Source organism: Plectropomus leopardus, chromosome 9 (assembly GCF_008729295.1).
Source record: "Plectropomus leopardus isolate mb chromosome 9, YSFRI_Pleo_2.0, whole genome shotgun sequence".
NCBI classification, from domain to species: Eukaryota; Metazoa; Chordata; class Actinopteri; order Perciformes; family Serranidae; genus Plectropomus; species Plectropomus leopardus.
Window position 1 is genome coordinate 24,771,783 of NC_056471.1, and position 432,770 is coordinate 25,204,552.

Below are 432,770 nucleotides of genomic sequence, written 5' to 3' on the forward strand. Positions count from 1 at the left end.
AGTCAAAGTTTGACTAGGTTTAAGTGCAAAAATAACTTGGTTAGGTTTGAAGGGTGCAATGTGTAATACCTGGCCACATGCTCCAAAGAAATAGGGGGCAGCGTTTGACCAGTTTTCTACTGGATCTATATAATATGAAAAAAAGACTAATAACAAATAGCAAGGTAAGATTTCACAGACTGGACCACACTGCTGAAACTCTGAGCGCAAGTCTCAATAACATTGTTATCTTATAATCTTCATGTGTGCAGTGGCCTTTAATTAAGTTATTTGCTTTGCTCAGTTTTAGCAAGACCATAGTAGTAAAAAACCAAAACCATATCTCAATGCACTTTTAATGTTTTTGTGTCACATGTGAAGCCAAGTGAACTTGGAGTTATTTTAAGGTTTACAGTACTTTGTAAATGTCTGAGGCCAACTTTATTTTGCAAGGTTACAACAGAAATATTTATTTCCCAGTAGTCTTGTTACAAAAATACAACCACAACATACAGGAAATCTGTATTCAACATTAAAAATACAAATATTTCAGAATAAAATGACTTCAGCAGGTTGAAGTTGCAAGTTTTAGTATGACCTCCTTTTCCACTTAGCATGTCTTGAGCTCTTTAGGCAGACAATTTGAGATTTACAATATTAAACTTCTGGTTTATTCACATCAGGTTGCATTTAAGACATGTCCAAAGCTTAGTATTAATTGTTTTAGCTACCTTTTGCTATTGGTTGTATGATTCGTACAATATTGACTTCAGTCCAAAGACTCCAATTTGTTCTGACTTTTTTGGTGTTTGTCTGTATTCTTTGTTTATATCCTATTAAAGAGACCGAGTAATGTATAGATACATATCCACATTACACCTTTGCTAAAACCACAAATCTATGTTGGCCTAAGACTTTTGCACAGTACTGTATGTTGCCACCATGTTTCTCTTCTTAAATGCCACCAACCTGACTTTATGTTATGTACATAATATGATGATGCCTAATTATGTTTAATTTCCAACTTTATGTAATCTGACCTACTTGCTTTAACCTAGCCTACGAGACTTTACGCTCAGTTACATCAAAAGTGTGTTATTGTTGCTAATTTACAAACCGTTGTATGAGAATACATTGCATTTTTTGAAAGTATAAAAAAAAAATCTGACCATATATTACACATTGTATCTTTAAAAGAAAGATCAGGGTTTCGGTAAAAAAATTCTGCCTTTTTAAAGTTAGTTTCTTTGTCATTATTACAGATAAGGTTAGAGGGCAATCATCAACATGCTTAAAAATACCTCAATTTCACTGCCAGCTGTAAATGGGATACAAACAGTGGTCTAACATGAAATAGAACAGTGTAAATACAGTTTTAAGGTCACCGTGAATGAAACTATAAATACAAGCTGTCACAGGGACTGACTACAGCTATATCCCAAAATGTTTTCTCTGAGCCTCTGCTGTTCCTCCCTGTGATCACTGCCCAGCACTGAGCCAAAGGGGAAACAGTAACTGTACAAGTGTCCAAGCATCGGGCATTAGACACGTCCCCTCTGCCAACACTGCATATTTCTCTCCTTTGCACTTGTGCACCTCTGGGACCTGCATCCACATGCACGAACACACACAACCTGAATGCATATCTTTATATATTGCACCTGTGCACATGCGCGCGTGCACACGCAGATACAAGACTCCCACCTGTTCTCATGGCTCAACAACACTCTCCCCTCTCTGCATAACAAACGTGGCTGCCAAAATGTTCCCATAGCCACGTTCCTGGTTTCCCGATTAATTTAGCTGAACATATGTTGCCCTTTTGCTGGAATCACGCTCATTAGACTTTACTCTTTGTCCCCTCGTGACAGACTTTGAACTTTTTACTTGGCAGACGTCACAAACTGTAGACATTTTGGAGTTATTGCGTCTTTTGTTTGTGAGGGCTGTGGAATAGAAAGGTCTCTTTACACCTGCAGAAAGGTATTGATTTATTATCTCAAAGGTATGAGGTTTCATTGATCTTAAGGTTAAGCTCTGTTTTCCCCATTTGGACTTGAGAATGTTGTTGATAGACAGCCAAAGCCAGACAGCCTGACACTATCTGAAACTGCCATGGGTGTCTTGAGAGGTGACAGAAAGCAAATAGACTAATGTCACCCGCCCAGTGAATCTCTCATGTTACACTGGCTGACATTGTCCACTGCGGCAGGCTCCTACCCCACTCAATAACTAATTACAATGTCTTTAGCCTCCTCTGCCTCTCCTCCCTAGTTCCAGCCTTTCCTCTTTTCAAAGGGGAGCCAAAGGACAGGATGTCTATTAATTAAAAAGGCTGACTAATAGTAGCTCCAGCAAACACTCCCCTTTTCACTCTCTCGCTGTGACACAGTAACTGTCCATGGTTTCAGCTGCAAATGAACTGAAACACCAGATCCGATACACGTTCATGTATGCACTATTAAATGGTTGATAGTTTAAAATCCTTTTTGTAGATTTTGCTGAGATTGAAACATATGTAATGATCATTTATCATCTGAACACAATGTTCCAATTCTTCTTTTTGCTTTCGTATTTCATACATTATTACGCCCAATTTAAGCTTTTCATTTGGTGGGCGATGTAGTGGGTAAATAGAGTAGCTATCAGAAAAAAACGACAGCATTGGTCAAATACACATTTTTGCAATTATCGTCTCCTAAAAGCAAAGGGGGGACTAGCAGGATGTTTTTGTAGTGAGTATGTAGGGAGAAGGTCAGATTATACAGTTGTATACAAATAATCTGACTACTCTTTGCATGGTGGTCACAATATTTTCCTCACCTTAACCAAGTAGTTTCTGTTCCTTAATTTAACCAAACTTCTGTGGTGGCAGATCAGAAAAAAACATCATTAATGTTTAAAACATTTTTGTGACAATAATATACATTCTTAAAGTCAATGATAAACGTTTAGGGGCATCTGATCTGAAAACCCTCATTTAGATTTAGTAGTTTGTGGGGAATGGAAATGTGTCCCAAAGTGAGACACTCAGATTTTGAGCATTTTGTCTTAATAAGCAGACATAATGTAAAACTAACAGCACTCATTATGTAAACGTGGCCCCTGTCAGTGCTGTTTTATAATAATACTCAATCATTATCTTTGATGCATTGACATATAGTGGTAGTTTCATGTTTTAGTAAGTCGAGGTGGAGCTAATTTTAAAAGTTCTTCTATGTAGGAATTTACTGATTGTAAACACTGCTTCAATCTTGGCCCGTTCTCTGCTTCCTGTATGTAAGTACTATTGTAGGAACCTAGCATTTGTTGAAATGGAAAAGCTGATACTTCGACAAGCTAACACACACTCCACAATCAGCTCCCTTTGACATTTGGCCCAAGAGCAAAAGCCCAGTAGAAAAAAATGCTAAATTGGTGTTTAAGTAGCCATGAGGTGATGAAAGAGAGGTGGTTAGGATCAACGCTACTACTCGATACTTACAAGGTGACTCACATCCTCATGTAAGATGAATTATAAAGTGATGTATTCCAGATTTGCTCTCGTTTTGGAATGAGCTTTGTCCAAGTGGAATTTTACCTTGCTTTATTTGCATTTTCATTATTTTTTTTCTAGCACTGTGACTACAATTTTTATAGCTTGCTCTCCATGCACGCTGCTCACCATCTGGCACCAGGTGGCTTACTTTTTAAGTTGCGACTTCACTTGCACAATCTAAAATTAGGAAATAACAGTAGAGGGCAGATTCTCTGCAGATAAATTAACCATCTCACACTTTCAGTGACCCCTAAATGATGATCGAGAGGGATTTCTTTTGTATGAGTTTATAAATTGTTATATGAATAAATTCTGCATAGAATATCTGAAAATGCATCAAATAATGGAAAGTAGCCTGTAACAATACAACATACTGTAGGAACTTGTCATGATTTAATAATAATGTTTATTGTTTTTTTTTGTTTTTTTTTATCAGAAAAGTGACTCGTAACGATAATGCCATACTGGACACACTGCATGCGTGAACAGCGTGTGACAGCAACCTTACCGAGGTGCTGCGTCTTGCACGCTTGTAGTGTTCACGCTGGCAGCGTTAATGCTGTGACCCTGCTGCAGAACCGCCTGCTGCTTTGAGTATTGTATTTCCACAATCATAAGCACATATTCCACTCATTTATGAAGCTGCACAAGCTCCTGTATTGTCAGAAATACGGTCCTTCAAATATTTCACAATTAAATGCCTTTCTGTCATCAACTGATGGGATTCTGTCGACAGAAGCATTGTCAAAGGGCTTTTATTGTGTGATGTTGAAACTGTAGTAAAAGGTGGTAAAGAATCAATATGATTATCAAAGCCTGCCGAAAACTATGAGTGTCACGCAGAAAAACCATCAAGCCTCTGTCTTATAGACGTGCTGTAGCTGAGAAGCATGCTGCTCACGCATGCAGTATGTCCCAGGCGTAACTGTTAAATAAATGTAGTTTAGTCAAAGTATAAAGGGAATACTTAAGGACTATGAAAAATAAATATACTTAATCGTTTTCACCAGTTAATATGAGGGTTCAAAGTGAGGGCAGACAAAAAATATTCAGAGGGAGGGGAGAATGACAGTCAACAGATGGTGTTATTATGAATGTCAGGGTGTCATTGTCACATGTTACCCTATGTAATGTGGAACATTATGCCATGAAAACGACTGTGAGACACGCATGTAATCACAGATACACCACTGTATCTTTTCTTGGGCAAAACATGTGAGTTACATGTCAGCCAAGGTGTCTGTTTGTTTAAACCAGATTTCTATTGAAGATCATGTTGAAACATCATTAGCGGCTCCCCAGTGGTTCTTGTAGGACAGTGACAGCAGGCGGAGGAGAAAACACTGTCACTGCTTTACTCCACTGGGAAACACTCACAGGGAAAAAGACAGCAGAAGGTCATGTGAATCTATATTAGATCACGTTTTCTTCTCCATGGTTACTCCACAAAGTCTCCCCCTCCTCTGGATCTCCTTGTCATTGGCACTGAGTGGCGCTGGTGCAAATTATTGTCCGGGGTATAAATAGGCTGACAGTCTGGCAGGGCCAGGTGGTCTGATCTGCCAGTTCGATGTCCTCCTCGCTGCCCGGTGCAGCGCTGTGGCACTGAAGTGGATGTTTTCTCCACATTCATAGTGACCTCAGATTGTCCGCAGATGGCACGGTTCCCTGGCAAACTGTAACGGTGCAACTCTTTTGATGAATGGATGACATCTAAAACAATTCATTCCCCCTGAAAAATGTTTGTTTCGTAGCGTGCTGAAATAACTAGAAAGGCATCAAATGCAGTAGTTTGGTGAGAAACTTAATATCAAAGTCAATTCAATATTTAAAATGTGTTTATTCATATACTTGTGATTTGGCTTAGCTTCAGTGATTTTAGGCAACAACTCAGTGGAGCTTTTTATCTCAAATATTGTCAGTTCATCTTGACCTTTTCATTGATTACCCTGCTGATTATGATTACAGATATTTTTTTTTTCATCCACAAATGTTACAGTTTTGTTACAAGTACCCTCAATGTCAGAGTTTTGTGCTAAAAGTAAGTGAGGCAGGTATAAATTGAGTTGACAGTTGACATAAATTTAGTACACCAAATTATTTATTCAGTAAGATGTGCGGTTTTCTTTTTTGTGGTTTACGTATTTTTCACCAAAGTGAAATCCATATTTCTTTTACCACACTGTGGTTCAATGTCTTGTTGAAGTACACTCAACAAATGGACTCAGAGATTTTCAAATTGAACGACCAAACCTCATTAAATTGGGCAAAGCAACAAGAGTTTCAGCCTTCAGGTTCTTGCAATTCGTTTTCAAGATCATTGAGGGAAAATAAGGACAAAAGTATCATAGCTGTGTATGACCATATTTGGATATGTGAAAAATAATCTGTATGAATGCATTCAAATGTAAATGTGTGAAAACTTCTGAACAAGTAGATTTAATTTTTGATTCCGTAAGGAGCTGTAGCTGTGCATTACATTTTGGGAATAAATGAAAAAGATTTGTGTGTGAATGATGAAGATTTCCACAATGGTTTACAGTTACAAAAAAGATTACAAGGATGTGGGGGCAGCCTTCTTTGTGGGGAGTCCATGGCTGTAATGAAAAATCAGAGGATGGTTCCTAAGTTAGCAGCTGCAGCAAGTGAAATTCACCCAGTGCCGTGGGTCACAGCAGGCTGGTGGCCAGCAGCAGTGTCTGTGTAATGGCAGAAACAAAAAGTTTTTCTGATCCAGTGGGTTCGGGGCAGTCCAAGATCAAATCCCCAGCTGGGATTAACCCTGGTTGAATTTGAGTTACCACAGCTGCTAACTGAAGGTCCGTCTCGAACCATCCACTCTCCACAGGGAAAAGTATTGTTAATCTACAGGCAGGGAGTGAGGTGAAAAGATCTCAGGATCCACTAGCTAGTTAATTTTAGACTCATTTGTGGTCTGATAAACAGTAAATTCATCAAATGTAATGCTTGTTGCACCATATCGCTATTACCCATAGCTACTCTGTGAGCGACTTGTATAAGGTATTTATTCTGTCTTTAGGTAAACATGCTGAGTTTGTTTTGCACTGTATGTTGAATCATGCTTAAGACGATATTTTCTGAGTTTTCTGAATCTGAATCTGAATGATATGTTAACTTGTACATCTGTGTTGGGACAAAAGTATTTGTTCTCGTAGGCGTGATTTACATGTAGATTTGATTTGTAGCTGTTAACCTGACACACACAATTTAGTTCTGTGTAAACTTCTTTCACCCACAAGCAGACAGGTGCAAACCTCTTTCGAAAGTGTAAACCTTTTGTGCAAATCTACTTTATGCACTCAGTTTTGGGGATGTTTATTTACAAAGCTATGCCCAGCAGATCTCCTTAGATGTGTACAAAAATTAAATATATTTGTTTAGATAGGCAATTTTTTTTTACCCATTCAAACATGTGAATTAATTTGATCAAAATGTTTTTATAAAATCACACATTTGGCTGTGTTCATGTTCTGTGTTCAAAATGTTTTCGCACATTCAGGCATGGTGATACAGAGCTGCAATACTGATGTCCCAATTATGACACCATCACTTTTGTTTCTCGCATCACTCTCAGTATACCCTTGAATTACCTGTATGAAAAGCACAAGAACAAAGCTGTTGAACTGGCATAGACCTGAAGCACTCATTTGTTTGATTTATATAACTCACAGAGGTCACGTGTTGGACTTGTTGTATAATTTATGTGCAGATGGATGAACTAAGCTGTCAGCTCGGTGTGTTGTCACAGGGACAATAAGTTTCAAATGAGTCTCACGAAAGAAGTTGATTAGGATTCCCCTGCTGTCCCTCCTCCATCCTAAACTCTGGGGGTTCCCTCTATCGTCCCTCTCTGTTCTCTAACTCACCTCAGTCTGTCTGCCCTCATTACATTACAGAAAGTTATCTGATATAACACCTTGTCAAGTGCTATTGAGTCCTAAGATTTTGTTTCCAGCCAAAACTCAATTCTGTCATTTGGAGGTGATAAATACAATTACACTGCAAATGTAATTTCCACATAGGGACATGGTGAAAGCTGCAAGTAATACAGTTGGAAACAGAAGTCAGTTTAACTGCTGTTTTTTAAAACAAGTGCGAAACTCTTCAGAGGAGTGGGATGGCGTATTTTTAACCTTTTAAAATGCAGATTTTCAGCAATTTGAAGCACTGAAAGCAATTTTTTGAGGATTACTTAAAATGCATTAAATATTCTGAAGTGATGCAACTTAGAATCTCTTGTTTGGTGAAACCTATAATAAATTAAACAATACATGTAGTATTTTACCCATTGTTAAAATAAAAAATATAGATTGGTGCAGCTTCATATTAAACTTAAAAACTCAGAGGATACTGGAATTTAAATACATTTCTCACGAAGTTGAATGTTTTAGATCAGAGGTTCCCAAACTTTTTGCACCATGTAACACTATGTACCAAACCAACCAATGAAGAGCCACCTCACCCATGGTGATAATAATAAAAATGATATTACACATACCATTAAAGTGAGATGTACGAGCGTTTTTGGGTTGGTGTAGTCTTGAGCTTTTGACACGTGGGTTGCACAGCTCTTGATGGTCGTCTTTTGTTGTTTTAATTCGTTCAATTTTTTCGGAAAAGAACGATCTGTTCAGGTGTTTTATGAGCAAATGGCCTTACATTTTGTAGTTGTTTCTCGGAACTTCACCACACAAACACACTGTGGTCTTTGCTATTCCTGTGACGGTAAATCCCAGATTGAACCTGGTAACATCTGTTCATTTTCTTGCTGCAAGCGGTGCTGAAAGTGGCGCCATCAGTCAACTCCAACTCCTCTTTGGCATTGAAATGTTGTTGTGACTGTTCTGCCAGTGCCAGTGCTGTCACTTGCCTCTTGGCATTGTTTTGAACTTTGTAGCCATCGTAAAACTACACTCATTTTGCAATATTTACATATCTGAAAGAGTTAAACTAACATTACCATTTCATGCAGTGTATGCACAACACTTTTGTATTTTTTGTATAATTTTTCTATAATTTTAATGTGTATTATGTAATAAATAATAAAAATGAAATTAAATCACATTATAATTTTGGTTTAACTTGACCTTGACTTTTTCTCTGATTTGGACCAGTTGGGTGTTTCCGTGAGGCTCTTGCATATCCACCAGGTGGCGCTCAGTTTGGGAATCACTGTCCTCGATGTTGAAAAGTAAAGACAAGACAAGAAAAGTAAAGATTTTTGGGACAAAACTTAACTCCCAGGTTTTCAAAGAGGGAACTCAAGTAACTGGACCTCTTTGGCTGAGAGATCTAATCGATATTTCTTCTACCTCTGCATAATCCAATATTAATGAATATCTCACCACTTTGTCAAAAAGCTTGGGTCTTTGGAGACTTACAGAAATTAAGCCAGAGTTGTATGAAAGGACGGAGGACGAGAATTGGGAAGGACTTTTCAGAGTTGTTGGTCACGTCCTCTCTCTGCTGTCCTGTCCATTGTAGTGAGTGGGGTCTAGCTGCAGCGCTGCTGTCTGGGGGCCTTATCTGGCTGCGGAGCGCCGGGCTCTGTGCTGCTGTCTCTATTGGCATGGTGATAGAGGGAGGGCCTGCCTTCCGAGATAAACCCTCCCTCTGTTCTCCCTGCAGCTCGCCAGGCTTCCTGTTTGCTGCAGGCGTCGCAGAAAATGGTCCCACAACCATAAGACATCAACACGTCTGCTGGTGACACGTTGGCCTCCATGACTGCAGAAGATAAAGGATGAGGTGGGAGGAGGAACGGAAGGTTCAGGTAAATAGTTATGTGGCTGAAACGGGGGCGGGGGGAGAATGAGGATAGAGAAATGAGGAATTGATGAGCGCTATGAAAAAAATCTGCATTTAACCAAGTCATTTAGTTTAGAGTGAGTCTAAAAAAATCCTATTAGTTTTGACCAACAGCAACCTAGAGTCAATTTACTGGTCACCCCAAAACTTTCTTGAAACTTTCATGTTTATTTGGTGCTGTTGGCAGAGTTGTGAGGATTACTGTTGCAATGTATTCCACATATATATATGTCAGATTGTATAAGGTCATCTTTATCGAACCACGCACATCCCCAGTGTTTCCCAGAGGATGCCAGTGCATGTGTGGCTGTAGCTGACGACAGGGGATGGGGATTTTCTATTTTATTTATTTATTTATTTATTTATTTATTTGTGTGTGTGTGTTTATGTGTGCTTACTCTAAATATGACTTTTAAATGGGTCGGTTAACGCAGCACAGAAGAGCTCACCATGAGTTGTTTTTTTCCTCCGTAACTGTTTGTCACTTGGGAAATCAATAATTTGTCGATCCATTCACAGCTGATCAGGTCAAATCGATGGATCAGAGAAGCTGTTTGCAGATGTTTGTAAGTGAAAGTAAAGTTTTGGAGCCAACAGAATGAAAGATTAAGTTTCATTTTTAACACGCTTGGTGTTCTGCTGCACCATCTTTGCCCCAAGAGTGCTATAAGTAACCGAACGCTATATTCCAATAGTTGGCCAGTTAGCAGTCCAGCTCCAAAAATCTATTTGTGGCGGCAGATGATTTTGTTGTGACAGCCCGCTTCAAATAAAGTAATGTGTGGGAAACCCTGTATCCCCCAGAAGTTGCTGGAGGCCAAATCAGAGCTAAAAGAAGATTGAATACTGGACTGAAAGCAACTCAGTGCAACTTTTAGTTGATTTTTTGAGTCTCATTTTCAGGTCGTCACACATTTGGTTGATAGTTGGACCGAAGCACCAACCCAAAATGTTTGACAACTTGGGAATGAGACTCAACAATTAACTAAAAGTTGCATAATGTTAATTTAAATTCATTAAATAACCAGGAACATGACTCCAAATCAATGCTCATGTTGTTTCATGTCTGCCGAATGTTGAAATAGGCTTTTTTTTTTTACAAAGTTGCTAACTTTTAACTTTTGCTTCATATGCCAGCGTTGTGTTCACTGCTCCCAAGTAGTTAATCCAGCACTTTGATTTTACTAAACAGAAACATAAAAATGAGTCATGCTGTAGTTTCCAGAACAGATGTTGTAAAGTATACAAATAAAATGACAGTGACGTTTTACAGACACATTCAGTGTCAACACTTTAAACAGGTTGACCTTGAACTGTTTGAACTACATCCAGAACATGCTCTCTGAGCATAATGTTTAGAAGTTGACAGAAACATCACTAACATCCTGTAAATGTTGCTATGTGCTATTTTGATGTATTTTTCGAACGTTTGATTGAAAAGATGTTCCAGTCACTCATTCCAAAGGCTCATTGTTGAACATACCGTACTTCAAAGACGAAAAGAAAGTTGATTTTTCTTTACTGCCTCTTCTTTCGTCTCACAATTGTTGCGGCGAGTCCCCTGTGTGTGTGCAAGGTCTTATGGGAAATAACTGCATGCAGTGCGTTCTGTACTGGGAAATCCAGTTCTGTGTTTGGCCAACCATGTCAGGCACTTAAATCACAGAGGGCCTGAATTCCTCCGGGCCACTCCAGCCTGTCACCACGAATGTAAAGACGGGCTTCATCTCATAAGACTTACATACAACCATGAATAATGTAATAGAAGGTAGAGAAGGACTGAAGAGGGATCAAAAGAGTGTTACATTTTCCATACCTCTTTGATATTAAGTCATTGGTGCGGTGTTGCTGCATCATCAAATTGGATCTACTGCTATCATCTTAAAGTGGAATACAGTAATCAAAAATCAACAGAAAGAAACATCATGAGCTCGGAGATTTCAAACACGTGATGGATGACGACTGTGGCAGACTTAAAATAAAGAAGAAGTCATTACAGCATGAGACATGCAGCTGAAGACAAAAAGGATTTTCTGAGGGAAATTCATTCGGTTTGGGTCACCTCTTCCGTCTTTTCTGCGCTGATAATGAAGGGGAACAAAAGATGTTGTTAGAAATGGGATTCACTGTATTTTGTGCTTGTTATTTGTTGTGTGTGTCAGCATATACGTGTTTGTGCTTGTCTGGCAAGAAATTAACTTAGTCACAGAGGTCTGAGACAATAGCAGGCAGGAATTGCTGAGCCAATTGCAGCACCTCGGCAACGGTAAAGCCATTTCGCTCCAGCAGACCACTTAATAGCTTTGGCTGATGCAGAATTTGGAAATCCATCAGTCAACCGGGCCAGACTGAGATGAGCAGCTCGCTCAGCTACACAAGCAGTGCGTGAGGAAACAATGGAGCGGTGCTCATCATGAGTTCAGGTCGTTCAGAGTCAAGACCTCTCTCTCAAAATTTGATTTCTGAGATTGCACAATGGAAACAGACTGCAGCAGAGTCTTTGCACTTTGCTCAGATGAGCTCCAAATCTGAAATTCAGGATTGGAATATGCGAAAACATGATGCTTTTGACATTTTTGAGTTACTGATTCTTTCTGTTATTTGTTGTTCATGCCATTTGCTATTTTTAAAGAACACAAGCAAACAACTACTGCTCTTCCTTAGAGGGCAGCTTTTTTCAGCTTGGACTGTATGTTCCCATGTTTTTGTCTCTAATTGGCTTATGGGAACAGCAATTTTTGAAATTGGTCCAGTTTCAGTAAAGAAGGCTGCAACTTCAACACCCGTGTTTTTGCCACTGACAGGCTCAGAATATTACTCTAAGTGTCTGAAATCTTATGGAAAGGATCTCTACAGAAACAGTTATTTTGTTAAAGAGTAAGATCCTTTTTGTTTAACTAGAAACAGCGCCGCAACCACCACTGCCAAACCTACCAGACTCCATTCAAATAAAAAGTGTAATCTAATTATCGTACCACACACTTCATTGAAAGTCACCATAAACAAAATAAAATGAACAAAACCCATGTTGCATCTTTCCACTGTTCCAACAAAAACCAACTCTGGTTTTGCCAAAATAAACCCTCAATTCATCCAATAGAATATGAAAATTTGTTGGCTCTATACACACTGCAATTACAGTTTATTTAATTGGAGTCTGGTGGATTTGGTGGAAACAATTTCAAGGCTGTTCCTGGTTAAACAAAAAGGATCTTACCAACAAAAATGTCAATCTCTCCAGGGATCCTTTCCATAATGGGGTCAGAAACCAATAGCACCATAATAATAATCAGAGCCAGTCAGTGTCAAAAACAAGCATGTTAGAGGACCTAAATTGACAGTGGAAACATGTGCCGTATGGTTATTTTGCGGACTGTTACACGGCTGCTGACTGCAGCTCTCTCACTCAAAAGTGGACCAGTATCAAAGATTGTCGTTCTTATTAGTCACTTACTGTAGACACGTTGGAAGATCCAGGTTAACATACCAAAGTTACCCTTTAAAGTTTGAGGGCATGCAAGAGACAGATTTTTTTTTGTTTGTTTCAAACGACTAAAATCTTATTTGGGTCAGGCTCCATGTTTGCCTGATGCTATATTTCCCTAATGTAACGCAATAGAGTAAATCATCACAATGCATTTATGCAATGTCAGCAGAATCGGTTGACAAAGCTGCTGTTATTCCCACTACTAGCCCTATCAAAGCATCATTTAAACAGCCGAAATTGCTTGCATTTACTGTTTGAAGCAATTATTTAACAGATAAAACCAAGTATAAGCAAACAGTTTATGGCTCCTTTTAAATTAGCTGAATGATTTTATTAGTGTTAATCTGAGATTTTATGTAGATGTAACTGCCAGTGATGGTGGCTTTATTGACACTTAGAAATTCCTGATGTGTCCGGCTGGGAACTACAACTAGGCTGCTCGTAAGTACGGCTTTTACGATGTGACATGAGGGTGGCAGTAGACCACCCCTGCCTGCTGAACACCCGCAGTTGTCACTCACAGACTGTGTGTTTTATGGCTGAGCTTTTTCATCAAGAGGGAGTTTTCAAGATTGGCAATCTTTGGACACTTTGAGATCAGAAATTAAGTTCTGTGGGTCTCAACAAAGTATTGCTGCTCGTGTTTGTGCCAGGGAGTCAGTGGAGTTTTAACAGGATGTCTTTGATCATCTCTTTTTAAGACAGCAGTAAAAGTAACATGACCTTTTGACCTGCTGTACAACCCTGTGCTGCTCCAGCGCCACTGCAGTGCCAAGACACCTGTTGTCCCTTTTGCTGACAGAGCTACTCCCTGTCTGCCTGTTCTTCATGATGTGTGTGTCTCCGTCTGTGTGTGAGCATTTTGTGCTGATGTAGGAAGAAATTCATATTGCACCAGAGAGAGGAGAGGATCTGTGTTATTTTATCCTGCTGGTATTGAGTAATGTCTGAGTAGTCTGTCATGTCAACATGTTGCAAATATAGGTTATTATCTTGTCAGGATATGGATACCACAGACATGCAGGATGGAGAATATAAACAAAATGATTTGGGAATATAAAGTCATGGCAGTGTGTGGACTTAATGTTTAACCCTTTAACACCTGAGAAAACTGGCCTGATTTCTGTCAAAACATGGGGAAAAGGTGAGGAGCATTGAACAAGAAATGGACCAAAAATGATCAAAAAAGATTGTAAAACAATTACAGGAAAATTAAGCTAATAAATGAAAAAAAATAAAAACAGAGAAAAGTAAAATACAAAAAGAAATTACTTTAAAAAGTGCAAATATATATATATATTTTCCCTGAAGTAACATATTTTTTTTTGATTATAAGAATTATAAAGTTTTCTGGACATTTTCCCATAGTTTTTGATACATAATAATAACCCCAGCTCATTTTCAGGTCATTTCCTTGTCATCTTTAAGTAATTTTTTATTTCAATTTATGGGACATTTCTTGCCAAGTTGGTAAATTTGTTTTTCCCATGTTTTCATAAGAAATCAAACCCATTTTCTCAAGTTTCAAAGGTAAAATGCTTAAATGCTTGTGAAGACTGTCTTATCACAGCACAAGAAAGCTGATGTTGATCCAGGTTTTACAGGGTTAAATCCATGTGACATATGTCCTTTTTTTTTTTTTTTTTGCAAAACAAAAGGCGGCCATAACTTAGTGTTACTTTGTGAAATAGTAAGTCCTCATATTTTTTTTTTTTCTGGCAAAATAGAAATATCTGTTTTCTTCAGTTAGTCCTCTAAATAAGAACATTTCTATCATCATTACAAACAGTAAATCACACACATAATAAATTAAAGAGGGAATTCTACAATATAATTTTGCTTGGATGCATATTTCAGTGCTATCATCAGCACAATCGAATCTTGAAACCACTCATTTTAGAAAAGCTAGAACTAACTAGACCTCAGCTCTAGTCCCAGTCCGAATAAGTTTCAGATGTGCAGCAGTTAACATCCAGCTCTGCCTCTCTCCATTGGCATGCATCAGTTATTACTCATGCTTTGTCTTGTAAACTGGCAATTTACTTGCAAGGCGTTTCGAGGTTTTTCAAATTTATTGTGAGGTTACTGGAGGGGAACTTCAAAGCCTTTGTGAATAAAAGACTGTATATGTCACTCTGCGTATTCCAAGTCGTGAATCTTTTCTTCTTAGGCCCAGTCTTCAATTAAATTGATGAAAAGAATGAGAGAGAAAGTGTTGCTTTTAGAGTCAAAAATTTGTCAGGATTTCTTTAGTTTGGATGTCTGGGTGTTGGCGCTCATTCAGTAAAATGACACTGCTTGGTTTGTAACATTTGAGCGATGCCGCAGATTGTTTGCAGGCTTCCAGTTGTTCTTATGTTCGGTGGATTTGTGCGTCATCTGAGAGTCAGATATCAAATGAGATGCTGACCATGTGAAGATGATACGGCCTCTTGATGGTAAGCAGATGGGAAAAGTGTCAAAGGAAATGCATGTCTGCAAATGATACTTTTATTACTTGATTCCTGTGTGCAAAAAGACTAAATGTATATGGAAAAGCAATTTCTGGGACACAGATCATATTGTTCAGATTCTTATTAGGCAGATTTGTGTTTTCTTTTTTTTTCACAAACAAGGCAAAGATCCATAGAATGCAGGAAATTACAGGTCAGTAGCATTAACCTCTCCTGTAGGTCTGACTATGAGGCAAACAAAAAAAATAAAGATTTACATATAATTTGAAAGACTAAAGGTCCTGTACAGCAATATCAGAGCATTTCAGAGGAAAACACATTCTGTTTATCCTCCACTTTAATCACAGGATGACAAAAGGAGGTTAACAAAGAAAAAGACTACAGAAAGGTAATAAAGGAATACTTTTTGTTAGATTTTCTTTTTCTTTTGGCTCATTTTGCCATTATTGGAAAGGACATAGCAAGTGTGCAGTAAAGGACCATGGACCGGTGTGGAGTGCTTGCACTACTCACTAATCTACCGGGCACCCCAATTAAAGGAACACTTTGAGATTTGGGGAAATGTCATTTAGTGTATGATGAGATTGATACCACTCTCCTGTCTGTGCAGAAAATATGTAGCTAGAGCTGAAGACTGGTAATACTGTCTCTCTCTGAGGTAACAAAATCCACCTCCAGCTTCTTACTAAAATATTATATATTCTTTGTTTAGTATCTATAAAAACCAAACTGTAAAAACATGAATTTCGCAGTTTTATGTGTTTTATATGCCGGACTGTTTCTAAGCTGGGACTAGTAACTTCTTAGATTCTGGTTGCCTTCCAGTTAGCCCGTGATTAAAGTGGGGCATTTCGCAGCTAAAGAGCCAGATATCTCCCTCAGCAGTCGGTGGAGACTAAATCAGAGCTCAAAGGACAGAGATAATTGGACTTTGAGTGGCCAGAAACACGACTCATAAATGAATGTTAGTTTGTCAGACATCTATAATATCCAATATCTCCAACACTCTGCAACTCAAACCAAAACAATCTAGACTGAAAAATAGCACTACAGACAAGAATAAAAATACCTACTTTTGATTTGGGGGGCGAGCTGTCCCTTTTTGAGTAACTGTACTTTCTATAGGAACTACTTGGTAATACAATATTCAGGCCCCACACTTCAGTCCAAATGGTGGCAGTTACGCACATAAAGCAGTGTGCTAACCATCACAAGAAAGTCAGCAGAAAAATAGTACAACTAAAAAAGCTTCTTACAAAGCTGTTTCTATTGGCTGTTGGGAATTGGGATTGTGCCTAGGTGTAAGCTGTGAAAAGAGCTTGCCACAGAGAAACACAGTTCCTAACTATTAGAGTTTTATTTCTCTTTTTTTCCATAATGAATTACTCTCTGAAGCATGAGCTAATAATTGTGAGCATGGATGAGCTGGGCTGCGGCGATCAGATGTTGAGAACAGGTGTTGGTGGCTGTTTCAGGCTGAGGTCGTTTAAAGAGCATGTTCTTTATTTAAAAATCCAGCAGCCAATGTAAATTGTATCAACACATACTCAGGTACCCTGAAGTTCCCTAATTTATTAGTGTTCAAACCAAAAGCCTGTAAATAAAGTTTACAGTAACAGCAAATGCCTTGGGGCGTGTGGCTGTCCTCGCACAATACCAAGTCTATTTTTAAGCTTGTTCCAGTAGTTGATGCCAGTGGATCTCAAATTCACTTCTGGAAGAGTCTGCAGTTTAAAAATGTAGCCATCAGCAAATAATGCCTTACTATTTTAATTTGTCTGGCAGGCAAGCAGAGGGATAAGCTGACTCTACCATGATGGACTCAACATGTCAGTCCTCGTGATAGACGAAAACCAGTGTGTTTCCAGTCGGTCTCTGGCTAAACTTGGTGTCAACAGTCCAAACTGAATGCTTGATATTGCAGGCACCAATAATGCTAATGACATCAGGTTAGGCAATCATCCTTGATGATGGTGCTGGGCAATATGAGAGAATTGGTATTCATTGTGTCCGTTTGAAACAATGAATTATTTATGGTTTGCTTGAAGCCAGTGCTGGGCTGCTTTGGAGAGGGATGACTGCAGCAGCGTAAAGTGGTGAGAGGAGAAACACAAGAATGTTGAAGGCAAAAGAAAGCCGAATCTCTTATTCCCGTGGCAGCAGGGTTGAACAAATAATGGAACAACTCAGTCGTCATTAATGGCTATGGGTCATCTCTATTACCATTTTTGACTAAATGATGTCGGACAGGTCAGACATTAATCTGCATTTTCTTCTGCTGTATGATAAAGGAACATTTAACTGTTTATCTGTATTTTCCAGATTATTAAGCCTTTTCACTCACAGATTGTTTTGTGACCACACACAGACATTTATTTTATTTAGATAAATTTGTTCTCATCTAAAGATACTGCTGCAATTTAATATGCATTTCAGCATTATACCTGCAAACCCAATTTCCTTACATAAAGGTACCCACCGCATTAAAACTGAGCAAATGCAAGGCTTAAAAGGGTCTCTGGGCTCTCATCAGGCTGTTTGCACCACAGGTTAGGAGCCCTGGTAGTTGGTGCGTTTTCCCTCAGGCTGCAGGTTTTCTTTAATTGTAGCTGATTTAGAAAACAACTTTGCAACACATCACAAGGGATTGCATGGTGGTGAGTTTGCTCAGAGTGGGCAGGATTTCACATAGTAAAAATATTCCGATAAACCCTGTAATGGTATCACATGACGTGTATGGATAATATTGATGTCATAATTATCAATGGGAATAAACATGCAAGAAAAATGAATTAATAGTGATAAAAATTGGAGCTGTTTGCTCGTTTATTTTTAGTTTTTGTGAATTTTAAGAATATCCACAACAGCAGAAAATTAACTTTCATCATATTCACAAAAATTGTCACTACATCCACATGGCGGTTTATCAGACGGGTGATCTGTGAAAAAAATCATGTTCCTTTGCGTCCTCATACTCCCTCTAGTGGCCATACTGCACATGAACCAAAAAACTAATTACAGTCTCTCACACAGCTGTCAATCATGTCAAACACTGCTTGTAAATTCTGGTCAAACTGTCAATCTAAGCAGCGCTGATCAAATATAAATGAAGATTCTGTGTCTGCTTTGTCTGCTTCTCACCTAAAATGTTTTTGGAAACACATTTTGATGCATTGTTTAGTTGTGAAATGAGAAAGTTAGTCCAGCTGGTGGGAGGTGCTTAGTGCGTAGGTTGACAGTATCTAACATGGCAGCCAGGTCGCAAACTTTCTCTTTTTACAGCTTGTCAAGTAACGCTGCTCTGTCAGTGTGTTTTGTGTACAAGCATGACGCCAAAAGCCACATTCTGAAACCGAAACTGGCTGGACGGCGTAAGATGAGAACGTGCTCAGACAGAACTGGTGGAGTTGTTATCACTGGCAGACGACTGTAGGGCACCAGGCGCGTCCACGTGCAACTTGCACAGGTAATATCACCTGAGAACGCGATCGGATTTCAGAGTTCACTTCCCTTGTGGATGTGTTTGTGTTTTTTCTTACCATGTGCCTCTTTTGGCTAAACTTAACTGTCTGTGACTTTGCTGCCTAATCACAATCATCCTGACAGTCAACGCTGTTGTGTAAACGTAAGTGTCGTGCTGCTTCATTCAACCCCATGTGCATTTGTTGACATCTCCGTTACAGCATCTGGTAGCGTAAACAGCTGACACAAGGGATACCTAAAACGTCATAAGTACATGTGGAAGGATATTGATCGAGTGGCACCATTTGATGAGTTGGGATGAGAACGTGTTGAAAAAGTACACTAAAAGGTGTTTTTAAAAAACATTTGACACAAAAACATGAGAACCCATCGTTTGATAATCTGTAGTTTATCCGTTAAGTGTAAGAAATAATTATATATACAACAATATAAAGTTTGGTCATTGACAACTTTGACAAAAAAAACAAACAAAAAAAATGCATTAGATTTAGTTGATAAATATTGTCAACTGATATAAGGTCTCCCAAGAAACATTATTTAATGGGCTTGATTTTATTTTCCAGAACAGAGACAGTCAAACCTCTCAAACCATAACTTTCACTGAACACGTGTTCCTAACAAGCCTCCCTTTGGGTTTTCTCCCTCAATTGTGCGGGAGACACCAAACTGCTGTATGTCTTTTCGATAATCCTCCAGTGTGTTCCCAGACTTATTTTTGAGCCTTGACTGTAGAATAACTAGAGCTTTGTCTGGAAGCCTCAAGAGAGCTGAAATAAGCACTGTTTGCTGAAAACCCAACTTCCCTCCCCTCTCACCTTACTGTTACTGTCTCACTGCGCAGCTCGACTGTAAGTGACAGCAGAGGTGTAAATTAAACGTGAAAATAGCTCTGTTATTGTTCTCAATGACAGCTTAAAACGGTTTTATATTTTATTATTTCAATGTGTGATGTGGCTCCAGTGATTTTGTGCATTTCCCAAGATGTCTTTTGACAGCTCCGAGGAAACAGGTGTGTATTGAAAACAACTGCAAATTTAACAAGGTTAAGAGTGCGAAAACAACAAGAAGACAGAGTCTGTAAAAGTAAAAATTCAAAATTTGACTTTTTAATGGTGGAGTTCTCTCTGTGTGCTTGTTAGTGGAAAATGGTTTGATTCAGGGCGACACACACTGAAAATTTTAGCATTTATTGATAAATATCTAGCTTTGCAATTCAATTCCCTTGTTACTATGCTGGAAATAACTTCATGTAAGAGGATATCTTCATTTTCACTAATGAGGAAAGCAAATCAGCAAAATGCATCTAGAAATTTGAGCTACTTTCATCCATGGCTGTTTTAAAGCTTTACTTTGCCTTCTTTCTTCCCTGCGCTGTCACTCTTTTGCTTTTCAGGTCTGTGTTTCGTCAATGCCAGGTTCTGAGGCATAATTGGCAGGCACAGGTGTGAGCAGTTTATGTGATTCAGTATCAACAGCCACTGTCACAGCTCTCTGCTATCCACCTCACAAAGTGGCAGCTATTGTGGTGGAACCTGAACAATAAGTCGCTCACTTGGTAATGTTGATTCATTAGAGTAGTAGCAGCACCTCCCTGCAACGATTTTTTGGCTTAGATTGGAAGTTGGTTTAATGAAAGGAGTTAATGATTGATTGTTAAGAACAGTTAGTGACCGAGGAGGCTAACTGCTTTTCAAGGTGATGTCAGTAATAAGGTAGGAACGCTAAATAAAAGAACACATTCACAACTGTTCAAAGGAACATTTTATTATGAATGTCAGGCCAATTTTCTCCTGACACTGATGTCAAGATGGACAGGTTTTTCACTCACGTGCAAATTAACCTGGCATGGTACCACCTGAGCTGCACACAAAGGACACAAAGGACTAACATATTTAATACCTGGTGCAAAGCAGCACACAATGCAGCATAATGGCACACATGCTCAACGTTAGATTTATATACGGGGCCCTCTGTGTGTACTCTTGGTTCATTTTGTCTGTGTTTGTGCACTTTTTTGATAGATTGGGGATACAGATGAAACAAGCAGCAACACTGGAGATCGTGTTGGCAGCGCGATGTCGTCCAAGTGATTATAGGAAACAGCAAAGCCATTTTAAAAATGTGTGTAAAATGAGAGAGACACCGTGCACCAAGGCGCTACAGTGTTTCGTGAGAGAGAGCCTGGTGTACCTCTGACTGCTTGTCAGTGGTCGTGACACTTTATGTTTTGTAAAGTTAAAAATAAACTATCTATGGCTGTGTTCTAAATTAGTCTGAAAATTCAAGTATCCTCATTTTATGGAAAATATTCAAATTCAACCGCGCTTGGCTGCAGGAAAGGGCTCCACTTGGGCTGAGCTGTGGGGTGGTCACGTGTTTGTGTTTCGGTGCTGGACACACTGACTCAGTCAGTAAATCTGTAAATAATAGTTAATATAAGTGTGTTTGTTACTTTATGTGAAAGACATACATCACATGTGTTATGCTAGTGCGTGACATCTGTACTTAAATTATGTAAAATTACACTGAAACATAATTTACATTATATGTATTCACATGGGACACAAACTGGGGTCTCCCTTATAAAAATCCGGTTTTGTTTGACCTTGACTTTCTCTTATCTTCGCTCTATATAAAACGTCATAAAGCATCAAGTTCTGCTGGGGAATACATGATGTTTTATTGGAAGTAATTGAAAGCTGTCTCATAAACATGCTACAGGGTGCCTTCAGTGTCAGTATCGCACCCTGAGGGATGTGACAAAGCAGCAGGATTTGACGCCCTGGGAATGAGAACAGGATGCGTCCACAGCAGACTCGCCTTTAAGAGAGAGCCTACAAGCACGAGAAGTAATGTACTCACGTAAGCACTCACTTTCCAATTTGCTGAACCGGCAACACAAATAGCAGTGTGTTCAGTGTTGGTGCTCCTGGGTTTTAAAGGGAATGGGAGATGACACTTTGATTAGTTGAATAAACCACCAAAACAAAACACAAATGCGATTAATTGAGGGACTAAATACAGCCCCTTGTGCCTTACTTTACACCCAGATTGTGCTCAGTTTCACCAGCAAAAGTGGAGTTAGACACCCCCCTTAAATGCACTTGAACTGAGCACATAAGACCATGCACTGTAGATCATTTAAATGGGGCCCAAAGAGTTAAAGTTTTATTGTTTCTGAGCAATCAAACTCTGCACCACTTGTGGAACTAAAGCTGTCAAGTGCTGCTTCATTTTCTATTTCCCTTCTTCTGCTCCTCTCTCCTTCCTCCTTGTTACTTGAACGCAGACTGTCAGGAATGATTTAAACTTTTTTGCCAGTTTCCTTTTCTTCTTAAGTTGGTGACATTTATTTATTTCCTCCTCTTTTCATGAGAGAAATTCAGGCAGTTGCTGCCAAATTGCATCCTTTTCTGCAACGCTCTGTGATGTATGTTTATGTGAAAATGAGAAAAGGGCTTGGAATGATTTCCCCGTCTTACCTACTGGAAATGGATGCAAAGAGAACACGTGGCTGTAGGCTGTTAAACAAGGTGCACTGGCTCCGAGCACTCTCATAAATAACAGGAAGGAAGCTCTTTTCCAAGCCTTACTTGGGGCGAGCTGTTTGGTTGAGGACGCCGAGTCCTACAGCCAAGACAAAGACTGCCAACTGTCTCTGTGGCACAAAATATTAACTCCGTCTTGACAAAATACCAGAAGGAATTTAATGACTTTGATCACATATTCAGCACCATTGTAATTTTTAAAAATATCCCTCAGTTAAGATTTTTGACATGATCTCTGGAGGGTGATGTGATTTATGCAACCTGAGCTGACTAGAATTATTTTTTCATGTGTGCCAACTGAAGTGCCTCACAGTGATGGCTTACCCTTCCAAAAGAATACCTGTTTCAAATAAAATCAAGGTTTAGCTGTGATCTCACCGAGTTACAGATGGAAAACACGTTCACTAGAGCTCTCTCCAAAGGGTGCAGCATTGGCACTACACAAGTTTTTTTTTTTTTAATAAATCTTGCACCCCAACATTGATTAAACTTTGTTTTGACTTGGGATTAATTACTGTTGCTAACTTAGCCAACACATTTTTGGGTACTCTGTTCTTTGTGTTACTCAACATGCAAATGAGGATTCTGTTTTTACTTTGGATTGATTTTCTGCTCATAAACAATGAGACTTCTACCCGTTAAATACCGAAGTCGCTTGAATTGCTGTCAAAGCTTGATTTTATTCCTCAAACCGTCTCAGCCTTTGTTATTCTGTTTTTGATGGGATCCATTTGTTATGTCTGGGCATCTGCTTTGCAGCGTGGAGCCTCTGCCAGCTTTCAAGCAGACGTCTGCTTCTGGCACTGGGTTGTTGGTTCCTTGAGCAAATGAAAGCATGACAGTGCCTGTCATGTCTTAAATGTGTCAGCGGGGACTCATTAACTAAACAAATCTGTGCCATCGCCCCACAGTCCAACAAGAGTTCCAGCCTCAGTGAGCGAGAGGAATCGTAAACAAAGGACCAACTGGTCTCACCAACAGCCCCTCTCGAAAGATAGATTAAAAACAGCCTCTGTCACCTTCTTATCTCAGTGAAGTGTGAGGTCATCACAATCCTGATCCTACATATAATGTCCACTGAGAACAAAAGCCACTGGGATTTCTTTACACCTGTACGTGTCCACAGGTGTGTTTTTGGGAGGCATCGTTTTGCCGCTTCCCACAATTGGATACTTGATCTGTGTACTACTAGGTGATGTCACAATAGATGATTGACAGATGATAAACACTTGCAAACGCTTTCTAGCTGCATCTGATTGGATGAGCACTTTTACACGTAGTCTCAAGCCAGACATACCTGGCAGCTCATTTGAAAACTTACCATAAAACTTCAACTTATAGCACAGGCTTTTATTTTCTTAAATCACTGGTGTCAACAGGCTTATATTTGGCACTGGCGTCTGTGTTCAAGATGGGCTTTACTTCCTTTCACACAAAACTGTTGCTCAGCAAAGAATGGAAATACAATCAAATTATTTATTTAACCATTTGAAACCTGGGCATTTTTTTTGTTTTATTTTAATTTGTAAATAAGGTACTAAGCAACAAAAGAAGAAATGACCCAGAAGTTAGCAAGAAATCTATAAAAAGTACAATAAAAAAAGAGAAAGTAAAACTAAAAATACAAAGCAGAAATGACCTGAAAAGTACAACACAAAAAACAACAAAAAAAATCTACATCTATTAATCTCTTTTTTGTGTGTCTCTTGTTTACAATAATACTGTTTTCTTTGGTGCTCATGATGTAAAATTAACTGAATGATTGAACTGAATTGTAGAGAGTATATCTGAAGTTCAAGTACTCTTGTATCACAAGGATTGTTCCCCAAAATGTGTTTCTGAAAACATATATTATATTAGTTTAAAAAAACTAAGGGAGTTTCTGGAGTCATGCTGGAGGCCCCTGACTTTTATAACGGGACCTAGACTGCAACTTGACCAGCCCGGTCTTGAGCTGAACTCATAAAATAGTGTTGCTTTGACAGTGTTCTTGGTGTAAGAGCCCTGTGTGCCCCATGCCAGTTTGGGGGTCATTTCTTCAGGTTTGAAAGGGTTAAAGAAACAAATGATCACATTCTAAAATACAATACATACATTGCTAAAGATGAATCATTTTTTTTATTTGATTTCTCTTATTTGAAAAATGTTTAGTTGTTGTGTTTCATGTGTCTGACTTGTTAGCAGTTCTGCCAAAGAGACATTTCCCCTCTACACCTCCTGTGTTCTCATTTCAGTAACTGTTCAAAATAATCCAATATTCCACAAATACAAAAAGTGAAAAGATTACAGAATAGAGACTGAAAATCAGTTTTTGTCAGAGAACGTTGCTTTCTTCCTCTTTCCAATGTCCTGTTTCTCGCGTATGCAAAAATATCCCTCAAGAAGATAAGACGCTCAGGTTTGAGCATTTTTTTCCAAACATGCTTTTCCACAACCTAAAACAATTCTCTGCGCTCGGCAGGAAGTAAATAAGAAGTTCCCTCTTCTTTCCCATTGAAAAGGATGAGGTACTTCATCACACAGATAAGAGAGCAGACTGAGGCAGCGCTACGGGAAAGAAAAGGAACCCGGGTTTTGCTTGTGAAGTATGGATTAGTTCTGGTAAAGTTAGTATGATTTATCCAGTGCTGAGGAGCTGGTGCGGAGTCAGTTGCTCTGCGCATCGCTGGGCGGCTGTTTTCCTGCTGTGCAACCAGGCAAGATGAATGGACTCAGATGTGTCATGGCGTTGTATCACCTGCCTCCATTACAGTGTGCGCATGTTGAGTTTATCTGGTTATTTCAGGGGGGTCCTCTGATCAGTGCTTGAAAAGGTTTCTGGCCTCTGCACTGTAATATTCTGGACTCGTGTGTGATTCATGTGTTTCTGATTGCATGAGAAGATGAAGAGCTGCTCTGTGGGAAAAAAACATCATCGCAGCTCTTCCTTTGTGCATGTTACAAAATTAGATAAATTGTTCTTTTCAAAACCTGTATTACTGTACTTAGTGGGTAATTTGGTTTGATTTCTTTGGAAAACATGGAGGGAAAGGCACTGAGCAACTTGGCATGAAATGTCACACAAATTGCAACATTTCATGCCAAGTTGCTCAATGCCTTTGCCTCCATGTGCATTTTCCAGAAAACCATGTTTAGAATTATTATTATTATATATTTAAAATATTTTTGCAGAAAAAAAAGTATTTTTTCTTCAATTTTCAGTGCTTTTTTCCTTGTTTTTTTATTTATTTATTTATTTTGTTGTTTTTGCTTATTTGCATATTTTTTGTCTTGTGTTTTCTTGTTAAGTTGCTCATTGCCTTCTCCCCCATGGTTTGCTCGTGTTTCAAAGGGTTAATGTTTAATCCCTGGCACATGTTTTAGTTTTACTCACTCCCTGCCTTGTAACCAGAGAGCTTAAACTGAAGAACATACATGGTGTCCATATTTAATCCTGCAGCTCTGTGATAGTGTTTCAAAGCACAGTAAATGTAATAACTTAACATTTCAAGAAGAAAGTTATATCCTCTTCTCATGGTTAATTTCCATGTTTAATGGAAAACATGCTCTTGGAAAGACCATTAAAAGATTCTAACTGAAGCTACACTGTGTATGTCCCACTTTCATGTATCAGCTTAAATGTGAACACCCACTCTACAGCCAGACACAGATTACAGACATAACTGGAATTTTCTTTTCCTATACATCATGCCATTAATAATCATTATACATTTGTTACTTTAGGCTTAGGTTCAAAGTGCTTTAAAGGAGTGCTAGTGTGTAAGAAGGAATGAAAAATCTGTGGCACACATATATAGCCTATATATATGAAGAAAATTGGTATTTTGGCTGTGATGAATGGATGCTGCTGATGTTGTTTTGTGTGGGCTTCTTTCATCGTGTGCTGCCTTTGCAAAAGTGCCTTTGCATTTGCCAATTTAAGGTGGACAACTGTAATTTTCAGAAGGTGTTCTTTTGCCATGAGATGCATTGTAGTGTTCCCTTCTACTTTTCCACATAATAGAAGATTGCTGTGAGCAGGTGTCTGAGGATAATATGCCTTGAAAAGAAACCTGTGCTTTCAAACAGCACCTTGTGTGTCTGTTTTTAAAAGAACAATAAAGATGCAATGGCTGCTCCAGCATCCTCAACAACTGTGCTCATACAACACTTCAGCATATGAATATCTGCCACACATGCAGATAAAAGACATTTAAACTATTGTAAAAATCTGAACCGACTCTGGTATGATATCAGATTTTTACTACATGATTATTGTGGCCAAAAGGTTTCCGCTAATGATATTCTGGCAATATCTATTGAAATTTTTTAAACAGAAAAAAAAATGCCAAAAGGGCTGCAGCTGCTGCGCTTTCCAAAGCAAAAACCTTGGTGTGGGTGTAGTACTGGGAGGCTGTGGAGAATTAATTTTGGCTAGCCTCAGCGACATTCTGTTAAGACTGTCAGACTGTGTTCAGCATGTGAGGAGAGCTGACCTGGATTGGGGATATCGCTGCCCATTTTCAAAGTTGTCAAATATCGTTGCTTTTGCAGAAACTTTGGCGTAAGACCCTGACGCCAAAAGCCACCTTTCATGGCTTTATGTATACTATGCCTCTGCATGGCAGCCAGACGCACCAGCTGCAACAGCATGATAAGCAGACAGGCAGAGTCAGCTGAGAATGCGGCTTGAAAGAACCTGTCATGTCTGCATGATACGCCGCTGGACGCTGTAAAGTTGAAACGCTGCTGACGGTGTATAATGCAGATGCAAAAGGTGGCTTTTGGCATTGGGATCTTAGCTGAAAGCACTGCAGTTTTTGACTACTGCGAAATGAGAACAGGTTGAGTGATCGGGATGCATTTTGTTTGAAGTTTACCAGGAACGTCCAGCTGGTAGGAGGCCCTGGGGCAGACCCAGAGCACACTGGAGTGATTACATATCTCATCAGGTCTCCCTGCGCATTTGTGCAATGCTGCTGAATGCTGATATCATGCCAAGGATAATAGTAAAATGGTTGCATGTTTACTAAAAAGAAAACATCATTCCTCTTTTGCTTGTTGCTAACAGTTGAGCAAACATCACTGAGCACCTGGTGGAAGTTGAAGTAAAGAGAGGAGGATGATTTGAGGCTGTGTTGATTGTCTTCCACTACAATGCACATCGCAGGATGAAATATCATGACAGATGCTAATTTCCCCAAAAATTAGTTCTTCCCCAAAACCACATCTGTTGGGTCTGGCATTATTGGGCTGGTATCATGTACTGTAATCTGATCACAGCATTTGCGTCATTAACAATGTTTGTAACTCTGCCCAGTTTGGATTTGTTTCTCTGGCAAATAATGCCTCTTAAACACTAATTGTAAACAATACTGTACTGAAGGGCAAGCAAGGGTGCATGTCCGAGGTCCTAACAGATGGTTATTAGTGCATAAAATCATAGAAATTCTAAACCCTGCACACCAAACAGGAACTTTTATGTAAGCAATATACAATTGTGCAGCAGCCTAAAAACAAAATCACTAGAAGAATACCCTTTTTTCCCACAATAAATGTTTCCTGCTATTGAGAGAAGTGGTTTGCATTTTTTCTAATAATAATTAAAAGCTCCTGGGTCCTCCTCTTAACTGAGACAAAAGCTTTAAAGTTCTCTCTTTTCCCATGATGATCTCATTTCTGCAATTCCCTCTCATTAAAATAAATGGGCTCTGGCGCAATATGAACTGCTATCAATGTTACTGCAACAGCAGTAAAATGCTTTGACGTTTCCACGTTACATTTCACTTGAATTGTATCTTAAATTATTTCATATGACAATTAAATTGGTTGATTGATGTGTCTAGCCTTAAAAAAAACCTGTTAAGACGCTGTCAGCCTCACAGCTTGTTCTCCTGACCGGTTACTGACAAAAAAGGAAACTTGTTTGGAGTCAGGACTTAGACATCACTGCTTGTGTTCCTATCCTGTTGCCCATTATTCACTGTGACAACTAAGCTACATGTAATGAACAACTTTGGCCTTGTGTTGAAGCTGAGGCTAGGCCTGTCCTAATTTGAGATAAAGATAGGTTATTGATCAGTGGTCCTAATCCATTAGCTTTCTGCCTGGATTTCTGGTATGCAACAATTGCGAAGAGCAGGATGCTGAGACTGCGAGAGGAAAGTCCGGGCGCTGTGGATAAATTGGACAGGTCTGCGTGTCAGCAGAAGCAAAAAGTTAATTATTTTCACACATTTAAGATTGTTGTGCTACACAAAGCAACACTACAAAGGGGATGAGGTAAATAGAAACAAGATTAAGAGTCTCAGTTAGGCTCTCTCATGTGTTAGCATTACATCTGAGTCACAGAGGTAAGCATTCATTTCTCTGGAAGATAATTACCTGGTAATGTTCGAACAACCCAGAGAGTTCTTATTGCTGTTCGCTGCTGTTCTGAAGGTACAGTCCTGAGAGTCTCTTCCAAGCATCGCAGCCGAGAAAACGGGGTGAAAATCTTTTTTATTGTGCCGTTATACCTTCTAGGTTTTAAAACATAGCCAGGTAATTATCTCTCAGAGGACATGATGCTGTCTTCTTTCTTCTTGTATTAAAAATGAAAAAAAAATTATATGATAGCAGCTGCATTTTGCAAAGCTTTACAACAAGCAGAGGACAGAAAACACGCAAAAAAAGGTATATGGCATTCATCAATCGAGTTGCATTGTTTTCTCACTGTGAGGTCACATTTGAGTGATGGGTAACATCTCTCTGCACACTATAAACTCAGAAAACAAAAAGCACTTCTGTAGAGATGTCGGTCTTCTTGGGCTGCTGTGGGACCTGCAGAGACAGCTTTCACTCATGCAGAAAAATAACTTTTTAATGTGTAATTTTCAAAAGTGAATGCGATTTCTCTTGGAGGAAGCTTTGTGAAACTTGTGACCTTTCCTTGTGTGCTGGAATATGTTAGCAGCGAATTAATGCCGCAAATTATAATAACTGTGGAAATCCAATAATTCTGGCCATCACAAGACCCTCTGGGCTCTTCTTGCTCATCGTACTCTCCTTTCAAATCTGCCTCTGGTAGCTTTTTGCATTTCTTCCAGGTCGTTTTTCCGGTTTGAGTGCTAATTATAAAGTCATAGTATCTCTCCCAGGCCTTGGAGCTGTCTCACATGAGCTTCTGCAACACTCAGCAAGAAGGTTGAACCTGGCAGTGCAGCAGATAAAATACAAAACAAATCTTCTGTTTTTCGTTTGTCTGTGGTTAAGACAAAACGGTGACTCTTATTAACTGCTTGTCTCAGTGTCCTTGAACTGGCGGCAGTGTAGATAAACTGAAATTCAAGGGATGGTATATTTTAAAGATGGGTTCAAGAGAAAGTGTGTGTGGTTGTATATGCGTGTGTGTTTGTGTTCAGCGCTTAGGAGGTTAGGTTCCACCTCACCAGAGGCAGGTTCTCCAACGACAGGTGGATTGTCCAGATTTTACAGCACAAAGAGGATTTAGCTGGCAACATTTCTGCTTCACACCTGATAACAGTGTCATTATCCCCTGTGAGGAGGTCTTTCCTTAGATCTGAGAAGAGCGCCTTCTCATCTGTGTTAACCCCCGGAGCGCCATCTCTCCATCCTGTTACTCTCCGCTGCTGCGACGCTAACTTGGAGGGCTTTAATCAGTTGTTTTTTTTAAAGCAAACATCAGGGCATGCTGTTATGTTGGTTTTGTGTCTGTTTGTGTGTCCATCTAAAACAAGTCGCTGATGTGGGTTCATTAAAAAGTACCAGCAACACACTTTCCCTCGGTGACTCAAATCACATGAAAGTGAGAGCGCTTTTTATTTTGGTGAAGACAGCTATGCAAATACATGCAATCTGCTCTTTTTGTTTGAAGGCCAGCGGTCCAGAGATCAAAAACAGAGAGCACAAGCTGAGACTGTCTTTATTTTATTGCTCAACAACTGCAGTGTGACTGGAGTGAGTGGAAAATTACAGGGTGTTAGGAGCATTTACATTTTACCAACTTTCCACCAAAAATGAGCAGGTATGTGCGTTTTTTTGTTTATTTTTAAATGTGGGAAAACACGCTAAAACTTTGCGATACTCCTTTCCCATAGACGAGTGTGTGTGTCACAGTAGTAGAGCAGATAGCTGAATGGAGGCCAGTGAAAATGTTATGGTTGTTACCCGTGCCATAGCAGGGGAATGGCTTCTGGGGTTCCAGCCCCAAAATTTTTATCAAAAGTCCAGAATATATGTTATTCCCTGGAGAAATGTAAATTAAGAAATATCACACTCGAAGTCGTGCTGTTGTACTGTATATCATCACGGCTTTCACAGATTTCCTCTGGTGGCGTTATATCCATTTCAGAATATTAAAAGTCTGAATAAGCAAGGTTTTCACAAGCCCGCCTATCCACACTGCTTTCTACTGTTTACCTGTTCCCCAGCCCGTCTGTGACGCTGAGCATGACTCTAGTGTTGTACTCAAGACCGGTCTTGAGACCACTTTAAGAGGGTCTCGGTCTTGTCTCAGAATATAACGCATTTTGACTCACTTTTGTCTCAGTCTCAGACATAGCGGACTCCGGATTTTTAATTGAGACCGGTAAAGACCCCAGTGGATTCATTTGTTAACCTAATTACCATGATTGGATGTAAAACTGCTGATACATACACACATACATACATTACTTGGTCTTGGCCCCTTAAAGTCTTGGGTTCGCACATTCTGGTCTTGGTCAAGTCTCTCTACTGGGAATGAAAAAATGAGACTTTTGCCTTGTTTTAGCAGGTTTACCCCTGTTCAAAAAACATGCTTACACGCTCTTATTTTGGTGGAAAAAGGGGTATAATTTAGTCTTTCAGCGTTGTGACATATAATTTTGAACAATGGTTGTGCACTGCTTTGGATGAATATGAACAGAATTTATAGTTGAGATGTCAGAAGAGTTTCAGAAGTTGCCAACAGCTGCTTGAAATAGGGGTGAAAGTGACATCTCCAGCCAGGTGTCATGTTTCCTTCACCTTGGAGCTGGAGCATATAGATACCCGTGACTACTGCAGAGTCAATTGTCCCAGTAATGAATGCCAACTGCAACCTTTCCCAGCAAAGACAAAAATGGATATTTGTAGGTGTTTCTGGGTTTTTGTTCTGTGGTAAAGGGGCTATGGGCTGAAAAACATATATAAGCTCCAGAACAAAAACGTGCTCACATACGTGGGCACAGCAAAGACTAAGCAGATTGTAAGAGAGGGAGAGAAAAAAGCCAGAGGGGGATATAGGGGATGAGACTTGACTCGTGTGAGGAGGGGGTTGCAGTAAAGATCAAACATGAAGTGGTGATAAAAACAGGGGTAGATAAAGGCAGAATCAAATGAGAAGTTCCTTGAGAGTGATTAGAGCACATACTAACGGATGATGATGATTTCTTTAGCTACGTACATTCAGCCTGATATCTGTTATCTATTTTTCGTCCGTTCTGATTCCTCCCATCCATCATCTGTCACCCCTCCCCCCCCAAAGTCCTTCTTTAGATTATCTTTTTCATTCACCACTGGACTGCTGAACTTTCCCTTTGGCTGTCTCTGATGGATTCTGGCATGTGTGCCTGTGACGTCATTGAGTGCCCTCTTTCTCTGTCAACTAATTGGACCCCGTCCTCTCAGTGGCCTTCGGGGACTCAGACATAATTAAAGCAGAGAGACGGAAGTGTCAAGTTCAGGGCTGCTAACCACACCCTTTTAATTGGTGAGAGTGAGAGGTAGAGGGCAGGGCAGAGGGTTGCAGGATTGGTCGGATTTGGATGCCTCGGCGGTTTCCTCCATCAGTTGTGACTGGCACTTGAATGTTGCGTGCAGAGGAAAGTGATGGTAATGAACCTGGAGTGTGTCGGATGCATAATTACCAGAGAATGAGCATGCCGAGCCACAAGCAAAGAGATGATGTGGGTTTAAATAAGCTCATGTTCAGGATGGTTATGTTTGTGCACATTTAAAGGGTAATTATGGTTTATCAAAATTCTTGTATTGGCATTTTTGACCATCATTTACCACTGTGTACTCAATTAACGCCTTGAAACCTGAGCGTGTTAATTTGTTTTCATGAAGGTAATGAGCAATGAAGGAAGAAATGACCCAAAAAAGAAATTCGAACAAAGTTCAGGAAGGTTACCTGAACATTAGTTAAAAAAATGAATGAATAAAAAAAATTAAAAAGAAGAGAAAAAGAAAGTTAAAGAAAACGAAAAAGGCAAACACAACTTGGAAAAAGTGCTTTAAAAATTATAATAACAATTCTGTGACATAATTTTAAACATGTAAATATGATAATTTTATGTATAGTTATTTCCCAGTTTTTTTTCTTCTTTATCTAGATATCTTTTAAATCCTACCTTTTAAAAAATAATTTCTAAATGTATTATTTCTTTTGCAATTTGTGGGACATTTGCTTGTTGCCATTTATGACGCTGTGAGGTGTAACTGCTGATGGCATTCTCCGGAGCTGAACTGTAATGTTAGCTCGCTCAGGGGTGTTAGGTGAGCTGGCAGTTGATCCACACTTACTTCTGCATAGTGATACGGTTTACAGGTGTAATCTGGAAGAAAGAAAATAGTTCCTGAATTAAACTGCTCACAACAAGGTCTGTGGATTGCCTAAGAGGGTCATGATTTCCAGAATGCAACATCGCTGTTGAGTTTTTCAAATGTAATGTAATGTTTTCAAATGTTTTCTGGCACTTTGAGCACCAGAAGCTGAGTGCCATCTAGTTCCATTATATTGGAGAGAAGGCAGACATCTCCCAGACCAGGCAACTCACACCAGAAACAATCTAGACTGATAAATAGTACTACATGTAAGTGATATTTTGGGGTGAACTGTCTTTTTAAATCTAAACAACGACATCAATCTGGCCTTTTTAGTGTTTAACTCCTTTAAAATAATGACTTAAGATGTTTTTTCCTCAAATTTTAAGCAGCCCTACAATCAGACAGATTATAAACATGCTGGCAGATCTTCCAGACGACTAAAACCTTTTAATTTGGAGGTCAAAACACAAGCAAGAACACCCAAAATGTTACTCATAGTCTTTCACTGCAAAGAAAAGTGTGTGAACCAAAGGCTGCAAGCTAGTTCAGACAGTCAAGTCAAGTTAATTTAACTTGCACAGTTTAAAATCCTTCAAATCCCAAATTAGCCTCAAAGGGCTTTACAATCTGTACAACATGTGACACCCTTTATCCTGGGACCCTCAATTTGGATGACGAAAAACTCTCCCCAAAACCCTTCAACAAGAACAAACGTCAGTCGAGTTGAGTCCCTTCCCACACCCACGTGCAATACTCATTGCTGCCTTTCTTTTTCACTTTTTGGGAGGAGGGATATCTTTATTACTGCGGATATTGACAGTGGAGAGATGACAGAGAACAAGGGGAGGGAGAGAGAGAGAGAGAGAGAGAGAGAGAGATGGGGAATGACATATGCTACAAAAAGTCCTCAGCCAGACAGGAAACAGGGATGCTGCATGTCAGGGTCGGTGCCTCAACCTTTTAGCCACCCGGTTGACCCCCGATACTGCCCTTTCATTATGCACTTTAGCCTGCTCCTTTCACTTTTGCTGCATGCACTGCTACACCTGAAAGCTGTGCTGTCACTTGCTCCTACTGCAGCTGTTCATTTTAAAAGCCTCGCCTCCGCCCCGGCACCCACCTCTAGCCTCTGGGTCCACACGTCGTCTCGTCACTCCAACTCCCCGCTGTGCTGAACTTTGTGTTTCCTTGTGGGGGGTGATGCAGTCAGAGTCTAGATGCCAAATATCAGCTCTGTACATAATCTACATTTACATAACAGTGCTATCAAAGTTGCACCAGGGAAGCAGTCTGTAAAGTGTGATGGATGTTAATAAGAAAGTTTAGGTTTCAATTTTTGTTTACCAACTCAATCGGCGAGGAATGTTGGCGGCGAACATTTCTGCAAACCACAGATAAGTTTCAGGAAATCTGTGGTTAACTTGTGGTTAAACTTAGGCTCAGAAACTACTTGGTTATGGGTTAGGAAAAGATGGTGTTTTAGCTTTAAAAAAAAATGTTTTTGGTGGCACAATCCCCACTAGCACCATATCCTTACACAGTGGTTTGTATGATATCTTACTAATTTGTACCCCATGGCGTTGTCACGTTGCGTTTGTAGTGTTGAGTTACATGATTAATGTAAAGTTAGGTTTAGGCAAGTTTTGTGGGTTAGATTTAGATGAAAAAAACAATAACAATATACCTTAAAATCACTCGAAGTTCCCTTGGTTTCATACAGTTCCAAACAACAGTTTTCTCCAGGGTTCCTGTGGATCCTTTAAAACTCTCAATCATTCATTAATCTAACATATGACCTTCACCGATATAACAATATCTTAAATCAATGTTTTAAAAAGTCTTAAAAATGTCAAGACATGGGAAGTAGGATTTTATGAATTCTTTTTACTGACTGTGCATCGTAAATCTCAAAATAATAATTGTAATAACTTTAAAATAGAAAATATGTAAAAATATATTGTTTATTTTTCTTCAGTTTTGGTTATTGTAAAACTGGTCTTTAATTTCATTCTAAGTGGGTTTCTAAAAGTTGTTAAAAAGTTTGAAATCTAACTTTCACTCTACATACTACATCTTTGCACATTTGTCACGTGATTACAGCCTTCCAGATTACGTGGGCTATACACAAAATACTGGCTCATGATTATATGAGTTATATTGTGGTGCATTACATTTTAGGTATATTTATGATCATTGCATGAGACAAGCCTGCTACTGGAAATGCCACAGTGTTTTGCTGTTGTTATTGGTCTTCTGGAACAGTGGTCTCACCTCGGTGTCAGGCCATCCTCCATCGCCTTCTCCCTCTGATGACAAAGTCAGCTCATACACAGAAATACAAAAGCAGTTCACTTCAGAAACTTTGATATGAGACGTGTGAAATTTACAAACCTAATGTTTCCATGGTCTGCAGGAATGTACAATTCCAACATTTTCTTCTGGGCTGTGTTCCTTGTTTTCTCTCCGAAATAAGTTCGGCTAACCTCTGAGTTTCATTTAAAGCCTGCCTGATCCTCCTACCATTGATGTTTCTTTCTCTGTCGAGTCCTTTTTAGTTTAACTGCAAATCTCAGCAATTGACTTGGAGAGTATAATGTCACTGCCAAATTGGCAAAAGTAAGACCCTAAGTTGTAATGAACCAGAATTACCCTTTAAACACAAGTATCCTCGCCTGATCTCTTTTGCAAACATGGCCTTTTGTTGTGTTTTGTTTTTTGCTCAGTCTTATCCTCAGCCTGGATCTATCAGCCTTGTGTTAATGCTGTCTAAGGGCCAATGTATGTGATGCTTAGCTGCACAGATGGCACATTTGGTGCCAGATATCATGACCAGCTAGCTGCACAACACAGCTGCCAAAATGCATTAGAGTGCCCACTCACTGTCATGGACCTGTTGTGTTGTGGAACAGGATTCTTGTGGCATTTTAATGGGAATTTGGAACCCCTTGTGATGAAAACAAATAATTTAGCTTGCCCTCTTCGCTTTATTGATGATGTTTTATGTTCAAGTGACCTCCAGACTCTTGAGTGATCGTTTGAGGCCCTTGCTGGTGACAGGGATTCAGCGATACAGAGAGGTTAAGAGCTGTTATTATGTGCCCTGCATGAAATCCTTGCATCAATATTCATGCTGTGGGGAAACCCTCTAGAGAGCAGCCGGCCTCCGTGTGGATTTAATCCAATTTACCGAATGCTGCCACTGACAAAACGCCAATCTCTCTCCTCCCCCTCCGAGAAAATAAGTGACCTCAAGACAAGGTTCCTCTAACATAAAACACCTCCGCCATACTTTCTGTTTCTTGTTACCACTTCTTTCACTTCTTCCCCAGTACATTGCATCACTCAAACTGGTAAATTGGCCAACCTGCTCGCTGGTACAATGTGGTGCTCGGTTAATGAGGTGTGGCTCTGACGGGCTGGAGAATCGCCTCAACCTTCCCCGTCCAAATGATCACTCGCTAATCACTAATGAACAGGAAGGTAAGGAGAGGAGTCAGAGAACAGATGATGGGAAATAATGAGAATTAATGATGATACGGCATGAAGGGCAGATAGCACAAAGAGACAGAGGAGACAAAAAGCGGGAGATTAAACGGGAAAGACGACCACACAGAAATACCTTCAGCGGACCAGATATTTTAAAACCCTTCATGTGGTTGGAAAGAGCATAACGGCAAATCATGGTACATAATTTACTTTGCAAGACGCTATGTGGGGCATCACACATTTTCTGCTAAATGCAAAAGCATGGAACGTAAAACAGAAGACAAACCCCAAGTGTATTTTCTGCTCAGAAAAGGATGTGAAGAGGATGTGAAGAGGATGTGAAGAGGATGTGAGGACCCTGCAGAGAGAGAGGAACCCAACTGTGATTTAAAGCTCACACTATCTGTGGAAATATAATAAATGTCTTTATTTGATCGACACAACGTTCAGAGAGAACATCCACATATATGAGCTCATTAACTATTTTATTATATATTTCCATTTTCAAAATCAGGTTAGTGTTCATGATGGTTGTGACAACAGTGAGAGCACATCAGAAGTGCTTGATAAAGGGAGTCACTTTGTAGGAATTAGTGACATCTAGCAGTGCAACATCGATCAACATCGACACATGGGCCACTGGTTATCCTCCTGCGTCATCAGGGACAACATTTTAATTTACAACTATCATGTGCTTTGTATCTTTTCAAAATACACTTTTATATCCCAGGAAATGTTCAGTTACCTGCTGGTTAGATGCATACAGGCTTTTTCAAAATGATGTTACGCCAGTAAAACACCTTTACATTTTACGAATTTATGCATTTACGTTTATTTCCTTTGCAACAACAACATGTGGTTAGCTTAAGAAAAAAACATCATCTCCTTATAACGCTGCAGACAGGCTGCTAACTGTGCTGGCCGAAAGGAAAACACAGCAACACTAATGGCCCTGTCTTGAGCCATTATTTGGTTTGTCAGTTTTTTGGCTACTGCAGAAACATGGCGATATCTATAAACAAGGATCTGCTCTTTATGTAGATATAAAAGACTCATTCTAAGGTTATGGAAACACAGTGATACTTATTTTCAGGTAATTATACAGTAAAGAAAACATAATTATTATATAGTATTCTTTTTCTGCCAAAAATCCCCCTAAATCCTACACACCTTTAACTGTGTAGATATGGGTTATATATCTGTGATTTGTGTCTGTGTAACAAAGAAAGTTACCTTTAATAGTCAATCTTCCTTAACACCATTAAAAATCTAGATGTGGCTTTCAGGAATGACCGACTAATCTGTACACTGAGCCTTCAGGTTGAAAAGAGCAGGGTCATATTCATGCCTCTCTGACTAAAGAAATGGCTACTGTGACGTTCTCTGTGATGGTAAAGATTTTTCCTCATTTCTGAGGGAAGTGGAAATGTTCTGGCAGGAATTACTTTGATTTATTACACCCCCACTTTCAAGCCAACCGCTTCACTTTGCCACGGAGGACCGTGGGGTTGTTATTGCACAGCGCTATCTATAAAAGCTACATAGGGTCTCCTGCATCTGTTAGGTATTATGTCAAATTAGCATTTGATTAAATGAATTTTCTGACTAAGCAAGCCATGGAGAGCAAACCATAGTCTGAAAATTGTAGAAATGCAAACATCATCCCCCAGGGAGATGCAAATAGAATAAGAAAGCACATTCTGGCTTTTATTCATTTCTATTGGGTGACAGAGGTAATTGAATTCAGTCTAGAAACCATTAAGATTATTTATGACTGCCTTTCTTCAGAGGAAACACGAACAGTGAAAGAGAGCCCCGTTTGGCTGTACATTTCTGCACGACCACTAAAGGCCAATGCAACCAACGCATGCATAGCACATCTTGCTCACCCAGTGGGGGGATTTTAAATCTTTTTCTTCTTGTTTCGTATAAAAATAGATTGTCTTCAAAGCGTCATACAGAAAAAGGTGACGTTCTGATCTGCTTAGAGCTTGCATTCAACTATGCGTTTCTGTCAAGCCAGCCAAATCCCACCTGGCTTTACTCAGTGACATCAGCATCAAATGATCAATAATGCTGTTTAAATTTGGCACATTCAACACTTTTTCACAGCATGCTGGGACTTAATTGAGCTCACATCACAGCACAGAGTATTCTTAGCTTCATTAGAAATTTCAACAAAGTCTCAAACAATAATACAGCCCTCATTGGAAAGTTTACCCCAGTACTGTATTTAACTACAAATTTAAGGTATTTGGACCTTATTTGAGTGTTTCTTTTTCATGTGACTTTGCACTTCTACTCCACTGAGATTCAGTGGGTAATATAGCTCTTCCTCTGATGCATTAATTCAACAGCAATACTTACAACCTACATTAAAAATTAAAATTAATTTGCACACAATATGTAAGATGTGCTTCGAATATATGATGCACCATTATAGATTTAACTACCCAACAGTGTATAATACTCAAAAGTAGCTCAGCCTCAGCCAACTAGACAACAGAAAAAATATACATACACATGAGTGCATCAGTCAAGTAATCATCCAATACTACAATTTTATTGTAATAAATGTTCTCAAGTAGTGAAAGAAAAAGTACAAATAAATGCTAGAAATAAAAAAGCAAGCGGTCAGAATTATTAGGATTATGAAGTTTATTTCTTCTTAGCAGGAACACCAACATAAAAGGAGCACACATTACATTTGAAGAAAAATTAGATTATTTTTCAAATTCAATGATTCAAAGAACAAAATCCAGTTTTTCCTTTCCTCCCACTGCTTCAGTCATTCGTCCGTACCCTTCTGCCTTCTTCAAAAGTAAAAGTGAAAATTTGACAGAAAATATAAAAACTCAAGTAAAGTAGAGATTATCCCAAAAAATACTTAAGTACTGTCACGAACTATCATTACTTAGTGGCCTACATTACACCACCAGTTGTCACTATGTTTCTTTTCCCAAACCTGACCACAATAACTTTGCTTGCCTAAACGTAACCTATGTAACTCTAAGTTAAGTATAACTTCACTTTTAAGTATATTACTTATTTCCCCGGGTGCTAGTTTTTTTAATATAGTAAGAACCAATGTTATGCATTCTTGTAACATATTAAACAAACTGCTGTATGGGAATATATTGAACAAAACACTTACACGTGCCTCTTTTTCTGCATTATTTTTACTTTCTGATTATTTTTTCTTTTTGTACTTAAAAGACCCCTCCAAAGGTGATATTGTTGTATCTTGTGTGTGTAAGTTTTTTATGTGGGAACAAGTTATTATCTTGTGCCCACAATGCAGCCTATCATCTTGTACGCCCAAGATAACAACTTTTCCCACAAGATAAACTTTTGCACACAAAATAAAAATCACCTTTTGGGGCTTTAGGGGTGCCATTGGTTACGAATAATAATAATGAAATATTACATTTTATTTGTAGAGCACTTATTATGGTACTCAAAGACACTTAACATAAGTCAAAACAATCATAAAAAGATATTACACAAAAAATATATAACGCAAAACATTAATTACACTTTAAAAGTTGTTTTGAAAAGGTGAGTTTTGATAAGTGATTTGAACTCAGAGACGCCAATGCAGTCCAAAATGTGTTTACAAATTCATATTTTTCCAACCACTATATATTCATACTGAATAACTACTATAAAATAATAACTACTAAGTAATAAAAGTTAAGTCCAGAAGAAAACTCAGTTATTTGATATTCAAAAGCTGCAGCAATTCTGCTTCATCCCGTCACGCATAGTGAGATGCTGATTTAGGAAATCAAGCAAATTAAGTAAATTACCTGTGTGTAGATATCGTAACAAAGGCCTGCACCTTTAATATGTGTACTGTCACTTCCTGCAAATTTCAAGTGCTCATTAGTAGTTCTTCAAAGCTTCAAGAGATTCTGGGCTGACAAAGCCTGCTAGCTCGTCCAAACATTACAAATGTACAAATATGAAAGGCCAAACTAGTTATAATATGACATAGAAATATACCAGTTAAGCTCAAAAGCACTATTCTTATTTATTTATTTATTTTTTGCCCTTAACTGTGTAGGAGACACAGAAAACCCTCTATTTCAAGCTACACTGTCCCAAGGCAGATGATAAATGACTTGCTGTTGCAGTAATAAACTAAGTTCGAGCAGTCTCCGACTTTTAATGTATTCATACATCAGTTTTTTTATTTTAATGCATTTCATATGCAGTGCTGCTTTGACATATAATCAGACTGGCTCTAAACATGTAATTTCCATATCCAGAAAATGGATGTGCAGATTGAGAAATCAACATTAGTGCTCCGTGAAACAGCGTATGCCTCATTTATTTCTGCAATTACGTCAAAGTTGTTTAAAAATCAATGCTGAGAACACTTCGCCGGGCATGATGGATGCACCGTGTGCCTAATTCTTTTCCACTTGAGGATATGTCTGATGTTCTGTTTATCTCTGACCTTTTTTTCTAGTTCCAGGGTGACGGGGCAATAATTCAAAATCATTTTTCAAGGAGACACCTTTGTCACCTGGTAAATGCAGAATATCACCTTGGAACAAAACACCATTTTAGACAGAGTAAAAAGAGAAAACTGTGGGTCATCTGTTGCCCAAGCATTTATCTAACTTTCCACTTTGAAAGGCTTTCAAATTATTTCACCCACCCTGCAGGGCTGGAAATGGTGTGTAATTTGGCAGGGCACAATATCAACCAATGCAACCACTTCACTACCTTCAGAAATACAACAATCACCGCCACCGAAACATCTTTGATCGGAGAGTAGTTGTCAGCTAAATTGCTGTTCCTTTCTTGTTGCTGTTTTGGTGATGGAGGAATCCACAAAAGATTTTCCCGTGACAAAACCAATGGTGCAGAATGGCCACAAGCAAATACACAGCACACGAAATGGGCCGCTGAGGGCAGATGATGTTAAACTGACTTGGAAGGAGATAACACACTTGGTTAACATGTGTTGCTCAGGTGCTCGGAGAACTGTTTCCCAGCATAGCAAACAGCTCGGTGATATTAGGCAAAGAGCCAAGCAGACGTTGGTGGTGGAGCACAGGGACAGTTTGGGCGCAGGAGGAGCACCTCCGCCAGCCAGAATCTGACTCTACCTTCGTACCTTCACAGTGCACGTGTTAATCGTGTCAAAGAAAAATGTTGCTTTTGGCCCGTGTTCTGCTCTGTTCCTGCATGCATTACTCCCCAATTTAGAAAAGGGTTAACTTTAAAGGAATGGTGCCTAAGATTTGGGAGAATTTAGGCATCCAGGATGAATATTGCTGATTGCAACCAGCAGAAAATGCTCTTGGTTAGATTTCCTTCAGTGTTCATTGTTTGGGAGGTTTTGAGTCAAATTAAATCTCGACGAGGTCTCTTCCTCTTCAAAACAAACAAGCCAGGTGATTCAAACCAGTTCTAATACTGACTAAAGCAGCCCAGTTTCTGCTAGTGTATGCTCACCTTTTTGAAAGCCGGTTGTTTGTGGGACCCATCCACCCATCCACCTCCCCACCCACCTGCCCTGTAAGTGCACTTGTGGTCCTTACATGACATGGTTAGCAGTGGCGTTATACCTGATGCTGCCCCTCAGCGTTTCAGGGGCATGCGACTGGTTTCGTTCGGCCGCGTTGTCAAGTGATGCTGCCCATGTGTGTTGCTTGTGGACCTGCCTGCTGCCATCTGGATGTTCGCCAGCGTATGGTAACAACGCCATCAGTTCTGTCGTGTATATCATCTGACACGTCCATGCGTGTTGCATGTGGACCTGGAAGGTGGCTTCTGCCGTCACACTCATAGGCTAAAAGCACTGACAGAGCGGCGGTATGTAATGACGAAAACACAGTGATTCATATTTTCAGGTGATTATAGACTGAAGATAACGTTCTGAAATCCTACACACTGGACCTTTAAGATCAGACACCAGAATACCAAGTGGACACAAGAAAGGGAACATATCCGAATGGACATTTATCCACCTAATGAAGGCAGTTATTGTGGCCCCCACTCCGCTTGCATAGTCACAAAAATAAATGCTTGCATCTTCTCCAGTCTTTATCTGAACTGGGTTAAGGAGTGCTAATGGGGACAGGGACAAACCACTCAGTTAACATCTGCTGTGGTGTATTCCATAAGGTCCTCAGACACTTAAAACAAACAATTAGTCTATCATAAAACTGATTAACTGACATAAAAACATCTGTAAAAGGTGACAGAAAAATGAACTTAAAATATTATTAGATATTATCAAAAACATAGTAAAAAATCATCAGAAAACTGTCTTTATATTTCTTATAATCATATATTAAAAACAGACATAACGGATACAGTGGTATATATACTTTTAAGCACTTTCTTTTGCTCATTTTTTGGTTTGTTTTTTGTTTTAACTTAACTTTTCTTTTTCTTGTTCAACTTATTTTCAGGTAATTTTATGTAACTTTTCATGAATTTCTTACTATATATATATATATTTTTAAAATTTATTTTCAGGTAGTTTTTGTGCAACTTCTTACTTGAAAATTTTTGCAATTTGTGTTAAGTTGCTCATCACTTCTCTTGTTTAAAGAAAAGGCAATTTTCTTAAGTTTTTAAATGATTCTGTTGTTTTATTTTTGTTTTTGTTGTTTTTTTTAAATCATTTTTAGCAGTGTGCACAGCTAGGTCCATGCACTATATCTAAGGAACATTTCAAATTTGGCTTTTGACTATGCCCCTGTAAGTATGTGTTTTGGTGTCATGTCCAAAGACAGGTGATGCTGTTGGATTTCTGCTGTTCATTCAATCCCTCTCTGGCTTTGAGTCATTGTATTCATCAGAGCCTATCAAGAGTGAGGAACTGCACTCTGCAAGTCACCTCACTCCATGGTACATTGCACCCATGGGAGTTTGACATTTACACCTACTACAATGTGTTTTACGGGGAAAAAAACCTGTGCCTTCAAATTAAAAGCACAACGTTTCTTTAAAAACGAAGACATGTCAGTAAATATTCAGATAAGGTTCTCTGACGAAACAGTATTTACTGTTGTTATCAAAGGACCCATTTTGTGAATTGGAGGTTGAAAATCAAATTATATGTGCTGGAATCTGACCAAACAGAGAACCCGAGTGTCGCCCTGGGGTTGATTTTGAAAGTCTTAACCGGACGTGGTTGTAACGGTTTTGTTGGCTTGACGGTAGCATAGCGCGTGCTGCGTGAGGCAGGTGATAACTGTTGGCTGGCAGTCACACGGTACCGTACAGGAGCACCGTCTTTTCTTCCGCAGCGTAACGGACAAGAAACTCCCCGACTTCACGGATTTATACCCGGTTTAGAGACTTTATCCTCGGTGGGACTGTCACACCTCCACATCTGCGACAGAGGACCATGTTTCTCCTGCAGTACACCGGTAGGCTGGTCTAACTATCCCCACAGCATCACACTCAAACATTAATTATATTTACTGAAAATGTGTTTAAAGTGCGCCAATGCAGACTTTAAAGAGACTTAGACGCGTGTTATGGTATTTTAACCTTCTAACGATGCCATTTTATCACTGTGAAACTCAACACTTCATTTTTGTGCTGTTGTATTTTAGCTAAGGTAATTTGTCATTATTGGTAATTTGGGGCACTTTTTGCAGTGGCGTGTCTATAATTTTTTAATTTTTTTACTTGGGTGGCCCAAGTTGGGCATTGACTTATACTGGCATGAAGTAGGAGTGCTGCTGTGTGCAAATGTCGACATAGCTTTAATTTACCATTTTTGTTTCCACTTCTCACACCTAATTTAATCACAAACATTGCAGTGTCTTTCATTCGTGTTTGTTGTTCATTTTAAAAGATAAATGGACCTGCCATTTACAATACAACAGAATGACACCACACAAATGTGAAATAACGCTGCCATACTTTATTAAAGAGATTATTCCTCTGAAAGTAAATAGTACCCTACAATAGCAAGCATAAAGTGCCAAAAAAATTAAGTACCAAAAAGCTATTGTAAATATGCCCATGTGAACAAACTTTTTAAACAGTTGTATCAATTAATTTGTGTTTAAAATTAGTCAGGCTAGACACTACTCTGGCACATTACTGCCTCTCAGGTTTAAGACTGAATTGTACTAGAAAGGAAAATTCAGTTTATTGGTCAAATAGTTCAATAGACTGAATAGATAGCCAATCAATGGGTTGGCACCTGGGGTGGCCAATCAGATAACAGTGGTGGCCCATTGCCCAGACACACCCCTGACTTTTTGGTAGATTACCAAAAAAAAAAAAAAAAAAAAAAACACAAAAAAGACATACTACCTCAAGTGTTACTTGTGTAAGTTTTCGTGGTTCTCTGCTATTTGCAGAAAAGAAGTAATTTTGCAGTGATTTTGTAATTGTCATTACTCTTGATTGATTGATTTATAGGTTGCCCTGTTTGTGACATTAATGTAACAGTTACTGAAGGGAATATGAAATGAGAAATTATTGTACTATATGTCATGAATGTTTGCAAAGTTACATGAAAAGTTGCCACATAGCTAAAATCTTGCAACCATCTTCTGTAAACCCCCTTGCCCTGCAATTTTATCCTGTATTTTGGCTGTTATTTCTCAAAGCAATTGAATGTAGGTGATTTGTGACCAGTGGAGTCCATAGCAATAGTCAAAATCAAGCATCGCTAGGTTACCAAAACTATTGGTTTCTTTAATTTTAAAATTTATAACATATAACTCTCTAAAACAATTGCAAAATTACTTGAAAATGCGTGTCAACCTTGTTTAAATGCTTGTGAAAGGTGTCTGAGAGCAGCGCCAGAAAAGTGATGTTGATTCAGTTTTTAAAGAGTTGATGAACCATGGGTAAACATTAACCATGTCCTGGGCTAATTTATGATATTTTTTTGGTGAAGGCTATGAACTTGTGCCATGATTTTGTAAAACTTTCCATTCCTTTAAAACTTTATTACAGGATTAGTTTACTTCCCTCTGTAATGAAATTCATCTTGCTCATTTGACTTTATAATGTTGTTTATCCCTTTTCACATCCTGAGAGCAATGGGGGAACTTGGGCAAAGTGTGGAGTTACTGTTGAAAAGCCATTTGATTTGGTTTGGATAGGGATAAACTCTAGCCACAAATCTGATAGGCATGCAAAGCCGAGGGATCACAAACTTTCCATTATTCCTGTTTTGGACAGTAACAAACTGGTTTTCTGTAGCTTCTAAGCATTGGCCAGTTAGAAAGTTTCCTTTCTCGGACAGAACACTATTGCACACTTGCTCCTGGTCCTCTTTCTTCGTACGTGGGAAACTGAGTTATTCAGATGAGAGTGCTATGACATGAGTATGAATTTTTTTGGCTCTTGGAATTTATATTCTGAAACTGTTGTCATAATAGCAAGTCCTTAAAAAGTATTTAACTCATATAAAGAGGGTTCTGACATAAAACTAGTCTGTTTATGCAGTAGAAAAATGCAACTTTTGAAATTGGAGCTACATGACCAGAGAAAACAGAGCGTTTGCTCCTAAGGGGATATAAAACCTACAACTACCAGAATGCACTGTGCCGCACTGTGCCGCACTGTGCCGCACTGGACCAAGAAATGCTCCCATTTGTGGGTGATGTATGTAAACTTGTTCATTTGACACAATAGCCGCCGGCTGGTAACAAACAATCACATACTGCAGTTAAACAGTAAGTTTACATGTGTTTCTTCAAACAGAATCTTAGTTTTACTGTTTGATCAGAGTTTTTCTGTCTCTGTTTTTTATTTATATGTATTGAACAACTCATCACCACAGCCTCAGCATGTGAATAAGTTCACTCTGGTAAGCGGTGATGCTCTGTTTATGTCTAGGGCTTTTATTGTGAAAGGTTCGAATGCAAGAAGTGGTGCTAATGTGCTGCTGTTGACATTGTGGGAGGCAATTAAGAATTTGCCATCTTGGTTCAAACTATGGGGCCTCCATGTTATCATTTCATGCCCCTCATGAGTATGTGCACAACCCTAGCTTGCAGCTGTGACATAGAGACGGCACAGGGGCAGTGTAGGAGCAGTAGAGCTATGCACCTCTAAATGACACCGAAATGTGGCACAGACTTTCAGAATAGTTTAATTACATGATTTTTTTGGTACAAGCATTTACCTGCCAGTGTGGTGGAAAGCCTTCTGAGATTTACTTGCCAAAGAAAAGTCTGCCTGCACCAATCTGTTTCTATTCTCTATACAAAATTGTGGAAGCACAGTCTGTAGTTCAAGCAACAACCTCTTTAAGACCCAACCTGCAAAATGGTGGGCATACTGACATGACCCAGCAGGCTCATGACCCAGACCAGTGGTTCTTAACCTTTTTGCGTCAAGGAAAAAAAAAGGCATAAACTCATCTTAACGTAATAGGCTTGGGTGGTATTACCAGGGTATTTAAGAATTTCCCAAAGGTGTGTTTTTCAATACTGTCATAAATACAGGTGTTCTTCTTTTTGCTAAACTCATTGTTTGTAGTGCACAGCATGCACCACCAGAGCTCAGTCTCTGGTCTCTACTGGTGGAACAGGCAGCTGCCCTGAAAGACATCTCACCACATAGTGGTAGAGGGATAAGTTACAGGACTGCCTCTGCAATGGCAGAGAGACTGTGGGGAATAAAAGCATGATTTTTATTTCTAACTTTCTAACGCAATGTAAGGATTTATCTCAACTAAACCGGAGCTGGTGATTGTTGGAACAGTTGTCTTAGTAACTAGACTTCAAGCAAGAGTATCCAAGATGGTTTGGGTGAATTTTATTTTGTTTCTGTCGCTTTTGAATATAGTGTGTTTTATGATGACCATCAGTCTCCCGTGATCGAGAGGGAGTAGAATTTAAAAGGTGTACAGTTGTAGTTCTCTGTTTAATATGGAAAATAGGTATGGAAATGTTACTTTTCTTAACATTTTTTTTTCTAATATGTATTTATTAATCTGAAAAGGTGAGAGTAAGTAGGGCATTGGCCGCACACCTATACTGTCACATATCCTATACCCCAGTGAAATTTCAGGAAGATTACATACCGCCTGAGCCTACTTTCTAACCATGGAAATAAAATGACCTTTTTATTTCTGTGGGAGAACCTCAACAGTTATGCACTGAGATCACTCATAGACTCTTTAACAGTGATGAGACAGTGGAAATAAAAAAAAAAGTGTAACCGCAGTCACAGGATCAGCGTGATTTAAATGAATGCTGCTCATGGTTTTAGCTCTCCTCTAATGTTGCCTTTATTTTAAAATTAGAGCACACTGTTGCCAAAGACAGCTTCATCCAGAATTTACAAATGAATCCTAAAACTGTTTTCAAAAAACCAAATTAGCTGGATGAGAATAAACAGGATTAGTTTAGCTAATAGCATGTTAGCTGAATTAGTTTGAAGAACAGGGCCCCGAACTCAGCCTTTGTATGCATTACTGGATTAAAGTCATGTAGGGTTTTAAGTGGAGTGCCACTGACATTGTATTTTCCCCGTATTTATTTCCTAATTTCTTTGACTTCAGTGAAATAAAACAGTTAAGCGCGGCTACTGAGCAAGTAGGGGATCATTCAATCCAAAAACCTCCCACCAACAGGCTGAAAGCTGTATTCAAACACTTTGTTCACCATTTTAGCTGCCTCTAGTTTATATTGCTGTGATTTATTTACACCGAGACTCTTACAGCCAGTCTAATGATGGATAAGTACCCATAATTTGATGATTATTTCCCCAAGTAACTAGCCAGCCAAGTGTTGAGAATATGCAAGCAAACCTTTTATGGGGGGGAAGATGTGTACACACAGCTGTGCAGTTTAGTCCCTCATACTGCTGACCTGTTATAAACTGTTATGTTTGTGGACTCAGTACTGTATTTAGCAGACAAATGTGTCATTATGATGAGGAGTTCTGCTCAGTCTGTGAAAATATAAAGTGGCTTTTATGGCTTCAAGGGAGTTTTGTCAAATCAGTGATTATCTCATATTTGGCTTGGAGAGGACGAAATGTGATCAGACTAGACCAGGTCGAGAGTATGTAATGAAAATGAGAATATGCTACCAGTACCCCATTATGGGAAATGCATGATCCCGTTTTAGTGATATTGACGTATTGACGATATTGAAGTCAGGATATCTCCTGCTTTGATTTTGTTTGATGCATCGCTTGCAAGTCATCCAACTTTTTAGAGGTACAGTACTGCATTAGTGTAGGGTTGCAGAATTACAGCCAAAATGATTATTATGATTGTTTTTGGACAGTATGTTTACTATTCATTGCTTTTAGGGACAAGATATTTTTATTTCACTTTCATACTTAAATAAACAAAGCATTGCTTTCAATTCCAGCATGTACCTTATTTCTAATAATTAAGAAATCTTTGCGTCAAAATAAGACTGGTCCCACAGTGCATCTTGTAGTAGCAAACTATAAGTAAAATTGTCCCTAAAAATTTTGCCCAAAAAATTTAATTAACAGAGTACTGCCTTCAGTGCTAAAGTTTTGCTAATTAACAAATCTTTGCATCAAAATCTTCATCTGACTGAAGTGCATCTTGTGCTGGACAAGGATGGGAATTTACAGTAATGGTAGCAATTTTATTCTTCTTGGCCTTCATGTATTCATTGTACTGCAGGTTGTGGTGTTTTTTCAGGTGGTTTAACAAGTTAGTTGTGTTGCTTCATGGCATAGACATGTCTCATGCACTGTTTGCATATGATTTGTTCTCTTCTGTTTCATATGATGATGCCTGATGAATGGTTGATTTTCGTTTTGCCCTATTGCGGCCACAACAGTCAGGAAGTTTTTCACAGGCTGCCGCTGCAGAGTGCACACGCAGCAGACATCTCTTCAAATGTGGAGGCTGGCTGTTAGTTTAGGAAGCACTTGATTTGTAATGCAGCACTGATTGCTGTGTGCACACATTTTAAATGTCAATATTGCAGTTGTTCATATTCATTGAAGTTGGTAGAGCCAACATTGTGTTCGTGATTAATATTCATTTCAATTAATTAAATTATTCAATTAATATTTAATTGTGCAGGCTTTTATTAGTGCATATTTTGTTTTATTGCTTATTCCATAAAGTGTCAGAAAATGGTGAAAAATTACAAAAGCCCATGGTGACTTAGTGTCTTGTTTTGTCCAACAATCTGTCCATAACACAAAGACACTCATTATACTATCAAAGAAAAGAAACAAGTGTTCAAGTCAGAGAAACAGTGATTTGTTTGAACTTATTTAGAAATGATTGCCTATTCATTTTCATTTCTGTTAATTGACCACAAGATTAATTGACAAATCATTTTAGCATCTTTCAGAATAAAACATTAATGCAGAATTCATTAAAGCCATGTTGTGTGATTGACTTCCACCCAGTCCGCAGGTCACATAAGGAAAAAGCAAGTGATATCTAAAATGGATGTTTTATGTTAATGTTCCCTGGCTCCTCTTGCAATAGGACAAAGTCTTTCCCACTCTCAAGAATGTGATGGGTGACATCCTTGCATCCATCACTATAAGTGGAGGCTGAGTGGCCTCAGAAGCAACCATGGTTGAGTTAAGGTCTATCATTCCCTGTGACAGCCATTTACCTCCACCCTGCACCGATCCTCTCTCTGATCAATGAGCAGGACATTGTTGGATTGCCTTCAGGAGGGAGGGGCTGTCACAGAGGGTTGACAGAAATACAGAGAGATAGAGAGCGAGAGATTGAAAGAAAGAGAGAGAGAGAGAGCGAGAGAGAGAAAGAGAATCTACTGGATATCTGCTTTGTTTTGCTTTTGCAGTGGCCCCAGGATAATGGTGCCAGTATAGCTAAATTAAAGCACAACTGAATGCAGAGTGAGATATTGTCGAGTGTGAAGAGATTTGTCAGCTTTGAAAAAATCTCCCTTTTAAATGAGGAAACGTAAGCTCAGTTTTGCTAACAATTCAGCAGTAAGTGTGCGTCTAGTAAAAAATGGCTATGGGGAAAAGAGGCAGCATAATGAAATGTGAAAATATGAGTCAGAGATAAAGGAAGCTCCCCTTCTGTGAGTACCGCTGGCAATATCACAGTTTGGGAATGGAGGATTCAGGAGGGTACGCTGCTGAAAGGCAGAGATGCTCAGCTCTGGTAAACTGGTTATAGATCATTCAGCAGCACCTTGAAGGCCCAGAAAGACAAACGTTCCAAATTGCATACTTTTCTTTAATTTTAAGTGTGTACTGCAGCTGCCCATACAAAGTACCTACTGTTGCATGAATTATGCATGCAATTGGGACACACTACTTTTTCATAACATTGCGCATTGAACTTTGACCAGTGTGTTGCAGCGATACAGCCTGGTATTTCTGGCATGTTGCATTTGATGAACTATGTATTGGGCCATACTAAATCTTTTTCTGTAAATTTCTCTCTGAAATGTTATGTTTTGGTGCCTGACTCAATAAGTCCCCCTCCCAAAAAAAACAGTCTGCTCTAAATGTTCAATATTTAGGTTTTCCTTATCTGGGGGTGTGTCTTTTGCCACTGCAGCCTAGAGTAAAAGTATGGCAGGGATGATGTTTTTTTTGTTGTCTGATGCAGAATTTAGCTTCACCGGTTTTTTGGTTCAGCATGATAATAAAATAATAATAATAATGATGATGAACACCAAATTCATGTTCCACCAGGAATATTAGGGAGAAATTAACATCAGAAACCGAGATTTAGCATGTGGCTACATGTAGCTGTGTACTTTCAACTTGTGATTAACTGGAGTAATGGAAAGCAGCGTTGTGGAAAAAAAGAAGCTTTTGAACAAATATCTTTAAAATCAGACATGTTCCAGCAAGAATATACTATAGAACATAATAGAAAAGGAATATGTAATATAAAAGAATATAATATAAAATCAAAGTGAAACAAACATTAGCATGTAGATGCATGTCATAGTGTGTGCGTATATATGTGTGTCTGTGTAAATGTACACACTATTACATGTAGCATCATAGGTCTCCTTTAACTCTTCAGCTGTGTTCCTTTTGCTTTGAGTTGGTTTTAATGTCTTTCTCTTGTTCAATCTTTGAGGAGTTTTGCTGTGCTGTTATCAAGAGCCAGGGGGTGAAACTAAATAAATTATGCTTTCAAATTGTGTGCTTTGGACCGTATGACTACTTCTTGTCTCCAGTGAGTTTCTTTAACACACAGATAAGCCATGCCTTGGTATGGCTGCCACTGTCTGTACATGAATATTGCAGCAAAACTGTGCTTTGAGACTTTTAACATAGCAGAGCTGCTATAAAGAATTTTTCTCAGAAAAACCTGGTGCAAGTCACTTTTTGAACGGCTAAAAATGCTGCTGATTGAAGATTTGTCGCTGTAAACAGAGGTCAAAGAAATGCTCAGTACTCCCACAATCTGAGTCGACTGAATTTCAGCCGACCAAAAGAACTGAATTCAGAAAGCTGTCAGTTCTGTGGCCCATTATTCAAGATATCTTAAAGTTCTCTTTCTATTATCACAGCTCTCTCCATTCATAGTCACGGTCACGGTGAAAGAGAATAAGAAAATTACTGCTTTTATTGAGTCCTTACACCTTACCCCCCCACACATGATGGAGCCATGCAGATATCTGCCCTGATTTTCTGTGAAATGAGGCACCTGAACGTCTGGTGTATGATCGACATATGGCTATTGCTTCTCTGTTCATTTGTGGCACTTTAAGTGTGATAGAAAGTAACTCACTTCAACTTTCTTTCACTATGTCTGTGTGAACTCTTGGTGGGTTTCCCCCTCAAGGCAGAGGGTAATTATTTAAAACAGATTCTGAGGAATATCTTAGTACTAGAAAGACTTATGAAGAGGGCAGAGCCTTCATCAAATTTGGTTCTCCAGGATATATTTTCATAATGCATTTCATACATGTGAAGTCAGCATTGATAAATGCAGTTTGAACCCTTTTTGTATCTAATTAAAGACATCTCTTTTGAGTAGGCAGCCTGACAAGGAGCTTAAATAAAACCCTAATCAGCTCCTCTTATCTTGTTAAGGCTTAGTTTTTGATAGAAATCTTATTGTGACAATGTCCTTATTTAAATGTGCATTCCTGCAAAAAGCAGGTGAAATAAAAACATGTTTATTTTGGTTGAGGCAGCAAAGCATGTTCATGGCTTGTTTGGCACTAAATGAGTTTGTAATTTTCACTCTGCCCCTCTTGAATTTGAGCACTTCATGCACGTCTGATGTACTGTTGTGTTACACCCACAAAAGCAATTGTTTGGAAAATTGTTTTTTTTTTTTTTCTCTCCCTTTTTTTTAAACTAGTAGGGCGGTGTAAGTAATGTCCTTGCTACATTGAAAGAGACACTTTTACATCAGAATTTGGTGCATAATGGTGCTTTTCCACAATTACTGCCACTGCAGTGGACAGCTGTGCTATTGAGCGCTGTCATTGTGCATTCACACTGCTGGCAACTTTGTTGATGGGTTGCTCTTTCCTGCCTGACTGTGGGTGGTTTGAGAGGCTTTGATTGCATCTATGTAACGGTCTCATGTTGCCTCAAAGTTTTGAGCAAGTGCTGAACATCATGGAGTTTCCCCTGGTTTCATTTTATTCTCCGTGGTACATTGTGGTCAGGTGCCATATAGATAATTGTGCTAATTAGATTGGAAATGAAGTGAAATGCTCAATTATTGATGGAGGCAAGTTGGCAGCTGTTCCCCAGTCATTGTTTTTAACACCTGTATTCTTGCAGTCTAGAAATAACAGGCTAGCAGAAAGCTTTGAAGGGCTGTAATCAACTTCATAAAAAAAAAAAATCACCACAGAAGGGAAGCAAGGAAGCACAGACATCTGCTGATTGCAGATAAGTGCAAAAGGTTAGCTGTGGGTAAGATTTCTGGACTAACATGCTGATTTTGGCCAAGTTTCTGAGCTCAGTCTGCCCATATGAAGGAAAGGTAACCACCTCTATTAAAAATCCTCGATATTTACCCATTTATAATGAATGAACAGAGCTTATCTATTTTGTTTGTACCTAGTTCAGCAGATGGAAGTCTTTTTTTTTCTTGCAGTGTAGCCTGTCATGCCTTTTTAAGATAGCGATGAAAAAGAATAACGATTTTATACTTCAACAATCGTCACACTGTCCCAGTGAAAATTAGATGCAAATGTGGAGACATTAAAGTAAATAGAGGTAATATATTATGCTGCAACAATTGCTGTTGTGAAGTGTGATTTGACAGTCCTTTGGAGCATCAGTAAATGGTAGAATAGTTTTTTATTTGGACAAACTGGGAATTCTTCAGCTCCCGAGAAGTTTGAAACGTCCTCTTTTATAGACTGGCTAAGTTATTCATCAAACGACTGAATAAGGAAGGGTAAATAATGAAAGCAATAATGAAAAGTGAAATATTCAGATGAGTAGCTCTGAGGGGCAACAGAATATAACAACAGTTGTTGCTATCCCAGTTCATTATATCTTATATAATTAGAGAAAACACTGCATGGGTGGAATTATAAATTTTACGATTAATTCCCACTGTGGATCTTAATGCTGTTTTGAACTTCCCTGTACTTCCAGATTACAATAAACAGCCAGTAAAATACAACCTCCACAGTACATTGTAATGCAAGTAATTACAGTCCTGTAATAAATCCTAATAAATGCTACCTCTGTGAAGAATAGTCATGTTTAATTGTGGTCCACGCTGTCTTAGAGGTGTTGGTCTATATACGTATCTCTAATCCAGTCATTTTAATACTGTACCATACTGCATCATATTAAAAGGTGCATGCAGTACTTTGTCCTTTTTCATATTCAGCAGAGCAAAAATATGAAAGACCTAACAATATAATGGAGTTCAGAACAGAAAATCCACAAATTACAGCCTTAGATAGTGGCATCTAAAATAATCAGAATCTTTTTGCTGTGTGCATTTCATCATCAGGAACTTCTCAGCTCTTGTTAATCCATAAAGACAGAGCCAGTATAGAAAACTTGATGAAATTACAAAGTTTGAACGAGAAACTGCAAATCACCATCTGTTAACTTGACGTATTTGACGGTTATAGTATGGGTATGTAAGATTTCCTAAGTGTTTCACCATTCTTAGACTTTCATACCGCTGAATCACTGTCCATATCTTTCCTTCAGATAATTTAAAGTGGGGGCTGCATGACTACGGCCTAAATGATAAGCATAATTCTTTTGATCAGTATCATTTTTTTTATCATTAAATATTTTTATTGCACTTTTACATTTGAATAATCAAAACACTACATTCCCCTGAATTCAGTGCAACTCCCATGGATGTGTAGCCGTCACTGGATTTTTCATTTTTTAACAGCATTGACTGTGATGCTGGACAAAGACTGTGATTTGGTGAGGTGGCGTTTGTGAGGTTATTCTTCTGGACCTTCCTTTATTCATCATACTGCATAGTTAGTTTTTTTGCTTTGCAGCATGGACACAAGTCTCATGCACTCTTTGCATGTGATTTCTTCCCTTCTAAATCCAAAATTATTTCAAACAATAGATAATGATGACTGATAAATGGTTGATTTTCAATTGTTCTGCAGTTGCCACAGTGAGAAAAGTTTTTCAAAAGTGTGGACTGACTGTTTTGGAGGTGCTTGTTGCAATTTTGAGCCTCAGCTCACGCAAAACATAGAAAAAAACAAAACATAGAAAACAACATGTTTAAAATCGTGATCCTGATTAAGCTGTCCCAGAGAATTATTTTTGAGTTGCCAGCCACCGTCAGCATTTTTGATCATATTTACTAATCTTTCAAGACGCCAGAATATATTATTCCTTGAATATATAAACAATGAACACATCAAAATAAAGTTAAAAAGAACTGTTTTTATACACAAGAAAAAACGCTTTTATTCCAGCTTCTTCAATTTATTTTATCAACTCTTGAATTTGTGCATTTTCATTGCAAAAAACAACGTCTCAAATATCTCATCAAAGGCAGGAAGCGCTCTGGCGTAATTGATGGAAAATCTTGTCAGTGGTGGGGAAAGTATTAATATTTGACTAATTGTGCAAATCGCCTTCTTCTTAAAATAGCTACATCAATGACAAATGGCAGCAGAAATACTGGCACAGAAAAGGCAGCAAAGCTGGATTCGATTGACGCAGCTACACAGGTTGTAATGTCAAATTATGGCAAAAAACAGTGCCTAAATCAGCATATTTCCGCTATGACATGACAAATATGAACTGCCATTGTAGCTTCTGTGTCAGTTCAAACTGATGTCGGCGGGAAGTCACTTATAACTGATTGGTTTAAGCAGAACAAAACAAAATAGCAGCACCTTCCCAAACAGAAATTGCCCAACAAGAACACTATATCAATTTCAATAATAAAGTGAAACAAAATGGCAATTCGGGCTGGAGCACTGTGTCACAAGACTTGAAACATGTGAGCTGTGATTTGCAACATTCCCTCATTTTCTTCTCTTACATTTTGGCACATTCAATTCAAAATAAACACCCTATTTGCAACACATGCATTAGAGCCTTGTAGGACTCACAAATGTAGCTGCAACTTGTGAGTAACAATTTGTAAAGCATGGCGCTTCTTCCATTTGTGATCTGTGTGCAGCCAGTGCTCATAAATAGCTTTTGTTCAACCAGTCCCTGATTATCATGCTTCAAGTATTGCTCAATTTTTCAGTAAATGAATGTTGTGGTAGGTTGATTTTCCTCTGATGTCTGTGTTTGAATATCCTTTTGTGTCTGTCAGATTGTTCTCGTTGGCTGGCCTTGTCTGCCAGGTGAGACATTCAGCACATAAGTGGGGTTTTTTACCCATACCAGAATCAGTTCATTTGAAGAGCAGTGTGAAGGATTGTGTGGTTGTGAGTGTCAGCAGAATCAGCACAAACTTGGCAGCCTGGAGGTGTTTTTGGATCAGCTCTGGCGCTCTCCGGGGCTCCACCACCTGATTGATGGAGCTGTTTGTTCCTAATCACTTCAGAGATAAAGTACCATGCAAGGAACGTTGAAATTGGAACTAAGGACTCTGCAGCAGCAGGTGCAAGAGCTACACTGGAGTTCGGGCAATAACTTCACATTGTCTCAGTGCCTCCCCACTCATGCTGTTTCTCCCTGTGGCTTGCTTTTATTAGGTAATAGCTGTTGTTTTAGTCTGCCACTAATGTTCAGATGTCTGTGTTTGCCAGAAACTCCATTTGGGATGGTCTGATTGTTCAGCTTTGTGATCTTTTGGAGGTTCCCAAAGCTGAACAATCAGTGTTATGTGGTGACTTATCTAATTCAGCAGACAAGTCAATTTTAGTGAAGCTGGTATCAGTTGAGTTGCAGAGTTTGTCAGGTAAATCAATACATGGATGGATTGCCCATCCAGAATTGTTATGTATGCAAAGAGTCCCTATTAAGTTTGAAGGGGTCAGATTGAAAACCGAGATCTCAGAGATTAGACATTAGAGCAAATTTATAGGGGTGGACAAAAAATATAAATATTGCGATATATCGCAAAACTTTCTCTTGTGAGACGTTATTGATACACTGGTGCCAAATATTGATATTTTCATTAAAACATAAGGGGGCTCTAAACATTTCCTACATTAAGCCTCTTACTATTTTGACTCACCAGACTCACTACTTCATGGATCCACGTGATGGTGCTTATCACATGTATGAGGGTAAAAGTGAACAAAAGAGGAAGATGGTGAAGAAGAAAAAAACTTACAGAGTGGAAAATGGTGAACAGTGGTAGAAAACAAATATGTAGCTGCATCCCATGTCTCTGCCTGGGCCACACTCCCCGTGTAAGAATTCATAGATATCGTGATGTATTGTAGATGAATTGTCTTGCTATGGATTATAGCAGAATTGCAATATCGTGATGTTATTGTCATCGTGGGTCAAGTATTGTGGTAGTATTGTATTGTGGGCCAAATATCGACATAGTATTGTATCGTGGGTTATCCTGTGATTCCCAGCCCTACTAATTTATGATTTTAAAAAAGGGGGATATTATATGGGGGAAAGGTGGAAATAGAAGCATGGGAAGAAGGGACAGGAGTAAATGGAAGAAGCTGGATTAGTCTGTTCACCAGGGAGTGCCTGTGTGATTACACCTCAGCAGATCTTTCATTTCTGTTCACACATATCATCTTGAGAAAGGAGTTCTCACTCTGCTGCATCAATATCAAGATTCACCTCAGCCAGTCAGTATAAGCCTCCGTGTGGCAGGAAGGACGGACAGAGCCAGAGATGGACTGATAGAACTAAAAGTCAGGCCTCGTGTTGACTCTGCTGTTTTAAAACTAAACTAAAATGCAAGACATCCCCTCCCTCCCCTGGTTTCTCCACCTTTCGAAATTTAGAAGGTGCGGAGAAAACTGTTGTGGTCGCAGTGGAGTAGCAAGACTGTAAGAAATATTACTGTGACCATCGCCTTCACTGCACAGTGGCCTCTTTCAAGGGACAAAGTGATGCTGAGATTTTGCTGTGATTCTGGCATTTTTCTCTTTCCAGCAATGCCAGGATAAACAATTGGAAATAACACAACACAGGCGATGATGGATTACTTTAAGGATGAAGCACACTATGTCAGATAGTGCCTGTGTCCACTACTGCTACTGCTTTGCAGGGAATGGAATCTACTGTACACACAGGAGCATGTGGGCCGCCGCAGCTGCTTTAAACTGTGAATGAAAGTTAGTGAAATTTATATGACACTGTTCTTGAGTATAGCTTAATGGATACTGGATTTTTAAGGTTGATACTGACATTGATATCTGAGAGTTTAAAAACTGAAATAATAATATTTTGAGCATTCTTTTACACAAATGCATAAACAGATATTTATTCTGATCCTTGTCAGTAGTCTTCAGGGAACCTATGTAACACTCCTCTAAAGGCCCTCAGTATTCGGTATTCTTTTGTATTCCTGTACTGCAATTTTAACATATATGCTGATACCAATGTATCTTGTTAAGCTAATATTGGGCTGATTTATGGGTCAGGCTCTGTTGTTGAGTAACATTCTCAAACGAAAAGATGGTTTGGTGTGGTAAAGGCAATCTCTTGTTATGCTGTTGTCTCAGTACCTTGTCAGAAGTCGTAATATTTGTTAATTGGGCGATTAACTTATACCACTAATTATGCCCCCTTAATTTATTGATAACATTTAAAATCTGTGCCTTAAATGATTCATAATAAAATCAGAATTTTTTGTATTGGAATAGCTACACAAGTGCCACCGTATTAGAATGTTACACCCAGTTTTTTGTCACCTCAGCAAAGTGCTTGAACATCTTGTGTTATTAAACAGGCTGCCGTCATTCGTGTTAGTGTGCATTGCTGTCTGACACAGCATTGTTTCGGTACTACTGCAGGATACCAAAGAAATTTTAAATTCCTGCTCATTAGGGCTCTCATCTTCTGTCTATTATTTATAGAGTGCCCCAGGGATGATGGTTCCTTGTAGGTCCTCGCAGAAGTAAGCATAGACCTAGTTCCCCCATTTAAAATCCTCAGAGATTTTTCCATTGGATTTGGGATTATTGCAGAATATAAACTGTGTGTCAAACAAATGGTTTTGATACGTACAGGTTTTGCAAGATAATCTGTACAAATGAACACCACATTTAGGGTTTTTGAAGCCTAAATGCAATTGCCAGAAGTAGAGGCGGGAGGTAGTTTGAATATACTTAGTGTATTGAGGCCTGTTCCCTGTATGATCTATACAACTCAACTCAAGTCAACTTTGAGTATAAACTGGCTTATTGTTTTTTAGTCACCAGCATGAGACTCGCTTCAGCGTTTCGTTTTTCCCTCTCTGCTATGGCTCTGTCTCCCACAGACACACACACAAAGAGCAGGGGGGTATTCCATCAGTGTAGCCTAGGAAATTCAAGCTCACCTGAAAATGCCCAGTTTAAACTAGGGCCATCTCCTAATTAAGCCTCAAGTCGTTCCACTAACTCAATCTAGCCTCATCTATTCAAGGCTGACTCAAGACGGGCTGCATAGCCTTGCTTTGTGCTCACACCCTGGCACACACAAAAAGCCCAGATGAATGGATGCACAAAAAGACGATCAAATGAGTCAGGAAAAGGGGAAAAATTAGAGCGCCGTTCTTTTCAGCGGCTGAACAAACACTGCTGATGGAGCTTTATGAAGAATATAAAGTGATATATACATTACAGGGTGTGGGGGACGGCCTGGGAAAAAATGCTGACAGACTAAATTAATAAGTTATACAAGCCTACTTATTTTCCGTTTGAATCTGATAACTGATAACTGAACAGTCACATGGGTATTATCAGTATTAGTATTTGTCTCCAACATCTCTTGGTTTAATGCGCATTATGCCCAGTTATTACACTGCAGAGCCTTGTCCGCCAATTCACTTATGGTGTAAATTATAAACTATAACAACGGTTATGATAACCAGCATAAACCACCATATTCTGAATAGACAAACTATGAACACTAACAAAGAGTGACATTTGTGTTTTGGAACATAAAACATCTAAATCAACAGCAAACCACAATCTACTCTGTCACTTTGCATGATGGGGACTGACGGCGTCTCCACAGCATAGCCTACAGTATTAATCTTTAAAACTAGGGTGATCGTGAATAAAATGAGGATTAACTAAATTAGGCTGGCCATGTCAAATAATCTGCTGTCTTTTTTAAGACATTAAAAAGACATTGGTGAGACATGATTTTTTGTAAACTTCATTTTTATTCCGTTCTTTTTAACTAAATCAAACATGTACATTCATTTATGGTAACAATGTGAGTAAAACATCTTAAACACGGGACAAAAGTGAAGATAGGCTGTCATTTGGGATTCTTTGAAATGCAGCTAAACTAAGCTTGATGGTTATCTTGCCATGGAGCAGACTATTTCGGCAGCATAGGTTACCATGGTTTCTCAGCGGGGATATAAGCATACAAGCTTTAAAGTTAGTGAGTGGGGTATTTACTGCTGTATTTTATGTTGTAGAACAAAGCGGGAAAGTCTCTTAAGCTTGTGTTGACCACAGACCTTTTTTCAGGCTTCAAACCAAAATCCATTCAAAAAACCCATTGACTTTAAGACGAGGGAACCAAAAGTGCTGAAATGCTAACTAATTTTCGGGTTTTAGGACTCATTCTTGGGCCCTTCTTTAGCATTTAAGTTGTAAATCACAGTCTTTATCAAGTTGTTTTTCTATTATGTTACTTATCCAATACGTTTGTTGTAGACAATTTGTCAAAATAATTAAGATTTAATAAATCATTTAATAATGTCGTATGAAAACAATATTATTGGCCAGTAAGGTGACTGTCAGTCATTCTATACTACTCTCTCATTGTGTTTGATAGATTGACTGTTGATGTTGTTTATATAACATGCCTTTTCCTGAAGACATTGATATGTCGAACATTTTCCCTACAGAGACAATGTTGGAACACGGAGGCTGTGGTTCAATGGTTTGGCCCAGGAAAAAGCGGCTTCCACTGAGATTGCTTGTCTGAAAAGCAGCCATGTCTCCAACATAATAGACATAGGATGCCTTGAGGGGCGTTGATGGCAGCTTGAGGATGAACAGGGATGTGAACGCTTGCATGGCACAAAAATAGCTTGAACACTGAAAAACAAACCATAATGCCGAAGGAAAGCATACAGACTTTTGAACCAAACGTGTTATCAATAGTGTGGCCAAAGCCCTCTGGTTGCTTGTTGATTCTTGTCCTTGGGGCTGTCTGGCATTGATTGAAGAACATCCTTATATGCTTCACTGAATGAAAGTGGATTTTTTATTTTCCTCCAGGAAGTCGAATTACCATGGAAGGCTTGTTTGTGTAATCAAAGCTCCGCCAGATTGATTTATTTTAAAATGACTGAAATATGGAGGAACCTCATGGCGGTTTGGTAATTTTCCATCTACCTCAAGGGGTTTTTCTGGGAATCATATATTGGAGTTTTTGCCCTGTTTGCTGTAAACATTCACACTCTGACAGACTCCCACTATGCAGCAGACCCTTCCTTAAACACAGAAGAAGCTCTATCTAATACGTCATATAGAGCAGGGATGAAGGATACACTGTGTGAGCTTAAAAGAAGCCCTGTACCTGAGTGTTTACTGCACTGAGCTCGGCCAGAGTCAGGCTCCTGCTGTTTGGATAACTTTGTGGATTTTTGTGCGTTCAGCACATCTCACTGACCAAAATTTGTTCTGTTGCTCTTTTTTAAGTCTTCTTGCGGAGCGGATTGTGGTCAGCATTTACAAGGAAGTGATACATCACTGGTGTAACATTTCAAGAGGAAAGCAAAACAGCTTTCATTTGAGTTGTTAATGCATTGCTCTGTCCATTTTTGACCAGTAAAATTCACCTTTAAGTCAGTGGTATACATCAGTCTCTCAAACATTTGCTTTCACAACAAAATGTTTCCTCTCCATATGACTATTTTCACATTTTATTATTTCTAATTTGCTTACTCTCTTGGTAAATCATCCCAAAATGAGTTGTTTTTAAGGTGTTTGCTTGGTGGCAGTGTTTATATTAGTACTTGCAGTGTTTGCTCCCATCTGTATCTCTGTTTATGATCTTTCTTTCACTTGGATTGTGTTTTATCAATGATATCACAAAGTACTCATAAAAGCTATTATTTCTAAGTGCAGTTTGGTACACATATTGCACTGTGTCTGTTACACTTAACTCTGTGATGCTCAGACAGGGTTTCCCCCAGGAAATTCTCTAACAGAGGCTGTAAGCTGTGACAGCCCCTGATAATACAACATCTTTAAACTAACTTCTACTCCATGCAGACTCAGCTGGATAAAACATGAGTCCAATCTGTAATTATAAATATAACCAGCCTTGTGTCTGACCTGCAGTGCAGTGGTAAGTTTTATTCTTTTAGTGTCAGCACCTTGTGAGTTTTTTAAGCTTAAGCTTTCGCTTTTGTGATTTTGCTGATTTCTCAAGAATGGTTGGGTTATGCCTCCTTCAGTGATTAGCCCATGTTCCTGCAGTATACAAATGGACCAGGGGTTAATCTTTTTGATATGAAGTGCAATTTTTACATTTCTTGTTAATCAGTGTTTCATATCAATACAATGTATGCACCTCATTTGGGTACGAGCTCCTCCTCGTTTTGAGTAGGCCGGTTGGTGTGAGTGTCTTGTGCTGAATCCCCACATTCAGTATCGCTTTCCAGCTACTCCATGTTTGTTTGTTTTGGTGCCGTGCATAGTGAAGATGCTCCCTCTGCCGCATGGCAAAGCGTTATCAGATGACGTAAAAAAAAAAATGATATAGCATAATATGAAACTATAGATGTATTTCTTTTATCGTCAGACAACATATTGCACAGCCCTACCGCCAGCCATGGTATGCCATTCACATTTCAAGTGCAATGCTAAACTTCCAAATTTTCTGTTTTGTTGTGTGTGTCCGTTATTCTGTGTCCCCTCTCTAAATTTGGCTTTTTTTGTGGGTCTGTGAACGCAGCACAGGCAGAACTCTTCATGAGGTCTTTATTCCTCAGCATAAACTTGGCAGGGTGGATAATTGGTCTGACCAGTCAGACTGATGGATGAGAGGAGCAGGTGCTGCAGAGGGAGTGAAAGGAAACTTTTAGAGCAAGTGCAATGAATGGTTAAGTTTCACTTGAGCTGTGTCTGTCATTCTGCCTCTCAGTCTGTGCCCAGAATACGTGTGCAATAAATAATAGAACAGTAGGGTTATGACAATCAATACGTGGTGGCAGATGTTGTTATCAGGGCATGCGTCCACAAATAAATGAGTGGGTGGGAAACCCTGCAATAAACATTGATTGACTTTGATTATTAGGTAAACGGAAAAGTGTTTGCATTTAGTGGTAATATGCTAATAATTGTTTTCTGGCAGCTAAACTTTTGAGTATTGAAGAGGTCAAAGAGCTTCAGCAACACTTGTAGTTTAAAGAACAACTTTATTAGACCGACATGTTTCGGCTTGTGGCCTTACTCAGGGTCAAAGCTCAACTTTTGAGTATCGCAGTGGTCTACACGAAGCTACAAGAGCTACCAGAAATATTTGATCAAACATGTACTTCCTCATAACTCAAAAAAAGTGTCATTCTGTGAAAATATTTTGTTAAACATCTTCCAAAGAAAACTACAACATAAAGATGGAACCAATGCAAATCCAGTGAAAGGCATCAGCTCCTATGGTTCCTGTCAGGGCTCATTTATTCACCTCTCATGCTTATGTGAGTCCTTGCAGCTTTCTCGCCATGTGAATTCTCATCTACATTCACATCCCTCCTCCGCCTGTGGCTCTGCATCCAAACACCTTCCCGGTGGGGTTTGCTGTCTGCGTTTCACTGCACCCCTCATTGATTTAGCCTCGTCTGTGAGCTGAGGAGACCTCCACCTGGGTCAGCCCAATCCGAATCCCTCTTTAGGCTGCAGGCTGCAGGTCTCAAACAGTTCAGATGCCCCCTCTGATTATTTTCTGAGCCCGAGGAAATAAAAACAGTGTGATAAAATAAAATTACTCTTTTACTGTATGTGGAGAAACTGTCAATATCTTCTTCTGTGGGCTTGGCCTTTTGGCAAGACCTTCACAAGCTCAGTGGGAAGTAAGATGTAGAAAACAGCAACATCGAAGCCCTGACGTCATTTGGCCTTGTTACTAATAAAACAAACTGTGATAAAAATACAACACACTGTCCTGTATATTAGGATTTAATTAGATGCATTAGAACTGACTGTAACAGAACTAAAAATAACGCTTACCAGAGGGAGGAGAAAAGCTAACAAACAATGAGCATCATGCAGCAACATTCTCTTAACCCTTTGAAACCTGACCAAATTGGTTTAATTTCTTTCAAAAACATGCGGAGAAGGCAACAAGCAATTTAACAAGACATGGCCCAAAAATGAGCAAAAAACTAAAAAAGTTACAAAAATCACCCGAAAATAAGTTAAAAAAGTCAAAGAAAATTACCTAATATAAAAGTATTCTAATCACACTCTGCCAACCAAAATAAGTCAGGGTTCTTTGCCTGAACTTTTTCTAACAAATGCTTTGTCAGGTCACTATACAAAGGGCAGTAGAACAAAAAAATTGAATTCATCTTCAACAACTTCAAGATCACACAAAACACATATACACTGCTCGTCAGGAATACCTTTATACCTTCTGACTTCTAACGCCAGAGGCAAGGTACCAGATCTTAACTGAGCACATAGGGACCTCTGTCCCCTCCTCAAGTGTAATGTTAAATAAGGTTCTGTGTAATAATCTTTAATTTGAACATCATTTCTGAGTTTTGGCTTACTCCAAATCTCTTCCTTTCATTGTTTCTTATGAAGGTGAAGTATTTTTTGTTTTACTGTATTTATTTTACACTGCAAATTATTTATAATGCAGCTTCGAAAGCAAAAATATTACAGAAATGTCTCTTGACCAAGGGTAGTTGTGTGCTTGATCCCACTTAAATGGAAATGTTACTTAAGTAAAAGTATGAAAGTACAATCAGGGAAATGTACTGAAGTATTAATAAGTAAAAGTACTCATGCAGAGATGCTTAAATATATGTAATATATCAAAAATAATTAACATAACTAAAAACAAAAGCAGCAAGTCTGAATACATATTTTTGACAAGATGGGATGATTAAATGTTTTCGCATTAAAAATTATTTGAACGATTATAAAAATGGTTGCGAATTTATTTTCTTATTAACTGACTCATAGTTTCAACTGCACGTGTGTCTACTTTAATTTGTAAAGGAGGTAGTAAGTTATCAAATAATAGTGCAGTAATAAAATACACTATTTCCCTGTGAATAATGTGGAGTACGAGTGGAAAGTGGCATGACATTGAAATACTCAAGTATTGTAAAAGTTCCTCAAATTTGTACTTTAGTCCAGTACTTGAGTAAATGTACTTAGTCATATTCCAGTACTGGTTAGCAGAGGGACACACAGTAACTGAGATTGCAGTTTGCTTGCAGATTGAAGTTTACTTATAATGAAATTGATGCATTTTTAAGTGTTCGTCAAATGAAAAAGTTATTTTTTGTTGTGCTGGGCAACAATTTGTGGCCTGTGAAAACAAGATAATCACTGGATACTATAAAAATAAGAACAAATCATGGATACGAGCAAAAATAAGAGAAAATGTGTTCACATATCATTTCTTGCATGAGGCCCAATGACACACACACACAATAGGATTCTGTCCTTTCCCTCCTTTTGTCCCACCTCCTCTCCTTCCTACACTCATTTTTTTTTTCTTCTGTTTATTTCCCCACATTGAACATTTTATATCAAACTGGCCTGACCATGCCCTCCTGCAGGTGACAGATGCCTGTGGGATCTGAGTCATCATCGCTGCATTCCTGCATATTATTTCACTAGTCCCTTTGATGGATGTGCTCCCCACCTCTCTATGTCTTTCAGTGTGACAATGTGTGCTAAGTGACTGGAATACCAGAGTACAGTTTGCTCCTTAATTTTCACTGTATCTGTGAAAGTCTCTCCAAACAGACCTTGGGGTCCTTGCTCCCTAAGTAGCATCACAGCTGCAATGGACAGCTCCCACTGTGCCGCAGCTCCGGCAGAGATAATCTCCCTGTCAGCAGCCTGTCTCTTTCCCAGATGTCAACTGATGCCAACTGTTGTGTACCTTCGGTTTACACTCCCACAGTGCTGTCAACAAACGCTCATCTAACCATTTTCTGTGCCACTGATTTTAGTAAACTATCACATGCCAAACTCCTCTGCATTCATTTCGGCACCTCAGTGTTAGGGCTATGAATGCAGAAAGCTGTGAATTTATTTAATGACCTCTTAATGTTGCCACCATGTGTTGCAATTTTCATATGAATAAATAACCATGTTCATTTTGAAAAGGATGTATAATTAAGGAGAACAGTCCATAAATGAGAAGATTGGTGCCCCCATGCTTTCTGCGGCCATGCTAGCGGCTCTGTGAGGCTGTCCTGAGGCACAGTGATGCTTGCGGCTAAACGTCCGCACGCCAACATACTCACAATGACAATGCTAATGCTGATTCTTAGAGGGCATTATATGTATCATGTTCACCATCTTAGTTAAGTGTGCTAACATGCAAACATTTGCAAATTAGTGCCAAACACAAAGTATAGCTAATATATGGCTAATGGGAATGCTGTTAGTTTTGCAGGCCTGTAGTCTGAAATAGGGATGGGCTGATATTAGGGCTGCGTTTTGTTTAAAAAATGATGATATCAGTACTAATATCAGTGCCCTTAAAGTGATACAGGCACTGCTAAGGTACTTTATTGGATACCTATTTATTTAATTGCAAACTGCCAGTGTGCTCAAATTCACCACACTGTAGATTATATGTTGTAGTAGCTGAGGTAATGGGCAAAAAACTACATAACACAACACTCATTTTTTTCTAGATCTGGGTTCCAAAAGGGATCAGCACTTTGGTCAACTGCGGTTGTTTTTAAATGTGCTAGAAAAATAACGTTTGACTTGACTTGTGGACTGGATGCAGACTAGAGAAGTTTTGATACTACTTTGCATTGGATTATTTTGGTGTATGCATTAAATGTGTATATAAGCAATAATAAGCAATTTTATTGCAGATCGCAATAAAAAAAACACCCCTAAGTAGCAGATTGTGATGAATTTCTATTACTAGGGAAATTGTAAATATCATGCCAAAAAGCACCCAAAGAGACTGATAGGCAACCAACAACCAAGAGACTCTGGAAATACACTAAACTCAAATAACTCAAAGATCTTAATCAATCATTGGCATATTTCATATCAAAAGATATGATGTCATTTAAAGTAGTTGAAAAAAAGGATGCACAATAAAAAACAATGTGAGTCCTATCTGTGGTGCAAAAAAGTTTTTTAACAGCATGTAAGCATAAGTGATTCCTGTTTCAGTGACATTTTAAGAATTTTAGGCAATTAGATAATATTTTGAATCACAGTTGTTTTGGCCAAGGATGATTGGGACATTTTGATATCTACCCATGCCAAGCCACAAACCAAAGTACTGACCCAGTGACAATGCCATATGTAGGAGTCAGAGGATCTCCGCAATAATTCCAGTTCATCCTCAGGGAGACATGAATGTATGTGCCAAATTTCATGGCATCCAACAGCTGGCGAGGCATTTCACTTAAAACGACATGTCAGCTTCATGATGGCGTAGGAAGAAAAGACAGAGTCTCCAATTTTATTACGCTTTGTCCTCTTGTGTATACAAAGAATGAATGAATGTGCATACAAATTTTGTGGCAATTCATCAAATTGATGTTGAGATATTTCACAAGATAACTGAAAACTTAAGCCTGCTGGTGGCACTACACTAAAACAGGGTTCCTGTGGCTCCTTTATTTATGTCCAATGTAACATACTGCTAGCACGGCAAGTCATGGGTATAAAATTGTATGTTGTGCATCAAATGCCCTTAAATGTTACTTAACGATAGCTTCCACATTTGCAGTTCTTTAAATCAGAATGGCACTAATGATCCATAGATGTCTTTGACTGAATAACAGGTTTTACCTTAAAGGTGATGCTACAGAGCTTTTGAGGTTATCTATCCCGGATGCTGTGAAAGCTGATTCTTTGACAGATGCCAGCAGCAGCTGACTTACATCACAGCTCTGAACACACCCATTACAGAGAGGAAGCTAATTGGGTTCACAAATCAGCTGACAGCTCCAAGTTTACAGTGGCATTGGGCTTTATGGGTAATATTTCAGGCACTGTTGGGCAGTTTGTCAGAGGTAGTTTGTAGGTAGCGACGAACCGGCACAGGAGAGAGCACCAAGGGAGCATCAGCATTAATTTCTTAGCTTTTGTATAGCTTTACTGAGCAAAAACCACCGGTGAGCAATGAGTCACCGTGATACCACTCAGCCCCAGAGAACTAAGCCCTGCATCATTGACTGGAGTGAATAACGCTTTCGAAGGCAATTAAACCTTTGACTTATTGTCTGAAATGAAGACCGGGCTAAGTAATTTCTGATGGGGTTTTACCAAATCCTCTTGAATCAAAGTACATTCAAAACTGCATCAATTGACCCATTTGTTTGGATCAAATTACAAATATACCACACAGTCTCATAGGTTACTTGCCCCTCTTCTCGTTGTACTGCATCAATATGTTCTGGCCAATGACGAGGACTGAGCTTGGAGGATGAAAGACATCAAGAGGGGATGTCATCCACAGAGTTTTTGTACTTCATAAAAACTCTGAGGCCATGTGAACTGAATGGAGAGGTCAGAGCGTACGGCCTGGCACAGTATGAGATGACCCCTTTCGCACTCCATCTCTGTCTTGTGCTCCTTATAATGGCAGAGTGAGCAGGCTTGTATTGCATCGCCTGGTTCACAGAAAAAGAAAGTGTGAGAAGTAGCCAGAGTCCAGCTGCATCCTTTCAGATTTTGCCCCTTATGCTTTGTCTTCCTGTGCTGCTGACATTGCTGCATACAAGATCCATCAAGGTGGTGAATGAATGAGGATTAACTGATTTCTGCAGGCAGAGAGGGCAACACCAGTGCTCTGCTTCATCTCGCCCCCAGTGAGATTCCATATGCTGAGAGAAATCTGCGCCTTTTCTCCTGATGAGTCGGCAGTTTGTCTGCAATCTTAAGGCTGTACATCACTGGTTTCATCACGATATGATAGTATATTGATAGTTTGGACAACAATATGAATTGACGTAATAGATGTAATCGATTACGTGAATACGTCGATTCAGGTAACGTGCGTCGACACGTGGCACAGTTTCACACAACGTTTGAATGAAAGTGTGAGCAGTGCCAAGTGTGTTGTTTTTTGTTTTGGCGCTCATGTTATTAATTTAGAGCATACACACTGCCCGCCTGAGCAGCGCTTGTCAGGCACGTCTGAGCTGCGTGTCAGCTGCAGCACATCTGTAGAAACGGTGGCTCGCCATTTTTTTTACACGTGATGCTCGTGTTTGTTGACTCTGTACCACTTTATACTGCAGTTTAAAGTATCTCTCTGTCACAGAGATGTGGAAGTACAAAGATGTATGTTTTACTTCAACTTCCTTGCTTCCCTTTCAAAACAGAAGTCCTCTGACTGTGTGTCTGGACAGAATGCCATCAGTTACTGATACAATGCATTTTATTTTGAAACATTTACAGGACGGGATCGTCCGCTGTGCAGGAGCTTGCACAACTTCATAAATGATTGGAGTATGTGCTTAGAAATATGAAAATATGGCACTCAAATCTACAGGCAGCGAAATGCCTGAAGACCCAGTTAAGGCTGGACTATTTTGATGCGGAAAGAATATACTAGTTATAATTATATAACAGCAATTGTGAGGTCAGGAGCTATTAGTTCGTTTCCAAAAGCACCAGAAATCCATCCCTACAAAAATGCAGATACATTATATTATGTTAAGCATGTGAAGTAAAATAAATCCTTTGTTAACACTAGTGCATTACCGGCAATTCCCCATATGTGTTAGCATCGAGCTAATGGACTCAGCACCAGTTTTTTGCCACATGGTTGTAGGAGTTACAATCAGGTTTATAGCCAATTAGTTTGGGGCATACAATAAGGATATTAAGAGGAAATAAGATTGAAGGCAAAGTCTAAATATATGAGAAATATTGTATGAAAGATATGAATACAAAACAAAAATATGTACAATATATCTGTTCCAGCTGTCATGTTTGGAGTTATTTCAGCATTATGCTTTACTGATTGTAACGGCTTGATTTTTGTATATTACATATTTTTTATTGTTTTAAAACACCGCACAGGAAAGGGATGGGACAAGAGTCATTCTTTCAGGATTGGGATGGCACAGGCGTTTTTGTTTTTATTTTATTTATTTATTTATTTTTACTCTTTCATAGAATTGAGGAAGGACAGGAGATTTGTTTTTTTTGTTTGTTTTAGTGGGATGGGACAGGATTAAAAATCCACTCTTGTGTCACTCTCTACTGCAGTGTTTCCAAGGTGGTGAGTCCCAGTCCAAAAGCGAGTTGCGGATCCATTCTGAATGGACCACAAGTGACTTGTGAACATGCCAAGTTTGTAAAAACCACACTTATTTAAATAAGTGCCATCTCTATTTATTCTTGCAGTATGTCTTATTTCTTTGTGTTCTACGCCTTGGCTGTGTTTACATTTTGTGAAACCAAATCGAATGCTCCACAGCAGCACACTGTGCTCACCTCCTTGCAGAACAAGCATCCCAGAAATCATGCCATCCTTGTTGCCTAATGAAATCTGCAAACATTTAAATAAAGTATTACATAGACATTGAGCCCTAGTGCCTCAGTCTGCTGTGGTGTCAGTCTGACCTTTCCTTTAAAAACATCGTTTGCTATGTGAAGAGACTTGGTCTGAAGTTAGATTTAATGAAAAGCTACAGCAGTTTCAGTTGGAGATATCCGTATGCTGGAATGTAGCAAGGCCTTGAGGGCACTGCTTTGCTTACTTGGTCAACTTTTCTACTGTGTTTTCCCTTTTTCAATTTCTGCTTGTCCTTGCGGTGAAGATTGGTTTGTGACAGTTCCAAGATAAATGGCTCATGCCCCCTGGAACATATTTTATTTTGCTATGTCCAGTATATCATGCCAATAAATCAACAGTATGTGTGTAACCTCCCCGACGGTTGCCAGCACAGCTTGAGGTGTGCCAGATTTGGTCAACAGCTGAATGATAAATTCCCTTTCTGAAGGCCACAGGAATATGTGGGCGTTGCCGGGCTGATTTATTAAAGACAAAAAAGATTGTGAGTGGAGGAGTTTCGTTACTGATGGGGGCCAGAATGATATCTGCTGTTGCTGCTGGCAGATATGGAGGGGGGTATGTCACTGTAGGTGTGCATGGGACCGTCTGATTGGGCGAAGCCGATGCAAATACAGCAGGATACAAACGGCAACCAAATCGCTCCCCGCAGAGGGATTTTCACTCTGAGCAAAAGCATTTCGTCTCCATAAACAGAGTCAAACAATCTCCTCATCCATGCTAATCTCTGCGTACTTATTTCTCTTTATCAGTTCTATAACAGCGTAGAGCTCAGGCTTAAATCCCATTTCCCAGTGATGACTATTTATGTATCCTTGCCAACAGAAATTCAGTTCTTAATGTTAAAATCAGAGAAGAGGATTCATATACTTAATTGGATAGAAACTTAATATATAGTACTAACATAATTGGATGATTTGGACGGTCTGCTGTGGCCCTGACACATTTTTGCTCGGTCAATAAAATATTTAAAGTTGCAGATTGTTTCAGTTCAGCTTGATCATGTAATGCTGTCCCTTGCATTCACATCAAAGCGCTCATTAGTGAAACTCTACTTTTATCTCTGCACGACATCTGCTACTTGGGAATATCTTAAGGGCTCCCACATATACTAGGTACAGCAAAGATATCCGTCTGTACGCATAGTTCCATAGTATGCCACAGATGGTTAGGAATACAGTAGCAACCCCAAAATAAATGACACAAGAGATTGCTGCTGTGCCAACACATGAATTTATGTATGTCTGTGAATGTGTGAAATCATTGTTGTGAAAGCTCTGCAAAGTTAGTTTTTCTGAGATAAATGGAGCTAAATAATATTGTTTGCAAGTTTTCACAAAGTGTTGGATGATAATGTCGAAACAAAGAGCCCTCTGCTGTGTGTGACAGAGAGAGAGGGAAAACGATCAAGCCTAATTGTCAGTGGGACAAGACAGAGCCCTGCCTGCCAATTCACACACATTTTCACTCTCAACTTAATATCGCAGCTTTGGATTGAAGCCTCACATCTGTTACTCCCTATGGTACATCAGTATTCATACAGCCACTTACATTCAATAAGCTTAGTGTTCACGTACACACACATACGCTGTCCTGCAGATGACCTTCAGTTTGCCATATGCTTGTGTGTATGCTTTAATGGCTGTATTGGAAAGCATACTGCTGAGATTGTGACCGCTTCACATCAGTCATCTACAGTAGAAATACATGTTTTCGTTTTCTTGATTTGATAACTCGAATGTAGTGGACCTCTGAATGCATTTCTCTTCATCTTTTGGCCTTCATAATCCAGTGAGGAGTAAGAAGATGGTGGTGGAGGATGAGTACAGGATGAAACATACTTGGTGATGCACTCTATGCTGTGTGCTCACATGCTGGTTGTAAACTCCCACATAGCAATCTGGCCAATAGCTGTCAGTGTCAGAGCTCCTTGTCATCCTTGCATGTCCTGTGGTTGTTTATTTGCTTTCTTGTCGAGAGTTGGATTAAAAGACAGACAGACAGACAGACAGACAGGGGCTGACTGTTGGTGGTAGTTTCATATTAATGTATAGAGTGAAGATTGCTTTCATCTAACTCACAAGGAAATTAATAAGTATATTTCCCAAACTGTCCACCTATTCCTTTAGTTAGTTGCATGGCCCATATCAATATCTGTCTTGTTGTAACAGCAGATTGTACATATGTCATAGGATTTGAGGCAGGGTTTCCTACACATTTATGTATTTCTGTCAGGACCACTTCAGTCAAAGAAAACTTTATTTCTATTTTCAATTTGATATTTGGCATCATATTCTGTTCTGGGTCCTCTCTGCCTTTCCATGCACTCACGTGGAAAGCCAAAGGCGGAGAGAGTACCTCTCTGCTACGCCTACGTGGAGAGCTGAAGGCAGAGAGAGCACTTCTCTGCCCTTCCACATGCTAAATAGAAAGCCAAGCAGAGAGAGCAAACCTCTATGCTTAATTATTAATTGAACTGGGTCTGAAAGTGTGAATTCACTTGCCTTTACAACAGCTGATCCTCTCATCTTTCGATCTGATTAGATCAGATCAGACTCAAAGTTCACATAAAGCTGCGGAGGGAATAAAAATGACACATGAAGAGCTCCGCCTGCGCTGTGTTTAAGGAACCGCAAAGACGTGTGACTCAAAGAGGTGTCAGAATGATACAAATAAGGGACACACAAAAAAAAAAACAAATGGAAGTTTGCTGATACTTTGACTCCCCGCCCCCAATAATTCAGCAGTTGATTGTCCATTTTAACCCTTACTTCATGTTACACTGTGGCAACCCTATCTGTCTGTCCATCTGTCTGTCCATTCATTTTCTGCCCCTTATCCAGGGCTGGGTCGCAGGGTCAGAAGACTGAGCGTACTTTGTTAGATGTCCCTCTCCCCAGCATCATTTTTCACTTCCTCCTGGGGGATCCTGAGGTGTTCCCCATCCAGACGAAATATAAAATCCCTTCAGTGTGTTCTGGATCTGCCCCAGGGCCTCCCAACAGTTGGACGTGCCCTGAAAACTTCAACAGGAGGCACTCAGGAGGCATCCTGATCACATGTTTAAACCATCTCAACTGGCCCCATTAATACGAGGGAGTAGTGGCTCTACTTTTGAGCTTCCTCCACTGTTTGACCTCCACACCCTTTCCCGAACGCTGAGCCCAACTACCCTACGGAGGAAACTCATTTCCACTGCTTGTATCCACTATCTCATTCTTTCGGTCACTACCCAAAGCTCATTACCATAGGTGAGGTTCGGAACGTAGATGGACCATTAAATCAAGAGCTTCACCTTTGTCCTTAAGAAATATTAGAAACTTTAACCGTTATTGCAAAAGAGTATTTGTGGCATAAACCTGATCTGTACATAACTTTGCATGAAAAAATAAAACGAGAAAGGAACAGAGCTCCAAAAGGTGAAAACTATTGAACCAGCACATAATAAGGAGGACTGCCTCCAGAGCAGCGGTGCTTAGAGACCAGCAGAACCACAATGATTTATTACATCACTGATGTAAAAAATGTTTGCTGTGTTTCCAGGTCATTTGCCCACTTTGGCTGTAAAAGAGGTGCCGCAAACAAATAGCACGTAGCTTCCATTGATTGCAGGTATCAATAATGGAGGATATTTACCGTTGCTTATTAAATGTGCTGAAGTTATTTCATAGACTTTCAGACAGTGATTGATGCAATACACTGCGTTGCACCCCCACTACCTTCCTTGCTGCCCCAAGGAAAGATGAGATGACTTTGAAGATCTTTTCACAGCCTCAATGTGATAACACACCATCATATCAATAGAAAGAATGCCTACTGTGCCTTAATGCTGTGCCAATGTGCCTCAAAAACCCTTTTCATTCACACTTGTGTACACTATCTAGAGACATCTTGCTGCAGTCCTTTTCCACATGGCTGCACGTTTATTTCACAGTGTTTTATTAATGCCCATATGTATTTATAATAAGTGCTTTTTCCTGACAGCCGAACATGAATGTGAGCAATTGACTAAGGCTACATTTTTTGCCAAATTTGAAACCAGCCGTCATATTTTTGATGCCAGAGTTGACAAGAATGGTTGATAGCTTCATCATTTATAAATATTTGAATCAAAGGTAATAATGATTTTGTATAATTATAGTACATATTTCAGTAATTCAATTGATCAAGAATGTTTCAAACAGGCATAACAAACACTTTTTCTCCTACTCATGTCCACACAGAAGGCCAAACCAAACATCGCTGGCATCATGCCACTCCAGTGTGTAATTTTAAACAGCACCAGCACCAAAAGAGGCGTGATGTTTAACGCAACAGAATTGGCCTCTCCTGTGACATAAATGTGTTTGCAGCTCTTTCTAAACAATTACAACGGTATAACATGGCAATAACAATCATAAATCTTCTATGATACATGGCGGCTGATCTTGTTCTCTGCTTGGAGGAGCTCCCGACTCTTATTGTTTCCCCAGTTTGTGGCCACTGTTCTTCTTTGAGTTAGCAGCTAAATGCTAATAGCTGCTAATTATATCTCCAGCAGTGGGTTGCACACATAACATGCTGTCAAAACGTCACACCTGTTTTGCGCATGGTCCTTTTACACAGACCTTGTCTTGGGGCTATTACTACCTCTGTTCCCAGCTCAGAGGTTAGACAACGTTGTCCCCCCCCAGACTGCAATTATATCTTATATTTAGAATGGCAAGGCAGTATTTCCACCTTGAACATGCAGTGTAAAAGGTGCAATAGACAGTTCAAACTAGATCAGATGACACTGAGAACAAACTAGTGGCTCTGCTTTGCTAGCAAGTCAAACGTCAGCAGGTTATTTATTATGCTCACTATGACTATTTCTAAAATTGCAGATTTTCAAGACTGTAAATTTACTGTTCAGTGTTTCCCACAGAATCTATGTGTGTTGCGGTGAGCTGCAAATTCATTACTTCTAAGCAAAAGGCCTCTCCTCCGCCTGCATGTCAGCAGCTCTCTGTTCCAAAGAATGGTGTATAAGTCAGAAGCACTCACTCCGCAGCAAAATCAGAGGATCAAAATGTCCCCAGAAACACACAGCACAGCACACTGACTAGCAAAAAAACCCAACCAAACGAAAAAACAACTGCTTGACTTGAAGCAATCTCAGTCGACTAAGGGTCTCTGACTGATGATTCCAGTTCCTGACTTTCAAGGAGCATCCCTAATTCTAATAGTGCTCCCAATGATGGTCGAGCTCCAAAAACAGGAAAATCAACACGTGGCGGCAGATTTTTTAATCTTGGCTGGTTGCCACAAATAAATGAATGCATGGGAAACCCTGCCTTTGGAAAATCTTTCACAGTATTTCCTTGGCCTTGGGTGATCCAACAGTTTTATTGCTTTTAACAGTCACCACAGCAGTCATACCTCTCAGTTAGTGTAGTTTTCAAGTTAGCTCTTGTTACTCAGTGGGCACTCCCACCTCTAGACCTCAGATCTGTTTAGACAGCATTTCTAGGGGGAATCCACTTATTTGCTTTAGGACTTTTGTCAACAAAATGTTGGCTTAACTTGTTAGAATAACAAAAAGAAAATGTCATGCTCAGTTAATGCAGTCATCTCCCTAATTTGGTGGATTTTGGACACGTTTCGACAACAACAATAATTAAATATAGGAATAAACGAGTGAAGAAGTTTGATTATGATGCAGCTTCATGAGGAATGCCTATCTTATTAAAAAGTCAGACCTCCAGGCAGTAGATTCTGGCACATTGCTTGTTGTTTTCTCTCATCTTATCTCTCTGTAAGACCAGATAATTAATGGTGGTGTGGCAGGGGAGCCCACAGCCATTAATAGAATGGATTCAGCTTGTTTACCCAACTTACTCCTTGTCCTATACTTTCTTAATGAGGATGTGGGCAAGGGCGAGCCGTCACAGTAGTTATCAGACATTTGGGGCAGTGGCATCCGTCAGGAGCTCCTTGTAGACAATCACAGTTCTCTGGGGAAGAGTAATGATCATGAACTAAATATGATGGCATGTAAAAGGTATCTCTCTGGGCCAGAATCTGTAGAGTAATGACAGAAATGTTCTCCTTTACGATTAGATTTGATACGCTACTATAATTACATTCTCATTATTGTTTTGTTTCTGCCACAATTAAATGCAAAAAAAAAAGCATCAAGGAATAACAGTTTAAGTGTTGAATGCTCTAGAACCTAAATGGTGTTGTTGACGCCTCTCACATTTAAACCTCTGGGACCTGAGAAAATTGGTGTAATTTCAACTTTCAACTGACTTCAATTTTCTCTGGTGAGATTATTAGAATCCACCAAAAACTGGGAAAAAAACGTCTAGAAAACTGTATTCATAATTCTTATAATTATATATTTACTGACATATTTTTTTGTCGCAGAATACACACACACACACATCTGACTTCTTTTTAAGTTACTCACTACGTGCTCGTTTGCTGTCAGGTGATGAGTTTGTTTCCAGCCCGCCATCCTCTCCTCCAGTTGGACATGTAGCCTGCAGGTATATAGACCAGTGCTGAGATGGGAGATGTGCCCAGGGCAGACTTGCTCCTGTGGGGAGCTTGCTTTTCAAATCCCACAGCACAGAAACTAGCTGACAAAAGCCTTTGTAGAGATGAGCTGTCAGACGCTTAGACTGCCTTACATTAACCCTCTATATGTTTGAAAGACAGGAGACTGCACAGACCTTTCAAACTAAGCAGTATGAGAAGGAGAAACAGGGTGTTGCCTATCCTAGATGTGGTGTATAAGCAACTGCTTGCACATCACAAGTGAATTACAGCTATATTAGACCATAGTAAGTAGGTGGTTGTAGCTGTTGGAGAGGTGGACTTCCTGTTCGAATCTGTGACCAACCGGGAACATTTTTGTGGAGAAAGAATCCCTCCTTTCCACCTCTGTGGTCGCCACTCAGATAGCCGAGGGGAAGGTTATTTTGCATGTGTTTCTCCAGTGTAGTTGCTCATTTTGCAGCAATAGTAGAGTAATTGCTCTGGGCAAATCCCAGGTGTGAATCCCTATTGTTACACATAAAGCTATAACCAACCATAGGTGTGAACTAACAAGTTTGTGGAGAAGTAGCTTTCAAGCCTTAAAACTGTTTATGTGAAAACGTAAGCTGCTTTTGCATTGCAGTGTTGATTGTCTTCGAATATTTTTTTTTATTCACATGCTCATAAATACAGCTCTTAGATATACTGTCCTCAATGCATTTCGAAAGAACTGTAGCTTTTCAAGGTCAGACCTGATTCAATTTTAATCATTTTAAATGTTTCATCATTGAAAACATACACATTTTATTTTATACAACAGTGGTATCATTAGTTTAGAGGGTTTGGCAGTTTTGAGACTTTTTATGGAGTGGTGTGAATGTGTATGACATGGACATGAGTATCCCACGTATGATCGGCTTTTTGAATGATCTGTCTTTTTGGCATGTAAACATTATATCCTGAATATGATCATAGAGATAGCATTTTAGCACCTTGGGTTCCCTTTTTTCTAAGTCAGTGCTTTTTGTTTTGTTTTTTTTTAATGGGTCCTTGGCTAGAAGCCCTGTATAAGGTATTTGGTTAACACAAGCTTTAGAGACTGTCATGTTTTGTTCTACCACAAAAAATACATCAGTAATACTCCACTTGCAAATAGGGCTGGCCTGTCTAACCTCAAATCAGTATTACGATTCATTGAACATTTTACCTCGATTACAATTAATGAATGTTTATTTTGTTTATGGCTTTTTTGTTTCGGTTTGTTTTTTGCCCTCATAGTTCACTGACATGATTTTCCTTTGACCATGGTGTGTTGAAGTGTAATAAACATCATCAGCTCCATCTTAAACAAATCTCAGGTAAATTTAAGAACATTGTGCTGATAAAAGGCGAAACTCTCCTGACTGTAGGACTCTGACTTGAACTTCTGCTGTGTGTTAGTAATTGTTTTTCTTGGGAAAAATAGTTTTGAGTAGGCCTTCTTCTGTACCTGCCATAAGCCTGCCAACATTCCCAGTAAGAGAAAAGTTGAAAATAAGGTAATGTGCCTGTGGCCCCCAAATCACTACATATGCTCAGCAGCTGGCTGAGACACGGAGCGATGCATCCTGGTGTTTCTAAATAATTCCATCCAAAGTCTGACTAAACCTGAAACTAAAACAAGTAGTCTGTAGAAGTCTAAAGAAGCCACATTTCACTGAATATTCTGCTGTTTGTTCATTCAGACACTTTGCTGGGGTGAGGAGAAGCTCAGCTCTGTTTGTCTGTCTCTCTCACTGCGCTGTGCTTCGCTGTCCGACAATCAGCTGTTTGATCCCCGATAATGAAACACTGTGAAAACACATATGACTCAGTTGTCAAATACTCAGCTGTAATCTAGAGTCAGAATTGTTCACTGCATTACATGACTGTTCAGCGCGTCTGCTGTCACAGTGTTTTGGCGTGAGATTTTCCTCAGTGTCATGAAAGCGTGAAACAGAGCCCAAAAGCCTGAGATTCACTTCAGATGTGTGAAAGTTGGCAACCCTGGTGGGGAAAGGGTTAACAGAATTTAAAAAAACAAACAAAAAAAAACTAACCGAAATAACTGACATGGGCGAGATTACATCGGTTAGAGGTTCTGAATGTCGGTTAGTTTTCCATTAATTGCCCAGCCCTACTTGCAGACGTTTTCTGTGTCTTAAAAACGACGGTTGCTAACAAGTGGCTAAATGAGACTACAGAGCGTCATCACACTGAACCACGCCGAGCACAGATTTACAGCCTCGTAGTGGTGGTGATGCGATTGTAGTGTAGTTTGTTTATAGCCTAGCAATAGTTTTTTACCTCTGGTGATTGTGTTTAGGCTTCAAAAATCCCCAAAATGGTGTTCATTTGTGAAGATTATCTTGCTGAACAAGACGTGTAAATATCATAAGCATTTGATTTCCAGATAGCCTTTCTTTTTATAATGATGCATTTTGGGTCCAGGTTGGCCTTCAGAAAAACATCATCCCTGGGGCACACTATTCTGGCCTTGCAGGCTAAATCAGACAGCGACTGTAAAAGAATGTTGAGGAAAAATACAATTTTCACAGGAGTTCTTGGTGTATTTGACAGTTTAGCCACTGTAATTACTGAACCATTCAGAATAGACATCCAGTGTAACATTATGTCTGATTTTTTTGTGTCTTAGGGACATAAGCAGTAGATAAAATGCATCCTAAACTGGCCTGTTCCTTACAGAAAAATCTGAATATTTTTGAGGCCTTCTAGGTAATGGGCTCCCTGGGTCTCAGCAGCAGGATATTCTGGGTTGTGCAGTCAGGTGGCGTTCAGATCTTAAGCTGACTGGCACAAATACAAAGTCAGACACTTTATCCCTGCTTTGTTGTGCCCTGTGCCTAGCAGCAACTGCTTATTTGTCCTGTCTTTAATTTGCTGAGACATTTGCCTCTTTTTCACCCATTTTAAATGTGTTATGTTGGCACTGGTCGGAGGACCTCGCACTGCGCTGCCTCTGGCACTGGCTTGATTTGACTGGCTCGTCAAGGGAGGAGCGTGGTTGGAGAGAAGAGTTTGTAAGGCGAATGGGCTCAAACCTGACATTCCTCCATGCCATCTCCTTATTTAGATGGCTTTTTGTCACTGTTAATTATCTTGCTTTCTTGCTGCAGTGCCACCGCAAAATAAAGAAGCAGGGGTTTGATGCCAACTGCTGTGCTTCTGTTCTTTGCTCACGACAGCCTTAAGAGCCCAAAGCACTTTTTTTCCAACTGTAGTCACTCAAATGAACAGTTTCAGAGAAAACCAGGTCAATGTACTATGACTGCCTCTAAGGAGCTGAAAAAACAAGATGCTACTTTTCCTCTCAGTCCAGTGTTAAGAAAACACATCTAAAGATTTTACAAATTTAGACATATGAAACATTTTGCTTTATACCGTAACAATATAATAAACTTCACACTCCTTGCTGTGTTACTATGAGGAGGGTTTCATACAGGCCCACTTTGCCCTCATCTATTGGCAAAGCTCCTGTGCTTCTGTGTTCAGTATTTCCTTTCAATTTGACGATATTAACTAGATGAAAATGAATAGTCAAGCTGGTGAAAACCGCTGGTTCATTAGCCCATGCCATGAATCATTTAGCTCCCAGTGTCTTCATTTCATGTGTTTTAAATTGTTTTTTTCTCCTACTGTTAACAAATCTGTTATGCCACCCACGTCAGATTAGCATGGTGGAATACTTGCATTGCAACACAACAAGAATAACACATTGTAACACTATTCAGTTGAACAGTCGTGAAACTTGGTAAGACTATTAATACAATATATCACAGAGGACAAGTTGTCCTCTACAAAGGGGTGTGAATACTGGGGATCAGGTGGCAGAGGTGTCATGTGAGCAGCGAATGCTCATGGGCATACATTCAAAATCGAAGGATTAATCCCAGACTGTTTGGCTTGTCCCTTCTCTTTCTTTACTGCCTCAATTTTTTGGTTTTCTTTGGTATTTCCAGAGTCCACATCTGGTTCTGTCTCATAGGCATGCAGCTCTAAGGTGGATGGAGGCTGTGGTTTATAACAGCCATAAACTGGCACAGAGGGCACAAACAGAGGGCTTTCCCATGAATCACTGCTACATTAATTTGCATTGGCCATCGTAACTCTCACAAAGCCATTTCAGAGCTTTGCTACAGGGAATGAGCTGGAAGTTACTTTATATTACAATTCAGAGGATCAATTCCCTGTTGATGTTTTGAGAAGAACTCTCCACAAATACAAATCTGGGATTCTTGCTTTCCCCTGAAATCCCTTTCCCTTTAAAGGAGGGTTGTTTTTTTATGCCTCTCCACCAATGATAGCCATGGCCGGAGGCAATATATCTTCAGATTGTCTGTCTGTCCATCCCATACTTATAAACACATTATCTCAATTAGCCATATTTGAATTTCTTCAAATTTGGAACAAATGTCCACTTGGACTCAACGATGAACTGATAAGATTTTGGTGGCCATAGGTCAAAGATCAAGGTCATTGCGACCTTGTCTGTCTCATTTTTGTAAATGAGATTTGCCAAAAAATTCCACTTGGACTCAACGATGAAGTGATTAGATTTCGGTGGCCATAGGTCCAAAGTCAAGATCCCCCTGAGCTGACATCTTTCTCACTTTTGTGAATGTAATATCTCAAGAATGCCGTGAGGGAATTTCTTCAAATTTGGCTCAAATATCCACTATGAGAATGATCTTTGTAGAATTTGGTGTTCAAAGGTCAAGGTCACTGTAACCTTGTCTGCCAAATTCTCATGATCTCAAGAACATTTTGGGGAAAGTTTTTTAAATTTGTTACTAACATCCACTTGGATTTAAGGAGTTGAATTTAGTGATCAAAGGTCACAGTGATCTTGCGTCCATCTCATTTTGAGAATGCGATATCTCAAGAAAGTTAGAGCGTGCACACTGCACGCCTGAGCAGTGCTTGTCAGGCACGTCTGAGCTGCGTGTCAGCTGCAGCACATCTAGAGAAATGGTTGCTCGTCGATTTTTTACGTGACGCTCGTGTTTGTTGACTATACCACTTTATACTTCTATACCACTTTATACTGCAGTTTCTCTTCAGTCTCTCTCTGTCGCAGAGATGAGGAAATACAAAGATGTCAGCTGTGCAGGAGCTTGTATAACTTCATAAATGAGTGGAATATGTGCTTATAAATCTGAAAATACAGCACTCATATCAGCATGCAGTGTTATGCCTTAAGGCCCAGTTAATGCTGGACTATTTTGATGCAGAAAGAATGTACTAGATATAATTATTTCTTTTAGAGAAAAGTTATAGTGAAATTCAAATTGCATTAATTTTACTGTAAGTTGTTTTGTTGGACTGCTAGATTTGAGATTTGTTACTGTAACAAAGAGTAACTGTTTTGCTACTCTTCCCTGAAAGTGACTTGTATTTTACATTGTTTTATTTATTTTGCTGTTGGTTCACTAAATGTTTATCGCACTACATTCCTTTTACTTGAGTGGAACAAGCTCTTGCATTAATTTTATTTTGGAGTGACTTTTCATCAGATTGTAAAACACAGATTACTAGTTAAGACTGGGCTATTTTTTGTTGGGGAATATTGCCCTGCAGCATTTTAAAATGTTATTTTTGGTAAATTTGTTGTTACATTAATCAATTAATAAAAAAATAAAAGTTAGATCAATTTAAAAAAATAAAAATTCAATAGGTGCAGCCCTTGTCAAAACTCAGTAACAGAGGGAGAGACATTTGGTCAGATACTGAGTTGGTGGCACTGATCTTGGGTGTCCATCTTAAAACACACACAGATGTGTGTGAAGCATCCATGTTTTCACAGACATGCTAAGGGGACCGCAGAGGTATACAACTGCAAACCTGTGAGGTGGTAATCATAGTTTTTCTTTTATCAACACATTCACAGTTATTTCAGTTCTTACTCAAATAATCATCTTGCATGATTCACATGTCCCTGGGTGATCTTTTCTGACTGAAAAGAGGTTAAGCTGCTTAAGCTCTCTTTTTATATCAACACTCTTCTATTATTATAGTTTGGATAAGATGAGAAATAGGCCTCAAGTAATCCTGAGAATAATTAAAACTCTACAGCTCAGATTTCCTGGGTTGAAGTAGTGTGACTTTCAAGTTGCCAAGTGAAGAATATTTTCATTAACATGTAACTGTAAATTATGGCTTAATGAGAAATGTTACTGTTAGAAGGAAATGTCTCTGTCGTCATTGCGAGGATGGATCCAAAGACTCTGTGGGGGTTTTCGTTTAGTTCAGTGTAAAAGTTCCTCAGCTTGTTTTATGAAAATGTCAGTGAAAATCCCTTCTAGTAAATCAGGAGGTTTTATCCAGAAAACAATTGTGCTGTAAAAGTTAGGATTAATCATGGGAGAAATAGAGATGAAGCAATCTGATTTACCGGATTGGTATTGGTTCTGATACTGACCTAGTTAAAGGGAACTCCACCAATTTTACAGATCCATTTTCTGCTGCAGTTGTACAAAGCTTTTTATGGTTGGTCCGTTGGGGCTAAAAACTACAGGTTTAAAAAGAATCAAATCTGGGGGTGTGGAGTTACAAAGATGTAATCTTACCAGACCTCTGTCACCTGCCTCACAGCTGCAGCTCAATGTGCTTTACAACAACGACATTACAAGCAGTAAGTGCTTCATATGAAAAGACATAGAGGACATGAAGACATAATAAAACGTATTATTTACTCATAAAAACTGAGAGAACATTAAAATAGAATACATAAGAACGCATCTTCATATTGATAAAACCCACTTGATAATACCAGTACAAGTAAGATAAAAATAAGGATGAAAACAGAATGCACGGATGCATAAAATTAGATGGAAAATTATACTTTTTGAGATAATATTAATAAAGATAAAGCTAAAAATAGATTGTATAAAATTAAGGAAAATACATCATTTTAATTTTGTTTTCATGCATTTTCATAACTCTTCAGAAAGGTGCTGGTGTCATCACTGTTGCTCCACTGAAAGTTGCCAATTGTTGTGTTTTTATCCCGAGATATGTTGTAAGACTGTTGTTAGCTGTGTAGTCAACCCTTTGAAAATGTAGCTTTAAATTACAGTAGCTACGTAGCTAATGTAATTGTCAAGATATTAGCTTCATAGAAGTAAAACACACACAGCCTTCCCAGAGAAAACGCTACACAGACACACATCCTCATTCAGTCATGGCTGCTGATTCTCTGAATCCCTGGCCTCATGTTATCTTACATAGAAATAATTGGCAGACATCACAACATATATTGGACAAGAAAAAGTGGAACAGATGCATCTCTAATTATAAATTTTTACGTAGTAAAAAAATGTAGCATATTTTCAAATGTTTCCCCTCATGAACATCTCAGTTTTCATTTTAATTTAATTGTAACTAGATGTGTTTGTCTTCCCTAATATACACACCAGATATATTATGTACCTCATAAAGCCTTTGAAAATCCTACCTTAATGTTTAATTGTTTACATTCATTTGCAAACACCTTCACATTTACTTAGTAAAAACAGACTCCCTTTTTATTTAATTTAAGAGGAATCAAATTAAATTGTTCTCCACTGTAAACTGCTTGTGTTTGTCTTAATGTTTTGTTTTAGTTTGTGATGTTGACAAATGTTTCATAGTTAGTAATTATGGCCTGAATGTAGCTGCATGTCTTTGGGAGGACACACAGGTCTGTTGACTGATTCCAGCATTACCCTTTGAACCTTTAGTGGCTGGAGGTCATATCAACTATAAAGGAGGTGTGTCAGTGTTGTAGATAGTGCAAAGGTTCTTCTTTGGGTCAACACACAGAAATAGCCCACACTCTTTTCCAGCTGCTGTCAGACAGGTGGGTTTCAAAGAACGCTGTGAGGTATTTAGAAGGCTCAACATGTCTGCGTGTCTGCAGGGTCAATCCCTCGTGATAAAAAGTCCTTGCTAATCTCTCTGCAGTGTCTCCACATATCAGTAGCACTGCACTGATATACATTTTCCCAGTCCCACAGCATGTACGCCTTTGGAGCCTTGTTTAATGTTTAACCATTGGGCTGCTGTCTGCATTATTCAATATATTTGACAAGATTTTTGCATTTTTTTTGGCCACTGTCTGCAGTTTGTACAAACTATATCCTTGAGCTGAAATATTAAACTAAATATCACTTGAGTGAAAAAACCCAGTTCAACTCTGGATCCTGGGGCAGTTTGAAGTACTCTGTTGTGTTTGAAGAATCAAATTATGCAGGTGTGAAATGTCAGACTAGCCTCGATGACAGCTATTATCGTTTCAGTCAGTTCAATCACAGGGTGTGAACCCCACTATCGAGTTTGGGGGATATTGAAGGTGCAAAATATTGGTGTTGCGAGGTCCTTTGTAATGTTAGCTAAATTAGCTCTGACTGGCTTGGTTGCTTTTTCCTCAGCCGTTAAATTGTAATCTATGGACAGGCTGATTATCCTTCTCCTTTACTGCAGTAATGGTATCTGTGACCAGGTCATTTCCTGTCTCGAAAGGTTGATTCTTTTCTTGCCATCCTGCGAATGTGGCCATCAATTCAAATGCCATTTGTCTGCTTGTGGTGAAATTGTAATAGATTTCCACGGTGAGGTCTCTTTTAAGCTTTTGCCCTTGTTATCCATCTTCATCCTCTTTCCCAAAAAGCAAAAAATAGTGCAAAGAATTCAAGCTTCAGTTTTCTCCACAAGTTGTTTTTTTTTGTTTTTTTCTGTGCTACCATATTGCATTTTAGCCATACATTTCCTTGAAGGGTCAAAATGACAACTGGGGGAAATGGGGGATAGCAGAGAAAGCAGCCACTTCACTTTGGAGTAGGAGATTGGGAACTGGCGAAGCCAAAAGGTGCTGAGAATCCAAATTCATCATCTGTTTGTTTGTGAGAGGTGTTCAGTGGTGCGACACAGGGAGCCTGTGTTGGTTTTTGGACCTCATTTAAGGCCAAAAAGTAGACTGAGGATTACTTCTGCCTGTTGTCAGACCAAGCCCTCTGTGACTGACTGATGCACTGTGTAGTCCGTTCCCATTACTGTGGCTTTCAAACTGACGTACTGCAGGTTCTTTGTGATAAGTGTTTGAAATGTAAAAAATTGATCACAGAAAATCCGAGGACAAAGTGGAGGACTGTTCAGCAAGAAAGCCATGTGTTTGTCCTGCAGCAGTTCTGATTCACTGTACAACATGCCATTTGGTTTATTTTTCTTTGTTACAGAGCTACTTTAGTCGTGATTCAGGGTGCCTTCTGCTCTCCTGTCATGAAATGACTCACTGCTTTGTTTCAGCATGTATTCTTGAAAATTCAGGACATCTGAATAAATCAAACATCTGATGTGCCTCTAAGTCTGTCCACACGTGACTAGTGGACTGAGCTGCACTCAGAATGCATGTTTGGTTACATCATTATAACTTCAAAACAAAAACTTTCAAATTAATGCTGATGACAGCCATTTATGTTTAAATTTCATATTACATTTAATAATGTCTTCTGAATTTATTACATGGATTGGGGCTGCACTAAAAAGTATTTTTAATATAAAATAAATGGCAGATTGCTTCCTTAATTAGCCAGTTAATTATTTGGTAACACCTCTTTCTAAAATAAGCGAGTTAGCAAACTCTGGTGGATGGTGTGTGAAAAGTGTCCAAATATACTACAAGCGACAACAACGTTCAGTGAGCCTATCGAGCCAAGTCACGATATCAAAGCAATATTAAATGTGTTGCTTTATGCAGAGAATTACGATAACATATGTTGCAATTTATTGCATTTTTTTTTTTACCTTTTTTTCAACAACAAGCTAGATCCCTCAAGGAAAACCTTGTCAACATCTGGTTAACATAAAGCATAACATTTTTTGTCTGTTCATGTCACTTTAGTGATTTTATTATTCCAGTAGGCTACCAAAAGTTTATTTAATAAAAAAAGTTTAAACTTGGCATCCTTGTGTTGATATAGTATTGCCAAGCAAATATTGTGATACTATGCTGCTAAATTGCATTTTAAGTTAAACTGAGTTGAATGAACTCATTAAATGGGGCTGCAACTAATGAATATTTTCATTATCAAACCCTTACGCTAAAGCAACGGCCTGCTGTTGCTCTCAAACTAAGTTGGCCAAAATAGACGCAGGGCAAGCATGTTTTTCAAACAAGCGACATGTTGTGTAGCCTGTTTGCTGATGCACAGAGCAGGTTAGGACATCTTCACTTGGAAAAACTGAAACAATCTCATTTACGCTCACTAGTGAGTTTGCATCGCGTCCAGTTAGGAAGCGGTGTGAGACGTTAGCATTAAAAAATGTACATCACAATTTCCCAGAGGCCAAGCTGACATCTTCAGACATCTAAATTTGTCATATCAACTATCCAATATCCAAAAGTATTTAATTTACAATAATATAAAACAGTTAAAAGCAGATAATCCTCACACTGGAGGAGCTATAACTGGAGATTTTTTGAACAATCACTTACTGAATTGATTTAAATAAGTATTGTCTTGCTTCAAATTTGATTTGTAATGTTTTTTTTTCTTTTATTGTATTTGTTTTGTTGTTCATGATAAGTTGTTATCAGAACGTAAAGTCAAGTGGTGGTGTAAAATAATAAAACCCCTGAATTTGAAATGTCATAGCATTCCTGTTTGCAGATGGAAAGCTCATAGACTCATAGAGAATGACAAGCAGCCATCTGGCTATCCTTCTCCCCGAGCTTATTCGCTAACTGCATACTGGAATAGCTTTAAAGGAGAAAGCCTCTCCTTTTGAAAGAAGGCTTTTGGCACTAAAGCTCTCCCTTGTGTCATCGCTCAGAGGTTATAATTCATTTGGATTCAGATTCCATCATACGTAATCATCACACTCGTATGGAAAAAAGAACTTAAGCTTATTGTGCTTCCTGCCTGATTGAAGAGAAATGCCATAAAGGGTCCAGAGAGGGAGAGATGCTAAAGAGGGGGGATTAGCACTCTGTAAAAGGAAAACTCAAACAACAACAGCAAATGTGCTGGTGGTGTGCTGCAGGGTGGGCCAGTCAAGCTCACAGGAAATGTGCTGGACTGTGACAGTGTTGGCAAAGTGGCTGCCGTCCAAATTTTAAGTCAAGTTATGCGTTCTGGCCCAGACAGACTTTTTCTTCTGGACAACCATGCTGAAAAAGACTGCTCTGAATCAAGAGAAAAAAATTCACATATTTGAAAATACAACAGTGTGTTTTGACAATTGTAGGTCCAAATAAATTAATAAAAATAACACCCCTGTGAGGGGGTAATATTCTCAGTAAAACATAATTCCCAGATTTAAGTCAAAAATTAAAAGAAAAAAACTTGAATATTCTCTGATATTAAAGGAATTTACAAGAACATTGTTACAAATGTCCCGCCAGCAAGTTACGTGTTTTAGCATTACGAGCAACAAAATCCTGGTTGTTTGGACTTGCGGACGTTTTGGTGGGTTATACTCTTAGTTTGACAGAACAAGCAGTTGGATGTTAACTTGGACTGATCAAAAGTGAAGTAGTTATTTATTCTAAATATATAGGTTTTCTACATCAGATGTTTAATGACGTGGATATTCTTATCTTGCAGCCCCAATGTTTATGTAAAAAATAATATCTGTTACTTTAAAGTATTTTTATAGTATCTCAAATATCAATATCTGTATTTGCATCAAAGAAAATTCTAAGATCTTGTATGGATCTTGATTGACGTAAAAGTCAAGTTTTATGAGGCCAGCAGGAGAAAAAAAAATGTAAATCAAGCTAGATTTATACATCAGCCCACTCAGCCCTGAGGAGAGACTTAATCACACCTGTGTCGGTGTATTATGGGCATCGAGGGACTTTACAATAATAATAATCTGTTTGTCAATATCTCTGCTGTATTTAATATGATGAATGGATATTTTATCGACACTCCATGGAAATACTTTTCCATTTCTTAAGCAAAGGATGAATTGTCAGCATGAAAAATTGTATTATATTTTACATTCATATTGATGTCTTTTCGATGTTCATAGTGGCATGAAAGCTAAGTGGCTGATGTGACAGAAACTAATGCAACAGAAAACAGCAGACGCAGCAAAAGAGGAAGAAAAAAGAAAACTGAGAGCTAGTGTTACATGTATGGTGGGTAATATGAGACACATGGTAATTCTAGCATTTTGTGCTAGCTAAGTGGATATTTGACATCTTTGGGTGACATTTCTGCTTCACTGAATGCTGAATTGGAGGCTATTTTGAGTGAGGCCAGCATTTTAAAAAGCTTGGAGCATATTTTGAAAGCGTTGGCTTTTAAATAGAAGGGATTGACTGTATTTTCCACTTAGAAATACATTTTTGCTCTAATTTGTTTTTTTATGCTTAACTGCCTGGACACCTGTTGTCCAATTATGCTTGTGTCAACAGGGGTCTGGCGTCTTTCCACCATAAAGTCCATCATTTATACACAGTGACAGACTTTTGTCACTGTGTATACTCTGCTTGCTCTGTTAATAAAAGTAAGGGACTGAAAGGATTGAGTGGTGAAAAACAAACAGCAAAGAAGTATTATTCCTGCAGCAGTGTTTTCCCTCCGAGAGTGTCCAATGCAGATAAATCTCTGTAGAAATTTGAATATTCACTTATTAAGTTCTTGACGAGGAACCCCAGTAAAATGAATATCTCAGAATTATGAATTAACCCCATTACTGTCAATTATCACACTTATGTATTACTCATTTGAAGTTGAAAAAAGTCCACTCAAACCAATCACCAGGCATTGCTTTAATGAATTTCTATTTCATTTGCTGAATTTGACAGAGATATTAAAAGAGAGTGGACATCCTTCCTCTGAGTAAAAGAGGAAAAATCATTTAATAAATTTAATAATCCATATGAAAAAGTCGAGGAACAAGAACAACTTTGAAACTGAAAACTGAAGTGTTACAGAGCACCAATCCAACAGAGTGAATTCAGAGCGAATGAAAGAAACTTCACATCACTCAACTAATTAAACTTGGAAAAAAATATTTAGAAAAACCAAACAAATTGGGAAAATTTGTGGTGATGTCTAGTATAAATAAAAACAGTTTCAAAGTTGTCGAAGAGGCATGCTAAAGAAAAGCATAATAGAAAAAGGAGTAGAAAAAACTAAAAACATAAACAATATTAATATTAACAATAATAATAAAAAATAAGTAATACTGCTGATACTAAATACTAATCCTACTCTTTGCTAAGCTGTGTGTGGAAACACACGGAACTCACACGGTCTGTTTGGTCATAATGGCAGCTGAAGTTACACTGCATGGCACCGAGCTACACTCCCTAGCCGTTTTCTCATGATCTTTTACACATATAGCACACAACAGGAGTTTTTTTTGTCAGATGCATTCTCACCTGCTGGAAATACTTTAGTTGGTGTAGACGAGGGGTGGCACCTGGACAGTGCATGCAGGAGGCAGGAAATGACGGGGATTAAACCACAGTCACGCAGCCTGTTCACTATTTGGTCATAAACAACTGAGTCTCTTGTCGTTCCTTGACTTTGCCTGACAATTTCAGTTTCAGTCCTTCCTGACAGAAGTTCCTGAATCTCATTGTTTCTCCAGTTAGACAATGTTGTGCAGTCTGCATGAAGGAAGCGTCATCAACGCAATCACCCACTTGCTATGAATTGTCCAGACAGTTATCATCTCTATTCACACATGAGCCCAATTGGACATTACATTGACTTTGCATTAGGGACCTGGCAAGATAAAGTCTGTTTAATGTCCAATCCAACTGATTCGGACATTTGCATTCTCACATACAGTTCCTCTGGGTAGTGTTTAGATAATTTCAGGTTTGCAGTGTGTGTGTCTCAGTGGTGATGACTGTTTTGCATGTAGGACAGGGAAAACAAGACATATTGCCATCAGAATTTGGAATCTGGCTAACACTGATTTATACGAACCTGACTAATTGTAAATTAAAGTGCATGAGACACTCCTCGTCTGGTGGGTCAGTAGATTATTGGGCTGAATATATTCTGAATTTGTCGTTACATGTGTACACACAAACGTTTCTGACTGTGCATTGACCTTCCTGTCCTTTGGAGACAGTTTTCTGGTCATAACTTCTCTGCTTCTTTGATTCTCTCATTAGCAAACCCTCTTGAACACAAAAACCACATTGACTTCAATGAGACGTCCCCTCCAACAGACTGCAAACGGGTTCACCCGCTATTAAACCAACAGCTGAGCTTTTTGACGGCCATTATCATAACAGCATCTGTGTAACGCTGACATGACATGCTGTAATAATGATACAGCACTTGTCCATATAGCCAAGGTCCCCTTGTACCTCAGACTAATCGACACTATCATGGCCAGAGAGGTATGACCATATTCTTTATTGTAGGATAAAAACAGGAGAGAGGACGGACAGGCTATTCTGTTTCAGACCACAGGCTTAGATTTTACGGGACCTTTGGGACACCAGAGCTGCGCTGAAATCTGAGAGGGTTCAGTGTTTGATTTTATTTCCCCCTACCAAAAGCTGCACTTAGATTAATTAAACCAGGCTTTTTGGCTGCATTCAAAGGGCAGATGTCCGCGCACACATCTGCAGACTCGCACACTGATTGTGACATCCACTGATTTTAACATGACCTTATCGGCTGCCATGTTAGCTTTTAGGGCACATCCACAAGCACGCGTGCAAAATGCAGCTGAGTGTTGGGCGTTTGACAGTAGGAAACAGATTACATGGCAAACCAAAGATTTATTAGTAGAGTTTAATGGAATAGAGATGAGTGGATGGAGGATTTAAATAAATTAACCTTCAGTGGATTCCCAGAGGCCCGGGGGAATGACAGAAGGGGCTGAGAAGGAATTTTCTCCTTGTCACCGATGTAATGAATACTGATGACATGATTCTGGCTGGAATGCACTCTGTTCCTGTTCAACCTTAAAGTAAACACGAGCTTGTGTGAATGGACAGGCGATACCTAATGATGAATAGGAGACTGAATACAAATGTAACAAACATTTTCAGGATGACATGTTGCGTGTTCAGCAGCAGCATCCACATTGCTGTGATAAAAGCAGAGCATGTGACGAAGTTGAGCACAGAGAGGTGATATCGGAGTGGGCTCATTGTGAATTCACAACAAAAGCTTGTTAAAATAGGCACAGCGTGTCCTGAGAATAAGAATGAAGTAAGACATTTGAAAACCTGCATGCGGTAATGTAAAATATCAAACAGAAAGTGACCTTATAAATGTAAAATGTCAGTGGGAATGTGGTGCCCCTCGTGTGAGTAGCCAGAAATATTTTTATCCCTGTAATACTCAATGTTAAAATGATAAGCTTTGAATAGGACACATAGTGATGTTTTGTCAGAGGAGCTTCATTTTTTAATGTCACTCTCTCACCTGGGAATCTACAAGCTACATTGGGGGAATGTAATGTAATGGAAAAGCTGATACTTAAGCAAGCTAACCATTGTTGCCAGGGGCGACAGAGGTCAGTAAACTTTCAGGTTTTTGTTAGTTTTTTGTTTTCTCGCAAATATGTGACCCGTGTTTCATTCTGTGTCTCCTCTCTTAATTTGGATGTTTATGCTGTGCTGTGACCGCGGTGCATGAGATCCTTCTTTTGTGATGGTCATCCCAAATTTCCAACACTTACAGAATTTTATCCCAGGCTGTCTTTGATCGAGCAACTGTGACCGGCCATCCTTGAACCACTCTCACTGTGCGACAAAGGACCACTGTTTCAGAGCCACAACCAAAGATATCGCCACATTTATCTCATGATTGTCATCTTTTGTCTGGGACAGTCCAAAATCAAACAGTGTGTAACGGGCTTTAGATTCAGTGCAATCAACATTTAACTTTAACTTCCACTGTGCCGGGTGTTTTGCTGCACTGTTTGTGCCCAGAGTATGCTTTGCGCTCTGACAGTAGGGTTTAATAAATAACTAATGTGATGTCAGATGTTTTAAATGTGGCAGGCAGTGTGGGGAAACCCTGCATACCATGCTAACCTGTCCGAGCATAAAACAGGGCAACTCTATGCCCCTCCCTCTGTCAGTTCTTGCCAGCAAAAGTGAAAGCAAACCACAGATTCACTTTCGTTTTGGAAACAGCTTTGTCTGCTTGGCTTCTGGCTTGCTATATTTTTGTAGCTTCCTCTTTGATGTGTGCTGCTTACTATCTGGCACCCTCGTCACTACCTTTTTATAAAGTCCTGACATCACCTGCATATTGTTGGCTTTGGCAGAAAAATGAGAAGAAAATAAGGATACATATAGCTTGGTTCATTTGGTCAGGAGCAGGGGTAAAAACTGATACATTACGATACGCTTAGGTTTATTAGGAAACATACCCTTGCTGATGTGCATACATGTTTCATGATCAGTGGATGGATTTATTAATTATTAACTAATCCTGTGTTTGGTTTGTTTGCTTTCAAATCAGAGTTCACATGGAAGTGGTTGTTTCTCCTGCACCAGGGTTCTATTGACAGCTTTCACACCACCCTAGATGAACTGGACTTATGATGAAACGCTCCAGGGCTCAGTCAAATGGACCAAACAGCTCAGGTGTGAAAGCACCCCAATAAAATACGAGCAGGGAGCAGCAGATAAACGGCCACACATTTCCAGTGGGTCATAAATGATGCTTGAGAGGGACTAAGTATGAGTGGATACATTATTTATTTATTTTTTAGAAGATCATCCATAGTTTATCTTTAATCTTCTGTAGTTGTTTTTAAAAGATTTTTCAGAATTTGCTTGCTGTGTTGGCTCAAACCATTAGGCATCTATTTTCGGTTACATGTTATAGTTGATGAGATAATACTTCCTTCCTGTCTTATTTGTGTTCAGTATCTCTACAGCACAGAACAGTGAGTAGGCTTCTGTGTTATATTGTCAATGAAAACACTAGCATTTTATACATCTCCCTCCCCTCTTTATTTCTGCAAAAGCTGTACAAATGAGGCAGTTTCACACCAGCAATCTTATTCACACAGCTTCTGCTGTCTCAATAAATGGCCTGATACCATAAAATCTGCAACCGGCCTCTTTGTACAAGAGTGTTAACAAACAGTCTGCACAAAGCGCAGTTTATAGAAAATCTGGCCGAGTGGTTTCACTGTCTCCTTTAAGCCTATTTTCACAGAAAGGTGTCGATTTGATAAGTCGTCACTACTGGCACAGAAGATGTGCAGCTTTTTCACTGTTGCATGCAGGACTGAATGTTGTGGAGTGTGATACAGATGCCACAAAGAGAGCGTGTAGGCGTGTGTTTGTGTTTATGTATGCCCGTGTGCACTTGTATGGCTGAGTTTGCTTGGTTGCATGCTCAAGAGCGTGTATGTCTTTGTGCACGAGAGCGACTGTGTGTGTAATGTTTCTCACAGCCGTACTGTGTGTGTGTCTGTGTCTGTGTGTGTGTGTGTCTGTGTGTCTCTGTGTGTGTGTAACGCAGAGCTGACAGCTGGTGCAGCTGAGATCTTCAGCTTTCCTGCATTCAGATCTCTGTGGAAAGAGTCACACCGAACAACAGCAGCTGGTACAATTGCCAACAGATACCTGTCACCACGGGTTACGGTGTCACCATAGTCAATTCTTCAAGCCTTCATGCGCTGTGCATACTTTTCAGTGCAGCATTGTATTCAACAAACATTAATGATCACTGAAAAAAGTCCATCAATAGATGTTTTTCTATAAAACAGATTAAAAAATGCAAAGGCTGATAACCTTTAAGGACCAGCTGGGTCGTTCCCGTGTCCTGGGGTTTAGGATGCTGGCCATATGGTTGGCATCCCAATTTGCTCTCCAGGCAAAAACGGAGCAGCAGAACCACAGGCCCAGTGAAAGTGAAACTTAACCATTCTCGCTTGTTCTGCTTTCACTAATCTGATCAGCTCAGACCAGATTGACAGATCAATTTTCCATCCCGCTAAGGATGGAAAATGGCTGTGTTCATGGACCCAAAGTAAAATCTGGATGTTTTGCTGCATTCCATCGTACTTGGAACTCAGGGAAAAAAACAACATCGGACTCAGAAAAGCGCAATGAAACGCCCATTCAAGTTGGGATTCTAAATTTCACACTTGGGCAAGATCCATGTAGACCGAGTTGGTCGAATTGACGTCACAGCAATATGGCGGTGCACATAGTAAATGGTATGCAGAATTACCCGTTCATAGAGTATATATAGTGTAAGTTTTATGAAACGTGCAATAACGACTTTGAAGTGGCATTTCCATTCAGTTGATTTGTGTTGATAGAAGTATTTGCCTTCTCCTCCAGCCTCTGTTAGCTACCTACTTGAATGAATCTGGATGCAGCCTACTTTAGGATCTAAAAATGGCCAAAAAGTTTTCTATGTGGGGTGGGATGCCTGGTGCGCTCTGTGGTGCCGTAAACTCTAGGCCCGCGCACTTTTAAGTAGTCAATCAAATGGAAATTATTTGATTTTAAATCCCTCTTGTAACTGGACACAGCTAAAATAGTCTGTTTCACTCAGAAATATGTCCCAGTACAGAAGTTGCTGGGACATAGATGCTGTAACTTTTGTTTCACTGGGGAATATGGCTAACATGCTGCTGGCTGTGGCATATTAACATAATTGGCATTCATTTGGGAATGTTAAGTATTCAGTATAATACAGTATTCACTCTCCTTTAAGTTTGACTCCTGAGGGAAATATCTGGCTCTTAAGTCACTAAATGTTCCACTATGTTTACCAGATAGTCCCTGACGTTATCTGCCAGCTACTTGGTGGTGGGCAGGAAGCATACATTTGGTTTAGCAGGTTGTTTAGGAGTGAGTTTGCTGTAAAATGCTATCTGTTGCAGCTGGAACCAATCGAGATTAGGGCGGAGACTGTCAAAAACAGTAAAATCTTCAACCATAAACCTGAAAAAATAATTTGATTATTGTTGATTGTATGTGGGTTTGTCACTACAGTCAGCCCTTTCACAGTACACATTATCATTTGGTTCAGTGTTAATGTAAAAAGATTGTAGTAGAAGTTTAACTTTGACAAACTGGAGATTTTAGAAAATCTCTTTTCTGCTTTTTGCCCTGACTAACTGACTGTATGTTTAAATTGGTTGAATACATTTTGCCGATGGCTTATTGGCACAGTCGTGTAGAAGCAGTAATGATGAAGGTCAGAAATCGCCTGGAAAGCTATAGCACTTATCATAAAGTCAGTTCATTCCACTAGATCATAAATGCCACTTTCTTTTCCATAGTTTTTGGTTTAAATCACTCTTAAATGTTAGAAAAACAACAGGCAGATTTATCATAAATACTTTTTTTTTTTTTTTAATTTTACACCTTTCAGTGTACCTGGTTGCATAGCTGTAACTCTGTTTTGCCCCTTTTTTGTGGTTATTTATGTCTGCGTTTGCTAAATGTATGTGCCATTATGTCTTCATCAGAGGCAGATGTCGCGTGGGATGACTGAGAAACTTTTGTTAACTGTCCCTTCATATGTCCTCATTGTTCGTGGCAAACAGTAAATAGCTGGCTGCGCCGAGATGGAACGGATGAAGGCTGTCCATCTGGTTTTGCTTGTACATCTGGAGCTGAAACGTCTGATAGATTCATTCGAGGTGTTTTATTTGTTCAAACCTCAACCGTCTGAGGGTCTGTGAGAACATAAATTCGTAAAGCACTAAAGAAACTCTTCTACTTTTCTCCAAGAACTCCATGTTGTTGCAGACGTGCATTTTTTTCTTCTTCTTTTTTTTTGCCAGGTCGTTACTGTGTTTCTAAAGGTGAGGGGCAATCTCTGGGAAGGGCTCAGAGATAATAACAAGGTGTTTGTTTTTGTTTACTTCCTGCCTCTGTATAAATTTGCCACCTTATTGTGTCTGCTGCTAAAAATACTCAGGCATCAAGTGAAAAGTCAGGTTAATATCCTTGTGGGGAGGCTTCACATGCCCAGTGTAACAAACCTGCTTTTGCTAAGCTGCATCAGTCAGGCACCTTGTTTATACTGTTGGGGTCATCTGTCACTCAGCATAGTCTGCCAGTTTTACAGCTACAGCCAAGCATCTGCAACCTTTACTAATCTCATGAGCTGGAGAGTCCAGGCTATTAATAGATCTATGACTTGTTATAGTAGTTCACTTATCTATCGGTAGCTCTTCTCACCCAGAGACTCTCAGAAGTCTTATGACTGAGCTTCATGTGCAAACCCCCAGTTATGGGAACATAGCTGCTGCTGGTGTGAGGAAGCTAATCTTGGAGCTATCACAACACATGATGCAACCAGAAATGTGTCACTTGAATATGACCAATAGCAGCCTACCTGGAAATGGGTTATCAGCCAGTAGATTATTGTGAGTGATTGCGCCACACCCTGAACCCTCAGCTGTGACCGAGTGTGATTTACAGCTTCTATGACAGATATAATTTTTGTAAAAGGCTTAAGTGTCATTGGCTCCGTCTTCCTCTGCACTGGATGTCTTTGTTCAGTGGGCAGGAAGCAGCTAATTCAAGCGATGACAGAAAGGTCATAGACGGTTGAGTTTCCTTTCAGCCCCTCGAAGGGAACTTATTGCAAATAGTAGCCTTCATATAATTTAGTGATTAAAGATGACCTGAAAGGTGTTAATTTACAGCGCTTATTCTAATATAGAGCTGAAATACAGCACTATGTCGTTAGAAAGTCTAAAGGGTATATGTCAATATGTCCATTTGTGAAATGCAAGTTTGCACCTCTATATCTAAAGATATATAAAGAGCTAATTCCCAAATGCCATTATAAAATCATATGATTTTTAAGTAATGTGTAAGATTTAGGGGGATTTAGATGCATCTAGCAGTGAAGATATTAGACTGAAACTAGCTGAGGGTCTTGGAACTGCTGATTTAAACTAGCAAAAACAATGAATAAAGCAGTTTAACATTAAAAATAACAGTGTTTTACGAGGGTTCTTGTCGTGGAGGGGCTGCAAACTATGGTGGCTGATGCCAAAACAAGGATTTCCCTATCTAGCAGCAGTTTTAGTATGTCGGACCAGGTGATTAAAACCTGTAAAATCAATTAATAAATCCATTTCATGTATTTTTTTCTTATTGCTTAAGATTCAGAAATTCAGGAGGTTTTTACTGGAAGCTGAACTGTTCTCAGAAGTCTCCTCCTCTCCAAAACAAATGGCTCAGGTGATTAAAACCAGTGAAAACAATCAGTGTTTCTCCTCTGTTTGGCACTTCACAGACTAGCCACTAGCCCAGCACTTTGAGAATTCGTGCTTACAAATTTTCTCTCTTTATCTAGGATCCAGACATTTAACTGGGAGCCGAATTATCCACAGAGGTCTCTTCCTCTCCAGAACAAATGAAACAATTATTAAAATGGGTAAAAACACTGAATAAAGTAGTTTCATGTACAAATTATTCTTTCTTTGATGCCGTTGGGCATGTCAGACAGGCTGTTCGCCCAGCATCTGAAAATGTGACCTCACCTTTTTTTCTGTGAAAACTTAAAAGGTTAGACGTTCAGGAGGTTTCTTACCGGAAGCTGGATCATCTGTATTTTTTAAAATGATGAAAACACTGAATAAAACATTTTAGCAAAAAAAACCAACAACAGTGGGCTGCAAACTACGGTGGCCAAAGCAAAAAATGCAAATGGCATCTATCTAGAGCCTGTGATTGGTTTGTCTGCTCTGAGCTATGAGGGAAACATAGCATTGAAACATACCGATTGTCGTAGACTAGGACCCGCTCCCTATAAAAATATAAGTGGCTCGTTCTGAGGTAACAGAAAGTAGCAAGTAGACCACAGCTCATAATGGGTTCTATCTCAGAGTACTTTTTACAGTGTTTCATAGTGAAGTATGAGCACAGACTAGTTAATAATATGCAAGGACATGGTGTTTGTATTCAACTTATAAACAATAGAAATCACAAATATAACGGCCATTTACAAGATATAAACCTCTAAACACAAATTACTCTTTTGAGATAAAATCATTTGAAGAACGCTCAGTTGATTTTGCTGCTGACAGAATGTGCCCACTGCTGTGCATTATTCAATATTTTCATCACATAAATACTGTAAAATGAAGGTTTGAAGCTTTGAAGCAAATATGTGTTGACAGCTTTTTCCTTTCCCTTCATTCCCTCCTGATATGTGCCTGTATGGCTAAACGTATAATTATCTTTGGGCCTACATTACCATCAGACTGTATGTATTGATTGAATGGGGTTTTAGTGGATTCATGGTGTATATTTATGAGGATTTCGCCTGCATAAAGCATGTTCTTTCTCATATTTTCCAACACCCGTGCAGAGAAGTCTTAGTTCATGCATTCATTGAAATTCCTCCACTGTCCTTGATATTTTTCATTGTCATAGCAGTCAAATCCGCTGAGCTGCATGGGCAAATAAGCACAGAGTTTTCTACAGGAAGTTATGTAGAAAAACAAATCAAATTCACCCAATGACATGTTAATATTTCATGTCTTTGAATGGACCTTTATCTTCTTCAGATGGATGAACACACAGTAATCTACGTGTGTTCCTTCATGGCTGGCTGGACTGCGTCTCTCTACCATGTCTCTCTCCCTCGACTACAGTCTTCCAGATGCATGAGTTCACCTGCTAATGTGTGCCAATTTTCTGCTGTTAAACTTGCTCATATGTTCATACAAGATTCAACCATCTCTGTATTTACACAGATAATTTACTCTAAAAGAAAGCAAACAAAGGATGCTCTCGAAAACATGTTGCAATGTAGAATTATAAATCATTTAAACAAGGATAGAGAAATACAGAGACTCTGGTGTAATGAAATAATGAACTGAGACTTGTTCCTTCAACACGTTCCAGAGCTGACGTGATTTGTCGTGTGAACAAAAACAACATTCAGTTCTCAGTTTTGGAAAAGATACACATCGGTATAAACCACTCCAAACATGATTACAGAAAATGGATCCTGAAATGACTCTTGAGTCCCATATTGGTCATTAAAATAATGAAAAATTCATGTTTTGGTTTGTTGATTTCATGTGATGTCATCACAGTACTTCATGATCTAGTTATCAGATTGAAAGGTTGTGTGGTAGTCATGTAGTCCTTACTTGTTTTTTTGTTTTTTTCACAAAATGTTTCATAAAGTGTTGACAAATTGTGCCAAAGTTCCATGACAATCCTCAGAAACAGAAACTATCATTTACAATGATCTAAATTCAGAAAAGCAGAAAATACTCATAGTTAACAACCTGGTAACACCAAATGTTTTGCATTTCGTGTGTAGCAGTGTGAGGCGGTTGGCATAGGAGGCGGCACCTTTAAGCTGGGAGCCATGGTACTCTGCCAGGAAACTCTGGACTCTTCACTCTGAGTTATGAGTGAGTTGCTGCTCTGCTTGAAGGAGTTCAAGTATCTCCGGGTCTTGTTCATGAGTGAGAGTAAGATGTTCAAAATTGAAAGGTGAATATGATCGGACAGAACAAGACTGTCATGGTCCAGAGATCTTGATTTACCAGTCGATTAATGTTCCTACCTCCACTTATGTGGGTGAAAGTATACTGAAGTTCTTGCTGGTGCTACTAACCCAACCTTCATCACTTCATATTGTTGTTCTCTTTACCTTAGCTTCATGCATCCATTCATTTTTAATATCTGTATGTATAATGTAGAGAGAAATGACAAACATTTGACACCGTGTTCAACAAATGATTTACTAAATGGTGAGTGCCATTAAAAAAAAAAGTGTGAATATTGACAAACATTTTGTTTTGTTTTATATAAGAGGAAATTTGAACAGTTTACAAGTCTCTTTTGGGGACATTGGGCACATATCAAAGTGGTTTTCTAAGAGTGAAATGAATAATTTTCCCAATAAAAACTCTCCATATTATGCAAATGCATTTTTTCCCAAAACTAAGTGTTGTAGTTTAACCAACAGGAGACCACTGATATGTGAAATCATTTCTGGGACACTACACTGTATAATAGGGATGTTATTGAATATTTTTTCCAATGCAAAATCACCCAAATTATGTAAAAGCCTTTCTTTTCCCTAACTAAACTTTGCTTTATAGCCAACAGGAGATTATTGATTCATAAAGTGACTTTTGGGACACTACAAAGAGAAGTTACTGAATATTTTTGTAGGATCTCTTTTCTGTGTCCAACTTAGTAGACAGTTCCTGCACTCTTCTTTCAGGTGGCTGCACATACAGAGCAGTGCTATTGACCAGCTCAGAGGAGGCCTTGCTTTGATAAAAATTAGGTTGTGCCTTGTTGTCTACCTTAACTGGAAAGAGGCATCATATGTGCACTACCATTTTGCTCATCAGTTACTGATCCAGGAAGTTTGAACTTGTCATATCACTTCAACTTTACCGAAATTGTTTAGGCAGGCAGCTGCTGTCCCGTCCTTCCAGTTCACTGTACCAGTAATGATTCTTTTACTGATGTGTAGTAGACCTTTGGTAGTGACCAAAGAAAAAAATAATATGAATACAGGTGACCAAAAAATTTGTTTCCTTGGCAGGGTGTCTTTGCTCACTCTTGGAGATTTTAGTAAGAAGGTCAAACATTGACGGGAGCTTGTTTCAATGCTCCTTCATGTTGAAAGTGAGCTGGGATGGTTCGGGCATCTGATGAGGATGCCTCATGGACACCTCCCTTTAGAGGTTCTCCAGACACTGCCAACTGGGCAGAGGCACCAGGCCAGACCCAGAGCATGCTGGAGGGATAACATATCCCATCTGGTCTTGAAATGCCCCGGCGTCCCCCAGGAGTGGCTGGGTAGGGAGAAGGGTGTCTGGGCTACCTTTCTGATCTCGCTGTGACCCAGACTTAGATAAGTGATGGCAAGATGGATGGAAACTCAATTGATTCTCAGAGCAGCTGGTGATTACTGATGTGTAGATTAAGTAATCAACAAGCTGTTTCAGCTCTAGTCCTTATAGTCAAATCATATTATATTACTAACACAAAGATATGTTTATGTATTGCACAAGGAAATATCTTTTAATAGACCACCATAACTGAAAGCTACAGAAAGGTAGTCATAAAGGAGGGATACTCTCTCTGTTATGAATATTTATTTTTCTATATATCTACAGAGCCAGGTCAGAGCCATTAGAAGTCAAACACATTGTCACTTGTCCTTTGACTCTGCCTCTTCATATATTTTCTTTTACCTCCCTGCTCTTTCTTAGCCACACCAGCACTGTGGCTTGGTGGGAGTGTGCATTGTCCTCGTCTTTGGACCAGACAGAAACATCTCAACATCTATGAGATGGATTGCAATGAAACTTTGTACACATGGTCCTTAAATCAGGGATGCTCTACTTGCTTTGTGTTGGGGCTACTATTGCAGAATAAGAGGAGGGCAGCAGCCCCATACATATTTTTAGGATTTTAGGATGTTGCTAGGATTTTAGGACATTTTCTTTTTAGGATTTAAGGATGTTTGGGGGATTTTAGGATTTTTCTAGGATTTTCAGCACATTTATAGGGTTTTATGATGTTTCTGGAATTTTAGGACATTTCCAAGATTTTAGAATACTTTTAGGACTTCAGGATGTTTCTGGGATTTTAGGACATTTCTAGCATTTTAGGGTGTTTCTAGGATTTTAAGACATCTTTTGGACTTTAGGGCATGTCTAGGATTTTGGGCATTTAAAGGATTTTAGGACGATGGGATTGGCATTTGTGAAATACTGTCCTGATTGATTGCCTTGGAATTTGATACATGATAGATCCATATCCCCATAATGACGAAGCGTAATAACTTGATCCACATATATTTCATCATCAGGCATCATCAGGTCACATGCATAATGTAAGTAACTGCAGGGGATAAAAATAAGCCTGAGAGCTGCCAGCATGGCTGTTATCGTTGTTTATCCCTGTGTCTTCCAGGAAAAACAAAGACAAGGTATGGCTGTGAGAGCACTGTATATGTTTTAAATGATTTTTTAAAAATTGCACATTGGTGTTTGTAGTCTGGCATTGACTCGTCTTACTGATAAAAGGGGGTATCATATTCAGCAGACATTATTCTTTGTTGTCCATGGATCTCTCCCCATTAGCCAGTTTAGATCCATTACTACTACATGGTGTTTTTCAGTGATTGGTGGTTCAAGTGGGTTTCTTTACTGGTCATGTCTCTCTGTATTGAGTTCAGTGTGTCTCCCTCCTGTACATGCTGGTCTGTTTCTGCTTGCATGCAGAAATATAGTGCTGCTAGAGTTGGAGCAAGTTTGTAAAAAAGAATGAAGAGATAATTTCAGCATCCAAATGTGCAAAACTGATACTGACTCAAGGATGTAATTTCTCACTGAATATATCCCATTTTGTTGTGTAGGATTTTTGTTCCATGTTTTCAGGTTGCATTCAATATTCATAAATGCTGATTAAATTTTTCAGACTTACATCTAATATTGATTATTTCTTTATGTTGTATTTTTTCTCCCAAATTTCCATAAAGTAGGACAATCAGTGCTCCACCTAGCTTAATCTTGGCAAGGTGCTGGAAACATCAGTGAGTCCTAAAAGAAAATTTTGCACACTTTTGACCAATTTCTCTTAAATCCTCGCCTCGCTCTCTCTTTGGTTATCAGACCACAAAAGAGACAAGAATTATCTGTCCAGCCACCTAAAGGTCCTTTCGCCTCACTCCTCACCACTGTGGACTACTTTGTAGGAGGAGAGCGGGCAGCAGCTCTGAAATGTGTAGCGTCAGCTACAGAAAGTTTGCTGATCTGGTGGGGAGTTGAGGCTGTTCAGTTCCCCGGAGCCAGGATTTGTGTGGGCTAGATTTGGGTTGCTGTAGCTGCTGATTGGGGGTCTGTCTCCAGAGCTGCTGCCAGCTCTCCTCACAACGAGGTGGTCTGCAGTGGCGTGGTGTGAGGCGGAGGAACACTGTGAGTCAAGTCTCGAGCTAATGCTACATCACATGAAATTAAAGCTGCACCCATGATCCTCTAGCTCGGGTTAGCAGAAGCAGAAAGTGCTTTGTTTCATTTATTGTCACATGCTTTTTTTGACTCTTTTTGATGAGTCTGTCTTTCATTTTTTTAATGCTCTGCAGTGCAGGCAGTTGATTACAATATTGTTATAGCAACTTTGTCTGAACGATTGTGCACTTTCACTACAGGATTCAGCATGCACATCTGAATTTATAAAACAGCCAATAGGACCTGTGATTTGCCAAAGTCTCACATCAGGGGCAACATTTTCTAAATCCTGACAACAGAGACAAGGAGGTGCAGACGTTTGCTGTTGTAACAGTCCACTTGGATCATAATATACTCAAAGTTCATTATGAGATTTTTTTTACACAATAACACCTGAATAAACGTGCCTACCCCAGAGAACTTTTGACATACAAAAAATAAAATGCAAATGATTGAGGTATGTTTCCATTATTGGAGGCAGAGTCTCAATTTAAAATGTGTGAGAGCTATATTAGAGAGCACATTAAAGCAAATGAAATGAGTCTTTACGCTGCTGCATTAATTATTCATCAAATGTGCTATTTCACAATTTTCAACACAAAACGTTTGCAGCCTCAAGGAACCCCATACTGTTTATGGGACAGTGAGGAATTTCAGTGAGGACGTGTCATTTATAGTCAGCAGTATAATTTCATGCATCATACTGTGTGTGGTATAAAAACACTTGGATGGAACCACCACTCTGAAAATTACTAATCGCTGATAATACCTCTGCAGAAATGTTTGCACTGGGTCTGGCTTTACACTACCATGACCTTTTCTTGCTCCCTTTTAGAGTGTTTGTGCTTCCTTCCAGAACATGTCTGCCCACCTCCAGTCACAGTGGCACTACCATGCAGTGTAGGCAATCCAGGTTAAGGCCTTTGGAGAAAAAATGCACATATCCATCTGCCCAGACACAGATGGAGAGAGGAAATACAGATTGTAGCTGTGTGAAAACACGTCCACACAATGCACCACAAACCTGCACAAACATACCAGAGTACAGCTAGAAAACAACAACTCTACAGAGGTTGTCTGGAGTGGAAAGGGGTTGCTGTTTGATGTAAGACACATCAGGGTGGGGCGCACATCGCTACATGTTTTGAGGCCCAGAATTTCTAGCAGCACCTCTGTGTACAAACCTACTCTGTCTTCCTTTCCCTGTTTCGCAAACTCTGATCTTTTTGCCCTCTTGTTTCCATTCTTTGTGCTTTTGAATGTCTCCGATAAAACGTTGACAAAGATCAGCTCGTAGACTGACAGCGGTAATATCAAATCAGCAACTGAAGATTAACTGACACTTTGCTCGGTTTGTCATGCGGCACCAGAGAGAATGAGGGAGAGAAGTCCCAGACAGATGGATGTTGATGGGCTGCAGACATTTCAGGAAAGAGAGACTGATGCAGTCGGTGAAAGGGTGTGCGTAGGTATGTTTGATGTAACCCCAGACAGTTGCATTGCTCAGACAGCAGAGAGGTGGAGGACTTTTTGGGGGAGAAATTTTGGCACAGGCTCAAGCACGCGTGAATACCTGCATTAGTATTCACTTAGTATGCACTGTCGGAGGAAGGCTTTGATAAGAATTCTGTTTTCCAAAAAGGAAAGCAACAGAGTTAATTTGAAGAACTGTGTTTACAAGAGGGACTGAAGGTAAACAGACTCTAGATTAGAGCACCACTGCTCTCAGGTGATGCTTACAACAAAAATACCTGCAAAGATGATTTCATTGTACTTAGATTTGCTCATTTTCTAATGATCAGTGTGTTTATGCTCTAAATGTGAAGTCAAGTGACGCAGCTGGGATGGTGTTTATGCGAATCAGGTGGCGTGGTACAATTTTGGTAATCATTTTGGCATGAAATTGCGCTTGTGTTTCTGCCTGCTGAGACTACCTCTTATCTCAAAGGCAAAAAAGTGTTCTTTTTTGTTTGTTTCATGGCTGTAATTAGAGGAGGTGCACACATGAATGTCTCAGATCCCCTTTCTTCAGTCTTTCTAATCTCACTTTGAAAGAAAGTTGCTTTAACATTCGGTCTATCAACAGAAAAATAATCAGCAAAAATTTAGAATATCGATCACAGGGTAACCAGTAATTTTGCAGATCTATTTCAGTTTACAGGTGTTGGGGAGCACCACTGCTTATGTTAAAAATAAGTTAGAAAGCCATTTGTGGCTCAAGAGGGAGCTGTATGAAATCTGATAAACTGATTGATTTATGGGTCTGAAGAGAAACAAAACCTCTACAGAGGTTGTCTAGAGTGGCAAGGGGTTGAGAAAATGTGTGTTTGTTGAGAAAGAAGTGAGGTTACCAGAAGCCTGTAGCCCACTTCACATCTCTCCTTGAGAATCAAGGCCACGGTACTACTTACATCTCAGACATACGCAGTGTTTCATTAGTAGTTCCACTTGCCCTCCTTCACTTCCCCTCAGCCCTTGGTATTACGTAACAGCTGGCTTCGCTTGAACTGAAACACACCTGCCCTTGTTCACTTTCAACTCGACTATCGCGGATTGACCGCCAGTTGCAGCATTAGCACTGCTTTTTACAAACCATCACAAAGACATATAAATAAATAAATGAATAAATACCTGCAGACTCCTTTATCTGCGCTAAAGGCATCCTCTGCAGATAAATGCAATAGTAAACCTTGTAAATAGTACAAGGTTTCCCACACGTACCTTTCTTTTTGCAGCCCACCAAGATTTAAGCATCTGGCAGCACATATCGATTTTACTTGGAGGTAGACCGTTTATAAGGAGCGTTGTTGGAATGCATATACCATTTGCTTATTCATCGCACCACACTCTGGAGAGGCATAGCGTACCCTGGGCACAGAAAAGGCAGCAGAACATCAGGCGCAGTGAAAGTGCTTTCTGTCACTTGTCAGCTGCTCCTTTATTGATTTGATCAGCTCTGACAAATCAGTTATCCTCAAACTGCTGCTGAGGAAAAAACAGCAACCCATAAAGAGTTAACCCTGCACTGCGTGCGACACACAACAGTGTCCGAATTGAGAGAGGGGACACAGAATAATCAAGAAAGGGATACGCACACAAGATTTTGTTTGTTGTCAGCTACTGCCACACATTGATTCTTATTCTGTTTTAAACACTGCAGTACCTGACACTCCTTTAATCTGTGCTGTACTTTTTATTGTTCAGTGCAAAGCTTTTTCAAGCAAAAAAATCAGTTATAAGTATTTGCTGTTTTTCCGTATATTATGTGATTGTAAACGGAATATCATTGGGTTTATCAGAAAAAAATCAATTCAGTGACTTCTTTCTGCCTCAAGGATGAAGGAACAAGCCCAAATGATTAACCAATTAATTAAAAAGATAATCTGCAGATTTATGGATAATGAAATGAATCATTAGTTGCAGCCATAATACATTTTTCATGTAGTACACGTTTAACATAAACATCAAAATGAAAATTTGTGAATAACTCTGTATGTAAATGTTCCCAAATATGAATGTAACCCTTCCACTTGAGTTTGAAAAAAAAAACAACTGCAGGAAACATAAAGCAGTTTAAAAAAAAAAAACATTTAAATGAAGCTACAAAGTTGTTACTTAAATGCATTTACATCATAGTCTTCCAAAATAACTTAATTTTACATAAACTGCAACATGCAGAAAACATGGAGGATCTGCTCCTCCCAGACACAGACATGAGCAGTTTCTCTCAGGAGAAGCTGGCTGGATTCTGCATTTAGCCCATTAAGAAACTATCTGTTGCTTTTAAAGTGGACTAGAGGAGCAGAGTGGCCAATATTGAACGTTGCTCCCACTCCACCAGGAATACTAATCGTTTCATCCTACTTTAAGTGTAAACTGTCCAGGGTTGTCACGATACTAAAGTTTCTTACTCGATACCGATACCCAGAATAATACTCTAAATTTGATACCATTTTCAATACCACTGGGGGGGGGGGCCGGGCAATGCTCGTATCGACACTATTGCAAATGAGTATCATATCCAGTACTTCTAATATCCATTAGTACCTGAGTGTTGATTTTTTTTTTTTTTTTTTTTACAACCCTTTAACTGTCCCAGACTCCTTTCCAGGCTACCCTGCACTGTGACAACATTATACTTGTGTCTTTAGTTGCCTACATTGCAAAAATAAATGTATAGCTGTTGTCTTTTTACTCCCTTGCTGTAAAAAAATATGACTTCATTGTAACTATTAGCTCTAACAGACAAACATGTTGTTGTTGACTAATGCTTCACAGTTTGAACCCCTGGTCCTTTAATTTGCTGTTATTCCCTTACATTTGAGGAGTCTGCAGTTTGATTTATATACAGGTGTAAAGAAAAGCCTTATTACTGTTTCTGAAACCATTCATTCTCTGCTGTATTGTTTATCTAGAAAGTCTGCCAGCTGAAAGTGCACTAGCATGCATGGATGGATGGATGGATGGATGGATAGATGGATGTATAGATAGATAGATGAAGGTGCTCTCATAAAAACATGCCACATATGAACAGTGATAGCAGAGAAATGCGGTGAAACACAAAGAAACCATGCAGAGAAAGGCTCCATCAGTCCTTGTCTAACAGTGAATGGGGAAGAGGCTCAGCTGAATGAAGGCAGCTATTAAAATCCCTTGTAAACACATTATGGGCCTGGTCTTGTCAATATATGGAATGAGACATAACAGTGATATAGAGGCTGAGCTGCATCCATAAAAGCATGAAGCCAATCTCGTGTCCGTGTATGTATGCACCTTTCTGTGAATTCTGATGTGCAGTAGTTACACAGAAGAAAGGGGATGGAGAGGATGGGACAGAGCACAAGTAAACATGTGATCTACAAAGAAAAATAAAAATGCCTTAAGGTCAGTTGTCAGAACAAAAATAAATTCAAATTTTTCTCAATTTACATTAGCACTGTATTTTTGTTCATAATTGGACGAATACAAATGAGTGCATTATGAGTTGAGGCTTGTAATCTGTATTTCAGAAAAAATGTTGCCACATTTGCAGCAAAGTGTAAATGTGGATCATCACAATTCACAACCAGAGGCTATGAAAGAGAAAGTATTTAACTTTTGCATGGGAAACAGCCACGACACGAACAGGACATTTAAAGTTACTGATAAAATATAATGAAATTAAGTTATTTGTAAACTATGTTTGTCAAGGGAAGGACGAAAAAAAAAGTTTCTGTGTATGTTAGAGACTTTGACAAAATTTGAGTTGCACCAAATCTAGTCATCTCCTGTACCGTTTTTTGACACCCAGCGATGGTGTGTCAATGTGCGGTTATCACATGCATCATCTCTGTTCAAAATTAACTTCCATTTACACAGCAGATGTACAGTTTTGACTCGTTCAATGCATAAAGTCTTTCTCAAAATAAACTTACAGCAAAGGTGAAAAAACGTAATTATTAGGTGTAATTTGGCTAGGTTTAGAAAAAACATTGTGGTTTTGCTTACAATAGGTGCAGTTGTCACTAACGTAATGTAACATCACATACATCATGTGACATATGTCACCAGCATAGCATGCTACACCATACTAGGACGCACTGGCATGCTATGTTGTTATTAAGGAGACTTAATTTTGACTGTTGTTTCACATGGGACATGAGCAGCCTCTGGGTGAAAGTCTGGCATTGCTCCGCCGCACTATGTGGACTTTCTCACTCTTTATATTATAGTAGTTGCCTGGAAAGTCAGAAAATGCTGCTTCTGGATGCCTCTCATACCGCAGCTTGGGGTGCCTCCGTGTGTTGGCTTCTGACCCTCAGGGCCACTGATCAAGCGTTGTGGTTGCTTTGCAAGATGATACTGGTACACTAGATAAAGCTCCACATATGCCTTTGTTAAAGGCACTAAACAGAGAATTGGGAAGAAAACACAAATGAGCAGCAGATCATTTGACAGAGCGGCTCTAACTACATAACAAAAATAGGTGATTTAAACATTAATGCTCCAAAGGGCACTTTTTGAACAAGATTTTCACCTGGATTATTATTATGGAGCCCCAGAGATAGATGTTGTTGTCTAAAGGAAGCTGAGAGATCACATTTGAATGAATAATTTTGACCTTTCATTACAACTCCACAATCATGTTAATTATGCTAATTTCTTAATGAAAAATGCAAAGATACGTTATCCGTCTAGTGATTGTCATATCATTATCTGAGATTCTGTGAGGGTCAAAAATTATATCAGTCACTTTCTCATTGTTAAATGAAAATAACAACAAACTCACAACAACAGAAAAGCACGCTTGGAGGTTAACAGGACGACATCTGAGTTTGATACCTGAAATTGCGTCTCAATCACCTCCTGTGAGCGATCAATAAAACTGACAGAGAGAGAAGAATACACTCCACCTTATTCAGGTCTGTTGTTTGTCATTGAGAAAAAGAGAGATGCAGAAACAGGTGTGAATTAGGAGTTGATATATTTGTCTGTTAACATTAGTATGTAACTCGTGTCTTCCAGCCCCCCAGAATTTGTTTGGAAATAACTTCTCCATTATTGTTCTGAACGATATTCAAGGATGTGACCTAGTGCTGTATTCTGTGTCACACTATTGAGTCTGTCTAAGGAACAAAGTAATGTAAGGTGAAAATTAGAGTATTTATAGAGGAGAACATGGGCTCAGAACCATTAGGCAGATTTTGGTTGATTTGCATTAAAGTCCAGACTCTTTTATATTTCGATGAGTCATATTATGAGCCTGTCTGTGTCTACCCACATTAATAACACATTTGAGGTAAGATTTTGAAACTCACGCCAGCATCTCAGGACAGACATATTTTATTAGAATTCAGAGCCTCTTTGGCGCTTTCCAAGTTTTTTCTTTGTTACTCATTATAGCTCATCTTCTGGCTGTCTGTCATGTTTTTAAGGAACTTTTTTGGACATTACTGGTAGGGAAATGTCAACTCTTTCTAATAAGTTGGACTTTTAATCAGATATCTTCAGAAACTTCATCTCAGATGCTATTTATCTTTGTTTTAATTTTCTTCTTTCAATAATCTTAATCTAATCAACAAAATAAATGATATAGCATAATATGCAGCGATAGATGTTATTTTATCGTCAGACGATATTTTTCATCATATCACACAGTCCTAGTTGCAAGTCAAGTCTAAAGTCATTCAATTTGTCTGACTGGAGTCCACACCTTTGGTATCTGGCAACGAGGCAACCACTCTATTAAGTTCAATCTGGTTGCAAGCTGACATAAACTGTTTCAATAACATGAACAACCACAATGTCAGGAGGTCAGTTTATGAAAGGCAAAAATTGCAGCATGCGGGACATTTGATGACTCAGTGATATTGATCTGACAGCTCTGTCACATCCCTGCAGATATGGTCAAATAATGGTTGTTTTCTACTATGTGGAAGCAAAATCTCTTCAGCTGTAACACACCTTTAAGATACAGATCGCTGTGTTTGACGACAGCTGATTGTTCACTGCGGTGTCGTTGAATCTTACATGGTACTTGTTGTCAAATTTCAGGGCTCAACGCTCTGCCCTTTGACCCGACGACCAACAACGACCCTCTCCACTTCAACAGCTCCAACGGGCCGCTCATGTCAGAGTGTCCATCCCTGGAAAACACGGTCGAAAACGGCAAGAAAAGGAAAAGACCCAGTTTGCCTCCAGGTAATACAGAAACATCATGACACTAAAGAATAAAGAAACCTGTCCTCTTTGGCTTTTCAGAAATGCTCCAGTACTATCAGGTATTGTGCTACACTGGCCCTACCTGGTGTTACTGTGGCTCACTTTGTCTGGTCGGATGTTTCCTGATGGAATTTAATTTAAATGCAACCTGCATCAAATAACTGCTGGTGGGAGATAACTATAATCCTGTTATTTTGAGACAGTCTGAAAGAGGTAGCCTTGTTTGGTCTTTGCTGTTTTTGATTAGTTCATTGTAGCCTGCAGCGCTGCTTGTCTGGACCGTTTGGAGGTCACCCGGCTAAAACCAGGAAGCTGAATGGCAAAGATTTAACATCCGCCTGCCTCTCACCATGCCAACAGTCCCACCAATCAAAAACCCCACATGCCCCCAGCTCTCCTACACCTACTGACCTGTTATACCTGAAATACCGTGTCTGTTTGCGCACATGCACGCACTGTGGGCTGTGCCTGCGTGTGTGCAAAAGCTCACCCAATGAGCCTAATTTTAATCAGGGCCAGTGCGCTGTCTAATTAAAGGAGGGCTTTCAAATTAATTGCATTATGAGCAGTAGAAAGAAGAGGGCCCTTAAGACAGAGAGGTGTTGCTCCATGTTTTCATCTGTTGGGGTGACACTAATTGGTCTGGATTTACAATCTGGCAGAGATACACAGGGGCTCCAAATTAACTAATATCAGTACTTGCAGGGCGCAGCTAAACTTGCTGGTGGTGCTCATAGTCAAAAGTGGCCTGTGGAACCTCGCGCTCGCCGGCTAAATGGCTCATTTTTCTCCTGCCAAAGACAGTCGCCGACAATTCCATCAAAGACCTATGTGTGCTTTGTGCTGCTATGGATTTTATTCCCAGAGGTAGACATAAGGTGGTCCACCTGGGAAGAATCTGCACATGACACACCTTCTTTTCACTCTCACTGGTGGTTAGTGTTACCAATTATGCAAGGTAAATAATGTTTCTCCCCAGCCAACAACAGGGTCAACCCTGCGAGTGCCGTCCTTTTAAATCTTGAACAAACAAACGTCTAGGCAGCTAAGATTGCTTTTCAATTCAAAATATATCTTGTTTCTCCATAATGATAAAAAGAAGCTATAATATAATATCAACTATATTGCTACACATGTTGAGGGAGATCCATGCCCACCACCCAGTGGATACTGGGATTTGCTCTGGCCTACTTTGACATACAAGCAGTTCAGAATTAAAAACAAAGATGAATAGGTGAACTAAAAAGACAATTTTAACATTACTAACTGCATTAAGCAGTGGTCTAGTCAAGACCATCTAAACTGAGATCAAATCATTACCAAGACCCGAAAGTATCGAGACTGAGTCAAGACCAGACCAGTGCGACTCCCACACTGCATGACACACTTACGATAAAATGTGGAGCATGTAAACCATAGGAAACAGTCAAATAAATCTGAAAGATTTACATTCTCATCAAAACAGGCAGAGAAATCAAATAGAAAATTCTCTTTATTCACCTCTTTTCTCACCATACTGTTTATGTATGCATTTATATGTTTTTTAGAGAAAGGTCTTGACAAAATAATAAAAAGACATTGCAGAGGTGAATTTTATGTATGTAGATTTTTCTCTGAGAGCTAACAAATACAAATGCCATGACGCTGTAATCAACTCAACCATCATTATTATATACTTTTTAAACAGGAAAAACTCTTTGTCCGAACTGTAAAAATACGATTAAGTCCTATTAACTACTATCAACTTGTCTCTTTTAACTTTTACTTTTTAAAGTAGTTTGTTTTGATTTTGTGACCTGTAAATCTTCACCTTGTTAACTTGCTGCAGGAGTGCACACATTTTGAAATCACTGTAAAAACTAATGTAGACGTTATGTGTAGAAATATGGTCCTGCCTGGCACGTCTGCAGCTCCTCTTCGTCTTTTACCATTTTTTGTGTAGGACTTCAGTCACTTGTTTCTCAGATACTAGGCTGCTCCCTTCCATCCTGGTGTAGCTATTTTCATTTTTTCACACTCAGATAAAACATCCAATGGTGCCTTAAGACAAGTAAACTCAGCTTTTTCTCAGTTTTTATCATTTTTGCCTTTTTGTTCCAATTTCCTCTCCTTCCCACATTTAGTCCCTGCTTCATTCCGAAATCTGAATTTGGAGGACATGTACACCTGCTGCAACAAGTCTATTAGAAATAAGCGAAAGGAAAGGTGCAGCAGGCCTGTTAGAAAAGCAACCTCTGTGACAGTTGCTTCAATGGGCATAAAAAGCAGAGTCCTGGAGTTACAGCACTGCATGACTCACCACATTGTGTGTGTAAAGAAAAACAGATGAGCTTAGCATGGTTTTCACATTTTATTTTTCCTTTTATTTGTAGACAGCATCTTGTTATTTATCAGCCACAGTGTCCTTTGGAAAAGTTCACTTTAGAGCTGCCGCTGACTTTTTCTCAAAACCACAAACAGACAGCTGGAAATAAATAAGGTCCATTTTGTATATGTGTGTGGCTTCAGTGAAAAGATTTGTGTGTGTGTGTGTGTGTGTGTGTGTGTGTGTGTGTGTGTGTGTGTGGTCTACTCAGATTAAAGCCTGTCAGAAAGCCTTAAGATCAAAGCCTTTGTGGAGCTCAAATCTGATCTGTCACTGGAAAAGCCACCCAGTTTTTTTCCTTTCCATCTAAGAGATAGAGGGCGAAGTCACTTATCCATTATTTTTCCTTCTGTCAGTTAGTCAAGTCAGGAACACCATTATAATACACTATTATAATACAGGTGCCATTAAAGCAGGATAAGAGCCCTCCTGTCATGGTGAGACCTCTCACTGCAGTTCCTCTGTATTTACTCGCAACTTCATAGAAAACCAACAGGAAACCTTGAAGGAAAAATTGTCAAAGAAATGGATTTTATGCATTTAATGTAAAGCATATTTAGTTTACCTATAAGAAATTGTGCCATATAAATAATGACGCCCTGCTTTGCCTGCAAAAATGAAAAATAAGGGTGATAACTAAACAAAACAACACTCCTACTACAAATATTGAGTCGTGCATTAGTTTGATTTTCATACATTTTGTGATCATGCTGTACTCAGCAAGCTTGTTTACTTGATTTATTGCACTGGCTTCTAGTTGAATTTGATGCACAAGTTTACATTTCTGTGACATCTAAAGTTAGTTTTTATGGCATATCGACATTTAGAAGGTGTGTTGTGTACTTCATATTTTGCTTACGTTGTTATAAGACCGCTAAAGGGCCACTAGTCCCTTCTTTGCGCTGACATTGCATTTTTATACAGAACCGAACAACGCTGGTTTCATGCCACTCCAGTGTGTGATTCTAGACAGCATGCCAGCGTCGCATAAACAATGGAGGCATGATGGGTTGGACATGTAGGACAACAGTGTCTGTTCTGGTGTGACATACAACAAACATGTCTGCAGCACTTTCTAAACAACAATAATGGCTTTAACATGGCACTAAAAATCATTTACCTTCTGTTATATGGCAGCTGATTATGCCTTCCACACAGAGTAGCTGCTTTTTAGCTGCTAACTGCTGCTAGCTACTGAGTAGCACACAAAACACGCCGTCAAAATGTCACACCTGTCCTGGCCATGGTCCCGTCCTGCCAACTGTCCTGTTTATACAGACAGTTTTCTGCGCTGTTAATACTCTCTGTGCCGGCTTAAAATCAGGACAACTCTGTCCTCGCACTCCCTAATCTTTAAAATGGATATTCCACAAACCAATAGGTGATGAAATAGTGATAAAAATACCATCATATGAACAGAAGCTTTAAGAATGTGATTCAAGCTCTGTTAAATTGGTGAACATTATTAGTGTTTTTTCAGTGACATATGAATGTATTAGTTTGGTAATGCGGCGCTCATTTTTGCAGCCTGACATCCTTGTTGCATTTACCATCAACCAGGTATTTTTTTAAAACTGGTACGGCAGTGTTGAGTGCCAATCCTGTAGGCAAGCAACTACGGCCTGTCTGAATACAGGTTTCCTAAATCCTGTGTTGCTGCTATATCTTTGCTTGTGCTGCTGTTTGGCTGTGGTGTCACTACAGCAGCTTTTGAATTGAAATGCTCCCAAAAGTTTAGTTTCTGGTGTTTTTACCACCTGATTCTGCTAATCTGTGTCCTTTCTTTTTGCTCCAATTTCAACTTGGAAGGTCAATGCACAGCATCACTTAATGCGACAGTGATAAATGTACATGGACTTGTTTACTATATAATACTTCCACTTGTGAAATAAGGTTTTGAAGCAAAGAATATAAGTCTTAAAATAAAAAAATGTTTTTATTTGAATAACTTTTTTTTTTTTTTTTTTTTTGAGTAATCGTTTCTGCCCTAAACCACATGTTGTTGCACAGCACATGGTGCCTGTGTAGAAAACCCGTGTTTAAAGCTAATAATAGCCCATTAACAACTGAATTCTACAGAGCATTGTTCCATCAGGCTAATGAGCACGGCCCAGTCATGGCAGATCAATGATTACAGATGATTAGTGTTTCCTTGTGCCGGCTATGAGTCCACTGTCTTTCAGTTGTAGCTGCTTGCTAACTTGAGGCCCCTCCCTGAAGGCCTGGCAGTTAAATGATGGAGGTCTCCAACAGCTGGAGCTTTGGATTTACTGGCTTAGGGGGTGTGATTCTGTCTGGCTGTGGGTCGTCTCCAGCTTCAGTCAGATCCTCCAGCCCTCTGAGGACGACTGATGGAGTAGCGACTCATTAGCAGCCATGTGGATTTAGTCTCGTTAAGGGACCCTAATGGATAGATTTATCTCGTTACATTTGGCACTTCATTAGATACACATACTGAAGGACAAAGGCATGTGGTTCTGTTGAAACACACACACACACACACCATATGATGGACTTGTAGTTTTCACATACTGTTATTCATTAAGGCGGCATAATTACCCAGACTAATGTACTCAGAGAGAGTATTTGTGATCTAACACACTGAGACAAATATCCAAACACACAGAAAAAAATAAGAAAGCCAGCTTATCAAAATTCTCCGGTATGAGATGTCCGTGAAATCTCCTCACCTCCTCAACACAGGATGTTAAATTGTTGCTTTAGCTAAAAGCTAACATTGGCATGCTAACATGCTAATATTTTACCATGTTCATAAGTCTTGTCTTATATTGTTAGCATGCTAATATTGGCACTAAAACAAAGTGTAACACTGGGTATGATGGACATGTCATTAGTTTTGCATGTATTTGGTCATAAACCAAAATGTTGGACAAATGGAAATTTTGACCTTATGATGGCATTAGATGAGTGTTAAGGGGTTGTCAAACTTACTACAGTTCATCATGTAGGGGCCATGAATGTCTCTACCAAATTTCATGCCATCCCATCTAATTGTTGTAAAGACCTCTCACTTGAAACAGCAAATGTCAACGTCATGGCATTAGATGAAAAAGTCAGATGATCACCAAGGTCACTAGGATTTACCCTCTAGGAACCATGAATATGTGCACTTAACTTTATGATAATCCATTTAATTGTTGTTAAGATGTTTCAGGTTGGACCAAGTGGACTCACCAACCGACACTGATATTCTTTGAGCCGCGCAAGCATGAAGCCCTTACCCTTGTTATTATTATTATTATTATTACTTTTCTTGTACTTTTGCACTAATTTCTTGCTTATTTTGGGGTCATATCTTCTTTGGTTTCTCATTGGCTTCTTCCCATGCTTTTGAAAGAAATCGAGACAATTTGCTCATGTTTTAAAGTGTTAAAACTGTTACAGTCCCCTAGCACCATCTTTTAACCATTTTTCAAAATGTGGTTTCTCTTCAGCATAGACGAGGCTAAAGTTGACTGAACATCTGCAGTGTTTCAAGCGTGCTCAGCTGGTATTAGAGTGCAGAGAAAAAAGGGGGCAACTTAGGAGAAGAAATAGCTAAAAGCTGCATAGGTGTATGTCTCAACCATGGAACACCAATTGTTATCATATTTAATAGTAAAATATTTTGAATTCTGAATATTCAATAGCTAGAAAGTATCTAATGAAAGTACTGTACATGCTTTATTAATAGAATGCTTTGTATTGTTGGGTCAGTGACTCAAAAACATTATCATCATCTTGGTCTCAAAATCTATCGGTGGTTCATCTATACAGAAGTTAAATACTTCATTTTTCATTATTCACTCCTGTGCTTTCCCTCACCAGCGTCTCCTCTCAAACAGAGCATAACAAAGACTGCCGGAGGGCGCCTGCACAAACTGCTTGAATTTTCCTTTTTTATTAGTATCAGCATTTTACAGCAGTCCAGGGTGGACCGCTCTTTGCAGTTCTGTTGTGATTAAACAAAAGAAAGTAAGCAGACTGAGCAGTTATTAAACTGCTGGATTAGATCAATGGTAGTTACACGTGGTGATGTTTTGGTTAGCTTTACAGATCAACACCTGTCTTATTACACCAGAAGCAGTTCAGTGCACACCCCAGTACTGTGCTTTTAATTTGAAAATACTGCTTGATCGAAACCTCAGACTGCTGTCTTTGTTGAGAAGTCCCTTTTATAATGAGCCTGTTTCCATGACAGTATTAAACTGGAACACATTTGAAACAGTGGAGCTACTATATTTAAACCACAATTCAGGCTATTACTGCAGTTTATTCAGCCTGCAACCAAAAAAAAAAATCTACTGTCAGTCACATGTTGTAAAGAAGAAAGAGCTAAAATAAGAGGGGATTTTGAGGAAGGCTGACTTAATTGTTGATGTGCATTTAAGAAAAGACTTTCAAAAAGGTTTCTTTTTGTTGTGTATTCACTGGTCAGCAGTTTTAGCATTGCAGTGTTTCAGTTTTTCTTGATGGCTAAAACACGCTTGATGAAAATGTGATTTGCTTGATCTTCATCATCGCTGTAGCACAGCAGAAGTCTTCTCTGCAAATGTGTTAACACTTTTTCAAACCACACATTTTGCACACTGTTTTTCATAACAGTTAACACAGATCTCACAGAAAGATCCAAATCTCTATTGGATAAACTGTGTTAGAGAAAAAGAAAACAGAAAAAGACTTTGAGATAAAATTACTATATATACTCTGTAAGATGCATTAATCTATAACAATGCATCAGTTATTATAAGCTGATCACGTTTTAAATGAAAAACCAGAATCTACACAGGAGAGATATTCAATTTTGACAAAATCAAAGACATATACAACATGAATTAAAGCAGAAAGGCACACATAGGTGCTTAAAATTTCACCAAAATGCAGGAAATTTAGTGTTTAATGCTCAAAATTTTCTGCCAGAGGACCCAAAATCCCCTTGTTTTATACATGCTGTTGTCCCCCTTCCAAATATTGAAACAAAACCTACACACTTGATCAAAAAGACAAGTAATTATCAATACATCTGTTCTATTACAGAAGTAAAAATATTCTATAACAATAATACAGTTAACATTTGATGTAACTGTAAACAATTGAATGTGTCTGTGAAGACTTGGACTGTCCCCCAGCCACATCTTTTAACCATCATCAAAATTTAGTTTTCTTTCCAACATAGACAAGCCACGAACCGTATGGAAGAATAACAGAAAAGGGAAAAACTGGCTGAGGTTCTGCTGTGATTCAAGCTTGCTCAACTATCATTGGAGGATGGAGCGAAAAAAGGCGGGGCTTAGTAACGGGTAGTTGTTCAAAGCTCTAGAGTTGTAGCTGTATTTATAAATGTTAAATTTTGGATGCACTTTAGTATCTCTAGTTTAATAAAGCAGTAAAATCAAGCTGTGCTACATGAAGTTAACACAAACCATCTATTCGTCAACACCTGCACATTCTGTTCCCACTCTGCAGATAACCTGTTTTTACTCGAGAGATAGCATGCAATTATCTGCGTCAAATCATTAAAAGCTCATTCCTCTGTTTGTGAAAGGCAGAATTAACAATATTTTTCAAACTGCACTGGGAGAGAAACGTAATGGTCTATTTTGCGAGTGGTGGCTACAAAATTGCTAAGTGTATGTTGTGGGAATCTGAGGCTGTCAAGAGAGTCTCTAATTTGTGTTTATATGCTTCAAAGTCACAGATGCACTTTAATTGCATATTGAAGAAATTCAGCTTTCAGTGTCTTTTTCTTTTAGCAGGATTTGTTAGATTGTTGTGTTCATCAAGTGTGTGACCCAGACAAAAAAATCATGGAGATTACTGTTGGCAGCTTCCTAAATTAACTTTATTATTTTTCACCTTCACTGCATTTCAAACATTACATAGTAAATATAAGAAACTTTTCGGTATATTCAATGCACCGTGTACATACCAGGGCTGCATTTTTGTAAAATATTTTTACAGCCATTAATTTCAAAGAAAGTAGTCATTTCGAAAGCAATGAAATGTCAAAAAAATAAAAAATATATAATAATAATAGAAAATGGCCATCCCTATTTCAGAAATATCTAAAAGTGAGGTCTTCATGAAGTATTCAGATTGTTATGTTCAACCAACAGTCCAAACAATCAAATAAATGGAAATTACAGTGACATGAATATGAATGAAACAACAGCAGCAAAACATAACATTTTACAAGAATAAATGACTTCAGACACTGGTCGGCTGTCTGGATTATTATTACATTTTCTGCTCTCTATCCAATATAACAATTGACTAATCATTTCAGCATGAACAAAAACAAATCTGACTATGACAGCTGCTTTACATTACATGTGTAATTTGACACTGCTGTTATGTGACATTTCAAACTCTAATTTTGCTGTTTCTTCCCACTTTCTAATGTTAATTTTCAGATTACATGGTCCTCTTTGATTTGACATTATTTATCTTCCTCACTAAACATTAAAACTGCACAGTCATCAAAGGGAAACTGGTGTTTGTCATTGTTAGACAATATGGAGACATTTTTTTTGTCCAGTATGTCATGTCCACACACTCATTTACCCGGCGTGTGGTCCCTCTGCTCTGACATCCTAAAAAAGCAGCACTGCGTAAGCCAATCTGACCGCATCTAATTTCACTTTCTCCTAATCCTCTTCAGCTACTCTGTGTCCACATGACATTATAACAACCTCATTTTAGAGACACGTGCTCAAGACCAAAATCACGACAAAAACCTAAAAACAAAACAATATTGCTAATACAAAGCTACAAAAAAATGTTTATCCATATCACCTTTTAGCAGGACAACTTAACTTGTTGGTGACACTGGTAACAACTGATTGGTGCAAAATCAAAACCGTGGTGACCTTACAAGCACAAAACAAAACAATAATAAGCCGTGGTGGAGTAACTAAACTTCAAAAAAACTTTTTTTTTCAGCTGGAAACCAATGTAAGTGGATATTTAGTATAGGACTGTTGACGGATTCAGGTCAAAATCTTGGCATTTTAGCAAAAAATATTTGTGCTTTATACTTTTAAAACAAGCAGCATTGACAGACTTCTTCCTTCACTCCTGTCATAACAACTACGGCCTCTAGAGGCCTTTGGCACTTCTGGGACATTTGCTGACATGACTCATGCTGTTGTTCTTCTCCCAAAAACCTCTCACCATATACAAAAAGAAACACAATTAAATGCGTTCCACTGACAAACAAACAGACTTTCACCGTCTTTGCTTAATAAACACTTGCTTTAAGCCTTTCCTAATCAAACCGATTTGCTGCATTTGAACTTGGAAAGCAGGTTGGGTTGATTTTAATTAGAGGACGAGGCATTATGTGGCAGTCAGGCTGCAGTGTTGTGACTGATTCATTCAATAACTACACTTTTAGCTGAATAACATTAATTGGTGGAGAAAAATAATTGTCATCCAGAGCCACATAAAAAGTACTGATTAATAAGTCCTTTAATTTCTTTAACATTTTCTAAACGCTGTGAAGTCATTACAGCACACAGAAAGTACAGATTTATTTTCCCTTTCCGGAGGTGTAGCGGGGGTCATTGTGGGATATGCATGTAAACCATGTAGGTTAAAGAATACTTCTTTAATATAGTAAAAGTTATTCCAACCATCCATCATGTCCTGAGTAAACAGTCCTGTGGCACTGCAAGCAGCAAAAATGAAGAGCCATAAAATATTTGTAAATCCTATGTCACCGATTTTGGCAGGCAAGAGTAGCTTTAAAGCATCAAAATTAATGGCCAGCACATAAAGATTTCTTTTTCTAACCCTGGGAGATGTATGACTGTGTCAGTGTCGTGTGTGTTTGTGTTTGTGTGTGTGTGTGTGTGTGTGTGTGTGTGTGTGTGGTGAATGTCCTGACGGCTGCACGTGGATTCAGCTGGAGATCTACAGCCGTCTGTGTGACAGGCGACGCACAGTGACACGCAGTACTGACATGCAGCACTGACACTGATGGATGTGAGAAACAGAATGACACACAGAGTTTCACAGATAAAAACATTTCAGCGCTGTGCTGTTGTGATCTCTCTCCAAGTCCTTCGCCCGGTCTGCTTTTGTATCACAATCGCAAAAACAAAACAGGAACTCAGCTGTTGTATTCGACTGGAGTGATGATCAAGGGGGCTGAATTTTTTCCGTTGTCGTTGGCACAGGGGCTGAAGAACGGAAAGAGCTTCTCTGTGAAGTTGCATTCGATGAAGGAGAAAATGCATGCCCGGGTGCCTGCGTCATAGAAAAATACTTGACCTGCATCATAATCAACAAACACCCCGACCTTTTGAGGCATCTCCCTGACATGGATGTCAGTAGCAGGGCCGGCGTTGGCTGTGAGCTCATTTCCTTTCCTCAGCCAAATAGTCCAGTATCCATTCTTGGGGCTTAATCTTATATCGCCCTTCCTGTTAATGGACTCATTCGCAACTCCTAAGTCCCAGTTTGTTTTGTCTTTAACCTGGACTTCATAGTAGAATTTTCCATTTGAGAAACCCTCTTTTGCAAGGACATTAAGGACATGCTCAAATCTCTCTGGTTTGTTTGGAACATTCCTCTTTTTGTCTCCATGCATGACTTGTTTCCCATCTGGAGAAACAAGAAGCTGAGGGTTTGCCGTTTCAGCATCTAAAGTCACATCCACTGCATGTCGCTGCATTTCCTTTAAGTCGGGATCACACAGCATCCTTATTTCTCTCTGAACTGTTGTCTTAAACACATCTAAGGCTCCCTGCACAGTGAACTCATCACTGTTAACGGACACATCAGACCAGTCCTTAACTTCAGGAGGAATGATGGTGAGAGTCAGGAAACTCTCAAGGAACAGAAAGGCATCTCTGGTGTGTGAGACCTCATTTAGCTTCAAGTTTTTCCGTTTTATTTGCACAATTTCCCCCTCCAGTTCTTCGATGAAGCCTTTAGTCTGTGCTTCAATTTTCCTCTGCTTCATCTCTATCACCTCCATCAGCTCAGCCTGGCTTCTCTTGACGTAGTCAACCATAGCGGTCATCACATTTGCATTGTATGCCTTCGCCTTCGCTGCATTTTTCCTGCTAGCCTCCGCTGAGAGTTCAAAGTCATGAATCTTCTGCTGACGCGCCTGGATCATCTCATCCGTGCTTTTCTTCTCTATTCCCAGCTGGGTCTTCCTCATTTGAGCCTCCTCCTCCAAACTCACCGTCTTATGGTTTACATGTTCATAATTTTTACAGGAAACACATAAAAACGTTTGATCCACCCTGCAGAACAACTCCAAAGGCTCGTCATGCATCTTGCACACTCTGCTCTCCAGGTTCTCAGCCGGGTCAATCAGCTTGTGTTTTGTCATGGCTTGAATCTTCCGATGACGCTCCAGGTGTTTGTCACAGTAAGACGAGAAACAAACCAAGCAGGACTTGGTGGCCGGGAGCTTCACCGCCTCTGTGCACATATCACAGAGCACGTCTCCATTTCCGGCTTTTTCAGGGGTACCGCTAGATTTCTTCTGAACGGCTGCCTTAAACTTTGCTGCGATCTCAGCGATGAAAGTGTTAACCCGAAGCTTTTGCCTCTCGAAGAATTTCTCATTACAAATCGGACACTGGATTACAGTAGGGTTTTTATCCCAGTGTTCTTTGATGCAGTCGTGACAGAAGTTGTGCCCACAGGGAATAGTCACCGGTTTATTGAACACATCCAGACAGATGGAGCACAGGAGATTATCCTCCGCCATTAGACTACAAGCAGCAGCAGCCATGTCTGGAAAATATCAGGTGAAATAATGAAATTAGATAAGAGTGCAAATACATGCAAATAAGGACTTGTATAACACAGTATAAAAGCTATGTCTAGCAAATAGAAAATACAGCACAGCACATTTATTTTTGAACTTTTTGTTTAGTGTTTCTCTTTTTTAAAACCTTTTTATTCAGTGTTTCCATATAGCAAATTCAAATATAGATAACAGGAAGGTGCAAATATAAGAACTAGCTCTCACGAAGGTCTAAAATATGAAAACAAGCTAACAATAAGGTGCAAAAAGAGAACAAAAAATAACAAACAGCAAGGTGCAAATAGGTGCAACCAGTGTATGTGATATAGATTGCCCGAGAGATGATGTCTTTCTGTAGGCCAACCAAAGATAGCATCTTCCTGGTACCCTCATCAAAAGTTCTGTGATTTTTCCTTTTTTGATCATTGCAGAAAATAAACTCTGTAGTAAACAAATGTTTATGATACTCACATGTTTTGTTCAGCAAGAAAATCTTCACAAATGAACACCACTTTCAGGATTTTTGAAGTCTAAATGCAGTCACGAAAAGTATATTAAAGTATGTATACTGAAGCATGTTTGGCTCTGAATAAGCTACTCCACGGTCACGTCACCACCACCACGAGGCTGTAAAGCCACTATGGTGTGGCTCAATGTGATGACTTTCTGTAGTCTCATTTAGCCACTTGTTTAATGCGTTTTTAAGACACATACAGGCTTCAAAATTAAGTGTAGTATTTACATTTTGTGTTGTTGAACAAAACATGAACGTCTCTTAAGCTTTTGTCAACCACAGACCCTATTTCAAGCTTCTAACCTAAAACCCATTCAAAAAAACATTGACTTTAAAACTAGGGAACTGGAGGTGCTGAAATACAAACTGATTTCTGGGAATAGCTATCATTTCTGGTGTTCTCATCATTTCTGTACACAATGACACAAGCAAGTTACCAGTATGAATGATAAATAAGTTTGATCATTTATGAATATGTTTGTACAGAGCCATAACTGAGGTAGTTGGTTAAATAGAGCCAGAGTCCGAGGTTCATACAGAATGTACAGTATGTAGAGCACTTGGAGCAGTAAAGTGTCTGGATTTAATATCACTGAAATGAACTGGTTCTAAAGACTGCAAACATGAAAAACTGCAACTTTACCTTGTGAATGGAGGGTTTTCTAAGTCTTTCAGATCTGTAACAGAAAGTAAAAGCCTGCGTCTCTTGTGCTCCTTTTAGTTTCTCTTTCACTGGAGATGGCAGAGTGCCTGGCCCCTCCCATTTCCTCATCTAACTGGAGCAAGTTAACCCCTTACAGGCAGCAATACACAAGTGACCCAGGCCTTTTCTGTCTTATCCACTAAAGCTTGGTCATAAATCTAAAATGTGTCCCCCAACTTGACTTCAAAGGTGTCTATACATCTATATGTGCAGTCTTTCCGGTGTGCATTATTCACATAAGTCTTTGCACTCTTGCTTGTTGATGTATTCACAATGGTAGTGCTTCAAAAACTCCCTTTCATGTGCAGCATTATGCACAAATGAAATGAAAGCTTTGACACAGGACAACATGCTAAATTCTAAATGGGTTTGCCAGCACGCATGTGTGTGCATTTGCATTACGTGAGAGTGCTTAGTGATGGCATCTGCATAATAAACTGTAAATACTCTCGTCCTGTGCACTCGCTTCTGAGGAAACACAATAGCTGTGCTGCATCCTTGAAGGGCTTTGTCACTGTATAATCTGTGTAGATTTGTGGTTTCTGTGCATGCATTCACGTATGATTGATTTGTTTCTATTGATGCATTTGGGTTTATCCGCAAGCTGTGTTTGCAGGAATGAAGGTGTGTATGAAGACGGCGGTTATGGTTGATAAGATTAAAAAAAGATGATACATCACACTTAACCTTTCAGTAACACAAATTAATTAGCCCCAGTTCAGTTTGTTTTGTCAGTTACACTGGATATGTGTCTGTTTAAATACGTGTATGGGGGTGTTTGCTGTATGCATCATACCTCAGTGTTGCAGTGCTCTGTTATTTAACAGTCTTGTATTTGCTGGAGTTTTTACTGTGTAAATGTGAATAGCTGCTGCAGCCTCACGAGCTATTAATGAATTCAGCGACTGACAATATCAAGACATAATGTAAAGGATATGGGACTTTGAAAATCCAATCATTCGTCACAAGATATATATTTGCTCTGTATTTTGAATTATGTATATATACAATTTATGTGCGCTGAAAAAAAAGGGGCTCCCCAATGTGACATCTGAAAATGACATGCCACCTCTGATCAGAGCCACATCTTATCCGAGCCTCACTTCAATGTCTTGGATACCATAAAACATTCAAACGACATTTGGATCAGATGGGGATTCCCTTTGATCCTCGTCTGTGTGGAGCTTCAGGAGCAGAGCCTTTCTTCTCCTCCGCAGGATCCACTGATAGGTTCATGGAGGGATGAGAGGGAGTCGGGGCTTTTCCCCTCCCGTCTCTTTTTTTCTTCTCAGTTCTTCCTCCTTTCTACCTGAGCTTTCTCCCCCCTCTTCATCTCTGTTCTGTGACCCATTCGGCTCTCACTTGTAGCTACTCCTCTCTCCTCTCACCTGGAATACATGAATAAGAGATTAGAGGAGCTCAAAGTGCTAGAGGACACAGACCTCCCTCTATTAGAATTGAATGCCTCCTGCAAGACGTCTGCTCAGTTTTAAACTGAGTGTTATTTTACAGCAAAGCCTGGTGTCTATAGCACATCCTGTAGCCTGAGAGATAATCTGTGGTGGACTACAGGCTAAATTCTGTCATTAGATGACATTACAGTCATTGACAAAACAACAATATTATGAATATAAACACTGTGGACACCTTTTCCACAAACTGATCTAATTAAATGCACCCTGTAACAACCAAAACTGATTTTCACATTCAGTGTTGCTCACCAAAACTCACTGTGTGTATCTTTGAGCTCAAACAAGCATGTTACCATGTACATTTTTATATTTTTTTCATTTTAAAGAGATAGTATGAGTTTTTTTCAGTGTGGTTGGTGCTGGATGGCACACGTCCAGTTTGGAGAAAGTTTTCTCACTGATTCAACTTCTCCTAGAAATCTCTGCTGTCTTCAAAGCTACCAGTCCTGATTGAGAAAAAACAGTAATTTTGGAACACTGAACACAGGAGCTACTGGTCTACCACTGCTGTTATCAATTAAATACTTTGTATGAATGTTTGCTTTTGGTTAAATCTAAACTAATGCTTTGAAACACTAAAATTACACAACAACACAAAATAACTAACTGTTTGAGGAAGCAGTACTCTAGCAGGTCCTGTCTTAAGCAGTCTCAAATCACTGTTTATCTTAATGGAGTTTGCCTTTGAAGAGAGTGAGATAATGGCTTCGATTCCTCATCAGAAATCGCTGTCTTACAGCAGTGAAGTTATTCTTAATATAGTGGACACTTAAACTGATATTGATTATTTTAAGGTGAGACTTTTTTTAGGAGGCTAAAATACATGTTAACGCTGACCCTGCTACAGAAGTACAGTGCTTAGCTTCTGTGACAGTACTTCTGCCTGCTTCTCCAAACTGGGGGCATGTCAGGTGATATCCACTGAATGTAAAACACTGACTATGAGTAAGTACTTCATACAACCCCTCTTCAAAAGATCCAAACTACCCTTTAAATCCAGCATTGTTTACATCCATGTTTACTTGCCAGCAGACCTCTTTTCTTTTGCCTTTGCTGGTGCATCTCAGGATATCATGGCATGTTCCTGCCACCTGTCCATCAGTGGAATTCTGCAAAACCATTGATATGACAGTACATTGCACCACCCGCGTGCACATTCCCGCATGAGATTAACAAAGTAAGGACCCACTCATAGAAAAACAGCAGCGTAGGTCCAAAACTCTACAGGGAACCTTCAAGAAAAATTCTAATGGATAGACTTCAAGTGTATTTTAATACAAGACTCACATGCCATATGTTCATTAAAAGAGTTACTGATTCCTTTCCATTCTGATTAAGAGTCACAAAATCCTCGTCCTGTTAAAAAATACAATCAGGAGTTCTGTTGAAGCTAGTTTGAGGCCTCAGCAGTCAGCCAAGTCGTGTTGGTATCTCTGCATCCTGGCACTTGTGTATCGGTTTATTGCCAGTGTTTTGTTACAGCAACAAAACAGCGTGCAACTGCCAGACATATCCCTCCGCCACAGCTCAGCCAGGAAACACTTGGTGGAAACACAAAGAGGGAAGTTTGTACTAAAATGTCTATAACTTTGAAAATGGCCAAATGGAGAGTGCATTTTGGCACAAAAAAAGACAGACTGTAGATTTTTGTATTCCATGTCTTATAGCATAGTTGGGCATAAAGCAAGCAGAGCAGTGGGAAAACCAGTCATTAACTCTTTCAAAGTACATTTGATAAATTTTACATCATGACATTCTAGACTTAAACAGTCTGAAACCCAAAGGTATTCATTTTACTACTGTTTACGTCAAGAGAAAGGATAAAATTCTCACAGTTAAAAAGTTGGAACCAGAGAAAGTTTGACAGTTTGCTTGAAAAATGACTTAAACATTATATCGATAATTACAATAGTCAAAGATTATTTTTTTGTTGATTGAGTGGATTTATAGCTAAAGCTGGATTGCAGGACCTTTACATTTAAATATACATCCATTACAATCAAGACCTTGCCAGACAAGTTCACACAGTGCTAAGCCTATCGCTGCCGAGGAAAGCTAGCTTTATTTACAGTTTACAGGAGTTGTGGTGTTTGTGGCAACTTTTCCTGCTCTGGTGCACCTGAAGCGATGAGTTTTACATCAACCAGCCTCAGCTGAAGGCAGCAGGAAGTGGGGCGAGGAAATTTGAGGAATTTTTTATTTTTCATTTGAGGAAATGCTGTAGTAGTAAGAGTGGGAATCTGCATATGGGAGGTGGGGAGTTGGGAGGTGGATGGGTCAAACAAACTCTGGACTATCACTTGGAAGACCTCTATTCTTTTCCTGTGTGAAACCCAAAAGTCATTTAAGTTGATTTAATAACAACATAGTTTGCCAGTAATTGCTAAACCAAACCACATACCCCAGTTGCCCAAACCTATAGAAGTAAACCTGAAAACAAAGCTTTTACTTTCATTCTAAGTTTATTCTAAATGTATTTTTAAAAGAGACTGTATGCAAGACACAATGTGTGTAACAAGTGTAAATTGACATGCCATCCTCTGGTGTCCTAAACTGATGCTGGAGGGGTACCTGGCATGTCACAGTTCGACTCTTACGGCCACTTAATAGGTATCGCTATTTGACACATTGGAAATGAGAATGTGTTGAATTGCTCTCATTGACCCTTCACTAAGCCATGGAGCCCACACTGTCATAAATTGCACTCCCTTGAGAAATGTTATCAAAATTAAGATGAATGAAAATGTGATTTCTGAGAGAAGCAGACGGAAAAGATGTGTTTGAAGAATATACCCAAGATGTCAAACTACGTCAGCGGCAAAAACAAGGTAAAAATGAAGATTGTCAGAAGCTAAAGCTTCAAAATCCACAAGATCAGCCTGAAAATGAAGTAAACTGGAACGATTGCGAGAGAGTCTATGAAGCAAGGCCTTTGTGTTGTCAAACTCTTGTCTGAGCTAGCCAATGATATGATTGGCTTTGATTGGCCAGTCTGCATTTGGGGGGCAAGACTAAGTGGAGGGTCAATTCTGCACTTCAGCTTTAAGTTTGGGTTCTTTTAATCCTATGGCTTTTTTTTTTGTGCAGACCTGTTACTGTTTCAGTACAACAACACCCTCTGTGCTCAAAGTGAGGTCCATAAAGACTTTTTTTCGCTTTGTTGTGTAAGAACTTGACTGGCATGCACAGAAAATACTTTTTTTTTTTTTAATTTGTCATGGTTTCAATTAAAATTGTTATACCAGCAGTTCATAAAGAGCATTTCTTAAAATTTCATAATTAGCAGTAGTATTGTCATGTGTGGAGGCATTTTATCAGCACAGATGGAAAAATCATGCATTTTAACAAATCATGTGTTAGTTTTTAATTTTTTGAGTGACAGCTCTAATTAGCAACATTAATGTTCAATTCAAAAGCAGTGGCTCGTCAGAATAACATCACTTTTCATCTGGCAGAAGTTATTTAAAAAACACACAAACAACCACGAGGGTAGAAAATATAACCTGCCAAATTTTGTCTGTGGGCTGTATGTATGGCAGCCATGCTCTACAGCATTGTGCGGGAAAAAGAGAGGCTTCGCTCACCTCCATCATTCTATTTTGTTTACTACTTGGTCAGAGCAGAGGGTTGTGTTATTGCCAACCCCCAGACACAACAGTTCTGGAGGGAAGATAAATAATTAGTCATGAGATGAGTTTCTCCCTTCATCCATCAGCCCGGGGAACATGGCTGCCATAGGAGAACTGAAGCCAAATGAGAGTCCTCTCCCTCCAGTGCTTTTGTTCCCAAGACGCTCAGCTTTAGATTTCCCTCCTTGATAGGACGACTTTGAAACACTCAAAAGCTTGCGAGGACAACTCCATCTTTGTCTGGGTGTTTGCGGATTAAAAGCAGTCTTTTTTTTTGTGGTTCTTGTTAAAAGCATTGCTTTTAGCATCAGAAAGAAGGAGCGCAGACTCTACTTCACCTTTTCATCGGAAATTGCCTTACAAAGTAGAAACACTGAACCTTAGTCGCAAGTCAATTCAGAGTACATCTTGTTTGAGGCAATTCATGCCATTAAAATTTCCAACTGTGCACTACATCTTTTCTCCACCCGTATCGTTTCTCGTCTTCTTTTGTAGTAATTTGGCAGAGCGGAGGAAGATTTTTAGGCTTTATAAAGTTGTATAAGGAGGACTGAATAAATGTGGGACACCAGACACGGCAAACTTATTTAAAGTTCATTAAGTGACACATTGAAACCAAAATAGAAAATTAACACTGAATTCCCACCTGAGTGACACCACAGGAAACAGTGAAATATATATGGAGTCTGGGGAATGTTTTAAATACGTCAAAGTGTGAGAAACTCTTTGAGAGCTGAATGTTTTGTGAATTGTATCAATCCTTCTCCCCTGCATAGAAATCAACATGGACATTTTCTTGAACTCTGAGTAGTGCCTGGAGATTTAAAGGATCAGAAAGCTTATTTCCGAATGTAAAGGCTGTTGAGCTATTTTATCTAACGCTCTTATTCATTAAGCGTGTGGCGACTGTTGGATTTATACCACTATCTGAGATGGCCTCCAAACACCAGAGGAGTTAGTTTCTCTGATAGGCTGCTTTGACTGTTGAATTATTCATTTGTGCTATTTGCCAGACTCAGTGTCCGTGACTGCGAGGATTCGACGAGGATTGAATGATTGAAGACTCAATGAGGTAAAATATTTTTTGATGTTGCAGAGGTCAAAAACTCCTGTGATTTTGCTGGTAGCCTTAAAAAGCCCAAAAAAAGATTTCTGCTTCCATCATTTTACATAAATTGGAAAATGTTTAAAGTATAAACTCTGAAATGCACATTACATAATTTGAATCTGTGATGGTAGCGCTCGTTTAACTCCCTAGAGGACATAAAGGGTTGGAAACCCCATTTTAGGTACTGTTTGCCCCCACAGGCCTGAAGAGCAGCATCACTTTTCTTTATTATCACATAATTAATAACAGTGTCACTGTTCAGACACCAGTTTAAAGGTTTCATTTCCCAGTAAAAACAATGGTTAAAATAGATGGTATCAGTCCGAGCTTCTCTGTCTCTTCGTTTCTTTGCTTTTACCAGCGTGCTATACTTTATCTCCCATTTCAAGCCGTCGCTTCTCTCCTCATTTTGCAGCACTCACCTCTGAAACCCTTTCGTCCTCTTTTTTTTCTCTTTTTTTTTTTTGAGTCACTCACCCCAGCTTCAACCACATTTAATGACTCGGAGCTGCAGCCTTTTCTTGGCTGTCACTGTGGGGCTTTTAACAAGGTCCTGCACTCCTTTTGCTCTTTCCTCCTCATTCTACCACACCAAGGCCACTCTCCCCTCTGTCTTCCTGTAATTTTGCCGTTCTCTGAGGCTAAAGTGTACAGGTGACGGACTAAAGTAGGGGTAGAAATGGGAAGTGGTTAGTGCCTTTTTGCCTTTTATTTAATAGGAGTCTGTGCATTTCTCAGCCACTTTTATGCCTTAGTAAAGACAGATTTATCTGGATTGTGTTTGGCTTTACCAACAGAAATGTATGAAGTCAGAAAGTTGTATATTAGTTTGTTCCTGAATAAAATGCGTGTGTTACAAATAGTTAAAGAGATACTTCGCAGATATTCAACTGGCTTTGTAACACGCAATGTGGTTTAAACGCCCTCTGTAGCTGTAATAGCGAGAGTTCAATAGGATGTCAGAGCTGTACTGCTTCCTGCACTGTGAAAACGGAGGAGAAATATCAGTTTATACAGTAAAATTAAGCAGCACTGATCAAATATAAACCAAGATTCTGTAACTATTTTGCCTATTTCATGCCTCAAATGTTTCAGAAACAAGCTTTTCATTTTACTGTATTACAAGATTCATTTTTGCCAGTGGGCATTATGCCACCCACCAGCAGGAGCATTTTTTGTTCTGGTGTGGCGCAGTGCATTCTGGTAGTTGTAGGGTTTTCTACCTCTTGAGCAAAAGCACCCTTTTCTCTCTGGTCATGTAGCACAATTTGAACAGTATTTGTCTTTCTTCTGCATAGATGGCTGATTTCTATGGGAAGATCATCTTTATTTTGGTGATATACTTGATAATTAAATTGATTCAGAAAATTAATCTGCCACAACTTTGATAACCAAAAAAACTGTTTCAGTCATTTTTCAAGCAAAAATGCCAAAAATCAGTCAAAGAAAAGGCTACATAATAAGTCATACAAGAAAGGGGAGAAACCTTGCAGGTCATTTCAGTTTGTGGAAATAGTCTGTCAAAGGAAATTTGAATAACCACTGTCACGTCATACAAGTCATTGAGTTGCCCAGTTTGTGGCAAAAACAAAATAACTGTTTACACAGCTTTACATGTCATGTCTTTATTTTTTGATAAGAGTATTGATAAGTATCGGTGTCGATAAACAGTGCCGGTACCAATATCAGTATCGATAAAATCCTAACGATATCCATCCCAACTTTGAGTGGTCATTGATTTTGGCGTGGAAGGCTAAACTTATGCATGGAGGTTGCAGCTATTTAAATATTTTCTTGCATTTTTTAGATAAAACAATTTATCAGTTAATTAAAATAATGATCTGATCTGATTTATCGACAATGACAATAATCATCAGTTGCAGCAGGAATGTGCTTAATGGTTTGAATGTATATAGCTGAGGTACAGTTAATACAGGCAGGAATGAGTTCATGTGTTTGTGTGTATTTATAGATGAATGGAGATCTGATGTCCTTGGGCTTATATTTGTATTCATAACGAACAAGGAAATTAAAGCCAACTAAATCACCTCAGGCTCCGTGCATTTCAATTATAGACAGTATAAAAGAGTTATTGATCCATAGCAGAGGAGACACACACAGAGGCAGAGAGATTTTTAAATACTCATCAGTCGTCACACTCCTATAAGGTTTGGTAAATCTGCTCTTTAATAGATTTCTGGGAGGAGGCAAAGCTTTTGCAGAAAAGTTAAACAGTTCAAAGTATTTGTGTGTTAGTCTGAAATACATTCTCTTGTGTATTCCTCTGTGCTGTTTCTTTAGTAATCCATATCGTCCTACAGCGTTCCCCTCGAAAGCCCCAAGTGCTTTCAGCTGTTCCATCATCTTTAAGCTGCAGTAAAGAGCGAGGGGGGGGGGGTGCTCAGGTTCATTCAGTGTTTCACCTGACCATGATTAATGTGAAAAAGGCCTAGTTCACACCTAAACCACAGAGCTTCCCCATCTCACTCCTTCCAGCCACCTTTTGCCCGCCTCCCAAATGGTTTAGCAGTGGGATCCAATGTGTTCAGCCAGCCGAGCGAAACAGAAGCTCCAGAGGTCAGATAGTCATCTCCCACATGTCCTATAGGAACCTCTGCTTCCATGGATAAATTCCTCAATGGGCATACCGAGCACAGGCTCAAGGGCCAAAAGGGTCAGGGGGGGCAGAGTCTCAGTTTGTAGTGACAGTCGAAACAGTATTTCTTGTTAGAAATGAACAACTGCGAAGAGACGCAAAACAACTGCAAACATGAAAAACAGCGACAAAGATACAGAACAACCACAAAGAGCTGCAACAAACTATAGAAATAACCACTAAGAGAAAAAAACAAGACATGGCTAGAATAGAATAGAATGCCTTTTTTGTCATTGTATGTTGAACATACCACGAGTTACTCTTGTTGGGTGCCACACTTAGAAACACAAACTTAACACATTCATCATCATTCACCAAATTAACAAAAAATAAATAAATAAATGGAGGAGTAAACAATTAACAAGCCACAGTGAAGGCATTGCACACTTCACAGTAAAACCATTCGTTTTGTTTATTCCAGTCCGTTTAAAGTGCTCATTGCTACAGAAGATTGCAAAGTAATTAGATGGAGACAATCACAAAAGAATCAAAATTAAAGTGACACAACACTTCTAGAAGGAGACACAAAAAACTCTAAAGAGACTCAAAACAGCCACTAAGAGATGCAACACGGCTACAGCCATTCAAAACAAATACAGAGAGACTGAGCAACAAAAAGACACCAATAAAATACAAAGATGTGTAATAACTACAAACATGGATAACAATCACAAATTTGCTTAACAACCACAAAGAGAAGCAATACAATGAGAGAGATGCAACGACAGAGACACAACGTGACATGGAATCGCTACAAAGAGACACACAAGCCACGTGAAAACACAGTCGGAGATGCACCCAAAAGCCATTGTGGATGGAGTATGATGTGATTGATGTAGTCAGGTATGCATTGTGACCACATTGAACACCAGTTCAAATGCAAATTCATTTTTCTATCCATGTTAAACAGCAACATGGGCTGAAATACAAAAGGTACGTAAATGTTCCCAACCAGTGAGGCAGCAGCAATTGGCTAGTTAGCAAGGCAAGCTACCAGCAAGGAAGCTTATAGATACTCAGATAGAAACTAATGGTTGGAATCAAAATGAGACCAAGTGTGTGCTTTCAGTTTAGTGCGACAAAAGTTTACAAGCAAAACTTGGCAATTCATATCGCAACTGAGTCACTTATGAAGCGATATCAGCTAAGCTATGATGGAAAACGGCTACAACTGTTCATTTGTTTGAGCTGCACAGGCCGATTAGATCTTAGTGTGGACACTGGAGACGCGTTAAAACCAGACGTAAATGTATTCAGGTTAAATCATTGCAAGGTATAATCTGGTTATGGGAAACATTTTAAAGGAAGGTGTAAAGGTGGTCGTAGGAACACAATAACCAGTCAGACACACAAAACAACCACAATGACTCAAAACAATGTCCTTGGGGTATAAAACAACTGCAAAGACTGAAAACAATTACCTTAAGGCACAAAACAACCACAAAGAGACAAATAATGTTTACAACAAAAAACAAGACAACGCAGCTGTAGCTGTTTGTAGCCGTGTTGTGTCTCCTTGCTCTTATACAGGAGGGGTGGGGGTCTTTTACATGTCTGTGCTTAGGGAGCTATTGTGTTATAATCCATCTATGTCTAGTTCCTTCTTCCGTTGTTTCTTTCCCACTTTCTTTGTGTCCTTCTCTTTTTTCTTTCTTCATACTCTCTTCCCTCTGTGCCATCTGTCTCCCCGCTGTGTCTCCTGTAACGCCACAGACGGTCTTTGTGAAAAATGGGGGAGATCACAGAGGATTTCTATCTATCTGACCCCGGTGTGCCCTTCATCTTCCTCTCACAGCTTGATCTATCACACACAAGTGCTTTTTATTGTTGTTTGGCAGCCGGCTCTTGGCCCATGGCTGCACTTGTCTCTCCCCGCCCCTCTCATTATTACCGTGAGCCTCACACTGTTGGGAATAAGCCAACATATTTGCATTTTCTCTTTGTCATGCTTTTTTTATCGACTATAAAACCACACTGTCGGGTTTCTCTCCGACATTGTGTCACGGGAGCTCTGTGATCAGGCAAAAGTTGACTCTCTTGAAGTATTTATTGTCAGCTTTTAAATGTCTTCCACCAAACAACATTGCAACACCTTACAATGGCAGCATTTTGATGCTGGTGGATTTAATTCAAAGACACCTGATACGTATTTTGTCTCTTTCTTTCACCATCTCTCATTGACCCTTGATAACAACAGATATCCACTGTGCTGAGAAAATGTTATCATCTGCTTGATGAACTTCTCAGTGTGACAGGATTCAGTTCTTTTAAAACAAAAAGTGCAGCATCTCCTTCCTTTGGCGCTTTTGCCACACAGATGAGAACTTTCTGAGAGAAATTTCTTTTTAACCGTTAGTTAGCCAGTGCTTTGCTAGCTTTCTGTATATTGTGGTGCACACAGGGATGAAATTTGATGTTTAAATAGGTCTCAGACATTGATGAAAAGCATAGATATTTACTGATCACATTCAAACCTTTAGATGATATTCAGTTTAGATGCTTTGGGGCAAGTAGAAGACACACACAAGCCCATGAAGATGTAACTACGCTACATGAGCGCTTGAGCAAAACTTCAGCAGCAATTCTGCTTTAATGTAGCTGTTGCAGCTACAGGTTCATAATGCTTCCCATACTCTTCTCACGAGTCAAGATTTCTCAAGTACATCTGTATCTTTACATCACTACATGTCAATGTTTGGTCAAGTGGGACTCTAGTTTGATTGTTTTATAAACCAAGATCATCTCAGTGGAATGGGCTGCATTGATAGAAGCCAGTAAGTAAGTAGAAGTCATCTCAATAAGCACCTGAAACATCCTCCAAATTAGTTAATTCATTCAGTATAATTTATTCTTCGAATAAAACAATGAGAGATTTTCACTTGGCCTGGAAACTCTAAATAATAAGTGTACTAATTACAGTCAGCTAATGATCATTGTCCTGCGTACAGCAGATAGGAAATGGTCAAAGTGCACAGTCGTCTCTGCGGGTAATCTCTCCAGCAACTTGGCAGTGACAGCAAGTCTTGTCTCTTTGAAGTGTCAGTTCATATACATTATGAGGGCCGCGGGGTATTGTAGCGCTGTAGTGTTTGTATCAACACAAGCAGTCACTTTGTTAACAGCCTTTTAACATTCCCCTGCTACAGCTTATGGGTTTCCTTTCCCCTCAGGTCTTTGTATAATAAGGAAGGGTTGTTCATTTAATCTGAACTCACTACAGCAAATGATTAGACGGTTAACTCTTGAGGGCTGGTGCACTGGTACAGTATTGACTGGGGCTGAACAGGCTATCATCATAAAGGCAGACAGTTATCTATTGTAAGTAAATTACATGGAGATGAACATATTGTGGAATTGATGACCAGCCTTATCAGCTACCAATCATAGTTACATACAGGTATTTAATAACAGGGAATACATTGACAACATGATCAGAATATGCTAATTTACATACTCCTTATTAACATTTAATTTACTTTCCTACAATATAAACTAAGGCATGCTTTTACTTTTTTTTACAGTTGCTTTGTTACTCGGGAATTGTTTAAGGTTAACAGAAATATCATGGCCTTAGTTTGGAAAGTCAGTCAGACAAATGCATAACGGGACATGTTGAGTTACTCAACAGTTAACCAAAACTATGATTGTTTTCTTCTGTTTTCTAAACCTTCCCAAACAAAGGAGTCAGGATGTGAACCCTGGCATTAAGGTGTTACTCTGAAAATGTAATAGGCAGATGAGTAGTGTATAAACATCATTTCTAGGAGACTGGTTGAAAATATACAGGTTAAGCCCAAATTTCCTCCAGATTGGCTGTTCACTTAGTTTTAGGATGTGTCACAATGCCTGATTAATTATTCAAATGATCGACAATCTGGCTGTTGGATGATCAGATGGATCCCTGGCATGTTAGAAACATGGGTTTGTTCTTCTACAGTTTGGGCGATTCGCTGGTGCAGTTTCTCACATGGCTGCTGGTTATAATATTATTGTAGTTGAACTTTACATGTTGTGGTCTTGACTGAGACTGTGATACTGACAGACATATTAACCTCTCAGCTGTGTGGATTCATGCATTTCTTTCCTTCTTTGGGTACATTGTAGAATTTCACAAATAGTTATCACAATCATTTTTCTTTTTTTTTTTTTAAATATTTCAGGATACAGTCATATTGTTTGAATAAATCATATTGAAATTGTCAGTAGAAAAACCTGGATGAAGACATATAGTGAGACGTAGAAACACCAAATCAACATTAAAGAGCTAGTGTCGACAAAGCCTGATTTTTGCATCGTCTCTCGTCGCCTGTGACTCAATTCAACATGCTGAATCAGCCAAAAAATAGCTGACAATGGCCAGCTATTGCCAACGGTGCGATACACACCACAAAACAGGGGCTACAGAAACACTGACTGACAGCCTGCTCTCATTCCCAACTTGTCAAATATTGTGGTGATTTCTACATCAGACACAGAGGGCATATTTTGCGGTGGTAAGACATTGCACCAAACAGTTTATCAGTTTATAACACTGCTGAACAGGGCAGTCGATGGGTTAAACAAACCCTGGACTTAAACCCGGGAGCCCCCTAAATGTTTTCCCTATGAATGCTGAGCCTACCAGGATATTTGTCTACACCAAACCACATGCCTTTGTTGCTTAAACATAACCACATGCTTTAATGAACCGGGAAATAAACGTTAATATGAGGTGTTTTCAATGTTCCTTTGAGTCAGGGTTCAATAGTTAGTCATCAATCAACACATCACTGTTTGTTTTCAATATTTTATAAAAGTGATTGTATTTATTTAAATAACATTCATTTATTGGTTTCCATTCAAATGTCATAAAATGTGTGTGTGCGCGTGTGTGTGTGTGTGTGTGTGTGTGTGTGTGTGTGTGTGTGTGTGTGTGTGAATGTTGTGCAGGAATTTTTTATCATTAGGAGATAATTGAATGTGTGTCTCAGAAGAATTTTTAATTTGTGTATTGACGTGTAAACCTGAGCAGCATCAGCATCCTTCACATTTAGTATGTTTTATACTGAGAGGCCCCTCCTTTTCTCGAGGTAAGAGGTTGTTGAGTCTGGAGTAACACACAGTCTGACTCTTGTCTTGTGACGTGATGATACGTGGAGCTGAATGACGTGGAACAGACACTGCAGAAGGCAAAGATGATTGTTCAGAAGTTAAAGTTTTTGGGATGTCTGTCTGTCTGTTTGCACACATGTGCTTAATGGTACTCTGATATTGGATTTGTGCTGTGATTAAGCGTTTAGATTCATGTGAAAATCTTTTCTTTGTTGTACAATGAGACTTCTACATTTATGGTTGAATGAAATAACTGTTGTTGACACCAGTCTGTTATGGTCTGTAGTATACACCTGTGTTATCTATCTTGTAAGTTTTTGGACTTAATTTCGGCTTGTGATATATTTAAATAGGTCTTCTTGTGTGAGCAGTGTTAGATGTTAGAGAATAGTATTTATTGGGATTTACATTAACCTTTACATTGTTAGATGTAGTAAATTAGTAAATTAAATTTTTAATTTACCTTTATAAAAGCAAGACTTCAGCTTATGTCAGGGGTCAAAATATTTTGGTCAGAGGGCTAGATTTGGCCCACCAGTTGCTTTTCGCCTACCACCACGTCAAGTCTCTCTTTGTCATACTCTTGCCTCTGATCTTCTCTCCTCCATCATTGTCTTCCCTCGTTTGTCTCTGCCACACCGCTTTCAGTCAGAGCTCCAGTAAACCCACTAGAAGAAAAAGGTCAACCATTAGAACAATAACAGCAACCTTGATTCAGATGGCTTTAATGGATGAAGCATCTGACCATAGCTACTCACCTCATGACTCTTACTTCTGCTCACCCAGGTGGTGTAACGCTCTGTGATGACTGATGATAATGGACTGGAGAGATGGATGGACTGGTACTCTTTGATGGGCTGACTGGAGGTTAAGCCCATGTTGTATTTTTTTTCCATCTTGCAGAAGCTTCTGTGTTTAGGTCAGGCTGTCGAGTTTCTCCATCATGTTTGATGACACGTGACAGTCCGTGACATGCCTGTCTCTGTTGATGAACACTTATGTGTGACCATGTGTGCTGCTTTTGCCTTTAGGGACCATAAAGTGCCACTCACTTTTTCTGTCCAACCTTGGCTTGTCAATGTTGCGTGCAAGAGAAATGGACACCTCGGTCAAATGCTTTAAAATCATCTTAGGGCATGTGTCCACTTAGCGTTTTTTTTTTCCCCAGTGCCAGCATCTTTTTTCAGTTGTTCCCAATGCATGCAGCCACCTAGAGGCAAAGCAACACGCCCAGTGTCTTTTGCAGAGTGCTCCACCTGTCTGGTGCAGCCACTTCCAAGGCTTCTAGTTGAAAATCTTTGAACTTATATTGATGTGCATGGGTTCAAGAGTTGATTAAAAGCACGGTGCATCTTATACAGAGGCTAAAGGGTGAATTCTGATCTGATGCTGAGGGTTACTGCCCGAACAGCTTTTCTTTATGCCCTGGGAGTGAGAAGCTGAAAAGTCCACTTTCAGTGTATGTGCACTGGAGGTTTCAAGTTTCCACATCACACTTGCAGTGATAAGTCACTGAACTTAGAGAAAAGCCCCTCCTTCATTAGATAAGTATCAAAACAAACGCTGCACATAGATCGTTCTGTAAAGTGAAGCTTAAACATCCAAGTGAATAAACAATTTAAAAAAACACATTTTTGATTTGAGGTAAAAAAGAACATTCAGTCAAGATAAGCTGTCAAAATAAAAATAAATCGATAAAGTAAGTTAAAAGGTCCACTCATTTAATCCTACATCAAAGGCAAGCTGATTTCTTTGTTAGCTCAGTGTTAGATGAGTGTGTTGACAGCATCAGGGAGGGGGAGAAGGAGATGGATGATTGGTTCTTGTCAGATAACATCTTTTGTGGCCCGATAACCAACACTCTGGGGACCAGTATTGTGTCATGACCATAGACTAAATAAATAATGGATGAAACTACTTTGACATCACACATTGGTATGTGGATTTCCTATTTGGGGCTTCGACTTCAGTATTTAGGATGTCACCATCTTGGATTTTTGAGTGACCATATTTAGACAAGAGATTGGAGCTGTGGAGGAGCGAGGGGTGGATCTGACTCACAGATTGTAGCTTTGCCTTGCAGACAACTTTCACTCAAGTGGCCGACCCTTTGGCATAACTTCAAGCCTAAATAAAATGTGAACAATGTAAACATGTTAATTTATGCTCTAAAGTTGACCTTTTTAACATGGGAGTCTACTGAGATTTACTCTGTTTTGGAGCCGGCCTTAAGTGGTCACTGAACAGTAGTTTTTGGCACTTCGGCTTTTGCTTCATTTTAATGCCTCTAATAGTCGTGGCCGGAGGCATTATGTTTTCGGTTGTCCTCTTCTCATGAACACAGTAACTCAAGAACGTCTTGAGGGAATTTCCTCAGATTTGACGCATATATCTACGTGGACTCAATGATGAATTTATTCATCACACTCTATGTGCGCGCTATGTCAAAGCACTTTGTAATATCTGTTTTTAAAGGTGTTAAGTTGTTGATTATGTAAAGTTACATAATCAACAATAATCAAGTCTTATAAAAATTCAGGAATATTCACAGCTTTTCTTTATTGAAACAGATGTGCACTTTTGAAGGCAGACTGCATCTCCAATCACAACATCACATCATCTGCTGTTACTGTAACAAGAGATTCAGAATCGTATAGATGGAGGGGTGTGGCAAAAAAAGACCTCTGGATGGTTTTCTGTAGTCGTTGACGTTTTCTCACAGTAATTGGGTGCTGATTGCTGATATAGCAGAGTTAGATCAGACGGACAAAATGAAAAATGATCATTTGGAGTTTAAATTATGAAGAAGCCTTATAATAGCAGGAGACCTTTACTTTGCCCACATGTGGTTACTTAAATCCTTTGTCTCTGTGTCATTATATTATGGTATATTGTGGCCTTTGGGGCACTGGGCTGACTCTCAGGGATTCATCCCTTTACTGGTAATCATTTTGCATTTCTCTATCTTGCTGCTTGCTGGGTTTCTGCCTTAAAACGGTCATTCTGTTTCAATACATTTCAGTGTTGAATTTACATGTTTAAAAAATATTTTCACCGACAAAAATAGCTCTAAATTTCATGTGTTTAGACTAAAACCTCTGCAAAGAAGTTTTTTGTTTCCTTCACAATAACAGTTTCTGTCTCTGTTATCAGTCTCGCTGTAATCTCTTTTGCTACACAAAGGAACTTTGCACCGAGGCTTGCTTTGTGAAATCTCATTGGTTGCAGGAGGTGACCGTATAATGAGTTAATTGGTCCTGTGAAAGGGCTACAATTTCTTTTATTGGCAAATGGATTGTGGCGGAGCTATTAGGTGAGAGACAGATCCATTACAGGGCAACACCCTTCTGATGGAGGTGTCTGTAAAATGCAGAGATCTGTCTTGTACATGCTTTATGTGACCAGGGAGAGATGAAGTTCCATGACTACTCACTGAGCCCCCACCGATGGGGTATTACCACATATGTAGGAGCCCCTGGTATGCCAGCTTCTGTATGGGGCTCCAGTGGACTCTAATGTTGTAGTGAATCAATATCTCAGGCAGGATCCCATTTCTCTTCTCTGTTTTTGTCTCTCCCTGCAAACTCCTGGGAGCTGAAAAACCCGGAGATAGACACCGCATCTGTGGTGAATGGATCAAATACACATTCAGTCTGTAGTGTTGCCATGTTTCCTTGTAAAGTTGCACCGTGAAACATGATGAACACCAAAGTCAAAGTAACTTCTCTCAAGGTCTTGCACACGCTTTCGACATCAATCAGCATTGTTACCTTCAAGATTGACATTAAAAGATGGGGAATACTCCAGCTGATTTCACTTCTCCAAGGTATCTTACCTCCACTGACAACTGATAAAAGATGATTTATATTGCTCTCACCTTTGATGAAGCAATATCGCACCAAATTGATTGAGGCTTTTCACGAGGCGTTTTTTTTACTATGACTATGCAGAGTGTGACTTTGTGGCTATGGCAATGAGAATGAGTTTCTTTTGGGTTCGTGTCTTGTGCTCACAGTTAGTAAAGCCCCATTTCCACCAGAAACTTTTGGTATAGTACCTTCAGAACCTTGGTGTTCTGTGTTTCCACAGCAGACAGTACTCTTAAATGTAGGTGGGGTATTTGTCACTCACTGCTCCAGCCAATTTGTGCGATACTTCCTTTTTACTGGTGATAAATAGGAACGTCTGCACCATTTTTTATCGTCCAGATATTGTGGTTGAACAACCTACATTTTAAAAGAGTACCCAAACCCCCCAATTTTGGCTTGATTGATCCCTCCCTGGAATATGACTAGTCTCAGAAATGGGCAGGGCTGGGAGGGGGCTAAGACACGCCCAGTCACCCAACCATGCTGCCTCTCGATCCAAAGCACCTCCCTGCCCCCTGTTCTCACACAGAGCAGTTGGTTGGTCCACAATAAAGTGACAACATGGGTCCTGACTGATGTTGAGAGCAGGCTTCTGCTACCAGGATTAGCCAATAGCAAAATTCAATTGCAAAAGCCAGGTTTCAACCTTTAGAGGGCAGTAACTATGCATATTTATACACAATATTTAGAATTTTAATATTTTGCTCTTAAATGACAAGGTTTGTACCTGAATCAATTAACAACACTACTAAATACTCATATATGGCTTTTCAGCTAAAGGAAAAAGTGGTTTGGGGGTTTAGTATTGATGGACATTTAAAAATAGTAGGTCTGTGCATTGACTCCTAGTTAGGCAAGAGCCAGGGTATTGTGCTGCTAAAGCCTGGAGAAGCTAGGCTCTGCCATGTCCATTTCTCAGCTTTAGGAAATACAATGCCGCTTGAAATTTATATACATTCTTTCACTAAAGCATATGTAATTGAGAGAGACCTTCAAAACAAATGAAATGGTCAGAGTTGTCATATTACATCAATCAAGAAAAGTTTAAAGTTTAAAGACAAATCATTACATACAATAAATAAAGCAAAATCATGTCATAAAAATAGTTCAATCAATGCCAACAAAGAGACAGCTACATCAGTGCAGCTACACCAGTGTCTCCACAGCTGGGACTGGTGACGTGTACTATACCTTATGTTGGATAGAGCCACAATTATTTCATTCTCAGAGCCACCAAGCTGGCAGATAAATTTATACATAAGGTTCCTTAAAACTGCTCGGAGGGTATTAACCCCTGCAGACACAAACATTTCAAATATTCTCATGGCATAATTATAAGCTACCTACAATCTCTGTAAAGTTGTCTTTTTGTACTTAGACCACAAATGGGTAGTTTAAAGTGGTGTACAATACGCTCTAAACAAACATATCTTCACTTTATTTGAACACATACCAAATTTACGTGAGAGAATGCTTGCCTCAGCATACATCATCCGGCACTGCCTCTTAATATCATCATCATCTGTCACTTCTGCTGTTATGAAATGTCCAAGATATTTCACCCTGTTGCATACATCAAGATTGTTATCAGACAGTTTAAAGACATTTAAGGTGTGTTGATGGATTCATGTCGTCATCTCATGCACTGAGTAACACTGAAAGGAAACGCTCCATCTTGAAAGCTGTCAGCAGTTGACCCAATGGAGGAAATTATTTTTTCTGCAAAACACCCTTTCATTTTATAGTTATAGTTAACACCTATATTGAAAAACTTGTCATGGTATAAACAGTGATAACATAAGCTTCAAAACCAGTCACAACTCAGCCCTGAGCAAGAGTGGTGATTCTCTCTTGACCAATCAATGGACTGCAGTGTTTCAGTCTACTCAATACACTCACAAAATGTCAACAAAAGATAATAATCCGACACCTATTTTGCTTACTAAATAAAGAATGACAACATACACCTTCTAAATTCATGCTTCTCCCTTTTACAGATCTAAGACTAGCTTAATTACGTTGTAAACTTACCATGAAACACACTTCATTTAAAATCAGCAGACCAAAACTGTCATGGTTAGTCTTATTAGTCTTTTCATTAGTTAGTCCCCTGTACCATTAATCACCACATCTGGTTTGGTCGAAATAAATTGTTAATTAACTGAGTTAGATGTGAAAATAAGCTATTTCCCTTACTATCTCTCTGCTCCCTCTCTGCTGTTGCGGGCATGGCACATGGCGGTGATGTCTGGCTGTTTACAGTTTTATAACTTGTCTTCTCCACTCAAGGTCAGCTCAGCTGCCTGTTGTACCAGACTGACCTCCAGTGGCTTGTGATGCACACTGTATGCAAAACATCCTGAGTACAGCTTCTTCAGAATGAAGTTACTACAAAGATGAGAGTCCACATTTATGACAGCACTGAAAGTCAAACTGTCTGGATATCTAAATACTCTGTTATGCCGTGATACTGTTATACTGCCCAAACCCAACAGAGGCATGAAAGGTGGATGGTAATGAATGGTTCTATTGATTCCATCCACAATTTCTTGTAATGGAAACCGTTCTTGTGTGTAACGAACTGAGCTGAACTGAACCACACTGCTTGGTGGAGACAAGGTATGAATTGCTCCTGTCCTCATGACCCCAATGGCAGACCTTACTTAGTTCACTTTTCTAGCACCTTGGTAGAATCCTTGTATTTCTTAGTAAAACCCAGGCAGATTTGCTGTTTGCTGACTGTTTCCTGAACCTTGTTCCTCCATCTGTAGGACGGTGTTTCTACTCACTAAACCACCTTGCTGACAAAGGGTTAGAGTTATAAGAAACACAGGAGTGAATCACTGCACAAAAACGAAAATTGCTGGTTCTACAGAAGTTTAATTGAACATGTCTTAACTTTTGTTTTGTAGCCGGCCTTAACTTGTCAGCTTAGTCTGTTCTTTCAGCTTGTCCACAGGAGAACTAAGAGACACAAGGTCTTCCTCTCTGCAGTGAAATTCTTGCAAGAGCATATCAGCAACCACTCAACCATGAATGTGCATGCACATTCGTAACAGGTCTCTCATCTCTGAAAATTTCTGGCCTTTTTTTGCACCATGGTAACTAAGCTTTGGAGCATCTGTATGTGCATTTCTTGTTGGATAATATTAGCTGTGTTGTCATCTTTGTTTATTTTTATGCTCACACTTTATTGCCATACATCACTCAGCAAACACTGCAGGCCAGATGCCCTAATGTCAAGCATATGTGCAAAGAAAGACATGATGGATAACTGCTTGAAAACCGGACAATTAGTGCGTTGACATTCGCTCATAAAAACACTTTATGGGTGTTTGCTGCAGTAGAGAATTGAGAGGCAACAACTGCAAGTGTGAAGGAGGATTTGAAGCATTCTGTTGACTCATTAAGTGACTGATTTTATTAGTTTTTCTCCATGAGCTGCTTCAAATTGTCATTTATACTTGGTAGTATGCATTCTGCAGGGTTATAACATACATTTATGATACACACACACACACACATATATATATGTTTATAGTGACTATAAACCATCTTCTGTGCATTCAAAAACCTATCTTAGACAACCTACTGAATATAACGTGTTTGTGTGGGTCTGTTCTATTTAACACTGTTGATGTTATGTTAGTTTCACATTTAGTCTGAAAGGCTGCATTTCTGTGTTTAAAGGACTGATCACACACAAATTGCATATGCTACACTCTGTCACTTTGGATTTTAAATGAAACAGCAATTGAAGTTAAAGTGCCAACTCTCAGCTTTAATTCAGGAGAGACTCATTCTGAGTAAAATAATGTTTAGTTACTTGTGCACAAAAGAATACGAAATGTGAATATATACTAGGGATTTCGGCTGTTAACCACAGAGAATATTTTTGACCAGTTATGCTTGTCGGTGTAAAGGTTAATCTTGCTTCATTTCCACATGATAACCCAACTGGACGGCTATCTGTCAGCAAGCCAACAGAAAATAAGATAAAAATCAAGACATTTACTCCAGAAAACATTGAAATTTTACCACATTTTACCACATTTTTTCTTAAAAAATTACATCTTAGTTACCAGTTAATGAGTTCCAGCATTGCAAAAGCAAAATTAACCAAAAATGACATCCATAATATATACCCCATTGTGATATCACGTATCTTCACCGTTGGAGAGCCTTTAGATGCAACAAAGTTGGTGAAATTGCTCTTTCTTTACCATATATTTTATTAACAGGTGTAATGAATGGTCAGGGGGAACAAATATCAATACACAAACAGGTTTAATTGCATTTCTTCATCCATTTAAGACAAACTGTTGATGTGGAAATAAGGCTAATGCCCATGCACCCAGTGCTACAATTAGCTAGATTTATTAAGCAGAATCAAGCGTATGCACAGATTTATAAATCTGACGAAAAGAATGTGTATGAATATTTCTGCCTTTGTACGTAGACACAGTTCAAGATGTGAACCTGGCCACAGGTGTCTTAAAGTCAACTGTTTTCTAAAAAATGTCGGGATAGTGAAGAAAGCCCCCTTTACACCTGTCTAGGAGATCATCTCCAGGATGTCAAAGACTCCTATCAGGAGAGGACTAGTCCAGCACAACCTTAGAGTTTTTCCCACTGTTTGCAAAACAAGTACTGTACAAACCCCGTTGAGGACTGGAAGTAAATTTTTATAGACAGATGACACAGATCAACCTATATGTGATGGAAACACAAAAGTGCAGAAACAAAAGCAACAGATACAAGTCAATACATGTCAACCACCTCACCTGTCAGGCAGGTGTGGTGTTTCAGTATGGATGAAGGTGGAAGTAGGAGCTTACTGGAGTGCACTGGAGTATAGAGCCAACGCAACAACAGAAAGAACCACTCTCTTAGTATATTCCAAATGCACTGCACTTTCTGTTATGTTGACCATTTTCCAAGCCACTGTGTTACTTTGATGGATAAACTTTATATGCAACCATTAGCTTTAGTTCTATATCAAAGTAAAATTGCACAGACATGAAACTACTTTGGATATGTAATTTATCACAGTCAGAGTTGATAATGCAGTTCAAAACATTTATAGTATTATGTTGTATGTATTTGTTTTGTGAGAAGCCCCAGGCATCCATGATTTGAATCAGCTGCCAAAGACAAATGACAAATGTTGAAAAATCTTACCTTAGAGATGAAAAAGCCAAGGCCAAATTTGGCATCTTCACGAATCTTCACATTGTAGATGTCAGAGCATTCCAGCTGCATCTGTACCTACCATTCCCCAAAAACAAATGTTTAGCTATGACCTGAGGTAGAAAGTAACTAGGTACATGTACTCAAGTACTGTAATTAAATAAAATCTGAGGTACTTTTAGGTGAATTAACCTTTAAATTTTACTCAACATATGATTAGTTTATAGATTATGCATTATTATAAATTAAACCTTAAGTAAAAAGTTGGTAGAATTAACTCTGTCTTCACAACAGCAAAATGCTGCTTCTACGTATGTGCTATTTAATCAGTAATATTCCAATAATATATATGATAAAAGCACACTCTGATGGGAACCATTTTGCATAATTAATATTTTTACCTCTGATACTTTAAGTACTCGCTGCCAGTACTTCTGTACCTTTACTCAAAGAAGAATTTAAATGCAGAACTTGTAATGGAGTGGGTTTTTTTTTTAATCAGTACTTTAGTAAAAGATCTCAGTATATCTTCCATCACAGACGATGACTTCAAAGAGTATAATAGTTAAAAACCAATTGATTTTTTAAATGAAGCTTATCTGTTATGTAACTAATGAATTTTGTTTTAAGTGACATGGATTTCTAATATTTTAGTTTACAACGGTAATGCCAATATTTTATTTTACACATTTCTTTCCTGATATATTATTAGAAGGGGCTTGCTACCACCTGTATTTATAGGTTCAGACGGCCGTCATTAGCCAACATTGGGAAATGGTTGCAATTTCATGAGTGTCATTAGGTTTAAGTGCCAAAACTATGTGGTTAGGTTAAGGAAAAGATATGGTTTTGGTGAAAGTACACCTGTTACATAACATAATGGATTGTGACTTCATCTGACCTGACTAGACATAATGAAATGTAATGTAAACTAACTTCACCTGACTTTCTCCTTTGCTCCTGTCTTAATTACTTTGGCCGATAAAGACCACCCTCATAACAATTAACGGCCATACTACCTCAACTCTATGCTCCCGATGACAACTGATAATGGCCATTTAATGGCCTGATAACTTCCTTCTCATGCTACTAGTAGCAGGGCTCTTCTAGCTCATATGTATTAGACTGATAGCCACTAATAACATCCGCCCAATCAGGTGATAATATTTTAAGTCAGTGTCTGGGGCTTGAATTGATCCTACAATCATAGCTGACCAAAGTTCCTAGTTAATAAAAGTCCTTGGTCTCTCTGCACAGCTCTTTGCAAAAAATTGTAATATTTATCTTTGTAATTGATTTTACATTTCTGATGTGCTAATTCAGTGAATTCAACCGCACTGAGTACAGTAATGACTCTTTATATGCTCGGTCGGTTCTGATGAAACAGGCTCCCTTCCTTTGCAAGGCAAATGTTCCTAAAAGGCATTCACATGGAAATTATTGAAAACTTGTACAATAATGATGAAGTAACTTACATGCATGTTCAGTGCTTTATCAGATATCAGTCTAAGGATACATTTATTTATGCTCAAAACTCTTTTGTGGCATAATAACAAAATAGAAATACAAGGTGTTTCCCAATGATAACATTGCTCAGACAGTTTTTTTGAATTTTGGTAATATTAACACCTTTAAATGTTGGATCAGTATATTTCAAGATATTTGAGTGCATTTTCCCCTTGGTTTTAAAACTATCTCAGTGTGGTCATGGGTCCTGCATTGCCCAATTAAAATCTGTGATATTTAGAGAATTACATTCAGGGTCAGGTTCAAAGCTGTCAGAAGTTAAGAGGCTGCCCAAATGCTCTGCCCATTTACGTTCTGCAGACATTTATCCAGTAATTACTTTGAAAAATCCTGATGCAATATCTAAAAACAAGTTTTCAAATAGTTTCCACAGATGCCTAATAAGCTTTGAGAGTCTTGCACCTTAACTGCAGCACTACAGCTAGTTAAGTTTGGCATGATTATAAGGCTGCAGATGTCTCGAAAGATATGAGAGTTTATTTCAAGAAGACATGTCAATAATGGCCTTTCCTTACTTTGCATTAGAAAAACAAGTCAATCTCAACTCCAACTGGTCCAGGGCTCGGTAAGTAGGCTTTTAACCAAAAATAAAAGTAGATTGCATCTTTCACCAGATTGATTTTACAGTTTTACTCCTAATATTCAAGGCATTACATGCTCATGCATCTGTCAATTTAAATTAACTGTGTCATCAGTAGGGTTGGGCCACTTTAAGAATTTTTACAATGCTTTAGGCTAAACATCAAACACTGGACTGATGTACCGAATTTTACCACAAGGTCTCGCATTTGAATTTGCAGCCGTTCCTGATTGGGACATAATTACACCGTCTGCCAATAGCAAACGAGTATCTGACTATCACTTTGCATTATGTGAAATCAGAGCTTTCTGCCCATGCTGAAACCATTTAATATGCCCCTTTGTAACATCATATAAACAAACTTTATACTTCATCAGCTGTTGGCTTGATCAGAACAAAGATGTAACCACTTAAAAGATGGGAGGGTAGGCTTCTTGTCATCTTCCCATGTGTGAGCTTTTTTAACAGAAAATAGCTTTTATATCATATTTACTTGAAATGCTATACAATATAGCAAACAGCAAGTAGGTTGTTTTTAGTGTTTTTTCTGCTCCCTGGCAATGTTCATCCAGCCAGCTCCCACTTTATTTTGTTTTATGGTGAAAGAATTAGTTCAGCCCAAAACGGTCCTTGCAGCCAGTTAGGAATCATCTTTCATTGGTTTCAAATCCAAAAGTTTTTGTTTATTGAGAGGCTAACTCTACCTCGTTTCCTCGTCACCTCCTAAAACGCTTGAACATTCTAGTAAACATGTGCACGGCTCATCCCTGCTCCCATCACACTGAAATTTAATCTCATGTTGCTGGCCTTGGCTGGCAGTAAACTGCACTTGTCCTTTAATGGCTCCATTAGTCCGTTTTACTAACATATAAACATAATATGTCAATCACATTGTCATATCAAGGGTATAGGTTTTGTTCCAAAATTGGGGTGCACATATTAAATGGGGCTTTGGGTAGTCCTTCACCAGAAAACCTTGAGCTTCAAACTCTTAATTTCCTGCATTCTGGTAAATATTTATGCACCAACTCGTGTCTTTTCTGTATCAATTTACACTGTAATTGTCTTTAATTTTGTCCAAAGAAAAATCATCTGCTCATGTTTTTATTATAGGGGACGAATGTAGATGTCCTAAATATCGAAAGGGACTTCTGCTATAGTAAGCCCTAAAATCTATGTCTATAGTACTAATGCAATGCAAGTTGGATTTAGGTTGTCATGCTGATGTAGGCTACTTTTTATTTTCCAATACATGTCATAGTGACAGTTACCGATTCAACCAGTTTGCAAAAAAGTTGTACACTGGACTGGAAAGGCAAACACGGAAATCGACTCAACGTTCATACAAAAACATAAGATTATTGTGGTTTTACAATTGATGCGTTTCAGCTCTGAAACAGTCAACTCTAAAGTCTTAGAGAAACCCAATCAGTTCACAGGTTTGAAAGGCGTTTCATTTGTAACTTTATGGGTGATACACTTATTTCTCCATGTTTTATATGTTGTTTTCTTTGTCTCATCGATCTCTCATTTTACCTCTTCATTTTTAAAGCAGTTTCTTACTTTTCTTTTGAAAATTGCTCTACAAATTAAGTTTGCTAGCTCAGTTAAGTGTTTAAAGTCTTCTAGTAAAGCTGTGTTGTTTAATTAAAGGTAATTTAGAAGAAAAAAGTGCAAAGAAAGAATAAATGCTGCTCAGCCCCTGTATCGCCATTTGTTCTGGAATGAACTATTAACAGTCATTCATCTTAATGACAGCAGGGAGTTGGTATTTAGTGATAAAGTAGTCTCACTGATAGACAGATGGATGGAGATGAGGGAATTAATGTTAAATCTGGCCCTGATCTTGCAGCACACATGGCTTTCCCCGGCAGCAGGTCGGTGTGGGTTTGGAACTGAAGGGTAAAAAATTAGCTTGGGGTTTACAGCTGAAGACGATGCATCAACTATCCATGGACGTAACTGGAGAAAAATCATCTCGCTAGCAATAATAACTTTCAGAAAGCATTAATGATGCAGCACTCTGAGGTGCACTGCCACATCAACACCACTGCATGTGCAAAGTGCTTGTTTTGGCTGTGTGCATAACATGTATGTAACACATCGTGTACTCACGCATATTTATTCTCTCCGTAGAGACTTCCTGCTGTTTATTTTCAGACACAAGAGTGAGGGAGCTGTAATTGCCAGACTTTAAAAGCACTGGACTTTTCTGAATCAAAATAACATATGACTTTGAAGAGAAGTCTTCAAAGGGAAGCCGGGGAGTGTGTGAGAGAGTGAGTGAGAGAGAGGAGAGAAAAAAAGAGAGACGATATAGATAAATATCTGACCATACGCCCACATTTCAGCGACTGCTACTCTCCCCAGACACCCACTTAGAAGGAGGAGAGGACCTTTACTGGTCAATGTGGAGCCTTTTGATTAATTTAAGGCTGTTGTGTGCCACATCAAAGTTCGGATATATTTTGAAAAGAGGTGTAAGCAGCTCGAGTATCCCAATTGACTCTTTCTTCCATTAAATAGCCCTAACTAGGCTGAAGAGATGTATGAAATAATGACTTTTGTTCAGTCTTTGTAATGTGGAAATCAATGTGAATCCATTGATCTCACAGAGGTAATGAGGTAACATTTCTCTGCTCATATCTCACACATACAGTATTCCCAAGGCGCTTTAAATCCTTTTGAGTGTAGGAAAACACATCACTGGAGCCTTGAAAAGTTTGGAAATTCCCTGCTTTCAATTCTTATTTCTTAAGGATGGTTTGAAGACACAAAAGCTGTGAAACATAAGTGAGACTTGTCCTCAGAGGGAAATATGTTCACGTTGTAACATTGTATTACAATAGGGACTTTGACCATTCTTCCCACCTGTTCTGCTGTTCTGTTATGTCTCCCACGTAACCCAGAATCAACAGACTATTCAGTCTTTTTGTCCTTTTGTTTTCCTCTCTGAAGATTTGTATTTGTCTGAGTGACAAGACGGCGGCAGGGTATTTTCCTGTGTTGCATGTCTCTAGGGGATTGTTTGACTGACAGCCCTCTATGGCAGATTTTTTGACAGACGTTGTTCTTTTGACTTTATCTTTATTGTGCCTGTTTAAAGTTAGTTTTGTCCCTTTCAATCTTTTTTTGTCTGCCATAAGGGGGTTTTCTTTGTCTGCTCGTATCCATTTTGTCTTCATGACTGGCTTTTGAGCAGGAGGGCTAAATGTCATTGAATGTATCATCCAGTGCCAGTGTTGGGCAGCAATTATTTACTGGTAGTGCATTACAATAGTAATATCAATCATTCCAGTAATGAGTAGTGTAACTAGTTATTACTAAAATCTCACTAATAATAGGCCACTTGAGGCTGGCTCCAAAACGTTAAAACCCCATAGACCCCCATGTTATAATGCCCAACTATACAGCAGAAATAAACATGTTCACAGCCTGGCACTAAAAAAACGTTTTGATCTCTATGGCTAGTTTCAACATCCATGGCCACTGTAAAGAGGGTGATTTTTTTTTATAGTTCACCATTTTACATTTTATTATAGCTGAAAGTTAAGCATATCAAGGGCGGGGCGACTTGAGTGACAGGTTATCTGTGAGCTGTTGCTACTGGTCGTTGCAGGAGCACACGTGGTAAAACTTGATTTAATGTGTGTTTTGTTTTATTAATTTCAAACAGAAGCCCCACTTCCTGCTGCCATTCTGCTTCTGAATATTTCACCCTGATTATGAAAACACAACAGGAACTTTTTCCAATTACTTTTTCTAGGGGAGGCCTTTCTAGTCAATGCTGTAGTAATTACCTGTGTGCCTATCATTGTTCATCCAATATCTTCTCATACTGAGCTATGACATATTTAATAGGTATAGTAAAACCAATTTTTATTGCTCTCTTGCAGGATTAGATTAGTATTTGATGTACCATATGCTTGGAGTCCGTTCTCGAGAGATGAGTTGAAGGAGTCTTTTATTGACTATAAATAAATCCATTTTCTCTTGTCCGTCATCTTTACATCTGGAAAATGAAAGGAAAACAAAGGGAGAGCCCACATGGGGGATTCAAGACAAGTCAGGCAAATTTAAATGGTGTATAAAATAAGGATATGTGTGTGTCTGTGTGCTGATGTATTTCTGATTCAGTACTTGAATCTATTGATCTTTGGAGATAAGATGGTGTACAATATTCAGGTGATGTGTAAATAGTGACACTGGGTTGTTTCCAGGGTGTGTTGCTCAGAGAAACACAAACTCCTACATATGCAATCATCGAGAGAGAGCGACAGAGCCGCCATGGCTGGTCAGCAGGAAGTCAAAATCTCAGATGATTTAAGGGGAGCTGCAGCACAGAGGGGGGAAATGAGCAGGAAGCAGGTGCCTTTGCTGACCAGCCTGCTCTTCCTGTTCCTGCTGCTGTTGGGTGTCATGCTTTTGTCAGGATGGATGCTGACCAGCCCCGGGACCTCAGAGCTCCTCCACTTAATTACCAAACACCTCTGTGACCCGATAATCATGTACAAGCTTGTGAATGCGCTGCTGTGTGCAGACATCTACTCGACTGCCTCTCCTGCACTTGCACTCAGTGGCGATAATGAGAGCATTTACAGCTTTAGCTGGTCAGCTGTGATTCAGCCAATGAAGTCAGCAGGGATACAAACCTGATGGACAGGTGTGCAGAGCAAATTGCTCTGCGTTATCACTGCATGCATAGTTTAAAAAATGAAATAAATCATAAGCGCTCCATCTGCTATTAACTTCTCCCCACTGTGTAATTGCACCCTGTTGTTCACATCCCGTGTCTTGATTGTGAAGAGGGCTAAGCACCTCTCTTAACACCCTCACCTTCGTCTCCCCCCGTGAATTGAATAGATTTAATTTGTGAAATCATTAAGTTCTCACAGCTGTACACCTGCACTCACCTGCTTGGATGATTTCAAATTTTTAAAAAAAGCACTGAGCTCAAAGGTTTGTCCACTAAGCTTAAAGACCCATTAAAATATACATGTGTACTTTTTTTATGCCTCCGTGTGGGCGATAGCTGAGACTGGAGACATTATGTTTTCTGGTGTCCTTGTTCCTGCACCATTTCATTTTTTAAATACCTTTTGATCTAACTCTTGTCAATAGATTCTGTTTCTTTTTTTTAAAAAAAACAAAAAAAAACAACAACAACAAAAAACACACTATGTATGTGTATATGTTCACAGTTATACAAAGAGCACAACATACTTCCTGTCTTTAATCTTTTATTGGAAGTGTCTTTAGCTCTCATAGCTGTGAACCTCTAATCACAGTGAAAGCAGAAGCAGAAGTAACTAATCAAATGGTTTGTTGTGACCATTTACTCCGTGAGTTGCAAATACGCTTTATTATTACTACTACTACTTCACTGATCCTTCAAGAGTAGAGGAACATATAAAATTTGTCAAGTATTTAATCACTAGAGAATCACAAGACAACAGTGCATCATATTACTTTTAAATGATCAAATTCAGCCAGGAAAGTTTGTCTGGACGTGCCCACACTTCACACTGAGCAGCAGAGTCTTCCATTTTTGGGCCTGAAGCAGCTCCACTGCAGCAGCAGCTGATAAAGTTGCTTCACCAAGGCCTAATCGATGGTATTTGAGGGAGGTGAAAATGTTCGTTGTTTGGTCTCTCCTCCCACATTTTTCTCCATCGACTTGGAAATTCAAAGAAGTGGCTTTCAGTCACAAGTCCACCCCTCTAATCTCCAGGCCCCTGCTGCTCCAGACATGCTTTATGTCAGCCCTAACAAATTCTCTGTGTAGCATGCTATCCCCCTCACTGCAGCACTGTCCACATGCAGTCTTGTGTATTTCTGTTGGTTAGAGAGCAGGCTGTGGAGACTAACTCAAGCTGGGCCTCAGGCATCCTGGAAAATAACAAATTATTTCTGGCAGTGAAAAATATGGAAAATGAAACATTACATTACCTGAAGATATTCCCAAAACATAGCTGCTTACAGGTTCCTGAATTGCTCTGTTATAAGTTTTCTTCTTATTTACTTCTTTGTTAAAACAAAAAACATCTGTGTTTGCGGCATATTTACAATTTAAGGCAGTCGTAGGTGGTGTCTCCAGACTCTCGTTTTTCTTGCTAAACTCCTTAAGGTATTAAAAAAACTTAGTGAGATGCTACTGTACTTGCCTGAGTGGTATAACTCATCAAAGACAGAACAGAAAATGAATGTAGCAGAATTACCTGTTCCCCAGTGTTCACGCTGCCTGGCGTTGTGTTTTGCCTTATCTACACCGGTGAGGAAGTGAAGTGAAAACAAACTCTGTAAGCAATAGCAATTTTACTCTCACAAAGTGGCGTCTGTCTCTGTGTTTTTAATAATAGTGTGTTGATTCTGCCTGAAATTTAGAAGTAGAAAGCGAATCACCATTGCCGTTTAACTGAATTAAATTTTTAAATAAACAAAAACATTTAAATGCAGCACTTTTTTTCATTTTTCAGGTTGAAGTTAAAGATCTGAGACTTTTATCATACACCAAATAGCAGTATTTTTGTTAGTTTTTGTTAACAAATTTGTAAAAATCTGCAATATTAAGCACTTTTTTAAGATTATCCATCCAGATGACAGGTGTAGCATATCAAGATGTTGATTAAACAGCATTATCACTACACAGGTGTGCATTGGGATGGTCACAATGAAAAGCCACTCTTCAATGTGCAAGAAGAGCTGTTGCCTGTGAACGCAACATAATGGAAAAATTTTTTTTTTGGAGCTGTAGACATATCTCTGTAGCTCTAATATGCGCTGATGTGTGACATATTGTTTCCAATCACATACATTTTTTCCAGTTTCTTCCTGTGGTCTGTCTTTCCCTTCATGTATGCCAGCAAGCTGAATTATGTTTGAAAAGAGTTTGAATCTGATATGTTTAAAAACGCAAGGCAAGTTTGGCAAGATAAAAATGTCATAGTTCTTTCAAAGCTCATGGAAGATGCTGGATGTGGAGATCCTGAGCTGGTGTGGTTAGACATGGTTTTGGTTGTGAGGCCAGTTGGATGCACTGCCAAATTAACAGAAAAGCTCTGGAGTGGCTTTTTATTGTAACCATCCCAAGATGCACCTGTGTGTTAGTTTGCCACACCTGTCAGGTGGATGATGATCTTTGAAAAAAAGAAGAGTTAACAAATTTGTGACCAAAATTTGACAGAAATATATCTACTGAGTGTATAAAAAAACTTTGACATAAAACTGTGGAAAATGGCAGCAAAAACAAAAGTGCTGCATTTAAGTGTTTCTTATTTATATTTGTATGCTGTATGTTGAGAGATCGAGTGTGGTATGTTTGCCTACTTATTTTGCAAACCATTGGCTGGTTGTAGATGATTAAGATAAAACTTTCGGGCTGAACGTGCAGTGTGATTGACAGAAAACTGATAGAGAGTAGCTGTCTGGCAGAATACACGGTCAGTAATGTGTCAGCTTTGGAGGTTGTTTGGATCAGCACAGCCATTCGTATTTTCCTGCGTTTGATTATTCATCAGTAAACATTCTGCCCCTGCCTGTCGATGCCGCCGCCTTGGTAATGGATGCTTTTATTAAGGCTGATTAGATTAATTGTAGAGGATGAAGACACATTTGCTGGCAGTAGACCCTCAAGGGTAGAAGGAGAAATGATCAATCAGTCGTGTCCATCTCAAACCTCATAATGCACTGCTGATTGTTTGAAGTGCAGGGCTGGAGGAGATTTATATTGATGTAAGAGGGCTCAGGCTTTTCTCTCCCTGTGTCTATTATCTATCTCTCTCTCTCCACACACACACACACACACACACACACACACACACATACACACACACACGCACATACACACACAAACATCCAGGGAATCTAAGTATCTGCGCCCTCTCTGCCTCCTCAGGCCAATGAAAAAGTCCTGCTTCAGTGTCTGAACAAATGCTGCTCCTTGACAACAAAACAAGAAGAGAATTTGTGTTCCACTCATCTAAAAATGACCTCTGATATAAAAAAGAGGTTGTTTACAACCACAAAAGTGCATGCCTTAGGAAGTTTTTAACAATGCACTCAAAAAAAAAGAGAATACTTTCTCCTCGTATGTCTGCCTTTTTAATAATGCTCATTCAGAACGAGACGTACATTGTAATAAAATGGAGCGAGAACCAGAACTTGCATAAGACAGCAATATATTAGTTTAAATATTTTTCTCTTCTTTTGACATTTTGAATTTGTAAAACATAACGCAAATGTTATGCTACTAGATGCAATTCCTTCTTTAAATATGTGCAAGTTTGGTGATTGTGGTGCTGGCTGCACTGCGTGCACCACACACTCAGAGGCAGTCAATAATCTTAAAGTTATATTCCAACAAAACCACCAGTTATCCATCTTCTTTTACAGGTTGAAAATACTTGAGGGGAGTGTGTATTTTCACACTGAGATCCTGAGATTGCTTTTCTGAAAATCAGTGTCTTTGTGTTTTCTTTTAGCTCCTGTTTTCTTTCTTTTTTTTTTTTTTTGCTTATTTTCTTGTGCTTATGCAGAGCCGAGCTCTTTATATAAAGATAAATAACACAGCCAGCACTAATCATTTGACCCCCCGCTGGTTTTATTTTGCTATAAGTAACAGATCAAAGCAGTGCAGAAAGAAAGATATAAAATATTAACAATGTTGTATCTGTGTTTGTGCATGCATGCACTAGGGAAGACAGCTGAGTGTTTGACAAGCATATAGGGTGAAATTTGTGTAATATGTTCAGTTAATTACTGTTTTTTTTTGTTTTGTTTGCTTGTATTTATTTAGCTGTATTGTGTAACATTTTAGGAAATCTAAAGAGTAAGGTCACCTCAAAATCCATATTTTCACTCTTACCTGTAGTGATATTTATTAATCTAGATTGTTTTGGTTTGAGGTGCAGTGTTTTGGAGATAACGGCCGTAGAAATATCTGCCTTCTCTCCAATGTAATGGAACTTCATGGCACTTGGCTTGTGGTGCTCCAAAAAATAAATTAAAAAAAATCAAAAGCATTGTCTCTTTCCAGAAATCATGAACCAGTAACTCAAGATAATCCACAGATTTAGGAATTTAGGAACCGTTTTCTTTCTACTGAACTACACCCAATTTTGGGCTGAACTGTCCCTTTAATTGCATTGATAGATATTTTTCTTTTTTTCAGTTACTTTTTCTTGCCTGTGTTAAAGTATGTTTGCCCAAAAACTGAACTGTAAATGCAAAACAGTTTTATGAGCCTGGATCACTGTGTTAGCGAGGGTTTGTTCACTCATTCATTACAGACACACTCAGCTCTGGTGCCAGTTAAATTTATGATAGATTGCTCTCGGTTGGGATGATCCAAGTTTTGTGCTGATGTTGTTTCACTCGCCTGGCTGTGCTGATGTTGTTTGTAGGTGAGGGGGATGTATAAAGACACACAAACACACGCACACGCACACACACACACACACACACACACACACACACACACACACACACACACACACACACACACACACGCACACTCCGTAAGGTCAAGAAGCCATCCACTACTAGAAGGCAGTTTTGCAATCTGTGCATTTTATTGTGCCTGCTGTGTGTTTTCATGATTAAGGATGCACTTGTACGAAGAGCCTGTGAGGTTTCTCTTTCCATGTAAATGATCAGATGTCGCCATGCATACATCGAATCTCAATTGACTGCATAAAGTGCTACCCCTCTCACCCTCCCCTTATTGTTGTAAGCATCCAAATGCATTCTCATGTGCACATTTTCTTTAAGAATATGATTAATTATATGACAAAAGGAGCTTATTCTTAGCTTAATGCAGCTTTTTTTTGCAAATTTAAAGAGCTAGCTTGGACAGATATTGCCTGTTATGTTATATTTATAATACTTCTGTCATCAGCTCCCTCCTTTCTTTCTCTCTCCATATCTCAGTCTAACTTTGCCCTCTTTTCTGCCTCCCCTCTTTTTTTCTGATCGTGGTTTGCTATTGAAGGCTTGCTCATTGTGAACGAAATGGTCCCCGGCTTCTCTCTCGGCTGTGAGGTTTACAGCCAATAGCCCTTAGAATGGCTTCATTTCCCATCAGCCCCCCCACCCCCTCCTTGAGGGAACGTTTAGTTGAGCTAAAGGCCAATCAGGAGAGTCCAGGAGATCAGTAAAGCCTTGGCCTGAAATCAATCCTCAAAGTTCATGAGCTCATGACTCTGGGGCACAAGGGGAATCAACTTCTCATCGACAAATTAATTTTAACCAGACAGAGTCCCTTCAGAAGGACCAGCATGTCAATTATCGATTATTTAAAACTAAGATACATGACGTAATAAATAAGAGCACTGGGGACACCTTGTTAAAGCAATAATCCTGTATTCATTTACCATTGTAACCCTTTGAAACCAAGCAGCTTAATAAAACTCCCAAAATTAGCAAGAAATTAGTAAAAAGTTACAAGAAAATTACCTGAAAATATGAATTATAAAAAGTTAAAAGAAAAAGAAAAAAATGTCGTCAGGACTGCTAATTTTAAATACATAATTAAGATCATTAAAAATATAGTTTTGTGGACACCGCCCCTACCTTATTTTCACACAATTTCACCTTTTACTAATTCTTTTGCAGTTTGCTGTACATTTCTTGCCAAGTTGCTCAATATGTTTTTTCCTGTGCTTTTGAAAGAAATCAAACCAATTTTCACAGGTTCCACAGGTGTGAATGCCAAAGGTATCCGAATGCAGCACAAGAAAACTGATGCTGATCCAGGTGTTTAAGCCAATTGCAACAGAAGCAGAGAGGTGAAAGAAACATATTTAACTGTTGAATTGTGAGCTCAAACGGCTGTGAGCATGCAGGCATATGTTAAAAAAATGATCTACAGTATCTGAAAGATCCCACCTGTTGCTTAAACTGTGTGTTAAATATTTAATGTAGCCTTGACTGGCTGTTGGCTACCACAGTACAAAGAAAATGTCGGTGGATTGAAAGCAACTGGCTGCAGGGTTCAGACCAAATCGACAGAAAGTACTGTTTAACAGAGAGCACACTCTAAAATGGAAATGAAATTTCATGATCAGAGGCAGAGAAATCAAATGTAATGTACTGCAGGAAATTCTTTTACCACCTCGGGCAAACCACAAATCGACTTATTAAACCCCAGAAAACAGTGTGAAGAGAATAATTTGTATTTCTCAGTAAAATGTTGCACTCATAATATTAGCAAAACAATATTTACTGCGTGAAGTTGACAGTGGGCGAAATACTGCTGACTACAAGCTCAGCTTTTGAGTTGACATTGTGTTATATCTGACACAGCAGGAAATGTAAGTCATAAGAAAGCACAAAGAAAATGACAAGCAGTGAAGAATTTGTCTCTGCCTAATTAAATTTTCAGTGTAATTTGGCACTACAGGCGCAGGGACAGCTCCTCATTCATCATCAGATAGGTGACAATATGCTCTGAGTACATTATGTCTATATTAATGTTTAATTTTAGAGATGAGCTATTGAGTCATAGAAAAGAAAACGTTTCCCAGGCACTTTTAAGAAGAGGAAGGAGACAAGTGATATTGAAAGCTTTCATTGACTCGGGCTTATTAGATAAAAAGGTCGACTGGTTTCGACCTTAGATCTTCATCAGTGTGGAAAGAAAGACTGAGTGAGCGTTTGGCCTCTGGAGTTTTGGGAGTTTAACGTTTGTTTTGCAGGTTTTTCTTTCCAAACTTTGATGCTTCAGGAAAAAGTGAGGCATGAGTGAGATATCGGTGAGTTTTTGGCACATTGTTGTCTAACTTTGCATTACGATTCTTTCAAATAGTCAGACTCAGGGTTGATATTTGTCTGTATCCTGGGTCGTCAACAGTGGGAACTATGGGGTCCTCAGAGGTGGTCCGCCAAATTATTGTTCGATACTTTAAAAAAGAAAAGTTTTTCAAAAACTTTTCAAAAATAAATATATGTCCGAAAAATAGATATGAAGATGAATTCAAGGTGTTTTTTTCCTTTGCAACAACTTATCTTGGTGAAGGTGGAGTTTCCTCACCTGCCTAAAAAGTAATTAGGCTGATTGGGGCTTTTGCCTGATAACCTCAATCTACCCTCACCAACCAATCTAGTGTCTGAGTGACAGAGATAATTGTGTGATGTCACATGTTGAACTGGCCTTTGGACAGACCAACCTCAACCAGTTGCGACCAGCTGAGACTGAACAGATGAGTCATCCCAGATGCCTCTCATTAATGCATTTTGACTCATTATCAGACCTTGCCTTCACCTTGACCCTGTTATTACAATCTCCTCTTGAATCAGCAGCTTAAAGTAAGGCGCTTCCAGCCGTGACTCTGTTAATGAGACACGCAGCTTCACTGAGCCAAGGTGGCCCTTTGGGGTGAATTGGTTTTGCACATTACTGGAGCTGCCTATTGATTCCTGACAGATGATGTGAGCTGGATATGAGCATGATGAAATGAAACGCAAATATCTGACAGATCAAATAACGTCAAATAGATGCAGATGAGGTGTTTTAGAGATGACTGTTCTGCTGTCATATTAAATTATTTGTTGAAATGTATAGTTTAGATGCTGGCTTGTTTTCTCTGTTTGTATCAAGCTGCACATGCTTTTGGTGCTGTGTGTGTATATGCAATATCATATCTATATGTCCCTCTTATTGTTATTCATATCCTGTATTTTCCTCTTAGTAATATTTGTTCAGTTCATCTTCTCTTTCGTCTTTCTCAGCTGCAGACAGGCATGCCCCTAATCACATGATCACATTCTTTCACACGAATGAATTAAATGAAGGATGACTAGTTAAATATGTAATTATTTTGTACTGTAGCAGTGCCAATTCCACTGTAAAACCTGACAAGTTGATCTTAGTTGTTTTTTTGTTTTTTTTTTCAAATCTAGGAAACCAACTGCCTTGGAAAAATGTATGTAAATATAATTAGTCTTAATTTATGTTTATCTAATTATTAAGTTTACTTTTAGTAAATAATAATGTGAAGTTGTTGCTGTTGTTACTGTGCTATATATCTGTTATGTTGGTAGCAAAATAGTCATATTTGTATTTTCTTTCTTTTCGTAAACAAAACAGAACTCTCATATCGTCTAACTTCATCACTGGCAAAATCCTCTTGGTCATGATCAAGTTAAGTTTAGTTTAGTGAAGTTCCCATCACTTAGAAAGAGCAAGTTAATTTCATTTTTCATTTTTAAGATGCAACAACTTCACAAATTAAATAAATGCAGCTACATTTTAAGTAAAACAGATAAAAAGTAAACAAAAGTAAGTAAAACTTTCCTTTTTCAAGGCAACCATTTTCCAAGATTATTGGAAGTAAGATCAGCTTTTCAGATTTTACACTGCATGTTGATGGCTTGTTTGATTGCTAAAACAAACCAAAAGTGCATCGTCATCTTGCTTACACATTATTCATGAGTGAGGATGGTTGTCAGCTTTCTTTACAATCACTCAGGCGTACTGTAGGTGTTCCTGGCAACATTTGTTTGGCATTTGTTGCCATTATTGGCATGTGCATGTGGCAACTCAGCCAGCTCTCTGCAGCTTTTTGCTGACAATTGGTACAAACCTCGTAAAGATTGATTCATCACTTTTGATCTAATGAGTAACTGATGCTTTTCCTTACTTTGAATTCCAAAGTAGCAGCCCCCACAAACACACCACACTACGCTCTGACTAACTCTGAGCTGGCACACACTCTCGCTTGTTAAAAAAGACGTAAGAAAGTGGAGAGTGGGCCGATGGCAGAGGAAAGATAACAGCGTCACAGGGTGAGAAATAGTAGTCAGGGAGGTATTTCTGGGCACATTCCCAACTGGGACAATTTCTGACCTTTTTTACCATCCAAATCAGCGTTTTACTGCCAGCGGGACAGTAGGCAGTCTATTGTTAAACCCTGCATTAGTTTTCATGTAGACCCTTATCACTGTGTGTGTTGTAAACCTGCGTTAAAATGATCATGGATGTGTAGTAAACCTTTATTCTCCTCTCCTCCCACGGTATTATCTCTCCTCTGAGTGTACCGCCACACAGTCAGCAGGACAGCTAATAGGGTTGTAAGCAGTTAGGGCGCCTGTGAAGCTCCAGTCGGGAACATTAACATAGCAACACCACAAGAATGAATGTGTTATCAGGCCTCGCCATGGCAACATACAGACAACTTTTAATGAGTGGGTCGGAGCTGTTGTTGTGTTAGTGAAATTTTCTGAAGGATATTAATTAGTAGAATGAAAGGCAACGTAAAATACATAGGACGAGCACGCTGTTGCTGAGGGTTTCCTCTTTGTCAAAGCCTGTTTACAAAATGTAAAGCGAGCATCCCTTAAGCATTAATTAACGGATTAATAGTTGAAATGCCATAGTGACATAATATTTACAATCATGTGGAAAACATCTTGCTGTTTTGTTTGTATACGAAGGGTGTCTGCATGTCCAAAAAAAAAAAACTTAAAATGTCTTGAATTCAATTTTATAAATATAAGGTCTGAAAAGTAATTCATTATTATTTATGAGGCCTTAATTGCCACAAACATTTGATCTTTTTTTTCTGTAACATTTTAAACATTTTATTTAATTTTTTGCAAGAAGAGAGAGTCGAAACTACATCGCAAGGTTGATCCATAAAAGCACAAAATAAATAAGTAAATTATTACATGGAAAATAAGAAAAATATTTGATCAAGTGATTTCTTCCTTTACTTTTTTTCATTTTAATCAATTTTATTCAAGAAGCAATTTTATTTTGTACGTTGATCAGACTCGTACTCAGTGTCCCCAATTCAAATTTGTGGAGAGTTTTTAACTAACGTTTTTAACGGTATCTTCTGTTTCTACAGAAGAAGATGAGTCCTTCTGTTTCTGACGTTACAAAGCTTTAAACTTATCACTGAACCTAACACTTTTTACTTTATGCTGTTGGCAAAATGTAGATTAACCTAACTCACCCTTATGACTTTATCCTAAAACATACCTCCTCACGGGACTGCAAATATACCACTTACCATTAATGCTTGAATAAGACATACATGATTTCAAGAGTTCAGTCTCAAATTGACTTAAAAAATGATGTTGGAAATGTTTGGATTTAAGTGACTCCAGCATATTTTTAGAAAAGCAGCACAAGAAGCCTCTGAGTTTTGTTCTGTCAGTACAAGAGGGAAATTGCTTATCCGAGTGAGTTATGTACAAACAACAGCAAACATGAACAAGCTAGGGACCTCACACACTGTTAGTACAATTGAAGCAGGCGTTGGGAAAAACTTTTCTTGAGGTGTAAAATCCCAGTGCTGTTCAGTGCTGGTTTGTTTCACCACAGTTATACTAAGTGTTGGGGAAGAGGAGGACAGGCTGGTGGCTCTGCCAGCAGCAGCATGGTGCTCGGTAATTTACAGGTCTGCAAGCGAGAGCTCAACCAGCAAGAGTTGTAAGAGTACTTAAAGCTGTGAAATGAACTCCAGATCTGGAGAATGAGCCGCCGGTGGATGTACGATGTGTTCCTGTTGACTTTACTGCAGGGTTTTTATCTATGGGGATCTGAATATGTTTGCTTTTCTATGCAAGACTTAGGGCTTGGCAGAGAACCGTAAGCCGGAGGTTTTGTGTGGCAGCAGATATGCGCGTTTGTGTTGGTGGTTTGAGACTTTTTTGTGTTTTTATGCCTCAGAAAGAATGTGTGCATCTGTGCTTTGCTCTGAGGCGATGTTATATGTATACTGCTTTTGTGCAGTGTTATGCATCAAGTTTAACATTGGTCAGGTCTTGTATTTATCAAACTTCTGAGTAATGCAAAATAATAGGTCAACTCAGGAGTGAAAAAGTTGGTGAGTGAGAGGAATAAAACGCATTTATCAGGCAGCTTATTTTACTTAAACAGAAGTCTCTGTACAGAGTGTCTGTGTGTGTGTGTGTTACATTACAGGAGTATTGCTTTTCACTGATATGTAAACAGCATTTTGATGTTGTCAAAGTTAAAGTCATGGCAAAATAAAAAAAAGTTTTATATGAGTTTGTAAACAAAAAAAAAAAGACTTACTGGCCACCCAGCCAAATTTGAATGATTATATATATATATAGTATATATAGTATATAAAATTAGGTCCCGAAATTGTGAAATAATCAGCTGTACAAAAACAGTAAATGCAGCATCAAATGTGTAACAAAATGACAAGGCAGTTTTTTCTGTTTTTGGACTTTTATTTGTAAGAGGTTTTATTCTATGTTTATGTGAAGAGGTGAAATTTAGGGGGTTTTACTTATATATCTTAAATCTGCAAGAAGTCCCAAAATGTTTTGAAGCTGTTTGATAATTAGTTACTTCTTTTTAGTTGCAGTATTCTTGGGCCAGATGTTGTTCTAAACTCACTTTAAGACTCGATGAGGAAGATTGTTGGTGTCTTTGTGGAGTCTACACTTGTGTGAAAGCATTTTCAGTCAGCGGTAACCTTTTGAGCAGAGGTCAAAGGTCGTTGAGACAGGATGCGCCAAGAGACCACACTGTTGGACCTCTGCGCAGTACTTCCAAACAACTTCATGAAAAGGAATATATTGTGCATGACAGCGTTGTGAAAGTCAATATAAAGTCAGAGTGAAAGCCGGCTCACGGTGGCCTCTCGTCTCCTCTCTGCTGTGACAGAATTGGAATGAGGGCGGAGATCACAAAGCACTCGTGTCAATACGGCATAAGATTTTGTCATAAAAGAAAGCCAAAGATCTGACACCTTAAATCTAATTCTGGTTTCGACCCTGGACTTTCCTTTAACCTGTCTAAATCAATGCACATCTTTCTTTTCTTGAATCATGATCCAAAAAGGGAATTTTAAATCTCACTTTCTCTTTCCCCTTGTGTGTGTGTGTGTGTGTGTGTGTGTGTGTGTGTCTCTCTCTCTCTTTCCAGACGCGAACCGTAACCTGACAATGGCTTCTAACTCCATGACGATGCCCATGTCAGACCCCAGCGCCTGGGCAACAGCCATGAGCAACCTGGGGATGCCTCCGATAAGCATGACTGGACAGCAGCTCATGCCAGGTACCACAGAAACAGGTCACAGTGAAAACATATTGGTGTGGGAATTTCTGTCCCACAGCTCATAAAAAATGAATTTGTTAGATTTTTGTTGACACTTTTCATGGTTAGAAGATAAACTGTAGGTAAGGTATAGCTGCCTACATGTTTAGAGGTGGGAGAAACAGCCGCCTGAAAGTTACCTTGTTTGGTCGTAGCCGTGAATCCGCAGACTGACTGGGGAAAAAGTGTGTAGGAGGAACTATGAGTAACAGTGTTTCCTCCCCCTCCGCTGCCCTCAAAGTGCCCTTGAGCAAGTCGGTGAGCATCAGCACTGGAGCAGTTGTACTCATCGCACTGGGCAGCTCCCGATGCGTCAGTGTTTGAATGTCTGGAGCTTCCCCTCCTCTGCATCTACTCCCCCAGGCCATGATAATTAAGGATGTGCTGTTAACTCATTTTCCTGCTTAAGTAAAGGTTTTAAAATGCCAAATGTGTCCGGAGGATGACGACGTGTATGTGTTTTTATACCTGAGTGGGGCCCGTGGAGGCGGGAAGTCATCACTGTCTGACTGTACAAAGTCCAGCTGGAGCTCAGGATGTTTACAGTATATGTGATAACACCTTAAAGGAGTTCCCTTTGCTGTTCAAACTAGTCATCGAAGAGTTAGTAATCTTCATTCAGCCCCCACAGAGTTGATAAGTTTCATCAGGTTTTGCGGAGCAAGTAAGTTTTAGTTAAAGTGAAAGATTCATGCAGTGGTGCGTGGGGGCATATAGTCGCATGGCGCTAATTGTAGTTTTTAATGATTTTTCAATACATTTCTTGATGTCTGAATTGATATACGTCAGCTGTGAAGCTGAGGTAAGTTGCCACTTTAATTGTGGTATTCTGTGAGTAACTTGACGTCATATCTGTGTCAAGAAAACAAAGTGAAGTGAGAAATTTCCTGGCACATTAGCAAACTTTCTGTTGCTGCAGTTACACAGATTAGACCCAGCCTGCTGCGAACCCGTGCACTGCAGTTTATGTCAGCTGAATTCAAATCACTGCAGCTGCTACTGTGAATGCCATGATCAGAGCTTCAGTCTTGAGAGCTGTGAGGTTAACTGTTGAAGATAAGACCATTAAAACAGTCATTAATTGATTTACCACTTTGCTATGCAGTATATGATGCTGCTGAAGTATAAAGTCAGAAAGACTGACTGAAATGTGATGTGTGTTGTTTTTAGAAATGTCCCAAGACAAACAGTCTGTTAAAGTGTATAAATTATCTTTTTCTTATGGTCTTCAGTTAAAAAGTATATAAAAAAAAACATTAATTGTAAAATTGAATCCCAATACTTTACAATTGCAACACAGGTTCATGATAATACCACATATGGAGGTAAGCTTATCATCCCATCCCTAATAAAGACTGACAGCTGGGGGAAACAGCTAGCCTGGCTCCATCAATAGGTAACAAAATCTTCTTACTAGCATGTCTAAAACTCACTGCAAGAGCAAGTCCTGGCCATGTGAAGTGATTTAGAGACCAAAAGAATCACTTTTCCTACCAAAGAAATAGTCTTGCACCTAACCCCCTGTAAAACCATGGACAGATTATGAGACTGGTATCAATGTTCTCATCTAACTCTGCCAGAAAAAGAGTAATCGTACCTCCCCACATGTTGGATTGTTCCACCGAAAGAGACGTCAGCCTGTGTGCGTAGGGGTGTTTAGATTTATAGCTCGTGTTTGCTTTGGTCAGGCTTCATCGGGTCAGCAGCTGAAAATGCGCCAGCGTGTGTTGCCATATCAAATGTGCCAAGTTTACAACAGAGGGGTTTCGGAGGAGATAATGTTTCTGCATGCTGATCCCTTCTGCATAACCTAGCTCACTTAGAGTCAAGATATGTAAGCACGTCAACATCCCGATAATCCCTCTGAGGCCTGATTTTTTTAAACTACAGTTCACAACCCCAATTGAGGCACAAGCAGATTTCTTTTATTGAAAAGTGTGACTCAGCGGATACGCCTGTGCCCTAAAAACAGAAATGCACAGTTACATTGCAATAATACAAACACAATCAACAGTTAAATAAGTTATTTGTACAAAAACCATAAACTTCAGTACACAAGATGGTGGTTTATGTTCTTCTACGTAGACAGTTTTCCAAGAAGAGGCACACATAAACAGCTCACTTTATTGACGCAAGAATACAGCTCCCAGTTTTTTTAACATACTGTTATGTTGTGTTTGCTATTAAAAAAGTAATCAGCTTCATCTCCAAAATGATGTGTGCTCACAGGCGGTTTCAGACTAACGGCAGGCAACACACACAACTGAACTGGGTGTTGATTGGTACGCTACATTAAAAAAAAAGTGCTGAATTTCCTCTAATGAGGCTTTTTCGCAGTGTTTAATTTAGAGGATCTGGTGTTTTCTGTCAGTCAGGAATAGTATTTTATGAGAAAAATACTTGTTTGAGCGATTTCTCTCTCAAATTGCTTTCATAAATACTCTTTTAACTCATCTTCATTTATTTGCAAAGTGTCACAAGGAGTCTTGCATTTACTCTGAACGGTATTTAAAAGTAATAATTTAAAAGGAAAATCATTAAATCTGAATGATAACAGTCTTTAAATATACTAAAAGAGAGACTCCATGAATCTCAAGGTCTCATTACTGTTCTCTATTAACTTTATACAGTTGGCCATGTACAAAGAGTCAATAATTCCCACAGGGAGGTGTAGCAGGAGCAGTAAGCTCTTGGAGTTCACCCCGGAGGAGAGAGCTTTGAGCCCCAGGCTTAAACACAAAATGAACTTTTTGCATACAGACATCTGGGCATAAGTTTAGCTGCATCCATGACGTGTGCAAACTCCACATGTAATAAAACGACCCCTCATGTGCTGGCCCCCTTACAGAGATGGTTGGAGCCCTGAAAAGGTCCAGTGGCCCCCACCTAATCTGCTTTACTCATGTCAACACATTCTCTCTCTCTTTCTTACTTTAAGACTTTAAACATTGATTAGCATCAGTTTTTTTGTGCGTTCAGACACCATTTACAAGCTATTTAACCCTTTGAAACCTGCAGATTGGTTTGATTTCTTACACAAAACATGGGGGAAAGGGCAATAACCAACTTGGCAAGAAATGTCTAACAAATTGCAAAAAATGTAGGTGTGGGAATCACCAGAAGTCCCACAATACGATGTTATCACAATACTGAAGTTGTGATACAATATTACTTAGATTTTAAATGTTTTACAACAAGCTGAGTATTGTGAGAACATACAGTGTGATATATTTTGATGGATATTTTACACTTCAAATTATGTCCCCAAATGAAAATTTTTTCAACATTAGTTTTATCGAATGAGATGACATTCTCAATCTGCTCATGTCACTGCAATCATTTTTATATCTAAAAAAAATGCAGTTTCTTTTTCTAGTAGGCTACCAAATGATTAAGTTTTGTTTGCAATATTAATAATTTTAAAAAATCAATACTTGGTGTTCACCAGTCGTTATTGCAATACAATTATGTCAAAATCATTAGAAAATTGTCCAAAAACTAGGGAAAAAATGTCCAGAAGATTATTAGTTTGTTGTGTTTACTTTTACTTTGCTTATTTTTGGGTTTGATTTTTTTCTTATCATTTTTACCAATTTCTTGCTAATTTTTGGGCCACTGCTTATTTAGTTTCTCATTAACTCTCATAACCAACTTTCTCGGGTTTCAAGGGTCAGATCAGTAAATTTTTCAGGTCATTTGGTCAACTGGCCAGCAGTTTTTTTTTCCTGTGCAATGGTTGCATACAAAAAAAATAGAAAGGAAAGACTCATAACACTTTCAGGGGTGAGGTATTTCATTTTTAAAAAGGTTAAAGTTCATTGCTTGTATTTAGAATGAACATGATTTTGTTAGCCTCAATGGCCTCCCTGAAGCTTTCCCCTTTGTCCCCCCCATAAACAGTATCACGTCCACTGTCAGCCTTGGTGTCTGCAACCATTTTCATTTTGGATTTTGGTTCTCAGAAGCTTTACGAACACCCACACTAGAGGCTTTCTGTAAACACGCATTATATGACTATTAATCACCCTGCTAATATTTGGCCCTCCTCTGACGTGCTGGCTTCATCTATCTGTCAAAGTAATGGCATGTTGTCATCAGACAAAATGTGACTTTTACATTGATGCTCCTTAGTGCTCCATTCATATGTGACAGCAAATTCACTGAAAGAGATAGGGCTTGTGTGATATTTGGCACCTGGTGTGTGTGAGAGGAAGAGAGAGCAGCGATGAGTTCAAAATGTTTCAATAGCGAGGAAGCAGACTGTGTCTTGCTCTCTCATGGGCTGCATCACTAATGGATTTTAAAATGTATTTTGCCATTGAAGCTCTAATAAATTACCATCCTGAGCACAGGGGACGCTCACCCCCTGCTTCTCATAACGAATCCACTGATACATTTTTGTATCAACTCCGCCATTTATTGATATTAGAGAGTGAATTCTGCTGCCTGTTTGATAATATCTGACAGTGCACAGGGATTGAGTGACAGGACATTAAGTGGGGATTCTTGTTTAATTCCTTTTAGCTGACATGCTGTATGTTAAGAGTTTTGCTGGATATGCTTTTCATTTATTCATCCAAAAATTGGTCGGTTTAAAGTTGATTATCATGACTGTGGGTGTACCAGTGTTTTAAACCCTCTTTTGCTCCTGAAGCACCGCAGGGGGGGGGATTGTTTTTATGGTTTAATCTGAAGAATGACAAGAATCTCCTGAACTATTTCTCACCAGTTTATCAATTTAATTTAATGTTCTTTGTGAATAACAGATTAAGACTGCGTTGGTATTGTATGAAGTTTGAAATCGAACAATAGATTTGATGATAGAACCTAAATCCCGGCCCAGGTCTTGTGGGTTTGTGTTGGCAAATAAGATTGATCCGCTTGAGCTCTGGGAGAGGAAGTTATGGCTCCATGATGATGAAAGAAACCCTTTTTTAGGTGTCTTTTGTATGTATTTAAGATGACATCAAATACAACTTTCAACGTAGGTGATGTAGACTGATGATGGCTTTTAATATAAAGTATTTCAATATGGAGATGAATTTTGATAAAGAATCGGGATATAATGTTTTTATCACTTGGGAAAAGTTTAATGTTTTGTAATATGGCCTTGATATCACTGTTTTTCTTTCCCTGTGTACTTTTTCTTTGTCTTTTTTGTGTAATTTATTTAATTGTTGATTGTCACTTGTTTTTGTAGTGGTTCAGATGGTTAACCAAGCCTGCCACCACAGCTCTTGTCAGCCTACTGGTGTGCATTATGTGTAGGTGTGGGTTTATCTCTTCAAACATTTTGACCTGATGAAGATCCAAGCAGGATCGAAACGTTGTCTTAAAAGAACTCGTGTGGCATGGGGTAAGTGTGCAGGTGTTACCTGTTTCCTTATCTAAGAAACACTCACATGCAAACTAAGATGCATGAAGCGTCTCCACATCCTCCATCTGTACAAAAATAAAGCCAAAACATCACGAATACGTATGCTGCCATCTTGCATCTTGTTTCGGCCCGTGTCCTGTCCGCTGAGAAGCTGGGGACGGGGTTTGTGATCTGTACTGCAGCCGGTCACCAGAGGGCGATCAAGATGTTTTGGCTTCATTTTTGGTCTTTATTAAATTTAATAAAGTTAAACAAAAAAAAAGAAAAAGAAAAAATAGCTCCCTGAGGTTTTACAAAGTAAAAGTTCCTCCCATGCTGATACTTTCTTGGCATGTATTGCAACCTTTTTCATTAATGAATTTTCTTGATGATCATTAAAGTAAAACTTAGATACAGATAATTGGTAAAATGCCAGATATCAGCTCCAATAATTGTCCAGGCTGATAATCTGGCGATATCTAATCCATTTTGGCAGCTTCCTGTCAGAGTTGGACAGATTCTGCTACCATATTGCGGTTAATGAGGGTAAAGGTCATGAAAAATTCTGATAAAGTGTTTTAAACTTGTGGATTCAATATAAAACTGTCTCGCCTTCCTGCTGCTACATGAGCCTTTTACCCCACAACTCATGAGAACAATGAACAAATGTAACCAATCAAAGAGCTGTGTCATTGAAATGTCCTTAACAGTGCGCACACCATCTCATTCAGATAAATTGAGCCCGGCCGACACACAGACTTATAATACCATACTACCCGTACTTTAAGAACACTGGATAAATACTATTCTAGAGCCCAGAGCTTGAAGATTAATGAAGCACTGGTGCGTGAGCCCATCTGTTTATTATTTTCTAATGTCATTACAAACTCAGGCAGCACTTCATTTTTAAGTATTGAGAACATTGCATTCAGTCTTTCCAATTCAGCTTTCCATTTGTAACATAAGTATAGGCTCCACTGTTTTGCTCACCATCTATGATTAGTCTTCTCTCTCTCCTTGGTGTTTTTTTTTGTTTGTTTGTTTTTTTTGGCTTTTTGTGGTACTTGGCACCTGCTTTTCATTCGCATACATGCATATAATTATCTATATATACGATAAATGGGTTTGGAAGTTGCCACCTTTCATACCACGGTTCACCTACTGAATTTCTTTTGTGGTATTTACTGCTCTCGCTCTCACAAAAGCCTCTGCCAGCTCTCCTTTCAAGAGTATCATAAACATTACCGACAGAGTCGGGAGCTGTCCGTGATGGAGATGGAGGGAACCACTCCTCCCGCGTCGAGAGGGAGAGGTGTGTGGAGGCATTCGATCTGTGTGGCAAACAGTGGATAAGGCCTAAGTTGCGGTAATATATCTTCATTAAAGCCGTTTGCCGGAGCAGCTCCTGAAGGGTGGCGTAGAGAGGACTGAAGGGAGGAGAAAGAGACGGAGAGGGAGGAGGGTCGGGTGAAGAGGACAGCTGTGGCTCCCCGCATGGATCATCTGGAAAAGCAGCTGGTGCTTCCCTACCTTTGCCTCTTCCTTCCTGCTCTCTCACTCCCTCTTTACCCTCCCTCTCCCTCTCTCTCTCTTTCTCCCTCGTAGGCCCAAATTACCCAACATCTTCATTAATGTCTCATTACAGCTGAGTCAGCCGCTGTAACCCACAGCCACATTAGAGCGCACGCTGCTCACCCGGGTTTTGAGAGAGCTGAGAGCTTTCACAGTTTTAGCCTTTACTAGATCGCACTGAAAAACTCAAACAGCACGTGCAATAAAGTGGATTGTACTGCAAACTGAGTGTATATAAAGTCAATCTATTATCAGAATAAAACAACAGTACCTCACTTACTTTTAATCTTTTAAATTTAGGTCATTTATGGTAAGGACATGAGTTAAGCTCTTATTTAAATTATTTCACTGCTGCAGCAATGGCCTTTCCATAGGCTGTCTAAAGTAAAGCTAGTGTAGGAACATGCACATGCTTTTCAAATTGTTGCTGTATGACCAGAGAAAATGAAAAAAAGGATTGTGGCATTTGCTTTTTCTCAAGAGGTAGAAAACCTACAACTACCAGAATGCACTGCACCGTACCAGTCCAATAAGCACTTCTGCTGCAGCTGACATATGCAGACTTGTCCGTTTTACACAATGGTGGCTGGCGGTTAACAAATATCTTGTGTAAACAGTAAAACATGTTTCTGAAAACATTTGAGGTGAGAAATAAGCAACGCAGTAACAGAATCTTGCTTTGTTTTACTGTTCGAGTGTTTTCAGCCTCAATATTCAGTATGCTGGAAGCAGTATGGCGCCCACTTCCTCCTCACAAACTCTCTTTGAACACCGTCAGTTTGAACAGAACTATAATCTTTTGGAATTTCATCTTTTGTGAAATCAGTGACTTCTTTTAAATCACTTCTTAAAACCAATTTTTATATACTTGCTTTTATGTGATGTCTTTAAAAAAAAAAAATCTTTTTATTCATTTTACCTTTTCAATTTATGTTTTATCCATTTTATTTCCTTTTATTTTTGGTTTTATTGCTTTTATTGACTCTTGAATTTGTTTGGTTGATTATTTGGTTTTAACTTAACTTTATCTACCCTAGTTTCATCTTGCTTGTGTTCAATAGGGCTCTTTGGCTTTCCATTGTTGTATTGCCGTCTGTGTTTCCAATTTCATCTTTGCTTTGTTTGTCAAAGCACTTTATAAACACTGTTTTTAAAGGTGCTACATAGGTAAAGTTATTATTTTGTGCTATCATTCATTTTGTGAGAGAATTTTTAGATGATAAATATCTCTGTTCAGAACAGGACTCTATTTTATAATCTCATAAGGAAATCCACGAGGTGTTTCTGTCTCCGCAGAGCTCGGTATTATCCATCTGCAGACAGACACACGGACACTTTGTTAGACAGGATGAAATCATTCTGTTTGAAGTACTCCTCCCAGTTCTTCTTTCTCTTTCTCCCTTCCTGCCGTCTCTGTCTCTCTCCCTTTAACCATTTATGAAGTGGAAATCTCAGGTCAATCAAAGTAGGCTGTTAAGTGCAGTCTGAGTTATGACTGTGTGTCCACAATGCCTGTTCTGCCTGCACTTAAACAGGCAGCTGAAAGGAGCCCTCAGAGCAGCAAACCTGACCTCTGCCCAACTCCATCCATAATCCATAGGTTCAGTCGACTTTTGCGGGAGATGCACGGTCATTTTTCCAGTCTGTTAGCTCTGAACCCCCTGAACCTTTCCAGCCACTCTGAGCAGACTCGGCACACGCAAATGCATGCCCCTGAGCCTCCTCCACACAGACGCACAGAGAAGGCAGAGAGCAAAACTTGATGCAAGATATAAAAGATGCACTCACTCAGTCACATGTTGTTATGGTCTCAGAGCTAATCCAGATGGATTGATCGACTCTCCAAAAGAATTCTGCTCTGTTGTAGACGAAGCTTGCCAGGTCTCTGTCACTTTCCAGCTGAACAGTGTGCGTGTGATTTATGTAAAGGTTGTTTATGATATACCAACATTTGGCAAAAATAGGCCTGTTTGCCGTCATGTTTGGATTTAGGTGAGAAAATGAATATCTCTCAGTGCAGAGATGTTCCAGGACAAGTTTAGCTTAGCACTGCACACAGACTTGAAGCCAAATAGTTAAAAGGGGAGAAATACAGCTCCAGACTTGTCATGTTGACATCATGTTATATCCTGTTTCTCCTCCGTATCCTGTATCATTTCATCAAAGACTGTGGTCCTCATGGATCCATAATTTTGATCTGAAACCGGATATCTTAATGCATCAAATTTCTTTAAAAGAAAGAAAAAACTGATCCAAAAAAAAATAAGAAATGAACTGAGTAGCCCAAACCCCAAATGTGGTTGACCTAAACAAACTGAAACAGAGAGAGAACACCAACACCGGCAGTAATGTCATGCTTCATCAATGCTTTTCATCAGTCACTGTTAAAAAGAGCAGGAATACATCATCCAAGGAGTGTGACGCTGCTTATTCACACAAAGACCAGAAATCTGTGGCTATACAGCAGCATCCTACCTCACCCACTACATGTGATTTCAACAAAGAGCCACTCGGACTCATGGTTAGGCCAAGAGAGCCCATAAAGACCTCTAATCCAAGATACTCGCGTTTTGTTGAGAGAAGACAGAAATATAGCAACCAATATTGCTATATCACTTATATATCTGTATAGACGTACATGATGGCAGATAAGACACAAAAATTACAGTACAGAAATGCCAATCCTAGGTTTGAGGTCATTGAAATGCTGCCACTGTTTTATAATTTGTCCACCAAAGAGCACTGACTAGTTAATTTTGAAACTTCAAATGTCCTTCTTAGTATGTACTTTGGTCACATTGGTATCAAGATGGTTTGTTTCTTTTATGCATTTATGTAAAACTATAATACTTCTAGCCCATATATTGTTATCAGATGTTTTAAACTCGCATATTAACATAGCAGCCTTAAAAGATCCAGTATTAGTTGTGTTATAGCAGCCCAGTCACCAGAAGAAAGTGTTGCCGTCATAACAAGCTTTTCAAAATGACCTATAAGTTGAATTATTCATCGTGCAGTGGAGAAGACGGTGGATGGCATTGTCACCTAGCGAGGCGATTGCCAAATTGCAGAAGTTCCCTCTTTGATGCAACAATATTGTAGGAATGACTAGTGGTACTTGAAAAATTATTGAAATAATTCAAAATTTTATCAATAATCATTAGTAATGAAGATATAATGACTAAGTGGGTAAAGGCAAGTATTAAAAAAGAAGACTGTAAAGCAACCTTTTCAATTAGGAAAAAACCCAGCTTTTTCCATATCATGTTATAACAATATCTAATAACCAAGATGATATATATGTAGTTTCATTTCTTGATACAATATAATATCTTGGCCAGCCCTAGATGCCAGCATTTTTTTCCAATGATTGGGATGTTTACAGTTAAGAGATATCAAAGAGTTTAAATACCCTGAACACCCACACGGGTGTTTTGGTTTAGTCTGGCTGATTAGACCTCTGCTCGAAGTGAACGTGGGAAGAGTTGGAATAATGTGAAGTCACCTGACACCAATTTGTCCCGCTAACATGAGAGGGAGAGAGGTGCCAATCAAGCAAAGTCTGTGCACACCCACACAGTCCTGAGAAAACCTCTGATCAGGCTCAATAATTAGCACCTGTGTGGGAGTACCAATGCTGTGCAGGGCCTTTATACCCAGAAACACAGACAGGACTTCGGATAAACTGCATGCTACCTGTGGGAGAAGTAAATACCTCCAATATTACACATCAGCTTACTGCTTTTTATGCCACAATGTGTCCTTTTGCTATATATGTAAGATAAACATGTACATATGCCATCTGGTTCTAGATCTGGCCAAACAAGTATTGACTTATCTGTACTGAGTGAACAGAGATAAAATTGATATCGATTAGCTAGTAAGGAAACAAACAAGTGTTTTTCCCAAAATGTCACAGTTCTCCGTTGATTTAAGAGTTCCCGCATTTTGTCCTCTGTAATTTAATCAGAGCTGTCCAGACAGCTGCACCAGCAGACTGTGAAGCACTTTGTCAATTCTGCTTTTAGATAAGTGCTATATAAATACAATTATAATTATTGTTATTAAAGTATCACGGGCTTGGACAGATACAGTATCATGACAGACTGAATAAAGAGTCCCGTCTGCAGAAGTGTCATCACTTTGTCATCACGAAAAAGTGCCTTAATTTGGTTTAATTCTACGTTATCTGTCCTTCTGCATGAGTCATTTGTCATTCTGTAACATAGCCATCTTATTTTTAGAATTAAGCAGTTTTCATTTCAGTGTGGCAGCAGGAGGCAGGACTGGGATCAGTCTGTGTCAGTTTGTTTGTTTGTTTGTCTGTCCGTTACGCCAGTCATCTGTATTTGATCAAAACTTTTTTGTCAGTGGCATTAAAACTAATGGTCAAAACAAAGCAACATATTTGTCACTCACTGGTGCAAAAAGGGACTGAATTTAATTTTTGTGCCTTTGTGTTTTACCTAATAATTAGTTTAGGTCGCTGACATCATCAGTAAATGCAAAAAAGGCTGTGGATTCGCGACAAAATTCAGACATAAATATCTAAGTATATGCATTCTTAACATCAGAATTATAAAACCATGTGTAAATCTCTCACAGTGGAACTGAGTGCATTTGCACAAACCTCTTTCCCACTTTTGCAGTTAGCCTTTAATAAATGTAGATATACCCTTAATCATCTGTTTTCCTAGTAGCACTTCAGCCCGCTCCACCCGTCTTTACACCTGTAAATGGAGAAAAAAGGACAAAGAAGAAGAGCAGTTTTAACAATAGTGCCACTAAGGCTAAGTTGTCCAACGATACCAGAGCAGATGACATTATGTAAGACCATTTCTATACAGCTGATATATCATAAACTTCTCAAACATACTGTAAACACCGGCAGTAATAGTTCAAATATCCTTATTAAATGTCAGGAAAATGCTCAGGGACTTTATCAAGGCAAACTTGACAAACTGCTACAAACTAAAGGATAAAAAAACTGACTTTTATTTCACAAAAAAACTTACTCATTACCTTTTATTAAATTCCTATTAAAGTCTTTAAAACATATATTATAAGAGTCTAAACAGACATGAATGTAAACATCAGCTTGACTGTTTGGCGGAGGCATACGACTGTGAGACAGTGTTTCTGGTTTTATTTAAATATCAGTTTATTTGTGTGGGATGGCAAATTTAGTTTCAACTTAATTTCTCATTTTATTTTTATAAAATTATTGCATTATAACTAAAAAATCTCTGAGCCAGCTATCTTTTTAACACATTTACCATGTTTCTGTCAGATATGTGATATTCTCTTCTTTGCTTTTCTTTTCTTTTCCTAATTAATAATAACACATATGTATAAAGTATGATTAAGTCAGAGGTGATGTGAGACAGAGTACAGGCACTTTTTTGTCAGCACAGATTACTGTTATTGAAAACAGTCTGGTAAAGTTGTATTCAGTTTGAGTTGTGCTGACTATAAAGATGAGAGGTCTATTGATCTCTAGATGATAGATAACTTTATGGTCAGGGTTGGTGAATGCGGGTTGTATATGTTTGCGCGGTGTTATTATTGGGATATTGAATGGAGGTTGTTATATCACTGAGTCATGCACCCACACTGGGATGACAGCAGAGAACCGTGGAATAGCCAGAATAATGGTTCTCCTCCATCTCTCCCCTCTCTGTCAAATATGATTATGTCTGTCTCTCTCTTTCTCCCTCTCTGACCTTACAACCTTACAAGCTACCACTTATTATCACAGACACACAGACACCCTCATCTCTAAATCTGGCAGGATTTATTCACTCTGGCAGCCATGTCTAAGACACTTTATCTCATGGGTATAATTTAGCTTTTTTCAAGAGTTTTCAAGAGACTTAAGGACTCATAACTCATATTGTCCTCTGAAGAAAGATTAAAGCAGTTTTTCTGTACTGATTACATCCACACATGCCTCTGTCCTCTGGTCAACCTTGCCAAAAATTTACTGTCTTAGCCAACAACAGTGCAGTGTACTTGCCATAAATATGACTTCTTCAGTTAAGTTGTCTAAAAGAATTATTTCTTTGGTCATTTGATATTGACAGCTACTTTTCAGATTTGTTTCAGTGGTGAAAAGGCCAAACTAAAGTCTGCTTCAGCTGCTTGTTCTCATACTGAGCTCCTCTCTTTACCTCTCTTCTACGATTTTGTGTAGAAAAGGTAGCCCTAACTTTATTTTTTGGTGGCTCATTATTTTTCTCCTGCAATACTTTTGGATACACCCCACTACAAATCAACAATGTTAACCTGCAAGTGGTGCTAGAGGTAAAGTTAGCACTAAATTCAGTAGTAGGTCCTGTAATTTAAATCACGTCCCAAAGTCTTTGTACTTTCAAATTCCCCTACAGATGCATTTTAAATATATATAAAGATATCCAAATGGCTTTCCCAATTAAAAAGTTAAAAAAAAACAAAAAAAAACGAACTCTGAAAAGGGGCTGGAAGCAGATACTCTCTCTCATTTACTAGGAAATTCCAGATTTGGCATACACCCACGACAGCCACTATAGTTTAATCGGTAAAAAGAGCATTGTGCATTGAGAAGGGTAGCATTAGCATTAAAGGAAACATCGGAGAAATTCTGTTATAGATGTTTGAGCCTCAGTCAGACCCAGACTCGTATGAGGAGTCTTTTGTGTGTAAGCAGCAACCTCAGTGGATGAAAAATGTAGCCAACGCAAAAGTTTCTTGAATGTCCACTTGAGGCTTGCTTTACAGGCCATTCAGTCACTAATGTTGAAACAGCAGAAACAAATAAAATGTTTTTGTGCCTAAGGCTGCTATAATTTCCCTTTTCATAACAACTGTGTGGGGGATGCATTTTTATATAACTCCCGCATCTACATTTTATTAAGACATAAGGGTACACATATTTAAAGAAAGCGCCACATGAATGACAGGCTGCAAGGTGTCACTACGGTCTATATTTCAGATCCACCCCGCGCTCCTCCACAGCACCACCCTCTCATCCAAATATGGTCACTTCTTGCTCCAAAAAACAATATGGCAATAGTGAGATAAATCAGGGTGGGAAGTGTAGTTAGCATCTTTTATTTGTTAAAGTCGTTGGTTAGCCTGTAACTGGCCGTGGCTGGTATAATGTTAATGGTTGTGAAACATAGAGAAATACCTGCCAAGATCTTTCAGTGTGTTTATATTGTCACTTTGCTATTGCGTTATTAGGTCTGATAAGTGTGCTGGAACATACATTCAATGCAGCGGGGATTTTTATATACCGTGAAAAGTGCACTCTGCGCTGGAGGTTTTCTGCTTTATGACCTCCCATGTTGTAAAGACAAGCTCACCAGTTCCATTTAAATGCAGGAAATCACTCCCTGCACTCCATTTGAATTTTGTGCTTTACATGATTACAAAAAAGCTTTATGGCAAAGGAAAAAGGTGCAGCCATGAGGAGAGCAAGAGCCTGTATAAGCAAATCAAATGGGTAATGGCAAAGTCATGCAGAATGTCTTTTATAGACGTGCAATTTGGTGATGGTTAAAATGTCCAGAACACTGAGTTGTTACAGAGGAGCACAGTGAATATGTTTAATGTTAATTTAATGTAAAACTAAAACTGCTGGAACTCTGCCAGCAGGGGTTGCTAGTAGCAACAGGACGTTAAACTGGCACTAACTGCCCTCGGCAGAACAGCGTGGTGTGAATGAATTAAACTGTCAACTAATTAGTGATTATTTACCCCGAATGTACATTTTTATTTTTTAAGAAAAGGGGGTATGTCAAACAATATTCTTGCTGCCAGCTTTAAACCTAAACCCAATTTGATTTCATGCCTCATAACACTTATTTTCTTGCTGTCTTTTGTTTGGTTTGTTTTGCGGCCCATTCAGAGGTATCACCACTGTAATTAGTTATGCTCTGTCAGTATTAGGCCAGTTTTACAGCCTTATTTATTCCATCTTTTAGCTTAAATTAAATTCCACAAAACATCAAGAAGGCCTTGCAATGTTTTTTTAAGTGGCTTTCTGAAGGTGGTAGAGATCCTTTTATAATGTGGTATTCACAATATCCCTGTTAACTTGTGGAGCAAGGCACTGTCTGTATTGACCAGAGCTGTGGCCTCAAATTTGGACTCAAGCTGCAAATTCGATAACTTAAGTCTAAACTGACCAAATCAAAAAAGGCTTGCAACTCAACTTGGACTTCAACATCAGTGACATGTCAATTCTTTGAATTTGAACTTGACATTGGACTTGAGTGCGAAGACTTGAGACTTACTTGTGACTTGCAAAACTTGGTCCCATCTCAGGTTTTGAATCCACATCTGACATTCGGTGCGTACTTGCTTTGCTACAGTGGGAGTCCAGAGGTCAGAGCCAGCTGCAGGGGATAAAGAGTTTTTCATGTTTAAATATGTGATGCGGCAACAATTTAACCACTAGCTGCCTTTCAGTAAACAACATAAATAGCCATCGTGTTAGTATTCACTGTGAAATGGCAATTCTGTTAACTTCAAGCACTCCAGGACATGAACAAGGGCATTTATGATGGGCTCTTCTCATAGAAATAGATGTTTCTATTACAAGCAATAATGGCATTGATTGGCTGGTTTGGACTCTGATTAGGAGTGTTATTGGATGGAGGCCACAAGGCAGCTGCTCATGAGACTAAGCAAAATATGTGGATTAATTTACTCTCTCCCTGTTTCTCACACACACACACACACACACATATACACTGCCCTCACACGCAAACACACACAATTCACTCAGCATTTAGTATTTTTCAAAGAACAAAAGGGCTCACAGGAGGAGAAGAGTCTCCCGCTGTTGTCTCTGCTGCGTTCGCTTGGCCCACACTAGTTATTCATGAACATATACACACACAAACACACTCATTCTCAAAGATTTGATCTACTGCAGCAACCAGCAAGAGATTGCTTTAACTGCGGCATGGGGAAAATGAATAGTGCAAAAATTAATGATGGAAATTGTGGTTCATAAAAATTTCACAGAGTTTAACAGGTGCAATCTACCCAGATCAAATGAGGAATTCCTTACGGTTAATAGGAATTGATGGGTTTCTGAGAGATAACCTGGCGAAGATTAGGAGCTAAATGGAGATGCAGATGGAGGGACAGTTGGCAGGGTGAGGAAAAGACCAAGTTCCAGGAGGCTCAGGCCTGTCTCCTCATCAGAAAATATTACCCATATTACCCAGCATGCCTCACAGTGGCAGTCCCCGTCCCCCCGACTGCCACCCATCGCTGACTCTGCAGAGAGGGGAACTTTAAGTGTGGAAATCACAGTTTGAGGAGGAAGATAGAGCAGGAGAGGTTATGTCATGGCAGAAAAGTACAGCATTGATAGCCAGGAGCTTATTGTAGTCAAATTTATATATTTTTCAATTTAATTTCATGTCTGTGCTCCTCCTACACAGGCAGACTAAAATACATTTACATTTAAACAAACCTTTAGGAAAGATTTTACGTTAAAGCACCTGTACTGTATTGCAAATGCTTTAGAGGAGCTGCATGTACAGTAATGAAGGAGCACACAGAGAAATGGATTTAGAAAAAAATAAAACAGAGTCAAACAGTGAGCATGAGAGAAAGAGATCAGAGATAAGCAGACAGAGACTGGAGGCCTTGTGTGGGAGGTCGGAGAACTAGAAGGTTTCTCTTGATGTTTTTGTTTAAGGGCTCTTTCATGATCCCTGGGTCTCGGAGGAGTTTCTCACTACAGACCCCCTTTTGCACTGAAACCACTCAAACACTGGGTCATCGCACCGTTAGTGATGAAACATAAAACATGGCTTCCGGGCTGAAGCGGCCATTGTTGCCATAGCGATGAGAGAGCAGGAGCAGCTGAAAATCCCCTGGAAGATGAGACAGTAAATAACATAACATCACACACGTCTCTGTGGCTGCACATGCACATGCTCTCACAGGACTTCTAAGCACACACTGTAGGTGTGTTTGTGTGTAGACCGATAGATGTAGAAAATAGAAATGTTGTAATGTGGTTTTTCCACGGCTATGGCTGGTAAGATTGACATTAGTTTGCACATCTTGGCTCATGAAACAAAGAACTGGAAATTTTTCTTTATACCTGATTATGGTGATAAATGGAAAGTTAAGGGATCACCAAAGGTACATCATCCAGAGGGGACTGTTTGTAGAGACAGTTTACTTCACATGCAAAATCATCATTTTTATATCACTGACTAACCCCAAGTTATGTTGAATTCATGACGGAAACTTTTCTTGCATTCCTCTATGGTGAACGAAAAATCCAATAACACACAAAATTCTAGATGAATTGAAGTAAAACGGGGCTGTGTTTAACAACAGCAAAACTATATCAAAACCTCCGTTCACAAACTTCCACACAACTCATGAGGACTAATCTAAGTCTCGTTTATCCAGCCGTCCGTGTGTGAGACTTTATGCAGATGTGCTTTAAATTGAGATGTTGAGGAGAAAATGCCTGTGTTTTGGAAGCACTGAGCGTACGACTGGATAAATGAAACTTAAATTATTCTGCACAAGTTGTGTGAGAGTTTGTAAACGGATGTTTTGATGTAGTTTTGTTGTTGAACGCAGACCCCTTTCACTTCAATTTATCAAAACTTTCTCAGTTTTTGGATTCTTTATTCAAGAGGCATGCAAGGAAAACATTCACTTCACCACCAAGAATATCTGCACTGACTTTTATGACAATCCATCAGATACTGGTTGAGATATTTCAGTCTGGACCAAAGTGGTGAATTTACCCACCAACCAACAGTGACATCCAAAAAGCAAAGATGTAACATAATAATGTAACATAACAATGGACTACTGTATGAATCAAAAAACTCAAAAGAGGAGGATATTGTTAAGAGGAAAACATGAAATGTTGTCTTTGTACAGTGGGTTTAAGGTGAATATGTGTTTCAGCAATAGAATTATGCAATCTTGACAGTTTATTTCCCATTGTTTCATGTTATTTTACAGTTGATTTGTTTGTAAACTTTGGCCCAAGCAGTTAAATCGTGGGATTTTGGTCTTGAAATTTAGAGGCTTAGAAATTCGATGCAACTTGTCTTTTGTTGGCCAAAGCTCTACATCAGCTGATGGTAGAGTTACCTCACAGTCTCAGTTTTAAGCTTTTGGCCGACAGCCTAATGGTCAGCTCAAAATTGAACAGTATAAAGATTCCCTTAAGAAAGTGAGACATTTTCTATTTGTGGAAAATACGACTGTCAAGCCTGAAATGTCTTAGGGCTGCTACATACTACCAAGACTACTGTGCCTGGAGAAATGTGTATTTCTTGTTATGGATTTTGATTGTGAAATTTGACATTGTAATTGCTGACTCTTGGTGCAAAAGAAAGAAGCCCCCAGAAGATGGATTTAGACTAAAGATGGCATTTAGCTGGATGGTCTGTATTGCTGAATCTTTATTTCTTTCTCTTAAATCCATAGATGCTCTGCTGTCACTGTGTTTGAGTTTCTCTGCAGTAACAAGGGGAAAAAAAACACCAAACACCAAAATATGACCAGAAATCCAATCTGCGTCACCACCAGACATAATTTAACGGTTTTAGATTGAATCCGGTGCAGTTTTACTGATAATACTTATGAATCTTATTTTAGTCTTGTTTATAATTATCACATTGGTGAACTTTTGTGTTGGATTGGGGGTTAAACAAATATGTGATGTTTTTCAAGATGTGCTTAAACAAATATTTAACACAAACACACATGGCTTTAATTAGAGGTGAGTCGGCCACGCTCCTAATCAGATTAGTTCTTAATCTAAATTCAAACTTAATTTGCCCTCAATCAACATTTAAGATGTGAACACAACTGAAGAAATATATAATAAATTTGCTGCTGTATTTTCGCTTATGTAGAGGAATATCAGCTTGGAGTCTGATAGGATTACTGTGGCAAAGCAAATGGAGCAAAACAGATAAACAAAGTAACAATGCAGAAATGTGCAGGCAGAGAAGAAAGCACATCCACACAGAGTAACTCAGCCCTGAGCAGTCAGATCGTGTCTGTTGAAAGTAGTGCGCTGACCTGAGTTCAGAGTGCCAGAAGCAGGTGAAGCCGCGATGTAACCCCGGAGATGACTTTTTGTCTGATCTCGATGTTTTCCAGGGTCAGACGGAGCCTTATTCAATCCTTTGTACATGGAGTACGAAAAGTAACAGAAAACCAGACCTGCTGACACAGACGGGATCACATTTTGACAGAAAAAAGACATTAATGATTATCATGTTTATGAATAAGTTACGCACAGAGACACGGCACACAGGTGAATAAGTGGATGTACATGACAGGAGTCATGCTCGGTTTATAAATGCTGCTCATATCTCATATTTTCAGACGACTGGTCGTATCCACTCAGGGTGTAACCCATATCCCTCACCAGTATGAACTGTCAGTGATAGTGAAAAGTCATGCGTGTTCAGAGTAACAATAACGTCCGTTTCCTCACCCACCGTTCTCCCACTTGGTTTCACTGTATTTCTGCGACAGAGGGTGCCTTTGAGCTTTGATTGAATGGATGTTTTTCTCTAGCCTTTTTTGTCTTCAGTGCAAAACTGCAATGGCTGACAGTTAGTAGAACAAAAATATCTGATTGATGAAGGAAGATCAACTTGTCACGGTAGTTAAATCTGAATGTGCAGACAGGTCTGATTATTAACACTTTTTCAGGAGCCAGATTGGAACAGTATACAGTATTCTTCTGTGAGTCGAAACAAGAAATCTCGATATCGTTGTCAAAAAAACACTGTTAAGGCTAATTTTTGCTCAACATTAAATAGGTATACTTACATGGACGGCGCCTATCCATCCATCCAGTTTCATCCACTTATCCGGGGCTGGGTTAAAGGGGCATCAGGCTGAGCAATGTACTCTAGACGTCCCACTCTTTGCAACACTTTCCAGCTCCTCCAGGGGCACCCTAAGGCAAACCCAGGCCATATGAGTTGTGTAATCCCTCTAGCATTTTCTAGCTCTGCCTCGGGCCTCCATAGTCTAATTTGCCATAGCTGAGCAGTATTAAGATATATACACTGTTGGGATTTTTTATAGCGTAGTGGTGGCAGAGAGGAGCAGCACTGAAAAGCGCATTAAAAGTGAATCTACACCGTTCATTCTGCTGGGCCTTAAAACTGTCTTTCACTTACAAAAATCAGCAAATATGTCCTCTCATCTATCCATCTGATCAGCTGTGAACGTATCAACAGATCAATTATCTGCCGCAAGAGTGGCATCCAGCTGCGAAGTAGATAGAAAGAACTCTGCCTGCTGCACTGCATTTAGGACCCACAAAAAGGTGAGATATTATAGTGAAACCACAGATTAGCCACCCGCAATCACCACCTATAATATCGCATCTGTCAAGTTTCATATTTTAGATCTCGCGTTTTAGGTTCTTCGACCATCATCTATCATGTGAAAACATCAGAGCATGTGTCCTGATCACAGTTCAGCCTCCTCTATGGCTGCTGACATCTCGGTGAGCTGAAGTGGCAAACACACTGGATGTCAATAGAGGAAACTGTGCCAGCATCTGTTTAGCCAACTTTGCTAACATTTGGCACCGAAGCTGAGAGCATCTGAGGAGCGAACAGAAACAGAAAGGCTGCATGCATCACACTGCTCAGCCCTCAGAGATGCTCCGCGTCACTCTCCCCATCTTTTCCATTACCCTTCTCTATTCTAATTAAAATGAGGTTAAGGCCGGGATTCTGGGAGTTTATAGCAGTGTGTGCAAGAGTGTAGCTTTTGTTTGAACATCTGAGGGGGAGACTTATGAAATGTTGGTTTGTGGGTCCTCCACCAGAAACTTTTCAGCATAAAAGACTTCATTTTCAGCATTCTGATGATTTTTATGCATAATTTTGTACATTTCATTGCAACAATTTATGGTGAAAATGTCTTTTTTGTTGAAAAAGTCAGCTACTTTCGTGTTTTTATTTTGGAGGACAAATGCACATGTTCTAATATTGAGAGTAAAGTGTCCTCTTTGTCTCACCCAAAGACTTTGTAAACAGCACTGCCCTCATATTTCCACGCTTCTTTTATGTCGTCAGAAATATAGCAAAAGATGGCACTAAAGGGGCAGAGTCAGAAGTTTCACACTGCAACAAACAAGGCAATGGTGGAGCAGGTTGTAATAAAAGTAACTTTTAATGGAGGCAGCGTTGTAGACGGCGGTGATCTGTGAGGCCGTTAAATACATCATGACATTTAAACACAGAATTCTTTTCACGACATCACAAATTCATTCTGCTCTGGCCTTTTTTAATGTCTTTTTCGTCCCTGACGGTCATATCTTGCTTGAAGAATGTTACACTGTCCCTATGATCGTATCTGTCAGCTTTCGGGAAACGCGCACAAATATGAATGAAACGAATGCAGAGCACAGGCAGTCAGCCCTGAGTGAGGGTGAAATGGAGTGTGAGATGGATTGGTGTGTTGTGTGGAGTGATGCAGGTGCTGCGCCGGAGTGTTGTGATGAAGAAGGAGGTGAGCTGGAAGGCAAAGCTCTCGATTTATCAGTCCGTCTACATCCAAACCTCCACCTATGGGCATACGCTTTGGGTAGTGACCGAAAAAATGGCATTGTGGGTTTCCTCCATGGAATAGCTGTGCTCAGCCTCAGAGTTTGGGTGAGGAGCTCAGACATCTGAAGGGAGCTCAGAGTTGCTGCTCCTCCAGTTGAGGTGGTTCGGGTGTCTGACCAGGATGCCTCTTCGGTGCCTCCTATTAGAGGAAATATGGGCCATAATAAAATGTAAACAGGTGACTTATAAGAAATCACCTCCAGTACAGTTGTCATTAATATTGAGATTAGAGACCAAACTATCTTTTGTACCAGGTAGTACATGTTTATTTCTGCTGTAAAGTTGGGCATTTTTATATGGGGTCTGTGGGGATGGCCAGCCTGATAAACTACAGTTTTTGGCACTTTCACATGGGCTTCATCTTTCAGCGTCAGAGGTTGTGGCTTGGTCAGACCACTTTGTGAATTAAATAAGAGAAAATTTGTACAGCATTTGTTTTCATTTAGTTTTTCTCAGTTGGACAAAAAATGCTAAGCCTGCTTGGTTTTAATGTTATTGTAAAATAGCATATTAGCAGAACATGTTAACCCTGACGTGCTGCGTGGTTGGGAAGTAGTGGCGCTTGTGCACAACATGCTGGCATTAATAAAAGGAACTGACAAGTGGAGGCATGTGATTCGAATGGATTTGGAACAGGTTCTCAACTGGAACCGATTCTCGTTTCTCATCCTTAATAAACTTTAACCTCCCCAGTAATAACCTGGTGTCTCACAGCCAACTGTGTTGATTTCGAATGAGGTGCAGGGCTTGTATTCTTTCAATTCTGAACATATTCCAACAGCAGTGTCTAGGTTAGGTTCAGTTTGAAAATCAACTTTATTGCGCTGTCAATTTTATATTAAAGTGCAGTATGGTAAATACATTATGTTTTCTTTCCTCCTTAATTACCTCACTGTTGCAGTGTAATGCGCAGACAAAAGTTGTAGTTATGGTTGGTCCTTGTTTTGAAAAAACACTCTGATTCTATGATATGAGAGGCTGCTGCCAAACAAAGTCAAACCCAGAAGACAGACAACAACAAAACATGTTGTGATATTGTGAAAAGGATACGTTGCATAACAATGCTGCCAAACAGCAGCCAGCTCTTGTTTTTGTATTTCAATAAATAGAGATAAGAATACAATTAGCGACATCTGCAACCACCCCAGACAGACACAGAGATACAGTTTTGATGGAAAACAGTACATCCTGGTGTGCCGTAATAATAATAATTGGATCAGATTTTATAGCTCTGTTTCCCTTTTACTGCTTCACTTATCTCTCTCCCTCTGAGCTATCCATCTTCCTCTCCTCCACCTCACCAGAAGAAGTCATTCATCGCTCTGCCATCCAAGCAGTGTTTCCATTATTACCTGCCTCCTGTGCCTCTGTCACCTGGCTAAAGACGGATGTCGGGGTCATCAACGGGAGACAGAGAAAGCAAGCCAAATATCACATCTCTTCATCTTTACGGTGTTTAGTGCATCAGCATTGTGTCACTGATAACTTTTTTCCATCTCACCCATTCCTCTGCTGCATAATCTAACTAGTTTTCTCTCACCGTCGACTCCAACAGGAGCAGAAAACCTTGCCGCCCGTCCTCTTGAGCGAGCGTTGCATCATTGTTTAGTTGCTTTGTCATTTCAGTTTTGTCTCAGTCAAGTTTTTTGTCACTCACGGGGATGGAGGCTTGGCATGCACGGCATTGCAGACACACACATGCATACAATGGCATCCTTTCTCTGCCGCTGTCTGCTGCAGGTGTGGCTGAGACTCATGGGAGAGGGCAGTGTATTTGCATATCAAAAAAAGATGGGAAAGTGTGTTTGTGTGTGCACAGGTGCAGTCTAAAATCAGTACCTGTGAATATAGCGTCTATTTTTCCTGATATTTCTTTGTGATGTTACAGGTCATCATTCACAGACTAAAGAGGAGGAGAAAGGGAGTTGAGAATGTTGTAGTGTACAAGTTTGTCTGTGTGTGTGTGTGTGTGTGTGTGTGTGTGTGTGTGTGTGTGTGTGTGTGTGTGTGTGTGTGTGTGTGTGTGAGGGAGAGATTTCAAGAAAGGAACAGACACCAGGAGAGAGAATGCAAAAAAGACAAGAGACTAAGTAAAAATAGTTTAAATATTCATGTCTCTCGTCAGATGATTTATTCATGAGAGCCTGATATATTCAGTTATTTATAAACTGCTTGTGTGTCACCACTGTTGACAGAAGTATTGCTCTGTGCTCATGGAGGAAGTACACAATGTAAAATGGGACATAAAACAGCCAGCATGTGCTCAAATGATGTCACAGTAAAGGTTAGCTGTGACTGACGAGCAGTTCAGAAACAAAAAGCTAATTCCTTAATATGTGTGTCACTGCCTCCCCACAGCAGCTGCTCCTGTGTTACTTTCTATGTATTCTCATCCATGTTTTTCTCCTGACTCCAGATTTTGACCCCAGTCTTGGGCTGATGACTGGCATTACCCCCATAAATCCCATGATGCCCGGCCTGAGCCTGGCGCCCCCTCCCCTCTCCCAGGATGCACCAGCTGTCAAGGAGATCATCCACTGCAAGAGCTGCACGCTGTTTCCTCCCAACCCCAGTAAGTCTCACAGTAAGTTATCACTGCTGTTGTAGTGGATATGATTGGTTTCTTAAAAAGTCTTAAACTGACTTAATTTAAAGTCTATAAATATTCGGCTTTAAAAGTTGTGAAATAGTCTCAAATTTTAGTCTTGATCTTGATAGCCAGAAACATTTAATTTTATTCATCCATGTTTCTGTCTTTTTGTCAATAAATTAAAGCTCCAGTTGCAGATTGCAATCGACCCAATAATTTACCCTGATCTACATAATTCAAACGCTGTACTTGCCCAGCACCTGCAAATATGTTGTCACCTTTTCTCCTCTCATAATTTGACATCCAGACGTGCAGGTTTTTACCGGGAGCAAAATTATCTTCTGTGGTGTCTTCTTCTATAAAATAAAAGAACCTGATGATTTAGACCAGGAAAATGCTGAATAAAGCAGCCCCTCCATCTCAGAGTTGCTGTCAGCTACTATGGTGGACACAAAAATGGCCCTAAAGGCAGTGTTTGGTTTGCCTGTTTGTGGCTGCTGTAGAAATATGGCAATGCAAGATGCAGATCTCTGTGGACAAGGACCCGCTCCCTATGTAAATATAATCCGCTCATTCTAAGGTAACGAAAACACGACAATTCTTATTCTCAGGTAAACACTGAAGAAAACATACTTATTTTATTATATTCCATTTCTGCAAGTATATTATTTCAAATTCTACAGACTGGACCTTTAACCTCTTAAAAGTCCTCATTTCTGATGTCACAAATATTTAAACCTACCACTGAACCTAAAAATATCTTTTTACTCTATACTTGCACTTACCTACAGTCACTCACCCACATTCCTACATAAAAACCTGTCTCTGCACAAGACCAAATATAAACTAACCTTTATACTTAATTGCAATGCTTGAATAAGAAACAGATGATTTGTCCAAAAGTTGGTTGAATTTAGTTCAAATTGAGCTTAAAATAGCATTAAATAAAAATTTCTAATACCCATAACGACCCTGTGTAAGCATAGCAGAAACAGTGTGAGCTGACCCGTCTTCAGGGAGCCTGTGTATGTTTTACTTATTGACGCAGTAGTGTGCATTATCCGTGACTTACCTCTGTCCTCACACTCGGGCACCTATGCACCAGTTAGATATTATGTGACACCAAAGAATCAGGCAGTATTCTTCCTTAACGTCACCTTTAATACCGCTTAGCACCTCTAGCCAGTAGAGCGTGGCTGATTTGCATTCACGTTTCATCAGGAGGGGAGGAAGACAGGGAGGGGTTAGAGGGATTAAAGGAGGTGTTAAGGTGTGTGTGTGTGTGTGTGTGTGTGTGTGTGTGTGTGTGTGTGTGTGTGTGTGTGTGTGTGTGTGTGTGTGTGTATGCATGCCGGTGTGTGCTTGTGTGATGTCTGTGAATGTATAATTGGAGGAGTGACCTCTGTGAGCACATAACACAGCGCTGCTGTCTTCAATATGCCAGGCCAGAGAGGTGATGGACTCTGTCCTCATCTTAGCTCAACTCACCCTTATCGCAGCATCTCGTCTTAATCTCTCTTCACCTGCTCGCTCCACTGTACCATAGAAACATATGTAGCTCTCCCTCTCTCGCTCTATCACATGCTGCATCTCGTCCTGTACTACCACGTGTTTAAGGGGTCAAATCCACCTAATTACTTGATCACCATTGAGTCTTCCAGCTACTACTTCCAGTTCAAAAGGTCTCTGTCTCTGTCTGACTGTTACATATGCATATGTACCAACACTCTTTTGTTCACAAATCCCTGGACAAACACACATATATAGACTTTTTTTTTTACTATGGAAGGTTTGTGCATTAGGAGCTGAAAAATGAATCCTTGATCCGTTACAAAATGCGGTGTGAAAATAAGGACAAAGGGGCAAAAAGTCTCTGCTCTCATAATTAAATTGTTAAATTGTCATTATTACTTATAGCTACAGTACCGTCCCCTGTGGGCCATTATAGGTGATTCATGGTAATTGGCTTAATCTTTCCACTGAGTGCTGAAGGAATAAGAGGAGAATTTTTCGTTCTCTGCCAGGAGAAAATGTTGGCAGCACGTGTTGACCGTACAAAATAGCAGGTCACCAAAAGTTAAAGAGCGAATATTATATAAACTGAGCAGCAGAGTAGTGCAGGAGAGACTGAACACTTTTCCTGTTCTCAGTGGTAGTTCTTAGATGGCTCCCACAAGGGCCATTGCCTCTGTGACAACAAGTCCAGTCCCCCTATATCCTTTTAGAAAATGCCCCTGCAATTTATGCCAATATGCAGCATAAATGCATTATTTCATATTTCAGTAGCAAAGCATCAGAATAGGATTAGATGATAAGACAATATATGCTGTGAGATGATTTCTCTGTACCATTTTATGCTGAGGTTCTATTGCCTGTTATATCTGGTTTTATGGGGCCATTGTGGGTAATGTTGCAAAGACGTTTGCAGCACTGCTTGATGACAACATGAAGCTTATAGGATTTTGCATTAATGCAGTGTCGTCCTTTGATTTGTCAAGTGTCTAATTTACATCCTTATATATTTTCTATCTATATAGAAACTTAATATCTCACAATATGGTATTAATGTGTGACAGATAAGCACTTTCATGTTTAAATTCAGTATGAAAGATCTTGTTTGTAATATCTCTTCTTATTGTAGAACTAATTCACACAATCAGGCCTCCCACCTCTCAAGAAGAGGTTAGTTTTAAATCACATCAGTGCAATCGCCAGAATAAAGGTTGGCAATGTATGTTTCTGCAATCCACAGATATGTTACATTTGCATATTTCATATATCAAATATGTTAAGACTTTAAATTTTCTACATTTCAATTTTCAATTTTTCAATTTTTTTTGCTGTGACAATGCTGTGGTTAGGTATAGGCACAAAAAGCACTCAGTTAGATTAAGGAAATCATAATGTTTTGATTTAAAGTACCTTGTTCGGTCACTACAAACATGTCTGGAAATGTTCCAACCTGGTGTTCAGAAAAATCTGCTTTTGTGACTAGAAACACAGTTTGACATGTCAATACTCTCATTTTGTCATTAAAAACTAGCTGTTTGTGTTGTTATAAACATGTCTGGAATTGTCCCTACCTGTTGTTAAAAAATACCCACTTTTGTTGATTCAGAAATGGCTAGACATGTGTTTAACTTGTTAAAAGATACCTGCTTTGGCTGTTAAAAAATGCCCTCTTTTCTCATTTAAAAACACCCACTTTTAGCTGTACAAACATGACTGGGCATGTTCCAAACTTTCGTTAAAAATACTCTTTTGTCATTTGAAAATACCAGTTTTTGTCACTACAAACACATCTGGAAATGCCCCTACCTGTTAAAAAAATACCCAGTGTGTACCCATTTACTATTATTACTCCAGACACGGATGGAAATGTCCCGACCGGATGTTAAGAAATATCCCTTTTCTCAATTACAAAGTACCGACTTTTGGCTCTACATAGGCCTGTTTTTGTGCTACAAACATGGCTGGAAATGGCCTGACCTTTTGTCGATTTTGTTGGCCTGCTGCTGTCTGCTGCTTGACAACCATTTCACAGAGATGTCACGCCATCCATTGTTGTCTCGTCCTCCTGATGAGATTCTGATTTACGTCATACATTTGAAACACACAAATGTAACATGTCTGTAGTTTGCGGAAACATACAATTCCAACATTTTATTCTGTGAACCGGGCTGATCAGATGTATCAGTCATGATTAATGAACTCTTTTTCTCATTTGGTTGAAATTACACTCTGCCCAAAGTCTCACAGAATATATTTTAAAAGGACATTCATCTGTGCTTTAAAATCCTGTGTATTACATTATTTAATGATTTCAGTAATTTATATGCCATCTGTTTGATATTAACTTGTGCAAATAAACAAAACTAAATGCTTTCTCAGTGAGTATTAGGTTACTACATCAAGATAAATTAATATCTCGCAGTAAACAGCAAAATAAAACATATCCTTCACTCTTCGTCTTGTAAATAATTAAATGTGATCCCAGTGTTGACTCCCTTCAGGAGGAACTTTCTCTCTTCCGTCAGAGAAAACTGTCTGTCTGGAGGCTTTTCAAGGCAGCCTCACACGTCAGATGGAGAACACATCAATTTCAACCCAGACTATCAGTGAGAGCTCCTCTCTACAACCAGCGTGGGAGTCTGCCTTTGATACCAAGTGTGTTTGAGTTCAGTGTTCACCCTGAGTATAAAGCATCACTCTCACGCTTTAATGCAGACAGAAAAATTTATCACACGCGGTAAATTAATTAATATTTCCCCTGCACCTTTAGGCCTTTACCCGAACTTTGTGATCAGAGATGAGCACATGGAAGAAACACAGTGTACCTTAGACAGAGTTCATTCTAATCCTGAGGGTGAATAAGGAGTCTGATTGTAAAATGCTCAACACAAAAACCTGCTGTAAACACTCACTGTATGACCCAAGGTTACATTCTTTCCCTGTGTGAGCACTTTCACATTTTCTTCCCCTTTTGTCTTCATCTTAGCACAGAATCGAAGTCCTTAAGAGCCCCGTTACTGAAAGACTTTCTTCCCTTCAAGCCTTCTCCTCACCCTCTAAGTCGTTTTATTGTGTGTTTTACAAAAGACAATAAACAGCCAAGAAGCTAAAGAGAGATTAAAAAGACGAAGAGGAATCCTTAACAGGGATTCATATGCAGCTCAGCGGGTACAGATGGCACGTACACTGCCGAGGTTAAGGACTCCATCCCCTATGGGTCTCTCTCACACAAAATTTAAGCACTCATGCTACTTGTAAAGCACTTTGGATAAAAGCATCCACCCAATGGCGTGTTAAGATATAACATGGGGCACCCATTAAGCTGCTTGAACAAAATCTCTTGCTTTAACCCCTCCCTCCGTCTTCTCCACAGCATCGTCTTCACACGTCTTTGAGACTCTGCAGTTTCATTCTCGCTCACCTTTTCTCTCAAACCATCTGTGTCCTTCTATTCATTTCCTTCCCTTTATGTCATCTTTGAGGCAAGAAGAGCGAGAGTGGGTCGAAAAGTTAGTCTTCAGAGGAAGCCAATTTACTCCCAACATGAAAGAGAAGCACTTTTTCCCCCCTTTCTTTGAAAGACGCTGCTGTTGCCTTCCACAATAGACCAAGAGGGTGTCAAAACTGTCCTTTGAAACCAATAAGAAGACATTCCTCAGTGGGAGACATTCTTTTAAGAAAAAGAAGGGAAAGTGTCATCTAAATAGCAGCATTGCTGAGAAGAATTTTAACACAGCAATTCATTTAAACAGATGGGAAGACGTTCACCCACAGCCGAGCCATTGACAAGGTTTCTCTGCTCACTTGTAGATTTTTGGCTGTAATTGAGGCCTCTTGGGTCCTTCTGAGGGGGCCACAGCATGATAGAGCACCACCACAAGGGACACCGCAGGGGTCACAATAGATAGCTGACATGTGCCTTTCTTTTATTTATTTATATTTTATAAAGCAGTATCAGAGGATGTTTATATAGGATGTGTGTGTTGGGAACAGAAATGGAAAACATGCACAGAAATGCTGCTTTCAGCTGTGTTTTTTTTCTCAGTGTGTGAAGTTGGAGCATGATTGTGAGTCAGTGCTCTATTTCCCAAGGTATTTGTTATGTGTCCAGCAGACGATAGCAGTGTGTGTGTGTGTGTGCGCACGCATGCGTGCGTGTGTGTGTGTGATGGGGATAGAGGGCAGCAGGTTGCATATGGTGGCTATCACAGGAAGCAGGACCCCCAGCTACTCCACTTTGGCCTTTACATGCAGCTTCCTCCTCATTGACCTTTAGCTGAACAGAACTGTGCCTCTCTCTCTACCAGGCTTTAGCCATGTGCGTGTCTTTATCTTTACGTTTCTCCTGTATTTTTTTTTTTTTTTTAATTTAGATGTGCATGATTACTTTTGTTTTTGAAACTTTCCTCGTTTAATTAGTAATTGCCTACCTTTAAAGGCCTATATATCAAGATTTAGATCCCTTTATGTTTATGGCTTTTAAAGATTGTGTCTAAGTGTTTGTGAAAGTCAGACTTGATGAGTGAAATTCTTGGGATTCCTCTTTGGTTACCCATCCATCCATCCATCCATCCATCCATCCATCCATCCATTATTCCATTCTATTTAATTTCATTCTGTTCAATTCCATTCCATTCTATCCACCATTCCATCATATTTCATTCTTTTCCGTTTCATTCTGTTCCATTCCATTCGATTCCACTCAAGTCCATCTATCATTCCATCACATTCCATCTATCATTCCATTCCATCCATTCGTCCATCATCCATTCCATCAATTCATCCATCCATCCATCCATCCATCCATCCATGTTTGTGTGTGTTATAAATTTGCTGTATAAATAATATAAGCTTTTTTAGTGTCAATAAAGACACAATAAACAACAATACATTAATACAAAATCATATGTCATCATATCCATCCTAAAAAAAGAATTCTATTTATCTGTCTTGCTGAATTCAAAATAATTTGTCTAGTAGTTCCTTAATACATTTCGATTTATCATTTGATGCATGTACAGGAACAACAACTCTGCAGCTTTCATTATACTAATCTTTTGCCTTGTCTTTCCCTCTCTCTGTCAGACTCAAATTTAACTATGCTTTGTTGGCATGTTGGTGTCACTGCAATTAGCGCCTTAAAGTGCAAGTGTGCCCATTTTTCACACGAGGGTCTGTTTGCATATCTTTATTCAAGTTATAAAAAGACTTTTGTGGCACCACAGAGAGCTGTGCAAAATCCAATGAATTGCCCCAATTGATGTCATTTAGAAAGTCAGAAAGAAGAGTTAGAAAGAAATTAGTCAACCGTGTAGCCCGCTTCTCATCTCTGCTTGAGACTTGCAGCTTGGGTAATGTAGGCAAAGGAAGTAAGAATACGAAATATGGAATCAAAAGAGATATCTCTGGTTTCAACTTTCTCTCTCTCTCTCGCTGCTTGTGTATGAGAGACAAAGCTATATTTTTATCTGAGGTGAGGGTTTGTATGTGAGGTCAATCAATAGTTCATCACTATTCTACTTGGTAGTTGAAGGCTAGTCTATTGTGCAATGGTTAGATGGTGCCTCATACATTCAAACATCAGATGTATATAATGCTGACTTGTAGATGAGCATTCAACCAGCGTTTGACCTGCTCTCTTTCTGTCTCTGGCTACCACAAATGAAGCCTACAGCCGAGTAACCGAGTAAGTTAGTTTTAAAACTCAGTAAAAACTTTTTATACACTTTCTTGTTCATTTTGTATTTTTGTTTTACCGTTGGCTTTGATTTTGACACTAATTAAAAGTAATTTTTCTCTCTCATCCCTGTATTTATTCTATTCACCTGTAGTGTGGGGTGATTTTGGGCAGGAGCTTTGAGGTAAGCCAGTCGTTGATACCCTAAAAAAATCCCCCTCTCTTTCACAGCCTAATGTTGGCAGATTTGCCCCTGCTTCCAAAAACTGTCATTTCTATACAACTGATTTGAAACATTGAAAATGTTTTGTTTAAATGTTTTTCATTTACCATTTAACTTAAATCACAATCTTTCCCTATTCCTAACCTTTACTGAAGTGCTTTTGCTGCCTAAACATAACCACAGACAAGTGTGAAAGCAAACTCTGTGGTGACACAGTCCTGCACTATACGCCTTCCTGCGAAGCCAGCGCGGTGCATAATTTTTTTGTTTCATTAACCCAAAGAAACATCGTCTCTTATTATAATCCAGGAAGCAACTATGTTTATACCACAATGTAATTATAGACATATAAAAAAATGTCTGCAAATGTAATCAGTAGGAGGCAGGGTTGCTGGTTCTGCTTGTATCAGTTTTGACTGTTTTTACTTTAAACAGTTTATTTTTAATAATCGGTTGAACTGTTAATCATTTTCGATTAATCATTTACACTATGAAATGTGATCTATCATCACTAATTCTTTGAGTCCACAGCAACATCCACAGATTGCTTGATGCATGTGACCAACGGTTGATAAAACAAGATGTAATATGTAAAAGCACATATAGCAGTAAGAAATCAGCAAATCGTATCACAATCAGTTGGTAATTATGACTTCAACAATTGAAGACTATCAAAATTGAACATTCTGTTTGAATACTTGATTATTCATAAAGAATTGTGCTCCATTAATGCACAATCGTTGATTTGTCTTGACAGTAATGACTGTTCATCTATGTATCATTGCAAAAAGCACATTCTGTCAAAAAGCACTGTCTCCAGAAGCCCCAGTTTTTGTATTCACACAGGGTTTGGACTTTTTCCTCTTCTCTAAACAAAGAAAAACTTAGGATTTGATTAAACTTTTTCTCTGTATTCTTCTTCATTTGTCCCGTATACCCAATCTCATCTCTGGCCCTGTAATGCTGAATTTCATTCGCTGCTTCAGGGAATTACTCTGTGAGTGTCTTTAATGGTCATCAGTTCCTCCGGCTCTTCTTTTTCCAACAGTTTTTCATCGATGTCAGACTTGTCTGTCTGTAATTACCCTCAAGTAAAAGACCAAAGATGCCCTTCAGAACCCCGCTGTCGACGTGCCTACATTTCTAAAAAGTCCCCACTATGGATTTCATCCTCCTTTCAAAGCCAATCATTTGGTAATGCAGTCACATCTCTGGTGTGTCTGGAAAAATGTTGTTTTTTAAAGGCGGGCTTTTATGAAGCAAGGATGTCAGCTAAATGTCACATTGTTACCTTGTTGTCCTTTTATATTGTCCTCCTCGCAAATTGTAATTTAATGCTGAATCGCGCAATGAAGCGCAGCATGTTTTAGCTGACTGCAAAGGGAAACGATCACCTTGGTGTTGTCCTAGAGCCTGTGTGTGTGTGTGTGTGTTTGTGTGTGTGTGTGTGTGTGTGTGTGTGTGTGTGTGTGTGTGTGTGTGTGTGTGTGTGTGTGTGTGTTTTCCAGCTTTGAGTGTGCAAGTGAGAGAGCTGCCGTGAGTATGTGCATGCTCCAGTTTTAATGCCATCATCATCGCCAAGGTCAGGGGACGAAGGCATTTGGGCCATGTGCCAGAGCAAGCTGTGACATGAGGAGGACAAAGCCATAAAGAACCTTTGATGTGTTTTACCATAACTTTGCTACAGGCTCTCCAGCACTAAAGCTACAGGACTTGATAATGGCTCCTCTTGGGCCCATAATTTAAAATTTCATGTCCAGCCCTTTGAGTACTGAATGAAAAATACACTGTATTTTTTTTTCTAATTTAGGAGATGATTGATGGGAAGTCGTATGATTTTAGGCCACAGCTTTGTAGCAATGGGAATGTGGTTTCAGCAGCTGAAAGTGTACAGGAGTCCTACATTTCAGCTTTGCTTGAGGTATTTTACACATAACCGCTCGGTCCAGTTTGTTCTGTGTGTCAGTCAGCAAATTTCACTGTACTTTTATGCTGGCTGCTGTATGAATAGGATGTTATTTTTATTGTCATATTTCAAGTGCATCACATGAGTACAAATCCTTAAAACATTTACACAACATTTTAACCTGTTGCTTTCACAGCTGTAGTTCAGTTTACTTCACAAGATGAATAACTCACTGACTGTAAGGGTCTGCTTGCAACCCGGTTTTGTTTTGTCCACCATACGCCATGATACCACACCGAGAGCATTTCAGAAGCAGAGCGCTTTGCCCTTCTAGTTTGGAGACTTGCAGATTTTGTTTAATTGGTTATTTTTCCTCAAAATGTGTGCTCCTACCTTAAACAGATTTATGGTTTGGGGATTTTTGGTGTCTCTTTTAATTGTGTTCATTGTTTTTTTCCTACCTTGTTGTGCTGTAGCATGCAGACAAATCTAAGAAGTGACATGGATCAAAGATTTGTGGCAGTGTTTTAGTCATTGAAAATGCATTGAAGCTCATAATCATACCATATCTATATTTCACATACAGCGCCTGTCAGCAGGAGAATTCGATGTGCTCTGTGCAGCGCCCCGTGGCTCCGTTAAAAATAGACGAGACATGTATTTTTATTTGTTCCTTGGAGGCTTTTGAGACACGCTGCTGCACGTTTGCTGGAATTACATTATAACTGTCCAGATTGCCACCTGGTGGAGATCTGAGCTTTACTTACTGCACTTTCTGGTTTTAAGTATCAAGCTCATATTACATCAATATCTGTAGTATTTTGTTTTCTGTTTTACAGAGAAATGCACTCAGTTGCCAGTTTATTGGAAGTTAAAACTAACACAGTCTAGTAGAACAACACTGCAATAAATTCCATCTTCATGAAGGTTATAATTGAAATTTTTTAGTAGAGATGTTGATTCAGCTTTATGGTGACTTTTGACATTTCAATTTGTGCTGCTATTAAATTGTATTGTTTTTTATATACTAAGATGTTTTTTGAATATTCTGTGCAGCACATTTTTATCAATGAGGGCACACTCAATATGCCAATCATAGTGACACCAAACTTGAGTTGAGCTTTCATCTTTTCTAGGTTAGATGACAGTGCACGCTAACATTAAAGCCCAGATGGCTTAGCATCAATCAATTTCCCTGGTTCCCCTGAGCAGACTTAACCAGTCACTCATATCATCCATGGAAAGCCTCATCTTTCTGGGATTACATCAGTCAACATTTATCTTTGTTCAGTCAGTAACGTCCTTCATGCTTCAAACGATCGACACAAAAGGATCAACCTCTCTCTGGACAGAAGGATTTGATTTTCATGCTAGGGATGGCGTGACGTGATTATCTCTGTAATGTAACAGTGAGTCAAGCATATTGTTTCATGTTATCACTCTCCATCATGGTATGGCCATAGAGGAATATTTCTCCTGCTGTGCATCTCATCATTACCCTTTAGAAAGTAGCCTTGCATCACTGAAACTCTGGCTGCTTATTAGAATGAGCAGGATTTGGTTGGAGTCACCATGACCTGCTAGAGGAAGACAGCCTTCACCCTACGGGAATAGACACCACTGTATTTTCTAAGAATATAAACAGGTGTTCATGTCAAGTTTGACATTAGAGACTCTGTGCTCAGAGGCTGCAGGTGATTAAAGAGCCTTCTCGGTTTGTAGTTAGGATTTGGAGTCCACTTGCTTGGTTAAGTTGTTCAGCCAGGGAAATCTTCACATCATAATAAAGCTGGTTATGACCAGTTTGCAAATTTGAGACTCTCCCCCACCAACCTACTCCTACTTCCTGTTTTAACCTAAATATGTGGGAAAAAAAATTCTCATCACAACCACTGGTAGAGATGAACTGTCTGAAAAAGCATCTGATGAAGGCTTAGAAAATAAAATATCTAAGGTAACCAGACATTGCATGCATAAGTTAACAAAATATTCTATTTGTAATCTAACTTTCAATATGCTTTTCTTTCTTTTTATTTCACCTCTCGGCAAAATTACACGCAGTCATGGAATAATTACCACTTATATGCTGCTGATACTCTGCCGTATGTGCCTGTACAGGATGATCCTTCCCAAACTATTAGATAAGGGCTTGCTTGTCTGCTGTGAAAAGCTGGATTGCATTTAATGTCCTGCTCCTAAATTCTAATAAAACTGAGAGGAAGCGAAAAAATCTTTATGTTACGTTAATTTAGTCTAACTCACTGGATACAGACTGTGGCTATAAACTTGCAACTGACCAGCATTCTTCCCCTATTTCTCTATCTGCTTGTTACTGCCTCCAAATCTCCTCCACAACAGGAAACAACAACAATAAACTGTGAGCTAACAACTTACATGCTGAAAATGACAATTTTGATAAAGATTTTGATCATGTTTTAAGGCATGCTTGCTTTGTTCTTTCAGTGAATTGGTGTAAAGATCTACAACAAATAAAACAACTTGTGAGTGCACCTCATAAAGGCCCAGACTTAATCTTGAAGAATCTCATGCCCAATGTTGATCTGTGTTTTTGACATGGCCACTTAAAGTTGATTTACTTGATCTTTTCATGCTGGCAATGAAATACACCAGCAACGTCTTCACCAATTTACATATCAATTCCACTAGACAAGAGCTTGTGGTATCGCCCTAACAATCTTCTGCAAGAGCCACGTACAGCGAGCAAATTGTAGTTTTTTGTGTCAAGTGGGCTCCTTTAGAGCTAAAGTATAGTCAGGGCACCAGTTATCAAATACAGTTTGTCTTTTTTTATTAGTAAAAGTTGAATCGCTCAGTTGAGCATTTTTTTTGTGGTGTTTTCTTTTGTGGAGCCATTAAATAACTGTGCTTGCCTCCCCACATCCTCCCACTCCCAGACACTATTTTGCAAGGGTACCGTCACTGCAACCTGGGCTTAGCCCAACCCAGCCAATTATCATTGGTTTAAAGAAATACAACCTGCAGCATTTTTCCCTTAGAGCAGAATAATATGTGCTTCTAGACCTTTCTCTAGCACTGACATGTACAGTGCTGTGGAGACTAGGCTTAATTCAAATCTTTTTGTTTTGATTACCACATTAAAGATATCACCATGATCGCCTTTTTTTTTTACCTACACATCATGGCTAAATGTCTGAATTTTTCGTCCATCTCTGAAGAGGAAACACAAATTCACATTTTTTATTTTACATTTAGACTTCATTATTTTAACAATCTGTTGTCAGAATTTTAGCTTAAACTGAAAAAAGACTGCATTATGCTACGTAGCTAGCTCCCAATCCATATCAGATCAAATTTTAAGGTGCTTCTTATGTTTAACAAATATGTGGCAAAAGTGGCTCCCATCCCATCTGTTTTAAGGCACTTGGAAGTTGCTTGATATCCATATTTTTGTATTGTATGTTTACAATTTCTCTATCTATACACTGATAGATATTTAATATTGTCATCTTTATTGTCCAGACTGTAATTTTAATATTTTTGTTTATTGTGTGCAGTCACATCAAATGTCTCCTGGTTTCTTACTCCTTTTACCCATTTGAGGAGGTGCTTTTTTTCTTCCTTATCTGAATCAAAAGTCTAAGGGCTGCTTTCTGTACAGATGGTAAAGCCCCTTGTGGCAAATTTGTGATTTGCGATATTGGGCTATGTAAATAAAATTGACTCTCTCGGGTAACCTTTAAAGTATGATTTTATTGGTTTCTCACAGCTGATTCGTCTGCCTCAAAGCATGTCATTACAAGGAGGGAAAAGATGTGGAAATAAATTAGCCCTATAAATGTCAAGAAGAAACACTTGCAACATCCAGCTTTCATTTTTATAATGTAGCATAAATATAGAGTCATTTAAAGCACCTAGCTTGATGGCATGTTAAAGTGTTATATATAATGGACTTGACTGAGGGAGAGAAGAGACATCATCATGGCTACCTCTGCTGTTTCAGCTTCATACTAAAACTTTTATATCTTTTTCATGAGGATTTGTTTCACTCTTGAATCCAACTATTTTAGGGTTTATATTGAACTAGTAAAGGCAATATTTTTCTGAAGAAAATTCATAAATGCTCACGGCATAAAATCCTGCTGTTGGTACAGTTAAATTTTCAGTTTGAGTGTAAGCACTGTTGGATTAAGTTGTGAATGAACAGTGGACGTTTTGGGATTTATTGAAGGTGAAGAAAGATTTATTTGTGCTTACCTGAAACCTGAAATTGATTGAAGTTTTTAAATGACCAGTGTTGGGAACGTTTCTCTCAAAATGCAATGAAATACATTTTGCTAGTTACTTTCATTAGAAAGCAGTAAGTTACTTAACAATTTTACTGCCTGTGTAGATAATGCATTATTGATTTCACTACCCTGCATTACTTTCATCAGAATACCCTTAGAGTAAGACTAAACATAATAACATAGAGGAGGGTCGTGTTGCTTAATTGCAATAATAAAAGTACAGAAGCTTGAGTTTATTGCACTTCAGTAATGTACAAATCCAGTGTTAGGAGAAAATGTACAGCCTAATGAAAGCTCTCCTCTGGTGTGAAGGTCCGGTGCATTCATGCATTAAAATATATAAAAATCACCTCATACATTAACAATAGCATGATGATATAAAACAGTTAAATAGCCTAAACCTTTTTAAATAAACTGATGGCCTTGGACAAAAGGACGAGCAAACAGACAGAGGATCAAAGTGTGATAAATTATGACATAGGGATCAATATTTGTTGGCCTATTATATGAAACACAATGGATCAATGTTGAGGTTAGCACAACGAGTAGGTCTGCATGGAAGTCAGTCACAGTCTGAGAAAGAGCTGTGTGACAGGGACAGTGTGTTGATGTTGCTGTAGTAGAATGTGAACAAAAACACATCCAGCATTGTAACGCATGTTTAACGGCATCATCCAGATATGTAGATCACTTGGACTGGGAAAAAATAAGTCACAGCCCATCTCCTTCTCCCCATGTATTTCACACAGCCGTTAAAAGCAAAAGCAGAATGTTGTTGACGATGTAGGTGTGTGGTGTGGTCAAACATGCAAACGCACATTCGATGGCTAAACGCAGATGTGGCGTGACAAGACACATAAACAAAACACATAACTCTGGGGAAATTTTTTTCTGGTGGTGCACTGGCAGACGATATGCCAGATGAATGAAGAATGAAATTAGTATTAATCATATTAATCAGTCCCTCTTGGATCATGAGGGCTGTTTCAAGGCAGCTTTTCTGAAGAAAATGCAAGTTGCTATAGTTTTTTGGGGTTTTTTTTTGCAATGAAATTGTTATTAAACCCACTAATTACTGTTGGGTAAGGTTAGCTGTGTGATGCTAGCAGTTAGCCCTGTCTCTGTGTGTGTTATGCTGTCTCAGATACAGAGCTCTGGTACTGCAGCAGTAGTCTCATGATAAAGTGACTGACTAAACAATACACTGCACACAGCTCTACAGTGAAGTGAGACTGTACACATTTTAAATAGTTATTTTTAAATAGTCCATTTTGTAGTGAAGTTGTGTTGACTGGACTCAATTGATTGGCTGAATTTGCATTTATTGTCACAATTGCAGCATCACCATACCCAGAGTGACTGGTAAATAAAATGTTATTACTGGAAATCCTACTAGTAATGTGTTATCTTACTTTGTTATTGTCAACATAATATATTAGAAACTCTGGACAATCCTATTGTTGATCTATTTAACAGCATGTTTTACTTTAAATCATGCATAAGGGGTTGTTACCTCTATTTCTTTCTGTGCTGAGTGCATTGAAAATGCCAAACTGGTTAAGATTGTGGTTGTTTGAATTAATGGAAAGCAAAATTGAGAGCATATCACAACCTACAGCAGATTTTGAAAGGCAGATTGTCGACCTCAGAAAATAATTGACTTTTTGGAAAGCAATGCAAATCAAGCCCAGCCAACTAAGCTGGACTGAAACTGGAAAGTAGACTGAATCCAGATGGCTTTGCTCAAAATAACCTTGAAATATTCTGATGTATTCTGAAATCTTTCATTATTAAAACTGAGTGCCAATCAACCAGTTGTAATATGTATGTTTTCAGTGGATTTCCTGGAGCTACATTTTTGCTGCATAGAAGGTTGTGCCTTCAATTGAAATAATTTTGTCTCTTTTCTCTACTTCTCCATGTTTGACAGACCTTCCGCCTCCGGCAACGAGGGAACGCCCTCCAGGGTGTAAGACGGTATTTGTCGGCGGTCTGCCTGAGAACGCCACAGAGCAGCTCATCGTGGAGGTCTTCGGACAGTGTGGGGATATCGCTGCCATCAGAAAGAGCAAAAAAAACTTCTGCCACATCCGATTTGCTGAGGAGTTCACTGTGGACAAGGCCCTCCTCCTCTCTGGTAAGATATATTCACTCTTAAACCACTGTGAACTCTTTTTTTCACCAGTTTCTAATTGCTCATCTTTGTCTTTTTATTAGAGCAGGGACAATTTATGTCCAGCAAACCTTCTTTCACACATATGGTTTGTTGTTTTCATGTCAAATCCTCACTGATGTGCAATGGAAACCCCAACAAGCCTTAACCTTGTTTCTAGATATGTGTTGGTTTACATTGGGCTTAAAGGTCAGAGGATAACAGCTTTCTTTCTCACTTGCCTGGACAATATTGAATCTGTAGAGACCGCTTGTATTGTCAGTCCACCGCTATCAGTGCCGCGGCACTCCTTCACCTCAGGTGGAGGAAGAATGATGAGCTGTTAACCTTTACTCTGATGGAAATGAAAGGGCTGATATCCATCATTCAGCGCTACAATTCTCCTGCCTCACACATTCACCCAGTACACCCTGACAGATGGATAAATGGATGGAGGGGATGGATGGACAGATAGATGGAAAGTTTGCTGCACTCCATACAAACAGTTTGGAAGTGAACAACACAGGACATGAAGCTTGAGCGTTGTGCAGGTCTGGAAGCCAGATTAAGACAAAATTAATGGACTCCTGCTACTATATCGGTGACAATCCTTTGTGAATATACTATACAATCATTTATTATTTGTGCATCTCTAACTTAGTTGTAAATGGCTAACTGGTGTAATTGAATTTGAATATATAGCCTATATTATTAGTCAATTGCAGATAATGTGTGTTTTTTGTCTTTTGTGGAATAATTTTTCAGTCAAAGGTGGAACAACACAGATATGATGGTTTGTATTGGGACTTGCCATGTGCCCCCCAATAACTTGAGCAGAAGCGGCATCAACACAAAATTTGAATGCTGCCGCTGACATAATTAACCATTCTGCTTCTTTAGTTTCCTTCGTTGAAGTATGTAAGTGGTGTAAATGTTAAAGAAGCACTGTGGCATCCATCAGATACATCTAGGAAGGTAAAAGAGAAGTGGAGTTCTGGATTTATTCTTGGCGTAAGATGTTAATGCCCGATGAATCTGTCGTGTCACACCCTTGCAACACTTGAAATTGTGTTTTCTTCCGTTAACTTTGTGAGACAAAGCGATGATGCTCTACGCACATATTTATAGATTTTATGTTACATGCAGGTAGCCTCAAATTGACCTTGTCTTATTATAGAACAGGAAGTACTTTTGCGTAATCACAATGATTACATTCTTTGATATCTGTGACTGAAGCGAATGTGATGAGCGAAAGGTTCCCAGCAGAGATAGCTTTGTTAGATGTTACTTTCTTAATGGTGTTTTTACTGTAAACAGTCTCCACAGGCATCAGAGACTTGAAAGAGGTGTTTGTGTGACAGTATATGTAGACTCGGCGCTCACCAGGCCTTTCTGTAACAAAACTTTGTTCCCCCTGTCTATCTATGTTCAGTAACTTGGGCTTTAATCATAACCTTCCATTTAAAGGGAAAACATCTACTAACAAAATGTATTCCAAATTTTCATGAAATTAATAAGCCAAACAATATCCTCAGTTTTCAATACCTAACCTCTCAATGTAATATTGATACACATTCTCTTTTCTTCTTCTTCATTTTTGAAAACTAATGTGGTTCCCTTGAGGTTAAATTTAAAAGACCTAGTCCTGTTTTGAGTTGGATACAGACTGCTCCGAGACAGATAGTGTCATCTATGATCAATTAAACTCACAGAAATATATGCCTCCATCAGGAGAGGAAAGGAAAGGTTGAAAGGTTTTGTGTTTTTGTTTGCGCATATGTCCCTTTGTGATCTTTCTTCATCCCTTCTCTGGATTCGGGGGCTTTTGCGCGGTAGATAACTGAGCGACAGACTATTTGATTATAACTTCCTTTCAATCACTTTTTGGTCAGATCGATCAATCAGATCTGATTGATGGATAAAAGGGGCAGCTCCTGCAGAGGCGAGTGAAAGGAGACTTTCCTTTTGCTAATGTTTATTTCTAAAGGTAACCACGTGCTTTTGTTGCACAAGGAAATAAAGGTAAATATGGCAATATACTCATTTTGTACATTTATTTTGAAAGACTGTTTGCATCTAACAAGCATGTTGATGTTGCAATAAAATGAAACTAATAAAAATAAGTCATTCTCAGCCAAGTTTGCCAGAATTTTATGCATAATTTCTACAGCATATACAATAGGCTTTCTTTCAAAGTGAACGAACCATCATATTGAATAATAACCGTTTCTTTGCTACATATGGAGGCCATGACATCATTAGGGCGTATATCCCATATGTGAATGCTGCTTGTGTTAGTCATGTTTTGTTAGCCTGTAAAACCTTGATGTCAATGTATATAACATAGCCAAGGCTATTGTTAGGCAGAGTCATAACTACCAAATCATCTTGCAATTTCTCTATTATTCAGGTATTGATTGAGCTCAGTACCTCCTGACTCATGATGTCATTTGCTTTTAGTATAAATATCAGTCACTCTTATAGGCTCGCACCACCAGACAAATTAATTTGCGCTCATTTAAAATCCTCATTTACAAAAGCAGAACCCCACCAATGGGGTTCTGCTTTAACTGCTTCTTGAGAGGAAGAAGTCTCTCTGTTCATCATGTGACACCAATTTAAGGTTTTTTACTTCTTTTTTTTTTATCTGCTTCCAGCAGCTTTTCCTGCACAGACGCCTAAATCTCTGGATGTGAATGGCTGGCCATATATTCTCTCTTCACAAAGCTCATTTAAAAGACCAGCTGCTGCAATAATACCCTCTGCATTATTTAATGTGTGTGTGAGTCTGTGTGTGATTTCATCTACCTCTTCCCTACAGTAAGACTGGAGCTATAAGTCCATATATTAGCCAGATGACAGACCTGTGTAGCTTTCTCATAAATACTACTTTCAGTAACACTCTGGTCTCCTCTCCCCTAAACACACTCTCTCTCTCTCACACACACACACACACACACACACACATGCACTCTGCTACAGCAGCCTTGGCACACTGAAGTCTCCCTTTATGAAAGATTGAAGTGAACCGAGAGCCTTCAGCAGGGAGAGGAGACTCGAGAAACAACCACAAACTCAGACTCATATCTTTCCACCGCTCGCATTGACATCCAACTTTATCTCCACTTTCCTCTGATGAGAGTGTGAGTTCATATGTATTTGGAGAAGACGCTGGCCCAGGGCTTTTTAAGGATACATCCACATTAATGCGTTTTCATTTTAAAACAGTGTGTTTAAACAAAAACATGTAAGTATGCGTGTCTCCTTGGGCTAATGACAAAGAATATACGTTAGGGCTCTGACACGACACTGATGGTCAGCCATTGGTGGATATCAGTGAGCATCTGGCAACCTTGATTTGGCAGTGTGTTCCACACCATTAGCACTAGTCAGCCCTTGTCTGCTGTTTTTCAGCCAAGTCAGCATGTTGAACCAGCACTGAAGACAGTGGAGCTCGTTGGTGAGAGAACTTTCTCTGATGAGCATTTCAGCTCCCTGCACGAGAAGAGAAATTGAAGTGAGAAAAGCAAATGATTTACTTGAGTCGAGAGGAAATGTGTAGGTGCAGGCGGTCTTCATACTCATGTGCAATTTCCTACGAAAAATAATGCACCCAAACTGGTGCACTGATGAGAGTGAACACTGCAAAAATGGCCTGTCAAATTTAAGGCCAAACACCCTAGATTTAAGCATACTTGCACTTAAAAGAAGCAAATTTGGCTGCCAGTGCAGTAAGCAAATTTTGCTTGTTAAGATGTCTTAAAACCAGTAAAACTGTGTGCACTAGATAATCCATTTATACTTAAAACAAGACTAACTAGATTTTTTAATCTAAATATAAGATTATTACACTTGGTTAGATCGGCAGTTTTTGCAGTGAACAGGGAAGCAGTCCCAAGCGGGCTTGCAAGGATGGAGGATGGGGTGGTGGATGGACAACAAAACCAGATTTTTCCATAAGACTTTCCCACAAAGACGGGTATTTGGATCCATGTCAGCTCTAAGTGAACTCATTTTAAAGTGAGGTCATTTTAAGGTATGTCCTCACTATGTTTCTTTTCCTAAACCTAACCTTCGTAACTTTACATTCATTATGTAACCGTATGTTAAGGAGGAAATGTCATTTGTTGGGCGCTAATTCGTAGGATATTATTGAATCTGTTCTTGAGGATACATTGTCAGGTAAAACTTTTATGGCAGAGACACAGGCTTTGATGTCAGTTTGGTGTGTTTGGGTCAGTGGGCTACATCCACACTAATATATTTTCATTTTATAATGCATAACTATTTATGTCTGGTTTTCATACTATATTTCTGAACTCCTAAAACGCAGACCTTTGCAAACATTGCTGAGCTGTTTTTAAATTGAAAACTCTAGGACTGCGTTTTGGTCAAGCAGCAACCTCTGAGACTTCAATCAAGTCAGTGCAGAAGTGCCACAAAACTGCAGTTCATCACGTGGCGGCTTTAGGCTGACTCCAAAAACAGATTAAATCCCCATAGACCCTCTCGTTGAAATCTCCACTTGACAGCAAAAATAAACATGTTTACAACTTGGTAAAACAAGCAAACAGGGGGAAAAAAACAGTTTTGGTCTGTATAGGTAATTTCAAGATTTGTGACATTTGTACAACAGGTGATTTTTTTTTGGTAACTCAACGGTTTAGATTTTATTATTTATTAAGTTACTCATATTAAAGGTCTGGACCACTTGAGTGACAGGCTGTCTGCAAAGCGTCATTGAAGTCTATGAGTCAGATCCACCCCCCGCTTCTCCACAGCTCCACCCTCTCGTCCAAAGATGGTCGACTCTGGCTCCAAAAAACAAGAAAGTAGTGGCTGAAATGCTGATATCTTCAGAAAGGCAGTTTACAAACCAGTGGGTGACATTAGCTACATCCAATATTTTATAGTCTGTGGTTTTTGAGTCTTGATGGGTTAAGACTTTGAAAATGATAACACAGATGTCCATGTTTGCTTCCTGATTGGGTTTTATTAGTCGAGATATGTCAATTAAAACATTATAGCTAAGTCTTTTAAGGATTTCATCCTTCATGTGCGGGTACTCCTTTGTCCTTGCCGTGGCCGTGTCTCTGGTGATGGATAATGCTCCCAGTAACACCCTGATATGTTGTGGTATTTGCTTTGCAACGACTCAAGAGCTTTTCCACTGACTTGAACACCTCGTGATCCTTTGAGTAACAGTTCTACATCTTTGTCAGTTTAAGAAAGGAGACCTCTGGTCTTGCTTTTGCCATCTGCATAATGTTTTCCGTAGCCAAGCAACCAGAAGCAGCGAAGAGAGTGTGCTTCCTGTTTACACCTGGCATGCGCATGCCCAATGTAAGGTAATGGTTTTGAGATTTCAGGCATGTTTAGTATGGATGGAGATTATTTCTTAAACTGTACTAAAGTGCTTGTGTGTACAGAGATTGTTAAAATGCTGTTTTAAAATGAAAAGGGATGAATGTGATGTAGCCGAAGCTTGTTTGCCAGTTTGGAGTTCACACCCTCCTGTAAACAGCCCAGCCTTACGGATCATTTAGACCAATCAATTAACAGAACGAGTGCGACTGCACTTCACGCCCACACAAAGCCAGTGGAATAAGCTTTGAGTGTCAGGTGAGAGGCAGCGGGGTGATCCAGGGCTATCACTGTAATTAGTGTCTCACTCCCATGTACGCACAGAATAAAAAGCTCAAGTGACTCACTCGGCTCGTGTCCATCTATGTATCGGTCTGCACACCTGGAGCGTATCTGCAATAACAGAACACATGGAGAGAACAAAGAGGATGTATATCAGTTTGTTCACACCTATCTGAAGGAAAATGAGGACAGGTTGATCAGTTTAACTTTGTCAGATACATCTGTGTGTGTGTGTGTGTGTGTGTGTGTGTGTGTGTGTGTGTGTGTGTGTGTTATCCCTTTTGTCTTTCTATCTACGTATATCTGCGTATTTGTGCTTGTTATTCTGTCTATTATCTCAGTCTATTTACTGTATATCTGAATCACAGCAGCCATTGATAGGAATAGATATTTCACACTGTTGCTACCCTCACCTAATCAATAAAATGTCTCAGCTGTCTTCCATTTCTCCTCTTTTCTCTCTATCTCTACGATGTATCTTTTCCCCAAATCTCACCTTCATCTTGATTCGCCTCATAACCTTTCAATCCTCTCCTTTCAGGTTATCGTATTCGTTTGGGCTCCAGCACAGACAAAAAAGACTCCGGCCGTCTCCACGTGGACTTTGCCCAGGCCAGAGACGACCTCTACGAGTGGGAGTGTCGGCAGCGCATGTTGGCCAGAGAGGAGAGGCACCGCCGCAAGATGGAGGAGGATCGCCTCCGGCCGCCCTCCCCTCCTCCCATCGTCCACTACTCAGAGCACGAGTGCAGCGAGCTGGGAGACAAGATCAAAGGTTGGTAGACAAATATCAAACTTGAAGACACAGTGAGTGTACCAACAGTGTGTAGCCACAGTCACTGGAAAAATTAAATTGCCTGCCCCAGCTTTTACGTCATAAACATGATACCTACACATTAGAATTAAGCCTCTTTTTTCAACTGTCAGTTTCATGCCACTCAAATGGAACCAGAGTGCTTCTATTTTAAACAATCCAGCAGTTTCTGATTCTGATTCTCGACACGATTTGTCGTTTTTCTCCTTTTTTATGAGAATAAATCCAATAATTGTGTATTGGTTGTATTGTGAGAGCTGATAAAGCACTCAATACTGCCTAAAATCTGTGGCGGCAGAGTGCAGACAGGGTTTGTCTTGTTGCTTGACGACTTAAACAATCAAACCATTATCGAAATTATTGCTGATTAATTTTCCATTGATTTACAATTCAAATAATCAGCTAATCCTTTCAGCTCTAATTAAATAACTTAAATATTTAGCAGTACAAAGTGTAAGCTGGTGCAGAGCATTCAAATATGGACTCCTGTGCAGGTATGAAAATCTGATTAAATTGATTCTAAATTTATTTAAAGCCAGAAGTGACAGTAATCTAAACACACTTGACATTTCATTAAGTATTCCTTAGTGTCTACAGACTTTTTCTCATTTGAGTGCCGTAAACTTCGGCTTCCTACTGAGAATTTTAAGTGACTTGACGCTTGTTAATCATATTCCTTGACTGCCAGGAGTTGTGCTATAATTTGGAATATTTAAATGCTGCGTGTGGTTGAGTATAGTTCCCATCAGTGTTCAGAGCACATATATAAGGAGAGGGTGGGCTGAATGGGCTGCTGGGATGTGAGAAAATCTTGTCGGGCCATTTAAATTCTTAATGCAATCAAACATCTGTGGTGAGAGATTCCTTGTTGATCCCCAGTGGCATCCCTGTCCTCACCCTCTTTACTGTCACCTTAGAGCAGGAAGGCACAAATATAGCTCAAGAGATCCACTACACGAGGAGTGTAGGTAATGTTTTGGTTTTGCCTTCCTTGCCTTTTTATTCATATCTGCTAATTGACCATTCAATGACCACCAATTGTTTCTATTTGTCAGATTTGTGGAGGAAAGTTTGATGTTTCTCATTTTCTTGCGATTGGACCAACTTTTATGTGATTTCTCAATTCATACACATTATGTTTGAATAAGAAAAGCACAGCAGAACAAAATTAATTGAGAAATGTCAGTGGATGACTTCCCAGGAAAATTACATTTTTGCAGCACCATTTACCGGGATGTTTTACAGGTTTAGTCTTTTTCTTACAGCCATTCACAGAGCTTCTTTTGGTTGTTCTGTTAACCAAACTAATAAATTCTTGTATTTTAATCTGTATATTTATGCCTCAGCTGAAGACCCATTAAATGACTTTCTGAATCCATCTGGCCTCTGGGCATTGTCAGTGATCGAATACCACTAATATTCCTCCAGATTGTCTATTAATAATGCCGCTGCAGGGAGCCATGTATTATGAGACCCGAGTCTGCCTATAAACAAACAGGAACACCTCAGGGATTCATGAGATAACACCTTGATTCAATATCTGTTGCTGTGATAGATCATCATTCATGCAAGTCGTGTGATGGACCCCACTGTGTGTGTGTGCATGCGTGTGTGTGTGTGTGTACATGCATTTGTGTGTGTGTTAGAGACAGACAGAGAGAAATTGAGAGCATCTGCAGAACCCGGTTTAAATAAATATAAACCTCCCCAGCTGCTCAATCTGTAAAGACGCTAAGTAATGTTTATGCGTGTGTGTGTGTACATGATGCATGTGCCCCACTCTGTGTGTGTGTTGTGGAGGTCTGAGGCAGTGTGTTGACGTCTGTGTGAGGGAGCGGATTCCCTCCCATGCTCCTCTGACTCGTAAGCAGCCCAGCAAAGCCGCAGAGGACAGGACAACCACAGCGGAATAACAACAGTAGAAATCAATAAAGTCTCTTGACATCATCTGATTATTCACCAGACAAAGCAGGATTACTGCTAAACAACCTGAGTTTTCTAAACAGCAGCTATATAATACCATGCTCACCTTTTCTGCAGACACTTGGCAAGGGTTGTTTACAAAAAATATTTATAGGAAAGACAGGAGCTGATTGATTTTACCACGACACTTTTCCTGTTATTTACCCTCCTGCTTTTTTATGTTCAGCGTATAGATGTGCTCATTTTTCTTCACGATCATTTCTAAAATCTTTTTTAAATCTTTTTTTAATTAGTTCTTGAAGTTATTTTCATCTCATCATCTCGATGTCCTCATTCTTTCATCCCAGACACTCGTGTGTGCGACTTGTAGACACTTCAGCATACACCTCCAATAGATGCTGCTAAGACAACTTGTACAAACAAAGTAATGCATAAACATTAATTAACTTTCAATTTTAGCAGTTCAGATTATTTTTGCCACTTGTCTTCTTTTGTGAAACACTTTTCTTGTGCATTGTGTGAAATATTTTCCTTATTTTGGTTGATGTTAAACTCTTTGCCTCCTGTGTGTCGCTGATCATCAAATGGTTCCAAAGTAAATCTGCAGAAGCAGCTTTTCTTTGCTTCTGATGACCCTAACTCTTTTCTTCTGTCCTCTTTTTGGCCAGAGGAAACTTCAGTTGGCAGAGGCTGCGCGGTTATTGTACTGCTGTGGTATTGATTTTGGCCACATTTCTTTCTTTTCTTTCCTCCCTTTTTACTTTCGACTTTTAGTCCATTTGCCAGCCTATAAAGTTCCATTGTGAACCCAGAAATGTTGAGTACCCCAAAGTTTTACTTTATAAATGCATAGTTTGGGTCCCGAACATTAGGAAACTGTTGGATGCTAACTTGCATATGTTGGCATATATTTGCATTATAGCATAATTATTGACAGTATTTCAGCCACAGCTTGGCCAATTTGGACATTATTTGGTGGTTTGGGTTTTTGATTTTCAAAATTCAAAATGTATGTTTTAAACCAGAAGTCTGCATATTTTAACTGCATTTGGGCTGATTTTGAATTAATATTATTCAATTTAGACATTTTACAGGACATTGAATTGAGTGGATTAGACAGGTAACTTACTTATTGATTATGCACATTTATACAAACCAGGTAAATCATGCAAAATGCCCAACATATGCAAGCTAGCATCCAGCTCCACGAATAACTCTGTTTGGTATCAGTGTTGTTTCTGTATTAAGAAAGGTGGTAAGCCATTCTGATAGACATTTGTTCATATTAGATGAACCTACACTATATTTTACTTAATTTTTGCAGGTGGAAGGCCATTCTGATAGACATTTGTATCTATCAGATTGACCTACTCTGCATTTTACTCTATTGATATAGGTGGTAGGCCACACTGATAGATATTTGTCCCGAACAAAATGTCCAAGAACAACCTTATAAATAAGAATATGCCAAAGTTAAAATCTATAAGTGGATAGGGCAAACAGTCCAACCTGTAACATGCAGAGATCAATGTATGTTAACAGTAAACACACTGAGGCAGTTTTGGTTTCATCTCACCATGCTCATATTGATTCAGACTCTCTCCATCTCGCCTCCTCCCTTCTTTCCTAGATGATAACAAGTTTCCCGGAGCAGTGCGTGTGCTCCTGACCTGGCTGGAACGAGGTGAAGTCAACCGCAGGAACGCCAACAACTTCTACTCCATGATTCAGTCGTCCAACAGCCACATCCGCCGGCTGCTGAGTGAGAAGAGTCAACACGAGAAGGAGGTGGAAGAGGCCAAAGACAAGTTCAAGACCGCGATGGCCACCATACTCGCTCAGTGTGAGTCCTCTCTGCACAGCCACACAGTGCATGTAGTATACGTAGTTTCAGGATGTCACAAAGTCAGTAGCACCATGTGAGTTTATCATACAGTTCACTTACCGTACTCGTATCATATACCCTTTTAGCCTTTTTTAAAGCTGATTTTTCAGTGCAGTTTACATGCATAGTGCAATGCGACCCATATTTACACTCCCTTTTGCCACTCTCACGCACATTTACCAGCAAACAATTCATGTCAGCAGCAACATTTACTAACAATACACAAGAAAAGTGAAAGTTTCTTTGCAAAAAGCATCATCTTAGCATAATAAGATAAAGACAGAGCGAAATAAAAATGCATTAGTGTTGATTTACCAATGGCATCATGAAGAGAGGTACACATATTTTAGAAATAATATAGATTCTATATATATAATAAAATACATAAACAATATAAATATACTTTAAAACACACTTTAACTTGGCCTTTGAATAAAGGGATTTTTAAGAAGATTTACTTAAAACGAACAGTGTGTAAGATTCAGGGGGGATTTGGCATCTCGGGATGAGGATTACAGATTGCAACAAGCTGAAACTTGTTGGTTCCTGGTGAGAATTTCTTCAGTGTTCTTTGTTCAGGAGGTTTCTAGCAGGAGCCAAATTATCTGTAGGGGTCTCCTCCTCTCCAAAACTTTTCAAATCAGTGCATCTCATGCTGTTTGGCATGTTGGAGATGGGTTGCTAGCAAGAAAGTACACTGCTAAAGTGTGCTCACCTTTTTTCTCTGATAACTCAAGAGCCAGATGTTCGGGGGGGTTCCAGGAGCTGAATTATCCGCAGAGGTCTCCTCCTTTCCAAAACAAACGGACCCAGGGATTTAACCCAGTAAAACCACTAAATGAAGCAGCTACACGTAAAAAAAATAAAATAAAATCAGTGTTTTCATTGTTTTTGCAATACTGATTGTTTTGCGAAGGGGCTGCAAACTACAGTAGATGACATTAAAACACAAGTGGCCCTATGCAGAGCCAGTGTTTTATTTGTCCGTTCTGGGCTACTGCAGAAAAATGGCGGAGTAACATTGTGATCTCTATGGACGAGGACCTTCTCCCTGTCTAGATATAAATGACTCATTCTAAGGTAACGAAAACACAACCTTTTATTTTTTTTCAGGTGATTACACACTGAAGAAAACATGCTTATGATATTAAATTCCATTTCTGCCAATAGATCCCTCTAAATCCAACACACTTAACCTTTAACTGAACCTTTTGCACATATTTTTATTAAAACAATATATCCAGTTATGAAGGTAAGAAAAAGTACCAAGTGACACCATTTTTTTTTTTAATTAGGTTGTTTCACAGTCTTTGTGTTTGTGACTATATTTATTGATCAGCAGGAGTCCATGACTGAGCCATGAGTACGGGGAGTTGCTGTGACTAAAATTTTGAAAAGCAAATACCATTTAACTATTTTAAGATTATCAAATCACAAAAATAACCACATATGTTTCCCTTAACTACGGATGCAATTATAACAGAACTGTAGTGCCATGACATTACACGACAGATCAAAATATAAAAGATCACAGTGAAATTACTGGTGACATACTTTACATTAATGAGCAAGCCTTTGAAATTTATTTGAGCAGGGCGAGTCATTTGGGGACCAAATTAAAGGAACTTTGATTTTAATAATGAAGTTGTTATCCACAGTTCATGCTTATGTAAAAGGAGAAACTCAGGAAAAGAGTCAATTATAGTTTTGATCATCATGTATGCCAAACTGTGACTCAAGTGTACTCAGAAATTTTCACATTGAATGTCTGGAAAATGCTTTATATGTGCCGTCAAATGTGAGAAATAACACTTTCTGGCTGTGAACACTTTAACACTTTGGTCTGTATTCAGAAATGTTGTTGCTTTTATTCCTATTTGACTCGTGATGAAGAACAAATTGTGCCACAACATGGAAAATTGGCCACCAGTCACAGAAACAGGATACTGCCATTGAGTTTACAGGTTAAGTAGCATGCAGAGCTCTTTGAGTGTGTCCCTCTCAATCACACATACATGCACTCACTAAACAATTTATTGTATGTCACAACCCCAGGAGAATAGCCCACCATCCTACAGAATTTACCATGCGGTTATTGCTATACTTGGGTAACAGGTGCAATCGACCACGCTGCGCCGCTATAATTCCCATGACACTCTGCAGTCTGCCGTTTTATCACAGGTCAGCGCTCTGTACACGGCCTATCAAATGCTCAAATACCCACAGAGTAATACCATGACATAAACACACTCTAACCCGCACATTTTCACACATACAAATACCACCATGCTCTCACTCACTCACTCACACACACACACACACACACACACACACACACACACACTCACTCACTCAGAAATAATACTTTACATTAATGATAAATGCAATCTTAAATAAAAGCATTTAAATGAATATATACATAGAGTAGTTTTATGCAGGACACACACAGTGTTCCGGGTTAAATCGAATGAGTAAAGGCTTACAGAGACAAAAAAAAATAGCAAAGTTTTTATCCTTTTGATGGCAGATGTAAAAATTGATTATTTTGTATAATCCAAATGTTTTGAAACATACAGGCAGGAATAAGTAGACTGTAATGACTTGAGCCACACCTTTATTTCCTCTGCTCTCTACTGCTGCCATCTTCAGCCGTGGCAAAGCTGGTTGCAGTGTGACCGTTTGGGGCATTTGTGCACCGTCAATTTTCATCCACTAGCGGTGCTTGTTTTTGCCACTGATGTTCCTAGATTGTTTTTCTATGAACATTACACATAACTAATTTCGGCAGACGTGCTGCAGAGCGTTTCAGAAACGTCCCAGAAGTTAATGAAAACATGTGTTTTGTATTATTGACAGAGCCACATCATATTGCACAGAGCAGATCAAGTTTTCCTGCTCATTGGCACTGAATGAACAAAACAAAGAAACTATTACCTACATAGCTTGCTTACTCATTTACTTACTTACAGTAGAATCAAATATCAAGGAAAAAGGACCCAATTACCACCATTAATCCTTAAAACTTATAGCAACATCACTTTCAGATTTCATATTTTGCTTTCAGGTGTCTTTCACAAGTATTTAAAGCTTTGAACCCTAAGTGAAGTGGTGCAATTTCTCTAAAAAACGTGGGAAAAAAAGGTAATGAGCCACTTCGTAATACATGTTTCATGAATTGCAAGAAGTTAATAGCCTTAGGAAATTATTTTTAAAAAGCAAGGGGGAAAAAAAAGTTTAGTTAAAAACTAAATTTAGGATGATCATAATTTCATAATTTATTCCAACAAACATTAATGTAATCAGGGATTTAGAGCACCTGTAAAGCAGAGTGATGCGTATAGCTGAAGTCAGTGACGTTATACTCAACATAAGCCCTTATTGAATGCATTTTGTCCAATCAGATTACTTGGTTGGGACTAATGGTGAAGTAAGGCTCTCATTATTATTCAGTGAGATACAGTATATAATAAAGTGTAAACTGTATAAATGAATCTTAGGGGATATATGTTAAGTTCTTCTCCCTTTCATGTTATGTGTTTTTTTCAGGTTGTTTATGCCACTCTGCCTTTCTGTCTCCTTGACACCATGTTCTTCTTTTTTCCATTTTGTCCGATGCATTACAATGCATTCAACATGTGTTACATGACAAAAGGCACAATAAACTAAGAATGTTAGCTGAATAGAAGAAAACAACAATAGTGAGGATCTGTCCCCCGCGATCCTTTCTGCATATTTATCAGCTTGCTTGTACTGATATCTACATAACATTGTGCTGGTTTCAAAAGGCCAGATTGAAGTTGGTTACAACCTCCAAGGACTTTCTCTTCCTTTGCCTCTGTCTCATTGCATGTCTCTTTTTCTATCTGCCAGTCACCATCACTCTCTTTCTCTCTGTGTTCCTCTCTCATTAAAGGCCATCCACATCCAACACAATAATCCATACAAACACTTATTTCTATTCATGAGTTTGTCTTTTCGCTCACCATAGTTCCAACACAGGCAAATGCCTTCGCAGAGATTGGTCTCCCATGAGGCAGTTTTACACACCTCACCTGTGAACAAAAGACACATACATATTTAACGGGCTCTGCTTTTGTCAGAGACTGTCATCGAAGGACACATTGTTATAGGCATTCTAACTTCTGTCACCTTGAAGAGAATTATCTTTATTAAAAAGCTCGACATTGTTCCTGTTTTAATTTGTTTTTAAGTTATCCAGTGTTTCCCACAGAATCACAATCATGAGCCCCTTTCAAACTGCCTGTTCAAGGTGGAAATATGGCACCATTATGCCGCCTTGCCGTGTTGCGTAAAAGGTACAATCATGGAATGAGGGGACAAAGATGTTGTGCCTTTGAGTCACAAACAGAGGTAGTAACAGCGCAGAACTGTGTCTGTGTAAAGAGGACAGCCAGCAGGACGGGTGGGATGTTTTGAAGACGTGTTATGCATGGGATCCACTGCAGAAGATTTAAGTAGCAGTCAGCAGCAGAGTGCTGATTTCCCATTTTGCACCTGTTTCTACTAACTGGTCTGGGAATACGAGAGCTTATGGTCGTGTCCCTGTTAGCAGGGAAAATGAAAAACCTGACCAGGAGTATTGCTACTACCGTAGGCTGCTTCGTGGCCTTAACCACAGCTAGTTTCTGACATGTCTTGCTAGGCTTGACTGCCTCCCATCAAAAACATAGGGGACGTCTCCAGGGCCTTCTCTCTCACCAGAGGGATTGTTTCACCACTCAGTGCTTCCAGAGAGGAGGAAAAAGCCCGCTTAAAGCTTCATCTTCCTCTGTTGTAGAGTCTGTTAAACTCGTCCCTCTTCCATGGAAGAAAAGGTGTTCTCCGTTGGGTTTGTCCTGTTTGCCTGCTCTCTAGCTGCAGCCAAGGCGTTACTCACCAGTAGGGTTTGGCTCTGACACTGAATTAACACACTGGTAATCTGCAGTTTGCTCATTTTGTTGCAGTTGGATTTTTGTCTTTTTCTGCCAATGTTTTGGCCACTCAGTTCTCAAAATAGATTGTTTTAATTGATCTTTCCTCCAGCTGACATGCTGTCTGTCCTCTTACGCTTAGCCAAGAGTCATACTGAATTAGATTTGTCAATTTTTATTAATAAAATGGACCATTGTCCTGAGCAAATCTTCCCTTAGTGTCATCATAATAACAACACAAGCACCTTGAGGGGAAATGACAGTCAATACACCCTGATCATTTTGTGTTTCTGGTGTAATTTTGTGTCTCTTTGGATGTTTTATGTATCTTTGTTGTCATTTTGTTTGTCTTTGTGGTAATTTTGTGTCTCTTTTAGTGCTTTTTGTCTCCACATAGTGATTTTGTGTCTTTTTGTAGTCTTTTTGTCCCCTTGAGTTCATTATGAGTAAACTTGTGCCCAGTAGGCCCATTCAGTAATCTCTCCATGCTGTAACTCAAAGCAATCATCAGTGAAAACCTTAGTAGCATATACTGGCCCCTAAACAGCATTTTACATTTAGCATCAGTGTGAATTTGCAGACTACAGTAACGCCTCCAAAGAACCATGATGGTCTCTCCAGAGAAGGAAAGAAGCTGCCAGTCAGCAAAAAGGATGAAAAAATAGAGAGCGAGTTTACCTTGGCATCTTATGAATGCTGAAGTATTTATGATTCTAAATTAATGCCTGCTAGCCTGGAGAGAAATCCCAAAAGTCATTTGCTACAGGTGAGTAGATTAAAGATTGATAACACAGTGACTCGACATCAGTTAGCTGCTAAATCTACAAAAAGAAAATGTTTTTTTCTTCTGCTTTTATTGCCTTCGTTTGTTGGACTTTTATGCTTAAAATGCAGTGTTTGCATTACAGATATGAGTACAATCTACATGATTGTATTAGATCTTTGAAATAAAAGGCATGGCTGAAATAATTTGAAAGGAATTTATTTATATTTTATTTAAATTTGCGTAGGTCTGCCACACTGCAAGGTTTCATTAGATAATCAGGCACCAGACACATACATATATACTTTTGTATAAAATGTCTGCTCACGTCTGTTGATGTGATTTGGCAGTCTGATTTGGGCTGCGTGTTCTTCTCCCTCTGCTCTGTAAGCTTCTCTGTAATGAACCAGATTTGACAAAAGTACATTTGACCAAACAACAATAGATGTGGTCCGTTTGTTTCATCACTGTATATTACAAACAAAACCAATTACAAACACTCAAAGGCATGTCTGCCTCTGTGAGTACTGTTACAGAGCGAGATGACTGAGACTTCAATTTAAAGTTTGTCTGGCAAACATTCTTAACATTATGTCCTATATCTCAAATGAGTCACAAAATTAGACCCAGATTTCTTATAAAGCCTTTTGCTTTGTGTCACAAAGAGGATGTTTCTTCTTTGGTTAAAAGTTTTCTCCTTTGCCTCAGGGAAGACAATAAACATGATGGAAGTGTTTTGTTGTTTTTTCATTTGCTTTTGAGTGAACCTACCATCTGCTAGTGCCAAAAAGTCTGTAAGCTTTCATGCAATTTGCACTTCAAGAACAACATCCTTTTTCCAATTTTAGTCCCTCTTCACACCATAGAACAGCAAATATAGATGGATTTAAAATGTAAAATGCAATTCAGGGGCCAGTAGATGCTGCCCATGTTTTCATTGAAGGTTTCATCATGTTACAGTACATAATATTTAGAAATTAATGTGAACATGGTTTGATAATGCCATGCCTAACATTTAAAACAATATCACAGATTATGGTTTATTATCCGCAACATTCTCCTCCAATAACAGTTTCAGTTTTCAGTTTCTCATGGGCTGTACTATTAGAGCCAATTTTATTAGAGCCGATTTTATGAGAAAACAACAATTTCTGAATCACCTATAATTGCACCATTTTACGATAAGTGTTGTGTAGAAATCTGTTGAACAGAGAATTAATTATTGGTGTGCGCAGGCCAATAGGTGAGGAAATTTACATATGGTACGAGACATAGAACTGCAACACAGTGAAACATTTGCTTCTCCTCTCCTTGCATTATTACCTCAGTGCGCTATAAATTATACAGTATCATTAAACTTTAAAGCAGAGAATCCTGCGCATGATTTCTTCTCAGTCAGAGTTTTTGATCCTATGCACCTGTCAAAAAGACTTTTTCAATGTGCAAACTTTGCGATAATAATATCATCAAAAGCACAAAGGCATAAACTGTTTCAGACAAGATGAGGAAAGATGTATATGTAGTGTGAAATCAACACGCTTACAACATGTAGTCTTTTTGTGATGCTGTCATATCAGTTTAAATTGCATGTGAGTGAGTTTCAGTGGGGCTTTCTGTACCATGCTGTGTGTCTGTATATGTGTAAATAATGAAAAGAAATGCTTATTTGTAATTTAAGTAAGTAAGCATTTTTTTATCTATATAGCACCTTTCAAAACCTATGTCACATGTCAAAGTGCTGTACAACAGGAAAGAGGTTAAAAGAACAAAGCATTTGTACAACAATAACATAACAACAGGAGAAAATATCACAAAGAAAAACAATAAGTACAGGTTGTCTACGTACTGTAGACAGTATTTTTCCCCAGCTGACTTATTTCTTTCTCTCCTGCCCTCCTTCCTCTTTGTCTTTCTTTCTGTCGCCTTTCCCTACATCTGTCCATTTCTTCCTCACCACAGTTGAACAGATTGTGTCGGTATTCCACGCTGCGTCCAAACAAAAAGCATGGGACCATTTTTCCAAAGCTCAGCGGAAGAACCTGGACATGTGGCGCACACAGGTTGAGGTTGGTACTTTAAGTTTTCTTCATTTATCTGTCACTGCTTCTAAAAGTTCAAAATAACAAGGTGCCAAAAAACCTGAGGAACTCCAAAGGGATGAAGTTCAATCTACCAGAAGCTTTTTTCCTGTGATCTGTTAAAATGTCATAGCTTAGAGTGTCAGCGTTGAAATTCACAAGATTTACTTTAATATTAGATAATTAGGTGTTCCAATGTGTGCATTATGTCCATTCAAATGTATCATATTTTCCTGATATACGTATATAAACAAGTTAAAATACCTACTTTTAAAAAAATGACCTGGAAATATACAGAATTTACTCTGTTTTTACAAAATAAAAAAAAAAAATCTGGAAAATTTGTTTTAATACAGAGCTCCTCAGATATTTACAACTTTTAAAAATATCACCCTTGGAGACTTTTGTGGCTTTGTATATTTCTAAAACAAAAAGGGACATTAGGCTGATGGATGACAGCTAAACAGAGCTATAAACACTCACTATTTTTACAATCACTGTATTCAAATATGATAGCAAATCTATAGCTGAAAGTCATTGCGGAGTTGATAAGTGCCTGTTTAGTATTTCCACTGCTGCATTATTTATGGTACCCCATTTTCATTTAACATGCAATCTGAATCTGACTAGGTAATATGCATGTTAATGAAAGATGTAAATGTAATCAAATTGCAGGGAAAATGCGAGATAGCGAGACTGTTCATTAAAACCCAGTGCAAACAGAAACCCCATGATCAGATGTCAAGATCCAGATAACATATCTTGATACAGTCACAGGTATAAAGGCTCTTGAAGTCACAAGCTTCTGGATGAGGATTTGGTCTTTTAAGGCTTAAATGCGCATTTGACTTATAGGTTGTTTTTCTGCTGCTCTGAACTGTAACCACCCGCTGCCTGCTGTCATTAACACACAGGAAAATAACTGCATTTTTGCATGTTTTGTTCGGGCCGGAAATTGAGGTTATCCATCTCATATTTTTTTCAGAAACTGACAGGCCTCTGCTTTTTTCATTATTCTTTGATGTCAGACAAATGCCACATTAATTACGGTGAAGACTTGAGTTTAATGGAGTCTGTGTTGTTTTTAAGAGAGAGTGCAGTATTAGATGCAGAGCTGATTGGTGACGTTTTGATCTGCTGCAAGTCTCTTAATGTCTGAGTGCAGACAGTGTTGAGTTAGGGGTGTAATCAACACACACACAATATCATGCACCCACAGTACACTGTGTATAATGTGTAATATCCACGCACAGAAAACGCACGTCATTGCAAATCAAGCTTTGTCACAGCTTGTTGCTGAAACATTTTCTCTGCTGAATGTCAATGAGGCCCTATTCTTTGTGAATATTCATGTACAGTATCAAAAGAGAATAGCGTTCATTCTGCTCCGTCCCCCTGCAGAACTATGAAAATGCTAATACGTTTCCAGAAATAGATCTATGACATTAACAAGCATTCAGAACCGCTGCTGGGAGCTGTCCACATTAGAGTGTTGATACATTAATCACACTTTACACTTTAACCCACGAATATTGATTTGCTGTTAGGCGGAGCACTATGCCTCTACACATTGTCTTCAGCTCCCCAGTGTAATGACAGTAGCCTTTGCATCAGAGTGTTGTTCAGATCCCGATGTTTGCTGCCACTGCTGTTGTCAAAAAGAGCCTCTTGTGTACAACATGAGTGTAAATCAGCTCCTGAATAATTCTAGGTGCTTCAGTCAGGCTGGGTGTTGTTTCCATCACTGTATCTGTAATAAGACAAACTGCCTCACCATCTGTACACCAGACAGACTGCAGCTATTACCCTCTCACAACACCATTTATACTTGATGGTTTTGTTTCCTAAATGAAGCAAATCAAAATCTAATAAGCCTCTCTTTTTTTCTCTTCTTTTCTTTCCTTTCTCTATTTATGTAAAAATTTCCATCTTGTAATGCATGCTGTTTCTCAAATTAAAAAGTACCTCTGTAGAGATAACTGTTTTTATTCTCCAAATCAAACATCAATGCTTCTTACATAATGGGAGAGATGCAAATAAGGTTTTTGAATGGATTGCATTTAAAGTTTTTGAAAGTAACTTTTATGATGCTCAATGACACTTTCAAATGATGGAAAACCATGCAAACAAGAGTATCTGTTAGAACTGAAACATTAGGAAAACAGCAATGGTGAAAGATTATTGTTCGAAGAATTTAGACAAGACTTAGACTACTTTTTTTCCCTTTTTGTCCCGACTGAAATATCTCAACAGCTATTGGATCAGTTTTAATGAAACTGGGTGTAAACTTGCATGGTCCCCAGAGGAGGCACTTCAGTAACTGCTATTCCAGCCCAGGGGCCAGAACAAATTTAACATTGTAAGTTATTTGCCTTGTTTATGACCAGTGACATGACAGTGACGTTCCCACATATCCACAGTTGTACTTGGTGTTTTGTGTGAAGCAGCACATGTTAGCTTGCTAATAAGCTAAATCGACTCTGTGAACATTATACTGGCTAAACATCAGCATATCAGTATGCAAATTTTAACATTTAGCCCAAAGCATCACTTTGCCTAAAGCTTTGTCCATGTGACAAGCAATAAAGCAACAGGATGGCCGGTATTGCTGAGTTGCCGTTGAAGTTTTGCTCAACAGCTCATTGACGTAGTTGTGTCGTCCTGGGCCTGTGTGGGTCTGCTGCTTGTCATGAAGCACCTTGACTAAACGTCATCTCATGTTTGTATTAGGTCAAAACAATATCTGTGCTTTTGATTAGTGTCTGAGCTCCATTTTAACATCAAATTTCACCCCTCCGTGTGCACTGCGGTTTACGTAAAGCTAGCATAGCGTCAGCTAACACGGCTAAATAACAAAGTACCATTGCCTAAAACAAAAACATGTGATACTGATACTTCACTGTACCATTGGTGTGCTGAAAAAAGTTGATCCCTGTTCAGCTTTGATGAGTACCACCTCAGCGACAGGTGTCAGGCGTCAGTTTGCTTCATGTAACCGGCTTTCACTGAAAATGACTTGAAGCCTGTTGCTGTGTCGCTCTGAGTGTGAAAACAGTATTACTGAAACGGTCCTTCCAACAAAAAACAGCATCAGCCAGCAAGTCACCAGAGACAACACATATTTAAGTTCAATATCAAATGACAATGCCTTTTAATGGCCGAAAAATTATGACTTTTTCATCAGAAGCAAAGGAGGAAGTAGTGTGAGGCCGTGATAGAGCCACAGATGGAGGACGTCAGGGTGGATGGTTGGCACAGCAAAATGTCGGATTAAATGAGGCAGATTGTTGTTTGCTTCTTGCCTCTTGCTTCTTGCTTCTTGTTGACAGTAAACATTAGCTTCTTTTATTCAGAAATGACAAAGTACTTTATGTTAACCTAAACAGTAATTCTTCATGTTATGGTTTTGTTACAAATATTTGAAGCGTTTTAAATGTCTGAGTATGCATACATTTTTGAATGGATGGTTTTATATTGAGAACATGTGAGTTTGGTGGAAGGCTTAATGTATTGAAACCACAGAGAATCAGTCTTACTATTATGTCAGTCTACAGGCTTGTTCTGCGGAGGAAATCATCTGTGCAGACAAAATGTCACGTCTCTTCTTGCACTCACGTAGGTGAAGCCTGTTTTGTCACTTAACAGACGCCCGTTTGTCGTCCCCATTGACATTGTGCAGGGAGTTGAAGTGGAGTGGACAAATTGAAAAGAGGGTGATTAAGGAAAACAAATGTAGAGATGAATAACATTTTGTTTTATGCGTTGTTATTCCATCCTTGAGTTGGATTAAAAATTGCCTGATTTGTAATGTTTAGCAGTAGTTGTATGTAGCAAACAGACATGAGAAAGGATGTTTTTTGTGATGTTTTTTATTCACAGCTGCTTTGAAACATTTGAGGATGGCATTTGAGGAGCTTCTTGGTGTTAATAGCTAGACGTCAGATTCATGAAGGATTATAGTGCTCTTTGATCTTTAGTTCTTTAACATGCTCAATAGCCTGTTTTAATCCCGTCTTTTATCTGTTCTATACTTTCACACTGCATTAACCAGGGAAGGAAGGCCTTGTGCCCTCCAACGTGATAATAGACCAGATGCACAATCATTTTCTGTGTGTGTGTGTGTGTGTGTGTGTGTGTGTGTTTACTAGGTAATAATAGTAAGGTAGGAGGTCGACAGGACAATATAATCTCTCTGCAGGTCAAACTGTACCAAGCTTACCGTGTCCAAAGTGAAGGTCAAAGAATTTTCAAATTATTCCAAATGATTTTATCGTGATCAACTGAATGAACACTGCAGGCGCTCATATTTTTCACTCCTCGGTAGCTCAAAGGTGAGTTTCAGGGGTTACGCATTACCCTGTTGCCACTTCACCTCTGACAAATGCAGCATCAGCGTATAGTCATGTTGGATTCATTTACTCCATGCAGTCCAGATGTTTGTGTATATTATAAGGCTACATGTTTGCATGTCCCGCCCCTGTTAACCTTGAGCTGAAACCCCGAAGACACTAAACAGATGGCTTTCTGTGTGTTTTTCTGCATTGGTTTGCACATTTTTTTCTGTGGTATGCAATTGTTTTATGACAGTATAGAAAGTATGCAGTATATCCAGAAGATGTTTATCTGCTTCTGTTTTTGTGCTTTGCAGAAGATTAGAAACATGCATAATGAGCAGTTGATGGGAATCAGGGGAGAAGAGGAGATGGAGATGTCCGACGATGACATGGAGGACGCCTCCGCCACCAACAGTAAAGACTCTGAGGACTCAGGTAAGAATATCTGGGCTGAATAAGGTGAATGCAAAGGATGCTGTCACATAATTACCTACCAAACAGTGAGCATAATCTAAAAAAAAAACAACAAAAAAGACCTAATTTACTTAGGCACTTTTACACATAGAGTGGTTTCAAAAATAAGCTTTTGTTGCAACCCCTGCAGCAGTGTATGTTGTGAGCTGGTTTGAGTGTTGGATAGGCTGGTCATGACATGGCTCTTGGGCCATGTCAAATATGGGAGACAAACCATTTTACAGTATAAGGCAAAGTCATTTTTAACAAAACAGAATTTGTTTGGCTTTAGTTTTTAATAAACTGGATCTCATACCACTGAATGAATCTGGATACATTGGCCAAACATTTAATGTAGTTGGATACATCTAAAAATAGGTATTGTTGAAGTGACAAATGAGTCCACCATTAAAGGGTGGAGGTCGATGTTTCTCTTGCAAGAACTCGTAGTTATATATATATATATATATATATATATATTACAACTGTTTGTCACAAAGGAGTTGATGGAAAAAACCGCAATTTAAAAAAAATGTTAAATCTCTCTCTCACTCACACACACACACACACGCACACACACACACACACACACACACACAAAGCATCTCTGCCTGCATCACTTCTGAAAAGAACCTGTAATCTGATATTAGAAACCAGCAACACAATAAGAGATAAATAAGCTGTGCAGAACAGGAAATAGAGCTAATCTTTTGAAATCTCCTCTCTGCAGGAAAGTTGCGCCCTTTAGGCTTCATATTGGGAGACGCTTTGTTATTATTACTGCAGTGAATCTGGAAAAAATGCACTCATAAATCTGATATGCGACCAAAAGACAAACCTGTGAAATTAAACAGGGAATTACGCTGGCATTGCTAAATCTCCTATATGTCATATCGGGGGCACGCTTTGTGGAATTTGATAAATTGTGTAGCTACAGTAGTAAATGTGCACACAGACATATTAGCACAAACACACTGAAGAAGAAATCTCCAGTTATGGCTGAGGATTTTCTGTCACATCAGTCAGATTAATGAGAGGCTAAACTGTTGTTCTTCTCCCGTTGGGTGCGTATGTGTGTGCAAGCCTACAGACCATGTGTTTGTTAGCACTGATAACATTCAGAGCAAACACAGGGGAAGCTGGATGTATCTGACCAAACTGTTGGCTTTCCGTGGGCAGCAAGTTAATAGGACTTTATAATCAATACTATCCTCACTTCATCCCTGCCTCGCCGAATACTACTGGGAGAAAACGCAAATTTGCACACAAGCTTCAGTCTCTGTATCCATTTTTATATTACCATATATGTATGTAATTTAATTTACACACGTAGCCTGCGAAAAATAAAAAAGAAATGTTACTCTCAGCCATGGAGGTAACACTGAGGGGAACTAAATCTGCCGGGGTTCTGGCGGCTGAGGTACTGACGTAATGTTACTTTTTCATGCATGTCCTGACTGCAGTGAAGTGTTATTATTAGTATGATGTCAAAACAACATATATTCCATCAACAACTGATGGAAATGCTAACAGATGCTAAGGGCTCATGTGTGCTCAACGTTAAACACATACACACACACACTACTCTGCGTTCATTTTGTCCCTAATTGTGCTCATTTGCTGAAAGCTTATTGATATGGAGGAAGTGGAGCAGTTTGGTTGGAGATTGTGGGGGCAGTGTAGCGTAGTTAAAGTAAGATATGACCATAGGAGATGATATTTTAAAAATGGCAAATAAGCTTTGGCAAAAGGCAGATCAGAACAAATCGGTAATAAAGTGAAAAGAATTCTCCGTCCACGTGTTGCAATGTAATTAATGGCATCAAAGACTAACAATATAATAATATGCTCAGCATGTGTTAGCTGTTCACTGGCTACTGCATGAAATGTATGCTAAATTATTAACATTTTGACAGTAATTTAGCTTAATATTGTCAGAAGATAGCCAATCATTAAATGATCATTTTTATAACACTTTACAAGAACTATCACATCTGACAGTGATATTACCTACAGTGAACTTATTATTCTAATTTCTCCCTTTTTAATACGTTTGAAACTAATAAAATAGAGAGACGGTACAGTGTTTTTGTACCCACAGCAGCAGAGCAACAACTTCTGCAGCAGTACAGGACAAAGCATGTGCAGAAGTGCAGTAATACTAGAACCAGTAGTAATATTTGCAGTTTGTTTGATTATTTCTGATTATGATTAAATTTGATGATGATTATTTCGTATGGCGGTGCTTGGTTGCTTGATGAAGGAACGTTTTTGAATTTAACGTTCAACGTTTTTTCAATTTATATTAAAATTACTGCCTCGTGTCAAATTATTTCGCAACAGACAAAAAACATATTCATGAGAGTATCAGACACTTTTATTTTAATGTGATTTACATGTTAATCATACAGGCCTCATTGAACACACTAGGATATTGTTACCATCTAATCATTGGATGTCTTTCTGATTTGACTGACAGTCATCACAACAGCAGGCTCACACTGAAAATAATTTAATTAATTTCAAAGAGTGTGAGTCCCCCTCTACACCTCATGAAGGAGTGAGCTGTGGATTTGCTGAAGATGTTTCCTGTAGTGAAATGCTGGAGAGAATGAACTTTATTCACACAACCTTTCTCAAATTATCTTTATGAAACATAAATCTGTTAATTAATTCAAACTGTACATCTTCACAGATTTTCTGTGTGTACTGCTGATTTAAGAAACTGTGTGAAAACAGAAACTGCGATTAAGTACAAAAATCTTAATATAAAACAAAGCATGTTAAAGATGTCACTGATGCTGCCAATGGCGTCAACTAGAAAAACATACTGTGCTATGGAAGAACAATAAGGCAGTTTGACAGAAAGTGAAGTTAAAAAAAAATCAGGACAAACTTAAAATAATTGCTTTTAATGTGCTGAAGGTGGACATCAGGGCACCGTCAAGCTCTCAGGCCACCTCATATGGATAAATAAATTATGGGAAAGACTGTGTTACCACAAGGCGGTTGATTTGATTCAAGCAGCAGATGGAAAGCTCAAACTGTAGCTGATGTAATAGTGTTGCTTCTGTAACTGTAGCTTTATAACAAAAGCTTTAAGGCACCAGTATCCATCAAAACTAATGGTCAGGCACTCAAACAGCTTCAAAAACGCCTATTATCCGCATGTTTAAGCAATATTTAAGCAATACGGGGACCCCTCTCTCTTTGATTGCCATTTTTCACCCAACCAATGACTGTGGCCATTAACATTGGGTATAAACCAAGTGGCATCCTCCGGGGCTGAAAAATGAGGCTGTTTGTCACAGTCTGCTCTGCCTCGCTCCTGCTGCTATGGGATTTTTTCATGGATGTATGGCATGAGGCAGAAAAAACTCTTTTTCAGGGTTTAGAAATGTGTAAAATACCCGGATCTACTGGCCCTTAGAACACGTGTAGTAGACAGAATGCAGCAGAGTGCGGCCGAGAGGGTAACTTCTGCCGGCAGAGCGACCGACTTCAGGATTAGCACCTCGGTTATCATGAATGCCGGTCTAAAAAATTAAACTCTTTTAGACTTTCCAAATGTTATCGTACCGGATGGTTTACATCTAGACAGGGATAGAAGACATTTCGCGGGGGTTTTGATGCTCATAAAAAAAATATTTACTGATTTACAGACATCTCTTTCCCAATGTTAGTCAATGGGGAAAAGTATTTCTGGGCCAGTGTCATCACGTGACCAACTCAAACGGTGTAACGCACGGCGCACTTCCTGGGGGCTTGGATTTTTTTTCACTTACTCCACCGCCACCTCTCTCTCTACCCGGCCACCCCCCCTTCATCAGCCTCATCACCTCCACCTGGTGTACCCAGCTGCTCTTCATCACCAATCAAGCCAGTATTTGAGCAGCCACTCAGCTCGCCTCTGACAACCTCTCCTCGTCTCTGCGCCGGTAAACCTAACAGCCTCCTGTCTCCAACCACGAGTTTTGCCTGTGTACTTCTTGGTTTTTGTCTGTCTGTGGCTGTGCAGTTTTCTATCGCTTTGACTCCGTCGAGAGAGATCATTATTCTAGTGATTCTAGCGAAACATTGCTTCTATGTGTGTGCCGCTGGTGTTTATTGTTCTGATGGTATATTGATTCACGCCTGTCCTCGTTGATCCCGCTGTCTGCTCCTACTGGATTTGTCTGCTCCGCTGCCTGCCTGCCCGACAGCACCTCTGCTTCCTTGACCACGGGCCCTGGCTGCCCCTCTCTTGAGTCTCCGCTTTTCCCACAAGCTCCCTGCTTCAAGTGTTTCTGCAACTTACCTGATACATTCACCTGCCAGTCTGCTCCATGCTCACAATTTCCCCACACGAGCTCTGAACTCTTACCTGTAAACGTGAGCTCATCCCAGTCTCTCTGCGAACTCTGCTCGACACATGAACTGTGCTCCAACCCAGAACTGAGTTGAACTGTTTTTTGCTCCAAAGCTTCTGCTTTTAATTAAATGTCCGCTATCCACTGACACTTTTACCGCAAATCTTAAGACATACACGTTTTCAGTGACCTTTGGTTGCTCTTAGCGGTTTTAGTTTTTTAGGATTTTGTAATCTTTTATGTATGCAATTAAAATTTCCAGTTTATTCTCTTTTTCTTTAAGTACAATGTTGCTTTTTAATTTCTCTTATTATCTATTGTTGTTGTTCAAATTTTAACCAACTATTTGTGCACCATTAACTTTAACTTTTACAGCTCTGTAGTCAATGCTGGTTTTTCTTAAACATGCTAAATAGATGCACTTGGTTTGATTTTGTTTTTGTGTGGGCCTCAGAAAGAGTAGCTGCTACCTAAGAAGCAGCTAGTGTGGAAAACACTTCCAACACCATAAGACAACACTAAAGCAAACCTGTTCTTTCTAAGCAAAATCTGTCCCTAATATCCACCATTTCTATGTGTATCCACCAGCACACAGATGCATGATGATCAGGAGTGTTTAAATAGAGAACTAAGACAATAGTCACTTAATTTCCATTTAGTCAGTGGTTCAGGTCATCAGTGCAACATGCGTCTTGAACTGGATACTAAAAGATTGCCTGAAGCTGTCCTGATTATTAATTGCAGTAGTCAGAAAGTTTTGGGGTTTAACTCTGACTGTTACATAAATGTCAACCAATATAATTTATATAACTTAATATAGTAATCTTAACCAATCAGATGTCCTGTACACATTGTGCGAGCCGACACTTTGCTTAATGTGAGCCATTGTTTCAGAATTTGAACCATATTAGACTTTCAAGCCTCCATTTGTGAGTGTTTCCCAGTTTGAGTATTTATTAATATATTAGAAGTGGTTTCAGATCAAAATCAATAAATCGGCTTTGTTCTGCTTTCAGTCGCTGAGGTCAGCATGAATTAAATTTCAGCAGGAAAGTTAATGGGAGAAGAAAAAAAAACAGGGAAAAGGGAGAATCCTATTGAAGTCAAAAGCCTATTTAGAGATAAAAGGCACTTTTACCATTTTTCAAAAGGGATTGTATTTTAGTGCCTGCATGGGAACATAATTTCTTAAACGCTCTCATACTCTGCATTTGGTTCACAAATGCAAAAGGAGGAGAATGATTCTTTGTCTAAAAGGCTCTAGGGGGTTCCTCTGCACTTTTCCTGTTATTGAGATTAAACAGAATTAATTTTGCAGCGGCGTTTTGAAAAAATTTCATGGGATTTTTAATGCCCCTGTATGAGGTAAAGAATAGAGACTTATGTAAATGTTATTTAAATTACAGTCAGTGGAGATGTGTGTATTATGTAAGGTTGAGAGGTGCTTCAAGTTGGCTGTTATCAGTGAAATATTTGTGAAAATAAATCTCACATTGGACAGAAGTCAGGTATGTTTTTTCAGCGGGGTTACTAGTATTTATGAATATATATAACTGGAGCCTGTAATTTCAAAAATCAGTCAGAAAAAAATGGAAATATGTTTGCAATTCTCTGAATTGGAGCCTACAGGGAGAGAACAATAGAGTTTGGCATTTCAAAACAAACTAGGCTGATCATATTATTTCTGATAGGTCTGCCAATTATGTCAATGGATGTTTCTTTACCTTATTAATCTGTAGGTGTTTCCCAAGCCGAAGTCTTAAAGGAGGAGAACGACTCCCTGCGCTGCCAGCTGGACGCCTACAGGAACGAGGTGGAGCTGCTCAAACAGGAACAGGGCAAAAACCAACCAATCAGCAGTGAGGAGGACAACACACACTCTCAGCAGCTCCGCTTCCTGCAGCAGGCTCTGCAAGGCATGCAGAAGGTAGTGTGTAGTATCAAGTTGTCATCTAAAGCTTGTTACATATCATTAGTGCAGTTCTCAACCCAAAATTGAAAAGGTAGCATATCTCAAGTCTTCAAGTCAAGAAGGTCAAGGTTGGCTCACATCACTAAAGATATATAAATATATTGGTGTGAGCCAAGTAGATATGAACATTTTGTCCTCCATAACTTGCAGACTTAAGATGCGCCACCTTTTCAGTTTTTTGGAATACAATATTGGAGTAAAAGTTGGTTGATAATGAGCCTAAAAGTTTTACGCAGAAAAGCTAATGCTAACAATTTTATGTAAGTGAATGGAAAATGCTAAAATGATGAGCACCATATTCCAGGAGTTCGTTATAGTGAAATAAATGCACAGAGTTGGGAGGGCTATCCTAGTTTGCTAGTTTGCCAGATTTTGGTGGATGCGTAAAAAGACTCATCTTTGATATTACCTGCATTTTTAAGATTTCAAGTCAGGTTTCTCGTGCCTATAAAGAACAGTGCCAAAGCCAATTATGTATGCTGTTAATTTTAGTTCTCAGAAAGATAGAAAATTGGAATTGGCCAAGAAATTTGCAGGTGCATCTCTCATCTTTTACATTGGGAAGGAAGTTATTAAAATACATTACAGAGTGCAAAAAACATTCAGATCATGCCACTCTAAAATATTTTAGGCTGCTAAGATAAAAGTGCATTTTTTCAAAGACGGACTCGATTGTAAAGGAAAACTTGTCTCTTTATTGCAGTATATCGTCACAGCAGATGTGTCCTGTAATCCAGGTTTAGGCCATTAGACAGATGACTTCAGTCAGTTTTTTGACACTTGCAATAAGTTTAAAATGAGCAGTATATTATTGGGTAATATGAGACCAAATAGAATAAATGCCAGTATCTAAAACAAAATCAATACATTCATAACCTCTACGCTGCAAAAAATATCCACCTGAGCAAACCATTTAGTATTGCCCTTGAGTCTTTTTTCCCTTTCTAAAATAACAGTAAATACCATTTGTCTCCTGTGTAGTGTTTCCCGCTTTCTTGTTCCCAAAATAATAAGAAATCACTTGACTATCACACTTGATTCCAAAACACTCTTGAAACAAACTGCTTTGCATTGAAAACAGGTGAAATTGTCCTGCCTCAATCATACTTGGAAATTTTTCATTTATCAGGAAAACAGGAAGCAAAGAAAATCACCATTTCAGTCACGCAGCAGGTACACTGACAGGGCATGAAAACAGACCTCAGACATCTTTTACAGTTTTAAATCAGCATGAGTTAAATGTTTATCGCTGTCAAAGCAGCTCCAGACAGGGCATTGCTGTATTGTTCATAATACTGTAAACTCACAGAAATTGGAGGGACCTTTTCAGTGTAAGTCATGATTGTTTTGGCTTATCACAGCTGATAATAATCAGGGTTTTAATCAAAGATCAGATTAGACTGTACCTCACGGCTCAGAGAAATTGCAGGTCATCTTAAGGGCGTTGATGTTGCAAAACTTTCTGAATGTTCAGAAGAAGCTGTGGCAGTAATTTCCAGAGAGTCAGTGTTTATCAGTGTTGTTACATTTGTCAGTGCACTGTTAAACTCATATTTAAAAAGTTCACTCTGACAATGAGTGACCTCTTTAAGCTTTCTGGACAGCAGTAGCAGAAATATACATTGTTACAAAAAAGTATCTTTTTACTGATAAAGATTAAATAAGATTCACATTTCATCTGCACACAAAGTGATGACACAAAGCTGGTTGAAAATTGGCAAAGTTTCCCTTTATTGACTTACATAATTCCATAGTTTCGAAGTTATGTTTGTCAAATTGGATATCAAAGATTTCAGGGGTCTGCTAACACTGTACCTGAAGCACACCTGCTTTGGCTTTTTCCAGGTGCATTTGAAGACTGCACACCTACACAGGTGTTTTCACTTATTCTTACTAATTAGACCTCTTTACATGATGTTGGGCTGAGATATGCTGTGAAATATGTCAGTTCACTAAATACTGTGTACCAGTTAGACGTTAATTGTCCCAACCTGTGCGATGCAACAGATGAAGAAGAGGGATGACAGTCTGTGCACACCCACACAGTCCTGAGAAGCTGAGCTCTGACCGGGTGGATGAAGTGAAAATACATGTGTGGGTGGAAAGTGACTGCATAGGCGCTTCAAGGCTGATTGTATTTTAATTCCAACAGTGTAGGATTTAGGATGATTTTAAACCCACATTGTCCAAACATGTTATTCAAGTTCTAAAACTAGATCGCCAAACATTTCTCTGCATTTTTCTCCATTGTGAGGATTTGCTGCTTTTATCCATTTTATATCAGAGTAAAGAGGTTTCACAATTGTAACCTTGCAAACTGTAAATTTTCTCTGTCATTAAGTATGTTAGTACATTGCAAGAAATATCTTTTCATTTTAAACTGTTATTTTGCCAAAATATGCCAAAATAAGACATCTGAGTGTTCTGCCTTAGGCTCTTAGAAATTATGATGGAAATTTCTCACAACGTTTTTTGAGACAAAGCAATTAATCAAGAAAATAACTATTAAGCATTCAGAGACATTTTTTGTTTCTTTATTGAAGTTGAATTGAGGAAAAGCACACATTGCACCTTGAAGGGATAAGTTTGGTATTTTTCTACCTGGACCCTATTTTTCCATGTTTTGTGTCTAAGTGACTAAAGGGAACAACAGTTTTTAAAACTGATCCAGTTTTGGGCGAGTGCACTGTCGGTGGCAGCCACAAAACAGGTTGCAATGTAACTACTTGGGACGTGTTCGCACTGTCAGTGTAGGTCCACTAAAAGTGTTTGTTTTTGCCACTGACAGGCTCAGATTGGTTCTCTGACACTTCATCGACCTTTTTGTTCAAGAGTAAGAACTGTTTTGTTTAAACAGAAACAGCTCTAAATGTGCTACCGGCAAACCCACCAGACTCCATTTAAATGAACCGTATTTTAACATGTATATAGCCGGCATATTTTCACATCTAACTTGGTTTATCAAGGTTTTATTTCAATTAAACCAGAGTTGGCGATTATTGAAACAGTAGAAAGACAAACCAAGACTGTTTTTCTGTGTTTTATTTTGTTTTTGCTGACTGTAAATGAAGTGTGTTTTACAATAAAATTATAGATTTTTCAAATGGAGTTTGGTGGGTTTGGCAATGGCAATTTTTGGGCAGTTTCTAGTTAGGCATAAAGGATCTTACTCTTTACTTTATCTCTTCCATATTGTTTTCAGTTACTTAAAAGATAACTTTGCTGTTTTTCAACATTAACTTTGCTCATCCAAATTTGGGGGAAAGAGTGACATAAAACAGCATGTTTTATACAGTGCTCTCTGTGTCTCGGGGTTGCATCAAAATCAGCTGTACTTCTATGAATTGGTGATGAGAGTGATACTTGGAAGAACTACAAGCTATTTCGTCTTGTATTTCTAGCCTCCACCTCTAGATATCCAGGGGGCGTGTCCCGCTCCAGGTGCTGGGCAGGTTTGGGGAGTATTTTGGGGTTGAGCGTCAGGAGCTCGGGCATGTTGGCACTTCAGTAATGGCTGTTCAGGAAGGAAAACTCATACTCAGTACCGCACATACTGAGGAATTTATTGCCCCAATTGACTGTATTTAGCATTAACACTAATTGGATATCTGCTTAGGATGCGGTGAATCTTTCCTTTAAAATAACAATCTGAGCCTCTCAGTGGCAAAAACAAGCACTTTTAGTGGATGTAAATTGACAGTGCAAACATGCAGCGATGGTTTACACCGCAGCCTGTTGTGCCAGTGTTACCTGCAGTGGTATCGCTCAATACTGGACCAGTTTCATAAATAGTTGATCCCATTAGTCACTTAGAAACAAAATCATAGAAAAGTAGGGTCCAGGTTGAAAAATACAGAACTAACCTTTTAATACCACATCTTTGCAGCCTTTGCTTACAGTAACGCTCATGTTACAAACACTTCTAACCTGATCCTGTGTTTGGTAGCTGCAGGCATGTGTTGGTGGAGGGGTCAGGATGTGATGATGTTGTTTGATTGAACAATAGATTTTGGCATTTAGAGAGAAATTACACCCTTTAAATGGCTAAAATGAAGGGAAAAAAAACAGTAAGTCTTTGTGTACTTTGGACCAGCATTTATAGCCACAGCTTTAGGCTATATTTAATAGAATATTACCCTCAGGAACATTTAGTAATCCACTTATAAGAAGAAAAACTCTTCCTCAGGCGGCAATCCACTTTTACTGATCACCTGCTGTGTTGTCAAATAGCCCCGTTCTGCAGTTACTCTTCCTTAAGCAAAAAGATGTCATAGAAAGTATTGTTTTTAAGGCAGACAGGCTTTTCTCCACTTCTATCTCATTTGACAAAGTGCATTGTAATCACCTTTATGAATGTGTTTCTGGCACATATATGAATACATCAGTCGATAATCTGAACTGCTTTTTTTCCCTCAGTCTGAAATTGAGTTGTTTTTTCCGGCCTTCAAAAGGCTGAAATGTTATCAGTAGATACGTTGATCCCGTAGGAGAGAGCTGATGTTCACCTTGAAGCCTAAAATAAATTTTGTCTGCTAGAGCCTTTTTCACACATGACAAAATATACACATCACTGGGGTTTACCACTGTACGCTGACGAGCTGAGGAAGGCTTACACACAGAACATATTCATATGATAAAAAGCATTTTGCTCTTAACCCCTTAAGCTGCAAAATATCATCACGAACCACATTTTTTCCTTCATCTAAATGAAGCTAAAAGCTCAAACGTTAACATTTTTCAGATTATATTTTTCTGTGAAAGGCTGACTGTTGTTTTTCCAATGCTTCACATTCCTACATACACATCAGGAAGCTGCACGGCAGCCACAATCTCCTGTTTATCATGTGAAGATGCCTCTGGTGCTTGCCAATAGTCTATTCAGCACAGAGTCTAAATTATAACAAATTATGCAGCAGTTCTGCACTCAGGGTTTTGAGTCAAGCCTCTAAATTAATGTTCTGCTTTTGGGCGTACATCTAATAATGTGTTAGGTAAGTAGCCTCTTCCGACTAGGTTCATTCCAGGCCTCAGTTTACACTGTTTAAATTCACTCTGTGTTATGTGCATCAAGGAAATGTTAATGATAAAATTTTTGTTTGCATTATGATCCACCCTCAGCGACTCACAGGCAGCAAGGTGTCACTGCAATTTATGCAAAGGATTGTCCTTATTGAGAAAATATCCTCCAATCCAAGGCCTCGGTTATGTCTGACACTAAAGATAGAATCTGTTTTAATCTGAATGTTATCTGGATTATGACTTTATATTCACATCAGGTAATTGTTAGGCGTTTGCCCGCATTCTGTCCGCATCATGATGGAAGATTGAAAAAGTATTTGGGGTTGATGACATAAGATGTCAGCTTCTGTTTCAGCTCACAAATACCTGCTGCACTGGTTATATTTACACCTATCTGAAATTCACGCAGCGCAGTCAACCAGATTTGGTTCAGTTATATTCAATTACAACACGGGCTGTTAAATTAACAGGCAAAGCATAATATGTTCCTTTAACAGAAAAGATTTCCAAACACAGAAGTTAACATCCGGCTTTGAAACTGCGAACATCTGGTCAATTTTAGATTTGCTTGGCAGCTCCGTTAGATGTGCATTTCATCTTTGGCGGGTTCTTTGTGAATTACATTTTTTTGTCTTGTTTGTGCAGTTTTAGTGGCAGCAGAAGCGGTGCTATCCTTTAATAAATTGGTCCATAAAAGTGTTTGCCAAATATTAAACAAGAAGCAGACAGACCACAGACCATAGTAACGCATAATGTAAAAAACATTACAGTGTAATTGGGTCATTCATTATCTAGACAGCATATGCAGACAACATATTTTTAATACTTGCTCTGAATGAGGTCTCATACATGCAGAGGAGCTCATTACGTGCAGGTCTCTGCCTGTCTCCAGACCAGTGCTTAGTTTTCACCTCACTTGACACACACGCTGCGCAGCACCACTGTAACTGATGAATTGTTCAGCATCACATTAAAAGAACGAGCTGATGAGGGAGTCCTTATTTTGAATTTCTCCCAACAGCATCGTTTGATTCTCCGGAGTTAAGGTTAAGACCTCGCATCAGATTAACTTCTTCTGCCTCTGGAAAAAAGACCAGTGCTGGTGAATGATTGCTAACATCAAGATTAATGGATAAACGCTCTTCTTCTTCTTCCTCTTTTTGTTTAGCAACTGCTGAGGATGAGGGACGAGTTGAAGGACCGAGAGGCAGAGCTCGAGAAGAGTATAGAAGACAAACAGCAGCTGGAGAACCAAATCCATGACCTTAAGTCAGGGCTGAACAACCTGCAGATAAACACATCACAGGTCAGAACACACACGCACACACGCACACACGCACGCACACACACACACATATGCACATGCTAAGTCAAGAAAAAATGTTTTGCTCATGTGTTTTTAAATGGTGATATTAAATCTTACAGAATCAGGCTTCATTTGTGGTCTAGTTAGAAAGAAATTACTTTGTAATGAGTTTCAGTGCTCGACGAATATTGCATATTGGGGAAAATTATTCAACACACCGCTGGCTTCATTTTAGTGAGGATTGTCGTGCATTTAAAGTGGTGTCTAATGATTTGTCCCAGCACAGTGGGTGAAAGATGGGAGTTTCCCCCAAAGGCCTTCATAATGAAGAAGTAATCAAGATCGTTGGTATTAACATGACTTTACAAACAGAAAATAGAAAAAGGCAGATCATCTGAAGAATGTAAAAATGAAAGGTTACTATAATTTAACCAGTAAATCAAGATTTAGGCTAAAAATGCAGAGTAGACGACGAAATTTAAATCTAGATAGGGTCAATGGTTGCAGTAGTAGTCAGAACATTAATATGAAAAGGAAATGTTTTAACAGTAACTTAATACAGCTGTGGGAGAAAGAAGAGAAAACTGTGATGCTAATATCAATGAGTGTGAAAAGGGGGTTACATTAGGCTTTCTCCAGTTAACTAACTTCTTAAATGTCATGTAAACAAATGCCCTCGCTACTGTAATCGATGTAGGGATTAGAGAAACCAGATTTTCTTAGCTAGATTTCTCGTGGGGAACACTTTGCTATACTTGTTACCGGGTTTGTAATCTGCTTTTTACAATTGTGCACATGTACAACAAAAGACTGCAGACAGGCTGTATGAAAGGAAAGATCATTAAACAGAGCATTGTGTCTTTGTATTTAAATACTTAAATCCAAAATATGAAGGAAACTAACTTAAAGTAGCCTGTACAAGTCTGAATAAATATCGGCGCATCTTCTACATTTAAAACAAGAAAGCCCTGCCTGCACAATAAGGTAAGGGTTTATATACGTATATATGTGTACATGTGTATATATGTATATGTATGTATGTCTGTATATATATATATATATATATATATATATATATAAATGAATAACTTTAACATGCAAAAATAGATATGTTCATTTCAAATGTTGTAAGCATCACTATCATCATACCCCCATGTGTCCTTTATTATAGATAGACGGTGGGGTATGTCATAATAATAATAATAAACCTTTTAACAGAGGCAGTGTTGCAGACGGCTTAAATATATCGTGACATGTGTACTTAGAATTATTTCTATTTATATTATTTTATCTGTTTCACCTGTATCTATAAGCTTTCCGGAAACATGTACAAATAGGGATGAAATGAACGCAGTTCATCTGTGTCTGTATTTGTATTTAACATTGAGCAAAAATTAGCCTTTAGAGCGTCCCTTACAGATGGTCACTATTTAACCAGGTTTATTTAATTGGTCAACACTTAATCTGCAATCTGTGAGTCGTGCTCTTAAATTGAAAGACCAAGCTCTCGTATAAAAATAGGAAAAAGCCCCATAGTTCTCAATTAGCCTGTTTTCCCTGAGTTAACCCGAGAAACCTCTGTCGTATCCCCCCATGTATATGCACTACATGAGATGCATTCAATAAAATTACAAACAGTGACCCTGGATTACATGGTGCATAATAGCCTGTGAATCCCTTGTGTGTGTGAAGGCAGTTTTAATCTTGTGTGAAGATGGCAGACCCTGACACTAACAATGAAAATTATTCTATACAGAGGTAATTAAAGCCTGGAAGTACATTAAATAGCTATTGCTGCAAAAAAATAAAAAATGGGGTCATGAAAATCTTAAGCATTATAAATTAAAACGAGTGAAACGTTAAAAGGGAATTACACTCAATTTAATAGGTCTTAATGTTTCTTAAGAGAAATTTCAACTGGTTTTATTTTGTACTTTGAGATTACTTTCCCAATTTTAGACTCAAATCACGATAGAGCCTGTGACTGTTCTCTGTGGCAGAAGGCATTTGAGGCCACATAAAATCCCTGAATGAACTTTTACACTCTAATGAGATTTATTTTACACTATGTAGCTCTGAAGCGGAAAATGTTTTTGCAAGTCTTGGGAAAATTACCTCGGGTGCATGCTTTTCCATCACTGCCATGTCTTCATTTTCATTCTTGTGACACTGAATGTTGATGTTACATCATTAAAAAAAAAGGAGATGGATTTTTTTTTTTTTTTTTTTTTTTTTTTTAAAGGACACCAGAAGGTAACTGAATGGGAAATAAAGAGTGTGTCATCTTCTGTGATTACATGAAGGTGCCCTTGAGTGAGGAACATAAGTAATGAACAACTGTAATGAGGCTGCTCACAGGAGAAAACTGCGATAATGCAGAGTAACTAAGATGTTCAGTTTTTGTGCCTATGAAGCAGTTTGTTGCTGTGAAGAGACCAAACTGACCTGAATTTTACAGTAATAGAAATACTAAAATTTTCTTCTTTTCTACTCCTCATTTTTTCAAAACACTACCAAGATATTGTTTTAAATCAGCTCATCTGTTGACATACAACAGAGATCTTAATAGCGTGCAGGTGTGCTCCACTAACTCTTCATTTCTGGCTGGCCTATTTTGGCTCGGCATGGTAACAGGGAAGAGGGCGGCCATGAGATCGAGCTTCAGGTTTAATCAGCTATGTAATTGGATAATGATAATAGTGAAATGGTACTGTCAAGTGGTGCTTGATGACTCTGGTGGCTTGCCGTCTGCTCTCGGGTCATCTTGTTGATCCGCAGAGCTGCTCGAGTTGGTTTGGTGCGAGCTGATGAAGGTCGCTCTGCTGCAGATATTTCAACTATTTGAACTAGTCTTTCTCTTCTCTATGTGTCCTGCCCTCTGACAGGCTTTACTGTCTGACTACTGGCGCACTGAGACGGATCTATGCACAATCAGGCGCCGCAATACCCAATGAAGGATTGGAAAACCTGCCGCTTGCCTCTCCACCTGCCACATCTCGATTTTGTTGTCTACACATTGTTGAGAACTGATGTGGCATCGTTCGATGAGAGGTTTCTTGTCTGTTAAGAACTGGAGGTTTTGTGGCTAATTACTTTCAACTGAGTGTTAGCCTATCTGTCATTATCATAGTTTGACAAACGCTTCCTACATACTACTTCATTCCCCTTCTTTTTCATTGCTTGAGCAATATTTTAGTTTATTTTATTTCCACTCCCTTCTCTTGTATTTTTTATTTCTTCAGGTTTCCTGGAAAGAACTACATATTTTATCCCCCCAAAAAGTCAGAAAAACATTAAAGAATCTGAAATATGATAATGTCTGGCTCACATGATGGTCTCATCACCATATAGGTGGGCCCATGACACTGACAAAGACCAGCAGTGGTTGTTGGCTTTTTTTAAAAAATGATTTAGGCACTATAATAAAGGCTTTTAATAAAATTCCTCCTCATTTCTCACATTTTTTGGAGTGCCGTCCTGTTTATCCTGTTGTTTCCCATTGTCCATGAGCACCCATCACAAGTTTTTGACCAACATTTGATTTTACAGAGCAACCAGTTATCTCTCCTTTTCTAAGGTCAACAATGAATCTTTTATTCTGAAGTTTTGATGCATGTTGGTTTTGTATTTATAAAACTTTTCTCAAAGTGAGAAAAACAATTTGAAAATCTGTGATGCCATCACAATGTTAAGTCTATGAGCTGAGCTCTGGGGCTTGGCCAGCAGGAGAAACATAGAAACGCATATTCAGTGGGACACAAACCACAGAAGTAAACAGAAACTAGAAAACTTTTTTGGTGTATGTGCCAGGTAGGCAACATCTTTGGTCCGCTGTCTAGGTATTATTAAAATCTATGAATAACACCCTCTGAAAATAGAAAATGAAGAGAGGTTCCTGACTGGGGTCTGGTGCTACCTGCTATAAATCCCCTTCCTCTCTCACTCATACATACACAAATCCTCCTTTCTGACTGTACTGACTGAACTTAAATGAGTACTTATTAACATACATGTTATTTACTTGCTTATAACCTGCATCTCTCTCTCTTATAGAAAGAGGTCATGATAATCCTAATCTTCAGAAAACCTTTCCAGGAGCTTATTCAGAAAGAATGGATCAGTAAAATAAAATACTGGCAATATTTCTATTACATGTTAGGGTATGTCAGTTACCATGTGGGTGTGACTCCTTGTGGGTTATACGTACAGAAGTAGTGAGGCCTTTCTGCAGGGACGATAGATTTTTGGTTTAGCTTCTCGAGTTGTTCCACTGTACTGCTGCTGAGGATTAATTTCCACTTCCTGCACATGCATCTCTTCCTGTTCTCTGGAGGATTATCTCTGTATATAAGCAAAGCTGTATAGTTGCAGAGACACTTCATCATCTGGACCTCAGTGAGGACATTGTTTCAGATGACGTTTAGGAGATTGCCTTATGTTCGACTATTTCTGGAGTATCTCATTAGACAATAGTACGACTAAACCAGCACCACCTCCTTCCCTCTGGACAGAAAATGCTTTCATATTAATGCAAACGGTAGCATTTGCGTGCAGCATGTTTTTTCCTACTATTCTGTGCTGACATCCAATGAGCTGGAACCTAAACACGGCAACCAGTGCTCATATTGATTAAATATTTCATGTTTGCCTGACCTTTGCTCACACTTCCAGAAACTGTAACAAAAACTGAAAAGTCAGTTCACCAGAAGCAGAGGATGGTAGATTATAAAAGTTGCATGTAGGCGGCAACAGAGTTATAGAGCTATAGATAATTTACTATAACTGATCTCCAGGTTTTAATGTTTAAATAATGCAGTCACATCTTCATGTACTATGATTTTATTTTATTATTTATTCCCATTCTTGTGTATTGAAGACAAATTCATTGAAGGTAGAAAAACCTGAGAGAGAGAAAGGGAGAGGTGTGTGTAGGAGATGTGAAAGTGTCTCAGCTGGCTGAGACAGCGAGATTTGGGAAAGACAGTAGTGTTTCAACTTTCCAAGAGCCCTTTGTCAGTGAGAGAGTGACAAGCAGCAACATGAGCAGTGTCGGTCAGCAGAGACGAGAGGAACACGTTGTGCTTCATCTGGAGCTTGTCGAGTCACAGCTTCATCACGCTCTCCTACCTCCCGTTTCCCAGCGAGTAAGAACGTTGACTACATATGTAGAACACACACACACACACACACACACACACACACACACACACACACACACACACACACACACACACACACACACACACACACACACACTCTCTCTCTCTCTCTTAACTCTACAGCACTGCGTCAGCCTCCACCACAACACTTATACCCAGATCAGCCCCTATACACAGCACAAGCCCAGTATGGCCACAATAAGCACTCCTACTATCCCTGTACTATCTTCTTAAATGTGGCTCTAAAGCAGTAAAAGTGTTGCATTCTCCTGATCTCTCTCAGCCCTAAAAAGGATGCTGAATGTGAAGAAGTGTCCACTCTCAGCAAGACTCCACAACCCAATAGCCCGAAAAAATACTGGCATTGTACTTTTCTGCAAACCACAGATACATTACATTTTATGTTGTTATGTAGCAAATATATTACTTTATGTTTTAACAGAACAAAGTTCAAACACAAAAAAACACTTGGTCATCGTTTGGAAAAGATCATATTTTAGTTTTAAATACCCAGTTTTGCTGGCACAATGCTGGCTGGAAAAGCAGCGATGTCTCCGTAAAAAAACAGCTTTTTCTGCCAGTATCTCAGCAGGAAACGTAACGCTGGAAAGGAGCCACAAGTCACTAAAGAATACCCATTGGTGGCTAAAAAGCCAGAGGAGACAAAGTAAAGACTCTGCTAAAAAAAACAAAAAAAAACAAAAAAAAAAGCGCTGGTTTTGCTGGCGTCTCATCTTGACATCATGACTCTTACCATCCCCTCTACTTCCTGCTGACAAAGTCGGCTCATATGTGACGTACCTTTAGAAACATAGATATGATACATGTGTATGCATGGTTTGTAGAAACATACAATGCCTGCATTTTCTTCTGGTGACTGAACTGGATTCAATCAATCGTCTCTCCGTACATGTGTGGATTTCTTTAGTGGAACCGTCTGTTTATCTAGCTCTGTCCTCCGACTTTTTATTCAATGCTTCCTCTCCTTTTCTACAGAAGCCCTGAGAGGCAAATGAGACAAGAAAACTTGATTTATTTTCTAAGTCTGATCTTAATTGTTTTCTCTGCTGTGTTTGTATTTGAACAATTTTAAAATTGTTTTTGATTAATGTTAAGCAACTGTATGTATTGATTGGTAGTTTTGTAGGAACCCCACTTGTCAAGCCCCTCGAGCGTGTTTTGTCCTCAGATTTGACACGTTTACTTGGACTCAATGATTCAGTGATTAGAATTTGGTCGTCTAAGGTCAAGGCCACTGTGACCTCATAAAACATGTTTTTTAACTCAAGAATTCATACCCCAATTATGACAAAATTTAACACAAATGTCGAATAGGATAAAATGATGAAGTGGTGACATATTATACCCAAAAGGTCAAAAGGGCAACTGTTCTGCACCTCACTTTTCTGACCATTACTAAACGTAGTGAATGACACATTTATTCAATATCTAAGTTGGTGACAGTAATCTTGGGATTCCACCTTGAAACTGTGCTGTGTGTGTAGATCCTCTCTGCTGCGGGGGGGAAGATGTGTGTGAAACATCCAAGTTTTAGAATTTTAAGTTTCTTTGCAGCAACTTCCATATTTGAAACATCATCAGTTGTCATTGCTACATGTGAGTCTGGACAGACATGGACAGACATAGAAAAAATTATCATGGCAAAAAAACCTTTTTTCACCTGTTTTTAATGTCATAAAAACAGGAGAAAAAAATGATTTAGATCAGATTCAGAAAATGAATCACTGGGATTTTTTTCTCACTTGCCTCTCAGGGCTTTCCTATCTTGGCATGCATTCAGGGAAGAAATACATTAACATACAAACATATACTGAGACATACTGTACATTATACCAGCACATTGTACGAGGCATCAGCTCATCTCACACAACCAGACAGTTCAGTTCAGTGTTTACATTGGATGGTCGATTACATATTCATTCACTGTGTGTGTTCACACATTATTTCCTAATGCTGTATATGTGCTTAATAATGCAGTTATCATCTCTGTCCTATAGCCTCCTTTAATCCCCTTTAAAAATGTCATCTTTCATCATACACCTGTTGGCTCTGTTGTCATGTTATTACCGCCTTCAGCCATGAAAGAGACTTTAATCATTTAAACAGTGTGTCATCTGAAACGGCGTGTTTCGATTCAAATGTATTTAGCAGGCATTCTTAACTTTCATAAAATACACCAGCGACTTTCCAACCAGCACAACAAAGCAGAGGGCCAATTATTTTGTTTGCTATTTTTGGATGCCATTTACTCAACTATTTGACTTTCTTTATCTGACTTTGTCTCCAAAACTTGAAGAGGAAAGCTCTCTCTGACAGTCGGCCTTATTCATGCTGCTGCTGCCGCTCGTGTTTATGTGAATGTGTCAGTGTATGAGGGAGGGATGGAGAGTGAGTTTCGGTGTGTCTGATTGCATTAGTGGGTGACTTGTTTCTCATTGACGTTTCCTCTCATTTTTCTAATTGACTCTAGCTGGAGACGTTAAAGCAAGATGACAGAGGGAGCGAAGAGAGTGCTAATCAAGTCAGTGAAAGTGGGAGAGAAATCTCAGCTCTCAGTACTCCACTCTAAATATTTGTCTTCCCCTTTTATTTTTTACTTATTTCACCTCCTCCCCTCGCCTTTAACTCCTACACTGACATGACATATCAATACAGGCCAATCTTCGCAGGGACTGACTTAATCACCCGCACATAACTGGGTTAGAAAAAGAAGCACACAGAGCACATATAGCATGAAAGTGCACACTCAAACACATACTTTCACTCTCACATTAACCTGAAGACTGCGTCCTGATTAGATGAGACTCTGGAGAGGAAGCCACCTTTCATTGCCACGATCATTATTTTAGAAATTTCACTCATCATCAGTCTTTTCCTGACACACACACACACACACACACAGATCCAAATTTCCTCTTCTGTCCTCACTTCTGTGTATCTGGCTCACAGTAAACAACAGCTTGATCATTAGCATCGTTAGCACTTTCTCTCTCTTGTGTTGTTTTGCCCCCTTTGTCAGAGCTTCTGCTGCTGGCTTCATTTGTTTGCTCCTTCATCTTGTGCTCATTGTCTTGTCCTTCTTTTTTATGTAGATTATTTGGTGTTTATTTTCTATTTTTGCATTTTCCTTACAGTGCAAAACTCCTTGCGTTGCTTATTAAAACATTTCTGTGCCATTTGCATTGTGATATAAATGGATGTACACCCATAAATGCGAGACTGTTGCTACCCAGAGCCCTGTGTAGATTTTTCAGTAGCATCAGTGTTTAATTGTGGCTCTTTCAACAGTGTTTTGTGATCTCTGTCTTCCCCAGGATGTAACGGCATCATCGGTGGTGTCCTGCAGTCAGGACAGGGAAGGTCATCCAGACAAGAATCGTCTCGGTCCTGTTCACTCTGAGAGGGACGCCCTGCTAGTCGGTACGCTGTTTAAATGTCCATCTCCATGGCATCACTGCATTTACAATACAGCAATATACAATTTTCTCATCATAGAGGAAATTTGTATGTATGCACAAACATTTATCTTAACATTTTAAGCATGTAGCTGATGCATCTATCCAAGGTTTCTTTTATTCATTCAGTTTGAGCAAGCTTTGCTTTTTGTATTTTATTGTGTTCTGTATGATGTTGGCAATCTGATGTTATTAATTGTTCTTGTACATGTATTTGAATTAGGGTTGAAGATTGAGGCAAACATAAAATAAGTGTAACACCTGCTAATATAAAGAAATCAAACCACAATGCCAAAAATAGTTGCTTCAAAAATGATGGCCGCAGCAGAAATCATTATTATTATTAGTTTCATAAAAGGATTATGTTCCACTTAGCATTTGAATTGGATTGCATTATTTTATATGTTCCTCTTTTCTTAATGTTCATCCCTTTTATAACATTACCACAACATTCACTACCAATGCACCACTACTGCTGTTGGATTTTCCTGATTTGCCTCAGCCGCTTTGACGTAATAACTATGCATAATTACACAGCCATTAGAGCGAGCGCGGAGGAAGATATGAAGAGAGAAAAAGACCACTTTACTCATTAGATTACATAACGCAATGTGACTTTATGATAATGGGAACTATGGCCAACATCTATCTCCCTCGTGTGTAATAAACTACATTATTTATAGAAGTAAACAAAGCCTCGTCCTATTTTGCTGCTTGTTTTCCGGCACGCTGCATTTTCACATGTTAATTGTCAAGGACATCCGTTGGCTCAAAGCATGAAAGATAAAACTCGCTGCATCTTGTTGGTGAGTGAAAAGAAAATGCAAATTGTGCTTGAGTTTACCAGATAGTAGCACTGACTGCGTCAGTCCGTTTAGGTCCAGTACCATTCTTCCAATGCCAGGAATACCTACGTCTACTGTCTCATAGCAGCTAGTTAGGCAGTCAGTGGTGCTTGTCCTCTGTTCAGGCCCAGTGTGGCTGTTTGCTCAGGCAGAGGTGGGTCGCAGTTAAAGAACCTGGCACCTTCTTATGTCAGAATCACTCCTCTTGATGTCTTGTTTGATGCTGAGTTGAAATGAGCACCACGGGTAAAAAAAGGGACACTCGGCTCCTGAAGGAAAATGTTTCATCAGAAAAGACAGGGATGAATCTCTTTGCCTTTTCTCTCCCTCCACACAGTGAATGTAGATGAACACAGTTGTGTAATCTTTGAACTATTACCTTTGTTGAAATGGGAAGCAAAAACTATACAAGATAAAAGCATTTTTGTTTGCTGTTCAGCTGCAAATGGCCTCTCCAGGACAAATTGTGCTTTTCCATTAAAGAAAAACATTTATTGTGCTTCTGAAAACATCATTCAGATTTATATACAGTGTTAAAGTATAATTCTTTTTTATAATGACTTGGGTTTTATTTTTGTAGATTTGGCCATCATTTGTACACAATTACACAATTTTAGAAAAATAACAGGATCAAAGCTAGATCAAGAGTTAAAATTCTCCTAGCTGAACCCTGCCAAAACATTTTTGCCTGGGCACCAACCAAACTCTCTAAAATGTTGGCAATATAAATATATATATATATATATAAATCTAAATCTCTCTATATATATATAAATCTAAATCTCTCTCTCTCTATCTATCTCTGTCTATATTCTCTCTCTCTCTCTCTCTGTCTATATATATATATATATATATATATAGATAGATACATCATAACTGTTCAGTTACATTTGGATGTTCCTTTAACACCTTCTGTATACTGCCAGGTAGGAGATTTCCATTTCATTTTAATGTAACTTTTTTTTTGCCTGAAGACACACAACTTAAAGTCCACCTCCACTCAAAAAGTTTTTTCTTTTATGTCCCCTAAAATGTCTGACCTTGACTATACTGAGTTGCATCTGTGCAAAGTTTGTTCCTTGAGAGGTGTGTTTTTTCACATTTCTACTCTGAAGGGTTGATGTGTGCGCATTTCCCTGAAACCTGTGATTCAAACGTACTCCAGGCAAGCTAGATTAGTTACATCACTAATACAAAAGCCAAACACTGTCTAATACAGGAAACATACAGACGGGGGAACAGACTTTGACACCACAGTGGCAAAGAAACCTGAAACCTTCAGCACAGAGCAGACTTGTAAGGGAGCAATTCAGTGACTCTTTAAGATATTACAGGCTATTGTTGCAGTAATTGCATAGGTCTTGGTGCAGTCTTTGCTGCAATTTTCAATATCACTCTCTGAGACAACCCAACGACATAATATGATTTGTGACTGGCATAATGCAGGTCATGCCAAATAACCCATAACAGTCTTTTTTTGGTATGTTTTTCTTTTATATTCCTCTTTGTCGTTTTCAAGACAAACAGAGAGACACTTACAGCTGCCCTCAGGGTCAAAACATAACATTTCAGAAAACACAACCTTACAAAAAACAACATTGTAGAAAACACAACATTTCACAAAACACAATGATGTCGTGTGTTTTGTGAGCTGTGGTTATGTCTTGACCTTCAGGGCCACCGTATACACTTGAACCAAAACGTGCAAGATTTGTTCCCACATCTGATCAGTTATGTACAGTCATGAAAGTCTGAACTGTTTTGCCAGTGGAGTTGACAGAGATTCAGACATTGAGGTCAGATCATCTGGAGACCCTCTACCCAAATCTTAGCTGGTTTCTTAGAAGTTTTGGTGTCTTTATTGGGCTCGTGGAGCTCTAATGACAAGCAGAGGTGGGGGATTATCTCTCCTGGCCCTATCAGAGAGTCGAGAGCAGATGGTTTGGTTTGAGTTTGTGGAGACTTTCAGTAGCACATGGCTTTGATGAGCGATAACGGCATCAAAGCCGTCATCAAACACTCCCTCTAATCTGGAGCCATGATATACAAGAGGCTCTTAACAGTACTGGGAGTCTGACAAAAGCCACTTGATGCATTCTTGCTTGTTTATCAGTCAGTCAGGCAAGGGGAGGAAGAATTATGCAAACTGATTTCTTGAGTATTCAGCTGTGATTTGAAGCCCTGTTTGAGAGGCGCCAGAATCTGAAAGGCTGGAGCTCTGTGACACGGTATGCCTTTGCCTCTTGACATTTTAATTAACATGTCTACGTGACCTATTTGTTCTACCTTAGGGATCATTTCAACCTTCCTGCACGTCCACCCGTTTGGAGCCAGCATCGAGTACATCTGTTCCTACCTGCAGCGTTTGGACACCAAGGTAACGGACATACACACACACACACACACACACACACACAAACACACACACACACACACACACACACACACACACACACACACACACACACACACACACACACACACACACACTGTATCCTAGCTAGACATAGTGACACAGATTAAATTTCCCTGCAGGGCTGACATATGGGCCTGCTGTATGCCAGGGTCCTGCTGTGCCATTTTAGTCTCCTGGCACACAAACAAGCCTGAAGTGCAGGCGAGAGCCATCAGTTACTCTGAGATTTTTTAACCCTTTAGTTAGGAGCAAAGGCTGGTGAACAGACACATCACTTTGAAGCTGCACTGCTTCACTATCATATAACTGTAAGTACAATGCAAACAAAAAGGATTTAGGCTAGAAATACAGAGGTGTATTTAGGTTTAATTAGTAGTCTATCCTCAATTACCTTTAATTAGTTTTTAACAGATTAGTTGTGCAGTGCGTAATAAAGCTTGACTGATGTTCCACAAGTGTTATTTGTACCTAATGATCATGATGCAGACAAGAGACTGAGGTGCTGAGAGACTGTTTCAAAAATGCATGCAAATGGCTAAAGTGGCTTTTTGTCGGTAGCTTTCTCATTCTCATTCATTACAAATAAATTCCAAATACCCTTTTTTCGTCTGGACTTCCTCCCACTGCAGACACAATCTCCTTTTTAGAAACCCAGTCCCCAGAAAATTGTTTTTTGCAAACTATTTCAAACTCAACATGTTTTAGTAAGCAAAAAACATTTTATCATACAGACTTGTAAATAAACCCAGCTGCCAAAAAAAAATGTGAGCGTTGTAAGTTTCTGCACACCCAAATACATTACAATAGCACCTTCTTATGTAGCCAATACATTGAAACTTTGAAACGCTGTGGTTTACATGTGATAAGAATTAGGCACTAAAACTTTTATGGTTAGAGAATGATCATATTTTGGCTTAAAACACCCCATAGTGGGGGCACAGACAGCAAGTCTGTAAAAACAATGTCTTTTCGTGTCACTATCTCTGCTGGAAAAACAGAAATAGGTCAATAAAAAACACCCACATTTGGCGCTTAAAAGCTGCAAAAAATGTTGCGGTGACTCACTAAATCACACCTGGTTTTGTTGTTTGCTGATCTCGAACTGTGCAGCTTGGCAGGCGCCTCGCTTAGGTGACACACCATCCACCATCCCGTCTACCTCCAGTTTAGCGTGTATTCTCTGCCACTTTGAGAACACTGATATGCTACATTTGAAATATTCAAATCTGACAGCTTCATGGTTTGCAGACGCAATGTCAGCATTTTTTTGTGGCAAGTTTTTTATGGCTTATTTTTGTCAGTAGTATTCCTTTTTTTCATGGACACTAAGGACCAACATTTATCTGAGCCTATTCTGCATCCACCCATTTTTTTTCCACCAGAAAATTATGCAATATGGCCCAGTGCTATTCTGACTGTATTCTGTATTTTTTCACTTAATTCATTTTATTTCCTATATGGATTTACACCCAAAACATTAATAGTAAAACTTATTTTTTTTGCAGGGGAAATTGAAACACAAGTCATATTTTACAATTTTATTATTTTAGTTACAAATTACAAAATAATATATTATTTTGAGCTACATTTCGACATATGCATGGGGCAAAAGAAAAACAATTCAGGATAAAATAAAGGACCAGACAATTTCTAATTTCATGTAAAAATCACACCAGACTGTTGTCATTTCGTGAGTGTCCAAAACCATCATGATCTCATCTCAAGTCGTCACTCATTGCCCCTTTGTGAGACTGCTGCCATTAACAGCGAGATGTCAACACGAGCACATAGTTAAGATTAGGCAACAAAAACATGTGGTTATGTTTAGAAAAAAACTTAATGGTTTGGCTCTACATTCATATGGGAAGCAAATGCTGGGCTTCCAGGTGAAAGTCCTGGGTTTGTTGGACCCACCACTCCTCCCTCCAACCCGCCCTATTAGCACCCGTGTGCTCCTTATATTACGTCACTGCTGGCAGCGTTTCAACATGACGCCATCCAGCAGTGTAACATACTGCTGCGCCAGGTGCCATCCAGTGTCAAAACATGGTAAAAGGTTTTGTCCGGGCTTGTTACAAACTGACAATGCCTGGTGGCCTTCTGTGTTTTATGGTGGTATTTTACGGTGGTGTTTTATGCTGAAATCACTGACAAAGCTGTAGTATTTGATCATTTTGAAATGAGAACAGGCTGCCAAAACAGATGCTAGTACTTTGAGCAGCATTGTTTGAAGTGTAGAGCCACTGACCAAGCTGTCTTGTTTAGTGAATTGGGTCTGAGAACATGTGACCACATTTACTGCTGGTGCACTATGAAGTAGTTAAAAATACAGATAATTTGGTGACATAAACTGTCTCTTTGTGTTAGTTACACAGTTGTTCTGGGAGCTCTCTGATTCAACCACATCACTGAATGTGAGCAGCTGAGTAAACTCACAGTTGTTTATCTGGTTTATCCCTCCAGGTTTTTTCTCCGGATGCAGGACGAAGCACCTTTCTCGACCTTTTAGGGCTCAGCTGCTCCTGCCTCGTTAATAGCAAGAGCCTCAATGTATAGAAACTTTTTCTTCGCTCCACCAATGCCTCTCTCTTTCTGTCTGTTGCCATTATCACTTTCTAATTTTATCACACATCCCCAGTTGCACAACTTATTGATGAATATATTCATGTTCTGCGTCCGTCTGCTGCTGCCTGCCTCTGCCAGTTTAGACTGTTAGTCAGCCTGATTTCTGTGAACAAGGCAGCACGTTTGAGCTGATTCCTGGTTTATAACTGAGCGCAGCTTTGTCGTCACCATCCCTCCAAGTTCTTGATTTCTCAATGTGCTCTTATTATCTCCTGCTGCTCATTCTCGCTGCATCTGACCGGCACCTTCAAAATGACAACATCCAGTTGATATAATGCTGTTAAAGTGTTTTTATTTCTCTGATTTACCTCTAATAAAGATAATTGGTTTTTCACTAGGCATTCAACCAACGAAGCACAAGATTGAAAACAGTCAGCGTCATTCTGTTGGATCTGATTGGTCTCCTGCCTTCTCATAACTTATACAAACAAACTGATGTGATGTAAAACACATAGATTGATTACTTTTTCTCAGTCCGTAACAGAGTGTAGTAATCTGTCTATAACTTTTTGTTTAACTGATTAAAATGGAGTCTTTAGAATGTAACTTTTTTGTCGACCAACAGTCCAAAACATGAAGGTATTTTTATTACAATCATATAAAACAGATAGAACGCAGCAGATCCTCAGAGGTGAAAACTATGATTCAGTGGCTTCATTTCTCACTTTGCTGCAGTGATGTAGAGATGTACTCTAGGACATTCGGTACACTGTGACATCACTGTTGGGTGTGGTTAGAGGTGCAACACACTCGAAATTTGAAAAAGACAATGAAACCCTCATCTTTAGCCTATTGCTAGATTACTGTTTAATCAGTTATCAGCCGTTTTCAACTACTAATCATTTCAGCACTTCAGAAGATTTGTGTTTATATAAAAATGTTGGGGATTATTATCTGAGTTATAGGTCTTAAATGTATATAGTACATACTTAAAAAAGAGTGCAGCTAATTCTCCACCACATTAGGAGGAGCAGAACATGTAGGTCTTCAAGAATAGCTTAACATTTTGGAAATATGCTTATTGTTGAGAGACAGATGAGAAGATCAGTGCCACTCGAAAGGTAATTAGAGAGTTTAAAAGTTCTAGTAGGCAGATTGTTTTTGTTTTCTCCGGGCTGCATTTTTTAAACCCACTTTAGATTAAACTATGCCCACTATGCCTGTCTGCATGACAAATGTGGGCTGCCAACCTACTGCTGTGGTACACAGCAAGTGGGGCTCAGGCTTAAAGAAGCATTTTACGGTGCTCTGCAAAATGGCACTGCTCGAGTTCATCAGTGGCTTGGAACATCACCCTTTCCAAAACACACTAAGGAACTCTGTCCCCTCTCATCCCTCTCCTAAAATTGGATATACACTGTTTGATTTTGGGCTGTCTCAGATGAAAGATAACCATTGTGACAGAGAGGTGGCAATATCTTTGGTCGTGGCTCAATGAAGGTGGTCCTAGGTCGCACAGTGAGGATGGCTGTTGTCACAGCTGTGCGGCCAAAGACAGCCTGGAATAAAATTCTGACAGTGCGACTGCTGGTACGACCTGCGTCTACTAACCAACCAACAGAAATGCAACATAAAATGACGCACTGATCAGCGCCACTCTGCTAAATGCTAGTAGATGCTAATACTTCCTCCAAGCTCTCGTTGAAAAACTGGCGTACCAAGTTGGCCTCTTTTCCTCAGCCATGACCGCGTCCACATTCTCCTCCTCCTCTTCTTCTTCAAGCTTTTTCTGACACTCATAAATGCCACTGAGGCGAGGGCTCGATTTGTTTGTTTACATTTTGCTTTTACCACTACAGCGGTATAGATGGATGACACACGCTGAGGATGTTTTGATTTTGCAAGTTGACATTGATGGACATAAATTTTAGCCTGAGATTCAGTAGATGTCATCGCACATTCTGCATACATCCAACCTGATGTTGTAAGATCGATGTTGCAGAGAGTAAGCAAGTCTGCTGGAGGCTTCAGAGATAGAATATTGGGTTTTGATTCTCCTCTATCTCTTTTATGTCTTTATGTGACTTGTTTACATGTGTATGCCTCCCCTTTGTTTATCTGGTTTTACTAACAGTCGCTGGCAGATGATGATCAGCGTTTGGCTGCCTCAAGCACCTATAGCACCCCGCTCATCCGTTGGCAGAGGTCTGCTGTACTTTTGCCGGCGAATGCCGTGCTGCGTCGTCAGTACGTGGAGCTTCAAGCACGTCCGTTAGCAAAGACCAAAATCTTTTCATCTGCACACACAGAAATGCCACAGAGCTAGTTGAAAATCGGCAAAGTCTCCCTTCAGCTACCCATATCACTATATTCCAACCTCTTGTAGCTGTCAAATTTCACAGAGACAAACCTTCAGTGGCTGTAGCAACTCCATTTCAGCCAGAGTAAACCGTCCTGACTTTCTGCCAGAACAGCTCTCAAACCCTCCGGCTTTGTAGTCTCTGAGCGGCGCAAAAGGAGGAACAACGGGGAACATCCATGGGGTGCGAGCTGGTTAGCAGCTGTAAGTGTCAGGCAGTCTGCTGTAGTCTGTCTGAAAAACAATAGACGCAGCCAATCTAACTTTTCCAACTGTTTCCGACCTTTCTTCTGAGCTTAGCTGGCTCAAACTTCATATTTCTCTAACCTGTATTAGTGAAATCGATCTCTTCAGGTTATTTCCCAAAATGTCAAACTGCTTTCAGCATGTAACATGTATTAGTGGGTGTACATGTGTGTTTTGTGTATTTTTGGCATGATTCATACATGATAGTGTTGCGTGTTGGAGATTTTGGTGAAATCTGTTTACCTGTGTATCTGTTGTTTCAACACTGACTCTGCACATTAAGCAGTCCACAGAGTTTTGTCAATACGACTGGCCGGACAGTCCAACAACAGGCCCAATCCTCTCTGCTTATCTACAGGCTCCACACTCACACAGCTCCGTTGTCTGTAATGATACACCAGTGCTATCTTCATGATGGACCTTAATGCATCCTGACATCAGCACAGGGCTCCAACAACCTAGTTATTAATGCAAGACGCAGTGGGTTGTCCACAGCAGCTCGTAAAGTGGATTTCTGTCTCTCATCTTAACCTGTCTGATTCTGATTCTTCTTTTCGTCAGTGCTAGCTAGCATAAATCCTGTCATGTAGCTCATATCGTCTTCATGCTCACCCTATTAATGTGGTGTAAGTGACGGTGTGAGCAGTGAGTGTGAGCATGATGAAAATCAATAGCAGAGGTGGTAGTAGTGGAGGTGAATATGTGTGAGATTGTCTTTATTAATCTGTGTGTGAAGGTAGTATTGTGTGGCATCTAAAGGCCCTCAAAGCAGAAATATTGCACCGTTATGTCGCCTCGAAGTTCTGTACATAAGGTACGATGGCGTTATGAGGGCACAGCGTGGTCTTGCCTTTAAGGCTTTCTTATTGAGAAAAGACAAGATGGCGCCAACAGAAGGCGACATGCTACGAGCCCCTCTCTCCCTTTTTGCGGTTTTTACCCCCAGGTGGTCAGACTACTGAACAGAAGCACTTAATGACTGTAGATGCTGTGGATTTTTAATGTTTTATTATATACTGATACTGTTTTGTTTTTTTTAATCATATGCTTTTTTTAGGGTTGCATTGAGTGGACACTGTGCTTTTTAAAGCATGTGAAAAATAAACTTGAACTCGAACATTTATGTTATATGTCTCACAAGAGGCAGACGCTGTTGTGTTAGACATCATGCCTGTCATTATAATCACACACTGGAGTGGGATGACGTTGTTTGGTTCTGTGTAAAAAGGCAAAGGGGGCATAAAGAAGGGACTTATTAGCAGCTCTACAGTGTGACCTCTGTCTTAAAAAGGTTTAACCCTCTGCTCTTTGTTCTGTGTGTGTTTCTGCAGATTAACACCAGTGAGGTGGAGGCCCTTCTCTCTCGCCTGCCCTGCACCTTCAGACAGGAACTGACCGGTGTCGGAGCCAGTCTGGAGAAACGCTGGAGCTTCTGCGGCTTCCAGGGCATCAAGAGCACATAGGACTCTGCTAGGTGACGCTTCTTGGACGTGGAAGAGACAACAGGTAGCAGCTGCAACACAGGTACATGGAGGACACACAAGAAATGTTTGGTTGAACTCACAGCTGATGGAGACGCTGGATTCCAGTTGCAAAGACAAGAGTGCAAATGATTCACTGCAGATTTCAGATCAGGAAGGGTGTTCTGTGTAGGCGTCACAGAGATAAATATACAGTTTTTTTGTGATCACAAATTAATTGGCTGCATCTCTATGGTGACCAAGAGGTGGATGTATCTCTATGGTGACAGACTCGTCACCGCTCACTCTCCTTTTTTTTTTTACACATGGGATTCAGCCAAAAGTCCCAATCTCAGCGGAGTAATGAGGTTGGTTGTATTTTTCTACTCGAGCCCACAGTCGGCTCAGCGTACTGTCAGAACTGGACTAAAGGGCTACACAGGAAGGTCATCAGGGTCGACTTTTAACCTCAAAACCCTCTGGCTTCCTTTTTTGCCTCCTCTTGATTTTGTACAATCATGTGAAATAAATTCTTACATTTCCCTCGACTTTTCTGTGCAGGGTATTAAACGTGAATACACAAGATGGGTTTTTAGTCATTTACATGAGTCAGTTTCTGAACGGACTAAAAACAGTGCAGACAGTAATCAAGCCCAGAATGGGAACCAAAGATGCTGCGAAACGATGAGGGCAGACATGCTCTGATCAAACTAGTGATTTTCTTATCATTATAAATCCAGAAAAAGATCCATGTGGGCTATTCACACAGTGCCTTCCAGGACGGGTTCATTCAAAGACAGGCTTTTCTTTGAGCAATTTCACCCGAAATCATTGAATTTGAATTAGAACAAACTCTTTTCTCCTGCTATATTCACAATTATAGTTTCAGATGTTGTCTGTCTGTTCACCAATTCATTGTAACATAACGTGTAAAAGAGCTTCCTTTTGTTTGTGCGAGGCCTCAAACAAACAGTTGGGTGTTTTTCCCTCCAGGCAGTTATACAGACACATAGCACACTGAAAAAAACATTCATGATGGAGCATTTGGTGCAGTAATGGGGGAACAACAATTTTTGAGCACATCAAAGCCAGTAACAAGCATTTAAAATTAGAGCATCAGGTGAGGTTTTTTTGGTTTAAGATGCGGATTTACAGGAAGCAGCAGATGAAACTAAATAACGCAACAAAACATTGGTGTAGATTTTGGGAGGGGTGCAGGCAGTGGAGGATCTTCCTATGGGCAGAGGGGAAGCGGGAATGGTGGAGTGTAACTGGAGAGCATTTAGGTAAGAGAGAATGAAAAGCAACATACTGTATTGCACATATATTTCTTTTATTGTTTGTTATTTATAATTATTATTGTTAAATAACTTGTTTATCTGTGTTGATTTCTCATTAGCCATTGTTCTTGTTAGTGATACTTACAATAAATATTATAGATAATATAATAATGAATAATAATGAAATAATATAATGGTTGCCTGTGGGTGTCAAATATGTTAGGTGCTGCACTGGGTGTAGGGGACACATCAGCCTCAATATTTAGAAAATGTGCCAATAAAAGAATGACCATAGCAGATAACTTTTATTTGGACAAAATTAAATACACTTACACCATAACACGGATGCAGACAAGGCAAAAATTGGTGCATGGAAATCACCAAAATACAGGAAATTTAAATGTTTCAAGCTCAAAATTTCATATGTGTGTCTCCCAATATTAAAACAAGTCCAACGCCCTTGCAACAGAACATCCAAAAGCGGTCAGTTTTGAGATATCTATCCACATCATCTTCTCAGTTTATTATACCGGATGATATGTGTCTGCCTCATCTTTTTCTGTAAGAACTAGTGAGCACACGTCTATCATCACTCAAGTCTGAACTCAAACCAACCTGAAGATGAGCTTCTACTGCCATCTATTGGAGGGATTTAACAGTCATACAGCCCCCCTCAGCTCAGTGAGGATGTGCTGATGCTGTGTGTGATTGAGAAGCTGCTCTCCTCTTACCCACTGTATCAGTGACAGGTGGCACATGTTAAGTGCCTTTAATATCAAGGAGGGCCACTATAATAAAAAATGTCCATTCAGTTCCTTTAAAGGTCTTTAATTGTGTAACAACAGTTTGATTTAATCCAAACTTTACAATGCACAGTACAAATTAGCTTTATCCTAACATACTTTATCACATTATGCTTCTCTGCAGAATAAAAATAGCATTTTTTTTTAACATCTAAACAACTAGAACACCTTTCTTGTGACACCTGACTTCAGTATGACTGATTAATGTGAGGTGACAACTTCACTCTGCATATTTTCATCAGTGACAGATCTGCTCTCAACTTGTTAAATGATTGAGAAAAACCCTGAAATCCCCTCATCCACACTTTTAACACAAGCAGACCAAGCAGCTCTCTATCAAACGACAAGATGCCTAAATTAAGCGAAATTAAATATCACAAAAATGTCTGACATTTACTCAGTTCAGGGCAGATGTGTGTGAAAAAAGAAGTGAAACAGAATGAAGATGCAGGAATGTTAGATGTTAAATTATCAGCTATACTGATGGTAGATGTGTGATAAACAGTGAGAGTGAGGGGCAAAATTCGTCTGGTCACCGGACGCATCCAAATCCTGCAGTCCAAATGCATTTTGTTGAGTTATTAACACAATCATCAAGTTCTCAGTCTGTTTCCTTCCAGCTGGAGAAAGACAATCCTTTCATCACGTGTGCTCTTTTGCTCTACATGTGCTGGGCGTCCATGATGTCCAGGTACTTGGCATCAATTATTCTGGGAAGCAGGCTGGTCCTGAGATACAACACACAGAGAGGTACTGTACACTTACATGTGTCATCTGAAGATAGCATTTAAAGCAGGGATACTCAACTTTCCTTTCAGTTTTGCAAAATGAGAGGCCAGGGGCCAGTTGCAGCAGCCCGATACATGTTTCTATGATTTTAGCACATTTCTAGGATTTTATGACTTTTGAGGGGATTTTAGAGCATTTTACAGATTTTAGGACATTTCTTTCATTTTAGAATGTTTCTAGGATTTTAGCACATATCTCATATTTTGGTACTTTGTCAGATTTTAGCACATTTCTAGGATTTCTGGACATATCTTGTATTTTAGGGTGTTTCTATTTTAGTAAATTTAGCAGATTTCTAGGATTTTTATGATTTTATGGAAAATTCACAGTTCTCTTAGTTCTTTATCTACACTAAATAAGACCAGTAAACTCGTGTAAAATCAGTGGAGTTCCCCTTTACAATAGCTCGGCATGGCTCTTAATGTCGCCACCATACAGATGTTGTAGCATTGTGTCGGTTTCTGCGGTCCCACTCTGCCCCCTGTTGGCCTGGGTCGTCTTACCTGATAGGCACCAGCAGGATCATCAGAAGAGGGAAGACCATCTTCATGTAGGGCAGCGGATACATCCCAAATGCACACAGGATGATCAGCTGGATCATCTGAACCCCTGTGAAGTAGTGGACCTTCCTCTGAGGCACGCGGCGAATGTAGTGAGTGGGAGGATAAGAGGTCTAGACAGAGAGACAGTGATGTAAGTAAAATGTACAAGTAGATACACAAAAAATACACATTACAGTTATAAAGGAACTGGGCCTCATTCACCGAGCGTTCTTTTTTGGTTTCTACTAAGTCAAGAACAGAATCACAAGAAAGAGCAAACTTTTTGTGCTGTTTGGAGTCCGGTGCTCCATCCCTCTTCAGACCATGATTTGGGTGTTAATTCTCATAACCTTTCTTGATCTTTTTCAGTTTCTGTGGTTGCACACGGCCCTGCAGTCTTGTGCCTTTTTATGGGGATTTGCGGGGTGTTTACCTGTGCTAATCAGGATGAACTGACACTCACTTCAGGGACAATAAGATTCATCATTATAAGAACAAAGGGGCAAACAATTCTGGGGTTAAAGAGCACATCATGAATCGGATGTAGACCTTCCTTTTGAACAACTTAAGGAAACAAAAATGGGAAGATACTGATGAATGAGGCCAGATATTTGTACCTGTTGCTACAGCATAGATGACAATCTCAGTGAAAAGCTGTGTGTCAAATTTCCTGCACGCATGTTAATTTTCCTTTTTCCTCAAACGATTTGTACGGCAGTACATTGCTGCCACTATGCTGTTGATGCTATGCTGATTATACAACATCATAAAAAAGACATTTTTTGTGTTAATATGGTATATTTTGTCATTCAAATTATTCTTGTGCTTATGAGAAATGTTTCTCGTTAACCCTCTGAAACCTAAGCAATTTGGCTTAAAAAAAAAAACAACTAAAGAAGAACTGACCCAAAACATTTCAAGAAATTTGTAAAAGTTACAAAAATAATTCCTGAAAATAAGTTTGAAAAAGGGGGAAAAAGAAAGAAAATGAAAAGAAAAGTTAAAATAATAATATAATAATGGTGATTATTGTGTATATTTTTACCTAAAAAAAATCTAAATATACAAAATCTTGCAATGTGTGGGACAGGTCTTGCCAAGTTGCTTTTTTCCCATGATTCCAAAGAAGAAATCACACCACTCTGCTCAGGGTCCAACAGTTTAAATAGGTGTCTGGATGCAGCACCAAAATAAAAATTAGGTCAGTCCCGCCTTTACATATCACCTTATCTTGTTTTATTATTAAACTTTGTTGTTATTTTGCTATCTGAATCTCTTTTGTTAAAACAAAAACAGTTCTTGTCAGACAGACTTGTAACCGAGTTCCCAGAAAATATGTTGGCGTTAAACATTTCTACAAACTATTGAAATATTACATTAGTATGTGGAAGAACACTGTGGTTAACATGTAGTTAGGTTTAGGCACAAAAAACACTTAGTTATAATTAAAACATTATGTTTTGGCTTAAAATACTTGGTTTGGGGGTACAATCCCTGCTGGAAAATTGATGATGTCTTGGCCAAAAATAACCACTTTTCAGATCTTTAAAGCTGCTGTAAGAAAAAGTGATGCATAAAAGCAGTCGGAAACACAGCAAAGACTCACTGATTGGGATGCACGATAATTCAGCATGTCGTCGATATCAGCATGAAATATCAGTATTGGACAACATGCTGATTACTGCCGATATCACACTTTTTGTTTATTGTCAAAGTGAACATGTACAAAACATCAACCCTAAGTCTGAGTAATTTTCTTATTTTGCACAATTAATGAATATTATGTACAATGAAAAGCGTTGTGTTTCATGTCTCCAGCTGCTGGTGGGCCATCATTATAAGAGTGTGAATAATATGTTAATTCCACCAAAGAAGAGACTCAGTGATCACTAAAATCAGGTGGGGAAAAAAGTGGGTATATTGATGTCGGATATTGGCAAAAAATCTAGTGTCATGCATCCCGACTCGCTAAAACACATCTGTTTTTGGATTTGTTGATTTGTCATTTGTCTGTGGTCTGCGCATTGGCAGGCTGGCAGTTTTGTGTATAGTTTGTTTCCTGTTTTATTCTGAAGGTCACGGCCCTCATGTGTCATGTCTTGTGTTACTTCCTACTTTTGTCTGTTTCCTGCCTGTTTTCTGACACACCTGCCTTGTATCAGTCTCGTTAGTCCTTCCCTGCACACCTGTTCCCCTCCTCCTGCCGGTGCCTGCCTGCCCCAGCTGCGTCGTGCTCCGGTGTAAGTTTTCTGAGTATATATACCTCTGTCTTTCTCTTTGTCGTGTCTCAGGTTGTCTGTGTTTATGGTGTCATTCTCTGGTTTGGTTTCCCTGCCTATCATAATTAAATATTTAAAGTTATGTTTCAATTTTAAGCACTTTTCAGGTAACTTACATGTTCTTTTTAAACTTTCTTTTCTTAGTATTATTTTTTTTTTATTATTTTTAGGTAATTTTCTTGTACTTATTTCTTGTACTAATTTCTTGCAAATTTTTGTCATTGTCTTCTTTCTGTGTTTTTTGTTTGTTTTTATTCAAGCCAGTTTGCTTAGGTTTCAAAGGCTTAAATCTCACGTCTTTTTTTGTTAAATCCTCCTGCTATACAGCATTCGGCTCCTCTTTTGAACTGAAAACTAACTGTTGGTGACATGCTGATGACAAAGTCAGCTTGTACATTATATCACTTTGCAAACGTTGATGTGAAAAATATCAAACATACAAGAGTAAAGTATTTGTGATTTGCAGAAACAAACAATGCCAACGTTTGCTTCTAGAGTCTGGGCTTTGTAGAAATAAGCTTTTTTCTTGTAAGAACCTGGTTGTTGGTATGTTGGGAACTGGCTTATTATTTGGAAGTATTTTGTTATAACGTGGCAACTCATCATATAACAAGAAGAATTTGTCTTTTGCTGTCTCACTTAAGACACTCAGCAGAGGTTTTTTTTAATCCTGGTAGCAGCAAAGTTTCTGTAACTTTTTAACTTTCTCCACTCACTGCATATCTGGATACACTTTTTTTTGTTTTACCACTTGGTGCTATTTGGCTGCCACTGTGTAAAGTTTAATGGATAAACAGGAAAGACAAACAGATCAACCAATCAAAGCACAGCGTCCTTCCTGCTCACCTGTTCCTTCAGCAGCAGGGCCATGCGGTCCACCATCTGGTTCCCATCAAGCGAAGTGGCTGCGATGTAGAGGAAGAGGCCGTAGAGGACGGGCTTGGGGATCCACTGCAGGGGAATGGGCAGCATGAACGCAGACAGGCCGATCAGGATGTTAGCTGCCAGCGAGGTCAGACGTGTCTCCTTCACACTGACAATTCTGTTTGACACACAGACCGAGAAAAGCACTTTAAATATCCTTAGAAACTCATTCATATATTTATCTTAATTTCTGCAGAGCAATGGTTTACAACCTTTTTGTGATCCCATAAAATGAAGCAATGACTATTTATAACCTCTTATCCCACATTATGGTCTAAATGTAAATATTATTGAGTGCCAAAAAGTGACTTGTCTTTCTTATACTGTTTTATTTGAATGATTTGTAGGTAAAAAGGTTCCAGTATTTCACAAGAGAAAAAAGGATGGAAAGTATCTTCGGACCCCATGGAGGTCATGACTTCAGGTAGGGAACCACTGCCATCGAGGAATTATTGACGAGGTTTATATTTAGTTAAATTGCAAAGATTTACCTCAAATCTTAAAGGAAAGTGACAATTTGAATTATAAACCAATTTAATGATTAATAACACAAAAATAATCATCAAAACAATTTTTAAAATTACATTGTTTTCAGAGTTAAAGCCCATTTAAAAGGATACTTTTCCAATTTTCGACTGGCTCTGTATCAGAACAATGTACGTGTCAATAAACTGGTGGACCTACCTTCATCTTAACAACGCCAAGATCTCCCTGACACTGAGTTTCAGTGGCCCTCGGGTTTGTTGCTTGAACTACAACTACCACTGATCAAATATAAACCAAGATAATGTTACTGCACTGCCTGTTTCTGACCTCAAATGTTTTTCAGAAACATAATAGCGAGAGTTTGTGAACAGGAAGTAGGCTCCATACTTTTCCTGCATAGTCTCTCTTTCTTAAACTCAGACAAAACTCCAATCAAACAATAAAACTAAGTGGCGCTGATCAAATGTTAACCAAAATTCTGGTACTGAGTTGCATATTTCTCGCCTAAAATGCTTTTAGAGACATATTTTAGCTTACTGTTTTTATGGTCATGCAGCACCAATTTCAGAAGCACTTGTATCTTCACACTGTATAGACATGCCAGTTTTATGAAAAGACTGTCTTTCCAGGAGTGAAATAATTCTTTAAATATTCTACAATTACTGTAGTTTTGAGATGAGTAAAACAAAAACATCAAAAACTTCTATATAGCTTTATATGTTTACTTCACTAAATAACTTTTAAGTTATTTTTGTCAGTGTATGAGCCAACAACGCCGTTTTAAATCCTACAGATGGTTAAAAGGCTTTAGACAAGCTGGTGTTCTCAGTCTGGATGTGTTTCAAAGCACCGCTTGGTTTCTGTCCTTGTTTTAACTTCACTCACGTCGTGTAGAGGTGTCCGTTCTCTACGTGCTGTTCCACTTTGGCCAGCTGACGGGCGTGCAGGGAGGAATGTGGGAAGGCAGCGTGCATCCATGGCAACCCCAGACAGGACATGAGGATGTTGATGAAGCCAGTCAGCATTAAGTCCCAGTGGAACGCTGTGCCTTTTAGCAACCTGGTACAGACGTTCACACACACACGCACACAAGTGTTAAGTGGTTTGTCAATGAGAGACTGCAGCACTACAATGTAACCTTTTTTATAGTGAAGAAAATACAGAAAAGATTAGACTTCTTTTCATGGCTCGGAAATTAAACACAAAATCAGGGTCTTACTTGTGTTCTGGTACGTGCGTGAGTGAGATGACGATGTTCTGGTCGATAAAGATGAGCAAAGCGAGGAGGAAACCCAGTCCGACTGCGCTCAGCGTGTTCAGTCCTGACAGCTTATCAAATGGAGGGAAGTTGAAGACAGGGCCATCGTGGACACTGAACACAGGAACTAATGAGAGCATAAGATGAACGTCTCAGCCAGAGTTTTAATACAATTGCCAATTAACAACGACAAAATTAAAGGGATAGTTAAGAGTTTTTGAAATTGGGTTGTATGGGGCTACTTATCCATAGACAGTATATAAATCTCTTTTCCACCAAAATTAGCAGCAGTATGCAAGTTTTTTAAACATGGGCAAACCTGCTATGTAAAACATACGGTAGACAGTTGGATATGGATAAGTACAACCCCACTATACAGTACCACTTCAAAAAAATCCAAAGTATCCCTTTAACAATAAAAGAAAAGCTTGAATTGTGAACTTTCCAGCGAGTTTTATAGCTTTAACGTTCCGCCCAGAGTCTTTGACCCCCACTGATTCAGAGCCCACACTGGGTTAAAAGCTTACTGAAAGCAAATATTTCCCTTTATTCCGCCTCCAACTTTGGATTTATGAACAGTGAAAGGTGTTCTCTGCCAAGGTTGTGACTTTAAGTCTCAGGGGTGCTCTTCTATCACTTCTTTTATTTGAGAGATCTGTACTCACGCTGTATGTCAAGGAAGAGGTAGGAGCCAATGAAGGAGAATATCACCACAGAGATCGGCAGAGCGCAGTCAGACACCACCTCTCTGATTTTGTCATTCAGATACGGGCTGTAAGGGGTGAAAGAAGCGCCGCATATTTTAACATTTTGCAACTCTGATGTAATAAATTCTACAAGGTTTACAGCTGTGTTTACAGTAGTTTCTTATGTAGCTTGAAAAATAAGCCTTACCAAGTCGTGAAAGTCTGACTGGGGAAAAAAATATAACATCCCAGGAGCCAGAAGTTGAAATACATACATTTATAAACCTCATGTGTTACATAATCACACCTGAAGGATAAAATACATTGATGATGATTTTTAACCTTCTGCCCAACTCCTAGTATGTAAAATGTTCCCTCTTTATTTTAGGTACAATATAAAATACTAAAAAGTATACCCCAGTACATGTGTATGTCCTGCATTCAAAATTGTGCCTAAATTCTATACTAGACTGTTATACTAGAATTATATTGATGAATGTTATACAACTGGATTATAATAACCGATACATCAACATGCAAGGAGCATTTAAAGGAATACTTTAAAGGAATACTAATTCTGTTGTTTTTACTAAAATACTTACATCCAGGACTCTCAGTTATAACAAGGTATTTATATATAGTGGTATGTAGGGTTTTCTTACTACTATCAGTATATAATTTGTCCAAATGTTCCAATGAGGTAACGTACCTCCTCTTGATGAGGTAGAGGGCGTAGCCCAGCCACAGAGTCCCCAGCATGAGCAGCAGACAGAGGATGGGTCTTTCCCTTGTGGTCACCACCAGAGACTCGGGCAGGAAGACTGACATGTGTTCCTCTGCGTGTCCCATCAGCGGCGCGGTCTCGTTATGATACTCGAGCATGTTTCCCGTCTGGTTGTTCGCCTTCTCTAGAATCTCTTTAATCTGCTGAAGCACCACCGTGCTGTTTGTGGTCGCCAGTATGGGCCCGTGGTAGAAGTGGTGAAAAACTAGGAAGTTTTGGGCAAAGAAGAAAGTTTCTTGTTATAAAGAGAGACTTTTTTTGTTTTAACAAGATCCTTCCCATGTATGGGCAATCTTTTTTATTTAAATTATACCTGTTGTTGCAGTGTAAATTATAAACTCAGTGGAGGAAAGTGTCGCAATTCCACCTGTGCGCATGTTATTTTGCTATTTAAGCAAATTCACAAATGAATCCTGATTTGTAGGTGCCAGGCTCTTACTGCCACTACTCTCTTGATTTTACTGGATCTTTTCCATGTTGTCAGTAATAATTCTTGTTTATTTTGTGGGATGGGGAGACATTTTTGTGATATGACAACATGAAGTGATATATCCTTTTGTTATAACAAGAATAGGGATGTCAGTTTCGGTTGATTTTGCCTTCAGTTGCCCAACGCCCATTAACCTGAAACAAACCCGTAAATTTTTGAGAGAAAATACAAGCTGCTCTGTTGACTCAGTGAGCTGTAGCGCCACATTTCAAAGAGCTATCTATTTAGAGGAGAGTAAATTTTAATGCCTAACAATTGTGATGTAATTGTCTTGACTTTTATTTTGTTATTTTTTGGCTTGATGCCAAAAATGTTTAATTTCCGCAACATGAAACTTCATGGCTGGGTGCAGCTCGGCTCACTTGCTGACATCCAGTTTAGCGCTTCTCTAACTTGAACAGGGATAAAATTCTTTAATCTCTCTTGTCGAACTGAATAGATCAAATTTTGATATTTATTCAAGTCTATGGGAAACAGCCATTTTGGGTCCAGTGGCATCACATGACGGAAATTTCAGCACCACAAGTTGGCCACTACAAAAATGCTTTGTTAGCCTCACTTGCTGTGTTGATACTGCTAACTGTGCAAACGGTGATAACAGGTCTAACAGTGCTAAAGGGGGTTTGTGGTTTACAATTTAGCCACACTACCAGAGAATTGACGATGTTTCCGCAGCAGTGCTGTTTGGTTGGGATGGCATTACTAAAGGAAATCACTGAATGAGCAGCGCCGCTAACTAGCTCCCACTAGACCCGTTTGGTGTGCAGTGCAGTAAAATGAGAGTTAACGAAATCGCCTGATAAATTGACGTGTAACCAATCACAATATTCTCAGTGGTTAACCAGTTAATGTTAAACCATTGGCATTCTTAAACAAGAAATGTTCCTTTAAAATATTTGTTTTTTTATTACGTGAAGAGGATCTTGCAAAACAATTAAAAAAGACTTGTTACAATAAGAAACTAAGCAGATATTTTTTGTCATGTGGCAACAACATGCTGCTGTACAAAGGGGAACAAAGTCCTAAAATAGAACAGTACAGATCACAGAAAGAAAAAAACTGATGTAGAGAATATGAAATAAAATGCACTTTACTGTAGACCCACATCCAACCCACATTAGGCCTACAGTGAGCATCCTCATAAATGTTGTACCACTTTATCAGTATGATTCCCATTTTATGGATTAACTATCAGTTTATTTTCAGGCTTTCAAGCACGATCCGGCAGTGTACTGTTTTTAAGCTTTTTGATGTAGTCTATAAAAGAAACTTGCCCGAGGCTTAAAGACAAAAGAAAAAAGCTCCAAAGAATCCATCATATGCTCATCCATTTATTTCCCATCCTGTGACAAACCGTTATGAAAAAGACAAACAGAAGCTGTGAAAGACTGCATTATATTTACATTATGGGTTGTCTGTTTTTCCACAGCACACAGGGGGCCTGTTTGATTTCATGCTTCCTTTTTCTCTAAAGACTGATGATGAATATGTATATTTGCTGAGCTACATTACCTACAACAAACGATATGAGGGACGTTTAGACATCTCCCTACAGAGTGGAGCGATAGCTCTGCTGCAGAAACATTCAAAACATGTTTAATGGAGTCTGACCTTGGCTTGACTTACTTTTGATGGTGCCTTTCACTGCATCCCCGACAAACGCTATGGAGATGAACAGCGCAATAACTTCTTCTGTCGAGCTGGGAGATAAAGATGCAAAAAAGCACGGCATGATCATTCATGTTTTATCAAAACAGTGCTTTTTATAAAGACACAGACATGGCAGTCCGTTCAAGGCCAAATGATGGCCCAGACAGTGAGAGTGCACAAAATTAATAATTATGGCTGAAAAGAGGAAGCCATAACAGAAACGTCCTCTCTTATCAGTGCCCTCACCTCAGTGCATGGCCACACCGTTAGTTACGTATATTACAAGTACCAGTACGGGTCTTCTGTCTGCGATGTGTCATAGTAACAAGTGTGGTGTATTCACCGTTTGAAGAGCTTCATAAACAGGCTGACATTGAATAAGCCTCCGAGGATGAGGAACAGACTGTTCCATAAACCAATGCAGGCATAGAAAGCGTCAAAGTCAAGGTCGTAGTCGTCGCAGATTCCCCTGATCACTAAAAATACAAGCAAGGATAGAAACATACATTTTATTGCATAATAATTTATGACATTTTCACAGCAATTTTTCTTTTTAAGATCATTTTTAAATGAATTATGCTATTAAACACCTTGTTGTTTAAAGGGACAGTTGAACTCCCATCAAAAATATTTTTTTTCCTCTTACCTTTGGTGCTTTTTGTCTGTCAAGATTGTTTTAGTGTGAGTTGCCAAATGTTGGAGATACCGGCTTTAGAAATGTAGGGTTTACATATACTTACAAATGTAATGCACCAGAATCCAAATGTAACCCACATAATCATGAAGTATGCAATAATGTGATGAATATGCTTACAGGGAGTAAAGAAGGAAGCAGTATAAAGAGCATACGTTCATATTAAGAGGCAGTTTGGGCTGTTGGATGGGTCAAACAAACACAGGACTTTACCTTAGGAAACCACTGTTTGTGTCATGTGCAAAAACAGGTACACTTTCAGTTATTTTAAGGAACATGGTCACATTATGTTAAGTGTGTAACTTAATATTAGGCGTGTGACATGACAACTCCTAGCCCTAATTTTTTTTTCTAAATCTAACCCATGTAACTCATTTAGTACTCATTTAGGTGACAGTGAACAGCCAACTATGAATCTTTTGCTAAAGGTAACCTAGCTGTTAAGGGGCCGTAATTTGCAAGATATTGGGATAAGGAGCTGAACTACATTCGCCAAATGAAGAAACATGCATTTACTCATCTATAAGAGGCTCGTGAAAGCCTCAGATGTAAACATTAACAGCATCCCCCTTGGCTAAGCTTTACATGTAGCTAGCTAAGTGGTGCTAGGTAAGCTAGTAGTAGATGCACGCTTCCTTCTGGGCTGTGATACGTTTGGCAGGTATAGAAGGTAAAAAGAAAATGGTTCCTGCTCACTGAACTGCTCACAACAAAGTGTGTAGATTGTCTTGAGTCCATTATAGTCAAGTGAAGGCAGACATCTCTACAGCTCCATCACTCACACCAAAACAATCTAGACTGATAAACAGCAGCACAAGTAAGATGAAAAAAATATGTATTTTTTATTTTAGGGTGAACAGTCCCTTTAAAGTGTCTCAGCTCTGTCTCCTGTATACAGACAGTATCCATTTAGTGGCAAAGAGGTTTACTAAGCCAGTTTTAAAAGTCCCATAAAGGTTATAAGAAGAGTATTTAGCATCAGAAAATCCAAAGACTGTGGACTGTAGAAGTATAAAAATAGAGTTTACATCCAGTAATCTGACTGCCAATTTGGTTGTTTGAACCTGCATTATGTCCAGCATCAAGCTTGAAGTAATATGCATTTGCTGCATGTAATATACTGAGAAGTTGTTGCCTCCAATCTCCTTGTTTAATCAGTTGCAAACAATACACACCACTTATGAAGATAGCCAGAGGTGCAGTGGTCAGTGGAATGACGAGTGGTGAGCCGGCAAACAAAGAATAGATCACTCCTCCAATGCTTTGACCGACAATGGTCTTCTGAACATCTGTCAAAAAAAACAAAAAACAAACTTAAGCATTTTTACTTCTTTGGATTAAATAGTTAATAATACCTTAGGATGCTGCAGATCGAGACAACAAAAACAAAAGTCCGTACCTATCTCTCCTCTCGTGCTTTCATCATTCAGTGAGCCAAAGGCGATGGCAGGCAGCAGAATGGCGATGTAGAGGAAAATGGCAGTGGTAGTGTACTTCAGTAGACAGCGGTCCTTTCCAGTTATACCTGATGGATTATTTAAAGGCTTACTAAAGTTATAACAGTGAAACCTGGAGTTATCTTTAAAACGAAAGACTTACAAAATTATATTTCATGATTTTGTCATGATTTTGATGATTGAGTGTGTGTGCAACATTAAGAGCATATTAAAGCAGCAAACCACTATTTGTTATGTAAAGTTTAAGTAATGGAGAAATGGCGTCCTGAGTAGAGAATTAAGTCATGCTCCCTTTGTGTATTGGTGTAATGTAAGCTTCTCTGTGGCTAGTTGTGATCCGAGCTTCTTTGTGGTTTGTTGTGATATAAGCTTCTCTGTGGTTTGTTGTGATCTGAGCTTCTCTGTGATTAGTTGTGATCCGAGCTTCTTTGTGGTTTGTTGTGATCTGAGCTTCTCTGTGGTTAGTTGTGATCCGAGCTTCTTTGTGGTTTGTTGTGATCTGAGCTTCTCTGTGGTTTGTTGTGATCTGAGCTTCTCTGTGGTTAGTTGTGATCTGAGCTTCTCTGTGGTCTGTTGTGATCTGAGCTTTTCTGTGGTTTGTTGTAATCCAAGCTTCTCTGTGGTTTGTTGTAATCTCAGCTTCTCTGTGGTTTGTTGTGATAAGATGGTCCAGCCTGTGCATGTTAGTACATGTGTGTATTCCACTGGCTAGCTCATTATTGTCACTTTGCAATTTGTTCATACAACAGTTACCACTGATATCAGGATAGCATTGTCACCAAATGTAGTACCCTTCCTCTGGTTCCCCCTGGCTGTTATCATTGTTTAGCATTGTTTATAGAATTAGCTGATAGCTGATAGCTGCCAGCAGAGCCACCGCAATGTTTGCAACTCATATGGCCTTAAATTGTCATACCAGTTAAATGGATATTTCCCCACTAGGTAGCAGTGTTAAAATAAATTGTTATTACCATCTGTGAAGTCTGAGGGGTAGAGGGGGAGTCTGCGACGCAGATCATCATAAATGCCTTTACCAACTTTAAAGAAATCTTTGCACTGTGAAGAAAAAGACAGAATAAATAATTTAGACACTTCAGCCAATGTGAAGACCTATACTCAGATGAGGAAACAATTATACATTATACATTCTGGTCAGTTTTTTGTCCCAGTTTTCATACACAATTAAAATATTTTGGTGGTAAAAATATCACACATCATATTTTAAGACTCAGACCGACTGAGTTGGCACTAAGTTGGGAAATTTTGTTCCTTTTACCTCACTACATTTATCTGACAGCCAGAGTAACTAGTTACTTTACAAAGTAAGATTAAGGCACTGCAGGAACGTCCACCAGAGCTGTTGACCATGAACTGAATTTTCATCTCACCACCATAAGACCACTTCAGTGTAGTTCTTTTAATTTGACAGTACATCCAACATATAGGTTCAATATATCTGCTATATATGAAACAAATCTAACATCTGTAAATGGCAGTATTTATTCTGGTGACCGGGTTGTTGTAGAACTGATTAAAACGTTGGTTTGGCAGCAGCAAACTTGATTTAAATGTTGTTTTGAGACTGTTGAGGACATCAGGTGAAGCCACAACCTGTTGTTAACGTTGGTCTTTTACAACACAGCTACATGCTTTCTCTCTAGGCAGTATTTGGGTGTTCCCCTTTCTCCACCCTCCTGCTGGGCGCACACATTTCCTCTTAATTTAAACACTGGACATAATGAAGTACTTTATCATTACATGGAGCTGCACACATTCTGCTGCCAGAGCCATGGCAGACTTGGCAGCTTTCTCGGTTTGTTGCCCAGCTGCTTCTTGTTCCTCCGGTCTGGCCGATACAGTGTGGAAACAGGATAATCACATAATCTGGCTCAACTACTTTACTTTACTGCTTCACATCTTTATATGCCTGGATGGAGCAGGAAAACACAAGGTGGTCTCCACATGTGGAGAGACCCAGCAGTCACTAGAGAATATAAATGTTGGTTTTACATAGTACAGTTCCTTGTTAATAGTGTTTCATGTTTCATGTTTTAGTTTTTAGGGATGGTGCTTTTTTGGCATTATGTTTCTAGTTTTTCAACATAACTTAACTTATGTCAGTCATATCACCATTTCTTGTCATTTTAGTTATTTCTTTCTGCACTGAGCACAGAGCCAGTATGTCAGTGCCAGTCTGACATCTCCTGCTTTGCTTGATTTTCTCACCTTGAGTGGTTTCCCTTTACGTGGATCTGACTCCTCCACTTCCTCTAAGACTGGCTTCTCAGTGATTACAGAGAGCTGCTGTCGCTGGTACACCAGCTCCTGTTTAAACTCCTCCTGAGTTTTGGCCTCCAGAAGCTTCTGTCTGAAGGAAATGTCAGAGAACATCGTGGCAAATGTTCTGCCAAGCTCGATGGCTGTCTTGGTGCTTTTCTGAAATGGACAATAAGAAAATTGAACTGATTCTGTCAATTTAAATGGATTTTTTTTAAAGGAGTTTAAACCCTAAATATCTTGACATTCGTTTTTTAACTTTAACATCACAGAAATGCTGGCTAGGGGCTTTTTTAAATGTAACCCCTAATGACATGTTACATGTTTCTGTGACTTTAGCATGTAGTTACTTGTAGCATTGTAGGTTATGTAATGTAGACACTTGCATGACTATATAAATAGATGTCTCTAGAAAAACACAAAAACAAAACAAAAAAAACAGTTGGAAACAGAGTATTAAGCATGAAGCCTGGAAGGTTTTTTATCACAGGGATTTATTTTTACACACGTTTACCTCATTTTAAACTTTGGCCACATTATCATGGTATATATGACAGAAAATAAGGATAGGTCCCCTTTAACACTTAGTGGCATTTCTTTTTAGTTTGACATAAAAAATACGGTAACATAAAAGTAAGCAGCAACGTCCAGACTTAAAACCAAGATGATGCAGCTTTTTTAAATGTACCTGGTTGGAGCTTTAAAAGTAATGTTTATTTTGATACTGATTACTCTTCATATTATTTTTTCAATTAATGTATTGGTTAATAAAATGTGAGAAAATGCTGGAAAATGTCTGTTTCCCAAAGCCCAAGGGGGCATCTTTAAATTGCTTTTTTTGTCTATGAACTGTCCAAAATCCAAAGATCATCTGTTTTGGTTTCATGGACAGTTGGGAAGACTGGAAAAGATTCATATTTAAGAGATTAAAAGGGGTGACATTTTGGCGTTTTTCCTTAAAAATGACTAATTGATCATCAAATTGTTATTATAAGACACCAGATTGCTCACCGTTCGAGGGGGGGCCAGGATGAGGATGACATAGCGGGCCTCGCAGCAGTTGACTCCCCAGTTCTGTGGCCTCTCCAGACGGGCGATGCAGACATGACGTCTCTGCAGGCTCTTCACACTGGAGCTGAATTGATAGAAAAATAATTTTGGATCAGTGGTGCATGAATGATTGATTGTGCAGCATTCTGTATTGACAGGTGTAAATTAGAGTCCCCTACTAAAGCCAAAACAAAACGACTTCCAATGAAGGGATTGTTTTGTTGTGTTGTCCCTGTACACTCGAATGAACTCAACAACTAGCCACAGCATACTGAGCTGAAGGCTGGAAGAATTAGTCAAAACAGCAGCAGGTCATATAAATATTATTGTAGATGAACTCACAGAATACAGAGCCAGGACTGCTGGTAACGAATGCCAGTGGAAGTGGCCGTCACACCCTGAATGGTCTCTGACAGAAGGTGAACTGTGGGGGTGTAAAATGTGAACGCTGATAAATTGAACAGCAAACACTTCAACTCAAAGTGCTCCTAATATGTTCTGCTCACCATTAAACTCCTTCCCTCCTGCGTCTGTGAACATCGAGTTCATGACCTTGTCAGGATCGCAGCTCTCGTGGCCTTCATCCACTACATGAATTAGCATTCGCTTCAGGACCTCGTCCAGTGTGGCAGCTTTCTCATCCAAAAGGATGCTCGCCTGGGCCAGGAAGCCGTCCAGGTCTCTGTGGGCACGTACTTCCTCCTGGAAGTTCATCGGCTTCACATACTAGTGAGAGCCAAAAACGGGAAATTTGAATGATGGTGAAATAATGTCATAGTGCAAACAGATGAACAATTCATTTTCCGTGTATATATCGCCCAACAGAAATTTAAATCCACACATTTCCTCCCAGCGTCCCCACTGCTTTCAGATTAAATTCACTTCTCAGTTTAAAACAACCCAGTCACCAGAATAAAATGTTGGCACTGTACATTTATGCACAGATATGATACATTTGTATGCTTCACATCATATGTTTCATTTCATCAACAGTTTGAAGCAACGCAGTTCAGATTACATAAATAAAAGACAGCTGCTTCGACAAGGGAAATTTTCAGTCATGTTTATGGTGACAGAACTGTGCATTTTAAACCAAAACATGATCTTTTCCTAAATAGGTTTGTGCTTAGACCCGAGGACACATTAACCACAGTGTTATCATAACATAAAATTAAACATTGATAAGTAATGTTTCAAAAATATTGGAACTATTACATGCTGCTTTTCTATAGTAATTGTGCAGTAATGATTATAACAGAGAAGGTGGGTGGACAAGCAAATCTTACTTTTCTTGTTGTGTTCAGAAGCCCAAACCCTGGAGATTCAGGATCTGCAAATAGAAACCACATATAAATGTAAGTGATATACACCATCGACACTGTCTCTGCAGTGCGAATGGTTCTTTCATATTTCTAAAGCTATTCTTATAAATAACTAAAACATCTCTCAAGTATAGATAGTCAATGCAATACTTCATCCCCCAAATGACATTTGTATATCATTTTTCTCACATGCCTCCATGATGAACAAAGAATCCAAAAACTGAGAAAATTCTTGATAAATTGAAGATATCAGGGTCCACGTTTAATGGCAAAACTAAATCAAAACATCAGTTTACAAACTCTCAGACAACTTGAGCAGAATAATTTAAGTCTCATTTGTCCAGTTGTATGCTCAGTACTTTCCATGTATTTTCGCCAAAACCTTAGCCTATGTGTGGGCCACGCTGCCAGCATGAACAAAACGTGTGTTGCAGAACCTATTTTTTTTGTTTTTTTTAAATTGTGTCCATGTTGTTAGTGCAGCCACACTGCCTATGTGAGTAGCGTGACTCGGCCGCTGCTTAGCTTTGGAAAATTTAAAGATTTTGTGTCTCACCTATTTTTTTTTCATGTTGCACGTGCAGATTTCAGCAAAAATTAAACTGAAAATGATCTTTTCATACTCATATTGACATCGTAACACCTTTCACTGCAGTTACAATGTCCATGTCTGTCACAGATGTGAAAATATGATATAAATATTTATATTTAACTCCATACTTCTTGAATCGGTTTCATATTAAAAGCCCTTTAGCATTGCTATGGATCATTTATTAACACAGGACTTTATTGTAAAATATTGAAGGCCATTAAAAAAGGTTAACTGCATGCAAAAGTAAAGGCTGGCAGCAGCAGCGCTGCAGCAGCAACCTGTCTGTGTGAACCCCTCACATGTGCGAGCAGCACGCAGGCAGAATAGCCCAGACGCTACTATTTAAAACACTTTCACATCCGAGTAATGTGCCTGAGCAAGCACCTGGTGTAGTCAATTAAGCGGAGTTCAAACGCACGTGCATGTCCCGGCAGCTACTTGTCTGTGTGTGAGGCTTAATGCGCAAGTGTTTGAAACAGTGAGGTTTTAGCCAAAATACAATTGTTGGTGAAGAACTGAGCATGCTAAACAAGTTGTGTGAGACTTCGGAAACGGGTATTTTGAAATAGTTTCGCTGTTGTTAAAAGTGGACCCCTATGACTTCAATTCATTAGGAATTTTCTCAGTTTTTCAATTTTCTGCAATAAAAATACAATTTTCTTCATGAATTCAATATCCCACAACCTGAGACATTGACTCACAAATGACAATTTTGCAGGTGGAGTGTTCCTTTAATAGGGAGCACTCACTGCCAGTTCGTGTCCATGAACTTTGTCTCAGTTATTATGACTCGGGGAATCCGAGCTGGCACACATGATTTCCTAATTGCAGAGGCTGCAAGTTATTCTCAGCCACAAGAGAAGGATACAGTGTGATAACAACGTGATGAAGGCATTTGTTCTCTCTTGTTTATATTCTTAGAACAAATCAAACCAGAGACAAAACATGTTATAGTTGACCTGATTAACCCTTTGAAACCTGAGCAAATCAGCTTGATTACTTTCAAAAACATGGATATAAGGCAATGAATGACTTCAAATTAGCAAGAAACTAGTGAAAAATTATGACAAATAAAAAGAATAGTAAAAGAACAAAAACTAAAAAATAAAATAATACATATAAATAATGAATAATCAATAAATATATATTTTCTGTAACCTAATTTTAAATATATATAATAATTCTAAGTATAGTTTTATTGCTATTTTTTTCCTAGGTATTTGATAGTTTTCTAGTAATTCTCTTTTTTCATTTTCCTGTAACCTAATTTGTTTTTTAAATATGCAGGATTTTATGCCAAGGTGCTGTTTGCCTTTGTTCCCATGTTTTCAAAAAACAAACAAAAAATCAGACCAATTTGCCAAAGTTTCAAAGATGTAAATGCCTGTAAAGGGCCTCTGAACACAGCACAAGAAAACTGATGTCGATCAAGGTTTCAAAGGACTAAACATACACACCTGAAACACTGATCTGGATCTGGTTGTCATAGATGTGATCCTTGGTGGGTGAGTCCTGTTCACAGTTCTCCTGTTCCCCGTCCTTCAGCTCTGTGGATAAAACATAAATAGTCACATTTGGGTGTCAGCCAGGTCTCCGTTGTTACAAACTCAGCTATAGCCTCAACTCAGTAGAAGTTTCGGTGTCATTATTACTGTTTTTTGCTGCAGAATTTTGTTAAAAATTCACTTAACAATTGAATCACAGTGAAGGCCATTTCACAGATGAGCCTAACAGTGAGATAAAACTGTCCTTTGTATCAAGGTTAAGATGCAGTGCCAGCCACATTAACAGTGTCTCCAGTAAGGGACAATTTATTTTTCCCTCCCACCACTCTGCCATCTGTTGACAAGCACACAGCAAGAGGGAGCGAGAGAGCCAATAAAAACTCCCCCTGAAACCAGACATGCAGCAATATAACAATAGCAGCCCCTCGTAAATTCCTTAATTGTATAGAAGATAAATATGGCATCTCGATTGCATGTTTTTATGAGGGGAGGAAGAAACAGCCGCAGAATTAGAGAATTAACCTTAATCCTTAAAGAGCAGAGCTTTGAGCTATGATTATTCCCGCTTCCCGTCATTGACTCGGAAATCATCTGCCTCGTTATTTACCCATTAATTAACCTCTCAACACACCAGCGAGGGGACTGGCTGTGCTCACCGGCATGTGAAATGGGTCATCAGTCAGCAGCAAGAGGCATTGGCATTAGCATGAATAACTGTTGCAATCAAAAAAAAATTTTAAACTGTATTTTCCCTCATATCCTGAAGGAAAAAGCCCGAATAATGTTCTCTGTGTTTGCAAAGCAGATCATAACAGAGCAGAAGTCATGCTGAGAAAGTAATCAGAGCTGTAATATGTGTTACTGCAGCTACGCACCCATCTCTTGGAAAACATATCCATTCTTGGACCTCCCGGTGGACGGAGCGTCTGCAGGAAAACACAAATATGTTATTTACACCAGAGCTTCCCAAACAATTTGAAATAATGTTGATTGTTTTTCATCTCGGTACCTCCTGTCAAGAGCAAAATGTTTTTGTAGAAACACACAGTGAACAAACATAAATGTGCTTGCGTTTGTTACACCAACAGTTAATCATTGCTTTGTAAACAGGAATATTGAATTGACAATGTGGTTTATTTAACTTACATTTACATGTTTTATAGGACTTTTTACAGTATAATTATTCCAGTCATGCATGACGGATATTTTTTTTAATTAACATTTAAATTACATCTTATATACCCCATGAGATACTCTGAAGTACCCCTACAAATACATGTACTCACATATGAGAAACTGATTTACAGGACATTTAACTTAATGCTTCAGTTTTTTTAAATAATGCTTCAGTTTTTTTTAAATAACTATTTTAATTTTATAATTTTTCTTTCTTCATTTTTGTATTGAGTATCAATTTTCAACCACATTACGTAAAAGTTAGAGTCACATGAAATCTATAATGTTGATATATTATCGACTTATCTCATCAAACATTTGCTTATTTACACATTGAGAAAATTTGATGCAACATAATAACTTATTTGAAGACATGTTCTCCTTTTAGCTCTGTTCTGATCTCCACTAACTCCTTTGGAAAATACCCACCGTTGTTAAATGCGCCACCATATTCACCAGTTAGTCTCTAACCTGGTACTGGGCAGGTAGTATACAGAGGGTTAATCAGAGCTTTTTAGCCCCAAAAAGCTGTCTGTTGGTCAGTGAAAACAGTGACAGTGAACCAAAACAGTAGAGTTTCAGGCTGCAAAACCAAAACAATGAGCTGAATAGAGCTGAGGAAAACTCATCACAGTGAGCCATCCCTCTCACATTTACCCTATATTTAAAATAAAGCTGAAGCCAGGGGAGGATCTGACTCTTTTTATATAACCATTTAAATTAGTTATATAAAAAATCATAACTCCAAAGTTGCCATGAATGTGGAAATTTACTTTAGAGACCTAAAACCAATTTTTTGTACCAGGCTGTAAAACAATAGCAATAATCAACACAAATCCAGCCGGTCCTGTGGAATTCTGCACAGCCTTGTAGAATTTACAAAAAAATTGACAATATAAATTGACAATAAAATCTTTTTATTGTAGAGCTGTGTGCAGCATATTAATTCACTCAGCGCCTCTCTTTCTCTCTCTCGGTTTATCGTGGCACTGCTGCTGCAGGAGTGTGAGCTCTCTGCTCTGGAACAGAGTCACACACAGTAACAGGACTGTTAGCATCACACAGCTAATATTACCCAACCGTTATGAAAATGTTAACCGACAGAGTCGAGTAGTTTCTGTGTCACTGTGTGATTGTTAAGAGCTGAACTTTTAAACAGCTTAGTGTTGAACGTTAGCCACTGCTGCTGTGTTAGCTCGTGCTAACCGGGCAGAGAGAGCAGGAGGAGAGCGGTTCACAGAGACGGTCCTTTTTTCTGCTCATCTGTTAGCAACGAACACTAACACTAGTCTACCAATCCAAGTCAACATTGCAACTACATTTGCAATTTTCACATACAACTGCAAAAAAAAAAAAAAAAAAAAAAAAAAACATGAGGTAAAAACATTGAAACATGCTTTGCAACTTTTTAGAAAAACTACCATAAAATCAGGCATTTTCAGGCATCAACAATCCCAAATGAGCTTGCAAAAATCTTGGAGAGACTGGAAAGACTGGACATGCAATGTAACAAAAGTCAGCCAGACTCAAACCATTATATTTGAATGTTGGGTGTCATCATCTTAAACCAACGGCCAACATCCTGCCATCTCGTTATTGCACACCTAACATGTTTTCATGAAAATGTTTGATACCGATAAATGATACTAATTATACACAAAGACACAAAGACTGACCAGTACTCTGTGAGAACGCTATGTGAGACTGGACTCCACATTGACTGACACAGTGTGACGCTGTTGTGTCTGACCTGCAGCAGCAGCTCTCACTTCACAAGTGACAAAAACAGTCTGCGTTCAAACAGCAGGCTTCAGCCTTTTCATCTTCTCCCACACTGACAGATTTTGTAGACAGAAATTAAAACATCTGAGCTTGTTGAATCATTATTACCATTGTGACACGCAGTCAGTCTGACCTTACAGACCTTTAAAATGGCGTGACACATTTCATGGTAAAAAAACTATTGAGACAGAAAGTGGATGTCAGTTATGCAGTTATGGCAGTGAAATTCGACACATGCTGAGAGACTGAAAAAAGACCTGTTTGCTCTCAAAAAAAAATCTGACACCAGCTGTGTCTGATGTTTGTGTAGGCGGTCATGTATCTGCACGCACCGCTGTAGTCGCATAGATGAGCTTTTCTTTGCCTGAGGCTGAGATTGGCTCCGGGGGGCTCCCGAGCAAGGCTATATCTCAAAGCAGATTAGACCGAACATTCCCAGGCCCCCTCCACTTCTCAGGAGTCTGCACAGTCAGCGGGGCGCCCCGCAGCTTATGCAACGAGCTGCTTGTGTGGAGGATGATTTAGATGGCCTGATTGAGACCTTTACTGTCTTGTCTCATAAAAATAAAGGTCAAGTTTATTGTAAATGCTCTCCACTATAGCTTATCAGCATTATCAACAGCAGACACTGACTACCACTGAACACAAGCGCATTTTATCATCAGATGCATTTATGCTTCGACAGAAAGACCTGACAGGACAGCTGGAGCGGGAAATGCCACCTGTGCTGTTCAGTCAGTTCAGACTACTTCAGAGAAAGTTTATAAGAGAAGATATTTTGCAATGTTTCTGCAGGCCTGTGGGTTTCCTGTTGACTGACTTCCTCACACTGACTGCAGTGACACTGACAGATGTGTAAGTCAAGCCCTTGACATTGACACTATTACTAATAATAGTCTGCTGACACCGTTTATGAACTGTTGCCAATTATTGTTTTGGTGATTATTTCATTGTCTTGTTTAATTTTTTGGACATACAGAGAAATAAGTATTAATCCTGTGTCACTGTGTTTATCAGTATCTCCTGGTTTATGCCAAATATTTATTTAAAAAACATCTTTTCTAGCTCGTGTTTGTATGCGTGCCCCAGTCACTCACATTGCAGTTTACGTCCATGTCATTTCAAACTCATATATGTTGTGAAGACTTTGAAGGGATTTAGTAAAAGGTATTACAAGTATTTTGTTGGCAAAATGACAGTCGTCATCATGTTGACATGTATGATTCTAGCGAGTAACTTTCAGTGAGAAACATGCTGTCTTCACTTAGAGGGTGTTCTTGCAGAGGAGTACGGAGGACTGATAAAAAGCATCGTCACATGGTGCAGTGACAATCTGCTGAAGCCCAATATCATCAAAACCAGTGGCTTTGTGGTGGACGAGCAGACGAACAGGAAGTTGTAGTGATTACAGTCGAAAATGCTTCATATGCACATACTCTAAGATGCTTCACAGGCATCTTCCCCATGGCCGAAAATCTACATAATCTCCAGTTTAAGATTAGAGTCACTAATTCACCATTTGAACAAATGTTTGCCCCTCTGTTCCTGAAATATGATTTTGACTAATGGCCATAAAAACTTATGCTGTCATATTAAAGTTGACTTAAGTTGTATTTTGTGAGGTCACCATGGCCTTTGACCTTTGACCTCCAATATCTAAACAACACTGTGCACCTCCAAAACATGACAACATAGGTTGGTTTTAAGGCTCATGATGCTCAATGTTAAACATGTACAGACGCAGACTGAGCCTTCAGTCCACACTGCTCATTATCTGAAAGCTTATGGATACCTGCAAAACAGCAGAATCAAAGACAATCGCAGGGGCAGTGCAGCAAAGTTCAACTGAGACACCACCGTTGAGCACAACAAAGACATTTTAAAAATAGCTGAATGAATCTGTAATGTGAAAACAATTCTCCGTCCACAAACCACTGCCGTCTACGACGCTGCCTCCTTTAAATGGTACTTTATTAAGACCTTCTCCACGGACGCCTGGTTTGTTGTCAGAGACTTTTGCCATCTATTGGCTGTAACTATGCCAACATTAAGGATGCATGGAAGCATGAGGACAGTGATGATCACAAATGATGATTTTTGTCATTAAGTGCGTCAGAATGAGCAAAAATTGTGACATATTCTCCTTCTGTGTAGGCAGCGACCTCTAGTGGCTGTAGTAATTATTATAGAAGCAAAATGAGAAGTCAGGACGGAGTATAAAAAGTGACAAAGTCTGTTTAAGGTGAGAGGAGGGGGAGGTGGGTGGTTTGAACGAACACAGTGATTTTATTCAGGAGAGTGGAGTTCACGTCCCTGTGCGAAACCAAAAGTCTACTTTGAGGTATTTTAACTACTTAATGTAGCATGTCAAGTAAAATATGTATTTCACTCTACATTACTTTGGTAACAAGCATAATTATTTTAAGCCAAACCATAATCTTTGTTCTAAACCTAACCATGTAGTTTTGGTGTAACTTAACCATGTGTCACATATGATCTACTCTGTGCATAGACTGTAAAAATAATGGACACAGCCACCATGATGTCACCCACTTGTTTGTGGACTCCCGTTTTGAGGTCACTATCTTGTCTGTCATTTTGTCTTTTGGAGCTAGAAGTGACCATATTTGCACTACGCTATAAACCATGGATGTATTAAGAAGATCTGGATACAGCACGGAGGCGGGGCCCCGTTCATTCCAATCAGAGCCACTCAGTAGCGCATGAAGCCCACGAGGCTTGTGCACGAGAGACTTACGGTGGCCGAGCACGGCTGAGTGCGCCTGAGCGGGTAATTTTCACCTTTGGAGCAACTGACTTCCCCTTTAGCGCTTCGCTAGCTTGAATGGCGGTCTAAAAAAATAATCTTGCTGCTCTTTTAGACTTTCTAAAATTTGTCAAACTGGACTGATTAGATCTTGATACTGGAATGAGTCTTTTGATACACACATGATGAACCCAGACTTTTGGCCACTATGTAAAATTTGACTCAGGACCTGGCACACTGGCATTTTGGGTCTATGGGAATGGACTCGCTGGAGTAGCCTCAAGTGGCTGTAAGAGGAACTGCAGTTTTTTGCACTTCAGTGTTGGCTCCATTTTTCAGGTTTCCATTTGATTCTATTGTGATGGACTTATTCAGTAAAACGCTCCCGTGAGTCCTGTTAGAGGTTAGGAACATAAAAGCCAATGTGGTCATTTGAGTTAGAGGACTTTTTGACTTAATCAGTTCATGTCGATTGGACGTTGGTGCCAGATGTAATGAATTTCCCTCCAGATATCTCACAGTAACTCAGACAAACCAAACCACGGCTCTGTTAATGCTGGAGATTTGATGCAATGTAATGTTTTGTAATTTCTCACTGGAATCTCAATGGACAAACAAGGCTGATGTAAAGTCTCAGACATGTTTTATTATTCCCTGCCACCCTGCTATCAGTGTGCAGAGGATGTCCTTGAGCAATAGGAAACAGAAGAATCCTTGTTGGATCTCTGGAAACAAGAGCTGAGAGCTGAACTATACGAGGTCAAACCACCAAGGCAGAAGAAACACGTACTTGTAAATTCACTACGCTGGTGCAGCTTTTATTTTAAAATAAGTTTTTTTCAGTTATGTGCTTTGTATTACTCTGTACTGTTATAAACTCTGCTGTTAATCATCCTTATCAGCACCGCAGTTGTTGACGGCAGCTGAACCATAAATAGTGTGTACTCTGTAGGTCACAATGTACACATCCATATATTGAAATAAAGCAAATAACAGGAAGGAGGAACTACAGCTCATTCCACTTCAACACCTCACTTTCCGACAATAAGGACTACCTGATGTTTGGTTATCCATCACAGTGGAAATGACCACTGGACCAACAGTAATCACAGTTTCACCAGTTACTTCACTTTTTCTAAAGAACACATGTGAAGGATGTTTTCTTCTCACTTAGACGTCAAAGGCGTTTGTGTGACATTAATCCTCTGTGAGACTTTAGTGTTTTAAATAGCCGATTATTTCTAATGACATTCAGTTTCTGGTGGATGACGGTCGTCATCCAACCTGAAGATAATAGTTGCAAAGGATGTGGATGCTGCAGGTTTGATAAAACTTCTGTAATAATCCCAATTGTGTCGAATTATCGTCAACTTCAACCAGAGAATGCTTTAAATACAAGTGGAAAGGCCAGATTAGAATATTAGACATTTTTCTGCAAGATAATCTTCTTAATCCTCAACCGCAGAAAATTCAAGTAGGACTTTTTAACCCATTAATGACACTGAATACCTAATACATGTGTCCTGTTGTGTTTGCACATGTTGACTATTTTTATATTTATTTTATTCCTGTTAACTATTTTATTCTATTTTATTGTGTAAATAAGGGAGGTTTTGTTGCTTTTATACAATGACAAAAAACAACTATTTATACTACTTTATATTTATACATTTATTTTATTTGTGATGATAACTATTTATTACATTTTAAATTCAGCAGTCCAAAACAAAATAGTCAAAAAGGCCCTTGAAATCCACACTAAGTAGATGTATAATAATAAAAATAATAATGATAATAACATTTTATGTGTAACTTTTGGTTCACATTTTTTAAAATATATTTTTCTTGGTAGCTATTTTATTTTATCCACTATTTTAATACAGTGGCATTAAAGAAACTAACTTGAACCTGGGGCTGTAAAGACTACTGCAGTTATTGATTAATGTGCCAGTTGTCTTCCTTATTTAATTGGTAATTACAAAAATCAAAAGTATCATGAAATAGAGACAAATTCCTAACATGGTCATATCCCCAAACCACAGTGTTGTCCAGTCAGCAGCCCCAAACTCAAACATTTTTCATTTTTGATCACATACGACAAAGAAAAGCAGCAAAGTTGAACCCACTCATGTTTTGAAAAAAATACTATTTAATACTATTAAGCGATTGTCAAAATCCAATGAATTGTTTGTCGAATACTTGTTTTAAAGCTCCAGTGTGTTAGATCCTGAGAGTCAGAGTTTTATTTTGCAAGAGTCACGATAAAAGAAGTGCTGTGACTTAACACAACAACAAAAAGTCAGGCCAAATTTGAGTGTAAAAACAAATGCTAAACCTTATTCGCAGGTCTGCTGTAAAAACCTTCCATGACAGACAAGTGCGCCTTTTATTGCCATATTGTAAACATTGACCCACATCCTTTTCACTGTCTGGCTCGCCTGACAATAAAAGCATCTCGCTCATATTTTGCAATTTTAATATCGAGAATATAAAGAATTTAAATAGCAGAGAAGCAGGCGAAAAAAAGATAATAGAAGTGTTATGACATTATTATATTTAAAAAGATGAGCACAGCAGTATGTTTGCTTAAAACTTTTTACGTTGTTCTCTAAATACACACAAACTCTCTCTCTCTCACACACACATGTTCTGCAGAGGGTTTCTCCACGTGTTTGACACACTTGGCTCAGGTTGCACCATGAGAGACCTTCTCACCCCACTCCACCCCTGTAAAACTTACCAGATGGCACAAAATGGAGAACCTTTTTGTCTTCCATGTTCTCCAGAGGTTTTTTTCAGGTTAGCCGCTTTGCAAAGGTCAACCCATCATCCTCCTCTCTGCTCCCAAAACTCCCTGCATTCACCGGTGATCTCCTCTCAATATCCTTCACACACACACCCATACACACACATGCTGAGGTGAAGCCGCCTCCCGCCCCTCCTCCAGCAGCACATGGGTTTGAAGGAGGAAGTGGGAGGGCAGTAAGAGAGAGCAGGAAGGGGGAGAGGAGACGAGTGCTGTTGTTTTTCTGCTGGGTCCCTTTGTCTATGAACTGGAGTTTATGTAGCTTAAAACAAATAAATAAGTAAATAGGGTGTGATGTTTTCATATCAAAGATCTCTAGCTTTTATTCTCTTATAAAACAAGACACTTTTTTTCACAGTTTTAATCCTGCATCCCTGTTAATTGATGTCTCCTGGTATTTGCTAAATTTCTGTTGGAAAACTAGAATTACCAGATAACCGGGAGACCCCAGGGCACAGATATGCAAGGGGCCCCACCAGCTCTTCTTACGAGGAGGACCCAAGAGACTTTGTGGTGTTTTGCAGGTCATGATACACTTTATTTTGTGGTTTTGTGTTTCTTTGATATCATTTTATATCTATTTGAGGAAATTTTATGTCTCTTTAAGATAATTTTGTCATTATTGTGGTAAATGTTTGTCTCTTTGGAGTAAGTTTTATGTTCTTTAAATAATTTTGTGTCTCTTTGATGTCATTTTGTTTATTATGAGGTGTTTGTGTATTATTGGGGTGATTGTGTGTCTGATATAATTTTGTGATTCTCACTGAGGAAACTTTGTTTTTGGGATAAGTATTTTGTGTGTCTTTCAGGTCATTTTACGTCTTATTTAGGTAAATTGTGTCTCTTTGGGTTGGGGTTTGGGGTTATTTTGTGTCTTGTGGTAGTTGGGGGGAGTTCTCTGTTTGTGTTATTTTGTGTCTCGAGGTATTTTTGTGTCTTTTTGTAGTTGTTTGGGTGTCTTTGACTTAATTTTGTGTCAGAGGTAATTTTTAAAAAATCTTTTTTAGGTTTGTGTAGCTTTTTAGTCATTTGTTGTTTGTTCTGTTTTGTTATTTTGTGTCTATTTGCACTTTCTTTGCATCTCTGTGGTCTTTTTGTGTCTATGTGGCCATTTTGAGTCTTTTCCTTTTCAGTACATGTTAATCTGAGTGACATTTTACAGGCCAGGGTCAGGTGGGCCCCTGACACTTTAGGTCCCCGGGCTTGTACCTTGCTTTCGAAGCTCAATCACGTCATCTTCTGACTCTGTTCGTATTCTCTTTGTGTTGCCAACATTCTTGTAATGTAACGTTACTTAGATTAGCTGCCGACAGAGGAAAGCATGAAGGCAAGACGTAGGTGGGTAGAGGTAAATGTCACAGAGTGCCCCCTGGGTAATGCAGTGTATTTTGGGCCATTATGAATCTCATAGAGAAACTGATTGAGAGGGGCAGAAAAGAGAAACAGCAGCTTGTGAGAACTGTCTGTGTGCAAGAAAAAAGTCACGGTACACCAGAAAGTAAAATGTAGAAGTACCAGTACTGCACCCCGCTGTGTACTGTTCGTCTCTGAGCAGCGGTCTTTCATGATCTTATGATATTTAGTTGTCAGTTATATTTGTTGACACAAAAATAAACACACAAATATTGAGGAAGTAAGATTTTGTACTTCATTTAACAAGAGGCAAAATAAAAAGTTATATACACATAATAAAGAATTGGTAACTAAAGTAAAATGATCTCATCTGCTGATCTGAATTATTTAGTAATTGTTCAGTAAGCAGGTAAACATTACCGTTATCATAACACTAAGCAGTCTGTTGTGTCTTATAATTATCTACTATATAATTATGACTCAGAGTTACTTGGAAACGTCTTAGATATTCATTTACTGGCACTTACTTCCCGAATTGCTCTTTGGTGATTCAGTCACATCAACTCATGAAGTGTTTTTCAAGTGAGAGGCGTAAAATATTTTATTTAAATCTTATACTCTTTAGCTGGAGTAACAGCAGACTGAATGATTGTCCTTAAAAAAAAATTATATCAGAAGATTTGACTGAATAAATCTCAACTGATGGAGGCGATGTGACAAGACGATCACTTGTTTACGCAGGCTGTGATGTTTTTTGACTCCATGAGCAACACTCAGCATCGCCTGAAGGAACAAACTCTGCTTTTTCCTTTTGACCGGGGCGCGTGCACGAGGAATAGTAATGCTGTGTTTTTATCTGACAATTTGGGAGACAAATTTAGTTGCCGGGCTTGAATCTTAATATCAGCGACAAACTAGGAAAAAGAAGAAATGACCTCTGCAAGAGTTTCTTGCAGCGAGGTTTTGCATTCAAAAGAAAAAGTCTATGTCTGAGCTGATGACTTTCTCCTTGTGGATTCTTTCCATTGAATTCCTAATTGCATGATGTAATTACTCACATTATACCTGCTTGTTAGTTTTCTAAAAGTTACAAGCCTCCTAAAACTTTACAGGCTCTTTTTAATCACATCAAAGGCAGTTACAGAGCACACCTTGGGTGCTCAGTAAATTTTCTTTCATACAGGGCAGCTTGAATTTTGATGGCTGAATGCAAAAAGAATAAAAGTGACCAGATAGAAAAGACTCTGACATGTTGATTATAGGAAGAGAATTCGGACACAGTGTTAGCGGGTAACTTTCAAGACAATCACTACTTGGTTGGAGGCAAAAAAGGAAAAAAAGTGCAGGCGTGACTTTCCCCCTGATGGCCATGAGATGGCAGCAAAGTCTATCATTCAAAAACAGCATGAACAGCCAGAATCTGACTCGACTGAGGATTTAATAAGAAGAAACTCAGTGTTTCTGTGTTCCCTTTGAAGGTCACATAGCTCAGAGTCTCAGCCAGAAGTAAGAGGCTTTTCTAGGTGGAAGAGCAGTGACAGTGAAACTGACCAGAAGTGAAATAGTCCTCACTTTAAAGAGCAGCTGTTTTGTAGCAAAGTTTCCAATTGTATCTCCCGGATGATTGCTTTAGAGCTGATGGAGACATGCAATCATGAAGGTGGTTGTTATTTTCAGGTTTCTTTAATATAAAATAGTGTTGTAAGGACTGCGCAGGACAATGAGTTCATGTCTCTGTATATTCATGGTGTGTGGGATTTTCAGCCTGTTACAAACTAATCGGCCAGTTGTGTATGAAATTTTAAACTTTTGTTGCGGTTTGGCCTTTTGTTCACACGACAACAGTGTTTTGGGGGCCTGAAGGGTGTCATTTTTTTAAAACGCCACCCCTTCTGTCGCCATGTAAACGGGCAATGTGCGGATCCTGTGAGAATGGTGACGTCATGGCCACACTTTGCGCATGCGCATTACATTTCAGACAAATAGTCATGCGTGAGTAGGAGGATAACAGCAACAACAATGGTGGACTACTGAGCTGTGTTTGTGCTGCTGACTTTACTGAGTTTATAAATAATGTCGGTTCTCGTGTGTGTTTGCCATTATCTTCTTGGTTGTTTATACTCACCGCTCTGTAGAAAAACGCCTTCATGCGCTGGCGCGTGGTGTTCTTTTAGGGTGTGTCATTACAATGTTACACCACCTACTGGCTTTTCATGCATACTACAGTGTTTTCAGTTGTTTTTGCGGATCCGTTTACACAAGGGTCATTTTCACAATATTATCATATTACATGGATATTTTAACAATGCAAAAGAAAAGACTGTTCCGTTTTTAGTTGACCTGTTCTCATCTAGACATGGCCTAGTTTTAAATGTATATTGTGGCATACTGGCATATTGAAATAGTCTGCCAGCATATTAAAAGAATACTTCAGTACCAGTTGTATATCAATTACTATTGAATTAGCTATTATTACATGTTACCTTGAATTTGTTAAAAGAACTTTGTTTTTCTCATATGCCTCCACAGTGAACCAAGAATCAAAAAAGGCTTTCTTTCTTTCTCTCTCAGCATCCCAATCACTCCTTTTTTGAGAGAGATATGACAGTGTAGCAGTATAAGCATTCACACCCATCGCTTAATCACCACTTATGATTATAAGTAAAAGGCACGCTGACATCAGCCTGAACTGTTGCACACATTACCTGCAGAACTCCCCGTCCCACTCATGCATGAAAACGTGTACATTTAGTCTGTATGTGGACTTTCATCGCCGCTTTAACTTAAAGTCAAACAGTGACCACAGCATCACTAACAAAGAGGCCAGGAACGCCAGGAAATGCTGCATTAATAAAGAAATGGTCTGTGGTCAAGGGGTTCATTGCAGGTGGGCAGTGAGTCTCGCTTAGTCTACTGTGAAACATTAATCAAACTCCAGGAACACCTGAGGGGCAACACACACATGCACTTACACACACACACACAAACACACACGCTTTATCAGAGAAACATAACACACAAGTATGACATTATGTTGCTGGATATAAAAGCAGCAAAACACAATGCCAATGAGTAAAAATTCAATTAAAATGTGCAGAAAGGCCTATAATCAAAATAGGCCCAACAATTCAGTAATCAGCGCCATATAAGAGCTACTGAATGACAATGTTTTACTGGCTTAGAGCTATAAATGTGTAACTGGCAGAGCTTACAGTGATCATTTTTGCAGTCAAACATTAAATATGTGCACATGTGCAAACAGACTTTGCAGTGAGATTATTATTCATACAGCGGAGCCAGGAGAAATTTACCATCGACCAACTCTGCAATAACTATCCGAGTTCATTCTTTCTCAAAAAACATTAGATGTGGCTTCAAAGTGTTTATGTTTAAGCCAAATCAACAACTGTGAAAATATAGTTATGATCACTCAGTTTGACATGACTTTAAGTCCAACATGAACTCATCTCTGAATTAATTTAAACTGGTCCGCTGCTCATCACGTTCACACTGTGACCTTTGGCCATGAAGGTCACCACATCTAAAACCAACTTGTTTATCATCCAATTTGTTTATCGTTCAAAACCACCATAATGAAAAATGCATGCATATAGATACACATTGTAGTTTACAGACACATTATTTCATTACCAGACAAAATCAGATTTTCTTTTCAGTTTTCATTGGTGATCAAGAATGAAAATCTTGCGTAGGGAGTTTTTTCTTATCAGCCGTGAGGGTCCAAGGACAGAGGGTGTCGTATGATATAAAACCCTCTGAGGCATATTGTGATATGTGATATTGGGCTTTATAATTAAAATTGAATTGAAGTGACTTGAATTCATGCTTGTAAAATGCTTATGCTTGTGACAGATAATATTCTCAAAAAGATAAAAATCAAATCTGAAGAAAATCTGTGTGGGCATGTTCATGAAGCATGCATCACTTTTCTAACACCAGTAATAATATTCAAAACAAATAATAATTTGCATAAAAATTCACAACATTTAAAGTGAATATTTCATTTTGAGTATAAGATTATAGACCAGTGCACGATCACAAGGCAGTACAATACTTGTGTTTGTGTAAAATTCTTCTTTCAGTTGAAGCAAGTTTTAAATTTCTTTTAAGTTTTTACAACAAATAAAAGCTTAACTTTATATTACCACGTCAGATTTTCATTCTGATTCTGTTAAATTTATTTGGGAATCAAGCCAAACTTTTTCTGGAATAGCACAATCCATCTGGTGCTCAACACACAAAGCACAAAACCAACACTAACAGATCCTGTTCAGCTTTTTGACTCTTACCTTCAGAAAAACGATTCACAGTGACTCCGGGCATCTCCTCTGCCTCCTTTTTGGTCTTCATCACCCTGTAATTCTTGCAGTGCAGCCAAAAATCTGCGGTGTTTTGAATACGGCGATGAAAACTATACAGATCGGAAAATGTGTTTCCTGTGTGAGAGTTGCAGCATGAGTGGTTTTGCGGGCAGGTAGATGAAATTGGTCACAACCAATGAATAACACCTTAATGTCCTCCCTGCCAATCACAGCCGAGCTAACTTTATTTGCAAAAGGTAATGTGGAAGGTGAAGGTGGGCTCTGGGGGAAGAGGACACAAAGAGATGGGGGAGGGAGGTGTGAGGAAACCACTTTTAACCCCTGCTGGGACTCTTTGATAGTTAATGTAAGTGTCTTTAGAAACATTTACCACAGAGCTGTTATGCTAAACCATGAATCTAACCGCAGTGTTTACTTGTATGATTCGTTGCAGTATTCATGCTATTCCAAATTCTCAATCTAAATAACTATGTAGCTCTATTTAAAGGCAGCTATGACTGTGAGTCCTCGTCACTGAAATGTTTTTTGCACATGAGCAGTATGCATACATTGATAAAGAATTCTGTTGTGCCGCATGTTGCACAAGCAGTCCTCGTGAGGTCATTCAAGCAGGAGAAGAATGTGTTGTGCTTGCAAAGAGCTCGTTTCTGTGATGTGTTGTCTGACTTTATACAGAAGTCAGAAGTATTTATAGCTTTTCAGAGAGGCCACACTCGGGTCAGAGTTAAAAGATGTAGATCACAAAACAGGACAAGATTCCCTCGATCTGCCTGGTCTCATATTATCTGTGATTTCAGCTTCAGACTTTTACCTCTTTCCCACCGAAATAAGTGTGTGCGTGCAAGTTTTTCAAACGTGTAAAACCGCTAAATACAGGCAATAGGCTTCATTCCAACTGTCAGCAAACAAACCGCTGTAGCACACTAGTCAGATTTTCTGCCAGCTTTTGTATGTATGTGTGTGGGTTGTTTTGTTGATGTGTCCTTGCAGTGTCACAGACAGGCGGGAGAACAGGTAAACAGTAGGCAGCAGCAGTAGGAACAGAGGTCTGTGGAAACTTCTTAGTGGTTTCGTCTCTTTATATATCTCTTACTTATTCAGTCTCTCTCTTTCAAACTCAGTGCAGATGTATTTGGATCGGTGTTTAAGCGCTCCTTAGGAGGAGATTGGCAGTAATTTGTGATGGCATGTCATTGCATCTCGCCAGTTCAGGGTCTGAAATTACCACATTCACCTAGTTGTTGTATTCCCATCAATGGCGATCGGGGTCAAAGTCATTTGGTGTGAATGCCGATCGTATGCATTCTCATTGCATTAAAAAGCCACATGTTAGCGGGTGTTAGTGGGTTTTTTGTGCAATGGAAATGAGGTTATAGACACCAAAAGCTTCCATTCAGTTTGCTGCACTGGGGGAAGGGTGTAAGTTTATAATACAGCCAGGGGGGACCTATTGCAACAGAGTGGTATGCTGCCAACAAACCAAGAACCCAACAGCCCCTGTAAGCATTTAGAGCACATAACTGGTTACTCATAGTGATGCCAGTGGTATGTCCAGATTTTTTTGCTGGGGTGGCCCAAGTCAGGCGTTGACTTATGCAGGACTAGCATGAAGTACAAGCTCTGTTGTGGGCATACACGTCAGTATTTTATGTCTCCACTTCTCTTATCTACTTTAATTACTAGCATCCCAGTGTCTTACATACCTGTTTATAATTTAGTTCAAAACATTAATAGACCAACCAATCACTACACAACAGAGTCACATCACACAAATGCCAAAAAGCTTCCATACTTAATTAAAGAAACTGTTCCTCCCTAAGAAAATAGTACAATAGCAAGTATAAACTACCAACAAAACTTAAGTGCCAACATAGTGTTCCCACTGATCCTCAAAAAGTCTTAAAAGGCACCGAATTCAGAAATCTAAAACTAAGGCCTCAATTGGTATTAAAATGTATTAAAACAATATTTCAAACATCAGAAAAAAAATGCCAAGACATGGGTAGTAGAATTTAAATTTTTTTGCAATGTTGTAATGTATATTCTCAAAATAATTGGTAATTTTAACATTACGGTTTAAGCAAAATGTTTCCCAACCCGAGGTTATTCATGTCAGTTCATGTTCTTTAACTGTGGATATTATTTATTGGCGTTGAGTTAAATTTTGACTGGCATTAAAGTGAAACTATGCAAAAAAATGAGACAGGATCGACTGGCACATTACTGTCTCTCAGATTTAAGACTGAATTGCACCTAGAAACAAAACTTTAGTTGGTCAAACAGTTTAGAGTGACTGGGCAGACAGCCAATCATACGGGGGTGGGTTGGCCCATGCCACCCCAGGCCATTTACTAGACACGCCCCTGAGGGATGCATCATAATAAGATGCAGCCTTACTAACAGCATTTTAAAGAATGAATCATGTGTAATGTATTCATTGAAAAATGTGTTAATATCACAGCGGGTGGTGACAGGCCACTTAAATTTCACTCATGAATGTGTGCACAAGATAGAATTAGCTCAACTAAACACCACTTTTCTATAATGTGGGTTAACGTCTGTCCATATTTATAATAGAGCTGCAGTAGATGACAAACATCACGTCACACAGTTCTCTTTTCAGTGTTCGCAGGGATTTACAGAAATCATTCACATAACCTGTAATCTGTCACTTATTGTGTCACTTTCCTCAGTTTCGTCACAGTGAATGTATTCCCATTGCACAATATTCCTGCGCCACTGAACTGAGATCCCGCTGCCGGAGGAGCGTGTGTAAAAAGCAGATGCAGATGCAGATCTGTTCCAATTATCATCTTTTTTTTAAACCTGCTTCGCACTTTTGTAGCCTGATAGTTTTTCTTTCTTACCTCGCGGTGTGGCAGCAGAATTAACTAACACTTAAAATTAAAGTCTCTGTTGTGATTGCTTGAGCTTATTTCTTAAAAAAAGGGCTAGCACAATGAGTCTGTCAGGTATCTTATTGCTCTCCTGCTGTTTGTATCTCAGTCCATATTACAAATTATAATATTTCTGTTGAATGCAAACATTTTCATTTTTGCCTAACACTTCTTTGTGTAGGTTCTAAAATCCTAGAAATATCTTAAAATCCACACAACCATGTATGTAACTGTGTCCTGAGATTTTCAGCAGCAACGACTCTCGTACTTGTTTTACATTTGACAATAAACAACTTTGAACTTTGATTTATAGTCCAATAATATAAGAGCAATGCTGAAAACACCGGCTATACATTGAGATTAATCAATCATTTATTTGTCACACGAAATCATACAAGGTACAACGTCAGTGAAATCTGATCCTGTCAGCAGTCAGTGTACTGCCCCACCGTTACTGTGATACACCACCAATATATGAAGTACTAAAAGCAGTTTTTTTCTCAGTTGCATTGATATTATTTGTGTCAAACTCTCTTTCAAAGACTGCTTTATTCTTATTGCATGTTTGTAGGGCATCTTGATACACAATGTACTGTAAGTGAAATTTCATTTATTTCCACTTTTACATTTCGGACGTCACAGCGAACAAACTGGACTTCATGTCCAGGTGTTAAGACTCCTCCATTACCTGTAGCAATTACTAGAAGCTTTTACTCAATAACCACTCACAGTTGCCAAACTAACCAGTTTGCATATCTGTATCAGCAAGAGTACTATTATATCTATCTTTTGCTCATCATGTTTTGTCCTTTTATGTCCCATCTTGTCTGTATTCCTGTGTCCATACCCCAACTCATGCATTGATTCATGCACTGTCGCTACCTTGATTTTTTGCACTCATTAAAAAAAAGAAGTCTTTTGACATGGTGTTGAGGGAAACTGAAAAAACCCCACACACACTGGATTTCTCTCAGTGGAATAATATTTAGTGGATTCAAAAATTATATCAAAATAATGTTTATTTTGACAGTTATTTAATACCAACTACAAATTTTGTTGTTCTGTTAAATCATCCAGTATTGTTGTTGCCACTTTTTAAAGACAAGACAGCTCTTAAACTGTTATGTGATATGTTAAAGTTCTTTTGAGATTGCATGATAGATAGATAGATAGATAGATAAATAGATAGATAGATAGATAGATAGATAGATGTACTTTATTGATACCAAGCTGGAAAATTCTTTCTTTACAACATGAGCTTATAAAGGCATTGAACTGGAGCAGTAAAAACACAGTGATACATATATACATTGAATAATCTGTAAGAATAACATTTATACCTATAGAATATATTTATAAATACAAAATATAAAGAATTTACAACGGTTTAACAATAAAATATTTAAATATACTATAAAAAAAAGTGTGCAAATTGTTTTTTGTTGTATTTCGATGTATTGTTTTGTGGCCTGTTTTTACATTTGACTTGAATGTGCCCTGTTTTTTTGTTTTTTTTTAATGTTGTTGCCGTTTATCCTCCGTCCACTGGGGGCAGCACCGGTGACAGTGGTGAGAATTTGAGATTGACGCAGGTTGTATTGAGTTTTTTGAGAATCCACCTGCGCACAGCTGACAGAAACAAAAGTTTCAGTAGCTTTAGACACGGTCTCATGACATGGACGAGGATTATTTTGGGCAGTTTTAGAGGCTTTTAACAGCCCTCCGGCTGGTTCGTACTAGCAACAATGTTCCGAAAAGCTACCTTCATTATCACCGGATGGATGTTTTGGGAGTTTTATTTCGATACTAATCCAGAGCCGTGGTCGGTAGTATGATGTCCATGGGGATAGATGGGTTTAAAACTGCGTTGGGATTTATTTTTCAACACTTTTGTTAAGTTTATCTCTTCTGAAGACAGCAGCAAGTCACCATTAGCTCACCTGCTAACTTACGTTGTTGTTAGCGGCGGAAGATGCCCGCAAACCGGAGGTTGAACATGACCCGGAGTGACAAAAGGACTGACTACGCTGACAGAGACGGTGGAAAAATTGAAGAAAACAATCAATTTATCTGTTTTAGACCAGCGACAACATGTTCCTCCAGTTTGGATATTCATTTAGAGAAGTTAGCCGCAGCTGTTGCCTGTAAACTGTCGTCAACGAGGCTGTTTTACCGACGGATTATGTGAGTGACATTTTCAAGCAAGAACTCTCTTTGGCCTTAAAGGAGGACCTGGAAACCAGTTAACTTTCAAGGACTAAGTTGCTGTGTTTGCACACAAAATCCAGAAGATGCTCGGCTCAAAGTAAGACCCATATTCCTTTAAATGTGTGCAGTGTGGTGGAGCTGTTTGCTCATGGTGGCGTGCTGTTTGTTGGTCCTGCAGATCGTGGTGCTTGTGAACATCTTCTCTCAGACTGAGAGATCATCTCTGTGTTACCTTATTTCCTCATGAACTGCGCTTTAACACTGTCTTATCTCGTTCAGTGCTTTATATGCTGCTATCTGACTATCTGATACCTGTAGGGACTGTTTTTTTTTTTATCAGAGGAAAAGGGTAGCAGGGGCATTTTTTTTTACTGAAGTTAAAGTACTGTGCTAAAATCTTAGGCCACCAAGAGGACATAATATATACATTTAATGCTTATTCTCTTTGTGAAGATACAAAGAATACAGAGAACACCTACAATGTTTTAAAACAGCAAAAAAGTCTAAACTAAATGGCTTCTTCTGACTGAAGTCAATATTTAGTGTGAAACATGGAGTCATACAGCCATAATAAAAGGTAGCTCAAACACTCAGTGTTGAGCTTTGGACATGTCTTGAATGCTACCTGGTGTAAGTACACCATATTAGTATTGTAAACATCATATTGCCTGCCTAAGATAGTTCAAGACATTTTAAGTGGAAAGGGAGGTCACGCTAAATATTTGCAGCTTAAGCCTGATGAGATTGTTTTATTCTGAAATATTTGCTTTTTTAATACTGTATACTGGTTGTGTTTTAGTGAAGAGACTACAGAGAAATAAATATGTATGGTCATTGTAACCTTGCTAAAATAATAAAGTTTAAAGTGGCCGAAGACTTTTGCACAGTACTGTATATTAATGTTTTTCCTTGAGCTTCCCTGAGTCACTTGAGGATGCATGACCCCCCCTCCACGTAAATTTTAGACTTTAAAACTCAGGCTCTTTAAAGTGTGTGTTAAATTTCAAAGACCAAATCCTGAAGTTGACCAGAGCCTTGTTTATCCACTCTTGTTGTTCATGCTTGTTTATTTAAATGGTTTATTTGGGGCAAAATTTTAAATGAGATGGTGAAAAGAGGGATTCTGATGAAACATTTTAATCTTAGATTTGGTTTTGTTTTTTTCTTACATGCATTTGTCCCACATATTGTGTCTAATAATTGTAGGAAATTGGTAAAATACATCACTAAAATATCATTTTGCAGTTTCTGGCTATGATAAATAATGTAATTTTTGCAATTTAGAAAAAAAGAAAGAAAACATGCCATGTTTTTTCTAATATTGGTGGTAAGGTAAATACAAAGTACAGCCATTTAAAGTTGTGTGCCCCTCCCCTAATCCAAAATAAAGAACACGAGTCTCTCCCTAGTGCTTAAAACATTTTTTGACATGCCTCCCTCTCACAAATAACGAAGAGTCCCTAATGTCATTAAATACACCTGTGCTTTTCCTACCATGACATGTCAAATAACTGTTTACACTGGCTTTTGCACAGTAAACCTATGGTGTAAAAACCATAGTACTTCAGTAGTACATTCACCAAGTATACATGTGGTTTAACTATAATAATGTTTACCGGTTTTGTCAGTAAATCAGTGGTAAATATTGTGGTAGATTATTATTTGTATGAATATCTGAGTCTGTGGTGTCGAGGAGGTTGAAAGGAATTATTAGAGATGGTCAGCTCAGTTACACCTGACTGAGCTGAAAGTCAGCGTGCTGTTCACAGCTGCTAAATGGCATGCTGAGACCTTTAGGGCCTATTTTCTGGTGAATCTCCTCACTGACGAGGCGAATGAAGTGGCTGGTAAATGTGCGTGTATTAGAGGAGATGCACGGTTGTCCAGCAGTTAGCAGTGGCAGGAGGAGGCGAAGATAGATAATTATATGCTGAAGATAACTGTAGCTGACTGTAGCTTCTCCTTTTACACTTTTTACTAATTAATTTTAATTTGAGAGGGAGTATTATTTAATTCCTCGAAACCTGCATTTACAACATTTTCTTGTGATTTGTTGGATGCTTTTCACAAGCTATTTGAGCCTTTGAAATCTGAGTACATTGTTTTGTTTTGTTTTGTTTTGTTTTGTTTTGTTTTGTTTCGTTTTGTTTTGTTTTGTTTTCCTAAAAAAACGTTGGGAAAAAAGGCAATTTGGTCATTGCCTTTTTTCCCAACGTTTTTTTAGGAAAACAAAACAAAACAAAACTCAAAAAATAGGGAAAATGTCCCCAAAACTATACTTATTACATATTTTTAATTAATAATTATGTAAAAATAAATAAATAAATACTTTAAAAAATGTCATCACTTTTTTCATTTCACCTTCTTGTTATTTATTTTTATTTATTATTATTTTTTAATTTTTACACTTTATTTTTGAATTCATTTATTTATATTTTTTGCTTTATTTTGAGGTAATGTTCTTTCAACTTTTACTAATTTCTTGCAAATGTTTGGGCCATGTCTTTACAAGTTGCTTGTTGCCTTCTCGCCATGTTTTTAGAGGAAATCAAGCCCACTCAGATTTTTAAAGCAACAGGGCCTATATCTGTGCCCAACACATGCTTGTGAAGCCACGGTGGGCAGACTGAGTACAAACTGTGCACATCTGCACGAAACATAACACGATCTTTGGACTTCTTGAGTTGATTTGTGCCATTAAAGTAACTTACTGCAGCCTTAAATGTGACTACTGTATGTGGAGGTAATGAAAGTGCAGTCATGTCATTGTAAAAGCTTCCTCTGAAGGAGGAAAAACATTTGGTGCAGGATGACCTTATTTTCCTTTTTCACAGCTACAGCTGAGGTGTTAGTTGTGAAGATCAAATCGCACCTCGGTGAAAATCTGAGTCCATGTCCCAGAGTGAATCCAGAGGCAGCGCTTGCATCAGGCTGATCTTTTGTTTGTTTTGTCCCGTGACAATGTGATATCACAAACAGTTTATACTCTTGGCAGCAACTGTCAGCTGTGATCCAAAGTTGTGCAGATATTTTTGATAGTGTCAGTCTGTGGAGACACTGCAATAGAGAAAAGTTGTGTGGGGAAAAAAAGAGGACAGGACGTCATGCGGAGAAGCCAGAACTGTGGAGACTGAACTCAGTCAGGTGCTAATCTGTCTTTAAAGCTGGGGTGGGCAGAGGTCTGGAAAAGGCAAAACAATGGCAGAATTGGAAAATACACCCTCTCTGTCCTAAAACCCTCCCACCAGATGACCACAGACATGTGCACATGTGTAACCCAGGTCACAAAATGCAAATATATATGTAAAACAGTAATTGTTCATTTGAATGTGACCTCAAATAGGAATTAAATGAATTGCGCTACACATGCCTCATACAGTGACCTAATGTTTCCAATACAATGATTTTAAACATATTTCATCGTCCCAAACAAAAACAGCATCACAGCTCACCAGAGTGAACGTATTCACATGCTGAGAGTATGGTGATGAGTTGATGATTTTTTGCGCTGGCCTCTTGTTAAGTTAGTTGTCAACATTGTACATTATTATCTCAATTAAATTTACTGAAACATATGTATATGCAAAACAAAAAAGGCAATTTATTATTTTGGCCGTTTAAAAAAATATGCATGGCAAGTGGATTTTTAAAAAAAATCTGCCAGCCACCTTGGCGAGACGGACCTTCTGTCGGCAGCTGCAGCAGCTCGGATTCGGCCAGAGCAAACCTTTCAAGCTCTGAGAGTCGCAGGCAGCCAGCAGGGGGGCTGGGTTTTTACTCAGTGATGCCAAAATAAAACTGCCTACCCGCACTTTAAGAATTAGAGCCTTGAAATTATCTATAATGTACCGCATGTTTCTGTTTTATTTCAACATTTTGGAATTATGTCGAGGGGACTGTTTCACCACTAAGGTCTTTTATTGGCTTGTATTATTTCTTCTTTTCACCTTGTCGCTTGTAAAATTGCATTCATGCTTTATGTGTATTTCATGACACCTTTTTTCACTTTACGTATCTCCCTGCCAGTACCTCACGAGCTGCAGTTTATTAGTCTGTTTTTGCCTTGTCCATGAGTGTTTGTGGTTATATTCAGATCAGTGTCGATGGAGACTCACTTTGCACCGAGAATCCTGCGGGTTGGTTGTTAAAACGACGTGCTCACGATCCTCAAATCAATTTGATGACTTAAAAAAACAAACACTTCCAAAAGAGCTGAAATTGAAATCTAAGAGAAAAAACATATTCTATTCTCTATTATTTTGACAGACGCTTGTACGTAATAACGGATCACATGATCAGAGAGCATCAGCAGGGGGTTAAAATGTGTTGCCTCAGCTTTAAATTTCAAGCAGAAATGCATTTTGTTTGTCGTTTGGTTCATGTTGGATGTGTTTCTGATAAGGACGGGTGTTATGACGAGGTCAACAGAGCTTTGGAGTTAATGAGCAACAATTAGGTAATCAGTGACCCTGGATTCAGTTGACCCCGTCAGCGCTCTGTCTCCAGAAGTCTAGTTTGAACGGGATAATAAGACCACGGCGAGACTGAGAGCTGAACTGTTAGCTTCACAAAAATAGGAACATAATGACACAGATAGGTGACATATTTTCCAGTTGAGCGGGCCTGAGGCAGCGAGGCAGCACTAATAAGGTGACAGGGAGAACTTGGATCAAGGTAGTTTGGCTGTGCAGCTGACTTTTTTGTGGCTCAGAAAGGTGGAGGAGAAGTTTCTGCCAATTTTCGTAACATTGAGGTCTTTTGTCTACAACATACAAAGGAAAATAGATGATCTTTTCTCGACATATCGAGGTCTTTGTTGGCTTCCCATCAGAATGATTTCGCAGTAAATGATAAAGCTTTCAAGGAAAAGAAAAATACTGAATTATGTAAAAGAGAGTCAATAAATGCACCTGATTAAATCATTTTTATTGTTGTTAAATTAATTCGGTTTGATTAAGTTTTTAAAACTTAAGAAATGATAAAGACATACCTGTCACATTGCCAAAATCCAAGGATATATTATCAAATTGATTATTTTTTTTTACTTTTTCTAAAATTAATTGGCCTTTCATAAAAAGATTATATATTGTCCCAGAAATAAAATATTATTTTCATCAGAATTGATGCCACTGATATAATGATATGATAGCATAATAATGCAAGTACACCCTTTCAAAGAGCAATGAACTCAAACAGAAATTACACCAAAATGTGTCTTAGCAGAATTTCTTTTGTTCATTTGACATAGATTTTTTTTAAATTTAGATTTATTTTGAACATACAAAATAAAATAATAAATAAATAAAAATTAAAATGTAAGTAAGAAAACCACACCAGCATACCCAGCAGACATATTCAATAAAAACATAAGTATTTTATATATCAGAAAATAAAAATATTGCACCCAAGTCTTATAGTTATAGGGACAATCTTGCTGTTAATTCACGTTGAATAAAAGATTGGTGACATGATGTAATGATGTCAACAGACATGTATTGTAAGATATATGAACATGACCTTAATTATTTTTGCTGACATTTATAAGTCCATCATAATTATCATGATTACACGTCTGTGTTTGTAAAAGCATTTAAATTTCCATTTAACATTTTCTAGTGTTTGTCGCAGAAGCTTAAAATAGACATAATTTTTTAAAAAAACAACAGCAATAAAACAATATTTTTTTACTTCTTCACTCATTGCATGCAAGTATAACACTGCAGGATGCCACTGAGCTGTTGCCGTTGGCATCCTCTCAACATATTTTTAGCTTTTCATTTTATTGTTTGCAGTCTAACAAAGGCTAAAAATGTTTAAGGATAAATGACATTTGCATTTGCCATTTTCTTGTGGCATTCCTCATCGGTCTGTATGAAACTTGACATTTCTGTATAAGTATATCTGAGCACCTGTGTGGACTCTCAGTACGTGTCCCCGAAGGTTGCCATGACTGCAGAGAGCCTCGGTTTCTGCAGGTTGCTTTAAAAGCCTTGAATATATCAGACACATCATGCCAGTGCAAAAAACAGATTAGATAACTCTCAGTGTACTAAGAGCAATCGTTTCAGTGACAGCAACACTATTGTGGCTGTGTTGTAAACAGCTTTTGTATGAGTGGGTCTAAATGTTTTGTATTCAGTCAAAGTGCTGTACTGCTCTTCAAAAACATTAGGGGGCAGTATAACCCCAGTTCACAGTCTACCAAACTGCCTGCTTCTCCAAAGAGCTGCACAAGTTAGAAATGCCTCTTTTGTTCCTTTTCTTCACTTTTCATGATGGCAGAATGGGTGCAAATAAGACTGAGGCCTTCATGCTGATAAATAGTTGTGGCTCGAAGTGGCACTGAATGTTGTGCTAAGCACATAATGACCAGTAAGTGTGTTTGATTGTGTCAGGTCCTCTACTGGTTGCCATGTTTTGTATTTTGATTGCTAATTGCTCCCCTGACACTGGTTTTCATGTTTTAACACAACTCCAACTGAGTTGGCTTTTGCTATGGTCCTTGTTTAAATGTTTTGTTTTTTTTAAATCCCTTGTTTCATCCTCTCAAATACAAGGAGTTGTTGCTTTTCTTTATCTGAACATTTTCTGGAAAAAATAGACAAACTAAGACTGGAAAATATGGATTAAATAAAAAATGCATTAGTTGCAGCCTTAGACTGTGAAAATAATGGATGTAACCACTGTGACGTCACCCATGTGTTTGTGGACTTGCGTTTTGAAACTGAAGTTGAAATGCTGAGGACACCATTGGCAGACAGCATTTGAAAATGTTGGACAAATGGGACAAAAATTGGGTTCCTTGAAAAGTAGGGTTGCGACAGTACGAAATGTTTACGTTACAATAACCATCTCAGAAAATATGGCGGCCTCACAGTATCAAGATGTTACAGACTTTTAATCATTAGCAGTCAGAATGAGCCTTAAAATAATTAATACAGAAGGCTTATTTTTGGCTGAACAAACATTTTATTAATATAATTGAAACCTTTTTTTTATGGAGGTATGTGTAAAACGTCTCCCTTTTAGGAATAACTAACGTTAAGGACAGATTCTCTATCCAGTTGCATTTTCTTTCAGTATCACAAATAAGCAAATTTGCACAGTATGATAATTATAATATTATATTATAATGATCATTTTCATACTGTGGAAAACCTTGAAACTGTTATACTGCTGCAATGTACCTCGGCACCACTGGAAATGAGGGTTCACCCTCAATGTGTTTTTGACACCTCCTTGTTTGCTTTTAGCCTCGGAGGTTGCTGCTTGGTTGCAATCATAATGTTGATATCTCATCGTATTTACTGCGTTTTTACACATTTAAATGTAACAGTATGAGGAAAATTAGAGATGCACAATATTGGATTTTTTGCTGATATCTGATATGCCAATATGTACAAGGTACAAGGCTGATTTATTAGTCATTTTTAAGCGAAGTTTAAAAAATGAAATAAAATTTGTCCTCGAACCTGCTACATATAACAACAATATACATATAACAACTCATTTGGCTGATACCGATATCAATATATGTTCACTTAGTGTATGTAATATTCATTTATTATGCAATATAAGAAAAATACTTTAATTTATGGTTTATTTTTGTCATAAAAAATAAAATATCACATCACATCATGCATGTTGGCTGATTCCAATATTTCATTTTAAGGCCAGTATCGGCTGATACTGATGTGCCAATATTATTGTGCATCCCTAAGGAAAATACTCAAAAAAGAAAGAACCAGCATCTTCAACATTGTGTACATGAAAGTCTGTGGTCATATTCACTCCTTGTGATATTTTGGGCAAACACGAAGAACGCAAAGGTGGTTTTGTCAAGGCTGACTGAATAAGGTGATATGCTACCAATGGGCAGGTGTTGGCTCGACTTACATCTGGAACTAAAGCTGTGTAAAGTTGTTCAGCAGTTGGTGGATGTCTGCAGGAGAGGGAGAGACGGAAAGAGAACATGCCAACCTCTAGCCCATATCTTTGCCCATGCAGAGACTTCTCTTCGGGGCAAATTGCTGTTTGCTGTAGTCTGAACGGCTTCAGTCCAATGATAGTGACTGAGTGAGGGCATGGCTGGTATCAGAGGTGGATATGAACTGACATCCCCATACACTCAACCCACCAGCCTGTTGCCTTCAGAATGTCTCATTTAGCAGCAGAGCAGAAACCAGACAGAAATGCTCTGAAAGATTACCGTCAGCAAATCTGTGCAAGGTCAAGGCTATTATTTGAATGCTTGTGTATATGCAGCTGTAGATTAATGCATCGTGTATAATCATAGAGCAGCATGGTGTTTTATCAAGTCTGTGATGTCTAACAATGCAATGGATGATTAATCACATCCCAGACCCTTTGTATAAACTTTAAAAGAGCTTTAATTGGTGTTAGTCCGGGATCTGGCTTTGAGAGTAATTTTGCCACATTGTCCCGTTTTTTTCTACTTCTTCAAACCACCAGGTCATCCAGTTAATTGCACCAGGGTCTGTGCTTCTGTTGCTTCTGTTTTCTTTCAAACTGAATACACGGTACCCTCCAATTAAATCCCACAGGAATATAAATAACCATGGGAGAAGAGTTTCATTCAATTATTGCTCTTCAGCTTGATGCGGGTTTTCTATTTAAAGGACCTTTTGCACACGTTTTTCTATTGCAGTTAAAAAGAATGAAAAATGTGAACACACCTGTCAAATGTACACTGAGCTGTCTGTGAATATATTAAGCTCTAACAAGAAGCGCAATTGCGTTGCCTGCTTTGATTTTCTTTGACTTAATTGGAAGGTTAATATTAAAAGGATAGGACTGCTCATCCTGGAAAGGATGTTAACTTACTGAACATGTGAGTCCAAGTATTTTGAAGCAATTATACACCAGTGCACGGGTTATTCCACTGAGCAGGGCCAAGTGAAAGCTGTTATTCCTGGTTGATTAAATACAATAAAGGGATAGCCAATTTTCAGCCAGCTTTGTAGCATATAAATTTGGGCAGCAGGCTATGCGTAAATGAATTATGTTAAACTTACCTCCATCTTTCCATTGCTCACATTTCCCAGCTTCAATTTGCAAGATAACGTGATCCATGTGATGTTGATTGTATTATATTAGAACTCAAAGGCATTAGGGGCAAAATTATATTAAAGCACTGCATAATATTCTGCAACTTTTTTGCTGCTTGATACAAAAGGAAAACTTGTACAGCTCTAATTTTCCACGACTAATATTACCAACCAAGATATCCACTTTAAGAGAGCCCACCTGTGTATGTGATGTAGTGTGGCGGCATTTGTAAAGGGAAGTAAGACTCTTCTGTGTGTGTGTGTGTGTATGCGTGTGTGCAAAGAAAGTGCCAGCATGGGAGGAGCTTTTAGTTTTTCAAAATCTGAGGGAGTGATTTTTATTATTTATATTTAATTTAAATTTTCACAAGGCCTTTTTTTTTAAGTTGCTAGGAACTTCCTGTATATAACATTGAACATTTCAGTTTTGATTAAGCATTTCTTAAAGGCATTTAAACAAAGTAAATGCATATTGGTTCCAAATATCTGTTATAGGTCTCATAATCTGCTAATAATCAGTATCAGTATCATCCCTGGAAAAAAAGAAATGGTCGACCCCTAGAAAGCTACGGGGTAAGATAAAGTCATTTTCCAGTGTTACGGCTGTAAAAAGGCCAGTGTTTTCTGTTTTCTACATAGAGGAAATAATGCAGCCGTTTAATGCAACCTTATGAGTTATGAGCCAAGTTAAAGCTAATTTAGTTAGTCTAAAAAAACCAGAAGTCTTCCAACTACAGTTTGGAGCCATAAGGCTGGAACGGTGGAAACAAGGAGGAAGTGTGTGACGTCATTTGAGACCGTGACTCGTCCTTCCTCCACCCTCCGTGATGTTAATCAGTTAGTGGTCGCCATACTGTTTCCTGTATTGTGTAAACACAGGCTGAAAAAAACTGGTATCAGACAAACCAGTGCTGATCAAAATACAACATGATTCTGTTGCTGTGTTGCCTGCTTCTCACCCTAAATGTTTTCAGAAACATATTTTAGCTTCCTGTATAACTGTAATTCAGAATTGTTTGTTACAAGCCTGTTGCCATATTGTTTCCAGACAGGAAACAAATGGCGAATGGGCAATGCCACAACCCATTTTCTCTGTTTTCTCTAGTTATATAACGTTGTTCTACTGCAGACAGCCTAATTTTATGAAAAGATCATCGTTCCAGCAGTGAAATACCTTTTTTAGTCCACTTTAATCACAAAAGGGAAAGAAGATGTGGCAGAAGTAGAATACATATAAAAAACATTTTTTTTGTCAGTGTAACTGAGGCATGGGATGAGTATTGTATGGTGTAACTCAGCAGAAGGTCGATGAGTTTCTGATATTTTGTACTCTGAATTGCTGTACTTGAGGTCACCAGCTGCACACTGTGCTATACTAACTCACTGTAAGTCATGTGGGTTAAAGCAGAAGCAGTTTAATGACTTAAATGTAAAATATAAGCCTCAAAATTTCCATTTATCAAAACACCTGACTTTGTGATGCGCACATATATATATATATATATTTACTTTGCATTTTTTTTAATAGTGTGTGTGTATTTAAACAAAAACAGACTAAAGTGGCATTATATTCAATCTTCACATTTTTTAAAAAAAATTCCATATCTCAACAATGATTCCTTTATTTAAAACAGCTGTCCCGTAGAGATTATTGGGCTGCAGTGACTTCATGGTGGTGGGACATGGTTTAAGCCAAGGGATGATTGGGGATGGCATTTTTGAAATGTCAAAAGGGGTGAGAAGTGCAGAGCTGCCAGCTGGCTTATCTGTAGTTTGTCCCTGTACTGTAGTATCACACTATCAGGGGTATAGATTTCATTTCATGAGGGAGATGGGGGGTGAGCGCTTCCTGCTGCTGCTTTTGGGGAAACAATAGCGAATATCAGAGAGAAACCGTGCCTTTTGTTTGAGCTGTAACTGCACATTCTGATAAAAAAAGAGCTATATTTTATTCGGTGTACGGGAGAATAAATGAAGAGGCCGAACTTGAGGTGATGTTAGGTCAGTGTGAATCCAACTAGCTGATATTTTGAGGTGCTAGTCTACAGTACAGTTATATGCCTGCAGCATACATGTTATTATGTTTCATCAAATTTTTATTGACAGCCTGCCACTCTCCCCATGTTAGTTTCAGGCTGTTATCAAGAAGGACAGAATCTCAAATCTTCACATCATTGATTTAAGGAAATAACATTGGATACTTTATTTTCCAAGCACAATCACAATAGTAACATTTCTGCAAGACCTTGATGTTCAGTGATGTCGTTTTTTAATGTCAAAGCCAACTTGGGAAAAAAAAGGTTATTTTACAAATCTGTTATGACAACAAAAGCATTATTTCAAGCTCCTCACATATTTTTAATATACAGTTAGGACTGGGAAAAATATTTCTCATATTGATATTGTGATATGACACTAGATATTGTTATACGTTTTGGGGAAAACTGAATTTTCAGTCTACACAATATATTTTACTACAATTAAAAATGATGCATGTTGACAATGTTTTCTTTTTGAGAGATAATATTAAGTTGAAAAAAATTAAATTGCAATATATGTAATCAGAATAGGTTAAACGATAGACGGTTATCCAACACTTCTTCCAACTTGTCCTAAAATGGGAAAGTTATAAAACACTAACACGTTGTCACCAAAACAACCTCAAAGTCCAGCATTGATGATGTAGACCTTGTTGGACCCATCAGGACACATTAGTCTTTACTCTACAAAATATATGTCTGTTCCAGACCGACTTTGCAATTGGTTCGAGTGACTGGATCAAAAAGTGTCATGGTGGTTATTAACTCATGTTGTCCACTTGTGATCAGATCGCCTGAGGTGTAAACAGGCTCAAAGTGTCACTGAGCTCACTGTGAAACACTGTGGCAGTAGTTGTGACAGTGCCTCTGGGGGAGGGGCCTGAAAACGGCCTCCAAAGGGAGAAACTCAAGTACCGAGTAATGTCGTAAGCTCCCATGAGGCCTCAGTTGGAGTCCATAGGGTGTAAAGGCTGGCGAAGGATTGGTGATAGTGGGCAGTCATTACTGTCCAGCTGCTCCCCCTCTGACGCTGTCCTGCTCAGGGACATTAAGGCGTCTCATACAGTACAGCTGCCGGCAACTGTAACAAGAATTTATCCAGCGTGAGACCTAAATCTGGATGCTCGCATGCACATGTTCACCTGTAAACTCCAAACACATGCACATGTTTATCACTGTAGGTACACCGAGTCTTCTTCCTGTCACAAAACAAACGGTACAATGAGGGGGAAGAAAAAAAATTACCTTTACAAGACAAATTAGTGCCTGTGCGCTCTCGCAAACACACACAAAGACACAGATATGCATGGACACACACAGATTACAGACACAAAAACAGATGTCTGCAGACATACGCCTACATGCTTCACACACATACGCATGAACACACAGAACTGCTTACAAACACAGATGTGAGCAGACAAACGTGAACGTACTCGTACATCTGGAGGAGTATGTCTGCAGCAAAATATGCAGCGCTGTTTTCAACTCATGGAGACACTTGTCAGAGATTAAAAAAGGCACACAGTTTTGTTCTGCAATATGCGCTGCTGCACTTGTACAAATAGAAAAATCCATTAATGAAGCAAAGGGAAAAAGGCGAGGAGGTTTAATGACAATATCAAAGACGACAAAATCTCCAGACAGAACTGAACAAGAGAAGTCTACTTTATGGAAAGCACACAAACCTCATAGTTAAAACCAAGATGTCTTTTTTCAGTAGATAGGATTATAAATGTCACACTGTAGTGTAATAATGGCTTAGTTTGCATTAGATCTGCCTCTCTGTGAGTTCTGGACAGCAGCGGGATCTGACAGGGGAACCACAGTGATGCCCTTCAGACAGATTATTAATACTGAGTTACACTGATTAAAAACCATACCGAGTAAACAAGCTCCTTTCTGGGGATTACAGCCTCAAAGACAGAGCCATAATATCCAGATGCAATTTTGAGTCATTTCACCCTTTTTTTTAAAATGTTTTTATGCCTATGCGCTGGCGATATCTGAGGCTGGAGACGTTATGTTTTCGGGTTGTCCTTCCATCAGTCAGTCTGTGCGTTCAGTTGTCCATTCATCCATCTCATTCTTGTGAACACGATATCTCAATAACGCCTTGAAGGAACGTCTTAGATTTTGGTGTTCAAAGGTCAAGATCACTGTGACCTTGCATCCATTTTATTCTCTTGAACAGGATATCTCAAGAACGCCTTGAGGGAATATTCTCAAATTTGACAAAAAAACCCTGTTGGAAGGTTAAAGGTCAGAGGTCAAGGTCACTGTGACCTCACCAATCATTTTTCGCTATAATTCAAGAATTCATGTGCCAGTTATGACAGAATTTAATAGGGGGCGACAGATTGGACGATTATTGGGACTGATATTTGGCATTTTGATGATTATCTGTATCAGTATTTTATTATAATGATTGGCAATAAAAATTAATTAAAAAGTGCAAAGAAAGTGTCAGCATGGGCAGAACTTTTACTTCGTAAAACCTGAGGGAGCTATTTTTATTTATTCATTTTTTATTTCAATTTTCACTAGACTTCATTTTTTTTAAAAATTACTGGGAACTTCCTGTATATGATTTTGAACATTTCAGTTTGATTAAACATTTGCTAAAGGCATTTAAACAAAATTTTGTGCAGGAGTTTGTAATATTCCAAATTCCAAATATTGACGTTAAGATTATCATTTTTATTGCGAATGCAGATTGGTTTCAAATATCAGGTAGTGGTCTCACTAACTACTAATCATCAGTATCAGTCAAAAGCCAATTTAAGAAGAATTTCACATCGCTTTCAGTCTGGGAGAAAAATGTATATCCCAAGCCCTTAAAAGTTCTTGCTGATACATGAACTTTATAATTGACATTTGTGTTGTTACCCAGGCTGTGACACATTCCTCAGCAGCTTACCCCTGTCTCATTTTAACTACCATACAGTGATGTATAAAAATAAATCCACACGATCCCCAAAGTTGAGAAACAAAAAGGGGTAAAGTCAAATGCCTTCCCTCCCCACAGCAACACTAATGTCCACCAGGCCCCTACGGCCCCGAAAAAACCAATGTCAGTCGACCACTAGAATTGAACGCAAATTTTTAAGAGGATATAATGATACAGTATGTTTTATATCCAAATGTCAACTTCATTGTGACAGCAAAATATTTAGCAAAAACACTTTTCTGGTTGTTACGTCATAACTCGTGAACAGAAGGGGGGACATTTGGTTGGATACTTAATGGATGACACTAATCTTGGGTGTCCACCTTGAAACTGTGCTGATTGTATAGCTCACCTGTGCTGACGGGGGTGAGAAGTGTGTGATGCATACACATTTTCACAGACGTAGGTGTAAGCTGTAACTGCAGCTAGACTGTTACGTGGAGGCGTACGAGCAGGTGATAATTCTAATTAACAGTTAGAACTTTCTGCTTGTTTCTTTTGTTTTTCAAATTAATTTTGTCCTCTTTGCATAGGCCTGAGTAGGCTGAGCCTATTCCAGTTGTTGGTGCCATTGTTTATGCATGTGCTGAAGTAGATATGGGTCTCAAAACATAAATTCAGTCATGCTGTGTTTTATGTTTTACAGAAAATGTCACGATCCTCTACATAAAAATGACTAAAATTGACATTCTAGCAAGAGATCTCCCAACAACATCAGTTTGTTTTGCTTCAGCAGAAAACTCAGAGTGAACAGTTCAAATCTGCCTGTCGCCGTGCTATTTAATAATCATCATAACTCATTTCCCAAGTACATTTCTGATTTACAGCTCATACAGTATTCCAAGAGTGAACGCCAAATAGGTTTTGTTTGTGATTGCAGTGAGTTTTAATCACACTTTTCATTGCAAGTGAAATCCCGTCGCAGCTTTTAACAAGTCATTATGTTGGAGAGGAAAGCAGTGAGACAATTAAGTTGACATATGTCACGAGCCCTGCCTGTACTGTGTTGAAGTGTTTACAGCAATTAGTGAGAGGAATCAATTTCAGTTCTCCCTTGCAAATACGAGAGATGGAAAAAAGACACAGGAACTGCAAGGAAAATAGGAGTGGTGGATGTCTGTTGATATGTTGCAGGTAAAATGATCCAGTGAAAATGGCAAGAGGTTTCAACACCCTTAAGCAACATTTGATTGTTGCTATTGATCTTTGTTGGATTCAAAGCCATCACTGGGTAGAAACTGTGGTGAATGGCAGGGCAAGGGCAACAGGGGTGAATGCATCTAAACCGTAGTCACTACCTCATGAAGGTTACAGAAAAATACAGGGCATATAAGAAGGGAATGAAGCAAAGAAAGAAGTGTGGACAGCATATTTCCTTTTTGTGTGTGTCAGGACATTTTAACTTCCCAATTCATAAGCCAGCTCCTCCATCCAGTGCTGATAACCCAAATAAGCAGCGAGCCGTCTGTGCTTCAAAGCTACATCAGTTGTTTTACCTCAAACAAGGTCACGGACAAACCTAAACACTAAACCATATTAAATGTGAAACAGAGCTCTGAAAAGCCTGTCGTACGTATTTGAAATGTTACACCTTACAACAACAGTCCATACTCTCATAATATCATAAAATACTCAGTAAGAGGTTGAGATTACAAATATTCATACAGTGGATTAAAACAGGATGCTTTCGTCACAGACAGTGTGGTGTCAACTTTCTAGTGATGCATTTATGTTTGTAACGTACCTTAGAAGCATGCTGTCTGATATAGCATGACACCTGTGTTTGAAAAGGTGACAAATAATTCATTATCAATTGCACGTTAGTATTATTAATGTTCAGAATACATTCAGCTGTTTCCTAAATGTATTTTGTATGTGTTAATATCACTGTCATAACCTGATGCACCTGAAATAGCATTCTTAGTTTTACACAGTTGTGTTGGAAAAGACTAAATCATCTCAATTATGAATGTCGACAATCGGCATTTCAGATACCCCTTCCCACCAAAATTAGTTTGTGCAGGTGGGTTTTTTAAACATAGGTAAATTTGCTTAAAAAGCCTATAGACTGCTCTCACATTGCTAGTAGAGCAGAGCTTTGTGCACGGTTCTGCAGCAGACGAGTCTGCATTTGCGTGTTTGTGGGTATTTTTTATTTTTTTTTGGTGTGTCATGTTCGACATCATGGACAGGCCGGGGGACAGGTAAACAGTAGAAAGCAGCTTGGACAGAGGTCTGTGAATACTTAACGGTGGTTACTTCTCTTTTAAATATCTCTTAATTATTCAGTCTCTCGTTCAAACTTGCTGCAGACTAATTTGGATCGATGTTTGAGTGCTGCTTGAGTGGAGACGGACGGTAATTAGTGGCAGCATGTCATTGCATCTCGCTGGTCGAGGGCCGGAAAGTAGTGAGTGTTTACATACCATACCATACCATACCATACCAATCATACCAGGAGGCAATAAATACCTGTGACAACTGCAGAGTCATTTGACATGAGTGTGAATGTCGAAAATGTACGCTTTCCCATGTATTAAAAAGCCAGATGTTTTTTTTTTTTTGTTTTTGTTTTTTTTTGCAGTGGTAATGAAGCTTAATACTACATCTTTAAAGACTGCTCTCATTTGTACTTTAAATGTTGAAAAGTCAGATTTCTTCTCAACAGTAAGAGTGATCAGAAATTGGTAATTTTCATTTCTGTTCTTTTTGGTTTCTCAGGTTATGGGCTTTTTCTTCTGAAACATGCATTTGATTAGCAAGTAGTTTAGTCATAACTTAAAGAGCTCCTGCTCAGGCCATGGATACACACTAGTTTATTGCTCGAACACACACATAGTATAAAGTTTACTCAACAATTTGGAATTCCAAAAAAAAGAACAAACCAAAAAAGAAAAACCAGTTGTTTTTCCTTTTCATGTTTGTTTGTCTGAAACCCTGTCTCCTAGAAATTAATTTTATGTATCACTAAACTGCATTCTTTACTATACAGTGGTGACAACATACAAAGTGCAGGGACTGTGACACCAGAAACCCGTTTCCTGGTCCCAATTCCTGTAAGTGGTTTAGGTCACAAAATCACTTTGGTTAAAGAGCAACTTAACCCCCCCCTCCAGTATTTTTGTTTGTTTGTTGTCGACAGATTCAGGTCCAAATCTTGAATTTGAGTGCAAAGTAGTTGAATTCTGCATGCTGTGTGATAAATATGCTTAGAAATTGCCTTGCACTGATTATTGCAACTGAATTTTGGTATTGGTTGATCTGATGCCAAGTGATGTAAATGGCGGCAGCTTTCGTCAAAATGACAATTGGCACATTTATAAAACTGATTTAAAATTACTTATGAGTGATGAACTTAATCATTGTTTTTATTTAAATATGAGCCATCATCTCCCTGTTAATAGTCATCTCAAATTAGTCTGAATCTCGGCTGAATTGTCGAGCACTGAAGTGAAGTCAGTTTCAACATGAGTGAATCACTGATCATCCTTCAGATATTTAGGGATTTAGGGAATTAATAAGATTTTATTACTACCAATGTCATTATCGATTCTGCTTACTGGTCCAATTCTCTATCGATTCCCTCTTTGATTCTTTATCAGTTTTCTGTGTTTGGAAAAAAACACAGTCTACTCATTAATGTTGTTATAACAGGATATTTGGCCCTTGGTAACAAATGTGTTGAAATTATTATATTATAGACATTACAAGCAGCACTGTTGTCATCTTTCTTTGGAAAATGAAGCCACACTTTAGGGCATTTCTTCCTCTTCAGCTCCTTTTGGTTGCAAGTTTCCAGCAGCACAAACTGATTATTTTAATGTTATTGTTTAGCAATGCATTGCCATCATAAAACAATGTTGGCACTGATAAAAGAAATCGATAAGCTTGGAGGCATATGAGTTTAATGGATTGGACAATTTGGAACCGGTTCTCGATTCCCATCTCCAGGAACATTTAATAATAATGATGATTAAGATTTAACCGTTATGATAGTTCACTGACAGGTCTGATGAGGGGTGGAGCGGGCACAAGTATCGACATGAAATGCCTCTTTCAGTGCATTTCTACATATATGTATGGCAACTTGTGGGAGTGAAAATGATGCTTGTGAGTGTGTCCAGCTCCACAGTCATTTAGATTTATCAACTCTGTGTTTGTGTCAGGAGCACCAAACCGTCACTCTTAATTAACATTCTCATCCATTTTAAATATGAATTAAGTTTTTTAGTTTTTTCTTCATTCATGCTTCCCCATTTGTCTCATTTGCGGTTATCATTCATAATTTTTAACTCTATTTGCATTAGATTACATAATAAAATATAGTTAAATAAATGCAAATAATACTTTAATTGACAAGATGTCCTGTTTTGGTGATTCAGGGTTTCATCAACACTAATCACTGCCAACAAGCTGTATGTACTTGGAAAGGCATTGTTAGCACAGATGAGATGTGACAAATGCAGGACAGCTGGACATGGTGTTATGCAATGAATGAGGTTATGAAGTTGACATTCATCAAACACGAATGTTTAAATAAAATTCCTTCTTGACTGCATATTTTATGATCTCCATGAAGTTTTCTTTGGGGGATTTTTTTAATCTTCATGCATACTGTGGTTATAATTGGAGTGACAAGATTTGAGGGGAGTGGAGCTGCAGTTTGACAAATTGTTTCATGGGTCATCAGAGATAAGAGATGATACTAAACTATGTTTGTTTTTTCCACAACACTGCACACTGAAAATGAAAATGCATCACTCATGGAGTGATGAGTCGGGGATAAATCAGCTGAGCAGATCATATTCTCAGCATTCAGATTCATCACAGCAATCTGTTTCTTATCTATACTTGTAGGATAATGAGCAGAGTTCCTCCCTGCGGAGCTCTTATTTTGGAAGTTACTGCTCCGACTGATTTCAGTGTCAGTGCCCTTGGAGTAATATCACCAGGATGCAAACAAAGTGTTGCTTTTGACATAGTTTTGATAGAGAGCTTTGTAGACCTATTTCCCTCTTTTTCCCAAATGCTGAATAAGGACGTTCTTTTGGAGTCATAACTCTGAGCCTCAGACATCTTGGATTCACACGGCTGATTCTTCTCCCTGAGCAGATCTGGATAACTTTTCACAGTCATCTCTGGAGTTTCATTCACGGCTTTACTGAAGAGTGCAGTAACCTTTAATGACATTAGCATTTTTAGATTAAATAAACAATATAAACCCACAAATTGTCAAGAAAGGAATATTCTTACATATATTTTCCTCCTTAAACAATATAACTGCACATCTTTTGAATTAAAGTTTCTCTCCCCAAAAAATCCCCTAATTCACGGAGTGAAAGTGGCAAAATGCTGGCAGGCTGTTTGCAGTCCTTTAATGTTATCCACACCATTCGCAGCTACTGTGTTTCTCAGCTCAGCTGCCTGTTTCACCACTACAAACTGACTTCTGGTGGCATGTTATTTGCACTACATTCAGAACATCCTCAATACAGCGTCTCCATATGAGTTTAATAGAAAGAGAAGCGTCTGTCTTTTTGACTGTATTGCAAATCACACCTTCGGGATGTCTAAATACCCTGGTATACTGTAATACTGTGATATCATCCAAGCTTAATTCCTATGTATGAATTAAAAGAAAAAAATAATCGGAAATGAATAGACAAAATGTTCACTGGCATAGAGGGATTGAGACTGTGAAGTGAATTACTGATTCACTTAGAAACACTGCTGCAGAGTGGCCTTCACATACAAGCAATTAGTTGATTAGTAAATTGACAGAAAAATAATCTGCAATGAATTTAGAAATTAATTGACAGTTTCAATTGTTTAATCAAAGCAAAAAGTCAATCATTTTGTAGTTCAAGATATGTTAGTGGTGCTTGTCTGTGTTTTATAATTTTAAATGGAATATTGTTTGATTTTGGGCTGTTGTTCGGCGACAAAACAAGTGATTTCAGAAGTGCTCTCAGAACTTATGATAGGCATTATTTACAACTGTGTGCATTTTGCATAGACTAAATGATTGATTTATAAATCAGTAATAAAAAATAATCAGTAATTGCAGTTCTTGCTGCTTTAAAGAAATGGGTGGCAATCAGCACATTGGTCTGAGTTTCAAAACACGTAACAAAATAGAGAATTGTATTAACCCAAATTGTGGGCATATTGGTTTGATAGCTGAAAAAGTATTTAATGCGCCAAGGAGAACACACAAATTAAGACAAAATATGGCAAAAACGGACAAACTGCTTTACATCACCAAAAAGGGACATTGACCAAATGCTGAAAATGACCAACAGGCTTCTGTCAGACACATACAGTTATAAATGTTATGAATGATAAAAGCTGCCATAATGACATGTCTGTGTGTATAAGGTAATATGATCAGCCTTTGTAGCAGTGTTTGCAAAAACTCTTTGATCACGTGCGTGGCTCTATGCCACTGTCCGTTTGCCTACCACATCCAGACTCAAAATAGCGGTTTGTCCAATATGTTGATTTATGATGACATGACTGCATGTTAAACAACATACTTGCTAAACAGTGGTATTTCCACACTGTCATTGTGTTGTTGCCTATAATAATTTCACAATTAAACAATAATAATTGTAAGAATGATGATCAGCTTAAAGAATAACTTGAGTTTTTTCTAATTTCATCATATTTTCTTACATTTGGTTACAACATGAGAAAATGTTTGATCACGACCAAAAATAAAGCATTGTTACGGCTTAAAATTATTCCTGCGAACCAACAGCATATGGTATGAAGTATTCCAATGGTATTATTTGAAGAAACAAAAACAACTAGAAATTAACAGCAAACATCACCATTTGTGTGAAACATACTGAAAGGCTTTGTTTTATGTACATTTAATCAAAACACATTGCCATTGCCCTTTTAAGCACACAGTATGGTGCACATGTTACGTTTTTGTATTTGGTTTGTATTTAAATTTGCCATTATTTGTTTTTTTCATTGGATCAACTTGCAGTATTTTTCTCTTCCCACTTGGTGCACAGTCATGATCCTTGACAGCTTGGTTTATTTCCACCTCACATTTAACAACACTAACAAGAAGATAATTAGATCATCCTGCGTTACAATCAGGGTTTAATTATGCAGACTGTTGTGACTCGAGCGCAGGTAATTGTCTGTTTCCAGCAAACTAAAGGCAAAGTGTAAACACTAACCTCTTAAACACAGCCTGCTCAAGGCAGGAATAGCACACCATTATGCTGCCTGGCCTGTCTAAGTGAGATGATGCAAGGGGGCGACAGATTTGTCTTGCCTTTAAGCTGGCAACTGAGGTAGTAACAACATCAAATTAAGGTCTTTGTAAAAGACAAACCCTGCAGGATAAGAGTGACATTTTGACAGCCTGCAACCATACCGCTTGAAATTTAAAAAGCTGCCAGTAGCGGTTAGTCGCTAACTTTAAGAAGAAGAGCAGCCGTAAATGACTGCAAATTGATTAAACAATGAGATTCAGGGGCTCTTTACCCTCCAAGCAGAGGACAAGATCAGCTGCCATATATAGAGATGATAAATGATTATTATTGACACTATGCCATTTTTATCGTTTGTTATTGTTATACTGTGTCAAACTAGAGGCTGACACTGTTGTGTTAAATGTCACGTCTGTCACACCTCTTTTATTTCCGTGATGCCAGCATGCCATCTTAAATCACATACTGAGGCAGCATGAAGAATGGAGCTTCGTAGCGGCTCTGTGGAGCGATCTCTGTTTAAAAGAGCTGCTGAAACAGTGGAGGGTTACAAGAGGCAGAAATCAGCCTCTTAAAGTCATCACTTTTCCTTCTGAGTATAAACAGAAACGAGTAAAACAGACAGCTCTTTCTTGCCCACTCATAGTGCTTCTTCTGGCCTCTGATTTTTGTATTCCCTTGTCTCTGTCTTTGGCAGCTCTTGCCACTGCCTGTCTGTATGTGCTTCAGAGTAAAGTAGTGCCAAAAATGGTTTAAATTGTCAGAAAAGGGATACTTTGAAAACTGAGTTTGCCGAAAGGCCGAAGGGTTGGAAATTGTTTATATTGGACATTTATTTGAGTTCCAGAAAACAAGATATAAATTGAGTAGCTCAGAAATGAAGCAGCTGATGAGTTCAGTTCGAGAGAATATTTTCCATCACAAATGGCTGTAAATCCTGCTGTATTCTCACTTCAAATAATACACTCCAGAGTGAAGTTGTGATTTAGTTTAGGTAAACATGTATCATTGTGTTGCTTCTGTCTCCCCAGACAACATACTACAACACCAAACAAAGCATTCTTCATAAATAAAGAAACAGTTGAATGATGCAAATGTGTAAACAGAATGATCCGAGAACTTTTATTTGCAGCACCTCTGGTCCTGTTCAGAATTCACCGGCACAATCCCAGAACACAAAATGCGGAATCATTCATAACTGATCTCAAACAGACTCTGCACTGGCGTTGGCGACGCTCAATAAGTCAAACCATTCACTTGCCTCTCTGGCACAAGCACTCAGAGCCCTGTATAGCAATGTTCACGGACACAATGAGAAATAAAAGGCTCACAAACACGTAGTACAGCAGCTACAGGTAAAGACTTAACTGCTTTTCTCATTACTTCCATTCAAGTCCAAGAGCTTGTCTTCGCTGATAGAGACACATTTCTAAGACCAGCTGCTGTAGCTTTAGCAATAACAGAAATTGATGTGATAGAAGTCTTTATAGAGAGGATGATTATTATGTCAGGGTTTATCTTCTGTACTCTGGTTTGCCGCATGTTTATTAGATAGAGCTGCTGGACATGAAATAATCATGGTTGGATGTCTGAACAAAACAGAGCTCCGTTGTCTCTTTGTCTCTCCACTATTCCAGTATTGATTAGAAATAATGGTTCTCTTTCAGTCACTTGAGGAGAGTGGTATTAAAGCCCCATATGCCCCAGCAGCTTTCCAATCACTTTGTTTACTAAGAGCAGAGCAGACACAAAGTTCACTGGCTCACACCAACCATTTTCCCGTGTAATACTTCAAATAAGAGCTTCTGTTGGTAATACAAATCTTCACAGGTACTGACATAATGTCTGTATTATACATATCTGCAGTATATTTTCATAGTAACTCTTGAGAATGGATACAGTTGGATAGTTGAGAGCTGCGTTGGTCCACAAAAGCGGTACTGTGACTTCATTTCGGCTTGATTTGATCGCAACAACAATGTACAAATGTACAGACTGGCTTCGGTCTGCAGAGGTCTCCCACAGTCTGATTGAGAACGCCGGCAGGTGGAACTGGACCACTTAGACACAAAAATAGAAAAACAGAATTGCTGTACATATTTAGAGGGAGGAGTAACGCCACACGGTCCATTTTCCTCTGAACTGCGCTGGTCCTCCCATCTGGTTGGTACTGGGAGGGTCCTCGGCTTGCTCCCCTGCAGTCTTTAGTGTCCATTGTTGAGCAGATGAAGGAGCAACAACAGAAGGCTGAAGGCAGCTTGAAGCATTAAGCTGGGAGGTGAAGCGGAGTTTGGGAGGCTGTTGGACGGCAGCGTGGACTGGCCCACCAGTAGTTCATTTCCCAGAGCCTGTGAGGAGACAGAGAGATCAGTTTATTGCCACTATATACTGTGTGTGTGTGTGTGTGTGTGTGTGTGTGTCTTTATATATATGTATATGTGATCTTCAAAATGCCATGGATAAACCTTACTGTTCCCATGAAGATTTACATATGTAATTTTCCATTTTTATGAATAATAGTGAAACATGAGACCATTAATCGTCAGTCAGCATTGAGGGTGGGCTTTCTGTTTTTCCTTCCCAGTCTTCCTATTTTGTAGTCTTCCCATCCCAGCCTTCCCATATAAAGAGGGTAGGCGGGAATAGGTGTGCAGCATACATATGTGGACACAGGGTAATGTTGAACCCACTGGCATGAATAATTTGGAATAATGCTTCTGACCTGAGGGTTACAGGTTTCCTGAAATGGAATAAAACATCATCCCTCATTTTATTTGCCATGCTGTTGCATGGAAAACGCTACATGATCCAATGTGCTCCAGCATCTTGGAACACATTGTGGGAATTGTCAAACTAGGCAAGAGAAAGCAAAGGATTCAGACATGCTAAACTTTCTGTTAGGATGTTATGAGGCTTCCCTATTCAGTGCTTTTTAAAAAAAAAATTCTCTACATGTCGGGTCAGGCTGTCAACTGATCTCAGGACTGCTTATATCACAATTGTATTAAGTCACCATGTCAAAATCTAAGATAAAGAAGCATCCCAAGTAAGTTACTGATAACTCATGAAAACATTGTGGGCAATAGTCCACCTTCTCCTCTTTCCTTGTGTCCCTCCTTGTGTCACAGTCTAACCAGATGAGCTTCTATAATGCAAACAGCTATAAAGTTGTTTTGGTTAATCCTTCAACATCGATGTTGCTGTCCATCGTGATTTTTACGGTGGACATCGTCATGTGCCAGCTCGGTAGACATTTAGCAAATCTTTTTACAATGACTCAGATGGAAAAGCAGAATAATTAAGCTACTATGTATACAATTTGAAAATGTCAGCCCCTGAAAGTTTTATGCAAAACGACAGACAAAAGTTCATGGCACTGTTCGTACTCCATAGATTCATTAAGGAAAGCAAAGAATGAATGGCAGTTGCAAGAAAACATAGAAAACACAGCTTTACATCGGGATTGTCTCTTTCTTCTAGAAACATAAGTCATCAAAATAATTTGAAAAGGAAAAAAAAAACTATAATAATTGCATAAAAAGCCACACAGCAGCTTTGATATTTACAGTGATGATAAAATGGCATACCTGTGTTGGTATTATTGTATCCAAAATGTTCCTCATAGTTTCAATGGTTTCTGGTTGAGAAGTGGTGCTCCTGTTGTCTCTGCTGCTGTGGCTGGGACTGGGTGTACTGGACTGGCTGGCAGTTGGCTGCTGGTCGGATTCACTTCCAAACGTCATGAGTGCATTTCCTGGGAAAAAAAAAAAAAAAAACAGCTATCAGACTTCAGCAACATCAAATTGATGTTTGAGTTTCACTCATGTCTCATCACATCAGATGCTTTTTGGTTTTGAACCGTAACTTTTTCATGAGAGGTTTTGCTGGGCCAGAGCTAGTTTGGATTTGTCCAGCAGAGGCGAGGGAGAGAGAAAAAAAAGAAAACACAAAATGCTCAGTATTCTCTTCAAGTATCCAAACTGCACCTGCCTCTCCACATCGACCTCATTAACTCATAGACCGTTTGCTCCGGCCAAACAACTCTGAGACCTCTCTCTGTATCTTTCTAGGCCGGGGGCCCGAAGAAAGACTGGCCAAAGATTCACCTCGCCGCACACACCGAGCAAAGATACTCATGTCTGTACAAGTTCAATGATAGATAAATATATACCCGCCGAGGTCAATAATAGGGGCCATTAATTATTCCAGAGCAGAGATCACAAGAGAACAGACAGAAGGTGTTAGGGTGAAAATAAACATCAGGACAGAAGACACAATAAACTACAACACCCATGTAGGACATCTGGATTAAGGCTGATGTGCTGAATTAATGTCATTGCTTCCATTATTTCCATCAACAACTGCTATTTCTTTTATTCCTAAAATGGTGAGCCCACCCTCAGAGGTGTTGCACATATATATTTAATTGTCCTAAATATTCCTATTTTATGTTAATAAGTTAATTTCAGAAGTGTCAAATTTTACAGCATCTCATTTTTGCAGCTGTCTCCGTCATTGAGGTTTCTAAACTTTTCCTTAGCGGCTCTAACAGCTGAATATTTGGATATGTTTGATTGTCAAGCATTGCACTTAACCCTTAAATGCAAAACTTGGATCTTTACATAGCTGGGAACATGTTACACCCTGTTTAAAACCAGGGCTGTCGCGGTGAGGGAATTCCCCCTGTTGTGATTTAAGGTGGCTCAATAGCTCAATGTGCTGTTTTACCACCAGTTTTTGTTTGCAAATTACTTCACTTATCCTGATTTTGGTGCTCTGTAAACAGTACTGTTTGATTATGCATTGTGATGTTGATAATATTATTGACTGTAGAATTATTACGAATAGAAACAGAGTACTTTACAACTGCTGTCATTAAAAATGTATTAACTCGTGTCGCAAATATCGATGAAATTGCAATTTTGATCAATATTATTTGTGAGAGCATTAATGCATGAACAGAATGACAGATTATTAGGTCAGTGTTTTCTTTTTATTTGTTTTTTTTTGTTAGGCCTGTTATTCATTTTGGAATATATATTTAGATCTCGGGCTATGCACATTTGGGCCTGAAGCCTCAGATACCCAAGCCGAACAGCGATACTTCAGGAGGGCAACAAGGCACAATAATGGGCACAGCACTTTTCAGCAGAGATGCTCTGTTTGTGTCTGGTTGCTATGGTACAGAATATTGCAGAAGTAAAACTGTCAGCACAAGGTAGAGTACCTGTTCTGGATGGAGGGGAGAGGTGTAGATGAGGGGTAGAAGATGTAGGGAAAGAGGAAGGGCCCACCAGTCTGTGTGGGTTTTGTAATAATTTCTCCTCCGTTATTGTTGTTCAGCAACGTGAAAGTGGACAAGTTGAGTATTTTATAACCTTGGGCAACCAGAAAATAAATGGCAAACATGCAGTGCAAAGCTCAGAATACACGCTTAGCGCCTCATCAGGATACCTTTTGTGGTATAATACAAATACGCAGTGCTCCCATGACAGGAAAAAAAAGAAGCATGAGCAAAGCAGTTATGGCAGTTGCTTGCCATCCCCTGCGGTTGCCCAGCCTTTTAAAAAGGTTCACTGCATTCACTTCAAAATAATCAACAGTTTTCTTAAGAAAGTTTTTATGAGTCAGCTCTAACTTTTTCCAATATTTGTAAAAAAAAAATGGAAGAAGTACATCAGGTGTTTGGAGGAGATTCAATAAATATAACTAACAATCAAAGAGGCGGCTTATTTATAATTCACTAAGAAGTGACTGTCTGAACACCTAGGTGGAATTACCAAGGAAACAGCATGAAGGAGATGATTAATAACAAGAGAAGAAACACACCAGAGAGAGAGAGAGAGAGAGCACACTGTTAAAGCGACAAAAAGCACTGGATCTAATTTAAATACATCGCACTCTGCTGCTGTTTGAGCATGCTGGGAAACATCTGTCTCACTGAATCCCAGCGGCCCCGTCCTGTCGCTTTTTTCTATCACAGAACCTATTTACTTTGCTTTTCATAACAAGTCTGTTTTAACGTCCCCTGTTGCAGGTTATCAGTGCAAATTATTTTGATTAGGGAACGCAGTTTTTTATTTTGTATCATAATGAAATTACTCCGGCTCTACCTGCAGCAAAGGGAAATTATATGAGACCACAAATACAAATAAGCAGCTGAGATATTTGCGGTACAGTATTTGTTTTAGGTCTACAGTGATGGGATTTTCTTTATAAACCTGTTTATTGTAGTCCAATGTCCTGCTGTGTTCTCACAGACAACGAAAGTGTCCATGTGCTTACTTTTTAATCTCAGGTGACAAAGGTCTGTGGCTTCGCTGCAGCATTACACAGAAAGCTGATTGATTTTCCAACCTATGTAACATCTATAATGGCAACATAACCTATATTACATTTAGGTTTTTAAAGGATTGAACATATGTACATTTGTACATTATGATCTGCAGTCACATGCTTATGATTCGGAAAAGATTATGTTTTAGCTTAAACACCCACATTTGGTGGCACAAAAGCTGCTCAAAAAGCAGGGATGTTTTGGTGAAAAACCCCCTGGTTTGGTGCAACAAACACTGGTGGAAACACCGCAAAAGTAGCCAAAAAACAACCAGTTTTGATGTTTACGGGTATCGAACAGTGGTCTGCAGCTTAGCAGGTGTCTCATACAGTTGACACACCATCCACCATCCCTTTGTGATCATTCTTTGTCCCCTCTCTGAATTTGGAGGATTTACGCGTCCGTGAGTGCAAAACTCACTTTTGATGAGTTTTTCTCAAACTGTTTGACCATCACACTCAAGTCTTCCTCTGAATCAGTTTGTGGTCGCATCGATCAGAGCTGACCAGACTGATGGATTGGAGGAGCAGCGGCTGCAGAGGCGAATGAAAGCAAACTTTTCCATGGGAATGCAGCCAGTTTCGTGTAGTTAGGAAAAATGATAGACATTGCTAAAACTATATGAATTAACAAACAGTTAAGTTTCACTTTCAGTGCACTTGGCGCTCAGCGTTACTGCACAGAGTATACTCTGCCACAGGAGAGAGAAACACGGCTCCAAATTTTCTAAATTTGGCGGCAAATGCTGATATTGTGGCAGTGCGCCACAATTAAATGAATGTGTGGGAAACCCTGGTATTAAACATGCAAATTTAACATATTGGTAGTTTGCAGAAAGATACAATGCCAACATATTTTTCTGGCGACTGGACTGCGTGTTAATTAGTGAGCTTAAGGGGTGCTGGTAAACTGATTTTGTTACTTTTGGACAGAGCCAGGTCTGGTTTCCCCATTTCCTGTCTTTATGCTAAGCTCGTCGATGATGGCAGTATGTTTCAGGGATGATAACTTACATGTGTTTTACAGGAAGATAATTTTAACAAATAAACACCAGTTCTATGATTTTTGAAGCCTAAATGCCAAAATGAAAAAGCTCATGTTAGGCTATAAACAAACTAAATGACAGTCGCGTTACTTCAACATCGCCACCATAACAAAGCTGTAAAGCAGTGTTCAGCCTGGTGATGTTCTGTAGTCTCATTAGGCCTCTTGTCAGAAACCGCTTTTTTAAGACACGAAAGCTTGAAAACTCACAAAAGGGGTTATTTTCTGATAGGTTTCATGTCATAGAACAAAATGTGTATGTCTCTTTAGCTTGTATTAACCACAGACCTTATTTCAAACTTCTAACCAAAAACACATTCAAAAAACCTGTTGACTTTGATACAAGGAAACCGGGAGTGGTGAAATGCTAATTAATTTATAGTTTTAGGATTCATTTTCTGGGGCACTCTATTAGAATCGATTCTCTCATCTGAATCGCAACAAGAAAGCAAATGCATTTTGTATTGCTTTAAGGATGTATAACACACATGCAAGAGGTATTTGAATGCTGAAATCAAAAAATGTAACTGAGTGTGACAAACAGTTATGATCTGAGAGGACTGTCAAATAATAAATTGGTGCAATTCTGAGCTTAGACAAACTGTTTATCATTGCCGTCTGATGATGCAGTTGAGTGGATGAATAGAGACTGTATTTTACAGTACACTTCGAAACATTCGGTATCTCACTGCTGTTGTTGGCCTAGTTTTCCTGTCTAGAGACTGTTTTGAATTGTCAGTGACTGAGTCATAACTAGAAACAGAACTAAATGTATTGTGAAAAACGCCTCATAAACATGCCTGGAAGAGAACAGCTAACCACTCTTTCTCTCAAACTGCTCAACACCGGTTACACAGGACACCAGAGCAGCAGTCAAATGTGTTATCCCTCCAGTTACCCCTACCCCAAAACCCTGTGTTGGTACATTCCAGTCTTCAGCGGTACCATGGTATACCAGGGTATTTAGAAATCACAAAGGTATGTTTTTCACTACCGTCGTAAATACAGGTGCTCCTCTTTCTATTAAACTCTTTGTTTGTGCAATAACTACTTTGATGTGCAATAATCCAGTGCAATAAGTACATCCATGTGTAATATTCTATATTCAAATGTTGTTAATCTGTTGTTTTATTTATAACACGGTAGAAACAAGAACAAATGTACATTTATATTATACTTTAGTGTTTAGATATATTTATTTTACATTAGTACTTATGTTTAAATTTTAATGATATATTCCACACTTTCCTACTTCTTTTAAGACTTTAGAATGGGAGCATCTGTAACTAAAGGCAATTTCCCCTCGGGGATCAATAAAATATTTCTGATTCTGATTCTGTATGTAGTGCACAGCACGCACCACCAGAGCTCAGTCTCTGCTCTCTACTGGCGAAATAGGCAACTAAGCTGACTTCTAGTTGTGGAGGGATAAGTTACAGGACTGTAAGCAGCCGGTGGCGTGCAACGGCAAAGAGAAACTGTAGGATATCACGGCATGGTTTTTAACATCTAACTTGGTGAATTAGGGATTTATTTGGACTAAACTGAAGCTGATGATCGTTAAAACTGTGGATTTACTAACGAGATTACCAGCAAGAGTAACCAAGACAGTTGTGGTGAGTTTTATTTTTTTTCTGTTGAGTTTGAATGAAGTGTGTTTTATGATGATTATTACTTTTCTTAACATTTTGTGGGTTTCTAAAGTGTATTTATTAGTCTGAAAAGCTAAAGGTAAGTAGGGCACTTGTTGGATGTGCTTTATATGACGGTATATGTATAGCGTCATAAACCGTACATCTGGGTGAAATTTCAGTCAGGTATGAAGGTATGAAACATTACATACAAGCCTAGTACATTTTGATACACTGAGGACAGAGTGACACTCACGGAGACAGATGTTGTCGGTGAAGTATCCCAGGAAATGGTCACAGTCTTCTCTTCGGCTCCCACTGGCCGAGCAGGAGCACCACGGAGCCACACTGGACGTGGAGTTGTCAACATAGTTGGGAGTTATTGTGCTTCCTGCAGAGAGCCAGGACCAGGCCGACATCAATATTAAATATTCATTCTCCTTTTGAGTTGTTACACTGTATTCATTGTGCTTTGTTATCTGAAGCAGTAATGGACACTACATCTGGTATACTCTGAGCTGATGCACAGAGCTGATTATATTCTTGTATTGTTGTTTAGACTGGCTGTGCACTAACTCATATGATATAATAGAGAGATTTTGACGGAAGCTCCAATTTTCTCTTTTTTAGGTCATACAAGTCTGTGGCATTGAGATTTTTTCTTTCTGTGATTTTTTTTCCAACATAGTGGAGGTGCAATTTCAAATGCTTTAATAAATACAAGACAGGAATGAAAATGCCAAGTGTGTGTTTGTGCTGTGGGGCACCATTTTAAGGTTCTTGAAATGCATTAGGTTAGCTCCTCTCTTCGATGTGTGTGGAAAAGAAGTGGCTGTTCTTTTTTTTTGCGGACTGTTATAAAACAAATTAAACACACCTCGCATTGTGTGGAGAGCCTCTGTTTTTCTGTAATGAGAGATTTTTATGCCTCTGTATCTTAAAACATGTTGAACTTTGGTCTTTCGGTTCAGAATTAGAAGTTTTATTCTCCCACTCACTCTTAACCTGTTTCGGTATTTATTAAATATCCCTCTAGCTAGCTCTCACTCATCGTTATTGCTGCACTTTCTTCCCTTTCCTTCTCTTACAGCATATGGTACATATCTCCCCTCACGTCTCTCTCCTCCTCCACCTGCTCATTTCATTTTTCCCTTTCCTTTGTATGTTTCCTCTCTGTGTATTTCCTCTTAGGTGCGCACCTACCTATGAGCCCTGTGTAGGCGAGCAGACAGGCTCCATAGTTCCCTTGCTTGCAGCCGTTGGCAGCTGTTTCGGAGGGTTCGCAGTCGTACTGGAACTGAGCCAGGCGAGACCTAGAGAAGCAGCGAGCACTGGTTAGCGAGCACATGATAGCTCCCTGCGTTGTTTTATGTTTTGAAAAAAGTTTGCTAGGTCTTTTTTTTTTTTTTAACATAATCTTTCTACTATAATTTTCATTTAATTAAGAGTTTGCCCCTGTGACATAAAGAAATATTGTCGGATGTGGTGAAGACGGAAAGCATTGGACTGTTATGTGAAAGTGATAGAAAGAGTAATATATTTCATCCCCCAGACCCGGGATCATTAGCAAAGCCCTCTGAGTGTAATGGGGCTGTGAAAAATAATGGCCATGACCAGAGATAGCAATGAGCGATAACTCTGATCCATCTGGCTCTTTATCTGTGCTAAATATTTAATGTGTTATTCCAATGGGCTCTCTGGGGTGTTCTAACCAATGGTGGTAGAAAGCTTTAGGGTAAAACAGCGGGCCATTTTGTTGATTGAATGGCTGTTTATTTGGTTGCAAAGAGCTGTGATACTGTGCAGCGCCGGCCCAAATATGTATGGTGAGTATATTTAAAATCTATATCCAAGGAGCACTTGAATGAACTGGAAATGATGAAACATTGAGAGAAAAGAGTTGGCTCATTAAGCGAAGCAAAACTGGGGATTATGATCATATTATGGCAATACGTTATGGTATCCATACGAGACCAAGTGAGATATAACTTTAATATCTGTTACAGACGTGACATCAAAATAAATGGAAGCCAATTAAAAGCCTCCATTAGGTCTAACCTGCACACATAGTCGGCATTGCAGATCCTCATCTGTGTAATGCAGTTTGGTTTTTCCATGCTTTCATAAGAGCAGCTGGGCACGATGGTCTGCCGTCGGCGCTCTGCACACGCCGTGTCCGTACAGGGGCAGAAGAGCAGTTCGTGTGTGTAGTCGGCGGGGACGCGGTCAAAGAACCTGCGCAGAGCTTTATTGCATTTAGGCCTGTTGCAGAGACCCGACTTGGCAGTGGGTTTGATGCAAGCTGAGACATATTCCGTGCGGAGCTTCTGGCACAAGTCGTCCACGTTGCAAGCCTTGGCCGCATCCAGGCAGCGATTCACAGTTGTCATGCCAACATCAGAGTCTGTGGATAGAAGTAAGGTCAAATACAAGCAGATATCAGAGGAGAAACAATACCAACAGAGCAAAAAGGTTTTGTGTTTACGTGAACAAGAGTGTGTGTGACCTGTGGCATGCACTCAGTTTATTTATTTAACACGCTGAGATGTAATCTTCTGTTGTTGGAGGTTCAGAAGTCGAGATGGGTTGTTTGAAATTAAAGATCATTTTCAAGGTGGAAGGGACTGTGAATAAACAATTGAGGCTCATTTCCTTAGGACCAGAATAACAAAGTGAGTATTTGAAGAGGAGTCCTGTTTCTTTTCTTATGTTGTGAAAAGGGAACAGTTTCATTCTTGAAAATAGGGACAGAAGTAGAACTCAGTGGGCTTCTCTGTAGGGATGTGAATCGCAAGTTTCATCACAATATGTTTTCATATTGATTCCTAGGACAGCTATATTATTGCTTGGCAATATTTTATTGATACACGTATGCCGAATATCATTTTTTTAAATAATAGAAATGATTAATAAGGCAAATACAATTTATATCTTTGGTGGTAATAATAAAATAAATTGTTTTTTCAGCCTACTAGATACATTGTGCTGCAATAAAAATGATAGACGTGAGATTAAGAGACTGAAAACTTTATATTATTAGATAAAACAGATCTTGTTGAAATTTTTCTTTGGGGACATTAATTGTGTTGAAAAAGCAGTCAAATAAATCACAAAATATTGCAAAATGTTATTGCAAAACTTTAAAATTGTCATAATATTGTATCATGACTTGAGTGTAGTGATCATATTGTATCGTGAGGCCTGTGTTGAATCAATGAAACATATAATGGCTGCCAGTGTTAAATTTTCCAGTGTTGTTAAGTTTTTCAGTGTTGTTAACTGGCCTCTGGAGCCAGCCTCAAGCGGCTGTTGAAAGAATTGCAGTCTTTTCACACTTTCATGTTGGTTCCATTTTTCATCTCCACTTGATTAGAGCAATTAAAAATGTTCTTGTAGGAACCCAAAATATGTGCATAAGTATGAATCTGAAATGAGCATAATAGGTCCCCTTTAACCTAAATTGATGCTGCTTTATTTGCTTCAAAGTAATCTAAAGTACACCTTTCACCTGATAAACATTCAAACTTTTTTATACTTTACATTGTTGTTGTTGTCATTAAAACTGGGTTTTTAATTTTTATATCCCCGAGTTTTAATCTGCTTTTCAGAGTCTTGTTTTTTGTCTCTGAGTTTGCATGTTGTATAAGCCTGAGGCTATAAGAGAAAATGCAAGATTTGGTATATTATTTTATCACAAGTTGGTTGTAAAGAAAAATGCATGCATTAGTATTCATTGACAGACATGCAAATGAATAAGGATGCCATCCAACAACCTGAAGACGATATCATTTTGGATGCTGGAGTCGTGTTCAGATGAATGGTAACACTTGTGTTAAAAACAGAAGGGACCTCTGTTCGCCTTGGGCATGCTTCCAGGGGAAATTCAGTCGAGTCATGTATTCGTGTTGGAACAAAACATCTCCAAAGGTTAAAATTGTATAAAATAAGGTGAAACTTAATGAAGGTCAGTGAACTTGCCAGCTGTAATAGAGGCCAAGCGGACGTAGTCGTAATCTCTCTGCACCGTCTCGTAGGGGTAACTCTCCACCAGGTTGAGTCCTGAAATAATAATAACAAGACACAGGAATGAACATTGGCTTAAATGTTGTACTATCACAATTCAATTAAACTGTATCATTTGTAAGTAATTTTCTTGTTATCACTGACCGTGTATGATGGACTGATGGAGGCTCCAGTAGATGCTTAGGCAGTTCTTTTCCTTCTTCATGCCCCGTTTACATTGGCAACCATGTAAGGGGCTGGACAGCAGGGCGGACACTGCGTTGGCACACTGGCTCCTGGCACCGGGGCCCAGCTTCACGCTGCCATTGCCCGCCACACACTGACGCAAAGTCCTCAAGCGTGGACTGCAAGTCTCATCACTCGAGCACGAGTCTCCAGCCATCAAGCAGTCTCTGCCTGCCAGTATCACCTCTAAGAGAGCTGCGAGAGAGAAAATCAGAGCACAACAGAGAGCGGAGAGATGAGGGGATTTGAGACGGCAGTTAAGGCGTAGGGTTATGAGGTGAGGCAGACAATAAAGAATAAAAGAGGAGCTGAAGTCAGACACAAATGTCAGGAGTAAGAGAGGAAGTGAGCAGTAAAGGAAAGACCATATTGAGGGGGGAAAATATGTGGACACTTGTAAGATATTGAGCAGTAAAAAGATACTTTGCCAATTTTTTAAACAGCTTTGTATCATAACAATGTGGGTGGTATGTGTAAAGGAACTGTGGTAGACTTTACTCCACCTTACAATGACCCATGCAAACCACAGCAATCGTCAGAGTGTTGCTGGCTCTTGGGCTTCACTGCCGCATTTTTCGTTTTGCCCGCCACCCATGCTGCCACCACGGACACAAAGAGTACAGTATCAAGAGACAGACCTGCCTGTCAAAAGGCACCTTTTACGTACACATGAAACACTGCCGGACGGCATCAGGTAAAAACATGGCTGGACAGAACCGGTAACGTTGTTATTGTACACCAGCAGAAGGACGGCACCTGTTGTATCCACACAATATGCCCACGGGCAGCATCGCGAAAGAATGCAGCTGGACGGATCCTGTCACGTGTGCAGGGTGACGTCAGGTTGCAACGCTGCCATTAACATTATCATATATGTTTTTTTTCTACACCTGTCCATGTGCCTCTTTGCCCTAAACCTAAACATCAGTGACTTTATCGCCTCATCCCAACCATCCGTGCCAGCATGTGTGTTTGTTGACGCCCCGGCGTTGGTTGCTATGTGCTTTTGTTGTGTAAACCTAAACCACATGCATCGTCATCCCCATGTGCATTTGTTGACATCGCGTTAGCATTATACTGGAGCATAAAGAGCAAATGCTGAAGGATACCTACAACACAATATATGGACGTGGAGGCCCACTGCATAGCAACAGTATGTGACGACTTGGGATGAGAATGTGTTTCTCTGTCTCGCAAACTCAGACCAAACTGTGATGCAACATAAAAACTATAAAGCGCTGATCATGAAGACGTGCACACGTGTATACCAAGATTCTGTGTTGCCTATTTCTTGCCTAAAATGATTTCAGAAACATGTTTTAGTTTACCAACCAGCTGCCATTGTGTCAAATGGACGAGTCTGCATTCTGTTTAGCTAAATTAGCTCGCTTAACTATTTGATGATTATTTGTAAATAGTTTAATGTATAAAGTGTTTTATCCAAAGTGCGTTACAATTTGCCTCTCTTTGAACTTTTCTCAAACACACACACACACACACACACACACACACACACACACACACACACACACAGATGATTGTGAGCTACCACACAATGTGCCAGCCGGACCATCAGGAGCAAAGTGGGGTTCAGTGTCTTGTCAAGAGTAGTTTAACATGTGGACAGGAGGAGCAAGGGATCGAAACTCCAACCCTGTGTGATTGGCAGACAACCCGGTCTGCGCCTACCTTCTGAGCCACAGTGGCTCCAGATATCAGCTAGTAAAGTAGACATAAAAGCTCTCAAAACCCAGGTGAAATTCATACCAGACATTTTAAAACTGAAGGAGAAGAAAGTGATTGTTAATAGTTGAAAGCCTTTTGATTGAATGAATACAGTCCTCTCTCTTTGCATCCAAAAACAAGACTTTTATAAAGCAGATCAGCTCTTTCGTATGTGATATATTACTTTTTTTCCACTCACTTTTAGCATTTCTCTTCTCTTATCAAGATTTTTAAAAAAAAGAAACTCAAACTTTATGAAAAGAGTTTTTGTATGAGCTCTCATAACTATTGTCGGTATCCTCTCCCATGACCTCTGTTAAATTGAAAATAAAGTTGCCTGAATCCATCATAATGGATCACATACTGTGTGTCCATAATCTTACCACTTTGCCAGCAGGCTGAATTACTTAAAACTATTTGTACCAACTCTTTAGAGTTTAAGTTATGAAACCTTGCATTTAATACATGCTGATTATGTGTATGATACGCAGTTACAGTGTGAAAGATCTTGAGTGGCAGACTTATACAAATGCTAAACCGTGCTTTCATTGATTCACTTACCTTGTCCTCAGTAGCTTTGCCTCAGTCCTGCTGCATGAGTCAAGTCTATTCAGCGAGCCAGAGATCTTGAATAATAGGTGTGTGTCATGTACAGAATATACAGAGAACATTAACAAGTGAAAGAAACATACATATTCATCTGTTGCTCTACTGAAAAGCCTGTGCAGTACATGTCCATTTATTGAACTCTGTCTAAGTGAGCCAACAGAACAGCTGCTGAGACAGGAGCTCTGGGTTTTCTTTTGCATCACTTGGCTCGAATGGCAGTAAAGATGCTTTAGGTAAACATATGGGATGAAGAGAAAAAGTCAAATTTATTTGAAGTTGTGTCTTGCAGTACTGGTTGTTGTAGTGTTATTGTTGGTAAAGTCATGAGGTAAGACAAATGGAAATGCGTTAGGTTTGTGTTATATGGTGTCGTTGCTCTTTGTTCATATAACTTGTAAACAGCTGACACTTGGAGGCACACCAATATTGAAATTGAATGTAATTGACTTCTGTGACTTTTATATCCTGCGTAAATTGACAGCAAAACTGATGCAGGTGGATATGTAGCACATCATATTTTGACCTGATGGGGCACTTACTAAGTGTCATTTTTTGACAAATTTGGGAGCTCTTGGAGAGACAAGGGAGCATAAATCTTGCACAAACTTGTTGGAGCTTACAGAGAACCTATGTCACTAGGTTTGAAAAGATTTGGTTTCAGTTTAATGTTCATAAGCATCTTCTGTATCGTGATTCCAGCTACTGCTGTTTTTTTTTTATATATATATATATTACACCAGACCATGAATAAGTCTAATGGATGAATAAAAAGAGTCTATAACAACCAGCTGGGAACCAGGCCTTTTACAGTATGCGCAGTAATGTGAAGCAATAGGAGCTCTTACAAAAAACATAATATGCATCAAGATGTTGACCCCGGGTGTAAAAATATAGACAGTTGGCAGCAGTGTAACATTTTCATGGGAGAAATTTGTGTGATGGAGCTCATAAAATACAGACCTTTGTTGGAATTAATTGCGGTGGAGGTGGAGACATTTTTAAAAGGAGCTGCCACTCTTCTTTTGAGTCTTTCTTCTCTTGTACTCTGCAGTTTTTGAAATTACACTTTTACTCAAAAAAGTACAATAACTTGTGAAAAGAAAGGTCCTTTGCCCTCCTCTCTAGAAGTGTTTTTCTCCTTTTACGTGTGTGTCAAACTAAGTCAGAAAACTATATGTTGCTATTGCTACATGTGTGTTTGTTTTTTTAGATTTGTGTTTTCAGGTTATTCTGAAAATATATTCCAAAGCATGGGCCACAATAAGCCATAAGAATCCCACTATCCAAACACTGTAAAGTCATGCCATCTTTGTTTTCTCTTGTAATGTCTCTTACCCCATCTGCCTTGATCAAAAAATATTCAATTTCATGCTGCTTTCATCTGCTCACACTTTTTGTCTCAGCAACTGTTTTGATCACCAAAACACACACAGACACAGTCAAGAAGAAAGAAAGTAATAAACCATCATATTTTCCATTTTTTTCAACACTGTTCAATCAATTACATGCACTTTTAAAGCTGGATCTTTCCTCACACCCCACAGGTGGATTGAGTCTCACTCACATCAGGATTTATTGAAGCTCTCATCCCTCTATTCAGCACATGTCAGGTAAGAACGTCGCATACAGACACGTGTGAATGCTGGGGGAAAAAAAAAATCAACCTATGCCAATGTCCAACCAAGGCCAGATGGTCAGTTGCAAATTCAAGGCAGAGATCCCAGGCTCTCCCTGCTATGTGTGGCAGTTTGTGCTGCCTGGGCAGAAGCTGGAATAGACGCCATACATCATGAATGCAAATGAGCCGCTTGATTTGACATTTCCAATAAGCCCGTCTCAATGTACCAGTGGGTTTAGCCAATTAACCATGTCAGTAATCAATGTGTTCTGAGGCTCAGTTAAGTCCTCAGTTTCCCTGCCACATAAATCACAGGCAGATTAGCTGATCAGTTACCCTTGCGCACCGGCTTAATGGTCCACTTCAGGAGAGATAAAATGGAAAATGAAACTTAATGAAGTCAGCTGGAATGTAACCCTAACTCCTATATACCCACAAAGCAGTGAGGCTGTGGACGACAATGATAATGTATTGCTGCACTTAATGAGCATCACCTTTGTTTCTGTGCTAAGAGGTGTTAATTATCTTGGTAGTTGGATTAAAGATAGCAGTCGAGCAGCCTTCACCATTGATGGCCGCCCCATGTTTTTTTGGCAGTTAATTCTGCCTACTTTTAGCTAGAAATGAAATTAAATAATTCAATATTCGGATAATTTAAGACATCATTGCAATAACTTTTCTTATGAAAAAGAAGCAGTGCATAGTAGGCTTGGGTGATGGCTTGGTCACGGTATTACAGTATGCCAGGGTATTTAGAATTCCTGATGGTATGTTTTTCAATACTGTTATGAATACAGACAAACCTCTTTCTATTAAACTAGGGCTGTCAAATGACTTTTTTTTTTTAATTGCGAATAATCGCAGAATTATAATGATTAATCACGATTAATCATATTTTTTGATCACATGCTTTCAATTCCATTATTTTGGATTTCAAAACACACTTGAAGTTCATATTGACAAGGTACAGCAAAGCACCAGAGCTCAGTTTCTGGTTTCAATGATACCTAGTAGTGAAGGGAAAAGTTATAGGATTATAAACAGCCGGCAGCAGAGAGAGACCGTATGGAATAACGGCATGTTTTTTACATCTTGGTGAATTAAGATTTTATTTCGACCAAATTGGAGCCGGTGATTGTTGTAACAGTGGATTTAGTAACAAGGCATTTTGTCAAAAATTGGTTAAATAATAAAATTGTAAATAATAAATTGGTTCAGGACCATATCAGTGGACATGTCGTATTTTACAGGTTGTAAAGAGAGGATGGATAAAGCAGTTGAGAAATTGTCAGCAAAAAACCTGCTTTGGTCTCATTGTTAGTTGGTCCATGCTTGTTTTACTCTGGCTGCAGTATGTCACATAGTGCGCACGTTTTTATATTACATAGCCCACAATGCTACACATAGCTACATACTAACATCAGGAAAACATGCAATCTTGGTTATTGATATTGCAAGTTTCTTCCCAGTTTCTGAAAATATGGGAAATATTTTGTTTTAAATGGTTTGTTTTTTTAATGTATGGAAACTAACATAATTTGTTTTCTGTGCAGAGCGGGCAAAACAGCCTGGCTGAAATTTGCTTGTTTAAGTTTGGGTAGAGCTAATTCAGTGATTTCTTTCTAAACACATTATACATGTTAGAAAATACTTGTTGAAGACATGAGAAAAGACAATGAACTCTGTGGTGCTGTGTGTGAGTGGCGACTTTGCTACATCCTACAAGCTCTCTTGCCTGTCTTTATCAAATAAAAACTTGATTAAACATCTTTGTTGAATACTACAGTTCTGTAAACAAAAGCAGAATATCGCCGTCATGATTGTACTTGTCAGTCTTGGCGAATCTGCCAGCTCGCTGGCAGTTACTGCTCACTGCTGTGGGTGTGTGCTTTGTACTAATGTTAGCTGCAATAAGGAGTATGGCCTTGAAGCGACTATGCTTCACTGGTTCAGGGTTTGTATGCGCTGCTGGATTAGGTGTTGATTAGAGTCTGTCGCTGCACAGTATTTCGAGCTTCATTTTGGGGGCTCATGCATGTGACTGTGATAATGGGTTAATGATAGCTGCTTAGGAGAGTCCCATGGTGGACACCAGAAGGAGGATACTTCAACTCTCAACTTTCTTTAAAAACTGCATTTCTAGTTAATGTGCATTCTTTTGAAATATTAAGTTGAGTCAACAGGGCTGGGTTTTATGGTTTTAGAATGATATCACGATATTTTTAGATATAGGGATGCACGGTGTATATATTTCTCGATATTTGGAAATGTCCCCTTAACTACTGTAAACTACTAAAATAAGTGAACCACAGTTACAAATAAAGTAGCTACTGCCCTAAAATACAGTTACATAAACTACTGTTCTAAACTACTATCATTAAGTGCAATAAAATATTGTTATGGTGTTAAATAACGTAAATTATAAAGTTAAAGTACTGTTATAGTTACATAAATTAAAGTATTGGGGAGCCCAAGGTGCCTTTATTTTGAAGGACCCGCCTCGTCGTGGGTTGGAAGTGTTGATGTTTTTGCTGTGGACTTGAAGCTCAAAGGAGGAGTAAGACATTCTGGCTCTCAACTTTCTTTAATAATTATATTTCTAGGTAATGTGCATTCTTTTGAAATATTAATTTAAGCCAAAAGATTTTTTGAGAGGAAAAGACATTTAGGCTTTTAAATGTGCTTCAGTATTTAATTCACTCATCAAAAGTCATATGAATGTTAAATGTGAAATAAAGTGACACACTTTAATAAAAGTCCAAGTGAATATCAAATTTTCTCTTATTCCTTATTGATCTCCTGCTGGAAACATTATGCTCATTAAATTCGACACTTTGCCTTGAGAGAAAAGTAGAGTTCAGTAGAGTTCATCGTATTGTAAAAGTAATGTAGGTCCTTATGTGTCCCATTTACATTGTTTGCTCCATCACTGAGCCTCTCAGTCTCAGGGCGGCAAAATATGCTGCTTAGGCAGTGTTCCCATCATCAGTGTAACGACACCAGGGACACCCTTTAGCGTCTGCACTAACTCCTACCCATCATTATAATAATGCCAGGGGCTTATGCCCAAGTGCCAAAATATAATGTGTAAGAATGAGATCGCATTCAGCATTAAAGTTACTGTCCTATGTGAATATGAGTTCTTCTTCAAGTGTATGTATCATCTTTGTAGAGCAGTAGCCTGTATTTTTCTGTGATGAATTGTTGCTGCCTGATTAGACAACATAATGTGCTGTTATGGGACAAAATTTGCAATTTCAGACATCAAAGCAGAGTAGATTAAATTTGGCAAAATGAGACTACAAAATATCCATCTGCATTCAAAATAAAGCAATGTCAGCTCCGCTCATACTTGGATCTGTTAGACATCAAACAAATAGTGCACCAAGACTGAGAAAAGCGTAGTAATTTAACTTCAAAGTATTGAAAAGAGAAGCATTCACATTTTTACCAATGTTGGGCTACTTAAATGTGGTACACATAACATTTTTTTAGTTTCTTAAAAAATCATCCATACATGATCCTTTTTCAGCAGTGGCTATTTTCAACTTTAACTGAGAGAAAATGACATATTTTCCATATGAATGACTCAAAACTCAGAGGACAAACACAGTTGTTACAGTAGCAAACATCAGGGAACAGCAACTCAGTCACAGATGGGTACGTAAATTGTGTTGGCAGTAAATGGATATAAAGCTGTTTTCTATCAGAAAAGATTGCGATCATTACACACACATATAATTTAAGTATGCAATATACAGCAACCAAGGCACACGAAATATCATCAAAAGCAGGTAGTAAGAAACTGGAACAGTGGGTACTCTGGTGATGGAGGGACAACCAATAGCAAATAGGCATTAACAACTCATTAAGGCCACCACCACCTGGGATCCCAACCCCTGATAGCTTCAGCTAATGATAGAGAGACCCCGAAGCTTCAGCGTCAGGTGAGGGAGAGCCTGGTGTGCCTCCGACTGTTCGATAGGGGCTGTGACACTTTGTAGGCCTTGTTTGTAAAGTTTAAAAACAACAACAGCAACCATCTGTGTCAGGTGTTCTAAATTAGTTTGTGAAATTTTGTTGTGCGTCTGAAGTGATAACTGTCTTCACTATGGAAGATATTAATTCACCTGCTTTGTGCTGTAGGAAATGGCTACACTTGGAACGAGCTTTGGGGAGGCTCACTTGTTTGTGTTTTGGTGCTGCTTACAATGACACAGAAAAAGCTTGACTCAGTCAATAAACCCATTGATAACTGTTGGGTAAAATTATCATTCCTGTCACTGTTTGTGTGATAGGCGCAGCTGCAGTATCATGATAAACATGGAGACAGAGTGGGGCCGAGCAGACCGTTATGTTGTGGGCAGTGGTACAATGAAATGAGTCAAAGTTGCGGTGATTTGAAAAAATTGCAAGGCAGTGCAGAATTCACGGGGATTACCTGATTTTACACCATTGTTGCATTGTGAAATCCTGGATGAGACTGATTACAGTCATTGCAAACTACTGAGGCGTTGGGCTCACTGACCTTTCTGTGCACTTTTAGTGACACTACACAGGTTGTGACCATTTTATTGTCATGGAAAACTTATCATTGACCCATAATCTACTCATGATAACCTGACAAAGCCCTGCAAAACAGAAGCAGAGTATACTAACTTCAACAAATCTAAGATTTAAGATGTATTTATTTCTTTATTTTTCACAAACACTGATATGATTTGCCCTCTGCAAAAAACAAGCAAACAAAAAGAATATCCAAATCCCTTTATTGAAAAACTGAATACCTACTCAATTAATAAATACTAGAGTATATGGGTGCATTTTCTGTTTCAGACCAGAGGACACTACAATAGAATAAAACTCATTCAGTTGTAAAAAAAGAAAATAAAAAAATAAAAAACACTCTTCTGGTCCACAAAATCACACATGCTTTTTTTTGTCTATGGAGCAACTTTAAACTTTTATACTTACTTCTCTTGTTTCTGGCTTTGACAGAGAGTAGCTCATGTTCACAAATATTGATTAAACTTCCCTTATTCATGGAAATAACATATGGGATTTCTTAATTTGAGTGGTGTTCTCCTTTAAAGGTAAGAATGTATACAGACACCAGAGAATCACATTCACACAAACACACACACGCATCTATTTGTTTGAGTGGTCTGTTAAAACACTGAAAACCTGTATTTCTGTAAGAGACATCTCATGTCTTCAAGATAGCATCAGCTCGCAAATAGAAACCATTTAGTTCTCTGATAACCATCTCCCCTCCTCCACCCTCTCTCATCCTTAATCGATGCTTTTTCTCTCAGAGGAGCTTCGGAGAGGAGGAGAGGAGGAGGTCCTCAGGTTTAGGAAGCCGAGGCTAACTCCCCCTGCTTTCCCCATCTCCAAACACAAAAACACTGCATGTGAATGAGTGACATTTAAGTAAATAGCAAATATACATAATGTCAGTCATCACCAAGCATTACCAGGCACTTAACCCCCCCAAACAAACATTATTGTACATGTCTGTAACTCTAAATACCCTGAAATGAATTGATAATAGACCCAGTGTCACGGCTTTAATTCCCTCAGCTGCCTTTAGTTAATTATGCTGCATGTTGTGCTTATGTCTCTCTGTTACCCAGGCACTTACATTGACAAGTATGCTTATTATTAATCACTCTCTATTAATGCAGGCAGTATAATGATGTCGCCATGTTCTCACCATGTAGTAACATGGGCAGCTTTTTCTCCTTCCTGTGTTTTTTTTTGACAGGGGCTGCGTGTGAAAGGAGCGAATTGTAAACAAAAGATTATATCCGAACGCACAGAAGATGGTGGGTGTTATTCATGACTCGAATCGCTGCCTCGGGTGAGCACCCGTGTCAGTTTGATCCAAGGGCTAGATGCTTTAAGACTGACTGGCAGTTGTAGCATTAAACTTTGTTTGGCTCTCTGAAGTACGAGCTGGTGTGTGTGTGTGTGTGTGTGTGTGTGTGTGTGTGTGTGTGTGTGTGTGTGTGTGTGTGTGTGTGTGTGTGTGTGTGTGTGTGTGTGTGTGTGTTCATTGTTGTACCATCCTATTGAGAAACCAGTTTGAGCTTTAGTCTGTAAATTAGAGGGGAGGTTAAGGAGTTTGGGATTTAAAGGAACATTTATGACATTGATCAACTTCCGTCTTCGACAGGGCTCAGGCAGTGGCGTTCAGTTAGAGGGGATGAATGAAAGTTTAAAAACGGCCAGAGACATCCAGAAAATATACTTTCTCTCAACACAGTCTCTGTTGCATAAAGGAGATCAGGGGAACACCAGAGATATTACAACTCATCCTTAAAGGGACAGGATTGTCTTTGCCAAATAGCCATTCCTCCAATAGTTGTAGAAATATTTCACTCAGAGGCACTAATGTGAACCTCATGGTGGCACAAAATGAAATGTCAGTAGGAAATTTCTGGTGGGAACCATGAATTTTCCTTGCAAATTATTGTGCCAGTCTGATGGTGAGATATTTCACAGGATAAATGAAAAAAAATTGACCTGCTGGTGACGCTAGATGAAAAGTCAGGGGATTACTATCATGAATTTCTGCACAAAATTCCATGGTCGTCCATCTAAAGGCCCTGGCACACCAAGCCGATGGTTGGCCATCTGTCAATATCAGGCCGTCTGTGAGCGTCTGTCGCCTCAGTTTTTGGCCTTCATCGGCCCTTGTCAGCATTTATTCCGGCTGTTTAGCATGTTGAATCCGTGGCAAAGTCGGTCTGAGATTTAAATTACTCTGGTTGGCAGTTCAGCTTAGTGCATGAGAAGGGAAATAAAAATCAAGGAAAGTGTTGTTTTGCTGTTGTTTTACACAACAGTCAGCCTTTTTCAATGTTAGTTCCTGATTCCTGAGTTCAGTGCGTCTGGGCCTTAATAGTTGTTGAGATATTTAAGTCTGGGCCAAGGATCAGTTAACTTTTAGGTATGACATGCCATTTTTACATTTTCTTGACAATTTGTGTGCCATATCAATAAAATGTCAAACACTGCTCCTAAAAATGCTCCATAAAAACTTTGGCTTTGTCCTTACCTTTTGGCTACTCACTTACACTCAAATCGCAGTATGTTGTTATCACAGCCAAATGTGGTCTGTCTTTCACAAAAAATAAATAAAAATGTGGGAAACCTTGCACTTTTTTTTAATACTTGAAAAACTTTCTTGCATAATTATTGCTAATATGGCAATAGTTAATAGTTAGTTAATCAATGGTGTGCCAGTGGTGGCACGCATCCCCAAGGTTGCTGACTCCTTTCTGGACGAAAGTGGTGGACTGACCCAACCACAGAGCCACGATGCTAGCATGAAAAGAAGATTTCGATATACAAAACCTGTGCAGACTTTAAATAAATGGAGCTCTTCCCTGTACATATGCATACATACAAGTTTTTTATAGCAGGCTGACTGTGATCAGAAAGTGGAAAAGATTAAAGTGTGAGATAGAGTCTAATATACAATATTAGTCTTTTGTTTGACCTGTAATAGAGTATGTCATTGCCACAGGCACATTTCTAAACTTTAAATTGCTTCTGTGCGCTCAACTTTATTGCTATTATTGTCGTCTTTTTCATTATTGCATCATTTTATCTCCCTGTGTTTGTGAAGCACTTTATGATTGTGTTTCAACAGGAGTGCCGTAAACTAAATCATTACCATCAAATTACCATTTGATGTTTGATGATGATCACTGTCTGATGATTTACAGGTGCACATGGGGTAAATTAATGGGACTGTGTGTGCTGTGCTGGTGGAGGATATAGATGTATGTACATGCAACAGTGATATCTGTGAACCGTCATTAATCTCATGCAAAAAAAAGCATATTCTCTCAATTTTTGCCATTGTAGTCTTGAACCTGCACTGAGTTTAATGAATCTAGTTGTGTTAAAACTTCTGCAAAGAAACATTAGAAGGACCAGCTCTCGCCAAAATCGAATGTCAGGCAAAAACATCAAGTTTAGTTGATTGACACCTGAAAAACAGATGTTTCACTGGTGTAAACACTGAAATTGAAACTAACCTGAAAAGAGGCTGCCTGAAAATCTCAGCCATCGCTCCATTGTTTGCCTCTCTGTTATTGTTACCGAAGTGAAACAGAAAGCGATATACTCCACCAATGTGTGTGTTCTGCAAAAGCCTTAACTGTTCCTCCTCAGGTGGTTTCTAAAAGCTTTCTGAACCACCTGAGGCTTATATCACTGGCAGGCAGAAATAGTCTTAAAGCCCTGGGCCAAGTGCCAAAATTCAGTCCGGCGCACAACACCACCCACCTGCTGACACATAGAAACACACTTACGTGCAGACTACAAATCCACAGCTTGATTTGTTCCTGTTGAGCCTTAAGAAAGACTTCAGGACAAATACTCTGTTGGAACAGGCTCACTACTCTGGCAACACATAATTAGTGGCAGACAATTTAGAAAATCTCAACTCAGATAATAACAAAAATATTTCTCCCAACTGAGGAAACCTCAAGAGACATGTAGGCACAGTAGAACAAAGTGCAAGTGTTTTTTTTTTTTGTTGTTGTTGGGTTTTGTTTTTTTTTATATCGTGTAACAATTAAGAGCAAAAATTAAGTTTTAGGTGAGTTGTTGATAAACACTGTCTGCATTTACTCCTCCTTTGTAATCGAAGAATATGTCCCCACTAAACTGGATGAACCTAAAAACACCTTTTTGGTTGTTTTTGCTAGACTGTCCAAACTGAAACACCAAAACAACAAGAAAACGGCCAATTTTCTTCCACTTCTTACTCTGTCAGTTGGTATAAAACCAGTGTTTGTTTTACTTTGTTCCAATACAGCCAAACTCATACGTTTGTTGTTTTTCCATTTACATAATGTACAAATCATATGGATCAGTCATATCAGTGCCTCTGTACTGAGACTAGGACTAAAACTAATGATTATTTGCTTAATTAAATATTCTGGAAAGATGGTCCTCAACGCTCCCACTGGTGGGTGAGATAATGTAAATATGTCTGTTTTGACCCAGAAAACAATGTGACAGCCAGCACTTAACAAACAATATTAAATTACAATTAAACAGTAACTATGTTTCTGAAAACATTTGGGGCAAGGAATAGGCAATACAGTCACAGAATCCTGTTTTCATGGTTATGTTCCTCTTCAGCAGCAGTTTGTAACTTGCAGAGTGGATAATAGGTCTGTCAATCTGCAGCTGCTATGGAGGCCGTGAATGCAAACTTTTAGACCCAGCACAATGAACTGTTAGGTTTCACTTTCACTGCACCTGTTGTCTGCTGCTCCATGTGTGCCCAGAGTACGTTCTACGCTCTGAGGGTGTCGTGCAATGCATAACCGAATAGTATATATATTTCAAAGGTGCTCCTGATGAACAGTCGAGCTTCAAAAATATAAATCAATCCGTGGCGGCAGATGTTTTTGTCCTGGCAGGCCACTAGAAATAAATAGATGTGTGCAAAATCCTGTAATGGCAGTGCCCCCCCCCCACCATCATGCAGCAGTGCTCAGAAATGTCCCGAGGAACGTGACAAAAAGCTTAAGGCGTCAACTTGACCTTCCAAGATCTCAATCTCAGATCTTTCCCGGCAGCATTGCTTGGTAACAAGGTAATCGATGTTATTCACTTTACCTGTCAGTGATTTTAATGTCGTCGTTAATAGGTGTATGTTCCTGTCTAAAGGCCTTTGCACAATGAATTTTTTTTTTTTCGTTTTTTTTTTTTTTTTTAATTAAAAAAAAAAACAAGACAGAGAAACCTTGCACGCTGAATCCAATGCATGTTATTGTACTATTTTTGGTGAAAATTGGCAATAGGAGTCAAAATTATAAGACACATTTTGTCTCTTGCTTTTTTCCACTGGAGTTATGTATATGGCTGTCACCACTATCCCCGTGTTGTGCATTTGGCACTGCAGTTGCATAGAGAGACCAAGCTGTCCTCCTCTCTGTCTCCACACTGTCTCTGTGTGGTCTACATCCTCCTCCTCGTCATCATCATCATCCACGATGAATATTACTAATTGACCTGTTGAAAGTGAGCCATCTGAATTATGTAATAATACTGTGTGTTCCTCTGCCACTTTCTTCACAGATTCTTTGTCAAATGACTCTAAAGGCTTTTGACAGATGTTAAAAACACAGAAAATCAAACCTGTTCCGAAAACTTTTGTAATAAATCAAAGTTTTAGAGTCGGTGTGGAAACACGAGGTTGTATTTGTTTTTAGGCATGTAACAATTTCGGACGAAAAAAACTGACTCAATGTGCAAAGGCCTTTAATCAAAGATGGGGCTTCTGACATTTATAAGGAAGGAGGAAATAGCACTTGTCACTGTCATTGAAAAAGGAACTTATGAAAGCTTTTCATTTGATTTGCATAACAGTTTGCATCAGGCGGTCGGAAAATAAATTTAATTCATTTTTTTCCTCATCTGAGTAAAATAAAAGCTGTGATTATTTAGGGGCAAAACGGAAGAAATAAAGATCTGCAAATGTGTGAAAGCTTGTCAAGTTCACTCTCAATGTCACACAACAAAGACAGCTTTATCTCCACTTGGAAATTGTGACATTAGGAGTGCATCTACTATTGGTATGTAATGGTTGCAATTAACTTATCAGCATATCCTCCTTGGCTTGCAGAGGGGGGAGAGTGTGATACATCATGTTTTTCTCTCCATGTGAAAGTGCTGGCTGTCTGCAGCACTGAGAGGGACTCGTGTCAGCCAAACAGGGCATACAAATGATGGGTCTTCTCAGATATTGAGTCTAGAACACAATAAAAATACGAAGCTGTATTCGTTTTTTAAAAAGTGTCTGTCACATTACTAGATGGTTGCCAATCATATTTAGCTTATGTAATAACATCAGAACGCCTCACAAACAGGCACCAACCTTGTTAACATTGCTCTTACTCATCTCACAGTCTCACGGCGACTCGATTCTCACTGTATCGTCTTCTGCAGCGCCTGTTCTTGCATTTGTCTCATTCTTATGAAAGCAGTATCTCAACAAGACCTTGAGGGAGTTTCCTCAAATTTGGAACAAACACACACTTGGGCTCCAATATGAAGTGATTAGAATCTGGTGCTTGAAGGACAAAGGCCAAGGTCATGGTGACCTCAAAAAGCATGTTTTTGGCTGTAACACAAAAACCTGGGGTCCCCAACTCAAAACTGTGCTGGTTGTAAAAATGTTCAGTGCTGCCGGGGAACGATGTTTTCACAGGTATGGATGTAAATGGTAAATGCAAGTTGACTGGTACACAGAGGCATACAAACATGTGGTGGTATATCTAGTTGTCAGTCTGGCTGTGTGAAAAGCATAAATAAGCTTCACTTCCCATTCGGTTTCCCATCAGGAAAAAGCTATCTGTTTGGGAAGCACTGAGCATACGACTGTATAATGAGACTTGCTTTTACTGCAGGAGTTATGTCAGTTTTGCTGTTGTTAAAAATTGACCCATCATCGAGAATTTTCTTAGTGTTTGGATTCTTCATTCACTGTAGAGGCATGAGAGGAAAGCAAAGTTTGCGGATTTTTGTGCAACATGGGTTGAGTAATTGATATTGAAATGATCATTTCGAGGGTGAAGTATTCCTTTAATGCTTGGATGAGCAGTGCAAAGCATGTAGGACTTAAAAAAAAAAACGGCCAAACAGAAGAACATTAGTGCGAGTGCAGGCCTTTTCCAAATGCTCTCACATATGAGGAAAATATTTATGAACAGTAGCAGTGCAGCCTTAACAAAGTGATTAAGTGTTAACCTTCTGTCGGGTCTGATGTTGTGGCAAGGCCATAATACCTGCCAGCTGTGGCTGTCACTCAAGAGTCATTACAGGGGTGGGGAGGGGCCGCATATTCCAGTACGATGATTGATGGGCACTTTTACTGATGAGACTCTCTAACAGCAGACTCCTCTTTGTTGCTCAGACTCCCAGCATGCCTCCAGTCCTTGAGACCCGTCTGTTGTGTTGTAATACAGCAAAGGCAGCCACAATGAGACAAGCGCACACATGAATTTGAGATAGGGCTTTTCAGCTGATTGCTTCCACTGCGATAAGCAGTTGCAACATGGCAATTTCCATAGTGTGTTGTTTTTTTTAAAGGCGGTAAATCTAAGGGCTTTTGCTGCGTTCTTCACTTTTATGGGTCCAGATGCACACTACACCGGTGATGTGAAACAATTGTCTAGTCTGTTTAAGCTGTAAATTATCTCAATGTGTTGCACGGCCTTTATAAAGCAGCACTGCCGTACACCTCAGTTTGATTTTGTGTCTCCATTTGCCTCCATGATCTGTAATTGCAGTCTTCACACATACACTGAAGCCACTTTGTACAAGAATATCAGAGCAGGAGAATTATCATTCACCCAGAGAGCCAACATTAAGATGACAAAAATTGAAATGTGGGTCAGCATGACCAGATGTGAACCTATTAAGGTAGACTGCGGGGCAGAGGACTCTGTCAATCACGCACGACCCCGTGGGACTACAACAGTGATCTGCTGAAGCTCAGTTACACAGCGTCTTTGTGATTCACTGTTTTAAAGCCTCAGATGAAAGGTCACAAAGGGATGAGAGACACCAAAAGACATGGCCTACAGATCAAAAGGAACATAAGCCCTCAGTCAACACAAGCTTAAGTATAAAGTCACAACGAGTCTGACACTGGTCGCTGCTAAACAAGCACTTTCTTGTAAACTACTCGTGCTTCAGTGTGTGTCAAGACGGAGCCGTTTGTCAAAGTGGGGCTTGCGAATATGATTGCAGAGGATATGTGAAAGTCATTCCTTAAGGATCTGAAACTTGGCTACCTATTTGTCAACTTCAGAGCTGTCAGTCACGCTTACAACACTGCTGGTGATAAATGAAATTTACAGTCACATGCTGAAGTGTTAAGCAGTCTTAAATAAATACGGCAATACATACAGGATAGGATCACAGCAAAGCTTCAGCATCTTCCTCCCCTGATTAGCATTTCATAGGAGTGATTCATAACAGCATGTGCCCTTGCATGATTGTGAAGACACTCTGCTAATCCATCTGATAATTATTTGATTATTTAGGTGCAATTTCGTTTTAATGCATTTTCAGTATTAAATTCCAACTCCCACATCTGACATGTAAAGCCCCAAAAGACTTTTTCCCATCGACTTACATTGCGAAACAGACCTCTGTGTATCAATGGATACATTTTTTTATCACTACAACCGCACAAAATGACTAATTTCTTCATTGGGATTTGATCCGTTGGGTCAGAGAACATTTAAGAAGTCTAGAAGAGCCACACAATTAAATCATTTTTCCTTCATTCATGTTTTATGCCCAGCAGTTGGACAATTTTGGCTCCATATGCTACTCAGCATCTTTCATAGGAAAGAATCAGGGCCTGCCACCATCTCTGTATCCAGGTGTCCCAATAGACCCATGGCTAGCAGCACCGCTCAACATGGTAGCCACCCTCTGTGTATCAGTGAACAAGTGGCTTTATTTTGAGCCACAAAACACGTTTAGTGTTTTTAACCATGTGAGCATTGCTAACCATGCTGATTGTGCCGAATAGAGGCTAAAAGTTATAGCAGTTTACAATGCTGAAGTCGGCAAGATCGCGGTGTGGTCAGACGCAGTGACCCGGCGCTCTTTGTGCTTTGGCATGTTTTTTGTTTTGTGTGTCATTCTTTGTTCTCTAGTTATATTGTCTGATACACATCTACAGCACACCAGATCGGAGCTGCTCAGGGTAGCGATATATGACGCAACTCGAGTTTTATTTTTCATTGTTTGCTTTTTTTTGTCTTGTGCTACTGCTTAAGACTGACCAAAATGACTTTCATTATTTTTTAAACTATGACAATGAAGATCATTTTCTTAAAGGGGCATGCTGCTCAAAACTGAGCTCAGTACTTACTACCTACAGCTACATGGGGGGAGACCGGAGGATGGGCACAATGTCTCCACAGCAACACTGTTGGGTTGGAACGGCATTACTTGTGGTTATCGCAAAATGAGCAGAGCTGCTACCGAGCTCCCAGCCGACCCAGGCAGTTCACAGTGCAGTAAACTCAAGTGCAGCAAAATTAACATGTAGGTTGACACGTGTGCGCAGTCATAAATGTTCTCTCGTTGACATCCAGCTCTTCAAATTTTCTGGGAAAACATTGTATTTGACTTGTAACTCCTATAGCTTCATCCTCTATTCACTGTTTGTTGTAAACAGAAACACTACGTCTCGCTGAAACAGCTATCCATTATTCAGACAAAAACCCATTAGACATTTCTGTCACAGTTTGTAGAACAAAAGCAATGCTGTGCATGAAATGATTACAATTTTCTTTTTCAGTCTCTTCAATTTAACTTCCACTGGCAATAAACCATAACAATGTCCTAATTAATTTCAGCTCTGAAATTCATAGTTACTCAGTCAAACAGACTTCCTGGATTAGAGCTTGCACGGCCAAACATGACTGAAGCTAAAGTATAATTGAATAAGAGACTTCATTAACCATGTTTGCTGTGTTTCTGTGAAGGTAAAGAATCTAAAAACTGTTCAAAGACATACTAACAGGCATCAGGGACAGACTAACAAGCCGTGTATTTCTAGAATGACAAAATTAATATGACAACCTCCGCACAAACCAGTAATATGACAAGAACATGACGGGTGCTGTAATCCCAGCATCATTCCAGTTGCTTTCATCTAACGCCCTAGTTTTTCCAAGTTTTACCACCATAATGGTTACCTGTTATCCCAATTTAACAGCTTTTTTGCTTTTGTAATTTGCTAGAACTACTCTAAAATACACACAGACATGTCTAACGCAGTCTCCAATATTGAACAAAAGACCTTTTCAGAAAGATTTTTTACACTGTTTATACTGTGTCTTGGCTGTGTTTTTTAGGAGTTTCTCTCCTTTCTTTATTCTACCCTTTTTTTTACTCCAACCAACATAGGCATCACTACTAGGGGTGCAATGGTACACAGAAGTCACGGCTCTGTTCATGGTTTAAAGAGTCACGGTTCAGTGCAAGTTCAGAACAGCGGAGAAAAAACAAATGCATATAGATCAGTTTCTTTTCATTTATTTCAACAGACAGTTGTGCATTCGTCAAAGACAGACAAAATCCTCTTGCTGGAGACGGTGATAGCATTTTGCCCACTGGCAACTTTGGTAAACTATTTTCATTATAAAAGTAAGGAACATTTCAAACACTTCTGTATTACACTGCACTAACACTGAACAAACACTTTTCAAAAAGAACACAACAAGCTGTAAAACTGAAGAAAAAAACAATCTCTTATACTGCAAAACTGAACACACAAAAAAAATAATATTAAGAAAACAACTTGTGCAATTGGAGGCAAGTAATTAGTTCCATCTTGGCTATATGCCAATGTATTATCCCATTCTGCTTTTACATCTAAAGGCTGCTTGAAAGCATAGGGGATAAGGAGTTGGTCTGTGATGTATTTCTTCATCTGCCCAGTAATCGGCACATTGGGGTGATACAATCCAATGTGCGTTAGCATGTTGTTTGTGTATACATTCACATACCATGCGATGGTGGAGCAATGATGATGCACCGTCCTCTTCTTATACAAAACTCTCTTTCTTGCTGTTCTAGCTGACAGGGAATCTGCAGGCAGGTCTTGCAGCTCTTTCATTTCATTTGTGCTCGCCAAAGTGTGACTGACTCACACCAATCAGCTTGCTGTGCTAACCTCAGCACATGGCTCTAACGGTGTGGGCCTACAGCTAAAAGATTTAGGGTGAAACTTGGGCTTGTGAACTTTGGTTCTGCATCCTGTGCATAAATCTGTATACTGTGTATTCTGTATGCAGCTGAGTGCATCAGACCATGATCCAAGTACCATTATATTTCAGTACATATACTCTAACCGTTACAGCCCTAATCAGTAGTCTATTCTAATAGAGTTGCAGGGTTGGAGAAGTGATTTTAGGGGCCCCTGATTCCAGAAGTTAAAGGCCCATTCACAGTTGAAGCACCTCAGGTCTTAGATTGTTATGAAAGTGTCCTAGTTGAATCATTTGTACAGAAAACAAACTATCTTCTAAAATATCTAGTCTGCATATAATGAAATGTGAAGCTCTGGTAAATGATAGAGATGCACAATACTATTGGCTCTGTATCACCTGATATTGGCTTTAAAATGAATAATCAGAATCAACTAACATGTTTTTTCTTATTCTGCACAATAAATAAATGTGACACACATTGAAAAGCATTGTATTTAATGTCTCCATCTGCTGGTGGGCCATCATGATAAGAGTTTTCATAATATGATGTTTATTTCACTACAGAAGATACTTGATGATTGCTAAAATTATTTGGGGAAGAAAGTGGATATATCAATTAGGGCTCCAATCAAATCATCAGTGGGAGACCATCAGTCGACTGAGATTGCTTCAAGTTAAGCAGTCTTTTTCTGACCAGCGTACTCACAGGGATGTTTTGGTCCTCAGATTTTTCTGCAGAGTGAGTGCTCTTGACTTTTATGCTACCTTTTGCAGCTGTGGACATGCAGGCAGCAGCGTGGAGGGAGAGACACCACACCGTCAGGTGAAGAAGTGGTGAATTTAAAGCTCACAGGAAGTTAATAGGACACAGTCTCTGACTTTTTTCTAGTGTCAGCCAAAAATGTTGATACGCATATGCGATCCATCCATTGTGCCTTTAGCTTCTCTACTATATGGCCTGAATGCCACTGTCACACTGAAACTCACCTTTAGCCTGTTCAAATTTTAAAACTCTGTATGGAAAACAAAACTTACCGTCAAATATCCATATTAAATGGCCAAATCTGATTTGACTGGCATAATTCTGAGCCTGGTACAGCCCAAATATCGATATCAGTATCAGTTATCAGCCAAATGGGTTGTTATATATCGGCAAATATTCCAATATCTTACATTCCTAGTTAATAACATCTAACCAGACCTTTAATTTCTGTGCTTGTGTCACTAGCAGCCGGCAAAAGCTAAAAAACTAACAAAACTGACACAATATGCAACATGAATGAAGGAGTCAGTTTGTCTTAAATTGTCAACCATGGTGCCGTGTTTGTTTTCAACTGCAACAGAAACATTTAGGTATAGAGATATACCCTAAGGTTCTCACCTCCAACTTGCCTTTCTTTCATAATAACAGCAGATGAGGTTCATGGGTATTCAGAGCCATCTTCCATGGCAAACCAATAGAAAAAAAACATGATTTCTCAGACATAAAGTTGGAATGGGTGGTCGCCACACCACAAGCCTAATATTATGCAGCAGACTTCTGTTTTCTGTGCTGAGGAGCATTGAAGACATTAGTAGAAGAACATTTCTAAATGGAAATGCAAAATGGAAAGGAAAACTGCTTACCAAGATTGGATGTGAGTTTGATAAATTAGCTTTTCTATCAGGGAAGGAAATTAATTTAATGATATCAACTTTTAAATGTCATTTAAGAAACTGCTGGATAAAAGAAAAAAAAGAACAAAAGCCAGACAAAGAAAACATGTAGGTGTGGGCGAGAGAAAAGGATTGTGCATATTAAAAAATAGAGTCAAAACAGATACTAAACTTTGGTAATTATTCAGTGTATTTCAGTGTAATTTATGGTTTAAAGTGTATGGACCTACAGTGCAGACTGGAGTCTTTGCTATAGATGACAACCAGAGATTAACTTGTGGCAGCTGTTTTATACGAGTGGGTCCAAAGCATATTGAGTAGACCCACATGCTCTGTGCATCTCCTTTATGAATCCTTAATAAATGTAGAGAAGAATGATGGAAAAGAAGAAGAACAATAGAGGTTTGACCTCTTATTATTTGCAATACGTTTCAGTTGCTGTTGTACCTGGGTACAGCCTGTGTACCTATTCACCAGCAGTCGGTTACATGGTTCGATTTTATTGTGTGCTGCATTGTCATTTGTATGATAATCACATAGATTGCTTTCCTTACTTTCCTTTGTCCCTGAATACCAAGACCGTCAAGGGTAGCTCATACTAAATGCAACGTATGTCACCCCCCAGCTGCCCGTTCAAGGATACCGTGTGTGTTAATGTGTTTAAAAATGAATGTATATAGGCACATTAATGTGATTAACCTGCTTGATAAAAGACTTCCCCACTGATTGTCTAGACTCAAGGAAGGCCGGAGCTAAATGTCTAAAGATAAAATGTATTCACAGGAGAAATAAAGATGACCTGAGAATAGCAATTAGGAGTATTTCAGATTTACAATATTCATACTCTAAAATGTTAAGCTGACTACAGTGGTGTATTTCCCGGAAAGGTTGCTCGGTGCATGAGACAGAAAAAATGCATCCAAACTTGTTTCATCAAAAGACATACACATGCACTGTGGATAAACTTCTGATTACAATTAGTCCAAGAAGTCCAGTAATCTGTCTTCTTATCCCTCTGCATAACCTTTCCAACAGCATTCAAGAGACACTTAGAGCGGGACATTAATCCTGAAATGACCTTTGTTTTCTAACACCAGGCTTGGATAGTCTCGTGGCCTCGTAATGACTTGAAGAAAGCTACATCAGCTTTTACATGACCTTTTGTTTCACAAAACATCGCCATATGTTGTTGCTGTAACCCTAAACAGGTGTTCCTCCCAGGTTCGAAGGGCATGTATAAAACTACTGAGGCAGGTAATCGTAAGTAGCAGCTTGTTCTGCAAACCCATCGCACAGACGCCCTCCCACCCCTACTCAACCCTCAACCTGGCTCAAACACTCCCTTCCTGTTCCGTAGGCCGAACTTGTGATGCTGTAAGAGATATCAAGCTGAGTCTCATTATGATGCAGACCATGAGAACTGCGGAGCTGTGGATCAACATCCCAAAAGCAATAACGATGCTGCCAAAAACTTCTCAGCTTCTCTACCTCCTGGCGGGGATTTTTTGCACCATTAATGAGCACGTCATTTGGCTAAAGACACGTCCATCACAGCTCCAGACCCTCAGTAATGTCAAGTCCTTCTCAACTGTTAAGCAGTATGTCTACACTTTTTTTATTAGACCACCAGAGAGTATGTATAGACCTACTACAACAGTGGTTGTCAAACTTTTTTCGATAATGTAACACAGCGTTTCCCAACAAATGAAAATCTATGTGAGGTGGTAGCTGACAACAAGGAGGGGGTGTCTGCAAACTTTCCATTTTTATCATTGTGTGCTGCCTCTTTATATTTGAGTGTTTTTGCAGGTCCTTGAATGCAGATCAGGGGAAACTCATCATGAATTATTTATATCCCTCAGATGCAGTGTGAGTCGTGGCGTGGATATTTGATTAGTTGATCTGGTCAGAGCTGATCAGATCGATGGATGAGAGAAGAAGCATGGTGCAGAGTGAGTGAATGCAAACTTTTAGACCGAGCACAATGAACGGTTATATTTTACTTTCACTGCGCCTGGTGTTCTGCAGGGACAAAAACACACTGGCTATAGCAGTAAACTAAGCGCTCTGAGAGTGTGACAGAATGAATAACTCATCTGTATAAATATTTCAGTAGTGCTATAAAATCTGAATAAAAAGATGTTTTCATTGCGGCAGCCTGCCACTAATAAATGAATTTGTGGGAAACCCTGTGTAACCCTTTTGAAATCTTTTTTCCGCCAAATACCCCCCTGACCATCAAGAACAGTTTTGGCAAAAAAGAAGGCAATTTAAAGAGGTACAGAAGCACCATTAGCAGCAGCAGTAAGATGTTCATTATGGTAACCTAATACAGCTTTGATACGGTGTGAAGAAGGTGAACTAACAGTACAGCTGATTCCAGTTAGATAAAATTTCACTGGATAACATGCAAGCATTGTTTTTCAGTGAACCTTTTGTGTGTAACGGTGATTTCAGTCTAGCAAATGCATAGTGTGAATAGCAATCTGACAATGGAAACAATAAAGAGGTAATGACTCAATGTAAATATACTGATTTCGCCGGGCTCCAGACTTTTTTTAACGCTCACTCTGGCGAGTTGACTAATCTGTCTGGCACTGTGACATGAAACAGCAGTTTCTTTGTTGAAATAAAAAATGACCAATGAATGCCGCATGGGGACTAATGTTGTTGTCAAAAGGTGCACCAATGTGGATTAACCACAACAATGGCAAAAGAAAGATAGATAGACCAACACATTCTCATCTCAAGTTGTCACATACTGCTGCTTTGCAGTGGACCTCTGCGTCTACAAATTACGCTCTAGGTATTCTTCTCCATCTGCTATTTATGTTCCTGGATGATCCCGTGACCCCTGGCACCATCCAGCGGCATATCGTGGACACAATAGGTGGCTTTTTTAGCCCAAAAGCGCTGCAAAAATGGCAGTACTTAATGACTTAACAGCCAACATTGTAGTTCGTTTTAATTTGCTCTGCTCCATTCTTAAAACCCTGCCTATTCCAATATATTGGCAGGGCTACGGATCAGTCTGGACTTAAAATGTCGTTATTTTAGATTGATACATTGGCCTCTGTTGATTTGTTAAGGAAAATTGAAACCCCCTCCTCCATGGAAATCATTTTAAGTAGATGCAGACTGAAGATAGAAACAGAGTGTAACAAGCTGGCAGTTCTGTCTGATATCAATAATATATCAAACTGGTATTGCAAGAAAAAAAAAACGACAACCGTATCAAGTATCAAAATGGGGTTTGATCTCATTTGAACACATCCTATTGATGTTAAGTTTTTCTGTTTTGCTAACCATTATATTTATCATGACACAGTACCAAAGAAAATAACATCAAACCCACAGCAGCTCTCAAAGCAGGGACTTCCTGCTCCTTATCACAGCAGCAGTGTTGAATCCCCCAGGATGTGTGTGGCAGAGAGTCAATGGACCTAATATGGAGTGATTCTTCTCCAGAGGCATATCCATGGGAATGTGGCTCTGGTTTCACAGTTATCACTCACAGAGAGCTGTCAAACGCTTAGTGGCATACTCTTGATCCAATTAATAAGGGCCTAACAAGGCGTGGAGAGGGAAGGGATTTGGATCTACCGGGTGGTGACAGAGGCGAAGGCCTTTACACGAGTGAGACCAACATCTCGTCACACACTGGCCATTAATTAGACATGTGAGGTACTGCACTGTCGAAGAAAGTCTGAGTGTAGAACATGCTCACTTAGGTTCCCAACCACGTATTAACACATATGAAAGCTTGCCAATTTCAGCTCAAAATACAAAATCAAGCATCTTCACATAAGAAGCTTCAGTTCTCACAAATGTTGAGAAAACCAAACAGTCCTGTCAACTGAACAAAGATTCAGTAACTTCCCAAGATAATGCATCATTGAGCTCAAAGTGTGATGAGAATCTTCTGCGCACACAATTTGCAATTTGTTGGCTGTGTCGTTCCCTGTGTCTGAAATAATTAATCAAGCTGTGGTGAACGGAGGTGGCATCCTCTGCTGCATGGAGCAGATGTTGTAAATCCACTGCAGCTCTCACAGACAGGTGCCCTCCAGCCGGTTCCTGTCTGCTGCCTTGGTAATGGCGTGTTTCCTTTCCTTGAGCACAGGAGGAATTGAGCAGCACTCATTCCAACCTCTATCATCTCCACATTACAAGGTTATACAGCAGAGCAACCTGACTAATCACCTCAGGAGGGTGTGTGGTGGAACATAATGTACAGGACAGAAATATGTATTGACCATATAGACCAAAGAAAACACATTGTGAAATGCTCTGCAGTGCTTTTCACTGATAAGATGTATGAGCTGTTTACAAAACATGTCCTCGTACATTAACGACAGAAAAGGTCCCTCGCCAGTGACTCAGAAAACCACATATATGACCGTTCCAAACAACCACTGGAGATACCAGTGACAGGCACTATTTAAAGTACGGGCAAAGCAAAATCAGAGATTTCTTGCTGACACATTATACATTAGAAAATGTTTTGTAAAAGCATCTTGGATCTGTATAGTACTGCATTGGGGAGTTAGATCCATTTTTCCTAATTTCTGTGTCCTGGATTTTTTGGGTGGGCCTAATGTCTCATTGACACATTTAAGCCATTCTTAACATAACCCCTCCCCCAACACTGATGCTGTGTTATCTCACACAGGCTTCGCCCTGTACTGGGCTCCTTGGGTAATGCTTCTGTAATCACGAGCACGCATTCGCACACTTAGAAAAGCAAAAACGTAGACGGCCAATCAGAACATACCTACCCGAATATGTGCAAACCCCACAGTGTGTCAGGAGGCAGATTCCCATGTCTGACATCCTACACTCTTTAGTGAGCTGCATAGCATAGCAGGTAGAGGGCTCCAGCTTTACTACTACAACCAGGGTTACAATATTATAACCTTCATTTTGATCTTCGCCTGTGTGTGAGCAGTGAGTTTTCCATGTTCCACAAGCCATCTTTACCTCTTTCAGTTTAATAAATGCAGGATAAAAAAATCATATAAACTCAACAAAAATATAAATTACTGATGTAGATTTCAGCCTTTAAACCCAAATCGGCTACTTGACCCAACAGTTACTGCTAAATACTGTGAGTGTGTGCTTTGTGATAACGTTAGCTGCTGAATGAGAGGCTGTCGCAGTCGAGTGGCATTTGTTTTTTGGCTCAGAGTGTGACTTTGCTGTGCTACTATGGACTGGGTGCGCTGATGGGTTAGCTGATAATGAGAGTCTGTCGATACATAGCAGGTCATTTTTCGTCTCCGGGAGCGCGTGCCTTGGGCTGCTTGGCTAGCGAGTTTGCTGCTAACTTTCTGTCGATGCGCAGCAGCCGTTCTTTGGCTCAACACCTTTAGCCAACGTGTCCCCAGCGTCTCAGAGTGGAGTACTGCTGATTTATGCAAGGTTTTTAAAACCTAATTACATGTACGACTTTAATGTTGTGGAATATATGTAAGTATGTAAAGTGATGTGGTATGTAAATTGACTTCAAATAACTGACTTTTGGTTTCACACGGGACATGAACAGCGTTCTCCTGAATGACAGGCCTGTATTTGTTTGACCCATCTCTCCACCCAGACCTCCTTCCCATGCAGACTTTGTTGCTCTTTATACCAAGTCACCTTCATTCCTCCTTTCATCCCATCATTATTTCTTCTGCCATTAGACATTGCTGCAGAACAGTAAACGTAAATATGGGTCGTAATAAGCCGCTTGCACAGGAGACCTATACGTTTGTGTTTTTGGGGGAGGGTGGGCTGTGATTGCAATTAGAGACAATCCGGTCTACGGTCAATCCAACAAAACTTTTATCTTATAGTGTTAAATATCAGAAGTTTTGTTCACCAAGAAGCTCTCACACAGTCACTGTAAGAATAAAAAAATCCATCTAAAGGCAGCTTTTGCAACAAACCCACACATCATACTACTTTATTTCTGCTACATTAACCTTAGAGGCCACTTGTAGTGTAATGCCACGAGTCTGACATGGAAAGACATGTTCAAACACATTCAGATGAGCGTGTTAAAGTCAACACTTCAGATTTCAGGTGTGAGTTCACTTGTGGGCAGCTTCACTCAAAACTTGTACTATATTTGAGTTGTTTGGGACAGAGTTTGCTCTCCTTTTCATGCAGTCTACATATTTTTACTCTTCTTATTTAGGACTGTGATGCCTCAGCCCAAACTTGAAGCATTATACTTCCACAATACTCATCCATCCGTCTGTCTTCCACCTGTTTACTTCTGTGCAGCAGAGAAGCACTCTGCATGGGTCTCTGCAATTATCACCAGCATGCATATTTGCATTCATACCCAGGGGAAATTTAGTTTCCAGTACACTTGTTCCGTATGTTTTTGGGATTGTGGGTGAAAAGAGAACATGCAAAATCTGCACAGGAAAGACAGAGACCAGGATTTGAACCCAAGACCTTCTTCCCAATGCAAATCAATAAACCAGTGTCCCACATACTTGAAACAATGACTAGAAGAATAAATAGAAAAAAGCTTTGCATGCAGCGTGCACTGCACAACTGGAAATGCAAGCAACTGCAAAATGGACATGAAGTGAGAGAAAATATACCACAGGAGTGAGTGGTTATAACCACAGATGCTGAAGCGATGAGAAAAACTTGCTCTTATCACTGTTAATAAAAGATCCTTGAATTCTACATTTTTATAGTGTGGTCACTACCACAAATGCTTGTGGTTGAATCTTGTTTTGCTTGCTTTGCAAAATTTGCAATTTTGGGGCATATTTTTATCACCTCAGGAAGCCTCAGCATCATTTCTACTGAGATGAGATCCAATGTCTCATCTCCTAAAACTCTGTAGAGCAGTAGTGACGGTTTTAGGCGAAATAGTTCAGAGTGAGGACACATGGCCTGAGAGGGTCCATGGTTTGCTGCAAGGGTTATTCTATTTCTGTTGTAATACTATTTCTTTGTGTAGATAATTCAATTCATATCGTGCAAAGAAGCATTTCCAGTCAGTCCTTTTTATTGTGGCTACAGTGAAGCCACAAACTGATTTAACTGATTTGATTAACTGAAGAGCTCCTCCTAGGCATAAAGATGCTGAATTAATTTCAGTGAAAAACTGCTCAGTGCCATAGCTCCGCTGGTATATGGTCTAGTCTGGGAACGCTGATAAGAAACTATTCCATTTGCTGGCTGAACTGCAGTGTAATTCACTTGCCTGTGCATGTAAACAAACAATGAAACTGTAATTAAATACTATAAAGTTTGAGGCTTTACTTATTTTAATCAAATAACAGCAATAATACAGCACACAGTACATATGCGCAGTTACAGATATCAAAAAGCTCAGTTAGTGTGCTCATTCATCCTGCCTGTCATAAAACCTGCGTTGGGACCACAATGATACATGCTGCTGCATCCATCATTTGCAAGCACCGTTGTCTGAGCTCCTTTTCTGGCTTTGAGGTCTGTTTATAAAGTTTTCTCACACTTTGTTTCACTTTTATGCTCACACCACTTAAGACTTTTGACACATTTGAAAACTTACAGGCCAACACAAGGCCTCGATCAGACAGAGCTTTTTTAAGCAGTCTGAGGCAGCTTTCTGGTTGATTTCAATGGGAGTGAAGCATTTTATGTGCTGCTTTTACATTATCTCGCTTTTTCTGCTCTATGCAGCGGATGCTTTTAAAGCATCCTGAATGTCTGGTGGTGTTCACCACACATTCACTTATTTGTGGTGGCCCGTCACAACTAAAACGTCTGCCGCCATGTATCGATTTACTTTTTTGAAGCTGGATCGTCATTAGGACCGCTATTGGAATATAACATTCAGTTATTCATTGCACCACACTCTCGGGGCGCAGAGCATACTCTCAGCACAGACGGAGCAGCAGAACACCAGATGCAGTGAAAGTTAAATTTAACCATTCATTGAGCTTGGTCTAAAAGTTTGCTGTCGCTCGCCTCAGCAGCTGCTGCTCCTCTCATTTATATATCAGACCTAATCAGCTGATAGAATAGACTTATCAATTATACACCCTGATACTCAAACTCCCCTAACTTCTGCTGCAGAAAAAAGATCTTTGTTCATGCACAGACATGCAAAACAAACAAAAAAAGAAAAAAAAATGGAAAGTTTGCAAATCCATGCGTTCCTGTAATTTCTCCTCTTTCTGAGAGTCTCGTACCTATACAGATCGTCTGTGTCAAGTCCCCAAGTGCTCTCTGACTGTCCATTTTTTACGTAGATTATAAAATCTGCAAGTTTCATTTAAAATTAAATAGCGGTTAATGTAAGGACAGATGATTCAGCGGCAGCCAACAATTTTAAAAAGATGCATTAAACTGCAAAAAGCGCTTTGTTTGAACAGTCAGTGGTTAAGGCAAGAATAAGTTTAGTGAGAGACGATGAGTAATTACACAAAAACTTTTCATGTGTTTATTTAAGCAGTATATAGATATATGTATGATGCAACAGCTCTTTACCACAGGGAAATTTGAAAGAAAAAAAAGATTAAAAATCGGCAGCTGTCATCTTTATTTGGAGGGGAAAATAACATAGGACAGATGACTGGTTCATCAAAAAGTCACTTCACTGTCTGCACCCCATAGTTATTAATGCCAGCAAGTCAAAGAGGAAACAGAAAACTCACTATAATCAAAAAGAAGTTCAACATTGACTGAAGGTTATTACATCGGATTCAGAGAGCACCGTTATTTACACATTAAAAAAAATCCACATCTAGTCTTATCGTTTTTAAGAGGATTACGTCTCTGAATCGCACCGAAGTCGAGAAAACTGCAGTGTTGTTTTCAGCTTATTGCTGATGTGTTTGTCCCTCAAAAAAAAAAAGTGAGTAAAATAACAGACGCCCACTCAGTGGCCGTATTGTAGGATTGGTTTGATATGAAAACACTAATTTCACACTCAGCTAACTAGAGGAGGGAGACCAGAAAATATGTATGTCCTTGGACCTTTGTCGCATGTACTCTTCCAAACTTTGCTCCATCTATCTTCATGAAACTTCACTTACCCCAAATAGATTTAGCAGTGTCCCAGAAATACAACAAGCAGGCAGGAAGTGGAGCTTAAGCCCTCCGTTTGAAATCGTGTCACAATGGGGCTGTGCCTACTTGTCTGGAACAGTCTTGCTCGATGGATAACCACCGACTCACTCTGAGTTAATGAGCCTCTGTTTGGCCCTTAGAGGCCACTGTACGTCTATAACCTCAGAGCCATTTTCTGAATTTTCTAACAGGTCTAATGGAGAGGCAGACGCTGCTTTTAGTCTGATCAGCAGCACTACTCATGCAAGTACTGTGTCATTTTCACCTTCTAGCTCTAAACTTGATCAACGGCGGTTTTAAAACCAATGTGTTATGCAGATTAAAGGAAACCCATTCTGTGAATATATCACTGCCACTGGAGTTCAGATAATGACCACTGGTGCTTTATTTCTTTCATCTGAGTGACAGTTATACAGTCCGTTTGTAGCACAGCCCCATCTCACAGAGATCTAATAGAGGGCATCTCCTTATTTTTAGTAGAGAATCAGACCTGAGATCTCAGACTCTGACCAGAAACATGATAAGTGAGGGTAATGTTGTGACAGCTAAAGGAAAGGGGGAAAGGGGGTGGGTGAAAGCAGATACTGCATGTAATTGAGAATATGCACTATAGCATGCCCATCACAGATGGTTAATTGAGTAAATCCTGAAGCATCTCCAAGAAACTGAGGAGATCATTTTCCAGTTTGCAGTGTTTTATTTTCACTAAACCCACAACATTTAATCCAATAATGCAACTAGTGGACTAAGGGAAACTAACTGCTTGCTCAGCAGTTCACAGAAAACATTTAAATCAAACAAAACAAAATGTACCGTCGGGAAGATCAATTTACAACCACAGAGTGTCAAGTTTTACCCCGAAAACAAAGCATCCCACCATGAGCTTGATTGTTCCTCCAGCTTTAACCACAGCAGGGTTTTCTTGCCAAAACCTTTGTCAGGGGTTGTTGTTGTATTGCCTCAGACTTAATCTAACAAAGTAACAAGGAGCAGTTTGCTTTAAACTAGCCGCAGTGTCTGAGTGTTTAAACACATTTAGAGGAGAAGTCAAATGAGAGGAAGATGTTAATCTGGCGCTATGGGCCACTGTAGATGTACATATTTTGCAAATCCCAATTTGTCATTTTGTATTCAGACTCAGTGGCATGTTATAAACACGTAGTGGTACAGTTACACTAAACCCTTTGAAACCTGAGCAAATTGGCTTGATTTCTCACAAAAACGTGTAAAAAAGGCAATGAGCAGTTGAACAAGGAATATACCAAATATGAGCAAGAAATTAGTAAAAATTTCCTGAAATTATTACAAAAAGAAAACTAAAAGAACAAAAGCAAAATGATCCTTCAGTTCTAGTTATGGTAAAATTGGTATTAAATTTAGTTCAGAGTGACAATATAAAGTCTTAAATCTTAAATGCATCTTTGCATTAAGCTGTAGGAACCCTGGGTCAAAATATCACCTGAAATTAGCACAAAAAAAAAACAAAAACAAAAAATTATCTGAAAAAGGTGATAAAATAAAATAAATATATTTTCTGTAATGTAATTTTAAATATACAATTATAATATAAACATAGCTTTCTTGATATTTTCCTTAGTTATTACGTGTAATAATTCTCTTTCTTGTTTTTAAAGCTAATTTTCAGGCAATATTTTTGTCACATTTAACAGTTTTTTTTAGCATTTTGCATGACACTTCATGACAAGTAGCTGATTGCTTTTTTCCTATGGTTTTGACAGAAATCACACCTATTATCTCCAGTTTAAAAGGTTTAAATGCTTGTGAAAGGTGTTTTAACTCAGCACAAGAAAATTGATGTCACTCTAGGTTTTTAAAGGATTAATAATCTCAGTATCTTAAACACCAGCTGATGTTTCGTACTTGTTAACTTTGTCATTAAAATGAATAAATAAAAATCCATTTGTCATATCGACAGAAATGAGCATGTTGGCTGATTCTGATGTTTCATTTTAAAGCCATTTTCTGCCAGTACTGATGCCGTGCCGTTATTACTCTACATCTCTAGTGTAGTGCTTTTCAAGCTTTTTTTTTATTATTATTTTTATTTGTTTTTTTTTATTGAAAATAGCTCTCTGATAAAAGCATGATGGTGAAACAAAACGGTCCCAGGATGGAAAACCAAAACACTGAGCTAAAAAGCACCGACAGGCTCTTTGCAGAGGAGAATAGGTGAGAGGATGATTCTCTGTGGGTTGATTACTTCGATCATCATCTTTTACATACATGTAATCGTTTGATTTGCAATTGCAGCAGCTTTAAGTACTTACAAAATTTCATTATACCAGGGAAAGATGTTCTCATAATTAATGTCAGAAACAAATGACACATAAACTGGTAAACTATGTGAACATTTGAGAATAAAATTGCACAAGCTGTGGCACATAAAGGGCCTGATTTTTTTAAAATATTTACCATAATGCAGACAGCTGGACACGAGGAGGGAAACGCAATAATAGGAATGGCCAATAAGGTTTTTACAGCTTCTCTCATATTGTAACTCCAAATTAAGCTCTGCCCTATTTTTATTGGCAAACTAAGCCACTAAGCCTCTTACTACATGAAATATAAATGTAAGATAGACAGGAGTCGTATTCTGTGTCTCCCCATTACTTGTTGTCGGCCATCTTGTCATTGTGCCTTCAATCACATAAATCTCAAAGTGTAAACACATTCAGTAATGAGTTAACAGTGGTATAACTGGAGGCACTCGACTACAATAATGGATTAGAGCTTTAAACTGAGACTCATTTATTTTTCACCCACATTCATCACGCCCAATCAATGGTACGTCTTTGGCTTTAACCCTCCCCCAGCAGGCCCCGACAACGTCACAGCTCGCCTCCGACTGAAAGACTGAGCAGCTCTTACTCTAAACTTAATGTACTGTTTAAAGTTATTATAGTTTAATATTATAGGCTGATGATTATGTGAGGAATTGAATACTGTCACCATTAAAGGCCAGAGCCATCAGACTGACTGACATCAGATGAATGGCAGCGTGCCAGCTCAACAGCAGATTTTAAAACCTCACTAATTAAACACAAAGGCATTTTTAAGGACTCTGACAATGGCTGGAGAACAGACGCAGCCCACAGGAAAAGTGTAATAGCCATTCTGTCTCTAAAGCTTTTAACCCCCAGCTCTGCCAGAGAGTGAATGTTACTCAGATATATTGATAGGGTTTAGAAAACACATATCCTTCGTAGAGTTTTATTTCCTGTAGACCACAAGGCTCATGAGACGCAACAGTGACGCTTGAGGAATGATACTCAGTTATTTTAAAAGTTCAGTAACGGTACCATTAGGACAGATGCATTAAGTCATTACTGCAGCTCTCATTCATGCCAAAATCCATAGCATTTCTCCTTTGTTTCCTCGCTCATTTTACTGCATTACACAAAAGTACTTAAGTTAAAGATTCACACCTTAAAGCCCTTTTAATACCGAAGCACAAACTCTGGATTTATTAGAGCTTTGTTGATACCAGCTACACAAGTGCACAAAGCGCAAATTTTTGCAAACCCAGCAACCTGGCAAAGTAATGCTCAGACAGTCGGATTTTGCAGTCTGCGAGCCAGCATGCTTCTCTGTTTGTTATGACCCACAATCCACTGCCCCGCGGAAAATACGTCACATTGACTGAGCCGCAAACAGATGACAGCTGATTGACAGCTGTCAGAAGCCGCAATGACGATTGACAGCGCATTAAAGTGACTGATGAGAGGTCTAATGGTAATAATAATCATTAAAATTACCAACAACAACAAAAAATGGGAAAAAAAACAGTGGCAGAGAAATGCACATGAAGGCTATTTTTTCTGTCATGTCTATAAAATCTTAGAATCCACAATATATGCACCTAAAATTATTATTATTAAACCTAAAACTACCAGAATGCATCTGACCAATAAACACTCCCGCTGATAGGAGACGTAATGCAACCTCATCTGTATGACACAATGGTCTTGTATTGCAGTTAATCAATGAGCTAAAACTTGTTTCTGAAAATATTTGATGTGAGAAATACGCAACTCAGTAACTGGAATGTGTCTGGGCTGCTTAGTTTTATAGTTTGATGAGAGTTTTTTCACAAACTCTCGCTATTACGGCAAAACAGGGCACTAAAATATGCTTTTGAAGACATTTTAGGCAAGAAATAGGCAGTGCAGTAACTTTATCTTGATTTATATTAATGGATATATGGGCATGAGGGTCACAGTCCAGGAAGCAGTGTTATGACAACACAGTATGTCCCAATCGTGTGCATACTGCATCCAACAGTACACACTTTGTAAGGGCAGTTGTAGCATCTACTAAGGGTAAAAAGGAAAAGAATGCAATGCGGAAAGCACTTTGATTTCTAGCATTTTCAGAATTAAATTTTGTTTTTTCTCAATCACAAAAGTACTTACAAATGACTGGAGAAAAACAGTTTTTATGCCAATGATTCATAAAGTGACAAATGTAAAAAATTGCTGTAACATGACACCAGGTTGTGCATAGTAACAAGTATAATGAAACTACAGTGCAAACATTGTAATGAGCACCACTCTTAAGCATGTGCAATCATCCATGTTGCTGTCATCTGGTTTAGTGATGTGCAAGGAACTGAACAGTGACGATTAACCCTGACCAGCCGCAAGTATGAGGGTTCAAATACATCTTATGTCATACATGGGTGATAGAAAGTGCTGTTAATGTCTTTCTGAAACTCCCATAGTCAAGGTTACACTATCTCTTCTCACCAATAATACCAACGTTTTACTGGGACTGGAGTGACTGTCCGATCTGTCTCACATGAAAGAAGCAGCATGTGATGGGCTCTACATCGTACTGCCTGCTTCAAATGAGATTCATGACAAATCCCCTACAAGAGGCCAGCCAATATGCTAGGTAATAGCATGCTTGGCAGTACTTATCTGTCTCCATTAAAGACACAGGTCATATCCCACAATGTCAAAACCATTAAATCAAAAAATATAGCATGTTGGTGGCTGAAGCTGGCCACTGTTGCAGTGAGAAAGCAGTGCTGATTGAGGAAGAAGTTTAAGTACAAAAGCCCCGAAGACAGACTTAAGATGCTTTCACCACAATCAGAAAAAATAAATTATAAGAAGAGTTTGCATGGTGTCTCAATACCAGTATGAGTTTTCAGTTTAACCCATTCATGTTAAATGCAGTCAACTTGTGCTAAAATTGGGACTTGATGTAAAATGGTCATGACATCACTGTGCTGCCCCTTTTACCATGTCAGTTTAATTCAGCAGGAAAGTGCTTATCTAACATTTAAAAAAAAAAAACACTTACTCTGCAAAATTGTGCTTAATTCTATATAATTTTGAGCCTCTGTGGGGATGTGTCAAAATGAGGCCCACTGCACATTTATCATGCAGATAAGATCTGAGAAGCTTGGACAGTCAACTACTTGCCAGGGACTCATTTTTATTTTTCATAACGGTGGAAGCAACAGTGCTTCAGTTTGAACTCCTCTGAATGCACAAACTGACCCTCTGCAGGATTAATGTCTTCCTCAGGACCTGAACGTCATCACTGACCAAGGTCCACATCTCACCACCAGAACTGGTTACTAACCTGCACATATGACCAGTTACACTGGTTCTGCAACCTGACCTACTGATCCAGGGACTGACCCGAAACCACAAGTCCTTTAATAACCATGCCTGGTTTAGATCATTTAAGTAGAAAGCATGTTTAAAGTGATTATTTTGGGACCTTTCATACATGTAAAACTAAGAGATTATGTTTGAACAAAGCTAATTCAGGAAATACAATTTATATAAATATTTTTTACTTCTGCTCGTTAGGAATGCACCTGATTCAAGGAGCTCTCAAATTTCAGAAGACAGAGTCAGCAGTCAGTGGGTTAGTGTTTAAACATTCAATTGTTAATAATTTTCTCATTTTATTTTAATATATTTATTATCCAATGCCGGCAATCTGCCTCATATTTTACTTTTTCGCCCAGGTGCGGGCCTCTGTATATGATGTGCCATCTACACGCATGCACAGAGCATTTATGCTCAGTGTGCTATTTGCTGCTATATTCTTCTTAATGCCAGGGAGCGTAAGAACAAAATTTTCCATGGAAGAGCAAGAAATTGAGTGTAACTGGGGGAATGTTACTGGAAAAGTAGGCTGCCTGGCATAAGTAGTAAACACTGACAAAATCATTGAAATTATTAGCGCTTTGTTTCCCCCGAGTGCTTTCACATCAGAGACCGGGCCTGGACATGACTGCTGCCCAAAGTCCAGTTCATTGATTAGTGTGCCTAGTATGGCATATGCCTAGTATGCTGTGCTAGATTCTACTTGCAAAGATGATCTCGTGTACAGTTCAACACTGCATGCACTCCAACATGATACGCATTAGGTGTGAACACCAATTGTACCAAAACATAGAATTGAACTTAACCGGTGATAAAACAGTCTCATATTAATACTGATGTCTCTGTATCAGACACCAGCGGAGCTTGCTGCAAAAAGACCCAGATCCAGCTTTACTGCCACCTCGACTTGCAGTCAGAGCTCCAGCAAGAAGTGGAGAGCTCAACAGCAGCAGCACCTCCTCTGGCCAGGAGGTGTGCAGGTCCCTGCTCATGGCTGTACCTGGGGCAGCAGTGTCTGTCTGCAGCGCCCTCTTCTACACTGTAGCATAATGTCTGCAACAAGTGCTCAGCAGCTTGTGCTCCTGTCGTGAAGAGGAGCGGCAGTCGCACTTGGGCACGATGCAAATTATACGTACCTAATGTGAAAACACCCTTAGGCAGTTCTTAAGGTCAAAGGGGTTCCAACCTGGTACTAGTATAATGTACCCAATAAAGTGGCAGGTTAGTGTATGTTACACTGTGATACTTTTAGCACCTGCATTACTTACAAGGCCTCAAAATGCTGTATATAGGATTTTAAAACCAACTGAAATTTCTCCCTTGTGCTGAGAACCACAGTGGCCTTTGTAAAAACGTATCACCTATCAAGAGCCAGTGTTTGGTTTGTCCATTCTGAGCTACTAAGAAAAAAAACCCAACAAAAAAACATTGCAAAATCTGTGCAGGAAGAGCTGCTCCATGTGTAGATACAAACAGCTCATTCTAAGATAATGAAAACATCAATTCTGAGTTCAGGTGATCATACTCTAATTAGAACATGAATATTATATTCCATATCTGCCAGTATATCCTCCTAAATCCCACACTGGCCCTTTAACTATCTTGGATATTTACAAAAATAGAACCCAAGTATCACTGGCATTTCGTCTGAAAAAGAAAATTGAACATAGTCTGGCTCTGTGTTTGAAAAGTAAATGGGAAGCACCAATAACTACACAGAAAATGTTTCACTGTTGCAACATTATTTTCATCCAACAAAGAAAGGCAGCAGAAGCCAAGAAGTCCAACAATGGCGAGTCCTAATGGCCACTGCTCCCTGCTGATAAAATATGGCTCCTGATTTTTGCTCTAAGAGCGCTTTCTGGAAAACTGTGGTGACTTTGAGATCCTTGTGTGTTGGCCTGCAGGTATCTGGAGCAGTTAGGGGAGGTGGATAATGTGTGAGCCTGGTTTTCTGTCCACATTAAGCCTGGGAAGTCACAGAAACTGCCCAGAACGCCACATAAAGAGGTTGAGTCATCCAAACAGTTTGTGACCTTTTGCAGTTTAGTGTTGGCTAATTGATTTGAGCAGATGGCTAAAACCGGCCAGACTCAGCATCTGCACAAAAAACTCCAAGTAGAATAAAATTAGCTTTATCAGAAATTTATCCTGAGTAGAGCGGTATTTTTTATTACATAGATTTAAATATGCAGATTTGTAAAAACAAGTCATCTGAGTTGTTTTTAGGCATATAGCTGGAGTGCACGACTGTCCTCGTCTGTTTCTAATCAGCCATACCAGCCAAATAAATGTGTGACCGTCAAACGTCATTACAGAGAGAAGAGCTGATTCAAAAAGCAAACTGCATTCTTTTCCATTCAGCATTTCTTCCTGGCATCTCCATTCATTTCTCTAATGAAGACCTCCTAAGAGGATATTAATAATGAATAAAGGGCTGAGATATAATGCATATTTCTTCTTTGTTAAGCAGGGAAGCTGGTGCCAATTAAAAAGGAGAATAATTATCTTGGGTGCCATGGCCATCAGTGTGTATAATTATATTAGTTACAGTCAGCACTGTGGCAGCAGGATGGACATTGACACATTTTGTGTGTGGTGACAAAGACACACTGTGAGCCAACAACACGCAGCGCTCCTCTCTCAAGACTGTGGATTGTTGCCACAAAAATCAATATTCCAGCTTTGCTCAATTACATGGAGAGCAGGTAGCTCAGTGACACTGCAATGACTGATGTACTGTTGGGGATGGTCACTTTTTAGAGAGTTTAACAGATTAAAGCAAGTCTGGTAGAAAACTTTGAAAGCATATAGTTGTTTAATATGAGTATCTTTTGCTGTAAAGCTACTGAACATTATGCAAACATATGATGAACACATTTATAATTAATATAGACATGGGATATACAGTGGGCTTGGGTGAGTGCAGTGAGTAGATATACATTACCAGGAGGCCAAACATATAATCCACACACTGGCCCATGGGGCGGAAAAAGAAGCGTTCTTGTGCAGTTGTACATGCGCACACACAGAAACACAGGCTCTCAGACGCAAACGTGCACATTTGAGCACGTGCGTGTGTGCTTATTGCTCTTTTTTTGCATAAGACATTGAATTTTGTACATCCCAATTGATCTCTAAGAGAAAATTCATATTTTAGGTTATTATTAAATGGTGCAAAATGCACGTTTTTTTTTACATCAGGATTTACGCAGCTGGGCAGCCAAAAGATTTGATAAAGCAACGATCGACAAACTCATAATTAATTTGATCAAATGAGTCAAACTCATCAAGTCAAGCCCGTATTTTTCCAACATTTTTAATTTTTTTTTTTTTTAAAAAAAGATACGTATTTACTTACCCAAAGTTATGAGATGAAACAGATAAACTCCCCACAGATCCATCTCTACGTGAAACGAGAATTGCAGACAGCGCGTCGGACCTACACGTGAAGCTGTATGATTACACAAGAAGATGATATCTCGTTCTGCATCCGGAGATCATTATTGTCACAAATGTCTTGAGATAAAAATCCTCAACTCGTCTTTTTTTTTTCTTTTTTTTTTTTAGCTTCTTGTTGTTCTTTATTTTCTTAGAATCCCATCAGTTTCTTCCTGTGACAGTCGCGCTTTTGCGCAAAGCCAAAGCCATGCGTAATAATGAGAGTGAAACTTGTCCTGTGCGCTGTGCGGTCCGGTGTTGTGAGGAGAAGAGAGCCTTCTGTTGCGCGTCGTGGTGGTCGCACAAGTCCTTGAGTCCGCTGCTGGAGAGATGCTGACTGCTGCTGGGGAGAGACACAGCCAGGAGGGAGGGAGAGAGTGAGAAGTGTTTGTGCAGGAAAAGGGCATTAAACAGGCTGATTACACGGTCAGGGGCTTCGGTGGCGTGAATAAAGTGTGACATAAGGTTAAATCAGCAGCAGAAATGGCATTATCATATTCCTACATGGACCTATTATGTGGCTGTGGTGGTTTATAGTGATCTTTGTGGAATATTTTATGATGTTAAAGCATTAATTGATGCTCCAATAATATTCTAATATACTTTTAAGACAAAATGCTTAGATCAGGTAGAAAATTACCTGATCTGAGCATTTTGTCTTAAAAGTTTATTATAATATCACAGAAAATACAGTATATTGGCTGAAATGATTTGTACCTTTTACTGTACTTGATTTTCATGAGGGTTTTGTGCTGGCTCGCCTTTCATTAATTTGAGTCATTTATTCTGTTATCATTGGTTCAAGGTCTAACACTTGTCATTCAGTTTGTATATATAATATTAAGTATGAGATTTTGTAGGAGCGAGTTAATAAATAGGCAGGAAGAGCATATAAAGCAAAGTGAGTTGGCAATTTGAAGTCAGACTGAGTGCTGAAAATCCTATTCTCACTTTCACTTTTTTTTTTTTACATATGTGTTTTCATTTGAGGTAACTGTCTGGTCCATACTGGTTACAGAAATGAGAATGAGAATTTCTGATATTTCCGTGCCAAAGACACATAACTGTATCCTGCACATCTCTTCTGCCATTGTCTTGTGAGAAAGAAAGAGCACTGCATGCAAAATCTGTCTATGGGAAATGCCTCATATGAATTTTAGAGTATATCCTAATAGCCAGTGAGCATATCTCTCTGTCCACTCCAAATCCATTAAATATGCACAAACCATGTAAGCTACCCATCAGCTACTTTCTATCTTTCTTTGTTTGTAAAACGCACAATTTATATTGTGATATTTATAAAAAATGACAGACAATATGGACCACACTGCAGCAAGTTGGTATTAGTGATGGTCATTAACTTGCTCCCAGGCAATTTCCCTCCAGCCAGCTGCCACCTTATTTTGGTTTTTGCAGCTTAATAAGGAGGTAGATAGTTCCTTATTTCATCTTCAAGAATCAGCTATTCTCAGTCCATTGTAAAGCTTTCAAAGCCAATGACAAAAATAGAGACATGGCAACGACAAAAGTTCAGCTCTAAATGTAAGTGCTGCTCACTTGCAGCTAGTTAGAACATATCAAATAAAAAAACAAAATAACCCCTTCAATTATTTATTTTTACACACAATAAAGCCCCCATTAATGACTCTGCAGTTGGAAGTATTATTATTATTCTTTAATTTATTAATTACATTTATTGAATAAGGATAATGCACATTAATCAACATATCAGCAACATATCAGTGCACCAATGTAAGTATGCCGGAATTAGCACGAAGCAAAATTTCATCCGTAGTCGTAGGCAGGTATCACAAAGAACATCCAGCTGATCAGAAGACAAAAACCCGTAATACATCACACTTAACAGACAAATGGACACATTTTGCACATTACAACTAATAGATCCACAGAAACAAAAATGTCTAAAAAAGTAGTAGTAGTGGTAGTAGTAGAAGTACAAGTAGTAGTAGTAGAAGGAGTAGTAGTAGTTTAGTGCTGTGCAAAAGTCTTAGGCTACCTTAGACTTTGGCAAGGTTATAATGATCATATGTATTTATTTCACAGTACTAAAATACAACTAGAGCATACAGGAAACGTCATAATTATTAAAACGCAAACATTTAAGAATAAAACAATTTCAACAGGCTAAAGTTGCAAGTATTTAGTGTGACCTCCCTTTCCACTTTTCACATATCTTGAATTCTCTTGGGCAGACAACATGAGATTTACAAAACTAATCTCCAGGTCTTCTTACACCAGGTTGCATTCAAGACATGTCCAAAACTCAATATTGATTGTTTGAGCTACCGTTTGTAGCAATTGCATGATTCCATGTTTCACACTAAATATTGACTTCAGTATGCAGAAGCCATTTGTTCTGACATTTTTTTTGGTGTTTTAATGCATTGTACATATTGCCTGTATTTTTTGTATCTTAACAACTCTGGCTTCAACATGCTAATTTTAGTTCCTTTACCTGCAAGAAGCAATGTTGCAACGTTACAATAAAATGTCTCCGTATGAGCCACGCTCAAACATTGTTCCATATTAATCTGCACCAAGTTTGAAAGAAAGACTGAATAAGTAAGAAATACTAAAAATAGAAGTAACCGCCGTAGCATTACACTGGCCTCCGTGTTGCTTTGCCCCATGCACCTGTTTTCTGGCACTATCCATGATGATAAACCGGACACACCAGTGAAAAAAACACAAAGGCACACTCATCTGCACAGCCTTGTACACAGCTCTGGTCTACTGGCAATGGGAAAGGAGTCTTTCACCTATTTTAGCGGGTTTTACTGTGTTCAAGAAATCTGCATACAAGTGCTAATTTTGGTGGAAAAAAGCTGTATCTGTAATACCACCAATTTAAACTGAAACAGAATACAGTTACTCATATTTTGCATTTTAAGTACATAATGCCATTGCTATTATTGAGTTACTCCCGACCTTGTGTATGTATTCCTCTGTAGTGAAATGTCACCTTTTTTGACTGAGGTCAGTCACAATCAAATGTGTTTCAAGACTCCATCTGAGACCTTAGTATTCATGATCAGTGCTCGGTCTATATCCTCTCTGAAGGTGGTGACTTTGTGCTGATAGAGTTCTCCCAGAAAATCAAACAAAAGATTAATATCAATATAAGAAATCGCAGAAGTTTCCGAGGAGGCAGATTTGGGGCACTCTCGACCAGAAACCTATTTCATTTTTGGTTTTCTTTGCCCAAAGTTTGAGAGCTTGAAGTCCAAATGTGTGTCGACAGCAGACCTCTAATTGCTTTTACAATAAAATACAGACAGACAGGCAGTCTCTTCCTGTAGATTCCCTCCAAAGGCAGATAGTTTTAGGAGGTGAGCCGTCTAAATTGGCCATATTTTCTCTCTTAAATGAAAAGAATGACCACATTTGTTGTGTTAACAGCAGGAAAAGACTGTTAGGGACATCAGAGTCACCCGAACAGCCTTTGTGTGGGTCAAAGTTTCAAAATACATTCTTGTGTCCTCGACTGTTAAAGGTTTTGCTTTTGTTCCATACAAAGGCAAAAACTCTTGGCCACCACAGAGAGGTGGATCCAGTTCCCGGTCACTAGTGACTACCGATTTTCAGCGCTGTTCACTGTTTTGAAACAGACAGTTATTGATTCTTCAGTGTTCAGAATTCAACTTTTGCACCATCTGTTCATTTTATGGTTCAGGAGCTTCTTTTTCGTTGGAAGAAAAACATCAGTGGGTCAGGATGTGCATTTAGAGTTTGTTGACTCACCCCTTTAGTGCGTCTCCAAAACAGCAACAACAAATGGAGTTTCCAGATGATCCATGCAAACAAAGCTGGCGAGGAGCAGATAACAGGGGGTCACCATGTTGGATCAGCCAGTGTGCTTTACTGCATGTGTGTGTGCATGTGTGTAAAGCAACAACAGGGGTCCAAAAGGATGATCCAGCTGTGTACCAAAGTCAGAATGAAGACCTCAGAAGAGCCGTTTCAGCCTGCTGGTGTTATCTTTACCGCCATTCATGGCTGCTCTACTATACTGCTTCACTGGACTACATGAGCTGGAAACATTAAGCATTCCCAGAGTTGTTTCAAGTTTTTATTTAATTTTTTCGCTGAGGCCTCACATTGGAAAGACTGTAACTGTAAAATGTCTTCATGCCTCAACGATTGTAATTTTAACTACCTAACAAGCTTGCAATGAGAATATTTGGAACAATGCATTACCATCTCTGTTGGGAGTTAGAGTGCTTAAACGTGGGGAAGATGGGCTCTGTGAATGCTTTATGAATCTTTAAAGAGCGCCTCGTTGCCATAGGGAGCTTCGGGTAAAGTACATATTTGCAATGTGCATGTGCATTTGTAATTCAAATCAACATTAAATTTTGCAAGAATGGGAAAAGCCCCGTCAACGGTTTAGAGAGAATTAGAGAGAAAATGTTTATTTCCTTCTGAAGCGTTTAAGTCTTTGGCTCCTTCCCAGTGGATTGTGGGTGCGGAAGGGTTTGTGTTTCTTACCCTCAAATTAACAAACAAGTCAACGTGATCTGAATCACCTCAGCTGTACAGAAATGTGGCATAGATGAGTCTCTAAAACCAAAGCCGCTGCTCATAAAACATTCTCATTTTATCCAGAGGATACAAATTACCGTCAATAGGTTCAGGATGTCTTATTTCTCTAACAATCTTTCAGTACAGAGTGCGGTTTTAACATGGGAAATGGACAGCAGTCACTTCTTGCTTCAGGCAAAGGTAAATTGATTTCCTATCTCCGTGAGCCCGAGTAGTATGGACACGACATTAATGAGGGATTAGTTATTGTACCCGTAATCATCACTGTGTCAAAGCGCCAGAACTGAGTGATGAAGAGGGACTTTGTAAATATTTGTTGGAGCCATTTAACAGCCACGCTCGCTGCCAAATGCAGACTTCTAACTTCTGCATGACGAACCAAAGAATAGTGGCCTCATTTCCCTTTGCTTCAAAGTAGCATTTCCTATTTGATGCATGCCTATTTTTTCTGAGTTTGGGGGATTCTTTATTTTGCTCCTCTGGCACAGCCTCACAGGTGTTTTGATTTATTTTGCCTGATTGGACCTCTTTCAGTTTAAAGCTGGGCGGAGCCAGGCGGGGATTTATGTGAGGTCACTTAATGCTCTGTAACCTATTTTCTGAGACATTTTGACATGGCGTAGTGAAAAAGGCACAGGTGTGACTCCATTGAAATGTCTCAGTAGGCCATGCCAGTGATGTAGTTGCTCAATCCCAGAACTCTCACTAAATGCAATGATTCCCACAGACTTAGACTCTATTAGTGGGGAAGCAAATTTACATCTTCATTGGTTGGATTGGTTAGGTTTAAGCAAGAGGAGGAAGATTGGTTGGGGTAACGATGCATGCCCACTGTAGGTGGCCACTGGTCACTGTATGCATCCACAATCACCTGCCCCCTTCTGTACCAGAGAGTTTAACTTAAACATTTCTTAGCTTTACACAGAGATGTTTAGAAAGTCAGTGGAGCTGGGGCGCCCGGTAGGTTAGGGGGTAGATTGGATGCCCCATGTACAAAGGCAATGTCCTTGCCACAGCAGCTACGGGTTCACTTCCAGTCTGTGGCCCTTTGCTGCATGTCATCCCCTCTCTCTCCCCCTTTCATTCTTTACTGCTCCATCTGTGCCCAGAGTACGCTGTGCTGTTGTGACAGTGTGGTCCTCTGAATAACAATACTATATATTCTAACAGCTCTCTGAATTAACGTTTGGAGAGACACTGGTTGAATCCAGTGTTTGTGTGTGCGCGTGTGAAAGAGAAAGAGAGATGTGTAGCTCAAAAAATAGGAAATAAATCCAATATATATGTGGCAGAGAATGTTAATATTGTGACGGGCTACCACTAATAAATGATGAATGATTGACTGAATGAATAAATGAATGCAGCAGTGCTGACAGAGCTAATGGTGGTAGCCTTGGGGGAAAGAATGAAGGAGATGGCTGCTACACTTTTGCAACACCATCTTCAGAGGTAACCATCTGTCACCACTGTATGAGCGTAGTGCAGAGTCGTGGTGATTAGCTAGCTAGTGGGATACAAACACAGGGACTCACATGCGCTCACATGCATGTGTGGGCGGACCGGCCGCCATTAAGAACAGAGAAGCTCGGATTACGGCGTACAGAGAGGTAGCGTGACTTCATTCTTTGCTCAGAATCCCATTACTCCTCAGTATCGTTACATAGCAAATTGTTGTTGTTTACTTGTGCAAGAATGTCATGAATGTCATTTATAGAACCTTTCAATACATATAATTTGCTAAAGGGTCAAAGTAAATCATGAACTCCAGCTTTAAACGTTGCATATTAGCCCATATGGACTTTGCTCTGCTTCTCTGTTGTGATCAGGGCTTAATAAGGATAATGGTGAAAGTTGTCCTGCCCCAAAACATGAGAGATGTCAGTCAAGCGTTCTGCACTCTCCTACACACACCTGCATCGAGGTCTAATCAGATGAAATTAGTGAAAAAACTTGTGTGGGTATGTCTCTTTAAATACTGACTTTGCCTTTTATTGATATTCCCTCTAAGAGCTACCAGTTTGTTTGGTTTTTTTTATTTGTTGTCTTAATTGTTTCTCTTCTTTATTTATTACCATAATTTGTGATATCAGAGCCGTGCTGTGCTTCTTTCAGAAGAAGGCGTTCGCTGCCATTCATTCTTGTGCAGCATGGTAAACAAGTTTCACAGGCTTGAACATTTCCCAGGCTGGATAATCCATCACAGTAAACATAAAGCCTTAATTTTAATGTTACTTCACTGCCGAGTTGAGCAAAGTTGGTGGGCATTATGTTACACTTTGCTGTCAATCATCTGACACTCACAAGAGGAAATGGAAAGTCTGCAGCTCGAAATAATCCCTGAAAAGCTTTAACATTGTATTCTCCTATCTGACATCATATTTGAGACATGTCTGTTTGCCATGACAGACAAGTAAATAACTTTACTTTTAAGGAAAAAAAGTGGGTTAGAGGTGGAGACAAGGCTTCATGTTACAGTTTGCAATAATGAGTCTGGTGACATGTGTTTCAGGACTTCATTCTGCACTTCCAAACATTCACACAGTTGACTAAGAGGCAGGCCATGCATACTGCTCCCAGGACAGTGACGTCATGTCTATACATGATTGTGAACAGAGTGGTTGCTGTTCTGTGTGAACCCCTGGGACACTTCCTCTTTCTCTTTCTTCCCGGCTCAGTATAGACTAGTGATTTTCAACAAATGGCTTGCAGGACAGATCTAGCCCCCGAAAGGGTGCTTGGTGGCCCCCCAAACATTTTCTAATTCGCAATAAAAATTAAGTTATTCACAGTGGGAATTCTTTTTGTACTTTTATTGTACATGAGGTGCCAGAGTGCAGAAATCAGCCTCACAGTAGAGCATGTTTATCAAAAAAAGTCCCATTGTAGGACCCCCAGCACCCCCTGACAGTAGTCCTAGCTAAGCCCCTAATGTCCTAAAATCCTAAAAATGTGCTAACATCCTAGAAGCAACCTGAAATCCTGGGAATGTCCCCAAATCCAAGAATGGTCCTAAAATCATTGATTTGTACTGAAATACTACAGAAGAAATGTGCTAAAATCCTAGAAACATCTTGAAAACCTAAAAATGTCCAGAAATCCAAGAAACATCCCAAAATTCCAGAAACTTCCCAAAATCCTAGATTCGTCCTGAAATTCCAGAAATGTGCCAAAATCCTAGAAACGTCCTGAAAACGTCTAAATGTCCTAAAATCCTAGAAATGTCCTAAAATCCTAGCAACATCTTTAAATTATAGAAACGACCAAAATTCCCAGAAACCTTCCCAAAATCCTAGGAATGTTCTAAAGTCATGGAAGTGTCTCTAAATACAAGAAATGTCTGAAAAATCCTAGACATGTCTGAAAAATCCTGGAAATGTACTGAAATCCAAGAGATGCACTAAAATCCTTGAAATGTTTTAAAAACATCCACAGAAACATGTATGGGGCTGCTGCGACTGGCCCCTGGCCTCCTATCATTTTGCAAAAGTGGCCACGAAGCAAAGCGAGCTGAGTATCGCTGCTATAGGGCAATATGGGAAGACTTGAAACATTGTCTTGTTCTTGAATATTTGAAAGGGCTTAATGTGTTTTAATAAAGCTGAAATTCCTGCAGGCCAGCCAATATCGTCTCTGTTAACGTCAGGGGAGAAAATCTACCTTGTCTTCTCTAGCGTCTGACGAAGAGGGACTCCGGTATTTGTCAAACTCGCGGGGAAGCATAGGCGCATGCAGTCACGGCAATCTGAGAGGGGTGTTTCACAGCCAGTGGCATGCCAAATAGAGCAGTGCTCAAACGGTGCCAGACTGCATGGCGGGCATTCGCACAGACGGTGACTCCGTTACCTCTCACTACAACAGATGGTGTGTCTCATGCATACTGTGTGGAAGGTTATGTTACTTCTCCGCGGATGCCTAGTTGAGTCTTAAACCTAATTTGGACCACACAGGCGCAGACACAAACAGACACACGAGCACACATGCATGAAAAGACACAAACATGGAGAGGAAAGAGAGAGTGCTGCTGATTTAATCAAGCAGTTAGTGTTGAAAAAATGATTGTAATAGTTTTTTAGTAGTAAGCACAGTGAAGATTGGCACCATATGCTGCAACACCAACACTGTCACAGAGGTGTGGGTTGTTGTGCTTTTTCAATCCTTTCTGTCTGAATAGACACATGCATCTGCTCCTGGCTTGCTTCACTGCAGTGTATTCCCCTTTTTAAAACACCTCCCCTTCTCTTTTACCTCAGGGTTCACCCATTATCATTCATGTAATTAAAGATTAGTAGAGACTTTGAAAAAGGATCAGGTTACACTGGCTGTGACAGATGTTAAATTCATGACATTTTTTTTCCAGCAGAGGCTATCTATCTCTGTGGTAGGTTTGAGAGGGTTATAAGGTTATCCGTGAACATCTATCACTGATTTCCTGACACACCTGGTGGCCAAAAATAATCAGATGGCACCTGGATCAACAGCTCTGTGTTTTAAGATCCATAACTCATCCTCCTTGAATTTGTGAATGTGAGTGCACACACCAAAAATATGTGTGGGTGAGCGCAAGAGTGTGTGCATATTTTTTTGTGTGTGTTTATAAATGGCTACTTGGTCTTTTTCTCTGACACTTCGATGAGAATTTATGCCGTTCACTGCACACGTCTTTTTAAGCACCGAGCAGATGTTTGTGGGAAGTGATGCTGCAATTGAAAACCAGTTTGAAGAGCAATCTGCTCAAAGTTGAAATACTTTAAACTTTCAGAACGTGGGACTCTGAATCAAGTCACGATCATTTGTTTCCCTGTTGGGATGCTCACCAGCGAAATGCCTTGATAAGTCAAATAAACTGATCCCATGGAAGTTTGTGAAATGAGCATAAAGTCTGACACATGAAATATTTGTTACAATGCTGCACAATTATCAGTCTGGCTTCAATGAGCTGATTATAGGTCTACTCAGACTGACTTAAGTATTACACGTGTAACAAGGATCATGTCCTGTGACAATACAATAGGACACTAATGGACCCATTTAGACTGAATGTAATTTGGACTCATGAGTCAGGTCTTGGTTATTAGGAAGTGTCTGAACTTGCAAGGCTCACCTCTAGTTTAATAGTCAACCCAATATATGACAAACCACAGATATGTAAAATTCCTATTTTTCATATGTAGCAACCACATTGTGTGAACGTATGGTTATATTAGATACAAACACCCCTTGGTTAGGGTTATAAAAACATGTTTTGGCTTGAAACGGCTGCTTTTGTCACTACAACCACCACTGAAAATGCCCCAGTGTCTCCCTAAAAAGCACCTAGTTTTGGTGCCATAATCACGGCTGAAAATGCACTAATGTCACACATGAAAAATACCAAATTATGTCAACACAATCACTAATGGAAATGTTGTGTCTCAATGAAAAACAGGTGTTTAGGTGCCACAATTGCATATGAGAATTCAGTAACGTCATGCTAAAAAACACCTGAATTGGTCACCACAACCTCTTCTGGTAATGCCCCGATATCTCGCTAACCACTACCACCACTGGAAATTTGCTGATGTCTGGCTAAAAACACCTAGTTTTGCTGCTACATTTGTCAAAAAAAAACAAATTCGTCACCACAACTGCTGGAAATGCTCCAATGTCTTGCAAAAAGACACCCGGTTTTGCCACAACAAGTGTAGCTGAAAATGCAGTTCAAAAGCATCTGGTTTTGGTGCTGGAAATGTCCACGTCTTACAACAAAAGACCTGTTATGGCGCCACAGTCAAGGCTGGAAATGCAGCTTTAAAACACCCATTTTTATTGCTACAATCACAGCTGGCTATGCCCTGATGTCTTGCTGAAAAACAGTAGATTTTGGTGCCACAATCGCGGCTGAAAATGAAGCTATGTTTTGCTTAAAAAAACACACAGGTTTTGTTGTATGTTGGTCTTGAGCTGTGGTTTGCATTGTTTTGCTGCTTGGCAGTCGTCTTACCTAGGTTTCACACCATCCTCCATCCCTGCCACGTCCCGATGACAATGTCAGCTCATATACATGTAATCTGAACTACGTCACTGTAGAAATGTTGATATCATGTATATAGATTGTACGTTACCTATCTGTAGTTTTCAGAAACATACAGTGCCAACATTTTCCTCTGGTGACCGCTGGGTCAGTTGCAGCTTGTCAATCAGGTCCACGTGAGATAACGAAATACACTCCAGTAAATCCAGATGGAGTAACAGTTATGTTTAAAGCTTCATTCGATGCCAAAATGCGGCACAGCTGTCTTTGATCCTATGAAAGTGGATTTTGCAACTCTAAATGGTCATTCTTTAATCATTCATCAGGATGTTTGCCGCTTGCTCCATTCAAATGCATGAGAGGGCTGCTTTTTTTCAAGCAGGCTTCAAGTCAGCTCAAGAACATGGCCTCAGGGTTAATTAAGTAACTATGTTAAGGTAATTACAGCAGATTGGTCAACACAAGACTGAGGGTCGAAAAGCTAACAGCCTCCAGAGACCTACAGGGTGATCATTACACTTAACCAGACTGAAGTGGTTTGAGCTGACTGACCAACTTAACCTACTTAACCAATGACGACACTGACTGCATCGCTCAAAACGTGTATGGACTTAAAAAGTGGAGACTTAAAAATAGGTATTTCAGGTTGTGTGAAAGTAAAGGAGCTGGAGTGAAAGCCCACAGAGTCGTGTTGGCAGCAGTAAAAATGAAGTATTTCTGTTGTGGGAGATAGACAGCTCCAAAACCTGAGTGATATGAAGACAGCCGGTTCTGCCTTTAAAGGTCTGTGTTGTTATGAAAACTCCACAAAGAGCAGTTTCCAGTCAACAAGCAGCCTTAATAATGTATTCTGGTGTGACAGTGAGAGATGGAGCTCATTTTAGACGCATGTCTTTGCTATGAACCGTGTTTTAAGGCTGACCTGACCTGGACACCGGTTCATTGATGTGGTGCAGGCCGGCGGTGTATGCGTGTCTCCTGGGAGAGAAACAATTAGCCAAATTAGAAGGCAAAATCTGGTGAGGGTAAAGGTCACAATGAGAGTCACGGCTGTTTTCCATGCTGGTTGTAAAACAAACAGCTCAGCAGCAGTGTTATTTCTACAAGCCTAAAGTGAAAAGCAATTACTTTATCTCATTAATATTTTTACTTTATTTCTTTTTTTGTCAAAGAGCCACACGAATACATACATGAATTTATACAAAAGTGCACGCTTTTTTATTTCACACATGCAGTTTGTTATAGTTTTCATAGGACATTTCACATCATTTCCATAATGTATTCAATCTCAAACTCTTTGAAGTCATCATCACTTTCATTTCTCCTCAAACAAGCTGAAGTAGCAATTTACCTTGTGTCTTTATTTATTAGGCTGCAGAGTGAGTGGTTGAAGTCGGGGCGTCTGTCTTCTGCAAGAAAATGAATTTGCAATTTGTAATGAGCCTCACTTCCATCCAAGTACTTATTCATGAAATTAGCTGTTTGGCAGTGCGGGTGGATGCGACTGTTGAAATTAACACAGCGGTTTGCAAGCTGTCCTCTCGCTGCTGCTGCTGCTGTTGTTTTTTTTCCTGTTGATAATCCTACTTGTCGATTCCGATTAACAGGGAATTCAGCAGCTGCTTGTTGCAAGTTGAGGAGGAGTTGTGAAGGTATTTAGTGTGAGTTAAGAGCACTGAGATGCTGATTATTTGATGACCTCCATATGTGCTAACTCATTTTCCTTAGTTTAAGCCATATGTAGGATGTATGTTATGGCAGTTTCTGCGTCAGGTGGTAATTCACTCTTTTAGCCCCGAGGCAAAGAGATGTGATCCTTCTGCTCATGCAGTATTCAGCTCCATAGGTTTTTCACAGCACCTTGCATTGCTTTATGCTGGCCTGAGGATTCCATGAATATTGCACTGTACTGTGCTCTATGGTAAACTCCATGTTGTGTGCAGTGTATTGCATTACTTCATGAATTAGAGATGAAGGTTGTGGAAGAGGGATACCTCACATTCAATGTGAATCAGAATAGAAATTCAGCGATCACTTTTTCTCTCCGATACTCCTTCGAGGTAAATTCAGTGTTGGCATTACCAATCACTTATCAGACACACTATCAATGTTTTTTCTCACTTTTCAGTTGAAAATCTATCAACATATATACAATCTGATGTCCAAATTAGTGATTCAGAGTTATTAAACTTTTTAAACGTTTTGCATGTGTTTCATTACATCTGATGCATAACAGAGAAACACGGGTCATTGCATTAAACATTAGTTCTTTCATTCTGTATGCAATTTTGCATAAATATGCTGTGTTGTGATATTAATTTTGGAAATACATTCTTATTTATTCAGCCATATCCCACAGCTCTAGATTTACGGTGTTTAGGAATACTGAGTGACTTTTAAGAGGCGTTATAGATGGAGATGCTTCTGAGTGCATGAGGTTAATTTCTTATATTTTCTATACTTTTAATCATTAATCTGTAATAGTAAAATTCAGCATGTAAATTTCACCAGCAGCACTGACTTACAGTGTTTGTTGACATCATCTTAAATACTCCAAACTAATGTAGCCTCTTAATAAATGACCTGACAACAGTAGAAGCAGTGTCATGATTTTAACTCTACTCTCTTCAATGTGTGGCTCTCAGAAGCTGTCATTGTAAAACCTCTCACATAATGCGCAGCGAGCATTATAAATAATAAGGCAATCTGCTGTAGGTGTCATCCCCCTCCCCTGCTTTAATGAATAACTGCTCCAACTACTGGTCCCCAGATCTCAAAGAGCTTACACTTCATAGTTAAGCTGGAAATAACTGCAATATAATACTCTTTACTGTTTGTCGTTTCATAAAGGATATTTAGAACTTAAAACAACATACATACAGTTTAAGCAGGAATCTATGTGAGTTTTACACATCTGGCCCCCGCTCTGTAGAGAGGCGGTTTTAAAAGTTTTAATCAGCTGAGTGTACGTACGGCTTGAACACTCAAAGAAAGTCCAACAGCTGCATGCAAAACAGTCATAGATTACACTTCCTCTTTAAAGTAATGATGTAATGATTTTTTGCCATTTGTCATTATTGGATATCTTGTCAAGTTAATTAACCGTCACAGCACAGTGAAAGCTGCAGGGACAGGACACTGCTTTTATGTTAATAAGAATATTTCACCGCAGATGTAGTAGTTATGTTCTAGTTTGTCCACAAAGAAGTGACAGGTATATTTATTAGCTGTAAAATGTATTACCCGGTACATATCTTAGTTGCTATTGTTTAAACATTTTCATGAAGATTAACAACATTAAAAGGTTATGGGTTGTAAATAAAAGTTTTTGCACAGATTTTAACATTCTAGGTCAATATCAATAATAATGTTTAAGAAACACTTTGGCTGATAGCAACGTCTGTTGTTTATTTTGCTTTTTATTTATTCTCCCTTTTATACCAGGGATACAAACAAATCTTCGTGATAAAAAGGAACTTTTTTACGTCAAAAAACGTTCAAAATAAGTAGCGCATGAAAAACATTTTTTTAAAGAACTGCCTCGATAGCCTCAGAACTCCCTCTCTGATATCTATTGCTTTGAAAACTTCAGACAATTGTATTAATTTAAGTTTCTCACCAAAAACAACTTTTTATTAGATTACTTTTGAACGCATCATGAGAGCCTTATAATTTAACTTCGCCCAACACTCATTTTTACCGAAGAGCGCTTAAATGTAAATGTAGCATAATCTCTCTGTTTGTCCCAAAGACATTTTCTATTGTCTATGGGACACCATTTGTCTCAAGCCCTTCTTTTTAGCCTGGGCAAAATTGATGTGACACAACAGAAAAACATCATGCCCTGCCATTGGTGAGAGTCATCTGATTTGCTGATTTGCCGATAGCAGTCAACAAGACAAATATCATCCATCACTGATGTGTCGACAATAAGTCGGTGCATCCCTAAATGCGATATTGACCAATATATCAATATATTTTTTAAACTCTCATATATCAATATTAATCTGAATATAAGTGATGGTCCAATTTAATGATACTAAGCAATATGAACAGCATCCTTATAGCTGCTGTCTTTCACCATAAGCCTGAAGTTACCCTTACTTCCACAAAATAGATGGCTACCATTTTGGTAACCTGCACTTTTTAATAAATGATGAATATTATTTGTGTGGTATGTCAGTGAGTAGTATTTTTGGGCTAAATTTGCGTTATATTTAGCTTTCTTTGTGTTTGCCTCCACTGTAGGATTTGACTCCTCGGTGGTTTTGTAAGGTGCAAAAAGTTACAGAAAAGCGGATGTTTTAAAACCAGTTGAAAGAACAAAGTGATGAAATTTCCAGGGTTTCTTTTCACCTTCACCTCAGTGAGCCGCAGAGGTGCTTGATAGAAGTGCCTATAAAGTGAGGGGTACAATCAAAGCTGATTGAGATGATTATATAATTAATACCCATTAGCTTGGGTGATAATTGGTCTCATTATACTGTTGAGAATTGAAAGAAGGTTGGTGACTGTACCAAGTAAAAATAAATGTTACGTGAGAAAACCACTGTAATTTCTTGATAAACATGAAACTGCTGCAAAGTTTCACTAACAAATTTAATAAAAGTGAAAATAAACCACATAAAATATTTTTTTAATTTGTCAACATGATGCCTTTTACCACATGGTGTTACTCTATTCGCTTATTAGCTTGTTTAACATATTGTATGGATTGATTGAAATTTGTTTGATTACAGTAAATCTCATGTTGTAATTGGGTTAACCCCCCTCTTCTTTTTTTTTTTTTTTTTTTTTTTTTCCCACATTCGGTGTGTAGTTCTCTCGCGATTTGCTCATCTCTTATTCACATTGATCTTAGTCAGGGAAATAGGACCAGGGGAAATTGGTACCATTTCCCAGTTAAACGCAGAAACCCACAACATTTTGCTTGATCTGAACTCAGATCTATTTCCATGCTGTGGATGTAACAACAAGCTTCTCTGTCTAGATTTGTTTTTTTACTGAGAGTCATAAGATGTGAATGCTTCAGTATCACTATCTCAAGAAATGCATCCACTCTTCATGATAAGTCCAGGTAATCTGAGCTATATGCATTACTTTAGTTTACAATCGCCCTGCAATACATTGCGCAAATAGCATGAAGTATTATTCAGGTCCATGGGAAATGTGCCTCCTTGTCCTCTTGGGAGTGAGAGTGAATGGGAAGATTCAGGATCCGCTCGGCTGGAGAGGGATTACATCCCACAGAGTCCCGTGGGGAGAAAGACACAGATGCTGCATTGATCCTGCTGATAAACACTGAATGGCTGGATGCTCGAGTCAGTGTCAGGTTTCCAAAGCGGAAACGCCAAGACAGTCCAGAATGAAGTTTGGAGCAGAGCACAGAAGAGTTGCAATCCGGTAATATGCGGAATTAAGAGAACTAGTATGTGCCCTTCACCAGTCATTTACACTATTGTCCTTTTGCAAAGTAATTGCTGCAGACATGTACGTCATGAAAGACAGACCCTAAATAAGTTACTGTTCAGTGAATAGTCTTGTCTTGGACTATATTTGGTGGATATTTCCTTTTTGTGCTAAACTTTGGTAAACATTTTGACAACTTTGATTGTTAAATCTATTGGATTTAAGTAAGTACGTATTTGGGAAAAACATAGTTTTGCGCAAGTTTTTAAAGCAGCAATAAGGCAAATTTTTATAGGAACAATATTATGAATTGTGTTGTGAAAGGGGTCACTTGAAAAGATTTTCCAGGTGATACAGAAAAGCTCTGCTGGGACATGTTTGTTGTTGCTGTTTGTTGATTATGATGTTATTTAAGTTAACAGTCAGCTGTGCCAGTGTGACGGTAATGAAGTGGAATTTTTTTAACTCAAGTCTATTATTGATTATAAGCTGTGTGTTTTTGCATTAAGCCTGTTAAATGTCAGAAAACAGGGAATGTAACTGTGCCAGATTTCTTCAGGTACTTATTTCTCGTTTTGAATGAACATTGATGGGCAAAATCTGAAAATCAGTCACTGGACTATAGGTCATTGTGAAATAAAAATAAACACTAAAAAATTTTAAAATAGGAACTGCTAGAACAAAGTTGGAAAAAATGAACTGCGTGTAATAAGCAGGAACCATCAAATACTGGCATTTTTCTTTGATAAATCACTCAAATGGTTAATTGGTTGTTGATGCCTATCAGTTAATCGATGCCGTCAGCACTAATCAAATAACAAATAAGATTTTTTTTTTCTGTTAATTCTTTTTAGGCTTTAACAGTGATCAGCACTACATATTCTGGTGATTTTATCCAGGACAATCACATAATGAATTGTTTATATATCAGCACTTGCCTTGAGGCAGCACTATAAACGACAAAAGCGACCCAAAGGACACAGTGAGAGACCTTCACAGTGGTCACCGAGTGGAACAAGACCCTCCTGACCACACAGGAGAGGATCCTTTATTGACATGACAGGATGCTGCACAGCGGAGGGAGCTGAACGATCTCACCTCGACTGCTCTCTGATTTGTGCAGAGTGAAATGACTGTCCTCTCTGTACGAACAGGAGCGGAGGCCACCCATCAGGTGGGACTGTGGAGAGGGGTCCAAGAGGCCCTCATGAATTAAGGGTGCATTCATAGAGTCTCCCGGGAGGTCCGCTGATTGCCTACAGCAGTACTAATTGATTGAGTGCAAGGTCGGAGCCTGAGTGACAGAGGGTAAAGGGAGGAATTTCCTGTTTCTGCATCTATAATTCAGTGGCTTCCTGTCTGTGTGAGAGAGTGCGTGCATTCACTTGTATGGAAAAAATGGAGTACAGTCTACACATGTATTAATTTGCATATGTCTGATATAAATATGGCCTTACATTGTATAATATATGTGAGATATGAGACTTAAAACTGAATGTTATGTAACTCTACTGATCATCTTGATATGGCTCCAACATTTTTTATACATTTTAAACATCAGGGTTAAGGGTCCAGTGTGTAGGATTTAGGAGTATATATTGGCAGAATGGAATAAAATATCCATAACAATGTTTTTTCATTATTGTAAAATCACCAGGAACTAAGACTTGTTGTGTTTTTGTAATCTTAGAATGAGCCATTTATTTTTGGGTTAACAAAAGTTAATACCAGTCATAGCGTGTCAATGGAGTGGTTAGAACTTAATGAATTGTTTGGTTGGTCCTTTATCAATTTAGTAACTGATGAAGGATAGGGGCACTCGATGGAAAATTATATATTATTAGTATTCATTTGATGGGATTATATTGTCACTTATTTGTTGGAAAGCTCTTACTTGAGTTGATTAAGCATGAAGATGATAGGGTTGAGCGTGTATGTTTATGTATTGTAGGTGTTTTCCTTTTGTTATTTTTGTTTTGTTGCTCTTTCTTTATTGTTACGGTCTGTTTTTGTTTGTTTGTCTGTCTGTTTTTTGTTTTTTTTTGTTTTTTTTTGGTAGTGGGATTCTGTTTTGTGCTGAGGGGATGTGTACTGTATATATGTTGAATAATGTAAATAAAATATTATTATTTCTACCACTTGTTACTGTAAATGTTATTACATTAAGCTATTTTTTTTAGAAATATCTTCTTGCTTACTAGTTTTCACACACTTTCAATCAAAACATGATCCTCAGGTGTTACAGCTTTCTATTTTTGTGATAAGTACTCTACAGTCTTGCCATATACCCTGTGGCAAACGGTTACACCCTGAGGTATAAGTACCCTGTTTTGGAAGTCACTGCTGTAAACATAAATATGTTGGCCTGTACATTGCTTGCTCATCCGTAATGGTGGGTGATGCTGTGTTTATGTGTGCTGGTCTGTTAACTGGGGTTGTGCTGTAAGGTATGCAAGCTGTCCAAACTAGCAGCCTGCCAACACGCCCCGCTGCGCTGTCCCTTTGAAGGTCTGGTGGATTTCCTCTGGTGTCTCAAGACTCTTCAACCAGCCACACAAACAGACCGCCAGCTTCATGAGAGAGGCCTTTGTTTTTGTTCTCTTCCTCTACAATGCTCGAGCCATCCCATTACAATTGAACAAACACTGCAGTGTTTAAAAATATCTGATTCAATTCTTGCAGTTAGCAGATGAAGATGGACCATCATCTGAGACGAGAGGCTGTTTTCATTCAAGGCAGTTAAATATCTTAAAAGCGTTTCGCAAATCCCAGAAGAAATTAAGTTTAAGCAGAAATTAGTCCTATGAACCTAAAACCCATTTTAGAGTGTATGTTAGAGTTCTTTTTTGTAAAGACAGAAAGTGGTCTCTTTTTTATATGTGAATTGCATTTTCAGAGCACCTTGCTTGAGGCTGCAATGATCCTTAACTCCCAAGTATTTAAAATAACCCCACCGTTTTTTATAACTTGTGGACTCTGTCATGCTGAAGGAGGAGAGGAAAAAGATGGAGCAGTTTATTTGCTCTCTGAAACAGAGAAGGTGTCTAACATATTAACATGCAAAACTTTCAGAGAGAAGAAGAGAAAGACTGGATCAGCCCAGGATTTCAAACAGCCCAAAGCAACCTGAGCATCTCTCACTCAACCCCACAAAGTATCTCCCCTCACTGCTAAAAAAAATTACTTCCCATCACATTAAAGAGAAACATCTGTCACTTCAGGGGGCTTCATCCCATGTCACACTAAACAGGTTTATGTTAACAAAATGCTAAGTGTCTCCTGAGGAACCACGGCAGAATTACGGTGTTGGGTATGGGATTTGTTGGGTGGATCCCCGACCACAGAGGTTCAGACCTTAATCACATTCCCAGCTTGTGCTTGGATCCAACTTTCTGTCTTGGAGGATTTTGCACCTTTAAGCTCAATCATGAAAACTTTTTGGAATGGTTCAGTTTGTAGACAACAGGGGCCTTCAGAGGCACATCCATCTGGAGAAAAAGACATGCACTGCGTCATACAAGCACCTGATGCATCAATTCATGCGGGCTGGACCTGTCTGTGGAGGATTGTGTGTATCAAACTAAATACTGAGTCGTCTGGGAAATTCTGGGTAGTTTGCAGCACATGGGTGTTCTTGTTGTTTGCTATGAAAATGTTTCCATTTAAATGCTTTATCTTTTCATTTCGTGGACAGGCGTTAGATGGAATAGGAAGCCAGTGCTTGATGATATGCTTATTGTTCCAGCCACGCCGTTGCTTAGTAATTAGATGATGTCCTGAGGTGATATTGATGACGAACAATATTCTCTCCAATAAAAGAGGCCCTGCCTGTAGCACAAGGCTTATGATGTGCAATGCAGTCAAATAATTATTTATTTATCCATAATATTTTGATAACAAATTACTTTGACAATAATTCAAAAGGTTGACCTTTCCATAGCAAATGTCGCTTTAGTGTAGGTCTTTGTCAATCAGTTGCATCTGTCAGTGGCATATATAGACAGATTCATAATGTTTACTTACAATAACTTACGGGTAGAAAATCTCTTCGTCTCATACGTATAATCTAACTGTGCTGCACAAATTCTGCCTTAATCGATTCGTTTACTTTTAAGCCACCTATTAAAAGGGCACCAAAAAAAATCTTAATCAGTTAAGAGTATACGCTATATTTAGATTATTTTCACCACCTTCCCTTGCAGAAAAACAGCCCTTACTGACGGACATTTAAAGGCGTTATATATCAAAAACACCAGACTCGATCAGCTATAGTGAGGTTAAGTGGAGCAAATATTCAAATATAGTGTACAAAAATATGTTTTGCCCCATCCACAGCAGTACAATGCTTAGCTCCCATTCCTGTAGATTTAGTTTATCAGAGATGTTAGCAAAGCAACACAGAACATAAGTGAGTAAAATTTAGATGTATAGTGTTTTTTTTCAGGCATTTGTCACAAAATGAATATAAAACACATGACACATGACTTGTCTTGCACTACATGTATTAAGTAAACGCGTACTGGGTTATCTCACACAGAAAGTATAGTGAAAGGGAAGTAGTGAAACCGAGGCTCCAATGTGCTGATGTCTTTTTATCCGTAATCAATGGAAATTGTGAGGACCTCAAATAACTACACAAAGCATTAGGCAGGGGCTTCCTCTCCCTCCCATGCTGGTCAAAGTGTGTCCTGAGGGCATATGGTGATGAAGGGAGGAGGGAGGGGGTTCATTTTCACACGCAGGCCATTTCATTTGGGATGGAGCCGAGAGATTTGTAGACGAAGGATCATTTTCTTTTGAATCCAAATACAGAGACCATAAATCTTGAAAGCTTGACCCCAGAGAGGCTCCTGCCACCTGCAGGCATTTTCATCACGGATTGATTGGGAGACCAAAATTCTCACGGGTCCCGCAAAACAGGAGCCAATGTGGTGATCAATATGTGAAAACCAAAAGGATAACATTTCCAGTAAAGATTCAGCATTTTTTGGTCATGACTTTAAACTGGAGCTGAATTAGTTAACAATTAAAATGAACTGAAAAATTAATTGTCAACTATGTATTATACCTGATTATTCATTTATTTTATTTTTTTGAGGAGAAATGCCAAACGTTTAATATTTCCAGCCACTCAACTGTGGCAATTTGATGATTTTCTGTTTTTTAATATCGTAATCTGAACATCTTTTGGTTTTTGACTGGTAGTTGGACAAAACCAATTAAATGAAAATTTAGAAAGCAATTTAAATTTGAATGTCACATCAGAATCTGAGAAAATATTAGCAAGAGTATTTTTCAAAAAAATGTCTGACATTTTATAAACTTATTGACAATCCCTTTATTGCACATCCTCTAGCAATATTGTGACTTGACTGACGTCCAATGCATCACTAAGCACCGCTGTATATTACTATATATATATATACTATTTTCAAGAGTGAGTGATGGTCCTATGTTTTGTCTGTTTTCCTAGTTTCTCTCTTTGTCCAAACACTGAATTGATTAATCAAGTAAATTATTACTATCAATGAGTAAATAATTAGCTGTGAGCTGCAGTCTTAACTCTTATTTCATAACAATAACACCTAATAGATTTGGGAACTCAGGCTGTAAAATGTGGCTCAATCTAAATGATTAATTGCATCTCTGTAAATGCATCTGTTAAAGCAGGCATCATTGTTTGCTACCGTTTGTGAAAAAAGAATCTCCTGTTAACTTTGTCTTTTTTAATAAACACAAAATAACCTGCTCTAACTGTTCTCGGCTCCACTTCACACCACGACATGCTGATTAAAGGCCGTTTTTCCATTATACGGTTTCAAATTGACATCACCAATTTGCAGGTTGAAGAGGTACTTTAAATCAGATGAACTATCCCTCTGTAGCAAATTGTGATTCAAACTTTTTTTTTTTTTTGCCAAGTAATGTTGCCCACATACTATAATCTAAAAAAGTGGCTTTGAAATATAAAGTTATTTTTGATATTTTCATCTGTCCACTTGTGACTGCAGCAGCTTTCATCCCATAAAACTTTATGAAAAAAGCTGGCTGAATAACAGAATCGTCTAATCTCATTCATGTCTTTTGTATGAAAAGATTCCTGTTGTAATTGGTTCATGAATGTGACCTTTTGCATGATGAGCAGTCCATCAACCAGCTGCCCACAGGGTGTGAGAGCAGCTCTTCATATTGAAAAGTGTCTTATCAGGCAGAGCTATCTTGCTAGCATGCTTATGAATCTGACTAGCAAGAATAAGCTTCACATAATTGGATACAGTTGCTTCTTTCGCACCCCGGACTTTGAAATGCCACAGCCAAAAGAAAGCATTAGCCTCATCCTGCAAGGATGTGTTGAATGTCCTGCAAGAGATGCTAAAATGTGATAGTGGGAGATAAAGCTGAATAGCCAAAGTGTTTCAAATGCCTCATTTGCACTACATGAGTCAGACCATGTTTAGTCTCGGTGGGAATGTCTAGCATGACCTTAGACAAAGAATTCATCTAGGCATTCGCAGTTGATCACAGTTGACCTCTTTCACATATAGCACAATGGTCTTATTTTAACTGTCCAAGCCTCAAACTGGGAGGTTTTGTTAATGTACACTTGTCCTGGAGGTCTGGAGCCACCACCGAGGGAGAGAAAGAAAAAAAAATAATTAACTACCCGTGTAAAAATGAAAAACCCTCAGCTCCTTCGTTACGCTTGGAAAGACTTTCAAAACAAGAATTCAGACAGAAAATACTCAAACTAATCAACTCAGCATTTCCAGAGTCGATCATGTTTCCTCCCGTCTGTTGGTTTTTGTGCATTTTTCTGTTTGCAAAAAATATGAATCAAATTCTACAACAGCAAATGAAGTCACTGATGTGTTTGTAGAGGTGGATATCATAAATCACTTTGCTGATTTGAATAATCTAGTTCAGTTCAGTGCAAGATTTGTAGTCACTTACTATGTAGTTTTTATACTATGTCATTCCTGAGCTAAGCAGTTGCATCATGGTTTAGATTCATTTCAGTCTGTACTTCAGAAAGTAAACACTAATCTACTCTTTATATTACTCAGTTATCAGATTTTGTTTCTTTGTAAGGATGCAGTGTATTGGATTTTTGACGACATGCCAATAGTTTGGCCAATTATGTATGCAGATACTGACATATGCACATATGTTTTCCACCGAATTGCAGAAAACATCAAGTCTCTCCTGTAGTGGAATAATGTACTTTAACTTAGGTGACATTTATTTATTCTTATGTGACAAATCTTAACCAAAACTAGAAAATACTTTCCATTTTAACAGACTTGGAAAATGCTGACCCTGAGATAACAGCCTGACAAAAGTCAAAACCAGGGCAAATTTGACTTTATTCAGCTAATTAAAGTTACATAACTAAAGCATCACCTGCATTTTAAAGCTGTTATTTGCCGATACCAATGACATGGCAATATAATTGTGCTTTTTTGTGTGTGACCCAGATTTAATGACAATAGATCCAAAAGTTGTTGTCAGACCATGAATTTTAACCTCATGGTGGATTTAAAGGAAAGGTCAAGGAATCACCAAGGCAGTATCCTCCAGGGACCATGAATGTCTGTAGAAAATATTCTGCTAATCCATCATGTAGTTGTTGAGATATTTCATTGGCTAAGAGAAATCTTTGACCTGCTGATGGCAGTAGCTGCGAGGTCACGGATTCACAAAAAGCATTAGGCTTGATCCTCTGTGGACCATGAATGCCTGAGCCACAGTTAAGGGCCATCTATATTTGGGGAGATATTTCAGTTTGGAAAAAATTGGTGGACCGTCCAACTGACTCTCATTTCCATCCTTGGGGTCAGTAGCTTGGCTAAAAACACACAGTCCCGAAACTAATAGTTGGTAAAAGTTTTTCTGCTTTCAGAAAAGACTAAAATTCTTGCCTTTGTGCTTTGACAGACTCAAAAATTAAGCAACTGATGTCACTGTAGAAAGCTTTTCCTTTTTTTTGCAAATAATTTTAAGGTCGTGTTAATACACAAAAGGAAGAATCTGTTCACAAAACCACTTCAGGTATCAAAAATAGCATATTTCTCAAGTCCTCTGTCAGATAGTCACGAACGTGGCGTCAGTGTTACTGTAGATCCTGTTATAACATTTGTGATGCTCAAGCCTCCGTTCGGATGATTCACTGCTCAATTCTTCATGTTCCGTTCCACTGGCTCAGGCCACGCTGCAAGATTTATATGACGCCATTGAGCACTTAAGCATTTCTCCCAGAAGATAAATGTGATGTTGTTGGGCAGCCCACAATGTTTCTGTTCGGTACTGTTGACAATTTGTACCATTTTGATTTTAACAGAGGAAATGATTTCAGCAGAAGTGAACCACAGAATTCTGACACATTGATCAAAACCAGCAGGTCAGTCAGCAGCCATGTTTGTGTTCTCGCACTGTATTTCTCTCTCGTGTTTATTTTTATGCAGGGTGAGCTAAAGTGCAATAACGTTACTCGGGTTGGGCTGATTTTACATGAAGCAGTCGTTCATCACGGTAGTTCTGGAGTCGCCCTCCAAGGTAGCAATGGTATCCGTTGTGGTAACTGATCTGGACAGCGCTAATGTAGGTTGGAGATTGTTTCCATATGGGGCCTGTTTTCAAGCAGACAGTTTGCTTCAGTTTAAAAACCAGCTCCCATTACATACTTTGCCCACTTTGAGAGTGCAATGTGAAATATAAAACAACTTTCGCACTAGCAGTCATAACAACACAGTCCACCTCTCACCTTGGCAGATAAATCAAAGCAGGTTGATGGAAATTCTCAAGAAGGCCAAAGGTCAGTATGTTTGGATGAAACTACCTGACTAATCATTTCTATCAGCAATTAGTACATTATTTGGAATATATTATATTAACAAAGCAAACTACTTTGAGGGCAGCTTTTAAGAAAGAAAAGCAACCCACAAAAATGAAATGGCATAACATCAAAAACTCGACAGTTGTTTTACAAACACACTAATGTAGGGACGATGGAAATGTATAGAGCTGAAAGAATTAATTGATTAATGGAGTAGTTGATTTACAGAAAATTAATTTTAGTTCAACAATTAGTCATTACAAGTCAATTAAGTCTTAAATCTTTGCACTAAAATTCAGAGACAAGTCTCGTGAAGTCACGAGTCATTGGTGTCCAAGTCAAATTGCAATCTTTTTTTCATTTTGTTAAGTGACTCGTGTCCAAGTCATGTGATTCAAGTTCAATCTGTGTCAATTTTCACTAAAAACTTCTCTGTAGCTTGAATTATTTGCTTTTTTTCTTAGTTTTTGGTAAAAACAGGATTTGGACTGATAGTCGGTAACAAGCCACTTGAAAACATCATCTTAGGCTTCTGAAAATTGTTAACTGTATTTTTGACTATTTTTTGAGAATTTACAGTCTAAATGATTCAACATTTAATAAAAATAAAAAAAGATCAGTGGTTAAAATTGATTTTAGTTGCACCCCTAAAATGTAGATCTTAACCCAGGATGTCAGCTGTAAGAAGGTCAGTTTCTTAGTCTGACATAAACCTTTGAGTTATACCACAACTTGCAGGCCCTGACTGAAAAATCAGAATCATATTTTATTCAACTATATAGATTTCTGGAGCAAAACTACAAGAATATCTCAGGCTGAGAAGTTTAAAAAACCTTTGATAAAGCAATTTGTAGTCCAGCCTCACATACCTCACATTATATGACAATGACTGAAATATGCCACTTTCAGATCATTGTATGCTTTGAAATGTATATGAGGTGTTTTGTACTTGGTTTGTCAGAATAAAGGACTCTTTCTCTGCATAGTAATTAATGCCCCCCTCCACTTCCCTTTTCCTTTCCTCAAACACTTACTGGGTTCCCGCCCCCTCATTCCTCAAATGATCTTCTATCTAGCCCACTTTTCTGAGGGCGGACTCCTTGACCTCTCCATTTTTCCTGCTCGTCACAGGCTGTGCAGCGTGATATTGAGGCCCATATATGTGCCTGCCCGAGCTCGACCCCTGCAGTGAGCTGCCCCACCGAAGTCCACGTTCCAAAGTTGCAGAGCCCCTGCAGCGATTCTGGCATGGCTTCAGAGGATGGCAGCGGACGGTGGGGGAGCTTCAACTGGAGGATGTGTCCAGAGGTCCAGCCTCCCGCCATGCTGGGTCCCAGGTGTGCATCCTTACATTGACATAATGTGCCATTTTTTCATTTGTCTTTTGTGCATCCTCAGTAAATTAGCATGTGATGCAAATGCAGCAATGGCAGTGAACTGAGAAGGTTAATAGAGAAATGTCAACCATAAATGTCTGGAGGCACTAAGGTAGAGCAGAAGATTATGCTTGACTTTGCAAAGACTGTATATATATCACTGTATACAAAGACATCCATCATATCATTGAGGGCGGCACAGGAAAACATACTATACTATAATAAAAAAGTGTAAAAAAATGACTTTTTTTTTCAACATACTATACTATGACATTTTTTTCCAGTTTTAAACATACATTTTTTCCGAATGTTTTATTATTCCTTTTTCCGACAGCACACACTATAACTTGTTTTCATATGATACGATGACTTTTTTCATTTTAACATACAATACTATGACTCATTACTATGACTTAACTATGACCTGTTATTGACGACATACTTTAGTATCACTTTTTTATGCTATTTAGGCTGACATTGCACAGTATGAGTTGTATATTACCTTGGATGACATACTTAACTAGGAGTTTTTTATATGCTATTTTGGATGATCTACTATACTGGGATTATTTTATTTTAACAAATGATATAGTTTGTAGAGACTTATCAAAGTATACTGTGTCGAAAAAAGGCCAAATAAGGTCATAATGTAGCATGTCAAAAACTGGCTGATAAATATTATATCTTGTAGAGACAAATGAGAAAGAGAGAAAATGCCATAATATAGCAAGTCGATGCATGCTTTTTTGGTCCTTTTTTTTGACATGCTATATTATGATGTTTTTTTGCCATAATTGCACGTTTTAATGCTATGGCGAATCTCAGCAGGCTATTTTTTTGCTGTTTTCAGCTGTTTTGGGGAAATTTAAAATTTAACATTTTTGTCATACTATAGCCTTGCTCTTTACGTCATTTTTTCGACATTCTATATTATGCTGTTTTTACATGTTTTGATGCTATGGCGTGTCTCAGCACACTATTTTATGCTATTTTGAGGTGTTTTTAACTGTTTCTGGAAAATGTCAAATTTTGGCATTTTTGCCATACTATAGCCTTGCTTTTCCGGTCATTTTTTCAACATGCTATATTATGCTGTTTTTGGCTGTTTTTGCACGTTTTAGTGCCATGGCGTGTCTCAGCACACTATTTTATGCTGTTTTGAGGTGTTTTTAGCTGTTTCTGGGACATGTCACTTTTTGACATTTTTGCCATACTATAGCCTTGCTTTTTCTGTCATTTTTCGAACTGCTATTTTATGCTGTTTTTGGCTTTTTTTGCACGTTCTAATGCTATGCCGTGTCTCAGCACACTATTTTATGCTGTTTTGAGGTGTTCGAGTACAAGTTCAAGTTCAACTTTATTATCCCAGGGGAAATTAGATCACAGCAACCATCATCAAGACACAACAAGTACACAAAAGAACAACAGACACAAACATGTAGAAAACCCTCAGTTTAAGTAAAACACAGGATACTTCAACCACTTCAACAGAGTCAGAGGCTGGAACATTTCACACACTGCACATAGTGTTCTTCAAGTCAAACAAGGTACAATGCAGTTGATAAAATACATAATGATGGATACTCTGGTTTACACAGATCACAGAAAAATGAATGATGGGAAAGTAAGGGTATAAAGCTAGGACGTAATCTAGGAAAATATTTTGGACAAATGTTTGGTTTTTTTTGGACATTTTTGGCATACTATAGCCTTGCTTTGCGGTCATTTTTTTAGACATGCTATATTATGTTGTTTTTTGGCTGTTTTTGCACGTTTTAATGCTATGGCGTGTCTCAACATGCTATTTTATGCTATTTTGAGGTGTTTTTAGCTCTTTCTGGGACATATCACTTTTTGGCATTTTTGCCTTACTATAGCCTTGCTTTTTCGGTCATTTTTTTCGACATGCTATTTTATGCTGTTTTTTTTTTTTTTTGCACGTTTTAATGCTATGGCGTGTCTCAGCATACTATTTTATGCTGTTTTGAGGTGTTTTGAACTCTTTCTGGGACATGTCACTTTTTGACATTTTTGCCATACTATAGCCTTGCTTTTTCTGTCATTTTTTTAGACATGCTATATTATGTTGTTTTTGGCTGTTTTTTGCACGTTTTAATGCTATGGCGTATCTCAGCAGGCTATTTTATGCGATTTTGAGGTGTTTTTAGCTGTTTCTGGGACATGTCACTTTTTGACATTTTTGCCATACTATAGCCTGCTTTTTCTGTCATTTTTTTTCGACATGCTATTTTATACTGTTTTTGGTTTTTTTGCACTTTTTAATGCTATGGCGTGTCTCAGCGTGCTATTTTATGCTATTTTGAGGTGTTTTTATCTGTTTCTGGGACATGTCACTTTTTGACATTTTTGCCATACTATAGCCTTGCTTTTTCTGTCATTTTTTTCGACATGCTATTTTATGCTATTTTTGGCCATATTTGCACGTTTTAATGCTATGGCGTTTCTCAGCATACTATTTTATGCTGTTTTGAGGTGTTTTTAGCTGTTTCTGGGACATGTCATTTTTTGACATTTTTGCCATACTATAGCCTTGCTTTTTCGGTCATTTTTTCGACATGCTATTTTATGCTGTTTTTGGCTTTTTTTTGCACGTTTTAATGCTATGGCATTTCTCAGCATGCTATTTTATGCTGTTTTGAGGTATTTTTCAGCTGTTTCTGGGACATGTTTTTTTGACATTTTTGCCATACTATAGCCTTGCTTTTTTCGGTCATTTTTTCGACATGCTATATTATGCTGTTTTTGGCTGTTTTTGCACGTTTTAATGCTATGGCGTGTCTCAGCAGGCTATTTTATGCTATTTTGAGGTGTTTTTTAACTGTTTTTGGGACATGTCACTTTTTTGACATTTTTGCCATACTATAGCCTTGCTTTTTCGGTCATTTTTTTTCGACATGCTATATTATGTTGTTTTTGGCTGTTTTTGCACGTTTTAATGCTATGGCGTGTCTCAGCATGCTATTTTATGCTATTTTGAGGTGTTTTTATCTGTTTTTGGGACATGTCATTTTTTGACATTTTTGCCATACTATAGCCTTGCTTTTTTCGGTCATTTTTTCGACATGCTATTTTATACTGTTTTTTGGTTTTTTGCGGACGTTTTAATGCTATGGCGTGTCTCAGCATGCTATTTTATGCTATTTTGAGGTGTTTTTAACTGTTTTCTGGGACATGTCACTTTTTGCTTTTTGACATTTTTGCCATACTATAGCCTTGCTTTTTCGGTCATTTTTTCGACATGCTATTTTATACTGTTTTTGGTTGTTTTTTCGGACGTTTTAATGCTATGGCGTGTCTCAGCAGGCTATTTTATGCGATTTTGAGGTGTTTTTAGCTGTTTTCTGGGACATGTCACTTTTTGACATTTTTGCCATACTATAGCCTTGCTTTTTGGTCATTTTTTCGACATGCTATTTTATGCTATTTTTGGCTTTTTTTGCACGTTTTAATGCTATGGCGTGTCTCAGCATAGGCTATTTTATGCTGTTTTGAGGTGTTTTTCAGCTGCTGTTTCTGGGACATGTCATTTTTTGACATTTTTGCCATACTATAGCCTTGCTTTTTCTGTCATTTTTTCGACATGCTATTTTATGCTGTTTTTGCTTTTTTTTTGCACGTTTTAATGCTATGGCGTGTCTCAGCATGCTATTTTATGCTGTTTTGAGGTGTTTTTTAGCTGTTTTTGGGACATGTCACTTTTTGACATTTTTGCCATACTATATAGCCTTGCTTTTTGGTCATTTTTTCGACATGCTATATTATGTTGTTTTTGGCTGTTTTTTGCACGTTTTAATGCTATGGCGTGTCTCAGCAGGCTATTTTATGCTATTTTGAGGTGTTTTTAACTGTTTTTGGGACATGTCACTTTTTGACATTTTTGCCATACTATAGCCTTGCTTTTTCGGTCATTTTTTCGACATGCTATATTATGTTGTTTTTGGCTGTTTTTTTGCACGTTTTAATGCTATGGCGTGTCTCAGCATGCTATTTTATGCTGTTTTGAGGTGTTTTCGGCTGTTTTTGGGACATGTCATTTTTTGACATTTTTGCCATACTATAGCCTTGCTTTTTGGTCATTTTTTTCGACATGCTATATTATGCTGTTTTTGGCTTTTTTTGCACGTTTTAATGCTATGGCGTGTCTCAGCACTACTATTTTTATGCTGTTTTGAGGTGTTTTTACAGCTGTTTTTGGGAACTGTCATTTTTTGAATTTTTGCATACTATAGCCATCACAGCTTTCAAGACACAATTTTTACACAAAAGTTACTGTTATCACGTTTTAATGCTATTGCGTTTTTAGCAGTAAAACACATATTTTTCAACCAGGTGTTTTCAACAGCTGTTTTTGGGACATGCACTTTTTGAATTTTTGCCATACTATAGCCTTGTTTTTTGGTCATTTTTTTCGACATGCTATATTAGTTGTTTTTTTGTTGATTTGCACGTTTTAATGCTATGTGTTCTACACAGCATGCTAATTATGCTATTTTGAGGTGTAATTAGGAAAGCTGTTTTTGGGACATGTCATTTTTTGACATTTTTGCCATACTATAGCCTTGCTTTTTTTGGTCATTTTTTTCGACATGCTATATTATGTTGTTTTTGGCTGTTTTTTGCACGTTTTAATGCTATGGCGTGTCTCAGCATGCTATTTTATGCTGTTTTGAGGTGTTTTTCAGCTGTTTTTGGGACATGTCATTTTTTGACATTTTTGCCATACATAGCTATAGCCTTGCTTTTTCGGTCATTTTTTTCGACATGCTATTTTATGCTGTTTTTGGTTGTTTTTTTGCACGTTTTAATGCTATGGCGTGTCTCAGCATGCTATTTTATGCTATTTTGAGGTGTTTTTAGCTGTTTTTGGGACATGTCACACTTTTTGACATTTTTGCCATACTATAGCCTTGCTTTTTTGGTCATTTTTTTCGACATGCTATTTTATGTTGTTTTTGGCTGTTTTTTTTGCACGTTTTTATGCTATGGCGTGTCTCAGCAGGCTATTTTATGCTATTTTGAGGTGTTTTTAACTGTTTTTGGGACATGTCATCACTTTTTGACATTTTTGCCATACTATAGCCTTGCTTTTTGGTCATTTTTTCAACATGCTATATTATGTTGTTTTTGGCTGTTTTTTGCACGTTTTAATGCTATGGCGTGTCTCAGCATGCTATTTTATGCTGTTTTGAGGTGTTTTCAGCTGTTTTTGGGACATGTCACTTTTTTTGGACATTTTTGCCATACTATAGCCTTGCTTTTTGGTCATTTTTTTCGACATGCTATATTATGTTGTTTTTGGCTTTTTTTTGCACGTTTTAATGCTATGGCGTGTCTCAGCATGCTATTTTATGCTGTTTTGAGGTGTTTTCGAGCTGTTTTTGGGACATGTCAACTTTATTTTTTTGACATTTTTGCCATACTATAGCCTTGCTTTTTGGTCATTTTTTTCAACATGCTATTTTTCAATGCTATGGCGTCTCAACATGCTATTTTATGCTATTTTAGGTGTTTTTCAGCTTTTTTTTTGGGACAGGTCATTTTTTGACATTTTTGCCATACTATAGCCTTGCTTTTTTGGTCATTTTTCACGACATGCTATATTATGCACATTTTAATGCTATGGCGTGTCTCAGCATGCTATTTATGCTGTTTTTGAGGTGTTTTTTGCTGTTTTTGGGACATGTCATTTTTTGACATTTTTGCCATACTATAGCCTTGCTTTTTGGTCATTTTTTCGACATGCTATATTATGTGTTTTTTTGGCTGTTTTTTGCACGTTTTAATGCTATGGCGTGTGTCTCAGCAGGCTATTTTATGCTATTTTGAGGTGTTTTTAGCTGTTTTTGGGACATGTCACTTTTTGACATTTTTGCCATACTATAGCCTTGCTTTTTGGTCATTTTTTTCGACATGCTATATTATGTTGTTTTTGGCTTTTTTTGCACGTTTTAATGCTATGGCGTCTCAGCATGGCTATTTTATGCTGTTTTGAGGTGTTTTCAGCTGTTTTTTTGGGACATGTCATTTTTTGACATTTTTGCCATACTATAGCCTTGCTTTTTGGTCATTTTTTCGACATGCTATATTATGTTGTTTTTGGTTTTTTTTGCACGTTTTAATGCTATGGCGTGTCTCAGCAGGCTATTTTATGCTATTTTGAGGTGTTTTTAGCTGTTTTTGGGACATGTCATTTTTTGACATTTTTTTGCCATACTATAGCCTTGCTTTTTGGTCATTTTTTTCGACATGCTATATTATGTTGTTTTTGGCTTTTTTTGCACGTTTTAATGCTATGGCGTGTCTCAGCAGGCTATTTTATGCTGTTTTGAGGTGTTTTCAGCTGTTTTTGGGACATGTCATTTTTTGACATTTTTGCCATACTATAGCCTTGCTTTTTTGGGTCATTTTTTTGACATGCTATATTATATTGTTTTTGGCTGTTTTTGCACGTTTTAATGCTATGGCGTGTCTCAGCAGGCTATTTTATGCTGTTTTGAGGTGTTTTTAAGCTGTTTTTTGGGACATGTCATTTTTTGACATTTTTGCCATACTATAGCCTTGCTTTTTTCGGTCATTTTTTTCGACATGCTATATTATGTTGTTTTTGGCTGTTTTTTTGCACGTTTTTAATGCTATGGCGTGTCTCAGCATGCTATTTTATGCTGTTTTGAGGTGTTTTTAGCTGTTTTTGGGACATGTCATTTTTTGACATTTTTGCCATACTATAGCCTTGCTTTTTTGGTCATTTTTTCGACATGCTATATTATGCTGTTTTTTGGCTGTTTTTTGCACGTTTTAATGCTATGGCGTGTCTCAGCAGGCTATTTTATGCTGTTTTGAGGTGTTTTCAGCTGTTTTTGGGACATGTCATTTTTTGACATTTTTGCCATACTATAGCCTTGCTTTTTTGGTCATTTTTTTTCGACATATATTATTATTGTTTTTGGCTTTTTTTGCACGTTTTAATGCTATGGCGTGTCTCAGCAGGCTATTTTTTATGCTGTTTTGAGGTGTTTTCAGCTGTTTTGGGACATGTCATTTTTTGACATTTTTGCCATACTATAGCCCTTGCTTTTTTGGTCATTTTTTCGACATGCTATTTATTGTTTTGGCTGTTTTTTGCACGTTTTAATGCTATGGCGTGTCTCAGCATGCTATTTTATGCTGTTTTGAGGTGTTTTTAAGCTTTTTGGGACATGTCATTTTTTGACATTTTTGCCATACTATAGCCTTGCTTTTTGGTCATTTTTTTCGACATGCTATATTATGTGTTTTTGGCTTTTTTTGCACGTTTTAATGCTATGGCGTGTCTCAGCATGCTATTTTATGCTGTTTTGAGGTGTTTTGAGCTGTTTTTGGGACATGTCATTTTTTGACATTTTTGCCATACTATAGCCTTGCTTTTTTGGTCATTTTTTCGACATGCTATATTATGTTGTTTTTGGCTGTTTTTTTGCACGTTTTAATGCTATGGCGTGTCTCAGCATGCTATTTTATGCTGTTTTGAGGTGTTTTTAGCTGTTTTTGGGACATGTCATTTTTTGACATTTTTGCCATACTATAGCCTTGCTTTTTTTGGTCATTTTTTTTTGACATGCTATTTATGTTGTTTTTGGCTTTTTTTGCACGTTTTAATGCTATGGCGTTTCTCAGCATGCTATTTTATGCTGTTTTGAGGTGTTTTCAGCTGTTTTTTTTTGGGACATGTCATTTTTTGACATTTTTGCCATACTATAGCCTTGCTTTTTTGGTCATTTTTTTCGACATGCTATATTATGTTGTTTTTGGCTGTTTTTGCACGTTTTAATGCTATGGCGTGTCTCAGCAGGCTATTTTATGCTGTTTTGAGGTGTTTTCAGCTGTTTTTGGGACATGTCATTTTTTGACATTTTTGCCATACTATACTATAGCCTTGCTTTTTGGTCATTTTTTCGACATGCTATATATTATGTTGTTTTTGGTTTTTTTGCACGTTTTAATGCTATGGCGTGTCTCAGCAGGCTATTTTATGCTATTTTGAGGTGTTTTTCAGCTGTTTTTGGGACATGTCATTTTTTGACATTTTTGCCATACTATAGCCTTGCTTTTTGGTCATTTTTTTTCGACATGCTATATTATGTTGTTTTTGGCTGTTTTTTGCACGTTTTAATGCTATGGCGTGTCTCAGCATGCTATTTTATGCTGTTTTGAGGTGTTTTTAGCTGTTTTTGGGACATGTCATTTTTTGACATTTTTGCCATACTATAGCCTTGCTTTTTTTGGTCATTTTTTTGACATGCTATATTATGTGTTTTTGGCTGTTTTTTTGCACGTTTTAATGCTATGGCGTGTCTCAGCATGCTATTTTATGCTGTTTTGAGGTGTTTTTCAGCTGTTTTTGGGACATGTCATTTTTTGACATTTTTGCCATACTATAGCCTTGCTTTTTTTGGTCATTTTTTCGACATGCTATATTATGTTGTTTTTGGCGTTTTTTTTGCACGTTTTAATGCTATGGCGTGTGTCTCAGCATGCTATTTTATGCTATTTTGAGGTGTTTTTCAGCTGTTTTTGGGACATGTCATTTTTTGACATTTTTGCCATACTATAGCCTTGCTTTTTGGTCATTTTTTCGACATGCTATATATTATGTGTTTTTTTTGGCTTTTTTTTGCACGTTTTAATGCTATGGGTGTGTCTCAGCATGCTATTTTATGCTGTTTTGAGGTGTTTTCAGCTGTTTTTGGGACATGTCATTTTTTGACATTTTTGCCATACTATAGCCTTGCTTTTTGGTCATTTTTTCGACATGCTATATTATGTTGTTTTTGGCTGTTTTTTGCACGTTTTAATGCTATGGCGTGTCTCAGCAGGCTATTTTTATGCTGTTTTGAGGTGTTTTTCAGCTGTTTTTGGGACATGTCATTTTTTGACATTTTTGCCATACTATAGCCTTGCTTTTTTTGGTCATTTTTTCGACATGCTATATTATGTTGTTTTTGGCTTTTTTTGCACGTTTTAATGCTATGGCGTTTCTCAGCAGGCTATTTTATGCTGTTTTGAGGTGTTTTCAGCTGTTTTTGGGACATGTCATTTTTTGACATTTTTGCCATACTATAGCCTTGCTTTTTGGTCATTTTTTCGACATGCTATATTTATGTTGTTTTTGGCTGTTTTTGCACGTTTTAATGCTATGGCGTGTTTCAGCAGGCTATTTTATGCTTTTTTGAGGTGTTTTCAGCTTTTTTTGGGACATGTCATTTTTTGACATTTTTGCCATACTATAGCCTTGCTTTTTTGGTCATTTTTTTCGACATGCTATATTATGTTGTTTTTGGTTGTTTTTGCACGTTTTAATGCTATGGCGTGTCTCAGCAGGCTATTTTATGCTGTTTTGAGGTGTTTTCAGCTGTTTTTGGGACATGTCATTTTTTGACATTTTTGCCATACTATAGCCTTGCTTTTTTGGTCATTTTTTCGACATGCTATATTATGCTGTTTTTTTGGCTGTTTTTTGCACGTTTTAATGCTATGGCGTGTCTCAGCATGCTATTTTATGCTGTTTTTGAGGTGTTTTCAGCTGTTTTTGGGACATGTCATTTTTTGACATTTTTGCCATACTATAGCCTTGCTTTTTTGGTCATTTTTTCGACATGCTATATTATACTGTTTTTTGTTTTTTTTGCACGTTTTAATGCTATGGCGTGTCTCAGCAGGCTATTTTATGCTGTTTTGAGGTGTTTTCAGCTGTTTTTGGGACATGTCATTTTTTGACATTTTTGCCATACTATAGCCTTGCTTTTTTTTGGTCATTTTTTTCGACATGCTATATTATGTTGTTTTTGGCTGTTTTTGCACGTTTTAATGCTATGGCGTGTCTCAGCATGCTATTTTATGCTGTTTTGAGGTGTTTTCAGCTGTTTTTGGGACATGTCATTTTTTGACATTTTTGCCATACTATAGCCTTGCTTTTTTGGTCATTTTTTTCGACATGCTATATTTATGTTGTTTTTGGCTTTTTTGCACGTTTTAATGCTATGGCGTGTCTCAGCATGCTATTTTTGCTATTTTGAGGTGTTTTCAGCTGTTTTTGGGACATGTCATTTTTTGACATTTTTGCCATACTATAGCCTTGCTTTTTTTGGTCATTTTTTCGACATGCTATATTATGTTGTTTTTGGCTTTTTTTGCACGTTTTAATGCTATGGCGTGTCTCTCAGCAGGCTATTTTATGCTGTTTTGAGGTGTTTTGAGTCAGCTGTTTTTGGGACATGTCATTTTTTTTTGACTTTTTTGCCATACTATAGCCTTGCTTTTTGGTCATTTTTTCAACATGCTATATTATGTTGTTTTTGGCTGTTTTTGCACACGTTTTAATGCTATGGCGTGTCTCAGCAGTGCTATTTTATGCTGTTTTTAGTGTTTTTAGCTGTTTTTTGGACATGTCATTTTTTGACATTTTTGCCATACTATAGCCTTGCTTTTTTGGTCATAGTTTTTTGTCAAACATGCTATATTATGCATGTTTTTGGCTTTTTGCACGTTTTAATGCTATGGCGTGTCTCAGCAGCATGCTATTTTATGCTGTTTTGAGGTGTTTTCAGCTGTTTTTGGGACATGCCATGTTTTTTTGACATTTTTGCCATACTATAGCCTTGCTTTTTTGGTCATTTTTTCGACATGCTATATTATGTTGTTTTTGGCTTTTTTTTGCACGTTTTTTAATGCTATGGCGTGTCTCAGCATGCTATTTAGCTGTTTTGAGGTGTTTTCAGCTGTTTTTGGGACATGTCATTTTTTGACATTTTTGCCATACTATAGCCTTGCTTTTTGGTCATTTTTTTCGACATGCTATATTATGCTGTTTTTGGTTTTTTTTGCACGTTTTAATGCTATGGCGTGTCTCAGCAGGCTATTTTATGCTGTTTTGAGGTGTTTTTCAGCTGTTTTTGGGACATGTCATTTTTTGACATTTTTGCCATACTATAGCCTTGCTTTTTTGGTCATTTTTTCGACATGCTATATTATGTTGTTTTTGGCTTTTTTTGCACGTTTTAATGCTATGGCGTGTCTCAGCATGCTATTTTATGCTGTTTTTGAGGTGTTTTCAGCTGTTTTTGGGACATGTCATTTTTTGACATTTTTGCCATACTATAGCCTTGCTTTTTTGGTCATTTTTTCGACATGCTATATTATGCTGTTTTTTGGCTGTTTTTTGCACGTTTTAATGCTATGGCGTGTCTCAGCAGGCTATTTTATGCTGTTTTGAGGTGTTTTTCAGCTGTTTTTGGGACATGTCATTTTTTGACATTTTTGCCATACTATAGCCTTGCTTTTTGGTCATTTTTTTTTCGACATGCTATATTATGTTGTTTTTTGGCTGTTTTTGCACGTTTTAATGCTATGGCGTGTCTCAGCATGCTATTTTATGCTGTTTTGAGGTGTTTTTCAGCTGTTTTTGGGACATGTCATTTTTTGACATTTTTGCCATACTATAGCCTTGCTTTTTGGTCATTTTTTCGACATGCTATTTTATGTTGTTTTTGGCTGTTTTTGCACGTTTTAATGCTATGGCGTGTCTCAGCATGCTATTTTATGCTGTTTTGAGGTGTTTTTCAGCTGTTTTTGGGACATGTCATTTTTTGACATTTTTGCCATACTATAGCCTTGCTTTTTTGGTCATTTTTTTCGACATGCTATATTATGTTGTTTTTGGCTGTTTTTTTTGCACGTTTTAATGCTATGGCGTGTGTCTCAGCAGGCTATTTTATGCTGTTTTGAGGTGTTTTCAGCTGTTTTTGGGACATGTCATTTTTTGACATTTTTGCCATACTATAGCCTTGCTTTTTTTTTTTTGGTCATTTTTTTCGACATGCTATATTATGTGTTTTTGGCTTTTTTTGCACGTTTTAATGCTATGGGTGTCTCAGCAGCAGGCTATTTTATGCTGTTTTGAGGTGTTTTTTCAGCTGTTTTTGGGACATGTCATTTTTTGACATTTTTGCCATACTATAGCCTTGCTTTTTTTGGTCATTTTTTTCGACATGCTATATATTATGTTGTTTTTGGCTGTTTTTTTGCACGTTTTAATGCTATGGCGTGTCTCAGCAGGCTATTTTATGCTGTTTTGAGGTGTTTTCAGCTGTTTTTGGGACATGTCATTTTTTGACATTTTTGCCATACTATAGCCTTGCTTTTTTGGTCATTTTTTTCGACATGCTATATTATGTGTTTTTGGCTGTTTTTTGCACGTTTTAATGCTATGGCGTGTCTCAGCAGGCTATTTTATGCTGTTTTGAGGTGTTTTCAGCTGTTTTTGGGACATGTCATTTTTTGACATTTTTGCCATACTATAGCCTTGCTTTTTTGGTCATTTTTTCGACATGCTATTATGTTGTTTTTGGCTTTTTTGCACGTTTTAATGCTATGGCGTGTCTCAGCAGGCTATTTTATGCTGTTTTGAGGTGTTTTCAGAGCTGTTTTTGGGACATGTCATTTTTTGACATTTTTGCCATACTATAGCCTTGCTTTTTTGGTCATTTTTTTGACATGCTATATTATATGTTTTTTTGCTTTTTTGCACGTTTTAATGCTATGGCGTTTCTCAGCAGGCTATTTTATGCTGTTTTGAGGTGTTTTTCAGCTGTTTTGGGACATGTCATTTTTTGACATTTTTGCCATACTATAGCCTTGCTTTTTTGGTCATTTTTTCGACATGCTATATAATGTTGTTTTTGGCTGTTTTTGCACGTTTTAATGCTATGGCGTGTCTCAGCAGGCTATTTTATGCTGTTTTGAGGTGTTTTCAGCTGTTTTTGGGACATGTCATTTTTTGACATTTTTGCCATACTATAGCCTTGCTTTTTTTTTGGTCATTTTTTTCGACATGCTATATTATATGTTTTTGGTTGTTTTTGCACGTTTTAATGCTATGGCGTGTCTCAGCATGCTATTTTATGCTGTTTTGAGGTGTTTTCAGCTGTTTTTTGGGACATGTCATTTTTGACATTTTTGCCATACTATAGCCTTGCTTTTTTGGTCATTTTTTTGACATGCTATATTATGTTGTTTTTGGCTGTTTTTGCACGTTTTAATGCTATGGCGTGTCTTCAGCAGGCTATTTTATGCTGTTTTGAGGTGTTTTCAGCTGTTTTTTGGGACATGTCATTTTTTGACATTTTTGCCATACTATAGCCTTGCTTTTTTGGTCATTTTTTCGACATGCTATATTATGTGTTTTTGGCTTTTTTTGCACGTTTTAATGCTATGGCGTGTCTCAGCAGGCTATTTTATGCTGTTTTGAGGTGTTTTCAGCTGTTTTTGGGACATGTCATTTTTTGACATTTTTGCCATACTATAGCCTTGCTTTTTGGTCATTTTTTTCGACATGCTATATTATGTTGTTTTTGGCTGTTTTTTTGCACACGTTTTTAATGCTATGGCGTGTCTCAGCATGCTATTTTATGCTGTTTTGAGGTGTTTTCAGCTGTTTTTGGGACATGTCATTTTTTGACATTTTTGCCATACTATAGCCTTGCTTTTTGGTCATTTTTTCGACATGCTATATTATGTTGTTTTTGGCTGTTTTTTTGCACGTTTTAATGCTATGGCGTGTCTCAGCATGCTATTTTATGCTGTTTTGAGGTGTTTTCAAGCTTTTTGGGACATGTCATTTTTTGACATTTTTGCCATACTATAGCCTTGCTTTTTTTTTTTTGGTCATTTTTTTGACACATGCTATATTTATGTTGTTTTTGGCTGTTTTTGCACGTTTTAATGCTATGGCGTGTCTCAGCATGCTATTTTATGCTGTTTTGAGGTGTTTTTCAGCTGTTTTTGGGACATGTCATTTTTTGACATTTTTGCCATACTATAGCCTTGCTTTTTGGTCATTTTTTCGACATGCTATATTATGTTGTTTTTGGCTGTTTTTGCACGTTTTAATGCTATGGCGTGTTCTCAGCAGGCTATTTTATGCTGTTTTTGAGGTGTTTTCAGCTGTTTTTTTTTGGGACATGTCATTTTTTGACATTTTTGCCATACTATAGCCTTGCTTTTTTTGGTCATTTTTTCGACATGCTATATTATGTTGTTTTTGGCTGTTTTTTGCACGTTTTTTAATGCTATGGCGTGTCTCAGCATGCTATTTTATGCTGTTTTGAGGTGTTTTTCAGCTGTTTTTGGGACATGTCATTTTTTGACATTTTTGCCATACTATAGCCTTGCTTTTTGGTCATTTTTTTGAACATGCTATATTATGTTGTTTTTGGCTTTTTTTGCACGTTTTTAATGCTATGGCGTGTCTCAGCAGGCTATTTTATGCTTTTTGAGGTGTTTTTCAGCTGTTTTTGGGACATGTCATTTTTTGACATTTTTGCCATACTATAGCCTTGCTTTTTTTGGTCATTTTTTTCGACATGCTATATTATGTTGTTTTTTGGTGTTTTTGCACGTTTTAATGCTATGGCGTGTCAGCAGCATGCTATTTTATGCTGTTTTGAGGTGTTTTTCAGCTGTTTTTGGGACATGTCATTTTTTGACATTTTTGCCATACTATAGCCTTGCTTTTTTTTTTTGGTCATTTTTTTCGACATGCTATATTATGTTGTTTTTGGCTGTTTTTGCACACGTTTTAATGCTATGGCGTGTCTTCAGCAGGCTATTTTATGCTGTTTTGAGGTGTTTTCAGCTGTTTTTGGGACATGTCATTTTTTGACATTTTTGCCATACTATAGCCTTGCTTTTTTGGTCATTTTTTCGACATGCTATATTTATGTTGTTTTTGGCTGTTTTTGCACGTTTTAATGCTATGGCGTGTCTCAGCATGCTATTTTATGCTGTTTTGAGGTGTTTTCAGCTGTTTTTGGGACATGTCATTTTTTGACATTTTTGCCATACTATAGCCTTGCTTTTTGGTCATTTTTTCGACATGCTATATTATGTTGTTTTTGGCTTTTTTTGCACGTTTTAATGCTATGGCGTGTCTCAGCAGGCTATTTTATGCTGTTTTGAGGTGTTTTTCAGCTGTTTTTGGGACATGTCATTTTTTGACATTTTTGCCATACTATAGCCTTGCTTTTTTGGTCATTTTTTCGACATGCTATAATTATGTTGTTTTTGGCATGTTTTTGCACTTTTTAATGCTATGGCGTGTCTTCAGCATGCTATTTTATGCTGTTTTGAGGTGTTTTGAGCTGTTTTTGGGACATGCCATTTTTTGACATTTTTTGCCATACTATAGCCTTGCTTTTTTGGTCATTTTGGCGTTTTTTCGACATTTGGTCATGTTTTTTTGACATTATATTATGTTGTTTTTGGCTGTTTTTGCACGTTTTAATGCTATGGCGTGTCTTAGCATGCTATTTTATGCTGTTTTTGAGGTGTTTTCAGCTGTTTTTGGGACATGTCATGTTTTTTGACATTTTTGCCATACTATAGCCTTGCTTTTTTTTTTTTTGGTCATTTTTTCGACATGCTATATTTATGTTGTTTTTGGCTGTTTTTGCACGTTTTAATGCTATGGCGTGTTTCAGCATGCTATTTTATGCTGCTGTTTTGAGGTGTTTTTCAGCTGTTTTTGGGACATGTCATTTTTTGACATTTTTGCCATACTATAGCCTTGCTTTTTTGGTCATTTTTTTGACATGCTATATTATGTGTTTTTGGCTTTTTTTGCACGTTTTAATGCTATGGCGTGTCTCAGCATGCTATTTTATGCTGTTTTGAGGTGTTTTCAGCTGTTTTTGGGACATGTCATTTTTTGACATTTTTGCCATACTATAGCCTTGCTTTTTTTGGTCATTTTTTTCGACATGCTATATTATGTTGTTTTTTGGCTGTTTTTGCACGTTTTAATGCTATGGCGTGTCTCAGCATGCTATTTTATGCTGTTTTGAGGTGTTTTCAGCTGTTTTTGGGACATGTCATTTTTTGACATTTTTGCCATACTATAGCCTTGCTTTTTTTTTTTTTTTGGTCATTTTTTCGACATGCTATATTATATGTTTTTGGCTGTTTTTGCACGTTTTAATGCTATGGCGTTTCTCAGCAGGCTATTTTATGCTGTTTTGAGGTGTTTTTTAGCTGTTTTTGGGACATGTCATTTTTGACATTTTTGCCATACTATAGCCTTGCTTTTTTTTTTTTGGTCATTTTTTTTGACATGCTATATTTATGTGTTTTGGCTTTTTTTTGCACACGTTTTTAATGCTATGGCGTGTCTCAGCAGGCTATTTTATGCTGTTTTGAGGTGTTTTCAGCTGTTTTTTGGGACATGTCATTTTTTGACATTTTTGCCATACTATAGCCTTGCTTTTTGGTCATTTTTTTCGACATGCTATATTATGTTGTTTTTGGCTGTTTTTGCACGTTTTAATGCTATGGCGTGTCTTCAGCAGGCTATTTTATGCTGTTTTGAGGTGTTTTTCAGCTGTTTTTTGGGACATGTCATTTTTTGACATTTTTGCCATACTATAGCCTTGCTTTTTTTTTTTGGTCATTTTTTTCGACATGCTATATTATGTGTTTTTGGCTGTTTTTTGCACGTTTTAATGCTATGGCGTTTCTCAGCAGGCTATTTTATGCTGTTTTGAGGTGTTTTCAGCTGTTTTTGGGGATGTCATTTTTTGACATTTTTGCCATACTATAGCCTTGCTTTTTTTTTTTTGGTCATTTTTTCGACATGCTATTTTATGGTGTTTTTGGCTTTTTTTGCACGTTTTAATGCTATGGCGTTTCTCAGCAGGCTATTTTATGCTGTTTTGAGGTGTTTTTCAGCTGTTTTTGGGACATGTCATTTTTTGACATTTTTGCCATACTATAGCCTTGCTTTTTTTTTTTTGGTCATTTTTTTGACATGCTATATTATGGTGTTTTTGGCTTTTTTTTGCACGTTTTAATGCTATGGCGTGTCTCAGCAGGCTATTTTATGCTGTTTTGAGGTGTTTTCAGCTGTTTTTTTTGGGACATGTCATTTTTTTGACATTTTTGCCATACTATAGCCTTGCTTTTTTTTTTTTGGTCGTTTTTTTTTCGACATGCTATATTATATGTGTTTTTGGCTGTTTTTGCACGTTTTAATGCTATGGCGTTTCTTCAGCAGGCTATTTTATGCTGTTTTTGAGGTGTTTTCAGCTGTTTTTGGGACATGTCATTTTTTGACATTTTTGCCATACTATAGCCTTGCTTTTTTTTTTTTTGGTCATTTTTTTGACATGCTATATTATGGTGTTTTTGGCTGTTTTTGCACGTTTTAATGCTATGGCGTGTCTCAGCAGGCTATTTTATGCTGTTTTGAGGTGTTTTCAGCTGTTTTTGGGACATGTCATTTTTTGACATTTTGCCATACTATAGCCTTGCTTTTTTTTTTTTGGTCATTTTTTCGACATGCTATGCTATTATGGTGTTTTTTGGGCTTTTTTTTGCACGTTTTAATGCTATGGCGTTTCTCAGCAGGCTATTTTATGCTGTTTTGAGTGTTTTCAGCTGTTTTTGGGACATGTCATTTTTTGACATTTTTGCCATACTATAGCCTTGCTTTTTTGGTCATTTTTTTGACATGCATATATTATGGTGTTTTTGGCTGTTTTTTGCACGTTTTAATGCTATGGCGTGTCTCAGCAGGCTATTTTATGCTGTTTTGAGGTGTTTTTTCAGCTGTTTTTGGGACATGTCATTTTTTGACATTTTTGCCATACTATAGCCTTGCTTTTTTGGTCATTTTTTTCGACATGCTATATTATGGTGTTTTTGGCTGTTTTTGCACGTTTTAATGCTATGGCGTGTCTCAGCAGGCTATTTTATGCTGTTTTGAGAGGTTTTCAGCTGTTTTTGGGACATGTCATTTTTTGACATTTTTGCCATACTATAGCCTTGCTTTTTTTTTTTTGGTCATTTTTTCGACATGCTATATTATTTGTTTTTGGCTGTTTTTGCACGTTTTAATGCTATGGCGTGTCTCAGCATGCTATTTTATGCTGTTTTGAGGGTTTTTCAGCTGTTTTTGGGACATGTCATTTTTTGACATTTTTGCCATACTATAGCCTTGCTTTTTTGGTCATTTTTTCGACATGCTATTTATGTTTTTTTTTGGGCTGTTTTTGCACGTTTTAATGCTATGGCGTGTCTCAGCAGGCTATTTTATGCTGTTTTGAGGTGTTTTCAGCTGTTTTTGGGACATGTCATTTTTTGACATTTTTGCCATACTATAGCCTTGCTTTTTTTTTTTGGTCATTTTTTCGACATGCTATATTATGTGTTTTTTGGCTGTTTTTGCACGTTTTAATGCTATGGCGTGTCTCAGCAGGCTATTTTATGCTGTTTTGAGGTGTTTTCAGCTGTTTTTGGGACATGTCATTTTTTGACATTTTGCCATACTATAGCCTTGCTTTTTTGGTCATTTTTTCGACATGCTATATATTATGGTGTTTTTTGGCTGTTTTTGCACGTTTTAATGCTATGGCGTGTCTCAGCAGGCTATTTTATGCTGTTTTGAGGTGTTTTCAGCTGTTTTTGGGACATGTCATTTTTTGACATTTTTGCCATACTATAGCCTTGCTTTTTTTTTTTTGGTCATTTTTTTCGACATGCTATATTATGGTGTTTTTGGCTGTTTTTTTGCACGTTTTAATGCTATGGCGTGTGTCTCAGCAGGCTATTTTATGCTGTTTTGAGGTGTTTTCAGCTGTTTTTGGGACATGTCATTTTTTGACATTTTTGCCATACTATAGCCTTGCTTTTTTGGTCATTTTTTTGACATGCTATATTTATGTGTTTTTGGCTGTTTTTTGCACGTTTTAATGCTATGGCGTTTCTCAGCAGGCTATTTTATGCTGTTTTGAGGTGTTTTCAGCTGTTTTTGGGACATGTCATTTTTTGACATTTTTGCCATACTATAGCCTTGCTTTTTTTTTGGTCATTTTTTCGACATGCTATATATTATGTGTTTTTGGCTGTTTTTGCACGTTTTAATGCTATGGCGTGTCTCAGCAGGCTATTTTTTTATGCTGTTTTGAGGTGTTTTCAGCTGTTTTTGGGACATGTCATTTTTTGACATTTTTGCCATACTATAGCCTTGCTTTTTTGGTCATTTTTTTTCGACATGCTATATTATGTGTTTTTGGCTGTTTTTGCACGTTTTAATGCTATGGCGTGTCTCAGCAGGCTATTTTATGCTGTTTTGAGGTGTTTTCAGCTGTTTTTGGGACATGTCATTTTTTGACATTTTTGCCATACTATAGCCTTGCTTTTTTTTTTTTGGTCATTTTTTTGACATGCTATTTTATGTTTTTTTGGCTGTTTTTTGCACGTTTTAATGCTATGGCGTGTCTCAGCAGGCTATTTTATGCTGCTGTTTTGAGGTGTTTCAGCTGTTTTTGGGACATGTCATTTTTTGACATTTTTGCCATACTATAGCCTTGCTTTTTTGGTCATTTTTTTGACATGCTATATTATGGTGTTTTTTGGCTTTTTTGCACGTTTTAATGCTATGGCGTGTCTCAGCAGGCTATTTTATGCTGTTTTGAGGTGTTTTCAGCTGTTTTTGGGACATGTCATTTTTTGACATTTTTGCCATACTATAGCCTTTTTTTTTTTGGTCATTTTTTTGACATGCTATATTATGGTGTTTTTGGCTGTTTTTGCACGTTTTAATGCTATGGCGTGTCTCAGGCTATTTTATGCTGTTTTGAGTGTTTTCAGCTGTTTTTGGGACATGTCATTTTTTGACATTTTTGCCATACTATAGCCTTGCTTTTTTGGTCATTTTTTCGACATGCTATTTTATGGTGTTTTTGGCTGTTTTTTGCACGTTTTAATGCTATGGCGTGTCTCAGCAGGCTATTTTATGCTGTTTTGAGGTGTTTTTCAGCTGTTTTTGGGACATGTCATTTTTTGACATTTTTGCCATACTATAGCCTTGCTTTTTTGGTCATTTTTTCGACATGCTATATTATGTGGTGTTTTTGGCTGTTTTTGCACGTTTTAATGCTATGGCGTGTCTCAGCAGGCTATTTTATGCTGTTTTGAGGTGTTTTCAGCTGTTTTTTGGGACATGTCATTTTTTGACATTTTTGCCATACTATAGCCTTGCTTTTTTGGTCATTTTTTTGACATGCTATATTATGCTGTTTTTTTTGGCTGTTTTTGCACGTTTTAATGCTATGGCGTGTCTCAGCAGGCTATTTTATGCTGTTTTGAGGTGTTTTCAGCTGTTTTTGGGACATGTCATTTTTTGACATTTTTGCCATACTATAGCCTTTTTTTTTTTGGTCATTTTTTTGACATGCTATATTATGGTGTTTTTGGCTGTTTTTGCACGTTTTAATGCTATGGCGTGTCTCAGCATGCTATTTTATGCTGTTTTGAGGTGTTTTCAGCTGTTTTTGGGACATGTCATTTTTTGACATTTTTGCCATACTATAGCCTTGCTTTTTTTTTTGGTCATTTTTTTGACATGCTATTTATGTGTGTTTTTGGCCTGTTTTTGCACGTTTTAATGCTATGGCGTGTGTCTCAGCAGGCTATTTTATGCTGTTTTGAGGTGTTTTTCAGCTGTTTTTGGGACATGTCATTTTTTGACATTTTTGCCATACTATAGCCTTGCTTTTTTGGTCATTTTTTCGACATGCTATATTATGTGTTTTTGGCTGTTTTTGCACGTTTTAATGCTATGGCGTGTCTCAGCAGGCTATTTTATGCTGTTTTGAGGTGTTTTTCAGCTGTTTTTGGGACATGTCATTTTTTTGACATTTTTGCCATACTATAGCCTTGCTTTTTTGGTTTTTTTTTCGACATGCTATATTATGGTGTTTTTGGCTGTTTTTGCACGTTTTAATGCTATGGCGTTCTCAGCAGGCTATTTTATGCTGTTTTGAGGTGTTTTCAGCTGTTTTTGGGACATGTCATTTTTTGACATTTTTGCCATACTATAGCCTTGCTTTTTGGTTTTTTTTTGACATGCTATATTATGTTGTTTTTGCTGTTTTTGCACGTTTTAATGCTATGGCGTGTCTTCAGCAGGCTATTTTATGCTGTTTTGAGGTGTTTTCAGCTGTTTTTGGGACATGTCATTTTTTGACATTTTTGCCATACTATAGCCTTGCTTTTTTGGTTTTTTTTTTTTCGACATGCTATATTATGTGTTTTTGGCTGTTTTTTGCACGTTTTAATGCTATGGCGTGTCTCAGCAGGCTATTTTATGCTGTTTTGAGGTGTTTTCAGCTGTTTTTGGGACATGTCATTTTTTGACATTTTTGCCATACTATAGCCTTGCTTTTTTTTTTGGTCATTTTTTTGACATGTATATTATGTTGTTTTTGGCTGTTTTTTGCACGTTTTAATGCTATGGCGTGTCTCAGCAGGCTATTTTATGCTGTTTTGAGGTGTTTTCAGCTGTTTTTGGGACATGTCATTTTTTTGACATTTTTGCCATACTATAGCCTTGCTTTTTGGTCATTTTTTGACATGCTATATTATGGTGTTTTTGGCTTTTTTTGCACGTTTTAATGCTATGGCGTTCTCAGCAGGCTATTTTATGCTGTTTTGAGGTGTTTTCAGCTGTTTTTGGGACATGTCACATTTTTTGACATTTTTGCCATACTATAGCCTTGCTTTTTTGGTCATTTTTTTCGACATGCTATATTATGTGTTTTTGGCTGTTTTTTGCACGTTTTAATGCTATGGCGTGTCTCAGCAGGCTATTTTATGCTGTTTTGAGGTGTTTTCAGCTGTTTTTGGGACATGTCATTTTTTGACATTTTTGCCATACTATAGCCTTGCTTTTTTGGTCATCATTTTTTTGACATGCTATATTATGGTGTTTTTGGCTGTTTTTGCACGTTTTAATGCTATGGCGTGTCTCAGCATGCTATTTTATGCTATTTTGAGGTGTTTTTTCAGCTGTTTTTGGGACATGTCATTTTTTGACATTTTTGCCATACTATAGCCTTGCTTTTTTTTTTGGTCATTTTTTTGACATGCTATATTATGTGTTTTTGGCTGTTTTTTGCACGTTTTAATGCTATGGCGTGTCTCAGCAGGCTATTTTATGCTGTTTTGAGGTGTTTTTAGCTGTTTTTGGGACATGTCATTTTTGACATTTTTGCCATACTATAGCCTTGCTTTTTTGGTCATTTTTTTGACATGCTATATTTATGTTGTTTTTGGCTTTTTTTGCACGTTTTAATGCTATGGCATTTCTCAGCAGGCTATTTTATGCTGTTTTGAGGTGTTTTTAGCTGTTTTTGGGACATGTCACTTTTTGACATTTTTGCCATACTATAGCCTTGCTTTTTTTTTCATTTTTTTCGACATGCTATATTATGTGTTTTTGGCTTTTTTTGCACGTTTTTAATGCTATGGCGTGTCTCAGCAGGCTATTTTATGCTGTTTTGAGGTGTTTTCAGCTGTTTTTTGGGACATGTCATTTTTTGACATTTTTGCCATACTATAGCCTTGCTTTTTTTTTTTTTGGTCATTTTTTTTCGACATGCTATATTATGTTGTTTTTGGCTTTTTTTGCACGTTTTAATGCTATGGCGTGTCTCAGCAGCTATTTTATGCTGTTTTGAGGTGTTTTCAGCTGTTTTTGGGACATGTCATTTTTTGACATTTTTGCCATACTATAGCCTTGCTTTTTTTTTTTGGTCATTTTTTTGACATGCTATTTTATATGTTTTTTTTGACTGTTTTTTGCACGTTTTAATGCTATGGCGTGTCTCAGCATGCTATTTTATGCTGTTTTGAGTGTTTTTCAGCTGTGTTTTTGGGACATGTCACTTTTTGACATTTTTGCCATACTATACCTTGCTTTTTTTTGGTCATTTTTTCGACATGCTATATTATGTTGTTTTTGGCTGTTTTTGCACGTTTTAATGCTATGGCGTGTCTCAGCAGGCTATTTTTATGCTTTTTTGAGTGTGTTAAAAAGCTGTTTTTGGGACATGTCACTTTTTGACATTTTTGCCATACTATAGCCTTGCTTTTTTGGTCGTTTTTTTTTCGACATGCTATATTATGTTGTGTTTTTGGCTGTTTTTTGCACGTTTTAATGCTATGGCGTGTCTCAGCAGGCTATTTTTATGCTGTTTTGAGGTGTTTTCAGCTGTTTTTGGGACATGTCATTTTTTGACATTTTTGCCATACTATAGCCTTGCTTTTTTTTTTTTTGGTCATTTTTTTGACATGCTATATTATGGTGTTTTTTGGCTGTTTTTGCACGTTTTAATGCTATGGCGTTCTCAGCAGGCTATTTTATGCTGTTTTTGGTGTTTTTCAGCTGTTTTTGGGACATGTCATTTTTTGACATTTTTGCCATACTATAGCCTTGCTTTTTTGGTCATTTTTTTGACATGTGCTATATTATGTTGTTTTTGACTTTTTTTGCACGTTTTAATGCTATGGCGTGTCTCAGCATGCTATTTTATGCTATTTTGAGGTGTTTTTAGCTGTTTTTGGGGGACATCATTTTTTGACATTTTGCCATACTATAGCCTTGCTTTTTGGTCATTTTTTCGACATGCTATATTATGTTGTTTTTGGCTGTTTTTGCACGTTTTAATGCTATGGCGTGTCTCAGCAGGCTATTTTATGCTGTTTTGAGGTGTTTTTAGCTGTTTTTGGGACATGTCATTTTTTGACATTTTTGCCATACTATAGCCTTGCTTTTTTTTTTTTGGTCATTTTTTTCGACATGCTATATTATGCTGTTTTTGGCTGTTTTTTGCACGTTTTAATGCTATGGCGTGTCTCAGCATGCTATTTTATGCTGTTTTGAGGTGTTTTCAGCTTTTTGGGACATGTCATTTTTTGACATTTTTGCCATACTATAGCCTTGCTTTTTTTGGTCATTTTTTTTCGACATGCTATATTATGTTGTTTTTGGCTGTTTTTGCACGTTTTTAATGCTATGGCGTGTCTCAGCAGGCTATTTTATGCTGTTTTGAGGTGTTTTTAGCTGTTTTTGGGACATGTCACATTTTTTGACATTTTTGCCATACTATAGCCTTGCTTTTTTTTTTTTTTGGTCATTTTTTTCGACATGCTATTTTATACTGTTTTTGGTTTTTTTTGCACGTTTTAATGCTATGGCGTGTCTCTCAGCATGCTATTTTATGCTATTTTGAGGTGTTTTTAGCTGTTTTTGGGACATGTCACTTTTTGACATTTTTGCCATACTATAGCCTTGCTTTTTGGTCATTTTTTTCGACATGCTATATTATGGTGTTTTTGGCTTTTTTTGCACGTTTTAATGCTATGGCGTGTTCTCAGCAGGCTATTTTATGCTATTTTGAGGTGTTTTTCAGCTGTTTTGGGACATGTCATTTTTTTTGACATTTTTGCCATACTATAGCCTTGCTTTTTTTTTTTGGTCATTTTTTTCGACATGCTATATTATGTTGTTTTTGGCTGTTTTTGCACGTTTTAATGCTATGGCGTGTCTCAGCAGGCTATTTTATGCTGTTTTGAGGTGTTTTCAGCTGTTTTTGGGACATGTCACTTTTTGACATTTTTGCCATACTATAGCCTTTTTTTTTTTTGGTCATTTTTTTCGACATGCTATATTATGGTTGTTTTTGGCTGTTTTTTGCACGTTTTAATGCTATGGCGTGTCTCAGCAGGCTATTTTATGCTGTTTTGAGGTGTTTTTTCAGCTGTTTTTGGGACATGTCACTTTTTGACATTTTTGCCATACTATAGCCTTGCTTTTTGGTCATTTTTTTCGACATGCTATATATTATGGTGTTTTTTGGCTGTTTTTGCACGTTTTAATGCTATGGCGTTTCTCAGCAGGCTATTTTATGCTGTTTTGAGGTGTAAAGGTGTTTTCAGCTGTTTTTGGGACATGTCACTTTTTGACATTTTTGCCATACTATAGCCTTGCTTTTTTTTGGTCATTTTTTCGACATGCTATATTATTTGTTTTTTGGCTGTTTTTGCACGTTTTAATGCTATGGCGTGTCTCAGCATGCTATTTTATGCTATTTTGAGGTGTTTTTAGCTGTTTTTGGGACATGTCATTTTTTGACATTTTTGCCATACTATAGCCTTGCTTTTTTTTTTTTTGGTCATTTTTTTCGACATGCTATATTATGTTGTTTTTTGGCTGTTTTTGCACGTTTTAATGCTATGGCGTGTCTCAGCAGGCTATTTTATGCTATTTTGAGGTGTTTTTAGCTGTTTTTGGGACATGTCACTTTTTGACATTTTTGCCATACTATAGCCTTGCTTTTTGGTAATTTTTTCGACATGCTATATATTATGTGTTTTTGGCTGTTTTTTGCACGTTTTAATGCTATGGCGTGTCTCAGCAGGCTATTTTTATGCTGCTTTTGAGGTGTTTTTAAAGCTGTTTTTGGGACATGTCACTTTTTGACATTTTTGCCATACTATAGCCCTTGCTTTTTTCGGTCATTTTTTTCGACATGCTATATTATGTTGTTTTTGGCTGTTTTTGCACGTTTTAATGCTATGGCGTGTCTCAGCATGCTATTTTATGCTGTTTTGAGGTGTTTTCAGCTGTTTTTGGGACATGTCATTTTTTGACATTTTTGCCATACTATAGCCTTGCTTTTTGGTCATTTTTTCGACATGCTATTATTATTTGTGTTTTTGCTGTTTTTTTGCACGTTTTAATGCTATGGCGTGTCTCAGCATGCTATTTTATGCTATTTTGAGGTGTTTTTAGCTGTTTTTGGGACATGTCACTTTTTGACATTTTTGCCATACTATAGCCTTGCTTTTTGGTCATTTTTTTTCGACATGCTATATTATGTTGTTTTTGGCTGTTTTTGCACGTTTTAATGCTATGGCGTGTCTCAGCATGCTATTTTATGCTATTTTGAGGTGTTTTTAGCTGTTTTTGGGACATGTCACTTTTTGACATTTTTGCCATACTATAGCCTTGCTTTTTGGTCATTTTTTCGACATGCTATTTTATACTGTTTTTGGTTGTTTTTGCACGTTTTAATGCTATGGCGTGTCTCAGCATGCTATTTTATGCTATTTTGAGGTGTTTTTAAGCTGTTTTTGGGACATGTCACTTTTTGACATTTTTGCCATACTATAGCCTTGCTTTTTGGTCATTTTTTTCGACATGCTATATTATGTTGTTTTTGGCTGTTTTTGCACGTTTTAATGCTATGGCGTGTCTCAGCAGGCTATTTTATGCTATTTTGAGGTGTTTTTAGCTGTTTTTGGGACATGTCACTTTTTGACATTTTTGCCATACTATAGCCTTGCTTTTTGGTCATTTTTTCAACATGCTATTTTATGCTGTTTTTGGCTTTTTTTGCACGTTTTAATGCTATGGCATTTCTCAGCAGGCTATTTTATGCTGTTTTGAGGTGTTTTTAGCTGTTTTTGGGACATGTCATTTTTTGACATTTTTGCCTTACTATAGCCTTGCTTTTTGGTCATTTTTTCGACATGCTATATTATGTTGTTTTTTGGCTGTTTTTGCACGTTTTAATGCTATGGCATTTCTCAGCAGGCTATTTTTATGCTATTTTGAGGTGTTTTTAGCTGTTTCTGGGACATGTCATTTTTTGACATTTTTGCCATACTATAGCCTTGCTTTTTTGGTCATTTTTTTTTCGACATGCTATATTATGTTGTTTTTGGCTGTTTTTGCACGTTTTAATGCTATGGCGTGTCTCAGCAGGCTATTTTATGCTGTTTTGAGGTGTTTTTAGCTGTTTTTGGGACATGTCACTTTTTGACATTTTTGCCATACTATAGCCTTGCTTTTTGGTCATTTTTTCGACATGCTATATTATGCTGTTTTTGGTTGTTTTTGCACGTTTTAATGCTATGGCGTGTCTCAGCAGGCTATTTTATGCTATTTTGAGGTGTTTTTATCTGTTTTTGGGACATGTCACTTTTTGACATTTTTGCCATACTATAGCCTTGCTTTTTTGGTCATTTTTTCGACATGCTATATTATGCTGTTTTTGGCTGTTTTTTGCACGTTTTAATGCTATGGCGTGTCTCAGCAGGCTATTTTATGCTGTTTTGAGGTGTTTTTAGCTGTTTCTGGGACATGTCACTTTTTGACATTTTTGCCTACTACTATAGCCTTGCTTTTTTGGTCATTTTTTTCGACATGCTATATTATGTTGTTTTTGGCTGTTTTTGCACGTTTTAATGCTATGGCGTGTCTCAGCATGCTATTTTATGCTATTTTGAGGTGTTTTTTTTCTGTTTTTGGGACATGTCACTTTTTGACATTTTTGCCATACTATAGCCTTGCTTTTTCGGTCATTTTTTCAACATGCTATATTATGCTGTTTTTGGCTTTTTTTGCACGTTTTAATGCTATGGCGTGTCTCAGCATGCTATTTTATGCTATTTTGAGGTTTTTATCTGTTTTTTGGGACATGTCACTTTTTGACATTTTTGCCATACTATAGCCTTGCTTTTTCGGTCATTTTTTTCGACATGCTATATTATGCTGTTTTTTGGCTTTTTTTGCACGTTTTAATGCTATGGCATTTCTCAGCATGCTATTTTATGCTATTTTGAGGTGTTTTTAACTGTTTTTGGGACATGTCACTTTTTGACATTTTTGCCATACTATAGCCTTGCTTTTTCGGTCATTTTTTCGACATGCTATATTATGTTGTTTTGGCTGTTTTTTTGCACGTTTTAATGCTATGGTGTGTCTCAGCAGGCTATTTTATGCTATTTTGAGGTGTTTTTAGCTGTTTCTGGGACATGTCACTTTTTGACATTTTTGCCATACTATAGCCTTGCTTTTTCGGTCATTTTTTCGACATGCTATATTATGCTGTTTTTGGCTTTTTTTGCACGTTTTAATGCTATGGCGTGTCTCAGCATACTATTTTATGCTATTTTGAGGTGTTTTTAGCTGTTTTTGGGACATGTCACTTTTTGACATTTTTGCCATACTATAGCCTTGCTTTTTCGGCCATTTTTTCGACATGCTATATTATGCTGTTTTTGGCTTTTTTTTGCACGTTTTAATGCTATGGCGTGTCTCAGCATGCTATTTTATGCTATTTTGAGGTGTTTTTATCTGTTTCTGGGACATGTCACTTTTTGACATTTTTGCCATACTATAGCCTTGCTTTTTCGGTCATTTTTTCGACATGCTATATTATGTTGTTTTTGGCTGTTTTTGCACGTTTTAATGCTATGGCATGTCTCAGCAGGCTATTTTATGCTGTTTTGAGGTGTTTTTAACTGTTTCTGGGACATGTCACTTTTTGACATTTTTGCCATACTATAGCCTTGCTTTTTTGTCATTTTTTTCGACATGCTATATTATGTTGTTTTTGGCTGTTTTTTGCACGTTTTAATGCTATGGCATTTCTCAGCATGCTATTTTATGCTATTTTGAGGTGTTTTTTAGCTATTTGTGGGACATGTCATTTTTTGACATTTTTGCCTTACTGTAGCCTTGCTTTTTCGGTCATTTTTTTTTTGGCTGTTTTTGCACGTTTTAATGCTTTTAATGCATTTCTCAGCAGGCTATTTTATGCTATTTTTGAGGCGTTTTTAACTATTTCTGGGACGTATCACTTTTTGACATTTTTGCCATACTATAGCCTTGCTTTTTCTGTCATTTTTTCGACATGCTATATTATGCTGTTTTTGGTTGTTTTTGGACGTTTTAATGCTATGGCGTGTCTCAGCAGGCTATTTTGCTATTTTGAGGTGTTTTTATCTGTTTCTGGGACATGTCACTTTTTGACATTTTTGCCATACTATAGCCTTACTTTTTCGGTCATTTTTTCGACATGCTATATTATGCTGTTTTTGGCTTTTTTTGCACGTTTTAATGCTATGGCATTTCTCAGCATGCTATTTTATGCTATTTTGAGGTGTTTTTAACTCTTTCTGGGACATATCACTTTTTGACATTTTTGCCATACTATAGCCTTGCTTTTTCTGTCATTTTTTCGACATGCTATATTATGCTGTTTTTGGCTTTTTTTGCATGTTCTAATGCTATGGCGTGTCTCAGCATACTATTTTATGCTATTTTGAGGTGTTTTTAGCTGTTTCTGGGACATGTCACTTTTTGACATTTTTGCCATACTATAGCCTTGCTTTTTCTGTCATTTTTTCGACATCATATATTATGCTGTTTTTGGCTTTTTTTGCACGTTTTAATGCCATGGTGTTTTCTCAGCGGGACATTTTATGCTGTTTTAGTTGTTTTTAGCTGTTTCTGGGACATCTCATTTTTTACATTTTTGCCATACTATAGCCTTGCTTTTTCGGTCATTTTTTGACATTGTTTTTGGCTGTTTTTTTCACGATTTCATGCTAAGGGCTTGTCTCAATATGCTATTTTATGCAGTTTTAAGCAGTTTTCAACTTTTTTTGGTACGTTTCATTTTTTGAGATTTTTCGCCATACTATAGTAGTGCTTTTTGGGTGGTTTTTTCAATACGCTATATTTTGTCGTTTTGGGGCATTTTTGCAACATCTTGTGCGATGGCATGCTATTTTACATGATTTTTTATGGTTTTCAGCATTTTTTTGGGAAATGTCATATTATGACATTCAAACTATAGTATTGCATTTTCGGTTGTTGTTCGGTTTTTTTTTTTCAAAATGCTACTATTAAGGCCATACACACAAACAATGGCTCTGGGAGTTGCTGAACATTTAAAGGATGCAACACTACAGATCAGTGGGGAATATCAACACAAATGTACTGTTAAACCCAACCAAAAAGCATTACCAAAGAGGGGCTTAAGATCCTGGCCAAAACCAATAAAAATGGGAATCGCTGGGTCAGACCTTGCTCATCCACCTAAAGGAAAAACCCTAGAAAACAATAACCGAGAGCACAGCTGCCAGCAATCACCAACCCAAACCAAAATAACAAAAAGGCAAAAACTCAAAAAAAGGCCATCGCCCCACTGCAGGGGAAAAACTGTCGCTGCTGCTGTTACTGCTACTGTTGCTGCTGCTGCTGCTGTTTCTGCTGCTGTTCCTGCTGCTGTTCCTGCTGTTGTTCCTGCTTCTGTCCCTGCTGCTGCTACTGCTGTTGCTGCTGCTGCTGCTGCTGCTTTTCCTGCTCTTGTTCCTGCTACTGCTGCTGCTCCTGCTGTTCCTGCTGCTGCTGTTGCTGCTGCTCCTCCTGCTGTTGCTGCTGCTGTTGCTGCTGCTTTTCCTGCTCTTGTTCCTGCTGCTGCTGTTGCTGCTGCTCCTTCTGCTGTTGCTGCTGCTTTTCCTGCTCTTGTTCCTGCTGCTGCTGTTGTTGCTGCTGCTGTTGCTGCTGCTCCTCCTGCTGTTGCTGCTGCTGTTGCTGCTGCTGTTGCTGCTGCTTTTCCTGCTCTTGTTCCTGCTGCTGCTGTTGCTGCTGCTCCTCCTGCTGTTGCTACTACTGCTGTTCCTGCTGCTCTTGCTGCTACTGCTGTTCCTGCGGTTGTTGCTGCTGCTGCTGTTGCTGCGGTGATAGTGTGCGAAACAAACCCCGCTTCATCGTCCCCGGTCTTTTATCCCTCCCATATTTGGCTCCACCTGGAAAGCAGGAGCAAGTGAGAGGGAGAGCCACAGACAGCACAAGATCACAGCAGCCAGCCACACGTAACACTGTGTTATGGTATTTTTGGCAGTTCTTGCAACATTCTGTGCTATGGCTTGTCTCTGCATGCTATTTTATGCGGATTTCAGCAGTTTTTGGGACATTACGTATTTTGATATTTTTCGCCATACTATAGTATTGCTTTTTGGATGTTTTTTTTTTTACATACTAATTCATGGTGTTTTTGGCCATTTTTGCAACATTCTATGCTATGGCTTGTCTCGGCATGCTATTTTAAGTGGTTTTATGTGGTTTTCAGCTGTTTTTTGGACATGACTTATTTTGACATTCTTCACCATACTATAGTATTGCTTTTTGGGTTTTTTTCAACATGCTATATTATGGTGTTTTAGACCGTTATTGCAACAACCTATGCTATAGCATATCGCTGCATGCTTTTTTGTGGTTTTATGTGGTTTGCAGCTGTTTTTGGACATTACATATTTTTGACATTTTTCACCATACTATAGTATTGCTTTGTGGTTGTTTTTCTTGACATGCTATTTCATGGTTTCATGCCGTTAGCATTTTATGCTATAGCATGTCTCTGCGTGCTATTTAATGTGGT

At 38.7% G+C, this 432,770-nt stretch overlaps 4 protein-coding genes across 5 annotated transcripts; 1 reads left to right on the forward strand and 3 right to left on the reverse strand.

Annotated features, from left to right (window-relative positions):
* The first annotated feature begins 43,573 nt into the window (after nucleotides 1–43,573).
* Nucleotides 43,574–261,705, forward strand: LOC121948060 (ecto-NOX disulfide-thiol exchanger 2-like). Its single transcript, XM_042493314.1, has 14 exons — nucleotides 43,574–43,748; nucleotides 111,571–111,717; nucleotides 167,115–167,246; nucleotides 191,257–191,412; nucleotides 206,947–207,153; nucleotides 213,356–213,589; nucleotides 217,182–217,394; nucleotides 225,090–225,196; nucleotides 229,857–229,977; nucleotides 236,084–236,271; nucleotides 242,504–242,641; nucleotides 251,136–251,241; nucleotides 254,413–254,498; nucleotides 261,039–261,705. The coding sequence occupies exons 1-14, from the start codon at nucleotides 43,727–43,729 to the stop codon at nucleotides 261,168–261,170; spliced, it is 1,989 nt and encodes a 662-aa protein (XP_042349248.1). The 5' UTR covers nucleotides 43,574–43,726; the 3' UTR covers nucleotides 261,171–261,705.
* LOC121948061 (E3 ubiquitin-protein ligase TRIM21-like) lies at nucleotides 119,932–125,103 on the reverse strand. The gene is made up of 2 exons (XM_042493315.1): nucleotides 125,030–125,103; nucleotides 119,932–123,859 (listed from the first exon to the last, which is right to left on the reverse strand). Exon 2 carries the CDS (start codon nucleotides 123,855–123,857, stop codon nucleotides 122,217–122,219), a length of 1,641 nt encoding a protein of 546 aa, XP_042349249.1. The 5' UTR covers nucleotides 123,858–123,859; nucleotides 125,030–125,103; the 3' UTR covers nucleotides 119,932–122,216.
* Nucleotides 261,706–262,733: 1,028 nt separating the features above from the next.
* LOC121947958 (sodium bicarbonate transporter-like protein 11) lies at nucleotides 262,734–296,384 on the reverse strand. Of its 2 annotated transcripts, none has more exons than XM_042493165.1 (20): nucleotides 296,230–296,384; nucleotides 282,911–282,961; nucleotides 281,988–282,077; nucleotides 279,903–279,946; nucleotides 279,123–279,342; nucleotides 278,959–279,040; nucleotides 278,578–278,701; nucleotides 277,516–277,725; nucleotides 276,261–276,345; nucleotides 275,232–275,357; nucleotides 275,008–275,121; nucleotides 273,482–273,614; nucleotides 273,115–273,188; nucleotides 270,924–271,203; nucleotides 270,194–270,300; nucleotides 269,490–269,655; nucleotides 269,156–269,329; nucleotides 267,707–267,902; nucleotides 264,543–264,712; nucleotides 262,734–263,978 (listed from the first exon to the last, which is right to left on the reverse strand). In XM_042493165.1, exons 1-20 carry the CDS (start codon nucleotides 296,288–296,290, stop codon nucleotides 263,912–263,914), a joined length of 2,574 nt encoding a protein of 857 aa, XP_042349099.1. In that variant the 5' UTR covers nucleotides 296,291–296,384; the 3' UTR covers nucleotides 262,734–263,911. The 2 variants fall into 2 exon arrangements, with proteins under 2 accessions (XP_042349099.1, XP_042349100.1); XM_042493166.1 differs by lacking the exon at nucleotides 296,230–296,384 and adding an exon at nucleotides 290,501–290,640.
* A 28,193-nt stretch (nucleotides 296,385–324,577) lies between these two features.
* On the reverse strand, nucleotides 324,578–401,592 carry gfra4b (GDNF family receptor alpha 4b). The gene is made up of 8 exons (XM_042492892.1): nucleotides 401,349–401,592; nucleotides 335,836–336,111; nucleotides 335,647–335,727; nucleotides 333,727–334,072; nucleotides 332,872–332,981; nucleotides 331,925–332,059; nucleotides 326,244–326,410; nucleotides 324,578–325,004 (listed from the first exon to the last, which is right to left on the reverse strand). The coding sequence occupies exons 1-8, from the start codon at nucleotides 401,590–401,592 to the stop codon at nucleotides 324,861–324,863; spliced, it is 1,503 nt and encodes a 500-aa protein (XP_042348826.1). The 3' UTR covers nucleotides 324,578–324,860.
* Nucleotides 401,593–432,770: the final 31,178 nt, after the last annotated feature.

Excerpts from the sequence above, each read along its gene's own strand:
- LOC121948060 (XM_042493314.1), top strand. The coding sequence starts at position 43,727 with ATGTTTCTCCTGCAGTACACCG. Across the intron at positions 213,590-217,181 it reads GCTGGGAGACAAGATCAAAG|ATGATAACAAGTTTCCCGGA; the intron begins GTTGGTAGACAA and ends CTTCTTTCCTAG. Across the intron at positions 254,499-261,038 it reads TGCAGCGTTTGGACACCAAG|ATTAACACCAGTGAGGTGGA; the intron begins GTAACGGACATA and ends GTGTTTCTGCAG.
- gfra4b (XM_042492892.1), bottom strand. The coding sequence starts at position 401,592 with ATGGCGGGAGGCTGGACCTCTGGACACATCCTCCAGTTGAAGCTCCCC. Across the intron at positions 334,073-335,646 it reads CTTGGCCTCTATTACAGCTG|ACTCTGATGTTGGCATGACA; the intron begins GCAAGTTCACTG and ends TTCTATCCACAG. Across the intron at positions 326,411-331,924 it reads CACCGACAACATCTGTCTCC|GAAATGCACTCATGACGTTT; the intron begins GTGAGTGTCACT and ends TTTTTTTCCCAG.
- LOC121948061 (XM_042493315.1), bottom strand. The coding sequence starts at position 123,857 with ATGGCTGCTGCTGCTTGTAGTCTAATGGCGGAGGATAATCTCCTGTGC.
- LOC121947958 (XM_042493165.1), bottom strand. The coding sequence starts at position 296,290 with ATGAAGACCAAAAAGGAGGCAGAGGAGATGCCCGGAGTCACTGTGAAT. Across the intron at positions 276,346-277,515 it reads GTAAAGGGAAACCACTCAAG|TGCAAAGATTTCTTTAAAGT; the intron begins GTGAGAAAATCA and ends TTTTCTTCACAG. Across the intron at positions 267,903-269,155 it reads AACGGACACCTCTACACGAC|AATTGTCAGTGTGAAGGAGA; the intron begins GTGAGTGAAGTT and ends TGTGTCAAACAG.